The 535,558-nt window shown below is 49.6% G+C and overlaps 19 protein-coding genes, 3 long non-coding RNA genes and 1 other non-coding gene across 45 annotated transcripts; 12 read left to right on the forward strand and 11 right to left on the reverse strand.

Moving 5' to 3' along the window:
- Window positions 1–2,180: 2,180 nt before the first annotated feature.
- Window positions 2,181–34,624, forward strand: ANKRD13A (ankyrin repeat domain 13A). The gene is made up of 15 exons (XM_086681948.1): window positions 2,181–2,553; window positions 12,778–12,910; window positions 13,738–13,862; window positions 17,259–17,304; window positions 18,458–18,601; window positions 19,710–19,899; window positions 23,724–23,790; window positions 25,156–25,237; window positions 26,080–26,141; window positions 26,828–26,958; window positions 27,468–27,625; window positions 28,332–28,445; window positions 30,099–30,259; window positions 31,763–31,830; window positions 32,550–34,624. Exons 1-15 carry the CDS (start codon window positions 2,458–2,460, stop codon window positions 32,743–32,745), a joined length of 1,773 nt encoding a protein of 590 aa, XP_086538074.1. The 5' UTR covers window positions 2,181–2,457; the 3' UTR covers window positions 32,746–34,624.
- Window positions 19,078–19,714, reverse strand: LOC147575364 (uncharacterized). The gene is made up of 2 exons (XR_015242325.1): window positions 19,314–19,714; window positions 19,078–19,276 (listed from the first exon to the last, which is right to left on the reverse strand). It is a non-coding gene; the product is annotated as an uncharacterized LOC147575364 (long non-coding RNA).
- Window positions 19,106–19,167, reverse strand: LOC112870542 (U7 small nuclear RNA). The gene has a single exon (XR_003224496.2). It is a non-coding gene; the product is annotated as a U7 small nuclear RNA (small nuclear RNA).
- Window positions 34,625–37,331: 2,707 nt separating the features above from the next.
- CD3H12orf76 (chromosome D3 C12orf76 homolog) lies at window positions 37,332–43,367 on the reverse strand. The gene is made up of 2 exons (XM_086681949.1): window positions 43,100–43,367; window positions 37,332–38,585 (listed from the first exon to the last, which is right to left on the reverse strand). The coding sequence occupies exons 1-2, from the start codon at window positions 43,230–43,232 to the stop codon at window positions 38,500–38,502; spliced, it is 219 nt and encodes a 72-aa protein (XP_086538075.1). The 5' UTR covers window positions 43,233–43,367; the 3' UTR covers window positions 37,332–38,499.
- Window positions 43,368–67,850: 24,483 nt separating this feature from the next.
- LOC112870442 (glutathione S-transferase theta-2B-like) lies at window positions 67,851–75,241 on the forward strand. The gene is given in 5 exon segments (XM_086683343.1): window positions 67,851–67,865; window positions 73,007–73,110; window positions 74,248–74,398; window positions 74,488–74,661; window positions 74,965–75,241. Coding segments are annotated over 5 exon segments (654 nt in total). The 3' UTR covers window positions 75,175–75,241.
- A 10,328-nt stretch (window positions 75,242–85,569) lies between these two features.
- Window positions 85,570–88,351, forward strand: LOC112870156 (glutathione S-transferase theta-1-like). Its single transcript, XM_025933240.2, has 5 exons — window positions 85,570–86,023; window positions 86,109–86,196; window positions 87,393–87,543; window positions 87,825–88,001; window positions 88,086–88,351. Exons 1-5 carry the CDS (start codon window positions 85,912–85,914, stop codon window positions 88,284–88,286), a joined length of 729 nt encoding a protein of 242 aa, XP_025789025.1. The 5' UTR covers window positions 85,570–85,911; the 3' UTR covers window positions 88,287–88,351.
- A 135-nt stretch (window positions 88,352–88,486) lies between these two features.
- On the forward strand, window positions 88,487–96,728 carry LOC112870274 (glutathione S-transferase theta-4-like). Its single transcript, XM_025933407.2, has 5 exons — window positions 88,487–89,279; window positions 90,649–90,736; window positions 93,851–94,001; window positions 94,559–94,735; window positions 95,913–96,728. The coding sequence occupies exons 1-5, from the start codon at window positions 89,168–89,170 to the stop codon at window positions 96,108–96,110; spliced, it is 726 nt and encodes a 241-aa protein (XP_025789192.1). The 5' UTR covers window positions 88,487–89,167; the 3' UTR covers window positions 96,111–96,728.
- A 6,147-nt stretch (window positions 96,729–102,875) lies between these two features.
- Window positions 102,876–114,665, forward strand: LOC112870108 (glutathione S-transferase theta-1). The gene is made up of 5 exons (XM_025933179.2): window positions 102,876–103,069; window positions 104,923–105,010; window positions 105,600–105,750; window positions 113,830–114,006; window positions 114,192–114,665. The coding sequence occupies exons 1-5, from the start codon at window positions 102,958–102,960 to the stop codon at window positions 114,384–114,386; spliced, it is 723 nt and encodes a 240-aa protein (XP_025788964.1). The 5' UTR covers window positions 102,876–102,957; the 3' UTR covers window positions 114,387–114,665.
- Window positions 108,005–116,226, reverse strand: LOC147575366 (uncharacterized). Its single transcript, XR_015242326.1, has 2 exons — window positions 115,990–116,226; window positions 108,005–108,267 (listed from the first exon to the last, which is right to left on the reverse strand). It is a non-coding gene; the product is annotated as an uncharacterized LOC147575366 (long non-coding RNA).
- A 731-nt stretch (window positions 116,227–116,957) lies between these two features.
- LOC112870111 (glutathione S-transferase theta-3-like) lies at window positions 116,958–124,092 on the forward strand. Its single transcript, XM_025933189.2, has 5 exons — window positions 116,958–117,182; window positions 118,547–118,634; window positions 120,688–120,838; window positions 123,145–123,321; window positions 123,653–124,092. The coding sequence occupies exons 1-5, from the start codon at window positions 117,071–117,073 to the stop codon at window positions 123,845–123,847; spliced, it is 723 nt and encodes a 240-aa protein (XP_025788974.1). The 5' UTR covers window positions 116,958–117,070; the 3' UTR covers window positions 123,848–124,092.
- A 2,412-nt stretch (window positions 124,093–126,504) lies between these two features.
- On the forward strand, window positions 126,505–129,242 carry LOC112870272 (D-dopachrome decarboxylase). The gene is made up of 3 exons (XM_025933405.2): window positions 126,505–126,719; window positions 127,048–127,223; window positions 128,994–129,242. The coding sequence occupies exons 1-3, from the start codon at window positions 126,612–126,614 to the stop codon at window positions 129,064–129,066; spliced, it is 357 nt and encodes a 118-aa protein (XP_025789190.1). The 5' UTR covers window positions 126,505–126,611; the 3' UTR covers window positions 129,067–129,242.
- Window positions 129,243–131,866: 2,624 nt separating this feature from the next.
- CABIN1 (calcineurin binding protein 1) lies at window positions 131,867–287,568 on the forward strand. 8 transcript variants are annotated; one of them, XM_086681950.1, is made up of 38 exons: window positions 131,867–131,967; window positions 144,177–144,317; window positions 146,085–146,161; window positions 146,683–146,775; window positions 148,027–148,140; window positions 150,920–151,054; window positions 152,190–152,370; window positions 156,085–156,214; window positions 157,645–157,794; window positions 160,712–160,998; window positions 162,430–162,598; window positions 165,751–165,887; window positions 166,422–166,639; window positions 168,164–168,242; window positions 168,827–169,014; window positions 169,839–169,991; window positions 171,774–171,968; window positions 175,799–176,041; window positions 177,351–177,507; window positions 182,562–182,677; window positions 188,139–188,300; window positions 189,065–189,271; window positions 189,492–189,637; window positions 193,179–193,440; window positions 199,719–199,979; window positions 203,379–203,530; window positions 205,240–205,418; window positions 219,838–220,020; window positions 225,809–226,140; window positions 241,374–241,487; window positions 273,154–273,317; window positions 274,191–274,287; window positions 275,186–275,860; window positions 277,560–277,634; window positions 280,289–280,571; window positions 285,468–285,632; window positions 286,688–286,914; window positions 287,023–287,568. In XM_086681950.1, the coding sequence occupies exons 3-38, from the start codon at window positions 146,159–146,161 to the stop codon at window positions 287,164–287,166; spliced, it is 6,576 nt and encodes a 2,191-aa protein (XP_086538076.1). In that variant the 5' UTR covers window positions 131,867–131,967; window positions 144,177–144,317; window positions 146,085–146,158; the 3' UTR covers window positions 287,167–287,568. The 8 variants fall into 8 exon arrangements, with proteins under 8 accessions (XP_086538076.1, XP_086538083.1, XP_086538082.1 ...); XM_086681951.1 differs by lacking the exon at window positions 131,867–131,967 and adding an exon at window positions 132,064–132,365; XM_086681957.1 differs by lacking the exon at window positions 219,838–220,020.
- A 2,356-nt stretch (window positions 287,569–289,924) lies between these two features.
- Window positions 289,925–297,648, forward strand: SUSD2 (sushi domain containing 2). The gene is made up of 15 exons (XM_025933441.2): window positions 289,925–290,082; window positions 291,607–291,814; window positions 291,963–292,114; window positions 292,542–292,709; window positions 293,234–293,408; window positions 293,541–293,742; window positions 293,962–294,047; window positions 294,142–294,410; window positions 294,485–294,628; window positions 294,723–294,881; window positions 295,744–295,992; window positions 296,107–296,379; window positions 296,532–296,708; window positions 296,797–296,899; window positions 297,011–297,648. Exons 1-15 carry the CDS (start codon window positions 290,001–290,003, stop codon window positions 297,033–297,035), a joined length of 2,472 nt encoding a protein of 823 aa, XP_025789226.1. The 5' UTR covers window positions 289,925–290,000; the 3' UTR covers window positions 297,036–297,648.
- Window positions 297,649–299,514: 1,866 nt separating this feature from the next.
- GGT5 (gamma-glutamyltransferase 5) lies at window positions 299,515–343,222 on the reverse strand. Of its 3 annotated transcripts, none has more exons than XM_086681960.1 (12): window positions 340,158–343,222; window positions 319,206–319,336; window positions 318,218–318,313; window positions 317,507–317,702; window positions 316,754–316,911; window positions 316,069–316,215; window positions 315,041–315,177; window positions 314,470–314,660; window positions 313,959–314,065; window positions 313,647–313,765; window positions 313,428–313,538; window positions 299,515–299,589 (listed from the first exon to the last, which is right to left on the reverse strand). In XM_086681960.1, the coding sequence occupies exons 1-12, from the start codon at window positions 340,328–340,330 to the stop codon at window positions 299,530–299,532; spliced, it is 1,626 nt and encodes a 541-aa protein (XP_086538086.1). In that variant the 5' UTR covers window positions 340,331–343,222; the 3' UTR covers window positions 299,515–299,529. The 3 variants fall into 3 exon arrangements, with proteins under 3 accessions (XP_086538086.1, XP_086538085.1, XP_086538087.1); XM_086681959.1 differs by lacking the exon at window positions 299,515–299,589 and adding an exon at window positions 310,573–311,039 and having other exon boundaries at window positions 340,158–343,221; XM_086681961.1 differs by lacking the exons at window positions 299,515–299,589; window positions 318,218–318,313 and adding an exon at window positions 310,573–311,039 and having other exon boundaries at window positions 340,158–343,221.
- Window positions 334,880–340,147, reverse strand: LOC112870365 (cystatin-B). The gene is given in 1 exon segment (XM_086681970.1): window positions 334,880–340,147. A coding segment is annotated over 1 exon segment (291 nt). The 5' UTR covers window positions 335,527–340,147; the 3' UTR covers window positions 334,880–335,235.
- Window positions 343,223–343,380: 158 nt separating the features above from the next.
- GGT1 (gamma-glutamyltransferase 1) lies at window positions 343,381–366,949 on the reverse strand. 8 transcript variants are annotated; one of them, XM_086681964.1, is made up of 16 exons: window positions 360,637–360,725; window positions 357,489–357,702; window positions 355,948–356,059; window positions 355,141–355,315; window positions 354,210–354,384; window positions 353,481–353,611; window positions 353,239–353,325; window positions 349,972–350,164; window positions 349,478–349,635; window positions 348,313–348,462; window positions 347,803–347,939; window positions 344,784–344,971; window positions 344,439–344,566; window positions 344,230–344,342; window positions 344,026–344,143; window positions 343,381–343,694 (listed from the first exon to the last, which is right to left on the reverse strand). In XM_086681964.1, the coding sequence occupies exons 5-16, from the start codon at window positions 354,368–354,370 to the stop codon at window positions 343,552–343,554; spliced, it is 1,707 nt and encodes a 568-aa protein (XP_086538090.1). In that variant the 5' UTR covers window positions 354,371–354,384; window positions 355,141–355,315; window positions 355,948–356,059; window positions 357,489–357,702; window positions 360,637–360,725; the 3' UTR covers window positions 343,381–343,551. The 8 variants fall into 8 exon arrangements, with proteins under 8 accessions (XP_086538090.1, XP_086538089.1, XP_086538091.1 ...); XM_086681963.1 differs by lacking the exon at window positions 355,948–356,059; XM_086681965.1 differs by lacking the exons at window positions 355,948–356,059; window positions 357,489–357,702; window positions 360,637–360,725 and adding an exon at window positions 366,840–366,949.
- A 1,372-nt stretch (window positions 366,950–368,321) lies between these two features.
- LRRC75B (leucine rich repeat containing 75B) lies at window positions 368,322–375,126 on the forward strand. The gene is made up of 4 exons (XM_025933303.2): window positions 368,322–368,540; window positions 371,163–371,291; window positions 372,729–372,844; window positions 374,358–375,126. The coding sequence occupies exons 1-4, from the start codon at window positions 368,364–368,366 to the stop codon at window positions 374,881–374,883; spliced, it is 948 nt and encodes a 315-aa protein (XP_025789088.1). The 5' UTR covers window positions 368,322–368,363; the 3' UTR covers window positions 374,884–375,126.
- Window positions 375,127–382,589: 7,463 nt separating this feature from the next.
- Window positions 382,590–385,753, reverse strand: LOC112870339 (small integral membrane protein 15-like). Its single transcript, XM_086681971.1, has one exon. It carries the CDS (start codon window positions 383,676–383,678, stop codon window positions 383,463–383,465), a length of 216 nt encoding a protein of 71 aa, XP_086538097.1. The 5' UTR covers window positions 383,679–385,753; the 3' UTR covers window positions 382,590–383,462.
- Window positions 385,754–391,612: 5,859 nt separating this feature from the next.
- SNRPD3 (small nuclear ribonucleoprotein D3 polypeptide) lies at window positions 391,613–407,012 on the reverse strand. Its single transcript, XM_025933302.2, has 4 exons — window positions 406,858–407,012; window positions 405,311–405,454; window positions 393,696–393,888; window positions 391,613–391,831 (listed from the first exon to the last, which is right to left on the reverse strand). Exons 2-4 carry the CDS (start codon window positions 405,434–405,436, stop codon window positions 391,770–391,772), a joined length of 381 nt encoding a protein of 126 aa, XP_025789087.1. The 5' UTR covers window positions 405,437–405,454; window positions 406,858–407,012; the 3' UTR covers window positions 391,613–391,769.
- A 154-nt stretch (window positions 407,013–407,166) lies between these two features.
- GUCD1 (guanylyl cyclase domain containing 1) lies at window positions 407,167–420,831 on the forward strand. 3 transcript variants are annotated; one of them, XM_086681972.1, is made up of 6 exons: window positions 407,167–407,315; window positions 413,038–413,122; window positions 413,904–414,069; window positions 415,245–415,336; window positions 417,401–417,642; window positions 418,347–420,831. In XM_086681972.1, exons 2-6 carry the CDS (start codon window positions 413,112–413,114, stop codon window positions 418,439–418,441), a joined length of 606 nt encoding a protein of 201 aa, XP_086538098.1. In that variant the 5' UTR covers window positions 407,167–407,315; window positions 413,038–413,111; the 3' UTR covers window positions 418,442–420,831. The 3 variants fall into 3 exon arrangements, with proteins under 3 accessions (XP_086538098.1, XP_025788965.1, XP_025788966.1); XM_025933180.2 differs by lacking the exon at window positions 407,167–407,315 and adding an exon at window positions 407,828–408,051; XM_025933181.2 differs by lacking the exon at window positions 407,167–407,315 and adding an exon at window positions 407,831–408,051 and having other exon boundaries at window positions 418,350–420,831.
- A 17,231-nt stretch (window positions 420,832–438,062) lies between these two features.
- On the reverse strand, window positions 438,063–467,681 carry UPB1 (beta-ureidopropionase 1). Of its 3 annotated transcripts, none has more exons than XM_086681973.1 (10): window positions 467,524–467,681; window positions 461,372–461,543; window positions 458,753–458,840; window positions 451,534–451,628; window positions 448,979–449,140; window positions 446,967–447,136; window positions 443,063–443,144; window positions 442,034–442,076; window positions 440,608–440,762; window positions 438,063–439,037 (listed from the first exon to the last, which is right to left on the reverse strand). In XM_086681973.1, the coding sequence occupies exons 1-10, from the start codon at window positions 467,625–467,627 to the stop codon at window positions 438,954–438,956; spliced, it is 1,155 nt and encodes a 384-aa protein (XP_086538099.1). In that variant the 5' UTR covers window positions 467,628–467,681; the 3' UTR covers window positions 438,063–438,953. The 3 variants fall into 3 exon arrangements, with proteins under 3 accessions (XP_086538099.1, XP_086538101.1, XP_086538100.1); XM_086681975.1 differs by having other exon boundaries at window positions 467,556–467,678; XM_086681974.1 differs by lacking the exon at window positions 461,372–461,543 and having other exon boundaries at window positions 467,524–467,677.
- A 236-nt stretch (window positions 467,682–467,917) lies between these two features.
- On the forward strand, window positions 467,918–523,920 carry LOC147575367 (uncharacterized). The gene is made up of 5 exons (XR_015242327.1): window positions 467,918–468,244; window positions 486,006–486,132; window positions 516,896–516,972; window positions 519,549–519,611; window positions 519,702–523,920. It is a non-coding gene; the product is annotated as an uncharacterized LOC147575367 (long non-coding RNA).
- ADORA2A (adenosine A2a receptor) lies at window positions 513,470–532,703 on the reverse strand. Of its 3 annotated transcripts, XM_025933657.2 has the most exons (3): window positions 521,921–522,252; window positions 514,494–515,256; window positions 513,470–514,320 (listed from the first exon to the last, which is right to left on the reverse strand). In XM_025933657.2, exons 1-3 carry the CDS (start codon window positions 522,250–522,252, stop codon window positions 514,267–514,269), a joined length of 1,149 nt encoding a protein of 382 aa, XP_025789442.1. In that variant the 3' UTR covers window positions 513,470–514,266. The 3 variants fall into 3 exon arrangements, with proteins under 3 accessions (XP_025789442.1, XP_086538105.1, XP_025789439.1); XM_086681979.1 differs by lacking the exon at window positions 521,921–522,252 and adding an exon at window positions 531,723–532,703 and having other exon boundaries at window positions 513,470–515,256; XM_025933654.2 differs by having other exon boundaries at window positions 513,470–515,256.
- Window positions 532,704–535,558: the final 2,855 nt, after the last annotated feature.

The raw sequence follows: 535,558 nt of genomic DNA on the forward strand, positions 1-535,558 counted from the left end.
AGCTTATATTATGTTGTGGTAGATCTACAATAAAATATGTAAAATAAGGAACGTTAGATGTTTCTTTGAATGCAATTTTAGTCTCATCTGCAAAATGGAGCTGATGGGACCGGTTGTTTTGTTTTGTTTTGTTTTTTTGCATGTTATGCCACATAAGAATGATTCTTACATTTTTAAAGCATTGTAAAGAAAAAAAAGGAGAAGATGAAGTGGATGAAGAATATTCCATGAAACTCATATATGGCCTGCAGAGCTAAATATTTATTGTGCGACTAAAGACAAATGGAATCACTTAACAGAAAAATGTGGTGTGTGCCTGCCTCATAGTAAGCACTCAATAATAGTAGCTCCCACAATTATTGATATTTGGTATTACTATTCTTTTCTAATCTCAATTTTTTTGTTTTTGAGAAGAATAATAACCTACAATGATTTATGGGATGGTGTGAAATGAACACAGTGAGGGGAGATTAATCGGCATGAGAGAAAAGATGTGACCCTATGCTAATGAATATTTATTGTATGTCTTGTATGTAAATGCAACCGTGATCTCCATTCCGCGAATCCTGGATGCCTTTTAAGGGCCAGGCACTGTTTTGACTTTAGATATTCTGTGGAGTTTCAACTTATGAATAGGAGAGATGTTTAATAAACATGGAACGATGAACAGAAAGATTAAAGATTAAATTGCACAAAGCATCTGAAAAGATAGGAAGTCTTGGAAGAGATCAAAGAAGCCCTGGTTTTGGTCCATGTCTTCGTTTTTGTTTTTGTTTTTGTTTTTGTTTTTCAATGTTTATTTATTTATTTTGAGAGAAAGAGAGTGTGAGGAAGAGGGAAGAGAGAGAATCCCGAGCAGCCTGTTGGTGGGGCTTGATCTCATGACTGTGAGATCACGACTTGAGCCTACATCGAGTCAAACCCTTAACCAACTGAGCCACACTGGCGCCCCCAGCCACCTCTCTATTTTGATAAATGTGTGGTGTAGGAATAGCTGCATAATTCCCACACATTCCAGAGTGAGAGCCTCTGGGTGCCATCCTGATGCTCCTGCATCCTGTTTTGGTTCACAGACTCACAAATCTTCTGGACTCAACACGTGTGGACAATGGATTAGGCCAGGCTTCTTGAACAGCTGCTGTTGCAGGCATCTGAAAAGCTGGATGTGCACAAGCAGGGGAGGTGGAGGGTATGCTTTCAGGATGCATTAAATAACTTTGCCCAGCTGTGTGGTCTTGTTGTAGACAACTGTGCAAATAGCTTACGCTGGTGAGTAGCTGTCAAGTTGACTTGGCTCTTCATTGAATCAAAGAGCTGTAGTGCCTTAGGTTGAAATCCAAAGAATGAACTTAATATTTGCAAGCTGTGGTCACGTTTGGGTAGTATCTACCCAAGTATGGCCTTTTCTGCCATAATCCAAAATTCAACTGGCTAGCTTCAAAAACAGATGAGCCTCATATGTGGAATAAACCACTGCCATAGGTAACTTTGAATCTTCACCCAGTTCGGAGTTCAGATGAGAACAGTGGTTCTCAACTGGGAATGATGGTTCTCTTCCAGGGGTCATTTGGCAGTGTCTGGAGACATTTGGGGCGGGGAGTGCTAGTGGCATCTCGTGGATAGAAAGGCATCCTACAAAGCACGGGACAACCCCCACAGAAAGAAAATTGCTCACTTTAAAACGTGCAGATGTTGAGAAACCCTGAGAAAGAACTGTCTCCTTGTTATGCAAATCTTTAACGCCACTTCTCCAGAGTTTAGAATTCTTCCTTTAAATTTGGTGTTGCCCACTTCCAAAATGGCTTCTGGCCAATCATGCATGCACTGCCCAGTTCCAAAAAGGCTGCAAGGGAGTCAGTTACTGGAATGGTTTGGTCCAGGCCTCCGCTGTCACCCCCTGAATTCAGAGCCGATGGAAGAGGCCCAGTTGTGGGCCGAACCATGTGAGCTTGCTGGAGCAGGGGGAAAGGGGCTGGTGACGGGTAGGCCGAGTTTTCCACGTCGAGATCATGGGCTAAGGAAGAGAGCTTCCTCTCTGTTTTGGGATTGCACTGTGTTTCCCGGTGCGCAGCTGGGGGTAGGGGGGATCGGGCCGACCAAGGGCCGGGTGGCTGGCCTCGCCTCCCCCCGCCTCGGTGTGCGGTGGTTCGCCCCGCGCACTTCCCAGTTTGGGGCAGTTCGGCCCGCAGAAGTCGGTTCGGGAGCTGTCAGCTCGGGCGGGAGCGCGGCGGGGCGCGGGGTGGGCGCGGCCGACCCCCGTCCCCGACCCGGCCCGCGACCCCCGACCTCCCGCGCGCCCCGCACCCGGCCCGTGGGCCGCCCCGCCGCGTACCGTGCCGCTCGCTTGCTGCGTTTTCTCTCTCTCTCTCTCGCCGGCCGCCGGGCGGGCACCGGAGACCCCGCCGAGGCTGAGGCTTGTCAAGCGGGCGGTGAGGGCCCGGCTGCGGCCTTCTCGCCATGTCCTCGACCCGCGACAACAGCGGCCACTTCCCCTTGCACCTCCTGGTCTGGAACAACGACTACCGGCAGCTGGAGAAGGAGCTGCGGGGCCAGGTGAGGGGCGGGGCGGGGGTCCGCCCACGGTGAGGGGTGGGGGGAGTCAGGGGTCGCTTCGAGCCCCTGAGCCCATCTCTAGCCCTCTGCCTTCGGGGCCCCGCAGACCCCTTCTTCACCTCTGCAGCCGTGGGACAGTAATAGTAGGACGTGTATCGGACTGCTTACTGTGTGCCAGGCCCTGTGCCAAGGGCTTTATAAACCATCTATACTGCCTTTCCAACAGTCCTAGGAGGTAGGTACCTTTATTACATTTGCCATAGAAGGAAACTGAGGCTCTCAGAGCTTCTGTGCCTTGCGTAAGGTCGCCCACCTAATAAATACCAAGTCGAGATTTTAACTCCGGCCCACTGGCTCCAGAGTGCACGGTCTTAACAAATTAGGCTCCACTGCCTCTCCCAAAGAGGTGAGAGCAGCACGCACCGCTCTCCCCCACCCCCCTCCTCCCAACCCTTTTTGTATGAAAGGGCTTGGTTGGGGTTTGGAGTCCCAGGTTCTAACTCGCCCTGTGACCTTGGGCAAGGCACGTTCCCTCGCTGGCCCAGGGAGGCTGATGATACACACCAAAGTTTGAGAATCTCTGGTGCACGGGGTTCTTAAAATCCCTTCTGGTCCTAAAGTGCTTTGATTCCTCGTCTTTTATTTATTGCCTTCTCTTTAAAGCAGTGGTTCTCAATTGGAGGTGATTTGAACACGCACCTCCTGACTCCCAATGGTAATGCATGGAGACATTTTTGTGTTACAAGTAGGGAATGGGAGCTACTGGGATCTTAGAGGTAGGGATCAAGGGCGCTGCCCACCGTACTACGCTGCACAGGACAGCTCCCCGCAACAGAATTATCTGGCCCAAAATGTCAGTAGTGTTTTGCTTGAGGAACCCGGATGTTAAAGGCACCTCAACAATTCTGGGAGTTATTGGTGCAGTCAAGTTACAAGCTCACGTACTTAGCAGTTAGGGTAAGGATTTGTACTTTGGTGTAACTCTTGTTGACTTCATTTTATCCAGTGTGTTGCTTAAAAAAATCTGTTGAGCACCCACTGGAAGTCAAAAGTTGCTCTTTTTTCATTTAAACCCTCTGTCCAGACAGAATAAACTTTTATTGGAAGAGTCATTGGTCTTAATTAGATCATGCCCCCAGAGTAAATGACTCACCATTAGGTGTCCTGGTATACCTGGTGATTTAATTCCCTTTCTGTTACTGGACGTGGCCCAGAGGGAATCCTCCATCACTTTGCTCTCAGCTGAAAGTGTCTCACCTTGGACAGTTGAAGAATGACCCAGGCAATCCTGCTGTGTTTTGCATCTGCACTTCCTCAGTATTGGGGCTACCCCCGGTTTCTTGTGAAATAGTGAGATAAAGTACAAAGAAAGTCCTAGAACTAAGCTCCCTTTTGCTAGACAATTTCATCATCATCATTAAACCACATACTTTTTCAACACTGATTCCTGAAAACAGCAGGCTTTCTATTCATTGGAGATGAAGAAAAGAGTTTGAGTGCAGTGCAGTTTTTCTCTATAGAAAAACTTGTTTGATAAGAACACAGTCTCGGTTATAGTCTAAAACGTGGCAGGGGCGCCCGAGTGGCTCAGTTGGTTGAGCGTCTGACTTCGGCTCAGGTTCATGAGCTCGAGCCCTGCATTGGGCTCTGTGCTGGCCGCTCAGAGCTTGGAGCCTGCTTTGGATTCTGCGTCTCCCTCTCTCTGTGCCGTTCCCCCGCTCATGCTCTGTGTGTGTCTCTCTCTCAAAAATAAACAAACAGTTAAAAAAATGTGGCATAGTTATCTCCTCATTCTGTAAGCTGTGTAAAAAAAAAAAAACGTCCATTGAAAGTTCTCTGTGCTTCTTCCCTTGAGAAATGTTAAACACATTCGTGATGAGAGAATTATAATTTTGCAGCAGATTTTCCTGGAGTGAACTTGTACTGTCAAGGGAGTCAAAGGAACAATACTCATTCTTGCTAATTATTTGGTTTTGCCTCTGTTACCGGTTATCACTGTAGACCATTTCCCAGTATACCAGTTTCCTCTGGATAAGAGGTAGTTAAGTGTATTCATAAAGAACATCTTCCCCCTGAAAGCTTGACTGTCACGACCACATCATCTAATCTCAGTCCTGAAACTTGGCCACTGAAGGGGTCGAGATGGGGCTGGCTGGCTTCAAGGGTGTGTGTGCTACCTGTGGTCAGCAAGGGCCTGTGCTTGGTTTAATGCTCTGCTGTCACTGTCATGAAATTCCTCATTATTTTTTTTTTTTTTTGGAAAAGGAGCCTTGCGTGTTCATTTTCTGCTAGGCCCTGCAAATTATGTAACCGGTTCAGGGTTAAGAAGTTGAACGTGGCCATCATTAAAATATGTGACAGGAGATGCTTCGTTGCTTTCTTACTTGTCAAGATCTCTTGATGATGCAACAGCTTCCTACTTCTGTGACTTAAAGGCAGTTCTGTTAAATTTTAAATTTTTTTTTTTTCAACGTTTATTTATTTTTGGGACAGAGAGAGACAGAGCATGAACGGGGGAGGGGCAGAGAGAGAGGGAGACACAGAATCGGAAACAGGCTCCAGGCTCCGAGCCATCAGCCCAGAGCCCGACACGGGGCTCGAACTCACGGACCGCGAGATCGTGACCTGGCTGAAGTCGGTCGCTTAACCGACTGCGCCACCCAGGCGCCCCAAGGCAGTTCTGTTAAATGCTGATTACGTTGTGAGCCTGGGCTAGTTATTCACCCTTGCTGGATTGTTTCATCTGTAAAAACAGGGAAAGTAGCACTGCAAGCCTACTCTTTTGCCAGGCACTGTGGCAAAGTGCTTTATATGCACTTTTAGATTTGATTCTCACACCGAATCCCCTGGAGTGAATGCTATCACGATCCCCGTTTTACAGATAAGGAGACCAGATGAGGTGGAGAGGCTCAGTTGCATGCTTAGCCAGTGGCTGCACCAGGGTGTGGACTCCATTCTACTTCTTTCCATAAAAGTACCTCCATTTCACGGTTGTGGACAATAAGGCAGAGAACAGATCGGAGAGTGCGGCCACATAGTAAATGGGAGTAACCTCCTGTGTCATCATTGCTGCTGTGATTCTGTTTCTTTTCTGTACGCTCCAGTTTTTCTGCAAGGAACCTATACTGGGTGCATAATTAAAAACAAAAAGTTCCTGTCGCCCAGCAGTACAAGCAGCTGTTTCACTTGGCGTTTCGTTTGCCAGAAAGCCTCTGCTGGCCGGTCCTTCATTCCTTCCATCCCACGAGTGAGACTTGAAGCAGGCACACGGGTGGCTGTAAGAATTGTGTTTTGTTCTAAGAGCAGCAGCACAGAAAGAATCAAGTTCATCCAGAGGAAGAGGACAGGCACGTTTGTGAGTGTGTGTGAGTCAGCCCCCACCCCGAGGTCTTGCTGCAAGCTGGAGTGTGGAGTTTGCCAACTCTGCAGTAGTTTTAGGCTTTCCATGTTGGCTCAGCAGAAGCACTTTATTAAGTGCCTCTTAACGCATCAGCTCTCTGGTCTTTAATATTCAGTGGGGCCTTGAAGTTGTGCAGTGGAGATGATTTGTGTCATGGTTATGATGTTTGTCATTTAGGTAGAGAGGTCTGTGAAACATCTCCGGCCTTCTTACAGATGCTGGGAGAATGAGCGAACACTTAACAGGGACATATGTAAAGGTCAGCAATGTACCTTATATGTGTGGTGGGGCGGGGGGGGGGGTACCCAGGACCCAGTAGGGTGGAGGGTGGCAGATGAGGCCCAACTCGAGGGCCAGCCCCCAGTTAGGAAGCCAGCAGGTGAAAGCCCACCACCATCAGGGCAAGAGGAAGAGGATGTTCTAGGCAGCAGCAGTACTCAGAGCTGAACGGGAGCCACCCTGGGGTTCTCGCCCCAGTCTATGGCAGGCCAAGTCGGGCACTGGGTGCACATTCAGGTTGGCGCCTGTTGGCTGGCATCCTGCCAGGAGCCAGGCATCCAAGATGAAGAGCTAGCGTGCTCTCGGGTGCTCTCCCGTGGCCCTGGGGGCTCAGGCTCACCGGAGGGAATTACACCCATGGATACCATTTCCTGCCTGATTTGGGGTGGGGGAGTCAGTGTGGGCCACAGCCGCAGAGGACCAGGGCAGTCTGAGATGCACAGGAATGAGGGTGGTTGACTCTTGAGAGAATGGAAGGCCAGTTAGCAGCCTCTTCCCGGAGGCCCTGCAAGAGGTCACAGTGAAAGTTTATGAAGCACTTGCTTCATGCGAGGTGCTAGGTGCGGTGGGGAGGCCCAGAAGGTTTGAGAAATTCACCTGAGGCCGGTCAGGGCCTGGAAGCGGGCCTGTCATCTGGCTCTGCAGCCTACACTCAAAGCTTGGCCTCTTCCTGCCTCCGGAGGGCGGCAGGATGTAAACAAGGCTTGGAGCAAGCAAAGTTAGTGGGCTTAAATTAGCACATAGGAAGGAGATGTGCAGAACTCTCATTCCTGTTCCTCTTTGGGGGAACTGTTATAATTTAAAGAGGTGAGCATTTTTAATTTGGTACAGTTCATGATTGAAGAAAGCTAAAGGAAAAACCAAAGTGATCAGCTTCCAATGTGAATTCCAGTTTAATTCCAAAAGCTCTCGCCCACCGAGCTAATGTCGTTGGTTGGAGACCCTTATATTAACTGTAATGAAATTTGAACAGATCCCTGTTAGGGAGAAAGTTTCAGCTTATATGAAACTCCATATGTGGGTGTATGATAATAAGAGCTAATTCTTAGTGCTTCTACGGGGTTAAGTATTGTGCCCTAACTCTTGTAAGAACTCTGTAAGGTAGGTGTTTTTTATTGTTCCCAGTTTACAAGGGAGCAAACTGAAGTCCAACCGAAATTAAGCAATTCGTTAAACAGTATATAGATAATAGGTTAGTTGTACGTATTACATAAAGCACATACATACGTAGGATTTTTTTTTTACGTAGGTTTTTGTTTAAACATCTTTGTTGAGATATAATTCACCCATTAAAGTGTATCATTCAGTGGTTTTTAGTATATTAACTGAGTTGTGTCACCATCACCACTATCAAATTCCAGAACATCTTCATTACCCCAAAAAGAAACCCCATCCCCCTGAATCACTCCCGATTTCCCCTCAACTTCTTCAGCCCCAGGCGACCTCGAATCTACTTGCTGCCTCTATAGATTGCCTATTCTGGATGCTTCCTACAAATGGAATCATACAGTATGTGGCCTTTTGTGTCTGGCTTCTTTCATGTAGCACGTTTTGGAGGTTCATCCACGTGTGGTATTTATCAATACTTCATTCTTTTCTATGGCCGAATAATATTCCATTGTCTGGGTATACCACATTTTGTTTATCCATTTACGAGCTGATGGATATTTTTGTTCCCCCCTGCCACTATTTGGCTATATGAATAATGCTGCTATGCACATTTGTGTATAAGTTTTCATATGAGTGTGTTTTTCTTTTTCTTGGGTAAATACGAGAGGAATTGTGGGGTCATATGGTCACTCTATGTTTGACTTTTTTTTTCTTTTAACCCACACTTGAGTTATTTTTTTTTTTTTTTAGTAAAATTTTTTTTAACGTTTGTTTATTTTTGAGAGAGAAAGAGAGATCAGGAGAGGGGCAGAGAGAGATGGAGAGGACACAGAGTCTGACGCAGGCTCCAGGGTCTGGAGCTGTCAGCGCAGAGCCCAACGCGGGGCTCAAATTCACGAGCTGCGAGATCATGACCTGAGCTGAAATGGGGTGATTAACCAACTGAGCCACCCAGCCGCCCCTATATTTGACATTTTGAGGAACTGCCAATTGTTTTTTCCAAATTGGCTGCACCCATTGTACATTCCCACCAGCAGTGGATGAGGGTTCCAGTTGCTCCACGTTCATGTCAACACTTGCTAGTCTTTATGACTGCAGTCATCCTAGTGGGTGTGCAGTGCTACCTAACTGCAGTTTGGATGGACATTCCCCTAGTGGTTAGTGAAATTGAATCTCTTTTCACGTACTGGCATATCTTCTTTGAAGAAATGTCTATTCCAATTCTATTTTCATTTAAACATTGGGTTATTTGTCTTTTTTATTCTCGAGAAGTTAAGGTTCTTCATATATTCTGGATACTAGCCCCTTATCAGATAAATGACTTGAAACTATTTTTTTCCCATTCTGTGGAATGTTTTATTTGTTTGTTTGTTTTTTGTTTTTACCTTTTTTATGATATCATGTGAGGTACAAAAGTGTTCAATTCTGGTGAAGTGCAGCTTGTCTGTATTTTCTTTGGTCTCTTATGCTTTTGGTTTTGTGTCTGATTAGATTTTACCTAACCCAAGGTCACAAAGACGTACTCCTATTTTTCTTCTAAGACTTCTGTTGTTTTAGCTCTTACATTTGGGTTTATGATCAACTTATTTTTTTTAATTTAACTTTTTTAATCTTTATTTATTTTTGAGAAAGAGAGAGAGACAGAGCATGAGCTGGGGAGACGCAGAGAGTGAGGGAAACACAGAATGTGAAGCAGGGTCCAGGCTCTGAGCTGTCAGCACAAAGCCCCATGTAGGGCTTGAACTCATGAACTGCCAGATCAAGACCTGAGCTGAAGTTTGACACTTAACCAACTGAGCCACTCAGGCGCCCTTCAATTTATTTTTTTTTTTAAGTTTATTTATTTATTTTGAGAGAGAGTGAGAGAGAGAGAGAGCGAGCAAGCAAGCACCAGCCGGGGAGAGGCAGAGAGAGAGGGAGAGAAAGAGAATCCCAAGCAGGCTGTGTGCTCACGAACCGTGAGATCATGACCTGAGCTGAAGAGTCAGATGCTTAACTGCCTGAGCCAGCCAGGTGCCCTGGGCTTATGATCAGTTTAGAGCTTAGTCTTGTTTGGGCTGCTGTAACAAAATACCATAGACGGCATAGTTTATAAACAATGGAAATTAATTTCTTACAGTTCAGGAGGCTCTAAGTCCAAGAAAATGGTGCAGCAGATTAGGTGTGGTGGCTGGAGAGGGCTCTCTTCCTGGTTCCTAGCAGTAGCTTTCTCACTGTGTCCTCACATGGTGGGAGGGGGGCTGGCAAGGTCTCTGGGGTCTCTTTTGCTAAGACACTAATTCCACTCATGAGGGCCCCACCCTCATGACCTAAGCACCTCCCAGAGGCCCCACTTCTAATACCATCATCTTTGAAGGTTAGTATTTCAGAGCACATTCACATGCATCTACTGAGATGATAATGCGTTTTTTATTTTATCTTATTCTATTGATATGATATATTACACTAATCATCAGATGTTAATCCACCTTTGCATTCAGGATAAATCTCACTTGGTCCTGGTGTTTGAACAGCTCTTTTTATGTGTTGCTAAATTTGTTTTGCTAATATATTGTTGAGGATTTTGCATCTATGTCAGAGGTAGTGGGCTGTGGTTTTCTTTTTTTGTGATGCGTTTGTTGTCAGGATAATACTGGGCTCGTACAGTGAGGTGGGAAGTTTTCCTTTATCTTCCATTTTTTTGGAAGAGTTTGTGAAGAATTGATATTAATTCTTTGAATGTTTGGTAGAATCCACCAGTGAAGTGATCTGGGCCTGAGACTTTTTTTCCTGGGAAGTTTAAAAATTACTGATTCAGTCACTTGTTAGAAATTGTTAAGATTTTCTGTTTTTTCTTCAGTCAGTTTTGCTAGTTTGTATCTGTCTAGGAATATGTGCCTTTCATTTAAGTTCTGTTACTCAGTTGGCATACAGTTGTTCATAGTATTCCTTTTAAATATTTTGTGTTTCTGTAGAGTTGGTAGTGATATCCCCTCTTTCATTCCTCCTTTCAGTAACTGGAGTCTTTTCTCTTTCATTTCTTGGTCAAACTAGCTGAAAGTTTGTCAATTTTGTTGATATTTACCAAGAACCAATTTTTGGTTTTGTTGATTTTTCTGTATTGATTTGCTATCCTGTTTTGCTAATTTCTACTTTAATCATCCACTGTTTAAAAAAAAAAAACTTCAAAGTTTATTTATTTTGAAGGAGAAAGAGAGCATGAGTCAGGGAGGGGCAGAGAAAGAGAGAGAGAGAGAGAGAGAGATTGAGAGAGAGAGAATCTCAAGCAGGCTCCACACTGTCATTGCAGAGCCAGGCACGAGGCTCGAACCCACGAACCGTGGGTTCATGACCTGAGCTGAAATCAAGAGTTGGATGCTTCATCGACTGAGCCCACCCAGGTGCCCCTGGCACAGTGATCCACTGTTTTTAATAACAGTCACCATGATACAGTATTCTTCTTTCCTTACATGAGGCCCTTCAGAGCTACAATTAGCAAAATACACAATGTGCTGCTGTCCATCTCATACATGTGGTTTTACCTGTGGTTCGAAATAGGAAAGAGCCAACAACTTAATGTATTTGGCTTTGATTTTACACATCATATCTAGTGGTTGCCCAGGAGCTTGGGTGTCAATCCTTAGTCTGAGATGTTAGTTTTGTTCTGGGGTGTGACCTGCATTAGGTAGAATTTCCCCATTTCTGTGATAAATATTGTTAAGCATTTCCTGTCTGTCAGGCCGTATCCTAAACCCAACACCTTTCCTGTAGACTGAACTTGTTCGGTGAGAAAACAGTCTATATAACAGACGTGTAAGGAAATAATGAATTTGCTAATTATTTCTTTCCTGCTAAACTTCAACTCAGTTAAAAGTCTTAGCTGTATTACTTTTTTAAAAACAATGATTTACTGCAGAGTAGAGACTAGGGTGGTGGAGGAAGCTAAGAAATATAAGACTTGGATCTGGCCCTTTGGAATTCTCAGTCTTTGGTGAGATAGACAAGCCATACCCTTGGGAAAAGCCAGGGAATCCTAGGAGGTGCCCTGGGCCCCATGCCAGGAGATGTGTTGGTATTCCAGTGCCTGAGAGAACACCGAGGCCTGGGATTGGTCCAGGAGGACGTGTGTTTGCTCGGCAGAATGCCTTCCGCCACTGCTGTTATTCCTCGATAACAGTTCCTGTCTTCACTGCAGAGTGGCCATGATGCAATTAGCAAAGCAGGGAAGTTCAGTAGCTGGTGGACAGCAGTTGCCTCGTTCTGTTTGCCTTCCTCCCCTATGGCCAGTACGTGGCATGTTCTGGGTATCTGTGGAGGCTGCGTAGCAACCGGCATCTCAAATCAAGAGAAAGCACATCTTCTAAGAAGTAGATGGCACTTTTATATCCCAAAAGTCCCATGGCAGTTTACTGTGTCCTTGGAAGAACGTTCAGTGTCATCTTTGGAAGGCAGCATTCAGCGTTCAGACTGAGCTCCCGCCAGAGAAACTGCCACTTGGCTCTGGCCACCCAACGCAGGTGGCAGAGGGCGGGCCGGAATAGGCATAAAGAGCGAAAGCCAAACCGCTGTGTCTGGCACGGGGAAGAAAACCTTCAAGGGGAAATGGACCAAAACGGCATGTGCTTGTTCTCACATTTACCTATAAATATGTCCACATACACGCCTGGCAGGTCATGTGTGTCACAGGACCCGTGGATGCTGCTACGTTAGGGCGCTTGGAAATCCATTCAGAGTAATGAGAGTGGCGTTTTGGTGGGAACCCAGCTAGAGAATGTAATTTTATTCTGACCCAAATTATCTTCTGAACTTTCAGTTTTGCTTGAAGTCCTACACTTCCTGTTCTAGACCTGAGTGCTGACATATGCTTGAGAAATCCCCCATGTTCTGTGTCAGAGGGTGGCTGCGTTTCATGAAAGCTCCTAGCCTTTACTTAGTCTTACTTTGAGTGCCGTTGAGAGCAAAAGATGTGTTTCATTATCTGAGGCTTATAGCCAACGTTTATTTATTAGGCATTTAACTTTATAGAAAAAGGAACTCAGTAGTTATCATCTTAATTTATAGCCAAATTAATATTTCAACCACGCCCATGTGCAAGCATTCATTTTCCTACATATTTCTGTAGTTAATGTGTAAATACTATTTTCTATTTTTATACTAAATTAAAAATTTTTAAGCTTATTTATTTATTTTGAGAGAGAGCGTGAGCAGGAGGGGCAGAGAGAGGGGGAGAGAGAATCCCAAGCAGGCTCTGCACTGCCAGCTCAGAGTCTGACCCGGGACTTGAACTCACGAACCGTGAGATCATGACCTGAGCTGAAATCAAGAGTCGGACACTTACTGACCGAGCCACCCAGGCGCCCCGATTTTTATACTAAATTTTATCTCTTAAACACATTTCCATGTTTTGATATAATATACAGTATACGATCCTGTAAACACTAGTGTTTACTTCACAGAATGTGGAGGCTCTGGATCCACGAGGTCGAACCTTACTGCACCTTGCTGTTTCTCTGGGACATTTGGAATCTGCTAGAGTCTTGCTCCGACATAAAGCAGATGTTACAAAAGAAAATCGTGAGGGATGGACAGGCAAGTATACTTTTAAAATCAAATTGAAAACCTTTTGTTTTGCCTTCATCTGAAACCAAACTGAATAAAGGCCAGTCCCAATTATAATTGTCCTCAGGTTATCTTTACCTTAAGACTCTTTCTCTCTTGGGACCAGGGACCGGGGTGAGTTGATGAGGGCCTTGGAGGCTTGCTGGCTGGCCTGCAGCACGATGGTCAGAATTGTGTCCTGGGCCAGAAGCCCTCAGTAGAGGGTGACTCCTATCCAGAAAGCAGCTCTGAGTACAAACCCTTGTACCATACACGAGTATGGAGGCCGGACTCCCTCTGAGGAATGTGATGTTAACTCCAGTGAATCTGTCAGCATAGGCAAAATCAAAAAGAAAGTATGGCTAAAAGTAGCTTTTTCCAATGAAACCCTGGCATTTCACTTGACTGCAAGCTATCTATGATACTGTCGGTCAGAGTGATTTTATGTTGGCTGAACAAGGAGATGCATAAGCCCTACCTGCCCGATCCCCACGTGACCACAGTTGTGCGATCACACAGATAAAGCCAGCTCAGCTCTCTGAAGACACGCGGGATTTCAGAACCAGTGGGAAGAAAGGGGGTGTGGGGGGAGGATCGAAGTTGGTTTGATCAAGAGGCTACGAGTGCTGTATTTTCTTTTCACTGTTAAGAGCTGGCTATAAGCAGCCATGGTCATAAAAGTGAGGTGGGACTGTAGCCTCTGTGTCTCTGAAGAAAATGTTAGTCTTTGATCTGTAGATTCTTTTCAGACTGGCTGAGGAATTTGTCAGAGAGCATGAGACTACTGGGCGATGACGTTTCACCATTTTGGTTTCCAGTTTTACACGAGGCTGTGAGCACTGGTGACCCCGAGATGGTGTGCGCCGTTCTGCAGCACCGGGACTACCACAACACGTCCATGGCCCTGGAAGGGGTGCCTGAGCTGCTTCAGAAGATTCTCGAGGTATCCGTAAAAATCTGACGATGCCATGATGTGGGTCAATTGCTGACAGCGTAGCCGGAGACACAATTGGACATCCACGTGTACCTTCATGAGAGTTTTTCAGTCATAAACATGCTCTGTTTAATACCAAATAGTACTGTTGCTTTTCTACTAAATGTACGAGGTCTTTCACAAATTACGTTTCTGGGTCACTAGACCTACCCTTTTAAGTGCTACTTAAACATGATAGCTTAAGACAAATATACATCAACTAATTTGTCCGGGTGCTCGTCTTCTTAACAGTGGCCTTCTGAGCACAGGTCATCTTGAGGAAATTGTGATAAGCATTGGTTACTGTACCGGGGTTTCCAGGGCCCGTGAGCTCCGATGTCTGTGTGCACCTTCTCCTTGCCACACCTGTTGACTCCAGCCATTAGCATTTTTTGACTTCAAATCTGTTGGCTTCGTTTGTTGACAGCCCAGTGGCTTTTGGCCAGTAATGACCGTTATCTGTGAATTAAGGTTTATGGGCTCTGTGATACTCGAGGATCATTTTTATAGCAGTTTGCCTCCAGGCTCATCGACCATTTTGCATGACGGCTGCCATTTTTCAGACAGTCTTTGTTACCTGCAGCAACGTTCTTAGGAGTCAGTTGTGCAATATTCTCAGGGCAACAGGAGACAAGAAAGGACCTGTGCCTCAATCTTCCTGTCATTTATTCTCCATTTAAGCACATGAGTGAGCTTCCCAAAATATCTCCAAAGGTATTTGCCAGATAAGTCTGCTGCACAGCTTTAGTCAACGTATTTCTTGAGAAAAATTAACAGCTCTGTTGAGGAAAGGAACAGTTTTGCAATGAGTAAGCCAATCACTGCCCCTTATCTGAGCACTCTTTTTTTTTTTTTAATTTAAATTTAAATTTTTTTAAATTTACATCCAAATTAGTTAGCATATACTGCAACAATGATTTCCGGAGTAAATTCCTTAATGCCCCTTACCCGTTTAGCCCATCCCCCTTCCCACAACCCCTCCAGGAACCCTCAGTTTGTTCTCCATATTTATGAGTCTCTTCTGTTGTGTCCCCCTTCCTGTTTTTATATTATTTTTGTTTCCTTTTCCTTATGTTCCCCTGTTTTGTCTCTTAAAGGCCTCCTATGAGTGAAGTCATATGATTTTTGTCTTTCTCTGACTGACTGATTTCACTTAGCATAATACCCTCCAGTTCCATCCATGTAGTTGCAAATGGCAAGATTTCATTCTTTTTGATTGCTGAGTAATACTCCATTGTATATATATACCACATCTTCTTTATCCATTCATCCATCGATGGACATTTGGGCTCTTTACATACTTTGGCTATTGTTGATAGTGCTGCTATAAACATGGGGGTGCACGTGCCCCTTTGAAACAGCATACCTGTATCCCTTGGATAAATACCTAGTAGTGCAATTGCTGGGTTGTAGGGTAGTTCTATTTTTAGTTTTTTGAGGAACCTCCACACTGTTTTTCCACAGTGGCTGCACCAGTTTGCATTCCCACCAGTTCGCAGTGCAAAAGAGATCCTCTTTCTCTGCATCCCCACCAACATCTGTTGTTGCCTGAGTTGTTAACGTTAGCCATTCTGACAGGTGTGAGGTTGTATCTCATGGTTTTGTTTTGTATTTCCCTGATGATGAGTGACATTGAGCATTTTTTCATGTGTCAGTTGGGCCATCTGGATGTCTTCTTTGGAGAAGTGTCTATTCATGTCTTTTGCCCATTTCTTCACTGGATTATTTGTTTTTTGGGTGTTGAGTTTGATAAGTTCTCTATAGATTTTGGATACTAACCCTTTGTCTGATATGTTGTTTGCAAATATCTTCTCCCATTCTGTTGGTTGCCTTTTAGTTTTACTGATTGTTTCCTTTGCTGTGAGCACTCTTTTTTAAAGACATATTTGTATGACACTCAAGCAAAAGCATTCCTAGAGATACTCCTTTTTCATGGGCTGCATGAATCCTTCCATGAAATACGAAATGGTTGTATGCATTGTTTTTAAACAGTTGTGTCTGGTGTGCAAAGACCAAGTGGGTTTATTGTTTTCTTATCTAACGTACCGGAGGAGGAACTAAAAACACATCTGCCCACTCAGCAAAACAGCAAATGACTTAATGTGGACTCACCCTCTTTTAAAAAATTCAGTGTAAAGGACTTTCTTTTCTTACCTGTATTGATCCATAGCAGTAAACTGCATTGTACTGTGCTCTCTGCTTGAAGGTGTAGACAGCCTGTGAATGACCTGTGTGCTCAGTGGCACCAGATGCTGTGGTTGACATTTTGTCTTTCAACAGTCTCCTTAAAACAAGCCCACCTTTTCTTGTGTGCTGCCCCTCAGAGGGCCTTTGCCCATCACTGGAATTCTGGTTTTACTCTAGGCTAGATCCTTGCCCTTCCTGTCCTGTCCTGTAAAAACTGTGACAAACCACGGGGGTGGGAAGGAACAGAACAACATCTGGGATTTCTAGCATTTCTCTTCTTGGATGGTAACTGCTGGACTTCTTAAGAGCTCTCCAAGAACCTTCTATAAAAATTCCTGGCAGGTCAGGGGCGCCTGGGTGGCTCAGTTGGTTGAGCATCCGACTTTGGCTCAGGTCATGATCTCATTGGTGGGTTCGAGCCCCACATCGGGCTCTGTGCTGACCAAACCTGCTTTGGATTCTCTGTCTTCCTTTCTCTCTCCTCCTCCTCACCCCAACCCCCTAACCCCCTATGTGTGCACACTCTTTCTATGTCAAAAATAAATAAACATTAAAAGAAAATTACAGAATTCATGGTAGGTCAGAAAGTCATCCTAAACAGGGCTGCTCTGGTGGTGTAAAATTTTATAAAGCCAAGTACTAAAAGTTTAAGAGGAAAATGAGGGCAGAAGTCTCTTAACTGGAGGGAAAATCAATTTCCTGGGGAAGTGATGTCTGGCAGCCTCTTCTGGTTTCGAGGTCCAGTGAATATGAAGCACTTGCCAGCACACAAACTTTTACAGTCAAGTTCCCTGTAGAATAGACGGACTTGACATTCCTTTCTCACTGCCCAGGACAGTCTGTTACCCACACTGCCTGGCAGTGCGTAAGCCCATCTTCCAGGCTCATCTTTCTGCTACTGTTAGGAACCAGACTGTCCTAAATCAGATTTGATTTTATCCCCCTCTAACCTTGTTGCCTTCAGTTAACTTTATTGACTGTCTAGACATATTTTATATCGAGGTAAAATATCAGCCTGTGTATAAAATAAGCACTTATTTTTGATGGGTTTGCATTTTATGTTTCTTCTTATTTTCTCTGTTCTCTCCTCCTCTCCCTCTAAAACCTCATTAACCCTTACCATGTTTGCATTTAGTTTATGGCGCCAAGGGTCATTTACTTTAAACCTTTGTCCTTCAGGCTCCGGATTTCTATGTGCAGATGAAATGGGAATTCACCAGCTGGGGTGAGTGGCTCTGGGCTTAAAATTTATTTGTTTCCAGATGTATTGACCCTGAATAGAAGTTTATTTTTCCTTTCTAAGATTTTAATGTGTATATATTTTTAAGTCTAAGAAATGCATAGTAAGAAAATAAAGAAAAACCGTCACCTATAGTCTCACTGAAGCACAACTTAAGCTGTTAATGCTTTGGATGTTTTCCTTCTCGTTTTTGCCCCTACGCACAGAGATTTTTCTCCCAAGTATCTGTAAATATAATATAGAGACAGTTTTTTCTCCACTTTTTGTCACTTAATAGGAGACACTTGTCCATATTATTAGTTTTTTAAGATGTCACTTTAAATGGCTACAATTTTAGCAAGAAGATTTACTGTAATTTATTACTCATTTCCTTATGTGGTTCAACTTGCTTCTTTTAAACTTGTTATTAGAAAGAAGAGGAGGAGATGGATGTTGGAATAGCTTGATTTTTCACAAAGTGGATGTATTGCTCCAAAATCTTATGTAAGGCAAAGTGACTGACAGTAATTTTCATAGATGTTCCACTTTTATTCTTTGTAGATCAGTTAATAACAGCTCCTAACTCCCAGGCTGCCAGCCATTTCACTCTGACTTCCCTTCCAGGCAAGAAGTCACATTCGTAATGAAACATTTAAATGAAGTAAAAAAGTATGGGAAAGAAGAGAACTTCAGGTTCTTCTGGAAAACTTACAAGTTCTTCTCTCATGCAAATATCTGCATTTTTCAGATATTTTAGGTTTGATATTTTGAGGGGCGGATATGCCAGTGTGTTAGGGCACAGCGACGTGGTAGGAGCAGCATATGTGAGCAAGAAGGCCAGATGGACACATTCGGTAGCCCTGATGATGGTCAAAAAGACAGGTCCGTGTTGGGATCGGGGATGTCCTTGGGAAATTCACGTGTCTGGACAAAGACACATCTGCACCTCCATAAAGAGCTACAGAACAAAAGGTCCATTTTTAGTTTTGAAAAGTGGCTTCCCTATTGTAAGTGGGGGAGCCACACCCAGTTCTGAGGGTCACCGTCATGTGTGCCGCTCCTGTCTTTTTATTATTAAAGCTGGAATCCTGATTCCTTGGGCCTTTGTGCTCTGCTTGGCCCTCGAGTTTTTCCTCAGTAGTACACTTCTCTTCTCCAGTGCCCTTGGTTTCCAGAATATGCCCGAATGATGTCTGTCGCATTTGGAAAAGTGGTGCCAAACTGCGTGTGGATATCACGTTGCTGGGATTTGAGAACATGAGCTGGATAAGAGGGAGGCGCAGTTTTATATTTAAGGGAGAAGGTGAGTGATTCTATTCAGTTTTCATAATCACTGTTCACACTAAGTGACAGAGTGATTTTTAATTTTTTTTTGTTTATTTACTTTTTGAGAGAGAGAGAAACAGAGCTTGAGCAGGAGAGGGGCAGAGAAAGGGAGAGAGGGAGACACAGAATCTGAAGCAGGCTCCAGGCTCCTAGCTGTCAGCACAGAGCCAGACACGGGGCTCGAACCCACAAACTGTGGGATCATGACCTGAGCTGAAGTCAGACGCTTAACTGACTGAGCTACCCAGGCACCCTGACAAGAGTGATTTTTAACCATCAAAATGTGTTTGCATTCCTATACCTTATCTGATACTGTCTGGGGCATGTGTTTTGTGTTTTTTGTTTTTGTTGGTTATTCTTGTTAATTATTCAACTCTCAATTCCTCTATTTCTTTTTTGGATAGTTCTCTCTCTCTCTCTCTCTGTTTCTCTGGGGTTTTGTTTGTTTGTTTGTTTGTTTGTTTGTTTGTTTGTTTTTTTAAGGGGTCTTCTGGTAAGGACTGGAAAGCCTGCTAGACAAATTCTAAAGGAGCTGTAACACTTTGGATAGTTCTGTTCATTCTCTAGCCCCTATCATTTACCACCAAACACTGTCACCATTTGGAATGTCCCACATTCCTGAGCCCAGAATTTGAGACTCTGTCTCGTATCTCTTTATATCCCCTCTCTAGTACTCGCTTCGGCAGCACATATATATCGCCTCTGTAAGCAGGCATGATCCTCCTATCAGAGGGTGAGAAAAGTGGCATTGCCAGCCCAATGTTGTGCATAAATGATTTATGTTAATTGTGTAAATGATATATTTTAAAAAGTACACAGATGTATTGCTAACAAATAATGCATATTGTTGTAAATGTCTGCAACTTTGGGGAAGACGGCCCCGAGCCTCCTGTGGGTTGTGGCAAACTGGCCGGATAATCCCCATGTAAGTAGGTGGTCAGTAATCATAGTATTCAGGTCTTATCTGGTAGGTGGCCCTTGGTGGGGGGCAAATGTGAAAGATAATGCATTTTAACTTTTGAGGCTTCCTTGTTTTTGCATCTTGCTGGCATGGCCCTTAGTTATGCTCTTGTTTCCATTAACAGACAACCGGGCGGAGCTGATGGAAGTCAACCATGATGACAGGGTGGTCACCACCGAGCACTTTGACCTGTCCCAAGAAATGGAGCGCCTCACCCTGGACTTGATGAAGCCAAAAAGTAGGGAAGTTGAGAGACGGCTCACGAGCCCAGTCATTAACACCAGCCTCGATACTAAAAATATTGCTTTTGAAAGGTACGCATTTAGGTTCTGCATTTTAATGTCCGATCCCTTTACTGCCATCTTTGGTGGCGTGTAGATATGAATGGGAAATTATGGGTGGATTGGGATTTCTCTAATATGGCATAATAAGCACTAGTGGATTTTCAAGTTGCTCTCTGTTCTAACCAGAAAGAAGCCATAGCCGACATCCTCTTTCATAGATCATTTTATAGACATTAACGTTGGTTAAGTCTTGGAGAAACATCTTCATACTCTTTTATGGGCCCTTTCTAATGGATTTTACTTGAATTTTATTTTTGTTTTGGTGTTTGGGGACCCACAAGACCCCCTAGTCCCAGACCATGGAGCTTTGCGAGTCTCTGGAAGCTAGAATTGACCCAGTATTGATTGTGGTTGTACTGATACTAGTCAGATCCACACTTACCATATAGTTAAATGTGGTTCTCTTCCCCTCCAAGAGTCTGGAGGGATTGCAGTTCTATTCCAGACTCCACCAGAAGAAGCGTCTGGAGAGGTTTGTGCCTTGGTTCACCTGGATGAGAACACTGTCTCTGGTCATCTGCCTCTGAGCCCTGCAGAGGCATGAAGAGGTTCGGAATGTAAGGGAAGCGGAAGCTGTCAGAGCTATTAGCCTGAGTGATTTCCCCACAGAACGCACTGAGCTGAGGGAATCTGTAAGAGCCCTGAGTGTTTGCCTAGGATGTCACATCCAGCTCTCTGTAAACCAAAGCAGCATAACCTGAGCTAACGTGGACACATATTATCCTGGATCTAGGCTTTCTTTACTCTTAATGAATATACTAACTCTCCTCTTTTTTTTCTTTTTCTTTTTCTTTTCTTCTTTGTTTCCATAAAATATGTTAGTGAGACAAACTTTTCTGCTGAGTCAAACATAAGACTCAAATGCCCTTTTTCTTCTGATTTAGATGGAGCTGTGGAATTAGGGCATCTGTTAGCAGTAGAAGAGAAAGCCAAATGCCAGCCCACGTGGTGTCCCAGTACTGCTGCTGTGTTGGCAGCGGTAGCCCTGGGAGGCAGGCTCAGTCCCCCATCACCAGTCTCCTGGCACCCCAGCCTTGCCAGGTGACGGCTGTCTGTCAGGAATGGGCCGTGGCTTTACCTGGTAGCATCTCGGGAAGACTCCTACAGGCTTCGGCACACACCTCTGTAGACAGGGAGGGCCCCTGCAGCAAAGGGCTCTGTTCGTAAAGCTGGGAAATAGCGGGGCCCGTCCTCAGTGCCACGGCCCGGCTGCGGAGGTGGAAGTTGGAAGGACTGAATGCCATTGGCAGGGCTGCTAAGTAACCATGTAGCTTTGGGGAGGTGGCTCTGTCTCTCCACGTTTCTGCTTCCTTACCTGAAAGAAAGAAAGGAGTGAATCTCGAGATGATGTTGCTAAAGCCCCCACGACTCTACGATGCCGTGAGGAGAGCCGCTGTTCCCTCTGGGTCATCGGCAGAGTTGCTAGAGTCACTGTTCTGACATGTAACTTACAAAGCGTGTGCCGATTACTGGCGGCTACCCCACGAAGGGCAAATGGGAAACGGTGGCACTTCCCATTTTTACTGAGGGCTGAGGCACCTCTGGGATTTGTATGGTCACTAGTTCTTCAGACGGTTCGGGTTAACCTCCTTTGGCAACTGACAGTCGGTCTCTGAGAGAGGATTTCTGGAAAACAGCTGCTTTTTTTCTGTGGTGCTCAGAACTCAGTATATGCAGTCAGTGAGCTGCTTATGCATCGAGCAAGGGTTTGAGCCACTTGAGTGTGAGATTTGCTGGTAGAGAAAGTGCACACCTCCTTCTTACTGGAGGTGGGAGCATGCGCTTGACTGACTTCGGAAGGTGTGCTCTCTTAGGAGAGTCGTTTTCATCCATTTCTTTCTTCTGGTCTGTTGCTGAGAGCTTGATGCTTGCTTCCTGCATGAGTTTTTGGCCTGCCAGTATGTCCCCTCTGGCTGCAGTCTGGGTTTTTCTCTTCTCTGAAAGAGTATGCTCTGGCAACCTAAAACAGAACATTCTCTGCTGCCCTCAGAGCCTCTCTCTGAATTGCATAGCAGCCTCCAAGCCACAGGGCTTGCTCAGCGGCTTTTGGTGTGGCAGCCTCAGCGGAGAAGGGCAGAGGTAAAAATGCAGAGGGGGAGCTGGGTCTTGCCCTGTCATCTTCAGATGCCTCTGTGCATAAAGTTAATCAAGGGTTGAGGAGTTATTAGAATTTTGGGCTTAAAATAGGATGCCGAATTTAATAACCAAGCTGTCAGCGTGGGGATGGAAAAGGAGGCAGAGCAGCCAGGATTGCCAGTTGAGCGGATGCAAAGGAGTGAGCAGCCTAGTGGTCTCCAGGGAGAGGGGGCGGCTCCGTCTCCCCAGCATGCTCACGGGATGAAGTGGGGCAGATGGAGTCATCCTTTGGTACCTCGGCAGACCGTGTGCCAGAAAGCAGTCCTTTCCCAGGCCAGAATATGAAGTGACTAGGTGAAAGGCAAGGAACCGAGGACTGACTTTGTTAACTATAAGAGGACGATCTTAATTTTCAATTATTGAAGCTAAGAGGGGACTCTGGTTTGTTAATCAGTGTGGACCCTGCCCCCCGCCCCCAGGATTGCGGTTTTGTTTCTGAAGTGTAAAGTGGAGATAAGCTAGCATTTGGTGTAATCCCTTTGGGGTTTCCCTCTCTCCCTCCGTGGGTCGTGCTGCACTAATTGTGGACAACTACTTGGAAAATTAAAGCCCTGGTCCTTCCTTTCTCTGATGAGCTGTAACATACACATAAAACTCTGTATGCCCTGTCTGGACTAATGAAACTGGAAACACGAGACGCAAATTACACGGATCTTTGTGAGCTGGCTAATCTGCTGGCTCCCGGAGCTTCCTGCGTGATGTCCCCAGTTTCCTCTGGGGTCCGGGTGGAAGGCAGGCAGTTGTCCTACGCAGGGCCAAGTGCAGCAGTCACAGTGGAGCTAGGATGTGATGTCCTAGACAAAAGGGCAGACCAGGCTTGTCAGGGCTTCCCTGTGAGTGGTAGTATTTCCCAGGACGCGCTGCTTTGAAAAAGAACCAGAACCTCTTGGCTGCTCTTGGTTCCTAAATGCATTTTTCCCCAGGAGTATGTTGAGTTGAATAACTGGGTTTTCAGGCACTTTAGCAGTGCTGTCGTTGCTGCTGGGATGCTAGGCTACTTTAATAGCAGTCCTACAGACCTGGAGTCATTGTCTGGGCTGGAAAACTGCTTTTAACATCCTTTCCCCTGCTGCACCAAACCTGGTAAAACGTGCGACTCCCAAGCCACTTCGCAGGCATTAATGGCTTCTCCAAGCAGCGCGCCACAGTGAGGAGTTCCTGCCCCACCCGCTCTCTCCTGAGGAGCAGGATGGTCTGTGCCTCGTTGTTCTAAGAATTCCTCAGTTGAGATGCGGCTGCTCATGGGGACAGAGCCACTGATGTCCATACCCACAGTTAAGGTGATCCGGATAAATGCTCTGACCCAGATACCACCTCGTGGCAAGCCCTTGGACGCTGGTCATCTTCACTCATTTCTTTAGGACAGCTGTCCAGTCAATGTCACCACCTTTGTCGCCTGTGCTGGCAGTTTTTGTAAAGACACCAAGAATAGAGGCTTTCTATGCCAGGGGTGAGGCGAGCTGATTAGTAACAGTGGGAGGGGGTGGGGCTACTTAAGCCATCTGTCACTGAGAGCATCCTTTTGTGGACAATAGGACCGTAATCTCCAAGTGTCCTTCACCAACTTAAGCTGGGGGAAATAAACTGTAAAGGCTGCAGGGATAAATCTGAATGGCATATTGTACATGTAGAAATTTGTGGTGTTCACTTTTTATCAGAACTAAATCCGGATTCTGGGGCTGGAGGACAGATAAAGCAGAAGTTGTTAATGGTTACGAAGCAAAGGTAAAAGGAAACTCTTAAAATAAGATTTAATATAGCTATTTAGCTTCTATGCAAATGAGGAGTCTGTTCAGATTTTTTTCATGCATCTGTGCCGTGGAGATGCTCTGGGGGAAAAAATGCTGCTTAGTGTCTCTCACTTGGATTTGTATCTGATCTGATGTGCAGAAAATGGGCTCGCATGTCCTGAGGAGGTCCCTAGGTATGCCAAAAGAGAAACTATGTCGTAGAGAAATGAACACGGGTGCCAGTTGTCCCCAGAGGAGTGACTGTTCCTTTAATTCTTTAAGCAGAAAAAGAAAGGATTAGACTGAAACCTGCATGTTGATCTTTTTTTTTTTTAATAACCTGAGTGGGTTAAAAAAAAAAAAAAAAAAGTAAAGTAGCTTTAATGAGCCTCCATTTTCCTAGTCAGCCTAATTGGAACCAGTGGCCTGACACCAACTTACATGACATCAGTGCGTTAAGAACGTAGTTGTCATAGTGCAGACAACTGTCAGTCGAGTCATCTGGCATCTTGTTAGCTGGGACGCCTCCGTCTCCTGGCCTTTCGTTAGCCCTGCAGTACAGCAGGGACTGATGGCTCCCGTGCCGGAGTGCGGTGCCGCAGGATCCTCTGGTGACCTCGGAGGGGGCAAAGAGGCTTACGTCATGCTCAGCGAGACACATTTAGACACAGTCGTTCCGCTGCTTCCTCAGTCTTTGAACGTTGGGAATCCACGTATGGCATACAGCTAATTCTCTGTTTACCGTGAGATTTGATCTTCCAGACCCCCAAATTTCTCAGTCAACCTTGACAACAGAACATTCACTCTGGCGGTGAAAATAATTTTTTGTCCATCGATGGAATCCCTTTTAAGTAGTGACTCGCTGGTTTCCTCTGAAGCCTCACAGGTAGAGAGAACCTTGTGTTCATTCCGTTTTCCTTCTACCCAGCAGATGGCTGTCTAAGTCCGTCCTATTATAAGATCGCCACAAATCAGCAGAGAAGTACGTGGGGCCAGTTTGGGTGCCTTAGCGCTAGAAATCCAGCCGGGAGGCCTCAACATCAGGACATTTGTTTGAGAACGATTAGCAACACAAAGGGCAGGCAGGGAGATGCAGCCCGTCCCTGCCCCGATTACTCCTCGGTCTTTAAAACTGTCAGAGATGCCAAGTAGTTGCTGATGCATTTCTAAGTTGATTAGCTTGTATATTTTCTCGGAGGGATCCTAATGATTGTCAACCATTTCTCATTTTTATTTTGCTGGAATTTTTTTTTTCTTTTCTTTATTTATTTTTTGGCTTCAGCATTCTTGCTCTTGCTATGCTTATTTTTTGAGTTTTGATTCCCTGTGTCACTGTTTTCTTTTGCACACGTCTCCCAAGGTTTACACAGTAAACAATGTGAGTGTGATAACCAAAATCCGGACAGAACACCTGACCGAGGAAGAAAAAAAGAGATACAAAGGTAATTCTCCCCGCTTTTCCTTAGGCTAGAGAGAGCCTTTGTTGGTTTCGTTCAGTTTGGGGGTTAACATGATCAGGTCAGGCTAATCCTAGCCCTAACTTCCTTTTTACAAAAATCTCCTTTAGACTGACCTGTTCTTGAAGGTATTACCTGTAGTTAGCTTCAAGGGGAGTTAAAGCCATTCAGGCGAATCGTTTCCGAAGAAACAAGAAGGCAGGGAAGGTAGTTAAGGATATCGGAGACTAGTTCTCACCAGAATGAGTGATTTAGTCCAAACTCTCACCGTGAAAGATTTGGACAGAACCGGGGCTGTGAGCCAAAGCATTGCCAACACGTGGTTGTTCTCGCACAGCCCCTCTGGTGGCCAGTCTTGTGGCCTTGTGAAGTTACCTGCACCCTCTGTGGCTCAGGTCCCTCAGCAGTGAAACGGCGGTGCTTGGGAGGATGAGATGAGCTCCCTCACGCAAACCTTTGAGACGGTCCCTCAGTGAGGCCAGCGCTCAGTTACTGTTCGCCGCCCCCACTGCCACCAGGACTCTGGTTTGACAGATGAGGACCCTGCGGCCCAGTCAGCCTCACTCCTGAATCCAAACTCTTGCTGCTTTTCTGCTTTACTTCTTGTAGCTGTTGTTCATCTAGGTTAGAGACCCTGATAAAAAGTATGTCCTATAAGGGATAAATTAGCCGATGGTTGACTGTGGATGATTTTGCCACCCTATCCATAAATGGACTTCCTGATGTAGGTAGCTGGGATCCAAAACTTTAAGATAGCATGAGAATCTCTTTCTGTAGTCAGAAGTAAGGTATAATATTAGACATTAAACCTTTCCCCCCTTCTGTAGCGGACAGGAACCCCCTGGAGTCTTTGTTGGGAACCGTGGAACACCAGTTTGGTGCTCAAGGGGTAAGTGGAAGCAGCGAGTTCTCAGGTTCAACAAAGGACATGACTTTTCTGTGCCGCGATGGCATTTACTGAATCCTGAAGAGGCCACTCTGGCTGCAATGCTGAAGAGCGCTCCCAAGCCAGAACTCAAGATACTCTTTTAGAAGAGAATTAGATGAATCTTGCAAGTAAAAATTTTAGAGGAGGGTCGTGACTGTAGAAGGTGCCTTCTCATCTGTAAACTTAAACAGGATTCAGGACTTTTTATTTCAACCTAGTGCCTTCACAGACATTTTCTGACTTGATCCTTTCTAACTACATGAAGTTGGTACAGTCGATCGCAGAGGGTCAGAGAAATGAGATTCCCTTTCCAGTGTCCTGAGCGAGAGCATGACAGATTTGGAACTTAAACTCCCATGCCTTCCAGATCTTCCATGCTGTCAGATATTTCTCTGTTTCTATAATCAGGAGATAAAAATGCAAAGGAGAGTGGAGAAATGTTTTGACACGGGGAAACCCATGAGGCTTGCTACATAATGCCTTTATAGATTTTCAGCGCAGTAACTGAAAGAAAAGGGGAGAGGAAATGACTAGAACTTCCTGATCCGTAGTTGGTTAACGTGTCCGCCTGAGAGGCTGAGTGCTGTAGGCCTCCACTTGTGAGCACCATTTGGCATTTCTAATTCCCCCGAGTTCTGGCTCGGCAGGACCTCACCACAGAGTGTGCCACCGCCAACAACCCCACGGCCATCACGCCAGATGAATACTTTAATGAAGAGTTTGATCTGAAAGACCGGGACATCGGAAGGCCGAAGGAGCTCACGATTAGAACGCAAAAGTAAGACTCAGCAGCCATTTTCAGCTTACAGATTCTTGTCTCAGAAGTTCTGCTGTTTCCTGGTGTCCTGTTGTCATTTTTGTGTCCCCTTCCTTTAAACATAATTTGAAGCTACTTCACCTGATAAAAGCTAACAGTAGATTGCCCATCTTCTTATTAAGCCCTTCTCCAAATAGAATAGAGATGGGATGTAAGAATTCCTTGTGTTTTTTGCTGCCAACAAGCTTCAGCTGATCAAATGAAATGATCGCACCAGCTATCAGCGTCTTCAGTCAATTCAGACTGCTGCAGGGGGAGGTCACAGGGCAGGCCGTTTCTCCTGATTGCCAGATTGCACGGTGATCTGCATTCTTCACGGGTCTCGCCCCTTCCCTGCTCCGCATTAAGAGAAGTACGGTGACTGGGCAGACGGGGCAGTGAGGAAGCTGGTGTTGTCTAGCTGGCTGCATAGAAGCGGTCCCATTTCTCTGGGGACGACGGCCTCAGCTTTGTGTCGGTTGGTCCCGCAGGTTTAAAGCGATGCTGTGGATGTGCGAGGACTTTCCGTTGTCCCTCGTGGAGCAGGTCGTCCCCATCATTGACCTCATGGCCCGAACCAGTGCTCACTTTGCGCGGCTCAGAGATTTCATCAAGCTGGAGTTCCCACCTGGATTTCCTGTCAAGATAGGTACCGTCTACCATCTGGAAACCCCGGAGCATCTGTAGGCTTTTGTGGGTGACAGGATGTGCTTCCGGGCTTCGGAGCATTTGAGGCAAAGGTGGCAGGCGGCAGCTGATCAAATGATCAGGCAAAGGTAGCAGACCTGATGGAGCAGGACACAGTTACCCTCTCGCTTACCACAGCTGGAGAAGTGTCATGGTTCTTGGTTCTTTTGCATGTCAAAATTAGATCCCCCAGCCACCAGTTCTATTTACCGATGATGCTAACAGATGTAAAAAGGCACAAAAATGTGACACCTTCATTGTTTTCATGTCAAACCTTACTTAAGCATCAGATCAGATAGTTTCTTGAGGAAGACCGTGGACACCATCAGTATGTTTTAGGGCCCACACTGGAATGCCTAACACCATATATAACACATACAACTTGTAAGGAACTTAAATTTTGGACAGTTGCATGTTTGTGACACATTGTTCAATGCCGGCTCAACCGCTTATTCACTGTGATCTAGGAAAAGTTGCTTAACCTCTCTGAATCTCAGTTTCCCCATCTGTATATCGGGGAGGGTTGTTATGTTAGGGAAGTCCTACTTATAAAAAGTATTTGACATTGACTTATAAAAAGTATTTACTAGCACTGTAAGCACTCAGGAAGTGATGGCTACTGTTACTATTCGCGTAAAGTTTATTTATAAAAGCTTTTATTTTGTTAGAAATTCCTTTGTTTCATGTCTTAAATGCACGGATTACATTTGGAAACGTTAATGGCTGTAGCACTGCTGAAGAAACTGGATCTCAGAATGTGGAGGGGACCCACGTGGATTCAGGTAAAGTTGGGGCTTTGTGATTTAAAACACACACACACGCACACACGCACACACACACATTCAGTTATTATAAACTAATTATTCACTTTGACATTGGAGTATCTAATGAAGTAGATCTCTGCTCTGAATGAGAGAAAAGTTTAGATTTCATTTAGAGTCCGTGAAAAAACAACTTGTAGAATATGACCCCACTTGTATTAAAAAGACAGCATAGTCCTAAGACCCAACTTTATTGAGGTGTATGAATGCTCCCACTTTAAGTGTGACAGTTCAGTGCATTTTTTAAAAATGTATATTTTATTTTATTTTTGAGAGAGAGAGAGCATAAGCGGGAGAGGGGTGGAGAGAGAGGGGCAGATCCAAAGTTGGCTCTGTGCTGACAGCAGAAAGCCCGATGTGGGGCTCAAACTCAAGAACTTCAAGATCATGACCTGAGCCAAAGTCAACGCTTAACTGACTGAGCCACCCAGCTGCCCTTAGTTTATGTATTTTACAGTTTATTTACTTATTTTGAGGGAAAGTGAGTTGGGGAGGGGTAGAGAGAATCCCAGTCAGGTTCTGTGCTGTCAGTGCAGAGCCTGATGAGGGGCACAACCTCAACAACCCTGGGATCATGACCTGAGCCAAAATCAAGAGTTGGAAGCTCAACTAGCCACCCAGGTGCCCCTAGTTCAGTGCCCCCAGTTCATTTTGACAAACGTGTGTAGCCATGTAATCACCACCACAATCAAGATGTAGAATAATTCTGTTACCCCCCAAAATTTCCTTAGGCTCCCGCACCTTCCATCCAAATTCTTTTGGATGCTACTGTAAATGGATTATTTACTCAATTTTATTTTCTAGTTACTCATTGATAGTTTATAGAAACATAACAATTCGTTTTCGTTTTTGTTTTTTTTCACTGTGTAAAAAATAGTGTTCTGTGTCTTGGGCTAGTTGAGGGATACATAGACATGTTATTATCTTTTTATTTTAGTTTACAGACCTATACTTTTTTCATGTGTTTACCATATTTCATAAAAATGAAAAAATACAAAGAGATCTTGACGTGACTGAGTATACACATATACGCACTGCATTCCTCAAAAGACATACAAGTAAACACTGGTTACCTCTGGACTTTGGAGATAAGAGAAAGAGGGTGGAGAGAGAGAGAGAAATCTTTATTTTTCTTGACTATGAGTTAATTTTATTACTAAAATAAAAAAAACAAAAAGGCGGTATTTTGGTACTTTTCTCTGTCAAGGTTTTTCTTCCTCAAAATCTCTCACATAGTAGCAAGCCTTGATTTTAATCATTTTAATTCTCTCATTTTTTTAACTGAAAATGTTTTTATAAATTTTAAATTATAAACGGGGGTGCCTAGGTGGCTCAGTCGGTTGAGTCCGACTTCAGCTCAGGTCACGATCTCACAGTCTGTGGGTTTAAGCCCCGTGTCGGGCTCTGTGCTGACAGCTCAGAGCCTGGAGCCTGCTTCAGATTCGGTGTCTCCCTCTCTCTCTCTGCCCTTCCCCCACTCACGCTCTGTTTCTGTCTGTCTCTCAAGGGTGAATAAACATTAAAAACAAATTTTTTTTTATTTTAAATTATAAACGTAAAATGGAACTGCATTTTACTGATTCAGGCACCGGACTGTCACCCCTTGTGTTTCAGCTTCCCAGGTCACAAACTTTGAGGTTGATCAGTCTGTTTTTGAAATCCCGGAATCTTATCACGTTCAAGACAATGGCAGAAATGTGCATTTACAAGACGAAGATTACGAGATAATGCAGTTTGCCATCCAGCAGAGTTTACTGGAGTCCAGCAGGAGCCAGGTGCCTTTATCAGAACAAATGGCAGGGAAGGGGAGGTTTCCAGTTTTAGCTAACTCGGAAGACTCACCCTACATAACGAGTTTGGTATAGTCACGGTATTTACAGAGATATTTTCTGCACCTGGTCTTCCACAAAAGCATCTTACATGACACCATCTGTACAGCCCCCGTTAGGAGCATTCACAGGATGTCTCCTGATAGACTTTCCTTCCAGGTTCACCCATGCAGCCAATAACCATGTATTTGTCAGATGGAGTGTGCTAATTTTCTAGTACTGAAACCGTAAGTCCATGCCAGTTCACATCATTGTACTTTTTCTGGAATATCGTCCATGTGTTGGTAGGTCTCATAAGACTGCATGTGGATTTAAATCCCAGCTTTCTCCCCATGGCAGACCAGTCACACTGTTGTGGCCGCTCAGTAAGTGTGTGATGAAAACAGTGGCTGATTCTTTGTTAAATTTTGTTTTTTGCTCAAATGTTTTATTGCATTGTAAGGGGCATAATCCCAAACTCTGGCAGAGTGCCTAGCTAAGGGTGGAGCTAAGGATAGGGCAGACCAGCATAAGAACCCTTGCCCTCTGTCTTTCCAGGTGAGTCTTTCCCCAGGTCTCCTCGCCCAACATCAGTCCTTCCATCCCTGCCCCCCCGTGGCTCTCCTTGACACTGCTGGGGTCCGGACTGCTTCTGTTTCCACCACCTTTTGGTGTGTCCTGGGCTCCTGGAGCCTGTCTGTTGGTTGGTTTCTTGTTTCCTTCCATCATTCGTCCAGTATGTTTGCAGAGTGGAAATTCCGTGGTGAAGCGGCCCCAGCCCCCGCACTCACAGGTCGGCTAAGCTTTGAGAGGGGCACCCTCTCAACGCTCCAGTGTCCAAGCTCAGATTTTTGGCATTCTGGTTTTATTCTGGAGACTCAGAGACTGGGCAGTGTGAGCCCTACCCACGTCCATTTCCCATGGCTCCATTCTTAGAACCATTCAGTTGCTGCTGGGCCAAGGATCACACCCCCGGCCAGCATATTCCCTTTGTGAGGCCTCCTGGGAGAAGACTCAGTGCCTGGACATCACGGTCAGTCCAGTACGTTCTCCTTCCCCTCAAATAGTGAGCTTATTTTTCCCCCTAATACCTGCATAAACCTTTGTTGAGCATAAATTTTGCAAAGGGGAGTAGTTAGAGTCAAAGATGACAAATATTGAATTAGGTAGTGTCACCTTGCTTAGGAGTTGTCTGCTTTGTTCATTTAAACTTTGCCCAAAGCTGTTCTGATAGACTGTTCTGTGTCAAGTATGAGAGGCTGTGGGTGTTAATCACAGCAGCATACCATATGCCACCTGACAGGTGTCGTTTTTGAGATGACCCAAGTCCCTGTTCGTTTTTCGCACAGTGCCACCAATAATGGGCACGTCAACATTTCCAGTTTTGTTCTTGCCACTTCCATTTCCTAATCGGTACGACACCTGTTCCTTCTAGGAGGTATTCATGTCCATCACGTTTGTTTTTTGTAGGAACTTTCAGGACCAGCTTCGAATGGAGGGATCAACCAGACACATGCCTATGACGCCCAGTATGAGAGGTGACTGGCGTGACTCTTAGTGATTACACCCAGGTGGACATAGGCACTTGGTGCCAGCCTCCTGCCTGGCAGGAGAGACTTGAGAGTTGGCTCTTCTGCTGCTTCTTGTGGCAGTTACTCGCTAAAGTCGTTCTAAACGCTTGGTAGCCTTGTTTCCAGGAACCGTTGATAGAGTTGTTTGTGGACTAGTCCCAGGCCAGTGCCATTGGCAGAAAGGTGCCTAGTTAATGGCTTTTTGATCGGTCTGATCTTCTACAAAGAATGTATGATTATACAGGGTCTGAGAAACCCTCAGTGGGAAGTTTATACGATTTTAAAAATGATGAGGCTTTGGGGAACAGCTACAGACACAAGTAGATTATCTTTTTAAAGGAGGGGGTGGTAGACACTGGAAACCTTTATTCTGTAAGTATTTTCACATACTCCAGGCAGAAACGAAAGCCTGTTGAAGAACTTGGGTTTTGCTTTAAAAGAGATCAAGTGCCATTCCTCACCCCATCACTTAGTAGCTGGGTGATCTCGGGCAGGTTTCTTTACCTCTCTGCGCCTCGGGCTTCTCCCCTGTACACGGCACCCACGCCTCCAGGGTTCTGTGGGATTGAATGGCACGGAGCATGTGCAATGCCGATCAGGTGCCTGGCGTGGGGTGCTCTCGGTGAACGGTCAACTGTAGATGCTGCTGCTGATCGGTCTTCCTCCCCCTTTTCCTTCTACCGCAGGGCCATCCAGGAGAGCCTCCTCACCAGCACGGAAGGCCTGTGCCCTGGTGCTATGAGCGAGACAAGCCGTTTTGACAGCGACTTGCAGCTGGCCATGGAGCTCTCTGCCAAAGAGCTCGAGGAGCGGGAGCTCCGGCTGCGGGAGGAGGAGGCAGAGCTCCAGCAGGTCTTACAGCTGTCTCTGACTGACAAATAGACCTTTGTGCCCATGGCCGCGCCCAGCGGAGGTTCTGGGCTGCACGCGAGCTGCGCGCCAGTGCTGCGTCACCAGTGCCCCGGGGCCGAGGGCCTGCGCCTCGCAGCCTCGCACGTATGTGGCAGACAGCAGCTGCCCTTTCTTTACTCAGAGGTGCAAGACCAGGGGCTCCCGGGCCCACCCACGACCCTCCCCCTGGAAAGGGGCTGGGGACCGGCAGGCCCCATCTCCAGGCTAAGGGGAGGAGAGCATCGTCACTTTCCATTAGCTGTATTGGCTTGCAGGTCACGTTTTTACTACCAGCTTTAGACAAAAACCCCAATCCCCGCGAGTTTGTAGATTACTTTTTACCAAGGAGTGATAACAAAACAAGTTATTGCAGAGTCAGGGTGCTTTTATATATGAGAGCAGCAGCCTTTTTAGAGCAGCGTGGTTTATGAGAATTTATGAGACGCTTCTTTACAGTTCACCAAAGAAATGAATAATCTGTGCCGATCTACTCTTTTGTTTTTACCTTTATACAGGGTTTCTAGGACACTATCACTGTTCCTCCTCCTTCTCCACCTTCGTCCATTCCTTCCACCCCCAGCTAAAGTTAAAGAGGAGACATGTACAGGACAGGTTTTAGATTAGGGCTATTTGCATCACATTAGAATATACAAATGACCACGGATGTTGCCTTAGCCTTAAAAATTACCAATAGTTTCAAACCACCTCACTCCACTTACTGAGGGGTCTGAGTTGAATTTATAAAGGCGGTTCCTTTGAGAGCAGGATCTTCCAGGCTAAATCCAAGGCAGCTAATCCTGGCCCTGAAGGAGCAGCTAGGAGAGCCTGAGGCTTGTTGAATGGGGCAGGCTGGCCAACACAGCGGGACAGCCCAGAACCAAAACGAGGTGTGTTCCACGCCCTCCCTCGTGAAAGAGTTCCACGTCGAGGCCTAGGACGGCCCCCCTGCGGGCCTGGGCTCACTACAGAGGAAGGGGTAGACTTGCAGTTAGAAGAGTAGCTCTGTGTTCCAAAGGGAAAATGATGACTCCGCATCGCTTTTTAGAGTTCAAGTCAGCATCTTTCTGGATAAATATATTTTTTAACAGAATCTTTTTATTATTTTTAAAAGATGTAAAAACAACTCCTCCCATCAGTAGCAATACAAGGTTATACATTTTAACCAGATTTTTCTCAGGCCTTTTTTGGATACCTTTAGTAGTTAACGATTTTATCTGACCCTTCTGTAAATAACCATCGCACAACACAACGGAAGAAGCCAGGGGAACAGAGATGAGGGCACCGTCCCTCTGGCCCGCCTCTTCGTCCCCACAGGCTGCACTGAAATGCCCTGGTAAACAACAGCCCCCTTCGTTCTGCATCTATTTCCTATCTGTTGCGCTCCTTTAGGGATCGGAAGGGAGACATAGACTACTGTTAGAGTGAACATCTGTATCCTACAGTGAGCGTTGCCAGTAAAACGTTCTTAGCCACGAAGAACCGTGCTTTTGATTCCACATAACCATCTGCCTTGTCTGTCACGGTCCGGCCAAGATTCTTTGTCTGCACACAAGGCCAGTGTACTGCAGTGTCACATTCGTTTCAAAGACCCAGCTTGGCACTCCCGTTCACCTAGCGTTTTCCCTGCGTGAAGACGCTTCTTGGGAATAGCTGCAGTTAGGCCACGTCGTTTACTCACTGCGGTGAATCATCAGTAATTTCTGTGTTTGCATTCCATTGTTGTGCTTCCTGAGGTCTTGGGCTCCCCAGGAAGTCAGTTAAAAAGGGACTGAGCGTGTGTCCACCGTTGCAGCGTGTTTCATTTACGTGTCCACTCTCGTAAAATGCAAATAAAGATTGCTTCCCAAGAGGGTGCTCGTACGATATCCTAGACCGCCTTGGAGTCTTTTTTTTCCCTTTTCATACGGTTTCTCTGGTCGCTCCCACTTCCTGTTACGTACGTGACTGTGACTGGAGCACGAGGATGCCTTGCGATACTCAAGAGTATGTGACAAAGGTGACCTGCCCCTCCCAGCCTTCCCACCCGGGTCGTACGGTCCACACACCAAATGCTACTCGTTTCAGAAGGAAACTAAAAAGCCAGCTGGTGCCGGGGCTGCTGCCAGACCCCAGTCCGCCTGCCAGAGATGGGTGGCCCTCGAGGAGCGCGGGGAGCCAGGCTGACATCAGATCGCTCACGTGACCGAATGAATCTGCTCTCCCCTCTGAAGCTGAAATGCTTCATGAGGCTGTCCTCACAAGTTGAGGTGAGGGTGGGGGCTTCCGGGTTTATCCTACACCTAGTTATGTTGTGATTAAAACAAAAAAAGGGCAGTGACCGGCAAAAAACGTTTAGGTTCCAGAAACGAGGCCTTGGTGTTTCCCAGAAGATGTGAAGGAGCTGCTCTGCTTTTGGGGGTAAAATAACACTGAGCCGGGGGGGGAGGGGTTGTGGGGGGAGGGACACCATGAAGAAAACTTAGTCGTCAGTCATGAGAGGCAGTAGCTGGATTAATTAAAAGACTAATGGTTTACCTTTAGGTTCATTAAAGCTTAGGGGGCCCGGCCAAGCAACTTCTGCACGTAAGACAGTGCTAGGAGCTAAGTACAACAAAGTGCTCGACACTCTGTTCCCGGAGCACACGTAACGTGAGGGATCTGTCAAGGAAGCTAAGTGTGTACGTGACACCAGGGGACAGAGACTTGCCAAACCACCACTTTCCTGCTGAACGTGGAAGACCTCCAAGACAAAGTGCATGACAGCAGCCCCACGGTACTATGTGCAGTGCCGTGAAGGGCTTCAGAATCCACACGAGGCCTCTGCCTGGAAATGTGTGGATTTAAGATTGAGGTCCAGCTGGAAAAAATGTAATATACTCCTAAGTCTTCCAGAGTCCCTAAGTCCCGAGCAGCGCTTGCAGATTTAGTAATCTCCATTTTATTTTTTTTTAATTTTTTTTTTCAACGTTTACTTATTTTTGGGACAGAGAGAGACAGAGCATGAACGGGGGAGGGGCAGAGAGAGAGGGGGACACAGAATTGGAAACAGGCTCCAGGCTCCGAGCCATCAGCCCAGAGCCTGACGTGGGGCTCGAACTCACGGACCGCGAGATCGTGACCTGGCTGAAGTCAGACGCTTAACCGACTGCGCCACCCAGGCGCCCCAGTAATCTCCATTTTAAAGGAAGTTGAGATGAGGGGCGCCTGGTTGGCTCAGTTAAGCGTCTGACTTCGGCTTGGTTCGTGGGTTTGAGCTCTGCATCGGGCTCTGTGCTGACAGCTCAGAGCTGGAGCCTGCTTTGGATTGTGTCTCCTCTCTCTCTCTCAAAAATAAACAAACGTTAAATTTTTTTAAAAAATAAAATTACTGTTTACTAAGAGAAATCATTTTTATGATTGGTATAAAGGAAGTGAACGTTGCTCATCTGGGTATACAGTAGGTATTCAGGGCACTGTTCAGTTTGGGAGGTCTGGGCTACCTCCCCACCCTGTATAACCAGAGATGAAGGTAAAATAATTCTACGTAAAGGACTAGTGGTCAGTCTCGTGCATGAATGTTTTGGGTAAAATTCGCTCTCCCCCAGAATTGAGATTTGTATCCTTACTCTGTAATAAGCCTCTTTCGATAAAGATTACCCTCTAACTTTAGCTTGCAGTCTCATACTGAACAGATGGTAATGTTGGAATAAAGGTGTAGGCTAGGTTTGGGTTTGTATGTGGAAGAACTATTGCAAGACTGTTTCAGAAAACCGGAACATGATCCTACTGTAACCTGCCTAGTGATCACTGAGCAAACAAACAGCAGGCTACAAGGTTTATGAGCCTACCAAGTTCTTTTTTTGTTTGTTTAATTTTATTTATTTAGAGACAGAATGTGCAAGCAGGGAAGGGGTAGAAAGAGGGAGAGACAGAATCCCAAGCAGGCTCTGCGTCACAGTGCAGTGCCCAATGTGGGGCTCAAACCCACAAACAGTGAGTCATCTTGACTCATGACTGGAGCCAAGATCAAGAGTCAGATGCTTAACCAACTGAGCCACCCAGGCAGCCTGGGCCTACCAAGTTTTTACTGTTTCCTTTAAAATCCAAAAAATTGTTACACATTTTTAGGCAGCATATCAAAACGGCGCTCCAGATGAGGTGGGGGTGTGCACTTCTGGGACTTAACTGTCAATGCCAGTCTCAGAATCCCACCTACTCCTCCCCACTGCAGTCAGTCAATAACCACGGTCTTTTATAGGACAGGCCAAAGGTGGTGACCCCTCCTTATTTATATTGGTTTCACAGCATTTGATCTTCACCACAATTAAGAAAGATAAAGTGTGTACACATCACTTTACAGATGAAAAAACCAAGGCTCTAGAGAAGTTAAGCCTGTCTGTAATTAGAGCTGGGACCAGAATCCAGGTCTTCTGACCCCTAACCCAGCCTGAGAGATTACTTACGGCCCAGTCTTCTGAAATAATACCTTGGCTTGGGGCAGCTGTCTTATTTTACACATAAACTTAAAATTCAACTTCACGGTGCTTCCCTGAGTAGATCAGATTCAAATGCACACCAGCAATTTAGACGCTTGGGAAATAATTACTAGGAGTAAAACAGCATGTTAAGGTTTACTTTAATTGACACTTTGCTCAACAGCGAACATTCAATGGCTCAATGTCAGGGTTACAAACAAAATACTTAAGTCAAACAGTTACAGTATCCCACATTAGTTATTTCACATTTAGTGCAGATTAAAAAAAAATCAGTGCTGTGACTGAAGTACAAGGTAAGCATTTCAATTTAATAAAAAAATTAAACTTAGCACCCTTAAAATAAATACTGATAACCACTTTGTATCATTTCAATAGGAAAAAAAATCCAGTCTAACAGTGCAAAATAGCAGCGTTTTCGAGGTTGAAATTAAATCTGTGCAAACACACACCCACCTGCCACTTTGCCTCCTACAATGAACACATGCTGTTGGTTGAGAACCTCCTCACCCTGGGCTAAAAAGAGTTCCTGCTGAGTTTCTTTTAGGTTCCAAATCTGCAAAGCTGCCACAAGTTTTAGGCCACCACCTAGAAAGACTTAAGCGCAGCCCAAGGGAGATCAATGTGTTTCGGTGGGATGGAGCTCTTTTTCAGATAGACCAACCAGTAACGTTTCCAGTCTAACTCAGAACCTTCCAGCCGAAGGTGCGTGCGGTCACAGGCCTACGTGATGTGACCCTGACCTGAACGGGGGCATTTGAGTGCAGAGTCGATGCAGCATGAGGAGTGACGGCCTAAGTTCCCCACAGCTGACACTGCTCTGCAACCGGAGCATTCTAGGCCAACTCAGTGTGATTAAAAACATATGCGATTCTTAACCCCACTGTGACCAAATGGTTCTTCTAAGAAGGGAATGTCTACGTGTTAAGTCTACTTCTAATGAGTATTTTCAAACATTCAGACCTTCCCAGTGTGGTTTTTTAACACTGCTCACATAGTTATTGTCTTCTCATCTCTACACGAAACCTGGAGCTTCAGGTCTTCCTTGTAACAAGTGTAAGTGCAGCCAGGTACAAAAAGAAACACTGAGAAGCAGACCCAATTATTTTCATTACAGTGTTAGGAAAAAATAACTGCCAGTTGTTTTTTCTAAATCATTTCACATTTGACAACAGTCCAGACTGAAGGTCATCTCCAAGCAGGAAGGTGCTGATTCCAACTTCTCCAATGACCCACGTGCAACACAATTTATTCTTTTCTCAAATACTCGTGGAAGAACTGGTTTGCTCGGCTGTCACCGACGCCGAATGGGTTTATAGACACAAAATGCCAGCAGGATCACGGTCACCAGCAGGATGCTGAAAATGGTTCCCATCAACACTGCAAAAGGAAGACAGGTTACCTCCTAGCGGCACCTCCAGTTTCTGTAGCTCATCCGTTCACGGACGATGATTTATCAAATGCCACTCGGTGCCAGGCACTGCGCCGGGTGTGTGGGAGACGGACACAAACAGATTCTCTCTTGGGATGTTTCCACGTATGTGGGAGAGAAAACGTAAATAAGAGCATCTCACGAGGCTCGAAGGAATGCGACAGTGACGGGTAGAGGCTGGGTAACAGCAGGGAGGGAGGTGGAGAGAGGACCTGAGAAGGTGACACACAAATGGCAGACCACAATGAAGGAAGGAGCTGGCCGCCCAAAGACATGCAGGGAGAGCACTGCGGCCCCGAGGGCCAGCAAGGGAAGGCCCTGAGGGCCACACAAGCCCAGAAAGCCAATGAATGGAACGAGGCAAGCATGGCTGAAGGGGAAGGAAGAAAGGCAGGAAATGAAGTGAGAGGAAGGCTGGAGCCAGTTCACGCAGGGCTTTGTAGACCATGAAGGCAACATGGGATTTAAGATGACTTTGAGGACCTCACGTAAAGAATGACATGATCTGGTTCAGTAGGGAAAACAGATCCCTCTGGCTGCTATATGGAGAACCATCTGATTATAGGGCACAAGAACAGAAGCAGAGAGCCCAACCACATTTTTAAGTTTAAAAAAATTTTTTAATGTTTATTTATTTTTAACAGAGACAGAGCACAAGCAGCAGACGGGCAGACAGAGAGGGAGACACAGAATCCGAAGCAGGCTTCAGGCTCTGAGCTGCCAGCACAGAGCCCAACATGGGGCTCAAACTCACGAACCATGAGATCATGACCTGAAGTCAGATACTTAACTGACTAAGCCACCCAGGTGCCCCTCATTTTTTTTTTTAACGTTTATTTAGTTTTGAGAGAGATAGCATGAGTGGGGAAGGCGCAAAGAGAGAGGGGGACAGAAGTTCTGAAGGAGGCTCAGTGCTGACAGCAGAGAGCCCAATGTGGGGCTCGAAATCACAAACCGTGAGATAATGACCTGAGCTGAAGTTGACACTTAACCGACTAAGCCACCCAGGCGCCCAACTACGTTAAAGTCATTCATAAAAACTGAGATGAAAAAAAAGAGTGAAGCATTTCAATCTCTAGATGAGTCTTGACAAAGGCCTTCTGAGCCAAGAAGCAATGAACTAAGTTCACAAACCTATTACATTTTGGAGAGCAAATTTCACATCTAAAATCTCCGGGAGCTCCAGTGAGAAATAGGGCCTCCAACTCATCACCTGGGTTGAGCCCCGGTACAGTACTAGACATAAGAACCAGGGCTTTAAACTAACATAACCCAGGGCACCTGGGTGGCTCAGTCGGTTAAGCGTCTGACTCTTGATTTCAGCTCAGGTCACGATCTCACAGTTTGTCCTGTGTCGAGCTCCGTGCTGACGATGCAGAGTCTGCTTGGGATTCTCTCTCTCCCCCTCTCTCTGCCTCTCCATCATGCTCTTGCTCTCTCTCAAAATAAATAAAGAAAAATTTTAAAAGTAATTAACGTAACCAGCAACCCAGCGAAAGAAAGGGCAATCCCATTTGTGTGACTACCTCAGAGCTCTTTGGAGAGTTCAAAATGTTACCTTCACCAAGCAAATGTACATTTGTTTTTAAATATGTGGGCCCATGCCAGGTTCCAGTTGGAGCCTAATCATGGTTGCTCTCCACTGTGGCTACTGAAAAAATAAGATTTGACCACAGTTTTATTTAAGTCAGTAATGTGGGGGTATTTGTGATCCCTACAAAAATGCCCCCACACTGAACCCAGTTATTATTTAAAAGCCGACTCTCTCTCTCTCTCTCTCTCTCTCTCTCTCTCTATATATATATATATATATATATATATATTTATACAAGGGGGGGAAGGGGAAGAAAAGACAGGTGACAAAGACAACCTACAACTTATACAAGCTAAAAGTCGTATCTCAAAAACAGGCCTCATTACCTAAATACCTGCCCTTATTTTCAAAGTCTCGAATTCCATGAATTTGACTGAAACTGAACCTAGGTTGCCTTATTCTATTTAAACCATTTTTTCTTGCATTTTACATTTTGGAAGCGCTCTGGAAAAAAAAAACAAACTCCAAAAGCAGGAACGCAGGTGACTGGAAGTGGAGAATGGAATCTCAAACTGTTTTAAAATAATGAATTGTTAGCTACACAATATCCGTTTGGACAGTGATCCATTTCGGGCCTGACAAATTCTATTCTTCATCTTTTTACCTCTCTCACACTTTGCACATGGTATTAGCTGCCTGAACGGCAGGTGCAGGCAGAACCTAAGACTATTTAGGTCCTTCCTTACGGTTACTTCCCATCGGTCAGCTTCATTTCCTACATCTATCAAATGTGGCAAATAAAACCCACCCCACCAGGGTTCTTGAAACTTACCTATGGTAACCTATGAAAAGCACTCAGCAACAGTGTGGACATATAACATGCATATTATAATTGAAAGCCATTATTATGCCCTGAATAGGCAACATAGCACAGTGGTCAAGAATTCAGGGTTTGGAGTCAGACTGGGTTCCCAGACTGGGAATCCCAATGTAGATCATAGACAGGCTGTGTGATCTTAACGTAAGTTATACAATCTCTCTGTGTTTGTTCCCTCCTCTGAAAAGATGGGAGACAAAAATACCCACTGCACAGGACTGTTAGGGAAGTGTTTCTCAAACCATCTGTGGTAAAGGACTAGATTTTATAACTTTTACCCTGTCCCAGGTCATTACTATGTGCATGACTATTTAGCAGCTCCCTCTGCCTGCAAAGCATTACAGTCCAGGGACACCTGGGACTGGTCTCTACTTGCTTGCAACAATGTTGCAACAATGTCAAATTTTTAAATTTCTAAACGCTTAGTTTCTGTAGTCCTCTCTTTGCAGATAAGTGGTTTGGGGACCCACTGGTCTGCAGACCACTCTATGAACAGTATTTTTCTACAGCATTGCTTCTCAACCAGGGGGGTCTGGCCTCCAGTAGACATCTGGTAATGTCCAGAGATATTCTGATTATCCTCATTAGGAGCCAGGTGTGCAACTGGCATCTAGTGGGTAAAGGCTGGGGATGCCACTCAACGTCTTCTTTTTTTTAATGTTGTTTAATTTTTAATATTTTTAAGTTTATTTATTTTGAGACAGAGAGAGTGAACAAGATAGCAAGTGTGCAAGTGGGGGAGGGGCCGAGAGAGGGTGGTGGAAACAGAGGATCCCAGGCAGGTTCTGCACTGTCAGCACAGAGCCCTATGTGGGGCTCGAACTCATGAACCATGAGATCATGACCTGAGCCAAAGTCAGATGCTTAACTGACTGAGCCACCCAGGCGCCCCTAATGGTGCTCAGGACAGTGGGCCTCGCCTCCCCCAGACCCCACCAAAAACCATCTGGTCCAAAATGTCAGTAGTACCCAGGTGGAGAAACTCTGTTCTAAAGGATTAAGCCACAGAGCAGGTGGAACCCACTCAGGAGAATGCTGAGTGACAGAATGCTGAATGTAACAATACAGTAAGTGGTCGATACATATATTCAATACGAATTCATGAGGAGTCAAGATAACCCAAAATGATTCTCTGTGGCATAGAGATACAGATGTATCCATGAGGTACAGTGGGAAAGGAAGGACTTTGACTTTGGCAGAAGTCGGCCAAGCTTTAAGCTTCAGGACCCCTTTCAAAGCCAGCCACATGTATGTATGTATGTTTGTGTGTGTGTATGTATGTGTCTTGTAGAGCTCCTCCCAAAAGGTAGGTTTCAAGCTCCACAAAACCGAGGTTCTAGTACAAGTTTCTCCTGCTCTCTGAAGGTAGTGTGCCTATGAAATCTTTAGTAAGCAGAAATAGTGGGAAGGGAAAAAGCAATTACCATTAATTTACATGGAATCACGTCTGAGCTTCCCAGACCCCCAAACAACCTGTCTTAGGCTTTTCCGATTCCTTAAGACACATTTCAAAGCTATAACGGCTTGATGCCAAGATGCCGAGTGTAGCTCCAGGGAAGGAGTTTGGTGGTGCCACTCCCACTGCTCGGAGTTGTGCACTGCAGAAAACCCGCCCAACGCTATTTCCACTTTTTGCCTTTAATCCTCTCCGGGTTTCTTTAGGTTAGCGAAAACAGGTACTAATTTGGCTCTTTTCTTCAGAGTGAAGGGGCATAACGAAAACGCTCGAAAAGCAGGGCGGGGGGGGGGGGGATACACTGTCTTCCAATACCACTATTCTAGCTGTGTAAACGTAGGCAATTAACTTCATCTCTTTGAATTTCACTTTGATCCGTAAAACAGGGCTGCACTCCTTACCTTTCTCATTAAGTCACCCTTGTTGTCTAGCCTGGGCCCGCGCAGCCAAAGAAGTGGGGGCTCGACTCCCAGGTCATTCATGCAACCAGCACACAGGGAGAGCCCACTGGGCACCAGCCCCGGGGCGGAGCCTTCGGAAAAGAGCTGCACCTTCACACCCCGCCCCCGCCGCCCGCCAGCCCGCGGTCTCTCACCCAGGTTCTGCCCACGCAGCACGGCATACGGCCTGCTCCGCCCCGGCGGCTCCACGGGGCTCGGGGCCTCCGCCTGCCCCGCCAGGAGGCTGCCCAGGCCGAAGCACAGCCACCGCCACACACGACGCAGCATCTTCCCAGGCTCGAAGCGGCGGAGAGCTCACTTCCGCCGAAAGCCTCGCCTCCGTCCCCGCCCGCGCGCCTCCTTCCGCCGCTGCTTCCGCCCAGCCGGCGCACGCCGTTACCAGGGTAACCATAAATCCGTGGCCCAGTGTAGCCCTGTCGCAAGTGGTTCCTACGGGGTTAGCATTCCCGTTTGGCGAGCGTTTCCGCCCGGGGCCAATTTTCAGCGGGATCACCGGTCCGTCTGGGGCAACGTCCACCTCGATCACCATTCCGCTGTGACCAACGTTCCCCTTTTTGTGAGCTCCACGCGGGTCTCTTTACGTAGGAGTCTGCTGCGTCCATTTTGGGTCTATCGAAGGTTTTTTTGGTTTGTTTTGTTTTTTGTTCGTTCGTTTGTTTGTTTTAACGAATTTGTGCATTTTCTTTTTCGATCTTCGCCACAGGCCCAAGAAATAGACACTGTATTGCCGTCTGACAAATGCCACCTTCTCAAGAAGCCCTTACCTGGACATCCTTTTCTAAAATTGCAACTCTCTTGGGGCGCCTGGGTGGCGCAGTCGGTTAAGCGTCCGACTTCAGCCAGGTCACGATCTCGCGGTCCGGGAGTTCGAGCCCCGCGTCAGGCTCTGGGCTGATGGCTCGGAGCCTGGAGCCTGTTTCCGATTCTGTGTCTCCCTCTCTCTCTGCCCCTCCCCCGTTCATGCTCTGTCTCTCTCTGTCCCAAAAATAAATAAAAACGTTGAGAAAAAAAATGATAAAATAAAATTGCAACTCTCCCACTCTCTCAACATACATACACTCTCCCTCCCCTTGTTCCCTCTCTCTCCCACATTCCTCTTAACTCATCCCCATTTACATTAATGCGTTCAATGTACATTTTATTATTTTCTGAGTACCTGCTATTCCTCCTAGAATGTCAGGTCCCTGAAGGCAGAGATTTCATTCTTGCTCGCTGCTCTGTCCCAGAGCCTAGACTAGTAACATAGTACGTTCTCTGAATGCTTGCTGAATAAATGAGGAAACAGAGCTTAGTTAAGTGTTTGGCTTTGTAAGTGGCAGAGCTAGACTTTGACCCGTATATAGTTCTGAATCTGGAGGCTTTACCACTGCAGGCACTGCCTGGCCTCATTTTTAAGGCTTGATTTGCAGTTTACCATTGTTTACCTCACAATGCAAAGAGATGGAAAAGCATTCTGTCCACTCTCTGTAGTCCTATCCTGTGAAAATTAATAAAGAGAAACCTTGTTAAAACGGACTTAGCATGCTAGAAGGGGAAGCTTCTAGCTTCTAGAAAGGGAGAGGCACACCACTTAATGTCACTTATAGGAAGAACTGTCAATTACAGACCCCACAGAAGAATCCTCCAGAGAAAAGAATCATCAATTCCAGGCCCCAGTAGGAAAAGATGTACATTGCATCTCCTACAACAAATTGACTACCCCCATGCAACCCAGACAATGAGAAACTGTCATTGCCCTGAATTCTTGCTTTTCTCCAATGGACTTTCCTTCAAAATAACCCCTCCCAACTTTGTTCCTCTTGGCCATAAGTTTCTCTCCTTTGTTTGTTGGACTTGTCTATGGTTTTGCCATAGCTTGCATATCCTGAATTTCAATTCTCTTTTAATCCGAAATAAACTCATTTTTACTGGTAAAATATCTGATTATTTTTTTCTTAAGCTTAACAATCCAAACTCAGGAGATCCCAAAGGGGAGTGTCTTCATTAATTAAAAAAACAAAACAAAACAAACAATAGTAGGTGCCTCTCACTCACCTGACCTCATAGCTTTCACGTTAGTTAAAAAGACAGATATTCACCAATCACACGGAGGTTTATATAATTCAAAATTGTGACAGATACCATAAGAAGAAAAAAGAAATAATGACAATAATAATAACAACAATTTTGAGTTTAGGCATCAGCTAAGTGTATTACCAGTAGGCTGGTAGATTTCCTTTGTAGATATCTGCCCTGGGAACTGCTGGAATGTAGGGCATGCAACATATCTCTGCCTGAAAGAAGGAAGGAAAAAGCTGCTCTTTAGCCAAGATCAGGGACCTAACTCATTTTTCATGGAAAGTCAATCAGCCCATCCTAATATCCATGGGTTCCTGATGTCTTTAAAAGTAGAAAGAGGTAGTACGGCATAGTGACAAGACTTCCAACTTCTGTCTTGCTGACCACTAGATTACCTCTGTGGATCTCAGTGTCTGAGATAATAGGGATGATATATAAGAGAGTTTGCTTCTGAGTTGCTAGAGGACTGAATGAGATAATACATGCAACTGACATCATACATTATAAGTGATTGAGATGTTGACTGTTACTATTCTCAAAAATGCGTCTTGGAAAAGTGGGTTTAAAATGGACCCTGGGGCGCCTGGGTGGCTCAGTTGGTTAAGCATCTGACTCTTGGTTTCAGCTCAGGTCATGATCTCACGGTTATATAGACACAGAGGTTGACAGCACGGAGCCTGCTTGGGATTCTCTCTCTCTCCCTCTCTCTGTCCCTTTCCCACTCATACTTTCTCTCTCTCTCAAAATAAATAAATACACTTAAAAATTATTTAAAAAATTAAATGAACCCTGAAAGTCATTGTAGTCTAACAGTTTGTGGGTTATTGGATGCCTAGCTTCATCTTTCTTGGCTGCCTATCATTTAACCATTTCAATTTGAACTTACACTCCCTTCAAAAAAAGAATGAGAAAAACAAGAGAATAAGCAATTGTTTAATGAGAATATATTGTGTGTAATTACGCCCCAGGCACTTTGACCTTCTTTTTGTTCCTGCATCAGGATTTTTACTGTTCCCTTTGCCTGTACTGCTCTTCCCTGAGATATGTGCATGGCAGGCAACTGTCCACCATTGAGTCTTCCGCCCAGATATGCATTCCTCAGAGTGCCCTTTCTGGAGCCCCCGACACAGCCTCCACACTCACTCTTCTTCAAGCCCATCTTCATCTTCTCTTCTGTATAGTTGTCATCACTATCTTTTTTTTTATGTTTATTTATTTATTTTTGAAAGAGAGAGAGAGTGCACTATCAGGGGAGGGGCAGTGAGAGAGGGAGACAGAATCTGAAACAGGCTCCAGGCTCTGAGCTGTTAGCACAGAGCCTGACACAGGGCTTGAACTCGTGAACCACGAGATCAGGACCTGAGCTGAAGTCCATCACTTAACCAATTGAGCTACCCAAATGCCCCAGTTGAATGTTGAGTAAGCAAAAAGGCGAGGGGAGGAAGAAAAACAATAAAAACATTGAAAATAGACTGTTTTCTCCACTTAGTAACATTACATATATTTGTACAGTACTAAAACAGCAGACCATTTACAATTAAATGTAGTAATTTCTACCTCCAAATTCTCACACCCTTGACTTTCTGATGCTCGGCTCATTGTACTTTATACTCTGGTGATTTGTGAACATCTTATTTCTCTAACGGGTCTGTAAACTTCTTCCATCAGGGTTGTAGGACATTCAGTTAAATTTTAATTTGCGTAAACAGTGAGTAACATTTAGTAAAAGTGCAACCCTAATATTGCATGGGATATCATATTAGTTGTTTACCTGCAACTCAAACGTAAGTGGGCCTCCTGTATTTTTATTTGCTAAATCTGACAACTCTACCTTCAGAGCACAATCTGAAACTCATTCATTTTTATACCTTTCCTTCCCAACTTCCTAACATGGTGTGCTTTGCACACAGTAGGTGCTCAGTAAATGCATGTGTAATGAATACTTGCGTGATCATAGACTGTAGTATTAATCTGTGATGTCCAAGTCCCTACGGTTTAGGTAATACATTTCCATTTATAGTTTTTTTCCCCCATAGAAACATAAACAAAAGCAAAAATGGCAAAATTTGGGGACTTGCCAATAATCAATCAATCAGCTAATTAATTAGTATTGTGGTTAAAGATACATAATATTTATCATTTTTACCACTCATAAATGTACAATTCAGTGGCATTACATTAAATACATTAATAATGTTGTATAACCATCACCACTATTTATATCCAAAACTTGTTCATCATCCTCCACTAAAGCTCTCTACCCATTAAACAATAACTCTCCCTTCTCCCCTCTGCAGTCACTGATAACCTCTATTCTGTTACCAGTAACAGAATAACCTGTACTGTTTTTAAATTCCAGGTAACCTCTACTTTCTCTTCCTATGAATTTAACTATACTGGGTACCTCATGTAAGTGGGATCATCTAATATTTGTCCTTCTGTGTCTGGCTTATTTCACTAAGCATAATGTTTTCAAGGTCCATTCATATGATCACATATTTCAAAATTTCATTCCTTTTTGTGGCTGAATAATATTGTTATATATATTTCTTTTTTTTTTAAGTTTTCTTTATTTAAGTAATCTCTACACCCAATATGGGACTCAGATTCATGACCCCAAGATCAAGAGTCATGTGCTGTTCTGACTGAGCCAGCCAGGTACCCCTCCATTATATATGTTTCCATCTATCTATCTATCTATCTATCTATCTATCGATATCTTGTGTATCCATTCATTCATTGTTGGACACTTGGGTTGTTTCCACCTTTTGGCTATTGTGAATAATTTTGTTATGAACATTATTATACAAATACATGTTTAAGTTCCTGCTTTCTATTCTTTTCGATATATATACCTAGGAATGCGATTGCTGGATCATATGATTAGTTCTACATTTAGCCTTTTGAGAAACTGCCAAACCGTTTTGCATAAGAGCTGCATCACTTTATATTCCCCTCACAAATGCAGGAGGGTTCCAATTTCTCCACATCATTGCCAACACTTGCTATTTTCTGGGGTTTTTTTAATTACATAAAAAATTATATCTACCCTAGTAGGTATAAAGTGGTATATCATTGTGGTTTTGATTTGCATTGAGAGGCACCAGTTTGTTAAAAATTTACATTTATTTTGAAATTTATTTATTTAGTTTGAAATTCCAGTGTAATTAACATACAGTGTTGTATTAGTTTCAGTGTAGAATATAACAATTCAACAATTCTATACATTACTCAGTGCTCATCACGGTAAGAGTACTCTTAATCCCCTTCACCTATTCACTCATCACCCCACCCACCTCTCCTCTGGTGCCCACCAGTTTGTTCCCTATATTTAAGAGTCTGGTGTTTTGCTTGTCTCTTTTTTTCTTTGTTTGTTTGTTTTGATTCATAAGTTCCACATATGAGTGAAACCATATGGTATTTGTCTTTGTCTGACTGGCTTATTTCATTTAGCATTATAATCTTTAGATCCCTCCATGGTGTTGCAAATGGCAAGATTTCATTCTTTTTTATGGCTGAATAATTTTCCATCATATGTATATATATAAATATATATATATATATATATATTTATCTCCATCATATATATGTGTATATATATAATTTTACATCATATATATGTGAATATGTACCACATCTTCTTTATCCACTCATCAATCAATGGACATTTGGGCTGCTTCTATAGCTTAGCTACTGTAAATAACACTGCAATAAACATAGGGGTGCATGTATCTAATTCAAAAAGATATATGCGCCCCTATGTTCATTGCAGCATTATTTACAACAGCCAAGATATGGAAGGTGCCAGTTTTAACTTAGGAAAGGAGTGTTTTGTGACCGTGGTTTAGGAAGATACTTTGGTGGCCTTTTTGGTTATGAAAGGCAAAGCCCAGATGATGGCCTGGAATGGAGAACTGAAGACAAAAGAAGCTAAATTGCTTAAATAGTAAAATCATCTTAATTTCTCATTTTCACCTGACACCTGAAATATACATGGTGGAGGCCCTGAGATGAAAGCATGATACAGACGGGAGAATGGCTGGGTTGGGACGAAGCCAACCCCAGCCTTCTGGCATCAGAAGGCTCACAAGATGGACGGTTGGTGCTATCTGGTATTTGGGTGTCTCTGGTTTCCTGTGATGGGCTCCAAAACCACCCTCTGCCCAAAACTTTAGTCCACCTGGGCTGCTATGACAAAATACTATACACTATGGAGTTTATAAACAACAAAAATTATTGCTCACGGTTCCGGAGGCTGGAAAAGTACAAGATCAAGGCAGTGTTGTTACTGAACCAAAATTTGGCTGTCCATCACTGGAAAGATCATCATTCATTGTTGCTCAAGAGATGAGTTTTGACTGGAAAGGAATTTGAGGTTTATTCAGGAAGCCAGAAACCAGGTGAGAGGGTGGACTCCTGTCCAAAAGCCAACTTCTGCCTGGCCCAGGCATTTTTATTTTTTTAAGTAGGCTCCACACCCAGCATGGAGCTCAACACAGGACTTGAACTCACAACCCTGAGATCAAGACCTGGGTTGAGATCAACTGAGCTACCCAAGCACCCCATGGCCCATGCATTTTTAAAGGGGTTTAACCAGGACACCTGGGTGGCTCAGTCAATTGAGCATCTGACTCCTGATCTCTGCTCAGGTCATGATCTGGTGGTTTGTGGGTTCAAGCCCCGTATTGGGCTCTGTGCTGACAGCGCAGAGCCAGCTTGAGATTCTCTCTCTCCCTCTCTCTCTGCTACCCTTCCCCCCAACTTGCTCTTTCTCTTTCTCTCTCAAAATAAATAATCTTAAAAAAGATTAAAAAGGGGGCTAGGGTAGTTAATAACCAAAGAGAGTGCAGGAGCCTGCAACATTTCTTCATCACATACAGACTTCATCACATACAGATCTGTTACAGATCAAGGGCCTTAGGTTAGCAAGTAAGGAGTGTGCTCACTTGCAAGTTAACCCTTAAGACCCGCTGGAGTGCTGCTATAGCATCATGGTCATTATCACATGAGACACCTTTTCCTGTTCACACCTGGTGCCTTCTTACTTTGTCGTGGTGGAAGGGGCAAGGTAGCTCTATGGGATGTCTTCTATAATCCCATTTGTGAGGGCTCCACCTTCATGACCTAATCACCTCCCAAGGCCCCACCTCCTGATGCCATCACATTGGGGGCTAGGATTTCAACATGTGAATTTAGGGGTACACAAGCATTCAGGTCATAGCGGGGGGTCATGCACAATAATGCATAATGGGGCATTTGGGGAATAAAGGAGGGGGGTTGAGTCCATGTTTGGGGTGACTCAGGCTAAAGATATGACTGCAGCCTTAGGAGTGTTGAGGAAATCACGCGGGGTAACAAGAAAGCATACGGGAGAAGTTCTGAGCAAGAAGTGAACAGCAGGAGACTCACTGGAGATGTTGAAGAAGGCTCAGGACATCCCATGGTGTTGATAAAATGAATTCTGGTTTTGCCTGCATCTATTTTGCATCTATTCCCCTTCTTCCAGTTATAGCAGGTGCCCTGTGGGGAATCACCCATCCTACCAGGCTTATGGGGTAATACATCTCCTACACAGCCCCACCGGTGAACACGTGACCCAGATGTGACCAATCAGCATCATCCGTCCCTCTGGCTACACTGATTGGTTCCCAATCCTGAGCATGTGACTCTGAGCTAGCCAATTACAGCCAAGCCGGTTTTTGTGTTGTGTTTTGTTTTGTTTTGTTTCGCCTGAGTTACTAACCGCCACTTTGGGCATCTGTTGTTGGGATGATGAAGCCAACACGCAAGAAAAGAGAGATCTGAGATGATCGCGTGACATGGTGGAAGTACGATGAGAACTGTGCCTCCAGCTGGGACTCCTGGGCTAGAGTTTGCAGTCACTGCAAAATTCATGTAGAGTCCTGCAGTCACTTAAGCCAATCAATTTCATTTTTTTTTGCTTTAGCTTATTTGTTGAGTTGGGTGGCTGTGACTGTCACCCAAAAGGATCCTGACATGGTGGACCCTGGAGAAGCCCGAGTTGAAGAAGTACTCCAGTTATCTTAGCAAAGGGAATGGCTGGCTGGATTGTTGACCTGTCGCATCGGCTGAAGCTGGACACAACCGTCTGTGCTCCCATCTCCTCCCTCTGACATCGGCAGTTCATCTCAGTGCACGTTGTCCTGAAACAGGAATCCCGATATGGCCTTCGTGTCCTTTTTGACTATTTTTCTTCCTGGGGCATTGAAGATTACAGTTTGAAAAATGTTAAAACTCTAGCTGAAGTGGAGTGTCAGATGATGACAGGGGACTGGCGTCCAAAAAAGTTATGTATTTAAAATACAGCTGCAAAATGTACATTTGCAGCTACATTTGGAGCAGAAAAAAGCAAGGGCCTTCTTCGGTACAGCTTGTCCCTTTTGTTGTTAACGAAGGTTGCCTTTTTAAAAGTTTCCTTAAACAGGATCATGTGTATGCTCTTGTGTCCTGAGACAGGGTGAAATTTACTTCTGCGAACAATCTCATTTTATGTATCTTTATTTTTTTAATGTTTATTTTATTTATATTTTGAGAGAGAGAGAGAGAGAGAGCGTGCGTGAGCAAGCAGGGGAGGGGCAGAGAGAGAGGGAGGAAGCAAATCCCAACCGGGCTCTGCACTGTCAGCCCGAATGTCAGGCTCAAACTCACAAACCGTGAGATAATGACCTGAGCTGAAATCAAGAGTTGGACGCTTAACCGAGCCACCCAGGTGCCCTGCCAACAGTCTCATTTTAAAACCATCAACTCCAGCAGCTTTTGTCCTTTGTCAGTTTGAGTACAACCTACTTTGAGCACTTCTGAAGTTACATATTTTGTTTGTTTGATGACACCAAGTCATAATTGTATTTCAGAGACTTCTGCTCCTGGCCAGGGAGTTTTCTGTGCAAACGAACCTTCTTTTTTTCCCGTAATTATTCTGCTTCAAAGTTGGTGTTAAGAGTCAGGAATTAACTCCAACAAGTAAACCATTTGAAATCTGTCACCAGACACTTATTTTCAACCAGCAGGAAGCAAATGTGAGTTCATTTGCCTCATTCTCTATGTTTGGCAGTTTGTGTGGAAAGGCTCTTGTCTAGGCAGAGGGCAGGGAGTGGGGGAAGGGTGTTTGAAGAAATTACCCTGATATTTACATTTGCTGGATGCTCAATATTTCTTCAGGGGCTGTGGCAAGTGCTTGTCTTTTCCTCAAGACCATAATGTATCGACTTTCCCACTGAACTGGGGACTGAAGGATACACCTAACTCTAGATTAGAAGGAGTTAAAGGAGACATTTGCAATGCAACAGAATTGACAAGCCATTGCATCACGCTTAGATTATGTGACTTGAAGCCACAGTTTTTTCTCTGTGCATTCTAGGGTCTGGAAAACCACCACAACTCCATCATTTTCCTTACCATGTGCTTCTGACTTTCCTTTTGGAAAGTCTGTTTATTTTCCTCTCTCTGTACCCTGAACTGCCCCAAGCCAAAAGTAGAATGGGGTGGTTACAAGCATAGAGTCTTGAGCCAAAACGCTTGGGGTCAAGTTTTCACTTCTTTCTAGCTATGTAACTTAACCTCTGTAGGCCTCGGGTTCCTCTTCTGTAAAATGGGTGTGATAGCAGATATTCTGCCTTGTAGGGTGGTTGTAAGGGCTAAATGAGGTGACACTCCTGCATGGCAAGTGTTGATCAGAACTGAAACTCACCGCTGGGTTAGCTGTAGGCTTATCCTCCACCCAGACTGTTAGGTCTGTTACAGTAAGGATGTGAATTTGCATGTATGTATGTTAGTCTGTATAAATGGTGACAAAGACTAAAAATGCCATGTGTCTCATGTCTGCAGAGTTAAGCTTGGTGCAAGTCATGAAGGAGTCCGGTAATTTGGTAGAGTCAGTCCAAAGACAAAGAGGCTCTGCAGGGGTGCCTGGGTGGCTCAGTAGGTTAAGCCTCTGAGTCTTGATTTCGTCTCAGGTCATGATCTCATGGTTAGTGGGATCGAGCCCTGCATCAGACCCATCCTGACAGTGCGGAAGCTGCTTGAGATTGTTTGTCTGTCTCTCTCTCCCTCTGCCCCTCCCTACTTGTACTGTCTCTCAAAAATAAATAAATAAATAAATAAATAAATAAATAAATAAATAAATAAACATTAAAAAAAAAAGGCTCTGTCTGTTTGAAAGGCCTGGATATCTAGAGGGAGGGAGGGTCAGGATTAGAAGTGCAGTCATGGAGACCAGCCTGTTCTTTCTCCCTTACTCAGTCCTTCAGCTCAGGCCCCAAAGTATCTTTCTCCACTAGGGGGCGTCGAAATCTGATTCAGGCTTTGAGCCTCAGTTTGGCTTCTCTGGCCTCAGACACGCATCCAGATGCTGGGGGTTAAGGACATGGAAGATGGGCTAGTGAGGAGCTTTCTGTTGGAATTTACTAGTGAGAGAGACTGCCAGGTCACGCCTTTCTATTTTGTATTCTTTCTATCCCAGTATCAAGACAATGATTAACTTGAAATCTTTCTTTTAGCAGATGTTTTTGAGCACTAGTATAAATCTGGAACTAGGTTGCCCATAATTCATTATGTTCTTTTTTCTGTTTTATTATAATGTATAATCGATATATATCCAGTGCAAATAATTGGTCTAAATACAATGTTATATTAGTTTCAGGTGCACAACATATTGATTGGATCATTCTATACATTACTCTGTTGACCATGACGAGTGTAGTCACCGTACAATGTTATTAAAATATTATTAGCCGGAGGTGCCTGAGTGGCTCAGTCGGTTAAGCGTCCGACTCTTGATTTCAGCTCAGATCATGATCTCACGATTTGGGAGTTTGAGCCCCACACATGCTTGTGTCATTACAGATTGGATTGTTCACAGATATGATTCGAGCAGCGAGGATGAAGAACCCGCAGGGAGGGAAGAGCCCTCAGGTGCATCAGGAAACGGTTCCTGGGAGCAGTCAGGTTATACCTGCAGCTTTGGAGACTGAGGAAGCGGGGTGTGAAATCAGAGAAAAAAGGAAATGTGTGTTCTTCTCGTATTTTAGTGATGTAGGAATAAGAGCTGTCATGTCTGTTGGCTTAGGGTATACTGTTTTGAATCATCTTTTCTTGCTTTGTTATTTAAAGTTTCTCTTTCCCCCAAGACCGGCTCTTTTCTGCTCTGCCTCTGCCAAGCATCAAAGCCTCGGCGATGTTAGGCTCGCACGTCTTGGGAATCGAGCAGGGGCAGTTACTGGGTCGGGTTTGGTGCGACCTGTGACAGAGGCGGTCCGATGAGGCACTCTGTCACTCACACTTGAACTGGAGACAAAGTGCTTCCGTGTGAGCCGGGCGCTGGGGACCCGGGGACCCTCTCCCTCTGCACCTTCAGGTCACGGAGCAGCACCTCCATGGGCCACCCTCAGCTTTGCCCGTGGGTGAAAGGGCGCTCCCGGGGTGAGCATCACAGAGAATGTTCCCTCTCCGCCTCCTTCCTGCGCGTGCTCCCGGGACCTTCTGCAGAAGTGAGGTGAGAGGTGCTCCCTGGAGCACAGTTCTCTCCTCCTCTCCTCACCCAAATCCCGGGTCCCTGGACCAGAATAAATCCCGTACTTGCCTCCCTGTGAGAGAGACCTCTGTGCGGCTGTCCCGAGGCCCTCCCTCGTTGGCAGGAATTCTAGAGGCCTGTGTGAAGGCTTCTGGGCCGGCCGCACACACTGGCTCTCACAGCCCCGCTGAGCTGTCTCCTAGGACTGAACAGGCCCAGGACAGAGGCTCTTGGCAGTGGGGCTGGGGTTCCTGCCCCTGTCACATCCCACTGCTCCAACCACACAGCAATGGGCCTGCTCCCCACACCACGCTTATAGCCCACGCTGTGATCTTTCTTGTGCCTGCCCGGGCCCTCCCCTACTCCCCCCAGTGCTCAGGGCAAAGGCTGGCAGGCACAGGTGTTTCTGTGGCTGCACCGGTGGGTGTTTTCCCTTTGCTTTGCCTATAGACTGGGCCACTTTGGATAAATTGCATTACCTCTAATGTCATGGTCACCCTCCCTAAGGGGCTCGGGGACCCATGCGGAGCACAAGGTTGTGTGAACGTCCAGTGTCTCCCAAGTACCTAAGGTCGGAGCAGGCACAGGTCACCTGATATGGGGAATTGGTGGTCACTCTCCACGGGCCCAGCACAACCATGAAGGTGCCCCTGGATTTGGCTGGATCGTTTAGTTGATGGATTGACTGGTTAGGGAAGGTCGCAGTATACCCATGGTTGTGGTTCCGCTGTCCCCATATTGGAGAAAACTACTAAGGTGGAGGCTGACCAAGAGACAGGAAATGGACAGGAATCAGGAGGCAGGAAGGAGGCCAAGTGGTCACCGGGGGAGGGAAATTGGGAGGCGGGCAGTGTCTTGCACACAAAGTCCTGGGGACAGTGACTGCCACTCAGAGGGACGGGGTGGCTCAGGTGCTGCTTCCTGGTCCCAGGTATGGAATCTGAGGGCTGGGAAGGACCTAGAGACCCTGGACCTGCTCCTCATCACATTGGAGAAAGGATCAGATCAGGGCTCCAGGGGGACTGCAGCCCTGAGGACAGAATTGTTATCTGGGGTTGGGGCAAATCCCGGGGGCAGCGGCCTGAGTTCTCACCTCACCCTCCCTTCCCCAAGGCCACCCCATCACTGTCGCTGCCCTTGTGTGCGCAGAAGTCTGCTTTACAGATCCCGAGGATTAGGATGCAGACCCCAGCCATCTGCATATAATTTACTTCCCACTTCTGGCTCTTTTCTATTTATTTCCTGCCCATAAATCTCCTGTGTGACTCTTCCCTGCTCTCTCTTTGGACGATTCTCATCCTGAAGGACCCGGTCCCGTCCAGGCACAGGAGGTCCTCGCATCTCCAGTGTCTATACAATCTCCCCGCCACCCCCTCACCCACTTTCTCAGCAGCACCCTGGCTCCAGACCTGAGCTCTGCATGACTGAATCCTGCTGCGCAGCCTTGAGTGGTGGGCCAAGAGCAGGGCTGGAATGAGGAGGGCTGGGCCCACACTGCTGGAGGGCCCCCCTGGAAGCCTGGGTTTGCCCTGGCCGACCCCCTCTTGGTGCTCTCCTGCCCCAGAGAGGGGGTGGGGACCTCTGGAATCACATGACTGTCTTCTGCCTTACAGCTACCAAGGTCACACAATTTTAAAAAAAGAATTATTCCATCAGGAATCTGGTTCCAGAAATCCTCCTGTCCTGGACTCAAGAGAATGAATCAAGAAAGAAGGGGCATGGAGTGGAACAGGAGGAGGAAATGGAGTGCAGAGAGGCAGGAGGAGGGGCAGAAGGCAAGCAAGTGCCCTTCAGGGAACCTCAACCTCCAGGAGCACACTGGGGTGGCTGTAAATGCGCATGACCTCTCGGGAGGACATGAAGGTCATGGCCACTGCCACAAGTGAAGGGTGTACTGACAACATTTCCCAGGGAGTGGACACCCTACATTTGCTGGGCCAAGGCCTCCACTGGCTGCTGAATTTGGGAGACAGGGCTGGAGGCACCTGCTGGGCCACCGTGTGCCGGACTGCAGGAGGAGCAGGTCACATCGTGTTCTTTGTGAAAAGTGTCCCTGGAGGGTTCAAGAACCCAGTTCTGCAGGACCCTATCCCGCCCAACCCTCTCAAGGTAAACAGGGAGCACTTCAGCCAATCAATATGGTGAGACAGTGCGGAGGTGGGCTTGACTTCTCCTAGTTCAGGCTCCAGGGGGAAGGGGGTAGAGGACAGAGGCCCAGAGCCTCCCTGTCAATCAAGTAGGGCAACTCCCCTGGCCCAGCTCCGCATCCTCAAGGGCACATAGCAGCCTGCCATCAAGTAGGGGCCATAGCAGCCTCCAATCCAGGCTGGGAGGTGCCCAAGATCAGGAGTCCCCTCAACCCCTGCAGAGTCCTGTGGACGACCTGGGTCACCTCATGGCACCATTTCTCAGGCTGGGATTCTATAGATTTTTCATACATACATATAAAAACCAAACAGAGCAGAAAAATTTGAAGGAAATTCAATGCAGTGCTAACTTGGAATATGTTAAGGAGTTAGGATTACAAGTTACTGACATTCCTCTTTCCAATTTTGTAAATAAATAAAACAAACATAACTTGTATTGTATTTTAAAAAGCAGTGTCTTCTGTGACCTTACCCTGCTGGAATATGCTAACGACATATAATTCATGATATTAATATGAAGTATACTGGCTGTGTTTTAATTGAAAGCCGCAGGCAAAGTTTGACAGGGTGTTGTTAGTAAGAAAGATTATGAGCGAGGAAAAGGGGGGAGAGTTTGACAGTCCACTGTGACTGTGCAGGTGTCATGATGGGCTGTAGTGCACTCCATGTGGGGTTGGGGGGCAGGGTCACCACTCTCACCCTGTGCCGTTAGACCTCTTGCTCCTCACGGGACCCAGAGGGGGGAACTTGTCCTTTTCCTCTTGTAATTCCTTACATTGTGTTCCCCAACTGGAGCTTTGCATAGAAAGGAGCTTGCCTGCCTCCCCCTGGGATAGGGGTGAAGTGTTCCTTGCCCACAGGAAAGGGTCTGGTCTATAAGGGTCACCTATATTTGACTGGACTTTGTGTTTCAACATCTCACTTAGCCGAGGCCAATTCCTATGTCATGTCCCGGAGGTGAGTCACAGGACCTGGGACAGGACAGATGCCTCACCTTGGTCCTTCAGCATCCTTCTGTGAAGCTTAGAGAAGTTCTCAAAGGGCACTCCAGGTCCTCGATCTTGGACACCAGCTTCCCCAGCTGGCCATCTGTCTTGATCTTATCCTTCCCAGTGACTGCAGACAGAATGGGCCACAATGATCCTTCTTCACAGGGCTCCTTCCGCCATGAATTGATGCACTGGAGGCAGCAGACACAACATAGGTTTTTCAAGGTAACTGAGGCAGATGAGACATCTACATCCTTCTTTAAAATATTCAGCCATATCCACTCTCTGTGGAAAAATGAGCATGATATTAGAGTTTCCTAATGACTTAAATGAATAGGAGTGCATGGGGTTTTATCCTCTTTCCTTGCATAGACATGTCATGTACCTACTATGTGTCATCCCTATACTAGGAAATGACATACACTACAAATAAGTGACTCTTAGTGCCGATCTTTTGATATTTGAGATGCTAATTAGAATAAAAGACTTGATTGGTCATTCAGCTTTGACCTGAGCTGGTAAAATGGACCAGACATGAGGTGTCCAATAGTACAGCCACCAACCACACGTGGCAATCAAGCCCCTGGAATTCAGCTCCTCTGAATTGAGCCGTGTTCTGAGTGTAAAATGCACACTGATTCGGAAGACAGAATAAGGAAAAAAAGAGACTCTCCTGTTGAGATTTTTAAAACAATGTATTTTTTTTTAACGTTTATTTATTTTTGAGACAGGGAGAGACAGAGCATGAACGAGGGAGGGTCAGAGAGAGAGGGAGACTCAGAATCTGAAACAGGCTCCAGGTTCTGAGCTGTCAGCACAGAGCCCGACGTGGGGCTCGAACTCACGGACCGCGAGATCATGATCTGAGCCGAAGTCGGATGCTTAACCGACTGAGCCACCGCGCCCCTAAAACAATGTATTTTTGAAATCAATACATGTTGATGGACTTCAAGCTGATTACAAAGCTGTAATCATCAAGACAGTATGGTGCTGGCACAAAAACAGACACCCTGATCAATGGAACAGAATAGAGAACCCAGAAATGGACCCACAAACATATGGCCAACTAATCTTTGTCAAAGCAGGAAAGAATATCCAATGGAATAAAGACAGTCTCTTCAGCAAGTGGTGCTGGGAAAACGGGACAGCAACATGCAGAAGAATGAACCTGGACCACTTTCTTACACCATACACAAAAATAAACTCAAAATGGATGAGAGATCTAAATGTAATTCACGAAGCTATCAAAATCCTTGAGGAGAAAGCAGGCAAAAACCTCTTTGGCCCTGGCCACAGCAACTTCTTAGTCAACAGATCTCCAGAGGCAAGGGAAAAAAAGCAAAAATGAACTATTGGGACCTCATCAAAATAAAAAGCTTCTGCACAGCAAAGGAAACAATCAGCAAAACTAAAAGGCAACTGACAGAATGGGAGAAGATATTTGCAAACGACATATCAGATAAAGGGTCAGTATCCAAAATCTATCCAGAACTTATCAAACTCAACACCCAAAAAAACAAATAATCCAGTGGAGAAATGGGCAAAAGACATGAATAGACACTTCTCCAAAGAAGACATCCAGATGGCCCAACTGACACATGATAAAATGCTCAACATCACTCATCATCAGGGAAATACAAATCAAAACCACAATGAGATACCACCTCACACCTGTCAGAATGGCTAACATTAACAACTCAGGCAACAACAGATGTTGGCGAGGATGTGGAGAAAGAGGATCTCTTTTTGCATTGTTGGTGGGAATGCAAGTTGGTGCAGCCACTCTGGAAAACAGTATGGAGGTTCCTCAAAAAACTAAAAATAGAACTACCCTACGACCCAGCAATTGCATTACTGGGTATGTATCCAAGGGATACAGGGGTGCTGTTTCAAAGGGGCATGTGCACCCCCTGTTTATAGCAGCACTATCAACAATAGCCAAAGTATGGAAAGAGCCCAAATGTCCATCGATGGATGAATGGATAAAGAAGATGTGGTATATATATATATATATATATATATATATATATACACACATATACAATGGAGTATTACTCGGCAATCAAAAAGAATGAAATCTTGCCATTTGCACCTATGTGGATGGAACGGGAGGGTATTATGCTAAGTGAAATTAGTCAGTCAGAGAAAGACAAAAATCATATGACTTCACTCATAGGAGGACTTTAAGAGACAAAACAGGGGAACATAAGGGAAGGGAAACAAAAATAATATAAAAACAGGGAGGGGCACAAAACAGAAGAGACTCATAAATATGGACAATAAACTGAGGTTACTGGAGGGGTTGTGGGGGGGGTGGGCTAAATGGGTAAGGGCACTAAGGAATCTACTCCTGAAATCATTGTTGCACTATATTCTAACCCACTTGGATGTAAAATAAAAAAATAAAAAAACTTTGCTTAATCATTTTTATTTTGCGCAATCTCTACGTCCAATGTGGGGCTCAAACTCATGAGCTTTGAGATCAATAGTCACATATTCCGCTCGCTGAGCCAGCTAGGCACCCCTTCACTTCCAATCTCTTATTTTATTTCTTTTCCCAATCTTTTATTTATTTTTTTTTTAATTTTTTTTCAACGTTTATTTATTTTTTTGGGGACAGAGAGAGACAGAGCATGAATGGGGGAGGGGCAGAGAGAGAGGGAGACACAGAATCGGAAACAGGCTCCAGGCTCTGAGCCATCAGCCCAGAGCCCGACGCGGGGCTCGAACTCCCGGACCGCGAGATCGTGACCTGGCTGAAGTCGGACGCTTAACCGACTGCGCCACCCAGGCGCCCCTTTTCCCAATCTTTTAAATAAACCATGTCTCTGGGGCTTACATGGGTGGACTTTCAGTTATAGTTAAATCAGGTTTGGGGAGCATGTGATCAGCATATTTGTTAAGTAACTTATGAATTAAACCAGCCTCGAGTGAATAATTTAATAAAGTATTATAATCATCTAACATCAGGTCCACTGTAAGATGTAGTTTGCCGTATAACAACTCAAAAGGGCTGAGTCCTATAGATTGTTGTGGAGTAGTCCTCATTCTGAGAAGTTCTATTGAAAAAGTAACCTAATTTTCTTGTCTCTGGACTAAGTTTAGTAAGGTGTCCTTTTAAAGTATGATTAATATGGGGCTCCTGGGTGGCCTAGTTGGTTGAGCATCCGACTCTTGGTTTCAGCTCAGGCCATGAACCCAGGGTCATGGGATAGAGCCCTGTGTTGGGCTCTGCACTGAGCATGGAGTCTGCCTAAGATTCTCTCTCTCCCTCTGCCCCTCTCCTCCACTGGCTCTTTTTCTCTTAAGAAAAAAAAAAAAAAGTATGATCAGCTTTATCTACCTTCCCAGAGGATTATGTGGATGCCAGGCTGAGTGTAGAAAATATTTAACTTTTTTTTTAGTGTTTATTCATTTTGAGAGAGAGAGAGAGAGAGAGAGAGAGAGAGAGAGCGCCAACGTGTGAGCAAGGGAGGGGCAGAAAGAGAGGGAGAGAGAAAAATCCCAAGCAGAGCCCAATGCAGGGCTTGATCTCGCTAACCATGAGATCATGACCTGGAGCTGAGATCAAGAGTTGTACTCTCATACAACTGAGCCACCTAGGTGCGCCAAGAAGAGGTCTTTTAAATCAAAGAACTGTAAACCAGTTAGCATCACCAGAGATATGGGTGAGAACAGTATATGGATTTGGCACTATGGGATGGATGGGTACAATTGCCTCGTTTATAAAGGCTCTTAAGTCTTGCACAGTTTGATAGTCCCCATTTGTCTTTTTTTACTGGTAAAATTGGAATATTATAAGGACATTGACAAGGCCTTAAAATACCATGTTTGAGAAACTTATCAATAAACAGTTGTAAGCCAGCTTTATTTTACCCAGGCGCCCCCTTTAAGGTCACTTTAACTGGTTGGGCTTTAAGAGCCTGTCCTGGGACACTGCAAACCCAGACCTGTGGATTTACTTCCTTCCACATATTAGAAGGGATATCAGGGTAAGGTTTGAATTCTCCAGATGTTAATAAGCCATCTTCCTAAGAACAAACCTGCTCCCTAGCATATACATTAAGTCTCATCCAAGTAATGGAGTGGGACAAGACAGAAGGAAGAAAAAAACATGACTAACAACTGACTTTTGTATTTACAGGTTAAAGGCATTGTCTGACAGTATGTTTTTGTTTCCCTCTCTATGCCAACAATTTTATGGTTAGAAAGACAAGGCCGAGTGCTGAATAAGAACAGAGTAAGCGGCTCGTGTATCAATAAGGAAATTGATAAACTTACCTTCCACACCCTGGGCAACCCAGGGCTCAGTCATCTGAGCAGCCTTGGGGCCCTGTCAGGCCAGATCCTCTGGTTCCTGCTCTCTGATGGGAAGTGAGTTGCTGCCTCTCTCTCTCTGGAAATGAGAACAGTCTCTCTTCCCATGTCCTTCTTTCTCACAGACAGGACATGGCCCCAGTGGAGAATGTTTGTTTGGACATTCCTTGCTGCAATGTCCCATCTGGCCACACCTATATATAGCATGAGGTCTTACCTGGTCCTTTCTCTGATACCGGCTTTTTCTTTGGCTCCTGGTTAGTCTGGCACTGGGGTGAATCCACAGCAGTGGTAGCCACTATTTAGGCCTGTATTTTACCCTGCAGTTTAGTTTTCTGGTCCTTTTCCTGTCTTAAAACCTTATCTCTAACAGGTGCCTGAGTGGCTCGGATTTCAGCTCAGATCGTGATCTCATAGTCATGAGATCAAGCCCTGTGTTGGGCTCATGCTGAGAGGGGTGCTTCCTTCAGATTCTCTATTTCCCTCTCTTCCTCTCTCTCAAAATAAAGAAATAAACATTAAAAAACACATGACCTTATCTCTATTTTGAAAAATTCAGTGGGGTGACGCGGCGCCTAGGTGGCTCAGTTAGTTAAGAGTCAGACTTCAGCTCAGGTAATGATCTCACAGTTTGTGACTTTGAGCCCCACATCGGGCTCTGCGCTGACAGTTTGGAGCCTGCTTGGGATTCTATCCCCCCCCCCCCCCGCCGCCCCTTCTCTCTCAAAATAAATAAACTTAAAGAATTCCAGGGGTGCGTGACTTGCTCAGTTGGTGACTCTTAATCTTAGGGTCGTGAGTTCAAAGCCCCACACAAGAAACGGAGCCTAGTTAAAATTAAAAAAAAAAAAAGTAAAAATAAATGAATAGAAACTCCAGTAGCTACCTCTGGTAGGCGCTGGATGGGGGGGTGAAGGGTCTAAACCATTTTAGTCTATTTTCGGTGGATGTCAGGCGATGACTGATATATATAAAATACATGTTTAATATAGTTTTTCCCTCAAGCTATGTTGGTTCTAGATTTGTATATTTTACTGATGGCTGCTACCAAACGACCCTGAAATAGACCTGGATATGAGAGACTAAGAGAAAAATTACCAGGTGTACTCACAACTGCAAAGAAAAGACCCCCCCCCCCCCCTTCCCGGAGCCAGCCAGGGCGTGCCCGGTTGTGGTCTGACCTAAAGGGGGGAACCAATCAAGTTCTGCTGAGTGTTCAAATTTAAATATCAACCAATAACAGCTCTGTAACCACAAAAAAAAAAATCCCTAACTTGTTTGTGCCTGTCTATAAAAGAAGCTGTAAGATCCTTGCTGGGGGCCTCTTAGCTTCACCGGCAACGAGTGCGTGGAGGACCGGGTTTGAACCTGCAATAAACGACCCTTGCCACTTGGCTTTGACTCTGGACTCTGGTGGTTTGTTTTCGGGGGGTCTCTCGAATCGGGGCATATCATTTGGGGGCTCATCCGGGATCCCCCCAAACCCACCAGACCCCAAGTCAACGGGTCGTCCCTGAGACCGATCGGTAAGTGAGCCGGCTCTGTCTGTTTCTGTTGGTCTGTTCGTTTCTGGCTCCCCCGCGCGGGATCTGTATCTGTGACTGACACAGCCCTGGCGGACGCGCTATAGGGCATTCAGTTGGGTCCAGTAGGAGACGTCCACTGGCACCCGTCTGGGGCACCTTTTTGGGCCCATCGGAATTTTTCTGTTCGGGTGGCAGACACCCGAAATGCGCTAGCAATCTAAGTGTTGTGTTCTCTATTCTATAACCTTTAAGTGTTAAACTCCTTCTCTTTCACAGGTGACCTGGCCTGGCCCAGCCAGAAATCCTCATAACTTTACTGTTTCTCCTTTTAATCCTTTCCTCCACCGCCAGGATACAGATGGGCCAATCTCAAAGCACTCCTCTTTCTCTCCTCGTTGCCAACTTCAGGGATGTTAGAACCAGAGGACAGGATTTGAGTTTAGACATCCGGCGGGGAAAATTAATAACCCTCTGCTGCTCCGAATGGCCAACCTTGGGCGTTGGATGGCCAACGGAAGGAACTTTCTGCCTCCCTATAATTGCTAAGGTGAAGTCAAAGATTTTTCTACCGGGTCGCGAGGGACACCCGGATCAGATTCCCTTACATTCTAGTATGGCAAGATTTGGTGGAAAATCCACCCCCTTGGTTGGCCCCCTTCCTGTCCTCAGGAACGTGTAAGGTCCTTGCCATGCGGACTGCAGATCCCCCAAAACCAAAGACGCCATCCGCGCCCTTGTATCCCATATTTCCCGATAGTCAGGACCTACTATCCCTAGACCCTCCACCCTATCATCCCCCTCCCCTCGTGCCCCAGGCCCTGCCCGCAGCAGCCGCCCCACCAGTCGCCCCGCTAGTTGCCCCCCTAGGGGAACCAGGAGGACGGGAGGCAGCAGCCGTGCCGGGCCCCATTGAAAACGAAACCAACCGCGAGGGGCCAGCCGGCGGAACCCGTGGGCACACCCAGCGTGAGCCAAACCCTCGCCTCCCCGACTCCACTGTGGCCCTACCCCGGTGGGAAATAGGACCCCCCGATGAAACAGGCAACCCCCGACTCCAGTATTGGCCCTTTTCCACCAGTGACCTTTACAACTGGAAAATACAGAACGCTCGATTCTCTGATAACCCTAAAGACCTAATAGTTCTTTTAGACAGTGTCACGTTCACCCACCAGCCCACCTGGGACGACTGTCAGCAGCTCCTCCGCATCCTGTTCACTAGAGAAGCGAGAGAGGATCCAATTAGAATCAAGAAAGCTGGTTCCCGGAGACGACGGTCAGCCGACATCTAACCCTGACCTCATTAATGCGGCTTTCCCCCTAACCAGGCCTCCACAGGACGAATGGGACTACAACACGGCAGAAGGTAGGGGAAGGCTACTCATTTATCGCCAGACTCTGATGGCGGGTGTCCCGGCTGCAGCTCGCAAGCCCACCAATTTGGCTAAGGTATATTCGGTCATACAGGGAAAGGCAGAGAGTCCAGCTGCTTACTTAGAGAGGTTAATGGAAGCCTTTAGGCAGTTTACCCCCATGGATCCAGAAGTCCCTGAGAACCAGGCTGCTGTCGTTATGTCCTTTGTAAATCTAGCAGCTCCTGACATTAAGAAAAAACTCCAAAGGCTAGAGGATTTAGAAGGTAAACAGATCCAGGATCTGCTCCGTATAGCACAACGGGTCTACAACAACAGGGACGCCCCAGAAGAGAGACAGATCAAGGCCACAGAGAAAATGACTAAAGTCCTGGCCTCTATAGTCCAGAAAGAACAGCCACCCCCAGAAGGCACTCAAACAACACGCCCTCCCAGGCGGCACTTAGATAAAGATCAATGCGCCTATTGTAAAGAAAAAGGCCATTGGATACGAGAATGCCCCAAGAAGAAACAACCCCGCCCCAGCCAAGGACAATGGCAGCCTAAAATAGCCCCCATACTGTTTACCCAAAATACGGAATAGGGAGGACGAGGTTCAGATCCCCTCCCCGAACCTAGGGTAACATTGCAAGTGGAGGGGACCCCGGTCCAGTTCCTAGTTGATACCGGGGCACAGCACTCAGTTCTGGTCAAGCCCCATGGAAAAGTATCTGAAAAATCATCCTGGGTACAAGGGGCCACCGGAATAAAGAAGTACCCCTGGACAACTCAGAGGACTGTGGACTTAGGAACTGGGAAGGTAACCCACTCCTTCCTGGTCATTCCCGACAGCCCCTGCCCCCTGTTGGGGAGGAATTTGCTTACCAAAATGGTGGCCCAAATTCATTTCCAACCGGGGGGGGGGGGGCCACGGTGACTGAGAAATGAGGTGGTTTGGGCAGAAGCCCTACCCCCCGGAACCTCGGCCCAGAAGGCTGAACTAATAGCCTTAACCCAGGCCCTAAAATTAGGAAGAGACCGCAAGCTAACCGTGTATGCTGATAGCCGATATGCCTTCGCCACCGCTCATGTGCATGGGGCGATATACAGAGAACGGGGGCTCCTCACAGCTGAAGGGAAAGACATCAAAAATAAAGAAGAGATTCTAGCCCTGCTAGCAGCCTTATGGGAACCCAAAAAGCTAGCGATTGTGCATTGCCCAGGACACCAGAAGACAACCGACCCAGTTTCCCGGGGCAACAATTTGGCCGATCAGACTGCAAAAAAAAAAAAAAAAAAACAAAAAACCCTACAACTGCCAGACCCCAGACCCCGGGAATTGCCCCCCAGCCCTGAGTATTCAGAAAGCGACATTCAATGGATGAGTAAACTTCCTATGACCCGAATCAAAGATGGCTGGTGGAGAGACTCCAAAAGCAGCATTACACTCCCAGATAAACTAGGATGGCAAGTTCTAGAGCGGATCCATCGCAGCACCCACTTAGGTTCCCAGCGAATGTTGGACTTACTGAGACAGACTGGACTAAAAATCAGAAATGTCTCTGATGAGGTCGATCCAGTAGTCACTAAATGTACAGTGTGCCAACTCAACAATGCGAGTAGCAATCCTCAGACAACAGGGGTAAGACAAAGAGGGAGCAGACCGGGGACCTATTGGGAAGTAGATTTCACTGAGGTAAAACCAGGAAAATATGGATATAAGTATTTGCCAGTTTTTGTAGATACCTTTTCAGGATGGACTGAAGCCTTTCCAACCAAGAATGAAACGGCGCAGATTGTAGCCAAAAAGATCCTGGAAGAAATCCTGCCCAGGTATGGTTTCCAAGTAATGATAGGGTCAGACAATGGACCTGCATTCGTCTCTAAGGTAAGTCAGGGACTGGCTTCCATACTTGGGGCTGATTGGAAGTTACATTGTGCATACCGACCCCAAAGCTCAGGACAGGTAGAGAGAATGAACAGAACATTAAAGGAGACCCTAACCTAATTGACCATGGAGTCTGGCGCTAATTGGGTGGTCCTTCTCCCCTATGCTCTGTTCAGGATGTGTAATTCCCCATACAAACTGGGACTCACACCCTATGAAATAATACATGGTAGACCACCCCCCATCATCCCTAACCTAAAAGATAACCTTGTCAAAGCTGAGAACGATAATAGTCTTGAATTCTTGTTCTCCCTACAAGCCTTGCAGAGGGTCCATGAAGATGTATGGCCCAAATTAAAGGAACTCTATGAGACTGGACCCCCTGCCTATTCCACATCAATTCCAGCCAGGGGATTGGGTCCTCATCAAACGTCATCGGCAGGGAACTCTGGAGCCCAGGTGGAAAGGACCCTTCCAGGTCATCCTGACAACGCCTACTGCCATCAAAGTAGACGGAATCGCCACCTGGATCCATTTCGCCCACGCCAAACCAGTGGACCCGTTCTCAGACCTCATCGGACCTTCAAAGACAACCTGGACTGTTGATCGGACTAAGGACAATCCTTTAAAACTGACCCTACGCCGCCAACGGACTGAGCCGTAACTATGGTACTTGCCCTCCTCTTGATTGTTCTGCAAAGTCTTCTGTCTGTAAATCCAAACCCCCACACCCCCTATAATTTGACATGGGAAATTACTAATTTAGAGACTCATGAAATCTACAACAAAACCCTAGGAACTACCCCATTAAATACCTGGTGGCCAGATTTATATTTTAATTTAGAAAAAGTTAGTCCATTAGAAGAAATGGAAGGAGGTAAATGGAGGCAACTGCAAAGGAGGGTATCAACAAGTAGAAATGGATTTTATGCATGTCCGGGATTTAGGACGGGGGCGATGAGGCGCACATGTGGAGGGTTTGAAACCCTCTATCGCGCAGCCTGGAGTTGCGTCACCTCCAATGATGGGGAATGGAAGTGGGAAGTAAAACACCAATTTATTGAAATGTCCCATGTCCGACCATGTACCCGCACCAGGTATGATGAAAACTGTAACCTTATTCGTGTAAGATTTACAGAGGAAGGGGGGCGCCTGGGTGGCTCAGTCGGTTAAGCGGCCGACTTCAGCTTAGGTCATGATCTCGCGGTCTGTGAGTTCGAGCCCCGCGTCGGGCTCTGTGCTGACAGCTCAGAGCCTGGAGCCTGTTTCAGATTCTGTGCCTCCTTCTCTCTCTGACCCTCCCCTGTTCATGCTCTGTCTGTTTCTGTCTCAAAAATAAATAAACATTAAAAAAAAATTAAAAAAAAAAAGATTTACAGAGGAAGGGAAAAAAGACAGGCGATGGGTCTTAGGACTCACTTGGGGACTCTACTTATATCAACGTCCCCTCTTTGGGACTGCCATTCAAATAAAATTAAAAGTCTCCCCTCTTGTACAACCGGTGGGGCCAAATCAGGTATTAGGAAAAAAAAAAAGAGAGACGAGCCTATCCCCAGGCAGATCCCCACTACTCCCTCCAGCAGGACCCCCGTCCTTACCCCAGGAGTAAAATCACAAGCTGTCCAAGAAAATCAGAACCCAGAAGGCATAGACTCCCTATGGAAATTGCTAACAGCAGCGTATGAGGCCTTAAACTGATCGGACCCTGAGGCAACAAGGGCCTGCTGGCTATGTTATGATATAAAACCCCCCTTCAAGAAGCCATAGGTCTAGCTGCCCCTTTTTCACAGTCAGGAGAAGAGTCGCCAGCAGCTTGCAAGTGGAATCGAAAGGGCCCCGGCCTCACACTGCAAGCGGTCACTGGCAATGGGACTTGTATAGGAAAGGTCCCCTCTAGCCATATCCAGCTCTGTGCCCCGACTAATTACTCTATAGATGAATCTAAATAGATAATTCCAGCTCCTGACAGTTGGTGGATTTGTTCTAAGACAGGGCTCACCCCATGTGTTAGCAGAGATGTTTTTAATTCGTCACCCGAATATTGTATCATGGTATTAGTATTTCCAAAGGTTATGTACCACCGAGAAAATGTATATTATCTGTGGACAGAAGGGACGGAAGCAAGAGAGTCAATAAGAACAAAACAGGAACCCTTTACGGCCATAACCTTGGCCACCTTATTTGGCCTCGGTACCATAGGGGCAGGAACAGGGATCTCATCACTAGTCATCCAGCACCGGGGGTTCAATAGCCTAAGGGCAGCCATTGATGAGGATATAGCCAGACTTGAGGACTCAATCTCGCACCTCGAAAAATCTCTGACCTCCCTTTCTGAAGTAGTCCTACAGAACCGAAGGGGGCTAGATCTAGTCTTCCTCCAACAGGGAGGTTTATGTGCAGCCTTAAGAGAAGAATGTTGTTTTTATGCTGACCACACCGGAGTAGGCCGAGAGTCCATGGCTAAAGTTAGAGAAGGCCTGGCCAAACGGAGGCGTGAACGAGAACAATAACAAGGCTGGTTTGAGTCTTGGTTCAATCAGTCCCCATGGCTAGCCACCCTGCTTTCTGCTCTAGCTGGGCCCCTTATACTCCTCCTTCTCCTCACCTTCGGGCCTTATATTATTATTTTTTTTTTTTTTTTTTAAATTTTTTTTAACATTTATTTATTTTTGAGACAGAGAGAGACAGAGCATGAACAGGGGAGGGTCAGAGAGAGGGAGACACAGAATCTGAAACAGGCTCCAGGCTCTGAGCTGTCAGCACAGAGCCCGACGCGGGGCTTGAACTCACAGCCCTCACGGACCGCGAGATCATGACCTGAGCTGAAGTCGGCCGCCTAACCGACTGAGCCACCTAGGCGCCCCTTACCTTCGGGCCTTATATTATTAATAAATTAGTTGCCTTTATCAAAGACCAAGTTAACACGATCCAACTGATGGTCCTTAGGACCCAATACCAACCCGTCATTACCGAAACATTTGAGTCAGACACATAAGATCCAAGATTGGCTCTTAAGGCACCAAAGAGAGCGGGGAATGAGAGCCAGAGAAAAATTACCAGGTGTACTCACAACTGCAAAGAAAAGACCCGCCCCCCCCCCCCCCCCCCCCCCCCCCCGCTGTTCCCGCCGTTCCCAGCCAGGGCGTGCTCGGTTGTGGTCTGACCTAAAGGCGGGAACCAATCAAGTTCTGCTGAGTGTTCAAATTTAAATGTCAACCAATAACAGCTCTGTAACCACAAAAAAAATCTCTAACTTGTTTGTGCCTGTCTATAAAAGAAGCTGTAAGATCCTCGCTGGGGGCCTCTTAGCGGCACCGGCAACGAGTGAGCGGAGGCCCGGGTTTGAACCTGCAATAAATGACCCTTGCCGCTTGGCTTTGACTCTGGACTCTGGTGGTTTGTTTTTGGGGGGGGGTCTCTCGAATCGGGGCATATCAGATTTTCATCAGCTCCTTGAGGAACTTTCTGAATTTTAACAAAGCTTCCAGGTTTAGAATCTTTTTTCATTCCTTCTATTAAACAAGGCGATCTTACGGTTTCCTCTTTCCCTTTGCCTGCCTGCATAATTCCAATGTGGTTCAGTATTTGGGACAGCAGCGCCCCCTACCGTGTAACAATCTCTATCTCTGGCTGCTAGTTCATCAGCAAATTCTTGAGTCCCTGCCCAGATAGGGTTCTTTTCCTCATGGGTACAAGAACGAGTTAATATAACATGGATATCTTGACAGGTCAAATCAAACATAATAGATAACTGTTGAAAACCCTCAATAAATTGACAATGGTTTTCAGAATATCATCCTAATTGTTTTATCTGAGCCAGGTCTGCCATGGAGAATGGGACAGGGACTCTAATTGTGCCCACTTCTTCATTAGCAACCTCCCGAGGGGGATATAGTCCAGATTTTGGAGGAGCTCCTGGAAGATGGGGGTTCCACTCCTGGCATGCCCAGCTGGGTTGGGAGCAGAAGAGTCTTGGGGCTTATAGGAGGGATAGTAACAGAGTCAATGTCCCCTTTGAACTGGATGATGATTCCTCGGGTAGCCCAGGTTTGTTAGAAGGAGGGGACCTATTTAGACAATCATCATCCAATATGTCCAGAGGGGGTTTATTAACCTGCTTGGTGGCTAAACACATTCTGTAAGAAGCCCTTATGTCACGATCTTGATTTAAGGTCATGAAGGCCCGGACATAGGGCACTTTGGTCCATTTGCCTTGTTTCCTGCAGAAGATATCTAGTTGGCGTATAGTATTTAAGTTTATTGTTGCATTAATGGACCATTTTTCCTCGTCTCTTAGGGAGTAATGAGCCCATGCATTATTACAGAAGATGAGTCTTCTTTAAATCTTGCAATCCAAATTGGTTCCAATGGGTTAAGAGATGCCCCAACAGGGAGTCCTTAGGGACTGAAGAGGAAGATCCCATGGTCCTATAAAAGTGGAAAAGTCCATTACCATACCCCCCTGACTCCTGGGTGGCATCCCACTCAGGATCATATCAAGGGTTTCTAGTGTTCAAAGTGACAAGAGGCATCCCTCAAAGAGCCATGTTGAGTACTGACTTTTTTCCTGAAGGGATGTCGACATCCCTTTGCTTCCTTATTGTTTTTCCCAGACACAATAGGTGCCCGTAGATGGAGCAAGAGACCCTGCTGTTTTAACCCATGGAAATGCTAAGAATTTGCACGAGGGGAAATACCTAACGTTACAATTTAAGTAGTCAGTAGAGGACATTGATGAACAATAGTAAAGATGGAAATCCATCGTGGTCTAAGGGACATTTCAACACATGTAGTCTTTATAGCCAATTTCCCTAGGAAACGGTCCCAGTTGGGTTTTAATTCAATCAGGTTTTGGTTTTAGCTGGCTCTGAGTGGAGGTCTCTCAGGTAGAAGAGCTAGACCAGAGATGTGGAGGGGATCACAATTGGACCAATGAAGAGGAAACCTCACATGGGAGTCTTACAATTGGCAGCTGTCCCAGTGACTTAGGTGGCTGTCCCGTGCCCAAGAAAGGCAACTCTGTGTAAGAATAAGAATACAGAGAGAGCACCAAGTTTCTGCGTCTTATTACCATTCTCATCAAAGTACTAACTTCCAGCCAAAAGGCAGGTTTTTGTTCCTCTCTGTAACATAGCCACGGGCTAGAAAATTGTAGCCTGAGAAATCGACATGAAAGTGTTCCAATAAGACCACATTCTTGAAAAGCCTCTGAAATAAAAGAAGAGGGAATAACTCACCAAGTTTGCACCAAGGCTCAGAGTCCAGACAAGAGGAATAGCCCCACGTTAGGCGCCAAAAATAATTTTAGGCCAGTGAGGGAACAGTCAAGAAAGAATTCTTGAGACGTTTTGGGTGCAAAAAGATCCTTTTATTATAGCATGGAGACAGGAGACAAGACTGGAGGGAGAAAGAGTTGCCCTGGGATCATGAGGTGCAACTGATTAGGTATTTAGGAATTGGGTGGGGGAGAGGCAGGTAGAGACAAAGGAAGTCTTTAAAGGGATTTCTGTGTGTTACAGAAGAATTACAGGATCCTGGAGGTCTGGCTATTATCAAGCTAATGTTGCTTTTTGCCTCTGGCAAAACATTAACATTAAGGCAGTTGTGAATTCTTTGAGGAAAGTCACACTGTCTCCGTCTCTGGTATTTATCAAAGGGCTGCAAGTTGGAAGTAAATTTCATTTTATCTACATTTCTTTTGCCTTTGTTCTCATCTGTGTCTCCCACCAGAGACTGCCCTCTGCTGTGTGGCCTTGGACAGGTCACAGGCCCTCTGAACCTTGGCTTTCCCCTCTGAAAAGGAGGATAATGTTATTTCCACATTGTGTGACGGGAAGAAACTACTGAACTGGATTTTCAGAGTTCCTGCCTTGAAAGCCTATGTTTAAAGTCATAAAACCCTAAAGACCCTGGGGACATGGCCACAATGTGAGAATTTAGAGGTAAGAGTTGCTGAGCCTCCCTCTTTGCCTCCCTTCCCCCTCCCCACCCTAGTTCTGGCCAAATTCATCCATCTGGAGCACCTGACTGCACCCGCTGAAACCCCTCAGCCACCCTGGGAGGTGGCAGGGCAAGGAGGCCATCCTCATTCCTGGTCCCAAGGCCCAGTCACGGCCCTGCCATGGCCCCACACAGCCCTCCCCACAGACCCAGCTGTTTCTTAGCCCAGCCTGGCCCCTGGGGTTCTGGCTGGGGACGGGAGAGGGAGGGCACAGCTGGTGTGGTTCTTGCTCCGAAGGGCTTTTCCTCTACTGGGCACCTCGTGAGCGGGGAGTTCTCCCAGTTTAACATCCTGCAGAAGGTATCCACCCTCAAGGATGGTGACTTCGTCTTGACTGAAAGGTGCTCATCTTCCCTCCTTCCTCCTAAGCCCCCAGCCCACCTGGCCTCTGGCTCTCCCACTGTGTGCCCTCTCAGACCACAGGGGGCAGGTGGGGGTGAAGGTGAGGGGTGTGGTGAGAGCTGACAGCTGGGGAGGGAGGTGATCAGGATGACTGGGGGGGGGGGCTGATACAACATGCCTCTGTACCTCTTTTGCCTTCCTTCTCCCTTCTGGACCGCAGAGTCTCTCCTCCCCCAGACTGAGGGTTACTAGAAGAGAACATGTGGGGGCACCCAGGTGGCTCAGTTGGTTAAGCGTCTGACTTTGGCTCAGGTCATGATCTCACGGTTCGTGAGTTCAAGCCACGCGTCTGGCTCTGGTGTTGTCAGCACGCAGCCCGCTCCAGATCCTGTCTCCCTCTCTTTCTGCCCCTCCCCTGCTCATGCTCACTCTCTCTCTCTCCCTCTCTCAAAAATGAATAAACATTAAAAAAATTTAAAAGAGAACATGGGAACTTTTATCCAGTGTTGCACAGAGAGCAGGTTCGACAAATGGAAGCCAAAAGGGCCTCTTCTGACTCCTCAGGCTACCCTCCAGGGTCTGCCAGGACTTGAGGGCACGACCCATGGTGAGGGCCAGCCACCAGGCAGATAGAGGACAAGAAGTCAGGTGGCTGCAAGAGTGATGGCCACAGGACCCTGTCAGAAGGGACCCATGGCAGATCTAAGGACATGTTTCCCCTCTTGGCCTCTGACCCATGCACTTAGACTTGATACAAGATTCCAGAGGCCCAGAGAGTCTTTTCTGGGCTGTGAGGCCTTGCACAAGTCACTATTCTGAACCTTTGTTTCCTCATGCACAAATGGGATGACAGGTCTCTAGCTCAGAGAGCCGCTGCTGTGATATCACAGAGAGAAGGCTCTTGATGCTCAAAGCAGCAGGTTTGGCCAAGATTCCTTGCTTGAGATAGCAAAGGAACGAGGGAAATCTGGAGGGTAGAGTCAGGGGAGAGAGAGGAGGCAATGCCCAGGGAGCTGCAGGTAGGCCAGGCCAGCAAGTACAGAGAAGCCCCAGAACCCCACTGAGGGATGGGAGCAGCTGAGGTAAAGGCCACGAACCGGGGTCATCACAGTTGCTGCTCTTGCCCTTATCTCCAGCACCGCCATCTTGATTTACTTAAGCTTTAAGTACCAGACAGCAGACCACTGGTACCCATCTGAACTTTGGGCCCGTTTTCATGCCCACAAGTACCTGGGCTGGCATGCTGACTGCATCCGTGATACCTTTGGCGTGCCCTTGTGGACCCAGGTGAGGAGAGCCATCTGGGGATTGTTGACTGTCAGGGACCCGGGAGGAGGCAGGGACCACAGCCTGAGCCCACCCTTTGCCCCCATTAGGTGTTGGCACCACTCATTGGGGTCCATGTGACTGAGGAGAAGGTGGAGCGCAACAGGGCCTCCACGGACAGGGCACTGCAGTGGCTGGAGAACAAGTTCCTGGGGAGCTGGGCCTTCCTCAACAGCCAGCAGGTGACGCTGGCTGACCTCATGGTGCTGGAGGAGCTGGTGCAGGTACCATCTTGGCCAGAGGAGGATTATCTGTGGGCAGCATTCCTCCTATCACCATGCCCATTACACAGACAGAAACACTGAGGCCTACAGAAAGCTAGGAATTTGCCCAGAATCACAGAGCAAGTTTCTCTTTGAACTAGTGATGGAGCCCTGACCTCCTGCTCCCCTCCTGTGTGTATTTCATGCTGGTGCTCTTGGGCCCTAATGTTGGCCCACTGCCCTGGGCCTTACGTGGGGTTTGGGGAAGGGGCCTGACATTGAGGCCTCAGTATCACTTTAACTTTCCCATCCTTGTCCCCACAGCCTGTGGCTCTTGGCTGTGACCTATTTGAGGGACAGCTGAAACTGGCAGCATGGCGTGACTGAGTAGAGGCTTTCCTGGGTACTGATCTGTGCCAGGAGACCCATGGCCCCATCTTGAACATCCTAGAGCAGACGGCTAACAAAACAGTCCCGCAGCCTCCACCAGAACTCTCCCCCTATATGCTATTTTATATTTCTAGGATCCCCTGAGGAATCTGGAATAGGGACTGATGGTTGGAGGCCAGGAGATTAGCAATAAAGATTCATTCTTAGTTTCTTACTTGTCCTTTTTCATCTTTTCCATCTTGCCTCAGTGTCTTGTTTCTGACCCCAGGAGGAGCTCTGCACAGGCAGGATACCTTATGTCCTTGGTAGTGCTTCTTCTCAGGGCAGCAGATACAATAATCAATAGAAGACTAAAATCTACCATATGTGAAAAGCTCTGAAAATTCAATAACATGAAGAAAAACAAATCAACTAAAAATCAGCAAATGTCATTGGTCTTTTAAAAATAATGAAGACTCCTGGGGGCACCTGGGTGGCTCAGTCGATTGAGCGTCCGACTTCGGCTCAGGTCATGATCTCATGGTTCGGAGGTTTGGGCCCTGTGTCGGGCTCTTTGCTGACAGCTCAGAGCCTGGAGCCTGCTTCGGATTCTGTGTCTCTCTCTCTCTCTCTCTTCCTCCCCTACTCACACTCTGTCTCTCTCTCAAAAATAAAGATTAAAAAAAAATTTTTTTTTAAATAATGAAGATTCCAACTTGAATAAAGAACCAAGAACTATTTTTTATTTTTTATTTTTTATTTTTTAAGTAGGCTCTATGCCCAGTGTGGAGCCCAACTTGGGACTTGAACTCATGACCTTGAGATCAAGATCTGAGCTGAGACCAAGAGTTGGATGCTTAACCAACTGAGCCACCCAGGTCCTAGACTTATTGGTTTTATTACACTGTTGTATTATATGTATGGAATAAAAGTATGTTCCAATAACCCTCATCACAGTTAACCAAAGTAACCTCACAGATAACAAGTCAATATAGCATTGGTACCAGGACAACAAAATATTAAGAAATCAATGCGAATTGAAAACTACTAAGGGATATAGATGGTGTTTCATGGGATATGGTAATGATTTTTGAAGTCTGGGAAACTTAAAAGACAACTAGCACTCCTGTCTTCCAGCAGTTTGAGCATAACAGCAAACTATGGGGTTATAGATTGTTGCATAAGCTACCGTGTATATCAACTGGGTTTATTTGTATGACCAAGCCCACATCAGTAATTTTAGCAGAGAGAATGTAATAGAAAGAATTGGTCACCAGGCATGATAGAACTCCACTGGCAAAGAAAACCCAGATTATCCCAGAGACAGCCAATAACCCTAGGGCTGGGGGACCAAGGGAGGAAATTGGAAGTATTAAAATCCAGGTGCTGAAGGAGAAGTAGAACTTAGGTCTGTGAGGAGAGTGTTGCTGCCTCCAGAACCCCAAAGATGGCCCCATAGGACTGAGATCAGACCTTGGAAAAGGGACTGATGGAAGAGGGTTCTGGTATCTCTCAGGGTGAACGAAAACAATGGTCCTAAGAGTGTTGTGTTGGAAAACTGCAAACTGAGTTCAACTGCAGTTATGGGAGAATCACTGCCCCCAGAGCAAAGACCTGTTGGTGTGAGGATGTTGACGGTGTCCGGAACCTTTGACCTCCTCTAGCCTCCTACTCAGTTCATGGTATCAGTGTTTTAAGGGCAGGGCTTAATCCTGTGTCTAATACCCCGTGGTGTAGGGCATGATCTAAAAACCTCTGTTCTTGGAGAAGTTGGTGGTCAATTGCATCCCTGTGGCCATTTCTGCCTGGGCATCAAAATGTCTTCATTTATTTGAATAGGAGTGCTAGAAGAGAAAAACGATTCTGAGGAAAATGGGTTTCTCCACATAAGATTTTATACCCAACCAAAATAGCACTCTTGTGGGAAGATAGAAAATGCCAGCTGTGCACCTCTCCTGAGCTACCTAACAAAAGCAAGGTGTGCTTTTCGGGAGGGAGTTCAACCAAACAGAAGATATGAAGACATTGACCCAGGACCATACTAACATCTAGAATACTGGGTAAGAAGCAATGGGCTCAACCCCAGGTGTCACCACCCCCAACTAACTGTGATGAGATCCCTGACAGTGATGGAAGGGTGGCTTGAAACAAAGCCCCGGGCCAGGTGGGAGACTTCTGTCTTCAAATCCACCATGTGTCCAACCATCAGTCCCTCTTCCAGACTCCTCAGGAGATCCTGGAAATACAAAATAGCATATATGAGTAGAGTTCTGGTGGGGGTTGCAGGACTGTTTTGTTGGCTGCCTGCTCCAGGATGTTCAAAATTCGGCCATGAGTCTCCTGGCCCAGATCAGTACCCAAGAAAGCTGATGGTTTGGCACTTCTTCTTTATTCTCTGGAACTGTCTCCTAATCCTGGGGCTTGTGGCTATTTTTCAGTTTTGATTTGTTGGTTTCCTACACCCTGATTTTGGTGTGTTCTGCCAGGTGGTGAAAGAGTCAGCCTCCAGCTGCCCTCCTGGTGAATCCCCAGTGGGAATGAGGTGGCCTCTCATTGGCCCCAGTCATGCTTGCCCTCAGACCTCCATGCTAGTCACAGTGTCCTGCCCCACCATGAACCTGGCACGCTACCTGCATCTGGTGTCCCAGGCCAGCTGCCCCATCACATCTTCACCAGGTGGAATGGCATCTCCTCCAAGCCAGACTCAGCAGTACTTCTCCAAGGCCCTGATCCTCCCAAGGTCCCCCTCCTCCTCCTCCTAAAGTCCCCCTCCTCACCCCCACCTTCTTGGAGTCCAGAACTTTGGGGATCTTTTCCATCTGTGCCTGGCAGCCTTCCTTACCCAGAGGGAAGTCAGTCATGTCAGAACATAACCACCACTTCATGCCTCCTCCCTGTGAACCTTGGGCAGTGTGACTTAAGTGACAAACATTTATTTCTCAACACTTCTGGAGTTTGGGAAGCACAATATCAAGATGCCCGTAGATACAGTATTTGATGAGAGCCTGCTTCCTGGTTCATAAATGGCTGTCTTCTTTCCATGTCCTCATGTGGTAGAAGGGGCTAAAGAGTTCCCTGGAATCTCTCTTATAAGGTCAGTAATCTCATTCACAAGGGACTCATACCATCACCTTGGGGGGTAGGATTGCATCATATAAATTTGGAGAAGGGAATTCAAATATCTAGCCCATAGTAGAGAGATCCCAAGCCTTGCCAGTATGGTATTTTAAATAGATAGATGATAGATAGATAGATAGATAGATAGATAAAATATTTAATGTTTATTTATTCATTTTTAAAAGAGAGGGAGCGGGGGGAGGGACAGAGAGAGAGGAAGAGAGAATCCCAAGCAGGCTCCGCACAGTCAGCACAGAGCCCGATGTAGGTCTCAAACCCACCCACTATGAGATCATGACCTGAGCCAAAATTAAGATTCGGACACTTAACAGACGGAGCCATCCAGGCATCCCTATTCATTTATTTTTATATTAGTACAGACAGAGATACTTTCTAGAAAATGATCGATCGTATAGACTTGCTCAAAGAAAAACGTACCCCATTATATGGTTTCAGTGAGGTTGCATGAGAAAAAATTCACATCTGTACTGATTCTTAAAACGTACTTTTCACCACCCTGTATCTTTGGGTTCAAAGTATAGATTATTGGGGTGCCTGGACGGCACCCCAATTCTTGATCTCAGGGTTGTACGTCTGAGCTCCACATTGAGTGTAGAGATTACTTAGAAATAAAATCTTTTTTGAGGTGCTTGGGAGGCTCAGTCTGTTTAGAAAAAGTGAAGACCCATATGATCATAACCTGCAATAAGTTGTCCAGCACCATAAGGTCTCAGGCTACGTTGTTTTGGTATCTGGGCCTTGCTTCCAGTTACAGATATAAGACAAGACACAGGGAGAGGTCAGTCAAATACACATCTGGAATCCAGACACTCCAGCTGCGTAAAATCACACAATTGTCGAGCATCAGCATTAAGTCCCCAAATTGAGATACCAATGAGGTTGTTAGCATGGAGAATTTTTTTCCTGATGAGCTGCGAGCTCTGCCTGGGCTTGCTTCAATGCGTCTAACACCAAATAGGTTTCAGACCATCTGTGACTGAACTTTGACAGTTTCATTGTATATTCCATTCGATGAATCCTGCCCTAAGGGCTTCAAACAGTGAAATCACTGTCATACAGGTTTCTAAACAAGTCTGCAGACCTGACCGTGGATCAAAGGCATCTGCTGCCATTATTTTGTGGCATCCTGCATCTTTGGAGAGATTTGTAGTTGTATTTGAATAAGAAAATAGCAGTGAAGTGGTAACTGGTGAAAAGGTTGGTGTGATGGACCAGGAGGCACTGGTGTCAGGGAGACACTAGTTATTGAGAAGTATTTTGATACATGGTCATTTCATTAGAGAACTTTTTTTTTTTTTTTAAGAACTGGGGCAGCTGAGTTATATAGTATGCTTCTTTTCTCTTAAGTTTTTTTTTAATGCTTATTTTTGAGAGAGGGAGATAGAGATCAAATGCAAGTGTGGAAAGGGCAGAGAAAGAGAGGGACAGAGAATCCGAAGCTGGCTCTGCGCTGACAGCGGAGAGCCTGATGCGGGGCTTGAACTCATCATGGACCATGAGATCATGACCTGAGCCAAAGTCGGACGCTTAACCAACTGAACCACCCCGGTGCCCCTGTATAATATGCTTCTGATGAGCCACGCCCAGCTCTGAGCACAATGCATGTATGAGCTCACGGAGTCACTGAGTAAAGTGCGCTTTACTACGGTGCACGGTGGCCACTGCACCTGTGGACGGGAACAGGGCCACCCAGTTCCTGCTAATGGACCAGTAATCTGTGACTATTACTGCCACTGCCCTCGTGGGTCACTGCTGAATACAACTGTGGGACACTCCCACAAATGGCATTGCTGGGTAAGGGTATCGTGCGTCTTTTTTTTTTTTTTTTTCCGGAAATGGAATGATTTTTAAAAATCATTTATTTATTAAAAAATACTTTTTAGTGGACACACAGTTACGCCATTTCCAGGTGTGCAGCATAGTGATTTGACAACTCTGTACTTTATGCTGTGCTCACAAATGTAGCTGCCATCCTTCACTATACGATGCTCTTACAATATCATTGACTGTATGTGCTGTACCTTTCATCCCCTTGACTTATTCATTCCATAACTGGAAGCCTGTACCTCCACTCCCCTTCAGCTATTTTCCCAATGCCCTCACCCCGTCTTCCTTCTGGCACCCAATAGTTCGTCCTCTGTAGTTATAGATTCGATTCTGCTATCACAGGCCATTTTCAAACAAAAAAAGTTTTTCACAGTTTATTTATTTATTTTGAGAGGGTTGCAGAGAGAGAGAGAGGGAGAGAGAATCTCAAGCAGGCTCTGCACTGTCAGCACAGATCCCAATACTGGGCTCAATCTCACAAACCATGAGATCATGACCAGAGCCCAATTCAAGAGTCAGATGCTTAACCGACTGAGGAAACCAGATGCCCCAGGGATTTTTTTAAAAAGGTGTATTTATTTATTTATTGAGAGAGAGAGAGAGAGAGAGAGAGAGAAATGTGAGTGGGGGAGGGGCAGAGAGAGAGGGAGAGAGAGTATCTCAAGCAGGCTCCACGCTGTCAGCGCAGAGCAGAACCCAACTTTGGGCTCCATCTCAGGAATGGTGAGATCTCAGGAAAAGTGAGATCATGACCTGAGCCAAAACCAAGAGTGGGATGCTTAACTGACTGAGCCACCCAAGTGATCCTGAGTCAGGGATTTTTAAAGGCCATCAGAAGAAGGTCTGGGGAAAGGGGAGAGGAGTCACGTGACTCCTCAGCCAAAGAAAGTCGGTAAATATGGGAGGGTCAATCTCATTTTGTTGTGCTCAAAGAGTCAGTGGTTCTGGGTTCTGGCTGGCTTTTTTTTTGTTGTTTGTTTATTTATTTATTTATTTATTTATTTATTTAAAAAATTTTTTTCAACGTTTTTTATTTATTTTTGGGACAGAGAGAGACAGAGCATGAACGGGGGAGGGGCAGAGAGAGAGGGAGACACAGAATTGGAAACAGGCTCCAGGCTCCGAGCCATCAGCCCAGAGCCTGATGCGGGGCTCGAACTCACGGACCGCGAGATCGTGACCTGGCTGAAGTCGGATGCTTAACCGACTGCGCCACCCAGGCGCCCCGAATGTTTATTTATTTTTGAGAGAGTGCAAGTGGGGCAGGGGCAGAGAGAGAGGGAGACAATCCGAAGCAGGCTCCAGGCTCTGAGCTGTCAGCACAGAGCCTGATGAGGTGCTGGAACTCATGAACCACAATATCATGACCTGAGCCAAAGTCGGACACTTAACCCACTGAGCCACCCACCCTGGCTGGTTTCTTTATGAAAACTTGATCTCCTGCCAAACAACAGAATTCACAGTTGGCTATCATGGCATCGAGCATGAATATTATCTTACCGAAACAAGGTGGCAGAGAAGCAGATTTGGGGGAAAGATTTGAGCTGCACTACCTGCCTTGTTAACTCTTGGTTAACCCTTGGTGAATGGTTTCACTAGCATCTTAGCGGTGTCTCAAGAAGGAAAGAACACAGCGTCTTTAATCACTGAAAGCAGGGGTGCCTGGGTGGCTCAGTCGGTTAAGCATCCGACTTCGGCTCAGGTCATGATCTCACAGTTTATGGGTTCGAGCCCCGGGTCAGGCTCTGTGCTGACAGCCCAGAGCCTGGAGCCTGCTTCAGATTCTGTGTCTCCCTCTCTCTCTGACCCTCCCCCGTTCATGCTCCGTCTCTCTCTGTCTCAAAAATAAACATTAAACAAAAAATTAAAAAAAAAAATCACTGAAAGCCAACACCCTGTTTTGTAATCAAGGACTTCTCACCACCAACCATGTGCCTGAACACAAAACTTCTGGGAAATTGCACTTATGTCACAGAAACAGACCTTGTCAAAGTACACAACACTTTCAAGTTTCTTACAGTTCCATTTGACAATATTTGTTTTCCAGTGAGTGAATAGTTTTCTTATGAGAGAGCCAGGATCCAGTCTCCCAGGCACCCCCTTTCCCCCTGCTACAGCGGGAGGCCACGTGGCTCATGTGGCTGCAGTTCTTAGATGTGACAGTAGATGTCAGTGCCAACCAATAAATGGGGTCCTTAACCTAGGGCTCTGAGCCCCTTTCTCTGGGCCTTGGTGCCCCTGCTTGGTCCAGCCTGTGTCATTTCCAGCCTGAGTCCAGGCTCCCATGTTACATCTGTCCTGCCCTGGGGGCCCCGGGATTGTCTTCCCCCTCAGATCCTGTTCTGATGGCCTCCCTTTCAGAGATCCTTCATACTTGTTTGCTTTCCTGGGCCTTTTCCATCTTTCCCCAGGGGGTTGGGGGTGGAGGCAGCCTGTGCCTTCTAGATCCAAACCAGCTACTTTGTTGTTCAAACAATTGGATGGTTTCTCTTTCAACAGACACTGCAATAAAGTATAAGAAGTAAACGAACAATAAAGTTAATGAAGTTAAACAGTCACTGTGAGTTCAGTGTAGGTGACAGCTATGTCCGGGAGAGAGGCCACAACCGAACTAGCCATGCTGGGCGCCATCGTAGGACGGAGGGGCAGCAGAATCCCCAGGTTGCCTGCCAGGAGGAGAGACAGAAGAGACTCCTGGAAGTGACCTTAAATCCCAAATTGGTCTCGGCAGAGGGAAGGGCCTGAGCTAATGCTGGAAGCAGGAAGGTTGAGTGTGTTTGACTCTCCAGCAGCCGGGTGTGGCCAAGGGCATATGCTGGGAGACCAAGGTCAACGTGGCAAGATGAGCACAGGCTCTTGAGCCACGCTGAGGACTGGGCGTTAGTTCCCAGGAACTGTAATTGCCCAGGTACATAACCAGCAGGGGGGAGGGTGGGGGCATGGCCTGACCGCTGGATGGTGGAGTGGGGTAGAGAGAGCTGGGTGGAGGACAGGATGAAGGGGGTATCTATCAATGGCAGAGACTTCTGCCAAAGGCCTGCAAGTTTTTGAGGGAGGTGGGAATGGCTAGGTACCAGGGTCCTCAAGGCCACTGCCCCCACCCTGCCTGCAAATACCAGACAGCAGCCCCCTGATGCCATCTCACTTGTAGGCCCATGCCCGCATGAATGAGTGCCCGAGCTGGCATGACAACTGTGTCCAGGACACCCCCTGGGCATGCCTGTGTGGACCCAGGTGAGAGGGGTGATGAGGGAGTGTGACAGGCGTGGGCGAGGCCAAGGTGCTGGAGGGTGGGGCTGCCACCCTCCACTCACCTGACTCGTGCTGGTTCTGCTCGTTTGTAGGCAAGTGCCCAGGGAGAAGCTGGGTAGGAACAGGGACAGACAAATTCCTGAGAGGCAGGGCTTTCGTCTCAAGTTCCCAGGTGACGCTGGTTGACTTTATGGTGCTGAAGGAGCTGCTGGTGCAGGCATGAGCTCAGACCAGCCAGGCAGCCTCCCTCCACTGACCCTGCCTAGAGGGCCAGGGGGGCCAAAATCTCTGTTTGACAGATGGTGGGATCCTTCCCTGGCTTTCCTCAGGTCCTGTGGCTGCCCTTGGGGTCAGTGGCATGGCTATCCCTGTCTCCTGTTTTGGAGTCTAGACTCAAAGCCTCAGCACTGACCTGTCCGTGAGCCCTATGACCCATGTGGGGCTTGGCTGTGTTGTGCTGGGAAGAGTGGTCATGGCTGGTGGCATAGCAGGAGTTAATGGAGGCTTTCCTGGGTACAGGGTTGTGCCAGGGCCACAGCCCCATCCTGAAGATCCAGGGGGCAGGTGGTCAATCCCTCCCGGGGGCCCCACCAGAGTTACATCATAGGTCCGCTTAGAAGGCTGGGAGATATAAGAAAGACTCCTCTCTGGTCACCTATCCTTGGCCTTTTGGTTTGTCTGAGTCTCTTTGTTGGATGAGCGAATGAATGAGCAAATGAGTAATGAATGAGTGAATGAGAGTCCCTTGCTGCCCTCCTCCCTATCTCTGTCTCCCCACCTTGCTTCCAGGTTACTCTCTGTCTATTCCTCCCTTCTCTTGCTCCTCCCCTTCACCGTAGGACTGTGACCCCTATCCGATATGGTAAACCCAGTTGGGGTTTTCTGTGCAGGGTTGGGTTACAGGTCCCAGGGTGTTGGACCCAGGGCTCCCTGATGGCTCTGGACATGCCAAGTCTGAGCCCAGCCTCCCATCTATAGACTTGCTAGATGGCTGCTGGCTTTGCTGGGCCTGCCTGGCTTCAATCCCTTCTGCCTGGGCTCCAGGATGGCTGGCTCTGGACAGCCTGGCTCCTGGAGGCTGCCCAGCCCTTGTCCTCCTCCACCGGGGAAGAATCTGAGCCAGCTGTGTTCCTTCTGCAGACAGTCGCTTTCCCGGCCTCTCCTTGGGAATGACAATGCACTTCAGCAGGGGTCAGCCTTGGGCCTGTTCCCAGTCCTTCCTTCCCAGGAACTCCTGCCACAGCCCTAGGACCCTGCCTGATCCAATCAGAGTGGTCAAGGGATACAGGGTCTTCACTGGCTGGGCTGGGCCATGAACTATCCTTAAAACTAAGGGTGGGGTCAGCTCTGCCCGAGCCACATGTCCTGTGAGTATGTGTGTTTGTAAGGGGTGCAATGTGTCCCTAAAAGTCCTGCCTGGCAGACTTCAGTTCCTATGAAAACAGTGGGGAAGGCATTAGAGTTCCCTTGCATGGTCAGTGGCTCTGACCTCCTCAGGTCCCAGAATGGGGCTGGGGGCAGCTTCCTGGGAGACCATGGCTCAGTTCCCAGGGGGCTACTCTGGCTTGCTACCTGCTCCCCGAGTCACCCCACCGGCCAGGGCCAGTGTGGATGCCAGGCCTCAGCTCCCAACCCACCCATGGCTGTTGTCTGGGTTCATGGAGGCCCTGCCCCACAACCTCACCCTCAGTGTCTCAAGACTTGGGTTCTGACAGAAGAGAAGTGCACGGGACAGTCCAAGAGGAAGGCTGAGAGGCAAATGGACAAGGTTGGGGAGTGTGGGGAGAGGGAGCACTGCAGGGCTGAGGGCGCTTGGGAGCATGGGGTCAGATTTGGACTTGAGAAATCCCCTCGGGTGCTGTGTGGACCAGGACAGCGGGCCCTGGGATGGAAGTAGAAGGGCTGGTGAGGGAGCTGGTGAGGCCGGAGGGAACAGGTGTGGGTAAAGCAAGGGAAGACTCCAGGGGGCTGGTCTGAGCCCCAGGGGGTGGGGGGCACCGGAGGAGGACAGTCAAGAGAGAGATGCCTTTACAACGTCAGGATTTCAGGACAGTTACTCAGACTGGAGAGAGGAGAGGCCTGGGCTGGGGGCATGTGAGTATGAGCATGAGCGTGTGTGTGTGTGTGTGTGTGTGTGTGTGTGTGTGTGTGTGACAGAGAGAGAGAGAGAGAGAAGAGAGAGAGAGAGACTCTGTGTGTGGGACTCTGTGTGTGAGTTTGTGTGAGTCTGTGTGTGAGGCACAGGTGCAGTGGGAGGAAAAACATAAAAGGCCTTAAAGACCAATAGTGCGCCTCTGCCAGGGAGACTCCTACTTCGACAGAAAGGTTGTGAAAGCCTCCCCGGCTGCCAGGAAGCAAAGATCAGGGAGTGGCCCAGCCAGAGGGAAGAGGCAGGACCTGGGGGTGTCCAGGGGCTTGTAACACCCAGTGAAGCAGGAGGAGGGCCGGGCTGGGGACCCTGCTTTGAAAAACCAGCGACAAATATTCAACAGCCCACCCTGCCTCCACTCAACCGACAGCCCAGGAGGTGGGGAGGCTTGCCAGGGCGCCGAGCTAGTAGCTCAGAGGAAGTAGGCTTGGGGGAGGGGAACAGACGACTTTGGGTCCCATTTTGGAGGGGCCAAGCAAACCTCCCGGGAAGCAGGCTAGAGTGTTGAGCAGGGGAGGACACTGGGCGGGGCAGGCATGCCGCTGGAGCTGTTTCTGGACCTGTACTCTCCCCCCTGCCGTGCCATTTACATTTTCGCCAAGAAGAATGGCATTCCCTTTGAGTTTCGGCCTGTGGAGCTGGGACGAGGTGAGTCTTGGCTAGGCTGGGCCACATGGGGGGTGGCATCCAGGAGCCAGATCTTGCTGAGCCACCCATCCTCTGCATCCCCCAGGGGAGCACCTGAAGCCTGAATTCTTGAAGGTGAACCCCCTGGGGAAGGTGCCTGCCCTGAGGGATGGAGACTTCCTGTTGGCGGAGAGGTAATGGGGTCCTGGCGCCTGTGGAGGCTTCGAGGTTGGGGGAGGTGGAGAGAGGACGGCAGAAAGCTGATGGTCCCACACTTGGAGATCTTTCCAGACTGCTGTGGTCCCCTCTTCCTCCTTTTAGCTCACCCAGCTTGGGGGCAAGGAGCTGCTTTGGGGCTAAAGCTGGTTGGTAGCTTCAGCATGGAGGGCTGGGCAAAGGTCACTCTGTTAGGCCTGGACAACCTGGACTCTGCTGGGGAAGATCCAAGCTTGAGGTTAGCCCTCCCCGGGAGTCCCGAACCTGGCTTTCAAGTCACAGGAGCCAGGAGCTAGGCAGCCCCAGATTTGCATTGGGCTCTGAATCCCAGTTCCCCATATCCTCGATCTCGGCCGCGGAGGGGCCACAGAACTTCGTGTCCCATGTTTCTCCCCTGTAAAATGGAGTAGTAATATAACCCCTCCCAGGACCTGCCTGAGAATGGAAACTGGGCACCACCTTTTTCTATAAAATGTTTTCTAGTTACCATTACATTTTTATTATTTGATTTGGAAATTGTGTGCCAGGAGCCCAGGGAGGATCAAGAAAGGGGCTCTCCTCGGGGCGCCTGGGTGGCGCAGTGGGTTGAGCGTCCGACTTCAGCCAGGTCACGATCTCGCGGTCCGGGAGTTCGAGCCCCGTGTCGGGCTCTGGGCTGATGGCTCGGAGCCTGGAGCCTGTTTCCGATTCTGTGTCTCCCTCTCTCTCTGCCCCTCCCCCGTTCATGCTCTGTCTCTCTCTGTCCCAAAAATAAAAATAAAAAAACGTTGAAAAAAAGAAAGGGGCTCTCCTCGATCCCCTCCCCCGGACCCTGGCTGCTAGGGAGCACTGGCCTGGGAGGGAACTTGGAGATCCCTTGGGCAGGATGTCCATGGCAGGTCTGCCTCCTTCCTGCTCAGTAGGACCCAGATGCCAGAGAGGTGGGTCTGGAGGCAGAGGGCTGGCTGGGTTAGTAGTCGGGGGAGGGGAGGTGGAAATATGGGTCCACGGGGAGCGCGTGAGGAATGGAGCAGTTTGGTGGAGAAAAGATGGCCCGTGGTGGGGATGTGGGAGTGGGGTTGGCCTCCCCCGGAGGTGGCGTTGGACAGAAATCCAGTCAAATCACCCTGTCTGTGAGAGATGAAGCTGCCTAGCCCTGAGGGGTGGGGGACTCTCTGACACCCCCTGTTTGCAGTGTGGCCATCCTTTTATACTTGAGCCGCAAGTACCAGACGGCGCCATACTGGTATCCACCTGACCTGCAGGCCCGCGCCCGAGTCGACGAGTACCTGGCGTGGCAGCACACGGCCATCCAGCTGCCTGCCACCAACGTCTACCTGTGTAAGGTGAGCCTCCTGCCCTATTATGCAGGCTTGGGCAGCAGTCAGAACCCCCAGTGCTGGAAAGGACCCACGGGCACATATACAGCCCTCTATCCACTGTCCCAGGTAGACATCTGTAATTGATCATGGCATTCTTTCCCGAGTCTAAATGAATCCTCAGAATCCTTCTGAATACAGTGCCCCAGGGGGTATCACTAATGGATGGTGGCCAGGGAGGGGTGGAGAGGTGGTTGAGGATGTTTGGAGGAACCCAGGATAAGCTGCCTCCATTCCCCCTGGCCCAGTCCCTCCTGCCCCACTTCTCGGGGAAGCCTGTGGACACCGTGCGCCTAGACCGGCTGTTGGGGAAGCTGAAACCAGCCCTGCAGCACCTGGATCAGGAGGTCCTGGCGGCCAAACCCTTCCTGGCTACCGAGCAGGTCTCCCTAGCAGATCTGATGGCATTCACGGAGCTGATGCAGGTAAGCTTCTCCTGCCTGTTTGCCCTCTGGGGGCACTCTGGGCACTGGTCTGAGTCCCCTGCTCTGGCTACCCTGTCTCCCCAGCCCACTGCTGTTGGCTGCGACCTCTTCCGAGACTGGCCCCGGCTGGCAGCCTGGCGAGCCCGAGTAGAGGCTGCCCTGGGCCCTGAGCTTGTCCAAGATGCGCACAAGCTTGTGCTACAGCCGCGGGACCCCAGAGACGCCCAGCAGGACCCCCGGCTGGCACAGGAGCTGGTGCATCGGCTGCAGGAGCGGCTCAGTTGAGAGGGATGTGGCCCAGCCCATTCCCCTGCACTCTCCCACCCACAATAAACATGCTGTGTGACGTCTACTTGTCTCCAGCTTCCTCTGCCTTACCAAGTGGGGTCTCCCCGCTTCTGAGCAGAATCTGGAGGGACAAGAGATCTCCCGAGATGATGCAGCCTAGAGGCAGCAGCACTCAGGCCTCTCGTGGGCTTCTAGTTACCTTCCTGAGTTGCCAGCTGCTGAACTCCACTGGCCACTGCCAGTCCCAAGCCAGACCGGAAGTTTCTGGGATTCTCTCCGTGGCACAGCTTCACTGGCTGACCCTAGATACTCCTGTGGCATTGTCCCCGGTGTCCTGACTGCTCCCTAGGATCCTGTTTGTCTTTCTCTCAACACTTTTCTAACCATAGTTCAGGCTAGACTGACCTATGCATACCCCCAATCCTTGCTTCTGAAACCCTCCATGGTTACTTCCTATTGCCCCATCCTCGTTATGGACCCAGCAGAGGCCCTTGGGTCACATTCTACAATAAAGTTCTGGCCCTCACAATTCCCGCATGTAAGTCCTTCTCCGACATGGGCCACGGGCACACACATGTGCCAAGAGGGAGGGGGAAGGGCAGAGTTGCAGGTGGCCCCACCACCTGCCCCTGAGCCAGGGTCCTCTTCCTTGTCTACTCCTGAGTCTCCCGAGAATTCTTGCTGCTATGAGAATTCCGGGCTTCCTGGCCTCATGACAACACCAAGTGAAACAAGAAGTTCCAGAATGCGGGGTCCTAGGCCTGGGTTGGAGAGGGCCGACGGGCACAGAGCCAGGCCCAGGGGCTCAGGCCGCATATAAGCTCAGGTTCAGAGCCTGCTGGCTGTGGCTGGTGGGGGTGCCCGACACGTGTCTCAGCATGGGTCTGGAGCTCTATCTGGACCTGCTGTCAGCATCCTGCCGCGCTGTCTACATCTTTGCTAGGAAGAACAACATCCCCTTTGACTTCCAGTTTGTGGATCTGCTAAAAGGTAGGCACCCCACGCTGCCCGGCATAGGTCTGGCCTTGGCAGGGAGGCAGGACGCAAGGTCAGAGCGTCTCTGAGAAGCGGAGACACAGAGGCGACTCCCCACCTTAAAGTCCAGACTTTCCAAGGGAATCGTAGGCTGTCCGGCCCTGTGACTAATTCTGCCCTGCTATGATGAACAGGCTCTTTTTTTTTTTTTTTTTTTAAGTTTATTTATTTTGAGAGAGACAGAGACAGTGTGAGTGGGGGAGGGGCAGAGAGAGAGTGAGAGAAAGAATCCCAAGCAGGCTCTACACTGCCAGCATGGAGCCCAATGTGGGGCTTGGACCCACAAAACTGTGAGATCATGACCTAAGCTGAAACCCAAGAGCTGGACGCTTAACTGACCGAGCCACCCAGGAGCCCTATGAACAGGCTTTTATAAGATAAAGTGGAAGGAAGAGTGCCAGGCATCCCCTGGTCTCCCATCTAGAGCCCTTGGCTTTTCCTTGCAGTATCTTGTTAGCTGCAGCACATCAGATGAGCTGGCAAAGGTCGCAGAAGTGTGTGGTCATCCAAATCTGAGTCAACACTACCTCTTCAGGCCACACTAATTCTCCCTCCACGTTCACACCTGCTCAGGGTGATACAGGCCTGGGGTGAGGTGCAGAGCACTGGTCTCCAACATTACCCCAAGCATGGAGGAGGTTCTTAAAAGCTCACGTTGCAGAGGCAGAAGCCTCTAGAACATAGAGGAGGAGGCCAGGTGCTCCGAAATGAGGTGTGAATCCAGCCCCAGAAATGTTTTCTGACCAAGGCAACTGGTTGAGGAAGAGTTAAAACTCCCAATAGATCAGGGTGCCTGGCTGGCTCAGTTGCTAGAATTTGTGGACTCTTGATCTCTGGGGCTGGTCATGAGTTCAAGCCCTTGTGCAGCGGAGAGCTTATTTAACAACAAAACAAAACAAAACCCACCACAACAAAACAAGTCTTCTGATAGATTGGTTGTATATGAGAGGCTCCCTTTTGGATTCCAGCTGTGTGCTGGGGCTGGGGCTGAAGGAGTGGGGGTGGGATCCAGGCTTCTAGGGCTGCTGCTGATTCACAGGCTATGGCTTCAGGCCGAGTTGGGAGTGGGAGCTGGAGGCCTCCAACTTCTGTAAGCCAACGGGTTGTCCTGGTCACTGAGCCTGGGATGGGGGCAGGAGTCTTGATCCTAATCCCGATTCTGCCACTGACTTGCCCTTTGACCTGAAGTGAGCCATGGATGGTGTTCCTCTGGGCTTGTTTCTCCTTCTAGAGAAAAAGGGGGAGAAAGGCATGTGCCTCTGGGAGACCTGGGCCTCTCTTTCCTAGAGTCCCAGCACCCTCAGACCTTTCCTACCCCTCCCAGGTCACCACCACAGCAAGGAATACATAAAGATCAACCCCCTGAAGAAGGTACCCAGCCTCAAAGATGGAAAATTTGTCTTATCTGAAAGGTAAGTCTTCCTTGCCCACCCCTGCTCCCATCTGTCTCTGCTCCTCCTGGGACATTCATGTGGAGCCGACCTACTAGTACTTATTTTTTATTTACTGTGAAAAATTTTATATATACACCAAAGTAGAATGAATACTAACTAATGAGGGATATGAAGACCTCCACAGGATACCCATCACACAATTCCAACAGTGGTCCATGTGGGGAGCCCATTTTGCATCACCTGTAACCAACCCACTCTATTCCCCTCTATTCCCCTACCTGCCAGATAAAAGATGAAGGCTCATTTAAAAAAAAAAAAAAAAAAAGCATCACCACAATACTTCGGTGACACCTTATAAAAAATTAACAATAATCCCTGGGGACGCCTGGGTGGCTCAGTCATTGAGCATCTGACTCTTGATTTCTGCTCAGATCCCTGGGTTTTGGGATCGAGCCCTGTGTCCGGCTCTGTGCTGAGTCTGGATCCTGCTTGGGATTCTCTCTCTCTCTCTCTCTCTGCCCGTCCCCTGCTCACGCTCGCTCTCTCTTTAAAAAAAAATAATTAATTAATTTAAAACAACAACAACAATAATCCCTGGATTTCAACCAATACCCTGTTCTATTCAAAAGTCACTGATTATCCCCAAAATATTTTCTTTGTGGCTTGTGCATTTGAATCCAGCTCCAAATAAACTACAAGTATGGCAGCTTGTGGTCTGCCTATATATAGTTCCCTCCATGCCCCACCTTTTGCCTTTGCATTTTTAATATACTTTTTAAAAAATGTTTATTTATTTTTGAGAGAGAGAGAGAGAGCACAAGTAGGGGAGGGGTAGAGAGAGAGCGCAACAGAGGACCCCAAGCAGGCTCCATGCTGACAGCTGATAACTGAGAGCCCAGGGTGGGGCTCAAACCCACAAACCGTGAGAGCATGACCTGAGCCAAAGGCAGATGCTTAACCGACGGAGCCACACAGGTGCCCCTGCCTTTACATTTTTGTTATGGTTGAAGAAACAGAATCCTTTGTCCTGAGGAGTTTCCCATAGTCTAAGTTTTGCTGATCGTGTTCTCATGGTGTCATGTTAACATGGTTTTTCTGTCCCTTCATTTCCTGTAAATTGGTCATTGAAAGTAGAGGTTTGGTGAGATTCAGGGGTTTATTGTTTCTCAGCTTCAGAGGCGGTCTCATGATTGTCAAGTGTATCTTCCAGGTGGACCATAGACCTTGGGTGGCCCCAGTCCTGGATGATTTTCCTAGGGCTGTTGTAAAAAATTACCACTGACTAAATGACTTAGAACAACAGAAATGTATTGCATTCCTAGAGGCTAGACGTCAAAACCCCTGTGAAGGAGCTGGAAAAGCTTCTCTCCCGGGTTCTGGTAGCCTCAGGCTATGTGTCTTTGGGCAGTTCCTTGTTATCTTTGAGCCTCAGTTTCCTCAAATGTAAGCATACTGGGACCCACCTTACAGGGTTATTGTGAGATCAACTGAGATGATTCAGGATTTAGGATTTCCTTTCTTGATGTTTCCCGCCTTCTTAGACACTTGTACCTCTGGGGCCTCCCTCTCAGGCTGCTCCTTCCCTTCTCCCCCCTCCCACCTCTGCTCCCTTTTTACCTGCTGACTCTGTGGTGGGCTGCGGGGGCAAAGGGGGGCAGGCTCCTGCTTCTTGGACTTTGATGTCATATCAGACTCTGACTCAGGACTCTCTGGGACGCCAGATGTTCTAGACACCTCAAACACATGTGTCCATTCTGAGTTCCTCCCTCCCTGCCCTCCACCAGCCAAGAGCAAGACCATTCCCTCCAAATTGTGCCTCCAGTCTGTACCCTCCCTGTATCCCTGTGGCCCCTGTCGTCCTCAGAACCCCTCCACCCAAGTACCAGATCTTGTTCTTTTTTTTTTTTAAGTTTGTTTTGAGAGAGAGAGAGAGAGAGGAGAGAGAACACAGGAGGGGCAGAGAGAGAGGGAGAGGGAATCCCAAGCAGGATCTGCACTGTCAGCACAGAGCCCGACCCAAGGCTTGAACCCACAAACTGTGAGATCATGACCTGAGCCAAAATCAAGAGTCAGATGCTCAACTGACTGAGCCACCCAGGCACCCCTCTTTTTTTTTTTTTAAATTGAGATACAATTGCCATACAACATTATATTAGTTTCAGGTGTACAACATAATGATTCAGTTTATGTATATATTGTGAACTGATGATCACCATGGTAAGTTCTAGTTGACCTCTGTCATCACATATAGTTGTAGATTTTTTTCCCTTATGATAAGAACTTTTAACACCTACTCTCTTAGCAACTATATTTTTTTATTTTTTATTTTCTTTTAATTTTTAAAAATTTTATTGATTTTTGAGAGAGAGAGAGAGAGAGAGCGGAGGAGGTGCAGAGAGAGAGGGAGACACAGAATCTGAAACAGGCTCCAGGCTCTGAGCTGTCAGCACAGAGCCTGACATGGGGCTTGAACTCACGAACCGTGAGATTATGACCTGAGCTGAAGTCTGACACTTAACTGACTGAGCCATCCAGACGCCCCCCCCTTTTTTAAATATATATATTTTAATGTTTGTTTATTTTTGAGAGATAGCACAAGCAAGAGAGGGACAGGGATGGGGGTGTATAGAGGCTCTGAAGTGGACTTTGCACTGTCAGCTGGGATCCTGGGGGCTTGAACTCACGAACTGTGCGATCATGACCTGGGCTGAAGTCAGATACTCAACCAACTGAGGCACCCATGCACCCCTCTTTTATTTATTTATTTATTTATTTATTTATTTATTTATTTATATTTAAATGTTTATTTTTTGAGAGGCAAAGAGAGACAGAGTGTGGCTACCTCTTACCCCTGAATTCCCATACATGTTGTTTTTGGTCTAGACTGCCCTTCCTCATGCCATCCATCAGATCCCATTCACCCTGCTGGTCTCCCTTCGGGCATTCACTGACTGGCGGACTGACTGCCTTTCCTGGCACCCTTTGGGCTCATCCTCCCCACAGAAGAATGTCAGTGCCTAGCACCTGCCTGTGGCTGGAAGCCCCACACTGAGCCCCGGCCACGCTGGGGTGGTGGGTGTAACAATGTTGAGGAAGGCAAGAGCAGTGCCCCCCGACTTTTCCTTTCTGCAGCGTGGCCATCCTTTTCTACCTGTGCCGCAAGTACAGCACACCCTCACACTGGTACCCACCAGACCTGCACACACGTGCCCGCGTGGATGAGTTCATGGCCTGGCAGCACACTGCCATTCAGATGCCCATGAGCAGGATCCTCTGGATCAAGGTGAGTGGGGTCAAGGCCGGGCTGACCACCAGTGAGTTCAAGCAAGTCTCCCTCCCTTCCTGAGCATCATTTCCTCAGCTCCCTCTCCTGCCTGCCTTACAGAGCTGATGGGAGTGTGAAATGAACCATTGGGTATGAAAAAGCCTTATAAAAACAAGGGGAAGGGTACCCAGGAGGGGCTGATATTACTCAAGACTGGATAAGATTCGAGAAATTTCATTCTGAACTAGAAAACATCATAGTCAAAGGGCCCAGAGAGACCACCAGATTTGAAGATGACGACTAGCCAATGTATGTATATGTACCCTTACTTATCTCATGCCTGTGACAGACATCACTAATCAATCACAGGATTCCATCCTGCTAGGATCTCAAAATCCTTCTGGACAATGGCCCCAGGTAACTTCTACCAACCAGAACTGCTAAAAGAGGTGAACTTGCTTTACATCCTTGGTTCTGTCCAACACCTCTCTAGCAGACAAGGATGCTAAAGATTGGAGGGTCAGATGGGACTAGGGTGCAACCTCCTCTTCCCTCCTCTCCCCCACCCCGGCCAGATGCTGATCCCAATGATCACTGGTGAGGAGGTTCCAGATGAGAAGGTGGAGCAGATGCTGGCAGAGGTGAAGAACAGCATGCAGCTCTTTGAGGAGAAGTTTCTGCAGGACAAGATGTTCATTGCCGGGGACCACATCTCACTGGCTGACGTGGTGGCCCTGGTGGAGATGATGCAGGTGTGCAGTGGGGTAGGGACACAGCCTGGGCAGAGGTAGGACTCCTCTGTGACCACTCGGGCCATAGTGTGAATATAGGCTGCTGGAGGGAGAGGGATTCTGGGAGCCAGGTGCCTAGACCTGACCCAGGGGTAACCGGAAGCACAGGAGATTTTGAACCAAGGAGGGTCACGATTATCCATGCTTCACAATGCTTTTTCAGCGTGGGCAGGAGCTGGAAGGCAGGCCTGGGACAGGGAGAAGAACACAACATTTCTCAGTTAGTCAGCCAGGATCCTGGATGCCTCCGCCTCCTGCCGGACCCTCCAGGAAGTGTCCAGAGGCCTCCAAAGTGTCCTTCTGGATGAATGCCTCTTTTCTAGAGCACCAGACATCTAGCTATACAAGGAAGCTCCCTGGTTCTGGGTCGGAGGGGCATCCACACTGCTTTTGGGGGTCCACCTGGGTGTGGGACAGTTATGTGGTTTCTACATGCAGGGGAGGGTGGCTAGTTCTGCCCTAGCTGGTATGCAGGGTGGCCAGTTGAGACCCCGGCCAATGTCTTGAGAGGCCAACGCAATTTCTGGCCGGTATGCAAAATGTCCGCTTTAGTCCATGGTCAGTGTGCAGGGCAGATCAGCACCAGAGAAAAACATTTCAGTTCTTCTGTCTCAGGTGGTGTAGTCCCCTACATTTCAAGCCCTACCCCTTACATTTCACCCACCCCACCCCATTTTGGAGCCCCCAAGCTTTTTGCGTGCATGTTTCTTAGACTACCTGCTGGGTCTCCCATTCCAGGCCCTGCGCCTGATCACAGAGGAAGGTTCAATGTGGAGGAAATTCAATGTGTGAATTCTTCTCACTCTCATCTGAGAATAAGGGATTTCCCTGGTAGAAGGCAGGGCCCATGGGAGGTTTCACACTAAAAAGTAGGAGTCATCTGGGCCAGGAGTCACCTCAGAGAGGGGTTCAGGAACCTTGGAGCAAGACCAGTGGAGAACCTGGAGATTCTGACCTTCCAGCCCCCACCCCATATCTATCACATAGCGTATGACCCCTTGCTCAGGCCTGGGAGTGGGATGGGTCACAGACTCACTCTTTGCAGCGGCAGATAGGGAGACACCCTGAGGCTGTAGGAGGGGAGGTAGGTAGGGCTGGTCCCCTGGCTGACCATCTCTTCCTCTTTGTGTATCTACAGCCCATGGGAGGCAACTATGATGTCTTCCTCAATAGCTCCAAGATTGCTGAGTGGCGCATGAGGGTGGAGCTGGCCATTGGCCCTAGCCTCTTTGGGGAGGCCCATGACCGGCTGATGAGGTTGGCCGAGTGGGACAGTTCAACATTGGATCCAATGGTCAAGGAGAGGATCTGTGAGTTGCTGCAGAAGTTCAAGTAGAAGCAGCCCATCCTGCAGGGCCTGGCTGGCCCAGGCCTTTGAGCTTCTTTCCTTAGGGGAGATGTTGAAAACAATTCCACTTCTTTACCTAATAAAGTACTGTCACAACCACCATGGTTGCTGGGACAGTTGGTGTGAGCATAAGTTCTCGTGTGGGAGAAGGTGGCGGTGATGGGTCCTCCCAGGTTCCAAAAAGAGTTTAAAAGCTAAAGGTTAAATATGATTAAGGGTGCCCTGATGGCTCAGTTGGTAGAGCATGTGACTCTTGATCTTGTAAGGGTTAAATTGTAGTGTAGGGCTCACCTGTAGCCTTAAGAAATAACAGCTTTAACACCATAGACTAAGAGATAACAGCCTTGGCCTATCAATCAAGGGAACAAAAGTTCAAGGAAAATCAACTGGATTAGTGTTTGATTGGAGTGGGGCAGGGCATGTCTGAACTGTTTCCACCCCCATCTGGGAACTATTTCTTTGTTCTGTTCCCAGATGATGATAAGACCATGTGGTCTTTATAAAAACTCTGTACCCCGGCTGTTTGAGACCGCACTTGGGTCAAGAGTGTCGGTCTTGATCGGTTGGCCTTGCCTCTCATTGCAATAAACTTTGTTATGACTGTCATTGGTGCCCATAGTATTCTGTTTCAGGAGTCGTGTGGATGCAACAATCTTAGGGTTGTGAATTCGAGCCCCAAGTTGGGCATAGAGCTTACCTAAAAACAAACAAACAAACAAAAAACTGGATTTAATATAACTTAAAAAATAAACATGATTCAATTGTCAATAATAGTTGATGACTTCAATACCCCACTTTCAATAATGGATAAAACAGTAGGACAGAAAATCATCAAGGAAATAGAGGACTTGAACGATGCTATAAACCAATGGACCTACCAGATATATATACAGAACACTCCACCAACGACCACAGAATACACACTCTTTTTGTTTTTTTTAAGTTTATTTTTTTAGTAATCTCTACGCCCATTGTGGGGCTGGAACTCATGACCTCGAGATCAAGAGTTGCATGCTCTTCCACCTGAGCCAGCCACGTGCCCCAGAACACACATTCTTCTCAAGCACACATGGAATATTCTCCAGGATAGACCATATGTCAGGTCACAAAATAAATCTCCATGAATTTAAACAGATTGAAGTCATATCATGTATATTCTTGGGAACACAATGGAGTGAAATTAGAAAATAATAGGAGAGGCACCTGGATGGCTCAGTCAGTTAAGCATTCAATTCTTGATTTCGGCTCAGGTCATGATCTCATGGCTCGTGAAGTTGAGCCCCACATTGGTTCCTCACCAAGGAGCCTGCTTGGGATTCTCTCTCTCCCTCTCTCTGCTCCTCCCTCCCTCTCTCTTTCCCTCAAAAATAAAGAAAAAATGAACTAAAAATGAACTAAAAAAAGAAAATAACAGAAGGAAAACTAGAAAGTTCACAAATATCTGGAAATTAAACAATACATTCTCTCTTTTGTTTTTTAAAGTAGGCTCCACACCCAGCACAGAAGCCAATGTGGGGCTTGAACTCATGACTCTGAGATCAAGGCCTGAGCTGAGATCAAGAGTTGGACACTTAACTGACTGAGCCACCCAGGCGCCCCAGAGTGTCGGACTCTTGATTTCAGCTCAGGCCATGCTCCCAGGGTCGTGGGATCAAGCCCCAAGTTGGGCTCTTTGCTGAGGCTGGGGATTCTCTCTCTCTCCCTCTGTTTCTCTCCCCTGCCGGTGCTATCTCTCACTCTCAAATAAAAAAAAAATGAAATAAAGTAAACAAAACCCTTTAAAAAGAGAAAAACAAGACAGAAAATCAATGAAACAAAAAAATTGGATTTTTAAAAAAATGTTTATTTTGAGAGAGAGAGAGTGCATGTGCAATTGTGCATGTGTACCCATGTGGGAGAGGGACAGAGAGAGAATCCCAATCTCAGCACAGAGCCCGCCTGGGGCTGGGAACTACCAACCTGAGCCCAAATCAAGATGCTTAACTGACTGAGCCATCCAGGTGTCCCCCAAAATTGGATTAAAAATTTTTTTTAATTTATTTTTGAAAGAGAGAGAGATGGGGCGCCTGGGTGGCGCAGTCGGTTAAGCGTCCGACTTCAGCCAGGTCACGATCTCGCGGTCCGGGAGTTCGAGCCCCGCGTCAGGCTCTGGGCTGATGGCTCGGAGCCTGGAGCCTGTTTCCGATTCTGTGTCTCCCTCTCTCTCTGCCCCTCCCCCGTTCATGCTCTGTCTCTCTCTGTCCCAAAAAATAAATAAACGTTGAAAAAAAAATTAAAAAAAAAAAAAGAAAGAGAGAGAGAGACAGAGCGTGAGCAAGGAAGGGGCAGAGGGAGATGGAAACACAGAATCTGAAGCAGACCTCAAGCTCTGAGCTGTCGCTCAGCCCAATGTGGGGCTCGAACTCACGAACCGTGAGATCATGACATAAGTCGAAGTCGTCTGCTTAACTGACTGAGCCACCCAGGCACCCCCAAAACTGGATTTTTGAAAAGATCAACAAACTTGACAAATCTTCAGCAGCTATGATGAATAAGAAAAATATAAGACTTGAACTACTCAGATGAGGAAAAAAAGTGGGTACATCACTACTCATCTTACACAAGTATAAAGGATTGTAAAGAAAATGCTAGGAACGATTGTATGAGAATAAGTTAGACAACCTGGATGAGATGGGAAAATTCCTAGAACACATTATCCACCAAAATGGACTCAAGAATAGAAAGTCTGAACAAACTTATGGCAAGTAAAGAGATTGAAATAGTAAAAATAATAATAAAAAAAAACCTTCCTACAAAGAAAAGCCTAGGATCAGAAAGTTTCACGGGTGAATTCTATCAAATGCTTAAGGAATTAACACCAAATGGGGCACTTGGCTGGCTCAATCAGTGGAGCATACAACTCTTGAACTTGAAGTTGTGAGATCTGGCCCCATGTTGGGTGTAGAGACTGTTTAAAAATAAAATCTTGGGGCGCCTGGGTGGCGCAGTCGGTTAAGCGTCCGACTTCAGCCAGGTCACGATCTCGCGGTCCGTGAGTTCGAGCCCCGCGTCAGGCTCTGGGCTGATGGCTCAGAGCCTGGAGCCTGTTTCTGATTCTGTGTCTCCCTCTCTCTCTGCCCCTCCCCCGTTCATGCTCTGTCTCTCTCTGTCCCAAAAATAAATAAATGTTGAAAAAAAATTTAAAAAAAAAAAAAAAAATCTTAGGGGCGCCTGGGTGACTCAGTCGGTTAAGCTTCGAACTTGAGATTTCAGCTCAGGTCATGATCTCACGGTTTGTGAGTTCAAGACCCCCACTGGGCTCTGCACTGGCAGTGTGGAGCCTATGTGGGATTTAATCTCTCTCCATCTCTCTGCCCCTCTCCAGTTTGTTCTCTCTCTCTCTCTCTCTCTCAGTGTAAATAAAGAAACTTAAAAAAATAAAATAAAATAAAATCTTAATGGCATAAAAAGAATTAACACTAAGCCTTTACAAACTCTTTCAGAAAATAGAAGAGGAGGAAACATTTCCCACTTGATTCCATTGTTATCAGAGAACCAGTTCCAAATTCATAGTTTGTTGCTTGAGGCTTGAAAATCAATACTTGAGAGACAAATGATGGGGGGGAAAGGAAAGTTTGCTTTATTCAGGAAGCTGGAAACCTGAGAAGATGGTGGATAAATGTTGCTAAGATCATCTTCCTCGTCCAGGTGAAGCCAGAGGGTTTTAATTGGGAAGGCACAGGAAAAGGGAGTGGGGTTACTGGGGGAGATGTAGGTGCCCAGGCGGCTAGTGCTATGTGGACGTGACCCTGAACAGACTTGCTGGCATCACTGGCAGCTATTTTGGGATGTAGTCAATCCTTATCTTTTGGGTAAGTTTGGTCCTTCACTCCTCAAGGCCAGTGGCGTTCAAATCTCAAGGAAATAAGTTCTGCTACAGATCAAGGGATTTAAGTCAGCAGACAAGGAGTGCGTAAGCTTGAAGCAAGTGAACCCTTAAGACTGGGTGGAGTGCTACTACACTATGAAGCCAGGATGACCCCGAGATCCAAACAGGAAAAAGAACATGAGAAAATAAAAAACTATGTCGCAATATTCCTTATAAATGTAGGCATTAAAATTCTCAACAAAATACCAGCAAATCATATCCACAGCATATTAAAAGGATTGTATATCATGAGCAGGAATGCAAAGATGATTCAATATATGAGAATCAATCAGGGCACCTGGGTGACTTGGTTAAGCATCTGACTCTTGATCTCAGCTCAGGTCTTAATCTCAGGGTCTCGAGTTCAAGCCCTGCATTGGGCTTCGTGCTGGGCATGAAGCCTACTTAAAAATAAAACAAAACAAAAAAAATGTGAAAATCAGTCATTATGACACATCATACTAACAAAATAAAGAAAAAAATCACATGATTACCACATGATTATCTTGATAGATGCAGAAAAAAGCATTTGATGAAATCCAACACCCTTTCAGGATCAAATAACCCAACAAATAACGGAAGGGAATTCCCTCAGCCTGATAAAGGGCGTCTATGAAAAACTCATAGCTAACATCATACTTAATGGTGGAGTTCATGAGTTCGAGCCCCGCATCAGGCTCTGTGCTGACAGCTGGGAGCCCGGAGCCTGCTTCAGATTCTGTGTCTCTCTCTGCCCCTCCCTGGCTCGTTCTCTCTCTCTCTCTCTCTCTCTCAAAAATAAATAAAACACAAATAAATAAATAGCCTTTGTCTCTTTTTCTATAGAATCATAAATCCATCAGTCTCTTGTGAGATAGGTTACGTGAGTCAGACCCAAAGAAAAGGATTAATCCTGAATATGGACCAAAGTAGGTTTTGAACCTTCAAGATTGAGGCTGAGCCCTAGACAGGATCCTGCCCAGCTCCTCTGGGGGTGCTGACTGGGGTCAGTGGAAAGTGGGCATTGGGTAACTAACTGTTGCCTCATCTGAGTGTCTAGCTACTTTTTCAAACTTCACCACTGAAATCTGAAGTTCTCATCCTTCCTTAATTTTTTTTTTTTTTTTTTTTTTTTTCCAGTGAGGGGCGCCTGGGTGGCTCAGTCAGTTGAGCGTCTAACTCTTGATTTCGGCTCAGGTCATGATCCCAGGGTCATGGATTGAGCCCCATGTCGCTCCGCGCGGAGTGTGGAGCCTGCTTAAGATTCTCTCTCTCTCTCTCTCTCTCTCTCTCTCTCCCTCTGCTGCTCTCCCCCCACTTGAATGTGCTCTCTCTAAAAAAAATAAAATGAAATAAAATAAAAAAATTAAAAAAACTTTTTTCTCTGTTAAAGATCATTATTACCAACATTTCCTTTCTTTGCAGAAATCTTCCTTACTATGTAGAAAACCTCGTGTTCCTGCAGGTGCATTTTTCAGTTGGACTTGTTTTAAAAGATGACACAGACACCATCTGACCAGCCAGGTGGCAGGCTCTAGGGGGATTCCTGGGTAGCAAGGAATAGGCCTATGATCAAGACTCAGAGGTGTGTCTAGGGGTGGCAACTTGCAAGGGCCCTGGAGGGCTCTAGCCTCCCCACCATTTTCTCTACCTACCTACCTACCTACCTATCTCTTACTGAGATATAATTGACCTATAGCACTGTGGAAGTTTAAGGTGTGCAACATGGTGATTTGATACATTTATATACTGCATATATATATGCATATATATATTACATATTATATATGAACTAACACCTCTATTATGTCACCTAATTATTTCTTTTTTGTGGGGAGAACAATTAAGATCTAGTTTCTCAGCAACTTTGAAATTGTAATACAGTTGTTGACTATATTGTTGACAACTAATGTTGTTGACTAATAGTAATTATGTTGTGATAGATCTCCACAACTTATTTCTCTCCTAGTTGCAAGTATGTACCCTTACATATCTTTCCAGTTTTCCCACCCACAGGCCCTGGTAACCACTATTCTACTTAGTGTCCGTGAGTTTGGCTTCTTTTAGATTTTTCACAGAAGTGTGGTGATACCATATTTGTCTTTCTTTCTCTGTCTGACTTACCTCGCTCAGCACAATGCCCTCAAGGTTCATTCAGATTGTCACAAATGGCAGGATTTCCTTCTTCCTCGCGGCTGAATAGTATTTCATTGTGTCTGTACTCATGCTCTGTATCCATTCATCCCTCGAATAGTTGTTTCCACATCTTGGCTGTTGTGAATAATGCTGCCATCAACGTGGGCGCGCAAATATTTCTTTCATATCCTGTTTCCATTTCATTTGAATATATGCCCAGAAATAGGATTGCTGGATCTCTCCCCATGATTTGAATGAGGGAAGAAACAAATTCAGGGAATGTGAGGCACTGTGCCGGCAGGAGCAGGAAGACCCAAGTACAGAGAGTACCATCTGAGCAGAGTGAGTTACCACAAAATGCTGGACATAAGCCCTGAGGCTGTGCCATTGGCTAGTATCAGGATCTCTGGGGTGTGGGGCTAAGATCTCTGGAGCCGGACCTTCTGGGTCCTTAATCACTCTCTGCCTCCATTTCGACATCTCTAAAATGGGAACGATAGGAAATTCTGACACAAATAGCACGGAAGAACCTTGAAGACACAATGGTAAGTGAAATAAGATAGTCACAAAGGACCCTCCGAGGGATGACCATCGCGCCACCACCTGGCCTGCTGGGCGGTGCGCTGCTCTAACCAACCTATCAGACAGGCCCATGGCCGCTCAGCCATTGGACCAAAGCGCCGGGGTGCCCGGAGCTGCCCAATGGGGAGTGGTGGCCGGTGGGGCGTGGCCGCGAGGACTGTGTGTGAGTTCCCCGGCAGCTTGGGGTTTGCAGAGTCCCTCGGGTCACGAGTCGGGTCTTTCCGCCCCGCCATGGGCCTGGAGCTTTACTTGGACCTGCTGTCCCAGCCCTGCCGCGCCATCTACATCTTTGCCAAGAAGAACCGCATTCCTTTCGAGATGCGCACAGTGGAGCTGCTCAAAGGTGGGCCGAGGCTCGGGTTTGGGAATCGAGAGATCGGGGAGGAACGGGGAGGCCAAATATTGCTTAAAAGGACCTCCGGCGCCAACTCCTTCTCGGGGCCATCGCCGGAAAAGGTGAGCCGCCAGGGAGATCCGAGATTCATCCCCTAAACAGTGCTCCGTCCCACCGAGTAGGCGACCCTCTACTCGGGGTAGAGGGGTGGAGTAGAGGGGTGGAGTAGAGGGGTGGAGAACTTGAAAAAGAGAGACCTCGTGAGCAAAAAGAAAGGGTACACCTGGACATAGGGATAGAGGACCTCCAGAACAGAGATGGGGGCAGGAGGAGGGCTGAGCACAGAGACCGGGGCGGAGCCGAGTCCCTCCTTGGTGGCCCCCAACTGCTGAAATTCTGCAACAACGGTCACTGTCCCAGGGTCTCACTTTCCAGCCCTGCTCTATGCATTGGTCCAGGCTGCACTGGGGGTCCCCCTCTGTCCCTTCCTCCTTCTTCTGCTTTGCCTTCTCCTGCTTTACCTTGTCCTCTGCCTCTCTTGTTCCTGCTGGGTGGGGGTCCCCCTGGGGATGTGCTGGGAGCCTGAGGGGAGACTGCCGGGAAGGCTGCTGGGCTTGGTGATCCCTGCATTCTCAACAAGAGGATTTGTTTCTCTGGCAGTCTCCCGAGGCTCCAAGGACACAGTTGGAACTTGGGGGGTAAGAGGGAGGCAGGACCCAGGTATTCCTGGGTGGGCAAGTAGGGTAACTCTCCTTGGCTGAGTCTTTCCCTTCATCGCTTCCCCACGAGTGTGGGGCCCTTGCCTGCTTTTGTGCCTTTGCACTGGCCTGTCCCTCTGCCTGAATCATCCTCTTCTCCCCCCTCCAGGGCATTTTCCACTTGTCCTGCCCAGGGGTTACCTCTGCAGAGTATAGGGGAGAAGGCATAGGGACAAGAGAACATCCCAGCCAGGCTGTTAAATAAAGGGTGCAGAGAGCAGTGTGTTTCACTAGGAGAGGAGGGCAGGTGTGTCTGGTGAAGAAGGAGCAGTCTCAGGGAGGGAAGTGGGAGGATGGTGGGTGTGTTTGAGGCTAGAGGGTGAAGGCAATCATATCCGGCTTTGAGGAACTTCCACCTGATCCTGGGGTAATAGGGAGCCACTGAAGACTGTTGAGCAGGATGGCAATGAGCTTAAGTGCTGTTCAGAAGCTTCTCTCTGGCTGCATCTGAAGGAGTAGGAACCACCCAGATGCGCTCAAGCAGAGGCCTGTGTCCCCGGGGACACTAGGCTGCACCTTTTGGGGACAAAAATGTGACTGTCCCAGCTCCAGCAGAGCCTAAAGGTAGGGCCAGCCCCTGCGTCCCTAATGGCCAGGACAGGGTGAATAAGGGGACACAGAAGAGCTGGTAGAAGTTCTTTGCAGGTAAACAGATACCAGGAAGAGGCCACTTCTCTGTATTTGGTGACCTTACCTTAGAGTCCACAGGGAAAGGGGCACTGTACGAAGTCAGAGCTCCATTAGGGTGACCAGCCACCCTGCTCTGAAAGCTTGGGGCACCCTGAATATGAACTTATGAGGCTGGGGTTGGTGCAAAGGTGATGGGTGGGGTGCGTACGAAGGCCCAACTGAAGCATCATATCCTGCACCTTGGGCTGTGCACAAAGGGACTTGGCATGGGCTGACTAGGTTCATTTTGCAACATTTGGCAGAGTAGTCTCTTGTTTCTTCCAAAGTGGCCCTCACCAGCCTAGGCCATGCAGGAGAACAGCTGGGGGCTGGAGAAAAGTCATGAATTTGGGGCCTGGGCATAGGAGGGAGTGGGCACAGGCCATGCAGGCCTCAGTGGTAACTCCCTCCCCCAACACGATGGGCTCTCTGCAGGCCAACACCTCAGCGATGCCTTTGCCCAGGTGAACCCCCTGAAGAAGGTGCCTGCCTTGAAAGATGGGGACTTCACCTTGGCTGAGAGGTAACTGCTACCAGACCTCACTGGAACCATCTTGGCCTACCCCTTTATTTTAGAGACAATTCATGCATACTCAGGGGCCCTCTAGGTCCACCCCTGTCACAACACCTTCATAACCCAGGGCAGGAGGAAGCTCCAGAGGCCTGTCTGTTCTGTTCCATGATCCTGCGGCACCCCCAGTGTTTCCTACAGGATGCTTTAGGGAGAACAGAGACAATAAGAAAGCCTTTTTAAGCAATCAGGCTGTCTGAGGCTAGGCTGGATGCCAGATGATGAGAATGGATGCAGGCTAAGAAGAACTAAGCTTCTTTAAGGCTCAGCTTTGATGGTATCTCCTCCGGGAAGCTCTCTGGTCAGAAACTGTCTCCGAACACTTGGCAGGATATTCTGCTGTGGGCTTTTGCCCGGTGGTAGGATGAGCCTCAGATAGACTCTCAGCTCTTCTGAAACTGTGCCTGGGCAAGTCCCTTCACTATTCTAAGCATGGCTTCCTTGTCTGAAGAATAAGGCAAATGCCTTGGCACATTGTCAGGAAGATTAAAGAAGGGACTCTGTATAAAGCCCCTCGCACAGTGTCCTTCCTCCCCTGCAGTGTGGCCATCCTGCTCTACCTGACCCGCAAGTATAAAGTCGCTGACCATTGGTACCCCCAGGATCTACAGGCCTGTGCCCGTGTGGATGAGTACCTGGCATGGCAGCATACGACCCTGCGGAGAAGCTGTCTCCGGGCCCTGTGGCATAAGGTGAGGCCCTGGGGTGGGGAGGTCAGTCAGGGTATCACCCCAAAGGGGCTAAAGCACCATCGCATTCTTCTTTTCCATTTGGAGAGTCTCTACTGCTCTGACTTTGACTCCACTAATTCTTCTGTTGCCCCCACGATGCTATGAAACCCATGTAATACAGTCTTTATTTGAGATACTTTTTTTTTCAGTTCTAGAAATTCCACTAGGTTCTTTTTTAAGTTTCCATTTCTGTGCTGAAATTCACCATCTGTATACCTGCTTAGTCCATATTTTCTTCTAAATTCTTCAGCATATTTATAATCATTACTTAAAAGTCTTGGTCAGCTACTTTTATTTTTATTTTTTTAAAACATTTTTTCTTTTGAATGTTTATTTGTTTTTGAGAGAGAGAGGAGATAGAGCATGAGCAGAGGAGGGACAGAGAGAGAGGGAGACACAGAATCTGAAGCAGGTTCCAGGCTCCGAGCTGTCAGCACAGAGCCCGGCACGGGGCTCGAACCCATGAACAGTGAGATCATGACTTGAGCCGAAGTCGGACGCTCAACCGACTGAGCCACCCAGGTGCCCCAATTTGTCAGTTAATTTTAATACTTTGGTCCCCTGTGGACCTATTTCTATTGGCCGTTTTTTATCCTCCTGATTATGGGTCACATTTTCTTCTTTTTTTGCATGTCTCATAATTTAATATTGTGTGCTACGTATTATGTTTGAAAGAAGGTAGAGGGATGCCTGGGTGGCTCAATTGGTTGAGCATCTGACTCTTGATTTCAGCTCACGTCACGATCCCAGGGTTGTGGGATTGAGCCCCACATTTGGCTCCATGCTGAGCATGAAGCCTGCTTAAGATTCTCTCTCTCTGCCTCTCTCCTCTGTGCTCTCTCTCTCTCTCTCAAAGATAAATAAATAAATAAATAAATAAATAAATAAATAAATAAATTAAATACAAACTTTACAAAAATAAATAAAAGAAGTCAGAGATAGAAGTACATACTAAATGCCTCTAGAAAGAGTTTGTATTTTCCTCCGTCAGGCAGCCATGGTATGAGGTTAATTTCTTCCAGCTAATCAGGAGGTGGGCTAGGTTGTAGCTTTAGTTAGTTTCAGTTCATCTCTGGTTTCAGATGTCTTTTTTTTTTTTTTTTAAGTTTACTTATTTATTTTGAGGTGAGGAGAGGCAGAGAAAGGGAAAGATAGAATATCCCAAGTAGGCTCTGCACTGTCAGCACGGAGCCCAATGTGGGGCTCGAACTCATGAATTGTGCAATCATGAGCTGAGCTGAAATCAACTGTTGGACACTTAACCGACTGAGCTACACAGGTGCCCTGTTGTTGTTCACAACACCATTATTCACAGTAGCTAGATGGTGGGAGAAACGCCAGTGTCCATGGATGGATGAATGGATAAACAAAGTGCTATGTACATGCCAAGGAATATTATTCGGCTATAAAAAGGAAGGAAATAATGCAATATGTTATCATATGGATAAACCTTAAAAACATTATGCTAAGTGAAATAAGCCAGACAGAAAAAGACAAATACTCTATGATTCCACTTTTATATATTTATTTTTTAAGGTTAAAAACTTTTTGTTAAGTTTATGTATTTATTTTGAGAGAGACAGAGATAGCATGAGTGGGGGGGGGGAGAGGGGGTGGGGATAGAGAAAGAGAGGGAGAGAGAGAGAGAGAGAGAGAGAGAGAATCCTAAGCAGGCTCTGCGCTGTCAGCACAGAGCCGGAAGTGGGGCTCGAACCCATGGAATCATGAGATCATGACCTGAGCCGAAACAGAGAGTCGGACGCTTAACCGACTGAGCCACCCAGGCGCCCCTATTTTTTAAGATTTTAAATTTATTTTTAAGTAATGTCTATACCCACTATGGGGCTTGAACTCACAACCCTGAGATCAAGAGTTTCATGCCCCATGGACTAAGCCAGCCAGGTGCCCCTTGTTTTATCTTTTTAAAGATTTTTTATCACTTTTTTTTGAGGTTTATTTTTCTTAGTAATCTCTATATCCAACGTGAGGCTGGAACTTATGTGGGATCTCTAGACTATTTCAGTTCATAAAGATGAGAAAGTAGAAAGATGGCTACCAGGGGACGGGGTTTGAGGCAGGGGGAGGAGGGAAAGGGAAGTTGTTTAATGGGCACAGAGTTTCAGTTTGGGATGATGAATGAGTTTGGAGATGGATGCTACTGGACCCCTGAGTCCAGTTCTTGAATCTCAATGTCACAAAAATAAACACTGAGAAAGAAAGCAGGCGGAGTTTATTAGAGATAGCTTGTACACAGGGGAGCCAACAAGAAAGAGGAATGTTTCCACGACCCCCCCTGCCCCCCGCCCAACATGTACAGCTTATAAAGGCACTTTTCCAAAGGGTGAGGGGCTGGGAGCAGGGAAACATCTTTCAGTCCCACGGTCATTATCTTGTGATGGTCACTTTTTAGTGGACAATCACAGGATGACTCTCTTCATGGTCAACATTCTTTAGGGCTCTTGGTAAATAGAAATACTCCTGCAAGCAACATTTAAATTGTTACTTCTAATTTTGCCCGGGTAACCATTACTCCCTGATAGTTGTTATCTCTCATTCGTTCTCTTTCCCAGAAGGAGATATTTGTCTCTAAGCATATGGAAACTTTTTTTTAAGGTTTATTTATTTGTTTTTTGAGAGAGAGAGATGGACAGTGAGTTTAAGGAGGGGAGGGGCAGAGAGAGGGAGACAGAGAATCCCAGGCAGGCTCTGTGCTGTCAGCGCAGAGCCCAACTTGCTTGAACCTTTTGAGATTGAGAGAGGGCGGGGGGTGGGGGGAGAGAATCTTAAGCAGGCTCCATGCTCAGTGAGGAGCCCGACATGGAGCTCAATCCCATGACCCTGGGATCGTGACCTGAGTCGAAATCAAGATTCAGATGCTCAAGCTGACTGAGTCGTCCAGGCACCCTTGGCTTTTTTTCTTTTATTTTTTGTTCTTTCTTTTATTTTCCATTTTAAACAGTTCTATAATTCTTTGATGGCTTTAAAGAAAAATAAGATTATTTTCTTTCCACCATTATTATGATGGGAGCTATGGTTTTTGTGACTTTGGTATCCAATAAGAAATGGGATTCCTCATTTTTTTTTTTTTTTTTTTAATTTTTTTTTTCAACATTTATTTATTTTTGGGACAGAGAGAGACAGAGCATGAACGGGGGAGGGGCAGAGAGAGAGGGAGACACAGAATCGGAAACAGGCTCCAGGCTCTGAGCCATCAGCCCAGAGCCTGACGCGGGGCTCGAACTCACAGACCGCGAGATCGTGACCTGGCTGAAGTCGGACGCTCAACCGACTGCGCCACCCAGGCGCCCCAAGGGATTCCTCATTTTTAAAGTGTATGGGTCATTGGGGAGCCAGGATGGCTCAGTTGGTTGAGCATCCAACTTCGGCTGAGGTCACGATCTCACGGTTCATGAGTTCCAGCCCTGTATCAGGCTCTCTGCTGTCAGCATGGAGCCCACTTTGGATCCTCTGTCCCCCTCTGTGCTCCTCCTCCACACACACACACACACACACACACACACACACACACACACACACTCTGTCTGTCTCTCTCTCTGAAATAAACATTAAAAAAAAACATTTAAAGTGTATGGGTCATTGGCTTTATTGTTCTATCTCCTGTCATTTCATATGTAACACAGAAACAGAAAACAAAAGCCAAAAAACTTCTTGGTTGCCCTCATGCCTTCCTGAGAAGCCACCCTGCTCTGGGATCTGGTGGGAGTCCTTCCAGTTCACGATTTTATACATTATTACATTTATGTGTACTCATAAACAAAATAAAGTTTTGCTTTGAGTGTTTAAAGTTTTATGTAAGTGCTCCCCATATCATTCTGCAATGTGCATTTTTCTATATTGCCATGGGTGGATCTAATTTATCCATTTTTAACCTACTCTGTAGTAATTCATTATATAAATACATCAGAATGTATTTATTACCCGATTATGGTCTTTTATATTTAATGAGGAACAGGGGCACCTGACTGGCTCAGTGAGTAGAGCATGTGACTCTTGATCTCGCCCCGTGTTGGGTGAAGAGATTACTTTAAAAAAATAATAAAATCTTTTTAAAAATTAATTATTTATTTATTTTAATTTTATTTTTTATTTTTTAAAATTTACATCCAAATTAGTTAGCATATAGTGCAACAATGATTTCAGGAGTGGATTCCTTAGTGCCCCTTACCCATTTAGCCCGTCCCCCCTCCCACAACCCCTCCAATAACCTCAGTTTATTCTCCATATTTACGTCTCTTCTGTTTTGTCCCCCTCCCTGTTTTTATATTATTTTTGTTGGCCTTCCCTTATGTTCATCTGTTTTGTCTCTTAAAGTCCTCTTGTGAGTGAAATCATATGATTTTTGTCTTTCTGTGACTGACTAATTTCACTTAGCATAATACCCTCCAGTTCCATCCACGTAGTTGCAAATGGCAAGATTTCATTCTTTTTGATTGCCGAGTAATACTCCATTGCACATATATACATTCTTTATCCATTCATCCATTGTTGAACATTTGGGCGCTTTCCATACTTTGGCTATTGTTGATAGTGCTGCTATAAACACGGGGGTGCACATGTCCCTTTGAAACAGCACACCTGTATCCCTTCGATCAATGCCTAGTAGTGCAATTGCTGGGTCATAGGGTAGTTCTATTTTTAGTTTTTTGAGGAACCTCCATACTGTTTTCCAGAGTGGCTGCACCAACTTGCATTCCCACCAACAATGCAAAAGAGATCCTCTTTCTCCGCATCCTCGCCAACATCTGTTGTTGCCTGAGTTGTTAATGTTAGCCATTCTGACAGGTGTGAGGTGGTATCTCATTGTGGTTTTGATTTGTATTTCCCTGACGATGAGTGATGTTGAGCATTTTTTCATGTGTCGGTTGGCCATCTGGATGTCTTCTTTGGAGAAGTGTCTATTCATGTCTTTTGCCCATTTCTCCACTGGATTATTTGTTTTTTTGGGTGTTGAGTTTGATAAGTTCTGGATAGATTTTGGATACTGACCCTTTATCTGATATGTCGTTTGCAAATATCTTCTCCCATTCTGTTGGTTGCCTTTTAGTTTTGCTGATTGTTTCCTTTGCTGTGCAGAAGCTTTTTATTTTGATGAGGTCCCAATAGTTCATTTTTGCTTTTTTTCCCTTGCCTCTGGAGATGTGTTGAGTAAGAAGTTGCTGCGGCCAAGATCAAAGAGGTTTTTGCCTGCTTTCTCCTCAAGGATATTGATGGCTTCCTGTCTTACGTTGAGGTCCTTGATCCATTTTGAGTTTACTTTTGTGTATGGTGTAAGAAAGTGGTCCAGGTTCATTCTTCTTCATGTTGCCGTCCCGTTTTCCCAGCGTCACTTGCTGAAGAGACTGTCTTTATTCCATTGGATATTCTTTCCTGCTTTGTCGAAGATTAGTTGGCCATACATTTGTGGATCCATTTCTGGGTTCTCTATTCTATTCCATTGATCAGAGTGTCTGTTCTTGTGCTGGTATCATACTGTCTTGATGATTACAGCTTTGTAGTATAGCTTGAAGTCTGGGATTGTGATGCCTCCTGCTTTGGTTTTCTTTTTCAAGATTGCATTGGCTATTCAGAGTCTTTTCTGGTTCCATACAAATTTTAGGATTATTTGTTCTAGCTCTATGAAGAATGTTGGTGTTATTTTGATAGGGATTGCATTGAATATGTAGATTGCTTTGGGTAGTATCGACATTTTAGCAATCTTTGTTCTTCCTATCCAGGAGCATGGAATCTTTTTCCATTTTTTGTGTGTCTTCTTCAATTTCTTTCAAAGCTTTCTATAGTTCTCAGCGTATAGATTTTTCATCTCTTTGGTTAGATTTATTCCTAGGTATTTTATGGTTTTTGTGCAACTATAAATGGGATTGATTCCTTGATTTCTCTTTCTGTCGCTTCATTGTTGGTGTATAGGAATGCAACCGATTTCTGTGCATTGATTTTATATCCTGCAACTTTGCTGAATTCATGAATCAATTCTAGCAGTTTTTGGTTGGAATCTTTTGGGTTTTCCATATAGAGTATCATGTCATCTGTGAAGAGTGAAAGTTTGACCTCCTCCTGGCCGATTTGGATGCCTTTTATTTCTTTTGTTGTCTGATTGCAGAGGCTAAGACTTCCAATACTATGTTGAATAACAGTGGTGAGAGTGGACATCTCTGTCTTGTTCCTGACCTAAGGGGGAAAGCTCTCAGTTTTTCCCCATTGAGGATGATATTAGCATTGGGTTGTTCATGTATGGCTTTTATGATCTCGAGGTATGCTCCTTCTACCCCTACTTTCTTGAGGGTTTTTACCAAGAAAGGATGCTGTATTTTGTCCAATGCTTCCTCTGCATCTATTGAGAGGATCATATGGTTCTTGTCCTTTCTTTTATTGATGTGATGAATCACATTAATTGTTTTGCGGATATTGAACTAGCCCTGCATCCCAGGTATAAATCCTACTTGGTCGTGGTGAATAATTTTTTTAATGTTTTATTGTTGGAGCTGGTTGGCTAATATCTTGTTGAGTATTCTTGCATCCATGTTCATCAGGGAAATTGGTCTATAGTTCTCAAAAAAATAATAAAATCTTAAAAAAAATAATAAAGGGGAACAAAACCACTTTTTAAAACCCTAAGAATTTTGAATCTACCAAATTGGAACAGAAGGGAAATGTAGAGTCCACAACCTCTTGCAAGGGTGAGGCGGATAATAAATAGAAGGAAGAGGCCTAGGTGGGGTTCTGCAGACTGAGAGCCCATGAACATCAGCCTTAGATACTGAGCAGGGATACCCTATGGCCAGCACCCTTTACATTCAAAAGAAGCTGGAGGGGCACCTCGGTGGCTCAGTCAGTTAAGTTTAAGCGCCTGACTTCGGCTCGGGTCATGATCTCATAGCTCGTGGGTTCGAGCCCCACATCGGGCTCTGTGCTGACAGAGCCTGGAGCCTGCTGCAGATTTTGTGTCCCTCTTTTGCTCTGCCCCTCCCCTGCTCATTATCTGTCTCTCTCTCTCAAGAATGAATAAACATTAAAAAATATTTAATTAAAAAGAAACTGGAAGTCTGGACTCTCATATGAAATGTCCCCATGTTAAATGTCAGCAACTGATCCATATTTTTAAAAACTCTGTAGCCAGACCAATGTTATCAGCTCAGAACTGGCCTCCAGGGCACCAGTGGGCGATCGTTGATTCTGTCTACCTTGTATGGGAGAGGAAACTGAAGCCCAAAGCCAGGGCTCGTGTACAATCCTAGTCCTGTGTATCTGTTTACCTGTATTTCAGGCTCTCCCAAACGACCTTACCAAACAAAGCATGAAGCCTCCCTCTCATGATCCCCATCTGTGTATCTCCCAGACAGCTCTGCCAACCTTGAGGCTGTTGATGGCTTCCCCCTAAAACACCTTCCTCCTGGAATCCTGGACACCACTCTTTCTTGGCCCTCCTCCTTAGTCCCTCAGAAAATGTTGGTTCTACTCTTGACTTAGTCTTTTCTTGGCTGTGCCTTTCAGGCAAGTGACGGTGCCTCTCTGGGCCCCACTTTTCCATTTACAAGAGGAGTCATGGCACTATTATTATTCCTATATTATAGACGGGGAAATTGAAGTTCAGAGTGTTTGAGGATTTTGTTTTGGGTCCACACACTCTATAAGTGGCAGAGTGGAAATCTTATTAGCTTATCTTCCTAATTACTTATACAGTAAGAGGTACTGGCTTTATATTCAGGGGGAAAGATGTTATAAAATAGATTGTTCCCAAGCCTAATATCTACTTCCAAAGTATAAAACTCATTGTTCAGGTCCCCTTTGAGTCCTTCTGTCGGATGCTCCTGAGGTTCAGCCATCAGAGATCACAGAAGAAGGAATATTTCTGGGAAAGATGGTCCTCTGGGAGTTTCCCTGCAGGCCTACCCAGGCTATAGAAGAGAGGTGCATGCAGCCAGAAAGCAGCTCAAACTGGGGTGGGGAGGCACACATGCCTTCCTGCCCCTGAGGCTGTCTGGGCTGGCCCCTAACCCTTTGCTTTGCTTCCCCACCTACCAGGTGATGTTCCCTGTTTTCCTGGGTGAGCCAGTATCTCCTGAGATGCTGGCGACCACCCTTGCTGAGTTGGATGTGACCCTGCAGTTGCTTGAGGACAAGTTCCTCCAGAACAAGGCCTTTCTCATTGGGCCCCATGTCTCCCTGGCTGACCTGGTAGCCATCACAGAGCTGATGCATGTGAGTTGTATGGATAGGGTGGGCCTGCTAGGCGGGGAGGGCCCTGGGGAGTTGCTGAAGTCTTGCCACCAGCTGTGCTTATCTATGGAAACCTCTTCTGGAGCTATGTGGCCCCCAAACTGGGCAGATGCTGCCATTCTTGACCTTGCCAACCCACCCCCATCCCGTTCTCTTTCTCCCTACAGCCTGTGGGTGCTGGCTGCCAAGTCTTTGAAGGTAGACCCAAGCTGGCTGCATGGTACCGGCGTGTGGAGGCAGCAGTGGGAGAGGATCTCTTCCGGGAGGCCCATGAGGTCATCCTGAAGGCCAAGGACTCTCCACCTGCAGACCCCACCATAAAGCAGAAGCTGATGCCTGCGGTGCTGGCCATGATCCGGTGAGCCAGGAAGCCTTGTACCTGCTCTGCCCAGGATAGTTCGCAAAGCATCTTCATTTCCAATCTCCCATGGGAGGTTGGCTCAGAGGGCAGGAGTGACTTGCCTGAGTCCCACTGCCCCTCTGCTCCCCAGGTTAGATCCCTACACCCACACCATCTTCCACAGCGGCCTGAAAGCCACAATGAGAATGGAACACCCACATCTTATCTCCTTTAATCACTGCATTTCATTTTCAGTTTAGGAAATAAACCTGGGCTCAGCCTGAGCCTGTGCTTCTAATAATGTGTGATTTATTTGAGCTTCTGTCCTGGCCCTCGTCTTCTTCTCTATCCCAAAGACAACCCCCTTTCCTAAGCCCTATGGGTCAGCTTCTCCATGATGGTTTCTAGGGGTGAAATGAACAAATGCCCTCTAATCTTCTAGTTCTTGGAGAAAGTGATTTGTCAGACAGCACAGAGGGCAGCAGGCATCCCATATGTGGTGGCTGTAGGCATGGTGATCAATCAGTTGGCTGGGCCAACCTCCCAGGATATGGCCCTTTGGCACCAAGTGCTGTAGCTCATGTGTCCTGACTGTGTTCTGCAGGATTGGTCAGGAGGGGAAAATCCAAATAGCAGCTCTCCTGGTCAGGAAATCAATTATGCAGGCCTTAAAGGCCATGCCTATGATTTGTAAACCATAAACAGGCATAGTGTGCTGAGAATGCATCTTATTTATTTATTCATTTACTTAGTTACTTATATTTTATTTTAAGTAGGCTCCACACCCAGTGTGGGGCCTCAACTCACAACCCTGAGATTAAGGGTCACATGCTTTGCCGACTGAGCCAGGCAGTCACCCCACTAGATTGCATTTTAAAATAATATTCTGGCTGGATGCGGGGGGTTGGACTGGAGGATGGCCAGAGAGGAAGCAGGAAGATTGGATATTATAGTAATCCTGCCAAAGGCGATTTGTGCAAGAGGGCAGGGCAATGAAGGGACTGGAGAGCATGGCCGCTTCCAGTTTGGAGAGGGCTCCAGCACTAGGCTGTGAAGGCACTCTCCTGGGGAAATAGGTTTTACATAAACGGGGAATTTAGGGGATCAGGGAGGCCAAACTATTCTTAAATAACATCCTCTTGTCAAGGAGCTTTTTCTGAATCTTGGCTTTGGGGGCAGGATTTTCTTACTCCAAGAGCCTCTCTTAGGGAATTGGGGTCCATAGCCACAGACCTCAGGAGCCCCCACGGTATCAGTTGGAGGGACTTGGCCCTGCAAAGGAGCTGGGGAAGTTTCAGTCCCCCTGTAAGTCACTAGGTGGGCCCCATGGATTCCTGCCATTTGCTAGAGGGATTAGCTGGAGTGTAAGGAATATGACCCCAGGGATTAGGGAGGGGTGGCTCATTCTTTCCAGTAGTGTGGGCCTGGCCTCCACAGTGAGTTGGGGTCCAGAAACCTCCCCAGCCTCCATCCTGAGCACTGGCCATAGGGGAGGCTACTGCACCTCCTTTCTCTGCCTCCCTTTGTGTTCCCCAGGAATCAGAAGCCCCTCCTCTCTCAGTCTGAGGAAGTGGCTTGGGCCAATGGAAGGCAGCCAAGCCCTTTCCGCTGCTAAATTCACTGACCTTCCGTGCTGGAAGCGTCCTTGACGTCCTGTTCCCATTATCATCCCTCACTGTCCCAGTGTGGGTTCGGCTTTTGGCTTCGTCCAGCAAAGCTGAGGACGGCAAAAAGGATTACTCCAGACTCCGTGCAAGTCAGGAGAGGTGAGAGGGAGGCTAAGGGAAGTCTCCCAGAGTTGCTCTCAAGCTCCCGTATTATTGAGCATACATTTAGGGAAACATTGTGCAATACGTCCGTGGGCTATGTGCCAGGAAGAACGTATAGAAAACGCGCAGAAGGGGCGCCTGGGTGGCGCAGTCGGTTAAGCGTCCGACTTCAGCCAGGTCACGAGGTCACGATCTCGCAGTCCGTGAGTTTGAGCCCCGCGTCAGGCTCTGGGCTGATGGCTCAGAGCCTGGAGCCTGTTTCCGATTCTGTGTCTCCCTCTCTCTCTGCCCCTCCCCCGTTCATGCTCTGTCTCTCTCTGTCCCAAAAATAAATAAACGTTGAAAAAAAAATTGAAAATGCGCAGAAAAACAAGGCAGGATAAAATATTCCATGGGATAACATGACCCAAGGAATTTATGGGTACCGGCAGGACCTAACCCCTAGGTACACATTAACTAGATAAGGGAAGTGAGTGCCCGCTAGATACACATTAACTAGATAAGCGAAGCGCAGTCTGCTGTTTTCAGCAACACCAGAAAGCAGTGTTCTCCTTTGCAATGCGTTCCCTGTAACCCCTAAACCAGGACATAGTTATTTGATTTCCCCAACCCCAGGTAGATATTGAGGTCAGGGGAAGAGGTGTGACCTGGCAGCGAAAGCTCGGGTCAGAGGCCAAGTCTCCCAGTGCTACCAAGAGAACCGCTACAGGGATTCCCGGTGAGGGAACGAGGGAGAGCTGGGGTGTCTCTGATTGGTCCAAAGTTCTCCGGAGCCATCCAATGGGCGGGGAGGATGTGGCGGGGCTCAGACCCGCCCCCCCCAACTCCTCACCCGGATTGCGGATTGCGCTGGGCTCTCGGCCGTTCCCGCCAGCCGTTGCTGTTCCCGGTCTTGTACCCTAGGCGCGACCCCGGGGTTGGGTCCTCCGCTCTCGCCATGGGCCTAGAGCTCTACCTGGACTTAATATCCCAGCCCTGCCGCGCCGTCTACATCTTCGCCAAGAAGAACGGCATCCCCTTCGAGTTGCGCACGGTGGAGCTGCTCAAAGGTGGGCCGGGCCGGCAGACAGGCCCTGGGTGCAGGGCCGCCTGTGCGCTGAGGGAGCCCCGCCGGGCCGCGCGCCGCAGAGCGACTGGAAGGGTCACTTTCCAGTACGGAAGCCGTGACATCACTTATCGGTGGTGTATTTTTCAACAGCCCCGATCTTTGCTTAGTGACTACGAAACATTTTTCAAAATACAGGTTAAGAGGGAGCAGAGCAGACAGAGAGCAGTGGGGGGCGCGGGGGACGGGAAAGGGGGTGCGTGGGGAACCAGAGTGAGTGCGCCAACACCCCCACACCGGGGCTTGTAGGAAACCATGAAACTGTCTTCTCATTTCTTTATTGGGGTAGCCCGCATCTCTGGAATTTCTGCATCTGTCAGCAAGAGAAGGCTGTTCCACTTGGAGCCCGTCCCCTCTTTACTTCTACCTTCGCCTGCCTACCTCCCCTCCACATTTACAGGATCCAGTGGAGGAGGCAGGGCTGTAATCGGACAGTAGGCCTATCCTTGGGCAGGCCAGGAGGGAGACCCCTTCTTGGCTGAGCCTGCCCACCTTCTGTCTTTGGTGTCCCCAACCTGGGACACCAACTGCTATGCTGCCACCTTGCTCCACCTTTTTAGCCCTCTTTGGGATGGAGGCTGGGCACGGAGGCATTTTCTGGAGGGAGAATGGGTGGCGGTGATTGTCTTCACCCAGTAGAAGGGCGAAGAGGGCTCTATGGCCAGGCGGGAGCCTGGTTCCGTGGAATCGCTCTGACTCCACACACAGGGATTGTCGTACCTCCCAGCACTGGCCCAGCTCAAGGAATGCAGAAGTGAGTCAGACCTGGGAACACCCACTGGGGAAGGAGCCGTGAGGGTTTGGCACCAGAAAGAAAGAAGAGCTAAGCTGGTGGAGTCTGGGTGACTGAATGGGACAGAGGCTCCTGGAGAGAACGAGGCTGGACTGAGGGCTGGGAGCAGGTGTGCGTGGAGCTTTGTGGTGTGGACAGGTCACCCACCCGGCATAGGAAGATGGCTGAAGGGGGCAAGCCTAGAGCCCAGGGAGGAGGCTGGAGTGTCCGACAAATGGATGGACTTGGTTGGGGGTGGGGCTGGATTACAGCTGCTGGCAATCGCCCTCTCTCCTTGCCCAAGCTGAGATGCTGCTTGGCCCGGATTTCCAAGGGGGTGGACACAGGAAGGGTGGGCCTCTGCTGGGGAGGTCAGGGCCTGTGATCTGGTGACCAGCAGAGTGTTCTCCTTCCCGCTACCCCGCCCGGATAGGGGCCTTGGAAAGAGCTGGTGCCTGGATGTTGAGGTGGGGGTTGGGCAGAGACCTCAGAGGGCTTAGGGTTCTCCTCACCTGCCTCACTGGTCTCTCCCACAGGTCAGCACCACAGCGACGCTTTTGCCCAGGTGAACCCCCTGAAGAAGGTGCCAGCCTTGAAGGATGGGGACTTCACCTTGGCTGAGAGGTATCAGGTCCCCAGGCTGCTACAGGCCTTGTGAGGCCAGTCAGCCATTTGGGTGTCTACCGTTGATGGCTTGGATCACAGCTTGTGTGCGCTGAGCGTCTGTGCCAGCCCCAGCAGGCAGAGGAGCCTGGGGCTGGGAGGGGCTGCTGAAGTCATGGCATCTCCACTCCCCCCCTGGCATGGTACAAATGAGGAAACCGAGGCCGGGTGAGGGGAGGGACTTGCACAAAATATTGAGGAGTAGCTGCAGAGCTACTCTTCTACAAATCTTGGGAGCAAGTCCTATTGCCCTGGATGTCAAGAGAACACCCAGAGAGCTTCAGTGGCTATTTGCTGGGCACCCACCAGGGCCAGGAAGCATCCAGGCCCTAGGGCCAAAGCAGTGAACAAATTCTAAACCCTTGCCCTCATGAAGCTCATATTCTAGAAGGGGGGAGTGATAATCTCTGTAAAGGTGTAACACATCCCGTGGTGATGAGTGCCATGGAGGAAATAACTAGGGTAAGAGTGAGGGTGGGTGCGATTTTGAGTAGGATGTTGAGTGAAGGGCCCCTTGAAGAGGAGGCATCTGGGCAGAGACCTGCAGGAACAGAGATGCAAGGTATGTAGGGAAGAGTGTTCTGGCTGGAGGGAACAGCAAAGCCAAATGCTATGGGGTGAGACAGTGCTTGGGGTACAGGTAGAAGAGGCAAGGCATTCAGTGTGGCTAGGGTAAGCAAGGGGAGAAAGCAAGGGCTGAGGTCTCAGGGTAGCATGTGGGGCCAGGAAGACTGGCTTTTACCGTAGGTAAGATGGGACCGTTGGAGGAATTTAAGCAGAGGAAAGCTGAGATCTGACTTAGGTTTCTTGTTTTTTTTTTTTTGTTGTTGTTGTTTTAAAGCGGGGGTTGGCGAGTGAGTGAGGGTGGAGAGAGAGGGAGAGAGAGAATCCCATGAGGGGCAGAGACAGAGAGAGAGAGAGAGAGAGAGAGGAGGGAGAGAGAGAAGTGGGGTTGGAGCTCGCCCAGGGCGAGGCTTGTGCTCACTCGAAGCAGGGGTCGAGTTCACCTGAAGTGGGACAGAAGCTCACCCCAAGTGGGACTCAAACTCACAAACTGAGATCATGACCCGAGCCAAAGTCACATGCTTAACCGATGGAACCACCTAGGTGCCCCCGACTTAGGTTTTAAAGGATCCCTCTGGCTGGGTTGAGAAGGTACTGTGCTAATCCAGGAGAGAGGTCCTGGGGCCCCAGACCAAGGTGGTGGGGTAGGGGGAAGTAGTGGTCAGTTCTGGATGCCCTTGAAGGTCAAACCTAAGTTTGCTGAAGAGCTGGAGGTGGGTGGAAGAGATGAGAGCCCAGGCCAGCCTCAAGGTTGGCAGCTGAATGGTGGTATCCTTTACCGAAGCCACATAGTACCTCCATGGTAGAGCCGGATTCACATTCCACTTGGCTCCAGAACATCTGGCCGCTGGATAATCCAACATCCATGGAGGCATGGTGCTCTGGCCAGATATGATGCACAGGCCAGACATGGTGGAGGGAGAGGAGGGAGGGGGGAGGTCAGGGAGGGCTTCCTGGGGGAGGGTGCTGGAGGCTTTGGGCAGGTAGAGAGGAGATGGGATACGGTGGAAAGCAGTGACCCGTTCACCCGGGAGGCCTTGTCTGAACCCCAGGGAGTGTCAGAGGACTTGGCCTTGCTCCTGGCGTGGCCGTGCATTGGATATGGTGGGGAGTGGTATCTGAGTTGCTCTTGTCCTTCAAGAACCATGTTGGGTGCCCCTTCCTCATGGAAGCTTTCTCTGAGTTCCCCACCCCCCTCCTTCTGAAATCCTAAGACATGTTGTTTTTCACTTGGTGCCCTTAGTTCAGATGGTAGGATGGCCTAATGTAGAACTGTGTGATTCAAGGCAGTCACCTAACCTCTCTGAGCCTCACATTACTCCTCTGTACCATGGAGATAGTGAAATGCTCCACCTGGAGGAGTTGGGGAGATGTGAGCAGTGTGGGCTGGCCCCTATGGAGTGGCTGAAGAGTGACTAGTACATGTTCCCGCCCCCTCCGTGTCCCCCAGTGTGGCCATCCTGTTGTATCTGTGTCGCAAGTATGAGGTCCCTGACCACTGGTACCCTCAGGACCTGCAGGCCCGTGCCCGTGTGGATGAGTACCTAGCATGGCAGCACACGGCCCTACGGAATAGTTGCACACGAGCCATGTGGCAGAAGGTGAGCTATGGCAGGACGGGGACTCTTCTAGGATGCTCAAGGGACAGTGCTTTCTGTTTAAAACATTTTGTTCAGGGGCGCCTGGGTGGCGCAGTCGGTTAAGCGTCCGACTTCAGCCAGGTCACAATCTCGCGGTCCGTGAGTTCGAGCCCCGCGTCAGGCTCTGGGCTGATGGCTCGGAGCCTGGAGCCTGTTTCCGATTCTGTGTCTCCCTCTCTCTCTGCCCCTCCCCCGTTCATGCTCTGTCTCTCTCTGTCCCAAAAATAAATAAACGTTGAAAAAAAAAAAAATTAAAAAAAAAAAATAAATAAAACATTTTGTTCAGAACCGAGGCCTTAGAACACCAAATTCTAGAATCCCAGAGACTCCCTAGTCCAACCAACTTGTTTCCCAGAGGGGAAACCGAGGCAGAACTAGGGAGTTGACTTTGCCCAATGTGCTCTGATTCTTGAGCTGGTGAGAATCAATTTTATGCCCTTTGGTATCCTCCAGACTGCCTGGAGACATTGCCTTTTGGGAGAGAAAAAAAGTCAAACCCTCTAACCACACACATACTTTTCAAGTAGGGAAGTGTTAAATGAAAAATCTTAAACTAAGCAGAGATGAGGAGACATCTCAATAAAGTTGATTCGATTTCTGGGTATTCAAGGATTTCTAAGCCTAAGAACACTGAAAAACTCAAAGAAGAGCCTAACAGATTGTACACATACAATGATTTTGTGTAAGAGGAAAGAATTAGACTTAAAATAAGCAAAAAACTGGCAAGGATTTGTTATAAAGAAGTAACATTCTTCTTTTTTTTTTTTTTTTTTTTTTTTCAAAAAAAATGTTTTAAGTTTATTTCTTTTGAGAGAGTGAAGAGAAGGACCAGGGGAGGGGCAGAGAGAGAGGGAGAGAGAGGATCCTAAGCAGGCTCCATGTTGTCAGTGCAGAGCCTGATGCAGGGCTTAATCTCACCAACCATGAGATCATGACCTGAGCTGAAATCAAGAGTTGGACGCTTAACCAACTGAGCCACCCAGGTACCCTGAAAGAAGTAACATTCTTTAAAAAAATTTTTTTTAACGTGTATTTATTTTTGAGAGACAGAGAGAGACAGAGCATGAGCCGGGGAGGGGCAGAGAGAGAGGGAGACAGAATAGGGAGCAGGCTCCAGGCTCCGAGCTGTCAGCACAGAGCCTGACCTGGGGCTCAAACCCACAAACCGTGAGATCATGACCTGAGCTGAAGTTGGATGCTTAACAGAAGAAACACCCCAGAAGTAACATTCTTACTATTTAAGATGCTCTCAGAATGCCATCAAACAAAGGCACAGGAGAAAAATGGGCACAAGAAACCAGCAGGGATTTAATTGAAGGACAGAGAGAGATGGTCATTAAATGGATGAAAATACATTTAACCTAAGAATCAAGTAAATGCACATTTAAGCAGGACACAGATAACCATTTTTACCCATCAGATGTACAGATGTTTTTGAAATGTGTGCCCTGAGTTATTATTTTTAGGGTACTTACAAAGGGCCCAGCACACAGTGGGTGCCCTGTGCATGTGAGGGAGCATGCGATGGCATGCTCATACTCTGCTGTAGGTAGAGAATCATTGTTCTGAAGGGTCGTTGGGCAAAACGCAGGTTTCTGTAACCTTAGAAATGCCTTCCTTGAAGCCTCGTGGGGCTGAGAGAGGAGCCCCCTCAAGCTGGTAGGGGCAGGAGCCTGGTGCGTTTGAAGGCAGAATGGAGAGTAGTCAAGTAGAGTGAATATAGACCTTCACTACTCAAAGTGTGGTCCAGGGACCAGGAGCATCAGCACCACCTGGGAGCTTGGAAATGCACAGTCTCAAGCACCACACAGGCATACAGATTAGGAACGTGCACTTTAATCAGATCCCAGAAGGATTGGCATGCGTTGTCCCATTTGAGAAGCCTGGGGTGGAGAAGGAGGTGGGGAGTGGGGAGAGGGTGACTGTGGTGCTGAGGAGGCGCCTGGTGGAGGCTTTCATGGTGACGGTAGTGGGGAGCCATGGAAGGCTTTATGCAGGGGGTGATATGGGCAAACTGGGATTGCAGAAGATCCCCGTTCTGCGCCCCCCCCCCACCCCCAGCTGCCCTGCAGGAGGACCTAGGGAGTGGTGGAGGCTGTCCATGTTGGAGTAGGAGATGAGGCCTGGGCTGGTGGTGGCCATGGGTGGATGGAGTGGGTGAGTGTGAGGAGAAATTTGAAGGCCTGGTGATAGATTGGATGAGAGCAGGAACCGGCCCTGCACTTTGGGCAGACCCTGAGCCCTTTCTCTGCCTGCCCACCCACCAGATGATGTTCCCAGTGTTCCTGGGCGAACAGGTGCCCCCTGAGACTTTGGCATCTACTCTGGCTGAGCTGGAAAGGTGCCTGCAGCTGCTTGAGGACAAATTCCTAAAGGACCAAGACTTTCTTGCTGGACCCCACATCTCAGTGGCTGACTTGGTGGCCATCACGGAGCTGATGCATGTGAGTGCCATGGGGGAGGGTGGTCCACTGGGCAGTGGGGTGTCCTGGGAGGGTGCCAACATACCAGCTCACATTGCCCTTTCTGACTGTGCGGCCCTGGGCAAGTCACTTCCCTCTCTGAGCCTCAGTGTTCTCATCTGTAAAATGGGGTTCAAGACCCTATCCTGCAGTGATATTGAGAAGCTTCCTAGTGTCTCCTGGGAGAGAACCTCCAGCCTATTCCATATGTGGCAGAGGAGGGAAAATCCACCCAGGGGAATCCCTCAACCAGGTCATGCTGCCTCGTGCTTGTCCATGTGTAGCCACTCCACCTGGCTCCCTCTTCCCATAGCCTGTCAGTGCTGGCTGCCAAGTCTTCAAAAGCCGACCCAAGCTGGCTGCATGGCGCCAACGCGTGGAGACCGCCGTGGGAAAGGACCTCTTTCAGGAGGCACATGCAGTTGTCATGAAGGCCAAGGACTTGCCTCCAGCAGACAGTGCCATAAAGGAGAAGCTGAAGCCCTTGGTGCAGGTTTTGTTGCAGTGAGTGGAGGACCAGGCCTGCAGAGATGATGGAGACTCTGTTGTTGGAAGAAGACATGGAATCGCCCCTCCTAGGCTATGAGCAAGGCCTGCTGTCCAGCCTCTGGCCCTTAGTTCCCTCCATGCATGAGATCTTCATTCCTCCTTTTGTCTGTCTCCTCACTCCACTCCTGCCCCTTCCACCCTGGCTTCATGTGACCCCTGGAAAGAGCTTTAGTAAACACATATTTGTCCCCCTTGTGTTTGAAACTTCTGGTGGTGCCTTACTGCTCTGAGGCTAAAGTATGAATCATTGAACTTTGCATTGCCCACCCCTCCAGGGCACCCCCTTCTGGTTGCACACAGTAGCCCATCATTTTAGACCCCTTCTCCCAGCTGCCACCCCCACCTCCAGTTCCTGGCCTTAGCTCAGGCTGTTTCCGTTGCTTATAGGACCCCTCCTCACCTTGCCTGGTGCCCCTCCTGGTCTTTAGGCATTTGTCACCATGTTGTTTCTCCAGTGAGACTTCCCTGACTTCCCTAGCCCCAGGCCAAGTCCAGTGACCCCCTGGGCTCCTCAGCCCCAGACCTTCCCTCTTTCAGTCCTAGAACAGAGTTGGTTCCACACCCCCTGGGCTGACCACCTATCTCAGCTGGGGGTTGACCTGGGGAAGGGATGTCTGAATCGGACATGGACTTCATCTCTTAGGTCTCTGTCATCCCTCTGGGGTGATGCTGTCTCCCAGAGGTGGGGTGGAAGGTTGGTTTATGAAGTGCCTTGCAAGGAGGGAAGTCCCGGATTAGTTCCTGGCCCTCTGGGTGCTGCTGAGAGGCCTTATTCTCCCAAGCCTACTCGTAACCCCAACCAATGTCTTATCTATGCCCCACCCTGGGTCCCAGACTTGCCACCTGTCTCTCTCCTTTCTCCTCAAGATTATCACAATCCATCTGTCTTGTGTTCTAGACTCTCTGATAGCCTAGTCATCCAACAAACTGTTAATGGGACTGGGTCCTGAACAGAGCCTCTCAGCCTGCCTGCCTTCTCATGGAGGCTCGCTCCACCTTTTATTTTTTAATGTTTATTTTTGAGAGAGAGAGAGCAGGCAAGGGTCAGAGAGAGAGGGAGACACAAAATCTGAAGCAGGCTCCAGGCTCTGAGCTGTCAGCACAGAGCCTGATGTGGGGCTTGAACTCACAACCTAAGCTGAAGTCAGACGCTCAACCGACTGGGCTACCCAGGCACCCCATCTTTTTTTTTTTTAAGATTTTATTTTTAAGTAATCTCTATGCACAACATGGGGTTCGAACCTACAACCCTGAGATCAAGAGTCGCATGCTTCACTGACTGAGCCAGCCAGGCGCCCCAAGGCTCCTTTAATATGCACACCCACATAGAATTTTAGAAGTGTAATTGAGATTATTTATACACACCCACACAATTTCAACTGTATTTTCATTTACAATTCAGACAACTTTGCAACACTGATGAGAGTACCATGTTTAGCCATATCAACAGGTTTCCATGTGCTAAGTAACACATTTTGTTTTGACTATAAAAATATAGGGTACTGTAAACATGGCTGGCAGTTTGGCTAGGACCTGGCTTTCACCCCCTTGGTGGATACTACTTCAGCATGAAACAAGGTTACCACAGGTGCAAGAGGGCACAAAGGCAGATAGATGTCTGTGGTGAGCCAGAGTTCTCTACCCAGCCTCACCTGAATTCACAAGTGTCACTTGGCTCCTGGTCAAGAGAAGTGCAGATTTTCACACATAATGTGAAGTTGCCTAACTTGGAAATGGTGGTAACGTGGCAAAAAAAAACAAAAAAAACAAATTAGGATGGAGACTGGGAAAGGTCTCACAGGTGTGTGTGTTCTGCGTGTGTGTTCAGACCCACATTCTGTGAAACTCAATAAAGGAACCTTCATTTAAAATAAAGTTGGGAGGCCAGAAGGGGGAGCTCTCACACCTATTCCTCCTCGCAACCCTTTACCACTCCAAAAGGAAGAGACTTACCTTGCATTCCCAAGGTGAGAAGAGTATATACTACCCGCAGGGGAAAGAAAGATCCCCGCCCGGAAACAGTCCAGCCAATGAGATTGACTGTCACAGTTCTGCTACTGAAAAGCCATTGCACTTTTAACTCCCAGTTTATTCCCACGTACTTTTTTGTTTTTAACAGTCCTTCCCAATTCTTCCCTTTTCTCTGTAAAAAACAAAAACCAAACCAAACCAAAACAAAACAAAACAAAAAGTTTCTCTTCTTTGTTGGCTGGATTTTCCTATGGTTTTGCCTCAGGCTGCATGTCCCAAATTGCAATTTTCTGCTATCCTCGAACAAATAAAAAATTTCCCCCCGTTTTTACAGGTAAAATAACGGGCTATTTTATTTTCAAGGTTAACAAACTAAAAATGGATTAAGAAGCAGAGGACTGCAGCACCTAAAAGCCCAGTGAGCCAGAAAACCCCTGGCCAATGTGGCTGGAGCCAGCAGAGCCTGGGACACGGTTGGGTGGGGCCATGGCTTACCCAGTGTCTTTGGGGGAGGGTCACGAGCTCCACTCGTCCCCGCCTGCCTAGGACTTCCGGAAATCTGCGCCAGCAGAGGCGGGGTGTGGACTATGCAGCCAATCCCGGGGCCCTGCGTGTCTGCCCAGCCAATAAGGAGCCTGGTTTCCGTGGCGCCCCGCCACTGCTGTCTATTCCGCGACCCACGGGAACATCGATCTGTACCCTGTGTGTTCTTTCTCTGCTCGTGTGGCCTGTGCAGTTCTTTCCCACCAGACATGCCGTTTGTTGAGTTGGATACCAACTTGCCCGCCGGCCGTGTGCCCGCCGGACTGGAGAAGCGGCTCTGCGCGGCCACTGCAGCCATCCTGAGCAAACCTGAGGACGTGAGCGTGGACCGGGGAGCACGGGGCGGGATGAGGCTGGTGGACCAGGGGTCGGGCTCTGTCCACGTCCCGGCTTCCCTCACCGCAACCCGGGCTCCTCGTCACAGGGATCCCCGGCCTCCCTCTCTCTGTGACCCCGCGGCACCACCCCTCATGTCTGCTCCTTGCTGCCTTCCCTGGCCCTGAAACCAACATGACCTCCAAGGACCCCGCCCCGAGCCTCTAGCCCTGACCCCAGGGATCCATGCTTGTAGGGTCTTGCCCTCCCAGGTCCTCAGAGCAACTCGGCCTGTACAAGCTTCAGGCGAAACTTTCCTGTTCTCCGCAGCGCGTGAACGTGACCTTGCGACCAGGTCTGGCCATGGCGGTGAACGGCTCTACCGATCCCTGCGCGCAGCTGATCATCTCCTCCATCGGTGTGGTGGGCACGGCCGAGGAGAACCGTGGACACAGCGCCCGATTCTTCGAGTTCCTCACCAAGGAGATGGGCCTGGGCCAGGATCGGTGCGTGGGGGCAGGGAGAAGATGGGGGCAGTGATCCCATTCCAAGGCCCCTTGCAAGGCTGGGGGTAAAAAATGCACTCTTCTCCCTGCTCAAGAAGGGCCTAGGGCCCTAGGTCCTCGGATGGTATGTCTACCCTCAGAATGGTAGTGGAATTGAATGAATTCCTGGCTATGCCATGGTTCCCTTGACATGTGGGCAAGGCGTGGCTTCTCCAACCCCAATGTTTCCATCTGTGAAGTGGGAAGGCTCTCCTTTACTTCCTGGGGGAGTTGCCAGAGTCGTGTGAGATGGCAGTGCCCTGTATCTCCCTTGGCACCCTGCAGGGTAGAATGTTATTGACCTGACAAAGCTATAACCATTTATCATCTGCCTTTAGTCTTCTCCACAACTTAGAAAACCAAGAGTAATTTAATAGGAGAGCTTCTCCAGGCTGGTCAGGAGGGATTCTGGGAATGTCCTGAGGCTGTGTGACCTTTGGCCGTGTAGCCCAGCTAGGTCCCAAGTGAGGCTCCCAGGAGGGTCAGGGAGTAGTGGAAAGGACATTGGCTTGGATGTCTGGAGACCTGGGTTCTAGGTCCAGTGCAGCTGGGGGATGCCTGACAAACCTGAAAGTGAACCATCTCTGGTTTGTAGCCTTTTTTCTGTGAATAGAGGGGCATGTATTTTTTTTTTAAATTTTTTTTTAACGTTTATTTATTTTTTTGGGACAGAGAGAGACAGAGCATGAACGGGGGAGGGGCAGAGAGAGAGGGAGACACAGAATCGGAAACAGGCTCCAGGCTCTGAGCCATCAGCCCAGAGCCCAACGCGGGGCTCGAACTCACGGACCGCGAGATCGTGACCTGGCTGAAGTCGGACACTTAACCGACTGCGCCACCCAGGTGCCCCTAGAGGGGCATGTATTAAATGATCATCCAAGAAGACCATACAGCCCCCAAACATGGGATTCTGTGGCAGGGCTAAAGTTTCTTCCTGGGTGAAAAATATTCCTGCGCCAAGCCCATGCCTATGAGGAACTAAGAGCATGAGAAGCTTGAAAGAACCTTCCAGAATGGATCCTTTGTTAGCCCAGGAAGGCTGGTGAGGAATAGTCACTCCTGGGAGTGCTCAGACCTGGTCCTCAAGCTGGGGTGAGATAATAATTGTAACAACAATACGTAACATATGAATGCCTACCATGTGCCAGCTTATCTATAGCTACCTTGTATGCATGATCCCGTTGGATCCACGCAAGCCCTACCCCTCTGTTCACATCGCCTTGTGCGGACATGCCATCCCCATGAGGTTTGCAGATGGGAAAACTAAAGCTGTCACACACAGTCCTTCCCCTACTACCCCTTAGACTATCCCAAGTATCCTGCTCTTCATCAGGAACTTCCCATCACTTCTATGAGAGGGGCATGTTTATTCACTCCATAGACATGGGGGGGGGGTCACCCTATGACTGGTTTTGAGCTAGCCTTTGAGAAAACAAAGGTGTCTGGGGCACTGCACATGCCCCCAGGGGGCCTGGAGTTTGAAAGCAGGAGGGCTGCCCCTCTGAGTTTACAGAACATGCAGTGACCATAAAGGCTGCTGCGTCGAGTGTCTGTCCAGGGACAGCCACCATCCTGCTTCTGACAGGCCTGCAGGCTTCCAAAATGCCCTCTAGGCTAAGGCAGGCTGGTCAGGGAACCCATGGTGGGAGTGCCTGGCTAGGGGTCTTGGAATATGAAGCATTAGCCAAGGAGCTAATGACATCTTTTTTTTTCTTTTTCTGTCTCTTGAAGGATAATTATCCGATTTTTCCCCCTGGAGCCCTGGCAGATTGGCAAGAAAGGGACAGTCATGACTTTTCTATGATTGACACAGAGGGCATCTAGGACATCTGTGAGCTTTCTGCCCCTTCCAGAGAGGCCTCCTGGCAGAGGAAGGGCCTAGTGGATACCAGCTTCTGGCACCCCTTCATGCAGATATGCCTGTGGCCTCACAAGTCTTCTTCCTCCCCATCCTTGTGTCAAATAAATGAAGAGATCTTCTTTCTTTTCTTCTTCGTTTTTTAAATGTTTATTAATTTATTTTGAGAGAGAGAGAATGTGAGTGAGGGAGGGGCAGAGAGAGAGAGGGAGAGAGAGAGAATCCCAAGCAGGCTCTCCACTCAACAGAAGCCTGACTTGGGCCTTGAACTTGAGACCATGACCTGAGCCAATATGAAGAGTCGGATGCTTAACCAAGTGAGTCACCCAGGTGCCCTGCGACCTTCTTTCAAACATGACTTCTTTATCTCCTTTCACCCCTCCCTGGCATTCTCTGTCACCCTGGGCAGTGGTGTTGGTTTATGAGGTGGGAACTTTAGGGAACCTGAGAGATGGGATCTTTTCTGTCTTCGGGGCCACTGTCTCATGTATTGTATGTAGGCTGTTCAAATCCAAGTGTGGAAGGTGAAGCCTAGGGCCCTGCTCTCCATGCCCTGTGCAGGTTGGTTGGGCGGGCACTGATCCAGCTTGGGTCTTCCTACAGATTTTGCTAACCAGATGTTCTTGCCGTCAGCTTGGGTTGGCCCATGCAGTTTACTGCCCATGGAATGCTGTGCTCAGCAGGAGAGCAGGATGGCTGGGCTTCTGGGACCTTTCCTGGGCATTTCGAAACTCCCATCTTCTCCTATGAGTCTTGCTAAAAATTCTCGGTGGCTGTGTACCTTGTAAAACCCATGTCCTGGAATGGTAAACCTGGAAATACAATGTCTGCCATTAGAAACGGAATGAATGCAATCCCCGCCCCAACTCTAAATACTCTATCATACTTTCCATTTTCAGGGATATATGGGCAGGGTGCAAAGGGTGTCCTTTTTGGTTTCTTTCCAGATGTTTGATGCAGAGTTTACATATCATGACCCTTAGACACTGTGATGGGCACTGTATTTCCCTACAGAGTTGAAGGCCTGATCATTCTTGTCTTTAGTGTACCAGTGAAATACCAAATTGAGATTTTAAGTCTGTCCTGTTAATATAGTTAGTAAAGTTAGTTTCCAGTGGAGTGTTCTTGTGCCTGTGGTGTTTCTCCCTGACCACTGCTGTGGAATGCCATTAACAGAGCTTGGAGTTCCTTCCTTTGGCCCCCTGTCCCAACTGTTCCTGCACTCATTCCTTCTGCCAACATGGGTGTCCTGCTTCCCAAAGGGGCTCAGGGAATGTTTGTATCATTGAATGAATGGTTGAAGTGCCCAAGAAGGGATTCAGGCCTAACCCTAGCCAGGACTATAAGGCAGCAGCCTTCTACCTGGTCCCACCTTAAATGTCTTATCCCCACTGTAGTGAGTGTGATGTCATCTATTTGCTGTGGGGACGACTGTCCCTCCCCCCTCTCCACATTAGCCCCATTGTGGCCTTGAGCTTTGCCCCCTGGTAATACTGTGCTTCCTGAGGATCCAGCATGGCTTGCAACCTCCAAAAGCTTGCCACATAGCTCTCTATGGGACCACTCTCCCATCTTTTTTCAACTGTTTCAAGAGCTATTTCAAGATACAACTCAGGAATGAGAGCTGCATCCAAGGATGGGTGTTATCCATGAAACTTTGAAACCGTCTGTTTATGCCTCTGTCCACTGCCCCTCCCTCCAAGGCAAAGTGAAGGTTTGTGACTCAATTCTTTTTGAAACTCCCGGGTAGGGGCGCCTGGGTGGCGCAGTCGGTTAAGCGTCCGACTTCAGCCAGGTCACGATCTCGCGGTCCATGAGTTCGAGCCCCGCATCGGGCTCTGGGCTGATGGCTCGGAGCCTGGAGCCTGTTTCCGATTCTGTGTCTCCCTCTCTCTCTGCCCCTCCCCCGTTCATGCTCTGTCTCTCTCTGTCCCAAAAATAAATAAACGTTGAAAAAATTAAAAAAAAAAAAAAAAAAAAAAAAAAAAAAAAAAAAAAAAGAAACTCCCGGGTATCACTAAGGCTTTATTGTTCTGAACTGGCGCTTTGAATTCTTCACCATGATGTTACCATCTTTATGTAAGGTCAAAGAGAAAGCCATAACCTTCATTCCTGTTTAAATCATGGTTGCTGGAATCAAGAAAGGCTGGAAAGGCTGTGAAGTCTTTCTCAAAAAAGCTTCGCTCCCAAGAATTTAACCTCTCTCAGCCCAAGGCCGTTTTCAGGAAACTTTCAATGCGAATCCTCCTTTAGACTTTGGAATTCTGTCACTCCCTGGATAGACCGTTCGTCTACCCGGCCTTGATTTTTTGTGATTTTTGTTTTGGTTTTTCCTTTGTTTCATAGTTGATTGTATCTGTGCCTTCTGGGCTTCAAATTCTTTTCTGAAAAAGATGAGGCACGGGGTAGTAGAAAGGAGAACCCTCCTCCCCTGGTTCCAAGTGTTCCCCAAGTTTACATTGCCTTCAGAGTACCTGTGTCAGGTTGTAACAAACGATAACACGGCCCGTCGTCATTTAGCTACTGCTCAGGGCCGGGCACCGAACTCGGCGCTTCCCAAATATTACAAGCGATGGGGCGTGGAGTCCGACTGCAAGCTGGCGCTCCGAGTCCACAATAGTTCGAGTACCAAAAAGCAAGGACCTGGAAGGTTTACACTCCCGCGCTAGGCTGTTTGCAGCTCGCAGGGTCCACGAGAGCCTGCGCGGCGAGCGAGCAGCGCGTGCGCCCTCACTGATTGGCTAACGGAGCCGGCAACGGAGCCAATGGGAACGCGCCTTATTGTCAGGCGGGCGGCCAGCCGGCTTGGGGGTCGCGGCAGGCAGGCCGTTGCCGTGGAGACGCCTGGTGAGTTCCAGGACTGCAGGTTTGGGGGCATCCCTCTGGTGGGGGTGCGGCTCTGCCGAACCAGCGGCAGCAGCGGGGGCCCGAGCTTGAGGGGCGGCGGGCGGACGGGCCGAGGCTGGTGTCGACGCAGGGGGCGCCTCTGGTAGTCTGAGTGGCACAGTCAGGGAAACCGAGGCCAGAGAGCGGGAGCGGTGAGGCCCGGCCTCCAGGCTGTCTCGTGGGCCTCTTCAGGGCCATGGTCGCCATCCTTGGGTGCCTAGGACGGGGCTCCAGCATCGGGAGTGGTTTTCAGTGACAGCAGCAGGAGCCACCATTGATTTTACGTCCGCCGGGTGCTGAGCCCGGTGCTAACCCTCTACTGACGTCCTTTCCCTTCACCTTCACAGCAGCCCTGCGAGGTGAGTGCTGTTATTAGCGCCATTTACACGGGTGGAAACTGAGACCGGGGCGAGGGGAAGGGACTTGTTCAGAATCAGCTAGCTAACTAGTGGGTCAGACGAAGTCTAGACAAAAACATTTTTTTTTTTTTTAAGATTTTATTTTTTAGTAATCTCGACACCCAATATGGGGCTGGAACTTTCAACCCCGAGATCAAGAGCTGCATGCTCTACCGACTGAGCCAGCCAGACTGAATATCTTGACTGCACTACCTCCCAGGAGGAGGAGGAGGACCTTGGCTAGATAGAGTCTATTGACACTCTCAGGTGTCTTGCACAAGTGACTTTGGAGCCACTTAACTCTTTGGGGCCTGTGTTACTATGGACCTCTGGGTCAAAGACTTCCTTCAGAGGTTGGCAAATTCCAGTTGTAAGTGTAATAATATTTATAATATTAACATGTAATTATATCATAGTATGTTGTGAATGTAATAAACATAATTATAATAGTATTTTAGGCTTAGCATAGGAGGCCTGCTCTGTCTACTTAGTTCTGGCATTGTTTTTGTTTTTTAATTTTTTTTTTTAATGTTTATTTATTTTTGAGGGAGAGCGAGAGAGCGGGTGCGCTGGCTGGGGGCCTGGGGGTGGCGTGCAGAGGGAGAGGGAGACACAGAATCTGAAGGAGGCTCCAGGCTCTGAGCTGTCAGCACAGAGCCCAATGTGGGGCTCGAACTCACGAACTGTGAGATCATGACCAGACATGACCTGAGCTGAAGTCGATGCTTAATGCTCAATGGACTGAGCCACCCACGCACCCCAGCTCAGTTCTGGCATTGTGTAGTGGATACATGCAGAGACAATAGGTACACCAGTGGCAGTATTCCAATAAAACCTTATTTATGGACACTGAAATTTGAATTTTATGTAATTTTTATATAATTTTCATGTGTCACAAATTTTTTCATCCATTTAAAAATGTCAAAACCATTCTTTGCTCCTGGGCTGTATGAACACAGTAGGCGAAAGCCTCCTAGGGTAGAGGAAAGTGGGACCCAGCGAGGGGCCTCTTATGCCACAGCCAGGTAGTGCCACAATGTGGCCCAAGACCTAGGCCTCCTGACTCCCAGACCAGAGCATGTCAGGAAACACCACTGCTTATCACTGACTGGGTCAGGGTGCCGAGGTACTCAAAGTGTGCTGTTCTTTATGTGTTCTTAAGGTTGTGGAAACCATAGCCTAAAGAGTTTGGAAATTTGTGAGGTTAAACTCCTGAATGTGCTATTCTGGGATAATATGATTGCTGGGCTGGGAGGCTGAGAAATGAATAGATATTTTCTTTCTTTATTCAATAGCTGCTTTTTTTTTTTCCTCCTGCTAGTGGGTTTCTGGGGTTTGTGGTGAACAATACAGACATGGTCCCCATCCTCACAGTCCTTACAGATGATGAATACATAATCTCAAATGGCTATTTCTTTTTATATTGTTTATTTTAAACTAATTTTAGGTTTAGAGAAGAGTTGCAACAATAATACAGAGTTTCCTTCTGTCCATCACCCTCCTTTCCCTAATATTCACATCTTACATAATCATGATGGAACTATCAAGAACAGGAAACTAATATTGGTGCAGTTTTATTAACTCAGCCATTAACCTAGTATGAATATCACCAGTTTTGCACAATGTTCTATTTTTCATTCTGTGATCCTATCTAACTTCTCATTGCATTTAGTAATTGCTCCTTCATCCTTAATTACTTAGTCTTGTCTTTCTTGGTCTTGACATTTTTCAAGAGTACTGATCAGTTATTTTGCCTAATATCCTTCAACTTGGATTTGTCTCATATTTTCTCGTGATTGGAGTGAGGCCATGCATTTTTGGCCAGAATGATACAAACATTGTGTTGTCCTCAGTGTGTCATATCAAGGAGTTCAAGATGCTGATAGGTCTTATTACTGGTGATGTTTGTCTTGATTGCTTGGTTTAGTTGGTATCTGCTAGGTTTCTATACTATAAACTTACTATCTTTCTCTTTCTAGTTAGTAAGCATCTGTGTCAATGGATCCTCACCATTTTTTTGGAGGATTTACTTATTTTCTGGCACCACAAGATGTTCCAGGCTTATCTTTTTTTTTAAATTTCTTTTTCATGTTTGTTTATTTATTTTGAGGCAGAGAGAGAGACAGAGCATGAGCACAGGGGAGGGGTAGAGAGAGGGAGAGGGAGAATCCCAAGCAGACTGCACTTTCAGCGCAGAGCCTTACACAGGGCTTGGATCATGAACTGCGAGATCATGACCTGAGTCTAAATCAAGAGTTGGTTGCTTAACCCACTTAACCAGCTGAGCTACCCAAGCGCCCCTGTTCCAGGCTTATCTTGTGTACTCTCTACCCCTATTCTGGAATCGTAATTCTTTGTTATGTCCTTCAGTGTGGTTATGTAATTTGTAATGCAGTAGGTTCATTGTTAATGTTTATATTACATTTTGGGTTCCCCCTGGAACTTAGTTGGTTTTAATTATTTTTCGAGTGGGAAACATGACTGTGCTTCTAAGAGTAAGAAAGAACTGTAACAAAGGTATACTCTGGAAAGTGTCACTCACTCTCCTGCTCCTGCCACCTTGTCCCTGTTCTCCTCCACCTTTCACCCCTTTCCCACTTATCCCCTGCAGCTAACTGATCTCTTTGGTGTCTGGATTATCCTTTCTTTTGCACAAATGAATAGATGGTCATGTAATTTCTTAGCTCCTCTTCTTTTATATATGAAAGGTGGCATGCTAAAGATAATTGTGTTTCCTTTTGTCACTTAACAATGTCTTGAAAATCCTCCTGTATGTGTTCATAGAGATCTTATTCATTTTTTAAAAGTTTTATTGAGATAAAATTTGCCTATTTATTGAGATAAACTTTACATACAATTCAGTGGTTTTTAATATTCATAGAGTTGTGTGAGCATCACCACAATCAATTTTAGAGCATTTTGTCACCCCAAAAAGAAACCCTGTACCTGTTAGAAAACTTCTCACTGTCTCCCCCCTATGTCGAGGTGGTCACAAATACTTTCTGTCTATATAGATTTGCCTTTCCTGGATATTTCTTATTAATGGGATCATGCAAGATGTGGTCTGTGACTGGCTTCTTTCACTTAGCATAATGTTTTCATGGTTCATCCTGTTGTCAGTGTTCATTACTTTTTATTTATCCATTTGTCAGTTGATGGACATTTGGGTTATTTCTATTTTTGGTTATTATGAATAATGCTCTATAAACGTTTCCTCATTAATTTTTACAGCTACATATTACTTCATTGTGTGGATGTACCATAGTTTATTCATCCACTACACTATCTGTAGTCATTTAGGTTGTTTCCAGTCTCTTGAAATTACAAACAATGCTGGAATGAATAACCCCGTGTGTATGTATTTCATATTATTGGAGGTACATCTTCAAGATTGATTCCTAGAAGTGGAGTTGTTGGATTGAAACGTCAGGGCATTTGTAGTTTTGTTAGCTCTTGTCAAATTCCCCTCGAGAGTGGTTGTGCTAGTTGGCAATCCCATCAACAGTGTATGAAAATAATGCCTGTTTCCTGACAACCTCTCCAACAATTAAAATTTGTTAACTTTAATTTAATGACTTTAAATTTTAGTTAGTTAACATACAGTGCAATATTGGTTTCAGGAGTAGAATTAAATGATTCATCACTTACATACAACATCCAGTGCTTATCACAACAGGTGCCCTTTTTGTTTTTAAAATTTTTTAATGTTTATTTACTTTAGAGAGAGAGAGAGAGAAAGACAGAGCACAAACTGGGAAGGGACAGAGAGAGAAGGAGGCACAATCTGAAGCAGGCTTCAGGCACTAAGGTGTCAGCACAGAGCCCGACGCAGGCCTCAAACTCACCAACCCTGAGATCATGACCTGAGCTGGAGTCGGACGCTTAACTGACTGAGCCATGCAGGCACTCCAAGTGCCCTTTTTAATACCACCGCCGCCCCCCCCTCGCCCCCCGCTATCAACCCTCAGTTCTCTATCATTAAGAGTCTCTTGTGGTTTGTTTCCCTTCCTGCTTTTTTTCCCATTAATTTTAATTTTTGCCAGTGATAGTGACAGTATGATAGACATAGTGTCTCAGTGTTGTTTTAATTTGCATTTCTCTAATTATAAGCGGGTGTGAGCATTTTTTCATATGTTTGATAGCCAGTTGAATGTCTGTTTTTGTTGATTGTTTACTTATTTTCCCTATTTTTCTAGTTTTTTTTCTTTGCTTATTGTATAACGTACTTAATGTGAAATTTAATTTTTGAAGTATTTTTAAGTGTACAGTTTGATGACATTAAGACATCAACACTGTTATGCAACCATTACCACCATCCACCTCCAGAACTTTTTTCCATCTTCTGAAATTAAAACCCTGTACCTGTTAAACACTCCCTGTTCCTCCCCTCCCCCAGCTCCTGGCAACCACCATATTACTTTCTGTCTCTATGAATTTGACTGCTTTAGGTACCTCACGAAAGTGGAATCATACACTGTCATTTTGTGCTCGCTTATTTCACTAAGCATAATGTCTTCACGGTTCATCCGTGTGGTAGCATGTGTCAGAATGTCCTTCCTTTTTAAGGCTGAATAATACTGCATTGTATTTATATACCACATTTTGTTTCTCCATTCATCTATGAGTGGGCACTTACTTGGTTGCTTGTACCTTTTGACTATTGTGAATAATGCTGTGTCTATTAAGTTTTTAAGAGCTCTTTATGTATTTGTCTACAGTATATGTTGCAAATATTTCCAGTTTATCAGTTGACTTATGACTTCTTTTTTCTGATTAAAAATTTTTTTTCTAATTAAAAAATTATTTAATTTTATTGAAGTATAATTGACATATAGCACTATTCAGGTTTAAGGTATATAGCATAATGACTTGACCTATATGTATTGTGAAATGATTACCATAATAAGTTTTAACATCCATCATCTCATCTCATATAGATACAAAAAAAAAAAAAAAAGAAAAAATGTTTTTCCCTTGTGATAAGAACTCTTAGAATTTACTCTCTTAACTTTCAAAATATACCATACAGCAGTGTTAACTATAGTTATCCCTAGTACTTACTTATAACTGGAAGTTTGTACCTTTTAGCCGCATTCATCCAATTCTCTCCACTTCCCTCCCCTACCTCTGATAACCACAAATCTTTTTTTTTTTTAATTTTTTTAAATGTTTATTTATTTTTGAGAGAGAGAGAGATAGACCGAGTGCGAGTGGGGGAGGGGCAGAGAGGGGGGACAGAGGATCTGAAGTGGGCTTTGTGCTGACAGCAGAGAGCCCTATGTGGGGCTAGAACTCATGAACCAGGAGATCATGACTTGAACCGAAGTCTGACGCTTAATCGACTGACCACCCAGGCACCCCAAAATTTGAAACCATTTTTATGTAGTTAAATATATTAATCTTTTTTCCACTGCCTTTGGATTTTAAATCATGGTGAGAAAGCCTTTCCATATACAAAGTTAAAGAGGGACTCATCCATATTTTCTTCTAGTATTTGTATGGTTCCTTTGGTTTTCATTTAGATCCCTAATCCACTTGGAGTTTATTTATGTATATGGGGTGAGGTAAGGATCTAATTTTATCCTTTTCCAAATGGTTACCAATTTTTCCGAGCAAGTCTTACTACAGAGTTCATTTTGACCCCAGTGATTTGAGATACTACCTTTGCTATATTTTATTTTATTATTAAAAATTTTTTAATGTGTATTTTTATTTTTGAGAGAGAGACAGAGACAGAGTGTGAGTGGCAGAGGGGCAGAGAGAGGGAAACACAGAATCTGAAGCAGGCTCCAGGCTCTGAGCTGTCAGCACAGAGTTGGATGTGGAAGGGTCTCAAACTCACAACTGGTGAGATCATGACCTGAGCTGAAGTTGGACACTTAACTGACTGAGCCACCCAGGCACCCTTTATCATTATTTTTAAATGTTTATTGTGAGAGAGAGAGAGCAGGTGGAGGAGAGAGGGAGAGAGAAACCCAAATAGGCTCTGCACTGGCAGTGCAGAGCCTGACCCTGGAGCCCATTCTCACCAACTGTGAGATCATGACCTGAGCCAAAATCAAAAGAGTCAGATGCTTGACTGATTTAGCCAACTAGGTGCCCCTCTCATATTTTATTTTTATTTTATTTTTTTAATGTTTATTTATTTATTTTGTGAGAGAGAGAGAGAGTGTGTGTGTGTGTGTGTGTGTGTGTGTGTGTGTGTGTGTGCGCGCGCGCGCACGTGGGCCCGCATGTGGGGGGGAGGGTCAGAGAGAGAAGAAGAGAGAGAATCTCAAGCAGGCTCTGCGCTGTTAGTGCAGAGTCTGATCTGATGCTGGGCTCGATCTCAAGAACCCTGAGACCATGACCTCAGCCAAAATCAAGAGTTGGACACTCAGCCAACTGAGCTGCCCAGGTGCCCCCACCTTTGCCATATTTAAAATTTTCATATGTACTTGAGTTTGGGCATGATCTCTGTATCATGCATGTATCAGTACTACTCTTTTAAAAAAAATTTTTTTTTCAACGTTTATTTATTTCTGGGACAGAGAGAGACAGAGCATGAACGGGGGAGGGGCAGAGAGAGAGGGAGACACAGAATCGGAAACAGGCTCCAGGCTCCGAGCCATCAGCCCAGAGCCTGACGCGGGGCTCGAACTCAGGGACCGCGAGATCGTGACCTGGCTGAAGTCGGACGCTTAACCGACTGCACCACCCAGGCGCCCCTCAGTACTACTCTTTTAAGTACTAAGGCTTTATACAGTGTTCTTTAATGGTAGGGCTTATCCCCCTCTTGTAGCTCTTCTTCTTCACTGTTTTCCTAGCTGTCTTACATGCTTGTTTTTCTATATGAAAACTTGTCTATATGTCAACTTGTCTAGTATCTTGTTGATACTTTTATTTGTATTGCATTGATTTTATAAACTTAGGGAGAACTGACATCTTTATAATATTGAGTTCTGTCTAAGAATGTCTTAGGTTGTCATTCCATTTGTTCAACTTTAGTGTCTTTTGGTAGTGTTTTAAGATTTTCCTTGCATAGGTTGCACATTTCTTGTTAACTTAATTTCTAAATATTTAATCATCTTGTTACTATAAACAGGATTTTTCTCTATCATAATGTCTTCTGTTTATTTTTTATGTGAACACTATTGATTTTTGTATGTTAATTTTCTATCATGCTACTTCATTGAGTTCTTTTATTATTAAGTTTTATCGTTGGTGTTGGGGTTTTCCAGGTATTTTATTATATTGTCTGAAATTAAAGATTGTTTTACTTCTTCTTTACCCATTCTTATACCTCTAAATGGTTTCCCTTTTCTTATGGCAATGCTAATAAACTATGTACAGTGGTGGATAGTAGCAGACATAATGGGCATCCTTACTTTGTTCCTGATATTAATGGAAATGCCTTTAGTGTTTCTCCATTAAATAAGATTTTGGTTTTAGGACTAATGTATATAACAAAGTATCCTTCAATTTTTATTTTCTTGAGTGCTTTTTATCATCAGGGGTGTTGAATTTTGTTAAAGGCTTTCTCTTCTTTGGAGATAATAATACGATTCCCCCCCGTCCTTAGATGATTTTATTGTGTTTTCACATATATGAGTATTTGTGTTTTTATTGTTAGTATTTCATTAAAATTTCTCCAATTTTAATTGCATTTCCTTTCATCCAAAAGTTGTGGAGGTTCTTAAATTTTTAGATAGAAGGATCTGTCTTTGGTTGTTGTTCATGGTGGTGGTTGTAGTATTATTAAATTCCAGTTTTAACTTATTGTGATCAGAGATATTTTAAGATTTAATTGTACTTTATAAAGATGTTTTCTCTGTGACTTCAGAGAAGTCTGTGAACATGCTGTGAGCACTGGAGAATGTGTAGTCTATGTTTGCTGGGTATAGAGTGATACACATCTGTAAGTTCTGTAATTGTTTTGTCGTTTAGATCTTCTATCTCCTTAACTTATTTTTTTTTTCTCCATTTGGCCTGTCTCATACTGAGAGTGGTGAGCCAAATTTCTTATTATTAGTGCATTTTTATTTATGTGTCCTAGCATCTCCTGTGGTTTTTGTTGCAGAGAGTTGGTTGCTATGTTATTTGGTGTATATTTTTTTAATTCCATAGCATATTTTATTTTATTTTAGAGAGAATGTGCATGTGTGTGCATGTGAGCGAGCAGGGGAGGGGGAGAAAGAGAGGGAGATCCATGAGATCATGACCTGAGCTAAAATCCAGAGTCAGATGCTTAACCTACTGAGCCAGCCAGGAGCCCCATATATATTTTTTTAGATTTGTACCTATTTATTTTTTTGCAACTGTTGTGACATATTTTTTTTTTCTATTTTGATCTCCATTTGTTTGTTGCTAACGTATAGAAATACAGTCACTTTGTGGGTGTTGACCTTTACCCTGTGGCTTTGCTAAACCCACTTGATACTTATTAAACTTAGGGTTTTTGGGGCACCTGGGTGGCTCAGTTGGTTAAGCGTCCGACTTCAACTCAGGTCACGATCTTGCGGTCCGTGAGTTCGAGCCCCACGTTGGACTTTGGGCTGATGGCTCAGAGCCTGGAGCCTGCTTCGGATTCTGTGTCTCCCTCTCTCTCTGCCCCTCCCCCATTCATGCTCTGTCTCTCTCTGTCTCCAAAATAAATAAACGTTAAAAAAAAAAAACTTAGTGTTTTATTTTATAGATATTTTTGGATATTCTATGTAGACAATTACATCATTTGTGAATATGGACAGTTTCATTTCTTCCTTTTTAATTATCTCTTTTTGTTTTTATTTCTTTTTCTTGCCTTATTATAGTGGCTAGCATTTCTAGTATACTGTTGAATAGGAGTGATAAGAGTGGATGTCCTTGCCTTGTTCCTTATCTTAGGGGGCAAAGCATTCAGTCTTATGGTTAAGTATAATGTTAGCTGTAGCTTTTTTGGTAAATGCTTTTTGTCAGATTGAGGAAGTTTCCTTTCATTCCTCGTTTTCTAAAAGTTTTTTTTTTTTAATCATAAATGGAGAACACAGTGTGTGATGATCATGTGCAGTAGGGGCCACATCAGAGGGGAAGCTCCTTGATGAAGTCCCATTTGGGTTGAGATGGGAATGCTTCTCTTTACTCAGGAATGTTACAGTTCACAGTGTTACCGAAGCCATCAGTGAGCTGTTCCTTTATGTGGCTTCTCAACTTGGCTTGCCCTACAAGGGGGCATCCTGTGAGTGACAGATGCTGGTCTTTGAGAAAGATTTGACTGAGAAATTAAATGTCTTCTACTAAAACAGACAAGCTGCCTAGATACCACTCATTTGCTTGCTCATTCCTTAATGGAGTACTCTGTTGGTACAAAAGATAAAGACAGGACTATTCAGGTGCTTATAGGCTGGTAGGTGGGAGAGACCCAGAGACTGGGTAATTCCAGTGCAGAGGTGAGACTGTGTAGAGGAAATTTAGAACGTACTTTTGCTGTATTAAATCAGTATAAGATTTTCAGTTTTGAAAAGCTTTATTTTTATGTTTTAGGTAAAAAATTCTTATATGTACTGATATTTAAAAACCCAAGGCCAGTTTTAAGGTAATAATTACTATGTACTATTTTGGCAGAAGTAAAGTAAAACAGTCTGTGTTACAGAGTCTCCACAGTTCTCTCAATGTGTATTAGAGTACAGTATTCTGACTCATTCTTTATTTTGCTACTGGGAATTGAGGGGGCTGAGGAAGAGTGGTAATGATCGGATGGAATTGAGGGGCTATGGCAGAGGGATGCTGGTCTCCTGGGACTAATGTGCATGAGTCTTTGTGAGGATCACTTTTTTAGGTTCCTCTTGAAATGTTGTATGAACACTTACAAGTATGCCTCAATTCCAATATGTATCTGTGTCCAGCCCTCCCGACTGCCAGCCTTATGAGATATGCATTATCATACCCATTTTGCAGAATAGGAAACTGAGGCATAAGGGACTGGCTGATCTGCCTGAAGTCACAGTGCTAGAAGAAAAATAGGACCCTAAGCCCAGTAATCTTTCCAGAGGCTCTTTTAAGTTTAAGTGAGATAATGCAAATGTGCCTTATAAGTGTCTGGGATAGACTATAGAGGTAGAGGAGTGGAAGGTACTGTATTTTTAGATTATGTTAAAGTTAGCCCAGGAACCCTTTCCAGCGGGGACAATTGGCTTGAGTTTTAGCATGGATTTTTAGCAATTCAAAACAATTAGGAAGCTTGAAGTTTCTATTTTCTCTTTGGCACCATGGGCTCCTCGAGGGTTTCCTGGCCCTGACTGTAGTACCCAGGGAGCACTAGGGGAGTCTAGGGGCTTTCTTTATGGAGGCAGGTGGGCAGAGGGGTGGGCAGGGACTTACGCAGCAGGTGGGACCAGAAACCTCTCTCTTGACTTGGAGCACATGGTTTTCCCTCCAGCTTGGCTGGTTATCTTTCATTCATTCTGTCCTGAGGAGGTGTCTCCTGTCAGCTCTGAAATGGAACCTGAGTTCGTCCTGGTCCTGGGGGACACAGAAGCCCCAGGGGAAGGTACCGGCCCATCTGGCACAATCCCGGTAGTTGTTAGGTACCTTCCTGCTAGGTGCTGCTGAGCAAGAACAGGCAAGCTCTCCTCTTTCAGGAGTAGGTCGGCCCTGGGCTGATGTTCTCCCACCTATGGACGTGGGTCCCACTGCTGCTACACAGAGACCTGATCCCTCAGTCATCTCGGGGTCCTCCTCTCGTTTTTTTCTGCATGGGGATTCAGGTGGCGTCTGGGAAGACTTACTGTGACCTGGAGCTAGCACCTGCCCTGTGGGGAGCTGGTTGGGGGCCTATGGTTAGGTGTCATCACCACCCTCCCTGCACTCTTTACCCCAATTTATAATTGTTTACCCTTGCTTTCAGTTCTTTTGGGTATAGACCCAGACGTGGAAATGCTGAGGCATAAGGTCACCTTAGGTTTAAATTTTTGAGGAACTGCCATACTGTTTTCCACAGCAGTGCACGAGGGTTCTAATTTCTCTACGTTCTTGCCAAAGCGTGTTGTTTTCTATGTGTGTATGTTTTGTTGTTGTTGATTTTATTTATTTTGAGAGAGAGAGAGAGAGAAAGAGAGAGAGAGAGCGCACAAGCAGTGGAGGAGCAGAGAGGGGGAGAGAGAATCTTACAGGGTTCCATTTCACAAACTGTGAGATCATGACTTGAGTTGAAATCAAGAGTCAGTCACTTAACCGACTAAGCCACCAGGTGTCCCTTAAATAATAGTTTAGATGCAGAGTTTTAATCATATAATTTCTACTTTACTGTCTCTCTCTCTCTCTTTTTTTTTTCCGTATTGTGTGGTGGTCACAGTGTCTAACATGGCATAGCTTATGGTGAAGCAGCAATTTCCAGACTTAGTAGAAACATTCTTTTTTCCTAAATATAGAACCCAGGAGATAAAATAGCTGTTAGCCTAGGGGATGTTTGAATCTTCCTTGTAGGTGAAAAGACTGTACTTCCTTTCTTGTAAGAATCCTTGGAGAACTCAGAACCCAGTGTGGAAGCCCTACTACAAATCATTGCTGTGGTGCCGTTGGCAACAGTAGCAGTCCTTTTAAGTTGTAGGTTGTAGGGGTGGAACGTGCATTCAGTCTGTATGCCTGGGCTCGCTCCCACTGCTGGATCCTTCCAGGGCCTTCTTTCTGCCAGCATCTCAGATGGGACTTTTTCTGATTCCTCTTTTGGCCCTATCTGGCTTGTTTGGGGATGCCCTCTGTCCCAGCCCCTCAGGCCAGAACCCTTGGTGTTATCCAGAAACCTTCTGTTACCTCCAGGCTCCCTGGTGCTGAGTCCTGTGAGCCTGCCTCCTGGAGTGCGTCCCTTCTGTCCACTACCACTGCCCCATCCAAGTTCCTGTCATCTCTTTGTTTAATGACAGCATGTAATTCACATACCGTGTAGTTCACCTATGTGAGGTATGTAAGTCAGTAGTTTTCAGTGTGTTCACAGAGTTGTGTAACTGTCACCATAACCAATTTTAGAACATTTTCATCCCCCTAGAAAGAAATCCTGTACCTATTAGTAGTTACTCCCCATTTGCCCCTCTCCTGCTGCCCATTATCCACTTTCTGTTTCTGTAGATTTGCCTGTTCTAGACATTGCATGTAAATGGAATCAGACAACATGTGGCCTTTTTTTTTTTTAATTTTTTTTTTTTCAACGTTTATTTATTTTTGGGACAGAGAGAGACAGAGCATGAACGGGGGAGGGGCAGAGAGAGAGGGAGACACAGAATCGGAAACAGGCTCCAGGCTCTGAGCCATCAGCCCAGAGCCTGACGCGGGGCTCGAACTCACGGACCGCAAGATCGTGACCTGGCTGAAGTCGGACGCTTAACCGACTGCGCCACCCAGGCGCCCCAACATGTGGCCTTTTGTGACTGGCTTCTTTCATTTAGCATCAAGGTTGATTCATGTTGTAGCAGCTCTCAGTACTTTAGTCTATTTTATGATTGAAGAATAATCAACATAACACATTTTATATATCCATCCATTTTATTTATCCACTCATCAGTTGACAGACATTTGGGCGGTTGCCACCTTGAAGCTGTTATGAATAATGCTGCTATGAACATTTGTGAGCAAGTTTTGGTGTGGACATGTGTTTCATTTCTCTCGGGTAGATACTTAGGAATGAAATTTCTGGGTCATATGGTAACTCCATGTTTAACATTTTGAGTAACTACCAGACCGGTTTCCACAGTGGCTGCCCACTTTACCTTCCTATCAGTAATGTATGAGCTTCTAATTTCTCACATCCTCACTAATCCTGTCATTTTTTGCAGACTTCAAACTGGTCTACTAAAACTGGTCTTCAGGGGCGCCTGGGTGGCGCAGTTGGTTAAGCGTCCGACTTCAGCCAGGTCACGATCTCGCGGTCCGTGAATTCGAGCCCCGCGTCGGGCTCTGGGCTGATGGCTCAGAGCCTGGAGCCTGTTTCCGATTCTGTGTCTCCCTCTCTCTCTCTGCCCCTCCCCTGTTCATGCTCTGTCTCTCTCTGTCCCAAAAATAAATAAACGTTGAAAAAAAAAAAATTTAAAACTGGTCTTCAGACTGGCTCTGATATTTTTTCGTTTATATTTTTAAAATTTAGTTTTCCCAGAAACTCTCAGTGGCTCCCGTTGCCAACAGGATAAAGCTCCTAGTTCCCCCCGCATGGTATCCTTTCATCATCCACACCATCTCTGCTCTAAGATTGCACTCTGGGCTGTACTGGCACCCGCACGTGTCCCCATTCCACCCCCCCCCCCCCGCCCCCGCCTCTTTGTTTAGCCACCCTTCACTGCAGTGCTGTCCATTCCTGATCACTATCCTTGATCACTTCAAGTGAATTGTTTTCCACTGTTAGACGTTGCCTGGGTTTCTCTTCGTTTCATTCAACTGTTGAAAAAAATAACCGTTTATAGGTCTGTTGTCTCTGCTGAGCAGTGAGCCCTGGGGGGGCAGGAGTTGGTCTCACTCTTCTGTGTCCCCTGTGCCTGGTGTCTTATCTGGCTAGAGAGAAGCTCTGGCCTGGGGACCTGGGTGACATCACAGCTGTCCCAAGGCAGTCGCTCACCAGCCTGTGTGCTTAGAGCTGGTCAGACCCCTGGACTTGGGAACTGCTTCGTGGTGGGCCCCCGGAACTATGATGTTGCTGGTGCTTCCTGGGCCCTCTCTCAGTCTCTCTTGTTTCCTGTCTAGGAGATTGTGGACTGGCACAGCCCCTGCCAGTGATGGGAAGTGGTGCTCGGTGGCAGCAGTGAAGCTCTCTGAGTATGGTAAGGATTGGTGCTTGCCTATTTTCCTGGCATCAGTGTTATTTTGTCACTTTGCTCCTGGGAATGTGGGACATTTTCCTAGGTGACACTCAATATGGGGCAGCCTTCCTCCTGGGAGAGCTTTTGGCTCATTTGAGGGTAAGGATATTTGACCTTCTGTTGGAGTGGCTTGCAGGGCCTCATCACAGTTGCAAGAAAGGTACAAAGTTAGCATGCTTTGTTGGAGTCTTCCACTGTGTCTGGCCATTGCTAGGGTGTCCCCAGTCTGTTCCTTACGCAGTGAACAGTACCCAGGACATGCTCCCCAGATAGATTGTTACGGCCCCCCAGACATGTTCTGGTCCTTATTTTTTTTTCTCAGTGATCATTTGTTGTTCATTACTCAGATTCTGAGATGGCCATAGCTGTTCGAGGTAGAAAAGATTATGTGCCAGAGCAGAGTTGTATTCATTGTAGGTTGTTAAAGAGACAAGTGACATCTCAAAAGCAACTTTTTTCCTCCCTCAAATCCCTGTTTTTAGATTCGAATTGCAGCCTTAAATGCCAGCTCTACAGTTGAGGATGATCATGAAGGAAGCTTTAAAAGCCACAAAACACAGACCAAGGAGGCCCAGGTATGTAATCCATGGTCTTCCTCTGCAGGTAGACCTTGCTTTCCATTTCTGTAGGTGGTACCTCATTTTAAACGCATTCAAGTGACTTAATGGGATTTCACAGGAAAATCCCATTTTGAAAGATAGCTAGTTAGTTCTCCATCTCATGTTAAACCTGCTTCACTTAGAGATGGTCACACTGAAGAGAAATTCTGTATTCTATGAGCAGTGTTTGGACCAGTCCAGCTCCTGGGCCCGCTTCCCCAGCTGGGGCTAGCTTTCCATGCAACCCATTCTTTGTGCACGCTTCAGGGATTGCACCCAAGGGATGGTAGCATATTAATGGTAGATGGTGCTTTGAGGTTTCCTGGTATACTGTCCTCACTTTCCAATGTGAGGAGGCCCTTGATGGGAGCTGCCTTGATTGGGGTTGGTCGGGGGCCAGGTTCAACTTCAGCTCTCTGGATTCTTGGTCTTTCCTCTCTACTATGAAGCCTGGCATTCCTTCCATTTCAGCCTGCCTCTTTCCTTCCTTCCTTCCTTCCTCCCTTCCTCCCATCCTCCCATCCTCCCATCCTCCCATCCTCCCATCCATCCATCCATCCATCCATCCATCTATCCATCCATCCATCTCTCCACCGGTGTCCTGCCTTAGTATAGCAGTGGTTCGCTTCTTCTTCCTGCCTTGGGTTTCCCTGGAATAAACATGTGCCTCCTCTTTCACAGGAGAAACCAAGGCAGTCTGGAGCCCTTTCAAAACTCTGCTAGTCCTCTATCCCTGGTCCTCAAGGGATGTCAGTGGGGCCCAGCCTGCCCAGTGCCCCCTCTGTCCTGGAGGAGGTTGTCGCCCTCCCTGGGCAATGATGAGGCTAGGGCAGAGTGGCAGGGAGAAAACAATGGAAACCATCTATTCTCTAGGAATCACTGGGTTATTATGGCTGGTGAGGCCACTCTCCCAGCTTCACCCAGAAAGGTCCAGCTGAGTTTATAACCTTGCTGTTGCTGTGACCCTGTGTCCCTGGGCCAGTGTTTTTTGCTATTGCTTAGACTCAGTTGAGCCTGTGTTGCTCCTGTCTCCTTGGGGGACTCCTGAGGGGTTCTTCTCATAGTAATGAGCTCCTGGGAGGTTGGAGTATTAGAATTGTTTCCACTACAGAGGTTATAGCTGTCAGTTAACATGGCCTTGACTGCAGTCTCCCTTACACACACTTTTGGCTTAAAAAATGACAAACCTTTATACTGTGTGAGAATATCTCTTATCTTGGTTCCCAGGAAGCAGAGGCTTTTGCCTTGTATCACAAGGCCCTGGACCTCCAGAAACATGACCGGTTTGAGGAGTCAGCCAAGGCCTACCATGAACTCCTGGAGGCGCGCCTGCTGCGAGAGGTGAGGCACCATAGACCAGGTGGCGGGCTTGCCCTCTGCCCTCCCACTTCTTGGCTGGGCAACCTTGGACATGTTACCTCCCCTCTTTGCCCCTCAGCTTTCCCACCTGTAGAGTGTCAGCCTCGTTGGATTGCTGTGAATTCCCTGAAGGTTGAGTGAATTCAGTGAAGCATCTAGAGTGGTTTTTGGTGCATAGTAAGAACTCTTTGTCGGCTATTTTATTACATTTTCTTTACAACTTCTCTGCCAAGTTGGTGGGGGCTGTTGTCCCCGTTTTACAGTTGTGGAAATGGAGGCTTAGTGAAGTGTTGATAGCTCAAAGCCATCCAACTAGTGAAGCATTAGAGCCAGGATTGGAACCTATGGTTTCCTGATACTTAATGATCCTGTTGGCAACACATTTTGGCAAATGCCGTTTGGGTGATAGCCCATGAGCTCAGAAAGCCTGTGTAGATGCTCTGTGGGCATTTGAAAAACAGTTGGAGAAAGGGCTGGAAAAACAACACAGAGGCACGCTGAGGACACAGGGTATGGGCAGAGAGGGATAGGCAGGGCAGGACCTGGATCCAGCCTTGGGGCCATGCTAGTGATGAGTGAGTTCAACCTGAGTTGACTGGGTCATGGAGATGTTGCCTGGAGGTTTGAAAATGAGTCTCAACTTAAAATTGATTTAAGAAGAATTATATTTCATTAGGAGGAAAGGTTTTGTTTTCAAGTAGCCAAACACCAAACACAGAGACATGCAATAAGGAAGCAGACAGACGCTATCCATGGACATTTTCTAGAACACAGTCCTTCAGTTGAGCAGTCTCCTATACCTCTAGGAAGACAAACACTTGTGTCTCAAGTCCCTACCCCTGGATAGTTTCTACCACTAATGAGGCAAAATGCTAACTGAGTTCTAATTGTCAGTATGAGGAGTCTATCCCTTCTCTTACTCAAGGTATCTGTTCATGTTCCTAATTGGATAGCTTGTCAGGATTCTTTAGTGCTGGTTATAGCGTCTTAGAATTAGGGCCATGGGAATTGCGATCCATACCTCCCCCTTTAGTAGAAAGTGAGTGAGGGCCCAGAGATGAAAATGACTTTATTCTACTTTACTGAACTTCAGCCATGGGCCAGGGACTGGATATGTTTCAGGAGTGGATCTTCCCTCAGACCACAGAAGAGTGGGCCTCAGAGGTGTGAGCAGGTGAGCACAGCACCGAGTCAGAAGGGTGCTGGCCGGATGTCGGCCTTGTAGCCATAGCTGTGTCCATCTCTCTGTATATCAATTTCAGTCTTAAATGACTGCTGTAGCACTCTCCTCCCTGGCTTATAAAAGTAAAAGGTGGTCACCATAAACAATCAAAAAGTACAGAAAATATACAGAAAAGTTTGTTTTCACATTCATCAGGCATTGGTGTACCTAAAAACTAAATTATGTAGTTATAGTAGCACAAACACTTGGCATAAACAGGTCATGGAACACAGCTGAATCCTAAGAAGCAGACAGCTTAGTTGGTATACATGCTGGTGGTGGCTTGTTGGGGCGAGCTCTTTGTCTCCTGTGGCATCAGCCTGCATGTCACGGAGGATGGAGAATGGTGCTGAGTCCAGCTGGTTAAGTAGGAGGTTAGTGACAAGAGCTTCTGTTGTGTCTGGATGTACCACTTACTATCTAGTCTCCAGGGTGGACTCACACAGCTTCTGTAAAAGGGCTTTTGAACAGTTCTGTACCTGGAGGGCAAAGGTACCTGGTGTCCAGCCTTGGTCACCCTGTCGTTGGGAATCTTTCTGCAGCATAAGCCAGACGACAGGAAAAGATCGTGAATGAAGCCTGATTTGAGCCTTTCAGTCTTCTTGTTGCAATTCCTTAAGACACTAGGGTAGATTTCTTGGGATTAGTCAAGGGGTGTGTCCTAAAGTGTGCATGTCCTCAGATCTTATCTGTCCTGACCATGAAGAATGATGTGTGGGGGTGACCTGTCCCAGGACAAGGCTGGGATTTGGACCTGCCCCTGGAAAGAATTTCTTTGCGCCACCGAGTTTTTCTGTTAGTAAATGTTTTACTCCTTGTCCCATGGTTAGAGCAGTAGTTTGTCTCATCAGGGATGTCTTAGAAGTTGTAGCATTTTCAAAGAGTTTTCATAAAAGCTGTAGTGAAGTAACTTTCTATATAAAGCACGTTTACAATCTTTACGTTCTCCTGTCTCGTTTGCACTTTTGATACTTAGGGTAGGATTTACTGTTATAAATCAGAGGCCCTTGGGGCACTAACTTTTTAGTTAAGGTAACTTATCCACAGTCATGTGATGATTACAGAGGTGGGAGCTTAGCTTCCTGACTCCTAATCCAATAGTCTTCCTGCTGCGGAATGTGTAGAGATGTGTTAGTTGGCTGCCTAGGCACCTCCAGATCCTGCTGCTGCCCCTAGGTGGCTTCCTCATGCCCTGTTCCCCCTCTGTAGGCTTGGTGATGTGGGGGAGCTGTGGGCTCCAGGCTTGACCTTTCGGGCATGGCTGTAGTGATAGGGAGGGTTCCCCCTGTCTCTTTTCGTTCCCAGACTATCTGCAAACTGCCTTGTGGTGGTCTGACTTTTCTTCTCTGTCTGCTTGGAGCTGGAGGGGTCCCCCAAGAACATCTAGCGTAGTGCTTTCATTTTCCAATGGACGGTGCCACCGGACTGGGCCAAGGGCCTGCGGCAGAGACCAGCCCGGAAGTCAGGTATCCTGCTGACTGCCTGCCGAGGCTTCAAGGCCTAGGTGTCCCTTCTAGGTGTCTCTGTTTTTGTTTATAGGCAGTTTCGTCTGGTGATGAGAAAGAAGGGTTGAAGCACCCTGGGCTGATGCTGAAATATTCCACATATAAGAACCTGGCCCAGCTGGCAGCCCAGCGAGAAGACCTGGAGACAGCCATGGAATTCTACTTGGAGGTGTGGTTTTGGCAGCGCTCAGCTCCCTCAGGGTTTTTGAAAGCTCTCGGTGGAGGGGGTGAGGTTGTGGTCTTATTGGCTAAAGAGAAGAACTTGTAGTGGCGCATTGCTGAGCTGTGGTGCCTGAGACCTTCATCAGCGGGTGGTAACAGGGAGTTCAGAGAGAGCAGGGGCCCGCATGTGCGTTCGTCCTCTGCCACTCAGGTGTGTGTGCGTACCCTCTCTGGGCCTCCAGGTCCATACCAGGATGGTGGGCATAGTAAGAAGGAGGGTGTTTATGAAAATTAAATGAATTGGTACATACACAAGTTATGAGAGCACAGCCTGCCCCCTGGTACCCTGCTCCTGCTCATTGCCGTATCGCCATGATTTCTGTGTTACCGTCACCGTCTCGGTGGGTACCCCTGATGTGCTCTACACCATGCGAACTGCTCTCCATGCATGTGCTAACTCTGCACCATCTTGCAGGAAGGTGTCTTCATCTTCATTTTAGTGATGAGGGGACTGAGGCTCGGGATCACTCTGCTAGTCAGTGTAGAAACAGGGATGTGAACTGAGGTCTGTCTCTAGCCTATAATCTTTCTAGGATCCCACAATTTAAAATTAAATTAAAAATTTTATGGGGCGCCTGGGTGGCTCAGTCGGTTAAGCGTCCAACTTCAGCTCAGGTCACGATCTCGCTGTCCGTGAGTTCGAGCCCCGTGTCGGGCTCTGGGCTGATGGCTCAGAGCCTGGAGCCTGCTTCCGATTCTGTGTCTCCCTCTCTCTCTGCCCCTCCCCCGTCCATGCTCTGTCTCTCTCTGTCTCAAAAATAAATAAACGTTAAAAAAAATTTTTTTTTAAATTAAATTAAAATTTTAAATCTAATAGAAATACCCCACAGATCACCTATTTTAATGGTAATTTCGCTTCTTTTATCTATCAGTTATGTAAGGAATACAGATGTTCAGAGAGACAAAGTATGTCAAGAAAATGTTCTGAATTTGATCATTTGATTCATGTACCTTGTATTTGCCATTTTTTCTGGGTAGATTGAGTGGCTGGGCCAGTGCTATGTCCCTCCCATCACCACTGGGTGCCTGTTCAGCAAGAGAGCTGACTGACTGTGAATACACTCTGTTTGTGCTCCTTCTAGGCAGTCATGCTGGACTCCACGGATGTCAACCTCTGGTATAAAATTGGACACGTGGCCCTGAGGCTCATCCGGGTCCCCCTGGCTCGCCACGCTTTTGAGGAAGGGCTCCGGTGCAATCCTGACCACTGGCCCTGCTTGGACAACCTCATCACTGTCCTGTACACCCTCAGTGATTACACAAGTGAGTCAGGCTTTGATGGCTTTCTCCCATGTGCTTGTGGTTTTGGGACAGAGAAGGGAGGACAGCTTGGGTAAGTTGGAGGCCAGGTTAACACTGAAGGGCTTTCTGCCTAACTATCAGGAAAGGGAGATGACTTTGCATTCCTGCTTTATTGCGTGTGTCTGTCTTACTCAAATGAGATTTATCAAGAGCATTGTAGTAATAGGTGGCATGTTCTCTGAGTGGTTTTTCCTTTGGTTATCTCATTTCATCCTTGCATTGTCCCATCCTGTGCCAGAAACTCTTTCTATAACTTGCTGACAGAGAGCCTAGCAGCTGCCGCTTGACTCCTTCTGGTGCTGGGACCTCACTGTCCTTGGAGGCAGTCTCTTCCTTTGCAGAGCAGCAGGGCTACTGGGAAGGTCTCTGCCAGATGGAGCCCCAGTCTGCCCTCTAATTGCTTAAGCTCCTTTGCTCCAGCCTTGACATCTGCTCTGCAGAGAACACCTCTGTCCCTTGCATGGGCTGGTCCTGAGGTAGGCACTGATTAGATGTTCTGGGAGTTAGCATCCTCTGGGTGTCCTCTGAGGCCAGAGCGGAAAGAGGCTCTCCAGGAGTGCTCAGAGCAGGGCTGAGTGCAGTGGGAGCCCAGGGCTCTGTGAGCTGACTGTGTTTGCTGCAGGCTGGTCTGGTGTGTGAAGGTGCTCTGTATGTGGCTGAGCTGCTATTCTTTTTAGGAGAAACATGCTGATGAGCACTTGCCATCATTCTAAGCCTGGAAGACTGACTGGCAGAGGCTCCTCCCCTGCCCCCCTTTTTTTTTTTTTTTTTTTTTTTTAATTTTTTTTTTCAACGTTTATTTATTTTTGCGACAGAGAGAGACAGAGCATGAACGGGGGAGGGGCAGAGAGAGAGGGAGACACAGAATCGGAAACAGGCTCCAGGCTCTGAGCCATCAGCCCAGAGCCTGACGCGGGGCTCGAACTCGCGGACGGCAAGATCGTGACCTGGCTGAAGTCGGACGCTTAACCGACTGCGCCACCCAGGCGCCCCCCCTGCCCCCTTTTTTAAGTGTTTATTTATTTTTGAGAGAGACAAACAGAGTGCAAGCCAGGAAGGGGCAGAGTGAGAGGGAGACACAGAATCTGAAGCAGGCTCCAGGCTCTGGGCTGTCAGCACAGAGCCCAATGCGGGGCTTGAACCCACCAACTGTGAGATCATGATCTGAGCCGAAGTCAGATGCTTAACTGACTGAGCCACCCAGGCGCCCCTTTCCCTTCCCTTTTTTAAAGACAAATAGCATGGATTATTTTGAGAAGCACTAGGCCCTGCTCACGATTGTCCACCTCTGGTTCTTCACAACCACTTTTTAAAGCTCTTTAATTGAAGTAGAACACACACACAGTGCACAGTGTGTATACATAAAACAAATCAAGATGCAGATTGTTTCTAGAGCCCCAGAAGGCATGCTGCTTTGGGTCCCATTCCAGTCATTATCACCCCAGAGGTGATCTTGATTTCTCCCTTTTGTCACTCACCAGAGATGAGCTCTGCTTGTTGTCAAGCCTCCTCTATGTAGCATCAGATGGCGGTATGTACCCTTCACAGCCTGGCTCCTGTGACTGTGGTCTTCCTGTCCATGAGTGCACCCAGGCAGTCGCTAGGGCCTTTTTATTGCCCTGTCATCTGTTACGTGTGTACACAATTTGACCATTCTGTGCTTGTACACTGGGTCGTTTCCAGAGTTGAGGTTTTGCATTCACTGCTGTGAATGTTCTTGTGTGCATCCGCTGGTGGACAGAGCACTTGTTTTGTCGGTTGCCGCAGTTTTCACCCCCCACTAGCAGAATGTGAGTCCTTGTGGGGCACCTTTGGACCCTCACAGCTTCTTCTTCCAAGGGTGTTTAAGCTCCTCTTGGAAGCTTTTCCAGCAGCTTGGGTGCCACCTTGAGGTGGACAGGCTTGTGTTCTGCCTTCCTTTTCCCCAGCCACCTGGTTTAGTTCTTTGCACTCCTCTCTCACGGTGAGAGAAGTTGTCCTTGGGGGAAAACAGGCCTGGGGGACTGAATGGCTGTGCTGTCTGGGAGAGCCCTGCCCTGATTGACCTGATGCTCATTGAAACCCCAAAGTAAAAGCAGCATGTGGTATCAACTCCCAGCGGCACTTAATCCACTTGAGATGAGGAGGCAGGGTGCTTGGGGTTGATGCCTGCTGACCACCTCTTGTTCCCTTGGGACTTCCTAGGCCTTCCCTCTGTGGGAACAGTGGTGTAGTGCAGCTAGAGCGGTGAGCTTTACTGCAGCCAGAATGCCTGCTGAGAGCCAGCATCGTCAAATGCTCAGGGCCTCCTTGGTTTTCTCTCTGGGTGTCTGTGGTGTCTGTGGTCCCAGAGAGACCATGTTCTTGTTTGTGTGGGGCAGGAGCCTGCGGGCTATCTAGCAGCTCTTCAGTCAGCTGCTTTCTGTGCTATGCTGGGACTACCCGGGCCCTTCCTGCTCACAGATTGCACAGCCTTTGTGTGCCTTGCAGGGGGGCAGTGTGGTACCTGTGGAACTTTGTGACTAGGCTCTGTTTTCTCCTCCTATGGAACTCTAGGAGGACACCACTTCCTTCTGTCTCTCAAAGCTCCCATGCCCACATCTCTACTTCTGCTCTTTCTTTCCTCCTTAGTCCTGGCTCCTTCTTTGTCTGGTTATTCTTGATAGGAGTGTCTTGCAATCCATCCACACTCAGATCCCGAAGCTGAGCAGAGCACGGTAGTGGTCCAAGTGCCCAGCAAAAGCAGAGCTGGCACTTGGCTGCACTGTACCATTTCCCTGTGTGTTCACAGGTGAGGCCTGCAGGCACCGAGTCTGCTGGGGACTCATGGCAGTCCTGTCTGTTGGGCTAATCCCACTTACAAATGCTAAAGGTTTTCCTAGTTCACATCGTAGCTCTGCTTTGTGATTTCTCGCCCTCCCATTTTTTTCTCTATGTTGCTTTGCCTGTTATTGTCTCTAGTCCTGGAGGAGCTGGAGAAGGCACAGACTTTCCAGATCATTGATTTGAGGAGGCTCATTGACATGAATGGTGTACATGTATTTAATTACAAGCAGTAGCTGTTTTTGGTAAGGAGAGTTTAAAGAAAAGAAAAAGAGGAGGAGGAAAATTGGAAAATACAGATAAGCAGAAGGAACAGAAGCTGGTATTATGTATACAAATGGAGTCACACCGTGTGGCCTGTTTGGTTTCCTGCCTTCTCCCCATGCTGTCCTGTGGCCTTTCCTCTGGTCAGTGAGCACACTCTCGACCATCTGTGTGGCGGCCGCTCAGCAACCCAGTGTGTGGATTGGGGAAGCCTTCCTTAACTAGGCTCCCCTGGTGAGGCAGGGTGGTTTCCTGGTTTTTTTGAAGGCTGTCTTCCGGTTAGCCAATAGCCAATCACTGTGGGCCTTTAGGTGTTTGCAGTAGTTCCCCGAGGTGGATTGTTGGGCCGAGGGTTTGTGTGTAACGCCTCCGGTTCTCCAGAAAGATCATACAGTCCGTCCTCACATAGCGGCATTTGGGTTTGCCTCATCTACTGTGGGTGATAGTATTTTCAGTATCTTTCCTGATTGAATTAGGTAAAGTGGTATCTCCTTATTGTTTACCATCATTACTTCCATTCCAGAGTAGGGACATTTTCTTGGTGTTAACTGGGAAGGCCAGAGGTTTGGGGTGCAAGCTCAGAGGTCGTATTGTTTCTTTCCCTGCCAGCATGTCTCTACTTCATCTGCAAAGCTTTGGAGAAGGACTGCCGGTACAGCAAAGGACTGGTTCTCAAGGAAAAGATCTTTGAAGAACAGCCTTGTCTCCGGAAGGACTCCCTCCGAATGTTCCTTAAATGGTGGGTCCTGCCTCTTCCTACGCTGGTTCTGCACCCCTCCTCCCCCAGCAATGTGTGGTTGGTGGATATCAGGAGGCGTGTGCACCGCCTTCTCTCAGGTCCTGACCTTCTGGCAGATGAGCCCCTGCACTTCATTCCCCGCACTACCCCCTCACCTGGCTTTGATCCTGCCCTTGCTTATTACTTGCCTGTATGCTTAATCATGGTGGTGCCTCCTTGGCTCTCTGCTGCCCTCCTTTCCTACTGCCCTGCTGGCTCTTGGCATTCACCAGCTGTCCTCTGGATGTTTGCAGTAACCTGCTGTCCACCTTGCCTTCTTACCATTTCCCTTTGTAGGGCTTTGCTCCCAGTGATTCCCATGTTCAGTGTCCCAGAAATGACCTTGACCCTGTGCCACCCCTGCCTTGCCTCTAGGACAAAGCACATGCTCAGTACATCACCTAGGAGGTCCTTTAGAGTCTGACCCCCTTGGTTCTTCTCCTTGCTTCCCCCTTCTCCCTCCCGGGGGAGAAGAGTGCCCTGGGGTCCCCAACAGATTCCAGGCCTGGCCCCGTTGTGCACTGACCTGTCCCTGTGCCCTGGCTCCCTCATGCCCTCACCTGGAAGGCATCTTTCCTCCTCTCCACCTGTTGTGCCATTGCTCCATCTTTGTGTTCCAGCTCACAGGTCACCTTTGGTTAGCTTTCCAAACTCTGGCTGTCTTCTTCCCCCAACCCTCCAGATGAACCAACTCCTCTGTCCTCTGGTCCTTGGCCCTTGGAACTCAGCTGGTGATGGATATTTATCTCTGTCTGTCCCTTGTGAGATTATACTTCTTGTTCATATCTATCCTGATGGTGTTAACCGTCTTTGGAGAGAGATAAAATGGAAAAATAAATCCATAAGCAAGTGACTTTGTGGTAGAGCCCTGCTGAGAGGCATCAGGACACCCTGGGCAGGAGGGCAGGTATTGCTGGGCCACCTCAGGTGGAGGTGTGTCTGTGTGAGGGCACCTGAGGCCTCAAAGCCCCCACCCACCCTTTCTCTAGTTTGGATATACCAGGGACTTTGGTGAGTTTGGGGGGTCTGATGACTTTTTTGGATAGGACAGGATAGGAAAGTTCTTTTAAAATTCTCTGTACATAATTGAGAGCAAGGTTATATTTTTCTGTGGCTTTTCTGACATTACTGTCGTATTGTTAATACATATGAAAACCCTTTGCTCAATTTTGAATTGTAGAAGGAACAAAGGGTATTAGTCACTTCTAGTGTATGTGGGTATTAAGAATGCTAATTACTGCCCTTAGAGGCCAGACTGAAGGGGTTATTTTATTTGTAAGAAGAATGAATACAGATTAAAGGATATTAACTTAACTGCATCCCTGTCTGTAAAATTTCAGCCTTGGCTCTAGTTTGTGACATTATAATTTCTGTGTCTTACATGGTTTTAGTGACATGTCAATCCATGATGTGTCAGTGAGCGCAGCTGAGACGAAGGCCATTGTAGAGGAGGCCCTGGGGCTGCGGAAGAAGAGGCAAGCGTTGACCGTGCGGGAGAAGGAGCCAGACTTGAAGTTGGTGCAGCCCATCCCCTTCTTCACGTAGGTCGTCATCTGGGTCTCTGGGGTTGCTGGGTTGGCGGGTGGACCCTGCACAGGAGGGAGAGGCCCCGAGGCCTGAGCCCGGGCTGATGGTGTGAGTGGGAGCTGGGTCCACGTTGGACAGATGCCTAGAGGCGTGCACTTAACTTGCTGGTTGCCAAGAAGCAGGCCAAGTCTCTCACAAGTGTGCCTCATCTAAGTCTCTCTTTGCTCTTGCCGTTCTTGATGCCAGCCACCTGCCACCTCCCTGTAAACCCCTTCTCAGTCTGCCCTTCCCGGAGGGGAAAATGAAACTAACATTTGCCAAGCACTGGACAGGAGGAAACTGGGTTCAGAGCAGTGAAATGGTGAATGGAGAGTCTGGAGTTGATCCCAGGTGTGGGTTCTGTGGCTCTTGAACCCGTGGTCTCCCTCAAGGGCTATGTGGGATGCACTGAAGGATGGGCTTCAGGATAGCCTTTGTGAATCCCACAGTGTGTGAGCAGTCCCCAGGGAAGAGAAAACTGGTATTGGCAGCCTCCCAGAGTTGGGGTCATTCTGCCCCCTCGTGAGATCTGGCATGCAGTTTTTGTTTTTAAAATTCTGACATTGAATCCTGAATCTTTAAATTTAGTATGCTTTGACAGCAGTGTTCCCCTACTCAGGTGTTGTCACGTAGTGGTCTGCAGCTTCTGCCCTGGATCAGGCAGACCCGGGGCTGGTGTTGGCACCCATAAGTGGGTGACCCTGGGATACTACATGCCACTCCCTAAAAACAGGGAGAGCAACTGTCTCTTGTAGGGTTGTCATGATATTGAAATAGAGCAGCTTTGGCCAGCACAGAGCCAGCACCTGGCACACGCTCAGGAGGAGCTAGCTTTCGATCCATGGTATGACTTGCTGGTATGTTTCCACATGTTAAGTCTGCCAGGAATGTCTTCCCGCCCGGACCCTGAGACGGTTGGAAAGTTGGGGCTGCTCTGCCATCTAGTCAGATGGCCTTCCCATTATTTTGTCGGCTGGGTCAGGAGCCCCATTCTGTTTGAGTGTGTGGGCTCCCTAGCTAAGAGGTTTGGGACTTTGGGAAGGACCCTGGATGTCTCCCTGTTACAGTGAAGGAGAGAAAGGCCTGAGAACGCTGGAGAGCATCCTGGTGATGTGACTAGAGAAGAGAAGCTGTGAAACCAGTGTCCAGCCTGCCCTCATGCAGGCGGAAGGCCAAATGGAAGCATGAGGGGAGTGGGCTTGGCTGGAGGAAGCACTAGTTGGTAGTGAAGTCCAGGATTGGGTTATTAGAGGAAGAGTGCAGAGATTCTCTCTCTCTGGGAGGGTGGGTGGGGCTTTTAAAATAACCATTGTCTATTATAGGCCTCAGCACACTCCTCCCACAGAGGACTAGATGGTAGATGCTTTAGGCTTTGTGGGCCAGGTCTCATCTCTGTTGTATAGTCTTCTCGGGTATGTGTGTGTAACAACCCTTTATAAATGCAAATATTGTTCTTAGCTTGTGGGCTGTACAAAACAGGCTGTGGGCCACAGTTTGCCACCCCTTGGTCTATTCATTGCCTAGGTATATGAAATTGTGTATTTAAGGCATTAGATATAACACAGATGGTGAGCAAATTTTTCCCCATCTGCACGTAACCCTTACTGAAGACTGGAAAAGAACAGGTAAGAAATCCCTTCTAGTCCTAGGAGCCTCCATTTGGTTAGGTTCTGGATTTTAAAGCATCTTCCATTTGTATTCTTTCCATAGCATTTCCTGGGTGCCAGCTTCGTGCCAGGCACTGTGCTCTGTGCTGGGGACTCAGTATGGTGGGACCTGGTCCCTCTCTGGGGGCATTTGAGGGGTAGTCGGTCACCTGGAAGAAAAAGCACATGCCTCATGCTGAGGAGCCTTCGAGGAGAGTAGCACAGCACCTTGTGCAGAGCTCATAATGGAGTGTGCACTGCTTTGGGGTTCAGGGAAAGGCTTAGGTGCTAGAGCTGGAGTCTGACAGGAGTGGCAGAGGGGCTGGGATGTGAGTGAGAGCCTCATCGGGGGTAGAAAGAAGCCTGTGCAAAGTTCCTGTGGTATGTAGGGGTATGATTTTGTTTGTAGAATCGAAAGAAAGCTAGTATGGTGGGAGGGTGGGGGTGGAGTGTGAGGTGAGGCTGGGTCAGTTGGCTGGACGAGGCCATGTGGCGCCCTGAGGCTGAGGGTGTGATTTTTAGCCTGAGCATGGGAAGCCAATCAGAGATGGGTGGGTGGATATATCGTGCCACACCATATCGGACCACAACACAATATATAACAACATAAAGCATGAAGCGAGAGACAGCGTACAGTATATCATACCACACCACAGTAAGACAGACACCTGTCATAGCACATAGCACACAGCATACGACATACGACATAGCACACACCACAGCACACAGTGGTCTTGGTTTGCCATGCTGCAGGCCTCGGCCCAGGTGGGGACCCACTGAGATGCTGCTCCCAAGGGGCCCTGCCCGAGGGCCCATTCAGCCGCTTTCGACCACATCCCTGTTAGCAGCCCCTCTTCACCTTCCTCTCCCCCAACCAAAAATAGGATTAGTGGCATCAGAGAAATGCCACAGATGAATTAAAAATTCGACCTTGTAGGGAAGGAGCTTTTGAAGTGAGTCAGTGGTTTTCATGCCTGCTTGGTGGAGTCTGAAGGTACCTGAGCTGCTTCACGGCTTGTGCCAGGGTGAGGGCAGGAGGCTGCTGGGCCCTGCTCCTCCTGCTCCGTCTGCTCCACCTCAGTGGTGTTAGACTCGGGATTTTGTCCGTACCGATGACGACAAAACCGTGAGCACTCGGCCTGCCCTCATGGAGATGGCAGTCATGGGGCCAGTTCTGCCGCCTCTCCACAGGCTTGGAGCACCTGATTATGGGTGCTGACCAGGTGTGGTGACCCTCTTCTTGCAGCTGGAAGTGTCTCGGGGAGAGTTTACTGGCCATGTACAACCACCTCACCACCTGTGAGCCCTTGCGGCCCAGCCTCGGCAAGAGGATCGACCTGTCTGACTATCAGGACCCCAGCCAGCCTCTGGTGTCTTCTGTGGTGGTGGCACCTGTCAGCGTGATCCAACCAAGCCCCATCCCTGCCAATCCAGCTGTGACTGTGGCAGAACCCGTGGTCTCCTATGCCCCTGTGGCTGCAGCCAGCTTCCCACTGCATAGTCCCAGCCTGCTGGAGACTGGTGTTCCTGCAGGTGAGGAAACCTCCTGGGGTCACTTCTGGGGAGGCCCCATTTGCTGGGCAAGAATGAGTGTTGTGATGCCCTGGCCTCTCCAGAGAGATGGGTCTTGCTCATGCTCCTGGCTCAAGGTTTAGGTGGGAGCCCCTAGCTCTGCAGGGGAGGCTTGGCCACAGGGCTGCTGCTGGTCAGGGGTCACTTCAGCACTGAAGCCCCCGAGGGGAGGGGGTCAGAGCTCAGGGATGCAGCTGCTTAGGACTGCTAAACGCCTGGCTAGTAGGTCCTGGCATAAAGGTCGCTCTTCCCACTTGTCATATGTGAGCTGGCAGGTCCCTTTGCTGGTTCTGCCCTGTTGCTGGCCATGTGCCATAGCACTGGGCACTGCTGTGCGCTGACATTGAGGGTGACATTGACCTTAAAAAAGTCTGTAACGTGGATGGAACTGGAGAGTGTGATGCTGAGTGAAATAAGCCATACAGAGAAAGACAGATACCATATGGTTTCACTCTTATGTGGATCTTGAGAAACTTAACAGAAACCCATGGGGGAGGGGAAGGAAAAAAAAAAAAAAGAGGTTAGAGTGGGAGAGAGCCAAAGCATAAGAGACTGTTAAAAACTGAGAACAAACTGAGGGTTGATGGGGGGTGGGAGGGAGGGGAGGGTGGGTGATGGGTATTGAGGAGGGCACCTTTTGGGATGAGCACTGGGTGTTGTATGGAAACCAATTTGACAATAAATTTCATATATTGAAAAAAACAGTCTGCAAAGTTACCACTATATGGTAATATATTTTTTAATGGTTTTATTGATTTTTTTATAATCAATGTCAATGAAGTTATAAAAAAATTTCAGACAAAAGTTCCAAGCCTTTTCTTGATTTCTGTGTCCCTGATAAAAAGAATATCTAGCAGTTAAAGAAGTTTCTGAATGAACATGTATGTTGGTTCTAACTTTTTTGCTTAATCATACATGACAATCACACATAACACTCCTCTGCTCTCTGTGTAATGCATACGATTCTCTTGCTTGTGTCCTATCATTGGGTGCTTAGAAGGTCCTGGGCAGTGGGCAGAATCAATGTTGCTGCTGTTTGCTCTGTGATGTCCCAGGTACATCCACTGAGGCGCCAGAGGCACTTGCAGCCAGTGGGGGTGTGGTGGGGGTGGACAGGGAGTCTTTGAGACCCTGGTGTTCTGTAGCTGTGGGAATAATCTTGAGATTTGGCTTTTGGGTTCTGTGAATTCAAGCAAGGTATGAGTTAAGTATTTTGAGTTTGAAATTAACTTTATTCAGGACTCTTGTTAAAAGACGAACAGTTACTTGAATGTCAGAAATAAAGATGAAATACACTGGTGGAATTAGAAAATTAGGGGCACTAATGTGCCTCTTTGGTGCGTTTTCTTACCTCTGCCCCTTATAAGATTTCAGTTTGCACTCTTTGTGAAGGTGATGTTTCTGGGGGAGATAAATCCAAGAAAGGAGTAAAACGGAAGAAGATTGCAGAAGAGAGTGGAGAGACCGCGAAGCGGCGTTCTGCCCGTGTACGAAACACTAAGTGCAAGAAAGAAGAGAAAGTAGACTTCCAGGAGCTTCTGATGAAATTCTTGCCATCTAGGTACTATGCAGATGTTTTCTCATTTGCAAAAATAAGCAAACATATAAGCCTCCAGCCTGTGCCACCAATAAAGTTTTTCCTTCCATTGCCACCCCCTCCCTGGCATCTCCTTTGTGTCCCCATGACATCTGTGCCAATAGCCAAAGCACAGATGTCACTGGTTTGGGGTCTTGGGTTCTTCTCACTTCTCTTCCCTCTGAACTTCCTGAGTCAGGAGCCATGACTTGCACATCTTTTGGAGGACCGCATGCTCCTTGGGCCCTCAGGAGATGGATGGATCACCGAGCTAGAGGCTACTCGCCCATGTCCTCATGCATGCACAGACACCCACTTGCTGGGAGGCCTAGGGCTATTGCTGCTGGCGTGCAGACTCTGGGAAACCCCACAGAAGGGAGCACCCATTCTGCTTTGGGGAAGAGTATGCGTGCTTGGTTTCTCCAGGCTCAGTAGGATTCCCTCAAATTCTGAGGAGGAAGAGGATAGGTTTGTAAATCCTCTTGCTTTCGCCAGTTCCTAGTGTTTTCAGAGAAGCCTCAAGGGAGGAGCAGTGCTCAGGCTGCCCCAAGTTGGGAGGGGCCTGGGATCCAATGTTCCTTAAGCCTGTTTTCACTAGGCCTCTTGCTTTTTGTCCTTGTCTCCCTACCTCCTCCAAAGGTTCCCGGGTTCTTGATTCCTGAGTCATCCTGGGCACCTTTGTTTATGGTACCAGTAGGTGGGCTTCCTGATGCCTCCTCCCCTGCTCTTAGCTGAGTGGAGAGAGTTGTGCTGTTCCATCATCTTGCTGCCATCTGACATTTGGTGGGCATGTTTCTTGTCTGCTAGGGCTTCCTCTCCTATCCCCTGTGTCTTTGTGAGTTCATACCTTTTTATCCCTTCACAGTTACTGGAATAGTTTGGGAGGTAACTGTGTATATTCAGCAGGCTGGCTGGCTGGGTGGCTTGCTTATTTATTTATTTATTTATTTATTTATTTATTTATAAAGAGAGCTTGAGCAGGGGAGAGGGGCGGAGGGAGGGAGGGAGAGAGAGAGAGAGAGAGAGAGAGAGAGAGAGAGAGAGATTGAATGTTAAGCAGGCTCCATGCTCAGCATGGAGCCCGATGTGAGGCTTTATCCCATGACCCTGGGATCATGACCTGAGCTGAAATCGAGACTCAGACTCAGACGCTCAACTGACTGAGCCACCCAGGCACCCCCCCCCCCCCCCCCCCCCCGCCTTTTGCATGTTTAACCAGGAGTCCTCAGCTGGTGATTTGGCCTATGCCAGTTTATTTTCACGGGTGACAATAGCCAAGTGCAGAAGGAGGAGCCAAAAGCTTTAGATGGATTGTGAATCCATTTTATAGCAAGATTCCCATTTTCTTCATTTGTTGTCTTTCTTTTGGAGGTGGAAGTAAAGTGCTTGGAAATCAGGGTTGTTCTCTCTAAGTAGAGGATGTGATCAGTGCTCTCTGATAAATTCCTCTTCAGGGTTAGGGCCAGGAGCAGGTCTCCCTTCAGGACAGCTGCAGGTTGGGGCTATGGCTGATGATATCAAGAGGTCTGAGTGACCCATTTCCCCATCTTCCCCTCAGCCCTGCTGAAGGGGTCTTGCCTTTTTTTTTTTTTTTTTTACATTAAAAAAATTTTTTTATGGGTATCAGAGTGGCTCAGTTATTTAAGCATCCAACTTCGGCTCAGGTTGTGATCTCACGGTTCGTGGGGTTGAGCCTTGTGTCGGACTGTAGGCTGACAGAGCCTGGAGCCTGCTTTGGATTCTGTGTCTCCTCCGTATCTCTGTCTCTGCCCATCTCCCGCTTGTGCTTGCCCTCTCTCTCAAAAATAAATAAACATTAAAGTTTTTTAAAAGTAATCCCTACACCCAACGTGGGGCTCAAACTTACAACCCTGAGATCAAGTATCGCATGCTCTACCCACTGAGCCAGCCATGTGCCATTCTTGCCCTCCATTCTTGCGCCATTCCTATGTGGAATGGTTTGTGGCTTCTTTATCTTTATTTATTTATTAAAAAAAAATTTTTTTTTTTTAACGTTTATTTATTTTTGGGACAGAGAGAGACAGAGCATGAACGGGGTAGGGTCAGAGAGAGGGAGACACAGAATCTGAAACAGGCTCCAGGCTCTGAGCTGTCAGCACAGAGCCCGACGCGGGGCTCGAACTCACGGACCGTGAGATCATGACCTGAGGTGAAGTCGGCCGCTTAACCGATTGAGCCACCCAGGCACCCCTCTTTATCTTTATTTTGATTGTAGGTTTCCATGTCTGCTTCTTCAAATGGTCAGGCAAGAACAACATGACAATTCACCTGCAGTAGCCACTATGGGGGTGTGTGTGCAATGAATGAATGAAGTGATTGAAAAGTGCCCTATTTTATGTGTTTATGCTTCAGGGTTGTTTGGTTGAGGGGAAGCTATAAGGAAGGCCAAAACGTGGTCGTTGGGAGGTGCTGAAAGAATGGTCCTCCCCAGGCCCACGGCTTTGTGAGGAGCCATTGAGGGACCAAGCTCAGAAGGATCTTCTGTGCCCTCATATGCCACTCACCCACTTTATCCTTGCTAGCTGGGCTCCAGCTTAGACCAGGTGTACAGGTCTTAGAATGTACACCTGGTGTTATTCTGGCCTGTGCCTCTGTATCTGTCCTGCTGCTTTGCACAGCTAGTCCCTTCTCTTCCATTGTCCACATAGACATTACCCCCTCTGAGAGATCATCCTGACTCAGCTCTCTAAAGGAGGTCCCCTGTGACTCTGTCTTAAGCACTCTCTGGTGGTTGGTCCTCATGTGGGCTCTTTGTCTTTGTGTTTCTGTATATTTTCTGTCTCTCCCATCAGAAGGCAAGTTTACTGTGGGCAGGTTTTGCCACACTAACAGCTGAATTTCAGTGTCTGGCACATGCCTGGTCACCAGTTGATCAGGGATCAACACATCCTATTGGTGGGATGAATGAATGAGTGAGGGTATAGACTAGATACCAGCTCACAAAGGCCTAGAAAGAGGCAGAGCCTCCCGGAGGCCTGGATTTTGGATCCCGCCACTCGCTCATTAGCATCTTCCCTCTTGCTCAGTTTTAGTTTCTCTCTTTGGAAGAATTCGCGTGCTTGTTTCAGAATGTGTGGTGTGGTATCATTTTTGTGATTTTGGTGTGTTCCATGCAGGCTAAGAAAGCTGGACCCGGAGGAAGAAGATGATCCCTTTAATACCTATGAAGTGCAGTCAGAAGCCAAACTGCAAAGCTTCCCGAACATTGGACCTCATAGACTGTCGTTTGACTCAGCTACGTTTATGGAGTCTGGTAAGAATTGAGTAACTTGTGGGAATTCTTCCTCCCATTATTCTGTATAGCCTGCTTAGGTTTTGTACTGGGAAAATGGTTCTGGGATAAAGTATGGTCAAGGGTTTGCCTTGACTTGTCTTGCGCCTGAGCTCCGTGGTCAGCTGGGAGGTCTGCTGAAATGTCTGGGCTCGTACTTGACTGTGTTCCCTGAAGGACACGTGCTTCAGGCTGAAGCCAGGGGTATGGCCTTGCAAGTCAAATGCACATGACACAACTGTTGAGTGCATGTTGTAAGGTAGCGCATGGAGGTTGGCCCTTCAATACCTATCTGAGGCCTGGAGGTTCAGAGAAGCTTGCTCATACCTGGTGAGGGCTGGAGCCAGGATTGGGGCCCAGCAGCCTGGCCTCAGCACCACTGTGTAGGAGGACATAGGTGCTCTCTGCCTCTGCCCCTACCCTGCCCCGCCCCTGCCTCTCATCTCCCAAAGAAAATGGGAGACCCTGGCATAGAAGGTCCTTCATTCAAGTCAGTTGTTTCTCCCTCCCTGGCAGAGAAGCAGGATGTGCATGCATTCCTACTGGAAAACCTGACCAATGGGGGCATTCTGGAGCTGATGATGCGCTACCTGAAGGGCATGGGCCATAAGTTCCTGCTGAGGTGGCCGCCGGGCCTGGCGGAGGTTGTGCTCAGCATCTATCACAGCTGGAGGAGGCACAGCACCAGCCTGCCCAACCCACTGCTGAGGGACTGCAGCAACAAGCACATCAAGGTCAGGTGGGCCAGGGGCCTTTTGAGGGCTATTGTCAGACTGGGACCAGGGGATGGGCACAGGGACCTTCCGTGGGTATGGAGTTACTGTCATGTTGAGCTACCTCCATTTGTGGGCCTGGGACTGGGACCTGGGCCCCTGGAGAGTCATGGGACCTGGTTTGTGTCTAGAGAGATCCCTGGAGGCTGAGTGGAGGCTGTACGTGGGGCTGAGAGTGGGCACAGGGCCATTAGAAGGCTGTTGCCAGGTGAGTGACTGTGGTGGCACTGGGGTGGAGGGTTCTGTAGGTAGAGCTGACAGGATGAGCTGCAGGTGGAGGTGAGGGAATGAGATGGTCAGGGAGAGGGTGCTTCTAGGTCTGGCTCAGGTACCAGGGCTGGTGGTGGAGTGGTGGAGATGGAGGGGAGCCAGTGGAGAGAGTGGGCAGAAGTGGAACGTTTGGCTGTGTTCCAGGTGCCAGGGACTGTTAGCGTTTTGTTTAGCAGGTGAGAAAATAGAAATGCAGAGGCTAAATAGGTTGCTTAGGGAAGTGGTGGGGGCCATTGGTGGTAGGGGGCTAACCCGTGCCCAGCCTACCAGCTGACTGCACTCTGCACTCCAGGCTCCTCCACTCGGTGCTTCCTGAGGCTCAAGGGAATACTGGATGCTCTGGTGCCCTTCTCCTGTTATAGGAGGAAGGCTGGGTGCCGGGAGGGGTGTACTGGGAGCTTTAGGGCCCATCTGGGTGGTCTTTCTGGCTGGGGGCACAGAAAGTGGAGGAGCTCGGGGTTGACAGGTCCTTAGGGCAGTGTGGAGGTACTGGGACAGCTCAGGGACTGTGTCCTGGCAGCTGCTGCTCATTAAGTCTGTTCCCCCAGGGGCAGTTTGGAGTGGCTGGAGGAGGTGAGGCTTTGGTTTCCTGACAAACCAGGTTGATTATTTCTCTGCTGTGCCTGCTTGGCAGGTGCCTCCTTATCTCCGGACCTCAGCTTCCTTATGTACTCTGGCCTGACCCAGTCACTTTAAAAAAATTTTTTTTTTTAATATTTATTTTTTATTTTTGAGAGAGAAAGAGAGCACGACTAGGGGAGGGATCAGAGAGAGAGGGAGACACAAAATCTGAAGGAGGCTCCAGGCTCTGAGCTGTCAGCACAGAGCCCAACGTAGGGCTCAAACCCACGAACCATGAGGTCATGACCTGAGCCTAAGTCAGATGCTTAACCGACTGAGCCATCCACGTGCCCCTTGACCCAGCCACTTTTAAGGCTTAAGTGCTGTAGTATGGATGCAACATCTGGCCTGGTAGGTGACAGAGATGCCTCTTCCATTGGGCAGTCCCTTAGGACTGAAGGCAGATCTCTAGCTCCTTCCAAGGAGGATCCATATGCCTCTTTTTATGTCCTGGCAAGTAGCCACTGATTATAAAAGGAAAGTAGGTTTACTTTATCAATTTATCAAAGTAAATTTTAGTTTCATTTCATCCCATCCATCACTGTTTAATAACTCTGTAACTCCATTCCTGACCTTCCGGTACCTCTCCTGCAGGATATGATGCTGATGTCTCTGTCCTGCATGGAGCTCCAGCTGGACCAGTGGCTGCTGACCAAGGGCAGAAGCTCTGCAGGTAGGAGGCATTCTGTGTTCTGTGGTAGGAGTAATTTTCTGAACCCTCAGCAACCAGGAGGTAATGGGAGTGGGGAAGCTGAGTCATGGAATTCAGACTTAGTTTTCAGTGGGCACATTTCCTGGGTTGGCTTGTTGGGCCAGGGAAAATCCAGAGTCCCAGAGAAACCCCTATGGACACTCAAGAAATAGTTAGCAGTAGCTGAGCTCCCAGAGGAAGTCACCTGCCTGCTTTTTTTCTATTCAGGATTAAAGAAAATAGGATCAGATTTATCAGGTTATCACTTGATAATTTATGTGTCCCAATAATTTTCCTGGATGATGTGGGTCATTCTGACTTTTAAACCACTACCCAGTGAACAAAGTTCAATATGTAAAATGAGGGCCCTTGGAGTCTCTGCATCTCTCTGATTCTCTGACTTCTCTGATCCTTGCCACTTGAGAGGCTGTAAGGCTCCAAGGGGCTCAGGGCACTCCAAGACACTAAAGCAAGTATGGTGAGAGCTGAGGGCAACCTCTAGGGAGGAGAAGGGTGTTTGGACCGTACACATGAAGCTGACTTGTTCCGGCCTGAATGGTTTTCAGTGTCTCCTCGGAGCTGCCCCGCTGGTGTGGTGAATGGCAGGTTTGGGCCTGATTTCCCAGGAACCCACTTCCTGGGTGACCTCCTGCAGCTATCATTTGCCTCATCCCAGCGGGACCTGTTTGAGGATGGCTGGCTGGAGTTTGTGGTCCGTGTTTATTGGTTGAAGGCTCGGTTCCTGGCATTGCAGGTTGGTTCTGCAGTTGGCATTCCCTGGCACCCAACAGGGAGGGAGGAGAGCTAGACATGGTGTTGAGGATTCATGTGTATGTGCACATGCAGCACCTGCCTGACACTGGGCTCAGAGTGAGGAAGTGGGACGTGGGGAATTTTCAGATCGCAGATACCCCAGCATGGCCCCCAGTCTGTACAGCATATGAGCACGACCACAGAGCTCTGGAAGGAATCTCCTGTGCCCCCTGTAAACCCCCTCACTCAGGATTGCCTTGCGGTCTTGAACCCTTTGCCTGTGTTTTCCTGAGAGAGCCTGAATGAATGCACAAATGGATGCAGAGCTTTCTAGAAGGGGAAACCACCTGTCTTGTGTGAATTCTCAGAAGGCTTCTCCTCAGAGCCTGGTCTGGATGGCCAGGATATACCTGGTGGTACCCAGTACACTGTGGTAGAATGAATAAGATTGTCATAGTTGGTTCTGGAATTAGATAAACTTAGGTTCTAATCCTGGCTCTGCCATTTATCTGTTCATGATCTTGAACAAGACACTCAGCCTTCTTCATGTGTCCTCAGTGTTCTCATCTGCACCATGGGAGTTAATGATACCTTTCCTTAGAATTGTGGTATGAATTATTCATTCATTTGTTCATTCATCCAACAAATATTTGTTGAGCCCCGGCTGTGTGCCAGGCCCCTTTTAAGACGGTATAGCAGTAATTGGACAAAGCTGCCCTCGTGGTGCCTACAGTCTAGTGGGATCAGGAAGGTAAGGTACCTGGCACGGCACAGTGAGTTTCCCTCTTTCTGCCCCTGTCCCTTGACTGCGTTTCCTTTGACCAGGGAGACATGGAGCAGGCCCTGGAGAACTATGACATCTGCACAGAAATGCTCCAGAGCTCCACTGCCATCCAGGCTGAGGCAGGGGTTGAGCAAAGAGACCTTGTCATCCGCCTGCCCAACCTCTACAATGACTCTGTCGTTTCCCTGGAGGAGGTGAGTGGGAGTTGTTTAATGGTGTTTTCTTGGCCAGAGATTTATTCTTGTCAATGATTTATTTATTCCATGTCCCTGTGGAGCAGGAGAGCAGCCCACGTGCTGAACAGGGCTCCTTCCTCCCAGGAGAGGGTGAAGGGGCCTGGGAGAGGCAGTCTAGTGTACTGGGAAAGGGAGAGAAAGGTTTTCCAGGTGGCAGGGGGCAAGGAGGCATTCACCGGCAAGACCTGGAGTGATCATTGCTCAGCTCCCTGGGCTGTGTGTTGCAGCAACCCCAGAGGAATTAGAGGGAAACTGCAGACTGGTGCTGGTCTGGCTGTGGGGCTGGGTCAGCAGAGCCATGTATGCTAGACTGTGCTGGGTTCTGATCCTGTTATCACTGTGCAGCCTCAATCCTCAGCACAGTTCCATGGCTGCGACATGTCCACATCAGCTCAAAGTGGCCTTCAGAGTCTTGCAGAGTTTTTTTTAAGTGTATTTATTTAAGTAATCTCTATACCCAACATGGGGCTTGAACTCATGACCCTGAGATCAAGAGTCACATGCTCCTCTGACTGCACCAGCCAGGCACCCCATGTTTTGCAATTTTTTTAAGTTTACTTATTTATTTTTGAGAGAGAGAGCAAGCAAGGGAGGAGCAGAGAGAGAGGGAGAGAGAGAATCTGAAGCAGGGTCCACACTGTCAGCGCAAAGCTTGACGCGGGGCTTGTAGTCATGAACTGTGAAATCATGACCTGATTGAGCCCAAACCAAGAGTCAGATGCTTAACCAACTGAGCCACCCAGGAGCCTCTGCTATGTTTCTTTTTTATTTATTTATTTTTCTTTAAAAATTTTTTTAAATGTTTATTTTTTGAGAGAGAGAGAGAGAGAGAAAGAGAGAGAGACAGAGTGTGAGCAGGGAAGGGGCAGAGAGAGAGAGAGAGAGAGAGAGAGAGAGAAAGAGAGGGAGACACAGAATCCAAAGCAGGCTCCAGGCTCCAGGCTCCGAGCTGTCAGCACAGAGCCCAATGCGAGGCTTGAACTCACAAGCTGTGAGATCATGACCTGAGCCGAAGTCAGACGCTCAACTGACTGAGCCCACCCAGGCGCCCCCCTAGGTTTCTTTTTTAAAGAATTGAATGCTTTGACCTTAATAGAAGTACTTTAAAAATTTTTTTTGTTTTAATGTTTATTTTTGAGAGCAACAGAGAGACAGAGCGCGAGTAGGGGAGGGTCAGAGAGAGAGGGAGACACAGAATCCAAAGCAGGCTCTAGGGGCCAAGCTGTCAGCACAGAGTGTGACGCAGGGCTTGAACTCACGAACCGTGAGATCATGACCCAAGCTGAAGTCGGACACTTAACCGACTGAGCCACCCAGGCGCCCCTGTAGAAGTACTTTTTTAAAATTTTTTTTTTATTTAATTTTTTTTTTTTTTAACGTTTATTTATTTTTTTGGGACAGAGAGAGACAGAGCATGAACGGGGGAGGGGCAGAGAGAGAGGGAGACACAGAATCAGAAACAGGCTCCAGGCTCTGAGCCATCAGCCCAGAGCCCGACGCGGGGCTCGAACTCACGGACCACGAGATCGTGACCTGGCTGAAGTCGGACGCTTAACCGACTGCACCACCCAGGCGCCCCTAGAAGTACTTTTTGTAAAGCATTTGTTTTATATAAATGCTGATGTACTGACGGGGAGTCTACTTTTGTACTCCTCATCTGGGTCTGGTAAATGCAGACATTGGCCAGATTCAGAGAGTGTGAGAGGTTTGTCATCGGGCAGCATTCTGGGCCTTTTCCAGATTGATAAGAACCTGAAGTCGCTGGAGCGGTGCCAGTCCCTGGAGGAGATTCAGCGGCTGTACGAGGCTGGTGACTACAAAGCCGTTGTGCATCTGCTCCACCCAACCTTGTGTACCAGTGGATTTGACCGAGCCAAACACCTGGAGTTTATGACTTCCATTCCAGAGAGACCAGCCCAGCTGCTGCTGCTGCAGGTGTGTGTGCCCACAGTTCCCCTCACTCTGACCTCATACCTTCTTTGCTTGGTTGTGAGTTTATTCTTTGAAGGCTTTGAGGTGGCTTTCAAGAACACGCATCTAGAAGAAAATAGTAGGAGTAAAAACTGCTAACTGGCATCTAGGAAGATGCTAGTTAGAAGATAACGGTCAAGACTGGCAGAAAGCTGGAACCTAGGAGTGCAGGTTCCAGGGTTCTGTGTGGCTCAAAATGAGCCCACACTTGAATCAGAACGTCTGCCTGGCAGAGGAGGAAGGCAGAAAAGTCAGGATGTCACCCATCCATTCACCCATTTGTTCATCTGCCTGTCTTTCTATATTACCTTTGAAATTGAGCTTTGAGTAGTTGTTAAAATGGACAAACTCTACGATGTAATCAAGATCAAATAAATACCCATGTACAATCATGTGCTTGAGGAAAAAGAACACCACAGTGGTGTTTTGAAGCCATGCACCCTCTCGGCTCCCTCCATGCCTTTCTTCTTTAGGAGATAAACTCTTACTGAGAGCTCGCTGGGCATCAGGATCTGCTGGGCACCGGGCAGTTTCTCAGTCTCTCTGTGCCTTGGTTCTTCATCTCTAGAATGGAGATGATCATCGTTCATCCCTCAGAGACCTGCTGTAGGGTTTATACAAGTTAGTGTATGTTGGCACCATGCCTGGCATGTAGCAAGCACCGTATGGGTGCCGACTGTCATCAGTGCTGCCATCTTTGGGAAGCATGGGGTTGGATGATAAACTTGGAAGGTGATAAACATGATGTGCTTAAATGGTGTTGGGTGGCCTGGCATCCCATTTCTATGGGTCACACACTAATCATGTTATATTTATTATCTTATTGGGTCCTTCCCCTCCAATTTGGAAAGAGAGCCCAATCTTCTCCCAGGCATTTTGTTCATATTGAGACATTTCAACTAACTTTCTTGAACTGGGAAATAGTTAAGAGGTATGACTATAGGAGCAAATGGAGGCATCTCCATCGTGGTGAAAGGAGAGGAAACAGTTGATTCTGAGAAGGAAAGAAGGAAGGGAGGGAGGAGGGGGAGAGGGAGGGACATTGGGAGGGAGGAAAGGGAGGTTCTAGCTCCTGGCAGAGTAGGCTCAGGCTGGTTCATGCTGAGATCAGGGAATGAGATTTGTCTGACTTCAGTTACCATGGCAGGCTTGGGGGGTGGAGTGGAGGAGTGTCCAGCATGACCGCATGTGGGAGGGATGTCTGGGTGTACCAGGGAGGCCATTAGGTGGGGAGAAGGAGGGGGGAGAGGCTAGCCCTCGGTGTGCCTGATAAGAAGGCCCCAGTGATTCAGATGTCAGCTTGCTCCTGTCGTCCAGAACTCTTGGGTGTGGCGGGATGCTCCATTGTTGGGTTGGATGGGCACTGAGCAGTACTGAGAGGGCTGTGGTAAGGCCTGGGCCAAGTGCTGTCGATGTACCTGGTTTTTGAGAATTAAGTGACTCTTGTTTTTTCCTCAATTTCTTACAGAGGGGGTGTGTTTTCTTATTGATTTGGAGTGCTTTTTATATTTTAAAGATACTAATCTTTTTTTCATCAAATGTTGGAAATATTTTTTTCCCAGTCTCCTTTTATTTATTTATTATTTATTTTTTTATTTTAAAGTGAGGGAGTGAGCACAAGAGGGGAGAGGGGCAGAGCGGGGGGGTGGGGGGTGGGCGGGGGAGAGAATCTTAAGCAGGCTCCATACTCAGCATGGAGTGCGATGCGGGTCTTGATCCCACAACCCTGGGATCATGACCTGAGCTGAAATTATGAGTTGGACGCTCAACCAACTGAGCCACCCAGGCGCCCCATGCCAGTTTGCTTTTATATTGTGGCCTTTTTAAAAGTTGTGAATTTTGTGTTGTCAAATCTTTTGATATTTGCAAACATTTATGATTTTGTTTATTATGCTTAGATAGCCTTTTCAAGACTGGAAGAATATTTATCCACTCATTCTACACACATGGATTGAGTTCCTACAGCGTGTCTGGCACTGGACAGGGGAGAAGGCCCGCTTGACAGAACCTATATTTTAGAAGGGAGACAGACAAGAAGCATGTCAACAAATAGATTAAAAGTCTGTTTGCCTTTGTTTTCTTCTAGTGGTGTTAATGTTTCATGTTTATTGTGCTTCATCTAGCTTTTATACGGTGTATGTAGGGGAGGGAGGGCCTGAATCCTCCCCTCTAGCAGTATGATGGGTCTCCCTCTCTATTTGGGCAAGCTGCCTTTTGTGGTCTTTGCTATAATCATGTAGTTTCTCCAGGTTGAATTGATTCTAAGTTCTTGATATTTTTGGTTGCGATTTTGAGCAGGGTCTTTTTTTGGTCATTATGTTTTCCAACTGTGCATTTCTGGTTTATAGGAACCCAACTGGTTTTTTGCATGTTTATTTTAAATCTAGCCACTGTGCTTCATTCCCATTATTTCTGATAGTTTCTGTTTTTTTCGGGTGGACGATCATATTGCCCACAGTCAACGGTAATTTGGTCTCCTCACTTGTTGGCAGTTATTCTTGTGCTCTTTAGCTCTTTCTAAGTTTGAGCCCTGGGCATTATGTCACATTAGAGCATTGCTGATGGGTCCTTGTCTTGTCCCTGACTTTCATGGCAATGCTGGCTGCACTTTCAGGTCCACAGTCTTTATCCTGCTACAAAATAAGCCCCTGTCCCTCACGTGTTTGGTGTTTGATCAGAAAGGGTCAGCCTTTGGGTTCCATGTCTGCACCCCATAGGCTCCTTCATACCTCTGGCCTCCTGCTGAAGAGTGCTGGCTTTCTCTAAAGAAACACAGGACCCATTTTCCTGGCAATTAGGGCTTTTAAATTGGGGGTGGTTTTGATCTATGTTCAGATACTGCAGCACATCCCAAAGGCGGTTTTGGGCATTTCTGCCCCACCCCTGTCTGTGTTACCTCAAAGAGCTGTGTCGCGTGGAGCTGTTGCCAGCCCTCAGCTGCAGCGAGGTCAGAGCCTGAGGGGGCACCGGTTGGCAGGTGCTTCCTGCTGGTCTAACAGGCCGCCTGCCAGATCTGCAAATTCACAGCCAGACCGAGTTTCCTCACACAGCAGCATGATGATGAAAGCGGCTCAGACTGAGGTGCTTAAATGGGTTATGTTCTAGAGCAAAAGGAAAGGGAGCTTCACAAAAGATGATGGCTCCCAAAGAGGGGATTTTAAAATAGTGTGGTGTTCTGAGAGTTCCATGTGCCAGGACACGGTGCTGAGTGTGCTAGGTACAACAGCTCATTTCATGCTCCCAGTCACCTTCTTCCACGAGGGTACCTGTTGTGGGGGGCGGAGATGGGGACTCTTAGAACGATGACCTCAGTGCTGCCTGGCTAGTTGCCTCTACTGTGACCTTGGCTCAGGTCCTCTTCTGCAGAGAGAGTCCCTCCCCGACAGTCTGCTGAGACCCCTCCCCTGCTGAGACCCCTGAGCGCTGTGGCACTGGATGAGCACATGACTGGGTGGCCTGGGGCACAGTGGCTTGGGGTGAGAGCTGACAGAGGTGGTGGAGTCACTCAGTCTCACCTTGGCAGTTTGCCCACTCTGGCCTCTGTGTCCCAGCTTCATAAATGAGGCAACTGAGGTGCAGAGGTCAAGCACCTTTCTGAAAGCCCGCTGGCTGGCACACGCCATGCCGTGATTGCACGTAGATCGCCACGTGACCTCACAGATGCCTCAAGGCCCGTGGAAGGCCTCCGCTTCCCCTTTTTTTGGACTGCCCCTCAGTCCTGAGGACCAGGCGTGGAGAGCGCCATCACAGTCCTCTCACGGCACGCCCTCCTCCTCGCCCCTCCCTGTGCTCAGGACTCCTTGCTCCGGTTGAAGGACCACCGGCAGTGTTTTGAGTGCTCCGATGTGGCTCTGCACGAGGCCGTCCAGCAGATGGTGAATGCGAGTGAGTCCGCAGCCAAGGAAGAGTGGGTGGCCACGGTGACCCAGCTACTGCTGGGCATCGAGCAGGCACTCTCGGCTGACAGCAGTGGCAGCATCCTGAAGGAATCATCGTCCTCCACTGGCCTCACCCGGCTCACCAACAACCTCATCCAGGTAATCTCCCAGTCCTTCGTGCGCTGCCCTGCACCAGCAGGTGTGGTTCTCGGAATTCCCCCTCCGTAGCTCACTGGCTTTCACTGCAAGCTAGGGACCCCAAAGGGGCGCCTTGGCTACTCTGGCTGCAGGAAGCGGGCACCTCAGGTAGTGGGTGGCTGCGCACTGGCCGCACACCTTCCTGGGACTGGTCGGGTCTGGGGGTTGCAGCTTACTGAGCACTTGGCATCACAGGGTTCTTCCAGACCACCCATCCCTGAGTGACAGAAGCGGGCTCAGAGCAGGAGGCCCTGACCTGTGTGTGGTCAGCAGGAGGTAGAGCTGGGGCTGAAACCCAGGCCCTCTGTCTCCCTGCCGGGGCTCTCCACCACCCCACGTTGTCCTGGCTCTCCTAGCCAAGGGGTGGTCCCAGTACTCCGCATCGTCCAGGTGGGCTTCATAGCAGGAAACTTTCCTGAAGCCACCCTTGGCTCTTTCCGGACAACAGCTCTTCAGGCCATCAGCGCAGGTCTTGCCAAATCCATGTCCATAACATCCGCATCCTTTGTTTCTCCTCTGCATCTGTAGCACTCTGCCTTAACCCAGGCAGAGTCTCTTACTTGAACTATGGGAGCGTGCTCCCCGCCCCTCTACACTCCTGGTGCAGCCACCACCCTGCCACAGAGGCACCTTTCTGACATGGAAATACCAGTGTGCTCCTCCCTCCCTTCAACCCTTCATGTTCCCCCTGGTTGCCCATCACCCAAGGTGTCTGAACCTGCCCGGCCTCCTCTCCACTCATCCACTTCCATCTACTTCCTTGTCTGCCTCTGCCTGCATGCCTGTCCTGTACCCCTAGTTCCTGCCCTCTTCAGTATTGGTTCCACCACAACCACTCACCTGGAAACATCAAGGTTCTCCTCTGTCTGTCCCTACCCTTCCTCTGCGACCCCACTGTGGCCCTCATTTGCTTTAATTACAGCGACTATACTGATTCTTAACTCTTGAGTGGCTTGTCTGTGGTTCTCTTCCCCCCAGGCTGTCACCTCCCCCGTGCCCTGCTCACCTCTGTAACCCTCACGTCTGGCATGGGTCCTGGCACACAATAGGTGCAGAGGGCCTCAGGAACTGCATGTGGCATAGGGAGGACTGCCGGAGCGGGCTCTTCTGATGCCTGGGCTTACCACTGTTGTTGGGTACCCTGGGACTCTGATGACTGGAGTGCTGGAGTGCTTTCTAGTCATGTCCCCGCCTCTGCCCTGAGGGGTCACCCCAGAGGGTTGGAGGGAGAGCTGGCCCTACTGTGACACCCTTGTTCTCCCTCTCCCAGGTCATTGACTGCAGCATGGCCGTCCAAGAGGAGCCCAAGGAGCCCCATGTCTCCTCAGTGCTGCCCTGGATCATCCTGCATCGAATCATCTGGCAGGAAGAGGACACCTTCCACTCCCTGTGTCACCAGCAACAGCTTCAGAACCCAACGGATGAAGGTGGCAGGAAATGGTTCTGGGTGGAGGTGGGCCCTGACAGTCCTATCCAGATGCTGTGAGTGGGCTCGGGGCTCAGTCAGTAGGATTTTGTGTGGGGCCTGGACAGAAGCAGAGGCTTCTTCGGGGAGCTCATTGCACAGTGGGGTCGAGAGGCAGTGGGTGTGTGGTATTTCATGTCTGGTGCAGGTGGTAATAGAGTGACAGCGTGGGGAGTGCTTACAAGGAGCACGGACACTGCTCCAGGCAGTCTCAAACTTGCTAACTCCTTTAATCCCCAAAATAGCCCTATGAGATGGGCAGCCATGCACTAGCCTTCGCACTTAACCACCACGCCCCCTGGCCCCTGCTGGCGTGAGCCAGTCAGGGCAGCAATGTGCACAGCTGGAGGGTAGTATGGAGTGAGCACAGGTCCAAATCCCAACTATCACATCTTAGCTGCGTGACCTTGGTCAAGTCATACAACCTCTCAGCCTCTATTCCCCACGTATATGCTGGGAATAATGGTACCTATCTCAGAGGGTTGTTCTGAGGACAAAATGAAATAATAAAGCTATCATTTGCCAAATCAGTGTCTGGCACATGAGGGTGACAAATGGGTAATTGTGAATGAGAAGCTGGAGAGAGAGCCCAGGACTCTTTATGGAGATGGCACTTGAGCCAGGTCAATGCAGTGGTAGGAAATGTGGTGAATTGAAGAAATAACCATAACAGCTAAATGACCTTTTAAACAAAGATACCCCATCATTCTTTAAAAAAAATTTTTTTTAATGTTTATTATTTATTTTTGAGAGCAAGAGAGAGAGAGAGAGAGAGAGAGAGAGAGACAGACAGTGCAAGCAGGGGCAGGGCAGAGAGAGAGGGAGACACAGAATCAGAATCCGAAGTAGGCTCCAGGTTCTGAGCTGTCAGCACAGAGCCTGACACGGGGCTTGAACTCATGGACTGTGAGATCATGACCTGAGCTGAAGACGGACACTTAACCGACTGAGCCACCCAGGAGCCCTGTTCTCCCATTTTGCTCAATCACTGTACATGGACTCCTGCAGGAAGCCTGTGACCTTGGGTGGGGTGCATCTCTGCAGCTGTAGCAGACCCTGAAGGAACTGGTGGTTGGGGGTTGTCTGCTGACTGCACTCCTCTTGCTGGGCAGCCAGGCGTACCTTAAAGGGGATCTCTGAGAGAGAACAAAGTCCAGGCTCTCTGGCAAGGATTGTGTGCAGCACTAGCCCTATGATCTCCCTTCTTCTGTCTCTGCAGACATAGGTTACAGACAAGTGAATTGAGAGCAACACCTGCTTTAAAATTATGGTTTTAAGGAAAGGGCAAATTGAGCTTATATTTGGGAGAGTGCCCCAGAAAATTCATTGGTGATATATTAGAGCTACTTATGTAGTGTGGAGGAAGTGCCCTAACTATGAGCAGGGTAGAAAGAAATGACATGGCCACTGTGCTGACATAGCGTAGCCTGTCCCCCACACAGGGTGGGGGACAAAAAAAGAAACACACGAACTCAGTCAGGAAGAAAACTTACACTGAGGAACAAAGGCAGGGACCCTGTAACAATTTGCACAAGAAATAATTTATTAAAAAATCTGAGCTCATAAGCAGAATGAAACAAAAAGGAAAATTGCAAAACTAAGGGAAAACATTATAAACCAAGTCTCACTGTTACAACTAACAAACCAGACAGCAAGGAGCAGAATGAGCATGGCTAGAACTGAAACCAATGGATGCAGGTCAGAGCTAACAGCATTAGCGAGAAGAGGATGGATATGGGAAACAGGTTGTCCAGTGTGAGGATAGGTAGTGCTCCTAAAGGAAAGACCCCAGCAGTGAAATAGGATAAGCAGTCAACCCACTGTCAAATATGGGAACATTTCTCTGTAAAAAAAAAATTGAGCTTGCAGATTCATTGTTCAGCATGTACCATGAAAAATTGGTAACGCCACAAGATATATCCTACTTGAAGAATAAAGATTTTTTAGGGGTGCCTAGGTGGCTCCGTCGGTTGAGTGTCCAACTCTTGATTTCTGCTGAGGTCATGATCCCAGGGTCATGGGATTGAGCCCCACACTGGGCTCCATGCTGGGCATGGAGCCTGCTTAACATTCTCTTTCTCCCTCTGCCCCTCCCCTGCTCCTGTGCAAGCACATGCTCGCTCACTTGCTCTTTCTCTCAAAAATAAATAAATAAATAAATAAATAAATAAATAAATAAATAAATAAATAAGTATTTTTTAGATTTCTAAATTGAAAAAATGATTTATCTTCACAGGTAAAACATGAGACTCATTTCAGATTTCTCCCTAGCTGCATTCAGAGCAGTTGAGGTGATGTCTAAAAGTCTACATGGTTCTCAAGGAACGATGGTACGATCTAGGACATCTAGCCAAGTTGTTTGTAATTAATAGTGGGAACAGACATTTATAAATCAGGATTCCAGCTCCTGTGGGTGCTTTTAAAGATGTCACTGGAGGATGAAGTCAGTAAACCAACATGAGTCAGAATGAAATTCGTCAGGAGTGGAAAAGCCACAGGCAAGGATTTGAGATGAGCACCAAATCCATTTAAACTTGGAATTGGGAGAAAGCAGTTATGCTAATTATGGTTGCAGAACAGAGTGTCAATGTTGCAAACCTGAAGCGCTACAAATAATATGCACAACAAAATTGGGAGATGAGGAGAAAGGAGGAAGTGTTACAAGGCTATCTCCCATCTTGTATAATAGAATCACTTGATGCTGTTGAAAATGGAAACTAAAAGATCCATAAAAAATTAGCATAGTTTCCTCATGATTTTCTGAGTTATGTTTTTTATTAAAAAATTTTTTTAAGTCTATTTATTTATTTTGAGAGAGAAAGAGAAAGTGGGGGAGGGGCAGAGACTGGGAGATAGAATCCCAAGCAGCCTCCGCATGGAGCCTGATATGGGACTTGAACTCACCAACCAGCATGAGATCATGACTTGAGCAGAAACCAAGAGTTGAATGTTTAACTGACTGAGCCACCCAGGCGCCTCTATTTTTAAAAATTATTGGGGCGCCTGGGTGGCGCAGTCGGTTAAGCGTCCGACTTCAGCCAGGTCACGATCTCGCGGTCCGTGAGTTCGAGCCCCGCGTCAGGCTCTGGGCTGATGGCTCGGAGCCTGGAGCCTGTTTCAGATTCTGTGTCTCCCTCTCTCTCTGCCCCTCCCCCGTTCATGCTCTGTCTCTCTCTGTCCCAAAAATAAATAAAAAACGTTGAAAAAAAAAATTTTAAAAAGAAAAAAAATTATTTATTTATATATTTATTTTAGAGAGCACACAAGCTGGGGAGAGGAGCAGGGGGCAAAGGGGTGGTGCGGAGAGCAGGGTGGGGCTGGGTGGGAGAGAATATCTTAAGCAGGCTCCACGCTGAGCCTGACACAGGGCTCCATCTCATGACCATGGGATCATGACCCCAGCTGAAATCAAGAGTTGGACACTCAACTGACTGAGCCACTCAGGTGCCCCTTTTTATTTTTAAATCCATGCCTTTCATACCTTTTTGACAGGGACTGGCCAATAGTAAAAAGTATGACATACATTTCATGAAAGAATTCTTATTCTACTGGGTGTGAGATGCACTGGTATTTTCTGTTTTGTGTTCTATCCTTAATCCTCTTTAAAAATGCTAGTTACAGGGGCGCCTGGGTGGCGCAGTCGGTTAAGCGTCCGACTTCAACCAGGTCACGATCTCACGGTCCGTGAGTTCGAGCCCCGCGTCGGGCTCTGGGCTGATGGCTCAGAGCCTGGAGCCTGTTTCCGATTCTGTGTCTCCCTCTCTCTCTGCCCCTCGCCCGTTCATGCTCTGTCTCTCTCTGTCCCAAAAATAAATAAACTTTGAAAAAAAAAAATTTAAAAAAAAAAAAAATAAAATAAAAATGCTAGTTACAAGCCCACTAGTGGGTTATAGTCCAGAGTTGCAGAAGCACTGAAGGATCTTTAAGGAGCTAGTAATCATTCTAGTGGTGAACCTACACTTAACTGAAAGGTAGTCATTCTTTTTTTTCATCTGTAATATTCCAAAAGACCTTAGAATAAGAATCTTGAAGTTAAGAAATGGTATATATAGTATGGGTTTCATTATTTTTATTTTTTTAAATTTTTTTTACTGTTTACTTTTTATTTTTGAGACAGAGACAGAACATGAACAGGGAGGGGCAGAGAGAGAGAGGAGACACAGAATCTGAAACGGGCTCCAGGCTCTGAGCTGTCAGAACAGAGCCCGATGTGAGGCACAAACCCACGAACTGTGAGATCATGACCTGAGCCGAAGTTGGACGCTTAACTGACTGAGCCACCCAGGCGCCCCGGGTTTCATTATTAAAAGTTATTTCTCTCTTTCAAAATGTTTCCTATATGCCCAGAACGCTGCTTCCAGGGATGTTCACTGAACATCAGCGTGTTTACTTGGAGGTGGATAAGGCATTCCTTATGTCTTCTTGTATGATTTGGATTTCTTTTTAAGTGTATTTATTTATTCTGAGAGAGAGAGTATGTGAGCAGGTCAGGGGCAGAGAGAGAGAGGGAGATAGAGAATCCCAAGGTGGAACCCCACACGAGGCTCTATCTCACGAACCGAGATCATGATCTCAGCTGAAGTCAAGAGTCGGATGCTTGACTGACTGAGCCACTCAGGTGCTCCTGAATGGGTGGCGCAGTTGGTTAAGCGTCCGACTTCAGCCAGGTCACGATCTCGCGGTCCGGGAGTTCGAGCCCCGCATTGGGCTCTGGGCTGATGGCTCGGAGCCTGGAGCCTGTTTCCGATTTTGTGTCTCCCTCTCTCTCTGCCCCTCCCCCGTTCATGCTCTGTCTCTCTCTGTCCCCAAAATAAATAAACGTTGAAAAGTATGTATTGCTTTTGTAAAGCCAATCAAGTCATTAACTTACTTAAGAAGACAAAAAGATAAAAAATGAAAGAAAGAAAAATCTGTGGCCACTTTGGTAAAGACAGAAAAGCCCACAAAGGAGAGACTGAGCTTTGCAAGTCCCACAAGTGTCCCCACGCTAATTCTGTCGGTCTGGTCTTTCCCTAGTGATGGCTGAGACGCCCATGCTCCCATCCTCCCTCATGCTGCTCAACACTGCCCACGAGTATTTGGGGAGAAGGTCCTGGTGCTGCAATTCCGATGGGGCTCTACTGCGATTCTATGTAAGCGTTGCCCTCTTGGCCAGGGCTGGTGGGGCGGGAGGGATGGTTTGGCGTCCTGAGGCTTGCTTGGCCTCCCCCTGTACTGGGGCCCACTGCTCTTCTTTGATTCATATGTGACTACTCAGAGTTGCCAGAAAGTCTGAACTTGGTTCCCTTATGCACCTGAGGTTCACGGCTTCTGGACCTGGCCTTGACCTACAAGTGGATTTAGAACCACTAATCGTGACTGCATCTGTTTTGTGTGTGTCAGGCATAGGGCCAGGCCCTTCATAGTAATTTAGAGGCAATAACTGCATTCACCACCACCTTCCAATGAATCCTGTTTGCCCAGCACCACTCATGAAATGTAGTAGTTGCTGAATCAATAGCTATTTAGTAAATAAGTATTTAGTGACTGCAGATAGCTGTCTCTTACTAGCAGCTGTGATTGACTGGGCTTACTGGGGATAAGCAGCATGATTCCTGTCCCCAAACCTCACTGCTGAGTGTGAGGCGAAGTGGTGCAGACAGGTTACAGAGCATGAGAGGGGCACCTAACCCAGCCTGCAGTGTCTGTTTAAAAAAATTTTTTTTCTTGAATGTCTTTATTTTTGAGAGAGAGAGAGCACAAGCTGGGGAGGGGCAGAGAGAGAGAGAGTGAGGCACGGAATCTGAAGCAGGCTCCAGGCTCTGAGCTGTCAGTGCAGAGTCCGACACGAGGCTCTAACTCACGAACCGCGAAATCATGACCTGAGCCGAAGTCAGACGCTTAACCAACTGAGTCAGCCAGGCTCCCAGCAGTGTCTATTAATAAATGTTTTAGTGGGACATAGCCACAACCATTCATTTACATGTTAACTATGGCTGCTTTGGCAATACAGGGGCAGGGATGAGGAGCTCTGATAGAGTCCGTGTGGTATGTGAAACCTAAAATATTTACTACATAGCCCTTCAGGAGAAGGTTTGCTGACCTCTGCCGTATACCTTTTCAGTGAGCATATCCTCTCTACAAGTGCAGCTCCTGCCTCCCCAGTCCTTGTCTTCCTCCTCTGTCCTGTGCTTTCCCCATGGCTCATACCATCTTCTAGCATGCCATATAATTTATTTATCTGTTATGTTTATTGTGCTTCTCTTCTCCATTAAAATGTAACTTCCCTGAAGGTAGGGATTTTTGTTACTTTTGTTCACTGCTGGATCCCAGTACCTTAGCACAGCATATCTAGCTCATAGTAGGTGTTTAATAAGTAATGGATTGAATGAATGAACGAGACTGAGAATACGTATAGAGCTCATGTGTGTGTAGGGCTTGACAGTTTGCAGAGCACTTGTGCTGAGGAGGTGGAGACTTGGCAGAAGCCCCAGCTGTAGATGCCTGAGTGTCTGCTCTACCCTGTGAGTTCTGAGGGCCTCCCGGGTGCTCACCCTGGGTCAGCGCCACACTTCAGGACCATTTTTGGAAGAATTGTGCCAAGCTTAGACTGTATTGCTGCTCAGGAATTGGCAACTTCCTTTTTCTGCCCTCCCTCTCCCAATGAGAGAGTGTGGGGTCACTGTTCTACTTCCACAGGGTCACCTCTACAAAGCAGTTTCCCTTACGCTGCTTGGGGGAGAGTCAAGAATGAGTCAGCCCCTTTGCAAGCTGGTACCCGACAGAAGTGGTGCTGAGGTGCCTTCTGGGTAGGCAGCAGGGGCGATGATGGGATGACCATACTCTGGATTTTCCTTAGTCTACATCTTTTTTGGCAGAGTATGAATTCTAGCTGCCAGGATCTGCTAAGTGAATCTGAGGGAGTGGACGTGATAGGAGTACCGCCATGTTTCATTTCATAGCTCCTGGTTTTCCTACCTGAGGCCTAGCCTTTACTTTCTTCCAGCTCCTGCAGCAACTTCACTTTTGTGGACTCGGCCTCTGCTTATTGAGTGCTCTCTCTCTCTGCTCAGGTCCTGACCACCTCATGCCCTCTGTTTGTCATACTCTGTCCCGGGGTCTACATGTCTGGCTTGCCCTTTCCTTCCTGCCATGTTGGTCTCAGCTCAGAGGACACCTTCTAAAAGAGGTCTTCCCTGGTCCTGCCACTCTGTCCTCATGACTGCTGAGCAGCCCTGCTATTTGTTTCTGTGTCACGTGCCTCTCTGCTAGCTGGTGTGTTCCTGAGATCAGAGACCTTTTTAGTCTTGCTGCCTGAAGCATCTCTAGGGCCCTGAGCAGTGGCTGACATAGATTACTGTCCAGTTGATGTTTCTTGAATAAATAAATGAACAAACATAAACTTATTCATTCATTGATCTACAAATTGTTGCTGAGCATTCACCATTCTGGGTGCTGTGGGCGTTACAAAGGTGAATACTTTATTGCTGGCTCTTCTCATTGCCCCAGGTTAGTGGTCTTCAGATAAAGGATTGTGTCTTGGGAGTGCTTTGTGACTGACATGGGGAGATCTTTTGTGTGGATTTTTTTTTCTTGGATGGAGTGGAAGTATTCTCTGAGGGAGAAATCCTCTTGGATCTCATCTTTTCTTGAGTTAGTATTTCTTTTCATATGTTATATTCAGGTTGCTGAATTCTTATCCATTCATTCACACTCAACTCAAATGGCCCCTTTTCTATAGAGCCTTTACTAACTTCCAGACTGTCCCTGTTACACTATGTCCTGGTACTACCACCCAGATTGTGTACACATTAACTATCTGCTGTATTTGCTTCAATCCTGTCTTCTAATAGAAATAAAAAGTTACAGGAAGGATAGTATACTCTTCCTCACCGTCCTTCCCTCACCCCCATAAACCATAAAGGAAAGGACTAATAAATCTGACATTAAAATTTTAAAATTCTGTAAAACAAACACTATACACAAAGTTCCACATAAAATAGCATAGTGATAGAACTACACACACACACACAGACACACGTGTGTGTGAAACTGGTGAAACATACATATCAGACAAAAGACTGCAATTCAGGGTATTTAAAAAACTCCACAAATCCATAGAAAAAGAAAAACGTCCAAGAGAAAAATGAGGAAATTATATGAACAGATCACTAGAGAGGAAACCTTAAAGGCCAATAAACATGAAAAGACACTCAACCTCACTAACAACCATAAATTCTTTATTAAAAAGGAATTAAAAGCAATGGAATACCATTTTGTCCTTTCAGACAGGCATCAGCATTTGTCTGTGGTACCTAGGGCTGATGGGGCTGTGTAGGAATTTCCATCCTGCCATCAGAAGTATAAAATTAGTGGGGCGCTTGGGTGTTTCAGTTGGTTCAGTGTCAGACTTCGGCTCAGGTCATGGTCTTGCAGTTCATGAGTTCGGGCCCCACATCAGGCTCTGTGCTGACGTCTCAGAGCCTGGAGCCTTCTTCAGATGGTGTGTCTCCCTCTCTCTCTGCCCCTCCCCTGCTCATGCTTTGTCTCTGTCAAAAAAATAAACATTAAAAAAAATTTTTTTTAAGTATACAATTAATTAGTTCAACTGTTTTGGCAAACAGTTTGAAAATACAGTTTTGAAAGTTGCAAATGTGCAAACACTGTGACCTGGTAATTCCTTTTATAGGAATCCACACTAAAGAAAAAGAAACTTTCACATGCATATAAAGAATAGCATGTTGGTGGATGTTAACCATAATTCTGTTTATAACACATATACAAAAAAGGATAAACACCCTTAATGCTATCATTAGAAAAGGTAAAAAAAAAAAAAAAATATGGTAACAAATATTTACAGACAAAGTGATGTAATGTCTAAGATTTGTTTCCAAATGATGTGGGGTGGATTGGGGACAGTTGGGTGAGGGACTGGCTATGCACAGACTTAGTAATCAGTGCTTATTAGTAATCAGTGCTTAGTAATCAGACTTATTAATCAGTGCTCCATATGTGGGCTCACTATACTATCATTTCTAGTTTAATATATGTTTGGAATTTTCCATACTAAAAAGTTTGAAATTTTGATATCCCCGTACAATAAGATTCATTTCAGTTCACTGAGCTATATTCACATTGATACAAATAAGTCTGGTCCATTCATTCATTTTAATTAGTTTAACTGCTTAGAGCAGTGCAAATGAATGAACCAGATTTATTTGTATCAATGTGAATATAGCTCAGTGAAATGAATAAGAGCAACGTGCTAAGGGTTATGTATTACATGATATTTTATATGTAAAGTTTAAAAACCCATGCAACTATATAGTGTGTAGCGCAATATAAAAATACAGAAATAAACATACACACATCTGTATCATTTCTTTGGATTTACTTTGTGCTTTTTCTAACTTATTGCGGTGAAAGCTTATTTCAGTGTTCACTCTTTTTTTTTTTTCACATCTTGCTATCATTAAGGTATTAATGTTTCTAAATTAAGTGCAGAAGCATTGGGAAAAGCCATGGGGTTAACATCAGGTTTAAGGTCATTCAGTGACATCTTCCTAGCATTAAGATGTGTTTACAAACTTACATATAAAAGCTTATGTGAAAAGACATTTGGTGAATTGTTTGAATGACCCGGTGTATAAAGTGCCCTTCAAGTAACTTCTTCCTTTTATATAAGATATAAGATATAAGATATAAGTTTATGTGTGAAGCCTATGGGAAAAGCCATGTGCTTATCAACCTGAAACTACACTGTGTTTAGATGGCCACTCAGTGGCAGTGTTCACTCTTTTTTGTACAAGTGCTGAAGGTTATAAGTTTTCCCCAAGTACATTTTTAGCTGCATGCCATGTTTTGACCTGTGGTATTTGCTACCTTTACGTACTGATTTCTCATTTTACTGACTTATGTTCTGAGGATGTGGTGTGTATTATATTTTGTCTTTAGTATTTGTTGAGATGTGCTTTTTGTCTAGTTTTGGAAAAAAGCTCATGGATGCTTGAAAAGAATGTGTATCTGGTAACAGTTGGGCATAACAATAGCCATTGAATCTAATCTTCATAGATGCATCACTTATTGACTGTGTTGTTTACATCCTCTGGAATCCTTATTGATGTTTTGTCTGAGAGAGACTCCCTCAGTCCTAATGGGATTTACCATTTGCATTATAACCACCTGTTTAATTTACTGCCCCTCCATCTGAGCTTCTTAAAAGCAGAGACTGTGTCACATTGTGCCTAACATAACGAGGTGCTTGGTAAATATTCGGGGAGCAAATGAATGGCCAAATAAGTGGGTAGAGAACTTACCGGAGGGCATATAATATCTCCTAGCAGCTGGTAGATACTGACTGGATGCGCTAGAAGGAAGGCAGTTTGGCAAGCACGCCCTTCTGGTCACTTGTCAGATCTGGGCCTAGAATGGCTCCTGTGGGGGTAACAGGCCTTTTTAGGAAACAGGCCCAAGAGACACGGCCTCCTCAGGTTAACAGACTTGATAGCGTGGTGGTCTCCCTGGGGTCCCACTGTGCCAGGGAAGCTGGCACTGTGCCAGGGAAGCTGGAGAACTGGCGCCTTCTCCTCAGGCGTCTCTTCCTGCCTACCACAGGTACGCGTTCTCCAGAAGGAACTTGCTGCATCCACCTCTGAAGACACGCACCCCTACAAGGAGGAGTTGGAGACCGCCTTGGAACAGTGCTTCTACTGCCTGTACAGCTTCCCTAGCAAGAAGAGCAAGGCCAGGTACCTGGAGGAGCACTCAGCCCAGCAGGTGAGGGTGTCCCCGCCCCTGCCCAGGGGAGTGGGGCTCAGAGAAGCAGGGGCATGAGCACTCCTGGAGGACATCAGACACACACCTCTTGTGGTTAGTTGCACCAGGAGAATGAGAGCATGGTCAGATGTAGTCTGATCATAGGAAAAGGGTTTTCCTTGCAAAAACGAGCTTCGTAAATGTTGACCAATCATTCAAAAGTGCAGCATGGCAATTTTCAAAGGATTTCCTTTTCCAGTCGGATAATATGAATAATTCCTTAGAGGTTTTCATTTGTTTTTGTTGTTTGGGTTTCAAGCAGTCATGGCTTGTCAGTACTGTCATTTATTCTTACCAATTCCATTCCCTGAATATAAGCTCCTTGGGCAGGGCCCCCACTGTGGTCCCATGTAGAATGCAGACCCACCCTGGTCCAGAGCAAGCAGTGGGGCAGCTGAGGCTTAAGGAGAGGGTCAGTGGCCTGGCCACAGTGCCCACTCGTGATTGAACCTACCCTCTGGCTCAGCCATGTGGACTCAACAGAGTGTGGCCCTCAGTTTCCAACATTTGTCTTTGTAAAGGCCGGGCTTATGCCAGTTCATTTTTCTGCTCTTCAGACATTTGGGTTTGGGAATTAGAGTGAGTATGCAGATTTTTAAAAGTATATGGGACTTTTTCTACACTCTAACATATTGTAACCTTGTCTGCATTATTTCCATGGAAGAACCTTTCCCTTTCTGCTTTACCCTGACTGTACTATGATCTGCTTTCTGTCTTTTCTCAAGGTGGACCTTATATGGGAGGACGCTCTGTTTATGTTTGAGTATTTTAAGCCCAAGACCCTTCCTGAATTTGACAGCTACAAGACCAGCACTGTGTCTGCTGACTTGGCCAACCTTCTGAAGAGGATCGCCACCATTGTGCCCCGCACAGAAAGGCCGGCCCTGAACCTGGACAAAGTCTCTGCCTACATTGAGGGCACCTCGGCCGAGGTAGGAACTGAGCATGGTGGAGCTGTGTCCCATCATTTTTCCCTCCGGCACTGCTGCTTCTGCACCTTGTCTGCTTTCCTTGCTCTATACCAGAAGTCAGGTCCATGAGAAGCCTAGTGTCTGTCCTGTGCTAATGTGAATGGTCCTGGGTTTGCAGCGTTACTGGTCACATCTGAGACCCTGACTCCATCTCCCCTTATCCTGCTCCCTCACCTGCCAGGTGCCCTGCCTTCCAGAAGGGGCCGACCCCTCCCCTCCGGTGGTGAATGAGCTCTACTACCTCCTGGCTGATTACCATTTCAAAAACAAGGAGCAGTCTAAGGCTATCAAGTTCTACATGCATGACATCTGCATCTGCCCCAACAGGTCAGTGACCTGGGCATACGGCCAAGCAGGGAGGGTTGGGGTGACCCCAGCTCAGCAAACCCTTTCCTGGGCCAGGTTGGGGTTTCCCTGCCATAGCAAAGAGATTAGGGGAAAAGGAATGAGAAAGTATGGTTAGCACTCTGCAGTTATTAGGAAAGGCAAGACACAGGTTCTTCATAAAAAGAGGAGCAGTGGAGAAGGCTTCCTTCCAGAAGATACCTGGGATGAGCACTGGCCTCAGAGAAGGTATGAGGTTTCCATCTGGATCCAGGCCAGCAGGGCAACGGGGTGCCATCTGGTTCCATCCTCCTGGTTGAGTGCTGCCTCCTTTCCTGGCTCCTGGCCCTGGGAAGTGGGCTGATGTGTACTATGTGTCTTTAGCTAATGGTTGTTACCTTATTTTGGGGAAAGGGGAAGGTAATAGAAATACTTAAGCTAGGAGTTCTCTTTCCTTGCTCTGATGCAAGTGTTGGCAGTAGCAATTGTCATGACAGTAAAAGTAGGAGAGCCTATTGTATGTGAGGCTCATGCTTTCTTCCTGCTGAGCCCGGGTGGCTTTTTCTTAAATTGTAATGGTTGGCCTGTTCATCCTGAAAGGGCTCTGCTAAGCTCATCAAGTCTGATTCATTTGATTGAGAGGGAACATTTTCTCATGGCCTCCACACCTAGGAGGTAAGCCTTGGGTCGAGATAAGCTTTGTATCTGAAGGTCCAGAGTAGTGTCTGTAGGTAAAGTACTCAGGGGCCAGGCCGCAGAGGCTGCCCATCCTCAGGGGAAAATGCAGAGCTCCATCTTGTCAGGACCCACCTGGCCCGGGGGAGAGGGGCTGGGATCTGAGTAGAGAAACCATTTTACACAACTTCTGTAGCTTGTGGGAAAGGTTCTCCCAGCCCCCTTGTTGCTCAGCGTATGATTTCCTTCAGGCAGGGAGCCATGTATTGGTGGCCCTGGATGTCCTCTCTGGGGTCACTGTGGACCAGTTTGGTAGGGGAGATCCATGCTCAGGCTGGCTGAGTGCTCCTGCTCTAGGCAGTGAGGAGTCACCTCCTTTGCACTGCTGCCTCCATGTCTGAAAAGTGAGGGTGATAAGACCAGCCTGCCTGTGGAGAGGTGAGAGCCTGGCGTGACACCTCTCACCCAGCAGCCCTTTGGGTTACAAGACAAGGTTCGTGACAGCTCATTTGGGTCTCCTTCCAACTTGTACATGCACCGGTTCAGAGGGTGTCAATCTGTCAGGCTTGGCCTGCTGGCAGCCGTGCCGTAGAGGTGGGGTGCCCTGTGAGGACTGGCCCCAGGGCCAGGAGGAACTTGGTGGCCTAGTCCTGACCCTCCTTCATTCTGGCCCTCACGAGCAGGTGTCAGGGAAGACTTGGGCTCAGTGTCATCTTCTGTGCTGGCTAAGATGGAAGTTTGGATGCTGGCCTTTTCTTTACATTTTCAGAGCCTGCTAGACACAGGTGAAGCCCATGGCAGACAGCTGGGTGTGTGGTGGTGTGTCCCGGCCACAGTGTTTGTTGGTGGTCCCTGCAGGAAGAGCAAGTCTGCGAGAATGCTGGCGACAGCTTTTCTTGACCCATCCACCGTTCCATCTGCTCTTGCTCAGCTGGGATTGGGCCACCTTGGCCAGGGGTTTCATAGAGTGGCATTCTCTGGGGCAAGATGGGAATAGGTCCCAATACAGCTCATCCCTCTGCCAAACAACTCTGAGCCCAGTGCTGGGAGCAGGCCTGCCCTACGTGAGTATCAGCCCAGCGCACAGGCTCTGGATGCTTCTTCCTCCTGAGTTCGTGGCATCGCTGGCCCTTGGGCTCCCTGCTGTCCTTGTGGGTCAGCACTCCCCGAGTGTGGGTTGTGTGCTGCTCTGCTAGAATCAAGAACCCGTGTCAGGACTTGGTTTTTGGTGACACACAGAGAAGCATTTTTTATTTTTGTGATGAGGTGTCTGTGTTCTTGGTCACTTCTATTTGTGGTTAGTGGTTTCCATTTTGGTACTCATGCAGGTATATGGGCACACACCGTGATTTGGTCCCTTCCCTCAAGGCAAGGGCAAAGGGGGTTGCCGAAGGCATTCTGGGAGGAATTAAGAGGGGAAACCCTCAGTGTGGAAGGATCTGGCCCTGGTGGTAAGTCCCTGACAGGGTTCCCCACCATCTGGAGGGGAGCTTGACACCTACCCCTATGCTTCCGCCCCCAGGGTGACTTGAGCAGAGCCCCGGATCCCAGGCCCTGAGGAGGAAAGGGTACACCCAGGGCCTCCACACAGGGGCTGGAGGCTTCATTTTTGCTATCCCCCATCATCACTTAAGGCTTCAGGCCTCTTTACTGCTCCTTTGCTCATACTTTTTCATCTTTGGGTGCCTGGAGTACGGCAGAAGCACGTATGAGCTTCGCAGGTCTGCTCTGCCCTTACCACACCTGGAGGACTGTCAAAAATAGTCCAGAAAGCTAATTGGCCAGTTTTTTTTTTTTTTTTAATTTTTCAACGTTTATTTATTTTTGGGACAGAGAGAGACAGAGCATGAACAGGGGAGGGGCAGAGAGAGAGAGGGAGACACAGAATCGGAAACAGGCTCCAGGCTCTGAGCCATCAGCCCAGAGCCCGACGCGGGGCTCGAACTCACGGACCGTGAGATCGTGACCTGGCTGAAGTCGGACGCTTAACCGACTGCGCCACCCAGGCGCCCCATCCAGTTTTAAAGTTAGTACAGCAGTAGGTCAAGAATTGTCAGCCTGTGGAAGGTAGCATCTGTTATGTGATTGCTGTCTATTCTGTTGTCTGTACTTGCACTCAGGAAATTCCACTCTCCCAAGTGCCCAGAAGTTGTCTTGGCCTTCGTCGTCATCACAGCCTTTTACATTTTCCCCACCACTTTCTTTCAGGTGATCTCAGAACTGTAGGCTCTCAGCCATCCTGTGGTCCCCTTGCTCTCCATATTGCTTCTGGGAACTGAGGTGGACAGGGCAGGATGTGGTCAAGGTCCCAGAGGAAGGACCATGTAGCAACTACATGGCAGTGTTTTCAGGGTCTTGGCTGCTCCTTGCTTTTGGTCAGTGAGTGTGTTGATGGCAGGTGCTACCAGTGCGGGGTTAGGTGAGGTGGCAGCTGGATGAGAGCCTCCCTGTCACCTTGGATGGGCCATGCCTTGTAAAGCACCCCTTTTCCTTTCCATCAGAGACATTCTTTGGGTAACCCCTCTAAGCAGGGAAGCAAAGGGGAGCAGAGTCCAAGAGCTCACCATGTTAGCATAATTTGGGCTCGAGTCCATGGGGATTCTCTTAGAGCACTTACTGAGTACCTGCGGGATGCTGAATGACCTAAAATACATGTCTTGTGGTGTCCCAGCAGCTCAGCTTTCTTGATATGGGTTTTCTTAGCCATATTTCATAGCTTAGAAACATGGAGTCCATGAGTGGTGGAGCTGGGCTCTGGGTCATGGCCTGGGACCACTCCCCTGGGGCCTGGGTGCCTTGCCCAGGCTACCATGTCTGCAGTGCTGTAAGGGCAGCTGTGTGTTTACTGGTGCTTTTGTCATGACTGCAGGTTTGATTCCTGGGCAGGCATGGCCCTGGCCCGGGCCAGTCGCATTCAGGACAAACTGAACTCCAATGAGCTGAAGAGTGATGGTCCCATCTGGAAGCACGCCACACCTGTCCTGAACTGTTTCCGGCGGGCCCTGGAGATCGACAGCTCCAACCTGTCCCTGTGGATCGAGTATGGCACCATGTCCTATGCCTTGCACTCCTTTGCCTCGCGCCAGCTGAAGCAGTGGAGAGCTGAGCTGCCCCCTGAGCTCGTACAGCAGGTGAGGAGGGGCTCTGCAGAAGGGCTGCCATCCCACCCAAGTGCCCTCAGGTGGCCAAGTTCTGTCCTGTCTGTTTTTTGCACTTGTCCTCACAACCATGCTGGGAGCTCATGGATGATCCTTCTCGTGAAACTGAAGCCATACTGTGGTCAGTGACAGCTTAGTCCCTGGTCTTTAGACACCCAGTCTGGCATTGGTGAATTCAAGGCCAAGTTCTTATGATCTGGCTGGTCAGCCATCAGTTTTCCAGCAGTTGAGAGGCAGGGAAGGGGTGTTGGCCACCAGAAGTAGCTGTCTATTTCCGGTTCCCTTCATGTTTTATTTTACTTCATTTTATTTATTCTTTAAGTAGGCTTCATGCCCAGTGTGGAGCCCCGTGTGGGGTCCTGAGATCAAGACCTGAGCTGAGTTCGAGTCAGACCTTAACTGACTGAGCTACCAACGCGCCCCTTCCTTGTTCCCTTCAAAGGAACTTCTTGGGAATTTTGAAGTCCATCTTGGTAGGGGACTCCCCTAGTGCAGGTTGCTGGGTGTCTGGCCTGTGGGCCTTGGCTCCTTGAATTGGAAATGAAGGAGCCACATGACATTTTTGAGGCTGGTGTGGCAGTAAGATGACAATCCAGAAGGGTTTCCTAGGAGAGCAGAGTGCGGAAGGGGCCTGTTTCTTCTAGTGATCAAATGTGGTCAAAACCCAAATGAGATGATGACCTTCTTCATGCTGCCATTGGGTTGTTGAGGGAACCCAGTGAGAGAAGGTTTTCAACTGAGGCTTTCAGCTACAGCTGTGCCACTGCTGTCCTCTGATAGCCTCTGTGTCCTCGAGAGTGGACCTCTGATGTCATACCCAGCCCCCCATTCCGACACCTGCCACTCTTCAGTGGCAGGCTCCCAGAATGCTTGGCCTCACAGTGACCCTGGCCTCCTAGCATTGTGCTAAGTAGGGGAAGTCCTAGCCTTGTACTGCAAAGAGGTAACAGCTCTTTGTTGCTTTTACTGATTTTATATGAAAGTGAGGTGTCCTTGGTGTTAAAAATTCAATTGGTATGGAAAAGCATAAATGAAGGGTGCCTGGGTGGCTCAATTGGTTGAGCATCCGACTTCAGCTCAGGTCATGATCTCATAGTTTGTGAGTTCAAGCCCTGCATTGGGCTGTCTGCTGTCAGCTCAGAGCCTGCTTCGGATCCTCTGTCCCCCTCTCTCTCTGTCCCTCCCCTGGTTATTCTCTCTCTCCCTCTCTCTCTCAAAATAAATAAGTAAACTTAAAAAGCATAAATGAGAATGTAATAATGACATAAATGTCACCCCTTTTGTATGTGGGTGACATCCCTACCCAACAGCACAGAGAAGAAGGGGAGGGGCTGCTGTCAGCACTAGCAAAGGGTCACAATGTGAATCCACTTACGGTGGGGCTCAGTTACCCTGGTAAAGGTGTGATTGGGACTTTATCTTAGTAATTAAATAATAATGAAAATAACTCCTAAGTCTTATGTTACTAGGGCTTTGGTGATCACAAGGATGTATTAATTCTTCAAACGAACCAAGAATGATTGAGTTTGGTTGGTTTGAGGGGAGCTTAATTTTCTAATAGTTTATGATAGCACGCTATGACGCTCCTTCACCTTGGCAGCCTAAATTTCGACAGCTACTTTTGCAGAAATACTTGAGAGCTATTTCCCTCTCCCAGGATTCTCTGACATCTTTGTGCCTTAGAAGTGTGTGTTGCGGTCTCTTCCTTGACCAGCAGTCCTCCCTTTGGGCAGTTGTCATCCATGTTAATTGTGCCTGGTGCTCATGTGCAAAGGCTTTGCCCACATTACTTTCATCAGCTTCATGAAATCCCGCATCTTTTGCAAAGTCCCACCTCTTTTGCAGAATTTGCAGTTTAACTTTGCAATAGGTGTGCATTATACCATCAGACTTGATGTGAAAATCAGCAAGAGACAGACTACAAAACTAATGAAGTGAGCTGGCAGGGATGGACCTTAGTGAAAATGCTGGGTGGATGTGCTATAAGAGCACAGGCTCATCTGAATGTTCCCCTGCTGTGATGACTGTTGTCACCCTGTGTCGACAGCCATGGGGGCCTCGGATTTCTCACACAAAGTCCTGCTGGACATCGGTGTGCTGTGCGATACACTTTGGGAAAGCCTTAAAAAGGCTACCCTTCTGTTTCCACACATTTCCCAGTCTCTGCACAGCACCCACACTTGACGAGGGTAAGCTGGAAGCACCATCTGGGGCTACTGTTTAGGAATGCCAGTGACCTCACCTTCTTCCCATGAGCTCTGGGTGTCACTGCCCCCTGAGCCCAGGACAGTTGTCTCAGGGTTCCAGACTCTGGGCACCTTGGCCCTAAGGTTTTTCCCTCTCTTTCTCTGCTCAAGTAGGTCAGCAAGGACAGTAGCTTCCACACCTGACTGGGCATCAGAACCTCTTTCAGGAGGGTTGGAGGGGGTGGGGAGCTGTTAAAAGGCTGCATCAGGGACTCATAGTCAAAAGCTGCACTTTAACAGGGTCCCTGGGTGGTTTACATGCAGCATCCAGGGGATAGGCCTGGCACCAGTGGCAGAGGACACAGGTGGAGGGAAGGGCAGCGTGGCCATGAGGGACCCTGCTAACCAGCTGACCAGAGACAGGTGTCGGGTTCTGTGACTGGGCCAAACCCTGGAAGAAAACGGGGGAGAGAAGAGCAGCATGACCCTTGTTTAACACTTATAGAAACCCCTCTTCAATTATACGAAGAAACACCTTCTTTAAAACAATTGGGAACAGTAAAGACAAAGCTAAAACCTTTTTGTCCCACCCCCTCATTTCACTCCTGCTTCAGAGCAACCTACAGTTTATCTTTCCAGACTTAAAAAAAAAAAAAAATACGGTTATTTATGTATACATGTACTCCTAGAAAGAATGCCATGATTTATCTGTTCTTTCCTCTAGCCTAAATGCTGTCATGCTGTGTATGGCATCGAGCTTCCTTTTCACTCAGCACCATGTGAGCTCTTCCCATGCCATGCAGCCCTATTTCTTGGTGACTGCCCTGCGCAAGGGCCCCTCCCTCCCTTCTGTTATTACTGCAGTGGCCGCAGGGCTGAGCAGGCTGGGAAATGGATCCTGGCAGTACAAGGAGCACCGACTATTATCCTCTACTGGGACTCACTGGGGTGGGTGGAGCACGGACCTTGAGATTCTGTCTCTAATCCTCCATCAGTGATGCCCAGTGGGATTTAGCAGAATAGAGGTTTTCCAGGAAGTAAATATGAGGAGAAGTCAGAATTCCTTTTCTGCCATTGGCACTTGAGGGTTTCATTTGTAGAACTCCCCTAGAGGAGGGAACTTGTGGCTCCCCTAGGAAGGGGAAGGGCAGAGAGTGGGCGACAGACAGGAGACACAGGTTGACTCCCTGCACACCTCTTTCCTTTGCTTGTTCTTTCTCCTGCATAGCTCACAAACTCTGTGGTTGAACTCCATTCGGATCCAGTCGAAGCCATTGGCCCAGGTATCGCAGGGCCTGAAACTGGGCTGCCAGGCCATCTTCCCAGAATGTAAGGTGGTGGCAGGAGAGATGGAAATCCACTAGGCATGCAGGTGTCTCAGCAGACAGGGAAGGAAGGAGGTTTTGCATTGTTGTCCAGGGTGAACACTGCCTCGCAGCGCTGCCCTATGCCTCCTGTTTTTTTTCCATCGCTGGCAAGGCAGTTTCCTACTATGAAGTATGTCATGGGGACACAGTCCCTTCCTTGGTTGCTAGAGCTATGTTTGGGTTTCTTGTGTCTGATCAGATGAGCTGTAGGGCATGTGTTAATAGCTATATAAGCTGCTGTGTTCTTCAGCTTCTGCCTGCAAACTTGCCAAAGGTGTCTGTTTTAGGAAAACCAATGCTTTCCCTTATTGTCCATTCTCAGGCAAGGGCAGTGGCTTTGGAGCCAGAACCTTCTGTGTGTCCTGAGGGAGGAACTTGATGTTTCTGCTGTGGTTTTGGTTGTAATTGGGCTGACCATTCCTCGTGTATGGCAGTATCGTATGAACTGATATCTCCTTAGTCCCTCTTATGGGCTGGCCCTGGGCCAGAGACCCTGGCCATGGGGTGAATGAGGTGCCACAGCAGAGGGTGCACGTCTCGCTCTTGGATGGAGAGGAGGTGTGAGGATGTCTGGCAGAGCTCTGGAACATGCTGGATCCTCAGTGGCCATCCCTCCTGTTCTGTCTGAAATGTTCTGACTGGCACAGCTACAAAAGACAGGAACTCTGGTAGCATGTGCTTTATGTGGGGTAGGGAGGGTGTTGGCCTCTTGGTGGGGATCTATGTGGTGCTAGGTGTCAATTTAGATGGGGCTCTTCACAGTTGCCCTTCCTGTCTCAGTAGGTGGCTGTATGACCTTCAGTGGCAGAGCTGGGTGGGCAGAAGGCTAGTGACTTGGTTAAGGCCACGTAGTTACAGGGCAGTCATAACAAGACTCCACTGAAGTGTTTGCCTTATACTTAGATCTGCTACAGAATCTAATTTTGGAGGGGTATGATGGAGCCACTTGGCTTGTGCTGTGTTCTGGTCCTACACTGTGGTTCTTTCTATCATATCTCACTCATTGATGGTCTCTTTTCTTTTTCATTTTATTTATTTATTTTTAGAGAGAAAGGGTGCTAGCATGGGAGAGAGGCAGAGGGAGAGAGAGAGAGAGAGAGAGAATGAATCTTAAGCAGACTCCATGCTCAGTGTGGAGCCCTATGCGGGGCTTGATCTCATGACCTGGGATCATGGCCTGAGCCGAAATCAAGAGTCAGATGCTCAACTGACTGAGCCACCCAGGTGCCCCCCCGTTGATGGTCTCATGATTCTTTTCTTTTTTCTTTCTTTTCTTTTTTTTTTTTTTAAGCTTATTTATTTATTTTGAGAGAGACAGAGCAAGCTGGGGAAGGGCAGAGAGAGAGAGGAGGAGAAAAGAGTCCCAAGCAGGCTCCACGCTGTCAACACAAAGCCTTATATGGGGCTCAAACTCATGAACTGTGAGATCGTGACCTGAGCCAAAACCAAGAGTTGAACACTTAACCAACTGAGGCACCCAGGCATCCCTAGGTGGTAATTTTCTTTCCCAGGAAGTGTTTTGCAGACCACTGGGGTAGCACCAGGCTGCTTTGTGTTGGCCCCAGGGCTATTGCTGCAGTGGGACATGGGTACTGCTCTCACAGGCTGCAGGCAGAGCCTGGTGCCTGCAGCCTCTCCCTGGTCCGGGGCCTCTCTGGTCCCCGAGATGAGACTAGAAGAGGTCGCAGCCTCCCTGCCTCTGAGCGAGAGCCATGGAGATGAGGGCCTAGAGAGCTGCGGTGCTGGGAACAGCTGCCCCTGTGGCCCCACACAGTCAGGGTTTCTTCCAGCTCCTAGCCCAGGAGTTCTGGGATGAAGGGATGCACATACTTGATGGCTGACATCTCACGTCAGTGACACCTAGGTGCTGGCCCATAGCCCTAATACAGGGACTAGAAAAAATTGGAAAGCATCTTAGAGGTTGATCTTCTGTCCTAGCTGTTTCCACCTTTTGGTGTGTGAGAGGGTGGCTGGAGGCACAGCTCCAAGGCAGTGGGTCTTGGGTGGGGCTTAGGAATCTACCCTTTTGTAAGGTCCTTCCGGAAGGGTGCAGAGGACAGGGTGGGAAGTCCCATGGTACCCCAGGGGTGCACATCCTCTTCAGTGCTGTGTTGCTAGGTGTTGGGGGTGTACATCGTGTCTAGCTCTACTTGCCCACCCTAGTGAGCAGGTGAGAAAAGTGCTCACCGCGTGTAGGTGAGGGGGCTCATCTCAGAACACTGGCACTGGCTCTCGGTGTTCTCGGCCGCTGTTGGCCTGGCTTTCCTGGCAGCCCCAGCCTGATGCTGTCTCCCCTTCCCAGGCACAGGCCCTCACTGCAACCACAGTGAGGGTTGTAGTTGGGACCTTGAGAAGGGGGTCAGTAGGTACTTCATAATCTCCTAAACTGTGTCCTTCAGGGTGGGCTGGGGGGAAATAAAAGAAAGGACACTGGAGTTGACATGAGGTGACCTGGTTTCAGTCCAGCTCTGTGCCTTACTTGATGTGTACTTTGGTGTGGGGGGCAGGGGGCGTCCCTAGGCCTCTCCGCACTGTCCTCAGCTATGAAATGGTGATAACACTTCTGTGTCTCAGGGTCGTTGACAGGATGATAAATTTCGCAAGGAAGGCAGCAGGGCTTCCCTATGGGATAAGGCATGATCTTGTGCAGGTTCAGACCGTGGGCTAAGCCCAGCCTCATCTCGTGGTCTCATTCCAGATGGAGGGCCGGCGCGACAGCATGCTGGAGACAGCCAGGCACTGTTTCACGTCGGCGGCCCGCTGTGAGGGCGACGGTGATGAGGAAGAGTGGCTCATCCACTACATGCTGGGCAAGGTCGCCGAGAAGCAGCAGCAGCCTCCCGCTGTTTACCTGCTGCACTACAGACAGGCTGGCCACTACTTGCACGAAGAGGCTGCCCGCTACCCCAAGAAGATCCACTACCACAACCCACCTGAGTTGGCCATGGAGGCCCTGGAGGTGACACTGTGCTGGCCGAGGGCAGGGAAGCAGGGCAGGGGTGGGCCAGTCTCTCTGTCTCCCTGGGGATGGGGCATGAGGTCCCAGTGACTCCCATGCAACCCGCTGGAAACTTCTCTGCGTTCAGCAGCTTTGTGTGCAATTAAATTAAAGCGGCCTTTCCTCTCTCTTTTAAGGAGTGCTTACTATCCTTTCTGGGAGAGGAGTGTCTTATTTGTATCTCCCAGAAGAAAATCATCTTTCTTCCTTAGCACATGTAGGTTCCAAGAACCTGACTCAGTGATGACATCAGTGCAGCACAGCATCTCCCAGTGCCCAGGGCATCCACACTGCAGGGTGGCAGGAGAAGGCTAGGTGCCCTTGTCCCTGGCGAGGCCATAGGGTATGCCCAGAGCACCCAGCTTGGCAGGACAGGGCCAAGGGAGTAGCCTGTTTTCTTGACCCCAGACTTGGGTCTTGCGCTGCTCCTCAAGAGAAGAGCAGTTGTTTACAGCTCAGATTTGCTTTTACGATATCTGAAACACACAACTCCACACTCTCCCCGATGCTCAGGGCAGTCCTGTGAGGCAGGCTGGGAGGCTGCAGCCAGCACATTTTGTAGGGAGGAAACTAAGCACACGGGTGAGGATCCAGATATACTTGGTCTGGCCCAGGACTTGCTGCTTCCAGAGCACTTTAGCTTTGCCCTTTCTGAGGCTGCGTGCCCAGTGCCTGCCAGTCCCATGTGCCCAGGAAGCTTCTTGGAGTTTGGGGTAGAATCTGCTTGTTTATTATGCCTTGTCTGCCTTTATGTACTTTTTTTCTGATTATAAAATTAACACACATTCATGGTTAAAATATATATAAGAATCAAACGTTCGGAAGTGTTTAAATTAAAAAAAAATTTTTTTAATATTTATTTTTTTAGAGAGAGAGAGAGAGAGAGAGCTGGGGAGGGGCAGAGAAAGAGAGAGAGAGAGAGAGAGAGAGAGACAGAAAATCCAAAGCAGGTTCCACGCCATCAACACAAAGCCCAACATAGGGCTCAAGCTCATGAACCATGATCATGAGATTATGACCTTAGCTGAAGTTGGACACTCAACCAACGGAGCCACCCAGGTGCCTGTCAAACATTCAGGAGTGTTTAAAATAAAAAGCTAAAGTCCCCAGTGATCCTATCCTCTTAACCCAATAATCCCTATTAACAGTCTGGGCATGTATTTATCTTTCTAGATTTTTCCCCTATTGACATGTAGATACGTAGTAACATTTTCATACCGTTTTGCAACTGGCATTTTTTTTTAAGTTTATTTATTTATTTTGAGAGAGAGAGAGAGAGCAGGAGAGTGAGAGTGCATAGGGGAAGGGCAGAGCGAGAGAGGGGGAGAGAGAGAATCCCAAGCAGGCCCCGCACTGTCAGTGTGGAGCCCAATGCAGGGTGCACTTCTCTTCCACTTCTTCCTCAACAGGGTACAGGCAGGGCCTGCTCTTGCATGCATATCAGGGAGCACTTACGGGGGATTTTCAAGGGTCATTTAGTGTTGCATCCACAGTGTCCTGTGGCCCTGAAAGGTTATACTGATCAATTAGCATGTCTGTTTTCCCTCAACCATGTTAGTATTCTCTTTCCAATATTTGCTTGTGTGAACAAGCAGAAAAGTCTCATTTTTAAAAATTTGCCTTTGAAAAATGATGCCTGCTGAGTGGTTGACAGCAGCTTTTCAGGGACCATCTTCATAGGGTTCATGATAAAGTGTAGTTCACTTTCGTACTGAGCACGTCTTCAGCAGCTTCCTGGTTGCCGTCATTCCCAGCCCCAAGCCCCACGTCCTTCCCACTACAGCTCTTTCATGCTTTCCACTCGGGCTGAGAAGGCTGAGACCTAGAGGACTAGTGTGACTTGCCCTAAGTTATTCAGCAGCAGAAGAGAAGGGCGGTTGGGGCCAGATCCCCTGCACCCAGGGCCCTCGTGCAGCACCCAACCCGTGTGCAGGAGGTATCCCAGCCCTCAGGAAAACGACAACTGTGTTTTTCTTCCACGGTGTTTCTTTGACTTTTGGCTTCTGCTGCTGCCTGATAGAACCAATGAGCAGGCAGGATGGTGTGCCCGTGGGGTCCAGGGACTTAACAGGTAAGGAACTGAGGCCCAGAACACCATGCCGGCTCTCAGGAGAACAGGCATTCAGCTGCAACCTGTGGATATCTTACTTTAAAAGTGACATTTCTCTTAAGACTTTAACCCTGCCTTGGTGAAAACTCACCTCTGCTGTTGAACCCGGATTCAAAATACTGAACCTGCCACTTGGTTAAACTTTGCCAATTGAATACTTTGTGCTCTTCCGGCAGGGCCACCTGGGCATGTGTGTGTGCCCAGAGGTTTTCTGTGCCTAAAAATGGAGTTGCTCGGGTTAATTACTTGGGGCCACAGGCGGGCTAGCGGTGGAGGGGCTCTGGGTGTGGGCCCCTCTGTCCAGGATGCCCTCTTGAGAATGCTGCCTGGGCCATACCCCCTGGCAATCTCACCTGCATGGTCCTTGGCAGCCTCTCTTGAGAACCACCTCTGCGTGAGAGAGGCTGGTTAATCAGGGCCTGCAGCCACAGGGTTTCCCAGCCTTCGTAACACTCCTTGTGCCACCTGTGGGAGTCTGTGCCACAGGCGGGAGCGCACACTGCACCCACAGGTGGATGCGAAAGTCAGGCCAAGTGACCTGTAGAGGTGTCTGTGTCTGATGTGGCATTTACTTGGGAGCAGTAGAGGGCAGGGCGGACCAGAGTTTAATGTGGCCCTGGCCTTTCCTGGTTGTGGGGATTTGGGCATCTTACCTCAGACATTTGTAAGTGGAGGATTGTGGTGAGAACTTAAGGAAGTGAAGAAAAGCACAGGGCCCTGAATGATGCGGCGTTCCTTCTTCCCCTCACCCTGTACCTCCTGGGCAAGCTTCTCTAGGCCTACAGCACCCAGCTTGCCCAGGTGCAGGCACACAGACAGAAATCAACTGTTCTGCGCCTCAGAAATCAACTGTTCTCACTCAGGAGTCTGGAGTGTGGTGGGAGACAGGCGTGGAGGCTCACTTTGTATGGGCGCCAGGAGAGGGGCACACAGTGGGTGGCAGGGGCTGTGGTGGGAGGAGATGCCCACTGAGCAGAGGTGAGGGTTGTTATTCTCATTATCTTACCATCACTTGCCTGCATCACTGGCTAAACATTTAAGTTAGAATACTGAGAGTTTGTGTCCATTTTAACTGTCAGAGCTTGCTTTGAATGAGTTATGGGTTGGCTGGTTTAAAAGCGAATGAAAAAAGGCAGTGTGTGGTGGCCTGTCTCCTTGGTCAGTGGCCCTTTTCCAGTGTGGCTGATTGGCCTGTGGAACGGACCTAAGCAACTGGGAAGGCTGCTCACACCCAAGTATGATTCTCCTAGGTGTACTTCCGGCTCCACGCTTCCATCTTGAAGCTCCTGGGGAAGCCCGACTCTGGGGTCAGTGCAGAGGTCCTGGTCAACTTCATGAAGGAGGCTGCAGAAGGACCCTTTGCCAGGGGCGAGGAGAAGAACACGCCCAAAGCTTCAGAGAAGTGAGTAGCACCTCTTCACCTAGCAGCTTATCCCATGTGTACCCTGATGGCTCATTTACAGCAAGGTGGCATTAGGGGGGTTACTGCTGAGTAAACCAGAGCTCACTGAGTCTCTGGAACTCATCTGGAGACTCCTGGTTGCTGGACTAAGGTATTTCTGTTGAATCTGAGAAAGAGAGGCTGAGTGTGCAATCCCATGTCACCTCACGCTGGGGCCATGCCCGGGGCCACCCCATCCTCATGGGCAGGCCCTAAGGAGAAGCCAGCTCCTCCCCATCACCACTGGGGCACAGCTCTGTCCTATGCAGAACACTGTAGGAAAGCAGTTTTCATGTTGCAGACTCTTACTCCTGGGTCCTTTTCCAGGGCCTATACCAAGAGTGGGGGCCTTGTGAGGACCTGTCTGCTGCCTGTTCTCCCAAGAAACAGGAAAGGGCATCAGAGGCATGGACTCTTCCTGTAGTTCCAGAGAGCATGAGGATGCTAGGGCCCTGGTATGGTCCCCTCACTGGGTGGAGAGGACCCTTGGGCCTTCCCTTGATTGTGGCCCAGACTTCTTTTACCCTGGTGTCTACATCTCCGAGCTTCAGCTCAGCTTGCCTCATCTCTGTGCCCCTCCCTGCCTGGCTGGGCACTGTGCAGGGCTCAGCCAAGTGCCAGAGAGACCTGTGCCCAGGCTCTGACCTTGAGGCCCATTGTCTTATAGGAGAGATGGGCATGCATGTGACGGGTCACCCAGGTGGATACAGTGTGCCCTAGAAATTATAGATGTGCATTTTTTAGTCGCAAAGGGCCCCCAAGGTACAATGATGTTCTCTTTTATTGATCATAACTCTTTTCAAAAATTTTTTTAATTATACAAATAATACATGGATATATTCTAGTTATGGAAAATTTTGGCAATATATGAACATATAGGCTAAAATTTGACAAATCTCCTTTCCTCCCCAGAATTAACCATTATTCATGTATTTTCTCAAACAATTAGCTGTGCATTTATATACACTTACATTTACATGTACAATTGTAGGGTTTCTTTTATTTTATAAAAACAAACTACTGAAGGTGTTATTCTCGAGTTTACGTTCCCCTGAGAAAGGGACTGGGACCAAAACCATAGAGATGGTACCCCATTCACTCCATTCTTTCTAGTGGCTACCCATAGTCTCTGCTACATGTTATTCCATAGCATGGGTGTATCATGTTTTCTATAGCTATTTCGATGGAACATTTCAGGTGTTTCTGACTTTTTTGTTCAACAGTAGATATCCTCGTACACATGAGAGCTTGCAGTAAATCCAGGTGTTTTCTCTGTCTGCATCTTACCGAGAATTAAATCTACCAAGCCTCAGGCATCACATGGAAGGGTGCTGACTTGGTGTGGAAGGGTGTGGGGTGGGTGCTTCCGAGGAAGGGCTTGTCAGCTCCCCTGTAGTCTCCCTGGGGCCTGAGATGGCTGGGCGGTGGCCTTTCGGGGCTGGAGCCCAAGGGGATGCCATGGGGGCAGTTTCTTCAGGAGCTGAAGAGACACCAGCCAGAGGAGCAGGTCACCTGAAGTGTGTGGGAGCAGTGGGCCCTAGGAAGGGCAGAGGAGGCCCGTGAAGATGGTGTGGGGTTCAGCAGTCAGGAAGGATTGTCTCAGACCAGCACACGTCCCATTCCAGTGGGATGTGGAGATTCTGACCTGCACCCCAACCATCTTCCCACAGAGAGAAGGCCTGCCTGGTGGATGAGGACTCCCACTCTTCAGCTGGGACACTGCCGGGCCCCGGAGCCTCCCTCCCCTCCTCCTCTGGCCCAGGTCTGACATCCCCACCTTACACAGCTACTCCGATTGACCACGATTACGTCAAATGTAAAAAACCCCACCAGCAGGCGACGCCGGACGGTACAGTCCCTGTTCTCCCTACTGCCAGCCCAGGGCGGCACGCCAATCAAGGGGGAGGGTGCTTCGGGTGATGATTCGCTTTGTTTTGGTGAGGGGGGGTGCTGGGTCTGGGGTGACACGGGCAATGTTGCGGCTGTTCATTAACCTCATGGCCTCACGGTGATTCTGTGCTTCCAAAACATGCTCAGGGTCGCCACCTGCCAGCTGGCCCACCTGGGGGCTGGTAAGGGGCAGGGAAGGCTAAGGTATCTCACAGCTATGAGCCTGCATCTTCCCACCTCAGGAATGGGGATGTGGCAGGAAAGACCGTGGACTAGCTGTTGGGGTCTGCAGGCTGCTTGGAGTGGCCTCCGTGCAATCAGTCCAGTGGCACTGGCATTGTGCCTGCCTTATTACAGCACATCCTCTGATAGCCGTGGGAGGACTGTGACTGGTGCTGAGTCTGTCACCCCTGGGAGTGCAGACGGGGTGGTGGAGTCCGCTGGGACCGCGTACGAGGCCATCCCACACGGGATATGGCAGGTGGCGACCCTTGAACCACATTTCTTACTAACATTAGGAGGCTCGCATGCTGACCTCGTAGCTTGATTTTTTCATGTTCTCCTCACCTTTACAGTGATAAGCTGTTATAAAGTATTTGCTGGAATGAACCAAATTGGTGGATTGAGAGGGCGTTAAGGTGGAGCCCTGGGGAAGCAATGACAATGCCAACAGACAAGCAGGCCCTCGCTCACACGCCGCTGATCGCGTCAGGCTGTGGGGAAGCGGGCCTTGCCCTACCTTCCCCCGGGCATGGGACACCCCTTGCCCATCGCATGGGTTCCTGGAGTGTAAGATGTTGTGGGTGAGAAGAGCGTGAGAGCAGGTTTAGAGAAGTGCTGAAGGAAGATGGGCAGCGCCCCACCGCCCCCTCTGGGCCAGGATTTGGAGATAGGAGAGGAGAGGAGACTGGCAGTGCCCCCTCCTAGATTCTGCTTGGCCTGTGAGAAGGGTACGGGGAGGGTGTGGAGAGAGAGGTTGCTGATCTGAGCGCATCTGAATGCCTGCTGCTGCGTGGCTCCATCACCTCCCTGTGCTCCAGAGGGCGGATTCAGTCCTGCACATGTCCTGAAGCCAGGTCCCTCCCCATCTTACTTAACTCGGGTTCAACAGGAAAACTACCCTGTTCCCAACCTTTTACTCTTGAAAATATTGAGAAAACACACTGGATATCAATCCTTGCTCTGCAAATTAGTTTCTGCCAGGTACTCCTGTGAAGATTTAGCATCATGCCAGCTTTTGTGAGAGAGGAACGCCTCTCATTGCTGTCCACAGGCCTGTGGCCGGCACCTCTCCCAGCATTGCAGGTTCGAGCTGAGCTTGGCTAGCAGGAACTGTGCTTGGCCCTATGAGTGCACAGAGCTGCAGGTAGCTCCCCTGGTGTGGGCACACCCCAGAAGCAAAGGGGAAAGGAGGCAGAAAGGGACCATGATGCTGCCTGGCACCGCTGCCCAGCTGTCCCATGTTGGTGCGCACATGTGCACATGGAGCTGCAGGGAAGCAGAGTGCTGGGGACAGGCACTGGGGTGACATGGCTTGAATGCCAACATAATGGTTATTTGCTCTGGGAGTTTGCAGAGGGAGCCATTCAGATAGGCTCAAATATAGTTTCAGTGGTTGTGCATTTTTTTAATGATTGAAAAAAGAATACTTTTTTAAAAGTGATTTCTGTCAACAATGTGGAACCATGGCCCACCTTTGCCCAGTCCCAGCCCAATGTGCTAGGAAGCCCTGCACTGGCCATACTGTGCTCTGCACGGGCCCGGCTGCATGGTGCTTTCAGAACTCTTGCCCTCCTCACTTCAGAAAGAAAGCAGTGTCTGCAACAGGAAAATATTTGGGCCCTATCTTAGAATGTTAAAGTGGCCCATTCAGCTGTTACACTAGCTCGTAGGGAAAGGCCCTGGCTCTGGCAGAAGCAGCAGATTGCTGGTGTCAGGCTGGTGGCCTCAAGGCCTGCACTGCCCACCTCTGCTGCCTCCTGTGACCCAGCCAGGCTGGCCTGCTAGCCCTGGGAGGAGAACGTGTGGCCCCACACTTCCCACACAACTCTTCAGCCTGAGACCAGCCATGGCTCTCCTGTTGTGGGAGGACAGGGCATTAGTGCTCACTCCAGGCCATAACCGAGCCCTTCTACAGGAATGCTGATGGGTGCTTCTAGCCCTGGTGCAGACCAAGAGAAGCAGTTCAGGGACCCGCTCGAGGTAAGACAGGGAAGTTGGAGTCAGGGAGATCTGCATTTCAGTCCCAGCCCCACTGCTACCTTGCGTGGCCACCTTGGGTAAGGGACTTGACTCTGAGCCGGTTTCTTCACCTGGTGAACAGGAGTAACGTTTTTCTCATGAGTATTAAAGGAAGGTGCTTGCACAGTGTAACCACATCCTAGACGCAGGCATCCCCAGGTCATCAGAGCTGGCACAAGGGCCATGTAGCACTGCATAGCAGGAGGAGCCCGCGTCTGGGACCTGTCATCCTCAGTTTGCACCCTGTCACTCTCAGGCCAGTTGTGTGGCTTTGGAAGAGGGACAGGCAGTGTCCTTGGAAGCAGCAGCCTCTGAGCAGGGCTGGGCCTTTGGGTTTCTGGGCCCAAGTCTCCTGTATCCTGGAGCCTGTCAGAGGCTAACTTGTTATCAGCTAGACAGGGAACCAGGCATCAGGACTTCCCTAAGGTATGGTTAGGATACCCTACCTTTGAGCTGCCCTTCTACTTTTGTATACCTGAGCTTCAAAATCAAAAATCAGCTAGAGTCAATTCTTATTTGCTGTAAATTTTTAGAAGAGATTTAGAAAAATAGCTCCAGATTTTATGTAGGTAACTCAACATTTGATAATGGCTTCTTAGAAGAAACCTTCTTTGCTCTCTTGACTGGTCCCATCTGCACCCTTGTGCCATCCTGCACTAGGGTTAGAAGCTTCCAGCAGCCTATCCACAGCTCTGGCTAAAAGTACTCTGGGATTGGCCATTGAGTTGCTCTGAGACTCCATCATTGTCAGATATGAAAGCTAGCCCTTCTTGGGGTGGCTGAGAGTGTGCCCATAGCTGACCTGAAGAGGGGCCCTCTGGCCAAGGTGAGAGAGAGAGAGAGAGAATGAAGCAGTCCTGCCTGACCACTCTTCCCAGCCTGCCTTATTTCTCCTGTCCATTTTGGGATTTGTCTCAGTGCTGAAATCCTTAGTGTTGATGCTTCCTGACAAGGTAAAGGAGTCGCAGGGAGTACATTGTGACCCTCAAGGGGCTCACAATGATTGCTGTTTACTCATGTTCAAACGTAGCATAATGAGATTTCTGAACAAATTTTATACCCTTCCCCAGCATGGAGTGTGTGAACACGTGTGTGAGTAACTGTGCCCCGTGTCATATCAGTGTGTGCTTGCTCTGGGCTGGGCCCTGGGAGAGGTGCCTGTGGTCCCGCCCTTATAGCTGCCTTGCTTGGCGATTGGTCCTGTTTCCCTGGGAGGAAGCCAAGCTGAGGGCAATTGGACACTCTTCTAGGGCTGCCTGGTAGCTGGGGTGAAGCTGAGGGAGAATTGGGGGGTCTAAGGTTCCTTCCACCCCAGGCCAGAGGAGGCTAACACTGGGAAGGTCCTGTGCTCGCTGACCTGATGGATACTGGATCTGTGTGCATTTCCCTGCTTTGTTTGTTGGAAGTTTGTCGGTAGCAGGGCCTATGGAGCAGGGCTGTTACAGGACACCTTGGTCCATAACTTGGCCCAGCTCAGCCAGCCTTTGGGATGTGTACATAGTGGCTCTCTTGGACTGCCAAGACCCTTGCTGTCTGCCTGCCCTGCTCCATGTTACCCGAGAATCTCGGAGCCAAGAATCTCGGAGCCAGAAAGGGCCTCAGAGAGCAGAGGTCTTGCCCTGTGGTCAGTCTGAGGCTGAGCCTTCTGTGGGGTTCTTCAGCCAGCCCATGGCCATGCCTATCTAGTGTCCATTAGCATTGTGCTGGGTGCATGGGACAATTCTGGTGCCTGTTGCAGGTTCTGGGGAAGGCAAGTGTGAAGCTGGGAATCAACTGAGTGTCAGGGTGCAACTGAAACCACCCCAAAGAGACCTGGCCTGGCTTTGGTGGATAGGAGGCCTTCCTGAGGAGGCAAAGCTTAGCCAAGGCCCAAGGGGTGTGTCAGTGTTTACTACGAAGGGTGGAAAGAGCACAAGCTGGGGGTCAGAAGAGCGGGAGCTGTGGAGGCCGGTGTTCATGGTTGCAGGATGCCCATCTGGCCCCACTTACAGCACGAACAGAGCCTGCCCTGAGCCCCAGGTTGTAGGGTATGGGCCACGTGGGAGCCCAGGGTGCCCTGTGCAAGTTCCCATGTGACCATCCGTCCTCACCCACCATACTGTCACTGTTTGTGTCGTGTGCCATCTGTGCTCATCCTCGCCTGCTCACCCACACTGCCTCCACCAATATTGCCCGTGCTGCCCCTAACCCTGACCACACTCTGTTCTCCAGGCTTTGTCTTTCTGCTTGCACTGTCACGGCTCGCTTCAAGGGACAGCGCAGACCGCATGCTTAGTCCTCAGTCCGGCTCCCTGCTTCCCCTGTGACCAGGAGCTCCTCCACATCGCTGGTCCTGTGATTTGGATAGTGTGTGTTTGATGTGCTTGGCTTCTGCCCACAGCCCATGTTCTCAGTTCTAGCCAGATGCAGCAGTGGCCTCCTCCCACTGCCCGTTGGCCTGGCAGGTGGCTCAGTCCTGTATTTCCATTGTTCTGTTCTTTCTGGCTTTAAAAAAGTAACAAAGGCAACAGACTCTAAGATACCAAGTTATCTTTAGAAGGACAAATGTGTAAAAATGTACATTGTGTACAGTAGCCAAGATGCTCTGAGGTGGGCCCTGTGTGTGCAGTCCACGGTGTCCAGGCTTGGGGCAGGGGGCTGCATGTGGCATCAGTCCTCACCAGCCTCCCTTCCCAGGGTCAAGGAGAGGTCAGCTCATGGTAGGCAAGCTATATGCTGTGAACAGATGTTTTCAATGTGGGAGAGGCTCCTAGTGGCACTTAGGTTGTCCTGCGTGTGCCCTGCAAGGTGGGGACTGATGTTGGGGCAGGGAGGGAGGCTGTCAGAGGGCAGAGCCAGTCACCTTTGTTCTCCTCTCCATTCTTAACTTTTAAGAAACCTCTCCAGGCCGTAGCTGGTCATGGTATATGTTGAGTGCCTGCTATGTGCTGGGCAGGAAGAAGGCCCACGAGGAAAGCCAACACGGGCACCCTGATTCCCGCTGCCTGGTTGGATCTGTGTGTCCCTAGGTGGTGTCTTGGGGCACCAGTTGGTGCCATGAGAAGGTGCCATGAGCTAACTGTGGGGCCTGGTGGGTTGGGAGGACTTCCTGGAGGAGGTAGTCCTCCAGAGAGGCCTGCAGGGCCATTTCAGGTGAGGGACATTGGGAGCAAAGACATGGAGGTTGGAGGGCCCTATAGCGTTTGGACTGAGGTCACTGAGGTGGACAGAAGAGAGACCTTACAGGGAGAGAGCTTGGGAAACCAGCTGGGTCCGAGATAGGGGCACAGGGGCTCTTTGTGACAGAGTGATGCATGGTGAGGGTTACACAGTGAGAGCTGCACGTGAAGACAAGTCTTCTCCCAGCTCTGAGCATGAGCCTCAGAGGCCCAGAGTGGTGACGCCGCTGTCTGAGCACGGCCATGGTGATACTCTTGTGCCTGCCTGTTGCCTCAGTATGTCTGCCTCCTTTTCAAGGGCCCTCGTGTTTCTGGTGTCTCTTCTCTTGGGCGTCTGTCCAGGCTCCTTGGCCTGCCAGAGGGTGTCCCTCCCTTACAGCTAGCCTGGCTTCCGGTGGATGTGTTCTTTCCTGGTGGTCATCAGGGACCCACTGGGGCAGGGTTTGTCCAGCTGAGAGATTGCTCAAAATATTGATTCCCCCCAAGTTTACTGTTCTTAGAAACCTGTTGTTTCTAGTTGGCAGAACATTTGTGATCTTTTCAGGGTTCGCTAGTCAGAGTTGCTGCAGATTTTGATGATACAACCACATCTTTCCCCTCAAACTTTCTTTTTTTTTTTTAATATATTTTTTTTTTCAATGTTTATTTTTATTTTTGGGACAGAGAGAGACAGAGCATGAACGGGGGAGGGGCAGAGAGAGAGGGAGACACAGAATCGGAAACAGGCTCCAGGCTCTGAGCCATCAGCCCAGAGCCCGACGCGGGGCTCGAACTCACAGACCACGAGATCGTGACCTGGCTGAAGTCGGACGCTTAACCGACTGCGCCACCCAGGCGCCCCCCCCCTCAAACTTTCATTGAACTGAACTGGTGGAATAAGTGGTTGTGAGCTATTTCTAGTTCTAACTGCTGGAGCAGGTAGAGAAAATGTACCAGGAAGCTTGTGTCTTGTAAGCAAAGAGCTCTTTTGGGTTGGCCTGGAAATCCTACGAATGTTCAAGGGATTTGAACTGAGTCAAACCTGAACAAAAAACTCCAAATTCTTGCAATACAGTCTGCTCTCACACTCCTTGGAACGGACAGCCTTTCTGTCACCAAGCCAGGTCCCTTTCCTTCTGCATCCGCAGCTGTCGTTCCTTTGCAGTTGGCTCTGCAGGTCACACCTCAGAAGTGGAGGGTGTCATCAGCAGTGGCTGGCAGATGAACATCCCTCTAAAGACTCGGGGGAAGGGGCTGGGGTGGCCCAGAGGCATAGATGTGAAACATTCCAGTGATTAACAGTAGGAGAGTGAAATATTTATAATTTTGCCACAAATATTAATTAGTGTGAGCAGGTTTTGTGTGGGCAGACTTTCAAAAGAACATTCTGAAGCAGAGCAGAGGTAGCCTGTAGAGCCTGTCCACTATCGTGTCTTCTTTCCTATTGATGTCTAGGCAGCTCCTGAAGGAAATCAGGAACCTGGCCTGTGGGCAGTCCCTGGAGTCCCATTTAGGTACATGCTTCCCTGGAAGGCCATCCTGCCCAGCCCTGTGGGAAGTCTGGCTCTTCACCTGAGTCTGGGTCTCTTGTGCAGAAGAGCTTCCCTTCTCTCTCCTGTCCCGCCTCAGGACCAGGAGCCCAGGAAAACCCCCAGCCCAGGCCAGTCTGCAGAACTTACAGGAGGTGGCCAAAGCAGGGAGCCAGCTAGTTCTGCCTGGCCCTGCCCTCTCCCTCTGGCTCTGCTCCAGCAGGCAGGTGAGAGAAGGGAGGGCCGTCGTTGCCTTCAGGCTTGGCAGCCTTTGCCTGCAGAGCACCGGCAGACCCACCTGGTTCTCTGAGCATCAGGACAGGCCAGCACCCTGGGGGTGTCCTACAGTGCCCAGCCTATACGTGGGCCTCTAGGATGTGGAGGAAGCACCCCTGGCCATCAGTGCACAGTTACACAAAGCCGTACGTCAGCTCATTTGGACCCTTGGCCCACAGTGTCCCAGATAAGGAATGTGCTATCCATAGACAGCTTCGTGGAGAAGGTGGGACTATGGCCAGGCCTGGAAGGAAGCTCTGTTCACTGCCAATGGAAGCCGAGTGCTCTCCAAGCCAGAACTGCCCCACCTCTTCCACACATACGGGCTCCCCACGTCCCTTTATCAGGGCACACTGCTAGTCTCTGGGCTGTGCACAGCGGTGCTTGAGCCTGTGCTGAATTCGGCTGGCCAGGAGGCAGTCAGGATGTGCTTAGGTGGACTGGGCTTTGCCCAGAGGCATTGTCTGCCCAGGAGATAGAGTCATTCTTTAAGAGATTTTCATTGTTTTCTTTCACCCTGTTGGTGTAAAAGAAATGAATTTAGTTTTCTTTTAATCTGACTTGCTTCTTGGTGCAAAGTTCTCGGTTGCTTCCTAGTATTCAAACTCAGGATGATTTTATTTTATTTTTTTTAATTTTTTTTTTAATTTTTATTTTTGTTTAATGTTTGTTTATTTTTGAGACAGAGAGAGACAGAGCATGAATGGGGGAGGGTCAGAGAGAGAGGGAGACACAGAATCCGAAGCAGGCTCCAGGCTCTGAGCTGTCAGCACAGAGCCCGACGCGGGGCTCGAACTCAAGGACCGTGAGATCATGACCTGAGCCGAAGTCGGACGCTTAACCGACTGAGCCACCCAGGCGCCCCTCAGGATGATTTTAAATAGCTTTGTGCCTACCCTCTTTGAAAGGATTAGAGAGAAACTTGGCCCTGGACTCTCATTTACAGTGATGTGCCCATCCTCTGTTTCCTAGACTTGCATCTCTCTCAGGGTTGGGCAGGAACATTACCCATGCCCTTGCTTCACAGGCCTGGTGAGTAGGGGGGTCACAGCTCCAGCCAGGGCACCTCAGTGTGCAGAGCCCCTGCCTCTCCAGCTCTGAGTTGCAGGGAGGCACTGCAGAACCGTGGTGGCTCATGGCGGTTTCTAGACTTATTTCACTACCCCCCGACCATCAGCCTTCCTCGGGGCTCCTTAGGTGTTCATTCATGATCACCCCTGGGGTAAGGGCTTGTCCAGAATCGCCACGGTGCCGCCGCCCCCCCCCCCAACCCCCCAGGGCTGATATTGGCTTTTTCTCTCCATCCTTTCAGAGGACAGGCTGTTCTGGGTTCTTGTGTGTATATCTGAGAGGCTTGGGGCGGGAGGCCTGGTCACAGTCCCTGTGCTTACATGCGTCCTGCTCCTTGGCTGTGGCTGTTGTTGCTGTGGATGTTATTTTGTTTTTCTTTTCATTTTTTTATTTAAAAATAATTTCTTTTTAACATTTATTTATTTTTGAGAGACAGAGCATCAGTGGGGGAGGGGCAGAGAAGAAGAAGGGAGACACAATCCGAAGCAGGCTGCAGACTGAGCAAGCTGTCAGCACAGAGCCTGACGCGGGGCTCGAACCCACAAACTGTGAGATCATGACCTGAGCCGAAGTGAGATGCTCAACTGACTGAGCCACCCAGGCACCCCATGTTTTATTTATTTATTTATAAGTTTTTTTAATGTTTATTTATTTTTGAGAGACAGAGAGTGAGTGGGGGAGGGCAGAGAGAGAGAGAGAGAGAGAGAGAGAGAGAGAGAATCCAAAGCAGGCTCCAGGCTCTGAGCTGTCAGCACAGAGCCCGACGCAAGGTCCGAACTTGTGAGATCATGCCCTGAGCCAAAGTCAGATGCTCAACCAGCTGAGCCACCCAGGCGCCCCTATTTTATATATTTTTTAATGTTTATTTACTTATTTTGGGAGAGAGAGTGGGGAGTGGGGGAGGGGCAGAAGGAGCGAGAATCCCAAGCAGGCTCTACATTGTCAGCCCAGAGCCCGACATGGGACTCAATCCCATGAACCTTGAGATCATGACTTGAGCCGAGATCAAGAGTTGGATGCTTAACTGACTGAGCCACCCAGGCAACCCCGCTGTGGATGTTATTTTAAAGAGTCTCTTGGGGCGCCTGGGTGGCGCAGTCGGTTAAGCGTCCGACTTCAGCCAGGTCACGATCTCACGGTCCGTGAGTTTGAGCCCCGTGTCAGGCTCTGGGCTGATGGCTCAGAGCCTGGAGCCTGTTTCCGATTCTGTGTCTCCCTCTCTCTCTGCCCCTCCCCCATTCATGCTCTGTCTCTCTCTGTCCCAAAAAATAAATAAACGTTGAAAAAAAAAAGAGTCTCAGTAGAGGCTCTACCTGCTAATATTTGCTCCCAGAGGAGCAAACACCCCTGAAGCCCAGTGCGGTCCTTTTTTGCCCACACCATTCTTAGGGCAGTCTGCTGCCTTCCCTGCTCACTCTGGTGCATGAGAGGTTCCCTCACTAGGCAGCATCAGGAGGGTATTAGCACGTTGGGAGTAAATATCCGTTTGCTTAAGCCAATCCTCGGTTTTTGTAATAATCACAACTGAGATTCCAGCAAATTAGCGATTCTTTAGGCCCAAAGCCCAACAGCTTATGAGTGCATGAGCTCATCAGGCAGCAAGCCAGTTCTCGTGAGATCTTCCTGGCTCGGCCCGCTTCCCGGACGCTTGCCACATGGTGCGCTGCTCAGCCATGCAGTGACTACAGCTGCTCTGGATGCTGGTGGAAAGCACCTCTCCTGGCCTATCAGAAGGACTTCATCACTGCAGGAGCATGGCCCACCAACTTGTCCGAGCCATTGGTGTTCTCTTTGTCAGGGCCAGAGTAAATGCTGCACTGCAGGATGGGTCACTGGGCTGTCACACCTGTGTGCCAGGCACTGGGATGTGGAGGCCTCCATGGGGATCCTATTTGTTTGTTGGGAACAGAGCAGAGAGAACGTGCCAAACATATTGCGAGGCCTGGAGCAGCCCAAGTATGCAGATCTGGGGTTGGAATGTGAGTCTGAGACTCCCGATTTCTGAGCTCCTGCAGTGACCCCGTATGACCTCTGGAGCCAAGGGTCCGCTTTCCACATAGACAGCAAATGGGCTTCCCCTGCCATTTCTCTGAGAGAAGTGATCTCTTCACACTGGGGAATTGGGTTTGGGACCTCTCATGAGGGCAGCAGACCTGCCGGTAATCCCCATTCAGTGCTCACAGAGCCTTGGGGTCTGGCCTTGCAAGTCAGGAAAGCCCCTCACTAAGTGTGAGGCAGAGGGGTCCAGTCAGGTCCCTGCTCCCCCAGCAGTGAGACGCAGAGCTTCTGTGTTGGTCGCTGAAGGGTCTCACGTACACTTCATGTCCCAGTTTCTACTGCTCCGCCAGCCCAGCTGTGACTGATACCTACCGTTACTGGGCAGCGGACATTGCAAAGGCAGCTAAGGAGGAAGGGCTGTGGCAGGCTCTGTGCGGCTGCCTGAGACGTCCCTGTCTCCAAACCCTGCTCTATGATCAGACGTGGGTGAGGAGGCTGGAACAGCACAGCTGCCTTTGGAAGCACAGGCCTAATTCCATGTTCCTCTGTGCAGGCAGGACTGCTGTGGACGACCCTGTCATGTCAGTGTATAAGAAGCGATTACCACCCCATCGACATGGTGCTACTCAGGTGTGATCTTCAGCCTGGCATAAGCAGAACCCTTTGCCATGCAGAGCAAAATCTCTGTAATGTCAAGTTTGAGACGTTACTAAAACAATTGGTCCAGGTTCTCTGAAATAACACTATTGGTCATTGAGCTGATATTTTGGAACACTTATTGGGTATCAGGCCCTATTTCAAGCACTTTACATGTACTAATGTATTTAATCCTCATAATTCTGTGAAGTGGGCTTTTGTAATATCACAGTTTTACACAGGAGGAAATTGAAATGTAAAGAAATTGTGGCAATTGCATAGTCTCTCCAGCCTAGTAAGTGACTGAGTAGGATTTAAACTTAGGCAGCCTGGATCTCCCAGAGTCCAGGCCTTTGATTTTGTTGAAACAACTTCAAGTATTGTTACAAGTTTGTTTGCCCACCAGGCTGCTCATGTCTGCCCTCCCAATGGGCTGCCGGTATTTGAGGTAGTTGAGCAAAGAGTTAGAGGGTTTTGGAGGCCATGTCTGCCTCTCTCCCTGTGTCCCCAGAAGCTCCTATGCCATGGACCTCTCTGAAAGGATGTGTGGTTGCAGTTCATAGGTGGGCAAGGGACTTAACCTGTTCAAGGTCACATAACTAGTGAGTGGCACTAAGAGGAACTTGAACTTGGCTCTCTTGATTCCTATTTCATTGAGCTTCATCCTTCAGATACACAAAGTTAAAGACAAAGTTTTATTTTTTAAGGTTGCATTTTGTCTCTATTAATGGCTTATTATTTATACCTTCTTAAAAAAATGTAGTGACTGCCTTAGGCTTAACAAAATACATGTTTAAGTCATCACAGCCCACCTTCAAATGATACTATACTACTTCATGGGCAGTGAAAGAACCAAGAACCTCCCATTTTTTATACCCTTGTTTTCATTCATTTTACTTTTACATACACTGTAAACTCACAATAGGCTGCTACCCGTTTTTGCTTTAGACAGTACTACTTTAGAGGAATTAAACGTGAAGAAAAAGAATGTCTTTTTTGTTACTGCTTTAGCCATTTCTGAGGAACTTCATTTCTTTATGTGGATCCAAGTTTCTGTCTGGTTTCAATTCATCCTACCGGAAGAACTTTCTTTAATGTTTCTTATAACTCAGATTTCATAGTAAGGAATCCTCTTAGCTTTTGTTTTTCTGACGAAGTCTATTTCTCCTGCATTTTTGAGAGATATTTTCACTGGATATGAATTAGGGATGGACTTTTTTTTTCTTTCAGCATTAAAGATGTCTGACTTGCATGGTTTCTGATGAGAAGTGTGCTGTAATTCCTAACTTTGTTCTTCCATATATGATGTGTCTTTCTCTGCTTTTGAGATTTCCCCTCTATCTTTGGTTTGTAGCAGTTTGAGTATGAGATATCTAGGTATGGTTTTTTGTTGTTGTTTTTGTTTTGTTTGTTTTTTTAAATGTGTGGAGGAGTCTTTGCCCTGCTTGGTGTTCTCAGAAACTCTTGATGATTTGATGTCTTTCATTATTTTTGGAAAATTCTCTGTCATTATCTCTTTAAATACTTCTTCTGACATGTGTCTGTGTCATTTCCTTCTGGGATTCTAATTAGTACGTTAGATCATTTGGATGCTTTTGTGTGCTCTGTTCTGATTTCCCCTCCACTCTCTTTCTCTCACTTTGGATGATTTCTACTGACCTATCTTCAAGTTTTGGTTATTTTTCCCTGAGCTGTGTCAGGTGTGCTGAGAAGCTTGACAAAGGCATTCTTTGTGTCTCTAATTGTGTCTTTTATTTCCAGCATCTCTATTTGAGTCTTGCTCATAGTTTCCATCTTACTCCCCAAATTCCCCGTCTGTTCGCGAATGTGTCCCCCTTTTCTAATAGAGCCTTTAGCATACTAATTACATTTATAGATCATATTATTCTTAGTTATTTTTTAACTGTATTTTATTTATTTGTTTGTTTGTCTGTTTGTTTACTTACTAACTAATCTCTATACCCACCCAGTGTGGGGCTCGAACTCATGACCCTGAGATCAAGAGTCATATGATCCAGTGACTGAGCCAGCCAGGTGCCCCTAATCTTAGTTATTTTAAATTTCCCATCAGGTAGTTCCAACATCTGGGTCATCTCTGAGCCTTGTTCTGTTGATTATTTTCTCTCTTGACAGTGTTTCTTTTCTTTTGTGTGTGTGCCTCATTTTTATACTGAATATCAGATATTATGTGTAGGATGGAAGAAACTGAAATAAGTAATATTTATGCTGGGAATGGCCTTCTCTCTCCTTTTCTAGTCTGTTAGGAGGGGGAGTTAGGCTAGTCAGAAGTTGAGCTGGGGTTGGTTTTTGTTGTTGCTGTGGTTACCATTAGTGTACCACTGACTTCAAATTCCTATGACCTTACCTTATGCTTACAGGGGGGCTGATTTGCCAGAAGGTTTCTTAGTGTTCCATTCCCACCTTCAGCCTTAGGCCTTTTGTACACACCTCAAAGACGGTCTCTCTCCATGTTCTTGCCCCTCTTCCTATGTAGACTGTTTTGTGTTACTTGTGCTTGTTAGCCTGGGGTAGGGATAGGGCTGGTTCTCTCTTGTCTCTATCCAGCCGCAGACTGAGGCAGACTGTGTCCCTGCATCTCAGGAGTGGGGCTTTGCTTTTCTAGTTGTGGGCGACTTCAAATGTTTGGGCCCTGAATGGCTTCCTGCCCCTCCCTCGGGAGGTTTTTCTTTTCCCTTCCCACAGCTGCAGTGGGTCTTCACCTTACCCTGGAGGCAGCAAGATTTGCTGTACTTCCCCAGCTGGCTTAAAGCTTTTGTTCCTTAGGGAAAAAAGTTTCCACCAGGGCTTCATGCCTTTCCTATAGCGGCGAACACACTTCCTTTCCAGGCCTGCACCACAGGAAGGTTTCCTTCAATACCTCTTCCTGCGCTGCCTCTGATCTTTCTCATGAGCGCATGGGGAGCTCCAAGGAGAGGAGCTAACGTGTAGGTAGCAATCTCCCTTGTGTCTGCGACCCCGGGAATCCCCATTCTCACTCTAGACCACTCTTGGCCTATTGCAACCAGATAAAAATTTCTGCAGGACTCTTACTTGCCTTAGTTGTTCATGCCTATTGTCTCTGTGTGGTAGAAACACAATAGAATGGTGTACTACCGTGCATCTCTTTCCAACTCCACATAAGGTTGGCTGGTAGCCTGAATTGGCCATGGTGGGAGTATTTATGCCACAGAAATCAGTAAATGCTACAAATGTGGGCTTCCCCCCTACCCCAAGAGCCAATTGTTAACCATTTACCAGAACACCACCATTTGGGGAAACCCCACAAGGTTGACCGTGGAGATTGGTGCCTTTGGTGAGTGGCTCAGCAGCCTTCTGGGACGGGTAGGACTCAGCAAGGTCACAGTGGCTGTGCTCATGTCGTCTCCTCTGCAGGGCAGTCACCAGGACACTCACCCTGGGGAGGCCCCGCCATGTTGGTGCTGGTGTGGATTCATGTTGCTGCCCTCTCTCCCTCCTTTGTTCCCCTCAGAGCGCAGCCAGGATAGCACGGCAGTGGCGCTCTCGGACTCCAGCTCGACACAGGACTTCTTTAATGAGCCTGCCAGCTCACTGGAGGGCTCTCGGAAACTCTATGTGGAGAAGAAGCTGCCTGTTCCCAGTTCCCAAGTGGGCCCGACTGGTAAAGACCTTCAGGGGCCCACAGAGGAAAGAGGTATGAAGACCTAGCTTGGTGTGTTTAGAACTGCTTCGGTGAAATGGCCTGTGACAGTCTGGGAAGTCTGAAGAAGGTGGGCTCCCGAGTGGCCCAGGTCCTGTCTGGCTCCTGTCCTCACACCTCCACCTGCTGCTCTGGGGCCTCAGTTGGGCAAGTCGCTCGCCTCCCTGGGCCTCTGCACTCCCTGTAGGGTGGGAGGGAGCCCAAGGCCTGCGCCCGGAGTTGTGAGGATTAAGGGAGGTGGCTCAGGAAGGCATTCACACCGTGTCTGGCACACAGTGTGTTCTCAGTGACACCTGTCGTTGTTGTTATGACCCCACCGTGGCCATATGGGAAAACCACATCCATGACGTGAGCGCCCTGGATTTTTTTCTTAAATACCTATAGTTATTAAAAAAAATCTTTGGATCCTAAATGTCACCAATGTGTTTTCTTTTTAGTGTGAATCATACCAGGTCTCTAGGAAAAAGTGTCTCCCTTTTCAGTCAGGAGGCCCTGATCTAACCCCATGCCTGGCTCTCGTGGGGTCCCCGGGCTCCCTTTGTGGAAACCAGTGGGCAGAGCCCCACACCCAGCTCGCAGGAGAGTGCTGGCAGGCTGGGTATCTGCGGCACCCCTCTGGGGCTGCGGCTGGGCAGCTGGCCCTGGGTTTTGAGAGCTCTCCCACCCGGACCAGGACTTGCTAAACAATAACAACCACAACAACCCAGACCCATGCTCAGCGGCCCTGTGCCAGGTGCTATTTTTTGTCCTCCCAACCACCCTAGGAAACAGCCCCGCAGCTCTTCCCATGTTACAGGTGAGACCTGAGATTCAGAGAGGGTTGGGAATTTATCCAGGGTTAGTTCGCACCCTTAACCTCTGCCCCATGCTCCCTCTCTGGGTGGGCTGGGAGGGGCAGGTAGGATTGGCGATGACCTCCCCTAGGACGTGTTTTTACAGGCCCTGGATGGGAGAGTCTAGGTTCAAGAGTTCACGTGTAGACGTGGCCCCTTCGTGCTGGGGATGGCCTGTCCTAGTTCTGTGTTCCTCACCAGCCTCCCCTAGCTGGCCTTAGCAGGTGGTGAGGCTGCATGCCCTGCAGGTTGGCAAAAGTGCCCCCATTAGGGTCAGGTAAGAGGACACAGAAAGTGAGACCAGTGCCCCACTCTCTCACTAGGCACTTACGCTATCTCAAACCGATGTTGACATTCTGCAACTAACATAAACATACCACAGGGAGCTTGAAAGGGGAAGGAACAAGTAACCTATAGTCCCAGCACTCTAATACAGCAACTCTTGTTCATGTCCAGTCTTAAAAATAAGATTACTTTAACTATTGGACAGGTGAGGCCTGTTGTCTGTGCTCCGTGGCCCATTAAGCAGCGAACTGCTGTGGGTGCTGTTGTGTCACCCCGGCCTCTCTCCACCATGTTTGGGGAAGTGGGGGATGCAGGTTGGGGTGCTGAGCTCAGAGAGAGTCAGCCGTGGTCTGACCTAGGCTGTGCAGGGCTTTCCAGACACACAAGGGGCATCCCACCCCTTCCCTCCTTCCATTCAGAGCCAGTGGTTTAAGCAGACAGTGTAGGGGCTCACCACTGGTAAAGAAAGTTTGAGGGGCTCCTGGGTGGCTCAGTCAATTAAGTGTTGACTCTTGATTTCAGTTCAGATCATGATCTCACAGTTTGTGCGATCGAGCCCTGCGTCAGGCTCTGTGCTGTCAGCACAGAACCTGCTTGGGATACTCTCTTTCCCCCTCTCTTTCTCAAAATAAATAAATGCTTTCTCTCTCAAAATAAATAAATAAAACATTTTACCAAAAAGTAAAAAGGAAGTTCAAGTAGAACCATAGTCATGGCAGTAGCTCGTAGGCTTGAAGGGAAGCATCTTCTGTGGATACATCTCTCCACTCTAAGCCCAGCTTTTCCTGGTAACTACAGTGAAGTTGGTGAACTTCCTGTTGGAAATTGGTGAACTTCCTGTTGGAGAGTTGGTACAGCAGAGAATGTGTTCTGAGCCCGTGTGAGGCAGACAGCATAGGGAGCAGTGCGCTTCTCCAGGCCTGGCCCTGGTTAGTGGTGGTCTCTGACACACTCTCCTCTGGGCTCCCAGTGGGCAGGAGCTCTGGCCACCAGGGCTCCCATGGTTTTTGGCGCCCTGCAGAGAGCCAGGATATGGTTCTGGGCCAGGGCTGGGTGTGTGTCCCATACCCCAGCTCTTCAGGTGCACCCTCACGGACAGCCTTGCCCCCAGCCTGCTGCTTCTCTCACGGTCAGTGTCCCAGAGCTCACTCGCAAATTTCGTGGGAGTTGTTTGACAGCAGGGCACAATGGAGCCCAAGTCTGTGCCAGGCCCTGGGTGCTGAGTCGAAGCAAGAATGGTTCTGACATTCATACCCCTCCTGATGCCCAGGTGCCCTCCCTCCCGTGGCATCCAGCAGATGCCTCTTGACTTCTCCATTCTGCTTTGTGTCAGGGTGCCTCCAGGAAGGAGCTTTCCCCACAAATGACTCTCCAGCTAGTTGAAGCTCACCTTCTTAGGAGTCAGAGCTTCAAAAAATGTCTAAAGTGAATGGAGCAACAGTAAAGGTTTATTTTGTTTTGTCTTGTTTTTATTTTATTTTGTTTTATGTTATGTTATGTTATGTTATGTTATGTTATGTGTTATGTTATGTTATGTTATGTTATGTTATGTTATGTTATGTTATGTTATTTTATTTTATTTTAGAGAGAGAGAGCACGTGAGTCAGGGAGAGGGGCAGAGGGAGAGAGAGCCTGACCTGGGGCTTGATCCCATGACTCTGGGATCATGGCCTAAGCTGAAATCAAGAGTCAGACGCTCAACCGACTAAGCCACCCAGACCCAGACTAAGTCTGAAGGTTTATTTTTTTTTTTTTTTTTTTTTTTTTTTTTTTTTTTTTAAATTTTTTTTTTTTCAACGTTTATTTATTTTTGGGACAGAGAGAGACAGAGCATGAACGGGGGAGGGGCAGAGAGAGAGGGAGACACAGAATCGAAACAGGCTCCAGGCTCCAGGCTCTGAGCCATCAGCCCAGAGCCTGATGCGGGGCTCGAACTCACGGACCGTGAGATCGTGACCTGGTTGAAGTCGGACGCTTAACCGACTGCGCCACCCAGGCGCCCCAAGGTTTATTTTTTTAATAGAGGGAAAAGCTGCCCAAATTTCATTCTCTAAACAGAAGTGAACTCTGTTAATTACTCTGAGGGCAGAATAGTTTGTCAACAGCCTATGTGGTCCTGACAGTGGACACGGGTGCCCAGCCCGGGCCCTCCCTGCTACCTGGACCCGGGGCAGGATATGGGCCAAGGGTGCTGGTACAGCTACCAGCCACTTTGTTCAGGGACCACCATCCCATGGCTGCACCTGCCTCTTCTAGGTCAAGTAGAGGCCTGGTGATGATGCCTGAGTGCCTTGCACAAGGCAGGGGTGGCAGTGGCAGAGTGGGAGGTGGCCTGATGTGTGCACTCTGGGCATGCTAAGCCAGTCCTCATTGCCAGCAGCAGCACCAGAGTGGCCAGAGCATTGCCTTGCTTGCTTTTTATCTTTAGGACGAAGTCTCCTCACTTTTATGCTGCCAGGGTTAGGACTAGGCATCCTAGCTGGGAAGCACTGTGTGGGCTTATTGACGTTTCTGACTTCCCCCCTTTCTTCCACTAATGTGACCTGTGAGGCTCTTTCAGCTGTGGAGTGGACACTGTGTGTGAGGCACATCACCCATGTCTCCTGCACCTCTTCAGGCCACCCAGATCCCTGAGTAGCTAGGTTTTTCATTCACTCTGGCATCACTACTTTTTTTCCCTTTTTTATTTTATTTTATTTTTTTTTTTAATTTTTTTTTTTTTCAACGTTTATTTATTTTTGGGACAGAGAGAGACAGAGCTTGAACGGGGGAGGGGCAGAGAGAGGGAGACACAGAATCGGAAACGGGCTCCAGGCTCCGAGCCATCAGCCCAGAGCCTGACGCGGGGCTCGAACTCCCGGACCGCGAGATCGTGACCTGGCTGAAGTCGGACGCTTAACCGACTGCACCACCCAGGCGCCCCATTTCCCTTTTTTAATGTGTTTTCAGACATGCCTTCTGACCTCTCTTTGGATAAATTCTTGACCCTGTGCTCACTGTCCATAGGAGATGTGTTCCTGTGTGTCTTTGTGTGTGAGCACACACTTAGCACCTTATCTGAGCCCTTGGGAGGTCTTTATCTTCATCCTATTTCCCCATCTCCCTTATGCCTAGCATAGGGCTGGGCCCAGAGTCATTGAGAACGTGTTTGTTGAGCCACATTTGAAATGTGTCCCTTGAATTGAACACTAGAAATCAGGCACATTTGTAAGGCAGTGGTGTCCCCGTAAGATGCCAGCCCTGAGCAGACTCCTAGTTGCTGTCATTGTGCTCTGAGTGGGGTGCCTGTGGGACCTAAGTGGTTTCCTGAGCTCCCCTGAGAAGAGAGCACAGTGTCAAGATCAGATGTGACCTGCTTTTCAGTCATTCATTCGGCTTCAAACTAGACCCTGTGCTAGGCTCTGGGCAGTGGGGGAGGGGGAGACACCCGTGCATAAATGCAGTGGGATCGGTGACATCAGAGAGGTGGGCACACAAGGCACTCTGCAAACCCCACCTTGGGGCCCAGGAGGCCTGCAGGAGAAGGTGACAGTGAGTGGAGTCCTGAAGGATGAGAGCGAGTGGGTGAGGCAGGGGAGGGTGTGCAGACGGTGAGTCCAAAAGGAACAACAGTGTTCCCAGTGGGAACAACCATGTTCCCAATGGTTGGTTTCAAGGTGTGAGGCCCAGAGGGTAGGTAGGAGGGATGACAGGACTGACAGGAGGTAGCCTTGCGTGCTGTGATGAGCAGCTTGGCTCTGTCTTGCTCAGATTCTTTCCTTAGCAAAAAGAACTCGATGTGCACCTGATGTCTTTTTGCTTAAACCTGATGATGGTTTTGCTTAGGGGAACTTGGGACCTTAGTCCTTGACCACTCTTCCCTACCGCAGCAGGCCCCAGCCTCCTTTTGGCTGCCACTACAGTTGGAAAAGGTTGACAGGCTGAGGACAGGAAGGAGCTCAGCCCACAGTGGCTGACAGGCTTCAGCATTAGTGCTGGGCTACTTCTCTGGCCTCCTCCAGGCAGGCCTTCCCAAACTCCTGGGTGCCTGACAGGCCACCTTCCCCTCACTGCTTGCCCCCATCCTCTTCCTTCAATCCTTCCCTCCTGGGCCAGTCTCCTTCTCCTGCAGCCCCTGCCACCCAGCTTGGGCTCTCCTGTGTGTGAGCTCTTGGTTCACGCACAGTTGCAGCAGCAGCTCTGGAGAAGGATGTCGGGTAGGCTGTGGGCAGAGGTGCTAAGCGGCAGAGCAGGTGCAGTTCTTTGTGCGCCTTTCCTGGCTGTTTTATTCCATGGTTGTGGCAGCCACACCTTCCTTCTGTGGACTGCTTCCCCATGCACCTGCATAGGCCTAGGAGGCGGGACAGCCTTGTGCTGCCATTCAGAGGGGGGACTCAGAGCCCCGCTTGCCACCCCCACCGTCTGCAGCTTCGGGGCCCCTCTGCTGCATGCCAGCTGGGACATCCTGTTTCACAGGGGAGGAGAGTGGGAGGCTATGGAGGCCTCAGCCAGCAGGGGCAGAGCCAGCACCAGGCCCCATGCCTCCTACTGGGTCTGTTGGGTCCAGCAGCTGCGTAGCAAGGGCACAGACTTAGCTGTGCCTTTCACCTCAGTAAGATTACTCCTTACTCCTGCGGGGGCAGGGATTAAAACTGAGGTGACTTTCTTTTTCTTCTCACCCACAGGGAAAACTGAGGAGTCCTTGGAGAGCACGGAAGGCTTCCGGGCCACAGAGCAAGGCAGCCAGAAGCCTGCTGCAGACCCCCCGGCCTCTGCCTGCATTGCTGCCAAACCCCCAGCATCTGCACCTGCCCTGTGGGATGGGAGGAAGAGAGCGGACACCCTGGGGGAGCCCGCAGCCTTTCCCCAGGGGCTGCCGGCTGGGGCAGAAGAGCAGCGCCAGTTCCTCACCGAGCAGTGCATTGCCTCCTTCCGCCTGTGCCTCAGCCGCTTCCCCCAGCACTATAAGAGCCTCTACCGACTGGCCTTCCTCTACACCTACAGCAAGACCCACCGGGTGAGCGAGCTGCCAGCCCATGGGGGGCGGGAGAGGGGTTTGATCTTCCCACGGCCCAGGAGCATCTCTTGAGTGTCGGTGGGCAGAACAAACCCAGGTGGGAGCTGCCAAAGGTCTTGGGTAGCGGTGCATGGGAGGGGTGGGACAGGAGAGATGCAGGAGGTGAGTCCACACAAGAGTGGTCCAGCTTTCCAGGTGAGAGTTGGTGAGGACCACGGGTCACAGGAGGGATCAAGGGAGGAGCGGGTATAGGGGCTGCTCCCAAAGCAAGATCACAGGCTCAGGTACTGCTGCGGGCTGAAGGGTGAGGGCCTACAGGCTCATCAGCTCTTGCCTGTGAGGGCCAGTGTGGCGACTCTTACTCCACTGTCCGGCTTCCTCTCCACTTCTGTTCACCTGTCCTCCTCAGCATGGCCCCACAGGCATATCCCCAGATGCCCTATAGAGATCCCCCTCCTCTCTGGCCCAGGGCTTTGCTGCAGGCTCTGTCCCCTCTGGCCGCATCTTGCGGAGAGGCCTCCTCACCATCATCCTGCCCCTGGGCTCGCCTCTCCAGTACAGCTGCCAGAACCATCTTCACAGCCTCTGCTGCATGGGGGTTGGGTGCCGACAGCCTCCTCCAGCTCTTTTTGGAAAGCAGATGATGTAGCGATTCTTAACAGCTGTGCCCCAGGCTTAAGCTCTCTCAGGGACTTCCCAGCCAGACGGCTTCTGCTGGCAGGTAGCATCTGTGCAGGGAGTGTGGCATGTGTGTTCTTTCACTCTTCACTTACCCGGGAGGCACTGGAGACAGTGTCCTGGTCGTGGTGCCTGCCCCCATGGAGGTACATTCTAAGGGACAGGCAGATTGTAAAACACGGAAACAAGCAAATAAAGCTAGTCCCATTGTGACACATGCTAAAGAGAAGATAATGGGATACACACAGGAGTGGGGGTGCTGCTCTGGCACCATGAAGGCACCCATTAATCTGAAACCTGTAGGGTGGCCGTGGCAGAGTGGGGGACAGTGGCAGTTTGGAGGACAGGGAGAGAGCCCAGATCAGGCAGATTGCCTGAGCATTTGGCAGTGTTGGGTGAGCCAAACTGGTGTGGGCAAAGGCCAGAGAGGGCCAGGGTGGTGGGGTTAAGCAGGGGCAGCCTTTGGAGTCTGTCTGTGGTCTCTATTTTCATCTGGCTCCCTTACTCAGTCAGGTCCTGGCTCAGAAACATCTTCCTCCCAGAGGCCCTCTGCCGGCCCCTTCTCACCAGCCTCTGTGGGACCTTTGAAGAACCAGGAAGGACAATTGGCCAGAGAGATGGATCTTGGCTTGGCAATGGTTACATGACAGGAAGTTGTTACTTGATAGAATTCTGTTTGGGGGCTAGGCACAGGTAGGTGCCCTGTCACAGTTGTATCTGCCCAAAATGCTCACAGGGTTTGGTTGGTTTTTGTCAGAGCAGAACAGGGGGAGCTGGTGTTGGCAGGCTTGGTGAAGGAAGGGGTCTCACTCTGAGCATTGTCTCTCCAGAGCATCTGACTTTTCTGGCTGCAACTGCCATGCCTCAGCCTGGGTCCCTCCATGCACAGCCTGTATTTTGCAGTGGACCTTACCTCTAGTGCCCTAGGCCTTCTGAACCCAGGCAGGCAGACCTGGGTTTTAATAAAACCTCCTCTGCAGCAATCTTCAGGGGTGGCTGACACTGCCCCTGCCCCCTACCATGTTCCGGTGCTGCTTTGGGAACTTTCCTTCTTTTCCTCTTTTGGGAGCAGCAGAGCCCAGCGCAGGAACTCTCATGAGTCTCAGTTGGAAGGGACACTGGCACCCATCATCTGGATCTCCCCAACCTTGGGCATCCCCCTCTTCAGATGCTCCCCCAAGCAGTTGTGCAGCCCTTGCCAGCTGGGGTCAGCTCTTAGCAGGACTTGGAGTTTCCCAGGGTGAGCCAAATCTTCCCCACACAGTAGCAGGTGGCCTTCTCCAGAAGCCGATGCCATGAAAGAATTTGGAGTGCAAGATGCCTATTAGGGACCAGCCACTGTGGAAAGGAGGGGAAGATGTGGGGTTGGATGGAGAGAGATTTGAGGGAGAGCCCCATTAAATGGCTTTAGTCTGAGCGCAAAGGACCAGTGCATGTAAAGGGCCCCACCCGGTACCAAGCATAGTGCTGTTTTCACAACCTGTCCCCTTGCTGGGTGAGTTTTTTAAAAGTAGAAAGCAGCATCTATGTCAAAAACATTAGAGAGGGGATAGCCACAGCTCTGCTAGCCTAAAACAAAAGCCATTTTGTGTGTTATTTCCCAGCTCTCGGGCACACACACCATTGACTATCACTTCTGAGGCTCTAAGTACTCAGGCCGAGGAGGTGGGGATCTTGTTCTGTCCACTTTCCATCTAGATACCTGGCTCAGGGTCACACAGGGGTGAGTGATAGCCTGGGACTGGCTTGGGTAGTCTCGCCCCAGCCTAGCTGCTCCACTACTTACCCCACCATTAGAGCATCCGTGCTCAGTTTGCCATTTTGCTATTTCGTCGAATGTCCCCCAGGTCATTTTGGTCATCCTGATGGTCTACAGGGAGGGTGGATCCCGGTCAATCCAGCCGTCCCTGTTGGTGGGAATGGAGGCTGCCTTGGCTTCCTTCCCAGAAAACCCTGCACAGCCATCAAGCTCTGTTTCTGTCACGGCTCTTCTGTTAGCTGCATTTCCAGGTTGGGTTCCTTGGCTTTCTGAAATGGAATGCTGGTCTTGATTCCGGAAGAGATCCCCTTCCTTACATAGCAATTGTGTGTGGGTGCCAGGTATGCTTCGGGAGCTCTCCAGGCTGCCACACCCTAGGCCCCGGTGCATCCGGGCAGCGCCACTGGCTTCTTTGCTTATTTCACTCAGAGACCTTTGCTGAGCAGCAGGTGTCACCCCAACTTGAATGGTAGGTTGTTAATACCTCACTGCACTGAGAGCCTGAGTTGGGGCTGACCCTGTCTGGGACATGCCATTGTCCTGGGGCCTGGGTATCAGCTTGTCCACAGATCTGGGGGACACAACTGGTGCTCTCACTGACTAATGCAGAACCATTAGCTGACAAGCAGCGACTGCTTTCCAAACACAGCTGTTTGGTAACAAATGCTTCCTGCTGTATATATTTAACAGCAACACATTTCTTCATAAAATCCGCCTGTGGGCTTGGCAGTGGCATTTTCCTATTGCCATCTTCTGGCTCAGTGGCCAACTGGCAGGAACATCCATCATCCCTGCCTTCAGAGAGACCCCGGGGGCTGTGCATATTGACTCTGGATCCCTCAGGTCTTTCAAGTGCCCCCAGCTAAAGCTCTGTTCAGTTCAGAGCCTCCCCCCCCCCCCCCCCCACTTCCCATTCCAGGCCTTTATGGAGAGACTGCCCTCAGGACACAGGGAGCCACTTGCTTAGCTGCTGGCAGCAGAATTTCTGGGGGAGGGGGAGCGAATGTGGGCTCGCCTGGGTTCAGATCCTGGCTCTGCAGGGGTGGGGGGCTCCTCTCTTGTGATACTTGCACAGAATTATTGTGACAGTGAGGTGGGGGTTTGGGGCCCCATACGCTGGCCCTCAGCCAAGATTCCTCCTCTCCCCTGCCATTGGGCCTCTCCCCAGGACTCCAGAGCCCATTTCCTTAATGTCAGCATCTCCCATGGCTCCTGGTCTCTCCACTAGACCTTCTGAGGGCTGAATCCACCCCTCAGGGACCCTTGATGCCTGTTTAAGGCCGCCCTCCTGCCCAAGGCTGGCTTTGTTGGGCACAGGCTAGCCCCTGCACTTCCCAAGGTGGGCCTCCCACTATCCTCCACCGAGGGCCAGGGGCACCTGAGGAAGCAGGACTCCCTAGAGCTCTCCACACCTTAGGGAAGATCACACATGCTGATGGCCATAAGGGCCCTAAGTCTAGCTATTGCATCACTTACAATCACCAAGATTACACTCTTCTCCAGGATTTTGAGTCCTGTGCTGTCAGTCCATGCTTAGAAAAACCTGTGTCCTTGAGTCCACCTGAGCAGCCCAGGAGGGAAACCACATGGCATTGGGACCTTTCATCCTGAGAGTTCTGAAAGTCACTAATGGGATCCAGAAAGAAGACTGAGGCATGGGTGCCCCTGTCCCAGTTCCCCCTACCTGCTGTCTGTGGCTCAGCTGGGGAACTGAGCCCTTCAGCACCTCCTGCCACAAGTGGTCTAGGAGAGTGAATTATAAGATGGTCCCTAGAGCCATAGTCTTGAAAAAGAACAAACTTGGAGGACTCACACTTCCTGGTTTCAAAACTTACTGCAAATCTATAGTAATCAAAAACTGTGGAATATTATTCAGCCTTAAAAGAAGGAAATTCTGATACATGCTACAATGTGGGTGAACCTTGAGGACACTATGCTCAGTGAAATAAGCCCAGCACAAAAAATCAAACACTAGATGATTCCATATAGTGAGGGATCTAAAGTAGTCAAAATCAGAGAGACAGAAAGTGCAGTGGTAGTTGCCAGGGGTTAGGGGAGAGAATGGGAATTGTTTAATCAGTATAGAGTTTCAGTTTGATAAAATGAAAAAGTTCTAGAGATTTGTTGCACAGCAAAGTGAATATATTTAACACTACTTAACTGTACACTTTAAAATGGCTAAGATGAGGGACACCTGGGTGGCTCAGTCAGTTGAGCCTCCGACTCCGGCTCAGGTCGTGATCTTGCGGTTCATGGGTTTGAGCCCCGCGTCGGGCTCTGTGCTGACACCTCAGAGCCTAGAGCCTGCTTTGGATTCTGTGTCTCCCTCTCTTTCTCTGCCCCTCCCCTGCTCACGCTCTGTCTGTCTGTCTGTCTGTCTGTCAGAAATGAATAAACTTAATAATAAATGAATAAATAAATAAAATGGGTAAGAGGATAAATTTTAGGTGTTTTGTGCCACAATTGAAAATAAACAGTGTGGGGGTGCCTGAGTGGCACAGTCGGTTTAGCATCTGACTCTTGGTTTCCGCTGAGGTCATGATCTTGTGGTTTCGTGGGTTTGAGCCCTGCATCAGGCTCTGTGCTGGCAGTGCAGAACCTGCTTGGAATTCTCTCTCTCCCTCTCTCTCTAGCCCTCCTCCACTTGTGCTGTCTCTGTCTCTCTCAAAATAAATAGAAAAATTAAAAAAAATAAACAGCGTGGTACTAGTTTAAGCATAGATGTGTAGATCAACGGAATAGAACTGGGAGCCCAGAAACAAAGGCATACATCTATGGTCAATTGATTTTTGACAGGGGTGCCAAGATACTTCAGTGGAGGAAAGGACAGTCTTCTTAACAAATGGTGCTGGGATAATTGGATATCCACATGCAAAAGAATGAAGTTGGACTCCTGCTTCGCACCATGTTCAAAAATGAACTCAAAATGTATCAGAGAGCTAAGCTTCAGAGCTAAAAGCTATAAGACTCTTAGAAGAAAACATAGATGTCAATCTTCATGACCTTGGACTAGGCACAGGTGACAAATAACAAATAAATAATACAGTAGTAACAATAATAAACAGGACACCATCAAAATTAAAAGCTCGTGCTTCAAAGGACATTGCTGAAACGAAGATGGTCCACAGAAAGGGAGAAATATTTATAGGACACACGCAGGCACACCTCGTTTTACTGTGCTTCACTTGACTGCACTTTGCAGATACTGTGTTTTTTACACATTGAAGGTTTGTGACAACCTTGTGTTGGGCAAGTCTTTTGGCACTGTTCTGGCAGCATTTGGTCACTTTGTGTCTCTGTGTCACATTTTGGTGATTCTCGCAAAAATTCATACTTTTTTCTTTATTATTATAGTGATCTGTGATCAGTTATTATGACTTGCCGAAAGCTCAGATGGTGGTTAGCAATTTTTAGCAATAAAGTATTTTTAAATTAAGATATATGCGTTGGGTTTTTTTAGACATAATGTTGTTGACACGTAATAGACTATAGTATAGCATAAACATAAATCTTATATGCACTGGGAAACCAAAAAGTTCATTTGACTCACTTTATTTTGATATTCACTTTATTGTGACTCGAACTGAATCCACAATATCTCTGAGTATGCTTATATGTGGTAAGGGACTTGTACCTAGAATATATTAAAAACAAAAAACCCAAAACCTTACAACTAAATAATTAAAAGCCAACCCAACGTAAAAGGAGGCAAAGGATCTGAATAGACATTTCTGCAAAGAAGATATACAAATAAATGTCAAATAAGCACAGGAAAGATGCTCAGTACCATTAGCCATTAGGGAAATGTCAATCCAAACCACGTTGAGATACCACTTCACACCTGCTAGGCTGGCAGCCTCTCCTGCTGGGGGTCTGGGGGTGCAGGAGCAGCCACTGCCCTGCTGGCAGTTCTGTGGGGGGACAAGGGAGTTGGGCACCAGGACTGTGTCTCCTGTATAGAGACCAGAGTTTGTGAACACTGGTGGTGCTTTCCAGGGCTGGTTTCCTCTGTGGAGGGGCCTCTTGTTTGGGTTACTGCCTCGCCTAAACTTCTTCGTTTTGTGCTTGTCGTTTGGTCTTAACTTGGGGAATGTTCTTCCTTCTTTGCTCCTGTGGTCCTCCCAGGTCACTTGATGTCTTAAGAGAAAGGCTGAGAAGCATACACCAGCGTGGAGTTGAGACAGGCCGGCCCGGGCAGCTCCTCGGTATTGTTTCTCACAGCACCCTGCCCAGCAGGGCGAGCAGGAAACTGAGGCTCAGAGGGGATAGCAGCTTGTCTCAGACCCCTTGGTGAGGATGTTGCAGGGCCTGTACTCTGCCCCGAGGAGTTGGCCAGCTGATGAGGGCCTCTAGGACTCAGATCTTTATTCTGCTTCTACTTTCCTTTTGGGAGAGACTGAGGCCTAGCCTAGGTCCTTCACCTGGCCAGGTGTGTGGATGCCCAGCTTCTTGCTAAAGCCCCACGGCAGCTGCCTGGCAGCATCAGGCTGAACCAGGAAATGTTTACTAAGAGCCCTTGTGTGACAGGCTGGTGGTTTAGCAGAAGCAAGGCTGTCCTACCAGCCCCCTGTGAGAGCGGTGGCCACACAGTAATTGGGCTGCTGCTGGTCAGTGTGGCCGGAGTCAGGTAGTGAGCTGGAGCTGGAAGTGAGGAAGGAGAGGAGAAGGGCCTGTTCTATGGGAGAGGCCACCTTCCTGGAGCTCGGCAGACAGCCAGTTTCTGGGCCCCGGGCTGGGACTCTGCTCATCTGGCCCCAGCACTGCCCGAGTCAAGGCTTGGCCTTCATTCGACCTGTGCGTGGCCAAAAGGTTTTCCTCCCACTCTCCTGGACGGGCGTGAGCCTTGCTGGCTCTGCTGTGGGATGAAACCCACCTTTTGCTGTGTGGCTTCACACACAGCAGCCGGAGCAGCTCTCAGATACAGTTAGCACCCTGTTGTCACCAAGAGGTGACACCCAGGTGAGGATTGCTCAGGAACCTGAGGTGTGAGATGGGGAAGGGGCTACTCAGCCTGCTTTGATCATAGGCATGACTCCCAGACCCTATGATTAGAGTGCCTCCCCGTCCCACCACTTGTCCCCTTGCCAGCATGCATCCTGGAACCTGAGCCACCCCTCCCGAGGGCCAGCTCCCAGAACCTCACTTGTACTCAGCCAGCTAGCCAACTGGCTTCCAGTTTCAGTCCTGTGGACAGGTTTCTTAAGCTGTCAAGTGGAGATAACAGCACCTTGGTTATAGGTTTTCTTGTGAGGAAAAGTGAGTTAATGCTTTTTTGCCAGCTGGGAAGCATATATACCAATGACAAGAGCAGCCTATCTTGCAAGCCCCACATGCACTCCGCTTTGATGGGAGCAGAGGCCACTCACTCTGAGCAGTGCTCTGTCCCTGTCCCAGTGTACTCCCGCAGGCAGCTACACAGCATCGTGGCCAAGCCCTGTTACAGTGCATCCTCCTGATGGCATATGGCGGGATGGTGGCCTGGCCGCTCTGGCCTAGTCATACCTACTTCTCTGGCCCAGAGCCTTTGTGGGGTGAGCCCAGGCCCCAGTGTCTGTTTAGGACTTGTTTGGTTTGAAGCTACCTCCTACCAGAAGAGTCCCAGCAGTACTGCTTCTGCCTGTAATCTCCAGAAAAGTCACTGACATTTGACTTGGGAGTCAGTTTATGCTCTGGTGTGAGCTAGGGCAAGAGTCTGGCCAGCTGGGCTGTGAACCTCTGCCCTCAGCCATCTGTCGTGGGTAGTTTCCCACCCGCCTGTGCCACTGGCACGTGTGGAACCTGCAGAGCTGGCTTAAACAAGAGGGTCCGTGAGGAAGGCTGTGTACTATCTGACTGGGTGGGTGTGAAGGGAGTCCTCCAGGCTGTGACACAGCCGCCCCCGGCAGAGCCTGCGAGATCCTGCTGCATACATGCAACTCAGTGTCCCAGGAACAGGTGGCATTCCCGGCCAGACAGCAGGACCAGGCATGAGGAGGGCATGCTGACCATCCCTTCAGTCCCTGTTCCCTTTCTGTATATGCAAAACGATGCTGTGCCCCAGGCTTCCCACACAGAAGCCCTGGGCTGCCGCACATCCTGGCCAGCCAGGCTCTTGTTAAGCTTTCTGTGATTTACAAAATGAAACTGAAGATTTTTCTCAACTTTGGGATCTCAATAATGCATTCCAAAGTCTCTGCAACATGGTTTGAAGATTTTGCTGTACCTTTGGGTGTCAGAAGAGAGAGCACCGATGGTCTGCATTAGGCCCACTGCTTTCCTTGTCCTCTCTCAGGAAAGAGGAGGGATCTGGATCCCAACAGTTCGAATGGGTTGAGTACTCCACTAGCAGCATCCGGTACAGATAATACTCAGTTTGGAAAGAAAACAAACTACCACCACCTCATCATCCCGCAGACCACTACGTGGCAGAACTCCTTGTATTTTAGTGTCGTCCCCTCGTTGCCCCCTCGGCATGGTTCCTATGCATCTCTGCGGGTTCATTCATTCAGCAGCTGTCCCCTGTGTTGTCACGTGCCAGGCCCTGTGTGAGGTGCTGGGATACAGTGGTGTACACAGCAAAACCCCTCCCCTCGAGTGCACACAGAGGGAATGGAGAGTAGAAACATGCCTGATGGCGGTTAATGATGTGTCTGGAAGAAAGAGAAAGCTGCTAAGGGGGTGCAGTGGGGGAGTGCGGCTATTTAGGCAGGGAGGTCTGGGAAGGCCTCTCTAAGCACAGACCTGAAGCTGGTGAGGGAACTAGCCAAAGGAGAGGCTTCTGGGTGGACAGCACAGCCAACACATGTGCCTTGAGACAGGAGCGGCCCTGGTGGGCCAGAAGCCCGTGTGACCGGCTGGGCAGCGAGGAGAGGGGAAGAAGATGCAGTCAGAGCTCCTGAGGGCCTGATCGGGCAGGGGGGAGTTGTGGGGCAGCATTTGAAGTGAGGTGAGAGCTACCACAAGGTTGTGTGTGAAAGACTGGCTGCTGTGTAGAGAGTAAAGGGATTTGCCAGTCACAGGCCTTCGATGGCTCCATCCTGCTGCTAATCCGAAGAGCCTTAATGAAGGAGGCATTTACAGTGGCCTGGGTGGAGACCAGGAACCCACAGGGCAGGGCTAGTGCAGGGCCCTGGGCCAGCCCTGGGGCGCCTCAGCTGCAGGCTGCCTGTCAGAGCTTTTGGTCCTTGGTGGCCGACCCTCAGCACAGGAGGAGGGAGGGAGCTCAGGATAAATGCTCTGCTCTCATCCCTGCCCTACTCTCTGCTCTCCCACTGGTGCCGCTGGCTGGTCAGACCCACCCAGCAGCAGGGGGTGCACCTCTGTCCTGGCTCTTCAGGTCGGTGTGGGGAGGGCAGAGGATGAGCACTGGCACACTTTGCCAAGTTCAAGGGCAAGTCCAGGTTCTTGGAGAAGATGTGGGAAGGCCCGGCTTGGCAGGGGGAGGGGGCTGCATGGGCAGGGGTGCTCTCCCCAGGACACAGGTGGGGAACTTAGTGCGTTTGTAGACAGCTGCTTTCCTCTGCTATCGTTGGTGTTCTCCAACTGACCCTAAGAGTGGCCTCATGGTCACCGCCACCCGCATTCTTCAAGTGGGCAACCAGGGCTCCAGGAGGCTATAGGACTCTCCCAAGACTGCCAGGCACTCGTTCATTTTTCCTTCAACAAACTTCATTGTGTACCACTCACTGCATGCCCTTGTGGACAACTGCCAGGCAAACCTAGGGCTTCTGAATTACTGTTTTGAAGGAAGAACAGAGAAGGGTGTCTTGAAAGACAGACTTCATGCTCCAGTCTGCCCAGCACATGAGTTCCCAAGCAGTCCCTTTTCCTATAGATTCCTTGAATAAAGGAGCCCAGGGTGATGGTTCTGTCCCAGCACTCCTGCCTCCAGTCCTGGGCGCACCCCCCATCCCCCCACATACTGCCGTACCTTCCTTTCTCAGCACTTCAGACCTTCTCGCTCCTTTCACTCTTTTTACAATATCTGTCGTATTCCTTCTGTGGACCCCTGCTGACCTAGCCCCTGAGGAGCCATCAGTCAAGAAGTCACATGGTGCTCCTGCCCTCACAGGGCTGACAGATGAGAGGGGGCAGACAGCAAAAGCATCAGAGAGTCAGCAGAAGAGGCTGTTTAAGGTGACCATGGGACTGTGGGGACGGTATTAGGGGGGCTGGTGGGGGTGGGGTGAGATGGTGCCTGGCTGAGAGACCTGCAGGGACCAAAGTAGGGGCAGAGGTAAGTGTGGCTGGAGAGCCACACATGATGGGGGAGGGGAAGGAGAGAGATGAGCCTGAGTGTGTGCAGGTAAACTGAGGTATGGAGCTGGCTCTCACTCTGAGGGAGCTGAGGCCTTCAAGCAGAGGAGTCAGGAGGGTCCCTCTGTCTTATGCCAGGCAACAGGCGGTGGAGGACACTGAGGTACCATATGCTTCTGGGGATTCTTCTCCCTGCCTCTCAGCAGGGCTCTGCCCTCCATCTGCCCCTTGTTAGGGCATAGTGCATTCTGCCATCTGTCAGAGGAGGGTGTGTGCACTAAGCCTCAGGGGGCCAATGAATCCCAGGAAGATTGGTGCTGTTATCTGGCAAGTGGCCCCATGGTGTTTCTCCCATTCCCAGAGGTGACAGTAAGCCGAGGCTCCGGGCCAGTGGCGTGTTGACAGCTTGCTCAGGGCCTGAGACCAGGCTGCCTTGGAGCTGTCCCTGGTGGCCAGCTAGGCTTCAAGCACATAGCATGACCCCAGGCAGATTTGTAAAGTGACTTGCCCACCCTGGGGTGAGGGTGCACGATAAAAAGTCCAGGCCTTGGAGTCCTCCGTTCCTGGACCAGAGTGCAAGCCTGGCTCTGCCACTGACTTCCTGACTTGGGGGCCTCGGACCAACTCTTGGACCTCTCTGAGCCTAAGTTTCCTCTTTGGTAAACTGGCACTTACATAGGATGAGGAGTTCTGTGCTGTTCTTAGCCAGGTGGCCTGGTGCCTCTCGCCTCCCCATAGCATGAAGCTGCAGGGCAAACTGCAGTACAGGTGTGTCATGGTGGGTCAGCTCTCCCTGCCCCTCCACTCCCCTCCCAGCCTGGCACTTGTCAGTTACTGGGTAGGTTTCTTTATCGCTATCAGCTCCCACCCGGGGCCTCATACATGCATTAGCTAAGGTCTCTTCTGAGCCGTCTGGACACTGTGTGCCTTTGCCATCGATCAGCTCTCTCTGGCAGTCCAGGGAGATGGCTGGGGAGCCTTGCTCTCTGCCGGTCTGTGGGGGCCAAGTCTGCAGGAGGCTAATTGACAATCCTGATCGGGTTTGGCAGGCCCATGCTTTCTGCACTCTTCTCAAGTGGCTGATTTTCAGGTCTCTAAGAGTGCTGGGACCTCTCCTGCAGCCACCTCCCTTCCTGGTCCTCTACCTTCCACCTGACTGTTCCAGTGGGAAGGGCCATCTTGGTGCAGATGTCATGGGAGAAGCTGCAGAGTGGTAGCAGAAACAGAAGCCATAGAGGGATGTGTGTCCCTGTCCCATAGCCTTAGTGCCTGGAATGACACCTGGCTCAGGGAAGCAGGGTCCCCTCACTCTCTCCACCCTGGCCCTGGTGCTGTTCTCTTGCACGTGTCCCCAGCCACATGGAAGTCTCTGTTGGGTTTTATTTTCTTGATGTTCTTTTTTTTTTTTTTTTTAATGTTTATTTACTTTTTAAAGAGAGAGAGAGACAGAGAGTGAGCGGGGGAGGTGCAGAGAGAGAGGGAGACACAGAATCTGAAGCAGGCTCCAGGCTCTGAGCTGTCAGCACAGAGCTCGACACGGGGCTCGAACCCACAAATCGTGAGATCATGACCTGAGCCGAGGTCTGACGCTTAACTGACTGAGCCACCCAGGCGCCCTTATTTTCTTGATGTTCTTAAGGAACAGCCACCATGGAGATGCTTCTTCGAGCCTTACTTCCCCACCCCCCTCAGACTGCTGCTACTTTTTAAAGGGGTCAACTGGGTACTTCCCATAAGTCCCAAAGGAGCCCCAGAAGAGGCTTTTATGGCATGGCTCTGGGTGTACTGCAGCTCCATCTGGTGTCGTCTCCTGTAGGGGCTTCGCTGACCTACTTAGGCTGGACCAGAGGTGGGTCTCCTTTGTGCCCTATCTCCATGGTCACGGTCAGGTGGGCTCACCTGTCATGTTCAAAGTGCAGGTATTGGTCTTCTGTCTCACGTCCCTTTCTGTGAGGGTCTCCTTTGTGGCTGATTAGACTGGCAGCCTCTCACATCTCACCCAGGAGAGACTTTGAACCAAGTGGCACTGAGACCAAGGGATCATGGCTGAGTACTGATACAGGTTGTGAGCCTCACTCCTGGGCTTCCTGAGTTGTTGCTCTTCCTGCTGGAGGTCTGAAGCTTTATCTTCTCTTTGAATCCTGTGTCCTGGAGCCCAGAGGAGCCCTGATCAGCTTGAACTAATCTGAGTTGGATTTTATTCTTGTAATGAAGCACGCCCGACCCATGCTGTTTCCCTGCTTCGTGCTCAGTTCGTCCATGGCTAGCCCTCCCTCCCCTGGCAGAAGCATCAGGCGAAGCTTGTAACCAACCTCAGGAGGCTTCTGAATGGACTGGTCTGGGAGGCGGGGTCTCTGAGCCAGACTTCTGGGCACAGCTCTGGACATTGGAATGTGAACTGCAGGTTCATGCCCCCTGGGGCATTGAAGCTCAAAAGTTGAAGGCTGGGACTGAGTGACTGAGTATTCACTCTTCCTGTGTGGGGCAGAGTGGCCCCTGTGCTCCTGGTCAAGGGTCAGGGACTGATGCTTCCCAGGTAGCCCCTCCTTAGCCTGTTTCTGCCTCCCCCACAAGGGGGCAGAGAGGAGGTACCTCAGCCTTCAGGAAGCCTAATCATTCACCATGAATGGCTGTAGCATCAGTCTTCGAGGCCCTAGAAAGACCTGAGAGTGCTGGAGAAGTGATGTCTCAGGAGACCATCGCTATGGCTGCTGCTCCCTGACAGCTGCTGAGCCTCAGCGAGAGCAGCCCCCGCACGGCCCTTGGTGTGATTCCTACTCTGGGCTTGCCTTGGTGTTTTGATTGGAGTCTGTAAGAGAGGCAGAGTCTCAGCCTGCTCCTGATCTCAACATGTCAGATGTGTCTGAGCAGGTGTTTGGGCTCAAGGAGGGCTCTGAGCAAAACAGCAAGCCTCCCGAGTTCAGGCTAGAGGGGTTGGCTGTGCAGAGGGCTGTGGACAGTGTGTGCCCTCTCGTCCACCTGGGATTGGCCCTGCTCTCATATGTGTCGGGCTGCCCGTGACCCTCTAGCCCCCAGCCCCACATTGAACCTGCTTAGACCTGCTGGGCAAAGGCAGCCTCGACTTTACGGGTCCTCAGCCTTCAGCCACTCCCAGAGCCAGGCCACGTCCCTGTAGAAAATGGCCTGAGAGTCACTGCCAGGCTTAATCATCCAGGTTTCCCCCAGGAGATGATGCTCTCCCTCGGGCTTCCACAGAAGAGCTAGCTGTGAGGGTGTCGTCCAGGAGATGTGTGCTTGAAACTTTACTTGTCTCCCTCTCAGAGGGACCCTCGTTTCTATATGTCCCCCGTTTCTATATGACTCCCATGGAGTCCTGTCTAGTGCTGGGTGTGGAGGAGCCCTCACCTCCGATGGGTCTCCTGTGGCATATCCCTCTGTGCAGGGGTAGGAGCAGAGGCTCAAGGGCAGGCCAGCGGGGGCTCCAAGCCAGCAAGCCAGGGAGCTGGTGTTTGCACTTTTGCCAGAAGTTGTGATGAGGGGAGCTTTCTTAAGTTTAGCCTGACCAGTAGTGAGCAGAGTGGGAGCAGGTAGGACAGACTTGCAGGCCAAGAAGTAGAAGGCATTAAGCAGTTGGGATGTGAGGTGATAAAGGCCTGGCATGAGGGGTGAGAGAGGCAAGGAAGGGACCTGGATGGGGGTAGGGCAGGAGTACTGATTAGCTGGGGAGGGTGGGCACTGCTCCAAAGAGGAGAGTCTGGTGTGGGGAAGTCCAGGTTTTGGTCCCAGCTCTGCCCCCTGCTGGCTTCTCCCTTGTAAGACCACACTGTCCGGGTGCTGGGGTGAGATGGTGCGTGCAGGGTGCTTAGCTGTGGTCCTGGCCATGGGAGTCTCCACGGGAAAGACCTGAGAGAGGAAGGTGGCAGGCCAGGTTGGCAGTGGGGAAGGGCTGCTCTCTAAGTCAGTGACAAGGCCCCAGAGAAGGCCAAGGCAGCCAGGCGTACACCCAGCCTCTCACACTTGGGCTGGTAGGCTCCTGTTCCCACCCTACCAGGCCCCCTGGGCCTGGGTTCCAAGAGGTGCCATTGCCCAGAGAGCACTGGCCTGAGCACTGTGGATGGAGCCCCCCTCCCCTCCCAGGTACTCAGGCCCCTGGTGTCCTACAGAGATCAGCTCTTCTAAGCCCAAGGTGGCTGTGTCACCAGGTACAATAAGTACTGCTGACACCCTGACAAGTCAGGGCTGACCCTTTAGGACAGCGGGGGTTCCCCTGACAGAAGGTGGGGCACTGGGTCCATGTAGCAGTTTTTCAAGGCTGATCCGGGTGCAGGGTCCCTATCTGTGCCCTTCTTGGGCAATCCGAGGCCACACTCTCCTAAGTCAGCTGTGCTAGGCAGGAAATCAGTTCCGGAAATGTACCCCACAGCCAGATGATCAAAGCCCACAGCCAGAGCTGCCTGGAGCTGTGGGATCGGTGTCTGCAGGAGCCGCTGCTCATCGCTGCTCTGCCAACGCAGCCAGGAAGGAGGGGACTGCCTCCCTTCCCCGTGGGCGCCTCGAGCTGCCCACACACTCACTTCCAACCTACTTCTTGTTTCCCCAGAACCTCCAGTGGGCCCGCGACGTGTTGCTAGGCAGCGGTATCCCGTGGCAACAACTGCAGCACATGCCGGCACAGGGGCTCTTCTGCGAGAGGAACAAGACCAATTTCTTCAACGTGAGTACTTTGCCTTGTTGATTTCCGAGGCTGCTTGCTGCACTGCTTTGCGCTGGAGGTGTGCGAATGGCCTCCCTGGGCGGGTGTTCCCAGGACCACGGCTTTGCGGCATCCTCAGAGGGCGGGCAGGGTGGCGCAGTCGAGAGTGCGCCAGACTCGGGAGTGGGGCCGTGCTTGCCGAGTGACTTCTGGCAAGTCGCTGCACTCTCTGGGCACTGGTTTGCCTGTCTGTGGGGTAGAGGCATGGATAAGCTCTGTGCGTTCTCTAGAGCTCCAGGCATTCTGGGGCAACAGCAGGCAGTGGTGAAGGGGCTCTAGGCTCATGGTCTGCTCCTCTGGAGCAGCTCCATCGGCCCCCATGTGGTCTTGGGCACCTAGGAGATTCTGACTGAAGCCGTGTCTACTGCCTGAAAAACAAGTTTGGACAGTGCTGGGCTTTCGGTGCCCTTCCAGCATTGACGTTCTATGTGGCATAGAGACCCACCCCTTGGCCAGGACATGGCCTGTCACCAAGGCTTGTCTGCTTTCCATCCCTGAGGCCCCCTTAAGCCCACATCTACCCTGCCTGGCCACCCCACCTGTGCCCAGCCTTCCCTCATTTGCTGTGTCCTGCACAGAGATAGCTGACCCCTCACTCTTCCACCTGGAAGTCTCCATCCACCCCTCCCAGGACAGCCAGCTCCCAGCTGGGTGGCTTTGGCAAGTTACCCAGACCCTCTGAGCTATGGTTGCTTCTCTGTTTTCCCGGATTCCCTGTTATGTATAAAAACTGAAGGGTGGGGTTGGCCTGGACAGGAGCTGAGGAGAGTAGGTCTTGGGGCTGGAGGGGTGTGTCAAAGGCTGGTTCTTGAGGCACGTGGCAGTAGGGGCCTCCCCACTGAGAGCCAGCCAGGTGGTAACATGTTTGGGTCCGTGGCTCTTCCCCTCTCCAGGCTATGACCTTCTAGTGGCCAGGCAGGGGCCATGGAGCCTGGGAGCCCTGCCTTTACCATCTCTCTCTGTGGGTATTTTATAGACAAGCAGTAGATGCTGTCAGCCTACACAGGACCAAGGATTGGCAGAGAAAGAGAAACTCTTTCCTGCCTAGATGCCCAGGCCACAGCCATCACCCACAGCAGCCACTGTTCCTCATCCTGCGTGTGTCCTTGCAGAGGGTGTCTGCTTATGTATAAGCCAGTGAGCAGAAATGTACCCAAAGGACTAAGTATTTGTGCTTCTGACCTTTGTTTTTTGGGTTTTTTTTGTTTTTTGTTTTTTGAGTTAAGAACATATCTTGGAGAGTGTTTTAGAACTTGTTCGTTCATTTTAGTAGCTGCATAGTATTCCCGACATGTGGATGTGCCACAACTTACCTGCCCATCCCCCATTGATGGGCATTTAGGTGGTTTCCAGTCTTTTGTTGTTACTGTGTTTCATATATACATCTTTGCCAATGTGGGGATCCATTCAGAGGGTAAATTCCTAGAAACAATTTCCTGGTCAAAGAGTTTGTGGTGCCTTTAAAGTTCTAGAAGAAAGATAGTACCATCCAAAGATCCAGCCCACGTTCCTAAACTTAGATTCATTTTTTTCAGACCTCTTCCACACTGTTACTTTTTTTCATATTTATTTGCTGTTTGGTAGGTGAAAAGTGTTATCATGTTTCATTTATTATTAGTGGGATTGCCCATGATATCACATTAGCAGTTTCACAGTTTTAGTTTTTTTCGGTGCCATTTCTACTCCTGTTAATTTTCTTATTAGGTTGTTAGTCCTTTCCTTTTTGATTTGTAAGAACTCTTTGTCAGTGTTCTGCAAACCTTTTTTCTGTGGCTGCCAAATTGAAGTTAGAGCTAGGCAGCTAGCTAGTTTCCCTGAGTTCCTCTATTAAAAAAAAAAAATTTTTTTTTAATGTTTATTTATTTTTGAGAGAGAGAGGGCAAGCAGTGGAGGAGCAGAGAGAGAGGAAGACACAGAATTTGAAGCAGGCTCCAGGTTCTGAGCTGTCAGCACAGAGCCCAATATGGGGCTTGAGCTCACGGACCATGAAATCGTGACCTGAGCTGAAGTCTGATGCTTAACCGACTGAGCCACCCAGGCTCCCCTTCCCTGGGTTCCTTTATAAAATGAGCTACCATTACTACCTGCCTTGAAGAGTATTGTAGGGATCAAGTTATATAATGGGATATAGCGACCCTACTTCAGGATCTGGCATATGGTAAGTGCTCAAGAAAACAGCCTCCTGGGGCACCTAGTTGGCTCAGTTGGTTAAGTGTCCAACTCCTGATTTTGGCTCAGGTCATGATCTCATGGTCATGGGATTGAGCCCACATTGGGCTCTGTGCTCCCTCCCCTGTTTCTGCGTGTACTCTCTCTCTCCCTCTCTCAAGAAAGAAAAGAACTTCCCTTCTTCTCCCCTCTTACATTGCTGGTATTTGCCCTCAAAGACTACACAGTAATGTTGTAAAGAGAGACCCAACCTCCCTTTCTTCCTCATGGGTGGGCTGCTTACCCTTCCAAACGATAGAGTTTAAGAGGCCGGCACCTCAGAGCTGGAGCACATCTGAACTGGCAGCTGGGTGCTCCAGGCCCCTTCCCCATTGGGCTCACTCCCCGTAGCAGCTCCTGTGGTTTCTGGGGCCATCTAGAAAATGAGTTCTGTAGAAGGGCAGTCAGGCTGCCTGTGGGAGAGGAGGCTGGCAGAGCCCTGGGTGAGCCTGGCACATAGGCAGTGCCTCCCTGTAGCCGGAAGCCCCTGCAGATACAGGCTACACCCAGCACGGACTGGATGTTTTGGGTGTTTTTACCTCCTCTGTGTCAGCTGTTTGTTTCTCTGTGCTTCCCCAATGACCTGCTGCTTTTACCACCCTCGGGTGCTCTCCAGCCCAAGTCCTGGCCACCTCTGCTCTCTCAGCTCTTCTCTGTGGAGGTGGGTTGGGGCTCCTCGTGTTTCTCCAGCCCGAGGCCAAACAGACACTTACACCCCCGTTGCATCCCTGTACTCAAGGGACAGGTGCTCCCAGCTTCTTGGTGACAGGATGGCCTTTGCTGAGCCCACCCTGCCCTGTCCTTGCCACTGTTGTGGGAGGACCCTCAGGGTGGGGATGCACCCTGCCTCATACCCAGAGAGTGCTGACCCTGTGCGCTCTCAGCACGCAAATATGTCTAGCAGATGTGACCAAGTGTGAGGAATGGTTGCCTGCCATATTTACAGAGGAGCATTTAGGGCCCCCTCAGCTGACTCTGCTGGGATGGGGCCATGTCACTGACAGCTGGGGCTGTAGGTCGGGAGGAGCAGGCTGGCTCTTCTCCCTGCCAGTGTGCATTGGGGTTTGATGCCTTAGCCTGGGTGCTAAAGGCACCGGGCTACTAGCACTTGTGAGGAGGTATAGGGAGGGTGAAGGCAGGGGCATCTGGCACCCTGGCCTGCCATCCCTCAAAGACCCCACTGTCTTGGGCCACCAATCCTTGGTGTCACTCACCCAAGGGGCTTTCTGGGCAGCCCCCCTCATCATCCTCAAGGGCCTGGACTAGGGGACCCTCCCATTATTATTTTTTTTAATCTTTATTTATTTGTAAATGTATGTTTGTTTATTTTTGAGAGGGAGAGAGAGCGCAGGTGGGGAGGGGCAGAGAGAGAGAGAGAGAGGGAGACACAGAATCCGAAGCAGGCTCTAGGCTCTGAGCTGTGAGCACAGAGCCTGATGTGGGGCTTGAACGAACCTTGAGATCATGAACTGAGCCGAAGTCGGACGCTCAACTGACTAAGCCACCCAGGTGCCCCAATCTTTATTTATTTTTGAGAGAGAGAGAGAGAGAGAGAGAGAGTGAGTGCACAAGCCAGGGAGGGTCAGAGAGGGACAGAGGATCTGCAGCAGGCCCTGAGCTCACAGCAGAGAGCCTGATGCGGGGCTTGAACTCACAGACCCGAAGATCGTGACCCCAGCCGAAGATGGATGCTCAACCAACTGAGCCACTCAGATGTCCCATTTTGTTGTTTTTTTTTTAAACCTCCCGTTATTTTTTAATGACAATTTCTGAAAATTGTGTGAGTCACATGGGACCACATTGTCACTGCAAACAGTCCAGACACACAATGGAACAGGTGGCCTTCTCAGAGGTGCTTCTGTTGCATGGTTGGGTTGTTCTCTTTTTTCAGGGGTGTGTGTGCAAAATCAGACAAGTTTGTCATGCAGCTTGAGAAAATTGTGTGTGCGTGTGTACGTGCACACATGCTTTTCAGCAACTTTGGGTTTTTTGCTGATGCTAAGTCTTACAGAAGTTTCCCTGTGAGGAGCATAGGCCATCTCACATTTGGAGCTGCCACCCAGTATTGTGTCATGTGAGGGCCACAGTCTCCTTGAGTGGGCACATACGTGGGGCCGGTCTCTGGGCTCCCAGGCAGGCTGTGGTAGGCTTTCCTGTCCATGTCTTTGTGCCGTGTTCCTCTTTGAGTCCCTAGCTGTCTTTGCCTGGCCCAGAGGAGGTGCTTGCTGTTTGTAGACTGATTTCCATTCGTGCCTTTTCGTGTAACAGATGGTCTTTGGGCATGTCCTCCTGGTCCAGCCAGTGCTGGCTGCCGTGATGCCCCTGCCACAGGATACTTGGAGGCTTACAGTAGAGCCCCACATGCCTGTCCCTCTGTGCAGGGTCTCTGTAGGACACCGTCAGGCACATGGGAGAGGCAGGGAACCCTTGAGGAACTTGGATGTGCTGGAGGCAGAGTAGATGCTGTTCTGCCAGAAACAAGACAGGGAGGCCCTCCGGGGTTCGGGGTTAGAGGCACCTCTGGGGGGATCTCCTCAAGGCTGGGCCATGCCTGAGGCAACACTGTGTGTGAAGGGCTAGACAACGCGATGGGTGCTGAAGGGCGGATGAGTGTGACTTTCCTCGTGGGGTCTCCTTGCACATGGGGCTTATCGGGCCCTCTGCACTGCTGGCGGGGGCCCTGTAGCAGTGTAGACGTGGCGTGTAGCAGGGCGCAGCAGTGTGGTTGGATGAGCATGTGAGAGAGAGGAATGAGCTTGGCGCATCTCCAGCCCCACTGCTCCACAACTTGACTGAGAGGGAACGGTTCCCAGCCCACCCCCTTCCTCTGCCGTGGAAAAGCCCTGCTTGCGGGCTGTCTGCCGAGCAGGTTGGAGCTCCTGGGCCACGGCTCCAGCTCTGGAGCGGGCTGGAGCCCCAGCTGAGGGCCTCATTACCTCAGCCCTCTCCCACCAGGCGGAACCGTCTGGTCTTGCCAAAACAGAGCCAGAGTTGTTGAACGTTGTTGGTTGAGGTCTTGCAGCCCTCCCTGCACCGGCGGGGCCTGGCCTGGGCCCTGGCGCCTGTTCTTTGACAGCCTCGGGCGGCACCAGCAGGAGGCATGTGGCTGTGTGATTCAGAGGTGGCCCCTCAGGCCAGCTGTGCAGAACAGGGGCTGGGAAGACAGGGAAGCCCGGGACAGGAGGCATCGAGGTGGGGGTTGCGCCTGGGGGACATATGAGCCCTCCTGAGCCAGTGCTAGCCTTAAGAGGGCTGCAGGGCGGGGAGGGGGGCGTGGCAGGGGACTGTACCTCTCTGGGCAGAGGGGGCCAGGAAAGCAGGCTCAAAGCACACTGTAGAAGCTGAGGGCTCATCTCTGAGTGCCCAGAAGCTTCTACAGCTTCCTATGCAGGTGTGTGCACCTCTGGACAGGTGGGCCTACATAGGCTAGAGCTGGGCTTTTCTGTCCAGAGTGAACTTCTCTCCCTCTTGTAGTTGATTCAGAAACGTTCCCATAGTAACCAAGCCAGAGATGGCTCTCTCTCCTTTCCCAAAATGTTTGCTTATTTTAGTAGGCAGGGTTTTTTCTTGTTTCAACCCAGTTTCCAACCACTGTGAAAGAAGCAAAGGAAACCAAGGGCCCAACTAGCATTGCTTCCTGCGTCTGAGACTGTGCAGGGTGGGCAGCGGCTGTGGCCGGAGTTTGAGGGAGTAGAGGTGAGATGCTGGCTTGCTGGGGCTTGGCTGCCCTGCCACAGTGCCCCCATAGCCACTCTCGCCCTATGTGGGGGTCTGCCTGCAGCTCAGGCAAGCAGTCCGTGGCCAGCAGCACCCAGGGCAGGTCCCCAGGCCCTGGGGCCACTGAGAAGAGCACAGACTTTAGACTCTTGGGTGGGCTCGGCCCCTGGCCACTCCACAGGCTGCCTGTTGGCAGGGGGGGTCACAATAAGTGGATGGAAGCCCCCACCAAGCACACCCTTGGCACATCACACAACTCACCCTTAGGATCAGGAATCAGCCTGCATGGGGCTTTAGGGCTTATCGTGGATCCCAGTGGTGCTAGTGGAGGGCAGTGCCGGCACCAGAAGGGGTGTGGCGACAGTATGTGGTGGGAGCCCCATCTGTCACCTGGCCAGGGCCCTCTGGAGGCTCCAGGCCCTGCTCTGGCTCGAGTGGGGCAGCCTGAAATGCGGACATGGCCATCCCTGCCCACCACATGGGCCCCTTTCTGTGCGGCCTGTCTTGGCCTTTGGTGCCTGTGGACGCAGGTCTTGCTCACTCTCCCTTGGTCAGTGCTTGGTAGTACTCCCCTGTCTGTCCTCCTGCCCACCTACCTGCCCTCTTCCCAGTGGAGCGGTAGCTTCCAGTTCTCCACTGGTACAAAAACATGGCCTTCCCTGGTCTCCTTCCTCACCTGTGCAAGTCTCCAGGGCAAGTGCCTGAGAGTGGAGGCCCAGTCACAGGCCCTCGGCAACCAGTGCCTCTACACGTCAGGAGCCAGATGGTTCTGCAGCAACTGCCCAGGTTCCCTCCTACCAGCCCCCTCCCTGCCGCCTCCTTGCACTCAAAACCATTGGTTTCATTTTGGCCTATCTGTGGGGTGACTGGGAAAGCCGAGCCCCTTCCTGTACCCATGGTTAGTCCCTCTGTTGGCCCTGGCTCTGGCGTGCACTCCTACCCAGCAGCCACCACATGGGCCTTGTGGTTCTGTTTGTCCTGACTCCATGTTGCTTCAAGTGTTGGGAGATATAGTCATCACGAGCTGTCTTTGTTTTTTAAGCACTTGTGCTGTGTGGTTGCCAGCCCTGGAGCCTGAGTACTCACTGAGGGCCCCGATGTGAGAGGAAAGGCCCCCATAAGCTAGGCAGCCCACTGGTGGGAGAGCTGCCCACCAGACCTGGGGGGAAGGAGAGAAGGTCTCTAAAATCTCCAGCACTCCATCTATCCAGGCAAGAATCAGTCACACCCATTCTACTCTAACCCCACCAGTTGGCTGTATGAACTTGGGGGAGTCCCCCTCTACCTACCCAGTGAGTGGATACCTAGTATTAGGGAGGGGCAGGCACAGCAGGCCCACCTCCCAGGCAGGCAGCCCAGCCTCTGAGCCTAATGCACGGCCGGGCCTGAGACAGTGCCTGTTGTACAGGCCACACCTCCACCAGTGCCCTGGCCCTCGGGAGAGAGCCAGGGGTCCAGATAGAGGCCAGTGGTGCTGAGGAGGGCACAGCCTCTGGAATCCGGCACATTGGGCACTCCCAGGCAGGGACTTCATCTAGAAAAGCATCCCAGCACATCCCTCTGGCACAGTGCCCAACAGGCGAGGCGTGCTTAGAGACTCTGAATTCTTCCCACCCTCGAAGGTTCCCTGGGACAGGATTAACTGGGAACTGAGCAGCCCCAGAGTGGGGGAGATAGGCACCATCCTGACTTGGGTGAGCTCTGGCCACGCCCTGGGGTCTGTGCCCAAGACGTCTGCTTCCTGTTGCAGGGCCACAGTTGGCCCTTCTTTCCCACCACCCTCCTAATTCCCAAGAGGCACCATGCCTGGTGGGCTCGTGGGCAGCTCTTGCCTCACTTGCACCTACCCCTGGAGCTGAGTCACTGACACCCACCCCCAGATGCCAGTCCCAAGTTCAGGGACTTTTGCAACAGGCAGTCATCAGGGAAGACCAAGGCACGACCCAGAGACGAGGTGTTGGTCTCCACCCAGTTAATTATACCCTACACCAACCCTGACAGCGGCACATTTGTCCTGCCTCCCAGCAGTAAACAAGCCCCAGGAGCGCTAGCGTAGGGTGTTCCAGCCTGTGGGGCGCTCCAGTGCAGAGTCCCGCCCACCCTCTCGGGTCAGGGCCAGGGAACGTTGGGATAGGAAGCCCCTGGTTGGTAACAGACCCACACCTTTCCTGAAGTCAGTCCGCGCATGTCACTTTCTCTGCTCTCAGCACTGGTTGTGACAAGTTCTGGTTCCACCTCTGCTTGTCCCCGTGCCCACACCTCTAGGAATGTGTTGCCCCTTTGTTAAACCTGCTGTGTGCCAGGCCCTGGGCCAGTTACATTGTCAGTGAGGTCCAGTGTCTGCAGGCCCATTTCATGGAGGTGCCAGGAGGTAAGGTACCTTGGCTGAGGTCCCATGACCAGTTAGTGTTGGAGGAGGAATGTTGGCCTCACTGTATGTAGTGCTGAAGCCCATGGGTGGTAGCCGGTAGTCACACATAAGGGAAGAAGAACGGAAAGCCAGGGAAGGTTGGCCCCTACACTGGGATTGGCCTAAGCAGCAGTGTTGCCCAAATGGTTCATTGGCTAGGTAGAGAGGATGGTGTAGCAATGGGCACGGGAACATGGGCATCTAGCCCTGCCCCAGCAGGTGGGGCTGGGACTACAGGTGGATGAGGGCTGGGCCATGGTATAGACCAGGGCCACCCAGAGGGCTGGGACTGCACTGTTGCCTGGTGTGGATACCAGTGTGGGCATGTGTGGGCATGATTGGGTTGGGCCACCTGTCTGTGGTAGACAGTCCCTGCCTAGCTCCACCCAGGGGCTGCAGCTCCTGAGGAGAGCACAGTAATAGTGGAGGCTTTCACTGTTGCCACAGTGCCAGAGCATCTGTGCCCGGCCAGGCCCTGGCAATGGCAGGACTGGCCCCGTTTATGGGCACTCGCTGGGGGCTTTATTTGGGGTGCCGCCTTTGATTCTCCACAGCATGTCTGTGTGGTTAAGATACTATTATTATCCCCATTGTACAGAAAGGGAAGTTGACACCAACAGGTGTTATGAGCTGTCAAAATCAAAAGGCCTTTCCTACCCTGTGTCCACCAGTCTGACCTGGCTTCCCCTGTTGGACAGCAGAGCTTATGACCCTGTTTTCAGGCCCTATTCATAGGCCACTCCCCGACTGATGTGCTTGCTCTGGGGACTGGGAGAGGATGCCACCAAAGAGAGTGGGATGCCTCTGCAGCAGCACTTGCCAGCAGTCATGCTATGGTGGCTGAGGCTTGGCTCCCCAGCAAGTCTGCACTTGAGCTGGGACCCAGGCATTTTGAACCTAGCTGGGGCAGTGGGCATGGCAGCCAATGGATGGACCCTAGAGATAGGCAGAGGAGGGACACAGGGCCCCCACAGACCAGTGGGATGCGGGACAGGAAGGATGGGGGTGCACGCAGGCAGGGGTGGGCCTGGCCTGGAGCTCAGCTCTGCTCTGCTGCACCAGGTCCACTGTCCCACACATTCCTGTCCAGTGCGTGGGCCCCAGGTCTGCATGTGTGACCGTGGGACGCCAGGATGCCGCTGAAGGGCCACTGCTCATCATCTCACTACTGCCTATGCACCCATATCATCTGATTCTCAGAGGAAATTATCTGAAGTTTGTTGTGGCTTTCCTCTCCCCCCATGGTACCAAGTCCCCAGTGGCTGCGGGTATCCCACCAGGCCAGCAAGGAGCGGGCTCAGGCTCTGCTCCTGGCCCTGCCCTCGGTGGAGGGGACTGTGGTAGGTGTCCTGGCCTCCCCCTCATCCTCACGAAGATCCCCAGAGCCGAGCAGCAGTGCCATCAACGGGGTGGAAGGAAACCTAGTCACATCATGGTGAGAGTTAGAGAACAGAAAAGAAGGGAAAAGTTTAAATTGAGGAAATCTGAGCTCTTTGGCTGTAGTAGAAATGGCTGCAGTGGTGCTATTTTTAGCATTGTTGAGATGATCTATGGGCCAGTTGCAAAAGTAAACAAAAGATTCACTTCAAGTTCTCCAGGGAAAAAAGGTCCGGTTTTTAAGAGTCTTAAAAAGGTTAGCAAACTTGTGTGGCTTCTTAGCTTATCCCTGGGTTCTCCTTCCTTCCCATGTCCTGCAAAGCTCTGCAAGCCTTGTTGAACTTCACAGCTTCCGGCTTGCTGGGCTCAGGTTCAGCCTGGAGCAGGTGCTGGAGGCCTTCCCGTCCACATCCCTGCCTCCCTGTCTGTGGGGACAGCCTGAGCCCAAGAAGTGGCAGGTGGGGAGGGGCTAGTTCCCACCTGAGAAGCTGCAAGTATCCCGGCCCAAGGGGCTGGCATGCAGTGGGGCAGTAGGGACAAGGCCACAGGACAACCAAGCCTCTACCCTGACAGGACCACAGCACAATCATCAATCCCTGCCCCAGCCCAGCTGCCTTCATTCACAGCTAGAATTTTTTAAAAACCACCAATAATCCAGTGTAAGCAGCCTTTAGATGATCATCCCCCAGAGTACAGTCTTTTCTGACCATTGGAGACAATTTCCATCTTCAGATATGGATACATAGCTGTGGCAGTGCCGGGACGCTTGGGCAGAGGGAGATGATGTGTTTAAGCCCTTGGCATTCGCAATCTCACACACCATGATAGTCCCGCAACTGCCCACCGTGCCGGTCCCATGCAGGGGTGCAGAGACCCCTGCGGGTGGCACAGCTGTGACTTGCCGTGGGCCACACAGCCAGCAAATGGCAGATCCCAGACTGGAGTCCAGGCCCGGGACCCACATCCTGCGGTCCAGCTTCCACTCCAGAGTTTCCGGCCAGCCCAGGGGGCCGGCAGTGATTGTGTACATGTCCAGAACTGACCTCAGCCCACAGCCCCCTCCACCCAGCCACTGGGGGTGCTCACTCAGGAGCTTGCTGTTTAACATTCCTGAAGAGAAGAACATTTTCCAGTGTGGACTTCTTTTCCCACTGCAAGTTATTTTTTAGAGGCTTGCTCTTGAATAAGTGTCCCTGCCGCATCTTTCTGAGGCACTGCACGTAACTGTCTCAGTTTGGGCAACGAGCTTTTAGCTTTATCCCTTTAGGACACTGCCCCAGGCCCAGGAGTGCCATCTGGAGGGGCAGCACCCTTGTGCTGAGGGCAGCAGGAAGAGGTGCACTTCTAGGAGGAGGCCTTGGCAAGGCTTTGGAGAGCAGAGCAGGGCAGGTGGCCCACTCAGACCAAGGACCTGAGGCTGGCTGGGAGCGAGGGGAGAGCCTGAGGGAGGGCTATGACTGTTGAGGCTGTAGGCACCCCATCTCAGGGCCAGGAAGATGAGGAGGCTCCCTGGCAGGCCCTCCCTAGGCCCCATCCTCAGGATGTGGGGGCGAGTTGGTGGGTATGACCTGGCTCCTAAGCTGAGATGGGAAAAAATGTCAGTGAGTGGGCCCCCGCCAGGGAGGGGAGGGAGGCCACAGGGCTTGCTTCCATGGGTGCAGAGAATCTCGGGGGTGGAAGGCACCTCCTTCATTACTCTTCACTGCAACCCCATGATCCCCATCTCATGAGCAAGCTGAGGCTGAGAACAGTGACAGCCCAGGCCCAGCATCCCTCAGCCTGGGATTCCCATCCCATGGAGCCTAGCTTCAGAGAGCTCAGACCTCTCCCTGCCCCTACCCACACCCACCCACACCCAGCCTGCACCTGGCCTGGCAAGGTTTGAGGTCAGAGCCCAAACAGAGCCTGTGCTGTTGGTCGTGGGGCCCAGGGCAGACAGGAGGGGGCCTGCAGACATGACTGCCCACCTCCGCCCTGGATTTCATCCTGCTCGCTAGGCTCCAAGCAGCTGGCCCCATCCAGACCTTGCAGGAAGGAGGGGTGCTGCTTTACCCTGTTTGCAGATGAGGAATCAGAGCTGGCAAGCCCCAGGCCACTGAGCCGGGGAGTGGTGGCGTAGGGAATGAGTCCAGGGCTTAGCTCCCTGCCACGGTGCCGTCCCCCTGGACCCAGCCTACCCGCTGACAGAGCCAGGGCATGGAAGTACCAGGGTGGGACATGACCGCTCAGACTCCCATCTCCTCGTCTGTGAGATGGGAGGTGGGAGTGTCCAGCACTTAACCCTCAAGAGTGTTGTGGTGCCACCCCTGTGTTGAGGTGGTCACAGGCCACATATCTGAGCCCCAAGGAGTAGCCCTGTGCAGCCTGGATGTGGCCTTTTCTGGGCCTAACCTCTACCAGAGCGTGTGGCTGCTCTGCCTGGCCCTCGCCGCAACTGGTGACTGCTGGGCTGTTGTCACCATTGAACATTCCTGTTCTGTTTCCAAAAAAAACCCACCTAGATGATAAAAACAGGAAGTAGTAGCATCATCCAACCAGGGAGGATTCCAGATGTGGGAGGTGGCAGGGGCGGAGAGCAGTTGAGGGTCTCAAAGGGGTCTTGCAACAGGGGTGGGGACAGAAGAAAGGGCAGGATGTATGTGCTTGCCTTTGCCTGCCCTCCCCAGAGCTGTGCCCATTTAGCAGCCCTTTAGCATCTACTCCCTGCCCGTTTGCCTCCCCTTCCTCTCTAGGGCTTCCTGGGTGTCCCTTCAGGCAGGTCATCGGTTCCCTTGAGGGAACTTGGGGGTCCGGGGGTGAGCTGCCCACAGCCTTTGGCCATCTGAGGCAGCCCAAGCTCGAGTGGAAGCCAGGGGGATGGATTTCCTGAGGCAATGGGCATTGGCCATAGGCCATAGGAACCCCTGTGAGGGGCTCAAACAGTACCTCCCATGGCCCAGAGATGTTTCCACACAAGAGCATATCTGATGATAAGGCTGCCAGGTTTTGCTCATGATGGATTCTTGTGAGCACGGGGCTGCTTGAAGCTCTCTGGGGGCCCGGGCTGCTCTTGAGCCCCAGAGTTGAAGGTCACATTCCTAGCCATCTTCTGTGCATGATGGCGAGGTTGCCTTGTATGGGGGTGCCTCAAGCCAGGAGCCGCTACAGGTGTGGCTGGGGCTTGTAGATGGCAGGGGGCGCTCAAGCATGGCTGGGATGGGGGGTACCACATGCTTGGTCCAAGTTGGGCCTGATCCACACATCTGCCCTGTGTACCCTATTCTGGACCAGATGGATGGTGCCCTGACCTCAGAGTATAGTTTTGCTGTTGACTTCCTGGTCCTGGCCCCTGCTGACCTCAGTTTCACCATCTCCAAAGGTGGGCCAGTGGATGAGGTCAGTGGTTTTCCAGCCTGTTTTCCAAAAGAACCCTCTCACACATGCCCCGCTGGGAAACATGAAAGGACAGCCTCTCTAGCGGACAGGAAGGGCTGGGTGCCACCTGCTTTGGCCGCCTCCCTCCCCCCCCCCCCCCCCCGCCCTATCCAGGCTCCCAAGAAGGAGGGGCAGGAGCCCAGGAGAGGAGAGGCTGCGGGGTCTCTGCCCTGCCACCATTCTGCCAACCCAGACAAGGTGTCCCGAACTCAGTGGCCAGGCCTACTTTCTGGGGTGGCTTCAGTTTGGAGATTTGCCACCGCCTCCTCCTCCTCCTTCACCTCCTCCTCCTCCTCCTCCTCCTCCTCCTCCCCCCCACCTTCTTTTCCACTGTTCCTCTTTGGAAAGTTTGACCAAGTTGCTTCTGAGAGAGCGGAATTGGGTTTAAAATCCAAACCAGAGCTCCAGCTCCAGGAGTCCCTGCCTGGTTTCCATGGTGACAGGCTGTGGCCACCAGTACCCCTGGGGGCGGAGCAAGGACTCCCTCACAAGGGCAGGCCCTGGCCCTGCTCCCAACCTGGCTCTACCCATACAGCTGGGTGGCCCTGGGCAAGCCAGTCAGATTTGGTAAGGCTCAGTTTCTTCATCTGCACAGTGGGGCTGACCAGACTTGCCTCATGAGGTTATAATGGTACTGCCTGCCATGTACCCTTGGGCAGTTGTTGTACCCAGAGAGGGTCCAGAAGGGTCCCTGCAGGAGAAGGAGGGAGCTGGGGGAAGGGACCCTGATGACATAAGGCACATGGGTGACGGGGTTCACTAGGGTCAGTGGAGGAGAAGGTGAGATGGATCAGAACCAATTGGGAAGGCCTCTTGAAGGAACTATAGGAATTTGGTTGATTAAAGACAGATTTTAAAATGCTGGTCTCTGAGTATGTACAAGAAGTCTAAAATTAGGGTATTTCAGAGCAGGTGGAACTTCCCCATGAACTCCAGCCCATCACTGTGTGCCCAGCGACAGCACAGACTCACAGATTCTGTCCAGCCACAGCCTGCTCCTCCAGCTCCCCACATAGGACAAGTACAAGTAAGGGCCAGTTCTGGGCTGCAGGGGAGGCCCACTCAGCACTGGCCACGGGAACCCCAGGCAGCAGAAGCATCTGTCGGGACCTGGCCACATCCGCCCCATGAGGCCAGTGCCGGGCTTTATTCCCTACCCACCTGGATCTACTTAGAGGAAGGGGGCTAGCCTTGGGCTCCACGCCTTGCTTTGGCTGAGGCTCAGGCCCAGGCTCCTCACAGGTGGGGAATGAACCTGGCCCTGCTGCAGGGGTGTGGGAAACCCAATGAGGTGGTGCTGTGGAGGCCTTTGAAATGGAAGGCTGGCCCCAAGGGTGGGAGGTGAGGCCCCCTCTCCTGAGAGACAGGAGATAGACGAGCGGGGCACAGGAGCCCACTGCCTTCAGCTTCATCCCCAGCGCTTAGCCTAGGCACCCAGAGTATACTATTTTGTGAGTCTCAGCCGTGGGTGCCGGAGAGGGGTATCTACCAGCCTCTCAGCGAGTGGAAGGGGGACAGGGAATCAGGAATGCTCCTGGAGGCCTGGACTGACCTGGAAGTTGCTCAGATTGTCAGACCAGGGAGAAGGCATTTCAGGAGAGAGAACTAAGGGAGGCGTGTGAGGTGTGAGGGTCCTGACGGGGCTCAAGGCAGACAGGGGTAGAGAGGGTGACTGGGCCTGTCCTCAAGGCCATGTGTATCTATGGTCAGCAGGCTGGCTCTGTCCTGTGGTAGTGGGGTGCCCACCACGGGTGTACTGGTAGCAGTGCTGTGGTCAAGCGGGCAGCTCTCAGAGCAGTGGGCTATGCAGTGTAGAGGAAAGGCCTGGAGAAGGGTCTGGGGGCTAGAGAGGTTAGGGAGAATGTTGGAGTAGGGCTAGAAAGAGCCCTGTGGAGTGTCAGAGGGGAGTCTGGAGGAGGGTAGGTCCTGGCCACAGAGGAATTAGACACATGTCCCCTGCAGCCTGGTGTGGCTCGGCTCATAGAAGAGTGCTGTGTTTGAGCATAGACCCTCTGCCATGGGCCAGCAGGAGCATCCTGCGATAACAGTTTGCACATCACTCTAAAGAGGGGACGGGAGGGGTGCTGCGCTTGGGTCCCATCTTCTGGTCACATCTCAAATGTGTTCTGCTTTGGGAGTACCTCTGTAGGCTGAAGACTCAGCTCTGCTCTGCAGGGTGAGTCTGGACGAGTTGGTTCCCCTTCTGAGTTATTATACACAAGATGTGAAGGGCTTCTGCTTGTGGCCATCGTTGACCAGGAGAAAGTGGTGGGTTTGCTTGGGAACACAAATGTGCACAGAGGTGTGCCAACTGTGCCTAGGACCTCACCTCTGTCTTGTGGTTGGTGCCCATTCAGCTGGGCCTCTCCCTGCACGAGGATCCTGTGTCGGGCTACCCAGGGAAGACACCTGACAGGCGCCAGGCCACTACAGCCACTCATGGCTTGAACCTCACTCTGCTGAGGTTCCTAATACTGCCCCCTCACTTAGCAGACCAGCCAGAAGAGCCAGAGCTGCCTCCCTTCCCCACTGCCAAGCCCACAAAGGCCATTTATTAGGAACCTGGGGTCAGACGACAGATAAGACTGTCCTAGTTTTCTCAGTGTGCATGTCAGACATGGCTTTTCTAGGATGCAGGCTTCCCTCCTGAGATGAAGCGGAAGCAGCTCAGCAGTCCTCCAAAGAGTGGGCGATTCTAGAAACCTGGACACAGCTCTCATTCCCAGCCCTGACGTGGGGGTGGACTCAGAGGAGCCCAATGTAAGCGCCATCTCGCTCCAAGGAGGCTCTCATGGTCCCCATCAATCACACCCAAGACCCAGCTTACCCCGAGAGGCCTCATAGCCTGCTGGCCTCCTTCTCTGCCCTGCCTCTCTCCCCCTTCTCTCTCCATAGAGGCCCCTCCATGTGGTCCCATTGGCTGTCCCTGATGTCCCAGCCCGCCCCCCCCCCCCCCAACCTGTCTCTCCATCTCTCCTATGTTCCCATCCGGGGAGATCCCTAACAGCACCTGGCCCAGATGCTGGCGTGTCTTCCCCAGGAAGCTGCCCTGTCCCTTGGCCTCGTCCTCGGTTCTCTCCCTCTGTGGCCAGCTCTGCTCCTGATCCCCAGGCTGGAAGTGCCAGGTAAGCTGAGCTGATGTAGACTGCGGCTGCAGCAGTGCCTGCCCGTGAGAGCCCTGGCGTCCATGGCGGCCTCGCGATGACTGGGATGTGGACATGGCCCTCCCAAGGCGGCCGTTTCCCTCTTAGTAAGGCACTGGCAGGAATGTATACATGCCAGAGGCCCACGTGCTGGTGCTCGTGGCACGGGCACGGCTGTCTGTCGAGGCAGACAGCCCGAGGGACAGGGATGCTTGCGTCGAGTGCTGCCCAGAGCAGCCGGGCTGTGTTTCCCTGGGCGTGTCCCTTCCCTGTTCCCCACCACTGTGTCTTCACTCGTGGTCAAACAGGCAAAACAGCTGGGTTCAATGATGTCAAAGATACCTTGTAGCCATAAAGCACAGTCTAAAGAATTTCTGGGTACCAGAAGCTCTAGCATATGAGAGAGAATGAAGTGGGGTTGTAGCTGGAGGTCTGTATACCTGGGGAGGAGAAGCATGTTTCGCTGTCTTAGCTGTCTAGGAGGGGAGAAGCAGCTGGCCAGCATGAGACCGGAAGGTCCAGTGTCTTGGGCTGGCATGCTCTTGGCAGAGCGGCCGCCCAGGCACACGTCACACAGAGCCAGTGTCCCACAGCAGGGAGGCAGCTGAGCAGTAGTAAGACTTGTACCTCCAAACCAGTTAGCAGCTCAAAACTCCAAGGCTGAGGACTGGGACTGTTAACTCTGAGAATTCTTGCCACCTAAAGGCGGCATTAGACTCAGCCAAGGAGGAAGATGGGGTTAGGTCAAGTGGGGACTGAGGTAACAGCCAGCAGAAAGGAACCAGGAGTGACCTACGGGTCCATGTTGGCTCCAGTCTTGAGAAGGGATGGCTGCAGGGGCCACTAGGGCCACCTGGTCCCTCTGGGCAGCTCAACCGGCAGCACTTTGGGCAGCAGCCCAGCTCTGGGATCTAGGCCGTGGCTTCACTGGGCCCGGAACCCATCTCTGCTAGTAGTGGGATGTGCAGGAGTGCTCACACCCACCAGCCTTGTGACCCAAAGGCCAAGCACCTATTTCCAAGGAAGGCTGTGGTTACTGCTTAAGGGGGCGGCACTGCTGCGGTGACCAGAAAGTGTCCAGGAGAGGGTGAACAGTGTCCTGTCTGCCTTTGCTGCTGGTCTGCCCCAGGGCGAGGACATGCTGACACAGAGGCTTATGGACATACACACATTCACCCATTGGCCTGGGTTCCACACCCAGGTACCCGGCACGTCTTCCTTCCTACTTGGTAACGCAGGATGACAATGTCTGCCCTGTGGGCCAGTGTTCATCCTCTGTTGTTCCTCACACAATGCTGGCACCTTGAGACAGTTCGGACTTTGCCCTCTGACCCTCCTCACCCTCCTCCTCCTCACTTCACGTGCTCCTGACAGGGGCTACGCACACAGACAAGGCCACAGTTATTCAGTTTCACTTTCTCTAGTTCCTTCTGGCTTTGGTCACCATCCCTGGGCTTCGGGGGAGGCCAGGCCTTTAACCTAAGGGCAGCAGGCAGTTTGCATTTTAGAAATGGCTGTGGTGTAGAGAATAAATGTGGCCAGCCAGCAAAGGGTGGGGAGGTAGGGCCGGATTGGGGTTGCAAAGAGAATCACTGGCCCCCACCCCCCACCTCCCCCTGCCCAACTTCTCAACATGAAAAAGGGTGGAGCCCTGGCCCACCTGCTTCACCATTAGCTGCCAGGGGCTGCTGAGTGGGCAGCAGCCAAGGACATGAAGGGTCCACACTTCCCAGAATTGGCCCTTAAAACCGGGGGCCTTGGGCTGGTGGTGGGGAGGTAGCTCTCAGGGCCACCTACCTGTTGGCCCTCGCCACCATCATCCTCTGCACGGTGGCCCACCGATCCTGGAGCTGGAGTGGGGAAAGCCAGGGTCTGCCTGGGAAAGCCCCTGTGGTGACCAGGCAACATCCCCAGGACTTTTAGTTTCTTATAATCAATTGTCAAAATTTGCTCTGGAGATTTAAGGTCAGACATCCCTTGGAAAGGCAACGAGGCACCCTGATGGTATGGGGCTCCTCCTGCCCTGAGGCTGAGGACGCTTGGGCCCATGTGCAGCCCGGGGCCAGCGTGTCCACTTCTAACATCAGTCCTTCTCCAGGGACAGGCTGGGGCATGCCCTTCAACACCCAGGCAGGTGACAGGGGCACTCCAATCCCCAGGATTGACCAGAGCAGCCAGCCCACAGGTTAGACCAGCCTCTCCCTGCTCCCTGGGGCTCCTGCCATACTGTGGGTGAGCATGGCCTCCTGGGCCCCCAAGGCTGACAGAGTGCTCACCACTTGGTTCTCGGGTGAGCTTTCAGGGGTGGCCCTGAGGTGGATGAGCTGCCATCTCGCCCGGACAGCAGTCAGAGGCCTGTGTGCTGCACGTCCAGGTGCCTTGTGAACAATTAGGACTCATGGCGCTCTCCTGCATAGGGTACTGATAAGTCCCAGAAGGGGCACAAGGCTCTTTTGGGTGCAAAGAATTCTTGAGGATCTGGTGTAGGCTCGCTAGGGTCCCTTTAACAGTATTCTCACATGGAACCCCACAGAGCTTCTGATGTACCCAGGAGTGCTTCCTCCTGGGGGGTCAGGGAGGGCGACCCCCACTTTCCTGTTCTAGGCCTCAGTGCCATGGCCTGTCAGCTACAGATGGCAATGCCCATCTCATGGGGCTCTGGAGAGGGCTTGCACAATCCAGGGCTTGGGATGCTGGGTACTGTGGGGTGCCCAGGGCAGGGCCGAGGAAGCTGGAGATCACAGGGAGCACACATTGCCCCAAGGCTCTCCCCTCTGAGCCCATTCCTCATCTGTAGAATGAGCACAGTCCCCCTTCCAGGCTGCCCTAGTCTCTCTCCAGAGACTTGGCAGGGGCCTGGTATACAACCCCTCACCCACCCCGGGCCTCAGTGTGCTCCTGAGAGCACCACAAGGGCCGGTTTCCAGAGAACTACGTACTCAACACAGTTTCTTCCTGGCCTAGGTGTGATGAACCCGTGTTCTCAGCCTCCTTTGGTCTGACTCGATCTTACAGGAAGTGGATAAAGTATGAAGTGAGGTCATGAGCTGTGCAAGGCACAAGTGTCACTTGTCTGCTCCAGGCTTCTGTACAGCCAGGAGGAGTCAACCAGCTCCAGAGCCAGCCAGGCCAAGGGACCAGGTCCTGGCCATACTGACCTTACTGCTTTGTGACTCTGAACCAGTGCCCAACCTCTCTGAACCTGTCCCCACATGTGAGTGTCAAATGATGATATGCATGTAGATGGCGAAGGGCTATTGTGATTCCAGTGGCATGTGGGGTTAGAACTCCTTGTCTGAGGCTCGACCTGTGGTGAGCACTCGGTCAGGAGACCCCCGTCCTCACATAGCCTTGGGGTGGCTTGTGCTGCTTGTCTCCTTGCAGGCGAGTGACCCCGAGAACAGAAACCTGGTTCTCCCCGGGCCTGGCAGGGAGTAGTAGTCCCCCAGGGGGTGCCAGACACTGCCTCTGTGTCCCCCATCCCCAGGAGGGAGGGACGGAGGGCAGAGTGCAACATCCCCTTGGCTGAAGGGGTAATGTTGGCTCCGAGCCTGTAGGGACTACAGATACCTGGCAGGGTCACGTAGCAGGACAGAGAACACTAGTGCGCAGGAGCTAGCCTGAATGTAGGATGGGTGGAAACAAGCCGGCTCAGGGAGATGGCACCGGGACAAGTGTCACCAGGATGGGGGCCAGGTGGATCTGAAGCTTCTGGGTGTGGGGGGAGGGAGGAGGAAGTGAGGAGCTCGTGGGGCTGAGGTGGTGCGAGAGGAGCTGGGGTGGGGGGTGGGGGTTGCTGGTGGCAGGCCAGGGCTTGATGCAGCATCTCGTCATCCACTATCCCCTCCTTTGCTTGACCTCTCCTCACCTGGGACGGGAGGAGCAGCTGGTAGCTGGTGGACAGCCCTGGAGCAGCATGCCCCACAGTGCTGTGTGCACACTGGAGCTCTGGGTCCTGGGGGCATGTGGTATGTTCTTGGGTGAGGCTCTTCCCTCTGCTCCCATTCCTCATCTGTAGGATGAGCACAGTCCCCCTTCCAGGTTGCCCTGTGCTGAGAGGGAGGCATGCTACTGCCCTTCTTGGAATTCAGAGTCTGAGAAGGGATCCTGAACCTACCCTGCTTCTGTCTAGCCTCGACACTCCCACCGCCTTGACCCAGGGCCTTCTCCTGGCTCAGCCTTACAACCCAACTGGAAGATGAGGCCCCTGCCAGCTGTAAAGGCCGCTGGGGGACTGCCATGGCATCTCTGTTCTGCCCTTCCCCCTGAGGATGTTACTGGGAAAGTCTTTACTCCACCTCTCACTGCCCCATTGGATCGGCAAGGACAGCTCAGTGTAGCTGCGTGTCCCCACACACCCACTCCTCTGCCCTCCACAGGGCCTTCGCCTGGCACAACTCCAGGGGGCGCCATTCACATAGCGACCGCGTGCGGGGTGAGGGCTGCCACGGCCCTCCGCACTCCCTGCCGCCTGGTCCGGGGCCTTTGAGACCCACAGCCCCCCTCCCCCCGCGGTGAGGGCTGCACCCCACGCCGGGTGGGCAGTCCACCACCGCCGGCGCGCACCGGGCCAGGGAACCTGCGAGGATTGGCCGGCAAAAGTCAGTTGTGCTGCTGGGCCCGCTTCCAGGCCAAGCGAGGGAGCGAGTGCCCGCGCCCCGTCCGGCTCTGCCCGCCCCGCCCCGGCCCGCCACGAGCGAACGAGCCTCCGCGGCCATGGCCCGGCGCCCGCCCTAGCTCCGCTGCACAGATGCCACGGCGGAGCCGGCGGGTAGGAACTTGACCGGGGCCGGGGGGCGGGGGCCTGGGCCGCAACCGCCTCTCCTCTGCCCGCTGGCTCCCCGCTTTCCGAAGCTTTTGCTCAGCCCTTCCCAGGTCGGCTCGGGCGGCCACCCCCCGCCCCGGCCCCCAGCCCGCTAGGCGCAGCAGGAAGCCCGCGGGCCGTGGTTTCCCGGGCGCCGCTGCGGAGGAAGTCGGCCGGCGGCGGGGCCGCGGCGCTCCCATGCCCCCGGGCCGGCGCCCTGCACAGCGTCAGGTGGGCGGCCGGGCGGGCTGGGACGGCGGCGCACGGAGGCGGGCGGCGGGCACCGGCGGAGCCCGCACCCGTACCCGCGCCGCCTGGGGAGAAGCCCGCGCAGCGAGCCCCGGGCGAGCCCAGCCCGACCCAGCCCGGGGCCTCCAGCTGGCGCGCCGGGGTGTGCGCTGCTCTGCGCTGCACCGCGCGAAAGCGAAAGCCAAAGCCACTCTCCCGCCGCCGGCCCGAGCAACTTCGCGGCGGGCGGCGCCCAGGAGGAGCAGCGCAGGGCCGCTCCCGGGGATGGTGAGCGGGCCGGCCGGGTGGGCAGCGGCGCCCGGGCGCGGTGCTTCCCCAGCTATAAATAGCTGTTGTGCGGGGGCGGGAGGATGGTGCCGGCGGTTTGAGAGCGCCTAGCCTGTTCGGAGCCCTGAGCCGGGCCAGGACCTTGCCCCGCGGCAGAATGAGAGGGAGGGTGTCGAGGGGCGCGGGGCGGGGGTGCGGCACACGCAGGCGGGGCCGCGGTGGAGTTGTCAGGCTGGGCTCCCCCACGCACTTAGTTGTTTGTTGTTTCTGCTTTTCTCCGGGAGGGGGAGGGGAGGGACAGCCTGGCAGTTCTGGGGACCCAGTGTGCGACGTCTCATTTGGTAGAAGAGGCTGGAAGCAGGCGGGCACCAGCTGCAAAGCAAATTGCAGGCTTCCCCAGCCCCTGCCTGTGCTGGGGACTCATTACCTGTGGATGGCGCGGGGAATCCCTTGCCCTCGGGAGCCCAGCCAGGACCGCTGGTTGGGTGGAGGGCAACGGCGCCCCTGGCGGTTTTGTACAACCCTGCGGCCAGAGAGCCGGCCCTGATGGGTCTGCAGTGGAAGCCGCGGGGAGGGACGGGGGAGGGACGGGGGGAGGCGGGTGCTGTTCAACCTCACCTACCTCCACCTACCTCTGGCTGCGCTGCCAACCTTAGGCCTGGAGCAGGACAGTGGTTACAAGTGCTGTGGGAGGGACAGGGCCCTTAGGTCTTCAAGGCATCAAGAAGATGGGGAGTCCTGGCCCCAAAGGCCTCAGAACTCCTCAGGAGGGTGGCTCCTGAAGGAGATGGAGCTATCTGGAGTAGCTATGGGAGAGGTGCTGCCCTGCCAGCCTGGCTCTGTCTGTGATGCTCGCCTTACTTGGGGACACGGGGTGGAGTGAGAAGAGTAGAGTTGTCTGAGTTTTGCTGTAGTTTCAGCTCCCTGTTGGCTGTGTGCCCTGGGACGAGTCTCTCCCTGTGAGCTCTAAGTGAAACCCCATGTTGTAGAAGGTGGACAGGCACCCTCTGGGTGCCATTGGCCCCCCAGGGCTCCCAGGCACCCAGCGCAGCTCTACATGCTCTCTCCAAGTAGTCTTGCTGTTTGGGAGGCTCGTATGGGTATGCTGGTGACAGAGGTCTCCCTAAGACTTTGGAGAATGCTGGTATTCTTCCCAAGGCTGCTCCCGACCTGAGGGCCTACAGTCCAGATTCCATCCTGGCTTAGCCTGGGGGTCGGGCTGCCTCGCTGAGGCTGGATGCTGGAATATTTTCCTGTTTCTCTGGGGGGAGAGGCTCTAATCTACCCCAGCACCCCTCCCTACTGAGGGGTTCCAATCACCCGCATGGAAGCTGGTCCTCGGCTGGAAGCAGGCTGCTCCCACAGCCCCAAGCCCGCTGCTCCTGGGAATAGGATGCCAGCAGGCTGCCCGCCCTCGCCTGTTTGGAGCGATGAGTCACCACTGCACCCATGCTGTGGGGGGGCGGGGGGTGCTGCTGCAGGAATCCCTCTGCCCAGGGAACGGGTTCTCCCTTGGGTGCTGGGTGCTCATAGCACTATGTTTTCTGTGAATAGAAATGTTGGGGCTGAGCAGCCCTGGGAGGCCTGTTCACCTGTCATACTGTGGCACATGGGGCTAGCTTGGGACTGGGAAGGCCCAGGATGATGGACTGCTTGCTCCCCCTGCACCCGCCTCCTGTCATAGGTCAGACACCCAGGCCCTGCTGCTGCCCCTCTTTTGTTCTCCTGCACGGAACACTCCAGGTGATAAGGTCGACCCTCAGGGGCTGCCCATTTCAACTCCACTTGGCAGAGGCTCCTCCTCCTCTGGCTCCTGCACCTTCTTGGCTCTTCTCTGGCTTTCCCTGAACACCCCATCCCTGAAGTCCTTACTTTCTCAGCCCATTACTCCTTGTACCAGCCTTTCTTCTCTCCCTTCACCCTAGATGCACATGTGTCTATTTGTCCCATTAGCAGGGGACCCCTCTGGTGGGTGTGCCTGACCCATCCATGTGATTCTTGGTTCCTGGGATGTACTTGGCTTACTGCGCAGGTGCCGGGCTCATCTGCCCTGGCAGACCCAGGGGCCACTCTGGAGCAACTTCTGAGGAAGTTGCACCCAGCACCCAGAGGGGATTCATCTGGGGCATAGACTCTCCAGAGTCTGTTCAGGCCTTGGCTCATGCTGGGGACTCACTCAGAGCCACCCTAGGGCTACACTGCGGTTGAGGACACTTGGAGGCCAGGGTTTATGGCTTTGACCTGGAATACTCCTTTTCTGGAGGCTCCTCGGGCAGGCCCCATGGGCCCACGTCCCTGTCTGCCTAGTTTGACTCTCCTGTGGAAGGGCTTTCCTTCCACCCAGGAGGCCAGGTTCTGTTCAAGGTGCCTGACGTGCCAGTGAGCCAGAGCCACCCGTGGGCAGCTCAGCATCTGGGAGGCCATGATGGGGCAGGCTAGGATTCAGGTCCTTGGGACTGGCTGTTGACTTCAAGAGCTAGGTCAGCCCTTCTAACCACTCTGTTAGCAACTCCTGGTCAGGTAGGGGAGGCCTGAGAAGGCCCCAGGCAGACGTGGGCCCCTCTGGGTGAAGCAGCGTTGGGTGAGCTGGAGAGGGCCCACTGTGTGTCGCAGACACCGCCTGCCCAGCTGCCCGCCTGCTCAGCGGACTGAGCACCCCTAGGTCTCTCACAGTGCTCTTGGCATCTGACTGCTTTTCCCCCTTTAGTTCCTCCCCAACGCACCCAAGCCCGGCTCCTTTGTGGCCTTTCTGGGTGCTCCCAGGGGTGGCTACTTTCTCCTCTGTCCTCCTGCTTGAGCCTCACTGGGTGCCCTGGCTGGGCATGACCCCAGTAATAGCAGAGCGGGGAAGGGACATCTGAGTCCTATGGGTAGGGCAGCAGGGGACAACGAGAGGAGCCCGGCCAAGTTGTGGAAGACCGAGGCTGGAGGCCATGCCCCAAACAGGGGCTCAAGGGACTAGATTATGAAGTCTCTGAGACATTCAGAGGTACTGGTGCAGGACACTCACTCGCCATCCCTCTGCCAGTGGGCACTCCAGTCCCAATCTGCCCTCTCGGGGGGGGGGGGGGGGGGGGGCGGCGTTCTCAGGTCTTCAAAGGCCCTGGCTCAAAACTGAAGTGATTTGGTGTCACTGCTTAGTTCTGTGTTTCTGTTTCTAGTCTGTAAATCACAGATCACGTTGATGATCTTTTGTACCTTTGTAAGCATTCAGAGAGGACCTGAAGGAGAGTCTGGTTCCTGAGTCTGGTCCCATACCAGGTCACTGGGTAGCCTTGGGCAGGCTGTCCAAACAGTTCTTCCCTCTAGAAAATGAGGGGTGCGTCGATTACATACTCGAACAGTCCCTGCCAGTGTGGGTTTGGGATGAATCAGAGTCTCCATCCGGTCCCTATGGCCTGAGCTTCATCCACACAGTGACAAGCCTTTGCCCTGGGTCTGAGTGCGGCTCAGATGGAGCAGTGCCTAGTCAGGCACATCTCCCACCTGCCTCCTTCTCTGCCTTGGCATCTCCAGGCCACTTGTTTTCCTGGGGGGCCTTTGCCTGTGCCCTTAGAGTGCAGGAAGCCCCCAGGGAGAGCCATTACTGAAAGGTGGGGTCCGTGAAGGTGGCAGGTGCATCTGGGATCCCCAGAACGACCTCGGGGCATACCATTGAGAACGGCCTGAACGGTGGCCTTGCACAGGGTAGTTGGGGCTACTGTGAGAATCAAAACCTGCCGTTTGGGGCCGCCAAGCTCAGCATTGGCCCTGAGCCAGGTGAAGAGGCTGTGCTGGTAGCCCTGCAGGTGTGCAGGGAGCCAGGGAGCCAGGGGTCCAGGAGCCTGGATGGGCAAGACCTTCTGGCCCACACTGAGGCAGTTAGGGAGGTGTGGGCTGGCCAGCTGATGGGGAATCTGGGGAGAGAGGAGTCTCTGCCCCTCTAGGAAGAAGCTTCCCCCAGACTCCAGTGTGCTGGAGACATCATGAGCCTTAGGACTGAGCACGACCTTAGCCTGGCAGCCAGGAGTGTGCTCCATGCCAGCAGGGGCATCTGCTATCCATCCCTGAGGTGCCACCTGCCAAGATTTTGGTGACCAGAAGCCAAGGCCTCGTGGCCTTCCTGCTCAGACACCAGCCTCGCCCTGCTTTCCAACCCCCTTTGTGAGTGGACAGTGTGTTCATGGGCAAGGGCACCGGTTGGCCCGGCAGCACCCCACCCCTTCCACCAACCCAGCTCTCAGCTCCCGTGGGAAAGCTTCCCTGGTCTCCAAGGGCCTCCAACCATGCCAGCCAGCCCCACCCTCCATGAACCTCCAGGTTTGCTCCAGTGTGGGGCTCAGTTTCCGAAGCTCTCTTTCCTTAAGAGCAGTAGGAAGATGCCCAAGTCTCAAGGCTACAGGGAGGGTTTGGTAACTTGTCTCAAGCACTCAGCACAGAGTCTGGGGCTCCATGAATTATTCAGGTAGTTATAGTCTGTCTCAGTGACCTCATCTGCCAGCCAGGAGCCTGGAACCACTTGGATGGGTTGGGGGTCGGCTGAGATGCTCCCGAGGAGATGCACATAGGTGGAGCTTTGAGCACAGTCCCAATGTTTCTGAGTGCTCTGAGGCTGCTGCTGTATGCCCCCAACTGCCCACAGCTCTCCAAGCACGCACCATCCCAGCCAGGAATTGGGTGTGCCTGCACTCTGGCGGAGGGGAGTCTTGGGGTACAGCCAGAACTGCAGGACAGGAGGGCAGCTGGGGAGGGCACTGGGGAGAAGCAGGAGGGGCCCTGAGTCATGCCCCCCCAGGTCCCGCCTGGCACCAGTGTTGCCTTCCTGCCTCACAGGTGAGCCCCGTTCCAGATCCTCCTCATGGGGCCCCTGCTGCCCCTGGCTCCCACTCCTGCCACTCGCTCATCTGCGATCCTGTTTTGGCCTGTCCTTCAGCCCCCAAGTGTCGGCCTCCCCTCTTCTCGGGCACTGCTGCCCACTCCCTTCTTATCAGATCCCCTCTTCCTCCCTCTCAGATGCCTCCTGGCACATCCCCTGTACCCTTCCTGAAGCCTGTGCTTGTGGCCTCTGCTGCTGCAGGTGGAGCCTGACTGTGCCCCTTCCACCAGTGTGCAGACATCCCTTTCCCAGTGCATTCCCCTCCCTGGGATCTCCCCGGTTTTCTTAGGGGCTTCATAGCCCTCCCTAGGCACAGCCTGGCAAGGCTGTCGTTCCCTGAGGGGCAGTACATGGGGGTGTGCTTTGTCTTCTTCCCCTCTGTAGCAGGGCGGGAAGTGTTCCACTTGTCTTGGGGCTGCTGGTATCGTGGGGGCTCTGGCTGCAAACACAGAAGCCCAGCGCTGCCTGCTCAGGCAGAAGGCAGAGCCTTGGCTTGCTTGCCACCCTGCCAGCTTAAGACTCTGCCTGGTGGTTCCACGCCCTCGGGCCAGCTGTCCCTGGAGGCTAGCTGCATGTCTGCAGGAACCTCCCCAGGGCTTATGGTGCCTGTAGTTCCCTCCTGATTTTCCGTGGACTCTGCCTGATGTGTTTGGTCTTCCTTTCCGAAATAGCTGGTGGTATGTTACGGCTGCGTGCGCATATCTGGAAAGGAATGGGTTAACAGAGAACCCTCATGTAAAAGGATCCAAACCATGCTCTGAAACGTGTGGTACAAAGTAGACCTATCCTCAGGGGGTGCGTCCAGAGCCCTGTCCCTCTGTCCGTCCTCAGGGATTGGCTGAAAGCTGTTTGGGAGTCTGGCTCCTGAGCATAGGAACCCTCGTCTCCTCCCAGAGTGATCCCCACAGATGTGCCTAGCTGGTGCAGAGTGGCTCCGGTGGAAAGTGGCCCACTGGCCCCAGACGTGAGGAGGGAATCCACGTGCACTCCGGGCTTGGCTACCATCCAGCAGCGTGGCTGGGCGCTCGCTGCCCCTCAGTGGGCCTCCGGTTCCCACCTCCACAATAAGCAGTTTCAGCCAGCTGAGTGTGCTTTAAAATGTCCATGATTGTATAACTCAGATGCCACTGGACTCGTCAGTGCCGGCTGGAAGCAGCATCCCGGGAATCAGGAACCGGGTGCAGGAGGAACGGCAGGGGTGGGGAGGGCGGTCCCAGAGGGTGAGACAGGCAGGCCAGTGGCGCCATGGCGTGACAGGGAGCGGGTGGTAGGCAGACCCCCCCCATCGCTGTGCATCCAGAAGGCGTCTCATCTGAGGCATTGCCTTGCTTCAGCCCCCGCCTTCATCTGCTTGCTGGTGGCTACCACCGGTGCCAGGCTACCTACCCCTCACAGTCCCAGGCTGGCCCACTTCAGGGGGTGGCTTGGTGGGCCCTCCAGAGTGGTTTCCTCAGCATGCTCACTGGCCCGTTTTGGCACATCCCATCCCTTCTCCAAAAGAGACACCAAACAGGTAAATGCCCTGTGTCTTTGATTCCAGAACTTGGGAGCAAGAGCGGGAATTTGGGATCCCCTCTCTGCAGGGGCCCTATCCACACCCCCCCACCTTCTGCCAAGTCTGCTGTGGCCACCTGGTCCACCCTGCAGAGGGCCAAATGTGTTTTACCTCTGGCATCGCTTTCTCAGCCTCTTCTTTTTCAGGGGAGAGAGGAGAGCTAGCTCTTGCCCCACCAGGAGCTTGGCGGGATATGCCCCTGAGCAGCCCAAAGTCCTGCCAGCCCTCAGGGAGCGTGTTGCTGACTCGCCATCGTTGCCTTTTGCAAGGAGGTGTGCCGCCACCCCCCACCCCCACCCCCACCCCCCAGTGCAGGGCTCATGTGCACACCCAGAGCTCTGAAGGGCATTCATTTCCCTGGGAGCAGAATTGTTTCCCACTTAGCCTGGAAAATCTCCAGGGTGAGGGCCTGGTGGGGAGGTGGGTGAGCTGGGCTTCTCTGTGAGCAGGAAGCCCTTCTCAAGCTGGGTCCCTTGCCTCTGCCAGCTTTGTGTCGGGCCCCTGGGGACCTGGAGCTGAAGCACACCTGCCCCCACTTAGGACACATTCCTAGCCACCGGCCCACCACCCCCTGACCATCTGAGGGGCTGCCCCCAAGTGGTCCTGGCAGAGGCTTAGGAGGGCAGCAAGCCAGGAGGGCTTCAGAGAGGAGATGACCTCACAGCCAGGCTTGGGAGGACACAGGAAAACTGGCTGGGCAGAGGAAGTGAGAGGGCGCCTGAAAAAGTGAGAAGGGTAAAATTCACGGCTCTATGAGGGGGCATGGTGCGTGTCCCGAGTCCAGGGATGGGGCAAAGGCCAGTGAGGCTTAGGTTTCCGCTGAGGTAGATAAAGGAGCTGCCTTGTCAAGGATATAAGCAGTGAGGGATGCGGCCACACCATCCTTTTCTTAACTTGTCCTGGCCCAGGCCGGGTGGACGAATGGGGAGCAAGAGTCGAAGGAAGAGGCAAGATGAGGCTCGAGCCGGAGTAGGAATGTTAGGGGCATAAGGTGCAGGCTTGGGTGCCAGGGAGGGGCAGGGGTGCGGGGACAGCCTGGGGATCCAGCACAGTGTGAAGAAACCTTTTCTAACAATCTACCAAGGATGAAACGGGCCACCTCCAGAGGTGGTAAGCTCCTGAGATGTACAGGCTGAAGCTGGTGCCCACCAGGTGTGTTGTGGGGCCAGGCATTGGGGCCCAAGCACCCCAAGTGCCTGGAGCCTCCTGAGGCTTTGGCGCCATGTCTGAGGCCCCCGTGACACTTGCTTCTGCCCACCTCACAGCCAGGCTCACCCCGAGTCCCTGGCAGAGGTGACATGGGAGGAACAGGGCCACTTTCCCAGGGGAGGGGCCAGAAAAGTCAGCACCTCTGTCCTCACACAGCCACCCCCAAACACGATTTGAAGGAAGAAGTGTGAGTCTTCCATTCATCCTCCCCAGTGGCTCCCCCAAGGAGAGCAGGGGACCTTCCACCCTTAGCTGCTCATCAGGCAGCTGGGAGAAACCTTCTGAGCCCGGATCAAGGTGCACTGGGAGGAGTGACCGCTGATTGTTCTTTGAGTCTTCAAAGGTTTTGCCAGGGAAGAGGGAGGCATTCAGTGAAATCCAGGGTCATCCTGGACCCTTGTGGGTTGAGGGTGCAGAGCAGAGCATGCCCCTCTTGTGACCTAAGGAAGAGTGAGATCCGAGAGCAGTGGGGTCACACCCAGATCTCTGGCTTGACCCTGGGCCGGCTCTGGTGCACACCTGCAATGTCATGGCATGTGGTGGGACTGTGCTTCCAACTCTCCCCCTCTCCTGTTAGGTGCAGGAAGGAGCTGGGGGCCAGGGGTGGAGGGCCAGAGCAGGTGATGGAGGCTTCCTTCTGAGCTGGTTGGCTGGTCCAGCCTGTGCTCAGAGCTGTGGTGGTGGTGAGGGGCCAACTGTGGGACTGCCTCTCATGCTGTGTGACCCTGAGGGAGTTGCTCCTCATCTCTGTGACATAGAGATGTCACGATGTCATGATGACATAGCTGTGTCAGCCTATGATGCAGAGCATGGTGACGTCTGCAGTGCCTCGGGAGAAAGAACCAAGCTCTTCTTCAGCCTGGTGGGTCTGGTGGACAACAGAGAGGGTACCTCCCAGCCCCTGCCACACATCTGGGGTACAGTGTCAGGGACACACTGGCCAGACAGCTGTCCAAAGCTGCCCCTCGTCCTCTCAAGTGGCAGCTTTTCCTGAGCTGCTGCAGAAGCCACCTGTGCCCAGTGGGAAGATACAGCGTTGGTATCAGTGCCCTAGATGTGGGTTTTGTCTCACAGCCTCCTGGTTTTGTCTAGGCCGGGAGGCAGCTGGTGCCTTATTTGGTACTGCCTGGGATAAAGAGTAGTTGCCAGCCTTCACACAGTGCCCCGGCCTGCTCAGGGGGTGGGGGGAGCAGTTCTCTGCGCCCGGTGTGAGCCCAGTGACCCAGTGTGGAGGCGCTGGGGGCTTGGAGTTGCAGGTTTTAGGCTCCTCTCTTGCTTAAGTGGCTCAGGGCTGGAGGTGCCCTGGTTTTCTTCCCGGGACTGCTGGAGCCGGGAGTTAGTCACTGAGCACCCACGGGAATAGAGCCCTGGGAAGGGCACTCCCTGGGTACCCTTCTGTGGGCCCCGGGTGCAGGAGGCAGCATTGCCCACAGCCCTGGTCTGGGCAGGAATTTCTGGGCAGGAATTTCTCTAGGGTGTTGGCTTCAGGAAGCCACATGTGAGCCTGCCTGCTCCTTCCAGGTCCCCAAAGTCCTGCCCCAGAGACATAAATCCTAATGTCCAGGTCCTGCAGCCTCAGGCCTGCTCAGAAGGTATGAGCTTCTGTTCACTTATAATTCACTCCCTTGGTCATCCTTTCCTTCACTACACCTGGACTGGACCCGAGTGTGTCTCAGATACCATGCTGGGTGTGGGGATGCCACAGGGAACCAGACATGGAGCTGCCGATGAGCAGGGTGCCAGGTGCAGGGGTGGGCTAAGCACGGGCTGAGGGAGACCGTGGCGGGTATCCTTAGAGCTGGCCCTGCTCCAGCGCAGCCTTCAGACAGTGAGGTTGGATGGCTGAGAAGTGGAGGAGGGGGTCCTGGCCACAGCATACACTGCACAAAGGCGGGTTCAAGGAAACCTGGGCATCCAGCAAGCTGCAGGTCATTTTCAGCCCAGCCCTCCATTCTCTGGGTGCCGCTGGAGGGAATGCACACGGGTGGGGCCCAGGCTTGAGCGTGCCTGGCCAGCAGCAGCTGCCAGAAGTTCACGTTGGCCACCTTTTGACCCATCAGTTCAGCTCTAGGAATTGGTCTCATGGCTGAGTCAGCACCTGTGCAGAGGCGCAGAGGCACTAGACTTCTCCCACTGGTTGCATTTAACTGAGGGGACACAGCCTGTGTGCTTCCCGTAGGGAACAGAACAAGTAAACACATACCTTGCAGCCATTCAGAAGAGGAGAGTGCAGAATAATGCGTGTATTCTTTGCCACCATCCGTGGAGGGAAGTAGATGGGGGTGACCACGCTCCCACTTCCCTTGGGATAGCAAGAGGGGTCCGAGGCACCCTGGATTGGGCAGAGTCCCCTGTGGTATCATGGCAGGCTCCAGGTGCAGCAGCCCACCTCACACGCCCGCCTCTGTCCATTTCACAGGGCATCTGGCGGATCCCCGTGGACGAGATCGACCGGCCGGGCAGCTTTGCCTGGCACATGAACCGCTCCATTGTGCTGCTGCTCAAGGTGCTGGCCCAGCTCCGGGACCACAGCACCCTGCTGAAGGTGTCCTCCATGCTGCAGCGGACCCCAGACCAGGGCAAGTGAGTGCAGCCACCCAGCCTGGTGTGTGGTCAGCCCCATGGGGGCAGCTGGTGCTGCCGTGGGTCAGAGCATGGGTGCACACACAGGCTGGAGCCCCTCATCCGCCCAGGGCATTTCTCCACTGGTTGTGGAGCCTAGACCCACCCTTTTTTTCAGGAGCCTCTCTGTCCTGGTATCTAGACAGCACCCTGCCCTGTGTACCCTGGGGTGAACACAGTCTGTGGACAAGCTACCCTTTCCTTCCTCCTGCTTCCCTTCAGCTTGGGGCTTTCAGGGTGCTGTCAGGTTGTGGGGAAGACAGGTGTCCAAATGATAGCCAGGGTCCCCCAGGTGAAGGCCAGTAATAACAGGCCAGGCAACAGGGGGACCTGGGCCGCAGAGGTAACCGGGGATCCCTTTGCCAGAAAGGGTGGGACAGATAGGACCGAGGGACATCTGCTTCAGCTGCAGTTGCAGGGGTTGTGGGGGATCCCTGAAGATGTGGTCTGGCCCAACTGGGCCAGCAGCTGCCCATGCCTGCGCCACCTCACCTTCTCTCGTCTCATTCACCCCAGAAGCTGGGGTGGGGCCCTCAGCTGGAGCCTGGAGCACACTGGACACAGTCTTTGCGGAGAGAAACCAGAGGCCCCCAGCCCTAACTTGGCCTGGCCCTGCCCCCCCCCCCCCCCCCCCCGCCGTGAGGGCCCAGGACAGTCTGTGTCTGTTGTACAGGGAGGAGGCTCAGGGCAGGCTTCCGGGGAGTGGACCTAGGCAGGAGGGAGGCTGAGGGACCAGCAGGTGTTCTTGGGGCAGGAAAGGGCATGGGCCGCCATCTAGTGCCATGTGGCTCTGAGGCTCTGCCATCTTCTCTGGCCACCCCCACGTGCCTGCAGGAAGTATCTGCGAGATGCTGACCGCCAGGTCCTGGCGCAGCGGGCCTTCATCCTCACTGTGAAGGTGCTGGAGGACACCCTGAGCGAACTTGCAGAGGTATGCCCATGGCCCCTGTCCCTCCACTTACCCGCCATTAGGAAGGTCCCTGTGTCCCCACCTGTGAAGTAGAGACCCTGCCTCTCTGGGTGGGAAAGGTCAGCACAGTGGGGGATTGGCAGACATTTAGCGAGGCTCTGACCCGCTTGGCAAATGTGGACTTGTGGTTACGGAAGACAATAGCAACACTCCCTGAGGCTGCAACCTGAGCAGTGTACCCCACCCGGCAGATTGAACTTGGGGTCACAGCAGCTGTGATATTGAAGCAGGTGGTGGGCTCGTGGTGGGCTGGGCACACCTGGTCCCTTTTCACCCTCCAAGGCAAGCACAGCTCTCACCCCCTCTCTAGCTGAGCACCCTGAGGCCTAGGAGGTTAGGTCACCAGCCTAGCAGCCTAGGGCCACTGGGACCTGAGCCAAGGCAGTGCTGCTGCAGTGTCCCCTGCCCAGCAGGACTGGCTGGGCCATCGTGCGGGAGCTCGGGGCGGCACCCACCCCTGAGACTCCACCCTGACTACTGTGCATTAGGGGCGAGTGGGAGGGAGCCCAGATCAGGAGTATTTAGCTCTGCAGCAAGCACATTTGGTGGCCCCTGGTGGATCACCTCCCCATAAGACACCCAGGACTTCCCTGAGGCCCACCTTCAAGGAAGGCCAGCCCAGCCCAGGCCAGGCCTATTCTTCTGGAGTGGTACCACTGACAGTGCCCCATTAGTCCCTCTCAAGGCTGGAGGAGCAGAGCGGGGAAGAACTTCCTCTGGCAGGTCTTTAGGCCCAGCCTGGGCCAGCTAACAGACGGGGAGAGCCAGGGTGGCCTGGGGTGGGCACACCTGACACCCAGGGGTGTCTTGTTCTGGTAGAAGCCCCAAAGACAGTCTTTCACCTTTGGTTTTCTCGTAGGGGTCAGAACGCCCAGGGCCCAAGGCCTGTGGCCTCCCTGGAGGCAGGATGACCACCGACGTCCCCCACAAGGCCAGTCCCGAGGACAGTCAAGAGGCCCTCCCCCACTCAAAGAAGCCCCCTCTGGCTGATGGCTCAGGGCCAGCAGGCGAGCCAGGGGGCAAAGTGGGCCCCCTCAACCACCGGCCCGTGACCATGGAGGCAGGAGACAGTGCAGACCAGTCTGGGGAGCGAAAAGACAGGGAGAGCCCCCGGGCAGGGCCTACCGAGCCTATGGACACGGGTGAGGCCACCACTCGCTGCTCAGACTCCGAACGGGCGCCGCCCCCGCAGCCAGGCCGACCCCCCAGGGACCGGGGCCCCGAGAGCCGGCCCACTGAGCTGTCTCTGGAGGAGCTGAGCATCAGTGCCCGCCAGCAGCCCAGCCCGCTCACACCAGCCCAGCCAGCCCCAGCCACTACCCCTGCTGCCACCACCGGGGCCAGAGTGGGCAGTCACCCCGAGGAGCCACCCACACGGCCCAGCAGAAAGAGGAAGCTCCTAGAGGACACAGAGTCGGGCAAGACGCTCCTGCTGGACGCCTACCGAGTGTGGCAGCAGGGCCAGAAGGGCATGGCCTACGACCTGGGCCGCATCGAGAGGATCATGTCTGAGACCTACATGCTCATCAAGCAGGTGGGTGGCCACGGGCCAGGCCTGGTGGTTCTCACGGAAGGTCCTTCCCGGCTGGTCCAGGAGTGTGAGGGCCCTTCGGGGTGTTTGTTAGGTGTCATTCCCACCCCACCTGTGCTGTTCATTTCCCTACATTTGAGGTTTTCTACCATGAGCAGGCCATAGATTTAGAGTCCGAAAAACAAGAAGCAGGTCCGGCCATCATGTTGCACGCTTTAAGTACGGGGTGATTTTATCAACTGTATTTCAAAAAAGCTGGGGAAAATATACAAAAAGAAAAGAAAAGGAAAAACGGCGAGCTTGGAAAAACTCTATTTTCAACTGTAAAGGAAACAAAACCTTATCAAATCCAACACAGGGAAAAGAGACCCCTGACAGCCACCAACCCCCCCAACCCCAAACACACACAGTGCCAGTCTCTGGGGCACTTCCTCAGAGACCTTCGTGGCTGTCCTCTGAAGGTGACGTGGTGCCCTGAGTATGTAAGGAGGCTTGGCCACCCTTCTTACTTTGCTTTCCTTTTTTTTTTTTTTTTTTTTAATGCATTAGACATATAGCTATTTCTTTATTTAAAATGATTTCCAAAGGGCGCCTGAGTGGCTCAGTCAGTTGAGCGTCCGACTTCGGCTCAGGTCATAATCTCGCAGTTTGTGAGTTCGAGCCCTGCATCAGGCTCTGGGCTGACAGCTCAGAGCCTGGAGCCCGCTTCAGATTCTGTGTCTCCCTCTGTCTGCCCCTCTGCTGCTTGCACTCTGTCTCTCACACTGTGTCAAAAATAAATACACGTTAAAAAAAAAATTTTTTTTAAATGCCTTCCAGGGGCACCTCAGTGGCTCAGTGGGTTAAGCAGGTCTGACTTCAGCTCAGGTCATGATCTCAAGGTTTGTGAGTTCGAGCCCTGCATCAGGCTTTCTGCTGTCAGCCAGAGCCCACTTTGGATCCTCTGTCTCCCTCTCTCTCTCTGCCCCTTCCCTGCTCACTCGCTGTCTCTCTCAAAAAATGGATTTCCACAGGAAGAGACCCGGAACTGCAATGGCTGCTTCAGTCTGGTTGCCTGTCCTGATAAGCGATTTCTTCCCAGATTGTGTCTGTTTACAGTGACGCTTTTGAGAGCGCCTGTTTTATCACCCCCTCACTGGCATCCAGGATTAACCTTTCTTTGTTTCTGTTGCTGACACATTAGGAAGAACCCAGCTCAGCACTCCCTGCTTGTCAGGGCGGGCCATTCCCCACCCTACCTGCCCCAGCCTGGGTGCTCCTGACACTCCAGCCCTTCTCCCTCCTTCCCTGCCCATTGGTCGACCACGGCGGCCCCCTGTGCCTCCCTAGCCTCCTTCTCATCCCCCTGCACCTTGGGCTGTTGGTCTCTGGGTCATTTAGACCTTGCCCCCCACCCAGACCTCAGACTCTGAAAGGCCCTGCATCGTGCTCGCTTGTGGACAGGCTCTGGCTCAGATTCTGCCAGCCTCAGCCCCTGAGGACTCAATAACCTGGTTCCAGACATGAACTTGACAGGACCAGCCCGGCCCACAGCAGTGGCCCTGGAGGATGGACCCGGGAGATAGATGTGTGCTCCTGCCATGCTCCAGCAGGACTGGAGTGTCAGGGGATCTTCAGAGGAGCTGGTCCTCATACTCCAGGGGCTGGGAGAAGGCCAGCCACCATGGCCTGGCCCTTTGACTTGGAGCATCTCCTTGCTTAGGTGGACGAGGAGGCTGCACTGGAGCAGGCTGTGAAGTTCTGTCAGGTCCACCTTGGGGCTGCCGCCCAGAGACAGGTAAGCAGACCCAGCCTGTGCTGGCCTCCCTACACGAGGCAGGCCCCATGCCAAGGCCCCTGGCTGTGGGCCGAGAAGCAGTACACCTCAGGAGGGACTGTTTCTGGGCTGAACATGGGCCGAGGGGAGATGGACAGGAGGCCCGTGAGCCTCTGGCTCACGGGAAGCCCCTGACCACCAGCCCAGGTGGGGCAGCATTGTGTGGCAGGTGGGGCCTTGGCAGGCCCAGACCCCAGCTCCGAGTATGTGACCTCAGCAGTCCCCTCACCTCAGCTGCCTTTTCTGTAAATGGGGAAGATGGTCCTTACCTAGCTGACCCCTGGAAAGGTGACTTCATTTGGGATGAGGGTGGAGGAAGTGATGTGGGGCTGGGATAGGAATGGGTTAGGAGCAGAGCAGATGGGGGTCCTGGGGTTTATTCAGCAAGGGAGGGGGCAGGTTGGTGCCAGGTGTGGGAAAGACTCCCTGCTGTTGAGTGGGGAGGCTGAGTTGGTGCAGAGGCCCGGTGAGCAACAGGTGGGTCCAAGATGGCAGAAGATGGGCCAGCGTGACCTGGTGACAGGAAGGAGGGGTGAGGGAGCATATCTTCCCCTCGGAGAGGGGTCCAAGCAGGAGCCCTGGGTGTAGGTGCCCCCAAAGCCTTTGGTCTGGGGCTCAGAGGCCACAGATTTTGAGGAGCAGGGGGTACTGAGGAGGGGGTGAGGGAGAAGGATCTCCTTGGGAGAGACCTAGCTCAAGAGAAAGCCCACAGGGGGAGTCTGGCTGGCAGAGAAAGAGGGGGGATAAGGCTGGGGGGCACTGCAGTGCTCCTGCTCAACAGTACCAGAGGGGCATCTTCCTGCACCACATGTGGGCATTTCTGCAGGAGTGACCCCTGGGCCTGGGTCATTGGGTCAAAGGGCAGGAACTTGTCATTTGAATAGGTGTGGCCTCTTGTCCCCCCAGGGGTGGCCCAACTGCCCCTTCCCCAGCAGCACAAGTGAGCAGACCTTGCCCTCCCATCCTTGCCCACACGCAGCCTTCTCTTGCCATTTCCCCCAGGGAAGTACATCACAGGGAGTCCCAAGGCAGGAGTTCAGGGCAGTGGGCATCCATCTATAGGTCACCTAGCAGCAGGCTTGTAGATGCTGTCAGTGTCCAGAGCTTCCTCTCAGTGAAATGGGGCAGCATGCTACCCTTCCTGCCTGGACTCTTGGTCTGAGGAAGTCCAGAAGTTCAGTCTTGACCAGGCAGTCTGTGGGCCACACACGTGGGCCTGTTCCCCCGGCTGAGGGCCAGAATCCCGGGGGAGACATGCCCCAGGTTCTACCACCCCATTATTGCCAAAGTAGCCAGGATTCACATCATAGCCGCTGTGGTTTCTGTGGCTTGCGTGGCCCTAACCGCAACCTCTGCTACATGGGACAGGAGTAACTGCTCAGGGCCCCAGTGCAGGGCCTGAGCCCAGGGGTCCCCTCCTGCCTCCTCTGCTGACCCAGATGAGGTCAGGTATGCAGTGACCACTCCAAACAGAGTGGCTGTTTCTGATGCAGTCTTTAAGGCCCTCAAAATGATAGAACCCCCCAGAAAACCTCCAAACGCCTGCCTTCCCTGTCTTGTGGCAAAAGGAGATTCTGAGCTAGCAGGAGCCACGGGCAGGGAAGGGTCCTTTAGATGAGAAGATTGAGGACCAGCACCCAAGTGGGGCCTGGGCGCCTCTGGCCATTGCTGGAGGGGGCAGCCCGAGCCCTGAGCCTGCTGCCTCCGCCCCTTGCCCCAGGATCCATTTGGCTAGAGGCCAGTCCCAGTTGCCATGGCAGCCTAGCGCACACCTGGAGAGTGCTCTGGACATAATTAGAGGCTCAGTGCTGTCACTGTGGCTGAGGCTGGCTCCTGCAAGGACAGACACAGCACATCTTCCTGTCCTCTCCCCACCTTCCACCCGCCCCCCGACTGGAGGCTCAGGTTCAACCCAATACATATCACACAGCAGAATCACAGGGGCTGTCCTGTGCTCCTTGAAACTAGGGACAGGACGTTTCAAGCAGAACAAATGTCAAAAGAAGCAGAGTTATGGCAGGGAGCCAGCTGACCCCCAGCACCATGGTGCCCCCAGCAGGTGTGAGACCACATTTGCAGCCCTGGTGTGGCCTGAGGCTAGGGGTCTAGGGTTGGGAGGATGGCTCACACCCTGCAGCACACCCTCAGTGAGCTTCAGCCTTCACACTGTTCTGGGAGCGGAGGCTTTGGGTGCAAAGTAGAAGGGCCCTGGTGGCAGAGAGAACTGTGTGGAAGAAGATGGAGAGGCCCCAGCGGGCCCTGCTCCCCTGAGAACAGAAGGCCTAGGTGAGAGCTTCTGGGGTGGCCAAAGCTGGACTATCCGGCACTGCCTCTTTGGGGCTGCGGTCTTGAACTCAGGGAGCTGACTCTTGGTGTCACCCTAGCTCCCTAGGGATGGCCCCACAAGAGGCTCAATGACCCCTGCCTGGGGTCATGTCTTCCCAGGATGGCACCCAGGAATTGGAGGGTGAGGTCTGGTGGAGGCCCTGGCCAGCCCCAGGGTCTCCGTTGAGTCCCTACCAGCAGGGCTGGACGTCTTCCCAGGGAGGTGCTGTGGGTCCCCAGGGTTAGGAGGTGGGGTGCCCACCATCCTCACCTCCTCTTTGTCGTCACAGGCCGCAGGGGACACACCCACCACCCCAAAGCACCCCAAGGACAGCCGAGAAAACTTCTTCCCTGGGGCTGGGGCTCCCACGGTTCCTGACCCTGTGCCCGCTGACACTCTCCAGCGGCCCAGTGACACTCACAACAAGCCTCGCCCGGTGCCAGCTGCCACCACGGCTATCATCCCCTGCCCTCCCTCAGCGTCGGCCTCCAGTCCAGACCCTTCCAAGGACCCTGGGCACCCCCGGCCACACAGGGCAGAGGCCACCCCCAGCATGACTTCCCTGGGCTCAGGTAAGTCCCAGCCCATCTCCTAGACAGCAAGGCCAGAGCTGGGCCCAGGCCCCTGCTACCAGCCAGCAACAAGTCCTACTCCTTGTGTGGAGAGTGTGGGTGGGGGAGGGAAGGTGGCCAGGGTGACCTCCAGCCTGGTGATCCTTGAGAAACACATCTTGGGGGCCCTGGAGGGCAGGGGGCATGACCTGATGGAGTGCCCACCACTTTCTTGACCTTTCTCCCATCCAAAAAGGGACATGATAATGGCAGTCCCCTCATAGGGGTGTGTGGCTAGGAGAGAGGGAGCCAGCACTAATAGTGATATGTTTACATGTAAACTTGATGAATAGATAGATAGGGATTCAGGAGAGGGGAGGGGTCTTGACCTTGGCTTATCAGAGATCTCACAGGCCTATGAGCTGTCCCCAAGCACATCTGTGGTGGGGAGCATTCCTGCGTAGGCCCCCTAGGGTAAGACAGATGGAAGCAGCCAGCAAGGAGCGGGATAAAGCTCATGGGTGGGCGTGTGAATTACAAAGGACAGAGGGCTCTGTCAGCCAGAGTCCTGGTTCCTTCTAAAACCCAGGATGCCCTTAGGAATGACAGCCTACTGGCAGGGGCAGCTGACAGACCAGCTTTCCAGGGAGGGGGCACTGAGGTGGCATCTCAAGGGTCAGCAGGCAAGGTGTCAGGCCTTCCCCTCACCCCGGCTCCTGGGACCAGCCTGCACCCTTGCTGAGGCCCTGCAGGGGCCTTTACTCTTGCAGGCTTATCAGTCTTCCCGGTCACAGTTCCATGCAGCCCTTCGGCCATTCAGCCTTGGCTGTGTCACTTCCTAGCCATTTTAATATCAGACCTGAGAGCTCCTGCCATGGCTGGTCTGCCTGGGTGGGGACTGAGGGTGGCAGCCCTCCCTCCTTTCACTCTTTCCTACAGTTCTGGCATTAGGCGCTGATGTTTTCACCTGATGCTCATCCCCAGTTTGCTTTGAGAATCATGGAAGTGTAGGGACCATTTGCCCAGTCGGTGACAATTACCCTGGTTGTGGCCTCGTGAGACGAGGAATCACTTCCCTTAAGTCAGCTCCTGCAACCATTTGTTGTGAGGGGAGCGTCCGAAGGCTGCAGGACCAGAGCAGTTGAAGGATTGTAAGTGGTGGTTCTACCACCAGGTGACCTTGGCTGTCCCTGCTCCCCTCTGTGTACCTTGTGTCTCAGTTTCCAGCACACAGTGTGTCAGATGGAGGTGATACAGGTTTAGCACAGTGCTTGGCGGACAGCAAGCACAGCCCCGGGGTGGATTGTGGTGATTTCAAAGGGCAGCGACAGTGAGAGTCCACAGCCCAAGGAAATCACTCCCTCCCATGAAGTCGTGGCTCCCGCAAGGTGTCCCCCTGACCTTAGGCTGTCTTACCCTCCACCTGACTCTTGCCTCCATGGTGTTGTAGCTTCTGAGGATCAGAGCTGTCAGCTGGTCATCTGAATTCTCTCACGTTGCTGGCACATCTCAGGTTCTCACCAGCTGTTGGCTGGAGGCCTCAGTTCCTCCACTGTGGGCCTCTCCGTAGGCTGCTGAGTGTCCCCACGTCATGGCTGCTGGCTTCCCCCCAGAGTCTAGGTCTAAAAGAGCGAGACCACTCAAAGGAAGCCTCAGTGTGCTGCATAACCTAATCTGGAAGTGAGTGACCATCACTGGTGTTGGCCACACATAACTGGGTGCTAGGTGGGAAGGTTCCTTAGGGTCTAACAGGAGGCAGGGTCATCAGGGCCCTGGGAGCCTGGCTGCCTTCCTTCCGTCTCCTGCTCACCGCACCCCAGTCCCAAGCAGGCTCCAAACTATGATTTGCACTTTTTTCCCCTGTGTCGGATCAATGGAAGAGTGTATGTTTCCCGATGTGTTTTCTTTGTCCCGAAGAATTGATCCTTTTTTATTTTCTTCCCCAAAACTAAATAGCCTTTTGCTAGAATGGAACTCTTACATGACATCGGGGGTGGGGACGGCCCTGGGCTGAGAATATGTGCTGCATGGACCTGGCAGTGGAGTAGCCTCCTGACAGGCCAGGTGCTCAGCACATTCCCAAACCAGGCCTCTGCACTTGCACACCTGCCATGTGGAGTGACCTGCCGGCCTCTTGGAGCTGCCTCAGGATGTGCGAGCAGGTGGTGTTTGGCCGGTTGTGTTGGGGGGGGGGGTGCCCCTGATGATCCCCAGAATCCCCTGGAGTGGTGTCAGGGCCGTGCTGGGATGGGCACATCGCCCCAGAGCCCATCTCCCACAACCCCCAGAACAGGGAAAGCACCAGGAAGGAGCCATCCAGCAGGGTGACTGAGTGACCTGGCAGTGTGACCAGCATCTGCCTCTCCTGGTGACCAGCAGGCAGCCTGGAACCAGGCATAGGTTTGGATGGACAGGAAGGGTAGGCCTGCCCTGCAAAGGCACCCAGGAACTAGAGGGTGTACAAGGGTGGTACCGAAGCCAGAGACGGCTACACGGGAGGTTGCAAGCCACCTAGGAGAGCAGGCTTGAGGACGGATCCTCTCAGGACATGTCCCCAAGGTGCGAGAGCACGGGGAAGGCAGCCTCCCCAAGGTGGACAGCCCTGCCCTGAACCCCCCACTCCCATGGTGCCCCTCACACAGGCCTCTGGCTCCAGCCAGGCAGTGGCTGGGAGTGTCCAGTCCTGACTTGTCCCACCTGCTGTGGCCTGCAGATGGGCAGGAGTGGTCTCAAGCTTCTGCTTGAGGGTTGTTCATGGACATCCAAGAAGCTCCTAGTTGTGTGTCTCCCACAGAGGGGGCCTGGCCCTGCCTCTTGCTGCCCGCCCCCCACCTCCTTGCTGAGCACGTGCTATCTCTTTGTTCGTTGGATATTTGCCCACTACAGGCCAGGACCTGGTTTGGTGCTAGAATAGTGCCTGGTCTACAGGTAAGTGAGGGTCCTTCTTGCTGAGGGGCCAGGCCTTCAGGAGCAGGGAAGTACATCAGGGAGGAGGAGTGGAGAGGGCACTGCAGGCCATGGGACCAGCCTGGTACAGAAAGCACCTGCCTGAGCAGGGTGCCCCCAGCCAATGGGCTTAGCTGTAATGCCAGCCTCATGCCATCCCGAGAAGCCAGGAAAAGTCTGAGCCAGGGCTGGTGCTTCCAGGACACTGGTCCTTAGGGACCCAGTGCCCAGACCATGAGTCTGCCCCAGAGAGCAGGGAGAGTAGCCCGATAGCAAAGGACTCCAGCCTGGCCATATGTTTCCCACAGGCAGGGATCCTGAGACCAAGGAGGCCAGGGGGACCCAGATGGTCCTTCTCTTAAGGCTGGGCCCCCAGGCCAATCCCCTCCTCCTCAGGCTCACCTGCAGCCCTCCTCACAGGGCCTCCAGGGTGGTGGTGGGGAGGGGAGGGGGCTGCCTGGCCTACAGAGCACTACCCTACGTGCTTAACACTCTCTGCTAGATGCCCCTGCCCGAGTGTCCCTTCACCTCATGGTGGCCCACCCAGAGGAAAGGCCTGGAAGGGGTGGACAGTCCCCTGGGATAGGAGAGAGCCAGCCTGACACCTGACCCCTCTGAGGGCAGCCCCAGGCCCTCCCTGCATCCTGCTCCCCCTGTCCTGCTCCTGTCCTGTAGATACCAATCAGCAAGGAAGCCAGCAGCCCTCCCAGCCCACCTAAGCAGCCGCTTTAGGCTCCTCGGCCAGGCCCTCAGGGAACAGCCCCATGAGAAGAGGTCGGACACAGGCAGGCAGGCAGAGCACTAGACCAGACACCCACCAAGTCTGCTTCATGAGTGCGTGCCCAGCCACAGCGAACCAAGTCCTGCACCAGCGGTGTGGGATTCCGGCTGCTGTCCCTGCTCCCCAGGTCCAGGGGGAAGTAGGAGGAGCCTTTTGAGGTGCTCACCCCTGCCTGCCATAGTGTAGGGGGCTGGACGCTGGGACAAAGAAGCTGTGACCATGCCAGCCAGGCTGTGAGACCTGAGGAAGGGCGAGAGTGGCTCATGGCTTAGGTAGCCAGGGAATGCTCTGTCCTCTGGGAGCTGGAAGCCAACAGTGGGGAGGCCAGGGCTGCTCAGTGGCCTAATCTTTGTCCCTGTCCCAGGAGCTGTCACTCCTGCCTTGTCAAGGCTGGGGTGCGGGCGGGGGTGGGGCTTTACCTGCTGGCGAAGGGGAAGGAAGGGCTCAGTGGGAAAGTGGGAGAGTAGAAGGGTCGCGGGGTGATGGCCATCTAGGCCCAAATAAAAAGGAAGAGGGGAGTGAGGGGAGGAAGGGAGCATGAGGAGGCAGGATGCGGGGGGAGGAGCTGCAGGGCACTGGAGGCAGGGCCTGGGGGGCTGAGAGCTGGTGGCCCGATGCTGACTAACGGCCTGGCTGGCGGCCATAGGCTCAGCCTATACCCCTCAGGCCCATCAGGCCTTGGCTCAAGGGAGGCCAGTTCCCAGCCCCTGCCTCATGCCAGGGAAGGTGTGGCCTGGCGGAAGGGCATGGTGCCAGCACACCGCTTTGTCCGCTTTGGTCTTAGCTGGTTGGTTTGGTTTTGGGTCCTGACCATGTTTCTGAGCACCACTCCAATAAGCTAGTGGGAAGAGCCCATGAGCCCACCTCTTAAAGTCCTGTGATAGTGTTTGATTGAGGGGGCTGGGGCCTCACGGTCCCCCGTGTTGCCCCTACCGTGTCAGGCACACAGTGGTCCCGGGTGGTCGGCCAGCCACACCAGCGTCCACGGGGGGCTGAGCGGTTTCCTGCCAGTACCAGCCTGGCCCTACCCATGCAGTTGTTCTAGAGAAGCCCCTGCTGGTCCCCTGGTGGGGGTGGCGAGCTGCCTCGGCACGGGTCCCCTGCCAGGTGTCCCAGGGTGCAGGAGGGAGGGGCCCTGTCTTGCAGGCTGGGTGAGGGTTGTAACCTGCAGCCCTCCTGTGTCCCCACAGACGGAGAAGAGCTGGCCGGAGGGGCAGAGGGCACGGGCTTCACGCCCCAGGAGCCACTGCACGGTGAGCAGGTGAAGACTGTTCCTGACAGCCCCTCAGCAGAGCCGCACTGCTGGCCCCCAGAGGCTGCGCCCCGGACAGGCCCTGAGCCCACCTGCAGCCAGGGTAAGACGAGCTGGGAGCAGCCAGGGTGGGCCTCAGCTGGAAGGGTGGAGGGCGTCACAGGGTGACCAGCTGGCAGAGCAGGGCCCGGGGAGGACCCAGTCATGCTAAAGCACAGCGGAGAGGCAGCTGGGCAGGGAGGCCCAGAGTGGAGACCCCCTCGTTCTACCTCTGGCTCCACGGAGACTAGCGAGGGCGGGTGGCCAGCCCAAGCTGAGGCCGCTGAGTCCCAGAGAGGAGGCCCCAGACAGGGCCAAGAGGGGGGTTGGCATGTGGGGGGAGGAGTCTGGGGCAGAGGGGTGGCCAGCCTGGCCAGACAGTTGTCCATGTCCTAGTCATCCCTGTGGATAGAGCCCTTTCCCAACCAGCCAGCCCCCTGGGGACTCCTCAGGGTCCGGGATCTCACTGACCCTGCTCAGGACTGTAGGGCCTGGTACCAGCCAGAGGAAGCCAAGCATGGGCTTTTAAAGCCATGGGACCTTGGAGGAATGTGGAGACCAGCCAGGCCGACCCGGCGGCCCCTAGCTCTTGCAGCTTCACGAAGGCTGCCAGCCCCGGAAGTGCTGCCTCCAGCCTACTGGGAGATGCAGCCCTGGAGTGGGAGTGGAAGTGAAGAAGTGAACGCCCTGGCGCTAGCTGAGTGACTGGCGACGGGCCCCGGTATCCTCCCTGTGGTGTGGACACCAGTAGGACAAGCATCCTAGGATTGTTGTAGGGATGCGGCCGTTAATGTGCACGGCGTCTGGAGGGCCTGCTCTAGGGGCTTGCCTATATCCCAGGCCCTAGACTCCCAGAGTGCACTGTGCTCCTTGGGCGGGGGCGGGGGGAGTCCCAGTCCCCAGACCTAGGCAGTCGCGGAGGCAGACACAGGAGGCCTGGAGCCTGCCAGCCAGCACAGACCAGAAGGCCTAGAGAAAGCACCCTCGGCCTGACGCAGCGGGAGGAGGCGTTCTGGGTGCCTCTGTTTTCCAGAGGGGAAACTGAGGCCCAAGCCAAGGAGGGGCAGGCAGGCCCAAGAGACTGTGAACAAGGCTCAGCTCCCACTGTCCACCCCACAGTCACCAGCTCCAAGGTGCCCAGTGGTGCAAGTGCCCAGTCACCCGAGGGCCCCCCCAACAAGGCAGAGCCCGGCCGGGCCAAGTCGCGCCTCCTCCCCAGCATGCCAAAGCTGGTCATCCCCTCGGCTGCCACCAAGTTCCCCCCTGAGATCACCGTCACGCCGCCCACCCCGACCCTGCTCTCGCCCAAAGGCAGTATCTCGGAGGAGACCAAGCAGAAGCTGAAGGTGACCACGGGTGCCGAGCGGGGGGCATGGGCGGGACGTGGGCTATAGGGGGACCTGGGGCCAGGCCTGGGCCACCCCTGACCAGTGCCCTGCCCGCTCTGTGTGCAGTCGGCCATCCTATCTGCCCAGTCGGCCGCCAACGTGAGGAAGGAGAGCCTGTGCCAGCCGGCCCTGGAGGTCCTGGAGACGTCAAGCCAGGAGTCCTCGCTGGAGAGTGAGACGGACGAGGATGATGACTACATGGACATCTAAAGTGTGGGGCCGTCCCTCCGCCCCCTGGCCCGAGCCCCTCAGCCATTCGGGGCCCAGGCAGAGCACCATTCCCCACACAGACCCCAGTCCGCCCAGCCTCCCTCCCTTGCGGTATCCTCCCCTCCCGCCTGGGCCGTGGTCTGTCCCCACCACATGGGCTCCCGGAAGAGGCCGAGCTTGGCCACGTGAAGACAGCCGCAGTTCGCACAGCGGGGCTCGCAACCTTTTCTATGAGACGTTGACTTTGTATAACCGTGTCCACGCCCAGCCTAGGTGGCCGTGTCCACACCTTGATGCCCGGATGAGCCGGGCTTTGCCTGTGTCATAGTGGAGGGGTCATTTAGGGTTGGGCTCGCCCCACTCCATTTTTCTGGTTTCTTTTCTAATAAAGATGGAACAGTTGTCTTTGCCTCTTTGTTCAACCCCGGGGGCTTGCTGTCCAGGGTTTCTGGGCCCTTCTCCCCATAGATCAGGGCCCAGCCCTTGGGCATCCCAGGAGCAGGCAGGGGCTGGGCAGGCGGTGAGTCAGTGTGGAGAAGTGAGCACAGGCCATGTAGGGCAGACCCTCTATGTGGGACTGGAGTCGGGCGTGGAAGGGGCCTCAAGAGCATCCCCGAAGGGCTCAGTGTCGGGGGGTGCCCCTCTGGAATATGGGCAGGGGTGGGTGGAGGAGGCTGCAGGGAGCAGGTCGTGCCAGGCCTCACCGAGAAACTGTCTTGTGATGGGCGCCCAACGCAGAGGCCCCTGAGAGGCAAGGTCAGTGTCAGGAAGCGGGAGGTGGGGCTGGCAGGGAAGGTACTTACACCCCAGCACACTTGCCTTCCAATGAACTGGCCATGCAGTTGTGGGGCTCAGTGCAACATGTAACTGGGGCTCCTGTTCAAAAATTAATTTTCTAAAGGTGACAGCAGAGCATTATGCAAGCCCGCGATGCTGGCTCTGCTCTTTCAGTGCTCTGAGTACGTCTGTTTTGGGGAGGCACAAGTTGCAGGGGCTGCAACCTGCCCTTTACACTGTCAAACCCCTCAGTGCCTTGGGGACCCAGCTGTCACCCCCCACAGCTCTGGGCTGGCCCTGCCCCCAGGGGTCTCCCTGAAAAGCTGTCCAGGATGGAGATGGGGATGCTCCTTGCTGCCCTGTGCCCCTCATGGGCTGGGCACTCCAGGGTCCCCAGCCCAAGGCTGGCAGAGCCATCATGGGGACACAGCAGCACAGCAGCCTTGGGGAGGTCCTCACCAAAACGTCCCTAAATCCAGGTTCTTTGCCGGGCGAGGGCAGGGCAGGGGTAGCGGTTACTCAGTTGATGCCCCTCTCCCCAAATTCCTACCTTCTCTTCTTCTCAGACCGGAGTGCCCAGAAAGAGTTCTGGGAATAACGCAGCAGTCTCCCAGGGCTTCCTGGCTCTCAGACCCCCAAGGACACCTGGGACCCATCCTGGAATCATTCCTATCCTCTTCCTTTCCCTGACGTGCCACAAGGAGCACCCTCGCCCCAGGGCCTGGGATGAGCCCCAGCACTAGCCATCAGCACCCACCTAGAGAGGTGCCGTGAGCTCCCAGCAACCAAGTTGGGAGATGTAGCTCCTGACCACCCCAACTGGCTTCCCTGATGCCTATAGGAGCCTCCTTTCCAGAGAAACTGCAGGCCAGATGAGAAGGGGGGGTGCCCAGGGAAGGGAGGCTGGCCAGACCGCAGGAGCTGAGGAGGGTCGCTGGATGGCCCTAAGCTCATAGCCCCCACCAGCTTCAGTTCCCTTCTTCTGGGGATGTATCCCCTTTGGACGGACACCTTTAGAAGCTGCCTCTGGGGAGACAACCATCTGTCGGTCTGGACACCCAGCCCAGGTGGCAGGGTCCAAGTGAGTCCCAGGCCTGGGACGGGAGGGGGTCTCCAGGAAGCTGCCTGGGACCTAGCCCAGCACTGCAGCCTCTCCCAGTGATCCCATCTATCCACACCAGGACCTCAGTTTCCTTCCTTGCACAGTGAGAAGGGAGAACAATGAAAAGATAATGCAAATTCTCTGAGTGACTGCCAGGGGTGGGCGGGGTTGGGTGGCTCTTCTCCCAGTCTCCCTGCCCTGTTTGGAGCCCTGTTTCATAGGCCAGTCCCACTCCGGGGATTCCAGACCAGGGGGTTCTGGTCTCAGCCTCTAACCCCACTGTTAACCTGCCCTGGCCAGGCTCCCTCCCACAGCCTTCACCCCCTCCCTCAGAAAGGGATCCCCTCCTCCCCTCCCTCCTTCAGTACCCACACAAGCCAGTGATCAGCAGGAAGTTACTTGCTCCCTCTGCCTGCCAGGCTTGGGGGAGGAATTGGGACTACCTGCTCCAGGCGGGGAAGCTGAGGCCGGGAGTTGGGAGATCTGGGGCTGAGGGCCCCCGGGGCGCTGGAATCCAGAGATTCTAAGGACCACCTGGCCTAACCCACCGGGCCAAGTCCCATCCCCAGCGGAGCCCCACCCTGGCCTCCCGCCCGGGGCTTGACCTGGGGTGGGATCCGGTGGTCTAGGTTGGGTTGTGGCCTCTGGACATCCAGATCCCCGAGTGCCAGAGAGGTCCAATAGCTGGAGGCTCGGACCCCCTCCCCCGCGTCCTGGGCTGGCGGGCCAGGAATGTGCTAACAGCGCAGGTTGGGCCCTACCGGCCCCACGAGGGCACCTGTGGACTTTGAGAGGGGAACCGGGTGGGGTGGGGTGGGGCGGGGCAGGACGAGACGGGACGGGGCGGGGCGGCTGCGCTGTGTGCAGGGCGGGCGGGGCCAGGCCAGTGGGGAGTGAGCCGGCCTGCAGGCTCCCAGCCACTGCTGCGCTGCAGGCTGCAGACTCAGGCCGCACCATGAAGCTGCCCCTCCTGCTCTGGGCCCTGCTGCTGCTGCTGCTGGCGACAGTCCCAGGCCCAGGCCCCGGGCCTGCAGCAGGTACGCCCCGACCCTGCCCTTCTTGCCTCTGTCCGTCTGTCTGTCTGCCTGCTGCAGCCAGGCCCAGGGCGGACACCCCTCTGCTCAGCCTCCTCCATCTGTCAGGCCATCTGGGACTGTACTGGGGGTTGTGAGAAGAAATTCTGGGGATCCTAGGGTCCAGGGGCTGCTGGCAGGATGGAGAGTCAGCTGTGCCCACCTTAAACCCGCTAGGAGCTGGGAGGTGCTGGCTGTCTGGGAGGGAAGTGGTCTAGAGGAGAGTGGTGGGCTCAGGAGAGCCCTTGGCCTGCATGAGGATGTGCTCACACGTGGAGGACCCCCAGTCCCACTAAGCCCCCGTCAGGCAAGAGGAAGGATTGTGGGTCCTTATTAGGGTGGGGCTGAACCTGAGAAATCTGGGGGAAAGCTCCTACTCCAGAGCCTCAGGCTGGACTGGGCTGGAAGTGACAGGCTCCCCAGCCCCCCACCCCACCCCTATCTCCCATCTTGGGTAAAAGCCACCACCCGTCTGCCACTTATCTCACTTACTGGCATCACTCAGCCTCCTCCCCCACTCCCTTGAGCCATCACATCCTCCCTCCGTCAATAAATGTTTATTGACGCTCTTGAGTGCCAAGCCCTGCACTGGGTGAAATGGGGTCACTGGGGTGGCTCAGGTCCAGTCCCAGCCCTTGACTGGCCCCCTTTGATAGGGTCACAGGGAAAGGCCAGGTGGGACGGGTGATCCTGCCTTGGCATCTGTACCCCAGCTCAGTCTCCACCCTCCAATCTGCCCAGCCACGTCCCGCCGCAGAGGGATGGATTCCCTGAAAATATGGCCCTGTCATAGGTCCCCATGGTGGTAAGAGCCTAGGCCTGATGTCCACAGCCCCACACCAAACCAGCCTCTCCTTCACACTCCTGGCCCTGCTGGGCCCTCTGCTGGAGATGTCCTTCCACTCCCCTCAGAGGAAGGGAGCACCCCTTGCCCTCTCCCCTAAGGGTGGGGCTCCTTCGGGGGCCACGGTCGGTGAGCTGGTGCTGCCTGGCGAAGTGAGATGGAGCACGCCAAGCCCGGACATCAGCCCTTGCCAGGCCTCCAATGGGCCTCTTAGTAGCTACGTCCCCAGACCCCAGACTGTCCTCCAGGCTGGGTCTATTGACCCTTCAGTGAATAGAGAAGGGTCCCCCAGCCCGTCAAGGGCTCAGCCACTGCTGGCCATCTGAGGCTGTGGTCTTCCGGGACTTGGTGGCAGAAGGTCATTCCTGCCCAGGGGGCTCCTCTTGATACTGCAAACGTTTGTCTAGAGACATTTCCCTTTATCTCTTCTTGTTCTAGCTAATCATTCAGGCAACTGCTAGATCATTTCTACCAAGAATCCCTCCCCCACAGGCCCTGTGGGTTTCCACTGTGTTCCCTTGGTGGGTAGTGCGATCCCGGCTGGCATTCTCCTGGGGATGCTTCTCTCTAATGGGCTCCAGGAAAATAAATTCGAGGTCTGCCCGTGGGGCAGCCAGGCACTCAGGGCCCTCCCTCTCCTCCAGGTGCCAAGGGGACCTGCTCCCACCGCTGTGGAGACCGGGATGGGCTCTGCTCCTGCCACCCGACCTGCTCCGGCCTGAACACCTGCTGCTCGGACTTTCGGGACTTCTGCCTGGAAATCTCGCCCTACTCAGGCTCTATGATGGGTGGCAAGGACTTTGTAGTGCAGCACCTCAACTGGTTTAACCCCACTGATGGTGTGATCTGCAGGTGGGAGGCCCGAGGGGCTCCCTGCATGCTGGGGACCCAGGGACAGCTGGCTGGTTGGGTCCCCCAGGGAGGAGGTCAGGAGCCCAGGCCTCAGAGAGGGTCAGCCCACCCTGGCCCAGGCTTTCCTGCCACCTCCGGCCCCCCACAGGTTTAAAGAGAGCATCCAGACCCTCGGGCACGTGGACTCCTCTGGACATGTGCACTGTGTGTCACCCTTGCTGTATGAGACGGGCCGTATCCCCTTCACACTCTCGATGGACAATGGTCGCTCCTTCCCGCGTTCGGGCACCTGGCTGGCCGGTGAGCCCCAGCTTCCTGGGCCTCGGTTCCCCAACAGGGACTTTCCCTAGCGCTAATCTATGCACACCTTGCCTGCCAACCATGCCCTGCTTCTCTGGCTTAACCAGTCCCTTTGGAGGCGCGCCTGAACCACAGGGGCGTGGGTTCTCCAGCTCCTCTCCCCACCCCCTGACGTCCACACAGGGGACCCATCCCAGAGGGAGTGGGGGCTTCAGGAGTCCCCAGCCAGGCCAGGGGACGGGGGAAGCCAGGTGGAGACCTGGGCAACAGAGGGCAGCCTCTCCCATGGCCTCTGTCCTTTCCTCACTTGAGGGTCTGGGGGAGTCATTGCTCTAATGGGACTGCCACACTTTATCCTTGGGAGGCACCCCCAGCTCTTAGAGCCCCTGGGCCTCGGGCCTCCGCTCACCCCTCCCCTCCCACCCAGTGCACCCCAGCAAAGTGTCGGAGACAGAGAAGAGCCAGCTGGTGAATGAGACGCAATGGCAATACTATGGCACTGCCGACACCACAGGGAACCTCACCCTGACCTGGCAAGCCTCGGCTCTGCCCACGGAGACTGTCACCATCGAGCTGTGGGGTTATGAGGAGACAGGTGAGGCCGGCCAAAGGCTGGACTGACGGAGGAGCTCTGTAGACCAGTAGGGTTGGGAGTTTGGGGCTTGCAGAGGTGGGAGAAAGAGAATTCCAGGTAGGGCCAAATCCCAGGTGGGGATTTCGAGCAAGAAAAGTACAGGCAAGAAAGGGGACTGGGTGGGAGTGGGGTGGGGGAGGGGAGGCTGGGGATCCCTAGCTGTTTGCGGTCCAGCTCCGGGAAGCAGGTATGGACATCCCCAGCTCTTGGAAACAGAAAAGCTTGCTCCGCCCATCCTCTCCAAGCCCCTGGACTGCTAGCCTGGCCTCGAGCATGGGCCGTGACCCTAGCGTGGGGGAGGAGGAGATGGTGGTCACTCGAGCCAGGGTCCTTGCTGGAGCAGCAGGGCAGGCCTTCCTATGGGAATCATCTGTTTATCTGTCCATCTGTCAGGCTGCTCTGTGCATGCTAGGGAACTGGTCTCTCCTCTGCCTCCGGGCTCTTTGGAGGAGCCCCAGCACTGAAAAAGGCCTTTTCTCCCTCAGGGAAGCCATATTCAGGGGAGTGGACAGCAAAGTGGTCATACCTGTACCCTTTGGTCACAAACATCCCCAACTCCGGCTTCTTCACCTTCACCCCAAAACCCGCACCTCAAAAATACCAGAGATGGGAAGTGGGTGCACTTCGGATCATCAACAGCAAATACTACGCGGGGGAGAAGTAAGGGCCAGTGGCCATGAAGAGGACGGGCTGGTGGGTCTGTCCGCGGCTCCTCCCCGTGCTGCGCAGGGAAGCCAGAGCTGGGGGTGGGGAGGGTGGGTGCATCCCTCAGTGAGTGCGTGGCCCCCGCAGGGATGTGCACGCGCTCTGGAGCAACGAGCACGCGCTGGCCTGGCACCTGGGTGACGACTTCCAGGAGGACCCTGTGGCCTGGGCCCGCGCCCAGTGCCTGGCCTGGGAGGAGTTGGAGGACCAACTGCCCAACTTCCTGGAGGAGCTGCCTGACTGCCCCTGCACCCTGGCTCAGGCCCAGGCTGACTCTGGCCGCTTCCAAGTAAGCCCCTACCCGGTCAGGGCACGGGAGATGTTGGGGGCAGGTGGGGCCAGCTGTCCCCACTAAATGCACGGTGGCACCCGCCCGGGAGGTGGGGTGGGGAAGTAGAGGCCCTTGGGAGGTGAGGCTGGGGTCCGAGGGCCCTCAGGGGTTGACTCCCAGCGAGGGGCTGACGGAGCCTGAGGCCAGCCCCGGTGACAGCAACATCCTGCTCTGTAGACAGACTACGGCTGTGACATTGAGCGTGGCAGCGTGTGTACCTACCATCCGGGTGCCGTGCACTGCGTGCGCTCCGTGCAAGCCAGGTGAGCCCCGCAGTGGGAGGCTGGGGCAGGGGGCAGGGCTGTGGGGCACGGTCCCCACAGCAGCCCTGACCCGTCCCCCCACCCCCTCCCCCAGCCCCCGGTATGCCTCTGGCCAGCAGTGCTGCTACACGGCGGCAGGCACACAGCTCCTGACGGCTGACTCAACTGGTGGCAGCACCCCGGACCGTGGCCATGACTGGGGTGCGCCCCCATTCCGCACACCACCCCGTGTGCCTGGTCTCTCCCATTGGCTCTACGATGTCATCAGCTTCTACCACTGCTGTCTGTGGGCACCCGACTGCTCCCGATACATGCGGCGACGGCCCTCCAGTGACTGTCGAAGCTACCGGCCACCGCGCCTAGGTGGGTGCCAGCCGCGGCTGGGCCCCGAGCAGGGCCAGGCCAGGCAGGCCCACCTGACCCTCTGCTCTCCCCAGCCTCTGCCTTCGGGGACCCACACTTCATCACTTTCGATGGTGCCAACTTCACGTTCAATGGGCGTGGCGAGTACGTGCTGCTGGAGGCGACGCTGACCAATCTAAGGGTGCAGGGGCGGGCTGAGCCCGGGACAACGCCTGAGGGTGAGGCCGGGGCCCGTGGGCCCTGGGTGGCTCAGGGTCATCCCGGGAGGGAGGCTGGAGCTGAGCAGACAGTGTTCTGCACCTGCCACCCCAGGCACGCGGGACCGAGGCACAGGGCTGACGGCCGTGGCTGTCCAGGAGGGCAACTCGGACGTGGTAGAGGTCCGGCTGGCTGGCGGGGCAGGGGTCCTACAAGTGCTGCTGAACCAGGAGGTGCTCAGCTTCACCGAGCAGAGCTGGATGGACCTGAATGGTGAGTGAGACGGCCCGGGAGCTTCAGCGGGCCACTTGCATGCCGTTTCCCTCTCGCCGGAGCCGCCATCCCTCTCGCTGGCCCTGGGGTTCAGAGCACGGGTGCAGAGATGGAGGCCTCTCGCTATGATCTACATGCTGTCCCCACTGTGCCCAGCCTTGTGGTGCACCAGTCAGCCCCACCCCTGCACCCCACGCTGAGGGGCCCGGCACAGTGGACACATGCTCCCAGCCCACAGCTGTCTGTGGGCAGATGAGGCTCTAGGCCTCTGATAGTGAGGTGTAGCCAGGGGACCTGGTCTGATCTCATGCTTTCATATGGAGCCCCAGACACCTGTGGTCAGAACCCTGAGCCGCCAGGACAGTAGGACTTGGAGCTGGAAGCTACAGTGATAGGAATCACCTGCGTCAAGGACACTGGCTGGCCCTGAGGGCTAAGGAGCAGCCACCTGCCCGACCACCTTCCCTGGTGGTGCTCCCTCAAGGAACTGAGCTAATGAAATGATTTGCGGCTGGGGGGGGAGGGTACCTGGGATGGGCCCTGCTGCTGCTGAGGGTGCAGGGACCCCCAGGAAGGGTGGGGGTGGGCATGGCTGCTCCCTCCTCAAGGAGTGAGGACTGACAGGTGACCCCACATGCAGGGCCTCGGCATGAGGGGTCCCTTCAGAGCCTGGGCCCTTCATATTGGTGTGGGGGTCCCAGTAAAGGTGTCGGCACGGGGTGAGAGGGTGTCCCAGCAGGCCCTGGGGACGCCCTCCCCTTCCCTGAAAGCCCATGAATGCTGACCCACTCATTCTGGGGCTGTGGAGTCCCAGCACGGTACCCTCAGTGGGCAACGCTGACCCCAACTCCACTGTGCCCAGGTATGTTCCTGTCGGCAGCTGCCGGGGACAGCGTATCCATCATGCTGTCATCGGGGGCTGGCCTGGAGGTCAGTGTCCAGGGTCCATTCCTGAGTGTGGCTGTCCTCCTGCCCGAGAAGTTCCTCACCCACACACGAGGCCTCCTCGGCACACTCAATGATGACCCCACGGATGACTTCACCCTGCGCAATGGGAAGGTCTTGCCCCTCAGCTCCAGTTCCCGAGAGCTGTTCCGCTTTGGGGCCGACTGTGAGTGACCACGAGGCACACACTAGAGATGGGGGTGGGGGGACAGTCAGTGGAAGTGAAGGGGGAGACTCCGGACTCTTGACCACCAGCAAGACCTGCTGCGTGTCTCCCCAGGGGCCGTGGAGAACGCCTCCTCCCTGCTCACCTATGACTCCTGGTTCCTGGTTAACAACTTCCTGTACCAGCCCAAGCATGACCACACCTTTCAGCCCCTGTTCCCCGAGGAGACCACCCCCAACCCCAGCCAGGAGACTGAGGCTGCTGAATTGTGTGGGGACAACCATTTCTGCAGATTTGATGTAATGGCCACTGGGAGCCTGAGTGTGGGCAATGCCACACGGATGGCCCATCAGTGGCACCAGCATCGTGTGCAAAGCCTGAAGCCTGGTGAGGGCGTCTGGGGGCACAGGCAAGGGGGTGGGCACCTTACGCTGGGACAAGGCCTCCTAGGCTGGCAGCTGCCAGGGGGCAGGCAGCTGCCAGGGGGCAGGGTAGCCAGTGGCTTAAACCTGTGGTATATTTCTGGTCCCCTACCCCAGTGAGATCCTGTGGCTGGCTAGCTCCGCCCCCCAACGGGCTCAAGGAAGGTATCAGCTACCTGATGGGCTCCACTGTCCACTTCCACTGCAATAGCGGCTACAGCCTGGTTGGGGCAGAGGCCAGCACCTGCCAAGCTGATGGCACCTGGTCCAGGCCCACCCCAGTGTGCCAGCCAGGTGAGGATGCCCTGCCCACCTGGCCCCCCTACCCCCGCCCCCTGCCCCCCGCCCTCGGGCAGCCCTCACTGCTCTGCCCTGTCGCCAGGACGGAGCTACGCGGTGCTGCTGAGCATCATCTTTGGAGGCCTGGCAGTGGTGGCTCTGGTTGCACTCATCTACGTGCTGCTGCGCCGCAGGAAGAGCAACATGTAAGACCCCACCCACCCAGACCTGGGTTTCCACCAGCAGGACCCTGGTCCGTGCCCCTCCTTGGCTCTCCTAAGACTCTATGCCTGCTCTAGACAATGTCTCTGTTGCAGGGCCAGCTGGGGTTCACAGCCCTGAGGGGAGCACATCTGACCGGCAGCAGGAGCCACATGGGGCCACCCTGGAGCCAAGACCAACCTCCCAGGAGAAAGCCCCAAACCTCTGAGAACATGCACCTCACTACTTTGCTCCTCAAATCCCTAGCACCATTCACCTGGGACCCCGGACAACCGATGTCTGAGCCTTTAATGCCCATGGACCTGAGGACTAGTGACCTGCTCTGTCACCTCAGACCTGGACACCTGGCTCTAACCGTGCAGTTCCCGAGACCAGCACCTGGTGCTCTAGCCCCTAGACTCCATACCCTTGAATTCTAATACCTGTCGCTAGAGACCCAGTACTCCGGCACCTGTAACTCAAATGCTAGTACCTCAGATCCCGTGTCTGATGACCCTGACCCCTGATATACTGAGACCTGGTGCCTCAACACGGGAGCCCTAACGCCCAGCTGCCTTGATTGCTGAACTTGCCCCAGCCTGAGTGGGAGAGGCTCAGTGTGTGGAGAGGCCTCAGCACACCCTAGTGGAGAGTCACTCTGAACTCCAGGCTTGTAATTCCAACCGTTCTGGAATGTCACTTGAAATACCACCCCTACCTGTACCAGGAGAAAACAAACCTGTGGTGCCCCCTCCCTTGTGTCCTGGTGCTCATGCTGTGCTTCAGTTCCAGTTCCAGAGAGTTCCATGGTTGCCTTGTGGGGTCAAAAGCACCCAGAGCAACCCAGATCTGAGTCCTTCATCCACTGGCAGGCCACCTGGGGCATGTCCCTCTCCAGCCTGTCTCCATCTGAAAAGCAGGATTGCGAACAGTGTCTGTTTTGTGGGTTGAGGACAAAGGGCAGTGTCTGCAAAGGGTTCATCATGGATGCCATGCCAGGTACTCAGGAGTTGGGATGGGCCAGCACAGTCACCTGCCCCAGCACCGCCCTGAAGGCAGTGACTGGTAGTTCCCGACCAGAGCCCATGTTCTGGGTCCCTGGGCACTTTACCCAGGAGTGCCCAGGAACTGGGTATGGAGCACAGGCCTCCTGCTACTGCTGCCCTCTTTGTGGTGAGGGTGCTGAGTGGGGGCCATGGGAGGGCCTAGGCCAGATAGGGTCAAGCTTGTATCATGGGTCTCAGAGAAAGCACAGTGGAGGGTGGGGTTGGAGATTGGTGCTCCCTGGTCCAGTCTCGTGGCTCAGGCTGAGAGGTGGGGGTTGGGGGAATTTGCCCAAGGAATGTGGAACCCTGGGCGAGAGGTGATTGGAAGTGGGGGCCCCCTTCACTGCGACATGCAGTGCTGAGAGTGGCCACACGGGGGCAGCAGAGGGTAGGAACAGAGGTGGGAGGTGGAGGCTACCCAAGGTCCTAGGGGAGGGCGGTCTGTGTCTGCTCTTCAGCTGGGCCAGCTGTTGAAACCTTGGCTAAGGCTCATGCAAGCCCACCTCTGCATCTCTCTCTGCTGGGAGGGCCTCTCAAGTCACCCCCCAGTCTCAGGAGCACAGGTTTTCCAGTTGACACTGACCACCGGGGCCAGAACCCAGGCCTCCCCAATCTCTTAGACCTGCTCCTGGCCAACAGTCCTGGGCAAAGGTGGGAAACCTGAGTGGTAGGGGCAGGTGCCGTCTGGGGGAGGCAAGTGTGCACAATGGGGTACATTCAAAGGAACAGAGATGAGAGTGAGGGGTTGGGGATATCCTTGGCCCTACTCCCTACTACCCCACGTCTCCCGGCTTCCAGCTCAGGGAAGGAGGGGGCTGAGGGCTGGCCCCTTGGCCACCGGGCAGGTACTTTCCTCTGCAGATGAGGCAAAGCAAGGCTGGCCTCCCCCAGACCTGGGTCCTCAGGGTGTCCCTGTGCCAAGCCAGGCTGGCTCGGCCAGGCACAAGTCAGCGGATGACAGGTCAGTTTCCTGGTCAAAGCAGCCTGGACCTGTGAGAGCAGGCACACAAGGGTGGGCAGGGGCAGCTTCACAGCTCCCAGACCATGCCTGAAAGCATAGGTCAATTGTCAGAGATGTGATTGGTGAAAGAGGGCGTTCCAGGCAGAGGAACAGCCTGGGCAGAGGCTCAGAGGAAGAGAAGTGGAGTCTGGTCTGAAGAATAGTGACGCTTCTCCCACCAGGCAATGGTGGTTGGGCTTTATCCTAAGAGTAAAACATGACCTCCCTTGGGCTTCCCAACGTTTCTACATTCCTACATTCCTGTACCCTTCATTCATCCCTCCAGGTTGGGCCCTAGAGCCGCTTCCACCCTTCCCCAGCAGGAGAAGGGGTGCCCTGTCTGTGGCCCTGGCCCCAGACATCAGGAATTCCCAGTGCCAGGGACAGGCCAGGCTGGGAAGCCCCAACACCTGATGGGTTTTCCCGGGGGCCTGTAGGGAGTCGGGTACTATTGGGCCTGTGTGAGGGGGAAGATTCCATAGCCCCCACAGACTTCCTTTAGAGACATTAAAGTCAGGGAACCATTGCCTCAGAGAAGTGGTCTCCCCAAACCACAGTCCCAGGGCATCAGAACCCAATGGCCAGTCCCCTACCTTTTGTACTGGTCGGGCTCTGGAGCAGAGGGGGGCAGGGGCAGTAATCCAGGGACCTAGAAACAAGTGAGGGGAGAGTCAGGAAGTCAAGTAGCTGGTGAGGCAGTAACACCCCTGGGCTGAGGGACAGAGCAAAGGGTGCCAGAGCCAGGCCTAGGTGTTCACAAGAGTGGGAACCACATAAGCCCACGGGCCCTAGCAGGGGCCACAGGACTAAGATGGGGGAAGTGTCTGCTTCCCCTCCTGCCCTTCCATTAACTCAGGGCCAAGGAACAGATAGAGCACAGTGGGGAGCAGGACCCCTTCCTTGGCCAGGCTGGTTCCTCCCACAAGCCCCGGGGTGACTGAGTGCCTACTCTGCACCACTTCTGTCCTCAGATCTCACAGTTCAGTGGCTGCTCAGAGGGGAAGGGGTGCTCAGTGCAGCACATCTCCGGAGTGGGAGATCAAGAGGTGCTTCCTGGAGGAGTCCCATTTCAGCCAAACTTAAAAGGACAAAAGCCATTAGGGGAGTGAAGTTGAGTAGGTGCCTACTAGCAGCAGAGGAGTCCACAACCCCCCAGGTGCCTCGTCAGGGCCGCATGCTGCACTACATTTCCCAGCCTCCTTTGCAATTGGGGGTGGTCACGTGACTGAGTTCTAGCTTGTGCAAAGCCAGCAGAAAAGGGCAGGGCACTTCCAGGCCTGAACCATAACACTCCCCACTGGTACCCTTCCAGGATCTCTCTGCTGCTCCCTCTGATGCAAAGGTGGCCCTGGCCCTGGGACAAAGTGGGTCCCCAGCATGTGGCAGGGAACCCTCTCCCTCTGTCACTGACCTGCTCACCGGAACTGCTACCATCCAGTACTGCTACCGGAACAAGGAATAAACTTGTGATTAAACCTTAATACATTTTTGGGGTCCATTTGTTCCAGCCGTTGGTTTCTCTATACACCAGAGGCAGAGGTGCGAAAAGATGGCCTTACACTTTTCATTACTGTTGAAAATAAATACTATAGACACGAAGGGGCACCTGGGTGGCTCAGTCAGTTAGGCATTTGACTGTTGGTTTTGGCTCCGGTCACAATCTCACAGATCATGAATTCGAGCCCCACATCAGGCTCTGCGCTGACGATGTGGAGCCTGCTTGGGCTTCTCTCTCTCTCCATCTCTGCCCCTCCCCTGCTTGTGCACTCTCTCTCTCCCAAAATAAATAAATAAACTTAACAAAAAATAAAAATAAATTAAGAAAAAAACCCACCTCAGATACACCAATATTCATAGCAGCGTTATTCACGATAGCCAAAAAGTGGAAGCAACCACGTGTCCATTGATGGGTGAATGGGTAGAGAAAATATGGTCCATCCATATAGTGGCATGTTATTCACATGCTGTAACATGGATGAGCTTTAAGACCTAATACTTGGTGAAATAAGCCAGGCACAAAGGGACAATACTGTACAATTCCACTCATATGAAGTTCCTAGAGTCATCAAATTCACAGAGACAGACAGTAGAACAGAAGTTACTAGGGACTAGGGACTGGGAAGGGGGAGCGGGGAGTTAGTGTTTAACGGGGACAGAGTTTCAGTTTGGGAAGACGACAAAGTTCTAGAGATGGGAGAGGGGGATGGCTGTATAGCAGTGTGAACGTGCTTAATGCCACTGGACTGGCCACTTGTAAATGGTCAAGGTGATTAACGTTGTGTATTTCTGTATTTTACAATTAAAAATAAAAAATTCAAACAGAACAGTTTACTTAACGAGTCCCCAGTTTGTGGGCATTAAGCTGTGCTCAGTCTTTTGCTTCCACAAACACTGTTGCGCCTTGTAAATAAGTTCAGGTTGACTCAGAGGAGAGATTCACACCAGAGGATGAATTGACTGGCCCAGCAGTGCGTGCATTTTCCTCCTTGAGTTGTGCCTCGAGTTGTGCTCGTTGACACCACCAACCTACTGATGGAGCCTAGTCCTCTACACCCTCATCAGCATAAGGAGCCTTTGCATTTTTCGCTCTTGGCCAGATGGACGAAATGTGTTGCGAGGACCACTGAGCTTTCTTTCCCTGAACGACATTCCCAGAATTCCCTTCCATGTGTGTTTCCAGGCAGGGTGGACCACAAGAGAGATTTCCATGAAAGATTTACAGTGGGGAAATGAATCAGCAACGTTGTTCACAGCTCAGACTCATCAGGGCTTATCTGCTGACTCAGCTTGTCGGCTCCAGCAGAGGTCATGGGTGCAGCTGTTCCACTTGTCCTCAGGCCACCTTGAGCTTCCCCGACTCCTGGGCCAGATGTCTGACAAAGGGGTCCAGCTTCTGCAGGAAATCTTCATCGCCCTTGGCAACAAGAAGGGTGTTGGGTTTCAGCCAGTCCGTGTGGGTTCCAGTCAACTCCTGGGTTACCAGCTAGTTCTGGATCCTCTCCTCCACTTAACGCCACCTTTTCTTCAAGACGCTCGGCCACATGGACCTCCAGCTCCAACATCAGGTGGAAAACAACAGCCTTACAGAGACTCCTTGGCCAGCTCCCATAGTTGCAGGTTCTCTGATGGAACCCTGATAAATAAAGTTTAAGTTGTAGGCAAGAAAGCTCAGGGTACAGCCCAATGAATTAATCCAAAGTGAACATGCCCAGTTAACTACCACTCAGGTCAAGAAATTGCACAGTACCAACCCTTGGCCCGCCACCATTCTCTGTCAGTCACTGCCCTCCCCCTCCTTCCCAGGTTAGCCACGGATTTCTCACACCATAAAATAGTTTTGAACGTTTTTGTAATTTACATAGATGGAATCATAGAGCAGATCCTCTCTTATGTCTGGCTTTTTTGCATGTTTAAAAGATTCAATCATGTTGAGGTATGAGGCTGCACTTGACTTTTTTTTCCTGAGTACTAGTCCATCAAATGAATTTGTTTATCCATTTTCCTGCTGAGGCACACTGGGTTGGTTTCCAATTTGGAGCTATAAGGGCTAGTGCTGTGAACATTCTTGTATGTGTCTTTTGATGCGTACGTATATAAATTTATGTTGGGTATGTTCCCAGGAGCAGCATTGCTGGGCATGAGCTACGTGTGTGGTAGCTTCAGCAGATAATACCCACTTTCCAAAGTGATTTTACCAATTGACATTCTCACTGGCAGCGTATGATAGTTCCATCTTGCCATATCTGTGCCAACACTCGGTATTTTCAGTCTTTTTCATTTTGGTGACTCTGAGAGGTATGTTCTGGCAGCACACTGTGAACTTATTTTGCGTTTTTCTGACACTAGTGAAGCAATACACATTTCATATGTTCATTGGCCATCTGGAGCACCTCTTCTGTGAGGTGCCTATTCGAGTCCTTTGCCTGTTTTCTGTTGGGCTACCTGAATTTCTCAAATTGATTCACAGAAATTCTTTTTTCTGGATAAGAGTTTGCTGTCAGATGTAAACACTGTAAATATTCTCCCACTATGTGAGTTGCTGTTTTAATGCCTTTATCTGTTTTGAGGATGTCTGTTGTTGAACAGAAATTCTTCACTTTAATATAGTCCAGTTTATCAAGGTTTTTCTTTTATAGTCAGTTCTATGTCCTATTTAAGAACACTTGACTACTCCAAAGTCACAAAGCTGTCCTATGTTTTCCTATGAAAGCATTATTGCTTCATACTTCATAATTAGATCCGCAAGCCATCTGGAATAGATTGTGCACGGTGTGAGGTAGGAAGGGTCAAGATACACATTCTTCACGTGGATATCCAGTTGACTCAGTACCATGTGTTGAAAGAGCATCCTTTCCCCTCTGCACTGCTGTGAACCTTCTATCAGAGATACGGTAACACTCTGTTCTGTCCTATTGCCCAGTTTATCTTCTCACCAATACCAAATTGCCTTACTTACCAGTTATATAATTACTTAATTGCGTAGCTCATTCTTGATACCTGGTAATGTGAGTTCTCCATTTAGGTTATTCTTCAAAATTGCCTGGGCTAGTCTTGGTTCTTGGTGTTTCCGTATGAATTTTAGAATCAGCTTACCAATTTCCACAAAAAAGTCTTCTAGGATTTTTATTAGGGTTGCACCGACTCTATAGATGAATATGGGGAGAATGGGCATCTTCACAACATTAAGCCTTCTAGTCCATGAACATAGTATAATTCTCCATTTATTTAGGTCTTTTTAAATGCTTTATTTATTTTTTGAGAGAGAGAGTGAGATGGGCGGGGGGGGGGGGGTGCGGGAGGTGCCAAGGATCTGAAGCAGGCTCTGTGCTGACAGGCTGACGCAAGTGCAATGTGGGCTCAAACTCATGATCTGAGCCGAAGTCGAACTCTCAACAAACTGAGTCACCCAGGTGCCCCTATTTAGGTTTTTTTATATTCTCTCGATTCTATTTTATAATGTTCATTGTAGAAGCCTTGCATACTGATGTTAGTTTCATTTTTAGGCTTTGATTTTGTTTATGCTTTTATGATTTCTGTTCCAAAAGATGTTTTTGGGGCACCTGGGTGGCTCAGTCAGTTAAGTAGTCAAACGTCTGACTTTGGCTCAGGTCGTGATCTCATGGTTCATGAGTTGGAGCCCCGTGATGGGCTCTGTGCTCACAGCTCAGAGCCTGGAGCCTTGCTTCGGTTTCTATGTCGCACTCTCTGTGCCTCTCTGCCGCTTGCACTCTGTCTTTCTCTCTCTCAAAAATAAGTAAACATTTAAAAAAATTATTTAAAAGAATAATTTGTGGCTGGTATGTAGAAATACCATTGGTTTTTTGTGTATTTTCCTTGATTCCAGCAATTGTGTTAAATTCGCCTATTTCTTTTTTTTTTTTTTTTAATTTTTTTTTTTCAACGTTTATTTATTTTTGGGACAGAGAGAGACAGAGCATGAACGGGGCAGGGGCAGAGAGAGAGGGAGACACAGAATCAGAAACAGGCTCCAGGCTCTGAGCCATCAGCCCAGAGCCTGATGCGAGCCTGACGCGGGGCTCGAACTCACGGACCGCGAGATCGTGACCTGGCTGAAGTCGGACGCTTAACCGACTGCGCCACCCAGGCGCGCCTAAATTTGCCTATTTCTAATGGTTTATCTGTAGAGCAGCTATATAGCGTTATGCTCTCCTTTCCAATTTTTATGCCTTATTTTTTCTTCCCTCACCTTATTATACTGGTGAAAACTTACACAGATGAAAGGAAATGATGAAAGCTGGCCATGCTTATCTTGGTCTCAAAGGGATTGAGCCTTCCATCTCAAAAAAAAGGCTTTTTGTGTTTTACCATGAAGTATGATGTTTACTGTAAGGTTCTGCAGCTGTGACTTATCAGGTTAAGGAGGGTTTTTTTTTTTTTCAATTTACAGTTACTAAGGGTTCTTATTGTGAGTGCAAGTTGGGAAATTTTATCAAACTCTCTTCTGCATGTATTGAGATGGTCAATCCTTTTTTTTTTTTTTTTTTCTTTATTCTGTTAGGCTATTAGCGCAATGAATTGCATTGCTTGATTTTCTCATATTCAACCAATCTTGCACTCCCAGAATAAACCCAAATTGGGAGTGATTTGGTTTGCTTGTCTTTCATTTAGGAACTTTTGCATTTCTGTTCATGAATGAAATCACCCTCTACTTTTCACTGCTCGAAATGTCTTTGTCAGATTTTGTTCTCAAGATGATGCTGGCCTCATTTAAAGCCTTGGGCAATGTTTCCTCTTTTCTGTTCTCTGGAAGTTTGTGTAAGACTGATGTGTTTCCCTCCATCAGTGGTGGGAAGAATTCACAGAGGAAGCCTTCTGAGCCGAGTTATTTACTCTGTCCCTGTGGGGGTCTCACTGTTTTTATTGGCCACGCTTACTCATGAGTGAGGTTAAGCAACTTTTTCTATGTTGAAGCGGCCATTTGTAGCTCTCTTTCTGTGGTCTAATGTGCATCTCTCTACTGGATACTTGCTCTTTGATATTAAGTATTTAAGTATTTAAATATTAAAGAAACCAGCCCCTTATATTTTTTGTACTGAAACGATTTTTCCCAAGTTTTTCCCTGGTCTTTTCTAATTTATTTTTATTTTTTATTTTTAAGATTTTTCTTTAATTCCAAGGTATTTAACATAGAGTGTTATATTAGTTTCAGGTGTACAATATAGTGATGCAACAATTCTATACATCACCCTGTGCTCATCACGATAAGCACGTTCCTTCCTGCCATCACCTAGTTCCTCCACCCCTTCACCTACCTCCCCTCTGCTAACCACTCTTTTGTTTTCTAGAGTTAAGAGTCTGTTTTTTGGTTTGTCTCTTTTTTTTTTCCGTTGTTCATTTGTTTTGCTTCTTAAATTCCTCACATGGGAGAAATCATATGGCATTTGTCTTTCTCTGACTTATTTTGTTTGGCACTATACTCTTTAGATCCATTCGTGTGTTGCAACTGTCCGTTGGTCTTTTAAGATGTTTTCCACATCAAAATTTTTACTTTTTCTGTGTTCAAATGTATCTTTTTTTTTGTTTTTTTTTTCTTTCACAACTTCTTGATTTTATGCCATGCCTGAAAAGGCTTTCCCCACTCTAAGAGTATAAATAAATTTCCCTGTATTCTTTGTGTTAAAAAAAAAATTTTTTTTAATGTTTATTTATTCTTGAGAGATAGAGAGAGACAGAGAATACCAGGGGAGGGGCAGAGAGAGAGAGAGAGGGAAACACAGAATCGGAAGCAGGTTCCAGGCTCTGAGCTGTCAGCACAGAGCCCAACGTGGGCCTCGAACCCACGAACTGCGAGATCATGACCCGGGCCAAAGTCAGACACCTAGCCGACTGAGTCACTCGGGCGCCCCTGTGGTTTTCTTTGTTTTTGTTTTTGTATTTTGTTTTATATTTATATGGTTTTACTCTTAAATCTTGATCTGACTGGAATTTATTTTGATGTAAATAAAAAGGCAGGGGTCCCCCTTCATTATTTGCCTAGATGGCTACCCATTTGGTCAGATAGGTATGGCTAATAATCTTTTTCTTACTGCTTTGAAATGCTCCTTGTCTGCTAGAGACAAGATTTCCGTATTTATTTACATCTCTCTGTGGAGTTTGTATTGTGGTTGATTTCTTAGCTTTATTCACATGCTGCTTTAACAGCATATGCTTAACAGCTGCATGTTTAACAGCTGTATGCTTATAATTTGTTTTAAAATTTGGTGGATTTGTTTACTTAATTTTTAAAATTGATTTCTAATGTTTATTTTTGAGAGAGAGAGAGACAGAGCACAAGCAGGGGAGGGGCCGAGAGGGAGACACAGAAACCAAAGCAGGCTCTGAGCTGTCAGCATAGAGCCCAACATGGGGTTTGAACTCACAAACCACAAGATCATGACCTGACTGAACTTGGACACTTAACCACTGAGCCACCCAGGAGCGCTTTGTCTTTTTTTAATCAAGAATGGGTGTTGAATTTTGTCCAATGCTCCTTCAGTCTCTATGGAGATAAATAAGCCTGTGACTTTTCTCCCTGGGTGAAAGATAAGAGGTAAGAGTAACACACCAAGAGAAGACCTTCCTGGCTGTGCTGGTGTCGACACCACTGAGATAGGCAGGACACGTTATTGCTTTAATGTGTTGCTAGATTCTCCTTGCTAATACTTTCTTTAGGAACTTGGGATTGAGTTTCATAAACACAATTGGCCTGTGGCTTGCTTTGGCAGGTTTGGGGTCAGTGCTTTGCTGGCATCATAAAGTGAATGTGGACATTTTCCTTCTTGCTCCTCATTGTGGAAGCTTAACTGGCAGGACAGGTCTCTGGCCTTAGTGGCAGGACACACTTCACCTGAGGAAGTTTCTAGAAGGGTGTTTGAGGTAGGCTAGTGTTCCTGCAATGTTCTTACTTTTTTCAATGATCATTGACACATCTAGATCTTTGCCCCTTCTTGGATCTGTTTGTCATTTATGTTTAAGGTTGCCAGATTTAGATAAAAGTATAGGAGGTTCAATTAAATCTGAATTTCAGATAAGCAACAATATTTTCAGTATGAGTATGTCCCACATATGGCAACCCTACTTACGTTGTCCTAGAAAGTAAAGACATTATTTTATCAAAGTTGCCAGCTTTATTTGGACGAAGGTGAGTGATCTTTTATACTTTTTAAAAAAAATGTCTTAATGTTTATTTATTTTTTAGAGAGAGACAGAGCACGAGCTGAGGAGGGGCAGAGAGAGGGAGACAAGAATCTGAAACAGGCTCCAGGCTCTGAGCTGTCAGCATACAGCCTGACTCAGGGCTTGAACTCACAAACCACAAGATCATGATCTGAGCCAAAGGCAGATGCTTAACTGACTGGCCCACCCAGGCGCCCCAGGTTTTTTATACTTTTAACTGTCTCTATATCTTAGCTAATTTCCCCATTGTCATTTCTTCTTTTGTGTATTCACACTTCTTTCATTTATACTGTAGGCAGTTGAATAATATTTTCTGACCTGTTTTTCTGATTTCAAATTTATCAGTCTCTCCTTCAGTTGTTACTGAACCTCTCCTCTTGCTTTCCTGATTGTTCTGATTGTTCCTGCACTAAATTTCACTTAGATGCTTTATTCATTTTGATTCTTATTATTAATGCAACTGTTTAAGGCAATGAATTTTCCTTTGATCCTGCATTAGCTATAGGCTCTAGGGGCTCATCTGTACTCTGCCAATGTTATTTTGAAGATACTGCAGCCCTGGTTTTTTTTTGTTTTTTTTTTTAATGTTTATTTATTTATTTTGAGAGAGACAGAGCAAGCGTGAGCAGGGGAGGGGCAGAGAGAGAGGGAGAATCCCAAGCAGACTCTGTGCTGGCAGAGCAGAGCCCCCGTAGGGTTGAACTCACGAAACTGTGAGATCACGACCTGAGCCGAAATCAAGAGACGGACGCTTAGCCGACTGAGCCACCCAGGGACCCCAACCCTGGTTTTGATTTCCCCTGTGTAACAAGATGTGTAAAGAGCCAGCAGTAAGAGTCCCTTGATGGGCCGGGAAGGGGGTGGCTACCCGGCATTACTGGTGGGTGGGATGTGACCAGGGGCTGGGCAAGTCCCTGAGGGTGGGAGGAGCAAGGAGGGAGAAGAGCAGGCTTCCTCCAGGAGCAGCAGGAACAAGGAGGAATCCATGCTGCCTCGTGGCAAGATCAGGTATGCATCTTCCAAAGCCCATCATTGTCTGAGTGGGGAGCAGATCGAGGCAGTGGCAGCAACAAGGAGGTGGAGAAGGATAAGGAAATGGAGGCAGGGCTGAGCCACGCAGTCGGAGAGAGGAAACCGGGTGACTGGAGGGGGAGAGGTAGACAACAGAGAGCTTCCGGTTGCCTCAGAGCTGGCTTCCAGTTTGGTGTGTTGAGTCCGAGGTGCCTGTGGCCCTGGCTGGTGTGTGGGTATGGGGTCTGATGACCCAGAAACCTGAGACAGAGCTGGGATGGGGACCCATCACTCATGTGTGGTAACTGAGCCTCAGGGAGAGACCCATTGGGCCCATGAGAGCCGGGCCTGGGACTTTTGTTAAGCCTCAAAAGCAGTATAGAGAAGAGAAGTTCTGTCATCCTTTCTGGCTGTGAAGTTCAGTGAATGATGTGCTAGAGCCACCAGGATGGTGGCCAAGGCCAGCCTCTGGATCCCACTAGGTCAGAAACGGCCTCACTCCTGCTTGTCTGAGCCCACTTTTTCTGCACCCCTGACTCCTGAGCCATAGCTGCCCTTCCCTAAAGCCTTCTTCCCACTCCCTCCCAAAGTCAGACTCTAGGAGGAGTTGCGGCCCCCAGGCTGCCTAGGTGCAGCAGTGAACGGCCCCGAGGTCCTTTCTCTTAGAGTCTGCCAGAATACCCCCCTCTGTCCTCCCAGTCAGGCTCAGATCAGAGACTTGCCCCATCCAGCCCTCTCTCCCCGTTTGTGGTCAACCAACAGTCCCCATCCCGATCCCTAGCACGTTATATGGCAAAAGTGCCTTTGTGACTGAGTTAAGGATCTTGAGACAAGAGAGCATCCTGGAGTATCTGGATGGGCCCTATATGCCCACAAGTGTCTTTACACACTTCCCGAGGGTGCCTTCTCCACCCAGCCCTGCCCAAAGCAGAGGGAGACTTCCACACATAAAGAGTAGAAGGCCACATGACCTCCCCACAGACGGAGCACCTAGAGTGATGTGGCCACCAAGGGACACCAGCAGCTACCAGAAGTGGGCAGAGGTGGGAAGGGTTCTCCTGAGAGTCCCCTGAGGGAACTCGTCCCTGGCTTCCCCTTGCTTTCGGCCCCATCATCTGATTTCAGACTCCTAGCCTATGGGAGCATAGATTTCTGTAGTTGGAAGGCACTTCGTGGTATTTTATCTCAGCAGCCATGGAAACTGTACCTACTCCTGCCCTGCTTGGCCAAACTCCAGAGCAGGGTGGGAGGCCGTGGCTCAGCGGTAGAGCTGATCCCCAGAACCTGCCAGGTGGAGGTATGCCCCTGAGGGACATTTGGGCGACACTCAAGGGCTCCCAGGAACCGGTGTGGGGTAAGACCCCCCAGGTCAGTCCAGCGAGGCCCCTCCAGGACAGGCAGCCCACCCAGCAGCTGGCAAAGCCCTTCTCAGCAGTGGGGGGCTAATGGGTCCAGAACAGCAGTTCTTAACTGGGGATGATTTGGCCAGTGGTGGTGGTAGCGGGTGCTGCTGAGTTTAGCGAGCAAAAGCCAGGGATGCTGCTCAATATCCCACAATGTGGGGACAGCCCCCCCGACAAAGACTATTTCACCAAAAATGTCAACAGTGCCGAGGGTGAGAATGGGGCCAATGGGTGGGGCTGGGGGCTGAGGTGGGGTCCCAAGTTCTACTTCATCCAGCCTTTTCCTGGCACACGGGACAAGATCCAGAGATGGTCCTAAGGCCTGGCAAGCCTGGGGGGCAGACGCCCCCAGGCCACAGCCCTGCCTTCCCACTGATAGGCCCCAGGCAGGCACACTGCAGAGGCCCAGCAGTGGTGTACTGGGCAGGGCCAGCCAGTCTCTAGGCCTCGGTTTCCACACCTTCACGGTGGTGTGTGGTGAAGGACTGTAAGAGCTGTGTGTGTGCTAAGGGTCCCTTCCCATACCTACACCCCAAATCATGCCGAGGTCCACCCTCCTCTTTAATCTTGGACTAGAGGGTATACAGATGGGGAGTGGGGCAGGTGGGGAGGGAGAGTGGGCCACGGTCCTGAGTAAGAGGTCTAGGGGAAGCTTGGGGGGCCAGGGCAGGGCCACATGAGACTCTGGGGAGGGCTCAGTCCCCACAGTCGTCCATCTTCCAGCCTGTCCCCACCTCTTGCAGCCCAGGCTGACCCTCCGCCGAAGGGTCCAGATCTTGCTTGGGTGCTGGGTCCCACAGCCAAGGCCAGCCTGAGCACACACTGACGGTGGGCCGGATTGCAGCTGCCAGAAGCAGTCTCCTCAGTAGCCCGAGGCCTCCCCACCTTTCCTTGGGTCTGCTGCGGCATACACACAGGCCCCGTCCTGGGACACGGCCTGGACCACGTTCAGGAAAAAGGGCCTCATGGTCTGGTTGTGGCCCCTGTCCTGGAGCCCCTTCTGCACCTCCTGGAGAGGAGAGAAGGCCAGTGCACAGGTGAAGGCAGCTTCGCAACACCTGCAGAGGGGGCAGGGCCCCGGGTAGAGGTCTGACAGCCCCAACGGGGAAGGCAGGACTGGGCACCAGTGGCGGTGAGGATGGGAGGGTGCTAATGCAGCCTCATCTGTAGGGCGAGGAGCCTGTGACCTCCCACCAAAGGTCCCAGTGGAGAAGCCAGGCTCCAGGGAGCATGGTGGGGAGGATGTCACCCAGGCCAGAAGGAGCTAGAGATGCAAGATCACTTCTGTCCTGGATCTGAGGATACCAGGGGCCTAGCTGCAACATCTGAGGAATCCAGCGGCTTTGGCAGAGAAATGGCTTATGGGGACTTACACTGCGAGACCTCTAATTTTGAGGACTTTGAGAGCAAAGCCTTCTTAAGGCAGAGCTTGGGACCTTTCTCAGAGTCCCAGCTCCTCCATACATAGGAACTGCCCAACTGAGGGGTGGGGAGTGCCCAGGGGCCCTGGGGCATGGAAGAGGAAAGATCTTGGCACCAGCAGTCAGGCTACATAGGACCTTCCATCTCAACACTGACATGAGAAGACCAGAGATCCTGGTTGCCAAGAACATGGTAAACTTCTTAGGACCTCGGGCCCTGAAAGCTTAGGGCCCCAATGGTTGAGGAATCAGCTGGAGGAAGGACTCAAATTTTCAGATACCGTTTTCTCTGAAGATCCATGAGACCAAGGACACTGACCCCCAGGCTAAAGGCACCAGTGGTCCTGAGGGTAAGGTGCTCAGAGCATGTGGCTCAGGTCTGAGACAGTGAGACTATGGAATTTGAGGGTGTCAGAAATCCAGGCAGGTGTAGGTTTCTAAGAACTGAGTACCTTGCCTTAGGGTTATGGCGCTTACACATTTACCAGTCTGTAACTTTTACACAGATCCTGGAGTGTAGAGGCCTGTGCTACTCAGGCCCCACATTTCCACTTAACATTTTGGATCAACAGACTAAGGACCTTAGCCCACTGACCCTAGGTGCCAGTCACTTCTATTTACAAAGACCTTGATGTTCTACAGTCCCCAAGACTGGGGCCTCCAACCTGATGTCACAGTGGTAGGGCGAGGTCTCCAGAGCACCATGTCCTTGGGTTATGTTTCTCTGCCTGATGCACCAATTGCCCAAGGTCCTTAGATTTGAAGGCTGAGGTCCTCATAGCTGAGGCCACAACAGGACCTGTGGTCATCAGGGACTCTGTTCCTTAGCATCTAGTGGCCAAACTCCAAGGCCCTCAGGAAGGAGGACCCTTCTGGCCTTTAGTCCCTGGCCTTGGCTATGATAACCCTTGGAGACTCAAGGTTTCCACCCAGGGTCTAGGATTTTCTCCATAGAAGGCCCTGGATGTATAGCCAACACTCAACCTCTCCAAGAGAGCTGAGGATCTTGGCCTATGGGTTGCTGGATTCTCTGAGATCTCAGAGCACAAGGTCCTCAGGGAGTTGATGTTCACAGAGTGAAAACCTCAGTTAAGGGTCAAAGAGGAGGGCCCAAGAAGATGAGCCCTGAGGGCATACTCACTGTCCTTCTGCCATGGGGAGGACCCTATACAGGGAGGGAGCTCCTCGGACTCTGAGAGTCCTTAGTCTCCAGCCCCCAAGACCAAGGTCCTCAGGGACTATATATTCCCTTGGAGTAAATGTTCCTCTGTCTATGGTCCTCAGTGTTCTAAGGGCCATGGGAGGCAGCTCACAGCAGAAATGGCAGCTTTGAGGACCTTTAACCCCAGCTGGCTGAACTGACCCCAGGCATGAAACTTGGAGGCTTGAAAAGCTGCCAGACTTTTAAATGAGATCTTAGTGAAGGGAAGGCTTCTGCCAGCCCAGCAAAACTCTGAGGAAGGTTGGGGCAGAGGAGTGGGGGCAGGGAGTTGGACAACAGAATTTAGCTCTGAGCACCTGCTTGTGTGGGGGAAACCAAGAAACATCCATAAGAACCAGCACCAGCGCGACCCCCATGCCCCAGAAAGAAATCCCTATGCAGACTGTCACAGGAATGATACCCTTACAAATAAACTCACACATGAAAGCTATAAATCACACAAGGAAACAGATCACCATGAGGGAGTCTGAGAGACCACAGCCAGGAAAACTAGCTTCTGGAGAGAACAGAATAGAGCAGGAACCAAGGTGCAGAGGTACTTGGCCTGGGAGAAGTATGGACAAAACCCTATTTTCTGACTTGGGGGCCACAAGACTGGCCTGGTGCCTCCCCCACTGAGCTTCTGAACCCGCGATGGCCCCGGAAGTGGAAGTGTACCCATCCTAAGACACTCAGCGACTGAGATCCTACCAGGGGCTTTGAGCAGCATGCACTGAGGCATCTGTCCTAGCAGTGTCAGGGACAGTGGCCTTACCCGGCTGAAGTTGGGCTCATATTCCACACGGCCCTCGCTGTTGACATGCAGGATAGGGGCTTCAATGGCAGTCCTCAGGTCAAAGCCAAGCCATAGCTTGTTTATGATGGCCTGGGGGAGGGAAGAAGAACACAGGAAGGGAGGACACCAGCCACCCTACACCAACCCCTCCCTGTCCCTGGGAGGGGGGATGTTCCAGCCAGGAGTTCCCCGACTCACCTGAGCCACAGCAGGGATGATGAGCTCCCCACCAGCCCCACCGATCACCAGCTTTGACCTCTGAGCTGCATTGATCAAGATGGAGGGGACCATGGATGATGGAGGTCGCTCGCCTGGAACTAGAGGCCAGATGGGTGTCACCCGCAGCCGCACTTCCAGCCAGCACCCTCCAGACCACCCCTCCATTTCTGTCTCCATTCACCGCTGTGCAAACAGGGGCTGGGCGAGGCAGCGGGGCTGGCCCAGGGGCCAAACTGCATCGCCCAGCCTGCCTGCCTTCCCTTTTCTTGCCAGTGGGGTCCTCAGTCTCACCAGGTAGTGGGGTGACTCTGGAGTCCGGGGAGCGCCTCCAGCATAGGTCCAGAAGCTCATTGTTGAGGAGGATGCCCGTGCGTGGCGAGTACAGCATTGCTCCAAAGCTGCAGACAGAGGCAGAGCCTGGGCTCGGGCTGTGGGCGCCAGTCTCCCACACCAGCAAAGCTGTCGAGCACCGCTTTCCAGGAGTCCCTCATTTTAGTGGCAGCCTTCTAGCATGCTGGAGCTGCCATTCTCTCCCTGGCACTGCCCCCCAAGGATCCACCTGTGCCCCCCAGTTAGGGCATCCTTCTGGGTAAAGCTCATTCCCAAGCGGGTCGTGGTTCAGGGCCACCCATCTGCAGCCTTTCAGCCAGAAATGACAGAGGTGTGTGGCCCCTCTGACAGAGAAGAAGCAAAGGGAAAAGCAAGGTACTGCCCCATGGACGCAAGCAAGGGGAGACTAGGGGGCCCGTAAAACAAGCTGAGGGAGCAAAGGAGCAGGGCCTGGGAACAGGCAGGAACATACGGCGTGTTGATGGTGCTCGTGGCTGCCACAGCACTGCCATCCTCCCCCAGCACAGAAACGTGCGCTGTGCCCATCCCGTGGCCCCAGGCCCCGGCCAGGCTGTAGTGGCTGAGATGGTGGTCACCCCGCGCGTCGATCTGCTGCTGGATGTGCTGGGCCAAAGCCTCTCCCAGCAGGTCCTGGGAGGCGTTCTGGGGTGGCCGGGCAGATGGTAGGAACAGTAAGGTGCCAGGTAGGCACACAGAGAAGAGGGTCTCCTTTGGAGGCCCTCTCCCGTGCACCCCCCTTGAGCCCAGGCTACCACCAGATGCTGCTCATCCTCCGGGCCCTCTGAGATATGGAGCCATCACTGCGTCTCTCACACCTGCCACTCTGGGCCCCTTCTAGTCCGCAGACCTCCTCACCCTCCCTGCCCTGGGCCACTGCCAGGCTGTCCTGTCCTAAAACCTCATACATCTCCCTCCAATCTCACCCAGCCAGACTCTTGGGGTCCAGGAACAGCCTGGCCTTCCCTTCACGCTGAGCCCTGGGGCTGGGACGGGGGCTCTCCACCAGCCACAGGCCATCTCACCTGGATATCCGGGTGGCTACGAGGGTCCCACAGTCGCCACCTCTGTCCCCCGGCAAATTTGAGCGTTTCCACAAGGTGATGGTACAGGTTCACGCTCCCCTCGGGCCTGGCCACCGATTCAGAGGAGAAGTTGAACCCTGGGAAGGGGAGGGGTGCAGATATGGATGACCCCGTGTAGCGGGTGGAATGTTGGCCCCCCTCAAAAAAGATTTGTCCATGTCCTGATCCCCAGAACCTGTGAATAGTACCTTATATGGCAAAAGAGTGAATTTTACCTTATATGGCAAAATGTGTGATTAAGTTAAGGATCTTGAAAAGAGCAAATTATCCTGGATTATCCGGGTGAGCTCTAAATGTAATCACACAATTAAATGTAATCTTATAAAACAGACACAGAGAAGAGGAGGAGGCCCTGTGAGCGGGAGGCAGAGGCTGGGAAGATGTCGCCGCAGCCTGGGAGTGCTGACAGCCACCAAAAGCTGGAGGAGACAAAGAACAGATTGTCTCTCAGAGTCCCCAGAGGAGCCATGGCTCAGCTGACACCTTGATTTTGGACATCTGGCCTCCAGAACTATGAGAGAGTGGATTTCTGTTGCTTTAAGCCACAAGTTTGCGGTAATCTGTTATGGCAGCCAAGGGAACTGAGATAGTCAGCCTCGGGCAGCTCCAACCCTGGACACTGCAAGGACCCCCTTTCACCATCTCACAGTCCAGGCCTCAGCCCTGGATGCACACACGGGCCAGGCAGCTCACCACCTGCACCGCCCACCTGCTCCTGTGCCCCGGGACCGGATCGCCTGCAGGGGAGGACTCACTGGGTGGATGGTGTCAGACCCTTCAGCAAAGCCCTGAGTGTGGACTGCTCCAGAGGCTCTAGAGCACAGCATCTTGCCTGTTTCCACAGCCCCATCTTTGGTGTCTGAGGAGGAGGCTGAGCTGGAAAAGGAAGGCTGCCCCGAGCTACCGCTGGGCTTGGAGTTCCCAATGCGGGCAGGACTCTGGGTGGGAGGGCTGAGAGTCTTTCTTACCTTTGAGCACGTTGAGGATGAAGCTGAGAATCGCACCCCCTGCGGGTGGTGGCGGTGAGTATAGGGTGTAGTCCTCCAGGGGCACTGCCAGGGCATCCACTACCTCTGGCTGGAACTCTGCCAGGTCCTGCAGGGTCAGCTGGCTACCTGAGATGAGACAGAAAAGACTCCATGTGCAGATGGGAAAACTGAGGCAGAGTGACAGCCACGGATCCTAGGTCACATGGTGGGGCTTCCCCCATCCCCTAGGCTTCTAGAGCCCTAGGGGTGATGGAAGGTCTGTGGGCAGCGGCGTCAGGGCTGGGCCCTAGAGCCAGGCAAGGGATGGGTGGACAGAGGCCGAAGGCAGGCAGGTTGGTGGGAAGAAGAAGGGAAGGTGAGAGAGGCAGGGTGGCCTCTGACAGACTGTGAAGGTGGTGGACAGCTCCAGGCCCAGGAGCCCACTGTGGCCACCACTAACTCCCCTCTGTTGGCCCTAATTTCTGGGAGCTCTGCTCCTCAAGGACTCTGACCACGGGGTCCTGGAGGCCAGCAGCGGGCAGGCCTGGATACATGGCCTCTGCAAGTCCTGGGAGCGGTCCACACTCCGGCAAGGATTAGGGAAGGGCCTGCCTTCACTCCTAGCATCCAGAGCCAGCTCCTTCTCAGGCAGAGCTGTGGGCTCTGGGAACTCAGCACAGCTGACCTTGATTGGCAATGTCCTCCAGCAGCGTCCGGCCCAGCGTCCCTGTGTAGAAGACCTCTGCACCTTCTGTGGCCACGGTTTCCAGGGTGGCAGCCAACGCGGGCCATGGGAATGGGTCCTGAGCCTTCAGAGGTTCTGTCCCATTGAAAAAGAGCTGCCTGGGGAATTGGGGGCAGACTCAGGGTGGGGCCGGGTCCTGGAAGGCAGCCACACTCCTGTGGGGGCTCTTGTGGGTTCTTTGAGACCCTACAGGGAGGCAGTCCTGGTCTAGGGTCCGAGGGCCTGGTGTAGACATCAGGGGAGATGGTTTCTTAAGACTGGGTGGGGCTGAGGCCTCTCACCTCACCCGTCACCCTGGCCTAAGGAGTGTATGCGCCCTAGCAGGGCCTGGGACACCCCTGGGAAGACATGGTCAGCGGACTGGCAGGGTGGGCAAGGGGGGTGGCCAAAGCCCTCCTGCCAGCCCAGAGGGGCCAGAGGACGGTGGCAGAGCCCAAATCCACACCCTGGAGTCCCATCACGTGGATATGGCCTGAGCCACTCGGATTAGGTTCTGCCACATGGAGCCTGAAAGTCTGAAACCGCAAAGTACTGGCCTTCCTGGCCTTCAGGCCCCCAATACCACCATAGGGTCAACCCTCCAGTTTGAGGAGGCTCTGAGGTAGAACCGGGGTAGGAGCCAGGCAAAGACAGGCCAGAGCCTGAACCCAGGAGATGAGCAGGAGCCCTGGGGCTCCCTGGGGAAGTGCTCACCTCAGAGAAGTCATGTACAGGGAAGGCCGTAGGAAGTCACTCTGCAGGAACTGACTGAGGGTAAAGGGCATGCGGTAGTCCCCTCGGAGCAGGGAGATGGTGGGCCAAAACAGCTGTGCCCATGGCAGGTGGCCGTGGCGACGGTGGGCCTCAGCATAGCCACGGAGTTCCCCGGGCACTCCAATCCACTGGGCCCCTAGGAGGCAAGTGGCAGCGTGTCCCTGCCCCCAGGCTGCCCCCACCTTGGCCTCAGCCCTGTAGCCTGCCCCAGGGGTTCTCCACCACCCCCACCCTTGCCCCTCCAGCTTGGCCCTCTTGGCGTGGCAGCCAGAATGAGCTTTCTGGAGCCCACACCTGACCGTGACCCTCTCTGCTCAAACCCCCATGGCTCCCCACTGCCTTCCCTCAGGGCCCAGCACAAACTGGCTCCCGGAACCCCCACCCCACCCACCACCCCATCTCCACTGAACCCTCCAAGCCTTTGCTAGGCTGGTTCCTATGCTTAGATCACCACCCCCTACTCAGAGAGCCCCTCCCCCAACTCCAGCAGGTCAGGACCTCCATGGGGGCAGGTCAGGACCTCCATAGCTAGCTGCTATCTCCTGGTACCAGGGTGTCAGAGCCTGTCCAAGACGCCCCTTCAGGGGAGTGTTTTGGTCAGCCCCAGTGGCCTGATGGGGTGGGAGCCTGTGGTCCCTCCAAGGGCTTCACCTGTGCCCAGTGGCTGGGCCTGCTCACACTGGTCCAGCAGACCGGGGACATAGCTGGCAGGCACCGTCTCCCTGGCATTGATGACTTCCACCTTCCCTAGAGTTGGGGCAGAGCATGTGAGTGCTCAGGGGCACTCAGTGAGCTGCCAGGCCTCATCCCACACAAACCACCCCCCCAGCCCCCCGCCCTGCCACAGCCCTGGCCCTACTCTAGGCCTCACTTTCTCTCTTTGTACCATGAACTAGCCTCTGTGCTGTAGGGGCCAAGAGCAGGCTTCCCAAAGATGGGCCACTTTGGCATGAAGATTATTTGTGAGTTAAAAGCAAATTAAAACCCAGCAGAATCAGGAAAAGCTTTTTACCTCCCCCACCCACTCCACTACTGCCTGAAAGAATTTACACAGAGGGCCGGCTCCAGGAGGACAGCTATCACCACAGACAACTATATTAGGATATGAATGAGGTAGGGTAGGTAGACTGGACCTTGCAAGGCCTGTTTGGTCAAAGTCTTCTGTGTCTCATTGTTTCCCAGGACCTCCCCCCTCCCCACACACATTTGTTTAGCAAATATTTACGCTTCTTTATCTTCCTATGAATTGCACTCCTTCCTTTTGAAGTCCCAGAGCCTTACCCCTTCTCCTTAGCTCTTTTTGCCTGCCTTTGGAATTTCCATGTCTGTGTGAATTCCCCAGAAATTAAATTTGATTTTGTCCTATTAATTTCTCTCAGGTCAATTTAATTCTTAATCCGGCCAGCAGGACCTTGAAGGGCAAAGGAAATTCCTCCTCCTTGACAGTGCTAAGATTTGAGATGGCCGTGAAGTTTTCACAAAGACAAGCTGGGGGGAAGGGCAGGGGCACCAAGAGGACCCAAGAAGGGGCATGGGTGGGCAGGACAGCTCAGCAAACGCTGGGGATGTTTATAAGCACCTCACTGTTAGCACTTGTGGACAAGCCCATCCTCCCCACGGGGTTCCCATGTGGACTCACCTGTGGTGGCGTTATAGATGGTGAAGATGACCCCTCCGCCCAACCCCATGCTCTGAGGGTTGACGACTCCGGTGCAGACCAGAGCCGCAATGGCGGCATCCACAGGTGAGCCATGTTGCTGGAGGATGGCTCTGGGGGACACGGCATACAGTAAGAGGCCTGGCTCCCCTGCCCCAGCCTCCCAACATGGGCTTACTCGGTTGGCATTTACTAGGGAATGGTGACGGGTAGGTGACCTTCTGCTGCCACCAAACCCTGGGTTAGGTCAGCTGCCCCCTCAAGTCCAGCTGCTCACAGGTCCACAGCCCTCTACAGATGGCAAATTGTCATACCATTTACAATGCCCCTTGACATATATAAGGAACTTCTCGGTTTGTAAGAAGATTTTGCTGTCATGATTCCCTAGGCCCTTCCAGCAGCCCTGGCTCATTTGCCTGAGCCAGACCTCCAGTCCCTCCCAGCAGTCCAGGAGCCCAGCCTGGGCAGCCCCCCCTCCCCATCTCGCTGGGGTCACATAGGCCCCAACCCCTTTAAGACTGAACTTTTTCAGGTGACCCCAGGTTCTTGCCCTGCCACCAGGGACTTGGGTTCCCCAGCCCCCTCCTAGGGCCCCAGTGTCTATGGGAATGCTCTCTGGCCTTAGTCTCCACATCTGTCCATGGCCACCCAGGGGTGGGCCCTTAAGCTCCAAGGTGCTGGTCAGACTGGCCTGTGTCAAGGAAATGACCTTGTCCTTAGGGTACAGCCCTGTATAGTTCACTGGGGGCTGCCTCTTCCTGAACACCCAGGAATCCTCTCCAGTACTTCAAGGAAGCAAGCATTTAAACCAGTTACAGATGGGGAAACCAAGGCCCAAAGAGGGAGTTGACCTGGTTCCCCTCCTCCACCACATTGGACCTCTGACCCCAGCACCCTCCCTCAGCTCAGGCATCTCAGCCTGACCACTCCACTCTGGGCTCACACCCTTCTCTGAGTCCTTTCTCTGGGCTCACACATGGGCACACATGGCTACCACATGGACATCTGCAATCTTGGAATGGGAAAGGGACACATAAAATACAGTCACATCCAGACACAGAGAAACACAAACGCTTAGTAAGAAGAAAACACCATAAGCAAAAACAAAAGACAAACTGTAAAATCTTTTTTTTTTTTTTTTTTTAAATTCCCATTATAAAAGCCTCATCTCACCTGACTCATTGCTTCCTGACTCTGGACGTGCTTTCTATACCCACCTTCCAGAAGACACCTTCCCACCACCACCACCATCACCACCATGCTCTGGTTTTCCCCCCACCTCCCTGACCTCACATTGCTGAAGGCATCAGGCTCAGTCCTCCATCCTTGTGCACTATATCTCCTCCCAGACGAGCTGATCTAGGCTCAGAGCTTAAATCGCAACCTCCACCCTGATGATGCTTAAATTTTATCTCCAGCTCAGTCCTCTCCCCTAAACTCCAGTCACATCCACAGTCATCCACAAGATACCTCCTCTGGGTGTCTAAGAGGCATTTCACACTTTTTTGTTTGTTTTGTTTGTTTCTTAAGTTTTTATTTGAGGCATTTCACTCTTAACATGACCTAAACTGTATTTTCCCACCACCTCTTGTCCCGCCAAATGGCTCCCTTCCTACCTTCACTATCTTCGAAAGGACACAACCATTCACACCTTTGTGCTGGCCATGAATGCTAGAGTCCTTCATGATTGTTCACTTTCTTTCATCCCCAGATCCAAGCTACCAGCATCTCTCACCTGGGCTATTGCGACATCTCTTACTTGGTCCCCTGCCTCTGCCTCCCCCCCCACCCTTACATATTTAACAAAATTACCTGTCAAAATGTAACTCAGACATCCCCACAACAGGAAACTAAATAATTCAGACCAAACTTCCTACAGACCACTAGAAAATCCAGACAAATAGAAAACATCTGCTTAAAGACATCACAAGCTGGGAAGAAATACAGGCCTAGAGAAAGAGGAGCCTAGAGAGAGAAAGATGTTTGCTGGTCCTGGAAGAAGTGGCCAAGAAGCCACACAATGCTTTTGACACCCTAGTGTGACTGGGGGTTGGGTATGCTGGTGAATCACACTTGGAGATGGGTCCTTGCTCTGGAAGTAAAACGAGAAATGGGTCAGCCTTGATGAGCCCAGTGGCCCAAGCTTCAAGTCCTTACTGTTAATCAAACTGGATTAAGATGATATCCTGGGCCTCAGATTATTTCTAAAAATTATTTTTAATAATTTTTAACACATTCCCCAAATGCTAAATTTAAAATAGCCAAGCAAACAAGGCAGTAAGACAGCATAAACAAAGCCCAAGATAAAGCACAATGAAGAAAGACCCATGGGATCTCCAGATTTTGAAACTGTCAGATCACAGTACATTGAAGGGTATAAAAAACAAGATTAAGAATTTCACCAGAGAACTGGCAACTATAATACATGGAATTGGGAGCTCAATGCTAATAGTAAATTAGCAACAGGTTGGACACAAATTTTTAAAAAAGATTAATTCAATACAAAATATCCAAATCTGGGGCGCCTGGGTGGCTCAGTCGGTTAAGCGGCCAACTTTGGCTCAGGTCATGATCTCACGGTCCGTGAGTTCGAGCCCCACGTCGGGCTCTGTGCTGACAGCTCAGAGCCTGGAGCCTGTTTCAGATTCTTTGTCTCCCTCTCTCTGACCCTCCCCCGTTCATGCTCTGTCTCTCTCTGTCTCAAAAATAAATAAACGTTAAAAAAAATATTAAAAAAACCCCAAAATATCCAAATCTAAGTACAGAGGGGGAAAACTATAGAACATATAGAAAATAGATTAAAAGACATTGGGATAAAACAATAAAAAAAATCATGCAAATGCTAACTAACATTTATAACTATATTCATTTCAGACAAAGTAGATTTTAAGAAGACAGATATTATTTGAGATAATAGGGATACATTATTATTATAAATCTCAATTCAACATGAAGACATAAGAATCTGAATGCATGTACACTTAGTTTAAAAATGCAAAGCAAAAATTGGCAGAACAAAAACAAAGAGACAAATATACATGGTAGAAACTTTTAGGCTGGGAGGCAGGTCAGAAACTTATAGAATAAGTAGGATAAAAATCTGTAAGGCTGTAGATGATTTGAATGACACCACTGTAATAAAATGACTGAACTGACACATACAAAGTGATGTACTCAGAAATCATGCAGTCGAATACACGTTCAAGAACACATAGAATATTTATATAAACAGATCATATTCTGGACCTTAAAGCAAGCCTCACAAGTTTCAAAGAACTGAAATCATACAAATGACTTAGAAAATCCCCACATATTTGGAAACCAAGAAAAACACTATTAAACAGCTCACAGAACAAAGAAGACATTACAACAGAGATTAGAAAGTGTTTCAAACCAAGTGCAGTGAAAATACTACACATCAGAACTTGGGTTATCAGCCGTCATATAGGAGGAAGGAAAGGGGAGGCAATGGGTCTGAAGAACTTCCACATCCCCCACAGGTCTCAGAGGGAAGAGATCAATGTGAAAACCTTCACTCAGATGAGTGTTACAGATTGTGTTAGGCAGTCTCCAGCTTATGGGTGAGTGAAAGGTAACCAAGAGAAGACATGGTGCTAAAGAGTTCTGGGTCCTAGAACTCTCAAAATGAATAAACCAACACCCTCCTCCAGGGCAGAGAGCCCTGCCCTGATGAGAGGCTACTGTAGTAGAAGCAAATTGAACAGGACAGGAACCACAGAGGCAAAAGAAAGAGAAAACAATTGTCAATAAGTAGGAGACCACATATATTTTTCCAATCATTTTGTGAAAACAGCAGAAGGAATTCAAGAGCTATGAAGTAATAAAAGCTATTTTGACCTGCCTTCCAGCCTAAAAGTACAGGAAAATTCATCTTGCTTTACCATGGATAATAAAACATGTTGAAGTCATATCCCATACAGAATTGTTATAAGAAAAAAAGATAATAAGGAGCAGCATAATGATCCATGGAGGCATGCTAAAAAGATGAGCCTACAAAGCAGATGTAAATGGCAACTTAATATATCAAAATGTGCCAAAATAAATTAAAAGAGTTATAGAAGCAACGAAGGGACAGCATACATCAGAATTAGAAAAACTGCAAATGAAGAGACTAGAAAAGATGACTTAAAAAACAAAATTATAGAACTCAAGAAAGAATAAAACATAAAAGAAAAAATTCCCTGAAATGAAGGCTAAGCACAAACACAGGGCAAATGCCTACAGAGGTTCCTTAAAAGAAAGAGAAGATGAGGGTCACCTGGGTGGCTCATTTGGTTAAGCATCTGACTCAATTTCAGCTCAGATCATGATCTCACGGTTTGTGGGATGGAGCCTCGCATCAGGCTCTGCACTGACAGTGTGGAACCTGCTTGATATTTTTCTCTCCCCTCTCTGCCTCTCCCCACTTGCTCATTCTCTCTCTCTCTCTCTCTCTCTCTCTCTCTCTCTCTTTCTCTCCCTCTCTCTCTCTCTCAAAGTAAATAAACATTAAAAGTTTTTTTTAAAAGATGGGGCACCTGGGTGGCTCAGTTGGTTGAGTGTCTGACACTTGATTTCAGCTCAGGTCATGATCTCACAGTTCATGGGTTCAAGCCCCATGTCAGGCTCTGCTCTGGCAGCATGGAGCCTGCTTGAGATTCTCTCTCTCCCTCTCTCTCTGCCCCTCCCCTTCTTGTGTTCTCTCTCTTTCAAAAATAAACATTTTTTAAAAAGAAAGAGAAGATAAAAAGGGGAGAAATTTTTAAATCAAAAAGAAATGAAAAAGAGATTTTAAAATACAAAAGACAGGCAAAGAAGATCAAACACAAACATAATAGGAGTCCCAAAGCAGAAAGCCAAATCTATGGGACAGAATAAGTAATAAATACTTTAATTCAAGATAACTTTCATAATTTAAAAGGAAAAAAAACCCACAAAATTTACTCTGTATTGAAAAAGGCACTCCACTATGTGGGAAAATCAATTCAGAATAGCCAACACTGAGATATATTCTAATAAACCTTTTGGACTTCAATAACAATTAATAATTATTTGGGAATATAGATAAAAAGACTCTTCTAGAAGAGAAAGAAAATAAGATTGTCATCAGACTTTTCAACACCAATGCTTTGTTCCAGGGATGGTGAAGTGTTATAATCAACACATTCAAGGAAAGAAAACGTGAACCAAAGATTTTATATCCATCTAAACTGACCATCGCCTACAAAGGCCACAAACTGTTATAAACATGCAAGAGGGAGAGAGTTAAGATGGCAGAGTAGTAAGGGGACCCCAGGCTTGCCTCATCCCTCAAACACAGCTAGATTCACATCAAATCATTTTGAACACCTATGAAATCAATCTGAGGATTAAGAGAACAACCTGCCCAATTAGAGGGAGAGAACGTGACAGGTACAAGATGCTGAGATGTGAACTGGGGGAGAGAAAAGCCATGGCGCCGAGGTGAGAAGGGAGCCCCTTTCGTGGAGAGGAGAGAAGGGAAGAGAGAACTGCACATCAGGCCCACACAAGAAAAATACTTCTTCCCTGAAACCATTGACTGGAGAATCAAGAGGAACTGATTATCGGAAGTTTTTGCAAACAGTGGAGCTCAAAATCTGAGCATTTAGAAGTCTGCGCCATTCAATGGAGTAGATCTGGGCAGGCAGTGGTGCTCCTGTGGAGAAGGAAGGCAGAAGCCCAGGAATGGACAGCATGGTGTAGGGATCCCCTGGGTTTCACTGGGAGATCTGAAGGAAGCCTGGAACACAGGAGGGGAGATTGTTCACTTGTCTGTGAGGGCTACCTGAACAGCGTGGACACCAGCTTCTCTACCCTGCGATAAGAGAGCAGAGTGATGCCATCTTCCCTCACCCACCAGCACTGTTGGACTTCAGCAAGCAACAGAACACTCCCAGTGGAGGCTGGAGCTGCTTACACCAAAACCCACCCTGCTGTGCCCTGCAGGTGCACCTTCACTAGGGCAGGTCTGACTGAGTCAGCACAGTGGGCCTCTCCTCAAGAGGACCAACACAAGTCCCACACATGCACCAAGTCTACTGATCATAGAGTGCTCCAAAGCATCAGCTTCAGTTCTGATGGAAATAGGATCAGGCTTTTTCCTTCCTTCCTTCCTTTCTTCCTTCCTTCCTTCCTTCCTTCCTTTCTTTCTTTTTTTTTTTTTTTCCTTCGGAATCAGGCATACAGTTTTTGGTCTGTTTGTTTGCTTGTTTGGGTTTTTTGTTCCTTTTTCTTTCTCTTTTTTTGGAACAGTCTTTTAAAAAAAAAAAGATTATTTTAACAAATCAAAGCACACCTAGTCAAAGGTCCAAACACTCCCCACTGCAACCAAGGAAGAGCTCTGCAGAGGGCTGATGTGGAGAAAAGAGCATACAAATCACAACAGCAGAGTGCACACAGCATACACCAGAAACACTTCCTGACATGGCAGTTCCTGGACAGTGTATGACCTCTTCTTATAGAGCATTACTCTCAGGAACAGGAAAAATAACAAGTTTTCATAACACACAAAAGGTAAAGAGCTAGACAAAATGACAAGAAGGAGAAATTCTCCCCAAAAGAAAGAAAAAAGAAACCACAGCCAGGGACGTACTCAAAACAGACATAAGCAATATGAACAAGAATTTAGAGCTACAATCATAAGAATACTATCTGGGCTTGAAAGCATAGAAGACACCAGAGAAACTCTTGCTGCAGAGACAAAAGACCTAAAAACTAGTCAGGCCCAATTAAAAAATGCTGTAACTGAGATGCAAAATTGACTGGATCCTCACAATGAGGATGGAAGAAGCAGAGGAATGGATAGGTGATATAAAAGATTAAATTATGGGAAATAATGAATCTGAAAAGAAGAGGGAAAAAAACTATTAGATCACAAATATAGACTTAGGGAATTCAGTGATTCTATAAAGCACAATAATATCCCTATCATAAGAGTCCCAGAAGAGCAGGAAAAAGTGACAGAAGGTTTATTTGAACAAATTATAGCTGAGAACTTCCCTAGTCTGGGGAAAGAAACAGGCATTCAAGTCCAAGAGGCACAGAAAACTCCCCTCAAAATCAACAAAAGCATGCCAACACCAAGACATGTCACAGTGAAACTTGACAAAGAGAATTCTGAAAGCTAAGGACAAAAGGTCCTTAACCTAAAAGGGCAGATACATAAGGTTTGCAGCAGAGCTGTCCACAGACTTGACAGGCCAGAAGGGAGTAGCGTTACATATTAAATGTGCTAAGTGGGAAAAATAGGCAGCCAAGAATACTTTATCCAGCAAGGTTGTTACTCAGAATAGAAGGAGAGTAAGGAGTTTCCAAGACAAGCAAAACCTAAAGGAGTTCATGACCGCTAAACCAGCCCTGCAAGAAATATTAAAGGGGACTCTTTCAGTGGGAAAGAGAGACCAAATCAACAAAGACTAGAAGGGAACAGAGACAACCTACAGGAACTATTACTTTATAGGTAATACAATGGCACTAAATTAATATATATCAACAATTACTCTAAATGTAAATAGACTAAATGCTCCAATCAAGACATAGGGTATCAGAATGTATTAAAAAAACAAGCCCCATTGATATGTTGCTTACAAAAGACTCATTTTAGACCCAAAGTCACCTCCATATAGAAAGGGAGGGGATGGAGAACCATTTATTATGCTAGTGGACATCAAAAGAAAGCTAGAGTTGCCTACTTATATCAGACAAACTAGATTTTATTTTATTTTATTTTTTTTTTTTTAATTTTTTTTTCAACATTTATTTATTTATTGGGACAGAGAGAGACAGAGCATGAACGGGTGAGGAGCAGAGAGAGGGAGACACAGAATCAGAAACAGGCTCCAGGCTCTGAGCCATCAGCCCAGAGCCCGACGCGGGGCTCGAACTCACGAACCGCGAGATCGTGACCTGGCTGAAGTCGGACACTTAACCGACTGCGCCACCCAGGCGCCCCCAGACAAACTAGATTTTAAAACAAAGACTGCAAAAACAGATTATATCACAGTAAAGGGGTCTATCCAGTAAGAAGAGCTAACAATCATAGATATTTATGCCCCCAATTTGGAAGAAGCCAAGTATATAAATCAATTAATAAGAAACTTAAAGAAACTCATTGATAATAATGCAATAATAGTAGGGGACTTTAAAACCCCACTTATAGCAATAGATGTATCTAAGCAGAAGTTCAACAAGGAAACAATGGCTTTGAATGACACACTGGACCAGATGGACTTAGCAGATATATTTAGAGAATTTCATCCTAAAGCAGCAGAATACACATTCTTTTTGAGTGCACACAGAACATTCTCCAAAATAGATCACATACTGGGTTACAAATCAAGTCTCAACCAGTGCATACCATGCATATTTTCAGACCGCAATGCTATGAAACTTGAAGTCAACCACAAGAAAAAATTTGGAAAGACCAAAAATACATGGAGGTTAAAGAACATCCTACTAAAGAATGAATGGGTTAACCAGGAAATTAAAGAAGAAATTTGAAAATACATAGAAGAAAATGAAAATACAACATTCTAAAACCTTGGGACACAGCAAAGGTGGTCATAAGAGGGAAGTGTGCAGCAATACAGGTCTTCGTCAAGAAGCAAGAAATGTCTAAAATACACAACCTAGTCTTACATCTAAGGAACTGGAAAAAGAACAGCAAATCAAGCCTAAAACCAGCAGAAGAAGGAAATAATAAAGATTAGAGCAGAAATAAATGATATAGAAATAAAAAGAAACAGAACAGATTGAAACTAGGAGCTGATTCTTTGAATTAGTGGGGTGCCTGGGTGGCTCAGTCAGTTGAGTGTCCAGCTTCAGCTCAGGTCATGATCTCACGGTTTATGTGTTTGAGCCCTGTGTCGGGCTCTGTGCTGGCAGCTCAGAGCCTGGAGCCTGCTTCCAATTCTGTGTCTCCCTCTCTCTCTGCCCCTCCACCACTAGTGCTCTGTCTCTCTCAAAAACTAAATAAACATAAAAAAATAAAAAGAAAGAAAGAAAGAAAGAATTAGCAAAATTGGTAAACTCCTAGCCAGACTTAAGATGAAGAGAAATGACCCAAATAAATAAAATCACAAAATTTAAGAAGAGAGATCACAATCAACACCACAGAAATACAATTAGAATATTATGAGCAATTATATATAAACAAATTGGGCAATCTGAGAAGAAGTGGATACATTCCTAGAAACATATAAACAACCAAAACCAAAACAGGAAGAAAGAGAAATTTGAACCGACCCATAATCAGCAAAGAAACTGAATCAGTAATCAAAAATCTCCCAACAAACAAGTGTCCAGGGCCAGATGACTTCCCAGGGGAATTCTATCAGACATTTAAAGAAGAATTAATACCTATTCTTCTGAAACTGTTCTAAAAAATATAAATGGAAGGAAAACTTCATTAGCTTGATTCCAAAACCAGACAAGGACCAATTATAATGACAAGGACCAGACAAGGAGAATTATAGACCAATATCCCCGATGAACACGAATGCAAAAATTCTCAGCAAGATACTAGCAAATTAACTCCAACAGTACATTAAAAGAATTATTCACCATGATCAAGTGGGGTTTATTCCTGGGCTGTAGCGGTAGTTCAATATTCACAGATCAACCAATGTGACACACCACATTAGTACAAGAAAGGATAAGAACCACATTATCCCCTCAATAGATGAAGAAAAAGCTTTTGACAAAATACAGCATCTAATCTTGATAAAAACCCTCAAAAAAGTAGGAATAGATGGAACATACCTCAACATCATAAAGGCCATATATGAAAGACCCACAGCTAATATCGTCCTCAAGGGGGAAAAACTGAGAGCTTTTCCCCCAAGGTCAGGACTACAACACGGATGTCCACTGTCACCACTGTTGTTCAAGATAGTACTGGAAGTCCTAGCCTCAGCAATCAGACAACAAAAATGTTTATAGCAGCACTAGCAACAATAGCCAAATTATGGAAAGAGCCCAATGAATGAATAAAGCCCTGATGAATGGATAAAGAAGATGTGGTGTATATATATACACAATGGAAATATTACTTGGTGATCAAAAAGAATGAAATCTTGTCATTTGCAATGACATAGGTGGAACTAGAGTGTATTATGCTAAGCGAAATAAATCAGTCAGAAAAAGACAAAAACCGGGTGCCTGGGTGGCTTAGTCAGTTAAGCGTCCACTTCGGCTCAGGTCATGATCTCGTGGTTCGTGAGTTCGAGTCCTGCGTCGGGCTCTGTGCTGACAGCTCAGAGCCTGGAACCTGCTTCAGATTCTGTGTCTCCCTATTTCTCTGCCCCTCCCCTGCTCATGTTGTCTCTCTCTGTCTCTCAAAAATAAATAAACATTAAAAAAATTTTTTTAAAAAAAGAAAAAGACAAAGATCATATGATTTCACTCATATGTGGAATTTAAGAAGCAAAACAGATGAACATAGGAGAAGGGAAGGAAAAATAAAATAAGATAAAAACAGAGAGGGAGGCAGACCATGAGACTCAATTATAGAGAACAAACTGAGCATTGCTGGAGGAAAGGTGGGGGGGGGGGAATAAATGAGTGATAGACGTTAAGGAGGGCACTTGTAGTGAGCACTAGGCGGTATATGTAAGTTATGAATCCTTAAATTCTACTGAGACCAGCATTATACCATATGTTAACTGACTTGAATCTAAATAAAGACTTGGAAGAAAAAAAAAAATAAACATGCAAGAACTCAGTGAATATTTTCCCCATGAACCCTTCCTGAAGAATCTAATAAAAAGCAAACTTCAGAACCAAAATAACTGGAAAGACTTGGACATGAGTGGGAGTAAGAATTGAATATATATTTACATGTAGACCTAAAACTAAAAGTGATGGTTGTAATGGAATTAGTACAGAAACTTAATGGCTCTTGTTCTGAAGATGTAGGTACAGCACAACCATAAAAAATGGTTTGGAGGGGCGCCTGGGTGGCGCAGTCGGTTAGGCGGCCGACTTCAGCCAGGTCACGATCTCGCGGTCCGTGAGTTCGAGCCCCGCGTCAGGCTCTGGGCGGATGGCTCAGAGCCTGGAGCCTGTTTCGGATTCTGTGTCTCCCTCTCTCTCTGCCCCTCCCCCGTTCATGCTCTGTCTCTCTCTGTCCCAAAAAAAATAAATAAACGTTAAAAAAAAAAATTTAAAAAAAATGGTTTGGAGATATGGTTTTGAGGACATGACTGTTGTCTTTTACTTATGTGCCAGTCAAATGACAATTTAAAAGAAAAAATTCTTTGGAGGCATCTGGATGGCTCAGTTGGTTAAGCGCCTCACTTTATAGCTCAGGCCATGATCTCATAGTTGGTGAGTTCGAGCCCCACATCAGGCTCTTGGCTGTCAGCACAAAGCCCACTTGGAATCTTCTGTCCCCCTCTCTCTCTGCCCCTCTCCTCCTCCTCTCTCTCTCTCTCTCTCTCTCTCTCCCTTTCTCTCTCTCTCAAAAATAAATAAACATAAAAAAAATACTCTTTGGTTTACAGACCCCCCGGTATTGATAAAAGTAAATGTGCCTGTGTTCTTACACATGAAATTGGATGCATAGATGGGTTAAATGAACCAATGAAAAATTTCCTTTTAATGATTCTGTGGACAGAAAACTCATTTGGTGGGAAGAGAGAAAATTAACTAAAAAAGTGGTAGAAACAGCTAAAGCTGTTATGGTTGGTGAGGCCTATTGTGTGTATACAAAAAGGAAGATGGGAGTGAGAAGAAAGAGGCTGTATAAGAAATAGAATAAGGTTTGATAGAATGATAGGTATTAACTAAGAGTAAGAAGATATCCCATATCCCTTCAGATCCTATCTTGGGAGAGAGAAAAAACAGGGGGAAGAAGAGGTTTCCAGGTAATTTCAGTATTACCCATGGTAGGGAATTCTATCAGTCCAATAGGATAGACATAAAGATTTTTATTTTGAGGAATCGGTTCATGTTATTGCAGAGGCTGGCAAGTTCAAAATCTGTAGGGCAGGTCAGAAGGATGGAAACTCAGGATTTTTATGTTACAGATTCTTTTCCCAGAAACCTGTTTTTGTAGTTCCGGTCTTCAACTGATTGGCCATGGCCCACCCAGGTTTCAGGATGATCTGTTTTAAAGTCAACTGAATGAAATGTTAATCGCATCTATAAAATACCTTGAGAGCAACATCTAGACTAGTATTTGACCAAATTACTGGGCACCATAGCCTAGTTTAACCATCAGAGGAGCAAATAGAGAATATTTGCTACTACTTTGAAATATTGTTCCTACATTGAATATGAACTGAAAAAAAATTAAGCTAACATATATTGAACTGATAACCACATAGGAAAAAAATTTAATTGTACCATACATCTTTTGTGGGATATATGCTAAAGACAAACACAACAACAACAAAACCATGCAAAGAGATCTCAAACTTTACTTAGATTCATTGAGTGATACTATTGAATTAACTTGGAGACTATTTTGTGAGTACTTGGGGATAGAATGAGTAAGTAAATATATTTGATGGGAACTTCTCTTACCATGGTAGAGGAGACACACAGATGAGAGGAAAATGAGAGGAAAATGAGAAGAAGCCTATCATGGTGGATCTGAACTGGAGGTCTCAGTACAGACTCATGACATTTGTATGTTTCTTCTGGTTCTATGCATTGACACATCATAGAAGCAATGGCTTCCCCATATCAGTGAACACTCCTAGCACTTAAATCTTGGTTTCTGAAATACCATAATCTACTAATTCCTGATTTCAGATCTGGCTGAGGGGACATACAAGCAGATCCTGGAACATTTTGGGCTAGAAGTCAAGAAAATTTTCTAAGACTAATGGATTTGTGTAAAAGAACATAGTTACTGGCTTAGAGGGGCTCTCTTTGGTCAAATCTGTAACAGTTTGGGCATCAAAAACAATAACAATGTTGGATTATAACATATTGAATTAAGACAATCCTTGAGGGGTGCCTGGGTGGCTCAGTCAGGTAGGCGTCCGACTTTGGCTCAGGTCATGATCTCATGGCTCCTGGCTCGAGCCCTACGTCGGGCTCTGTGCTGACAGCTCAGAGCCATTAGCCTGCTTTGGATTCTGTGTCTCCTTCTCTCTGCCCCTCCCCCACTTGCTCTCTCTTTCTCTCTTTCAAAAATAAATAAACATTGGAAAAAAAGTTTTTAATTAAAAAATACATTAAAAAGATAATCCTTGAGTCAATAGTGATACTCAAGAACATCTAGGTTGGGTAAGAGGGGATCTCCTTTATAAAAGAATGCCAGCTAATGAATGTTGAAGAAATGACAGGTTTAGAAATCACCTTTTTGCAAACACAAATTTATTTATTCAGACAAGGACCAAAATAGATGCTAAAACATGGGGTCAAGTGTTGTTTAATAAAAAGATACTCGCCTGGTCTCAAAGTATCAAACCATATGTTACTTATTTAATAGGGCACTACCCCTTACAGTGGAGAGATCTGGAAGATACCACTTTTATGATGTGACCCAACTTAGCATCACCAATGATAGGAGATCCTTTGTGTTTAACCTGGATCTGATCATGAAGAAATAATTAGAGGAGCGCCTGGGTGGCTCAATCGGTTAAGCGTCCGACTTCAGCTCAGATCATGATCTCATGACTCATGAGCTCGAGGCCTGCATCGGGGGTCTCTGCTGTCAGCACAGAACCCACTTCGGATCTTCTGTATCCTCTTCTCTCTTTCTGCCCCTCCCCCCCTCAAAAATAAATATCAAAAAATTTTTAAAGATTAAAAGAAAGAAATAATAGACAATAGACAATACTAGACAAACCAAGATTGTGAAACAAGACTGTGATACAACTGGACTGGCTTCCTTAAAAACGTTAATATCATAGAATATCGATTGTTTGTTCATTTCTTTTAAAGAGGCAGAGAAGGGGCACCTGGGTGGCTCATTTGGTTGAGTGACCAACTCTTGATTTTGGCTCAGATCATGATTCCAGGGTTGTGAGATAAAGCCCCGCATCAGACTCCATAAGTGTGGAACCTACTTAAGATTCTTCTCCCCCCTCCTGTCTCTCTCTCTCTCTCTCCCCCCACCCCAACCCCTCTCCCCCACTCACACACTCTCTCCTCTAAAATAAATAAATAAATAAAATAAAAATAAAGAAGCAGGGGGAAGTTCTAGATTAAAGAAGACTAAAGAAACATGATAATCACTGATTGGATACTGGATGTAAAGAGATAAGTAGAAGATAGATGATAGATGGTAGACAGGAGGGAAGGAAGAAAATAGATGATAGAATTATTGGATCAATTGGGAAATTTTGAACTGGATGAGGTATCAAATTTTCTTGAGCGTGATAATGGTATCAGTGTTATATAGGAGAATATCTTATTCTTAGTAGATATATACTTAAGTAGTTAGGGATAAAGTGCCATGATTAAAGCAACTTACTTTTAAAAACATATAGATAGATTGGGGCACCTGGATGGTTCAGTCATTTAGGCATCCTACTTCGGCGCAGGTCACGATCTTGCGGTTCGTGAGTTCAAGCCCCACCATCGGGCTCTGTGCTGACAGCTCAGTGTCTGGAGCCTGCTTCAGATTCTGTGTCTCCCTCTCTCTCTGCCCCTCCCCTGCTCGCACTCTGTTTCTCTCTCTCTCTCAAAAATTAATAAAGATTTTAAAAATTAATAAAAATAGATAAATAGATAATATATGGAGTGAGAAAAAGAAAACAAGGTGAAATATTAACAATTGGTGAACCTAAGTGAAGGGTAAATGGGCATTCTTTCCATTTTTCTGTGGATTTAAAATTTTTTCAAAATAAAAATATAAACATTTAGGGGGAAAATAGCCACAACAACAGCAAAAAACTTGTGAAATGCATCTAAGACAAACTTTGAGGGAAAATGATAGCTTTCATGTATCAGAAAAGAGTTTAAAAATCAATAACCTACGTACCCATCTTATAATTTGTGTATCTCAAGATGAGTTTTTTTGAAAAGCAACTCAAACTCAACAGAAGTAGAAGAATCAAGATAAAAATAGAAACTAGTGTAAAAGGTTATAAATGTATAATAAAGAAAATCAACAACACTAAAGTTGATTCTTCAAAAAGACACTAAAATTGATAAAACCCCTATCAAGATTGGTCAAGAACAAAGAGAGAAAACACTAATCACCAATACCAGGAATGAAAGAGGACTCACTACAGACCCAACAGACATTAAAAAGGTAATAAGAAAATGATATTGACCACTGTCTGTCAATAAAGGTGACAATTTGCATAAACTGAACAAATCCCTTGCAAAGAATTAACTAAAATGGATACAAGAAGAAATAAAAATGTGATAGTCTTATATTTATTAAAGAAATAGAATCCATTATTGGGGTGCCTGGGTAGCTCAGTCCACAGAGCATGGAACTCTTTTTTTTTAATTTTTTTTTTTTCAACGTTTATTTATTTTTGGGACAGAGAGAGACAGAGCATGAACGGGGGAGGGGCAGAGAGAGAGGGAGACACAGAATCGGAAACAGGCTCCAGGCTCCGAGCCATCAGCCCAGAGCCTGACGCGGGGCTCGAACTCACGGACTGCGAGATCGTGACCTGGCTGAAGTCGGACGCTTAACCGACTGCGCCACCCAGGCACCCCAAGGAACTCTTGATCTCAGGGTCATGAGTTTGAACCCCAAGTTGGATGTACAGATTACTTAAAAATAAAATCTCTAAAAGAAAGTAATAGAATCCATTATTTATTTATTTGTTTATGTATTTATTTATTTTTAAGTTTGTAAAGATTTAAAAATATATATTTAAAGAGAATACAAGTCCTCTTTGAAAGTAGTTAAGATCATTGATTGTGTTGACTTTGTCTCTCCTAATGAAACTTAGGAGAGGTGCATGACATCTCCCTCTACCCTCAAGTGGCCCAGTGTAGAAATCACATTGTTCATGATACCAGACACATTCACAGAGGACAGAACCACACAGACAGGCCCTATTCAAAATGGGAACTAGAAATACGCCAGCGCGTCATGTCTGGCTTTGTGGGTCTGGTAGTTGGACCAGGCCAAGGGCTTGTTTTCCTGTGGGAGACTTTCAAATACTCAAATGTGCACAAACTCATCATCATCAACTTGAACCTTGATGAAATATTTCCTCCCCATGACCACCTGGCTCCTGAACTCCACAGCCTTAAAAGTAGCAAACTTGTTCTTTTCCTGCTCTTCCAGTAGTGGTTTCACATGGTTGGTGATGGTCTGGGTCTCAGCCGTGGCAGACTGCATGGCTGAAGGTGCCCCCATACATCTTGCTGGCAGCTATCAGGAGATGGGCCGAGCGGAACCCAGACCTGAGGTCCCTGCTCTGCTTAAGGCAGGTGGCCTTAGAATCCATTGTTTAACACCTTTACACACATACACAAATAACTCCAGCTCAAAAGTCTTAACCAGTACATTTTTCCAAGCATTTAAAGAGAAAATAACTTGGGCGCCTGGGTGTCTCAGTCAGCTGAGTGTCCGACTTTGGCTCAGGTCATGATCTCGGGTTTCGTGAGTTCTAGCTCCGCATTGGGCTCTCTGCTGTCAGCACAGAGACCACTTCAGATCCTCTGTTTCCCTCTCTCTTCCCCTCCCCCATTGGTTCTCATTCTCTCTCCTCTCTCTCGCTCTCAAAATAAAGAAACATTAAAAAAGACAGAGAAAATAACATCAATCTTAAAAAACAACAGGTGCGCCTGGGTGGCTCAGTTGGTTAAGCGTCTGACTTTGGCTCAGGTCATGATCTCGCAGACTGTGAGTTCAAAAGCCCCACATCGGGCTCTGTGCTGACACTTTGGAACCTGGAGCCTGCTTCAGATTCTGTGTCTCCCTCTCTCTTTGCCCCTCCCCTGCTTGTGTTCTGTCTCCCTCTCTCAAAAATAAACATTAAAAAAAATAACAAAAAAAGCAAAAAAACAACAAAACCTTGTCTCCTAGAGCATAGAAAAAAGAGAACACTTCCCAGCTCTTTTTATGAGGCCACTATAACTTTGATACCAAAACCTGACAAGGACATTATAAGAAAGGAAAAATACAGACCAGCATCTCTCATAAACATAAAGACAAATATCCTAAACAAAATGGTAACAAATCAGAGGTGACTGGCTGACTCAGTTGGTCGAGTATGCCACTCCTAATCTCTGGGTCGTCAGTTTAAGCCCCATGTTGTGTGGGGCTTTTAACTTTTAAAAACAGTCAGCAAATCAAATAAAAATGATATTAAAATCATGAACAAATGGGGTTCTTCCAGGGATGCAAGGGTGGCTTAACAGTCATTGCATATCTTAAAAGACAGAAAAATTATTTGTCTTGATAACACAGAAAATACATTTGAAGAACAACCTGATAGGAAAATGGGCAGAAGATTTTAACAGAAACTTCATAAAAGAGGATGTTCAGATGACCAAGAGTTACTTCCAACCCTCAGCATTAGGCATGGGTTTGTTCATTGTCTGTCTCACCCACCACAAAGGCAAGGACTTTGAACATCTGGGTTACCACTGTGACCCCAGCACAATGGCTGGCAGATAGTAGGTGCTGCTCATCCTATTTGATGAAGCACCTTTTGGGAAGAGAAGCATTCTTGCACCCGCAAGGCCCACTGAGTTGTACTCTGTACACATCCATGTCCACAGGCATAATGGCCGGGGCTCAGGCCACCTGGGCTGGAGTTCCCACTTAGCAGTTACATGATACTGGACACATAACTCAACCTCCCTGAGCCTGGCTCTTTTTTTTTTTTTTTTTTTTTTTTTTTAAGTATATTCTACACCCAACGTGGGTCTCCAACTCACAACTCTGAGAGCAAGATTCCCATGCTCTACCAATTGAGCCAGCCCGGCTCCCGGAGCCTGTGAGTGGGAGCAGTTCTCACCAGTAGAGAGCTAGAGTGCAGAACGATCATGCATTTTGAACATGTTTGGCTTCGAGGAACTGAGAGGCTGCTGTCACCATCACTGCTATCACAAACCCCCAGATGTGCACATTCACACATGCAGGTGCACACTGCCCAGGCAAACAAGTTCTTTCCACAGCCACAGCCCTGAGGGAAGGAAATGCAGTAATTTCCCAGTGAGCTGGCCAGGAGTCCAGAGAACCACTAGGGCCACAGGGGCTGGGAGGGGAAGGAGCTATGAGCCTACTCCACAGTGGGGTCCCCTGCTCGGACCCTGGGTCCTACTCCTAACCCTGAGATGTCAACCCACATCCAATCCAATCTACTGTAACAGTGGTCAGACTGCTGCCATCAAGGGAGCATCTCCTATGGGCCAGGCAATCTTCATGCCTGCCTTTAAGGGTGCAAGTGCCAGCATGAGTCTCATTTCACAGAGGCTCAAAGGCCGCAACAGCCTGCCAGAGTTTCTGCTCTCCCCTGTGCTGAGAGTGAAACCCACAGATCCCTGGATGGGTCGGAGCAGCTGGTAAGACCCAGCTCTCAGAGGCCCATCCCTGTCCCCACCTCCACAGCCCAGTGCTAGCCCAGACTCCAGTGCCCTAAAAGGTGAGTGCTCTGGACCCCACCATCCTCTTCTACGACTACTCCCTTTATCAGTAAAGCTCTGACCTTTACAGGCTGGCTAGGAGCTAGGCAGACATTGGAATCCAGGGCAGGGGGTGGAGGATTCTGAGAAGACCCCACCCTTCCAGCAGCCCAGGACAGTTTCCATCCCTGCAGAGGCCTCCTCCCTCTGTGACACCAGGCAGCTCCCTCCTGTGCAGGCCTAGTTTCTTTATAAATCAAGTGCAGCAATGAATCCCACTGGATTCTGGGAAAAGCAATGAATCTTCCCACCGAGGATCCTGTGGGAGGGCAGGTATTTCTGAGTGGCAGGTATATGTCACAAAGCCAAAAAGCCAACACTACCCTGAAGTTCATGCAGTCTCTCTAGAAGACAAGCACTTGCTCAGAGCCTCAGAACACCCAGTTTGCATGCAAGCCTAACACATTGGGCCATAAGGCTGGAAGATGACAGACTAGAGAGAAAGGAACCTCACTGTCACCGTGTGTCTATTTACCCATTACTCATGGTGCTGGGTCTCTACTCATGCCAACTTTAAGACTCCTCCCCCAGGGGCCCTGGCTGCAGAAATCATGGCCCCAAAGGAACAGACCTGGCACGGTAGGCTAGGAGGAGTTCGGGTCTGGGAGGCCTGCTGCTAAAAGGAGATGGCGGGAGGGAAGCTGGAGACAGCAGGGAGGAAGGAGAGTGGGCTTCAGGCAGGCAGCTCCCTTCAGAGCCTGCAGCAACATGGCCAGGAGCCCTCAAAGGGGAATCTTGGCCAGGAGGACCCCAGCCCAGCCAGGGTCTCTTGACCCCCTGTTCCACAGCAGCTGGGGCCAGCTCCAGGCTCCCTCCCACTCCTGGCTTCTTAAAACAAGAACAGGAAGTTGAGAGTGCTGTTTGACAAGTACACAAAACACCGGGGAGAAACCACATCCGCCCTCCTCACCAAGGAGACTTGCAGGGAAGATCTTGGGCTCAAGAGCAGAGACCCCAACCACAGACCCTCACACATGCACAGCAGGGCATTCCACAGAGAACCACAAGACAAGAACCTCTCCAAGGGGAGACACAGTGGGCCCAAACCCCCTCAAAGAAATGTGGCAGCGGCTCTCACTCCTGGGGACCATGTCCCCAGCACTGGTCTCTGGGGCCTGAAGCCCCTGCCTGGTTTGCAACTACAGCTATGGTTCAGGTGGGCACAACACCTCTGTATGTTCTCCAGAGCATGGGGGAGGGGAGGTTCACTCCCCTCCCATCACCTGGAAGGCCCCTGGGGAGACCAAACAGCCTGTCCCCCACTTGTCACTGAGCTGCCACCTTCAGCCACTGTCATCATAGAAGGAGCCCTGAAGGAGGAGACAGAAAGCCCTGAGAAGAGCCCAGAGGACCAGGTCAGAGGACCAGAGACAGATGAACAGATGCACAGACAGACAGACAAAAGAAGGAAGGAAGGAAGGAAAAGGCAAATTAATGCAACAGAAGGATAAAGCATACAGGAAAGGTGAAGCCAGAACAAAGACAGCCCAGAACACCACCTGCCCAGCAGTGGCTGGGCCAGGACTCGGCCGTGCTCCCCCTTGTGCTGGGACTGTCCCCTCGGTTTATAATGCATTTCTGATCCTGACAGTGATCCATGAGGCAGATATTCCGGGAAGCAGACCCGGCCAGCAGGGAGGGAATGATTTCTCAGGCTTCTTTCTTACAGGCCCGGGCTGGGGGCCAAGGGCCAGGAGGGGCGTCCTGCTATGTTCCGCTCCAGTGGGCAGTGGAAGCCTCTCATGGGCTAGGCTTCCTGGAAAAGAATAGGAAATGCAGGCCCCCTCTCCACCACCCACCTTGCCCCGGCCCCAGACATCAAACAGTCACTGGCTGGGCCCAGGCCCTGACATCAGAAGGGGAGGCTGTGGGGGACATGGTGCTAGCAAGGGCAGATTTCCTAGATCCTGGGTCAGGGTGAGAGACTGGCCTTGGGCAGCACTGAGTGCACCCTGGCAAGCCAGGACTCACCCATACTTCTGGAAGAAAACCCCAGCCTTAGACAATTGTGTGGCTTCTCTGAAGGGCCAGTGCCAGTCATCAGGGTCAGCCCGGGCCAGACCAGGGACACTGTGGCAGTCCCCTCTCGGGGCTTCCCGAGGCCTGGAGCTAGAAGGGACTCACACACCACCTCTGTCAATATCCCCAAGCCCCCTTCTGTCCTCTGCGCACACTTTTCTCCTGCTCTATGCAAGGGTCCTGGGGCTGCCTCCTTGCTGGACTCCAAACTCACGTGACCCCCACCACCAGTGCACACACACATGCACCTTCTCCACACTCTCACCACGGGTCACAAAGTGTCCAGGAGGAGCCAGCCACTGAGAGCCACCCAGCTCCCACCCACCTCTTACTCACCGTCCAATCTCTGAGCAGACCTTGGAGTCAGCGGCGACCGCAGCGTGGGCAAAGGCCTGGGAGCCGCAGTGGGCATGGTGGCGAGAGAGGACCACGGCGGGCACGATGATGGCTAGGGCCAGCCCCAATCCCAGAAGGACCATGCTGACCGTGGCCCTGCGTCCCTGGGCCATGGCTCTGAGGTCCAGGGTGGAGAGACAAGGCAGGTAGACAGACAGATGGGTGGATGAATGAACAAGATGGGCAGATAGACTCACAAGTGATTGGACAGATGAACAAATAGATGGAGGCCAGAGACAGACAAACAAATGGATTGACAGTCCAGATAGCTGGACAAAAGATAGTAAGAGAAGGTTGGACAGAGACGGGATTACAGACGGTGGACAGACAGGTTTACCAACAAACAGAGGCACCCAGAGGACAGGTGGGTGTATGGACGGACAGCTGGCGATGGCAGGGCTGCTGCCCGACTCTAATGCTTGCTATGAGAGGCAGAGCTGGCCACACGCCTGAACTTCCAGTTTTCAGTCCCTGTTCTTGGCCCTGGCGGGAGGCCAGGGACCAGGGCGTTTGTGGGGAGTTTTCCTTCCAGAAAGGAGAAAGCACCGTTAACTCCCTCATTCCCGCAGCCTGCCCCCTGCAAGCCTTGATGATACAAACACCCCTCCTCCCCAGGGCTATCCCAACCCACGTGCTTGAGGACTTGGCACCTACTGCCCACAAGACAGCTGGGGTGCAGGATGCCCAGAGCCCCCACGGCCATTCTCCAGTTCCCAGCAAAGCCAGGACAGCAGGGTTCAGGCCTGCCTGCCCAGTCCCCTCCCCTGGATCAGGCTCAGAGAGACAAGGGGGCCAGAGTGGCACCCCGACTCCTGCCTTCTTGGTGTGACCCTGCCCAGCAACAGCTTGCCCTAGTATCCTCAGAGTCAGAGGACAGTGGAGATGTTTGGGACACAGAGGTAGGGCTAAAGGGGGCCAGAGACGGAGGGAGGGAGGACCTAAGGCGATGTCACTCAGGACCCAGGTTCAAGTCCCAGCTCAGCCACAGCCTAGCCAGGGAACAAGGGTGCTAGGAAGGGGTTCAGCTTCCCAATCTGCATCAAACATCCAGGACTACAAGACATCTATGTGAGGAATGCAGACAGGGCCTGCATCCAGCCCTTGGCACCCACTACCCCTGGGGCCCACTGTCCTAGAAATGCCACCATGGGCCTCCAGAGAGTAAGGCTGCCCTCCCATCTGCCTCTCTGCCCTTCCCTGGCAATGTGTCTGCTTCCCTGTGTCTGTGGTGACAGTGCCTCCTCTCCTGGGGACACTGGCCTAGGCCCTCCCTTGCCCAGACCTCAGGGTGTCCAACAGGGAGGCTGCTGGGGGAGAGGGGACCCTTTGAGTCCCCTCTTGACCAGGCTCACAGGGGCACAGGGTGCAGGGGCCACAGGCTGGACTCCCACTCACAAAGCCCCCATGCCCCCCCACCCCGTATGTCCTCTGTCTTCCTTCCCAGCTGAGTACTGCCCTCCCCAGGCCTCTCTAAACCTCCTGGTATAGCAGAGAAACCATGCCCATTCAGCGACACAGACTGCTGGGCTCTGTCCCAAGCTTCTGGTCAGCCTGGACAGTCTCTCTAGTAGGCCCGTTCCCACAGCTGCCTTGTGGGATGGGGAGGGCTGTGAGCGCCTTTTCCTGCCCCCACTATCCCCCACAGCACAGTGACATTGCTCAACCAGGAAACAAAGTGCATTCCTGGGCTAGTGCCAGCCCACCCGCTAGGAGGCAGGGGCGGCAGAGACAGCAGGTCTGAGGCTTCAGGAGTGGGACATCCCCCCTCCTCTCCCCAGCCATCCTGGTCAGGCTGAGGCCAGGGTGCGAGGGCTGGAGGAACAAAGGCCCAGGAAAGGAAGGAGCATCAAGGTAGGTCTGGCTAGAGATGCGGCTGGGGAGGCTTAGCTGAGAAGGATCCTGAGTATCCATGTCCGGAGGGGAGGGGTAGGAGATGATGGGAAGGAAAGAGAGAGGAAAGCAAGTCCCTCAGCACCTGAGGGAGGCTTCAGCTGAGCCCGTGGGGTCTGGGGAACTGGATGCACTCTGCCCACATGTGGGAGCCCAAGGAGCTTCACCTCCAGCAGGAACAAGACCAGCCCCTCAGGCCTCAGTCTTCTCTTCTGCAAACAGGGCTATGGCCTTTCCTCTGGCACCAAAATGAAGGCTGAGGAGGTTTGCACACCCCAGCAGCCCAGCCTCCATCCTGTCTCCGGGGGACCCCAGCAGTACTACCCTCTGGGGCTCAGGGCCCAGGCTGCAGATATAAACCCCATTTCCTTGTGAGCACTTTGGAAACACTGGGTTTTCCTGCCTTGTGAAGGAGAGCCCAGACCTGGTCTCCCCTGGCCTCTGTGCCCCTGGTCTCAGGGGTTCCCACTCATGTTCACTGGTCAGGGGGACATCTGGCCATCCAGTTGTGACACCCCCTCCCCTGCTCACCCCCTCTAGACTTTCACAGCTCCTCACATCAGGCATCACAACCGAGTGTAGGAGACAAGTTAGCAGACCCCAAGGGAGGGCAGGAGGGGCTGGCCTGTGGTGGAGGGGGCAGGGTGCTGTGCTCCACTGCCCCTCCAGGCCCCGCTCCTGGGCTGCATTCTCTGGCTGCCCGCCAGTCCAGCTCTGACCCTCAGGATCTGGGGACCTTTTCCAGCTCACTGTTCCCTGAGAACTGGGCCTCTTTCTGGAGTTGATCACAGCTTGAATTTCATTCTATTCTAGGTTTGTGCTTGGAAAATCCCCCGGAACCTGACTCTGACTAAGAAGTTTTGCTCCAGCCTCTTGCCCAATCCCACTCTTCAGACCTCAGGTTCACTTCCATGTGTCCTCCACAGTGTGAGCGGGGGCACCCACCAGGCTGAAGAGGTAGCAGAGTTGACAAGCTTTTTCTGCTGGGTGCACTCTGGCCGAGTAAACTCCGGTGCTGTGACACCCCCTGGTGGTTAATGCTGGGAAGTGCCACTGTCCGGGCCAGAAAAGCGGCGACCTGGCCCCTGAGGCTCAAGGTACCAAGGATAATGTTTGGTATGGGTCTGCCCCGCCCCTCACCCACCCTCCCACTGGGCTCTCATGAAAATTCTGAGGCTAGCTCTAGCACCTGAGGGGTAAAGACCTCTGAATCCCACCTCTTCACCCTTCCCCACCTGACAGCTCCATTTCATACACACAGGATGCTGAGGTCCAGGGATATGGGAGCCTGGCTGGCAAGGCTGCCCAGAGCCTGATGGTGTGGCCCCCATTTATTGCACTGCTTTGTCACTCACAGGGGAAGCAAATCCCCTCAAAGTCCCACTTTGGTCCCAGCGGACATCTCATCCTTAGGTCACCAGTCAGCCTTGCCCGCCCTGAGTACTCAGTAGCCAGCAGGCTCCCCGCCTTTCCTGGAATCTGAGGCAGCTGCCCAGCCACCAGCCGTGTGGACAATGGCCTGTACCACAGCGATGAAGTTGGAAGTGACCTCAGCGTGGTGGTGCCGGGTCTTCAGGGCTGCAACCACTGCCTGGAGGTGGGAGGGGATAGAGAGGCCTCAGCAGGGCCCAAGATGCCATGTGAACCACACAGACCCACACTGAAACACACAGGTAGTGCCATTTCTGCCCCAGTGGCCAGGAAGAGCAAGTTGGGGGCAGACGGTCCTATTGGGTCTCACCGGAGCAGGTAGAGTGACTCACATCCCACAGGGGTTCAAGATGGCCCAGGCAGTAGGTGTGAAGGTATCTGCCTCAGGCAGAGGGGCAGTCTACTCCATGATGACTCAGGAGATCCAGGCCTCCCTCCCAGGACACCTTGTGACCCCCACCTTGTGACTATTTCTTTGACTCTTTACCCACCTGGTCAGTGTCTTTCTCCAGGGTCGTGGTGTTAGGCAGAAGCTGGTTGTGCAGTCGGGGCTCCTCTACTGCCCGCTTCACATCGTAGCCAAACCACAGGCTATGGATGATGGCCTAGGGGTGGCGGGGGGGGGGGGGGCGGTGAGGGGGTCAGTGTGGTCCAGGGACAGGGGCTGGGGGGATAAATGGGTGATACCTACCAGCGCAGTGGCTGTGGTGATTTTCGTGCCCCCGGAGGCACCCACCACCATGCGGACCTGGCCATCCCGGCCCACGATGATCGCTGGACACATGGATGAGAGTGGCTGCTTCCCTGTGATCACCAGATGGATGGGTGGGGACAGAGATGCTGGTCAGCTGCCTGCCCAGGACACCAGCCCTCTCCCCACCTGAGCCCCCTGCCCCACACCTGGTTTGATGAAGTTGGCTGGTGAGGGGGGCACCCCGAACTGGTTGGTGATGTTGGGGGAGCTGAAGTCATCCATTTCATCATTGAAGAGGATCCCACTGACCCGTGATCGTACCTTAGAACCGAAGCTGAAGACCAGCTGAGTCAGCCAGCTATGGAGAACCCAGCCCCACCCTGCCCAGCCCCTACCCACCCCCCAAAGCTCCAGCTCTCTCCCGGTGAGGCTGAGGGTACATGTTCTACCAAGGTGGGGCCTCAGTTCCCACCATGAAAGAGGTCGATGGAGCCCCCTTCTAGGACATGCAAGCAGCCCCCAGACCACCCAGGTCACCCGGCAGCCCCTACTAGAGGTTGATGGTGCTGGTGGCCGACACAGCGCTGCCGTCCTCTGCGACCACGGACAGGTGGGCAGTGCCACCATCATCAGGCGTGTAGAACTCAGGCTCATAGTAGGGGAACGGGTGAGTGGTATCATCAGAGATCCGGGCCCGGAGCTGGGCGGCAAAGAACTCGGAGCTCATGTTGCGGACCACCTGCCGAGACCCCAGAGCTGGCCTGAGGAGGTGGGGGGGGGGGGTGGGGAGGGGGCACAGGCTTGTGCGAGCAGCTCTTGGGAAGCCCCCAACATGGCCCTGACCACAACCCTCCTGCACCCTCAACATCACATGGCCCTCTGATCCCCTCTTTCCAGCCTTTGTACTGCAGTCCAGAAATTCAGTATTTATCTGTCCACCCACAACACCCCACTCTTGCAGCATTCAATCATTCATTCATTCATGGAGCTTGTGCTGTGTGCTTGGATCAACAGGGAACAGACGTACAGATCCCAGCCCTCCTGGCAGGGAAGACCAAGTCAGGCAGGGACATGTTGGAAAGAACAAGCCAGGTAAAGGGGATAGGGAGGGATGAGGTGGGGACCAAGTGGTCAGGGAGGGCTTCTCAGAAGAGGTGGTATCTGAAAAGAGCTGTGAATATGGCCTGAGTGATAAAATGCAAAGGCCCTGAGGCAGGCCTGGAGTGATAGAGGGTGAATAGGGTCAAGGTGGTAGAAAATGTCAACAGGGGCTGATCCTATAAGTCTTCATAAGCCCTATAAGGACTTTGGCTTTTGCTCTGAGCCACCTGGTCCTGGGACAGAAGAGTGACCACACTGGTGAGTCACAGGACCCCTCTGGCAGCTATGTGAAGGTATAAGGGTAGAACCCAACTGGGAGGCTATGACATCAAACATCAACCATGTGAGAGATGGTAGCTGGCCCAGCTGGGAGAGAATCAATGGCCCCAGTGTCTTCAATCCAGAGTGCCCATTAGCTGAGGAGATGAACACTGCAGATGGCCAGTGTAGGAGACAGTCAAGAGCTTGATTTTGAACAGGTGCCCTTGGGACCCTGAAGAGCCTGTCTCAGGTGGGTGGTAGACCTACATGTGGGCAAGATCAGGCTGAGGGATAAACATGGAGCCATTAGCTTCTGGTGGCTGCTTAAAGCCATGAGTCTGGGGGCACCTGGGTGGCTCAGTTGGTTGAGCATCTGACTCTTCATTTGTGGCTCAGGTCATGATTCCAGGGTCATGGGATTGAGCCCTGCATCGGGTTCTGTGCTGAGCATGGAGTTTGCTTAAGATTCTCCCTCTCTCTCTCTCTCTCTCTCTCTCTGTCCCTCTCCCCAGCTTGTGTGCTCTAAAAAAAAACACAAGCAAAAAAACAAAAACAAAAACAAAACAAACAAACAAACAAAAACTTAAAAAAAAAAGCCATGACCCTGAATAGGGTCCCCACAGTGATGAGGACAGAGAAAGAGGAGAGTAGATGAGACAGGAGCCAACAAGGAAGGCCCATGGGGACTAAGCAAAGGAAATGCCTCCAGAATTTTCCAGCAACATCCCACAGGGAAAATGTTCAGCCTGAATCTACTCCTAAGAAAACACAAAGTCAAATCCAGGATGTGGAGTGATTCTGCAAGATGACTGCCTTGGGCTTTAAAAATCAGCAAAAGAGCCAAGAGGCCTAGTGTAGGTTCAGAAACCAGAGGGACATAAACAGCAACTGTAAGGTATGAGTTGGACGGGCTCTGGACCTAACAATCCTGGAACTGTTGGGAATACAGGTATCTAACAGGTCAAGTCCTCTCAATGTCAGGGAATAGGAGTCCTCAGTTTTAGGAGCGACAACCCAAAGTGTGATATCAGTGACTGACCATCTGATACCCCAAAAAACACATGCATATTGATAAAGGGGTAGATGGAGGCAGAGAGAGAGGAAGGAAATGTGGCAAAAGCCTACAACTTTGCAAAATGAAAAGCTGAGCAAAGGAGGTGGTAAACTGTGTGAGATGCTGCAGTAGGGTGCCCAAAGGGGAAACTGAGGCTGGACTCAGGGGGCAGGGTGAGGGGTCATGGTGGGGGGGGGTGGTGGAGCAAGAAGGGCACAGCCTGATGGGAGAGGACTTGAGAAAGGGACAGAGTGGCCAAGTTTGCTCTGAGCAGAAGCCAAGGAATGGGGTCAGCAGCTGAAGGTTCTGAAGCAACAAGAGTATGATTCTCGCTCCAGAATGATCTGTCTGAAAGGACAGACTGGGAACGCCAGAGGCAGAGCAGTGTTGCAGGAGAGACTTGCCAAGTCAGCAAGTGCATGAGCAGAGGAGCTGGCCTTAGCCAGGCCAAATGGCAGATAGGGGTGCGATGCAGCAGCCGCAGGGATATGAGACACCGGGTCACCGGCTGCAGTCGGGAGTAGTACAAAATGCTCATTGGGGAAAAAAAAGAGATCCGGGAAAGCAGAGAGGCTGCTGGGCAGCTGAGAGGCACAGGCCAGTGTGAGGGAATCTGCAGGTCTACCGCGGAATGGGTGATCCGAGTAGGTAAGGAGGGCGGTGATGGGAGTCTTGATGGAGGCCCAGCCTGGGTCTGGCAGTGAGTGGGTTGGGCTGTGCAGGATCCGGGTAGGGCCTAGGACACATTAGCTCCTGGGTGTGACCACAGAACCAGTGGCCGAGGCCCAGAGCATTGCTCCTCTCCCCCTCAGCCATCCTCCTCATTACCCTTGAGGGTTGCAACGTCCCCATGCATTCCCCACCTCAGCACCGAACACTCCAAACCCTTCCAGGACAAGGGTACAGCCCCCAAGGTGGGAGCACAGACACAGGTAGGGGACACTAATTACTCATTGTCAAGTCTGTCATACTGTGAGCTCCGTGTGGCAGAGGGCCAAACTCGGGCGTCACCAGGCCATCCCAGCACATGGTAGGTCCACCACCAAAGTTGGTGGTGAAAGCATGCGTGAGGCTGGGGTGGTCCCAGGAAGCCCTGCTCGCACATCCATGGCAGGCCCTCCCGCACCCATCACGGGCCACCCCCTGCCTCTTACCTCCATCATATTGACAAACTTGGGGTCCCCAAGCAGGGTCCTCTTGGCATAGGCAAACCGGAAGGCCTCCACGATGCGGTGGTAGGTGAGACCCTTCTGTTCGGGTGTCTCCACACTCGCTGGGGAGAAGTTGTACCCTGGTTGAGCAGAGATGGGGGCATGTTAGCAGTCCCGGGGCCCTCTGCCGAGACAGCTGGGTGCCCCAGGGTAGGCTCACACCTCCCTGAATCACTTGGCCCAACTTGAGAAGGGGAATGCGTAATAAAAACCAGTGGACACTTTGGAGGAATGTAAGAATGGAATGAGTAAGGGACCCCTGGGCCTGGGATGACCACTTAGATTTACCAGATGCGTCCTCTGGACCAGCATGGCTATTCCCACCCCAGGACACTGCTCTGTACCTTTTTAGCTCCCAACCATTCCTCCTCCTCCTCCAGCCCCTGATCATCGCCTCTCACAGCCCTGGTCACTCTGCACCGCCTCTTGCGGAGCCACGGTGGGAGGGCTCACCCTTGAGGATGTTGAGGATGAGAGCCAGCACCGGCCCACTGAGTGGGGCACTGGGCACGTAGAGCTGGGCGTCCCCGAGGCTGATGTTCAGTGGCTGCTCTATCAGCTCAGCACGGTAGTTGTTCAGGTCCTCGGTGGTCATAATGCCCCCTGCAATGAGACAGCAGCTCAATGGGTGGACACAGGGATGGGGCCCCCAATCTGAGGGGAGCACAGGACCATCACGCTGAAAGCCCTGCCCACTCTTGAGGGCCCTCCTCCTCCCCCTCCCCACTGCCCCATCCGCCAGTCCCTCTGTGCTCCCTGATGATACCACCTCTCCACTGCCAGGCTCAGGCCATCTGCCCTCTATCTGTTTGCCCCACTGGCCTCCAGGTCTGCCTTCTCTCCTCTTGGCGGCCAGAGAGTCTTCTCTAAGTGGAAAGTATCTGCTCCCATCTCTCCCCTGCTCAGTCCCATCCTCCAGTGACTACTAATAGGTGGGTGAAAGGAGGCTCTTTAATTCTACAGGGAACTGGCTCCAGAAAGACCAAGTATTTATAGGCTAATTTCCTGCCTCAGTGGTAAAGGTCAACATGCTAATCACTCTCTTCTGTGTCTCTGACAAAAATAACAGCAGGAAGAAATCCACAGCTGGGGAGGGAGAGGCAGCACCAGGCTTCTTGGCTGAGTCATGAGAACTTGTCTCTGCTTGCAGCCCCTCCAGTGCCTCTCTCACCAAGCCCACCCTCATCCACTGTGACCCTCAGGGATAACTAAAGCTCATCCTCTCTGGGCCTTAGCCTATTCCCTCTGCCAGGAAGGCTCTTCCTCTCTCCAAGCCCATCTGTAGCTCAGGTACCACCTCCTGCTTGGGGAAGTCCCCTCAGATCTGCATTTCAATGCTTCCTCAGCTCCAGTTCCAGCCTAGGCCTTCATTTAACTTACAGAGGACTTTCCCTCCTGAACTGCACTGGTCTCTCAGTTTTGACCTAACCAAGATCTATGGATCTATGTGGCCTGTCACTGACTGCAGACATGTCTGTGACCCCCCCCAGCTCCAGGCACTGCCTGAGGGCCCAATGCCCAGGTCGGGCAGGAGCAGAGGACCTAAGTCCTCTGAGCTCTGGCTCAGAGCTCCTGCTGCTGAGTTCCTTGCCTAGGGTCCCTGAGGTTGCCCACTTACCAGCCTCCTGGATGTCCTTGACAATCTGGGCTGTGAGGCTCCCGTTGTAGAAGGCCTGGGCTCCCTCCAAGGCCAGCGTCTCGTACGTGTTGGCCAGCTGCGGCATGGTCAGTCTGTCCCCCTCCCGCAGCACCTTCCCATCCCGGCAGAACACCTCACTGGGGCAGAGGGGCTCCCGTGAGGCAGGCAGGCAGGGTGGATTCGGCCAGCCATTCCCACCCAACCACACAGGAGATCAAAGGAAGGGCAGTGAGCACCTGTCCACAGGTGAGTCATCCTCTGGTGTCCAGCCAATGCTTCCTAGAGTCCCTTGCCACTCAGGACTCACAAGCCGGGACCCCAGGCACCAGGCTCAGAATGTGATCCCACACACATTGGGAAAGGCTTTTATATCCTAGACCTCATCCCTCTGCCAGTCATTCATGGCATGCAGGGACCTTGGGCCACATCTGCCCAGCCTGTGCCCCAGGGCAGGCCAGCACCCACAGACATACCACAGTGCAGGCTGTTCCTCGATGACAGCCCTGTCTTTCTCCAGGGCTGCCGCCAAGCCCTTCCCCACAGGGAAGCCCTGGCGGGCCAGCTGGATGCTGGGCTGAAAGAGGTGAGCCCAGGGCAGCCGCCCATGCCGCTGGTGGGCCAACTCATAGCCTCGGATCTCACCGGGAACTGCCACCGACAGCCCCCCTGCAGAGGGACAGGAAGACAGTTAGTGGCTCCAGTCAGGGGACATCAGGAGGGGTGTTCTCCCTCAGCAGCAACCTAGGCACAGTCTCCAGATGGGATCAGTGAGGTTTAGGAAGGAAATGGAATTGTCATATGTGGACTCCGCTGGCAAGAGTGTAGATTGGCCAGGGATATGTGACAAGGCCACAGTCCTGCTGTCCCAGGACTAGATGTCTGCCTCTGCAGGTGCTACCAGGTTTGAAATCCTGTGCCAGGCCCACAGTTGCACAACAAGACTGTGGGGAAGCCAGACCCCTACCATCTCTTAGTCTGAGCCTCCTAGCCCACAAGGCCTCTCATCCCATAAGACTCAAGGGGTCCACCGGAACCCACCAAAGTCCCCAGGGCAAGCCCAGGCCACCCTCGACACTGAGCCAGTGCCAAGGCAAGGCCTCTACCTTCCTCCCTTCTACTGTCCCAGACCCAGGACCTGAGCCCGACTCCCTGCCCTATATGTACCCTCACTGGGTTTCAGTTTCCCCATCTGACCATAAAGAGTTTTGTCTCTTGCAGCTGACTTTAGAGGAGCCCACAATTCCACTGGAAACAGACTCCTGGACCCTGCTCCCCACCCACCCCCACGGCCCACTATGCCCTAAGCTGGGCACTGATACAGAAAGGCCCTTGCTCCCAGACACCTTCTTGCTTTCACCCCTGGATGACCAGGGCCATTTCAGCTACACTCAGGCTAGGTGACTGCAGCTCTGGAACTACCTCTCCCATCCTGAGGTTGGGCACAAGGTTCTGAGAGCCAGGTTGTTATGGTCTGTATGTCTGCACATTTCAGAAGGTCTGACACCCGGCCCATGATTCCTGCCACCTTAAAAAAAAATGCTGCCCTGATCTTGGGCTAATAGGTCTCAGACCACCCTGCTAACCAAGGTGCAGTGACCCCCACACTGCCAGACCAGGGTCCTCTCTCAACTTTACCTTACTTAGCCCGTCACTCCTCCAGTGTCACCTCTGCATCCCACATGCGAGGCTCTGTTATGGTCTCCTCTGTCTACACTCACCATATTGGTGACCTCCCCCAGATCAGGGCTTCAAATTTCATGTATGTGCTGCCAGTTCTAAATTTACTCTCTGGCCTGGCCTGCTCCCCCGATGGCCTGATCTGAGGATGCACCTGCCCATGAGAAAGGCATCTCAAACTTAACACACTCAAAACCCAACTCCGGACTGTCACCCAAACCCACTGCCCCACAGCCTTGCTGGCCTCTGTTAGGGGCACCCCATGCTTCCAGGTGCAGATCAAAGACCAGGGGTTATCCAGGACTCTTGGTATAGGAGTTGGTGTCACACCCGACCTCTCAGCAAATGCACAGGCTCCACCTTCTAGGTATGTTGAATACCAACCACCTCCCAACACCCTCATCTCTCCGTGGTCATCGTGGTGACCTCCTGACGGGTCACCTGATGGGCAGGCAGCTTGCTCCCTGCCCCTTCTGCAGCTGCCCAAGGGGTTCAGCCAGACATAGGCCAGATCTACCCCCACAAACACCCCAGGGGCCACTGCTACCTCTCTTGGACAAGAGACAGGGTCTTCACAATGACCCATAAGGTCTGACACCACCTGAGCCATTCTGACCCTGGGGTCACCCATTGCAGCCTTGCTAGTTCCCACAGTTCTCTGTCCCATCTTCCCATGTGGGTCACTTGCTCTTCCCCCAGACACCTGCACAGCTATCCTCACCCACTCCAGACCCTGGGTCTTTGCCCAGACACCTCCCCCGTGACCAGGCTACACTTGGTGAACTGCACGCCTTCCAGCCCTTCCCACCTCTGCTGTTCTGGTACCACCTGGCTTGGCTGGGCCACGGATTTTATCTGTTGCCTTTGTTTTGTCCCCAGGCTTGGGGAACAACCCCTGACATTTTAAGAGATTCCCAGTAAGTCCTCGTTAAATAAGTGAATTCCGAGCATCCACAAGGTGCTAAGTCTGTAAGATTCCAGCAATCACACTGAATGATTTCATTTCTACACATTCTGAGTCTCCCAGGGGATATAAAAATTCAAAGAGGGGGCGCCTGGGTGGCGCAGTCAGTTAAGCGTCCGACTTCAGCCAGGTCACGATCTCACGGTCCGTGAGTTCGAGCCCCGCGTCAGGCTCTGGGCTGATGGCTCAGAGCCTAGAGCCTGTTTCCAATTCTGTGTCTCCCTCTCTCTCTGCCCCTCCCCTGTTCATGCTCTGTCTCTCTCTATCCCAAAAATACATAAACGTTGAAAAAAAAATTTTTTTTTTAATTCAAAGAGGCTGTATGTTGGAGGAGACTCCAATGGGGCTGCTCACAGGGCCTCACCCAGGGCCCCGGCCCGAGGGGCAGAGCCTGCAACTGGGGATCAGACCTGCTATGGCCAACAGCCCCCTCCTCCTGCCTCTAATCTCCTATCCTGTTTTCCTCCTATCCTCCTTTTGGGTCCTTGGAGCAGCAACCCCTGCTGGCCACTGGCTTCCCCTCAACTGCATGGGGAGGTTGGGGGCCTCTTCTCTGCATGAAGGCCTTGTTAAAAAGATAGACTCGACTGCGTTTTTGGAGCTATCTCCACAAAATGAACGAATAAATGAAAGTCTTGGATGCCTTTGGAAAATTCAGGACTTTGACAGCCCAGGTTCAATTTGGGCCTCAGCACCATCCAGCTGTGTGACCTCAGTTGGTTTGCATGACCTCTCTGGACCTATAAAATAAGAATCAACACAGCACTTCCCCTGACTCCCAAGCATACAGGGAGGATTCAAGGGGCCCACTGGTGAAAACAGCTAAGCAGCATGCTGGCCCCAGTGCCCCCTGATATGTGCAAACTGTTGAAATAATAATTATTCTCTCCATGCCCTAGCACCCTGGAGAGGCCTGAGTGGAAATAACAGAAGCTCCATGTCTTCACCCTCGGGAGGGTGTTGTCGGGCCAGGAAGGGTTGGATGGGAAGGGTGCACATCAGCACTGCCAGAACTGTCCCCAGCATCAGACAGGGGCATGCCCATGCCTTCCCGGCATCTCACCCCAGCTCTGCACCCACACCTGAACTTGCACCTCACCTTTCTGTGACTGCTCCGGGCTGTTGAACATGCCTTCGGAGGCCAGCCCAGGGGCCACCTCACGGGCGTTGATGATCTCAACTTTTCCTAGAAGGAGAAGAAGGTGGGCAGTCTGGACCAACACCAACCCCTCACCCCGTGTGAGCCCAGGGGCCACCCGGCTCTGCTTGCCCCCAGCCCACGTCCAGCCTGAGATGGACAGCCCCTGCCAATTACTTCCCCTACTCCCCGTGGGCACTCACGCGTGGTGCTGTTGTAGATGGTGAGGAACAGGCCGCCCCCGATGCCCATGCTGTGGGCGTTCATGAGCCCCACACACAGCAGGGCCGCAATGGCAGCATCCACCGCCGAGCCACCGTCCCTCAGCATGTCCCTACCGGCAGCAGGTGGTGGGGAGTGAGCACCTGCGGGCTCCCCAACCCCCCCAACACATGCACACTGCCACCCAACTCCACCCTTTCTGGCCACACTGCCCAAAGGAGGATGGAAGAGGAAACTGTAGTTTTGGTTTTTACATGTCACTCTAAGACCAATGGGCTTATATGTTCTTCCTTTCAAGCAAACAGATGTGCATGACGTTTATAATAGAAAGAAAGCGGAAAAACGTTACTTTTTATTAGCAACCTTTTTTGTCTGTTTACGTCTTTTGGGAACTGATCTTTGTACATAATGTGAGATAGGGGTCTAAAATAGCATAAAACAGCAGTTTATCCAAAGGCACAGAGATCTGAGGAAAGGGACCCAGGGCACCAGGAAATCCACATCCTGCTCTTGGAGTCAGTGTCCCCTTCTGCCCTGACCAGAGGCTGCTGTGGAGGTCCAAGGAAAGGACAGGCAGCTCCATGTGCATCAGACACCCCTTGTCCGGGTAGCTCATGTACAGACAGGGAAACTGAGTCTCAGAGGGATGAGGATCTTGCCCAGATCCACTTCCAGTGGTCCTCCTGTATTCCCACGCCCTGCCTGCTCACCTCCCGATCTCTGAGCAATACTTGGCATCTGTGGCCACAGCTGCCCTGGGGTAGACGTGGCTCTGTGGCTTGGAGGTCAAGAGCAGGCAAAGGCACAGGATGATGATGAAGATCACTAGGACCACGGCCAGCAGGGCCAGCACCACATACCGCTTCTTCATGGCTCTGCAAGTACCTGTTGTTTGGGGTCAGGGGGGAGGGCTGGTGGTTAACAGGATCAGGGGACTGCCACTGGCCTGGCCTTGGGCACATCCTGACCCTCACCACACAGGGCACAGCCAATAGTCAAGCCTCAGAAACATGTCCCTGGGGGCACCTGGGTGGCTCAGTCAGGTTAGGCTTCCAACTTCAGCTCGGGTCATGATCTCACCATTCATGAGTTCTAGCCCCGCATGGGGCTCTGTGCTGACAGCTCAGAGCCTGGAGCCTGCTTCAGATTCTGTGTCTCCCTCTCTCTCTGCCCCTCCCCCGCTCATACTCTGTGTGTGTGTTTCTCTTTCTCAAAAATAAATAAACATTAAAAAAAAATTTTAAAAGAAAAAAATATGTCCCTTTGTTTCCTTCCAGCCCCTGGCCACTTACTCTGCCAGAAACTCCCAGCCCCATCTCTCCCTTCCTAAATTGCCCTGCTTATCCTCAAGGCCCCATCCCAGTAAAGACCCCATGTCCAAAAGAAATCTCTCCTGGGAGCCCCCAGATTCCATGTGTCCCACATTCAGAGCCACTGCCAAGCAGGGAACTCCACCGGGAACAAGCTTGGCCTGATCCCTTCTGTGACCCCCCACCTCAGCCCAGAGCCAGACACCATCCATGGGCCCCCAGAGTGGCCTGCCACAGACCGTGGGGTTCGGCTTCCATTGTACCCTCAAAAAGGACACCCACAATCTCCTTGTAAAATTGTCAGACAAGCTGCCATGGGGCAGGGGCCTACCTTTCTCAGCGGATGGAAGCCCCACACCTTGCCTGGGGAGGTGGCCACAAAAGCCAGGAGGGCTTGGCTGAAACAGCTAAGGAAATAACTGGGGTCTCCCTCACAGACAGTAGGAGATGGTGTCCGCAGAATCTGCTCCAGACAGACACCTCGATCAGGCAGCCTCTTTGCTCTCCTGAAAATCAAGATAGTGTACCTGAAACAGGCCTCCCCAGGGAGGTCCTCCCCAGGGAGCTCTGTGAGGTTCCTCTGACCCAGATGAACTCTGGAGTCGAAGAGGAGGCTGTCCGACACATTTGTGTGAAATCTCCAGGCACAGCCGAGAGGGGGTTTGCCCAGAGCAAGGCCCGAGTTCGGTGGTGTGAGTATCATATGACAAAGTGGTGAAGCCCACGTGGGCCAGGCCAAGGAGACGGGGTATGCAGGCTCTCAAGCCAGCTCATCCCATCTGAGTCTTGTCCCTCGTCTGATGTGGGGCCTTGGGCAAGTCACTGACTACCTGTCCAGTGGGAATGACAGAGGCATCCTGCTTGGGGATGTTGTAGAAATGAAGTGGATTGGAAAGCGTGAAGTGCTAGGTGAGTGTTGGCTATAAATGCCATCAGCTAGTAGGGTGACGCCCTGGAGGCCGGCGGTGCAGAAGGAAGCTGGTCAGCCACCTGCTCACTGTTTCCCTGTTGACTCCTTTCCAGGCCATGCAGGGAGGGACAGCAGTGAGCCTTTGGGCTCCTGTGGCGGTGACAGCGGACAAGGGGTGTGACCCCCACAAGGAAGGAGAGGTGTGAGGACAGTGGCAATCTCCGTTACCTCCGAAAGGTGAGTGTCGGCCAATAAGCCCCAGGCTGGGATGCCTCTGGTTCACCTCGTCTCTGTTCAGGGGTCTGAGCTCCAGGGCCAGACACAGTGTCCCAGAGATGGTCTAGGAGTGTAGTCTCACTTGCACGGAGCCTGGGAGGGGATAGCCTTCCCACATGGGGGGCCTCCAGAAGCCAGCATGGAAGGGCTTTCCCCTCCCAGGCTCAGTGGGCAGCCACATAGCAGACCACCACCCTACGTCCCCAGTGGGATTCAAGCCAGCCTTTCTTCTCCATGTTGACTGAATCCAGGCACCACCCTTTGAAAGCTGGACTATAGAGCCTCCTCCCTGCACTCCTTCCTGTCAGTATCACCTGCTCCTCAGTCCTCCAAAAAGCAGCAGAAGGCTCTCTCCAAAGTGCCAACCAGGACTTTCCCCCTACCACTGCTCCAGGGGATAGTCTATGCCCCCGGAGCACACCCTAGAGGCTGGGTCAGGGTTAAGGATTCCCAACAGAGATAGCTATGCTGGGAGGTGTGAGGGGCCTTGGGAGCTGGGCCAGGAACATGTGGGATCTGTTTCCAGACACAGAACTTTCCCACCACATGTGGTGGGGGTGGGTGGGGCAGGACAGAAACCAGTGACTCTCTTCCCAGCATGGGCACAGGCACACTTGCCAAGGAGGCCCCCCAGTCCTTGCCCATGGGACACCTTGGGGACATTGTCTCATTTTTCCTGGGCTTGTGGCTGTGAGGTGAGACCACCCCCCTCACGGCCCTCCTTTCTCCCCTCAGGCCCCTGTGGTGATCCAGACATGACTTCCTAAAGTCTGTACTCCAGCCTCCCCTGTCCATCCATCTGTTCGTCCATCCATCCATCTACCCAAGGACCCAAGTGGGCTTCCAGAGGGACAGGGGGCACCCAGCAAGGTTCAGACTGCCAGGGAGTATGGGGAGGGGTGGGCAGTACTGACCCCCATCCCTCCTCCCTGGCCAGGGCAGCAAAGACACCAGCCCAGACCCTGCAAGCAGACATCACCAGCCCTGCGGAAGACACCCTGCTGGGGACTGGGCTTCCGTTTCCCAACCCACCCCCCCGCCGCACACACACCCCACATTTTTCCCAAAGACTCACTAAAAGAATGTCCAAGCCCAGAGGTCTGGCTCTCACCCAAATCAGTGTCAGGAAGGGAAACTGAGGCCAGAGAGTAGGTGGGGCACAGCACTTGGCCTCAAACTCCCACACCACTCCTCATGACCCTTGTGGGCTTACCTGAGGCCCGGAGCTGGCAGGGGCCCAGGAAAGCTCCTGGTCCTCGGAAGAAGCTCTAGGCTGGGACACGGCCAGATTTGTCTGCCTGGGAAAATCTGGGCCACAGCTTCAGCCGAACCCCCCCCCCCCCCATTCCTAGGAGTGGCCCAGAGCCACGCCTGCAGCCCCTGCAGAGCTCCTCAGGGTGCCTCTGAACTGGGATTGGGATCTGGGGGAGGGCACCTCCAAGGAGGAGCAGAGACAAGAAAGGGGCAGGAGAAGGCAGAACTCTCATGCTCACCTAGTCCCAGAGCAGGCAAGAAGCTGGCTGGGAGTCACTCAGCAACCCCATGGGACCGTTGAAAGTGTCTAAGCAGGGTGGAGAGCAGGCTGTCCTCTAAAAGGTCCAGTCTGACAGGGAGGACAGCCCCAGGGGCTGACGTTGAGGAAGCAAGGAGACACAGTGACTTGGCCTGTCAGCAGATGACTAAAGTTCACACAACTCTGGGAGGGCCCTGGGTAGGAGATGGGAGGTGTTATGACAGCATGACTTCTGGGGTCCCCAAGGCAGTGGCAGCAGGTGAGGGGTGTGACCCCAACAGGGAAAGAGAGGTGTGGTGCCAGGGGCAAGGAGTCCCCCTCTCTTGGACACAGTTCTCTCCAAAGGGCAGGGTCTCCTGGCGAACACCCCTCCAGCAAGCCCCAGGCTGGGTACACCCCACCCCTGTCAAAGTGTCTGAACTCCAGGGCCAAACACAATGTCCCAGAGATGGTTCCTGAGGCAACGCAGCAGAGGTGCCGCCAGCACCAGACCAGAACCAGGACCTGAGAGCCCTCACCACAGCCCTCAAGCAGATGCCAAGGGTGCCTTCCTGGAACACAGCCTGGGGCCTCGCGTCCAGACTGGTTCCACCGCCTATCCAGGAATGTCAGCACCTCGGGCCCAAGAACCCCCCTGAGCAGCCTGGAAAGGCAGGGCCCGGACCGCGCCAGAGCTGGTTCAAGCCACGCAGCCCAACAGTGCACACCTGGCCACTTGATACCCGCACCCAAGTTCCTGCATGTCCCTGACCGGGCCAACAAGGAGATCTCAAGCCAGGAGTAGGTGCATGCCCAGCCCAGGGACCTTGGACGCTGCTTTCCATCCCCCTTTGGCCTCCATGTGCCAAGAATAAGGATCAGCCACTCCCTGAGTCATTGCTCCATCCCTGGCTTCCTTGCTAGTTGTATCTAGGCTGCCCAGGAGCCCCCACAGTCCCTATCTGTAACACCTCAGCTATGACCACCCTGCAAGGCTGTGGCAGCTGACAGACAGGAAGAGCTATAGAGGTCTCATTGCCCCTACGGAGTATTGCTGCACACTCTGGGTCGCACAGTCAAAACAGGCCTTGTCTTGTTACCCACTGCCCTTGAACAGGCTTGGGATGGAATCCACCGGACAAATGCACTCCCATGAAATCTTCCACGGCCCCGGGACGGGGCGCCATGACTCAGCTCTTTTCCCCTGGACATCACCTGCAGACCAGGGTGACTGAGAAGATGGACAGGGCAGGCTCCAGGGACCAAGGCCCATAACCTGTCTCTGAGGGCTAGCCACCAGCCAGGATGTCAGGGGATTTGTGTTGCAGGCCAGTCAGCTGGCAGGGGTCTAGAGTGGAGAGACACAGGGCTCTGTCCCTAGCCTAAGCCTGCTTAGCCACTTCCTCCTCGCCTGGGAAGGCATAAGACATGGCAGTGTCAGCAGCAGCTCGAGGGTAGGAAGAATGTCTGAGCGGGCAGAGGATGGCCCCACCCAACAGGTGATCCCAGTAGGGTCCCAACAGGAAAACCGCATCCTGGGGCAAGGTGAGGGACCAAACACTGTCTGTGACGGAGCACAGATGAAGCCTAGCAGCAGCTGCAGGCCCCAGAGAGGAGAGTCCGGAGGAAAGGTATCTCATTAAAGGCTGTGTCAACAAACGCCTGAGGTACAGAACCAAGAACCTTCCTTACGTGGTGAGCGTGTCACGTTTTATTCTGGTCAGCCCCCCAACCCCTACATGCTGAAAAGCGACCTGAGGGGAGTCAGTCTGGGGAAACCATGCCACCCTAGAAAAGGCTGCAGGGGCTGGGCTGAAGAGTCTCCTCCAGACCCCATGGCTCCTGTCCTAGGCACAGAAGATGGTAAGCTCCCCGTCCCCAGGAATGTGCAAGCCTCACCCACCAGAGATACTGACTTTGCCATCAGCACCAGCCCCTCCCAATACACACACACACACACACACAAAGCTGAACCTAGGCTGAGTGGAACAGGTTCCCAGGATGCATCAGAGAGCGGAGCATGAGGAAGCCTAAGGATTCTCTGTTAATCCTCCAACCCATTTGTCACCTGGCTGTGTCACCACCACCTCAGAGCCACAGTCCTGGTGCACGGTCCTAGACCCATTCACAGACAGGAAACCAAGGCTTAGGTTGAAGCAACTTGCACAAGTTCAGCTGGCCCCCGAGGGAGACATGTGGACCAGCAGGTGGGCCCAGAACCCATGCCCTTGGCCCTAACACCACCAGCATCAAGGAATCGTCCCCATCGCTGACCCCAGGCATGAGAACATAGCTCTCAGCAGCTTCCTGAGCCCTGCCCGCCACTGGACTGGAAGCTTACCATTACCCAGGCCTGGATTTGGGATCTGTCTCCCTTGCTGCCCACCCTGGTGGCATAAGGTTGAGAATTAGAAAAAAGTCACCTTCCCCAGTACTTGATAACCGCCATGCCAGATACCTGTTGAAATAGCTAGGCATGCCTGCAATGACCACAAGGTGGTGGGCACCCCCTAGAGTTGTGCAATGACCCTTGCACAACTGAGCCAGTTTCAGGCCCCACCATAGCCACAAACCAGATCCCGGAGAGGGGAAGCATGGCCAGAGGACCCAGCGCCTCAGCCCCCATCATGGGTCCCCTACCCCCATGCTGCCAGATCCTCCTGGGCCTCAGTTTCCCCATGCTGCACCCCTCCCACTTAATTCCAAAATGTCCCCTTCTTTAGAGCAGTCCAGCAGTTCCACCCGGCCCTCCTCCACCCACCCCACACCTGTGACACAGTGAGCCAGACAGCTTGGACAGGTAGTTTCAACCCCCCTAACCAGACAATAAAAAATCCGAGGCCTCTCCAGCCTGGACCCAGTCTGTGCAGCCCCTCTTCAGGGTCCATTCACACAAGCCCTGTCCCCTTCACCCTGAAGGTCCGCTCACTCCCATTATGCAGGTATATAAACTAAGGCTCCAGCCTCTCCAGAGGAAGAGGCCAGCACATGGCAGAGCTGGGACTGGAACCCAGGCTTCCAGACAGATGCTTCTGGAAGGACCTAGCCTGAGCTACCCCAACCTACAATGTGCAGCAGCTCAGAAAGAATGAGCTGTACTTTGGGGTCACACAGCACTGAGGCACAGCCTGATGCCCCTCCTGGCTCACCTGGCTCTACGCTGGTCCTCCTGCTGCTCTCCAGCACAGAGCTGAGTCCCCAGTGCCCAGCTCTGACCCAGCTCCTCCCCTCCCTCCCCCTGCAGCCTGAGTGGAGGGAGGCTTTAAAGGCACAGGAACCTTTCCAGGTGAGAAGAGGGCTGGCTCCTAGCCCTGTCTCTGGGGCTGTGTGACCTGGGACAGCTGCTGGCCTCTTTGAGTCCCGTAAGATCCCCAATCCTGAATGAGAGACCTGAGCTTTGAAGCTTCCGTGGTGCTGAATGAGGCTAGGTTTCAGGCAGAGGTAGGTCAGGCCAGGGGCCCCTGGGAGGAGGTGGGACCCCTCAACTTACAATGTCTAGAGCAGGTTCACGTGGTGCTGGGGTGCAGCCAGATGCCCACCCACTGGGGTTGGGAGTGTAAGCCTCTGAATCCCCATCAGGCCTGAGGAATCCTACCTAGTCCAGAACTCTAGAGTAAGAGATGCTCCTCCAAACATGTCCTCTCCCTGACCCTTGGGGCTACAGGGGGATTATGTAGGGACTGTCACTCCAAAGGCCCTGGCCACCTGGACTGAAGGGAGTTACGCGACCCAGGGGAGCCTCTCTTCATCCCCGACATTTCTGGGGTCATGAGCGAGAGGGTTGATGGAGGACACACAGCAGTGAGGGCAGGAGATAGAGTTGTTTGCTCATGCCCCTGCCTACTCTGGCCCATCAAATGAGACAGGGTGGGTGCCTCACAGGGCTGGCAGCCCCAAGACTCCCTGTGTCTGAGATCCACTTGTGGCCTGCTGTCTGCCAGAACTGCCACCATTAGCAGGGCCCTGGCTTCAACACATTTATTCATTCATTCATTCATTCATTCATTCATTCATTCATTCCTGCCTCTAAGCCTGGCCTGTCCAGATTCTCTTCTCAAGGAGCCCCCGGCAGGATTCTAGATGGGCTTAGTATGGCCAGCCAAGGAAGAGGAGGAGCCCAGGGCCCTGGAGGAGAGGCAGACACAGTGACAGGGGCCTTAAGAATCAGGGCAGAGCTGGGATTGGATTGGGTAGGACATGCCAGGTAGAGGGAACCACTTGAGCCTGGAAGCTGGCACTGGAGGCATGTCTGGGAGTAGTAAGGGCCTAAGGGAGCCTCTTGACCTCCCTGGGCCCTTCCTGAGCCCTGAGGTGTCAAGGCTAAGAAGGGAAGTGGCTGAGCTCAGATCAGACCCTGAAGGCCAAGCCAGTGCATCTGGACTTTGAGAGCCCCAGGAGGCTGGTGAATGTGTCACCTGGCTGGGTAACCCATTAACTGCAGCTCACTCATTAAGACCCTGGTGGGTGACCAGAGGGTAAGGGCCGTGGGAAGAAAGGAGTGTTAATGGCTGGGGACTGGCCGAGATGGGTTCTCTGTGTCCTTGTTCCTTGAGGAGTTTCCTGGGCGAGGCTGGCCTCCAGCCAGGGATTGCTGCCAAGGCATCATGGGGTGGGGGTGGGGGGGGGGCGAGCGGTGCCACCCCACCATCCTGATGCCTTTTATCTCCTAACCACACATACTATGTAGGCACCAGCAACCTAGGGTACCCCAGGGGTCTTGGTCAGACAGGAGGGAATAGGGGGGCTGGGCACCTGGCCCATCTCCTCCTCTGAAAAATGAGGAACCACAGTGGCCTCCAAGGTCCTTCCTGTTCTGACAGACTCTGGTTTGCCCCAGCTCTCTGTCTGGGAAAACAAGGCATTGGTGGAGGAAGAAGGGTAGTCAAAGGAAACCACGATGTGAGAGAGGAAGGGACTTGCCCAAAGCCATTAGGCAGGACAGTGACCCATGACATGGGGAAGGCCTTGCAAACCACTTCCTGCAAGTAGTACCTCATTGCAGCCTCCATCATGCCCCACCCTGCTGTCACATCCTGGAAGAGGCTCTGCCTGAGCCTCAGGAAGTGCCAGGTGAACCTCCTGCCCCGGGTGGGCCACAGCTGGTAGAGACACAACATCCCAAAATGCAGTCAGGAGCCTCACACTGAGTGAGCCAGGAAGGCAGGTCCAGATGCAGCAGTGCCTGACCTGTCCTCCAGAACTGCTGGGACAGGATCTCAGGGCCCACTGGGAGCCAGGAAACCTGATATTACAACAGGCATTTTGTGTCCCCTGGTATCTGCACCAAGGACACATTTGGTAAACTGGCTAAATACAAGTGACTTTGATGCCAAACATCATAGCATCTTAATCAACTTTAGGATCACAGAATCTCAAATGTTTGGTCTCTGATCTCCTGTCTCCAACACCCCAAAAAGGTTGGCTTGCATACTTGCCTTGACAGGGACCTCACTACCTTTAAAGACAGCAAGACTGTGGTTGGTTGGCAAGTTCTTCCCAATGTCAAGCCCAATTTGCCTTCTTGGAATGCCTTCTGCAGTTGTGAGAGTTGACATGCTTTAAGGTGGGCTTGCCTCACTTCCTGCCCACCGTCTGAGGCCACAAGCAGAGGAGCAAGGGCCACCTCAGACCCTGTGGCTACCTGGCCACAGCCTCCCTGAGCCACACAGACCACACTGCCGGGATGGAAGGAAGACTCTAGCTCGGTGAAGAGACTTGTGCTGTCCAGGGGTAGCAGAGAGGCAGAGCCCCTGTGCCCCCAGAGCCTGGCTGCCAGCCCCCAGCACCATCTGAGGCATTTGCCATTGCAGCACCTACCTTTGATGTGTAGAAGAAGGCTGGAGCACTGCCAGCGTGTGGGCCTTCAGAGATGTCAGCTCCTTAACGCCTGAGAATGTCTGGCTGCAGGGCTAGTCTGGCACCTGGTGGACCAAGTCCAACTCCCAAACCCAGAAGCAGGGTAGCAGCACAGCCAAAAGCATGGGCTCAAGAGTTCCTAGGTTCAAATTTGACCCCTGCCACTCATGGCCCAGGGTCTCCTCTTCCTGCCCTCAGCTTTCTATCTGGAAAGCAGGAATCATTAAAATAATTGTTGGGTGGATTCACTGAAATGGCTGTGCACAGGCTATTGTCAGCACCCGCTATCTCCATGGTTCCCACGCCCAGGCCGGCAGCAGCCTCTGTCCTTGCCTGATGAGCAGCTCAGGGCTAAGAGGTCATAAATGCCCCCCTCCTGCTTGCCCTGCCCTCTCTGCCCACGGCACCCTGAGCAGGTAGCATTTACCATATCACCTCGTAATTATCTGCAGTGTCTGGGAGCTCCAAGGGGTGGAGGAGAAAGGCTGAGCCGTCCACGCCCCAGCCCCCACCCCAGGGTATGGCCTGGTCTTGTCTCCCTCTGAGGGGAGTCACCGGCTGGAACCTGCCTGTCCACACGCCTCTCCACCCCCACCCCCTACTCCCAACCCTCCATGGGTGGTGAGTGGACCTGTGGTTCCCCTAATGCCGAAAAACACCCAGTGCTTCCCGCCCCCCCCCCCCCGCCCCCCACAGCCCCGCATGCTCTGCTAGCCCTCCATCCTGGCTTCTCAGAGCCCCCATCCCCTGCCATCTCATTTCTGGGCCTCCTGCACCACTTCAAGCTGAACTCCTTTGCTCTCAGAGTCCTGCTTGCAACATTTTATGGGCTGATGTTTTAGATGCCTCAGGTCAACATGCCTGCCTAAACCTGAACTAAGTAACAACCGTCCCCATACCTCCACCAACCACATTAGCTTAGCCTGCCTAGCCCCAGAGCCTCCTTCCCAAACTCACTGGTTCCCCAGTGTAGCGGCCTCACCTCCACATCCTCTCCTGGCTGCTCCTGACCCCAGCTCCCCTCACCTGGCAACTCCTCCTCAGGGTCCGCAGCCCCTCCACTGTTTCCCTAAGGTAGCCCCAGTGCTGAGCATACAAATCTGAGCACATCCTCTCTCACTAGAAACCCTTTAAAGGCCCCCTTTGCCCTCCAGATAAATTCCAGTCTTGCTAGGGCCCCACCCCTTCCTCTGTAAAGTTCACCCTATGCTCTCTGCTGAGACTTCAAGCTAGCACTCTTCCTTCAGACCCCAACCTCAAAGCAACCTCTTCCGGAAGCCCTGCCCCTCCTCCTGGTCAGCTCCTGTAGTGCCCTGCAGCCCCCATCAAGGTTCCCCACATCTGTGGAGTAGCTGTTAGATTGACTTCCTGTGTCTTAGTCTCTGCAGTATCCACAGGGCCCAAAAGTCAGCACTGAATTGACCAATGAAGGCTGTGGGTGGCTGAGTGGATTCCGTATAAAGCCACAGAAAATCAATTTGTAAAAACACTGCTGTATGCTGGACTTTTGCTTTGTTGTGTCTAATCCTACAATAAGATGCCGGACGGGCACCCTATTTTCCCCGTGTTACAGATGAGGAAATACGGTTGTAGAACCTACTGTAGTGAGTTGAATAGCACCCCCCCCCCCAATTCATATCCACTGGGACCTCTGAATGTGACCTTATCTGGGAATAGAGTCTTTGTAGATGTCATTAGCGTGGGCCTCAAATCCAAAAACCAGTGTTCTTATAAGAAGGCCATGTGAAGAGAGACACACAGACACAGGTAAGAAGGCCAGGTGACAATGGAGACCCAGGTTGGAGGGCTATAGCTAGAAGGCAAGGAATGCCTTGGATGCCAGCAACCGCCATCGTTAGAGCCTTCAGAGAGCCCTGCCAATGCCTTGATTTCCAGCTTTCAGTCTCCAGAACTGTGAGAGAATAAATTTGTTTTAAGTCACCAAGTTTGCAATAATTTGTTATAACAGCCACAGAAAATGAATACAGCTACCTACTTTACCTAGTTTGTACACCCAAAAAGGGACAGGTCCAGGGGATTCTAATCAGTTCTGAGATGAGGGGCACCTGGTGGCTCAGCCAGTTGAGGGTCCAATGCTTGATTTCAGCTCAGGTCATGATCTCTCGGTTCGTGAGTTCCAGCCCCACACTAGGCTCTGTGCTGACAGTGCAGAGCCTGCTTGGGATTCTCTCTCTCCCTCCCTCCCTCCCTCCCTCTCTCTCTCTCTCTCTGCCCCTCCCCCACTCTCTCTACGTATCAATCAATCAATCAATCTTTCATTGGTCCTGAGCCTATACCCATGCCCCCCCCATAGGGATCCCTGGCCCTGACACAAGCTTACAACACAGCCCTGTAGAGCCAGCTCCAGAAGACATTGTTTCCATTGAGTGTCTGCTTCTTTCCTCCTAATGAGTTCCAAAACCATCCTGCATCCTTCTTTGGAGCGGCTGCCAAGAGGCTCACTGTCACCTGGCTACCTGCTGAGGTACCATGAACCTTGCCAGTATCTGGTCTTGGACTACCCCACTGGGTGGATAGAGAAGAGCCCTAAAGGTGGGGCAGGTTCATTTCCAGCCACAGCCCTTCTCCCCTCCCACTGGGTCACTGGACCTTGGTTCCTTGTCACTCCAGCTGGGCCACCACATGGGGTGGCCAAGAGCTTGGGAAGCCAAAGGTGTGACTGTCACCGCTACTTGTCTCTTGGCAAGCCCCACTTAGGGCCCAGGATGCCGCCAGCAGGGCCTGGGGTTCAGTTGTGTCCCTCCCACCTGACTCTCTGGCTCCCCAACTTCCCACCTCACTGGCTGTCCAGGGAGCCCATACAAGTCACTGAAGCTCCATATCAGCCCTAGGTGCTGAGAGGGCAACATCATAGCACCCCCCTACCCACCCACTCAATGGGGTCTCCACAAATACAGGCCTACTGCCTAAGGCAACTCCACGGAGAGAGGCCAGCAGCCTTTACTTAAATATACATGGAGGCCAGTAAGGGGGAATGATGCCCCCCTCTCCCGAGGGCAGAACTCTGTCTCTGGGGCCTCCTGCCCGAATCGGGTTAGGCCAGAAACACTCCCTAAGAGCCAACTCAACCTAACCACCCCCACAGGAGGCAGAGGGAGGCCCATCTAGGGATCCAGGCCCAGTCACCACCTCCCTCTTTTTCTGGGAAAATGTCCTCCAGGAATCTCTCAGCCAAGAACACAGAGGGTGGGGTGGGACATGAGGGGTGGGGCTGAGGGGTAGTTCTCTGCTTTCCACAGGACTCTAACTCTGGGCACCCTCCTGTGCCACTGCCTGGGTTGCCCCCTCTGTGACAACCAAACTCAGCCCTCTCTCTCCCCTGCCCCATACCCCTCCCTGGCTCGGCCTTCTCATGTTTGAGGGGACAATGTCCAGGCCTGGCTCAGCCTCTGGAAGGATAAGGTCAGGATTTGGGAGACATCCCAGCTCTGGCTCCAGCCCCAAGCATATAAGAGGAGAGGGAGGGGGTTCTTACCAGGCTGCCAGTCTGGACAAGGGGTCTGAGAGGTCCCTGTAGCAATGAGGCTGCTGCTTAAATCTCTTGCCCCAACACCACCACGTCAGGTCAGCGAAAGCGCCTGGGCTCTGGAGGGAGGCAGGCCAAATGGTCATGCAGGTTTGCCAGGGAGGAAACCTGTGGTGCCAAGGTGGCCCCAGGACAATACTGGCTACAGAGGGGGAGTAGTGGAGGCTGCTGGGTCCAGCTGGCAGATGGCAGAGGAGAAGGGAGCCCAGGATAGAAAAGCCCCAGGACCAGTCCCAATGGGGGAGCCCAAGCAGGCAGCAACAGGGGTTGGGGTTCAGTGAATGATCAAGTGACAAGGATACTAAGTTGTCCTCTGTCCTGTATCAGGGGTTCAGCTTCAGGGGACCACAGATCCCAGCACCCTGTCCCCAAACACACTCCTGGGGGGCAATAGTTAACCCAAAAGAGAACTCTGACTCTACCCTCACTTACCATGTGCCCTCAGATGGCCACCCCTCACCCCACACACACCCTGTCTGTGCTCACCCCTCCTGAACCTGTGCCCAGGCCCACTGTCCTCATAGGCTGGACACACACTCTGCTGTGGGAATTGGGTGTCTAGAGCCCCCCTGCTCCAAATGTCCCCTACCCAGGGAGTGTGAGGGCCCAGAGCTGGGAGGGGAGCCTCCAGGAGGCAGCAGGCCCCCAAGTAGGCCCCTAGAGCTGGGTGGGTCCCTAGCCCAAACCTGATCCATGCAGGAGCCAGGGCTTCCCCTCCTCACACTGCCTCCCCGCCCCTGTCAAGCTGGAAGACTGAAGCCTGGGGCAGATACAGCTGGCCTGCTTCCAGCCTGCCCAGAGCTAGGTTTAGGGGTTTAACCAGGACTCTTCATCCTGTTTGTCTCCCAGGCCTGGGCCAGAGAGAGCCCAGCCTGCACCACCCAGCCTGCCCAGGCCTCCCCCAGTTAGGCAGGGAGGGGCAGTAAATATTTGTCAATGCAGGAATGTCTACACAGGTGGACAGGTCAGATACTACGATTGTCCAATGGCTGGGTAATTCCAGGAGGCAGGTGATGGCACTGCCTAAGGCTGGCAAGGGAATTCCCCACCCCACCCCCTCCCCGCCCCACACACACCCCTCCTCGACTCGGAGTCCAGTGCTCTGCACCACCAAAGCAACTGCTCCACAGTCAGCATGGAGGCCACTAGCCAAGCGCCACCTCGCCCGGCCCCTGCTCAGTGCCTCCCCAAACGACTCCAGGCCCAGACGACAGAGCTCCAGAGCCCGGTCTAGCGCGGGCCCGGGACTCCACTGGCCAGACCTCCCAAACCGAGGGTTTGGGAGGTCTGGGGGCCCCAGCAGCAACCTCGCCCTCCTCCTCCGCTGCGGCCCCGCCCGGGCGCGCAACCTCGGACCCTGCGCTCCCCACCCAATGCAGCCCGGGCCGGGCGGGGCGGGGCGGGGGGTTGGGGCCGGGGGCGGGGCGCCGACGACCGGACTGCCTCCCGCTCCGCGCCGGCAGCGCAGCGGCCATGGGGGCGCGGCTGGGCCGGCGGACCGGACCCGAGGCGGCCTCGGAAGCCGGGGCGGCGGCGGGGTGCGGGCCCGCGCCCTATGAGCGCCGGGTGCGCTGGCTCCGCGAGATCCAGTCCATGCTCCGCGAGCGGCGGCCCGAGCGCGCGCGGCAGCTGCTGCGCCTCCTGCGCCAGGCGAGAGAAGGAGCGGGTCGGCCCGGGGCTGGAGGCCGGGGAGGGGCCAGAGCTGCAGGCTGCGGGCCTGGAAGGGGCCGGGAGGTGCTGCGGAGTTGGCCCCGGGCACGTGAGGCAGGGCTGGCCCCGGACGGGCGCACGGGCCGGGAGGGTTCCGAGGGGAGCATACGACTGGCTGAGGAGGCTGGGAGTCCTGTCTGGGCGAGAGGGCGAGGGAGGGAAAGCAATCGGCTAGAGTGAGGACGAGTGAGGCTCCGGGGGTGGGGTGGGGTGGGGTGGGGTGGGGTGGTGTGAGCGTGGAAGAGAGGGCCGCGACGGTGTCCACCTTTCTGGGGTTTGAGAGTTCAGTTGTGTGTGTGTTGAGGGTGCCCCCAAGCCCGGAGCTAAGAACACAGATTCATGCCTTGGCAGGAAAGGAGTGGCAAGGGGATGGTGGGAGGGGGACGACATCTTGTACTGAGGGGCAATGAATGGGAAGAGGGCAGCTCCCGGCTCCTCCATGGTGGGGGCGGGGGCGGAGGGAAGGCACTGCATAGGACCCTGGAGAGAGGACCTGGGAACTGATAGCCCAGCTGGTCAGCCGTGCAACCTCACCATGACACTATGGCAGCCCAGACAGAGCTACAACTCACATCACCCATCCTAACAGGCAGCTCACACTCATTGAGTACATACACCTGGCATCTGTGCATCACAACACCACATCTGGACAGGGTGAGAGCTGGGCGTGGGCACCCCTGGTCCCACACACACCGGGTACCTGAGCCAGCCTGGGGTGCCCTAGGAGAAGTGGGTTCTGGTCCCAGCATCACCACTGGGCAAACCACTTCCCTCTCTGGCCACATCCCCATTTCCCGCAGCAACTGCCACCGCAGCTGCCCTGTACTGCAATCTGAAATTAGCCATGCAGGTGTTTGGCCTGCAGGTGGATGATTAGAGATGGGAAACTGAGGCTTGGAGAACGGTGGTGAGCCTAGAGCCACAGAGCAAATTAGGGGACAGTCAAGACAGAAGCTTCTAGTCTCCCAGCCTCACTCCTGCTGCACTGGGTTTCCTTTCTCTGGGCCCAGTGGGCTGGAAAGGTGGGGCTGGCCCTTTAAGAGGAGCTGTCCAGACCAGCAGAAGGCGGGCTGTGGCTGTAGTCTGGGGCCCTGTCTGGGTCAGCCCAGGCTTACCAGCTAGCCCTCTCTTCTAGATCCTCCCTAGCTGGCATTTGTGACTTGAATGGTGTTTAAAATGCAAACAGCAAAGCAGCACCAAATCAGCTAGACCATCCAGAGGCACAGATCTTTGGGATGGCATCTGGACCCTAAAGCACCAGCAGGACACTTTTTTTTTTTTTTTTTTTTTTTTTTTTTTTTTAACTTGGGAAACCAGCTAAATTGCCCCCTTGTGTCTCAGGTCAGGATTCCTGGCCCAGGGGTCTGCCCCATAATCCACAGGGACTCTGCAGTCATGGCATTCCCACGTGGCCTAGAATCCTGTGCACAGGGGGCTTGTGCACAGAAACTGTCCCTCTGGCTTGAGGAGGGCCCAGGGGTCTGAAGGCCCCTCCTGGCTATGCCTGCCCCATCGGCTTGTCAGTATGGATGCTCTGAAAAGATGTTCAGGGACTCACCAGGCTTATGGGAATAACAAGAAGAGAAGCCCAAGGACTAAAGGCAGGAATGCATGGGTAGACCAGGGGCCCAATGGTGAGGTCTCTATGAGAGATGGGAGACGTGGAACCTGGACAATGAGGCTGGTGGGTTGGGGAGGGTGGGAATGCCAGGCTGTGCATGAGTCTCTAATGTCATACAACGTCAAGAGAATTTGGTCTCCACCAAAGGGGTTAAGGGTCAAGCTTAGGTGTGTGTTCATGGATCTGGCTCTGGCAGCTCAAGGGTGGGACTAGACAGGTGTTGGGAGGCCAAGGGGCCCAGGAGGAGGCTGTTAGGGAGAGAGGCCTACACCTCTTTGAGCAGTGGGGAGGGAGAGCTAGGCAGAGAGGGGTGAGGGAAGAGGGTGGGGTGGTTCTGGGCTCCTGCCCAAGCGCTGGGGAGATGGGGATGGTGACGCCCTTTACTGAGCTGGGTCATATGAGGCAAGGCCAGTTTCAGGGCAGGAGATGAACACACCCGATCTAAGCTGCCTTTGGGACATCTGAGCTGAAAGAGAGGTCCATCCCCACAAAAGGGATCTGGACCTGTCAGCAAACATTTGTTGTGGCCACAACTCAGGAGAGCTTGGAAATAGGTAGAAGAGGCAAAGGGCCCAAAGAGAATGCTGGAGGACAGCAGCATTTGGGGGTCATCAGAGGATCCCCCAAAGAACCCTCCAGACAAGCCCAACCCCAGAAGAGGTAGGTGTCACAGTACCATGTTTCGCCTCCAGGGAACCAGTCTAAGGGTTTTGGAACCTACTTATCACCTCCCTGAAGCCCTGGATGTACTGGCACTCTCCCCATCCAAAGGGTCCACGTATTCCTGGACAGTTGGGTCATCACTACCTGGGAAGAGACTCCAGCAAGCCTCAGGGAAGGAGACAGACAGAGGGGAATGGATGTGAGAGGCTAGCTTGGATGGGGGCCTGGAAAAGGAGAGCCCAACTTCTGGCTCACTCAATTCTCCTCACCACTCACAGGACCTGGGCCTCGAGGGGACCCTCCTCACCGACATCCTCTATAGGAATGTGGCCTTCCTCAATCTGGTGGACCCTATCTCCCATGACCTGCTCGTGAACCTGGCCCGTGACCTGCAGTGCCCCAAGACGGTGAGGCCAGTAGGCATGGACCTCAGGCTGGTCCGTGTGGCTGACAGGGGCCAGGAATGCCCAGGGCTGGGGGCTAGGAGCCTCGGTCCTCAACTGGCTTGCTTTGAGGCCTTAACCAGGTCAATGTCCCTCTCTGGGACCTGATGGCAGTTTCAGTGTATTAGGCTGGCAAGCACCTGGAACATAGGTGAGCTATGCTTTCCTACACCTGAAAAGCTGTGTGTTGCATAGGCCTGCTTCCTGAGTGGCAGCACTGTGTGCCAGGACCAGGGACCCAGGCAGGAAGTCTTACGGGGATGCTGTGGGACATAGAATGTTCTGACAAATCCACTGATGGAATCAAACTCCAAGCCTCTGCATTCCTGGGGCCAGAAGAGAGCCACCATAGGCTGGAACCCCTGTCCACATGTCCCCATCCTGTATGGATACACTTGGGGATGAATGCTCACTGCTTCCCATAGCAGTGTGAACCATAAGCAAATCCTTCCTCATGTTGAATTGGCGTCTGCCACTCCATCACCCCTCCTCCCATGCCACCACATCTGCTCCCAACCCCACTCTACATCCTGCCACAAGCACTGAAGGTCCTGTGCTCCTGACACAGCCACCAGCCCCCATCCCTTAGGCCCAGTGAATCCCTGTGCAAAACAAGAGTGCCCACTATGGGCCCTGCCAGCTCTGAACTCCTACATCTATATGCAGGCATCACCAAGGATTCTGAGGCTAGCCTAGGGCTATCATAGTGACTGCCAGGGCTTGCTGCCACTGTGTGTACGCTCTGTTAACAGAGGGACAGGATAAAGAATGTGCTGGGTAGTGGAGCGTGCTCAGTGCCAGCTTTGTGGAAAGCAGAGCATCCCTGTTTTTCCGCCCCAAGCTAGGTCTCTACGAGGGCCCACTCAGGACCAGAAGAGAGCCGGGTGGTGGTGATGTAACACATTGACCCTCCCAGCCCTGGCAGCCAGACCCAGGCCCCACGGGCACGGTCTAGTTTTGGAGAGTGAGAGGAAGAAGAGCATGCTGACCTGGCTTGTTCCTATTCCCTGGGGGTGGCGTCAGTGGAGCAGGGCTCCCTGGAGGGGTCTGGTCCTGCCTCCCCCTGTGGCGAGTCCCCCCGGAGTGCTGAGGGTGGGCAGGGAGCCGGCTGATAGCCCGAGACACTGGCCTTGGGCCTGAGGACAGGGAACAAGGCCCCATTGTCTAGGCATCCTCCCGCCGGGCACTGCGGGCCTCAGACCAGCCTGTCCAGCTCCCAATGGGCAGCCTCCCCTGGCTCTGTGCCAGGCCACAGCCAGGGTGGGGGGTGGGAGGGGGAGGCTAGTGGGCAGCTCAGTGATCCATGATGAATCATGTGCCGGAGCACACACTTGGATCCCAAAGGCCCAGAGGGGCATGGGAGGGGCTCGGCCTCATCCTGACAACACTGCCTCCTTACAGGACTATGAGCTCTGGAAGTCCTCGGACAAGATCTGCCGACAGCTCATCTACCACCTCACCCCTCACTCCAAGCGGCAGCGAGGATCCAGCCTGCTCCAGAGGAAGACCCAGAGCTGGTAAGGGGAACCCAGCCACAGCCCTGCCTCGTGGCCCCTTAGGGTCCCTTCCTAGGCTGACATGGAGAAGCAGCTCAGCAAGAGGCTGGTGCCTGAAACCCCACCATGTGACCCCCTCACCCTTGTCTGCATCACAGCTGTGGAATGCCCCCAAGCCAAACTGCACCCTCTGTGTGACCTGCCTCCTGCTTTTCACTCACCTCTCAATCCCTGGCCTATCACAGGGCCTGGACCATACCCGGACCAAGATAACCCCAGCAGGCGTAGCAGGCGTCAGCTGAATCCTCACACAGGCTGTGAGGGAGGCAGATTCTGGGTCATGATTCCCATTTTATAGGGAAGGAAACTGAGGTTGGGAGAGGCGAAATGGCTTGCCTGAGGCCACACTCTGCCCTCATGTTCCTACAGCTCTTTGAAAAGCCTTTGCCAGGCAGCCTGAAGCCGAGGCCTCCGCAGTGAGCCTAGTAGCCTGCTCTGCCATGGGGTCCCCTTCCCAGTCACTCCATCACCATTTTGTGGCCAGACTCGGCCTAGTTACCTGCTGCGGACATCCAGGTTGAGGGACCTAGAACCACAGCGCTGGTGCTCTCCCCTGCTTGCTCCCTGCCGCACCTCTGCCACCCTTCCCCTCCTTGAGCCTGGTGGTCCATGATGAGCCCGGAGCCCATGAGGTTGTTTCCTGCCGTGGTGGTTAAGGGCCCTGAAGGTGGTCCCACTACCCATCTGCCTAGTGGTCCATGTTCAAATGACAGGAGAGACCTAGAGGGAGGTTCGAGGGGCAGTGGAGGACCCTCCTCAGTCTCTAAATTTCTTTTCTAGCTTAGAACACAGGGAACCCTTCACCGCCCTTCACCTTCCACCTGCCCACCCCCACACCTCCCAATACCTCCCCTCTTTCTACCCTGGGCCTGTCCCCTCTCTAGCCCTCAAGACTGGGGGGACAGCCGGATACCCTATCACCCTCATAGGAATGTCTATCTTTACCCCTCTAAGGAGTGACCTTAGAGGAGGCATGGGAAAAAAGGTGAGGGCAGGAGTCAGAGCACCTTAATTTGAAGACCCAGTACCCTCTTAGTGGTGTGCGAGCATAAAAGAGTCCTATCACCTCTATGAGCATCATTTGCTCCTCTGCAGAATGGGATAATCATTCTTACTCAATTAGGTTGGCATAAAAATAAGTGAGACAATAGGTACAACAGGTGTGGTGATGCAGGCACACAGGAGGTTTTTATAATAATAATAGCTCATGGAACCTTAACATGTATATTTATTCCTCACAACAGCCAGGCCCTCTTGTCACCAAAGGAGAAACTGAGGCTCAGAGAGGTTCCAAGAATTGCCCATGGCCACCCACGTAGAAAGTAGCAGTTTGATCCCAGCTTGGCCTGATTGTAGGGCCCAGGCCCTGCCACCACTGAGGGCTGCCCCAATGGGTCATTGTCTACAGCCAGTAGGGACCTGCCTTGGCCATGGACCCTTGCTCAGTCCATCTTTGCCTGCAACCTTTCCACAGCCTCAAGAGCAGCCTCCAGGTGACTCAGCTGGCTGGGGAGACCGTGAACCTGTCGGGGATTCCACTGTCAGCGCGGGATGTGCAGCACATTGTGCGCTACCTGGGAAACCAGGGAGCCGGGCTCACGGTGCTGGACCTGAGCTTCACGGGGCTCAGCGATGAGCTTCTGCGCCTGCTGCTACCCAGCCTCTGGACGCTGCCCCGCCTCACCCAGCTCCTGCTCAACGGCAACAGGCTGACGAGGGCCACTGCCCGTGAGCTCACTGAGGCTGTCAAGGACTCCACCAAGTTCCCCGCGCTGGCCTGGGTAGACCTGGGCAACAATGTGGACGTGGCCTCCTTGCCCCAGCCCCTGCTGGTCGGCCTACGCCGGCGGCTGAGCCAGCGCACCTCACTCCCCACCATCTATGAGGGCCTGGACCTCGAGCCTGAGGGTAGTGAGGCCAGGGCCACCTCTGCTGCCTCCACCTGGGGCTCTGCAGCTGCCGAGCCAGGGTCGGAGCCCCAGGCCTGCTGCACGAGGTGACCTGCCACCACCCTGGCTGCTGCTACCTGACTGCCAGTGGCACATGGGATGGGGGATGATGGAGGCCTTCTAGGTCCCCAGAAATCCAGTGTAAATACTCAGCCTGGGATTAAGGGGATGGAAAGAGAATGGGTTCACCAGAGGCTAGATGGTCAGCCCAGGATGGAGTCTCAGACTTCCCTCAGCAGGAGGGCCCAGAACCTGCTGTGCCGATCCCACAGTAAACAGAGATGCCCCCCTCTGCCTCAGCCTTTCTGCACCATGGACCTCAGGGCCACTGAGCGCCAGCTTGCTTCTGGGGTGGGGAAAGGGGTGGCCAAAGACTCAGGGACACTGCATACCTGAAAGGGAGGGACCAAGCTCTCACTGACTTACCCCAGGTATTACTCCCTGAGAAGACACCAAGGTGTAGGGGTCAGGTCCATCTGTGGGCTGGGGAGTTAGGGGAGGCCTCCAGGGACCTCGCCTTCACATCTGGGTGGGGCTTGGAGAGGAGCAGTTGGGAGGGCACAGAGGGGCAAAGCTCAGAATGGAGCCCCACAGCAATCTTGGGCCTGAGCCCAGGATGCTGACCTCCCCACCAGGGAGGGCCCCTTGGGCTGAGGACAAGACTGTGCTGACAGGAGGCAAGGTTCATCTCCCACAGATGGACAAGTGCTGCCCACCACTCCTAGGACCCACCCCCCCCCCCCCCCCCAGGCTCCCTGTACTGAGTCAGTGGGGAACTCCATGGGGTTAGGAGATAAATCTTAGACCAGAGACAAAGGGCTTGTGTGTTCCCTCCAGGCCCTGGAGGCCCGTGTGCACAGTCCTCCCCTCTGGGGGACTCCAAGAAAGCATGCAGGACGTGGGGGTGGGTACATCCAGCAGCAGGGGACTTGGGGTGGAGCATTCCGAGGGCTTCCCAGGGGTAGTCTGCTCCCAGAAAGGGGCTATCTTCCCTTCCCACAAGGACCATCAGGGCAGGCTCTGGATCAGAAGCCTAAAGCCATGGTCAGCCTCACAGCCTTGTGCGGAGAGCTGGAGTACAGCCCAACTAGAAGTTGGACAGGGCAAAGACAAGGAAGGAATTTGAACATGTCTGGGGGGGAAACTGAGGCCCAGAGTGGGGAAGACAGCAGCCTAAGTCTCCCATGCAGAGCCAGGTCAGGTCTGGGGCAGTGGGGATCCTCACAGATGAGGAGAGACCTGGAGGCAGAGAAAAGCCCTCTGGGCCAAAGAGAAGGTAGGACTCTCCCGGGCCCACCAGCTAACCCTCCTCCGCAGTGGGGCCCACGGGGGACCATGAGTCAGCACGGATTCCAGGCTGGCTAGATACGCAACAGCCCCTTGAGTGAGAAAGGAGATGACCAAGAAGGGCGAGGACAGGGAGGTGCTGAGTTCCAGGACCAGGGAGGAGGTGGGGAGGAAAAGGAGCTCCCTTTCTACTGCTGCCTGCCCACCCCAAGGGCAGGCCCCTGCCAGTCTGGCTGCTTTTGGAGAAACCTTTATCCGGAGGTGGTGAGAAGGGTGTGGAGAACACCAAGTTCAGCCCAGCTCTGCTCCTGACTTACTTTTGGGACCTGGCCAGGGCCTCCTCTCTCCCTGCCTTGGGTAAATAGGACTGCCTGTCCATAGTACCTTCCAGCTCTCAACCCTCCAGCCTGGGGTCCTGGCCCTGTCAGTCCTCCTTGTTTTAAAGACACGGGCTTGCCCATTGTGCTCTTACTCTGGAACAGGGGGCTCAGGCTCCCCAGAGCAAGGCAAAGTGGGGTGGGAGATGAAAGGGGCCAGCTTGGAGAAGGATAGGGAAGCCAGCCTTGCACTGGGCAGGCTTGTAAGTCCGTCACAGGCAGGCAGCAGTGTTCTCCTGTGACTCCTTGCTGGAGAAATGCCAAGCTCTCTGGCCCTCCTGCCCCCCTCACTCCCTGCCCACCACTGGCCCAAATCCAGCCCACAAACCTTGAACGTTGCCGCTGGGAGAGACTCCTACCGGGATGGTGTGAGGACCTGAGCCGGGTGTCACTAGGCGAGCTCTGGGAGAATTCAGGCAGCAGCAGCTGGTCTCAATCTCCCCGCCTCTCAGACGGAGGCACGCAATGCAATAGCTGAGCTAGAGCACAAAACAGCTCAAGAGAAGAGGGTTGGCTTTGTTGCCAGGCAGGTGTCCACAACCCCTTCACGTGCCCTCATGTCAGGGCCTCACGGCCACCAGTGAGGCTACTCTACAGGCAGGTACACTCCAAGAGGAGGGGGCTTGTGTCTCTCAAAGCTTGGTGGGCAGAGAGGACATGCCAGGCGGGCTCCAGCCTGAGTTCCAGACCCAAGAGGAAGCAGGTAGGCCTTGCCCAGCCCCAGTCTTGGAGGCAGACAGACTCAGCCTAGTTCTGGCTCTGTCACCCACTGGTGGTATCCTCTCAGGGTTCGTTCCTTCATCTTGGGAACCAGGTATATCAAGTCTCCCCTTGCCCTGTTGGAGAGAGCATGATATAAGGTTTGGAAAGTGCCTGCTACGTGGGGGGCACAGGGCAGGCACTCTTCAGCGTCAGTGGGGCCTCCACCCAGGGCTCTCAGAATGGAAATGGCAGGAGCCCAAAGCTTTGGGACTAAAGCCGAAGCCATGCATTTATTTGGAGGGCACTTCTGTAGCCTTTCTGTTGGCAAAGTATTGTTCTGATGGCTTTACGTTTCGTTAATGCTCTTCATACTTATGAGTGAGTAAACTGATACAGGGACAGGTTAAGTGATCTGTCCAAAGTCAAAGAGCTAGAAACCGGAGGAGCCGGGATGTGAAGGGGAGGCCCACATTGTCTGTGATGCTACCCCCTGCCTGATGCTGCCTATCCCACAGCCAGCCTGGGGGCTGAGGATTCACTGGAACTCTTGAGCAAGCCTCTGCCAAAGACACCATTCGATACAGGAGACCATCACAGCGCTCTGATGGCAGACGTCCTGCTGCGGGAGGGACCCTCAGCCACATTGCCCCTAAAGCAGGACCAATCAGGACCTCTCTGGGCCTGTTGCCTCGTATACAAAATTGAGGAGGGGGGAGGGGAACAGTGAGGATCTAGGCTTTGCCCTCTTCCACGACTGAAAGGGACAAATGGGGAGTGGGTTCAGAAGTACTCATCAGACCAAGTGAAGCCCAGCCTCATACTCAGGGGTGCGGGATCCATGCCCACATCAGACAGTCTGGGACAACTCCAGCTGCCTTCACCTCTCTGGGCATCAGCCTCCTCAAACCTAAACCTGCCTTGCCAGGATGTTAAGAGAATCAAAAGGAAACATGTAGAAAAGATACCTGTGCAGGGCTTGAACTCAAAAACTATGAGATCATGACCTGAGCTGAAATCAAGAGTTGGACGCCTGACTGAGCCACCAGGCACACCTTCAATTTTTTTAAATGTTTATTTTTGAAAGAGACAGAGTGCAAGTGGGGAAGGGCAGAGAGAGAGGGAAACACAGAACCTGAAGCAGGCTCCAAGCTCTGAGCTGTCAGCACAGAGCCCGACATAGGGCTCGAACTCACGGACCACGAGATCAGGACCTGAGCTGAACAACCGACTGAGCCACCCAGGCGCCCCTTAATTTTTAAAAATTGTATCATTTTTGGAGCACCTGGGTGGCTCAGTCGGTTAAGTGTCCGGCTCTTGATGTCAGCTCGGGTCATGATCTCATCGTTTGTGAGTTCAAGCCCTGCATCAGGCAAGGCACTAACAGTGAGGAGCTTGCTTGGGATTCTCTCTTTCCCTCTCTCTCTTCCCCTTCCCCACTCTCCCTCTCTCAAAATGAATAAACTTTAAAAAAAAATTAAAAAATAAAAAATAAATTGTATCATTTTTAAAAATAATTCTTCATTGTAGTACCATTGAAATATAATAGACATAACAAATGTTACAATTTATAGTGTACACTATAGTATATTTTGACTTCATGAAACCACCACCACAATCAAGACAGTAAAGATATCTGTCATTTCCAAAATTTCCTTGCCCCTTGGTAATGTATCCCTCCTGCCCCTCCTTGTCCACCCCCTTCCCTAAGCAGGGGGGGCCTTGACCTGCTTGCTGTCCTTTCACATTAGTTTGCATTTTCTAGAGTTTTTTTTTTTTTAAGTTTATGTATTCTTTTAGTAATCTCTACACCCAACATGGGGCTCGAACTCATGACCGTGAGATCAAAAGTCGACTGCTCTTCCAACTGAGCCAGGTACCCCTACAGTTTTAGATATATGGAAGAATATGGGGTGTATTTTTTTTATATGACTTCTTTCACTCAGCATAATTATTTTGAGACTTCCATGATGTTGCCTACATCAGTAGTTCCTCTTAATTGTTGAGTAGTATTTTACTGGATGCACGTACCACCATTCATTCCCCTGTCGATGGATATTTGGGCTTCCAGTTTTTAGCTCTAACAAATGAAGCTGCTATGAATATTCATGTACAAGGTTTTGCATGAACATATATTTCCTTTTCTCTTGTGTAGTGGTATCTCAGTGTGGTTTTCTTTTCTTGTAATATGATTGCCTGCCTGGTTTTCCTTATTAGGGTAATGTTGGTACCCTGCTCATAGAATGAATTGAGAAGCTATTCCCTTCTCTACTTTTTTAGGAAGAGTTTGTGGAGAATTGATATTATTTCTTTCTTACATATTTGGTAGAATTCCTCAGTGAAGGGACATGGGCCTGAGGTTTTTTTGTAGAAGGTTTCCAGTTACAATACCAGTTTCCTTAACCGAAATAGGACTATTCAAATTAGTTACATCTTGAGTAAGCATTAGTATGTTGGGTCTTTTAAGGAATTTGTCCATTTCATCCAAGTTGTTAAATTTGTTGGCATAAAACTTTTCATAATATTTCCTTTCAATATCTGTGGAATCTGCATTAGTCACCTCTCTCATTCCTGAGATTGGTAAATGTTTATTTTTGAGAGACAGAGAGAGACAGAGCACAAGCAGGGGAGGGGGGCAGAGAGAGAGGCACAGAATCTGAAGCAGGCTCCAGGCTCTGAGCTGTCAGCACAGAGCCCGATTCAGGACTCGAACTCACGAACCACGAGATCATGACCTGAGCTGAAGTCAGACACTTAACCGACTGAGCCACCCAGGCGCCCCCATGTCTTTTTGTTGTTATTGTTTTTCTTTCCTAATCAGTCTGGCTACAGGTTTATCAATTTTATTGATCTTGTTAAAGAATCATCTTTTGGTTACATTGGTTTTTCTCTATGTTTTTTTTTTTTCTGTTTTCTATTTCACTGACATCCATTTTGATCTTTATTTCTTTTCTTATGCTTCCTTTAGATTTTATTGGCTCTTCTTTTTCTAGATTCTTAAATGAATCTTCTTGTCTGGTATTAATATAGCTAAGATAATTGATCTGAGACCTTTTTTTAAAAATGTTTTATTTATTTATTTTTCCGATAGAGAGACAGAGAGAGAGCAAGTGGAGAGGGGCATAGAGAGGGGACAGAAGATCCAAAGCAGACTCTGCATGACAGCAGCAAGCCCGATGTGGGCTTGAACCCTTGAACCATGAGATCGTGCCCCAAACCGAAATCGGACATTCAACCGAGCCACCCAGATGCCCTCTTTTTTTTCTAATACAGATGTTTAATGCTGTAAATCACACTCCTCCCCCTGCCACCAAGTTCTGTTTTTGTGGCATCCCACAATTTCTGATATGTTCAGCGTTTCCATTTAAAAGTCAGTTCAAGATACTAATTTCTCTTTTGGTTTCTTCTTTGATCCATGGTTGTGTGTTATTTTGTTTTCAAATATTTAGAGATTTTTCCAAGGATATTTCTGTTAATGATTTCTAATTTAATTTCGTTGTGGTCAGACAATGTAGTTAGCATGGTTTTGAAGCCTTTTGAATTCTGGTAAATGTTCTGTGTGCACTTGAGAAGAATGCGCACTTGAGAATTCTGCTTTTGTTGGGTGGTTCTATTAAGTGTTAATCAGTGGGTGATTAACCCAACAGTGGTGTTGGGTGGCTCAGTGGGTTAAGCATCCGACTCTTGATATTGGCTGGGGTCATGGTCTTGCAGTCGTGGGATTGAGCCCCAAATCAGGCTCTGAGCTGAGTGTGGGATTCTCTCTCCCTCTCTCTCGCCCCTCCCTCATTCATACTCTCTCCTCAAAATAAATAAAAGAAACATTTAAAAAATTAAAAAATAAACATTAATCAAAATCAAGTTGACTACTATATCTTTGCTCGTTTTCTGTCTACTTCAGCTATCAACTATTGAGAGGGGAATTGAAACCCCTGACTGTAATTGTGTCTATTTCTTGTTGAATTTTTTGCATCATGTATTTTGAAGCTTTATTAGGTGCATAAATGTTTAAGATTATTATGGTTCCTTGACTAATTGACCTTATTATCATTGTGAAATAACCATTATCTCCCATATTTCTTGCTTTGAAACCGATTTGTCTAATATTAATATAGATATAGCTACTCCAGCTTTCCTTTGATTAGTTATTAGAAAGGGTATTATCTTTTCCCATCCTTTTACTTTTAACCATTTGTGTCTTTATATTTAAAGTGTGTTTAAAAAAAAAAAATAAAGTGTGTTTCTTACAGGTACATGCAGTTGGGTCTTGCTTTTTAAAATTTTTGTTTATTTTTTTATATACATATATTTTTATTTTATTTTTATTTTTTAGAGAGAGAGAGCATGAGCTGGGGAGAGAGAGAAAGAGAGAGAGGTAAAGAGAGAGAATCTTTTTTTTTTTTTTTTTTTTTTTAAATTTTTTTTTCAACGTTTATTTATTTTTGGGACAGAGAGACACAGAGCATGAACGGGGGAGGGGCAGAGAGAGAGGGAGGCACAGAATCGGAAACAGGCTCCAGGCTCTGAGCCATCAGCCCAGAGCCTGACGCGGGGCTCGAACTCACAGACCGCGAGATCGTGACCTGGCTGAAGTCGGATGCTTAACCAACTGCGCCACCCAGGCGCCCCAAGAGAGAGAATCTTAAGCAGGCTGCATGCTCAGTGCAGAGTCTGACCCAGGGCTTGACCCCATGACCCTGGGAATCATGACCTGAGCTGAAATCAAGAGTCAGACGCTCAACCAACTGAGCCACACAGGCATCCTGGGTACTGCTATTTTAAATCAAATCTGACAATCTCTGCTTTTAAATGGGAATGTTTATACCATTTACATTTAATGTGATTACTAAATGTGATTACTAATTACATTTAATGTGATTATTGATATGGTTAGTGTGGTTATTGATAGGCCATTATTTTTTTCTCTTTATGAAAAAGTATCAAATTTATTTCAATATCTAGTTTTATTTTTAAATTAAAGCTGTTGGACAATTTTTTTGTAACTTATAATTCATTATCAGAGGTGAGGAACATGTGAATAAGCTATTATATACTGACAGCAAATAAAATTCTTAGACTATGCACTTATAAAAGCCACATGTAATAGTAAAAGTTCCAGTTATACTAGTTACCTGAAGGAAATATTCTTTAGCTCTTTATTGCTAATTTTAACCCATTCTCATTTTGACGTACTTTACCTTTTTCACCCAATTACTAGTATGATGAGCAAAGTTTTTCCAAATGTTAAGCCTTTCTTTACCACTTATGAAATATGACTTATTACTTTTTAAGACTTCCATACAAGAAATTTGAAATTTTAATTTTTACCATGAATCTATTGGATCAAAAAGTATAGAACATCACTACTAAATAAGGTAAGACAAAGAATAGAATAAAAAACACAAACGTGGCATTTATTTAATCAGCAAATTATCTGATAAGACATTTTAACTACTTCACATTTCTACTTAGCACAAGAATAAACTGGTTCCAAGGTACCACAAGGTTTGGCATTTTTACTGCAAGCGTTTAAGTCATAGTGTTATTCTACTCAACAAGACATCTCTAAGAAAATGGCAGTGTTCATAAGTACAAACATGGTTATATCTGGTAGGTGGTATTCTTCATAGTCAATATGAGAATTCTTTATAAAATTAGATTTTAAGAAGTGCAGAATATCTGATAATTATCTCAAAGGCTAAAATGAGAAAAATGCAGAACACAGAAATAGTCATTGGTTAATACTTGGCTTTGAAAAAGCCAGAAATGATTCTATTCCAGGAAATAAGCGATAATGATAAAAGATATAATAATTAATATACTATATGTCTTAAAAGGCTTAAAAGCCAAATAACACTTTCTACATCAGGATAATTCTGATTTTTAAGTTCTTAATTTCCTTCGTCCACAACACGACCCTGTTCTAAGCCATTATTTGAATAGACTTCATAATGTAGGGTCATTTTCCACAGGATGCTTTCATTACAGTACAGAAACTGCAAAATGGCAAATGACTAAGTCAGTTATAAAGAATTTATAGCATAACCAATTTACAATAACCACCAACAGACTTCTACACCAAAGCCTAAAAGTTGCTGCAGTAGAAGTCATAACTAACAGGATTCTTCCATGTGCTCAGACTTTACTACAAATTACTGTCATGAAAAACAGAAAAGAAACCTTAGTGGGTCCTTCCAAAACTGCATAATTTTCCAAACGATTTACCTCTGGTTGTACAGCCTGTTCATTCCTTAAGTGCTTATTCAGTTATTTAGCTTTTGCAATATTTTCTTGACATTTTTGTTTCTTCTTTTGGTCCTTTTCCCTGGCCTCAATCATCTTGACCAATTTCTGGGACACTATGGCATTTACTAGAAACAATGGTGTAACGGCCAAAATAACTGTTGTAAGGAAGCCATATGGGTCCTTGGCAGCCCAATCCACAACATACTCAGCCCAGGCCTTTATATCAACCATCTTCATAGTTTTTGTTTGTTTGTTTTAAGTTTATTTCTTTATGTTGAGAGAGAGAGAATGCGCACAAGCAGGGGAGGAGCAGGGAGAGAGGGAGAGAGAATCTCAAGCAGCTTCCATGCTTAGATTTCCAACCCATGAACCTTGAGATCATGACCTGAGCTGAAATCAAAAGTCAGATGTTTAACCTACTGAGACACCCAGGTGCCCCAACCATCTTTGTAAAGGTCTTGTGCTTGAGTAGTGATCTCCAACTTTGAGATTATTAGTGAGCTGATTTCAATTTCAGATGACCCTTGCTTGTTTGTCTTCTTTAGCTCTACCATACACTTGTGAGACAAGGTTTAAGTTCTGTGTCTTCTTCCTTCTGTAAAGGGTCCACCAGCCTTAATCTCCAAATGCACGCAGCTCCAAATGGTATTTCACCACCATCAGCATGTCTCCTCCATCCTTGTTTTTCCCCTTGCTCATTCATCCTTCCCTACCGGCCCCACCAGCCTCGGGGGCCAAGTTCACCTGCCCCCCCAGCCTCCACCACACCTTGGTCCACCCACACCATGGCTGCCTCTTCAGGGGACAGGGCAAAACCACCGTGGTGGCTGCCACCAGCCTCTCCTACATCACAGCCGGGACCATGGGCTCGGAACCCTCAGTAGGCCATTACTGATGGCCTATCATCTTGCTATTTATTTTCTATTTGTCCCATCTGTTCTTTTTTCCTCACTTCCTCTTTTTCTGGCTTTTTTAAAAGAATACTTATGAATCCATCATAAATCTCTACTGGCTTAACTCTTTTATTTTTTAAGTTTATTTATTTTGAGATCGAGCGCACATGCACGTGAATGGGGGAGGGGTAGAGAGAGAGGGAGAGAGAATCCCCAGCAGGCTCTGGGCTGAGAGTGGGGCTTGAGCTCACAAACCATGAGATCATGACATGAGCCCAAATCAAGAGTCAGAATGCTTAACGGACTGAGCCACCCAGGCGCCCCCTGGTTTTTTTTTTTTTTTTTATTGAGGTAACATTCACATAAGATAAAATTAACCATTTTAACCATTGACCTGAGCCCAAATCAAGAGTCAGAATGCTTAACGGACTGAGCCACCCAGGCATCCCTCTTTTTTTTTTTTTTTTTTTTTTTTTATTGAGGTAACATTCACATAAAATAAAATTAACCATTTTGACCATTTTTTTTAAATTTTATTTTTAAGTAATCTCTACACCCAACATGGGGTTCAAACTCACAACCCCAAGATAAAGAGTTGCATGCTCTACCAACTGAGCCAGTCAGGTGCCCCACCATTTTAAAATGTACAATTCAGTGGCTTTTAGTACATTCTCCATGTTGTGAAACCATCGTCACTAATTGCAGAATGTTTTCATTACCCCCCAAAAGAAACCCCATAGCCATTAAGCAGGCACTCCCTATTCTCCCTTCCCCAGTCTCTGGCACCACTGATCTGCTTTGTCTCTATGAATTTGCCTATTCCGGACTGAATTTCATATATATGAAATCATACATGGCCTTTTTTGCCTGGCTTCTTTCACTCAGCATGTTTGCAAAATGCATCCATGTTGTAGCATGTATGAGTAATTCATTTCTTTTTATGGTTAAATAATATTCCATTGTATGGATGTAACATTTTGTTTATCTGTTCATCAGCTGATGGACATTTGAGTGTTGTTTTGTTTTCAGAGTTGCTTGAAGTTTATATATCTTTAAATTATCAGTGTACCTTCAAGTAATAAACCACTTCTAATATACAAAATCTTACAATAGTATGCTTTCCTTTCTCCCCTCTTGGCCTTTTTGCCAATATTGTCATGAATTTTACTTTTACATATGTTACAAACCCCATAACACAATCTTTACTCCTTTGTGTAGATACAGATTTCCATCTGGTATAATTTTCCTAATGCCCAAAGGATGTCCTTTAACATTTTGTATAGTAGGTCTCCTCATGATGAATTTTGTTCCCAGCCTTTGTAGGTCTGAAAACATCTTTTTTTTTTTTTTTTTTTTTTTTTTAATTATTTATTTTTGAGAGAGACAGAGCAGGAGCAGGTGAGGGGCAGAGAAAGTGGGAGACACAGTATTTGAAGTAGGCTCCAGGCTCTGAGTGGTCAGTGCAGAGCCAGATGCCGGCCTCAAACTCACAAGCTGTGAGATCATGACCTGAGCCAAAACCAAGAGTTGGACGCTTAACCAACTGAGCCACCCAGGTGCCTCTAATTTTGTTTAAACATTTTTTTTAATGCTTTTAAGTTTGTTTTTATGATCCTTTGACTCTTGGGGCCTTACTAATCCTAGAGACTGCCCTCCCAGAGTCAGTTAGGTCCTAGACAGTAAACAATTTACCTGCAGAGCATACCTTTCGTATACAAATTTACTAATCAACTCCAAACACCTTTTACCTAATTATCACACACCAAACCAGTATTTCCTATCCTAAATCACACCAGGGCCAGGTTATGGACAACTAGAGACCTATAGCCAAGAACCCTCTGACTTTATTTGAATTAACAGATTCTAAGCTTACTCAAACTTGTCTACCTTGCCTTGCCCCATGGAAACCACAACAAATGGTCTGAGGCATGCTCTCCCCTCACTCCTACCGCCCCTCTGACCCACCCTGAGGTTTCTTCATGTGATCCTGAATGGCATGGCACTCTCCCTCCTCTTGGGAATTGTAATCAACTTCTTTGAAGGCAGTTATCTCCATGTCTGTCACTTTACTGTACCTGATTAAAACAAAATCCTTGGTACATTTTCAAACAATGGTCTACCCAATATTCTGTGAATTTTTTATCTGCTCGATGGGAACAGGAACAATTCTCAGCCTTGTGTAATGCCTGGCACTGTTATAATCCTTTTTGATGGTTCTTTCCCTGGCCTTGGTTACTTTCCTCCTATTCTCATGCTGATCAGTATTCTGAGTACTCTAAAGAGCCCTTCTACAGATCTCCTGGGTTCTCTGTACAGCTTTCTTCTCTCTGGTGTTCTGTCTCATGAACATGAGTTGCCTCAACCTCTCTGAACTCTTAGCTCAGATTCCTCAACCCAGGTAGCAGGGTCCACTTCAGTTCCCCTTCCCTATTCCAGTGCCCAGAAACTCCCACAAGGCTGTAAGCCCATCTTTTTTTCCTCTCTTAGGGATTGCTTTCCTTTGGTATTTGAGTTTTGTTTAATTTTCAGGCATAAGACTAAATCCAGGTACTAACCTCCATTTGGCCAGAGACAGAAAAAAAATTACTGCATGTTTATTTTTTTAAGCTTATGGAATACCCAGCAGGTGAACACAGAAGCTGAGATAGTATGCACCAACTGAATCTTAAACCCTCCCCCTCGCACAGATAACAAACCAGAGTCTTGGAGAGAAGTGGTAGTGGAGGTAGTCAGAACCAGAATCCATTCCTTAAATCTTGATCTAGTTATCTGACATCATTTTTTGTTCTGCATCTTCTTTCTCTTGCCAAGTTGCCCCTTTTAGAGTAACATATTTTCAAAAAAAAAAAAAAAATACATGTTTTTTAAGAGAGAATGTGCTTAAATATCCAGACATCACACAATCTTGAGACTGTCCCTCCCCAAGCTTGGCAAAAAGTTGGAATTTTTTTCTCTAGAGGGTGTAAATTTCTGGACTAGGAAGCCTGTCCAGAGATCTGGAAGACAATAGTCTTGACCTGGATGCCAATTCTGGGCATACTAGAATGCAGAAGCTCCCCAGCCCTCTTCCTTCACTGAGCTCCCACAAGGTCGGCAGTTCAAGGTAAAGCCTCCTGACAAGAGACTGGAAGTTTCCTCCGGGGAACCTGACCAGAGCCCAAGAGGAAAGTCCTAAAGATGGACACTGGCTGGGGATTTACCAAAAATTCCATGAGCTCACCTTACAAGCACATCTTCTTACTATCCCACCTGTAAATATAAGCAGACTACCAATGATTGCCAGGAAGCTAATGAAAGTCTGTAACACGAAAGACTAAAAGCAAAACAAAAAGGACAAAAAGTTTTAAAAAGGGGGCACCTGGGTGGTTCAGTGAGTTGAGCGTCTTGACTTCAGCTCAGGTCATGATCTTGCAGTTCGTGGATTTGAACCCCACATCTGAACCCACATCAGGCTTGCTGCTGTCATCCTATCAGCGCAGAGCCTGCTTCAGATCCTCTGTGCCCCTCTCTCTGCCACTTCCCTGCTTGCTCTATTTCTCAAAAAATAAAACATTTTAAAATAAAAGGGGGAAGAAAACATCATGCAGGGTGATGAAAGCTTCAACAAAGTATATTAAAGTCCTTAGAGATAAGATATTGCAACCATGGAATGTGGTCTTAATTAAAAAAAAAAAAAAAAGGAACAGAGAATTAACTTGGAAATCTTCCATTAGGGGAGATCAAAAGACAAGAAAATGGGGGTGGTAAGGACAGAAAAAATAAGAAAAACAGAGATAGGTCCAGATCCAATACCTGAAGAACAGGAATTCCAGAAAGAAAAACCAGAAGAATAAGGAAAGGAAATCATTAACAAATAATTCAAGAAAGTTTCCCAGTAATGCCAGGAGTGAAGGTTAAGAGTCCATTCTCAAAGGCTCAACAACAGCCTGGCAAGTGCATGAAAACAGACCTCTGCCAAGGCCTGTCACTGAAATTTCAGAACCCTGGCTACAAAAGGGAGAAGGAGTCATATACAAAGACTCTCAGAACTCAGAATGGCTTCAGATTCTTCTAACAGCAACACTAGGTGAAAAGTAATAATGCCTTCAAAATTCTAAAGGAAAATATATTCCAAACTAGAACTTCACACCTGATCAAGTATGAGAACGAGACATTTTCAGACATGCAATTCTTTCAAACTACTTCCCATGCACCCCTTTTACTGCAAGCACTCTATCAAAATGGGGTATTAAACCAAGGGGAAGAGGGTACACAGAAAACGGGATTCAGCAGGAGAGAGCTCACAATGACAGCAATATATTAGGCACAAGGGAGAACCAGTTCAGATTGGACCAGGTCAAGAAATTGATAAAATAGACGATGTGTTATGCACTTAGAGAACTCTGGGGTTGAATTAAGAGAACTCTGGGGTTGAATTAGTGACAAGTGGACAGAAAACTAAGCTAATAACTAATAAAAATCCAAGAGGATTATTAATTCTAGGGAAAAGTTCTGCAGGAAGGTAACCTAGTTCACTATGTAGCTCAGCTGTGATTTAAATACCCAGTCGTAGGGCGCCTGGGTGACTCAGTCGGTTAAGTGTCCGACTTCGACTCAGGTCACGATCTCGCGGTCCGTGAGTTCGAGCCCTGTGTTGGGCTCTGGGCTGATGGCTCGGAGCCTGGAGCCTGCTTCTGATTCTGTGTCTCCCTCTCTCTCTGCCCCTCCCCCATTCATGCTCTGTCTCTGTCTCAAAAATAAATAAAACGTTAAAAAAAAAAAATTTAAATACCCAGTCGTAATGCAAACACTTAATATGATTGAACTAGAATTCTATCAGGGAGATGGATGATGGGGAGTACATGCATGGTGGGCAAGAGGGAGAAAGAAGTCAAAAGATAATGCCTAAAATGGAAACATCAGTAAATAGCCAAGCACATGTTTATATTTGAGATATGGAGGCAAACACAAACTTATCAGCCAACAGCTGAAGGAGATACTGTGAAGCAGGGAAAATGGGGAAGAGCAGATAGGATAGGAGGGCTGCTGTTTTTCAGAATAAACCTCACAAAACTTTTGGCTCTTTCAATGCAAAACAATTGATATTCTTCCTAAAATGCAGGAATACAAAGCTGTTTTACAAACATATTTTGTTAACGTATTTTTTTCAGATTTATTGTGAAAACAAAACCACAGGGGAACCTGGGTAGCTCAGTTGGGTTGTCTGACTAGATTTTGGCTCAGATCATGATCTTGCAGTTCGTGGGTTTAAGCCCCGCATGGCGCTCCATGCTGACAGTACAGAGCCTGCTTGGGATGCTCACTCTCTCTCAAAAAAAAAAAAAAAAAAAAAAAAAAAGCCACAAATGGAACTGCCTTACTTTTTCAGGATCTAGACAGAATTTCAGCTAGTTTTTACTATGTAGAATCATGCAACACTGGTATTCCTCCATGGTTTCCAATGTAAACCACATTCACTCAGCTTTTCAGATCCAGGATGCAATTCATTAGTGTTAATTAAGTATAATGTGTTACTAAAGTCTTCCTATAAAAGTACAATTTAAGTAGTGACCGTACTGACCTATTCCAGTCGAGGATATCAAAATGTGGTCTCAGATCTACTGAAACAGATTTACCTGGCATGGGCATTGCTTAATATGCAGATTCCTGGGCCCTATTCCAGACTAATTCGCCAGCAACCTCTAAGGGTGGGGCCTTGGAATCTTCCTAACAAGATCCCTAAACTGATAATGAAATCTACAGTTCTTACTCACTATAATTCAATAGGGTCATTAATAATAAGCCAATAAATCAATGCCTGCAAACCAAGGTCACGAGCAGGGAAGAGGGAATTTATACAGGGTAGTAGATATCACAATGTCTAGAATTCCACTTACAAACACTTCAGAGAAATTCTGCTCCATCCACATGCAACTCCACATACGAGTTTCTTTCCTTACCAGAAACGACACATTAACTTTTGGTCAAATCTAAAACAAATGAACTCTAAACTCTATTCACATTAAGTTCATTTGAAATGGCCCCCAGTCTAGGAGCCCCTCTGCTGAGGCAACACAGCCTACAGGGCCACCAGCACACTTCATCCAAATGTGTCACAAGAGCTGGGGGTGCTGAAGCAAGAGGCACAGGGGCTGCTCTGGGGGATGGGTCTCTGAAACCTTATTTATGCACCTGCAGTATCTAACCGACAATCTGAATCTTGTTCCTTAGTTCTTTTATTACAGGAATAACACAAGGTCTGTTACATCATGGTAGTGCCACAATTATAAGACAAGGCTTGTTAGAAAATCCCTACTTGAGGGGTGCCTGGGTGACTCGGTTAAGCAACCGACTCTTGATTTCAACTCACATTGTGATCTCACGATTCATGGGATTGAGCCCCGCATCAGGCTCTATGCTGACAGTGTGAAGCCTGCTTGGGATTCTCCCTCTCTGCTCCTCCCTCGCTCTCTCTCTCACAAACTTTAAAAAAAAATAAGAAAAAGGAAATCCTTACTTGATGCCTGGTCAACAGATGTGCTGGATTTTCTTCTTCCTCTTTTATTACTCAAACGATGTGTCCCATGAGCAATGTGCACTGCAAGGGCAATCAGTCCCTTTTCCTCTTAGTAGCTTTTGCTGAAGCTCATCCTATACTGAATCCCTGACAAGACCTCTTTTCAGCATTTGACTTCCAATTTCTGTGTTTTTGTCAGTTATTTGCTTTGCATACCTTGTCCTTTCTACCTCTGCTACATTAAAAACTATGGCTGTGCTAATGCATGCTAAGATGCTCTGATAAATGCATAAGAATCTGTCCCCGCATATCACCACAAAACTGGTTATGAAGCCAGTGTAGTAGTCATCAATGTTGGCCATTAGAACTCCCCGAATTATCTTTTAAGTTGAGATTACATTTGCCAAATGCTGAACCACTAGGGTTTCCAGCCTACAAAGATCAGAATGGTGGACTTTTTCTTTGCCCAGGACCACCCATGCTGTGTTGTTCAAGCTGAGCTGATGACATCTCCACAAAGGTTACCTGAACAAAGCACCGTACAAGTGCCTGTGTCTAAAGACCAAGACCGTCTGTGTGTTCTTGGAGTTTTTCCATGGGTTTAACCGGCAACTGGCCTGGAACAGCAGCTTAAACTCTTATCAATAACTATGCGATTTCAAAGTACTAGCATTCTCCCAGGACACCTTCCAGGGTGTCAAAATTTAACTTGCTGCCAAAGCAAACAGAACACAAACTCCAAAATGAACACACAGTCCTTTTTTCAAAAAGAAAACAAAACAAACAATCACCACCATATTTATTTAGTTTAACATTTCCTCTGCTCTAAAGAGAAAGATGTCAAAAGAAAACCTAGAACATATACATAAGCATACACCCCCCTGAACCCAGACAACCTAAGGGAAAAAATAACGACAAAGTTCAGTTCAACAGATAAATTTATCTTCGCTTCTGGAAGATGTTTCCACGCCCCATTCCACGTCCTCTTCCTCTTGCAGCCACTGAAAGGTAGGAAAGAAAGGAAAAGGCCAGGTCAGTGAAGTCAGTGAGTGCTCATGCCACAGAACAGCCAGAGCCCTTCCTTGGACACTGGCACAGGAAAGGGCCTGGAAGGCCACCTAGTCCAACACCATGCCTACCACATGTCATTTCCCCATTGCCTGGGGACTGACACCTGGCATCAGAGCTGGAGGGGGCACCAAACTCCTGCCTTCCAATCTAGTCCTGCTCTCAACAAGAGGCCAGGAGTCAGTGTGTTGAAAGCTAAGGTGGTTTGGGAAGCAAGTGTGAGAACCAAAGAAAAGATGAATTCCCAGAGCTGGCCTATGGTGAGGTAATAACACATGACAGATGAATTTAATTCACACTTAAAATTCTGAAACAAATGCTAAACATCTGTTAAATCTGGGTGGCAGGTTTCTTTTTTTTTTGAGCTACCCTGAAATATAAAACGTTTTGTAATAGCAAAGCAAAACCACACCCCATACGAAGGACATAGACATAATAAGCTGCTGTTGTCTATGACCCCAAGAGTTCTAGGAGAGAACCAGTGGCTTTGAAGGACAAGTGAAAATAGTCTGATGGCTGCTAATCGGAGTCTCACCCCTCTTCCCACTTATAGAGCCTGGAGCCGACCTGAAGAGGGAAGGGAGTCACCCAAGAACCCAGCGACAAGCTGATGGGACTACAGCAAGGGACTGGCAGCACAGATGGCCCAGGCAGAGGCCAATGGGCCTGGGTAAACTCACTGCCACGTGTCTTCTAGTGCACAACTACTGGGCTGAACCTTTTGTTAGAGAAGGTGGTGTAGTTATACAGGGACAATGAGGGCAGCCCTCCCCGAGAAAGCAGAGAGAAAAGCAGTTCTAGTAAGAAAGCCAGTATTCCTGAAAACCATTCCTTCACCAGGACAAAGGTCCAGAGCTTCTGGTTCTACCTGCCCACAAATGCCACTTATCTAGGAAGGGCAAGGAGATTCTCTGATCAGCTTTTTTGAAGGACATTTTAAAGGATTACTCTTACATCTTTAAACTCAAAAGCTACCTCATATATAAAATATGCATAGCAACAAAAGCACTGATGGAGAATCCAGTGACTTTCCTGCACTATAAATCTTTCTACTGACATACATTTTCTAACGAATACACTTGCTTTCTAGATAATCATCATGGCAGAGCTTTTCATGGACCCAAACATAAAACCTCTGACTAGGCTGACCTAAAAGAAAGGCCAGACTAAGGAAGGTCACTGGGTCACTGGGGACATGCTGAAAGGAAGGATTTATTTTCAAATACAAGAATATTCGAAAACAGAAGTTCAGTCCCTTTAATGGGTAAAGATGGCTTAAAACTGCTTATTTCTTATATGAAAATGGATCCCTATCATCAGCATTCCCCCCCATGCATACTGGGTGTCAACAAACACCCCCAGCTTCTCTGGGAACTGTTGCCCCACTGCTTCAAGAGTCAGCTAATCCAAACTACAGTGCCCCTGCTCAGCAAACTAGGTAAGAGCAAGCTTCCCCCAAACTCTTTGGACAGAATTTCTGGAAACAAAGAGCCTCCCAGAAATTCATTATAGGAGACTTATCTACTCTCTCATTTAAGATAGGAGTCCCCTTCCTTTTTCTAAGGAGGCACTTTGGATTTTGAATAAGCCTTAAGAATGTGATCAGGTGAGGCAAGACAGAGAAGGCGAGATAAGGTCCCCAGATCTTCACAGGTGTGGGCCCCAAGCCTGCAGGGTGACAGATGTAGACATGGCCGAAGTCGAAGTCCACCCTATGCCCAGGCAATTAACAGGGCCCTTTCCTAAAAGATACATGACAAACACATATGTTAAAACCAGTGCATGAGGAGCACATACCTTGGGCCTTCAGAATAGCAGCTTTTCCCCGGCCAGCCCCTGAGCCTTGGTTTTTATTTTTCATGCTCTTTAACATGGGTGCATTTTTCAGCATGTCAGGCAAGATGAGAAAGCGGATCTTGCTGCCACGGATGTACACCTGCTCCAGCTGTGCCACTCGGCCGTCTCTGTATGTGACTGTGATGTTGGACATCTGGAAGGGAATCAGTAAGGGCCAACAGCATGAGCAGAGAACAAGGACACACAAAGAGGGGGAGCCTTGGGTGGTGGGAGGGCAAGTCCAGAAACGCACAAACTAACATCATGAAATGAAGGAGCCAGGCAAAGCCAGGGAAATAGGAGGACCTACGACGTGTGCGAGAGACTGTGCAAAGAACTTCACATATATGATCCTCATGGCACCTCCAGGATAGGTATGAGTATTCCCAATTTTACAGATAAAAAAAACAAAAAAACCAAAAACACACACAAAACTAAAGCACTTGTCTAAAGTCCAACAGCCAGAATGAAAGGATCCAGACTCAAACCCAGTTGGCCTGACTCCAGAGCCCTAACTCTGCTATACTGCCTCCCCTGCCAGCATGTGAAGGGCTCTCAATGGTAAAAAAACTATAATTTAAACAGCTCTGAACTGCCTGTCCAAACTGTGTCCTCTCTTGCATCTGTCCGGCACACAGATTGCAAAGGGACCGTGAAGGTCATGAGTGTGCACCAGAGGCAGCTCTTACCCTCCCAGACTGCATATTCAAGAAGGCAAAATAGAGCCTCTTTAGCTTCAGTGACTAGGAATGGAGAAGTATAGGTGGTGACGCCTGTATGAAGGGTCCAGAATAATGGGGAAGGTGTGAGGCAAGAGCCTGCACTGAGAGACACAACACTTGGGCACCAACCCATAGGACACGAGAACTGGAGCAGAGCAAGGGGACAGGGCACAGAGTCATCACCATGGAGACTATGGGGGTCACTCAAGTTTGTGGAAAGAGGGAGGGTGGACAGGGTTAAGGCAGCACATTGGAAAGATCAATATGCCAACATGCATAAGCTATGGGATGGAGAGACAGGGACCCTAGAGGGGAAACCACATGGCAGACTGGCTTAGCATAGAAGGGTGCCACAAACCTGCCAGTGCCAACCTTAACAGATACGATGTTTCCCACAAAAAGTAGCTTATTTTGAATCTTTTGGATCGAAGAGTATTATAATTTATTCAGTATAGGTCAAAGCCCACAGTGTAAAGAGGGATGCTGTCTCCCAGATTTCTGACTGGTTTGTTGCCACCTTTACATTCCTTTTCAAGTGCTAACTGGCCACCCAGCCTCTGCAAGAACATCCAGGGTGAAAAAAGAGTAACAACACTCTAGGGCCATCCTGCTAAATCTGTGCAGTGGAACAGTTTACAGAACTTCAACCCACTGCCCCTGTTCCATCCTCAGGGGTAACAGGTCTCAAGTTTGCCATAAATCTTCTGTTCCAGGCTCAACATCCCCAGTTTCTTAACAAATTCCCACACAGGTTCTAAATCCTTGCCATCCTGTTCTTGCCTTGAAGAATACCATAACCTCTGATGTCACAAATGAACACCAGGGATGGTTAAACTACTTGAGAAACCTGGGTCTGACCCAGGCTCACAAATACCAGATACGCCCATGACTCTGGAGCAGACAGAATAGGACTGAATTTTTTTTTTTTTCAACGTTTATTTATTTTTGGGACAGAGAGAGACAGAGCATGAACGGGGGAGGGGCAGAGAGAGAGGGAGACACAGAATCGGAAACAGGCTTCAGGCTCTGAGCCATCAGCCCAGAGCCTGACGCGGGGCTCGAACTCCCGGACCGCGAGATCGTGACCTGGCTGAAGTCGGACGCTTAACCGACTGTGCCACCCAGGCGCCCCAGGACTGAGAACCTATATTTGAGAACTGGCCCTGCCGTTTGTTAGAAATGTTACTCTGGGTAAGTCTCCAGGTTCAGTTCCCTCATCCACAAAGGGAGGGAAATACAACATAACAAAGCCAACTTTCATGGAGCACTTATTAGTATCCCAGGCAATTTTACATCGTAACTCAAATAAATCACACAATTCTACAAGATGGATACCATCATCATCTCCACTAGAGAGATGAAGCAGCACAGCCACCAGAGGCAGGTCTGTCCCCAGAGGCCACACCTTTACCCACTCTATTCTCCTGCCTAAGGTCACACTGCCCCTGTGTGGCCTGGACAGGACCTGAATTCAGGTCTATCTAACTCTAAACTCACACTCTTCAACCATACATCAGATCACCACTTACTTCCTCCAATAATTAAGGAACAAGTCAAATGAGAGAAATATGTCTAAATGATGTCCCTATTACCTAGTATATATTAGAAACTCAGTAAATAATGAATCTAAATGACAGTTAAGACATCTATTTTGGAGGCTGTGCTACTTCTCCAGCACATCCCAGTACATCTCACCCATTCCTTTGTCAAAACCTCCCCAACCCACTTTGAAAATCCCCAACAGAGGGTGTTCTGTAAGACCAACAAGACAAACTGTCCTGGCTGAAGCAGGAAAGGGTCCAGCATCAACTGACTCCTATGACAACCCTAATAATGACCAGGTCGGCTACTGCTCTCATGCACCCCCTGCAGCACCCACAAAGAAATGGCTGCACTGTTATAAAGCCCCACAGTCTCGCCCACCCACACAGCTTGTTAATAAGCCTGAGCTATGTTGGCATCAGAAGCCAAAGGCAACAACTTGAGTGAACTAGGTTTCAGTGAAAGTCAGGCAGAAACACCTACCTTACTCAACTTTCCCAAACAGCCACAATGAAACACAGGTAGCATAAACCAGGTGCCTAACTGAAATGACATCTTGGGAGAGAGATCTTAGTACAATCAAAATTGTGGGAATTTCCTCACACATCCAGGTCCAAGAGGAAAGCAATGTTGGGGTGCCTTGGGGTCATCGATCACAATATCCCTGTTGTGGGACACATAGCAAGCACTCAACAAGTGTCTGGTCCCCTCCTCCACTCTCCCCTCCCCTACCATTAATATCAGAGCCTCCCTCTTTTGTTCTGATCCCTTCTACTCAACTTCCTGCCTGAAATCTGACACTCCTAGAGGCAACAGGCTCTAGCAGGTTTACTCTACACCTCATCTTCAGAAACTGTGGTTAAGACCAGAGATCTGGGGCTCAGAGGTACAGGTTTAGATCTGCTTCTTCCATGTTTGGTCATCCTGGGCATCTGGAAGCTTGTCCTCAGAGAAGTCCTGCGAAAGATCTATTGCACATAAAAACACTACCATAGCACCTGGTATAGAATAAATGAATGGAAGCTTCTGGTACTATTAAGCACACAGCCTTCTGGAGACAGGTCCCAGCTTGACAAGTTAAACTAAGACTTTTAAAATATTTAATAGTACCCAGATCTTGGTTTTTAAATTTTACTCCCAACCAAAAAGAAACCAAAGCTACCTGAAGAACTGGCTGATTAAGAGTTGGGATAGAGAAGTAAAAGATGAGCCTGTAACATACATCTTGTTCTGGAAGGTTAAGTACATGCTCTCCCAAAATGGCCAGGACACACTAAAAGGAGCCAGCTTCTGGACCAATTTGGGCTAATTCAAGCAAAGCAATGACAGTAACAGATTATAATCCATTTAATGAAACAGAAACCCACAAACAGAAACTGATAATAAATGGACAAACGGGGGATAAGGAAAGGCTCTTCCATACAGTAGACCTAGTAAATAAAGAATGATGGAGTTAAAAACAAAAACCATTCTTTTGCAACCATCATAGTAAAAAGATTCAAGCATCTTCATTCAAGAATCCTCACTGAATGCTAAATGGGGGGTGGTGGAGGTGGCAATGAGAAACCGAATACACACGATATTTATTTAAAGAATCTCCCCCACAAAATTCTCATTAGTTGCAAAACGAAAGAAGAATATACAGTGGAGAGACCACAAGACACCTCACCCAAATGATCAAGGTTAACATCACCAATAAAGGGCAAACAGGTGTTTGGGCCTCCAAGTGACACCCTGAGAAGGAGAAATCACTTACACAGTAACAGCCAAAACAAACAAATAAAAAAAAAACCCAAATGTAATCATGAGAAAACACCAGAGAAACTCCAATTAAAAGACATTCTAAAACAAGTAACTGGCCCTATTCTTCAAAAACATCAATGCTGTGAAAAGCAAAAGCAGAGGAACTGTCCCAGACAAAAGCACAAAGCAAGCTGATAACTAAGCGCAGTATGTGATCCTGAACTTAACAGTACACAGAGGAAAATACTGTATGTACAGATTACATCTAGATAAATAGTTTTTCCTTCTAGTTAGACAACTAGGTATCTGAAGAAATTCCCAAACACACTGCATTCAGAAATTTCAAGAACTTCCTGATATTAACTCTAGGCAGTTGGCTAATGACAATCATGTGAGGGCTTCTTTCAGGTTATCATTTTTACACGAAGAACTCATGCACAGGCCATTATCCTACAGACCATTATGCCATAGCGTGGGGACGGCGGGGGGGGAGTTGAACAGTCCGGTCAGTGATGGGGTGGTCATGCCAAAGTCCCCAAAGCATTATTTTAGCTCCTGCAGTCTCTGAACTCTATCACCTTCTCTCACCAAGATTTCCAGGAATTATGTTACTTTAAGAACAGTGAAGAAGCTCCTGGGTGGCTCAGTTGGTTAAGCGACCAACTTTGGCTCAGGTCATAATCTCGCAGTCCGTGAATTCAAGCCCTGCATCGGGCTCTGTGCTGACAGCTGGAGTCTGGAGCCTGCTTCAGATTCTGTGTCTCCCTCTCTCTCTGCCCCTCCCCACTCATGCTCTGTCTCTCTCTCTCTCTGTCAAAAATAAATAAACATTAAAAAAAAAAAAAGAACAGTGAAATTTTGGGTTTGACCGTTACCCTCCTATTTTTGGTTTTGGTCCTTTTATTTTATCAAGATATAATTTATATATAACATTGCCGAAGTTTAAGATACACAGTACACTGATTTGATAACATTTATATTGCAGTATGCCTGCTATGGTAGCATTAACTAACATCTCTATCATGTCACATAATTATCATTTCTTCTACAGATGAAAACAAGTAAGATCTAGTACCTTAGCAAATTTAATGTTTATGATACAGTTTTGCTGCCTATAATCACTATACTGTATATTAGAATGCCAGGATTTATTTATCTACTAACTGCATACCCTCTTATTTTTATTTAATATTATTTTTTAATTTATTTACTGAGAAAGAGTGAGCAGGGGAGGGGTAGAGAAGACAGGAAGGGGGAGAGCACAGAGCCTGATGAGGGGTTCAAACTCATGAACCACGAGATCATGATCTGAGCCGAAATCAAGAGTCTGATGTTAAACTGACTGAGCCACCCAAGTGTCCCTACATTCTTCTTTTTAAATAATATTTACTGTGCTTCATGATCATAAACTTAACTCATACTTGTCATTTTCTTAAATGAAAAGAAATTTTCTTAAAAATTTTAATCCCATTAGGGCGGGTTCAGTTCAAAGAGCATGTGACTCTTGATCTGGGGGTCATAAGTTCAAGCCCTTTGTTGGTATAGAGATTACTAAAAAATAAATAAGAACTTTAAATAAAATTTTGTGTTTAGAGAGTGAGCAAGCACAACTAAGTGAGGCGGGGAGGGGCAGAGGGAGAGAATCTGAAGCAGCCCAGTGCAGTATGGACGCGGGCCTCAATCTCACAACCCTAAGATCATGACCTGAGCCAAAATCAAGAGGCGCTTAACTGAGCCACCCAAACACTCCAAACACCAAAAAAAATTTTTTTTAACTTTCAAAAAAATTTTTACATTAGAGAGAGAGAACGTACACATGTGCACACAAACTGGGAAGAGGGGAAGTGGGAGAAAGAATCTTAAGCAGGCTCTGCTGGAGCCCAACATGGGACAGGGCTCCATTCCACGACCCTGAGATCATGACCTGAGCCGAAATTAAGAGTCAGATGCTCAACAGACTGAGCCGCTAAAAAAAATTTTTTAATCACATTTAATTCCCACCAAAAGAGAACTACTCACTTTGGTTTTCCTCAAAAACTTAATGCATTTTTATGTATCACTTATAATCTGGCTTTTATATTCATAAAACTGGGAACACATTGTGGAGATTTGTTTTCCCTGCTTATGTCAACAGCATTTTCCCATGATGTTAAATATTCTTCTATGTTCTTTGACTGGATGCATAATATTCTTTGTAACGTCCCCTAATGTGTTTACCATAAATTATTTAACTCATTAGAAATGTCTGTTGCTGGGGAGTCTGGGTGGCTCAGGTGGTTAAGCGTTGACTTCAGCTCAGTTCATGATCTCATACTTCGTGGATTCAAGCCCCATATGGGGCTCTGTGCTGACAGCTGAAAGCCTGGAACCTGCTTCGGATTCTGTGTCTCCCTCTCTCTCTGCCCCCCTCCCCAACTCGTGCTCTGTCTCTCTCTCAAAAATAAGTAACACATTAAAAAAAAAAAAAGGAAATGTCTGTTTTCAGGTTTCCATCATCAAAAACAGCACTGCAATATAAACCCCTGTCCACAATTTTTTATTCATTTTTAGAAGCAGAATTAAAGCACCAAAGGTGCTTATTGCTTCTATACTGACGTATGTTAAACATTTAACATATCTATACTTCTACTGGCAAACTAGTAAGGAACCCTTGGTAGAATTATTCATTTTATTTTGCCATCTTTTAAGTTTAGAAATTCTTATTGTTCCCCAATTTGCGTGTCTGATAATAAGGCCATTATTTTTAGATGTCAAATGTCCACTTCACATATTTTCTTCTGTTAATTAGCCATTTTTTGACTTGGGTCATCCACTTTTAATTGGAAAATTAACATTTCTACTGTAAAAGCTATTTGTATGTTTAAATATAAACTTCCATCATAAAAAAAATGATGAGATGCACTAAATGTCTGAATACGGACTGTTGCCGAGCTGGGAGAACCTGTCTAGCATTCACTAAGACTCTACAAAAGAACCTCTAGGGACACCTCACACTGGATACCTAACAAAATCCAGCCATAAAACTTGCCCCCCAAAGGTTACATATAGTCTATAAAATCAAAATGATGTGCTTATTTCAACTCATAATTCCTCACCTTAAACTCATTTTTTGTTTTTAATATTTTACCAAGTATCTAACTAGAAAGGTTATTTCTTAAGAAACATATATTTTTTTACTTTGAAGAAAAATCCCCTTGTTCCCTCCTTAACATTTAATAAAGACAGGATGCTTCAAAACCATGGTTAAGTACACATAACCAAAACAGAAACTTTCCCATTTGGGGGCCTCTGGCATTAAATCACCAGGCTGAGCAAGAGACAGGATCAGGTCCCATCTCTGCTACAAACAAAAATCAGCTCAAGACTACATGGAGAGCCACAGAGGCCTTTCTCACCCCATACACACAGGGCCAATAGAAGATGCTCGCAGCAGCACGTGCAGGGCTCTGTCACCCATAATGATGCCACATTCTACAGCACTGGCTAGACGATCATGCCTGCCCTGCAGCTGTGGGGTACAGAAGAGAAGGACAAGGCTCCCAGCCTTTCCAGCCAAACCTCAGATGCCAAGAAGCATCTACACCCTCTGACCCTATGAGCACCATCTCAGGGAGCTCATCATAGGATTAACGCTTGCATATGTTACATTTTCAATGTCAAATAAGGGCTGTGGTAACAGGCTACATTAAAAATACCCAAGGAACCCAAAAAGAAGGTGTAATTTATTTTGTTCTTGTTTTTTTTTTTAATTTGTTTTAAATGCTTATTTATTTTTGAGAGAGAGAGAGACAGAGTGAGTGGAGGAGAGCAGAGAGAGAGGGAGACACAGAATCCAAAGCAGGCTCCAGGCTCCGAATCGTCAGTACAGAGCCCGACATGGGGCTTGAACTCACGAGCCGTGAGATCATGACCTGAGCTGAAGTCGGACACTCAACTGACTGAGCCACCAAGGCGCCCCATTTTATTTTGTTTTTTAATGTTTATTTATTTATTTTGAGAGAGAGAGAGAGAGAGAGAGAGAGAGAGAGAGAGAATCCCAAGCAGGCTCTGTGCTATCAGCACAGAGCCCAATACAGGGCTCTATCTCATGAACTGTAAGATCATGGCCTGAGCTGAAATCAAGAGTCAGATGCCTAATTGACTAAGCCACCCAGGCGCCCCAAGGTGTATTTTGTCTGGAGACGTTGTTGACAACATTATATAATGGTATAAGATCATATCTCTTTCATTAAGGCCCAGGGGGAAAATGTCTCCCACATCCAAGCACCAGGGAAAACTGCACAACTGGTATTTTATCTTAAGGACACCATGCATTTCAGAACTGCTGATTTCCCTCTGTCAGGACTCTTAAGTAGCTTAGAACAGAATGTACCTTTATTAAATGTACAGGGATTCACGTTTACATTTCTGGGTACTAACTGCCTGGCTGGCTTCATTTTACAGTCTACCCCAGGTTACCTGTACCTTGACCTATCTGTCCATTTTTACCTTACCATATAGTTTTTTTGTGAACCACCTCTAATTTTTTTTGAAAGCAGAGTAAAAAATACATACTAGAAACCCAAGACACATCCCTAGGGGGAAAAAAGTCCATGCCAATTGTGGTTGTGGGGAGATTCTCTCATTTGGTTTCCAAATCTTTGTAGTGTGTGACCCACCACACTTTTACAATAAAAAATGCTATTAAAACCCAACATCAAATGGCAAACACTAAACTCCAGTTGCCCTCTAGCAAAGGGTAGCAAGTGCTAAGAGGATGCTCTCACCCTCAAAGGGCAGACTAACTGGGGCCAGGAAGGAAGGAAAGCAGCAGGTATTGCAGGAGCCACTGGCTTACACATCCCGGGAATGTGTGAATGAACTGTGCTATGTTTACTATGGTATATTTAGCTATGCCACAGCCTACTGGTTTTACTCAGTGAGCCAGGCTTAGGTAAACTCAGTGAAGCCTCGGCATCTGGGCATGGGTGGTGTTATGGGCTGAATCCTAGCCACCCCCGATTCATATGTTGAAGTCTTAACCCCCCAGGATCTTAGAATGTGACCATATTTAGAGACTGGATCCTTACAGAGGTAACTGGGCCCTAATTCAATGTGACTTGTGTTCTCATAAGATGGAACACAGGAAACAGACACAAAAGGAAAACCACGTGAAGATACATGAAGAAGAGAAGCATCTATAAGCCAAGGAGAGAGAGGCCTGGAACAGAGCCTTCCTTCATGGCCCTCAGAAGAACCAACCATGTGACATCATGGTCTCTAACTTCTAGCTTCCAGAACCCTGGGGGAATAAATGTGCTGGTTTAAGCCACCCAGTGTGAAACTTTGTTATGACAGCCCTAGCAGATTAACATAGGTGGGAAGCAAGTGGCTGGCTCCCACCATTTGACGTACATTCACTCATTTATTCTGCACTATAATGCTGAGGCTGAGGTGCTATTTTTATCCCTGATTTCGAAAGGAGGGAACAGAGGGTGAGAGGTGCACAGCTCGCCCCAAGTCACATAAGATAGCAAGCTGCAACCTGATTTGAGATCTATCACCTGGCTCTATGTTTTATATCACACTGTCCACATGTGAGAGATCACCAAGGTGATCTGGTCAGACATCCTCATGTTACAAATGGGAAGTCTGAGGCCCTGGAAGCTCAGGAGTTGTCCAAATAAGCAGCTGGATAAAAACATTAAGATTCCCTACCCCCAGTCTTGCATTCTAACTCACCAAAATAAAGTATCTTAAAATGGATGGGGATGGCTTAAACCAGAGGACTGGATCTATGACAGGGGTATGTCACAAAGACAAGGTAGGCAAGGCCCCACAGGACCTTTAGAGAGTCGACATCATCTGCCCATATGGCATCAACACTGAAGAGAGAGGGGCGCCTGGGTGGCTCAGGTGGTTAAGTTAAGCATCCAACTCTTGATTTTGGCTCAGGTCATGATCTCATTGTTCATAAAATTGAACCCTGCATGGGCATGACAGCACGGAGCCTGCCTGGGATTCTCTCTCTGCCCCTCTCCTCCACCACTCTCTCCCTCAAAAAATAAACATTAAAACAAACAAAAACACTGAATAGAGAAACCTGCAATCACTAGGTGTCTATCTCCCTGAATACCAGGGAAATGGCCTCACTTGCTGGTCAAGGTGGCAGGAAGATGATGCTCAAAGCTACGATGAGATCACAAATAAATGAATGAACCCTGTGAAGCAATGACAGTTAGTACACCTGATCTGCAGTGTGACCTTGGGTAAGTCACTTTCTCTTTCCGACCTTCAGTTTTCTCACATCAAAAACATTCACAGGAACCATATGTGGATATGTATAACGTGCATGGCAAAGAACTAGCTGCTGCACACAACACAACTCATTTGATTTCTAGAATGGCCCCAGGGTGTGTTATCCCTGTGGCAGTCTTCAGAATGCACTGCTCAGATCTCCCCTCAAGGGTTGTCAGGCTATGAGGCATGGAGGGAGCTGAAAGCCTCCAGCTTCCACCTGTAGGATCAATCACAGCTTTTGCCCTGAAGTCAGTCTCCCCAGACTGCCAGCCAATGACTGGTCACGGTGGGCATCCTAGAGCCAGGCTGTTTCTGCCCCATGCTAGAATTCTTAGGCTTAGACTTCTTCTAATGAGCAAACTTTGTTGGCTGAGACTTCTTCAGAGATATGCTACCGTCTAAGCCTCTTCCCATTCGGTCTTATCTTTTCCCTCTCCCTTTCCCCAGCACCAGACCAGTATAGATTGAAAGCTCTCCTGCCTACTCCTACTCCCTCTCCTTTATCCTTCATTGTCATTTCCCCCAATAAATCTCTCACACAACTAATTCTGTCTTGGTATCTATGTCCCATTTCACAGATGAGGAAACTGAGGCAATTAGCATGATTAAAGTCAGATAATTAGGATCCAACCCTACACCTCTGATTCTAAAACCAAAGTTCTGAACTGATGGTTTAAAGAATGAAGGAGAAAGTGTGCTGATATACCTTGCAAAAGATATGCTATAGAAATTCATGTGATTATTAGCAAAATGCAAAGTGGTGCCACGGGAAGGGCACGGTATCAGGAAGCTGCTCCAACATTTATTAGCAGAAGGACATTCAAAAGATGAGTCTTTTAATATTATCCTATTTTATGGATGACAAAACTATCACTGAACCTGCTTACCTCACAAGATAGTTGCTATAATCAAATGAGACTCATCCTCCAAGAAAGAGTGGAAGCTTCTGCTAACTGCAAAGCATTATGCAAGCATGTAGGGGCAAAAGGAAAATGGCCCTGAATCTGATGAATTCTACCAGAGGGAGTAGTGCCACTTCTCTTAAACAAGTCCTCAAAATATGGGAAATGATTATAGGATGGAGAAAACAAAGGGCAAAGTTAAATATTCCAAATGGCTCTTATTTATGCTCACATCACCACACCTAGAACAGTGCCTGGCACACACCAGGCACTCCATAAATAACCGTTCGACAAGAAGGACTTCAAAAAGACCTCCAACCACTATCTTTCTGTGCTCCAATAGGGAGGCCCAAGCTTCCCCCATAACCTCATGTGGAAAGCAGGATACCTGGCAGTTCATGTTGTCCTCCGCCTCAATGAGCTTCCCACGATACACCTCGCCGGTGTTTGTCTCACATGTCACGATGTGACCCTCAGCCTCGTGTAGGACTTTAATCGGCACACCAATAGACATCTTGGCAGGAAAAGAGTTCTACAGTGAGAGAGACACCAGTTAGTTCATCTTTCAGAGCCTGAGAAGTCATGTGGCACATATCATGCCTCCCTTAAGGCCTGACACTCCATCAAACTTAGTAAGAATGCCAAAGCTGCCATTTTGTACAGAAAAAATGCTTAACTCCTAGCTTGAAGAACTTATGTGGGATGGGGAAGGATGGGGGGCTGGAGAGAGGGAAGGCTAATGGGATGAGAAGAAAGCACCTTCCATCTCCCTCCATGCTACCATATGCCCCTTTATCTTCATCAGATAATCAGTAACCAATACTGTGTGTGTACACAGTACATCAGGGAGCTGAGATGTAAATGCCATACAATGTTTTTGGCAACCCAGAGATGTGGATGACACCACTTTGAGAACCCATGATGTAGACCTTGCCAATACAGTAGCCACGGTCCACATGTAGCTATTTAAACTAAACTTAAAGTGAAATAAAATGAAAACGAAACATTTACTCCCTCAGTCACATTAGCCACATTTCAAGTGGTCAATGGTCACATGTGGCTAGTGCTTACAGTACTGGGCAGTGCAGTAAAGACAAAAGGACCCAGGCAAATCTAGAAGGGGCTGTGCATTTAATTCAACCCATTAAGTACTCTTTGACCCTCCACTTACGTATTCAAGGTTAAAAGCAAAAGTGTTCACAAAGAGACAACAGCCATAAGCAGGAAATGCTTGGAGGAGAAACATAATCAGGGCAATCACCTGACTTGATACAACTCAGAGACAAGCAGTAGATTTCGTATTCCCAGATGAGCAAGTACCGAAGGTTAAAATACATCATGTGTGTTCAAGAGAGGAAAGGGAACATGAGGGTAGGAAAGACAGTCACCCTTGGTGAGGAGCCTCAGGAGTCTGATTTTATGCTGAAACAGTGGGGAACTACTGCAGGATTATAGGTAAGGAATGACCCAATATAAAGGCAGAAGCACTTACAAAATGGATCAAACACAGCTTATTTTTTTCAAACACAGTTTAGGAGCAAGGAAACTTGATAAAACTTCTGTAACAATATGGAAAATATTGAGAGGATAAGTGCCTGAAAAGGGGATGGAGGCAGAGATGCAAACAACTTTGAAAAATATTACCCAGATGGGAGTTGGGCGAAGGAAGTCTGCCAGAAATGATTTCAACACTACTGCTTGTATGTTCGGGAAAAAAACATGGCCTGGAGAAGTACAGAACGCGAAGGGCATGTACTTTGGGGAAAAGTGAACGAACTTCCAGGCGCTAGCGAGGCAACGCTGATGTTTGAGTGACCCGGGCTTCCCGCTCTTCTCTCTACCCGAGCCTCCCAGAGCTCCTCGGCGGCGCGTGCTTCTCCAGCCCCAGAACCCTCACAAGTGCTTCGGTCTACCCTCGCCTGCCCCAAGCCTCACCTCACCGGCTCCGGCCTACTCTTCCTTTCCCGTGTGGCAGCAACTCAAGCAACTGCGAAGGTGTGAGCCAAGGAATGGCGGGTCCCGCGCTCCCAGAATACCACGCGTTCCCAAAATGCTGCGCGCAGAGCCCGCCCCTTTCGTTTTCGTAGTGGTGAGCGCGGTCCTGCCTCTGCTTCCTCCTCACCCTACCGACCGGGAAACGTGGACTCTGGTACGATAGTTCCGGCCCCGGAAGAGAGGGCTGGTGACGGCGCCCAGGTGTCGCCGGAAACACTGATCCTGGGGCGGCAAGGGGGGGATGGGGAACTCGCGTTTCCAAACACCTCACACCAGGGACAGGATGGACTGTGAGACGGGGATCCGGGACCTAGGCTCTCGGATCGGGGGCAACAGGTGGAGGGGCCGAGGGCCAGGACCTCCCCTCACAATTTAACCTTTGGAACCGGCACTGCCAGGTAAGGGGAGCCCTCAGGCGAGGTATCTCACCATACGAGTAGAGAAACAGGTATAGAGAGTAGAGCTGGGGCCGACCCAGAGCCGGCCCTCAGCGAGTCGCAGTAGTGTTAGGTCTTCTTGAACCCCGCGGTGTACGGGTAAGACCTGGCCTTAGGCTAGCAAAGAAACTGCAGCTGAGAAGAGACTGAGTTTGCGAAGATGAAGAGTCTCTGGGGAACCAAGGCTCGCGGAAAGGTAGGGCTTCGGGGCCGTGCTCAAGAAAAAGGGCGGAGCTTCCGGGGAACGGAGGCAGGGAAGGGCCTGCGCGCCTGTGCGTGGTGGAGGGGAAAGGGGAGGGGTCACAGGGAGCTGACATTGCCATTAGCCAGGACCCGCTTAGATCCTGAGGCCGGGGGCCTCTAGGAATAGAAGTCGGGGGAGGGGAAAAGAAGGGGAGGGGCCTCCTTGAGGCAGGGAAGGGGTGGGGTTTATGAAAGGGGCGGGGCCTGACCCGAATCCTGGAAGGGGCGGGGCGGGGCTTGGGGCGGCCCTGCCACCGCCTCCTCTTCTCCCCACCGCGGTGGCGGTGGCAGTGGCGGCGGCAGCGGCGGCGGAGGAACCTGACACGCACCGGCCCCACTCCCGCCCCAGTCGAAGCCGAAGCTGCAGCCGGCGCCGGGCGGGGGCCATGGGCACCCCGCGCGGCCCGGGTCATGAGGACGGAGGCGGAGGCAGCGGGGCCGCCGCTCGAGCCCGGTCAGTGCCTCCCCGAGGGCCCAGCCCTCACCCCGGGGAACGAGGGGGACTCCGCCCTAGCGCGGGCAGGGTCCGGCCGCGCGACCTTGGGCCGACCGCCGCCACGGGCCGGGCTATAGGGCTTTGAGCGACACCTGGCCAGGTGTATACACTCCCGCCTTGGCCGCTTATCCCCAGCCCCGGTCACTTGGGATTTCCTAATACTCTTAGGGCTGGGACCCCAGTCAGCTCTGAAAGCGGTCATGGTGGGAGGGTCCTGGTTTCGAGGCAAGGGCGGCACCTTGCCCAGAAGCGAAAAGTCCTGCTGGAGCCGCCTTAGGAGATCCCGTCCCCTCCCGGAGCTCTGGGGTAACTGAGGCCTAGAAGGGCCGGGACCTGGCCCAGAGCACAGAGCAATGGGTGTGCCCCTTACCCTGGCCTCCCAGGGTCAGCGTTTTGTCTTGCAGTAGTTCTTGACCCTCTGGTTCCTTCTGCCCTCAGGTGGCCTGAGTTTCTTTGGGGCAGAAACCAAGACTGAAATTTAGTGCCTTGGGCTTCAGTTTGCTTTCCTGAGTGGGGGAGGGGAAAGGCAAAGATTCCTGTTCTCAGGGTTGATTTGAACAAGAAAGTGCTAGTAAACTCTGAGGTGAGGTGCCAACTCAAGGGAGAGGTCAAGAGCATGTGTGACCCAACCCTAAGACATCAGGGAGCTTGGTGTCACAACCAGAGAGGGGTCTCTTTTGTGAATGCAGCAGAGCATAGGGTCTGATGCTGTCCTGATTTTTGCATCCCTACTCTTCCAGTTATCTAACTCTGTGATCTTGGATCAGACACTTGGTTTCCTGAGTCTCGGTGAAGTAATAGCTCACATTCATAGGGAGCTTTCTCTGAGCAGGCACTGTGCTAAGTTGTTTACATGCAGTGCCTTATTAATCCTCATAAGGACCCTGTAAAGTAGGTTACCATTGTTACTTGCACTTTTGCACACAAGCAGATAGAGCTGAAAGGAGCTGTAAGTATCCAGGACCAATGAGCTACCTACCTTCTTTGGCAACAGCTGCCAACTGAAGCCAGGCCAGGGCCTAACAGGCAAACCTTATTTTCAGGTGAGACAAAGCCTTGGCTCCAAGCATCAACATCTGGCAGCAGTTCTGGACTTAGAAGGCCTTGCCTCCCCTTATCTCTCCCACAGCAGTAGCTCTGGATCCCTGTGGGCTAACTTGCCCATGCCAAGACTGGAGATGGCCATGTGGAAGTGTTTAGCCTTGTGCGGCCTCAGAATCAAGGGGTTCTAGGGACCAGGGCAAGAAGAGGAAGAGCACACAAGGGCCCTAGGGAGCAACTGTCCTGTGCCACATTTATAGCTGAGAATAGGGGAAGGCACAGACAGAGTCAAAGCCTGGCCAAAGATGACCCAGCTAGCCAGTGCCAGAGCCTGGGCCACAGAGTGAGGAGGGAACCGTGAACAGAGGGCCGTAGTCTGGAAGCCAGGGTGGGGGTTAAAGAGGGGGTTGGGGCATTGCCATGACAAGTAGGCCTAGGCATCTCAAGAGATAAGGCCTTTTTGGAAAAACACCTTCCATTCATCAAGCATGTATGAGTGTCAAAGGGCTGGGAAGAGGCAAATGCAACCCTGTCCCTGCCTGCCACTGAGGTATTCGCAGTCTGTCCAGTGGGGAAGGCAGGCACGATCACATCAAATACTCCATATTGAAGGGCTCAGAGAGGGAAAGAGACCAGAGCATTTGGATGTTCAGAGATGGGAGACAACATTCCAGACAAGGGATTTGCAAGAGCAAAGGCTGGGGAGGAAACAGCCTATGTAGAGAGAAACAAAAAGGTGGGTTCTTGCCACAGTGAAGGATTCTTGAAAAGTGACACCTTCCACCACAAGAGAACAGCACCCTGCTCTCTCTCCACTCAACCCGTTGCAGGGATTTTTTTTTTTTTTTAACATTTTATTTATTTTTGAGAGAGAGACAGAGCACAAGTGGGGGAGAGACAGAGAGAGAGAGAGAGAGAGAGAGAGAGAGGGAGACACAGAATCCGAAGCAGGGGCAGAGAGAGAGAGAAAGAGAGTGGGAGACACAGAATCTGAAGCAGGCTCCAGGCTCCCGAGCTGTCAGCACAGAGCCTGACATGGGGCTCGTACCCACAAACCACGAGATCGTGACCAGAGCCAAAGTCAGACACTCAACCGACTAAGCCACCCAGGCGTCCCCCATTGCAGGGAATTTTTAAGAATATGATCTGGAGAGCAGGACTTGGGATTTAGTTAGTGTTCTCAAATCGTAGCACACATTGATTGCTTAATAAGTTCATTTCTTCCAACAAATGTTTGTTGAGTTACTGCTAAGCATCAGACACTAGGCATTGGGAATAACGGTCAACAAGATTAGCAAACTCTGTCATCAGGAAGCTTACAGTCTTGTGGGGAGATGGAGTAACTCTATTTTATTTTTCTTTTTCTTATTAATTTTGCTAAGTACTATGAAGGAAACAAACAGGATGCTGGGAAGGGGGTCCTTCTCCCCTGAAGGCATGGTCAGAAAAATCCTCTCAGAGGAGGAGCATTTGAGCTGGGACCTGAATGACAAAAAGGGGCAGCCTCGAGAACTGCAGAGGAAAGTCCCAGACAGAGACTGCTGCATTTGCAGAGGGGTGGAATGAAGCTTGATGGGTTCCCAGGGTCACTGGGTGGAACTGGGTTCATGAGGTGTCAGGGCCAAGGTGAGGCTGGTGGGGCCCAGATTGGGCTGGGCCCTGCGGGCCATGGAATGGGGTGACAACTTTATTCTAAGAGTAATGGGAGCCTGTGGATGGGATCCCTCTGGCTACTGTGTACAGATGGGGGAGGAGCTGGAGGTAGAATTTGGAACAGAGGATAGGCAGAAGTCAGGCTGCACTGAGCCCTCAGAACTAAATCTATGGCAGTGGGAAGAGGCAAATGTGGGAGGCTTTGAATGATGGCCTGGGTTCCTTTTAGAGGCATCAGGGGTCAGGGGAAGGAGGGAACAAAAACCTCAGCCCAGTTGGGCTCAGTGTACCAGGCCCACCCTGGATGGAGGGCAGCATTCACGTCAGCACCTGCAAAGAGCTTTACACATGCTCTTGCCCTGAGTGCTCATAGCACTCTGCAGACTGGTATCTGTGGCGGTCCATTTCATAGAGGAAGAAGTAGGCACAGAGAGGTCAAATGCTTCTCCTCAAGTGACTCAGCCAACAAGAGGCCTGTACTCACCCACACCATCCTGCCATCCATACACCCTGCTGCTTGCACTTGGAGGTGAGGAATGGGGGGAGAAAGGCCAAGTATAAGACAGTGAAGGAGCAGTCACAGGTCCCTGCCTCCTGGGAATGTACAACAGCTCAGCAGGGCACAAACAAGTTCAATGCAAGGGTCCTGTGAGCCAAAGCGTGAACTCTGGCCTGACAGAGTGCAGATGAGGGAAAAGGCATGGCCAGCTTAGGATCAGAGAAGGCACCTGGCATCTGTGCCAGACCTTGCAGGCTGGGGAGAGTTTAGACATAGGAGCATAGGAGCTTGGGACTCACTCCAGGCAAGACACTGCCCAGACAAGGCCAGCAGGTTGAAAAGCCAGGAGAGACATCAGGGCCCTTCTGGTTGCTACATGCGGGAGCCAGGGCTGGCATAGCAAGCCAGCTTCTGGCGCAGCTCTGCACAGACAGGTCATGGGTTCAGAAGAGACCCCAGAGACTCCCAAGATGAGGAAACAATGTGGGCTGGGTTTTCACATGCTGAGTGGGTGTCATGAATGAGCTGTGAGTGGTGATAGCTGAAGTGAAGTCCCTCCCATTTCTCTAGACTCTGAACTTTGTCCAGATTGTGGGATCCCAGAGTAGGAGGTTCCAATAGGCCACATGCCAGCTGGCCCCTGCCTTAGCACTTCAGTGCATGTTGTTCCCCCCTGTCTTCCTTTTCCTCACTGTCACTCTCTAAGACATACCCCCACCATTTCCCCAGACTAGCCCTCTGATTTTCTCTTACACTTGCTTGTTGTTGCTGACCACCAGGACAGGGATCTGTTTATGTCACTTACCACCACATCTCCAGTTCACATCCAGGTGCTAGGCTCTTGGGAAATATTTGTTGATTGAATGACAGAATCAGACCAAAGTCCCCCACTTTAGAGATAGCCAAACTCAGTCCAGCAAGAGGAAGTCAGTTGCTCAGCCCACAGCCAGCCTGTGACAGAGCTGGGGCTACAATGCTTAGGTTGGGTACTTTCTGCTGCTCCACACTGTATGGCAAGAATAGACTGAGAGGTCACCTAGGGTAGCGTTGCACATACACAGATTACATGACACTATCCCTTCCTTCTAACCATGGACTTCACACTTTGGTGGCCCTGGGGGGTTTGGAGTTAGGTAGACCACGAGGGGCCTCATGAATTCAGACTTGAATATCTGCTGAGCATCTCCCATGTGCCTGCCCTGTCCCAGCCTCCTCAGAGGTCCCACCAAAAAGAGTGCTCTAAAAGAGAGGCCTGTGGGTCTGTGAGTGCATGTAGCGGGGGGCTATGCATGATGGAGGCAACATCGTGGAGAAGTGATACCCAAAGGCAGGAGTTAGGTCAGGCACCTGGGAGGCCAGGAGAGTTCAGGCAGGGGGAAGAGGTGTGCAAAGGCCCTGGAGCATAAGGGATCACAGCAGGTGAATGTTCTGCCTAGAGGTAGGCCCAATGAGGATGAGGGAGGCAAGAAGGCAGAGGGTGCTGGGGCAGCAGCCATGAAGGCATTGTCCTAAGAGATGCAGGAACCAACCCATTGCAGGGTTTTGTGCAGGGCTGGCCTACTCTGACTGGTTGTTTTGGGGAGATTACTGCTGTTGTAAGGAGAATGGATTGGGGCACCTGAAAGGCTGTTTACCAGCTTCTGAACAGCCCCTACCGGATCTGGGCAGGAGCCAATGATGGTGGCTCCAACGGGGGTGGCAGTGACAGGCACAATGCCAAAGGTCTGTGACTTCCTTGTGTTTCCACACAGGAGACTTTGTGCAGCTGCCCGTGCCCATCATCCAGCAGCTCTACCACTGGGACTGCGGCCTGGCCTGCTCCAAAATGGTGCTGCGGTGAGTGCTCAGGCCTAGACTCTCCCCATCCACACCATCTGCTCTGGCTGGAAGGAGAAACAGGGCGAGACCTGGGTGGGATTCATCATCCATATGGCTATTCATGGTTAGGGTTTACAGGAGGCCCAGCTTCCATCCAGGCTTGGTTCCATCTGCAAAAGCAAGCAAAGGGTGGACTAGGCTCGGGGGATAGCCAAGGAAGACCCAGGTGCCCAGTCCTGGCCCACAGAGTGACCCCATGACAGGGACATGGGACCTTCCAACCTCAGGCTCCCTAGTGACTGTGTCACTGGGGAGCCGACTGTTGAACTAAGGCTATGTGAATGAATATCACAGGAACCTTAGGCATCAGAACATAGAGGGACCACAGTGATCTCCTTGTAGGAGATTTTTCAGGCAGCTGCCAGGAACCTCAGAGCAACCTCTCCCATACCTGTTTTATATCTTGGAATTCCAGGAAAGACAGTGTTCAACAAAAGTGTTCTGTGTCTGAAACTTAGAAAACCACTGATGTGGTCCAAGCATCTCATCCTAGAGATGAGGCCAGAGTGGTTGGCAACTTACCCAAAGTCACACAACCTGCAAGAGACTCAAGAAGCAGAATCCTCGACTCTGGGGCCAACACAGTGCCCCAGGCAGCCTCACGCTGTGCCCAAGAAGTAGACAAGATGTAGGATCATGACAAAGGATGGAGCCTTCTGATAGTGGCTGGTGGGCCCTTGGGAGGAGGATGACCCCAGCCAGCTTGGCAAGCCAACCTCAGCAGCCTGTCTGCCCACAGGTACCTGGGCCAGCTGGACGACAATGAGTTTGAGAGTGCCCTGCAGGAGCTGCGACTAACCAGGAGCATCTGGACCATTGACCTGGCTTACCTAATGCGCCACTTTGGCGTGAGGCACCGTTTCTGCACACAGACCCTGGGCGTTGACAAGGGCTACAAGAACCAGGTGAGCACTCAACTGCCAGGCCATCACCCAGGCCCAGTAATTGAAAAAGGGTATGGTCAAGGCCTGAACACCCGAGTGGGCACACAGGTGCACAGAGACCGGGGAACAGCAGCAAATGTCCAGTGGGCAGGACATTCGAAGCAGTCAGACCGGGTGACCTTGAGGTCCAGCCTGCCCAAAGCATCTAAGCAGTGAGAGCTGCCTACCTTCAAGAACACTTGATGATGTGCAGGGGAGCATCTCAGGCCGCCTTCTGTGTCCCTCCTTCCTGTTGTCCAGGGCCTTTGAGCATGTCACTCTGACCTCACCCTGCTGCCACTTGCCCATTTTCTTCCTTGTCACAGGGACAGCCGGCTCCAATCTGGGTAATTGCTATTCAGGAAGAAAAACTAAAATGCCACCTTTCCTATTTTTTTCTTTTTGAAATAGAATGTCAACATAGCCTCGCCATTATACCAGTGCACCCCCACCCCCCAACCCGTGTAGTTAGAGCCAGTCTTGCCTGCTGCAGAGGCACATGTCGGCCCAGGCTCCAAAACTTGGCAGAACACAGTCTCTCCTGGCCTCGCTGGCAAGAGGGTTGTCACATGGTGGCCAGTGCCAGTCAACCTAACTCTCCTTTGAACCTTCCAGGACAGGGGAAGAACGCTAATGGATCTGGCTTGATCACTGTGGCTGCAAGGCAGAGAAAAGAACCCAAGAACAGGGTCTCTCCTGCCTCCGCCCTGAGGGCTTTAGCCCCCTTAAGTCCCCTATGCCAAATAAAGTATGTCCCATGAATCTCATCTTGCTAAGCCAAGCAGTGGAGGAGCATCTGGGTGGGCTCAGCCACCCCTTTTGCTCATTTACCACAGACTCCCACTGATGTCCTTGGGGTTCACAAGCCCAGGGATGACTAGCCTTGCTGGGGGAGCTAGGCTGCCTGAGCTCAACTGCCTACCTGTCTCCTGAGCGTCCTCCTCATGCCTCTGTGTGGTCCTGTGCATTCTGGCCAGCCATCCTGCCGGCTTGAGACAGACGCAGCTTTCTGCCCGGATGTGCTGCATCTCCCCTAGCAGGCCGGGCTTGTCCCCTCTTTCACCATCTTTAACTCCATAACATGCTCTTTACTTCATCCAAATGGGGTGAGGACAGCCAGGACAGGCATCCCCTCCAGCCTGCTCTTCCCTCTTCAGTCCTTCTACAGAAAGCACTTTGACACAGAGGAGACCCGGGTGAACCAGCTGTTTGCACAAGCCAAGGCCTGCAAGGTGCTGGTGGAAAAATGGTGAGCTTCCCCTCACTCTTCCTTGTGCACCTACTCACCCACATATTTACTATGGGGGAGGCCTTGGGATGATGTACAGGAAAGGCTAGGGACTTGGCAGTCAGGCAGAACTGGGCTTTCCTACCCAGAATCTTGGCCAATTCTGAGGCTAAGGGCACACAGACTTGGGCTCCTAGGCCTTACTGTTTCCATCCATAAAATGGGGACATGTGGCTACACAAAACTCTGGCCTCAGGTGGATCACGAGCAGGGGCTGGAGGAACAAGTGAGCAAGACAGACTCCAGCCTGCCCTCAGTCTGCTCACAGATGGTAGCATGAGACAGAACGCAGGAACCCTTAATGAAGGGGTGACAGCCTAAGGAATATGCTGGCACGGTGATGGAGAGTAACGGGACAGCCCAGTGTGTAGGGTCTCTAGGGAGGCCTGGCTCTCAGATCTCCACAGACTGCTATGACCTTATGTGGGTCTCCCCCTTCTCAGCTATACGTGAGGAACACGATTCGGGCAGATCCTGGGAGTAACTTCCTCAGAATCTAATGACTTTCTTCTCCAGGCTCAGGCATGTTAGCTTTGATCCTGGTTGGGCTCCCCTAGACCACTCTTCTCAGGTCTTCCTATTCTTTACAGACCTATGTTTTCATTGTTAACATAATGTTACTGCATGATAGGTAATTGGGAAAATGGGAAAAGTCTCCACACATCCTTCAGCCACGTGAGCACACGTTGGAAGGAAAAGAACAAATGTTTATTTAGTGGCACCTGACATGTGCTATCTTGTTGAGTGGGAAGCTGGTGCTGTCCCCATTCCTCAGGTGAGGAAACTGAGGATGGGAAAAATAGTGTGAGCTGCCCATGGTCACCTTCGGCAACTCGGCCATGCTGTGATCCAAACCTGGCTCTTCCACGCCCAATTATTCCATGAAGCACGATGCATTTGTTCCAGCGCAGCCCCCGCTTTTTCTCTGTAGTTGAAATCCCATTCTTGTACGTACCATCGGGAACTCAGCCAGCTATTTCATTTCAAAGACCAAATGGAAAAATGGCATCTTTCTCCAGGCTGAGGCAACCAAACCAAAGCGCCTTGTGACTTAGCCATGGGCTGGAGTTGGGTCAGGCCACGTAGTGCTAACGTTGCCACTCCTGAGGAGACTGCTGAGGAAGGAGGCCCCCATAGCCTAGGGAACCACCACTCCACAGCCCCTCTCCCCTTCTGGATTTGCTGCCTTTTGTGGGGCATTGAATGGGGCAGTGCCTGATAGTCTGCCTCAGGGAGCAGCTGGCTCAGCTGAACTGGGGGGTCCCCTGGAAACACTGCTGACCAGCCCTTCGTGGGCAGCACCGTCTGCCACAAGGAACCTTAGAGAAAAGAAAAAACAAAAAGAAAAATAGTCCTTTCAGAGAAGCATGTGGCTTTATTTTATTTGTTTTTTTTTTTTAAGTTCTTATTTATTTATTTTGAGATAGAGAACACGAGTGGGGAAGGGGCAGAGAAAGAGGGAGAGAATCCCAAGCCGGCTCCGCAATGTCAGCACAGTGTCGTGACTCAAACCCACGAACCGTGAGATCATGACCTAAACCAAAACCAAGAGTCAGACACTTAACCTACTGAGCCACCCAGGCGCCCCGAGAAGCATGTGGTTTTAAAACTGATGAAGCCATGCTTGGCTCAGATTTTGGGAATTAAGTTGAACCGATAGCTTCCAATGTAAACTGCATGTGATTTAGGGTAAATGATCAAGGAGGGTGCTCAGCAAAAAAAACTTCACTAGCCAGGGTGGGAGGTGGGGTCCCATGTATTGATCCAGTGGCCCTTGACAGGGTCTCATCTGGAGCTGATGTGCCACCCCCTGCACTGGTCCCATGCTGAATCCTGCACTGGTCCCATGCTGAATCCTGGGCTGAGCTTGGGCCATAGTGACAAGGCAGGATGTTCCTATCTGCAAAGAGCTCAGGAGGGAGGGAAGTCAGCCATGTCCCCAAGCTTTGTGATCCAGGCAGGGGTCCACTTGAGAGATGGGGAATGGGACCCGATGGTGCCAGCTGACTCTCCTCCCGCCCACAGCACAGTGAGCGTGCAGGATATCCAGGAGCACCTGGCACAGGGCCACGTGGCCATTGTGCTGGTGAACTCTGGGGTGTTGCACTGCGACCTCTGCTCCAGTCCTGTCAAGTACTGCTGCTTCGCCCCCAGCGGCCACCGCTGCTTCTGCCGGACCCCTGACTACCAGGGCCACTTCATTGTTCTGCGTGGCTACAACCGCGCCACTGGCTGCATCTTCTACAACAACCCAGCCTATGCTGACCGTGAGTGCTGGGCGGGCTGGGGAGAGTGGGTGGGGCAGGCTGCATTCACAGTCCAGTCCCCATGATTCCTTCTCATTCAAGACCTCCCTCACTGCCTTCTCCCCAAACTTTTGCTCCTCCTGAGCTCCTGTCATCTGCGCTGCTTCTTTGGCCTACACAGAGCAGCCACAAACCCGAGGCCCTGCCAGCCTCCACACCCTGGTCATTGCTACACCAGGCCAGGCCATCTCCCTCCCACACCGCTGCCCAGAGCCCTGCCTCACCCTTACTCTGCTGTCCCCCCACCCTGGTCCCTGCCATCTCCCTCATTCCAGCCCTCCCAGGACAGCTAGCAAACATACTTGTCAGAGAGGAAGGTCTGCCCAGTTCCAGCTCTTGCTCCAGATCCAGCAAGGGCTCCCCACTGTCCTGGGGAATGGGAAGGACTGTCCTCACTCTAGCACACTTACCCCATGTGTCCTCAAACATGTTTCTTCCCCTCTCTGGGCCTCACCTTCTCCATCTTCGAAACTGGGGAAGGGTCAGAGAATGAGCTCATGTAGCCTGAAATAGGCAAGGAAGGCTTCCTGGGGACGGAAGACGAGTGGCAAAGGGTGGCCAGACGAGTGAGCCATGGTGAGATGTCCTCCAGCTCCCCTGGGCGCCAGTGAGGCAGGTACACCCCCCTCTACCTGCTGACCCCACTCTGCCCTTCCTGCCCTCAGCAGGAATGTGCAGCACCAGCATCAGTAACTTCGAGGAGGCCAGAACCAGTTATGGCACAGATGAGGACATCCTCTTTGTCTACTTGGACAGCTGACGGCGGGAGCCTGGTGTGCCCAGGCCCTCACACCCCACCCTGCCACACCCCAGTCAGGCCCACTCAGGAGGCCTTGGCACAGGCCCCGAGTTGCTAGGGCTTGGATGCAGAACTGCATCCAGCCTTGGCCCATGTGACAAAGCCCCAGGGAATTCTTGGAGCCCAAGGCGTGACTGCTTTGTCCACCAGCGTTGCGCGTGTCATCATGCCACTTAACCCTGCACACCTGCTGGTTGCTGGAGGCCTCCGCAGAGCATCTGAGTAGAGCCTCCCCTGGGACCCCAGGCCCGACTCCAACCACGCCCAGGGGACTTCCAGCCCCGTGGGTGCCTTTGTTGCCTGCAAACCAGACCCAGGTGGAGAAGGCTGAGCTCGTCTCCCCACAGACCTGGGGGCTGAGCCCTGGAGATGCCGCTTGTCAGGATGGCATCTGTGTGTTTGGAGACCATGTAGCCAACCCCAACTCCCAGGGCTGCGGACTGCTCCAGGCCTTGCTGGGAACTGCCCTCCCCCCTGTCCCCCCCAGAAGTGCTATAGACCTCCCTGTGCCCTTTGGTGAATGCCACCACTCTCTCACGCCTCCCCGTGGACCCAAGTTCCTGTGGCTGGTTGTCAGACCTCTGGGCCCTGAGGAGGGCTGGGCCTCAAGCCAAAAGGACCCTGAACCCTACCCCTCACCCTGCACCCTCCAGGTACTATAGCATTGTAGGGTGGAGGGCCCTGAGGGGAGTAGACAGGGCCCTGGCTCTTGCTGGCTGAATGTACTCTGAGAATGCCTGACCCTGAGGGCCAAGAACAGCCACTTGAGTCCCAAAGATTCCCCCCCCCCCCAACCCATGAGGCCTCCTGACACTAGCCTAAGCCCTGACAGTGGGGCCCATTCTCTGGGTATGGGGAGCCCCAAGCCTCACAGTGCTGGAGGTGCTGGGGTGCTAGGGCCTGCACTGCTGAGGCAGTGGCGGGGGATAGCCTGTGGCCTCCCACCCACCCCAGTGTTCATGCCAGGACATTTTGCACAGAAAGTTGGGTCTCTTTTTTTCTTGACAGAGAAAGGTGGTACCTGCCCAGGATCACATAGCACTGCACGTAGCATGGACTATTTGTTTTGTTTTGTTTTGTTTTGTTTGAGATTTAAGCTTTCACTTGTGGGGAGTGAGAGTCACCCTCAAGTAAGACAATAATAGTGAGATTCAGGTACTTCAGAACCACTGACACCTCTCTTCATAGGGCAGATAAGCCAGCCCAAGTTCTCTTTCAAAGAGAAAGGGACTCACAGCTGGTGGGCCGAGTGCCAGGACCCTTCACTTTATAGACGAAATCCGGCCATCAGTCTGGGGACAGTATGTCCAGGACAGTGGTGGGCCTGGGTCTTGAATGCAGATCTGCACCTAAAAACTAAGGGAAATGGATCATTCCCAAAGGGGCTGAGGACACCCACCCCTCATGAGCGGTCATTGGCAAGGGAGCAAGGCTACCCCAAGAGCCATATGGCAGCTGCCATCCCTCTGGACCGCAAACCATGCTTAGCATCTGCTCCCACCAGCCGGCTGGCATCTCCCCACCATGGCTGCTCTGAGGGGCAGAGGTGGGCTCTGTTTATGAGGGCTGTCAGACCACCCAGCCAAATCGCTCCTCGGCACCAGATGCAGCCTTTGGCCGCGACGGAGGCGCTATTAGCTGGTTAGCTAACAGGTCAGCCACCCTAATTTCAGAGACTAGCATTGCCTTCAGACTGGTCTCGTCTCTTTTGCCTTAATGCTGGGTGGCCCAAGATCCCAGGGAACTCTGGTTTCACGCCCAGGAGTACCATGTGTGGCAGCTGAGGTTTGGGCATCCTCAGGAAGGGTCTGGCTAAAATTGTGGTAAGAATAGATGCATCAAGGAAGGCAATGAGGAAGCGAAGCTGTGGATGACTGGTGGGGCTGTCATGGAGAGCGGCCTCCACGGAGAGTGGTCACAGCACCTCAGTCCATCGTGTGACATTTAGAAACACTCAGTCCCTGGGCAGGCCACAAGTTAGAGGTCACCTGGTCACCTGCCAGAGGTCATCTGGCAGATTAACAAGAAAGCTACCTGTGCCTGAGACGGTGCCATCTGCCCGGGGAGGGTCATGGGGGTAGGATGCAAACCATGCTACGTTTTGTTCTTGCACATGTCATGAAAACAAGGCTGGAGAGAGCCCAGACTTCAGGAACTTCTGCCCATAGCATGTGGCACCCATGACCCCTGTCCACTTGCTAGGGGCCCAGCGAAGCCACACTGGACGGTTGGTTTTGTTCACTCCAGCCACACAGGGACAAAAGGGATCTTTTGCATTGCAGAGATTTTCTACATATATATATTTTGTTTGTAATGAGCCATTCTCAATAAACATTATTCTCACTGCAAAATGATGGCAGCTTATGGCCCACCTTTGTGAATTCTTGTTTCCCTCCTAAATTCTCAGCATGAGCACATGTGAATCCAGGTCCTTGGCCTGCCATACCAGGTTGTAGCTCAGACTAGAATCCTATTTAACTGCTTTTCGGTTCTGCCTCCCTCCTGATCCTCATATAAGGATTAGGTAGGCAATGCTAGAAACAGAAGGGCGTCAGAGCTGAGCTTGACTGTGGTTCTTGAAGAGGGCGTGAAGGGCACACAGCTTTGGGCAGGAGGAGGGTCTGGGGGGTGGTGGAATCAAATGAGGGAGACGGTGGGGCCCATAGGAGGCAATAGATGGGGGGAGTCCTGTGGGCAGGACTCCGGCATTCCCTGTACCATCCACCCCCAGTCAGCAGCTCCCCTCACTTGGTAGCTATTGGGGTCTTCTAGTGTTACATTTGATAAGGATTCTATTTCTGAAAAAAAGGACATGTGTGTAAATCCTGCAGTATCTGGCAGCCTCGGACCTGCCCCAGGTCTCACAGAGAGCTGAAAGAGCCAGAGCAGGCCTCTTGGGTAGGGTCCCAGTCTCCAGCTGGGACCTCATCCTGACTGACTGCTGCTCTGCCCCTCCCCAAGCCCCACATTGAGGGGATGTATTAGGAGTTCTGACTGAGATCTTGGACCCTTCTCCAAACTGGAGAGCAGCCCTGTAGACATACTTTCAATCAGGGAGTTGACCAGCTGAGGACGGGGTGCCCTGCTAGAGTATGCCAGGCAGCACAGCACGTATTCTGCATGTGTAACCGACAACACTGGCCCCTTTCTGTGCTTCAGCAGGAGCCTTCTGCCCATCCTAGGGGAAGGGGCCCCATCCTGAATGCACATATCATGGTTGGGACAGGCATGAGAAAGACTGGCTTGGGGCCTCTGAGTGACCATTGAATACAATTATGGGAGAAAAATGACGATGAAGGAGGTGTTGAACCAGGACAAATGTGGATAAGGTAACAAGAACTGGGTAGAGCTGGCTGCTCAGAGCATGCAGATGAGGATAAGAGGGGGACAGGCTGAGGATTCCTGGGAGGGGCCCCACTGGAGCCAAGGGGCCCGGACAGAACAGAGAGCTGGGTGCAGCCGAACTGGTGCCTTTGGCCTGGGGCCTTTTAAGCTGTTGGCCAGGGCTGCAGTCACCTCAAGGTTTGACATCCTGGGGCATCTGCTTCCAGGCTCACGAATAGGGCTGTTGACCACAGACTGCCTGGGTGTCCTCATCATATGGCAAGTGGTAATGACATAAAGTTGGGGGAGGGGGTGGAGAGAGAGAGAGAGAATGAGCACCCAGTATGGAAGCCACAGCCTTTAAAAAAAATTTTTTTTTAACTTTTATTCATTTTTGAGAGAGAGAGAGAGAGAGAGAGAGAGAGAGAGAGAGAGAGAGAACATGAGTGGGGGAGGGGCTGAGAGAGAGGGAGACACAGAATCTGAAGCAGGCTCCAGGCTCTGAGCTGTCAGCACAGAGCCCAATACAGGGCTCAAACCCACAGACCGTGAGATTATGACCTGAGCCGAAGTTGGATGCTTAACCAACTGAGCCACCCAGGTGCCCCAAGCCACAGCCTTTTAATAACCTAATCTCAAAAGTGACATCCTAGGGGCACCTGGGTGGCTCAGTCGGTTGAGCATCCGACTTTAGCTCAGGTCATGATCTCACAGTTGTGGGTTCGAGCCCCATGTTGGGTTCTGCGCTGACAGTTCAGAGCCTGGAACCTGCTTCAGATTCTGTGTCTCCCTATCTCTCTCTGCCCCTCCCTCACCTGCTCTCTCTCTCTCCCTCTCTCAAAAATAAATAACTACATATTTTTAAAAATGGGGCACCTGGGTGGCTCAGTTGGTTAAGTGTCCGACTCTTGATTTCAGCTTTCAGCTCAGGTCATGGTCTCATGGTTAGTGGGTTCAAGCCCCACATTGGGCTTTTTGCTGACAGCATGCAGAGACTGCTTGAAATTCTCTCTTCTCTCTCTCTCTCTCTCTCTCTCTCTGCCCTTCCCCCTGCTCACACATTCTCTCTCTCTCTCTCAAAAATAAACTTAAAAAAAAAAAGAAGTTACATCCTATCATTTCTGCAGGACTCTGTTTGTTAGAAATGCACCAGTAAATCCAGTATACACTGGGGATTACACAGGGCTAGGATACAGGAGGCAAGGATCACGGGAGTTCTGGTGGTTACATTTTTTAAATCTCATAACAGAGCTAGGAATACCCCTGGAGACCTCTGGTCTAGCACATCCTGAGGCATGCCCTTCAGAATATATCAGTGGTGAGAATCTCTGTATAACAGGGTACCCTGGTCAGGTCAGCTTGGCAAACACTGCATGCTACCTACAGTCCCCTCTGGGAGATCTAGGATGTACAGAAAAGGCTCTGTATAATCCTGCAGCAAGGGGACTCCCTTTATTTAGGTTTTCCCCCAATTAGCCACAGTTGTTCTTGTGTAACACTAGTATCCCGTGAAGCATGCTGACACTTGAGTAACCGTTGGTCCAGTCCGAGGGGGAGAGTGCAGCCCAGCGAAGGGAGCAACTGGTCCAAAGTCATCACTCAACAAGCTATAGACAGAGCTAGACCCAAACCCACCACTGCTGCTTTCCCAGACCATAGTCAGAAGCAAACCCTGGTGACCCTGGGAGGGGGGAAGCCAATGCCAGAAGAGCCAGGAAGTGAATTCTGAGTTCTGGGGCTAGAGATGGGCTGCCACAGGCCCTTGGGGTTCTGCCTCCAGGTAGAAAACCTGGCATGTGGCCCCAATACTCTGAAAGAGCGCAGATTCTGCTCTCCTTGATGACTTGCCTCTAGCTCAGTATCCAGGGACACACATCACGGACTTGCGCCCATCCTCTAGCGTCAGAACAGAATTGAGAAAGCCAGGAAGATACTGAGACATCATCCTGCTGTGCTGCTGGTCCCAGGGGCCAAGTCATGGGACCAGCATGGACTTAAGTGTTCATGGGAAAACCTCAGTGCCAGGAAATGGAGGCTGAGACTCCCACGGGCCCAGCGCAGTGGCCTCTCCAGTGGTTTCTCCATCCTCTCCTCCCCTCCACCTCTGGACTTCCTCTTTGTCTCTCCCTGGCCATCTGCCTCAACATGCATCCTGAATACTGCTTCCTGAGAATCTCCCCCAGCCCTGGGAGATCTGGTAAGCTAGTCTCCCCAAGCTGTTCAGAGCCCCTTGATTTACAAGGGTTTAATGTTTACATCTCACAACAGACCCATGAGGCGGCCAAGTTGGCCTCCTCTCTGTGTCTCCCACATGCCAAACTCCTTTCTTCCCTTAAGGCTCTGCTCAGTGTCACCACTTTTAAAGGAGTACCTTTCCCTGCACCCCCCAACCACATCATCCTGTCTACCTGTCTCCTCTACTGTAGCTCCCAGCCCTTAACACCTAGTATGTCCTTGACAAAGTGTGTGAATGAATGGTCGGCAGCAGATCTTTAACAATACCTGTTTTAGTGGCTTTCCTGTATTTGTCAGAGCCAGAGGTCATCATTTAGAGGGAGGTTGCATTTGAACCTTGATGTCCTGCAGAATTCAGGAGACACTCTCTCCTACAAGGATGAGTGGGAGCATTTTTGCATGTCTCATGAGCAGAGGCCTTGGCTACCTTCATTCTAAACTACCTTTTCAGGAATGTTCATATAGCTAGTAGCCTTGGAAGACATGATAGTATCTCCCTTCAAGCCAAAGACAGGCAGATATATTGCCTATTATAAAAGATTTGGGTTCTTCAAACTCAGAGTTCCTCTCCTGTAACAGAACCCACTGAAAGTGCAAGAGTCCCTGGCCCTGGGGCTTGGAAAATCTACAAGAAAATGCTGGTAGTCTGGCCACTGCTATTGCTGTAATAAACTTTGCTCCGATCCAGGAGTGTTCTCTTCTACTAGCATCCATGAAACTGTGACAGGCCAATTTGAAAATAAGGCCCTTCATCGTTCTTAAAAGTCCTGGCAACAAGGGGATGCTCACAAAGACGTGGTTTTCTGGAAGAAAAAGAATGAGGGCCTTGCAGGCCATTAATGGGAAGTCCATGAGAATCAGTAGCAAAACTTATTGACCAACTTGTATGGTGATCAGGTGATTGATAGTCCTTCACTCTATTGCCTGTTAATGAAGAAGAATTGGAGAGGGGCCTGTAGGCTTAGTCCCTGCAAGTAAGTTCAAGACAGTTACCTGGATGGTGCACTGGTCATTGTTAACTCTCCGTGGGCAGGAGGCATCCTGCATTATCTGGTGGTTGTAACAACTAGTAGTAAGTCCTCTTGTGGGTGCACAGATGGTTGTGACCCCTTCCTTGTTTTTAAGTTTACTTATTTTGCGCGCGCGCGAGAGAGAGAGAAAGAGCAAGCGAGCACATGTGATTGGGGGAGGAACAGAAAGAGGGAGAGAGAGAACCCCAAGCAGGCTCCGTGCTGTCAGCGCACAGTCTGACGTGGGGCTCAAACTCATGAACCACAAGATCATGCATGACCTGAGCTGAAATCAAGAGTTAGACGCTCAACCAACTGAGCCACCCAGGCACCCCGGTTGTGATTCCTTTCAAACAACCGTTATAGAGATGCACATCTACACAGAGACTAGAGGATAGGGAATTCAAAACAGCTGTGGGAAGAAAGCAGGTGGATCATTGGAACCTTGGCTGGTTTGCTTGAGCAATGAGGGATTGGAGCACATAGTGCTTGCCAAGGAGGAGTGGCACAGTTGGGCCCTCTATCCGCTCAGCCCTTCCTGCATTCTCTCATGCCAGCCTTAACCACACTAGGAGACCATGGTAAAAGTTCCCAGAAATTTTCTTGCAGTAGGTTCTGCCTGCCGAAAAAAAGCTTTGGCTCTCTCAGAGAGAGTCCCATGAGACAAATTCCTACAGAAAGCCATAGAAGAAGTACTGCCAAGTATTCGGGCTCTTACTGCCTCCAGTTGGGTTTGCAATGCAGATGAAGGTAGCTGACAAGAATGATAAACCCATCCAATGCTGGAATGCCGAAAGAATCAACCCAGAAAGGTTTCTGAGTAAGGGCACCCAGGCTGCTCAGTCAGTTAAGTGCCTGACTTAATTGATTTCGAATCAGGTTATGATATCACGGTTTGTGGGATCGAGCCCCAAGTCAGGTTCTGTGCTGACAGCTTGGAGCCTACTTGGGATTCTCTCTTTCCTTCTCTCTCTGCCCCTCCCTTAAGCTCTCTCTCTCAAAATAAATAAATAAACTTTAAAAAAGGGGTTTGGGGCACCTGGGTGGCTCTGTTGGTTGAGCGTCCAACTTTGGCTCACGTCATGATCTCACAGTTTGTGAGTTCGAGCCCCACATTGGGCTAGGCACTCAAAGTGAGGGTCCTGGAACCTGTTTGGATTCTGTGTCTTCCTCTCTCTTTGCCACTCCCCCACTCTCGCTCTCACTCATGCTGTCTCTCTCGAAAATAAACATATATATGTTAATAAACATGTTAAACTATATATATATATATGTTTCTGAGTCTATCTCCCTCACTCCCTCCTGGTCCACTCTCTCTCATAAAGCAGTTTGGATTGGGGGATTAATTAAAAAAAAATTGTTTTAATGTTTATTTATTTTTGAGAGACAGAGAGCATGAGAAGGGGATGGGCAGAGAGAGGGGGAGACACAGAATCTGAAGCAGGCTCCAGGCTCTGAGCTGTCAGCACAGAGCCAGATGCGGGTCTCAAACCCACAAACCGCAAGATCATGACTCAAGCTGAAGTTGGACGCTTAACCAACTGAGCCACTGCACCCTGGATTGGGGGATTTAAACTTGATGATTCCTGGGCATGTTGCTTCTTTCTTTTTCTTAAGAACAACTCCAGGCCAGCTTGTTTGGCATGTGTTCTAAAGTGACAGCCCAGTTGAAGGGAGGCCTAGGAATTCAAACTTGATTCTGGTTTAGTCGCTTGGATTCTCCTGTTGGACTGACAGGGTCAGAGATCATAAGGACAATGACCACTTGGGTGAGTACATTGCCTGCCAAGACCCCCTATGGTGGCCCATGTGGGTTGAAGTTGGGAAAATAACAGGTCTCTGTGCGTTTTATAAAACTGTTCTTGTTCCTCTTGCACCTGACCCTTCCAAACAAAGGCTAGGGGTTTGAGAAAGGGGTCACTGGGGAAAAAAAAGGTGATGTTTTAGCTATTGGAATTTATATACTGACTTTGGAGGAGGAATGGCAACTTTGGCACCTAGATAGGAAAGAGCTTAGATTTTACAAGCTAGGGAGGGAGAAGCATTAATCATTAATGATCCTTGTCTTTCATAATTGCCTCCGGAACCTTCGTTATGAAATATGTATGCCCCGGTGTAACATTCCCAAACTTTTGCAAGCATGTTAAACATAACCGATTGCAGGGATTTGCCTTCTTCCCAACCAGATGGCTTTGACCACAGTTTGATCACCATTCCTATTAACCTTACCAGAAGGCCGTTGGAAACACAACACAGGGGATATAGCCCTGGCTCTTGCAATCTCCCAGGGGAAACAACTGCAATGCCACCAGATGTCTTCCCAACCGCTGTCTCCATAGATCTCATTCAGCCATTCTATGGAGAAGACAAGTGTCACCCAGCTGGTGGCATGGGCAAACAGGAGAGATTGGACTGACTACCCTCAGACAGTCCTTCCAAATACAAGGATTAGATTCAATTACTCAAGCTAACTGGGAAACCGAAGGCCTACCAACTGGTCAGGATGCCACAAGGAGAGGTATCAACTTGCGCCTTGACTGATGTAGGTCCCACTTGGGGGACCTCAAAACTTGTGGAGAACACTTTCTTTCTGGGGACACCACAGGAGCTCTGATGACTGTACTTGTATGGAAGCCAGGCATTAACTTGCCAACTTCCCCCAAAACGGTGTCTTGCATCTTCATGCTGGTCATGGGCCATAATCCATGAAATCACTGCCAAGTCCAGTGTCATGAAGGTTTCTTCCTGTGTTTTCTTTTAAGAATTTTATAGGGGGCGCCTGGGTGGCACAGTCGGTTAAGCGTCCGACTTCAGCCAGGTCACGATCTCGCGGTTCATGAGTTCGAGCCCCGCGTCAGGCTCTGGGCTGATGGCTGAGAGCCTGGAGCCTGTTTCTGATTCTGTGTCTCCCTCTCTCTCTGCCCCTCCCCCGTTCATGCTCTGTCTCTCTCTGTCCCAAAAATAAATAAATGTTGAAAAAAAAATTAAAAAAAAAAAAAGAATTTTATAGGGTTAGCTGTTACATTTAGATCTTTGATCCGTTCAATTGTTTAAGCAAATACCATGAATAGATTGGGTAGCCCACAGACAACTGTGAAGATCTCACTAAAATGAGGCTAGCCTCAATTACTCAGGGGAGCTTCCTGGACCAGTAACTGACTCGTTATTTATGTGCACTCTGTGGGCAGATATCCCCATGATGGTAGTCATCTGATTAGAAAAAGTGATGCAACATTTATCCTTGATTTTAGAAGAAGTGATCACTGTTACCACCTTGGCCCAGGAGGGCATTTCAGATCAGTATTAGGTCACTGGCTAGACCTAATAGATATAGATATCTATATCTATTGGTATAGATAATAATCTTGCCTACATTTCTTCCTGTGGGCCAGGGTGGAGATTGGACAGTATCTAATATATCCTGCCATACCTGGATTAATGACCTAAGCCAAGTGGAAAGGTCAATATTTGAGAAAGCCACTTGGCTTTCTAAGGTAGACCTTCATGGTTCATGCGATTTGTCCAGGCTGTTGGGTTGAGGACCCTGGGAGGTAGGACTAAGGTTAATTTGCAGGTTGGGCTCATTCTCCTTGAAGTTCTATGGATAAAATTAATGAAATCCTATGAGACAAATGGAACTGATATGGTCCAGCCTCTGTCGGCCAAATTAATCAGAGTGACTGATAGAGTAGTACACTCATGGGGAAACTGCCAGAAGTCAAGATGATGCAGAAATGAGAAATGGACATTGCTAGAAGTTATTGCTGTAGGTCTCTCACTTTTCTCAAATTTTTGCAAGACTCTCATGAGCTAAAACCATGAACGCCTTTGTCTTGGACTGTGTTTTCCTGGACTGTGTTTTCAAGGACACTTGTAGAGCCAACAGCCTTAGCAGATAGAGCTAAGTCTCCCTCTGAAGCAAAATGCAGGTGTTCTTGCAACCTTGGTAGACAGAGATAGTGTCTGCCTTTAGAACAAGGGGCAGGCATATTTTACCTTCCAGTAAAAAAGACTAGAATTTTTTAAGCTCTTCTCCCTCTTTCCCTTTCTCTTCTTAACGCAACCCACTGCATGTGCAGGGATTGCTTGGCCCTTTTTTGTCTCGTCCTGGGGGAACTGGGGCTCGGGGAACTGCCATAACACAGTGCCGGTACTCTGGCTGCTGCTACTGCTGTACTAAAAACTCCTTTGCCTCTGAGGAGTGCTGTGTCTTCCGCTAGCATCCAAGAGACTGAGGTTGGCTAAGTTGTCAGCTTCCAAACAGGGTAAGAGCGCAGATTCTTCCCAGTTCTTGACAAGATGTTCATGTTTCTTTAACCTATCCTAAAGGAAACAATAGAAATAAGACTAATTTAGCCATTAATATGCTGTTGGATTCAATTTACTAGTACAGTTGGCCCTTGAACAACACAGGTTTAAACTACACAGGCCCACTTATGTTTGGATTTTTTTTGGATATAGTACAGTATTGTGCATGTATTTTCCTGCTGATTTTCTTAATGACATCTTCTTTTCCTGGGGTGCCTGGGTGGTCAGTTGGTTAAGTATCGGACTTCAGCTCAGGTCAGGATGTCACAGTCTGTGAGTTTGAGCCCTGCATCGGGCTCTGTGCTGACAGTTCAGAGCCTGGAGCCTGCTTCAGATTCTGTGTCTCCCCTCTCTCTGCCCCTCCCTTACTCATGTTCTCTCTCTTTCTCTCTCCTCTCTCACAAAAATAAACATTAAAAATTTTTTTTAATAAAAAAATTTTTAAATATAATATTTTCTTTTCCCTAGCTCACTTTAGTGTAAGAATATGGTATATAACACATGTAACATACGATATACGTGTTAGTCCATCATTTATGTTATTGGTAAGGCTTCTGGTAACAGTAGGCTATTAATTTTGGGGAGTCAAAGGTTATACATTGGATTTTTGAGTGTGTAGGGGGTCAGCACTCTTAACCCTTGCATTATTCAAGGGTCAACTGTACTTTGTTGAGGATTTTTGCATCAGTATGCATAGAGGATATTCCTCTGTAGTTTTGTTTTCTTGTAGTGTCTTTTTTTGGCTTTGATGTCAACATAATGTTGGCGTCAATGGGTTAAGAAGTGCTTCCTTCAGTGGCGCCTGGGTGGCTCAGTCAGCTGAGCGCCTGACTCTTGGTTTCAGCTCAGGTCATGATCTCGTGGTTTGTGGGTTTGAGCCCCACGTTGGCTCTGTGCTAATGGTATGAAGACTGTTTGGGATTCTTTCTCTCCCTCTCTCTCTGCCCCTCCCCCCCCCGTCTCTCAAAAATAAAAAAATAAATACTAAAAAAAAAGAAGCAGATAAAGAAGACGTGGTATTTTATACACACACACACACACACACACACACACACACACACACACAATGGAGTATTACTCAGCAATCAAAAAGAATGAAATCTTGCCATTTGCAACTATGGATGCAACTAGAGGGTATTATGCTAAGCGGAATTAGTCAGAGAAAGACAAATATCATATGACTTCACTCATATGAGGACTTTAATACACAGAACATATGAACACAAGGGAAAGGAAGCAAAAATAATATAAAAACAGGGAGAGGGACAAAACATAAGAGACTCTTAAATATGGAGAACAAATAGAGGGTTGCTGGAGGGATCATGGGAGGGGGGATGGGCTAAATGGGTAAGGGGAATTAAGGAATCTACTCCTGAAATCATTGTCGCACTATATGCTAACTTGGATGTAAATTTAAAAAATAAAAAATAAAAAAAAAGAGGAAGCATTCCTTCCTCTTCAGTTTTTTGGAAGAACTTGAGAAGGATTGGTGTTGGTTCTTCTTTATTTTCATTTATTTAATTTTTTAAAAGTTTGTTTGTTTGTCTTAGTAATCTCTACACTCAATGTGGGGCTGGAACTCATGACCCCGAGATCAAGAGTTGCATGTTCTTCCGATGGAGCCAGCCAGGTGCCTCGATGTTAGTTCTTCTTTAAATGTTTGGTAGAATTCACCAGTGAAGCCACCAGGACCAGTGCCTTCCTTTGGTAGGAATGCTTTGATTCCTCATTAAATCTCCTTACTAGTTACAGGTCTATCTGGATTTTTTATTTCTTCATGATTTAGTCTTGGTAGTTTTGTGTTTCTAGGAATTTGTCCATTTCATCTAGGTTGTCCAATTTGTTGGCAGACAATTGTGTTGGTTTGCAAATGTGGCAACTCCCTGGGTGAAATCTGAAACTGGCCCCCATAAGTGGAAGGCAAGGAGAGAACAAAGAAAGACGCAGACCTCTCCAGATTGGTAGATAGTAGGGTTTTTTTGTTTTTGTTCTTTTTTTGAGAGAGAGAGAGAGAGAGAGAGAGAGGGCACAAGTGAGTGAGGGGCAGAGAGAGAGAGAGAATCCCATGAAGGGCAGAGAGAGAGAGAGAATCAGGGCTCACCCAAAGTGGGGCTTGTGTTTACCTGAAGCAGCGCTCGAGATCTCCTGATGCAGGACTTGAACTCACAAACCATGAGATCATAACCTGAGATGAAGTCAGATTCCTAATCGACTGAGCCATCCAGGAGCCGTGAGGTAGGTGGCAGTTTTAAAGCAAGGCCACTTACATACGAGGTTCGTGTCAAGTGGTCGTAAGACAAGTAGATCTCTGCATATGCCCACCAGAATCTTAAGAGTGGCATATAGAGACCTTACATAGAGACCTTACATAGGTTTACATAGAGACCTTAATGGGGTTTACATAGAGACCTTAATGGGGTTCAGTCACATAGGCTGCTCAGATGGCCTTAATAATACATTACTTTCTCGAGGGCCAAGATGGCTAAGCAGCATGGAAGTTCTTGGCTTCTCTCTGCCCTGAAATGCAGCTAGATCAGCACCAAACCATTTTGCACACCTAGAAAACTGACCTGAGGATTAACACAACAATCTGCATAACTTGAGCCCTAGAACTTGGCAGGTAAACAGTGTGGAGAGGTGAACTGGGGGAGAGAGAAGCCACGGAGGGTAGGAGGCTGTTTTTGCAGAGAGAGGACAGAGAAAGGGTGAAGAGTGCAGGAAAAGTAGCTGGAGAGAAAGAGAAAGAGAGGAAACACAAGGGACTGAACAAGAAAACTGTTCCCCAAAACCATTGACAGGGAGAAAGGAGAGAGTTTCAATACCATTAGGTCTCTATAAACAGGAGAGTGCAGAGTCAGAATTCCAGAACTCATACCTGGTGGTGCTCTGGTGGGGAGGAAGGGTGAATCCCCAGGAGCAGGCAGAGAGGTCTGAGGGGTCCATGGGCCACACAGGGAGAAGAAGTTCCCCTGCTTGGAGGGTGTTTGGTAGAGGATGCAAAGGTCCCACCAGACCCAGAGAACAGCCGCATTTGCTGGTGTTGGAACAAAGAGATGCCAGGGTGTGGTGAAACCTGGAGCGGGCTGTGTGTTGTGATTTGCCATAATCTCTGAACTGCTGCCACTGCATAATCACCTGAATGCTACAGGGGGCTACAGACCAGGAGAACTACAGACCAATTTCCCTAATGAACACGTATACAAAAATTCTCAGCAAGATGCTAGCCAACTGGATCCAACAATACATTAAAAGAATTATTCACTATGATCAAGTGGGATTTATACCTGGGATGCAGGGCTGGTTCAATATCCACAAATCAATCAATGTGATTCATCACATTAATAAAAGAAATTATAAGAATCACATTATCCTCTCAATAGATGCAGAGAAAGCATTTGACAAAATGCTTTCAAGAAAGTAGGGGTAGAAGGATCATATCTCAAGATCATAAAATCTGTATATGAAAGACCCACAGCTAATATCATCCTCAATGGGGAAAAACTGAGAGCTTTCCCCCTAAGGTCAGGAACACAACAAGGATGTCCACTCTCACCACTGTTATTCAACATAGTGTTGCAAGTCCTAGCCTCAGCAATCAGACAACACAAAGAAATAAAAGGCATCCAAATCAGTAAGGAAGAAGTCAAACCTTCACTTTTTGCAGATGACACAATACTGTATATGGAAAACCTAAAAGATTCCACCAAAAAACTGCTAGAACTGATCCATGAATTCAGAAAGTCACAGGATATAAAATTAATGCACAGAAATCAGTTGCATTTCTATACACCAATAATGAAGCAGAAGAAAGAGAAATTAAGGAATTGATCCCATTTACAACTGTACCAAAACCCATAAAATACCTAGGAATAAATCTAAACAAAGAGGTAAAAAATCTATACACTGAAAACTATAGAAAACTTATGAAAGAAATTGAAGAAGACACACAAAAAATGGAAAAATATTCCATGTTCATGGGTTGGAAGAACAAATATTGTTAAAATGTCGATACTACCCAAACCAATCAACACATTCGGTGCAATCCCTATCAGAACAACACCAGCATTCTTCACAGAGCTGGAACAAACAATCCTAAAATTTGTATGGAACCAGAAAAGACCCTGAATAGTCAGAGCAATCCTGAAAAAGAAAAACAAAGCTGGAGGCATCAGAATTCTGGACTTTGAGATGTATTACAAAATTGTAATCATCCAGACAGTGTGGTACTGCCACACAAACAGACACACATAGATCAATGGAACAGAATAGAGAACCCAGAAATGGGCCCACAAACGTATGACCAACTAATATTTGACAAAGTAGGAAAGAATATACAATGGAAAAAAGACAATCTCTTCAGCAAATGGTGTTGGGAAAAATGGACAGCGACATGCAGAAGAATGAACCTGGACCACTTTCTTACACCATAGTCAAAAATAAACTCAAAATGGATGAAAGACCTAAACATAAGACAAGAAGCCATCAAAATTCTAGAGGAGAAAGCAGGCAAAAACTTCTTTGACCTTGGCTGCAGCAACTTCTTACTCAACACGTCTCTGGAGGCAAGGGAAACAAAAGCAAATGTGAACTACTGGGATCTCATCAAAATAAAAAGTTTCTGCACAGTGAAGGAAACAATCAGCAAAACTAAAAGGCAACTGACAGAATGGGAGAAGATATTTGCAAATGACATATTAGGTAAAGGGTTAGGGTTCAAAAATCTATAAAGAACTTATCAAACTCCACACCCAAAACACAAATAATCCAGTGAAGAAATGGGCAAAAGACATGAATAGACACTTTTCCAAAGAAGACATCCAGATGGCTAACAGACACATGAAAAAATGCTCAACGTCACTCATCATCAGGGAAATACAAATCAAAACCACAATGAGATACCACCTCACACCTGTCAGAATGGCTAACATTAACAACTCAGGCAACAACAGACGTTGGCAAGGGTGCGGAGAAAGAGGAACACTTTTGCACTGCTGGTGGGAATGCAAACAGGTGCAGCCACTCTGGAAAACAGTATGGAGGTTCCTCAAAAAATGAAAAATAGAACTACCATATGCCCCAGCAATTGCACTACTAGGTATTTATCCAAGGGATGCAGTATGCTGTTTAGAAGGGGCACATGCACCCCAATGTTTATAGCAGCACTATTGACAATAGCCAAAGTATGGAAAGAGCCCAAATGTCCATTGACTGATGAATGGATAAAGAAGAGATGGTATATATATATATATATATATATATATATATATATATATATATATACACACACACACACACACACACACACACAATGAAATAATACTTGGCAATCAAAAAGAATGAAATCTTGCCATTGGCAACAGCGTGGATGGAACTAGAGTGTATTATGCTAAGCAAAATTAGAGAAAGACAAATATCATATGACTTCACTCATATATGGAATTTAAGATACAAAACAGATGAACATAAGGGAAGGGAAGCAAAAATAATATAAAAACAGAGAGGGGACAAAACATAAAAGACTCTTAAATACAGAGAACAAACCAAGCATTGCTGGAGGGGAGGGTGGGGGGATGGGCTAAATGGGTGATGGGCATTAAGAAGGACACTTGTTGGGATGAGCACTGGCTGTTCTATATAAGGGATGAATCACTGGATTCTACTCCTGAAACCGTTATTGCACTATATGCTAACTACCTTGGATGTAAATTTAAATAAATAAATAAATAAATAAATAAATAAATAAATAAATAAATAAATATTTTTTGAATAAACATTCAAAACCCCTCCCCCCAAATAAATAAACAAATTATGCATGACTCATTAAAAAAGAAAGAAAGCTCCACAAGAATAGGTATCTTGCCCATCTTGTTCATCTTTGTCTCTGTGGGTCATATTAGTTCGTTTTACAGTGTTAGAATCTTAATAAATATTTGCCAATTGACTAGAAAAAAAACTACTCTCTCAAGCTGTGTCATTGAAGTAGCTCCTAGTGTGGAGCTAAGAGTGGGCAGAATGTACATTCTAGTGGGCAGAGGAGGGGAAGGGGCCTCTGATTGCCTGGGTCCAGTCCATGAGTCAACCAGCAGTCATATGCTCTTGATGACCTCCTCTAACAAACTGTTCATAGTACTCTCTTATAACCCTTTTTATTTCTGTACAATCAGTAGTAATGTCCCCACTTTCATTTCTGATTTTAGTAATTTGAGTCTTCTCTTTTTTTCTTAGTCAATCAAGCTAAGGCTTTGTCAGTTTTGTTGATTCTTTTCAAGAATCAACTTTTGGCTTCATTGGTAGTCTCTATTGTTTTTTCTATTCTCTATTTTATTTCTCTCTGCTCTAATCTTAAATATTCCTTCTCTATGGTTATCTTGGGTTTAGTTTGCTCTTCTTTTTCTAGTTCCTTAAGGTATAAAATTCGGTTGTTGATTTGAAATCCTCTTCTTAATTTTTATTTTATTTATTTATTTAAAAAATTTTTAAGTTTATTTATTTTGAGAGAGAGAGAGAGAGAGCAGAGAGAGGGACAGACAGAGGGAGAGAAAGAGAATCCCAAACAGGCTCCACACCATCAGCACAGAGCTCAATGCGGGCTCAAACTCACAAACTGTGAGATCATGACGTGAGCTGTAATCAAGAGTCAGACACTTAACCAACTGAACCACCCAGGTGCCCCTATTTTATTTTTTTTAAAGTAAACTCTATGCCCAATGTGGTGCTTGAACTCACAACTCTGAGATCAAGAGTCACATGCTCTACGGACTGAGCCAGACAGGCACCCCCCTTCTCTTTTAATGTAAGTGTTTACAGCTATAAATTTCCCTGTCGCCCTGCTTTCATTGCATACTATAAGTTTTGGTGTTTTGGTTTTGTTTTCATTTGTTTCAAAACATTTTCTAATTTCCTTTGTGATTTTTTTTGATCCATTGGGTATTTAAGAACATGTGGTTTAATTTTCACATATTTCTGAATTTTCCTTTTGCTACTTATTTCTAGTTTAATTCCATTGTGATTGAAAAAGATACTTCATATGATTTCAATCTTTTAAAATTTATTATGACTTGTTTTGTGGCCTAAAATGTGGTCTATCCTGGAGAATGTCTTTGCCTTTTTTCCTGTTGGACACACTGTGGCTTGGCACCACTCTCCCCTGATACTCCAGATTCTAGCAATAAAGCCATGGGCTATCAGGAATGTTGTCTGAAGAGCTAGGGAGACCCCAGAAAGCCTTAAGCCCAGTCACCTCTCATCTTAGAGGTGAGAAAACCAAGGCTCAGAGTGTCAGAAGCCTTCACCCATCCACCACAGGCCCTGTACACAGAACCACTGCAACTTCTCTCCCGTGGTATCAGCAATGATCACATAGAAACAAAAACTTCTACCCTAGGTTTCAGCCAACAAATGTTTGCTGAGTATCTAAATGTTCCAGGCATGAGTTAAACCCTTAAATGACTCCATGTGTGCAGGACCCATCTACCCTAAGGCAGGCTTGAACATTTTGATTCTAGGCAGTGAGAGGTGTGGATAATCAAATCCTTTCTGGTGTATTAGAGCCTATTTCATAAATACACCAACTTGTCATCTCAGCTGGCTTCTGTATTTGGTTGACTACACGCTCCTTTTAGAAATCACAGGCACAGCGTTTCTGGACACTGAAGGCCAGACAGAAAAGCTCACTGCATCTGCAGGGCTGGATTCTATGGAAAAGTAAGTACAAAGGGGGCTTTTATGTGAAGGGAAAAGCCTGCAGCTCAGAGAGGTTAAGGGGGTTAACACAGAGGTATGGCTGGATGGTTGCAACTGGTTTTCTCACCCCATGTGGCTGTCGAGGAGCACTCCAGCCCTGACATAGGTTGATTCATACAATTCAGCTGCTGGGCCAGGGAAGGAATGAGGCTACCTTCTCTGACTGGGCACAGTAAGGGTAGAACCAGAGGACCCCACTCCCACTTTCAACACTGTGGCTGGCTATGGAGGTTTGAGACTTCACAGGTGGGACTCTTGCTGTGTGATGCAACAAGGTCACATAGGCTCCCTGACCCATCTAGTCTTTCTCTTACCACTGTCCTGTCGCATAAAGCAGGAGAGGGGATATGGTCCTACTTTACAGATGTGGAAACCAAGGTGCAGAGAAGTGGAAATCTGCTACGTAAGTCAGGCAGTCAGTGCTCAGAGAAGCAGAATCAGCAGGGGATACAGATATATTTATATATATAGGAGATACAAATGTACATATGTATGTGTGTACATATATATATATGTATAAGCATGTGTGTATGTGTATATATATATATATATATATATATATATATATATATATATATATATAAAGATATAGAGATTTAGAGATTTAGTGCAAGGAATTGCCTTATACTTGCAATTGATGGGGGCTGGTCAGCCAAGCCTAAAATCCACAGATGGGACAGGCCACCAGGAACGGCAGACTGGGACTCTTGCGTGCAGGCTGATGTCCTGTTCTTTCTATACATCTCTATTGCTACATCATACCATGGACTAACCATTGCCCTCTTTACTACTGGAAATAGAGTCATTAGTGTCTTTAAATCAACCAAATTAGAGAAGAATTCCAGGAAACCTAGCACCAATGCAGAAAACTCGTCCTGAAGATTCTGTTCCTCTAGAACCACTTCTAGTACCAGAATCTATATCAGTAAGGGTCCAACCAAAGAAGCAGAAACAGTCGCATATATATTGAAAGAGATTTATTGCAAGGCACTGACTTAAGTGATTGTGGGGGCTGGACAGACAAGTCTGAAATCTGTAGGGCAGGCCACCAGGAAGGACAAACTGGAACTCAAACAGGCCTGGGAAGGAAGCTGCTGTCCACAGGCAGAATTTCTTTTTCACTGGGGAAGCCTCAACTCTCCTCTGAAGGCCTTTTGACTGACTGAATCAGGCCTATCAGGATTATCTAGGATAATCTCACTTGCTTAGTTAACTGGTCACAGACTTTAATGACGTCGACAAAATACCTTCACAGCAACACCCAGATTAGCGTCTGATTGAATATCTGGAGACTGCAGCCTGGCCAAGTGGACACATCTAATGACCGTCTCCCCTGCCCACAACCACCCAGTAATTCAAGGACTCTGGATCAGCCTCGGCTTTTCCCTTGGACATACACTCCCACCCTTACCCTCAGGTTGCTGACAGTCTAAACAGAGGAGGTGAGGAACCTCAGGACTGGGGCATCCCATGTGTTTAAATGCAAGTCAACCTGCACAAGCAGTGCCTGGGATTTTTTAAAATTAGGTAAAATTCATATAACACAGAATTAGCCATTTTAAAGTATACAATTCAATGGCATTTAGTACATTCATGTACATTTAGTACATTAGAGGTGTAACCATCACCTCTGTGTAGCCCCAAAACATTTCATCACCCAGGAAGGAAACCTCATATTCATTAAGCAGTCACTCTTCAATCTACCCTCCCTGCCTGGGCATTTTAAAACCAATCTGTACAGCAATGTTATCAGGGCATCATGAGGGAGAACTTGAAAGTGTAAAAGCCTGCTGTACTTGATGAGCTGCTAGGGGCAGAGGTCCCCTCCTTGGTAGGCAGGGACTGACATCCAGCTACTCTTTCACAATATTGGGGCTGTAGTTGGGTTTGATGGCTTCGGCAAGTTCCCGAGCGTACATCTCATATCTGCCCGTCATCTGAAAGCAAAACACAGGCAGAAATTCTTGTTTCATAAACGTCCCTCATTTACTCACCACCACCTCTAGCCACTAGAGGGCAGCCACGGGACAGAAATTTGTCTGGAAGGCCAGTTGAGGGGATAGTTTCAGACTATGTAACACAGAGAAACAACCCCTGTGTGACCTCTCGGCACTGATTCCGGTGCTATAGCTAAGATGACAGATGACAGAGGACTCACACGCTCCAGCCCCTCCTGCTGGAAGACCTCTGTGATCTGTCATCCGGAAGGTGTGGCCTGCCCCAAGGCAGAAGGGAAGAGGGCTGTCCTTCCGTCTTACAGAACCCCAGAAGAACAGCCCACAGCCCAGAGAGGGGAGTGACACTGCTGTCCCCAGACAGCAGTGAAGTTTGCAGGTATTTGCACCCTGGTGCACCCTCCCGGCTCTGGTCTGGGAGAGAGTGGGGGCAGGGCTAGAGAATCTACCCAGCATCTCCTCCCTCTCTCCTCCCCAAAGTCCCAGTAGGAGCTCAAGCCCATTACCATAGTTTGGGAGGGCTTTTGCGTTCAAAAAGTTCCTAATGAGAAAACATTCTGTTTATTGTGTGGAATACAGCATTAATCTGAGCTTCCCAGGAAGAGGAGAGACCTTCCCAGGAAAGAGGAGATGTTCATATGGGCCTTGTTTGTCTTGTTTGTCTGATGGGGATCTGAGACTCAGGGAACACGCCCAAGGACCCATGCTCAGGTAAATGGAGGGGAGCTGGTTCTTCCCACAGAAGCTGGGCAAAGTCATTCAGCTGTGAGGACATTCATTTGTATGTATTCATTGGCGTGGGTTCTGAGTTGATAGAATACTGTTGGACACTAATGCAGCAAACTCCATCTGCATCCAGGATGAGACAGTGTATTCCAGGGGGGTCCGGGTCCTGGGCCATGGCTGCCATGGAATGGCTCCCCATTCCAGGAAGGCGGGCACTTATGCTCCTCCCATAACCCCTGGTGTCACGCAAGTTAGGTCTCAAAGGCCACTTGAGACCTTGCAGTAAAGCCTTCTGTTTTACAAATGGGCATACTAAGGCCCAGGAGCAGAAAGGGCTTGCTTAACGTGACTGGGAAAGGTGGGGAGGAGGGGGCACACAGCTGTGATAAGATGCCATTTCTTTGCATGACCCATTTCCCTCTACCATCAAGGCCTAGACCATGGGGCCGGGCCACAGGCAGAGCCAGACACCCACATTTATCTTGTGATAAGTACAAATGCCTGGAAAGGAAAAAAAGGATTAGAGAAGCCAATCCACTCTATTCTCCGGACAAATGAAACTGAGATTAATTTGTTTGAAGGCGCCCAGATTCTAAATCAGACAAGAGGAGAATTTATTAGGGTCTGCTGCCTGAGCCTTACTTGATGCAGTGGTTCCTCCCTCACACACCAGCTCTGGGAGGAAGAAACCTGCCCCTCCACTCAGCTTGGAGTCTCATCTGGCTGTTCTGGAGAGCAAACCCAGCGGCTGTGGTTTCTAGCCCTGAGAGCAGGATGGGGGCTCAAGAAGAGAAGCAGGGCAAGATCAGGGGACTCAGGGACCCACCTTGAAGTTCCAGATGTCATTCACCTGCCGGCAGAGGTTCAGGTCAAGCTCGGCAACCAGCAGCCCGTCCCGATTGCGGGAGAGACCAGGGGTGCGGCTGCTGTCCGGGCCTGCCACGTAGCTCGAGCCATAAAAGTAGCCGAAGTCCTGGTGAGCTTTGAAGGAGCAAAAGAAAGAACCTGTGAGCTTGTGCAGGCACATGGTGGATTCTTCAGAGAGGGAGGCACATTGAGTGACATCCTAAACAAAGGGTCAGTGCCACCCTCCCCAGCATCTGCCAAATGCTGAGGCCCAAGTCCCTGAGTCCCTCCTCAGGCCTGAGGTCAAGGAAGTTTTTCCAAAAGTCACCTTCACAGCCCTCACCTCTGCCCCTGGGAACATTCTTAAAGGTCACCCTTGTAGAAGTATTAGCCCTTACTCCCAACATTAGCCACCCACAGCCCAAAGGAGTCACATGGCTCTGTAGGGCTTCCTGTGTGACCTGCTTCCTGTGGTGGCCCAACAACATGAGCTGGAAGCTCTGCCCTCACTTGCCTTGCCAGCTCTGTCTACTGTACCCACCTCCTTCCGTACCTCGGTCCCCTCACAAGTGGGCTAATAGCCACCCCACAGGCATGTAAGGAGTAGGTGGGCACAGTGCAGGGCCCAGCAGGGGCTTGGACACAGTAGATTCCCAGCAGACTTCATTTCCCTGCCTCTTCTGTGACTCTGACTGCAGAGAGCTAACTGGGATTGGAGACTCTGGAAGTCTGGGGCCTCAAATGAGGGGATCTGGAACACTTTCAGGAAGTACTTTTCTGGGAAACAGACCTGCTCCATCCCCTCTGCCTTATCAGGGGATACCCTGAGGTAGTTCCTCCTTGGTGGGCCCTTCCCTTCCACATTTCCAGCCAGAGAGGTGGGACCAGGGGGTGGGGAATCCTAGTAGAGGTGAGGTGGTACCTGCCCTCAGATCAAAACAAGCTGTGGATTCTATGAACCCAAGACAATCCATGCCAGTGTTCTGGGACAGCTGTGCAGCTTGGGGTGGGGGATGGTAGCAGATGAACAAGGACAAAGGAAGAGAGGGAAGGAGATGCGTAGGGCGGTTAAAGCACCCCCTCTTTCAGGGAGCTCACAAAGGGCTCCCCCATATCTTTTAGGCCCATTTTATACCAATCCCGGGGGAGGGGTAGAGTCCAATCCAATGCCATTCAATTCCCATCTGGGGAATGATGTGGTCACAAGCCCAGGACTGCCTATCCAAACGTAGCCATGGTCAGGCTCCCCCCACACTGTGGGCCATAAAGATGAGAGCAGTGCACACCTGCGACAACATGCCACATGTGCAGACAAGGCCTGTGGCACAGACCCTGTGGCAGACAGAGAATGGGACAGCGAGGCCCACCCCTCAATTGCAGCCACCATGGAAATTCACAGAACATACCTTTCTTCCCATCTCCAGAGGTAAACTCATTCGGGAAGTGCTCCTGTGAAATAAAACCAAGGTAAGGTAAACCTATAGGTGGCACTACCACCGCATCCACCACAAAGTCGGGCTGAGGAGGCGTTTTGTGAAGAAACAGTTAAAGCCAGAAGGAATGGCCTGTAGTCACTGGGCAATCAACAAGTGCTTATTAAACGTCCCTGCTAAGTAGCCAGCATCGGGCCAACACAGGCGGCCAGCGGGGAATTTGACAGGCAAGGTAAAAACTCAGACTTCATCTCTGGGGAGTTTATAATCTCCTGGGAGGGGGGAAAAAAAAAGATGCTTTGCAGAGTGGTTCTCAGGACTGTGGAAGGCATCTGAGGTGTATCCACCTGAGAAATAAGCCCCAGCTTGGGGTCTACGAAGGGAGTAAGGGGGTGTCCACACGTGGTTTTCAATATCTTCCCTAAAGCCTAATGGAAACTGCATATCAAGCTGTGATGGGGTAACTGAGTTTGTTCATGTTGCCAGAAACGTAGAAACCTCGGTTATCTCAGACTGAGCAGATGCTCTGATTAGATTTTGGCATCCAATTAATAAGAATAGGAAGAAGATTATTACGTAATAAACGCATTGTGTTTTTGTAGTCAGGGTCATTCAGTGCATGGGGTCAATGGGGAAAAACACGAAACTGGATACGTGGTGGGGACAGGGTGACAGCCATTCAAAACAGTTTCAGCTAAAAACCAAAACAGACAAAAACAGAAGAAGGACATAGGAATATCTTTAAAAGTAACAGACCAAGCCAGTCTACCGCCTTTCGGGACCCTAGGATTTATGGCCTTCACACAAAGGGAGCAGGGAGAAGAGGTGTGACATGTCCCCACCAGGGCCAGCAGACAGTTGCTTCCCCTTGTGGACTCTGCTGGCCGAAGAGGCTGGGTCCCCTCTCGGCAGGTAGCCTTCCTAGCAGCTTATCACTCTGTCCCCTCCCCAGCACACCTGGTTAACCAAACCTGGGAGACCAGCCAGACCTCGGGGACTTACCTGGCCCACGCGGTTGATAGCACAGGTGAAGCAGTGATTTGCAATGGCTGCGTTTCTGGCCTCAATTGGCCACAGGGACTCACTGTGAGAGAAACAAGAGGAACCATGTGGCTGACTTTCCAGCCAGACTGGGAGGGTGCTTGGTCCTGAGTGACAGCCAGGCTGTCGGCCTTCTCAGGTCCGAGGTGGGGATGGCCAGGGAGACTGTTTGTGGCTGTGGGTGACCCCAAACCCACAAGCAGGCCAGCTTGTCCCATGTTCAAGCCCAAGCAGCCTTTTGGGGAGGGGCTGCTGCAGGACAAAGTAGCCCTGAGCCTCAGTTTCCTTTTCTGAAACTTCCTTAAAGGAATATTGTAAAGACTGACCACACAGGCAAAGCTTCTAGAGGGGGCTGCGTGGCAGAAGCCCTGTGACTAGCTCTCTCTCCTTCCCTCCTCTTGGGTCGGGTGAGGAACTCACATTCTGTGCTGGGCAGAGCCTCACCTGGCAAATGTAAGAAGGGAGCTCAAGGCTCAGACTGCTGCACTAATCCCGACCCTGCTCTGTTGCCTTGCAAAGCAGTCTCTAGAGAGGGGGTACTTCAGGCCAAGCAAACAGAGTAAACCTGCAAGGAATTGGGGTAACTGGAAGGGGTAGATTCTGTAGCAGGTGTCACCTCCCCTGAGCCTGTCCACATTTCCCAGTGCCTTCCTATTTTCCTCTTCTGAACCCTGAGACTCTAAGCAGGGGATCCCTGGTTCTCTTACTGGCCCAGGAAGGAGGCACCATACAGGTACAGCTGAGCTGTGGGCCTTCTTCAGTCCAGTATTCACAAAGGTAGGACATGGTGGAAAACCTTGTCCCAATTGAAGACCCTGTCCTTCTCCAGCCCACCAATGACAATGTGCCATGGAATCCAGTGGGCCTTCTTGTCACTCTGTTGTCTGAGGAACAACATCATTAAGATTCTGGATTGACAGGTGTAATGCCCACTTAGAAACACTGAGTGACTGAGAGCAAAATGCCCTGGAATCTTCCTTCCTGTCAGCATGCACCTGGTTTAAACCAGGAGTAGGTGGAGGGAGTGGGTGCTTGTCACAAGCCTAATTCTCGGGAGGTTTCACGAGTCTGTAAAAAAAAAAAAAATCACAGGCTTGATTGAGAGGACTCATTTTGCTGCTTCCCTGCCCCCACCCCCACCCAGGTGCTAAGCCAAGCTGACAAAACTTTTAAGAAAGGATTTTTATAGAAACACACCCGTAAATGACATTTTCAGGAATTAAATAGACAGTTGCAGGGTGAGTGCCAGAAAACATCTTTCTTGCAATTCTCCTGGGAGGGTGCACTGTGTAGGACTCAAACCCACAGCTGGCAATAAAACTTTGGCTCTCAAAGCAAGCAAGGGAAAGAAGATGGAGGCTCGTGAGAACCCAGGGTATGTGGGAATCATGGAGAGCCCGATGGGTGTATGGGGACATCTGCCTTATTCCCAGTCACAGTGTGACAAAGACATGCATTGAAGAGATGGAACAGCGACTCGCCTACTGACACACATACATGGCCACATGGGTCAGGATGACCCAGGTCATCAAAAAACACTTCAAGTCTATCATGTGCTTATAACTGTGGGACCCTAAAATGAGTGAGGACACCCCACCAATCCACAGAGCGTGTGTGTATGGGAGGGGGGACATGCCAGTGAAGGAATGGATGGTTCCAGAAGCCATTGCTTGCGTGCAGCTGGTGGGGATTTGCCCAGCCCGGTGCTGAAAAAACACTCACCATCAATTCCATAAATACTCATTTATCATTTTAAGAAAATCACCCAGAATCCCACCATCCTTACAAACCATCTGTTGTAATTTTTCCACACTCCATACCCATTCTTGGCAAAAGAGGTTTACAGAGTTCTGACCATAGCCTGAAAACATCTTTGCTCACAGGCTTTTGTCATGATGTTGCATTATCTTCATAATGACTTTTTAGTGACTGTGCAATAACAAGGAAGAGATGGGCCGAAAGGTACCTAAGTCTGACATTTCTCTCACCTCTGGCTTCAGCCTTTTCCTCCTCCTTTAGATACTCTGTCAGGTAAAGTTCTAGGCGTATTATCTGGTCAAGGGTGTGAACATTTTAGGAGCTCATGAAACATACCGCTTTCCAAAGGACGTGTTACCGTTTTAACTGTCAGCCTCACCATACCCTTGAAAGGCATGAGTTGGATGACTGTTGGTTGAGGAAGGAAAATCAATAATTTTTAATAAGTCTAATAGACTGCTGGAGACATAAATAGTTATGTGCATATTACATTGGGGTGCTTCTGTTTGCTTAATTGGGGATAATAAAAGCTCAACAGAGTAAGGTCAGGGAGCTGGCCATCCGAGTCTGAGGCCACAGCTTTGCTTGCCCTGGCCCAAGAGCCGGTATAGGCACTGATGCTCAGCGAATTGGCTTCAGGTTCCTCAAGGGACCCTTGCAGGTAGATGATGCTTGCTGAATGTCTTACACATGGCCAACAGGAGGGGGCTGCTCCAGGGGGGTGGCCCAGAGGTTCTGCCCAGGTCTGGATGCTGGATGACCAGTAGTTTACCCTATGTCACAACTGCCTTGGACTCTGTCATAGTAACTAAGCTGCCATGAGGCCCCAGGGAGATTCTTCAGGGGATGTCCAAAATTTTTCTCTTCTGACCAACAGCACCCCTCCTGGACACAGAGAGAAACTTCAGGTGCATGGATGGGGCAGTTGACTTGAGGGAGCCAGCTAGGTTTGTGCTCTGCCTCACTGAGGGGGCTGCTGTGGAAACTGGAATGCTATAAGGATGTCGCTCTTGAGAAGAGAGCACCATGCTCAAAAGAAAAGGTAAAGTAAATATCACATTCTGACCTTCAGAAGAAATTTGACTAAAATTTAGTCAAGAGAGAAGAGTGACAGGGATAGGCCATCAGGGAACTCAAAGCTGCCCACCAGAACTGCCCCAACCACTCCCCATGGGTCCCCCAGGGGCCCACTGCTAGGGCACTGGCAACCAGTACAACACAGAGTGAAGGCCAGCACCTCCTGCTCCAGAAATCCTGCTTTGGAGGAAGTGAGTTGGGAAGAAAGATAACTGCACATAAATTCCTAGAGTTCTGGTACTTGTTAATGATGCAAAACTAGAAACCACCAAAATACTCAGCCGTTGCGGAAGAGACAAGCAGAGGAAGTGCAGTCATGCCGGGTCATCTTAGCTTGCCTGCCATTATTAAGTGAGCCCCAGGGGTCTTGCACAGGAACCCAAGGGCTGCCGGGGCCCACCGCACAGCCTTGATCAGAATAGATTTATCTGTTTCAGGATTAGGCTGACACCTAAACACGTGTTAGGTGTTACAAGAAAAACCCTTTGCTGGTTAAAACCAAGTTTCAGAGTCACTTAACTGATCTCTTAAGGACCCTCACAGCTTTTAGTCTCTCATTTGCTCCTTCTCTCATCCAGATGTCTGACTTCCATGTGCTGGATGTTGCAGATAAGACTCTTAGATATCCTCAGTCCCCCTAGCAGGGGCCATGACAGGGAAGGGAGCTTATGCTGGCCAGGCACCTACTATGCTCTGGGTACTTTAGAAGAGGAGCTTTTTGGAATCCTGACAATTATAGGATGGAGGGGAATTATTACCATCTCAGTGTTCAGAATAATAGCAGAGAATAGTATTTTACAGCAAAGCAGCTCTTTAGGGGGAATTTTAATTGACGTTGAGTAATTTTTTTCCCACAGAAAAGTTGGGTAAATACACAACACACAATCCCATACTCAGATTTGTAAGACAACCTGGTGGCTGCAGCTGCGCACGACAGTTTACTAAACCCATCTCGGAACCCTGCAGCCTGGCGGTGGGTCTAAGATCACTAGGTCCCAAGAACCCTCCCAGATCCTGCAAGCTGAGAGACCTGAGTGCTCCGATGGTGGCTGAGGGGTTGAAGATGATCTCAGCCCCGTTGATGCTGTACATGAGCCAGTTGAGAGGGTGGTGCCGCCCATAGCAAATGTTCACCGCAATCCTCCCGAACTGAGTCTGGAACACGGGGTGTCCGAGGTTTCCCTCCATGTAGTAAGTTGACTGAAAAACAAGGGCCATATGTGAAAACCTCTGGGCTGTGCGATTTCTCTTTCCTTAGACTTGACGGAAAAAATAAAATATTCCAGTTCTCTAAAAGTAACAGTCTTGGCTGTGACTCATGTCTGACTTTAGCTCAGGTCATGATTTCATGGTCCGTGGGTTTGAGCCCCGTGTCAGGTTCTGTGCTGATAGCTCAGAGCCTGGAGCCTGCTTCAGATTCTGTGTCTTCCTCTTTCTCTGCCCCTCCCCTGCTCACACACACACTCTCTCTCTCAAAAATTAATAAACATTAAAAAAATGTTTTTTAATCGAAGAGGGGCTCCTGGGTGGCTCAGTTGGTTAAGCAGCTGACTCTCTCTGCCCCTCCCTTGCTCATAATCTGTCTCTCTCTCTCTGTCTCTCAAAAAATGAATAAATGTTTAAAAAAAAATTTTTTTTTTAAATTGAAGAAACCAGACACAATAACTACAAGCCAACAACTGGGAAATCACCGTGGCTTAAGCATTTACCCACAATTTCTTTTGTGGCATGTCAGAAAAATCCCCAAAGCAACTTCCCACAGTATTTTAAGGATAAACTTTAGTTAGGTTTCAATCGTGGTACAACTAAAGGCTAAAGTTTGGTCGATGTTAACATGAGTTAGTCAATGTCTTCACCAGCCACATGTTCCTATAAAGAATGTCAGAGCAGAAGGGACTGGAAGCTCATCCAGAGCAACCGTCACCTGCTAGGGGAAAACCACCATGGCCTCAGGGGGCATGTGACTTGCCCAGCTGGCCTCTCTGCCCCCTTGGGGTGCCGGCCCTGGGACATTTTCATGGATGGCACTGAGTGGGGGCTAGAGGACTAGTCAGGGTCCCAAACAGATATGATTCCAGAACATTTTGCCTCCTCCCATTAATCTCAAAATTTGTCAGGGTCAGGCAGCAACCAGGATGTGCACATGTGGTGGACACTGGAGTAGATCCTGGTGTGTTGAGACAAGCCCTTCACTATCTGCTGGGAGCTAAAGATTAATCCCAGGGTAAACAGGTGATGAGCACGTCTTCCCACCCGCACCTCCAGCTGTTACCGAGATACACTCGGTTTTTCTTTCCCCCTAGGAAATGTCATCTCCCTCTATAGATCCTTCTTTGTCCTCCTGACCAGTCTGAGTGTGGCTGGAATTCCCGTAATCAGGGAGGGCAGCAAAGGACTGGGGAGATTGCATTCTGAACAACTGTATTCATCGCAGATCAAGTTCAGGTTTCATATCTTAGGTATTAGCTGGAGTTTACTTCCCTCCTTCAAACGTCCACCCCTCTTCATCTAATCCACCCGTGAATTGGCATTAACTCATCAAAATAGCTCCCCTGATTTATACCTTGATCATGGGCACAAAGCTCTACCTAATACCCCTGTGCACAGACACGCACGTTAACCTACTGCCATCCCACACATTGACATGGCTAATACCTCATGTGACTTACAGACAAGGACCCCCTACCTCCCAAGCAAGGGCTAGCCTATGATAGGTAAGGAGCTCAGAGCCTGAAAGGGGCTGAGGAATCATTTCACATTTGTGCATGACTTATTTTTGTTTTAATCAATATATTACTTACCTCAAAGACAAATTTCAGAAAGCCACATCAGGTTATATTAGAAAAAGAAATACCCCTCTGTGCTTGGTGTTTGGGACTCACCCAGGACTCCCACCAGAATCCTATCGTCCATGTGATGCAGGACAATGGCGGCACACCCCAGAGCACTGCAGCCACACAGTGTTCCAGCACTGTGTGACATGACATGATCCAACACAGAGTTTTGCTCACAGAAAGATCCACAAAGGCTGAGCTGGCTCACCTCATTGAAGTCACCCACTCTCGGGATGTGGTTTTTCCTGGTCTTTCCCAGGACAGCTCCAGAATTGGAGATCACCACAGCTGTGTTCCACAAAATGTCCCCATGCTCTCTGTCTCGTTCCAGGATGGGGGATACCACCACCATGTCATGCTTCTTTGCCAGCTGGAAGAATGATGAATATAGCAGAGTCCTACTTTTAAATCAACTGTCATAGTTGTTTTTATTGAAGAATTAAATGATCCTACTAAATAATTAGACTTGGTTCAGAGCTATCTATCATTTTTATTTGTTCTTTGGAAGAATGTCAGTGTTGTCCTGATGCCCAAGCTTATTAGCTAAATAAGAATAATCATCGTCCTTGTGCACTGTTGGTGGAAATGTAAAATGATGCAGCAGCTGTGGAAACTAGTATGGCAATTTCTCAAAAAATTAAAAATAGAACTACTATATGATCTAGAGGTCCCACTTCTGATTACGTATCTGAAAAAATGGAAAGTAGGGTCTTGAAGAGATATTTGCGCACCAATGGTTATAGCAGTACTATTCATAAGAGCCAAAAAGTGGAAGCAACCCAAGACTCCACTGATGGATGAATGGATAAATAAAATGTGGTATATCTGGGGTGTCTGGCTGGCTCAGTAGAGCATGTGACTCTTGATCTCGGGGTTGTGAGTTCAAGCCCCACGTTGGGTAGACATTACTCAAAAATAAAATCTTTCTAAAAATGTGCTATGTCCATAGGGTGGAATATTATTCAGCCTTCAAAAGGAAGGAAATCCTATCATCACATGAATGACATTGATGTCATCCTTGACACGGATGAGCCTTCAAGACATTATGCTACGTGAAATAAGCCAGTCACAAAAAGACAAATTCTGAACGAGTCCACTTCCATGAGGTATCTAAAGTAGTCAAATTCATAGAAACGGCAAGTAGAATGTTGGTTTCCAGGAGCTGGGAGTGAATGAAGAGTTGTTTGATGGGTACAGAGTTTCAGACTTATGAGATGAAAAAGTTCTGGAAATCTGTTTCACATTACATACAATGTGAATGTATTTACCACCACTGAACTATACTTAAAAATGGCTAAGATAGTATATTTTATGTGTTGTTTACCACAATAAAAAAAAAAGAATATTCATCATACTTCTCATCTATAACCAACCAAGTCAAACCAAACCAAACTCTTTGATACTGAATTCCTTTTGTCTCAAGTAAGAACATCAGGACCTGGTGACAATTATGACGAGCAGCCCCAGGCGGTCATTTGTCCTCAACTCTAACCAGCCTGTCACTATCTCTGGCTTTAATGACAGAAAGAGGAAAGGCACAGTGGGCAGAGGTGCTGCTCTGAGCTACGGAAGGGCGTCTGTGGGTCTTGGGCCCCTCTTGCAGACAGGTGTCCCTGGCACCAGCTCTCATCCCCACTCCCCCTTTCCTCTTCCTCTGGCCCTGGTTCAAGCGTGTCATCTACAGTCACCACTTAACCAGTCCCCTCCTCTTTCATCCATAGCACAGAATCAACAACCTGGTGGATGACAGATTTTTTCCAGTAGCGTGAAAATACTGATGTTTGGAATTGCAACCCAATTTTGATAGAATCACTTATGATTACAGTGCTGCTCAAAAAATCCCCTATATGTGTGTATATATATATATATATATATATATATATATATACACACACACACACACATACATATATAAAATCTGAATGGGACATGGAGAAGTGAAAAAACTGCTTTGTTCAAGGTGAGAATAAGGATGCCATCATTCGTAACCTGTTTGGTGTTAGGGGTTGTGTGTGTGTGTGTGTGTGTGTGTGTGTGTGTGTGTGTGTGTGATAACTGTTTTATTAGGATAGTATTCACATGGTATAAAATTAGTCCTTTTAAAGTATGCTGTTGGGTGGTTTTCGGTACATCCACGGAGTTGTGCAACCATCACCACAATCTAATTTTAGAACATTTTCATCACCCCCAAATGAAAACCCCATTAGTAGTCACTACCCATCCCCTCTCCCCGCCCAGCCCCTGGCAACCACTAATGTGCTTTCTGCCCCTATTCATTTGCCTATTCTGGACATTTCATATCACTGGGGTCATACAACATTATAAGGTTTTAATAAAGACAAATGAAGACCAATCTCTGTACTGATGAGACAGGCCATACAGAGAAGCTTCCATAATGCAGGCAAATAGCATGGTCAGTAGCAGAGGTTGGGACAAGGACTTGACCTCATCTCTGGTCCCCGAGGGCCACCTCTGCCACTTGCTGTCTATAGAACCCATCGTGAGAAGTCACCCCTCCCTGGGCTGTGGCTCCTTCACCTAAAAAAAAGCCATTAAGGGCCCTTCTGGCTCTGAAATTCTATGATTTTAAGTGAAAATATACTAACAAAAGGGCAGCAAATAGTCTTATCTAATCTTATCTGGCAAAACAAGCACCAAATGGTGTGTTTTCCATGGTAAAGGGCCACACCCAGCAGCTGTGGTTGTGCTCTGTGACCTGCACGTGTTTGGCAGCTGCTGTCAGAGGAGCAGTTAATGTCCTACCTTCTGACAGAATCTGGTGGTGGGTCCATCCTCTGCTGACTCAGCAAATTCCGTCCAAGGGAGCTTCTCTCTCGTACAGAAAGCAAAGGGCATAGCTGTGAAGAGGACAAAGTCAGAATCATACCCAAAGCTCATGGCCTTTGACGGGGAGCTCCTCGAGACCAGCAGCTGAGGCTCTCCACAAGATAACAAGGCTCAGTTGTCTCAGCCTGGGTTCTGAATCCTGTCCCTGAATATGGGCTCCAGGCAGACCCTGACCCTTCTAGGTTTCATAACAACACAAAGGGCTGGGCTATATTTTCTTTATGACAGTCTTAAAAACAATAGAATTTAGGGAAGAAAACAATTCAGGGACTTGAACAGATAGATATCTGCAGACCCATTTCATAGCAGCACTATTCACAACCACTGAAAGATGCAAGTAACCCAAGTATCCAGTGATGGATGAATGGATAAACCAAACTGGTGTATATCCATATAACGGAATGTTATTCCACCTGAAAAAAACAGGAAATTCTGACACATGCTATAATATGGGTGAGCCTTGAAGACATTATGCTAAGGGAAATCAGTCATAAAAGGACAGAGGCTATATGATTCCACCTATATGGGGGGACTGGGACAGTTGGATTCATAGAGACAGAAATTAGAATGGGTGGTTGCCAGGGGCTGGGCAGGGAGGACCAACTTTCAGTTTGGGAAGATGACAAAGTTCTGGAGATGGATGGTGGGGATGGCTGTACAACAGTGTGAACGTGCTTAATGCCACTGGACTGTATAAAAATGGTTAAAGTGGTAAAGTTGATCTTGTGTATATTTTACTGAAGATTCTGAACTGCTGGCCAATCTCTGGGTTGGTAGAAACACAGCCAAGACTCCCTGGGGAAACTATCAGAGGGCTACTGAGGATGGCACTGGGACCCTGGGCACGTTACAGAAACATTCCTCCTCATGGGGATAGAGACACTTCTTCAGGACCAAGAAAAGCCACTTGCTTAATGACCCTGTAAGAAGTCTGGGAACTGCTGGATGATAGGCTAAATGTTCCCCTAGGATAAATGCATTATTCCCATGTTCTCTGGCTAGATGCCACAAGGGGGTTAATTAAATAAGAAATTTCATTAAATTCATAAACTGATTTTTGTGTGCCTTTTATTTTTCGAACAGCAGGTACCTATATAGGTAATAACAATACACAGAACACTGCACATACCATGTCCAAAATGATATTTGCCTTTGTGGGGGAGGGCAAGGGCTGCAGTGGGGACGGGCACAGGGATTTCAGGCTACGTGTGTTCCATTGCTCATAACCTCAGCCATACTCTTTAGTGTCCACCAGTCTGATGGTGTGAACTGGTATAGCACCATGATTAAAAATACGCATTTCTCTTATCACCAGCGAGGTGGAGCCCCTGGCCACATGGTCACTGGCCTTTCTGGGTTCATCCTTCAGGCAACCTTGTTCCTACCCTTTGCCCATTTCCTAGTGGGACGTTTTGTCTTTTTCTTCTTGTTTTAGAGTATTGAATTCTTTGTTTGAACCAATTCCATGTACTCTTTAGACCTTCCTTCTTCCAATAAGCCAGGTCCATTTCTTTCAGGGGGATTAGTCTAAAGGAAGTTTCCAGATGTTTGCTATTGTTCCCATTGCTCTGAACTGTGTGATGTGAATGGCCAGTGCCTTAAGTGGTCACGGCATGGGGCATGTGGTCTGTTTGGGGCTACTAATTGTAGCCAACCTTTCTTAAATGTGGACTATGAGCCCAGTAATAGGCAGCTGGTCCTCATATCCTTGCAAAGCAGGGGAGATCTCATTTCACAGAGAAGGAATAGAAAGAAGCATTAGCTTCCCAATTCCTTTAAGTCACAGGATGGCTGGTCCTAAAATGGTGCCAGTGTGAAGAGGCTGCCAGTGGCATCACCACTGTCTCAGCCACCTGGGTTCCGCCAGCAACAGCCCCAGGGGCCTTGGCACCAGACTCAAGACACTCCAGGCTTGACTTCAGGAAAGAGGGAATAAACTATTTTAAGGAAGCCAACCAAAAAGCTGTTAATGACAAAAAAGGTCCTTAATGACCATTTATTCTCAGCTTTCAGCACATTAGGAGAGATTCAAATACCCCAAGAGAATAAAACCTCCCTTTCTGATTTCATTTCAGGTTGCTAAGCTCTCCAAATTTCCCCATTTCCATTTTAATGGCCCCTTTTCCTGTTTACACAACCACTGTAAACAAACTCTCAAAGAAGCATGTGGAATGGAGGTTGGGGGAGGCTGGCTGCAAAGTTGAACTGCAGCTTTCAAATCAGAGGGGAAGAGGGTTCCCCATTTATTGAACTAACACTCCAAATTTAGACCCGGCCTTGCCCTCAGGAGCTGCCAGCCCAGATGAGGGGACTGAATTATAACTTTGTGTGGCTGCACGATAACACAGAGTGCCCAGTTCTATGTAGGGGAGCTTCCAGGGTCCCCCAAAGAAGGGGGTGTCTGTGCTATGCCTGGATGGATGAGTGGGAGCTTTCCAGATCCAAAAAAGGGAAGAAGGTGGTTAAACCATCCAATGAACATTTTTAGTGTCTATCATGTGGCAGGGATTGTTCATTAAAGATAAAACAGAGGGGGCGCCTGGGTGGCGCAGTCGGTTAAGCGTCCGACTTCAGCCAGGTCATGATCTTGCGGTCTGGGAGTTCGAGCCCCGCGTCAGGCTCTGGGCTGATGGCTCAGAGCCTGGAGCCTGTTTCCGATTCTGTGTCTCCCTCTCTCTCTGCCCCTCCCTCGTTCATGCTCTGTCTCTCTCTGTCCCAAAAATAAATAAACGTTGGGAAAAAAAAAATTTAGAAAAAAAGATAAAACAGAGGTGGGGGAATAGACAAACGAAATGTGGTCTATCCATGCAGTGGAATATTACATAGTAATAAAAAGGCAGGACATTCTGACACATGCTACAACACGGATGGACCTTGAAAATATTGTACTAGGTGAAATAAGCCAATCACAAAAGCACATACTTACATGAGGTCCCTAGAGTAATCAAATTCACAGAGACAGAAAGTTAGAACAGAGGTTATCAGTCAGAGGTACGGGATTGAGTGGCATTATTAAATGAGTACAGAGTTTTTGTTGGAGATATTGAAAAAGTTTTGGGTGTAGATAGTGGTGATGGTTATACGACTTTGTGAATGTATTTAATGTCACAGTTGTACACTTACCGATGGGTAAAGTGATCAATATTATGTTATGTATATATTTTACCACAATGAAATATTTTCAACATTAAAAAAATAGGGGTGGGGATTGGAATGGGAAAAATAAATAAGCACCACCCAGACAACGACCTCATGGAGCTTATGGTCTAATGGAAGAGTGAGACAAATCAAAAGTGCTGTACCAATGAGTGAAAGTATAAGTCATGAGGAACATGAAAAGCGAGATGAAGTTTGGGGTACAGATGGCAGACTGGATGCACACCTTCGCTCTTTCCTGCAGCCCCACCAAATGACAAGAAAGGGATATTTACGCAAATGTATAAACCCACAAGGATGAAGCACTGAGAGAAGGATTAGAGCAACAAAACACTGGAGGCTGGCGAGCTGAGGGATGAGGGTAGATACCGTGGTAGACCTAGAAAATTCAGGCTCCCAGCAGTAGAGGAGGATGGGAAACACCCTACTCTCCACCCCACACCCCTGCAAAGTTCAGGAGTCAGAGGTACCACGTGGCTCTGAAGGTGGGGAAGCAGGGAGGGGAAAAGGCAAACAAAAATTGGTCAAAAGTCTGCTTAAGAAGCAGGCAGAAGCCCAGATCCCTCCTACTGCACGAGGCCGGCAGGTGTCCCTCCCACCCCAGCAGAGGGCTAGAGGTTCACTCTCGGAGGTAAACAGAAGGCCTCTGGCCGTGGGGAAGTCAGGACAGATGCAGATGAGTAGAGTGTCAAAAACAGAGGGATTCAGTAAACATCAGCACACTGGACCCCTATCCTCTTTCTCTTCTTGGCAGGAGATAAGAAGAATATTCTCCGGGGACTCTGACCAGCCTGAAAAAGAATGACCCAAAGATACTACTATGAGGGATTACCTAACAAACGGCTAAACCAAGTCATCCTATCATGAAGCTCAGTGGGAGAGGAGCCCTTCCCACAGACTCAGAGCTTGCAATCAGCTTTTTAACCCCCAATTCTTAAAATACACACAATCAGGGGGGAAGAAAGACCAATCTGAAGTAGGAAACTGGCAAGGAGAAAAAAATGCTACCTAATATTGTCAAAGATAAGAGAAAGTATTGTAATTATAAAATAAGAACAGGATGTCATAAAACAGGAACTTTCAGACCAAAAGAACTCTTGTAAATTCAAAATATGACAGGGGAAACAAAAGACCATATAAAAGGCTGAATGACAGATAAAATCTACGAGAAAACTGAGCAAAAAGACAAAGATGAAAAACAGGAGGAAATACTTAAGAAAATTATGGATCTAGTCCAGAGTTGCAACATCCTAATAGTAGGAGTATCAGGAGAGGAAAGAAAAAAGGGAGAAAATCACTAATGAACAATAGATCTGAAGGACCCAAATTTCTAGCCTGAAATATCCCACTGAGTTCCTAAAATAATGGATTAACATAGGTACACACAGTAGCACCTGGGTGGCTCAGTTAGTTAAATATCCATCCAACTCTTGATTTTTGGCTCAGGTCACAATCTCACGGTTTGTGAGATTGAGCTCTACCTTGGGCTCTGGCTGACAGTGTGGAGACTGCTTGGGATTCTCTCTCTTCCTCTCTTTCTGCCTCTCCCCTTCTTATGTGCTCTCTCTCTCTCTCTCTCAAAATAAGTAAATAATAAAAACATTAAAAAATTAAAAAATAGATTCACACAATGGCATATCATTATGAAACTTCAAAGTACTAGAGAATATCCTACAACTTCTAGAGAAAAATAATTAATAATAATTAATGATAATTCTTAATAATTATATAAATTATATATAGTAATATATAATAATTATATATAATTATGTAACACATAATAATTAATATAATTATACTAATTAATAATTAATAATAATTAAAAATAAAAATAATTTAAAAATAAAGATTAAATGCAATGGGTCATAAGTCAAAATGGCTTTAGACTAGTCAACAACACCCGAAATCAGAAGACAATGGATCAATGTGTCCAAACTTCTGAAGGAAAAGTATTTCTAACCCAGAATTCAACACCCAACCAAACTATCAAGCAAGTTGTAGGAGGAACATATTTTCAGATATGCAAGATCTCCAAACAGTTACCTCCTTCTTGTTCTTTCTCAGAAAACTACTCAACCAAAAAGAGGGAGCAAAGCAAGAAAGAGGAAGATGTGGTATAGGAGAGCACAAGATCAAGACAAAGGAACCCCCCAGCATGATGGTGAAGGGAAATCACCAGAAGGACAGCTGTGCAGCCAGCTAAATCAGACTAGCGCAGCCAGAAGGCTCTGGGGATATGTTCCTTCAAGGTGATGGAACCAGGGTGGGGACATGGAGTGAAATAGGTGATGGGAATTAAGGAGTGCACTTGTCGTGATGAGCACCGGGTGATGTATGGAAACTGCTGAATCACTATATTTTACACCAGAAACTAACCTAACACTGTATGTTAACTAACTGGACTTAAAATAAAAACTTAAAATTTAAAAAAAAAAAAAAGGAGGAGGTGGAATCGACAGGCAGCTTCACGTGTCTAAAGCTCTTGAGCAGATTCAGGAAGCTGGAAGAAAGCCTGGGGTAGAATTTGGGGTAGGTGTGCAGAAAACAATGTAAATTCTGGGGAAAACAGAAAGTTATTCAGAGAAAGAAATCTAAGTCTAGAAAATGGCTTGCAGAGAACGGATGGAGGATAGGAAGGGGATGTGTGAACAGAGCGGGCAGAGGAGGTGAGGAACTAATGCTGTCTTCTTCCACAGTGGGAAGTTAATAGATGGTGCGAAACTGGAAAATCAAGAAGCAAAAACACAGAGGTAGATTCCTAAAGAACCAGCTAAGAGTAGAAAGTGGTTGCCTCTAGGGAGGAAGACAGCTGTTTTTTGGTAACAGACTTGTAGACCATTTGACTCCCAATTATAAGCATGTGTAACTTTGATAAGGAAAAAATAAAGGTACATGGTACCAGGAGTATATAACCTGGATGTAATATTAGATAGGGAGGTGGGCTCTGAGCTTCTATGTGAAGGTTGGATAGGGTCTAAAAGGCAAGGGGAGGGAGAGGGAGACAAAGGCCAGGCAGAGGGAGCAGCTGCTACAGTGGTCTGGGTGGAGGGAGAGGGGAATGAAGGATCAGGGAGGTGAGAGCAGAGCCCAGCAGACATGGGGTCACAGAGATGGGGGAAGGAACAGACTAAGTGGTATAGAGTTGAGTTTTGTAGAGATCTTTCCTAGAATGGGTCAAGAGCCAGTTAGAAGGGGCCCAAGTGGAGAGCACAGTGGATGAGTTAGAGGCAATTATCGAAGCCAAGGTGTGAGCTGATGACTCCTCAGACCAGGGCACTGGTGAGAAAGTGGGGAGGGGGCACCTGGGTGGCTCAGTCAGTTAAATGTCAAATTCTCGACTTCAGCTCAGGTCATAATCTCACAGTTCAAGGGATTGAGCCCTGAATCTGGGTCCACACTGACAGCACGGACCCTGCTTGGGATTCTCTCTCTCTCCCTCTCTCTCTCTGCCCTTCCCCTGCTTGTTGTTCTCTCTCTTTCTAAATAAATTAATAAACTTAAAAAAAGGGAGGGGACGCCTGGGTGATTCAGTCGGTTAAGCGTCCAACTTTGGCTCAGGTCATGATCTCATGGCTTGTGGGTTCGAGCCCCGCTCTGGGCTCTGTGCTGACAGCTCAGAGCCTGGAGCCTGCTTCAGATTCTGTGTCTCCCTCTCTCTCTGCCCCTCCCCCGCTCATGCTCTATCTCTGTCTCTTAAAAATAAATTTTAAAAAATGCTAAGAAGAAAAAAAAAAGAAGGTAGGGAGGAACAGCTTAATGGGTTCCAAACAATTTGGGAGGAAGAAGTGGCAGAACCAGACAACAGACTGGGGTGCATGAGAGGGAGGGAGGCCAGGATTTCTGCCTTTCTGGTATTGTTGATGAAATAATCTTTCCGTAGATCAGAAGAGATTTTCAAAAATCAAGAAGTCCTCTTGGTGACATGGAGATAATACACTATTGTCTGAAGGCAGCAGAGAAAGCACCCCGACAGACTTACTCCATGCTTCCTGGAAACAGATGATGTTCACTCCACACATTGCAGCCACCTCTGCGATGGCTTCTATGCGTCTGTGAAGGGCAGTGACCTGGCAATTCAAAAAGCAAGGATTAGAACCCATTTCCTTTTATTGGTTGAGATCTTTTTTTCCCCCAAGTTTATTCATTTATTTTGAGAGAGACAGTGTGCCACACAAGTAGGGGAGGGGCAGAGAGAGAGAGAGAGAGAGAGAGAGAGAGAGAGAGAGAGAGAGAGAGAATCCCAAGTAGGGTCCACGCTGTCAGCACGGAACCTGATGTGGGGCTTGAACTCACAAACATGAGATTGTGAACAGAGCCAAAGTTGGACACTTAACCCACTGAGCCAGGTGCCCCTGGTTGAGACCATTTTTAGAACTCATCCTCACACACGTGGAACAACCCCCAACCTAGGCAGCTGCAGGAGGACAAGTAGGGTGGGGAGGTTCTGACATATCCTAGTCTCATCAAGTCCAAAATCTGCAGGAAAAGGTGGAGGTACAGAGGCTCTAGGGTTCCACACACTTAATGCTGCCTTTCAGAGCCTCAGTTTCTTTACCTGGAGAATGGGGAGAATACCCGCTGCCCTAAGGAGTTGCTCAAAGGAGTGCATAAGCTTGTTTGCTACTTACTGCAAGAAGGGCCCACACCCAGTGCACACCTTGGCCCTCCCCTGGGCTAACTGCTCCTTCTGCCTTAGGACACAATCCACTTCCTACCACCCTGCACTTGAGCCTTCCGGCATGCCTTGTCCTGCCATTTTCGTTTTCCTGTGTGCATCTTGTCATCAAATGAATGGATCCCATTTCCCAGCTGTGTCCTCCATCAAGAATGCACTTCCCCACTCCACCCAATTTTACTGGGATGTGTTATTCATGTCATGTGTCACCCACAGAGAAGTGACTCTCCCAGCAGAGGGCTGAGCATCAAGAGGCGCCTCAGCACTCCCTGGTAGGTCCCTTTGGTGGCGCTGTTCCTGCTATGCTGTTGTGTTCCTCCACTATTTGTCACTCCCCTCACCCCATGGGCTCCTCAGGGGCAGGAGGAAAGTGTCTTCATCTTCTTGGTGTCCTCAGCACAATGCCTGGCCCCCAGGAGATGTCTGGAAGTGTTTGTTCAAGAAAGACCAGAAGAACCAGGTTGAAAACCAGAGAGCACCTACTCTTTATTTTTTTTTTATTTATTTTTTTTTTTTAAATTTTTTTTTCAACGTTTATTTATTTTTGGGACAGAGAGAGACAGAGCATGAATGGGGGAGGGGCAGAGAGAGAGACACAGAATCGGAAACAGGCTCCAGGCTCCGAGCCATCCGCCCAGAGCCCGACGCGGGGCTCGAACTCCCGGACCGCGAGATCGTGACCTGGCTGAAGTCGGACGCTTAACCGACTGCGCCACCCAGGCGCCCCAAGCACCTACTCTTTATGATGGTCTCTCCTGTGAGACTGCACACCAAGGCTCCGTGGATATTTGCTAGGTGCTGACAGTGTGCAAAGTGTGCTCCAAGGAGCTGTGGGGGAGAACAGTGACCCTGGCCCTGCCAATCTGGGATGGCTGAGGAAACACATTCACAGTCAGCTAACCCAGAGACAAAAAGTGAACAGGGAACCAGAAATCTTTAAATTCAATAAAAACAGAAGGACCAGAGTGAAAGATGATGCAGAACCCGACCTGGAATCCAAATGGCCTTTTCTTTTTTTTTTTTTAATTTTTTTTTTTTAACGTTTATTTATTTTTGAGACAGAGAGAGACAGAGCATGAATGGGGGAGGGGCAGAGAAAGAGGGAGACACAGACTTGGAAGCAGGCTCCAGGCTCTGAGCCATCAGCCCAGAGCCCGACGCAGGGCTCGAACTCACAGACCGTGAGATCGTGACCTGAGCTGAAGTCGGACGCTTAACCGACTGAGCCACCCAGGTGCCCCTGGCCTTTTCTTGAGAATCCCTAGGAGTTCTGAGGCATGCTGTATCCCCAGGAAACCTCTGCAGAGAAACTCTTAAAAGTTTCAACAGCTAGAGAAATGCTGTGAAGAAGTATATACAACAAATCGCCTGCGTCTGTGATAACACGTTTCTTTAGGGACATACAAGATGCCGTCACATTTATATTAACTGTAAGGTCATAAGGAATTGCGTATCATATTCCCGTCACCCTAAGGCACCATCAGCTGACAGATATCTGGGTTCAGTGAGTCCCTGCTCTCAGGATCAAGGCAGAGGAACATGCAGATGGACAGACAGGTCCTGACTGGTGTGTGCCAGCACGTACCCTTCTGGCAAGAGACCGAGAGGCAGAATTCCAGAGAAAGAGCGTGAGGCAGACAAAAGGACACCCTCTCAATTGATAAATGGAACTTCAGATCAATCACAAGAGAGGACGTGGAGGGGCAGGCAGAGAGAGGGTAGGAGCCAGAAGAGAAAGAGGAGCCAGAGATGTGGGCTCCAGGGAAGGGGGGCTGCAGGGCAGAAGCGTCTAGGTGACACTCGAGGTGCCTACAGACCTGCAGTGAGCAGTGGACCTGCAGTGACCCAGGGACTGTGGACGTGTTCAAAACACAGAGCAAGCCACAGCTCCGTTTATGTATTTATGGTCAAAAGAGGTTGCACCTGTTTTGCCACAGGGGCATCGGCAGGCAGGGGAGTTCTGTTCTGAACAAGTCCCACACGCATGGTCCGAGGTGGCCTCAGTTGCTCCTTTGCTGCCTCAAAGGCATATCCTTGCAGCTCAAAGTCCCCTTCAGAGGCGGCTTCAAAAGCCCTGCCGGGCAGATCGAGCTTCCTAAATGGACAGGAAAGTAGAAGGGAGACAATTTGCATGAGGTCTGCTGAATTTAAATTCACCTCCAACCCCCCAGTAGTCATCTATCTGGTAGAGAGGAGGCAGGGATGTTTGGCAGGAAGGCACAGAGAGAAGCCCAGGGCAAGGGCCCACTTGTGGGAAGCTGGAGTGGGGGCCAGGAGGAGGGAGGGCCCCGCCTGGTGGAGAATGGATACTATGCTGAGTATGGACTTCACCAGGGAGATGCCGTAGTCTTCTGGCCTGGGAAAGCAGGGGAACAGGGAGGGGGGCTGCAGAATGACTGGTCAAGAGGTTGATGTTTTAGAGCTGCTGACCTCAGGGTGGGGATTGATTTCAGCAGTCAGCACAGAAGAGGAGAGGTAATGGATTTCCAAAATGTGTGTAGACTAGAATCAGAGGGCTGTGCTGAGCCTGGTGCAGGCTGTGATAAGATAAAGTGGCTGTTGAGAACAGGACTTAGGAGATTGATAGCATAAGGGAGGGTCCTGTGACCATTCACCACTAAGGGTTACAAGTCTCTAGTGAGCCCCACTGCCCTGTCCTGTTGCTCCCACTGGGGGCAATTCCATGCCCAGTGCTGAGTGGGCTTGGTGAAGCCCAGGTGTCCAGACCAACGGCCCAGGCACTCACCCTGGTTTGTGGTTTATTAACAAAGGCAAGTGGATTATTTATAAAATCTCCCAGCTTAAGTGACCACTGGCCAAACGGCAAACACCTCCTGATGCTGGTTGGGTGCTGTGCACTGAGGTGAAACCCACAAGAGCAGGGGACATGGCCTCTGGCCAGGAAGGCCTTACCATCTAGGGGCGAGATGGTTATGAAATACTCAGAGAACACATCAAAAAATAACCTGACAGCCATTATCTAATAATAATATTTCTCTCCTACTTTAAATCACTTTTTTAAAGATGTTTCTTTCAAAATCACAGCCCTGTCAGCCCAAGCCCCCTGCCGCCACCCCCTGCCAGGCGGTTTCCATGTGACGGCCCTGACAGCTCCAAGTTGGGTTCCGCCCCTGACAATCAGCCTGCTTTTCAACTAGTCAGAGTTCCGTTTGCTAGCAGGTTAGAAATAGCAGCAGTGCCCACACCGTGCCTCCCCTTACTGTGACTGCCTCAGACACAGTCCCCTTGCCCTCAGGGAGAGGACTCCCCACTCCTGTAGACCTCAGCCCCAGGACAAGTCATCATGGGGGACAGGAGAAGAAGAAGGGCTCTGTGTGTCTGTTTCCTCTTAGGCCCACGGGTGGGGGGAGCAGGACCATCCTTTGGGAGACATCTTGTCAGGCCCATCCTCAGTCTGGGTCTCATGCCAGGAAGATAACAGATGGAAGAGATCTTGTCTCGCCTTTCCAAGTCCACCTGTAGCTGTCACCTGGATGACAGATATCCCTCAGCCTCTGTCCTTCCTCATCCACTGCCCACAGCTGTTGGCTCTCCCCATCTGTTCACCACCATGAGCCCTGTTATTCTGATATGCAGCCTTCCTGCCTTCTCACTATGTTGAATGCTGCCACACACACCCCTTCCAGCAACCTGTGGACAATCATTCTCTTAGGCTTGGGGTGGTGCAGACCACACCACTCTATCCTCACACGGAGTTACCTTCAGGGCTCTGCCTCCTCTCAGTACTCCCCGGTTGTCTTGTCACCTCAACCCTCTTGTTATCCAGGTGGTCCATCACCACATCCTGCTTCACTTAGTCTTGGAGAACCCAACAGACCCTCGAGCCCCATTCCATAAACAAGTACTGTGCCCACCAAAGGCTTGGCACAGGGAGGTGGTGGGACATAGACCAGCTATGGCTCATGTGGGGGCAGAGACCAGATGAACCACAACCTCACAGAGGCTCCGTGCTGCCCCAAACCCTCCCTTGATCCCTAGAGTCGACCTTCTGCCCTTCTACCCCTTATCCTGCTACTAAGGCCCCTCATGGGCTCACCTCTAATGTCAAGGAGGAAAGCCCATCACTTCCTGCTCAGCCCCAACATACCCTCCTGGGCCCCTCCCCCAGCTCCTACCTCTCCAACCCAGGGTCAGGGCAGACATGGCCTGAGGGAGCCCAGCTCCTGCCTCCTCTGCAACCTCTGGCTTTTGGAACTTCATCTTTCCCCACTAATAGCTCTTTTACCATCAGTGTTTTAAATAATTAAACTAGAGCTTTGCTACAAAAGAAACACATGCTTGTGGGAGGGAAAAAAATCAAACAGTGGGAAAGGAAGGTATCAAGTGAAAAATGAGTTCCCCTCTCCATCCCACCATTAAGCTTCTGTCCCAAACCTCAGAGGCAACCCCTCTTAACAATGTTTTAGGTATCTTTCCAATATTTTCTTAAATGTGTGTCCTAAATGACACCCACATTGGTGTCCTTCTGTGTATTCTGTTCTTCCACTTACTTGCCTTTTTTACTTAGCAATATTCATAGCTTGGACACCTCGCCCTGGCTCCTACAGACCTACCACATCCACCATTAAAGCTATTTGAGTCTCTCCCATTAAAAAATAAATAACAGAGAGAAAAAAAAAAAAAAAGTAGGGAAGCACACTCTCCATAGGTCCTTCTGGTTACCTCACTTGCTCTCCTCACCTCCCCTTCATAGGGACCTTCCTTGAAGCCCTCACCTCCCACACCTTCCTCAGCCCCCTGTCCCCTGGGGCCCACTCCCCCACTCCAAACTGCCACCAGCCTTCTGGTTGTCTTTAGCAACAGGAGACAAACACCTGTCTTCATACTTCTAGACTTCCCTGTACCATCTGACATTTTGTCCCTATCCTGCTCAATGTCCTTGATACCTGCCTCAGGGCCCCCCATCCTGCTTCCTCACCTCTGGAGTATCATGCAAAGTCGCCATTTCTTCGAATTCCTTTAACAGCAGGTTCTCCAGAAACCCACCCAGGGCCCCTCCCACTCTGCACCCAATCTTGGGCCTAGAATGAGGGCAGTCCCAAGCCCCCTGTGAGGGCCACCTCTACACAGTCCCTGTAGTGGGTTAAACTGTGACTACCCCCGCCCAAAAAAAAAAAAAAAAAAAAAAAAAAAAAAAAAAAAAGATATGTCCACATCCTAATACCCAGAACCTGTGAATAAGACCTTATTTGGAAAAAGGATATTTGCAGATATAACTAAAGATCTTGAGATCATACTGGATTATCCAGGTGAGCCCTAAATCTAGTGACAGGTATTCTTATAAGAGATGCCCAGAGGAGAGACACAGGGAGAAGAGGAGGTAGTCATGTGAAGGCAGAGGCAGAGATTGGGGTCATTCTGCCACAAGCCAAGGGATGTCAGAAGCCACTGGAGAAGGCAAGGAAGGATTCTCTCCCACAGCGTTTGGAGAAGTGTGGCACTGCAGACACCTTGATTTTGTACTTCTGGTCTTTAGGACTGTGAGAATAAATTTCTTTTGGTTTATGCCACCAGTGTGTGGTAATTTGTTACAGCAGCTCTAGAAAACTAAACAGCACCCCCAATTCAACTCAGCAGCCTTCCCCAAAGCTGCTCCTCATCAGATGAATGAATCAGCCATCTGGGGGTCCAAGCCAGAAACTGGCATGATTCTTGCCTCCAAATTCTTTGAAGACTCCCACCACCATTAGGACAGGTTCTGCTGCCTTAGCAGGGTGTACAGAGCCCCTGGGTCCACCATGGTCACTTTTGCCTTCTCCTCACAACATTCTACACCTGCAATCCCTAAATGAGCATGTTCCCTGGTGTCTGGGCCTTGACAAAGGGTACCTGAGTCCTTCCTGTCTCCAAACCAATTTCTCCATCTCCTTCAGGATACAGTGCAAGCATGGTGCCCCTGAGAAGGCTTCCTAACCCTCCTCCAACCCTATACACGTACACTCTCTTCAGCTCAGCTTGCATCTTTCTCTCACAATGTAGGGCAACCATGAAAAGACAGAAAGCCCCTCTAGGACGGGAACCATGGCTTACTTATCCTTGTACTCCTAGTGCCCAAGACAAAAAAACACACACAATAAATGTTTGTTACATGAATAAATGCTTCTTGGTTCTGGCTGTCTTGAAATTGAGAGTCCATGTTCTTTGGGGATTTCATCTGGCTAGCCCAGGCAAATGCCCATTCACTTAGCAAACATTCACTAAGCATCGTCTCTATGTTTGACACAGCAAGTAACTGGGAGAGAAGGTGAGGTGTGGAACACAGTTGGAAGTCCAGAGGAGGGGCTGAAGACTCAGGCTCCACCCAGGCCTTCACAGAGGTGACTAGAAACAAGTCAGGTTATGAGGAGTGAGCAGGGGTTTAAGTGGAAGAAGAGTTTTTAAATGACTAATAATTTTCTATCTTTAGTTCGCAATCCTGTGCATAGCCAAATCCCACCCACCTGCAAGGACTGAGCAAGTACAAAGGTTTATACCCTAGGGGCAAAGCCTGGAAGGGCTCAGTGCTGAGTGGAATAGAACACTTTGTGAACAGTTACTGCAAGCCAAGTCCCAGGATGAGGCCTAGCTGTTGTTGGGCAATAGACGTCGGCTACCATTATAATCCCTCCCCATAGAAAATGCCTCTTTCAAGGTAGTCCTTATCCCAATCTCTAGAATGTGCTCCAGCCAGTCACCTATAAGAGACACTTATTTCTCTTTTCCTAAGATTCTTGTGCTTTACCTCTCCCTGACACCACAAGCTCTCTCCATTTCTTTTCCTAGAAGAACATGCCCACCTCATCCTTAAAACAAACCTATTCCCATCCTGAGACCCTTGATTAAGATACCTCTGGGAGCCTTAACTCTAAGAGGCTTCACACTTTGACAGGTGTGACAGGAAAGTAGTAGTCCAGCACGATTTCAGATTTCAGGAGGGACCTTGAAGTTCACCCAGTCCTAGGTATCCCTCTTTGGGTAGGAAGAGTCCTTTTTGACCGAGTTCTCTACCACTCCTACCCCCAAAGGCAGTTGTTCTACCTTTACCATCCACTAGCACTCTTAGATGTGAGATCTGCCCTCCCCCATCCCCCCCCCCCCCCACCCCGCCGTAACTCCATTGGAGCCAGTGGCTGGGAACCACTGATCCAATCAACATCCCTGAGTTTCAGGTGAGTCTATCAGGTTCCTGCCTCAAGGTCACTGCCACAAGGTCAGGAAGCATATGGTCTGGCTGGGTGGGGGCAGAGAGCCCACCAATGGGCTAGAAAGTGGAAGGACATTAACTCAGGAGCTGTATGGGATCAAAGTTTAGATTTCATTCTAAGAGCCATGGGAAACCCTTACAGAGTTTTAAGCAAAGGAGCCAACAAGATATGATGCACATTTTCTGGTTGTTTTGAGTAAAGTGGACCAAAGAGAAACAACAGTGAAAGGGAAAGCATCTTCCAGCTTTGTACACACAGTGTCCAGCAGTGCACTAACCTCAGAAGGTCCTAGTGATGCACACAACTGGCTGGGAATGGGAAAACATTTGCGCTGAGTGTGGTAACTAACTCCTGTGGCTTGCCAGTGGGAACAGTTCCTTCTCCAATTAGATTCAGCTGGCCTCTACCTCCAAGGATCTGCCAAAGGCCCAGTCACTGCAGGAAGGGCTGGGACTGGACAATCAGCTGACCTACTGGGGGCTCTGGCTGGAGGCACTGACCCAGACAGACACCCAGGGTACAACCCTAGCTCTTGGGAGGAAGCTGGTCACTGGAAGTAGGGAAGGAGAGCCAGGTAACCACAGAGAAAGCCACAGAGAATAAAAATCTGACTTTTCCCTCCCAGGTTCTTTTCCCTTCTGGGTGCTGGGCAACAAGGAAAGAAATGGCTTGTAAAGGTCACTTGGGGGTTGTGCAACCCCTGAGAGGCCCAGAGATGTCACATCTAGACTTCCTAAGGTCTCTGCTCACCAACTCAGATCTTCATTGCCCCCTCAAGAGTCCTTCAGATCCTGAAGCACTCTCCCTGGTTCCCCAGACCCACACTCGCTGGCCCCAAGGTCTCCCCACCCCAGCCTCTAGGCCCCAGACCTGGTTTCCTTGCCATAGAGAATGCGTTTCACCTCCCTCAAGTCTGCGGGTGGCAGGTGCTTCTCCAAGCACTGCTCCAGCGACTCCCATTCAGGCCCCTCCATGGCCGGAGTCTGCAAGCGCCTAAGTCCAGACTAAAACCGCCTACCCTTTGCCCCCAGAAAGAAGAGGAGGGGCCTACAACCAGGTTCGCGCAAGCGCTCTCCCCTCTACACCCTCATCTTGTGCCCCTGCAGGGCTCACATGAGGACACGCCTCCTCCTCGCGCCTCCACGGCGCGCAGCCAATCAGCGTTCCAGGGCGTCGCGGGTGGGACTGCCCCTTGCCCCTCGTACCTCCTCCCGCACGCGCCAGGACACGCCCATTCCACGGGCCGACCTCCCCAAGCCCTCGCGCCTCGTCAGCGTGCAGCTAGCTGTCGCTGCTTCCTCCCCTGCAGGACCGTTGTGTTGCCCTCTCACACTCTCTCGCTGTCCGGTTCCTACCCAGAGGTGTGGGGCGGGACCGAGAACCCGAGAGGCGATGAGGGAGGCCCGGCGCGGCCTCTCGGAGGCAAAGCGCGGTCTGAGGGAAATGCCTGGCAAGTCCTGTCGGACACTCGCGGGACCGGTTCCCACCGCAGCTGGTGGGCAGGGCTTCTCCCCGCCCGGAACTCGTTCTCCGGTCCGCTGAATGCAGACAGCAAGCCGGGCCGGCCCACCGCACGGGACTGTGGAGGAAGGTACGGGACGAGTTTCAGTGTCCCAAAGGCAGTGGCTGCACTCCCGTCTTCCAGTGTCTCGTATTTGTGAGGACTTCTAGCCCCCACGAGGAGCCAGGCTGGGAGCCACGGCCGCGCGCGCCCACCCGAGCTTCGGGGTCAGAGCCCCGGCAGCGCTCATAGCTTGAGCGAAGGGTCGAGCGATCCTGTGCGCTTTCCTGGCGTGAATACTGCAAAATGCTGGGTCCCTGGGCGGCGGCTCATCCGCGGGACCCTTGGGCCCCCCTGAGCTCTGCCGTGTGCACTGGTTGCGCCCGCAGGGGCACTTTTCCTGGGAGGGGGCACTTTTGCCTGAGAGGATAGGGGTGAGGCCCGTCTCACAGTTCCCGATCCGGAGAGTGCTACCCCTCAGGAGCCAAAGAAGGTCCACTTTTCAGCCCAAGTGAGAATTAGGACAGAGCAGCTCAACTCTGGTGGTGAAGCAAGTCGGCCCACTCGTGGTTAAGCAACTTGCAAACCTTGTGAACCTTGCAAACCTGAAAGTTATTCAGACATTCTGGCCTGCTGTTGCTTTATCTGTAAAATAGGAAAACACCTACCTTGCAGGGTTGTTTAAAAGTAAGATAAGATAAGCACAAAAGGAGCTAAAAGTAGGGGCTGTAGACCAAATGCTTTAGATATTTTATAGAAGTCGCTAACACACAAGTTGTGGCCATTGTTTTGATAAATGTTAACTGACACTTCCTAGTATCTGATGGAGCTCCCTTTTCAAGAATGCAGACTTTGGTTGAAGGTTTTTTTTTTTTGTATATAAGGCTCTGAGATAAGGACAATGCACAGAGAACAAGACTAGTACTTTTTCTTCATGGTTTAAGGTAGGGACAATTTTGTGAATACTGAGATAACAGCAGATTTAAATAATTTGTTGTGAAAAAGATAGAAAGTATGCTGTGGAGTTAAGAGGAAGGGGTGATTTCTGGCCTAGAAAGGGACATTGTTTAAGGCCGAATGGAAGAGACCTCATTACCGACTCAAAATGCCTCAGAAGAAACCTCACACACACCACTTCTCAGGCCTGTTCTTATCTTTGGTATGGTATTTCTTATTTTAGTTAGTGGCCTCACTGCCCACTCATTTTGCCAAGCCTTTGGGAGTCATCCCCAACTCCTCCATGTTCTTTCTTTCTCCCGCACAACCAAACATCAAATTCTGCTAAATTTATCTCCTAAATTTTGATAAAATCCTTCCCCCTCCCACCCCATGCCTATAATCATGTCAGCTTTTGCTTGACTTGTTGCTAGTCTTCTAACTTATCCTTCTACCTCTGATGTCTATCCCTAGTTGTCTTTCTAAAACTAATATCTTATCATCCTTTTTACCTTCACATTCAGTGTCTCCCTACCTGGAATGACATTTTATCAGAAGATAGAGTTTGTGAATTCCTGCTCACCCTGTAAGATGCAGCTCAAATATTGCCTCGTCTGTAGTGTCTTCTCCAGTTGCTCTAGGAAAGGTATAGGCTTTGCTAACCTTTTATGGATATCTCTATTAGAGCATTTATCAAAAACTATTGTGTGATTATTTCTGAGCTCTAAGCAGGAACTGGGTCTGATCTACTTTTGTGTCTACAGGGCTCTGGCACTCAATAAATGACTGGTGAAGGAATTAATTCTGATGGGATTAAGGACAGATTCATTAAGGTGGTGACATTTGAGCTGGACCTTGAAGCAGAAGTAGAAACTATTATTATTAGTTAAATTGCTTAATCCATCTTTCCCTATTGTTCAGTGACAGGTCATTCACACTAGGTCATTATAAACCAGGATTTCACAAATACAAAATGCTAACTTGAGAAGGATAAAAAAATATCATATTTAAATTTTTATATTTGCCTAATTTATTTTTCACTTTAAATAGTAAGATACTTCACTAGATCCTTCTGTGGTAATCATTAAAAAAGACTTTAAGCTCTGCCCTAGTTTCTTTCTGAAATACCTAGCCAAGTCCCAAAGGTTTTAACTACATGCAAGTGTACTAGAGTGAGGGACTCCTCCCTGTTTTGAAGACCATCTCTTTTTGTGGCAACATGGTGTGGTTTATGGATATATAAGCATTTGAGTTTATACAAACTTGAACAGGAAGAATGGAATATGCCACAACCTCAATATGGTGGTTATCTCTGGAGAAGGAGGTAGGGGAATGGGATAGAGGAATGGGCATTATCTGCTGATATATAATATTTAATTTTAAATTAAATATGTTTTAAAAAATATTTGAAGCAATGGGGCGCCTGGGTGGCGCAGTCGGTTAAGCGTCCGACTTCAGCCAGGTCACGATCTCGCGCTCCGTGAGTTCCAGCCCCGCGTCAGGCTCTGGGCTGATGGCTCAGAGCCTGGAGCCTGTTTCCAATTCTGTGTCTCCCTCTCTCTCTGCCCCTCCCCCGTTCATGCTCTGTCTCTCTCTGTCCCAAAAATAAATAAATGTTGAAAAAATAAAATAAATAAATAAATAAAAAATATTTGAAGCATTAAAGCACCATTTCCTGTCCAAAAAAAAAAAAAAAAAAGATTGGTGGCATATGATATTAACATTTTAAAAATCTGGGTATTCGTTATTACGCTTCTCCTTATATTTGAAATATTTTATTAAAAATTATTTTATAGAAAAGAGAGCCTTAGACCGGAGTCAGGAAATCTACAGGTTAGTTTGGGTTCAACCTTTACCTCAGTTTCCCTGTTATAAGAAAGGTAGGGGAGGGGAAGAGGCTGGGAAGACAGTTTACAGAGATGAACTAAGCCTTTCCTAATTCTAATAAAATATGATCCTAATATTTACATGTTTATTTGTGACAGAAAAAGTTCATTATAGAGGCTGGTTTTATGGAAAGAGCACATTTGTTAAAAATGTATTAGTGTCTGTTTTTAGGTGTTAATTTTAAATTTACAATGTGCGTTAATTTTAATTCTTTTTTTTTTTTTTTTTTAATTTTAGAGAGAGGATGAGCAGGGAAGAGACAAAGGGAGAGAGAGAAAGAGACAAAGAGGAAGAAAGAGAGAGAGAGAGAGAATCTTAAGTCTCCCCACTCCCATGCCAGGCTCGATCTCCCAACCATGAGACCATGACCTGAGCCAAAATCAAGAGTTGGGTGCTCAACCACTCAACTGACTGAACCATCCAGGCACCCCCAATTAATTTTAATTCTTAAGGAAAGTGTTGAAGGTAGTGTGGCCTCTGCTCATCAACATTTGAAGGACTAAAATTTTATGATAATCATTGGTGAGCAATCCTTGCAAAGGCCATGACATGGAGATCCCACCTGTCCTCTTTTCTCCTGTGAGCCAGAGGCCTGATGATGCCATCATTTAGCACTTTACAGCACACACAAGCTTTTGCCTCTTTTTGTCCCATTTCCTCCTCTCAGTAATACTGTGAACTATGGGGCAAGTGTTCTTGGTATTTGTCAGATTTCCAAATTAAACGTGACACTTAGTAGAAATGAAAATACAGGAGATAATATTTCACTTGTAGTCATGGGGGAAAAAATATCTGAGGTGACCCGATTTCTTTTTTTTTTAATATTTTATTTATTTTTATTTTAGAGAGAGCAAGAGAGAGGGGGTAGAGGGAGAGAGAAAGAGAATCCCAGGCAGGCTCTAAGCTCAGCACAGAGCCCAACACAGGGCTCAATCCCACGACTCTGGGACTGTGACCTGAGCCTATATTAAGAGTTGGACACTCAACTGACTGAGCCACCAAGGCTCCTCGAGGTGACTTGATTTCTAAGTTACTTTCTAAAGGCCCAGTTTCTGTGTTACATTGTCTCTGCATGGTGTTCCTTCAGCTCTTAAGTCACAGTTCTTTGTTTGCTAGGGTTCATTTTATCATCATTATTATTATTATCCTTGTGTAGACTTAAGTGTCTCACGTGGAAGAGTTTTGGAATAGTATATCCAAGCTAACTGAAAATGGATTTTGTAGCAGAGCAGAGCCAGCTCAGCCAGAATGGTGATTTAGTAAGTTTCTTTGTCTGCCTTTAGTGGCCTGAACGTTTTCTCTTTTGTTTTGCTTTATCCTTTGTTTTACTTGCTTCTCCTCTCTTGACTAGCCAAGTTCTTCCCTGCAAGGCCTTCTTCACTCATATTAAATTTGCATAATCCACTTTAATGTTAGTTGACCAACACTAAAATGCTCTGATCAACTCCATTTTAGTAAGGGACTCTTCAAACTCTGTAGAAGGAAACTCTGATGGTGGAAGTATCAGGAGAGGCCTTGAAAGAAATATTTAGATCAGGAAACCACATCCTTCAGATAACGTCATTCAATGGCCTCAATTTTTTTCTGGAATCTGGCCTATCTGATGCATCTTTTCCATTCCTATTGCTACTTATACATTCCTTGTACAGGCTTTTATCATTTCCTAAATTACTTCACCCAACTCATAATCAGTCTTTCTGCCTCTCAACTTCAATTTCCCCCTTGGCCTTGATTCCCAGTGATCTGTTTTTCAAGAGCACTCCATTAGTTTAGTCTGAAGTCCAAGAGAGCATGGAATAAAGCCCGTGATTTGACCTCATTTCATGCTGTCACTCTTCCCTACCCTACATTTTGGATTCCAGCATTGTCAAACTGCTTCTAGTTGTATATTCCGTATCATTTCATGCCTCTGTCTTTGTTCAGCTCCTTCTTCACTTGTATAGCTCTTACCCAAACCTTAAGATTCAAGTATCTCTTCAATAAAGCCTTTGCTGGCTCCTTCAGGCTTACCTAAGTTCCCATTTCTGTGTTGCCATAATATTCAATCTGTTAACTTTCTTGAGGATAGAGGTATGACATTTCTTTGAATCTACAGAGCTTCACATGTAACTGGAGCTCAATAAATGATTGTTGAACCAAATCGAACACCATATCAGTATTTATAAATGTTTATATTCACTTGATGAGTCCTTTTTACATATATAAACTCAGTACCTACTTATTTAGTCTGCTTTTTGAAAAGACCACAATTGGCTGTAGCAGATTCATAATCCTCTTCTTTCATTAAGACTCTCAGCCTTTGCCCCCTGATCATCTAGGATACAAGTAGTCCAAATCCTGAGTGGCAACAACAGTAGATATTGGGGGAGGGAGCCCATCCTTGGGGGCTACTTCATATAGCAATGTTCTGTTTATGGGAAGTTGCTGGTTCAGTATGTCATAGTTCATCACTCTCTAATTAGCCTCCTGGTTCATATTTCTTTGTATTGGGAGTTTGGTGGGATCCTTGTCCATAACATTCTTGAATTATAGATAATATGTTTCAGATCCCATTTTCAGAAAGTCCTAGCTATAGGTAACAGACAGCTGCCTACTTGTATTTTGAGAAACAGTACAGTGTAACAGAAAGAACATTGAACTGGGTATATAAATAGGTTCTAATCCTGGTTTTGCTATAATTGCAGCTTTAGGTGAATTACTTGATAGCACTTCCTAATCTGTTAATTTAAAGGTAGTGGACTAATTCTCAGAAATTCTATGATTTCATTATTGCTAGAGCTTGGCATCTGTTAAGTATTGTAATAACTGCTTTCATTGAGGCTCCCCTCCCCTCTTTTTATGTGAATGGTGAGGACAAGTAGAGCACATGTTGTCTAACACCTGGAGGAGAACTCCTTGGATATTAGCACCTTAAGGCCAGGACTGGGCCACATTTATATTGGAGTGCCATGGGTACAGTGGGGGCTGCACTGGACTTGGACAACCCTTGGACAACCCAAGGACTTGGGGTTCAACCCTGGTTCTATACTTTTTTTGGCTATGTAACCATAGACAAATCATGCCCTTTCTGGGCTTTAGTTTCTTTACTTATAAATGAGAATAACAAGGGGTGCCTGGGTGGCTCAGCTGGCTTCTTGATTTTGGCTCAGGTCATGATCTCATGGTTTGTGAGATTGACCGCATCAAGCTCTGTGGGCTGACAGCGTGGAGCCTGCTTGGGATTCTTTCTCCCTTTCTGTCCATCCCCTTCTCATGCTGCGCTCTCTCTCTCTCAAAATAAGTAAACTTAAAAAAAATGAGGATAACATCCATTCCACTTCCTTTGATTTGAAACAAATAAGCTAAGTTGAAAAATCTTTAAAAATCTATACAGGAGCACCTGGGTAGCTCAACTGGTTAAGCATCCAACTCACAATCTCAGCTCAGGTTTTGATCTTAGGGTTGTGAAGTCAAGCCCTGCGTTGGCCTCCACACTAGGCATGAAGCCTACTTTAAAAAAAAAGAAAAAAAAGGAAGAAAATCTACACAGTGTTATCTCTGTAAGATAATTTTTAAGATAATTATTTTTAATAAAGGAGAAGGGGTTGAATATAATATTCCCATGGGAAATCATAAATATACTATCCTTAATGTGCTGGATACTTGTCCTTGAGGTGTTTTTCCAGTGGTGATAATGCCTTTGCACTGAATCATTTATACTCTTTCCACCAGTTCTTCTGGTGATGAATAGTAAACATTTTAATGATGAGTAATTTTTGAGGAAGGCTGCGCTTTGAGGTCATGAAATAAAGCAACGCTGACTAGCCTAAGCTGAAATCCAGTACATGAACCATCACTAGTTTGTTAATCATTTAGGTTAGCAAACTAAGCACAGACTTGTGTATCATTAGGAAGGCAAAATCCCAAGTTGACTTTTTGGGACCCAAATTTCATGAAGTATCCATGTGATAAATAAACCTTTTCTACCTCCTTCCCCCCCACCCCGAAACAATTGCATAAACATGCAGTAGGCTTAGCAGCAAAACATGTGGCATTTAGAGATACTCAGTTGTCTATAGGCTCAATGTGATCCAACAATGTGGCTGCCACAAAAGCTGTTAAAGCCTTAGGCTGCATATTGAGAGGTGTAGTATCTAGAGCACACCTGAAATTTATCTAGCTCTGGGCTAGATGCAAAGCATGTAAATCATCTTGAATACATCCGGAAAAGAAAGAGTGATGTTGGTGAGAACATTTAACAACAACAGATAGTCAAAGGCACTGGGAACATTAGCAAAAAAAAAAAAAAAAAAAAAAGCAAAGTCAGAAAGAATATTGTCACTTTATTCAGATTATCTGAAGGTGGCCACATAGATGCATATATATTTGTTCCATTTGGCCTTAAGGAGAGGAGCTGGAGTCAATGGATAGAAACTCAGGGAGGCATATTTCAGCCCAAAGCAGTTATTTCCAATAGGTGATCCAAAATGAAACAGGCTACCTCTGCAGACAATTAGTTCTCAGTGATTCTGGGTGTTCAAGTACAGTCTAGATGACCACTTGGTGGGAGTATTGTAGAAGAAAGGCAGTCATAGATGGGTAGTTGAACCACATGGCCCATGATTTGTGTATATTGCTTTAACATGAACAAAAACAAAACAACTTAGGCATATTAAATCCAAAAAAGCATACACAGACCATAGAATAATACAAGACAGCTTGGTATCTGAAGAAGAGAAAGTCAACAAGTGTGTTTTACTGAAGAATCAGGTGATGAGAAGATTTTATTATTAATAGTAGTAGTAGTAGTGTATTTGGTTTGGTTGTTTTTAAAGGAAAAGGACCATTTTTATTGCTAGTGTGAGTGGACCTAGATTCTAGGACATAATAGTGACTGGAGTTCTGGTCACAGAATCAGAGGAAACAACTGTCTTGCGGTTTTAAAGGTAATTTCTTTCTTTCTTTTTTATTTTTTTAGTTTACTTATTTTGAGAGAGAGAGAGAGAGAGATCAGGGGAGGGGCAGAGAGAGAAGGAGAGAGATAGAATTCCAAGTAGTCTCTGCACTGTCAGTGTAGAGCCTGACGTGGAGCTCGAACCCATGAACCGCAAGATCATGACTTAAGCCGAAGTTGGATGCCTAACCGACTGAGCCACCCAGCCGCCCCCATAAAGAGTAATTTCAACTTGGAAATGGTTGGGGCTCAGAGTGGAAAAACACTATCTGGGGGTTAAGAGACCAAGCAAGTACACAGCTATACACACAGCCTATGGGTGAACCAAGTATACAGAAAGAATTAGATATTTGTGAAGCCAAGCCAAATGCATTTGTGTTCTGTACTTTATTTGCCATCTTAGATACTGGTATCTCAAAATCCTAACACTGAAGCAAAGTAGATTTTGTGCTCTGAGAGGCTGTAATGTGTGCTAATGATCCATCATGGAGGGCTTGCAGGACTGTTATAAGATACCAGTCTCTTTGCCCCACCAGGAACCTTACCACTGGCAAGTCCTGCCCTTAGTCCCAGGATCTGAATCCTACTCAACCTTGCTGCTAGCCCTGTTTGAATGAATGCCCCAAATTAAATAACTAGTCTACCTGTTTGAGGCATTAAGCCCTCCTGCACTTCAGCTCAGTACTTGAAACTACATTTTTTTTTCTTTAAACTCAGGTCTTTCTCTGGCATCTCAGTCACCATCCCCTTTTAAACTTGGCACTGCCAAAGACTTGAATCTAGATTTTGAGTCTCACTCTGGTTGCTGAGCCCTACTAGTTCTTGCCAGACTCTAACATGATCTACTGCCTTGACCACCAACTGCTAAATCTCAAGTCCCCAGAGCCTTATCTTTGGGTCTCTGTGGGTGCTGTAGGTAAAGGCTTCAGTTTGCTAAGAATCAGGGCCCCCTTCATCACCATAAGCCTTTCTTACCATCCCAGGTTTCTCCCTGATTAAGGGAGTTGGTCTGACCATGCCATCTACACTTGAGGAGCCAAACCAATACTAGCCTGTGCTGGAGCAATCCATAGAAGCCCATCTTCCATACTCAGCCTCTGCAGCTACTAGCCAACAAGAGCTTCCTGAACCTGGTATCATGTGTTCTGCTGGACTTTGGGGCTGTGCTTCTGGGCTCCCCAGCCCCATCTCTGTTAACCTAATAACTGGGTACTTTTCCTGTCTGGACTTTAAAGAGTTAGTTTTAGCAGTCCATGGACAGCTGTATAGCTTGTCTCACAAGGATCTTAAAGGTGCTTAATATTTGTTCTCTTCATTGGTTAGTTTTATAAACATGTGTTGAATGTGCCAGACATTGTGCTAGGCATTGGGGTGAAACATGAATAAGTTTTGGTGCTTGTTTTCATCATCATAATAGTAGCCGTATAGAAATTTCTGGAGCACCTGCTATGTACCAGGCACTGTGGTAGGCCTCTAAGAGACAGACTTTATAGGGTATGGAAGGTGAGCTGTAACGGGGCAGGATGAAAAGCTGGGTAGTTTGTATTATATACATAAGGCTCCAGTGCTTGATAAACAATAGCTGTGTTTATAATATTATGTGATAACATTACTGAAAGTGCCACACAGGTCCAGAGGTGGGAGAACAAACATCTGAGCCGGAAGGATGTGTGGAGGACACAGGAAGGTCAATCCAAAAAAAGAAAAAGCAAGACTGCAAGCAGAAAACGGTGACCATTGCAGAGTAGCCAGTCTGTCTGGAACACCAGAGTAGATAAAGCGTTGCGCTGCATCAGTGTATGGAAAGATGTCTGGAGAATTCTAGATAGATGTGTGCTAAAGAGAGATTTTAGCCATGAAACCATTAACCATATTCACAAGAGAAAATGACTGCGTGAAATTGTAAAAACCGGAAGGATCAGACAAGCCTGAAAATTATCCAATTAAAGGAAGGAAGATTGCAGACTGCTTAGTCACCTGAAGAGAGAGAGTAGACCTTACAAAATGAGAGGAGATGATTACATCACTTAAGTGAGCATTGATCAACATGGTTGGCAGGGCAAGTAGAAATGTTTTTCTCTTAAATAATTCAAGCCTGCTGGCTTCCAATTCAGTTTAAGATAGTATAAACGTCTGCTATATATAAATGTGTATGGCATTCCAGTGGTGAATGAGTAGAATTTAAAGAGGAATAAGTAAAACTTACTGTCTGTTTTCAACTGAGTGCTCATGAATAAAACCCCTGATGGTAAATACACAATAGCTTTCAGTTGAACACATTATATAACGACAAGGAAATAGTATTTGCTTGTTGACCCGACTATAACATACTTAAGCCATATAGTAATAATATAATCAGAGGGTGTCAGGTCTGATGATTTAAAAACATTTCTATTTCTAATGTGTATTTCTATAAGGTAGACTTAATTCAAGTTCTATGACAAATTTTCATGGCTGGTTGTTTATATTTTCATGAATTGATAGGTTATAGAAAGCAGTGGGAAAACAAATGAAATTAAAGGAGTATTAAAAGTTATGGCTACGGTGCACCTGGGTGGCTCAGTCAGTTAAGTGTTGACTCTTGATTTCAGCTCAGGTCATGATCCCAGGGTTGTGGGATTGAGCCCTGTGTAGGGCTCCATGCTGAGTATGGAACCTGGTTAAGATTCTCTCTCACTCTTCCTGTGCCCCTTCCCCACTCACATGTGTGCTCACTGTCTCTCACTCTCTCTCTCAAAAAAAAAAAAAAAAGAAGAAGAAGAAAAAGTTTAGGGGTGCCTGTATGGCTCAGTCAATTAAGCATCTGACTCTTGACTTCAGCTCAGGTCATGATCTCACAGCACGTGAGTTGGAGCCCTGTGTTAGACTCTGCATTGACAGCGTGGAGCCTGCTTGAGATTCTCTCTCTCTCTCTCTCTCTCTCTCTCTCTCTCTCTGCCCCTACTCCCCACTCATGCACCTGATTTCTTGCTCTCTCATAAATAAATAAACATTAAAGTTATGGCTACATGAGATGGGATTATATTAGTGTTGCTATCCTTTAAATAACTTTGCCATTCATTGGGAAACAGTGCTCTTATTTTTTTTCTAAAAAGACTCTTTAAAAAAATTTTTTTTACTGTTTATTTATTTTTCAGAGAGAGAGAGCACGTGCAGGGGAGAGGTAGAGAGAGACAGAGACACAGGATCCAAAGCAGGCTCCAGGCTCTGAGCTGTCAAGCGGGGCTTGAACTCAAGAACTATGAGATCATGACCTGAGTCAAGGTTGGCACTCAACCGACTGAGCCACCCAGGCACCCCAACAGTGCTCTTATTTTATCGGAAGCAGAACAGTATGGTAACAAAATCATAAGTTTTTAACGTCCTGGCAGAGCTATCTATTAGTTTTATAACTAATACAAGTTACTTTTCTGTACCTTCTTTTCCTATTCTTTCACATAAGATGATAGTACTTAGGTGTATGGCTGCTTCAAAGGTTAAATGAAAAGCAGATCTGTAAAATAATTAGCAATACAATGCCCAGTTCTCAGTAAGGGCAACCCTTCCCCACAGTGATTTTGTCACTCCTCAGGATATTTGGAAAGCCTCTTCCATGCCTACAGAGTCTGTGGCACAACCTCTGGAATAATCTTAATGCTGATGCTCAAGAAATCTAGTTTGGGTTGTTTTGTTTTGTTTTGTTTAGTGTTTCAAGGAGGGGAGGTTGAAGGAAGATTTTATTTTTGAAAAACCAAAAACAAGAAAAATTAACTCAGAGCTAAGTTAATGGGTGATCAAATTTCAGATGTTAGCAAATTGTGTCAATAAAATTTGGATTGTAGACTGACCCTGAAAGCAACTCCGGAACAGAGAATTTCCAGAGAAGTGTTGAACAAAAACAGCGTTTGTGTAATCAGTTTCAGATAGATAAGTTCTTATATGTTTAAATGTCAGCTTTATTTTATTATAATCATACCTCATTTCTGTGGAAAGTGATGCAAAACAGCATTGATAATAGAGACTAGCAGAGTGTGAGGAGAAAATAAAACTGTAGCAAATACATAGAGGCCATCCTACTGGCATAGAGTTAATTACAATGTTTAAAAATTCTATCTTTATATACAACTCAAGCCTGGGTACAAACAATTTTAAAAGTCACATTTCTAAATCTAACTATAGTAAGACCTATTACATTATCTCAGAGCAGAACAGTCCTACTTTGTCTTCAACTCAGTATGCCTTCAAATGAAGATACCTTTCTTTTTTTAAAAAAAACTTTTTTAGTAATTAATTTATTTAGAGAGAGACAGAGAGTGAGTGGGGGAGGGGCAGAGAGAAGGAGAGAGAGAGAGTCCCAAGTAGGCTCCGCAAGCTCAGCACAGAGCCTGATGTGGGGCTCAAACTCGTGAACCACGAGATCATGACCTGAGCTCAAACCAAGAGTCAGATACTTAACCAACTGAGCCACAGGCACCCTGTGGTTACTAACATCCTTCTTTCAGCTTCCCAGACTTAAAAAAACTTCAGTGTAGGGGCACCTGGCTGGCTTAGTAGATGGAGTACGTTCCTCTTGATCTCAGGATTATGAGTTCAACCCCCACATTGGGTGTAGAGATTACTTATAAATAAAATATTCCAAAAAAAAAAAAAAAAAGAAAAGAAAGAAAGAAAACTTAAGTCTGATTCTTATTTCTTTTTCAAATCATTTTTAAAGTTTATTTATTTATTCTGAGGGAGCAAGAGACTGAAAGCAGGGGAGAGGCAGAGGGAGAGAGAATTCCAAGCAAGCTCCACACTCAGCACAGAGCCCAGGGTGGGTCTCGATCCCACAACCATGAGATCATGACCTGAGCTGAAATCAAGAGCCGGTTGCCCAACCGACTGAGCCACCCAGGTGCCCCCTGATTCTTTTTTCTTACATTAAACCTGTTACTATCCTTTCTGCCTTTGAAATGTCTTGCAGTCTGCCCCTTTTTCAGTCTTACTTTATCCACCACCATCACCTTCTTTGCTGGAGCTGGCCTGGATCACCGTATTCTCTAGGAAGCTCATTTCTCTGATTTCTTTTGTCTCCTAATAGAGCTGTTTTAGGTTATTTTTCCTAAAATAACACTCCCATCGTATGTATGTATTTGTTACAAGACCTAACACATTGATTTATAAGTAATTATTTATGAGGTACTAATTTGAGTACCCGAGTACCCGTCTCTGCTTGGATTTTGATATCTTTGAAAGCAGGAACTATGTTACTTATCTGTGCCAACAGTGCTTATTACACAGCGGTGTGGCCCCAATTAAGTTATTTACCTACTCTGTGCTTCATTTTCTCATCTGTAAAATGGTGATAATAGTATCTATCCCAAAGCTCTGCTGCATTAAAAGAGCATGCGTGTGTGTATCAAAAGGTAGCTTTTGTGTTATGATAGCTTTTGTGTATGGTTGCTTTTGCATTATTGGAGCACTCAAAAACAGTTACAGCTTTCTTATTCGAGGAAAACTCCTTTTTTCCTGACTCTTGAGGGTCTCTGTTTTCTGGACCACCTTATCTCTCCAGGTTGGTTTCATTGTCCCCCAACATAATCTCCCATCTCCCCATTAGGTCACACTCCTTTTTGTCCAGCCAATGCTTGGTGCTATTTACCATACCATTTCCATCCTGGAGCATCCTGCTCCTTCCACTGTCCCTTTGCAAACCCCACCCATCCTTTAAGGTCCTCAGGAACTCTCTCCTCCTGTGTGAGGTCTTCACCAGAAGTTCCACCTTACACCCACCTTTTTCTTCTGAGCTGCTCTGGCATTTGCAGTTTGTATCTCAGTTTATGTACTTAATACTGTAGTTTCTTATGTTTATTTTGTCTCTCCAAAAAGAATATAGGCTCCTAGATGATAAGGAGTATATTATATTTCTTTCATATTCTCTACTATCCATGGCATTGTTCTGGGGTTGTATTCATTCATTTAATAAGCTTTTTTAATGCATATTTAATGACTCTAGTAGGCAGTGGGATATGATATTAATAAGAGATGCCTCCATTCTAATGGGGAGCTAGAGATATAAATATTCAGGATTTTCTATGGTCAGTGCTAAGGAAGATTTTAGAGCAGATGATTAATGCTCAGATCTATTAATTAGGTAAATCACAGATCTGAGCAGAGGGTGAGCTGGGTGGGTGACTGGAAGCAAGGGCTTCCAGTTTAGAGCATTAGCTGTGGCATGACAAAGGCCTGAACTTAGCACTGTACATAGAGAGGGTGAATTTAGGAGATACTGTGGGAATAAAAGGGATTTGTGACTACTCAAATACAGAATATGGAGGATAGAAAATACATCCAAGATAACTCAGGCTTCTCACTTGAACATTAGTTTGATGGTGAAACCGTTTGGGAAACAAGAGCCATGGGGGGGGGGGGGGGGAAAGCGAATTTAGAGATTTAGATACCTATGGAACCTCCAAAGAGATACCCTGTGATCTGGAGTAAATAGTTGGGGTTGAATCCATGGGAGTGGAAGAGAGCACCTGGACACAGGATGCAGAAAGATGAGAGGTTGAAAGTGACTGAGACAGCAATGTTCACAGAAGTCAGAGGAGATGCAGAAATGAGCAGGCCACTCAAGGTCAGAGTGCCAAGCAGTTGTTAATGCTCCAGGGGTCAATTCACAAGTGTGTATTGAATTTAGAGTTTGGGAGAGCACTGAAATGGGCTAAGCTGTCCCTAGCAGTTCAATATATAGTGGCCAAAATGAATTGAATAGGGAGAAGGAAGGGCCAACTGTGAGGATAAACGTTCAATAAGCTTGGAATGACAAGAAGGAGAAAGAACAGTTCATTGAGGATGAAATCTGGCTATTTGAAAAAATGAAGCTCTTTTGAATGTTTTTTGTGAAAAAAAAGGGAAGGAGCCAGAAGGTGGAGAAGGCAGTGTCTGTTGTGTGCTGGGCTACCTACAAACCCTTTCACACATTATTTGATTCCATTCTCATCATCACCTTGAAGTGGGGTCTCCTGTCCACTTGACATATGGGGCTTGGCATGGCTAACTAACTTACCCAGAGGGGTGAGGATTTGTTGGGCTACAAAGACCAAATACTTTCCACCACATGTTACTGTTTCCAGGCCTTTCTCACTCCTTTAAAATTTGTTGGTTCAGATTTAGAAGGAGGTGGGAAGGAATGGGGCCAATGTCACTGTATAGAGGCTGCCTCAGGAGCAGTAAGAATACTATCGCCATGACAAGAGGCAGGATGTAAAGAAGAATCTGAACAGAGTAAGGCCTGGAGATGGACACAGGGAGCTGAGGGGACATACCAAGCCTAAGTTGATCATCTCCTAAGAAGGGGGAGCAGAAGAGGGTAGAGTGAGGATATAAAACACTAACTGGATGATTGACAATTAGAAATCATCACTGAATAGCAGTGTTTAAAGTACTTTGGTAAAAGAAGGGAAAGTTGGTTAAAGATTTTAAAGATTTTTTTATCCTATCTGAAAATGCTTTCACTTTCTTGGGATTTAAAAAAAGAAGGAGAAAGCAAAAAGGAGCCAAGTTAAAAAAAAAAAAAAAACAACTTTCTAAAAAGGGGTAGGAAGAATTAGAGGATCACTATATGGTAGAAAAACTATATGAAAGTATTTTTATGTTTATATAAATTTAAGTTCCATTCCCTAAAGAATAAGTGATAAAATATCAAAGAACTCCAGATTCTTAAGATGATGCAGAGAACCCAAGGCCTTCTGATATAACAGAGAGCCCTGAACCCTGGAGTGAAGAGCCTTCCTCGAATCCTGGCTTTGTCACGAGGTAATTCCCATCATCCTCTAGGTCTGTTTTCTCAGCTGCAAAATCTAGGGGTTGATCTATGATATCTGAAGTGCTTTTGAGCTCGGAATGACTGTGCTGGTGTTTGGATGCAGTATAACATAATAGTTAGGAGCACAGACTTTGGGAGTCAGGATGCTACAGTATCTCAGCACCTCACACCCAAGTTGTACAACAGTAGGCAAGTGATTAGCCTCTCTGGGCCTCAGTTTCCTTATCTGTCAACTAGGGATACTAATAGTGAGTAACCCACTAATCATTATGAGGATTCAATGAAAAAAATCTATAAAAAGTGCCTGAGAACAGTAAGTACTAGAGAAATAGAAGCTATTATAGTTATAGCCTGTTATAGATGCTGTTATTCTGATACTCTTGCCACCACTGAGATCACACAGTTGCACCTACATGTGGTTGCAAGGAACAGAAGGTAAATGGAATTAACCAATTGGAGTGTGCCAGGTTCCCCTTTTGGGAAAGGAATGAAAGGAATCTTCAAAGATCTGAGTGGTCAGGACCTCTGAGTTATGATTCAGCCACAGTCAACTGTCAAATTTTCCCACAGCTCAGTGGAAAGTCACTGAAGACTCCATGAAAACAGTGCCACCCCTCCTTCAGTGTTTCTCTGCTAGGACATGCTGCTGACTCTGGAGGTCTGACTAGATCAGTGTTCCAGCAGGGAGAGGATAGGATCTAAGCAGGCTTGGTAGATTTACCAACCCAAGTACTAAGCATCTGCAAGTGCTTCTGATGTGCCAACAGTGTTGCAAGACTCCAGCCTGTGAGACTTTGTTGTCAACCCAACTGTGGGGCACCATTGTTGTGGGTGTATGGATTGTTTTTCCAGGCAGGGACAATGATGTAGTGAGGGTCACAGTTTCTTTCAGAATTTGGAATCTCAGGTCTCCATTCCCTGTGCCTTTCTCTGTGTGTAAAGTTAAGATTATGGACACCACCTTGAGAGAGAGCACATATTAGTGATAGTCACTAAGATTTTAAAGTTTTCTCAAATTACCCCAGCAGATGGGGCGCCTGGGTGGCTCAGTCAGTTAAGCGCCTGACTTTGGCTCAGGTCATGATCTCAAGCCTTGAAGGCTGGTGAGTTCAAGCCTTGTGTTGGGCTCTGTGCTGACAGCTCAGAGGCTGGAGCCTGCTTCTGATTATGTGTCTCCCTCTCTCTCTGTCCCTTCCCTGCTCACACTCTGTCTGTCTCTCTCAAAAGTAAATAAACATTAAAAAAATTTTTTAAAATTACCCCAGCATTAATGTCCATTAATGTAACTGGACACAGTTTAAACAAAAGTGGAAACACTCACACATTTGCTTATAGTTCTAACATCTTTTGAAATCTTCTTATGTCAGTTTCTCAAATTTCAGTTCAAGATCCCTTTTGTTGAGTGTTTCTCCCCCTTCCTCTTTTTAGTCTTGCAGAGGAAACCTGCAGCTAGTCCTGCCCTGTGATGTTCAAGTAACTGTTGGTGACCTGCTAAAGCTCTTTTTACTTCTTATGTTTGCACTTTCAAGAGTGGACATGGTATGGTGCAAAGCTAGTTTGGATTTTTCCCTGCATTGAGGCCTACTCAATACAGGAATAGACTTTAAAACCTAGGTCTTTTGTCTAGGTGGGAACTTCTTATAGCTGACCCAGGACCAGATCCTAGATGCCATTCACCAGACATTGGTCATCATAACACACCTTTTAATAGCATTTTAGGGGCCCTGGCATCTTCACTCTGAAAATTTCTGCTCTTAGCCTCACCATTTCTCTGTGTACTTTTTTGTCTTTAGGTAGATCACTAGGGTCTCTGCCCTTTGCAGAATAATCTACTCCATGGTATTTGAAATGACATACAACATCTTTATAGATAAAGATACTGAGGCCCAAAAAAAGATAATATACTTGCCCAAGTTCATACACACATTAATAGAGGTCAAGCCCAGAATGCTGACTTCTCTGAATCCTGCTCTGTACTGAATCTGTTAAATTAGTGAGCATCTTCTTTTAAAGGAGGGGTTAGGATGAGTGAAGAGAATGAGACTCAATGAAGAAAGGATAGGGCTGAAGCAAAGAACCCAGGCAGAGAGAGGGCTCTGGTTAAGCAGAAGGCCCAGGCAAGCAGTGGGTAACTGGTTATGGGTGGTTAGAGGAGATGCCACAGGGTGAGAAAAAGGCACAGAGAGAGTTGAGAGACCACCACTGCTTGTCCTACTTGAAAATCTCACCCAGCCAAACAGATACAAATACCCCTCTAGAACTTACTATTTCTACAGCTGTGAAATAACTGCTGCTTATCTTTCCTCCAGGAGATTCCTTGGAATGAAACCAATGGGAGATCAGGGTTTGGGAGAGTCTCATCAGAGCAGATGGGCCAGCAGCAGCCAGAAAGCTTGTTGCCTTTGGCTGAGAGCACCATCCTGGATCTGACGTCTTGTGAGTAAACCCCAGCAGGCTCAGCCTTAGGCCAGAGTGAAGTTGGCCTGCTTCTCCTCGAAGAGGAACCTAATGTACTCCCACATCTTCCCTCCCCTCTTGTTGATGTGAAAATCACATTCCCAGAGAGCTCTTCAACTTAAAGCCATGTTGCCCATTAACAGCCCTTGGGAGGATGGCTTCTTAGTGCTTTTGGTCCCTTGGTATATTTGAAAGTATGCTGCATGAACGATCAGGAGGCCTGGGTTCTGGTTCTTACCCAACCACAGTTTTTCTTGGGGCCTTAAGCAAATTTTTCCTCCCTAGGCCACAGTTTTTCCTAGCTATAAGGTTGTTTATAATAACGATAGTTTCCATTTAGGAAATATTCATTTTTATGTGCAACATATAATTTCATAGAATTCTTTCAATAATCAGTCCTATGAGATAGGCACTGTTATTGTCCCATCTTACAGATAAGAAAACTGAGGCTTAAGAATTCTCATCCCCTAAACATCCTATTCAAATCTCTAGCCCCCACCCCTGGCCAACACTCCTTTCTCTGCTTTATTTTAGCTATAGCACTTAGTTCCACATGAAATACTATATATTTTACTTTTTTGTTTTCCCTTTCCCCCTACAAGACTGTAAGCTCCATTAAGGAATGGATTTTGTCTTTATGTTGTTGTTGCTCATTTGCTGTGTTTCCAGGGTTTAGAATAGTGCCTGGCACATGGTAGGCACTCAAATATTGGTTGAATGAATAAAATGGATGAATGATTTCTTGGTAGGAGTATAAATTGGACTCTATAGAAGTCAATTTTGCAATGTTAATTTTCTTTTTTTTAAGAAAAAGCTCCACACTGGGTATATCCAACATGGGGCTTGAACTCATGACCCTGAGATCAAGCGCTGAGATCAAGAGTCAGATGTTTAACCGACTGAGCCACCCAGGCACCCCTAGAGAATATACTCTTATGGTACACTTGTTTTTTTCTTTGTTTTTTGTTTTTTATGTGTTTTTTTAGTGGATACACATTTTATTTTTATTTTTATTTATGTATTTAATTTGGCACACTATTGTCTTTTAAGTTTTCTTTTTCAGCAATCTTACTGAGATACAAGTCACATATCATATCATTCACCCATTTAAATCGTTTGTATTCGTTTATTAAAAAAATTTTTTTAGTGTTTATTTTTGAGAGAGATAGAGGATGAGCAGGAGGTGCAGAGATACAGGGAGATACAAAATCTGAAGCAGGCTCCAGGGTCTAAGCTGTCAGCAAAGATCCCAATGCGGGGCTCAAACCCATGAACTGCAGGATCATGACCTGAGCCGAAGTCAGATACTGTTTTGTTTTGTTTTTTAATTTTTTAAATGTTTATTTATTTTTGAGAGGGAGAGAATATGAGCAGGGGAGGGGCAGAGAAAGACACAGACACAGAATCTAAAGCATGCTCCAGGCTCTGAACTGTCAGCATAGAGCCCAACACGGGGCTCAAACTCACCAGCCATGAGATCATGACCTAAGCCAAAGTTGGATGCTTAACTGACTGAGCCACCCAGGTGCCCCATCCATTTAAATTATTTAATTCAGTGGTTTTGCTGTATTACATTATTAATTTTTTTAATTGTGGTAAAATATGTATAATATAAAATTTTCCATTTAAACCATTTTAAGCATATAGTCAGCGGCATTAATTACATTCATAAAGTTGTACAACCATCACTACCTTTTCCAAAACTTTTTTACCCCCCAAACAAGAACTCTGTAACCATCATAATAGTCTTTTGTAATGTTTGATTTTTAAAAATCTGTGCATGTGTTACTTTTTTATTCTAAAAACTAATTTAAAAAAGAAAGTAAGTCAGGCTTAGAAATTTAATAACTTGTCCAAAATTCCATAGCTCAAAAACAAAAAACAAACAAACAAACAAACAAACAAAAAACAAAATTCCATAGCTCATATTCCATGGCAGCAACCACCAGTTTAAAAATGAAATAATAAAAATTCTTACAAGAATCAGATTTTAATCATCTTTCTGGTCACTGTAAGGGGTGTTAGATATAATCTAACCCCTTCATTTTACAAATGAGATAACAGACTCAGAAGTAAGATAGTCATTCCAAGTCAGGATGTGCATCAGAAGCAGGCCTCCTAATCCAAGGGATGGTGTTCAGAGTGGGTCACAGAAGAGGTCTCTTGCCCTTGACAAAAAGTGAGGCTTGAATCCCTCCTCCCCAAAAGGGATTTAAGAATCTCCCACTTTAGATCATTCTTGTATGTACCCTGTACCATACTGCCTTACTCATAGGGGATAAGGCCATTGTACCCTGATATCATTGTTTCTGTTCATCTGAAACCATGTAGCAAACCTTCAGCACATATCTCAATTTTTACTTCCAAGAAATTGTCGATTCCCCTAGCACATCCAAATCCCCACTTGATTCTTAACTCTTATGAAACATTATTATTTAAAGCACATAATTAGCAATCAGAGAATGATGTGAGACATTTTATAGCTATGTCAATTTATGAATCCATTCTGCCCACTAGTGTAAACTCCGGGAAGACAGGAATTGGGAGGTTGATTCCTTGTAGTAGGTACACAATAGATGGTTGATTGGGTTAATTGAGCTGAAAAATAGCTATGGTATGAGATATGAGTTTGGGGGGTCTTGTTTTTGGTTTTTGAGATATAACTTGTTCAAAGGGTTCCTCTGTGCTTCCCAGAAGAGATGCCTACTAGATCACAGAACGTTGAAATTGATGGAGGTTGTGACTATTCCATCCCCTGGTCACCAAGAACCAAGTATGATCCTTCCTTTGTCATACTTATCTTGGCATCAATAACACCCTCATTTATGTGATTGCTTACAGTCCCCCCTCTCCTCTACCCCTATAGACTAGAAGTTCCACAAGAACATAGACCATATCTGTCTTCGCTCACCATTGTATCCCTAGCACCAAGCCTAGCACATAGTAGGTATTCAAGAAATATTAGTTGAAGGAATGAATGAATGAATATATCACGTTGTTTTATAGATGAGAAAACAGAGGCACAGATAGGTGTGGTTCTTAATGACAAAGCTACGATAAGTCTTTTAGTTTTCCTTTGTGTTCTCTCAGTATTGGAATTGGAAAATCTTGGAGTCTAGTGTCTTTCATTTTACAAATGGGAAACTGAGGCCTAGAAAGGGGAAGTACTCACTCAAGTTCACAGAAGAAAGTACTGGCAGAACCAGGCCTAGAACTCAGGTCTCCTGACTCCCAAGCTAGTGCTTGTTCTTTGTAAAGACATAGAAAAAACAAAGCTGGATTGGGCTTATTGCCAGGCCCCTGCAGGAGGTCACATAGCCAAGCAGCTCTCAGAGTTCTTGTCTATTCTTAGCCTGAACTCTTAGTGACTCTGGTCTTCAGCAGCCTTTTTCCCCCTTTTTCCTTTGCATTTGGTTTTTTTTGTGTATATGTGGTGCATGTTTTAAATAAATGGTGCTACGTGTAGGAAATGGTCTTCAGCACAGTCCTTCTACAGAGGCCCTGGAAAGAATAAACGTGAGAGAGGGGCCCTGAGAAAACAATTGGCTTCCCTCCTCTGAAGTGACCCCAGTGCCCCAGAGCCACTCTCTGTTGCTTCTCACAACTGCCAACAGGTTAAGCTCCTCACACAATAAGAAGGAAATCACTAGAAAGAATTTACAAGGAGAATTGGCTGTTAGTATGGGCTGCTGATGCCTCACTTTGATGAAGACCAAAAATTAGTTCTTCCCAAACTGTGGTGCCTTTTCTTTCTTTCATTTTTTTTTCTTTCTTTCTTTCTTTTTCTTTTTGGCTGTGGTCCCTTTTCTAATTTCTGCCTCAACTTTCCACCTATAAGACATTTATCAGCCACCAAAAGTGAAATAGGGGCACCTGAGTGACTCTGTTGTCTGAGTGTCCTACTTCAGCTCAGGTCATGATCTCCTGGTTTGTGAATTCGAGCCCCGCATCAGACTCTGTGCTGTCAGCCTGTCAGTGCATAGCCTGCTTTGAATCTTCTGTCCCGCTCTGTATGCCCCTCCCCGCACTTGCGCTCTCCCAAAACTAAATAAACATTTAAAAAATGAAATAAAACTCCTTTCTTTAAAAAAATTTTTTTTAAAAAAAAAATTTTTTTTTTTTCAACGTTTATTTATTTTTGAGACAGAGCATGAACGGGGGAGGAGCAGAGAGAGAGGGAGACACAGAATCGGAAACAGGCTCCAGGCTCTGAGCCATCAGCCCAGAGCCCGACGCGGGGCTCGAACTCACGGACCGCGAGATCGTGACCTGGCTGAAGTCGGACGCTTAACCGACTGCGCCACCCAGGCGCCCCAAACAAATTTTTTTTAAATGTTTATTTTTGAGAGAGAGAGAGAGACAGAGTATGAGTGGGTGAGGGGCAGAGAGAGAGGGAGACACAGAATCTGAAGCAGGCTCCAGGCTGTGAGCTATCAGCACAGAACCTGACAAAGTGCTCAAACTCAGGAATGGTGAGATCATGACCTGAGCCAAAGTCAGTCACTTAACCAACTGAGCCACCCAGGTGCCTCAAAAGCTCCTTTCTGATACAAAATTCTACCCTCTTAAAACCTCCTTCTCTACCTTGCCAAGTACTTATTCTGAGCAAGTAATTTAAGCAGCTACCGACTTTGGTTATTTGGAAAGGACCAGAAACAGAAGATAGAAAGTAGCTAATATTTCAAAAGTATAAATGACCAATGAGAAGTTGGTCTACATCAAGTTCAAAGGAGGCAGAATTTACTCTGGGCTAGGCTAGGTCAAAGAAAATTCAGGGGAGCAATTTGAGCTAGGTCTTGTGTGTAGTTATCTACTGTTGTATAACAAATTACCCCATTTTGTGTATTAGTGTCTATTGCTGAGTAACAATAGTGTCTATTGCTGAGTAACTACCTCAAAACTTAGTAGCTTAAAACAATAAATATTATGTCACAGTTTTTGTGGGTTAAGAAACCAGTTGCAGCTTTGCTGGCCACTCTGGCTCAAGGTTTCTCATGAAATTGCAGTCAAGCTCCCAGCCTAAAGGCTGAACAAGGGGGTAGAGGAAAAAACAATTTCAAGTTCACTGAAGTGGTCATTGGAAGGCCTCAGTCCCTCATAACATAGGCCTCTCCACAGTGCTGGCTTCCCTTAAGAGAGACCAAGATGGAAGCCTCGGTCCTTTTGTAACCTAGTCTCACAAGTGATATCCCGTCACTGTTGCTGATTCTTTTCATTAGAAGCAAGTCACTAAGTTCAGCCCACATACAAGTGTGTGAATACCAAGAGGCAGAGATCACTGGGGGGCCATCTTAGGGGCTACTACCACACCTTGCTGGATGGATAGGATTTAAATAGGCATAGAAAGCAATCTAGGTAGGGAATAAGAATGAAAGTACAGAGCTTAGAAAGGTTTGACTGGCGTGATTTGTTTGGAGCAAGGCATATGAGGAGGAGTGTAGAAGGTAACTATAGAGGTTGACTGGGCCCAGACTGAAATGGATTCTTACTTTTTAATTTTTTTTTTAAATTTTAGAGGGAGAATGAGAGCATGGGGGAGAGGGGCAGAGGAAGAGAGAGAGAATATCCCAAGCAGGCTCCATGCTCAGCGCAGAGCCCAATGCAGGGCTCGATACCCAACCCTGAGATCATGACCTGAGCAGAAATCAAGAGTCAGATGTTCAACCATCTCGAGACACCCAGGTGCCCCTAACTGAATTTTTAAATGCCAGGCCATAGAGTTTCATTTTTATCCTCATGCTCTTATCTATATTTTCCCACTCAACTGTAAGCTCTATAGGAACAGGAGCTATGTCTATTGTATTCTTATTGTATCTATGATTTAGAATAGAAGTGGGCATGTAGTAAGTGATTAAGAAAATTTGTTGAATGAGTAAACCTATTAAGTTAATGTGTGAGGAGTAATGCAGAGTTACCAGATTTGTCTTTTTAATTCTAATGGAATTCAACCTCAAAAGAAGCCCATGGGGCACCTGGGTGGCTCAGTCAGTTAAGCATCTGACTCTTGATTTCAGCTCGCATCATGATCTCACAGTCCGTGAGATAGCCCCACGTCTGACTCTGCACTGACAGCAGGGATCCTGCTTGGGATTCTTTGTCCCCATCTCTCTCTGCCCCTCCCCCGCCTCAAAATAAATAAATAAATTAACATAAAAAATAAGAAGTCCACATAATTACTTTTGGAGTTCCCAACCAAGATTTAAACTTTATCTCCTATTTCTAAGGTATCATTATTTCAATTACCCAGCACATAACAAAGAGGAAAGTTAAGTTTTAATCATGGACCTATAGCCTTCCCTTGGACTACAAGCTCTTTAAACAGCTTATCATTCTGTTAAGCTTCAGAATCTTGGCATACAGGCAAAAGAAGGCAAACTTGGTGTCTAAGAGCAGACAAAGCCGGTTTCCATTCACTCAGCAATTCAGGAACATAATCCACAACTAGACAGGACAAGCTCCTAACAGGGTCCTGACCACCAGCCGCATTGCCTCCTCCCCTTGCTGGCTGGCCAGAGTGCCTCTAGGAACCATTTTTGTGCATTATTCTTCAGTATGAAGGGAGAATTTGTTCTGGGAAAGGGAGTAAAGGAATCAAAACTGTTTAGGTGAGCGTTCTAGTTTGCTAGAGTGGCCATAACAAAATACCACAGACTGGGGGGCTTAAACAGCAGAAATCTACTTCTCACAGTTCTGGAGGCTAGAAGTCCAAGATCAAAGTGTCAGCAGGTTTGGTTTCTCCTGCATTCTCTCTCCATGGTTTTACAGATGGCCACCTTCTTGTTGTGTCCTCCCATGGCCTTTTCTCTGTGAGTATACATCCCTAGTTGTCTGTTCTCATTTTATAAGGACACCAGTACTATTGGATTAGGGTTCCATGCTTGACCTCATTTAATCTTAACCACCTCTTTAAAGGCCCTGTCTCCAAACACAGTCCCATTAGGGGTTAGGATTTCATAAGAATCTGGGGTGGCGGGGGGTGGGGGGGCACAATTCAGTCCATAACAGTGGACAAGGTTTATTATACATGGGCCTCCTGTCACCTCATCCATACTGTTCTAAAGGAATGATAATCTCCCATTTGCAGAGATGGTGATCAATAATTCTTTTTTTTTTTTTAATTTTTTTTAATGTGTATTTATTTTTGAGACAGGGAGAGACAGCATGAATGGGGGAGGGTCAGAGAGAGAGGGAGACACAGAATCTGAAACAGGCCCCAGGCTCTGAGCTGTCAGCACAAAGCCTGACGCGGGGCTCAAACTCACGGACCGTGAGATCATGACCTGAGCCGAAGTCGGACGCTTAACCGACTGAGCCACCCAGGCACCCCGGTGATAAATAATTCTTAAAAATTCTTCACATCCACTGTCTCACGTGACATTACAATAGCCTCCAAGAAAACAGAGGTGGTGGTGTTACCTCTCCTCTACAGATGAGAAAACCACCCAGATGAGGGTTCACAGGTTCATCCAATCACAAAGTCTAGAATCCAGTTTCTGGCTCCTGAACCAGTCTTCTTAATGCTCTGCCTTGGGATTATCTGCTCTTGACCATTCAGGAGCAGCCTCTGCAACATCCCTCCCTAGATTCTAACTGCCCATGTTTTCTTCCTCCTGCCCTCCTTTATCAAAACTTACCCACCTTTCAAGGTCCTTCCATTTGATTTTCAAAGTGACAAACAGATGGCTGAAAAAAAAACTGTGAATAATCCATGTTGATTTGTTAGTGAGAGATTAATTAGGAGGGATCCTGGCCAATCAGATTAACAATCTATATTTTATAGCTTGCAAAATATTTTCTTCACATACCACATCTAACTTACTTCCATGCTAACCAAAATTCTATGAAGTAGATGCTATTATTAGCCCTGATTTTTAGAAAAAGAAACAGCCTCAGACATTAGAGAGTCAGCCTAACAGGCAAGTAGCAGAGGTAGAACTTGAACCAAATACTGTGTGCTCTTTTGACTGTGTCTTGTTCCACTGCCAAACTTTACCAGTTTGCTTAGAATAGTATTTTGTTGCACAGATGTTTTCCTCTAAATATCCCAAGATGTGGCTCCTTCCCTTCCCTGTTGAATCTGTGCTGACCTACCCTCTGTTGAGCTCCCACATTGTTGGGACTTGAGTCCAATTCCATTCCTATTTAGCTGGGGCAACCACAAAGACCTTTTTTCCTTTTTGCTAGGCTTTTGTTTTTTCTTCACCTGTAGTTAATTTCATTGGCTGGGGTCATTTTCCAGTTTGAAGAGTCTAATGAACTGTCTTTATCTTCTATTTCACTCATCTAACAAATAGGTATTGAAAACCTGCAATGTACCAGGCAGTGTGCTAGGTACTTTTTTTCCTTTTTTCCATTTCTTTTTAATACACATTTGGATCTTTGGGTGTGTCCTGCCAACAAAAAACAACAGGAAAAAAAACCCAAAGAATGAAAAATAAGAAAGAAAAAACCTCCCCTCAAAAGGTTCTTCTTGGGGCACCTGGGTGGATCAGTTGGTTAGGTGTCCAACTCTTGGTTTTGACTCAAGTCATGATGCCAGGGTTGGGTTGTGACATCGAGCCCCATGTCAGGCTCCATGCTGCGCATGGAGCCTCCTTAAGATTTTCCCTCTCTTCCCCTATTGCGCGCTCTCTCTCTCTAAAAAACAAAACAAAAAACAAAAACCTGATTCTTCTTTTCCCCCTCGCTCCCCTGCAAATTTGCATATCATGGGACTACAGCGGTTTTACAGAATGCAATATACAGTCCATGAAGAACAATATAGACACGGTCCCTGCCCTCAGGGAGTTTACTTTGTTACATGCCAGGAACAGAAGCTTGAAAGCATATAGTCAAGTCCTTTTACTGAAGAGAAAAGTGAGCCATGAGGGTAAGTTACTTATACAGGGTCACAAAGCAGTAAGTGTCAGAGAGGGGATCTTGGAAGCTGGGTCTTTTCATTCCTAGCTTAGGGTGTTTTTCTTCCACATAATACGTTGTACTGAGATCTGGCCTCATACTGTGGCTGCTGACAAGAGGACTCAGTCTCATAAACTACTCTATGGAGTCTCCATTTCAACATCCCGAAGCAGAAACTTTTCAGTTTTCACTAAAGACACAAGTGTACAAGAAACAAAGTCCAATGTTTGGTTATGAACCAACCCTAAGCAGGACCTCCTTCTTATTCTTGCTGCCAGAGCCAGAGTCTGTTTGTCACTAGCAGAGCGCATATTTTTCTGTCCCACTCACTACACTTCTATCCCTTGCTCTTCTCCAAATTAGGACTGAAGCTATAGATCTAAGCCCTGCATACTTGGTATTCTGTAGACAGTTATTCGCAAAACCTTCACAGGATTTCTCAAGGTGAGATGCTGAGACTTAGTCTAAGTAACTTATTGAGGCAGCAGTAAGCACAGGTATGGGATTAGCCCCCATGTTACTTCCCTAATGGAAGCACCTTCATACGTGTGTTTTCCATGACCAGTAGCTCAGAAAACCTAGCGCCAGCAGGTTAGCACCTACATGGGGAACGACTGTTGGCATAATAGGCCTCAAGAAGTGTTAATTTCATTATTCATTCACCACACTAATTTTTTAAAATTATTTTTATACCAGGCACATAATTTAAAAAGTCAACCAGTTCTACAAGGTTTATTAAGACAAAGAGCAGTCCTCAGCCTCCCTCCACCCGCTCCCCTCACCCCACCCCCCCACCCCTGTTTCCCCTTCCCTGGAGGGACCATTTTCAACTTTTTTTTAACTAATTCTTTTACCTATCTATAAATAACATGTTTGTATTCCTACTTCCTGATTTTTCAGTTCAAGCATTATCTGTTGACTTCCCACAATGGGAGATGAGGATTCAGCTCCCTTTTCTCCACTCACCCCTTTTATACTTAATGCACACTTCCCAGGCCCCCTTATTCTCAATAGATTTATACAGTAATTTTTGGTGGATCAATAATTAGTGCACTTGTTATTATAACAATGCAAGTGTGACTCACAGCTAAGCCACATAGTCAACCACCATTGCTTTTCCTTTACAACATATCTTTTTGTTTGATTATCTTTTTTTTTTCATACATGTATGTTTCTAAGATCTTATCACTAATTAGCCTTAAACTCTCCCAGTTACCCAGGTGTCTTCTCAGTTTGTTCTAAGGAAGGTCTCTTGGAGCTTCTCTCCTGCTCAGAGGGGGAGACTACAGCTGGCCTCCTGGATCCTCCCTTTACTATAGTCTGGGGAATTCCCTTGCCTCTTTCCTGTGTTGGATCACCTGTTTCTGGATCCCATGTCTTCTCATCTCCTGCTTTCTTCCCTCTTTTTGATGACATGTATTTTCTAGAACTTCCTGAGAGTTCATTAGAGGGAAATTTTTTTAAACCTTGTGTGTCTGCCTCAGAACGTTGATAGCCTGGCTCCATTGTCTTCTAGCTTCCAGGGCTGCTGTTGAGGCCAAAGCCTTTTTTGCATGTGACCTTGTAGGATTTCTTTGTCCCTCATGTTAAGAAATTTCACAGTGACATACCTATTGTGCTGGCCACTCAGTGGCCCTTTCAATCTGAAAACTCATGACCTTTGATTCTGGAGTGTTTTCTTGAATTAGTTTGTATCCTTTGTTGTGTTTCTAAAACTCCTGCCATTCAGCTATTCAGATGAATTTCTCATCTGTTCTTTCCTAGTTTCTTTCTTCCCTTTCTTTTATTCTTTCCTAGTTTCTATCCCTGTCTTTTTACTCTACTTTTTGGGAAGTTTCTTCAATCTATCTTCTAATCCATCCATTAAGTTTTTCATTTCTGATGTCATAGTTTTTCTTTCTAAGGAGCCCTATTGGAGACTTTGCCCTTGGGGGAAAAAATCCCTCTTAATGGAGTTTTAGATATAGTGAAATTAGATGCACATATTTAATCCACTATTTTTGCCCAATATCTCTATATATGTTGGTTATTTAATAATCCCTGCCTTGCATTTTTATCAGATCCTTTAGGCTTTAATAATGGTTTTCTATCGGTTAACATATTTGACCCTGACAGTCTGGATCATGATATCTGGATAGGATATTAGGATTGTCTAGTTCATGTCTACCAATTTACAGAGAGAATACCTGATTCTCAGAGAGCTGAGGTGTGCTCTTGGAAAACACTTGTTTCTGCCAGAATTTACCAGAGTTGTGTGAGATGGGTTATTTGGCAGGTATACTGTACTCACATAGTTTTGGGGGTTTTTTTTTTTCACTCTTTTCCAAAAAATGTTATATTGAGGTATAATTGAGATATAATAAGTAAACTGCACATACTTAATGTGTATGATTTGATAAGTTTTGGCCCATATATATATTCTCGAAACCATCATCACAATCAAGATACTGATCACCCCCCAAGTTTCCCCATGCCCCTTGTCGTTCCTCTTATCTTACCTACCCCCAACCCTTCCCAAGCAACCACTGATCTGCTTTCTGTCACTATAGATTAGTTTGCATTTGCTAGATATAAATCGAATCATAGAGTGTGATTTTTTTTAAGGGGGGGGTGGTTTCTTTTTCTTTTTTCTTTTTTTTTTTTTTACATATAGTTTTTTTGGGTACTTTGGAGACTGTAACTGACTGTCCAGGTGAAAACTCTTTACCAGCTCTACATCCTTCTGCATTCTTTCTCTTCTACACCTTCCCATCTTCCTCTTCCGGCCTTAGTGGCTGCTGCCTACAATGTTCTAGTCCTCTCCTCTCCATCCAAGCCTGTTCTCAGGAAGGACTGGTTTATTCATTCAAACTGAGGTGACTGATATAATTTTACATGTGTGACTTGTGCCAGTTGTACAGAAGACAAAACCTACATTTGGCTTGTGTCAGAGATAAAGCTCTAACAATGGATTTTCAAGCATGAGCAAATAAGTTTGGAAGAGATTTTTGGACAAGGCCTTCCCTGAACCTCTGAAAGTACACCCTGTGTGACAGAATCCTCATGTAAGACTGACTCTGCCTGCAGACAGGCAGGATGAATTGAAATCCCCTCTGGTCCCATTCAGAATTTTGGTTTCCTGAAATGTCAGCCATTTAGGAGCTAAGAAAAGAACTAATGTCTCTCTGGCTTTCCTTCCTTTTGGTCTGTTTGGTAGAGAAAACAATCCTGTGTGGATTAAAGGCCACTCAGAAGGGCAGGGCCTCCTGTATTTGGTCTTCACATCCCTGGTCCAGGTGAGAAGTGGCCCTGGGCCACTGGACCAAGGTCCAAGCTGGCAGTGGCCCAAGGATCACAGAGGAGCCTGGCAAACCAGCCTGGCTCTGAAGATGTCTTGCTTGTCTCCCTTCTCTTCTTACTTATTTTCATATTTAATCTTTAACTCTTCATTAATTAATTCACATTTAATTCTTAACAGCATTGTGAAGTAAGAGAATGGAAATATTTCTCTATTTTAAAAATGAGAAAAGGGAGATAGCATAGCCTGCTGAACTTCAAAGCCTTTCTTAGCTCTAGCCCTCCATGGGGAACCCCAGGCTACCTGCCTGCCTGTGCCGGGAACACAACCTCTGGTCTACAACAAAGGAGTCAGGGCAAGGAGCAGAGACCCCCAGTGCATATACTCCCAGTTCTTGTTCCTCCCTCCACTGCCTTATGTGACCATCACCCCAGGGGCTACCATGGCCTGTTGGACAACCTGCCTAGGAGAGGAGGGCAAGGCAGTAGTCCTCAACAGTCTGTGGGAAGGGACCCACCAAACATTTCCATTTCCAGCTTAGCACAAAGCTTCTGGTTAAGGAGGAACACATGCAGCCGTCCCTTTGGCTGAGTTAGACATTTGTTCAGTATGGACTCTGCCAAGATGAGGCCAGGCACAGTTCCCAACCTTACAGGTCTTAAATAGTGGGAAGCCTAACCATGGTTGGGAGAGGGGGAGTTGGTTGTATAGAACCCCTCCCTTAGTAACCCAGGAAAGATGTAGTGAAGGCTAGTGACACAGTGAAGGAGAAAGGCACAGGGAAGAAATGTAGAAGGCCAACTTGGCTAACTTCAGTATTTTGTCAGGGCTGGCCAGCCCTGCCTCAAGGGACCCCAGACTGGCTGCTAGTGTTCCTGTGCCAGAGAACTCAGTGGCACAGAGGCTACAAGCAGGAGGAGGCAGGGAAAGGGAGCAGAGCTGCCAGAGTCCAGCTTCTGGTATGAGTCCAGCAGCCCCCACTCCACCACCATGCTTCATTTCTCTTCAGTGACAAAACTCTCCACATCAAATTTTTTGCAAATTGGACATCCCATGATCCTTTTAGCAAGAGGGCAGGCATTTCTGCATCCCAAGAATAATATAAAGTTAATTTCTCACTTATTTGATACATTTCTATTTTCCTATCTTTTATTTCACTTGGTTCTATTAACGAGCTCATGTGATAGCCAGGCAGAGATTATTGGCATCAAACAGATGAGGAAACTGAGGTGCAGAGTTTGATTTACTAAGTCACATGGAGAGTTAGTGGTAAAATCAGATCCAAACACTTCACCAGCCAGAAGGGGTAGTAGTAGCTGAGGCCAGAGCTACCTAGGGATGTTTGAGAGAGTGAGTGCCCCATGCTGGGAGGTGGGGTAAATTCTGTATTTACCATTCTGTGAGATAATCTGTAGCCTTACGTGGTATAAGGAGCCAGAAGGCCAGGGTTTCAGTTCTAATTCTGGTGGTCTTCTGCCATGTGAATTTAGCATGACCCACCTTTTTTGAGTCTTTGGTTTCTCATCTGTAATGTCAGAATTAAAAGGACCCAGGAATGTTTTAAGAGGAAGCTGTATGTAAATTGTATAAGATTTGTTGAGCTAAAAGTGAGGAAAAGGACAGCAGCTGTGAGCACTGGCACACGGCACTGGGAGAAAATCAAAGCGTAGTCTAGAAGTAGCTAGAGAAATTTAACTTGGAGTATAAGACCTCATTTTGTCTTTCATATGGTGGTTCCCTGAAGGGGCCCAGCACAGTTTATGTATCCCCTCCACCTCTGAGAGTTGCTTCAGCTTTTTAGTATCACAGTGACACAATGAACGTCCATGTGCTTGGTTTTATATATACATACATGTTTGTGTGTCTTTATTGAAGATTGAGGCCTAGAAATGGAAAATGCCAGGTCCCAGGGTACTCACATCTGCACCTACACCGGGTATCGCATATTTCTATCTCCTCACTTCCCCACCAACACTTAAAAAAATTTTTTTTTAATTCAGTTTTATTGTGACATAGGTAATACAAATCATAACGAGCCAAAAGAAGAGATGCATAGAATGATGTCTGGGAGGGCCCCGAGATTGAAACTTCTGTGTCATCTCCCCATGGAGTTAAGATGAATCACCCTCCTACCATATCAATGTATAACAATACGCACTGAGTATTATTAACCAGGGACCCAGAATGCCTTATCAAGTGCTCACAGTCACCCAAGCTCTGCTGTCCAGAGTTTTATTTTTATTGGGCTTTTATTACATAGGCATGTGAATTCAGTCCCCATCCTTCTCCCCTCCCTGAAGGACACACTTAAAGTACCACCAACACTTTCAAATTGTTGAGTAACTATGGATGGCTGCAAAATATAGTTTAATTTGCCTTTCCCTAATTACTAGTGAGATTGACTTAAAAATTTTTTTTAACTTTTATTGAAGACATTTGACATGTAACATTGTATAAGTTTAAGGTGTACAGTTAGTTACTTAAATACATTTATATATTATAATATGATTACCCATGTGGGGATATTTATCATATCACATAATTATGATACAATATTATTATCTATATTAATTATACTATGCATTAGATCTCTATGTCTTATTTACTACTCGTTACAAGTGTAGTCATCTTTCCCCCCACCCCCACTCTTAGCCCCTGGTAACCACCATTTTACTTTCTGTTTTTACAGACTTAAGTTCTTTAGATTCCACATATAAGTGTTATCATACAGTACTTGTCTTCCTCTGCTTGGCTTGTTTCACTTAAGCATTAGGTGCTCAGAATCCATCCATGTCACAAATGGTAGGGTATCCTCCATTCTTATGGCTGAATAATATTCCATTTTGTATAGGTACTGTTGATGGATTTGGGTTGTTTCCATAGCTTGGCTATCATGAATAATGTTGCAATAAACTTTAGAGTGACGATCTCTCATCAAAATCCTGTTTTCATTTCCTTTGGGTGTATACCCAGTAGTGGAATTGTTGGATCGATTGGTAGATCTATTTTTGAATTTTTGAGGAACCTCCATATTGTTTTCCATAGTGGTTGGGCCAATTTACATCCCCACAAATAATGTATAAGGGTATTGAACTTATTTTCACATGCTTATTGATCATTTAGGTTTCTTCTTCTCAATTGCCTGATCATAACTTCACCCATTTATCTAATAGGGTTTTTTTTTAATTTTTAAAAATATTTATTTATTTTTGAGAGAGAGACAGAGTGCAAGCTGGGGAGGGGCAGAGAAAGAGGGAGACACAGAATCCGAAGCAGGCTCCAGGCACTGAGCTGTCAGCACAGAGCCTGATGTGGGGCTCAAACCCACAAACCATGAAATCATGACCTGACCCGAAGTCAGATGCTTAACCCACTGAGCCACCCAGGCACCCCTAAAATTTTCTTTAATGTTTGCTTTTTTTGAGAGAGAGAGAGAGAGAGAGAGAGAGAGAGAGAGAGAGAGAGACAGAGTGCAAGTGGGGGAGGGGCAGAGAGTGAGGGAGACACAGAATCCAAAGCAGGCTCCAGACTTCGAGCTGTCAGTGCAGAGCCTGATGTGGGGCTCAAACCCAAGAACCAAGAGATCATGACCTGAGCCGAAGTTGGACACTTAACTGACTGAGCCACCCGGTGCCCCCCTAATAGGGTTGTTTTTTTTTAATTTTTTAATTTTTTTAAGTAGGCTTCATGCCTAGCGCAGAGCCCAACGCGGGGCTTGACCTCATGATCCTGAGATCAAGACCTGAGCTGACTGAGATCAAGAGTCAGATACTTAACCAACTGAGCCACCCAGACATCCCAGGTTTTTTATTTTCATATACTGTGGACACTGATCTTTTAGTGATTATTGATTGCAGATACCTTCTCCCTGTTTGTAGCTTTTCTTGATCCTTTCTTTATGTTGTTTTCATTGGGGAAAAAAAGTTTTTAAACATTTCAATTAGTTAAGCAGCATTTTTTTTATGGCTTTTGCTTTTGTGTTTTAAGAAAGAAATCCATCTTCGCCCTGAGATCATAAAGATATTTTCTTATATTTGCTTTTAAAAGTATTAAATTTTTTTCCACTTGTATTTTGTTCTCAATTTTGCTTTTCCATATCAAAACTCCATTTTCTTAGAATCATTTAATGAACACTCCTTCTCTTTTCTTTAGTTTGTAATGTGACCTCTACCACATAACACATTTCCATACACAGACAAGTTTGCTTCTAACCTTTTTACAAAAATTTTTTAAATGTTTATTTATTTATTTTGAGAGAAAGAGAGCACGAACAGGGGAGGGGCAGGGGCGGGGGAGAGAGAATCCCAAGCAGGCTCCATGGGCTGTCCTCACAGAGCCCATTGTGGGGATGGATCTCACGAACTGTGAGATTGTGACCTGAGCCGAAATTAAGTCAGTTGCTTAACTGGCTGAGTCATCCAGGCGCCCCTGCTTCTAATCTTTATATCCCAATCGCTTTGTCTCTTTGTTCCTATACCATACTATTGTAATTACTTGGGCTTTATACTTTAGATATCTGTTAGGGAAAATTTTCACCTTCTTCAATAGGAAGAAAATTATCGTGGGTCTTCCTGACCCTTTTTCTTGTCACACAATATTTTGGATCCAAATTGTCAAATTTCATGAAAAATTCTATTGGGATTTTTAAGAGAATTGTACTTGATCTCCAAATTGATTTGGAGATACAGTAAAACCTTGGCTTGTGAGCATAATTTGTTCCGGAAATGTGCTTGTATCCAAAGCACTTGTATATCAAAGTGGATTTCCCCATAAGAAATAATGGAAACTCAGGTGATTCGTTCCACAACCCAAAAATATTCATATAAAAATTATTATAATATTGTAATATAATACAAAATAATGAAGAAAATACAAAATATAGAGAAAAATAAATTAACCTGCACTTACCTTTGAAAACCTTCGTAACTGGTGTGAGGGAGACCAGAGAAAGGAGGGTTATTGTGTAGGATGACTTCACTATCACTAACAGAATCACTGCTATTGACTGATTCAATGGAATCTTTTTCTTTTCATGTAAATTTAACAAGGAACCTATCCCAAAACACTTGCTTTTGCCTCTTTTCAAGGATTTTGTGGAAATGTGACATTGCATTGTCATTAAACAGATTCATCCCTCGCAGTGCTACAGCCTTATTCGGGTAGTGCTTTTCTACAAAATTTTGCACTGTCTCCCACATTTTACACATCTCCCCAATCTCATTTGAAGTGAGAGATTCCTCCACCTTTTTCTCCTCTTCCTCTGCAGATGAGATGCAGACGTAGACTTCTCATAAAATCTTGCAATTCCGGCCACTCGTATCCCTCATTCATACTTCTTGATGATTTCCTTCTTAACTTCCAATGTAATCATTTCCTTCTTACTGCCTTTCTTTTCACCCTTTTCCTGCATGGGGGCCATTGTATACACTTTCACGGATGTTGACTACAGTACAGTATTTTTTTTTAAATTTTTTTAACGTTTATTTATTTTTGAGACAGAGAGAGACAGAGCATGAACGGGGGAGGGGCAGAGAGAGAGGGAGACACAGAATCGGAAGCAGGCTCCAGGCTCTGAGCCATCAGCCCAGAGCCTGACGCGGGGCTCGAACCCACGGACCTCGAGATCGTGACCTGAGCTGAAGTCAGACGCTTAACCGACTGAGCCACCCAGGTGCCCCTGACTACAGTACAGTATTAATAAACTCTTGTCATATACTGTATTTAATGTAACTGGCAATAAGGCAGCAGAGGTCTGTATCTGCAGGCAGCCTGACCTAGAATGAAGCAAAGCATTCCTAAGCTTACTCTTGTATGGAAAAGCAAAGGTGCTTTGAAGTGACAAAAAATACCCTAGTGCCAATTGTGGGCACCTTCCAACATTCTGAAAAAACACTGATGTCTGCCAAACACCTTGGCCTGAGACCAAGCATCCAAACATGGGAGACAATCACCCACAATCCCAGAGAGAGAGAGAGAAGAACCATTGGCTCAGTTGTGATCCTGTGACATTCGGCATCATGTACTACTCGTATTGCAAGACATCGCTCATTTATCAAGTTAAAATTTATTAGAAATGTTTGCTCGTCTTATAGAACGCTTGCAGAACAAGTTACTCGCAATCCAGGGTTTTACTGTAATTGTGTTTTACAATATTGACTTATCCCATCCATGATCATGGCCCATCTTTTCATTGATTGGAGTCTTTTTTGTGTGTGTATATTTGTTAGATTTATTCCAAGGTACCTTCTAGCTTTTGTTGCTATTACAAATGGTATGTTTTAAAATTACTTCTTACAATAGTTTTTGCTGGCAGATAGAAACACTATTGATTTTTTATATTGATCAACAGCCTTGATGAAGTCTCATTAGTTCCATTAATACTCTAAAGAAATTATTGGGGTTTTTCTATATAGATAGTTCAACTGCAAATAATGTCAATTTATTTCTTTTTCCAGTCTTACATCTTATTGTGATCTCTAGGACCTTTAGTACAGTATTATACAGAATAGTGAGCTTGATCTTTATTGCAAAGAAAAGTCTTCTAATATTTCACCACTGAGTATGATGTTTGCTGTACAGTTTTGAAAACTATTTTTATTTTGTTCAATATTTAACTTTACTGAGTTAAGAAAATAGTCTTATATTTCTGGTTTGGTAAGAGTTTTTTCACTGTGAATGGATGTTGGGTGTTTTTTTTTTTTTTTTTTTATGGATGTTTGAAGTTGTTTTTTTTTTTAATTTTTTTTAACGTTTATTTATTTTTGAGACAGAGAGAGACAGAGCATGAATGGGAGAGGGTCAGAGAGAGGGAGACACAGAATCTGAAAAAGGCTCCAGGCTCTGAGCTGTCAGCACGGAGCCCGACGCGGGGCTCGAACTCACAGACCGTGAGATCATGACCTGAGCCGAAGTCGGCTGCTTAACCGACTGAGCCACCCAGGCGCCCCGGATGTTGGAAGTTTTAATCAAAATCATTTTCGGCATCTATTGAGATACTCCTGTAATGTTCTTTAATTTATTAATATGAATAACATTGATTTGTTATCTATTATTAAGCCATCCTTGCATTCCTGGGATGAACCCTAAATGGGTCATGATTTATATATATTTTTTATACATTGCTGGATATGTTTTGCCAGTATTGAGCATTTTATATCTATATTCATGAATAATATTGACCTTAAATTTTCCTTTTCATGCTCTTATATACAAATGTAAATATACTATTTTTTGAGGATTAGAGTCATTAGAATTAGAAGGAAATTTAAAAAGCATCCAGTCTGATCTCATCACCTTATGGTGTAAAAAACTGGAACTCAGAGAAAGGTAACAGCCTTTCTAAAATGAGTTAGAAACAGAGTTGGAACTAAAGTATATTTTATAAATTTCAAGTTATTTCACGCTCATGATCTCATTTTATCCTCACAATAGCTCTGTAGGGAGGGTATTACTTATTGCTCCCATTTATGGATGGGCTAACTGAGGTCTGGAGAGATCCTATCATGAATTATATGACCCAGCAAGGCTGAGACTAGAAGCCAGGCTTCTGACTCCTAGACCTGAACCCCCTCTCAAATTTCTTTTGTTTTATGTCCAACCCCACTGACAGATCCACTTTTCAGCCAGAAATGAAGGAAACCCTGAGACCTGTGTCCAAAATTATGATTTTCAAGAGTCCAGCAATATTTTCACAGACATTTCAAACAGATGGCCCATCTGCAGATAACCCTCAATAGGCAGGGATGAGGGCTTCATGGTCCCTAAGGATCGTCTTGGTGGAGGGACACACTTGAGACTAGAATAACTCCAAGGTCTCCAAGAATGTCCTCTAATGCAGAAATGGGTCCAAAGCACCTAGATGTAATCTTTGTTACAGGAGCAGACCACAGGGTCCCTAAGAGAGACCCACAGAATGAGGCTCTCGGTTTCCTTTCATCCCCTTCCCCCCACCCTCTAGCCACCCCCACCCCCATATGTCTCAGCAAAGTGCTTCCTGCACCAGTGCTTTTGTTTTGCTTGTGCTATTTGTGTCTGTTTGTAACAGCTGGCCCCAGCCTGGCAGCCCCTAGCTCTGAGGATTATCCAATTATCCCATTAGCCCAGCATGTCCTTCCTTCCTCCAGAGCTATTAGCTCCCCATCTCCCTCTCCCTCTCTCCCTCTAAGGGTTGGTCCACAGCCTTCCTTGTTCCTTCCCTAGCCAAGCCTAGGGCTGGGTCAGTCCCCAGTCATATAGACTCAGAGAATACCAGAGCTGGAAGGGATGTTTGCATCTATCCATCTGCTTCATCATTTTGCTGGGAAGGAAACTTGCCTGCCATACCCAAAGTCACATGACCCATCATGACTGCAAAGAACCAAAACCCAGGTCTCTCAACTTCATGGCTACAATCTTCCTCACCATATCTGGTCAGCATGTCTTATCAAGTGCTCACTGTGGTTAGCCCTGGGATGCAGGAGATACCATTCCCACTCCACTCTCTGGGAATCTGTGGTTGAGATTAGAATTTATGGTCTAGGTAGGGAGATAGAACATACACTGGTGAAAACTAGCACATTATCCGGGAGCTAAGTCATACTTTAGCAGAAGCAGAGATGTTACCAGAAGTAGGTGACAAACTTCTGGTGTATAGGACAGGCACATGGTGCTACAGAAGTCAGAAGAGGGCAAAAAGGCTATTAGCAGAAGGTTCAGAAAGACCTTGTGGAGGAGACGGTTCTTCAGGTGGTTGCTGGAACATGAGAAGTATTTAAAGTAGGGGAGGTTCAGTAGGACAACACTCCTAGAAAAGGCCTCCCTGAAAGGGGAGGGGAGGGAATGGATTAAGAGGATGATGGCTGTTCAGTTTGGCTCAGTCAGGGCAAGTGGGGAGGCAAGGCTGGAGAGTAAAACCATGGCCCTTAATGCCGTACTAGAGTGAGGCTTGATCTGATACACATTTAGGGCCCACTAAATATTCTGGAGCAAGGGAGGGACATGACAGAAAGCGTGCACTTGGAGGATTAATTGGATTTCATTGGTTTAATCAATTATGACAAAAAGAGAAATGCAGAGAAGTTGGTGTGGAGTTTATTCAAGTGGGTGAGAGATGATGAGGCCTCAGCCAACACCATGACTTGGTGGGCGGTGGTTGCTGGGGCATAGAATGGATAGAACAGATTCAGAAGATGTTTGGAAGAAAAATTAGCAGGATGTAATATTTGGGAAGATAAAGTAAGGACCCCCCATTGATAGGATTAGGGAAGTTAGGAGTGGCAATAGAAAGTGGGGGGTAGAAAAGAGGAGGTGGGTAAGGATATTCCTGTGCTTCACCCTCTGGCACTCTCTCATTGGGTGAGAGCGTTTTGTAAATTTGCTTAACTCTGTGCTGGGTGAAACCTTTTCTCCCTTATGTCTGAGGCCCTCTGGCTTCTCTACCAGGTGTCACAGGCTGATCCAATAAAACACATGCTACTCCCACCAAACAGCAGTGTGCTTCAGCTGAGGTGACACTGCTGTCACCACAGGTGGTTCTGGTGGGAGGAATTCAGGCCTTGGGTATATTCCATTGATAAAACCAGGTAATCGCCTCCCACCTATATAAACTTAATTCAGGTGATCACTTTATTTTTTTTTTTATACTTTGTCACTCCCTCCTTCCAATCACCTGTCATATCCCCCATTCCTGCTTTCAGCTTTCAGGATCCTAAAACTGACAATTCTGGCCAAGAAAGATGAGCCATCCTTACCCAGCCTTGTGCCCTCGAGGTTCAGGGGAGCCTCCTCAATGGTCCACAAGGTGTCCAGGCCCCTTCTAGGCCAGTGAGCTCTCCAAATGTGCTAAAGACCCAGTCACGGGTCTCTAACTGTTGCAGCCTGAGGGCCTCAAACACGACCTAGGTATTCCACCAGAGCTTCTGTGAGTCCCAGAACTCCAACAGGTTCTAACCAAGTCCAGCTGTGCCCTTCAGAATAGCAGGCAGCCAGCTCATTTCCTCTTCTGGTCCGCTCACCCGCTGCCACAGCACTAAGTCTTCTTCTCCTGTTTCCAGTTTCCAGTTTCCAGACCCTCCCTGCCTCAATCACCTTCCCTCGGCCACTTGTTAGTTCTGTAAGGTGGAGCTGAGAGACTACCATCTCGTGGCAGGTACGGTCACATATGGTATTTCAGTTTGTCGACAACCAGCCATGGTGTTGAGAACAGTGAGTCTTCTGCTGTGAACTGGGGGTGAGCTCCTTCAGCCTTAGGCCCCTAGGGACTGTGAAGTAATGCCCCTTGAGGCCATAGTCACCTCTCGCTCAGGCATTTCCCATGGGGCTAGGCAGGGCTGAACTTAGCAGCTGAAATGTTCATGTTGTTCTGACACAAACTGATTGATGTCTTCTCCCTGTACATTTGCTTTTTCTAACTCATTGTAGGACTTTACACTGACTTTTTTCTCAGTTTTATCAGTTCTGGCCCCCTGATGTAATTTTGAATTCTGATTCTGTCAGCGTAGACATTTACTATATCCCTTCTCTGTTCACCTCTTTGATAAGCCCCAGTTCCTCTGGATTTAAGACTTTAATAAAAATATGGGACAGGATAGGGCTCAAGACAGCAAATGATCCATAGTCAGTGCCCCCTGCCTTAGTCATTTGCCAGTTCCCACACCTACTTCCTGGGCCCCATGGACACCATAGGCTGACTTCCAGGTGCCTGGTTTAAATTCACATTTACCACATTTCTTCATCTGGTGATAGCTGGGCAAAGTCAGTTAGCAGAGTATAGAAACCAGGTAAGCAGCCCTTTTTTTTTTTCCTTCCATCTTTCTTCCCTTCTGGCCTCCTTTCTACTCTAGTATCATGAACACTGGATTCTTGAGGAATTGCTTGCCCTCTTATGTTTTCTGAACTGAGAATGCTTTTGTTACTGTACTAATAACAACCCTGGGCATTTATGTCATATCTACCTTCCAAAGCACTTTCACATTCACTATCACGTTTTATCTGAAAGTGGGCATGGCAGCTCAGAGAGTGACTTGCCCATAGAAAGGAAGTCAACAGCAAGCCCAGGGTAGAGGCTGGTGCTGAGTCCCCATTAGAGCTCAGTGGAGCAGGGTGGAAGTTGGAAGGAGCAAGCGGAGGGATTATTTGGCATTTCTGAACTAGGCAGAAAAGAGAATGAAGCTGCAATACCAAGAGATAGCCTGGGGATGACTGCAGAACTCTTGACCTGCTCTTTCTAATCTCCCTGAAGGTTCTGAAACTGACAGAACAGTTGTGACATTACATTCTGGGCCTGAATTTTCCTAAGAGAAAACTAGATCATTTTTTAAAGTCCCATCTAACTTTAACCATTCCAAAAATCTCTGAATCTAAACCAGGCTCTGTCCCCCTCACACCCCTTCCCAACCCAACTAGAAAATGTGGGTGGATTGAGAAAGAACAGAAAGGAAAGATCAAAACTGTGACAACCCTCTGACAACATTTTAACTTGAAAATTGCCTCTGTGTAGGCAGATGTAAATCAGGCGCACATTTACTCAGCTGCTTCTTGTTCTTATCTCCCACTGAACACCTTGAAATTACGAGCCCTGGAGTTGACCGCTGGCCTTTAAAAGTCTAACACGATTTCAACTGCCTGCTTCCCCAATTGGATGAAACTTGTTCCTCCCCTGAACTCCCGGAGCTTGTGTCCCACTCATGGCCCTTACCTCCTGCTGCCCTGAAAGGCTGCATCTAGCTTAGTTTCCTTAGTTGGTTGTTGGCTCCCTGTGCACCTCTGCGTCTGCCTCCCAGGCTCAGCATTCATCAGTAGGTGCTCATTAAGTGGTTGAGAAGGGAGCATAGAGTCAGGAAATGGAGTTCAAGTTCTAGCCTGCTCTGTCCTAACCGAGCTCTTGCTGAGAACTTAGCTGGTCATTAGGTGCTAGTCTGATGGCTGATTCTGCAAAATCACACACACGTGCACACACACACACACACACACACACACACACTTCCTTTGGGCAAGGCAAAGAACTGTGGATGATTCCATGCAAAGTCTTTTCCATTGGTGGGAGAAAATCCCTCCGTCAGAGGACACTGGGTCAGTCTTACCTGTCACTTGCCCAGCCTCATACTGACGACACCCTCCACCTGGACTCTCTCTGCATCCAGCCCTTCTCCAAGCCTGACTGGTGGGAGGGCAGGGGGGCTTAGGGGGAAGCCCTACTGAGGTGCTCTTTCTCCTCCTCTGGCAAAAGAAAGGTCAGAGCAGAGCATCTAGAACGGTACTTCCATACCTAAGCTCTGTGTTCTGTGTGTCCATCCCTCTCCTTTGAGGTTGTCTGAGTCATCTGACATTCTCCTGCCCCCTCCTGGCTCTGCAACCTGACAGGGGCTGTCCCAACAGTGACAGTTACTGCTAATGATGAGTGACAGCTGCAGTGAGGGGTGCCTAGGAACAGAGGAGGGGCTGGTGTGGGGAGTGGGGAGAGGTGATAATCGGACACTCTTATAGAGCACTGTCCACTTTTCAAAGTAAGTAAAGGCCTGGGAGGGAGTGGTTTGTCTTACAGCAAACCTCAGTCCCCACCTATGTAACCTCTTGCATCTCAGAGGGGTGTCACCAGGCTCAGACAGCACTTGGACCCAGCACAGGATCTCAGGGTGGTGCCCACTGGAGTGGCCATGCCTGGTGCTATATGGCATGACAGGATAGGAGCTGCATTCTAGGCACAGAGTGCCATCCTGACACCTTGTTCCTTCAGCCCCAAGCATGGGGGCAGGTATTTCCCACTCCCTGGGCAATTGGCTTCTGAGAGTCCCTGGTTCCTGTTTCCCCACCACAGTTGAAAAGAAGGCCATGGTCCCAGCTCTGGGATGCTGGATTGCAGCTCTGGGATGTCACATCCCAGCCAAGTATCCAGGGGGCATCATCATTCATTTCCTCTTACTCTTCATTTCCTCTTACAGCTCTCCAGGCTGCCCCTTATCCCTGCCCTGCTGTGATTTGTCACTGGAGCTTGCCCCTTGTCAGCACACCTAGAATTGAGGCTCTGCCTCAATTCTCAAGCAGTTCTCTGGAGTCCAGAGCATTTTGTGTGAGGTCTCCCAGAGGAAAGGACTTTAATACAAATGGAGAGAGCCACAAAGGTAGGGTTTTAAGCAGAGTGGTAAGTGGAGGAAGGAAAGAGGAACCTTCCAGAGAGCCTGTCTCTCATGAGGGCCAGTGATGATGAGCCAGAACCCTGCCTGAACCAGGCTTCTGCCCATAGCCTTCTCTGGGACCCCTAGCCCTTCCTGCCATGGAGAGGGCTGGGGCCATCACAAGAATAGGTTCTGTGATGGGATCCTTGTGCTCAGGATCCTTGTGTCTGAATGAAGCATGCCATCTACCCATAGCCCTTTGGGCAGAGCACTGATTAGGCAGAAGGGCCCTTGGACAGAGCTGTAGGGCTCAGAGAAGCCCTGGTAGTACCCCCAGCAGCCTGGCCCAGGGCAGACACACATCTGCACTCCACAAGGCTGGGCCAGGCTTCACATCTACCTTCTGCTGCTGTGGGCACCTACTTTGGTTGAAAAAGGCTTTTCCGATGTGTATGTCTGCATGTGCACACATGTATTCTCTATGGTCAGGGAGTGACACATGTATCTGTTCATGTCTCCACATGTGCTCTTATACTCTAGGCATGACTCACAGTGGGAGCCTGCATGGGGTGGTATGGAGGTGGGATACTGGGCCCTATGGGGACCCGAGGAGGTCAAATTGTCTGGGCTCTGGAGATCACTTGTACCTGGGAGCTCTTCCTGAGCCTCTGTTCCTGTCCCTCCCCAGCCCTAAAGCCTGCACCCATGTAGTTCAGCACCCAAAGCTCAGTTCCCAAGAAGCCTCAGTAAAGACAGGAGAGATAGTGTTTTTCCTTCTCTACCTTTATGGTTCTCTTTCTGGCCTCTTCCCACCAACTGGTCATGAGGACCAACAGCATCCATGCTCCTGGTCTCTTAGGCACAGCCCAGGTCACTGATCCACCCTCAGCCCATAGCATAGACCAAAGTGTGTAGGAGAGAGGAGGCATGTCCAAGCTGGCATGGACAAGGATGGGCTTGTGCATCTATTTCAGTGCTGCTTAGCCCTGGCTGTCCATAAGAATCCTTAGGGAACTAGTGCTGCCTGGATCCACTCAGTATGTCTGGGGCAAGGGGTCAGGCTTTTGTGCTTTTCAAAGTGCCTTAAGTGTCTCTTCTGGGCAGCCAGTCTAGAGGACCTCTGATTGATGTAACAGTAAATAGCTAAGCAAATCTGTGTTGGTTTAGGAATACTTACATATGCAGTGTGTACTTATAAGTATACTTATAAAAGTATAAAGATGTGCAGTGGAACAAAATGAAATCCTAGGAAAGTGATTGTTTCCAGGTATAGGCAGCAGGGTAATGAAATGGGGAGGGATCAGATGCTTCCACTGTAGTTGTAATGTTTCATTTCTTGAGCAGAGTGGTGGGAACCTGGTATCATTTCATACTTTTTGCTTTGGTTGAAATAGTTCATCATAAGAGCATGAATTTCATAGTCAAACCTGGGTTTTTAAGTTCATTTCTGCTACTTACTAGCTGTGTGACCTGGAGCAAGTACTTATCTGTTCAAAAGAAGTTGTTTAGTCATCTGTAAAATGGGGCTCCCAGGGCTGTGTGAGGATTACCTGTGAAGTTCTAACACTCCTTATAGGTTTCTTCACTGGGAATAGGAGGTGGGGTAACTCCAGGGGAAGGCAGTTGAGCCTTTCCAGATCCCTTTGTGGCCTCTCAGCTAAGGGGTAGAGCAGGGCGTGGGGGAGAGTAGGGCACTGCTCTCAGTGGACAATGTGGGAGGGAGGAGCCACACCCCACACTGAGGAAATGCCTAGGGATAGAAGGGTCCCTCTCTAGAGGGAGAGCAGCTGGGGAAAGAGTCCTTCCTCCCACAGCCCCTCTCTCACAGGAACACAGGTCTGGGGGCTGCTCGTGGGCATTTAGATTCTGGTGCATCCAGATAGCCTTTTCCCTTGGAAGATGGGAGGCTGTGGAGGCATCCCCAGGCAGGCAGACTGTCTGTCTGCACAGATGCACATACTCTCTCACACATGCAATACACACCCATATATGTGTGTGCCAGGCCTGGCTATGGAATGGGGAAAGGAACTCAGACACCATTCTCATTGGACAAGTTTAAAACACAACATGGCTCATTTTTATTTTATCTCAGAAAAAAACATTCCCTTCAGAAGGAAAGGCAGTTAGATAGGGCCTCTAACTGGGCAGCTCTGAGCTACCCAGGCACACGCCATGGTGGGCCAGTCCCCACCTCCTCCCTTAAGCCCACAGTCTGACACCATTCCATTACAACTCCCTGTCCTTGAGCCCAGCTCTGTGGCCTTAAGAAATGGCCCTGGGACTGATGGGGTAAGAAGTGCATGGCAGCTCATGGCAGCCAGTGAGAGCTGCCTGGGACTCCCTGGGCTGACCTCTGAGGCCAGGTTAGCAGCAAGACCAACAACAGACCCAGCAACCAGGGAAGGAAGATGATTTAAAAAAAAAAAAAAAAAGAAAAGGGATTTCTTCAGGTTTAACATTTTCTCCTGGAAAAAACAAAAACAAAAACACGCCATCTCTGGGCACAGCAGCTCCTGAACCCTTGGAAAGTCTCGGGAGGGTGGTGTGTATGTGATTAGGGGGGTCTGTTGTAGCCACCCCCAGCCTTAGGGCTAGCCAGCCTGCTCTGCCACAGCTGCTCTGTGAAGTTAGGGTGGTATTTCTAGATGCTTCGAGTGGGGTACTGGGCCCTGCCCAGCCAAGATGTTCTGATGCCGTGGCCCTGACCTGATGCAGGGCCTCCCAACATGAAATGTCTGCTTCCTCGGACTCCAAACCCTTCCTGCTGGGCCTCATGCTGCTCCAGCCAGGGTACTCTCCTCTCAGTCCAAAGTGGGAACTGGCCACAAGAAGGGTCTCCAGGCACATTCATTCTTCTCCCAACGTGACTGGTTCCATCCACCAAAGAGAAAGATTTCCTTCCTGGAGGAAAGGGCAAACTCAGTGGATCATCAGGACACTCCTGCTCCATCCTGGGCCAGGGGTCCCTCAAGGCCAGGGGACTCTGGGCATGCTCCCTTGAGCTCATGGCTGAGGAGCTCCACATCTGGGAGGGCCATGTCCCCATGGGACTCGTGGGCACTCCCTCCACTCACCAACCCCAGGGCATAGCCATTGGGCCGCCGCTCAGGATGGGGGGCACTGCCATTGGCCCACACCCCAGGAGGATGACCATTGAGGCGAAGGCTGATCTGCTCTCCATCACTGCCATGAGCTGCCAAGGCCCGGGCACTGGTGCCGCCTGCCTTGAAGGGCTCCCGTCGCCTCAGGATATGGCTGCGAATGATCTTGCGGAAGGTCTGGCGGAACTCACGGATGCGGTAGGCATAGATGAAGGGATTCACAACGGAATTGGTGTGGGAGAGGATGATGGTCAGGTACATGAGCCAGAGCGGGGCATGGTTACACTCTGGGCAGAAGAAGGTAAAGCAGTTGATGATGTGCAGGGGAAGCCAGCAGAGGGCAAAGAGCCCCACAATGATGGCCAGCGACTTGGCAGCATGGACCTCCTTCTGCAGCGTGGACCGAGTCCGCTCCCCCGGCAGAGGCTGGCTCTCCATCTGCTTCAGCTGTCGCCGAGCAGCCAGGAAGATCCGCAAGTAGACACCCAGCATGAGCAGCAGGGGCACCAGGACACAAGCAAAGAAGTTGTAGTACACCATGTAGTTCATGGGAACCACATCCTCGAAGAGACAGGCTACCTGGCCCTCCCCACAGCCCTGTGAGTGGTTTTTGCCCTCCTTCGGCTGGCTGCAGTTGTTCCAGCCCAACATGGGAGTCAAGCCAATGGCAAATGACAGCACCCAGCAGACTGCAATGATGCCTTTGGCCCTTGTGCCAGTCACCAAGCCATTGTACCTGGGGAAAGGAGACCAGCATCAGATGTCTGAGAAACCAAGACAAGGAGAGGCTAAGAGTCAGAAACCCAGAGAGGCACCTGGGCCTGATCTGCTGACTGTAAGGTTTTGGACCACTCACTTCCTGCCTCCTAGCCTCACTATCCTCCTCTGTTCAGTGGAGGCCCAAGCCCTTGCCTTTTCCCACAGCAGGAAACAGGAGAGCCGGCCCCCTGGAAAGGAAACCACTGCATAGACATTCAGATGGTTACCAAATAGTATTAAAAGTAGTCCTCAGACTCCGTTCTCTTTGAGGGACTTAATAAGTGAGAGAACTTATCACCTCCACGTTAGTCTTAGTTGATGCTAGAGTAAGCTTTCCTTAAAAGTGGGAATAAGCCAGGAGGGTACACTCATTGGCCGGGGGCAGAACCAGCCACATCAGACTTGTAGGCGATTCATGTCTCCTGTACTCCATGCTCTTCCTTCCCCACTTGACATAGGGTCTCCAGAAAGCCCTCAAGGAGAGGTGGCACAGAGGGGAGGAGGGGGTCGTGGAGGTCCTGGGTCAAATACCCTCTCTGCCTTCCAGATTCACCCACAGCCCTCTGGAGAGACATGAGATTGATATGTCTTAACATTTAACAGGAAAGAATTGCATGAGGTACTGAGGTCCAAGGAGGAAAAGTAATCTGACTGAAATCACTCAGGACTAAACAGCCAGATGCAGTCCCAGACTCCAAGTGTGACCTGATCTGCCAGCCAGAAAGCTGGCCCCAAGTCCATAGAAAAGGTGGCATAGATGTTTTTTTTTAGAGAGAGAGAGAATCTTAAGTCTTTTTTTTTCTTTTTTTAGAGAGAGACACACACACACACACACACACACAAGCTGGGGAGAGGGGCAGAAGGGGAGAGAGAATCTTAAGCAGGCTTCACACTCAGTGCGGGGTCATGCCCTGAGCCAAAATCAAGAGTCAGACACTCAACCAACTGAGCCAACCAGATGCTCCGGTGGCATAGATTTTACTTAAAGAATGGGCAATCAAAAAATTATCTCTGACTGAAGAAGGTGACCTCAGTGATCTCTGAGAGATAACCATTTGTTTAATGGTTTTGATTCTGGTAACACCAGACTGCCCTCCCCTCTACCTGGTAAACCCTATCCATCCTTTATGTTCAGGCTAGATACCTTCCCAAAGAAGTTTTCTACCCAAGTGCACCAAATCCCTACTCCATCTGGGCCCCTGAGGTAGAGGGCCCCTTTGGGACAGGGCTTTCCTGCATCCATCACTGTACTGCCAGCACTAAGAAAGCGACACACAGCAGGTGCCAAGGAAAAATGTGCTTTACTTAATTTCCAGAATTGGAAGCATCCACAGAAACTAGTCCATGGGTGGCAAACATGGGCCTACAGGTAACAAATGTGTGAGGCAGGCTGGCAGGGCATTTATTGTCTGTATAAGAGACAGTTGACGCTGCTCAGCCCCTGGCCGCTTATGCACAATGTGCTTCCAGTGCTGCCAGACCTCAGACGGGGCTGAGGAGCTGATTTTCTAGGTGAAATCGCCTGTGGTTTAAATTTTGTCAACAAATTCAAATAAAGGGGGATAAAGTCTTGTGGCCTCTGACCTCTTATCTAATCCAACTGCCTCATTTTATAGATGGAAAAACTGAAGCCTAAGGAGAGGAATGGACTTGCCATGGACATTTCAGGAGCCCAGAGGCAACTCGGGCCAAGGTAAGTCTGTCAGTTCTGAATCTATGTCAGTTTTGAATCCAAAGAATAACTGGACAGGGCCACTCCCAGGAACCCCTCAGCCCCATTTAGCAGGGGCTTGGGTGCTTGCAACAGGAGGAGGGTCATGGACTTGCTCACTTCCACCAAGCCACAGAGAGCCTACATGGCCCTGTTTCCTATTCTGGAGCCTCAAACACAAAGTCTTAGGTTTTTTCTTTTTCTTTCTTTTTCCATTTAATACTTACACAGCACTTGCTGTGTGCCGGGCACTGTTTTTGTACTCTGCTAATTATAATTTATATAATCTTATTAAATAGGAAGCTATTTTAATGTTGGTATTTTTCCTGAGAAAAGGGTATCCCTCCCTGAGTTCCAGTGCTAGTGCATTCCTGTTTTGCCATGTTCTGTCACTCTGCATCTCTGAGCCTCAGTTTCCTCATTTGCAAAATGGAACTAAGAATCCAGGGCCTGTGAGCACAGTCCCATGAGGGCAGAATGTATAATCCGTGGGTGGGAATTACAGGGGGGTGGACTGTGAATTGGGGTAAGTAAGAACTTCTCAGCTAAGCTGTTCACACAAGAAATGGGCTGCCTCAGGCAAAGTGAGCTTCCTATCATTTGAGGCAACCAAGCAGGAGCAGATGGTGTAGAGATGGTGTAGAGGACCCTGGAAGCCACCTGCTTTGGGGGTTTTCAAATTGTCCTCTAGCAGCTGACCTTCTTGCCCGCATTCCCAGGCAATCACAGAAGGAGGCTGCTGAGGAAGGGAGGCAGCTTAATATTCACTGAATGAATGAGTTGGTGGGGACACCCAGGCCCAGACCAAAGGCTTCCGGGGACAGTTTGAAAATCCCTGGTCTGTCCAGTTGTCTGCTTTTATGGACAAGGAAACCCATGAGCAGAAGTCTGGCACTGCATTTTAAAAAGAAAACCCCTTGTGAGGACAGAAACAAACATACATTAATAGCACTTGACTATGCCTGCAAAGAATATCTCTGGGCAGATTCTCAACACTGCCTTCCAGGAAGATAATTGAAGGTAGGGCGGTGGACAAAAGGGACAGTTTTTCACCATATACTCTGTTGTTCTTTTTTAATGTTTTAGTATGTGCAGGTAATAACTTATTAAACACACACACACACACACACACACACACACACACACAGAAACATCAAACAGATTAGTTTTATTATTCAGAAGAAAAGCCTTTAGGCTGAGCGCTCTGGACCCAGGCCCCTGGGGAACTGGAACAGCATTAGGGCCCAAATAGAACAACAGCCAAGCCATAGCCTGGCCCAGGGGCATCCCCTTGGGCTATGTCTCTGACTTATGGCAATCACATCTTGACCTCCTGGGGCCCAGACACACTGTCCAGTGGAAGGGGTGCCAGAGGTATCCAGCACAACAACACTCTGCCATTTGGGGGAGCCCAGAGGTGTCACAGGAAGCAGGTGCCAGAGTGCTGCCTGCCACATTTGGAGGTGCCTTTGTATCCCTGCATCTTTCAGCTCACAGGTGCCCCTTCCTGGGGACTTCCCATCACCCATGTTGGAGACTCATTCTATGATCCAAGAATACCACCCACAATTCTAAGTGGGGCTTCATGTGCATTTTCCTTACACTGAGAGAAGGCGGAGCTTTCCTAAGTTGTCTAAAGGAGCCAGTGATCTAAGAACTGAACACCCATTGATGCATGGGTGAAACCCAAACTCCCTTCTGAGCATAGGCAGGCCTGAGCTAGCCTCACACCCTCCCTGCCCTCCTGTTCTTCTGTCTCTGTCACTTCTCCTGTTCCAAGGCCCACATGGTCCTTCCTTCTTTGTGGCCTTTGTCTAGGCTTGGCCTACTCATATCCATCCTGCAAGACCCATCCAGAGTTACCTCCTCCTGGGAGCCCTGATCCTACCCTCTTTACAAGCCAGGGGGTTTTTGTCCCCAGGCAGTGATTCACCACATACAATTCAGGTCTTTGCATCAACTGCTGCCCCACATGTAGTCCGTTTCCCAAGGAGAGCGAGCACTCACCAGGGGTTAATAATGTGAGAGGCAGGAGACAAGGGGCGCAGAAGTCCCCTAGGATATGAAAACCTTTGTCTCTCACTCTGGGCTTTCTGTCTTCCTCCAGGGACACCAAGAGCTCCCATCTCTGCCTTTGGCCAGGCTGCTTCTCACTGGATTCCTGACTAGGCCCTGCCCTAGCCCACCAAAGGTCCCTGTACTTGGGAAGGAGCACAGATTTTTCTGAAACTGAATCCTTTTAACAAAAGAAAGAGAGATGGGGAGAAAGGAAAGGAAGAAGGAAAGAAGGAGAGAGAAATAAATTAATGGTGAGTGATGCAGGCCTAGGGCTAGGCATCCAGGGCAGCAGTCAGAGAATGGACACCTCAGAGTAGCCAAATGGACCTCCAGAGTGGAGCAGGAAACAGCATGCAGAGGCAGCGAGATTCCCAGCTGGCAGGGAATGTGGGGGAGGCAGAAAAGGCAGCCTGAGTCAGGCAGTGGCTCCAGATCTGCCAGGAGCTCTGGGTTCTCATTTGCCTTCACGTCATTCCCTCTTGTACCCATCTTGCTCTCAGGAGCCCCTACCTGGACACCTTTGTGCACCTTGCTGTCCCCAGCCCAGGGCCCTTGAGGAATAGGTAAGTGGAAAGACCCAAGGGAGTCTGGAACTTTGTGAAGGGCCCTGATGTCCCCCAAGTCACGAGAGACTTTTCTTTCTCCTGCTGTAGCCTCCCCATGAGTAACACAGGGTCATCACGTCTTCCCTGGCCACAGTGCTAGGCTGTGAAGATCAAAGGAGAAACTGTGCTAACATCCTTGGGCAACTGTGAAGCTCTCTGCCTGAGGTAGGAGATAAGTACCATCATCATCATCCCTAATGGCTCCCAGATCCAAGAGATCCAGGCTGACCCCTCCAAGGCTTTATCAAGCAATGCTCAAACAGCCAAGTCTCGGTGGAACTAGGTCCTGCTCTGAAGATCATAGGTATTGGTGATACAGATGGGGCAGGGCAGGTCCAGGATCCATTCTGAATCTCCAGCAGCTCAAGAATGGGCTGAATCCCCACTTGCTCCATCCCACCAACCTTCCCACCCAGGGGCCTCACCACACCCATCTGCTCACTGGACCCTCACAACACCTTTGTGAGCTCAGAAGGACAGAAAGGCCTATCCCCTTTTATAGATGAGGACATGGGCCCGGGGAGAGACAGCTGACTTTTTATGGTCACACAGCACGTCCCATCCTCCTACATCAGGAATCATTCTCTTGACTCTTAACAGAGAGATAAGAAAAAGAAGCCAAGACCCTTGCAACTGAGCCCTGATCTCTCCTTAGGATGCCGTTGCCCTTTGAATCAGGGAAGGAAGTGAAAGTGAGGTCTCTGCTTCCCCACTGAATGTTCCTACCAGGGCTGGCCCAGGCCCAGCCCATGCTCAGCTTGGCTCCTTAAGTAGACACCAATTCTCTGCCTTCTAGTCCACCTGGGACCCCGTGTTCTGAGCGTTCCTCAGGGAGCCTGGACTCTGAACTCTGCTCTGCACTATCAGACTAGTCCTATATTAAGACTGGCTAGAGTCTCCTCTTTGGCAAGAGTCCTAGGCTCTCCTGAGACTAGAGCGTCCTATAGGGCCACGTGGGGCCCTTCACTTGAGCAGCATGATGAGGGTGCCTTCTTCCCCCTTAGAGCCCAGGTGACAGGAGTGGCCACCTACTCCTGGGAGTAGGTCTGGGAGACCAGGGCTGCCCTGTTCCCCAAAGACTGGAGTCACAGTGGGTGACAGGTCACATTTCTTCCTAGGCCTAGTCCCAACTGTGCTACCAACTCATTGTGTGGCCCTGAGGGCTGGCTCCCTTTTCTGAGCCTCATTTTTCCATCTAGAAGATGAGAGGAAATGACCTCTAAGGGCCCCCTTGGTTTGACACTCTAAATTTCCATTTGCTCATTGAGCCTGCTCCTCTTTCCAGCTAGGGTGCACTCTGCCAGCATGGGGCTGCTGAGGGTTACTCTGGAGGCAGGCACTTCACTTGTTTGGGAGAATTCACTACAGGGCCAGGTACCCTGGTCCTCTGAGACCTCCCTCAGGGTCTGCAACCACCCAGGCTGTGGAACCCAGCTCCCAGATAGAGGGTCAAGGAGGTGGGGCAGGAGGTTCTCCTGCCCCTCACCACTCCCCCCACCTTGGGGGGAGGAGAGAGGGAGGGACCTACTTCCTAGTTTCATCTGTGGTAGGTGGAGGCCACGTTAAATAAACTCAGCCTCGGGAAAGTCTTCATTTACACAATACATGGCTGAAGTCACTTCACAAAAACCCCTTTCCACTAGCTGAGCACACAGGCTGTCTCTAAGACCATCAGTACTTGCTGACCTGAGGAGCACAGAATTTGCATATAGGTCTAAGTGACTCACTGTGGCATTCAGCCAAGTCACTTCCCCTCTCTGGGTCATTTTCCTAATGTCCACACTGTGTGGCTGGCCCAGAGGAGTTAGGGCAGGCAGGCAGGCGGGTTTCTGGTTCTGAGGGCCTGTGGTTTCCCGTGGTGCCCTGCCCCGCCCCAGCATCATGCTGTGTGAGAAAATGGCCCAGATGCACCACCCAGGCCTGGGCCACACACATCTGCCATAGTCAAAGAGCAGCAGCCTCAACCAAATAGGCTGGGGAAGACTGGGGAGGGCCAGGGTGCCTTGTGCCCACAGGGATCAGCTAGATTGGCATGATTTCTGGCCATGTGCCAAGCCCTGGGCAGCCCCAGACTGAGCCCCATGACCCTGTCCTCAGCTCAACACACAGACATCACAGACTAAATCCTAACCCCAGGTTCACCCTGGCCCTGGCTTGGCGCAGACCAGACCTTGGTACAGGCAGCCTTTTCACAGATGTGAACCTCAGCATGAGGCATGCCAGAGAAGAGAATATGGGCAGCCCACCGCCCACAGCCCCCAGCTCACCGGAGTGGGATGCGGATGGCGATGTAGCGGTCAATGGCGATGGCCAGGAGGCTGAAGATGGAGCTCTGCGTGAGGACCAGGACAAAGCAGGCGAAGAAGAGGCAATTATGGCAGGCAGCACAGAACCCTGTGCTGATGGTGATGGCGAAGGGGATAGCGAGGACTCCCACAGCAATGTCGGCTGCCGCCAGTGACACCACAAAGTAGTTGGTGACGTTCTGTAGGTTGCTGTTCAGCCACACAGCCCAGCACACCAGCACATTGCCGAGGATGGCCAGCACAGCAATTGCCAGCTCCACCATGATGTACACCCAGGAGCCCATGGTGGGCATGGCCGCAGACAGGCAGGGTCAGCAAGGACACGGGCCAGGCCAGCTCACGGTCCATAGCTGCAGTGCAGCTGGCCCTGCCCAGGCCCCTGAGCCCCTTCTTCACAGGAGCCAAGAGCGTCCCTGCAGGCAAGCGGGGGGGGGGGGGGGGGGGCTCCCCAAGGGCTGTTTCAGAGCCAACTCTGAGTCTCCAGAAACCAGACCCTCTTCAGGGGCTCCGGCAGCATCTTGGCTCAGCTCGGCTTCACAGTCCCCGAGGCACCTGCCAAGGGAGAAGCCTTGTGAGGAGCTGGACCATGGGCAGAGAGGGAAAAGCTGAAGATTCCCAGAGGTAGCCCTCAGCCCCAGCTTACCAATGCCCTCCCTGCAGGCCAGGCATTAGCCTGAGAACAGCCCACTGTGCCCTGCCCCTCCCACCCTGGACACAGAGGGCTGGGGGTCAGCCTCAGTCCTTGTTTTTTCTAGGGGAGCCAGGAATCTTTTTAAAGTTAAGTCACTTGTGTTGCCCCCACCCCCACCCCATGCTCAGCTTCTCAAGCCTTTTGTGGCAGCCCTGCCAGTCTCCTGAGTCCCTGAGCTCACTGCCACCCCCATGACCTTTCCAGAAAGGCCCCCTCACCCCCTTGGACTCTCCCAGGTCCACCTACCTTCTCTCTCAGCCAGCTTCAGTCTGCTCCATCCCCCAAGAGCTCTTCCTGGGAACTACCAGCACCTGCCTAAGCTGCTAGGTTAAGGAGCAGGCCTAGAGTTCCAATCTGGAAGGACCTGGGTGGTCCATCTTGTCCTGTCTTCCACTGCTGGCAGCTAAGCCCCCCTGCCCTTGCTGGTGATGCTGCACAGTGTGGAGGAGCAGTCACCAAGGGAGCCGCTCCTCAGCAGCCCCTGCCAGCTGACTGCACATCTGGGCAAGGGAACCGCCTCACCTCCCCCCCCCCTCCTCCCACGCCCGCTCCCCAACCTGCTCCTCTGCCTGGCTGATGCCAGGACAGACTGAATTCAGTTTGGTGCTGTGCAGAAGGCAGGGTGCTCAGCCAGGACTTCCTGGGGAACTGCAGGCAAGGATGTTTTTTTCTTTTCTAGGCCTCAGTTTCCTCATTGATACAGTGAGGAGATTGGACCCCAGATAGCCTCTGGGGGTCATTTCAGCTCTCACTCATGATTCTATGAGAAGGAAATAAACAGATCTTAAAGGGCTCCCCCAGAGTGAAAATGTCATAGAAATGTAAGGAATTGCTGACCCTCCTGAGAAGCACAAGCAGTAGAGGTCTTGGTTTCCCCCAGCCCAAACCCCTAGTGTTCACCCTTGAGCTTGTGAAATGGTCTCCATATCCCCTACCAGCCTAGGGGCCCCTCCCCACAGCCTCTGCCCCCACCTTATCATGCTTACATGTGCTGCCCAGTGGTGTCCCCTCATGCCAAGTCAACCTACTCCCCCCGTTCTGGGCCTTCACGGGGCCCTAGGTGCACATGGGCGGCAACTGCTGCCTGCATGGAGACAAGAGGCCCAAAGCTGCCCTTCAGCTTCCCACACTTGGGCTCAGGAAACTGCATCCTCCCTCACTCCTCCAGGACACAAGGGATAGAGCAGGGCTGGTGATCTTGGGAGAAGGTCACTCGTGGTCCCTGGCCATGTTCAAGGGGCCAGGCTGCAACAGATGAACACCAAGTTTCCTTCTGACTCCTGTGTGCTTCAGGCGGCTGGAACTATATCCAAGGGGTATTCCCTATGCCCACTAGGAGGCTCCAATGGAGCACGCAACACCAGGAAGCAGGACAGAGAAGAGGAGGCAAAGTGCTTGAAAAATGGGGGGGTTCTTGCAGCCAGCCCAATGGCTTCTCTCAGGCCTGGCAGGGGCCCACCACCAAGAGACCATGAATGAATCTCAGGGCCCTGCTATACACAGGGTACTTGCCAGCCAGCTGCTCATAAAGCATGTCACTGGCAGAGGAGGATCAGACCAAGTCTCCTGGTGCTATCCCTGGCCACAGAGTGTCCCTTGGTGCTCCTGGCCTATAGCCTAAGACAGCATTCACCAGGGACCCCCCCCTACCCCACCCCCAGCTGCAGAAGCCGTGTGTCTAGGGTCTTGTTTTTATTCTCCAGAAGGGAAGTGACAGGCCCTGAACTACTTCCCTCCTAGGGGCCTCCCAGGCCCAGCACTAGCAGCAGGCCACTGTCCAGGCCAAGGGAGCCTTAGGGAACCCTACCTCCTCCTACCAGTGAGCCGCCTGCTCTCCTAGCCGCCTAACCATCACCTGCCACCCTTCTTACCCAGACTTCAACCTCTCCAGGGGAATTTGCATTCAGAGGCACCACAGCCTCTGCCAATCAGACCAACCCAGGCTATAAGCATGACTTGGCCCCAGACCACTGTCCAGATTCAGAGGGCACCTGGCCTGGGGGAAGACGAGGTGGGATCACCAACAATCCACCTAACCCAAATACGTATCACATTTCTGTGGAGCCAGGCTGTCCTGCCCCAATGCCCTGAGCCCTAATGATGGGGTCACACCACCAACACCCGTCCTGGATGCCAGGCTGCCTCCATGAGCCAGGCTGCCTGGAGTGGAAGGACCTTCAAGGGGCCTAACCCAGCCCTCTGTTAGGTGAGGCTCTCTTGGCAGCCCTGGGTACCTGCCTACATATGCCCAGTCCTCAGGGTCTCCCTGCCACCACCCTCTGTGCCATGGGCCCTCATGTTGAACAGCACCTGGGACCAACACTCTTCCTGACTAAACTGAAGCTACCTTTCTACTGCCCACCATGCCTGGGGCACCTTCCCAATCTCACTGGATGCAATGGATCTTAGTGGTCACCGATCCTCCTACCCACATCAGTCTTGCAAGGGGCTAAAGGCACACCTAATGCCCTTGAGTCCTAAAAGGCTGCCTCCTTGCACATCTAGTTGCCCATCTGCCCTTCCTACAGCATTTCTGCCGGCTCTTCTAGCTGCTGCCAGCACATCCTGGGGTGAGACTGGCCTGGCCCCACAGGAAACCTGGGCATCTGTCAAACCAGAGTGCTGGCCCCAAGCAGCTTAGCTGCTGCTCTCAACTCTCACTGCCCTCATCAGTGGAGCTCAAGGCACCAGGGGGCAGACAAGGCAGGGAGAAGGCTGCACAGCCTCCTACTGGAGCTATTTTGTGGGAAGGTTGGGAGCTTCCCAGCCATAGGTGGGCAAATCAGTCTGGGAGGTGGGGGCATCCTAACTTGTGGCCTTTGCCAGACGTTCATGGTATAAATGCTCCCCATATGGCCAATTTCAAGCTACTAACGTATGTATCACTGACAGGAAATGGCAATTAACACAACTCGAGAGACCCTATGCCACTAGGTTCCAGCCGCCACTAAGCCACCACATCCTGCGCTCTCCCTGGATGCCGAGACTCTACGCAGACCTTCTTAGCTTGTGCAGCCTGCTTGGGAGCTCATGATGTGAGGGCACAGGGACATTGCGGTCATCTGTGTTCTCACTGGCCCCATGAGCCCCATTTTACAGATGAGGAAGCTAAGTCCCAAAGAGATTAACAACCTCTCCCAGTCTTACAGATACCAAGAGCTTAAAAGGGTGAAATAGAGCGGAGGGAAATGCCCATAATAAACACAGAAGCAGGAAGATTTCTTGGGGCCTGCTGGCCCCTCTCTGCTTCCCTCCCTTCTGAGGCCTCCTAGAGTGACAGGAAGGTTGGAGGCCCAAGGGGAGGGGGCCAGGGGCGGAGCCAGGATCTGACAATTTCCTATCCCTCTCTGCTGACTCTAATTCTTGAGTCATTTGTTGCTAGCCAGGAGGGGAAATTAAATGTTAATAATGTAATATTTCCCTGTGATTATCCTTCTTTGGGGACAGGGCAGAGGGCAGAAGCTGTCCCATATAAACTAGAGACACATGTTGGGGAATGTGCATGATAAGCCTTGAAAGGACAGCTCCCAGGATTCCCAGGAGTCAGACTCAAAACTGCTGCTTCTTCTGGCCTTCTTATCCCCACCAACCTGGCCATTTTAATTAAAACTCCATTTAATCAAAACCCACATATTTCCTGGCCCACTTCTGGCTCCTTGTAAGTCAGACTAGTGAGGCTTTCTGTACACATGCCTAGATGGTGGCTGTACACCCCAGAGCCTGCCTTCCAGGCAGGACCCTGCACCTCTGCTCCTGGGTGCTGCTAAGGGCAATAAACTAAGCCAAGTGTAGGGACTCAGACCTGGCATAACCATGCTTGGCCCATTCCTGGGCTCCAGAATCCTAACCTGTGTCTCTTCCACTACTTCCTCATAGCAAATGTTATACAAATGCCTACCCTGTGCCATGCAGCATCCCAACTGCTGGATCACAGGGAGCTCTGTGCCACGTGCTACTGAGCCTGGCCTTAGCAAGGTCCTGAGCCTACAGCAGGGGACCTGGAAGGAGGAACTGTCCCAGGAGAGTGTGCTGAGAGCCAGCTGCTGCCTTAGTGTGCAGGTCACTCCCTGTCTCCAGGGCCTCCATTCCCACTTAAGATGACCCTGTAAGCCACAATTTCAAAGCACAGGAGAAAAGCTCAAGCTAAGAAAGATAAAGCAGCAGCACCCTGAATATGGAGTTTCATTCATTCTGGAAGAGGTGAAGGTCATAATCTAATAATGTTTTTCAAAGACATTTAGGGTCTTCAAAGAGATGAAAAAAGGAATAGCACCCATAAACAAGAAGGAGAACTTATGGCTTGACTGGCAAAAGCGAAACAAGAACAGGTGAATGAATATGAGCAAGAAAGAATATAAGGTCCCCAAAATGAAAAGTCAAGGGAATGAGAAAGAGAACACCATCAACACGATGCACTTCAAGCATGTACACAATTGAAGAGACAACTGGGGATCTGAGGAATGATCAGCCCTGAGGTATTATCACAGGAACTTCACAAAGACACGAAGCCCAGCAGGAGATACAGTTGAGAGACACAGAAGGTAAATTGAGAAAGAAGTATGGACATCTGTCTAATGGGAGCTCAGTGAGCGTGCAGAGAGCAACAAGGAAAGAAGAAATAGCTAGACAGGCAGCTTAGCTCCTGCTGCCAACCACACGCCCTCCGCTAGCTCTGTCATGACTGGTGTTTGGAGTGGCCCAAGCCTGGGCACAAGCCTCCCAGAACCCCAGGGCCCTGGGACCTACCAAGCCCCATCAACTGGAGTGGGACCAGTGTCTTCCGGTGCTGCCTGGAGGAAAGCCGTGGAGCACCGGTGCCTCTTGCCTCCCCACTTCCCTCCCTGCAGGATAACTTCAGGAACATGGTGCAGGCTCGGCCCAAAGTATCAGGCAGGCATCCAGTGGTACCCCCTCTCCCACAGGCCCTCCATGTGGCTGCTGTTCTCAGCTCTGGGAGGGCAGGATGTGTGCAGGAACCAGCCGGGTGGAGAGCCAGTTCCCTGCACTGAGTCTAGCCCCCCTAGAGCAGCCTCCACAGCACCAGCCCCTGGGGCCACAGGGCCTTGCCACAGCTCCTTTCTCCCCACAGGGGGCCCAGAGTTCGTCTGCCATCCCCGAATGTCCAGGCCAGGTACTGGAGAGACTGCATCTTCCCAGCCTGAGGTGGCCATTCACCCTCTCTGGGCTGAGCAGCACCAGCCCCTGCCCAGCCCTCTCTGCTGCATCTGATGGCCTCCCTCCAAGAGGTCACCCCACACACAAGGTGCTGGGTGCCCACTCTGTGGTGGAAGGAGCTCAGGTGGGATCCCACTCCTGCTCCATCCCACATTCCTTGAGATCCTGAGCAGAGTCTTCCCTTCTGTACCGATGCTCCTATGAGACAGCACCCTGGGAAGTGCATAGCACCCACACCTCCCTGAAAAGAACCCTCTAATGGTAGGATGACAGGCACTATGATGCCAGAAAGAGATGTGGGGTGGGGGTGAGGGGAGGCGGGGAGGTTCCTAGATGGCCCTAGTGGGCCTGGGGTGGGGCCCTGGGAGAAGGCTGGCCTGTTGGAGGGCAGGAGCTGCCCAGAAAGTGGAGGATGGGAGGGAGGCAGACCCACTTCTGGGGTCCCTGGGATGAAGGCATGATGATGCAGCCCTGGAGGCTGAAGGGAGAGGGTAAACCAACTGCAGCATGGCCTGTGGGCTGGCCCAGATGCCACACGGCTCTGCCACTGCTCCTCGTTCCATGAGGCGCCCCCCAACCCCACAATTTGCAAAGTCCACTGAGGAGCCAGAGGTGAATGCCCCTGTGATGGATGGGCAGACAGAGACCACCAGCCCAGATACTAGGAGAGGCACCAGAGTGGTGCTGCCTGCCTCTCCCTGGTGCATTAAGGCAGCCTTTCCTCCCAAGTGATAGCTGGGCTGGTGGGTGTAGCAGCAGCAGAAGTGGGAGCAGCACCAGCCCCTGCCCAGCAACTTCTGAAACAGGACTGTCCTGCAGAAGAGGGCCCAAAGCACTGTGGATGGTTTCCCAGAGGAGGGGCCGATTGGGCTGGACTTGGAGGACAGGGAAGTGAGGGAGCAGGGAGGGAAGAGAGTCCAGGCAAAGACAACAGCCTCTGTGAGGCTCAGGGGCCTGAGGGAGTCCTGGAAAGCTGGAGCACCCAGCTCCCATCTGCCCCCGGCTGGAGTGAGAGGCAGCTGGTCTTCCCCTCCACCCAGACCTTCCCATCCCCAGAAGGATCCCATGGACTCCACAATACAGGGGTCCTTCTCATGATTCTATAGGCGGGGGCTGGGGGATCTTTGCCACTAAATGGCCCCTCCCTACCACCTAGAGCTCCCAGGCCTTGGCCAGAAGATGAGCAGTCTCTTGGGGAGTGGCGGGGGGGGGGGGGGGAGGGAGTGCTGTCTGCATCCCAGCTCCAAGCTCCTATCCATCCCCCACTTCCCTTCCCCATCTGACCCCAGCCCAGACCTCCAGGATACTGCCCTCAGGCACCACAACCCAACTACTCCCTCCAACCTCCAGACCATGAGGTAACCCCTCCCTTCTGTGACTGCCAGTGCTTCCCTGGGCCCAGGCTCCTTCCCTGGGGGTTCAGACTCATTCCTTTTGCCTGCTCAGCACCTGACAATCTCCTCAGTAGCCCCTGACACACACCCCCAAACTCCTTCTCAGCATATACTTCCTGCCCTAGCCATCCCTCTGGTCATCCTCCCCTTAGCTTCCCGTGTGCACAGCTTTCAGTGCCCAGCTTGAGTTGCAGCAGATGAGACAAACGCCACAAGAAGGTTGGGATGGCTATTCCAGCTCACTGGGGTAAGGTAGCTCAGGAATGCAGTTAGATGCTTGTTTGCAGGGTGTGATGCCCTGAAACCAAGTGCTTGCCTCCAAGCCAACTCCAATCCACATGTCCCTCTGTCAACAGTGATCCCCTGTGGTGCCCCCCACCCCACCTCAAGGCCAATAGCCTCCCTCTGTTCCCTAACTAAAGCATAGACCCCAACCTGTCCTCTGGTCTGCCTTGCCTCTCTCTCATGCTCATCTCTCATTTACTCTCCACAACCCTGTACACCAAGCATTGTTCATTCCATCATGCTTGTTTTACGAATAAGACAGATTCTAAGGGGGCAGTGACTTGCCCAAGGCTGCCCAGCAAGTGCACCAAAGAGGCAAGAGCAGAACCCAGGTTTGGGCATCGAAATCTGTGGTCCATTGGGTACCCTTGAAGCCAGCCTCTCTTGGGCCGTGGGCTCCTGGGGGGCAAGACCACAGTGTGGTTGGGGGCCTACACTTCACAGACCAACATGAGGGAGGGCAACATGTAAGCCCCCAAAGGTTGGCCAGAACTGGCCTGGACCAAAGCCTCTCTCCTCCCAGCCATATCTGGGCCATCCTCAGCTTCTCTGAGGTTATGAACAGGGAAGCTGGCTTAGCCCAGAACCTGATCTGCACTGAGGGGATTGGGATGGAGGGGCAGTGGCCAGAGGGACACTGGAAACTGGGAGAACCATGAGGACTCTAAAGGACAAGGACAGAGCAAGGAGGTGTTGACACCACTACCTGTGGACAAGCCACAGTGAGGAGCTCCTGTCATAGACCTGCTGAGACCCGAAATGGGGAGCTGGCCCACAGGGCAGAGCCTTCCCAGCCCACCCAAGGCCTCCAGGATTAGCTACAGCAGGACTAAGGAGGGAGCCCCTGACCCCACAACATCCTCCCTGGCCCACTGCGCTCCAGAGAGCTCCCCAGCTCCCCATCATGGTCCCTCCCCCTCCTCCCCCCCACCGGCGGGACAACCAGGAGCAACCATGTTGGGGAATGGAGGCAACATGGAGTCTTCTGGAGGGTGCAGAAGCTGGCAGTCCAGGCAGCTGGACAGCAGAGACCAAAGAGGGCAGCCTGAGCTCTAGGCCGGAGGCAAGCACAGTCCCTTTGGGTGGAAACGGGCCTGGGTGCTCCCTACGATGGTGAGGGACAGCTGGCCAAAGGGACAGCCTACTCCTTTCCCAGGGGCCAGCCACAACTCCAGTCCTAGGGAATGGGGGATGGGGAGACCTGCCCCCCAGCTTCTCTTTCTCAAACCCCAACAGATCCCTAGGGCTCCACCTTCTTCCCATTTTACAGTATGAAAAATTAAAATCTAAAGCGGCCTGGCAGTGCCAGAACGCAGAGATCTCTGTGCCGCGGGGCCTCGGCCCCCTCGTTTATCCTTTGGACCGTCCTGCGCCAAGTCCCTCGAGGGCCGCCACCATTCCCGCCATTCCTACCTCCGCTCAAAGCAGCCCGGCGGACGGCCTGGACCAGTCCGAGCCGTGTACCCACCCTGCCCGTCCTCCGGCCTCCCCTGGGTCCCCTAAGTCCGGGTCCCGCCACCACTGTCCCCGGAACGCGCCTGCCTCGCCCCGGCGTTCCAGACTCCTCGCCGCGCCCCAGGCGTTAGGGATGCGGAGCGTCGGCCCTCGCCGTTCCTTCCCCGGAATGCCGTCCCCGCCCCGGGCTTCTCCACCTGCGGAAGCCCTCTCTCACCCCCGGGGGTCCAACCCGCCCTCCTTCAGGCCGCACCTCGGCGCCCCCAGCCCACCCCAGCCGGCCGCATCGGAAAGGTTCGCCGAGTGCCCTGGGGCCGGCCAACGGCGCCTGGACGGACCGACGGACGTTCTCCGCACGTCACCTGCGGGTCCAGACGCCTGCCCCACACGCCCCGCCGCCGGGGCCGCCTCACTCTCGGGCCCCCTCCCCTCCCCGCCCACCCGTGCGCACCTTCCGGTCCAGTTTGGGGCGGCCCGTTGGGTCGCACACCGCTCTTCGACCGAGTTTCGGACGTGCGTCCGCGCCTGAGCCGCCCTTGCACCCATTTCAGCCTCCGCCTCGGGGCAGGGATCGGACCCCAGCCCTGTGAACTCGCTCTCGGGGCGGCGGGAAGAGAGGGTAGGAGCGGCGGGGTGCCCTGAGGGGAGGGTTCCCGAGCCACCCGTCCCTCCCAACCCCACAGCCTCCGACGGTCCCCTGCCGCCCGGCCGCCCGCCCGCCCGCCCGGGACCTCGGGACCCCAGACCGGAGACCCCTCCTGACCTGCAGCTCGCGCGCCGGCTCCCGCTGTCTCCGCGGCGTCTCGGGCTCGGGCTCGGGCTCCGGTCGCGCCGCTCACGGGCGCCCCCTGCAGGCGGCTTCGAGACCCGCGCTGTCCCCGCCCCGCCCAGCCGCGCGGGGAAACCGAGGCCCGGAGTGGGCCCGGGGATCGGGGATCGGAGGAGCCAGCCTGAGAGCCCGGCCGATGCCCGCGGTAGGACGAGGCCGCAACCGGCTGGACCGTACCGCATCCTCGTCCACGGCCCTCAGCGCGCTCTTCCCGGCTCGAGTCCGTCGGGCCTCCTCCAGAGCCACACCCCCTCCTTTCCTTCCACCACGAGCGTCTGGCCCCAGTCCTTCTTCCCGCCCCGTGAAGCCCGCCGGGCCCCTGGCCTGTATTCCCTTTCCTCCAAGAAGATTTCAGGGCTGCCCCTGCCGTTCTAGTCTTCCCAGAGCTGTACTGTCCCTTATCATTGAAGCTGAGCTGGTCAGTGCCTGCCTGTGTCATCCCTCCCCAGTGTCTAACTGTGACCCAGGAAGTGCCCATGCCAGATCCTCCTCAAGTCTTTCCACGGCTGCACTGTTCCTGATAAAGCCCAGTCTCCTTCCCTTGGCATTCAAGGCTTTCAGCGATGAGGTTCTGCCTGGTCTCCAGCTTTGCCCTCCCTTCCTGAGTCCTGCCCCAAGCTGGGGGGTGGGGGACGCGGTACCTCAGCTCAAAGGATGCCTCTAGAAAGCTGGCCCCAATATCCAGTGACCCATCTGACTGTCCCAGCACAGACTCTGGGGCCAGGGCCCCTCCTGTTCTTATAGCCTCTGGGGCCCAGTTGGGACCTGTCCCCCCACTTCCACTTCTCTGAGCAAAGTGATGGGGAGTCACTTTCTGTGCCATACACTAGCCTGGAATCTCAACCCCTTGGGCTGGAGTCCATCCTCCCCTCATCCCCAACCCCATGTTTTAGATACTTCAAATTGGGAATGACCTCACAACGGCCCTAACCCAGCCATACGAGGAGACCCGCCTTCTACCCTTGTATCAGGACAGAGTAATCCCAATTCTGTGCACCGCAGGATGAACTGCATCAGATGGCCACAGAGACCAGGACATTGGTGGCCAAGGGCTTGTGGGATTGCATTCTTGAACCTCCTGGGGCCAGCACAGTCACAGGGAAAAGCCCAGGAGAGGGGCTTGCACAGGGCCAGACTGGACCCTCGAGCTGAGGCCCTGGCAGGAGCATGAGGTCTCCCACAGGAGAGGACAGTTAGGAGGTCGGAGCCCAGGTACAGCTGAGGAACTAGAACCTGAGGCCCATCACTTGCCTGGATTCAGCCTCCAATGCCTGACAGCCTCTTCCAGCTCTTTCCCAAGTCTGGGCTCTTGTCTCCATTCAGCCAGCTCGGCCCCTCAGGTTCCTGTTTCCCCTAATACCAGTATTAGGATAGGCCGTGGGGGGGTGGTGGTGGGGCAGAGGAGGGCGGACTGGGAGCGGTCAAGACCCCAACACAACTCCAGGAAACCCAGGACCTCATGGTGAGATGCAGAAGACTTTTCAAATTGGGAATAGTTCCTGGATGCCTTTCCAACCTCCAGCCTTGCCCTGTCTCCTACTTGCCCCCCGCTCCCCAGTTTAGGAGTTTGTGGCCCCAGCCCTCTTCCCACTCACCTCCTGTGAGGGGTAATGGGGGATGGAAGGGAGGTGCTCCCCACCAGGCAGGGACCCTACCGCTGGGGCAACACTGGTGCTGTGGCTCTCCCTCAAGTCTTGAGTTTCTTCCCATAGCCTCACCTATAAAATGGGAGTTTTGTTTCTGCCCTGCCACCTCTTGAGCCAGAGTCAGACTATGATGTACCAGCTGGGGGTGCTGCCTGGCCAGGGGATCCTCCCCCATGCCCCTGACTTCCCACCCTTGCTTCTGTGCCATCTCATGGGATAAATTACTCCTATGGTGCAGACAAAACCCTCCTGCCCACACTTGTTGGACCCATATTCATTCAAGTCCTCACACAACATACCCTGCAAGGAACAGCTTGCAGGGAGACACCTTTGGGTCTAGAAGGGACTATGGGGGTTCATGAGGCAGAGACCAACACTCAGCCAACCCCAGGGGTCACTATCGCCCCTCTAGCCCCCAGTATGGGCCCACATGAATCTCTCCCCTCAGGGCCATTTCTATTCTGGGGCCCAGCACTCTTTCCACCCTGACCTCCCCATGTGTGACCTGGCGGTGCACACACCTGTCTCCACACCAGATGGGCCCCATGCCCAGGACTGAAGGCTTCATTTCTGCAGCTGGTCCTTAGGGCCAGAATGCCAAAGCCCTCGGAGTTCACCCCCAGGGCCCAGTGGGCAGCCCCCAACTCCTCAGCATGGGTGCCCCATGCCTGGGGTAGCTGTGCCTCTAAGCCAGAGGTGATTAGGAAGGGCTTGGTTCCGCCACAGAGCCAGCTCCCTGCGGCCCCTGGGACCTGCCCATCACGGGAGCATCACCAGGTCCCCAGCCTTGCCCTCCAGCAGTCCTTCCCCACCCAGCCCGTTAGAGGCAGAGGGAGCCGCTCCTATGGTTCTGTGTCATCTGTCATGTGCCTCTGTCCAGGTCTCCAGTGAAGCTATCACCTAGACAGAATACACCCAGGAGCCTCCAGTTCAGTAATGACAGGAAGCAGGCATGTGGGAGGGCTGTTCACAAACCTCATCTCCCCACTGAGCGGACATGCTCATGGTTGACCCACATCTCCTCCAGGACTTCCAACACCAGGGGCTTGGGCTCCTGGCACCACCACAGTGTTGGCCTTGTGCTCTGGCCAGTGCTGTGCCCTCCTCAGCCTGGAAGTCACACTCAGGTGTCATGGCCATAGGGGAGGCCCCTGTGCATGCCCAAGGGAGTTCTGAGGGTAGGGCACAGGCCTGCTGCTCCTCAGACATGGGGATGCCCTTGGCAGGCCCCGTCTTCTATCTCTGGGCCTTGGTGCCCTGCCCAGGTCCAGGCCAGGCTTTGAAGGCTATGGGCGCCCACCCTTCCTTCCGTCCAAGTCCAGGATCCTCAGGCCAGGCAGTGGGGCCAGCTGGGCTCTCTCCTGCTCCAGATTTCTGGTCTCAGATGGCCCACTCCCACCCCACCCCCGCCAGCTTTGTTCCTATCCAGGATGCACCTGGGCGGCCTCTGGCCCCTGATTGTTTGCTCTGAGGCCAGCTGGGCCACATCAGGGGGAAAGAAATGCCAGACCCAGGACAAAGCACCCAGTGGGTGCTGGGGCCAGTGTCCCTGCGAACCAGCCAGGCCACCCTGAGATACTCACCAACTTCTCTTTCAAATGGGCGGGGCACTGCACACTTCCTGGGGCTCTGGAAATGAGGAAGTGGGGGACCTCACAGGGTTCCACTCTATGCTTAGATTAAAGCAGGCCCCAAGAAGACAGAATCATACCAGAGGAAGCTCCCTGAGCCACCTGTAGGCACGGCAGCGCTCCGATTCTCCAGCCCAGTCCCCAGCAAGATGTTCCAGCCCACATTGGCTTCTGGGTATGTCAGCAATCCCACTAGGAACTCTGTGCCTCTGAGCTGATCTGGGCAGATCCGTGTCGATGTGGGAACTGAGGTCCAGACAGGAGTGCGACCTCGTCCTGGGCTCCATGATGGACAGGGACCACATGCATGCAAGAGCGTGCCCCTCACCACCCTAAGAATGGCCCTAAGCCAGGAGCCCAGGCACTGGCACGCAGAAGCTGCCAGACCACCAAACCAGTTGCCCTCTCCCCACACTCTCTGCACCCTTATCTCCATGCCCTGCCAGGCACTTCCCTACCCCAATTCACAAAGAGCAGGGTGAGTGACAGGAGG

Source organism: Puma concolor, chromosome D3, assembly GCF_028749965.1.
Source record: "Puma concolor isolate L17-30 chromosome D3, mPumCon1.1.hap2, whole genome shotgun sequence".
Classification (NCBI taxonomy): Eukaryota; Metazoa; Chordata; class Mammalia; order Carnivora; family Felidae; genus Puma; species Puma concolor.

Bases quoted from the DNA above. Each gene is read 5' to 3' on its own strand.
- ANKRD13A (XM_086681948.1), top strand. From the start codon at position 2,458: ATGTCCTCGACCCGCGACAACAGCGGCCACTTCCCCTTGCACCTCCTG. The intron at 19,900-23,723 runs GTACGCATTTAG...ACTTTTTATCAG, and splicing joins AAAAATATTGCTTTTGAAAG to AACTAAATCCGGATTCTGGG. The intron at 25,238-26,079 runs GTAATTCTCCCC...CCCCTTCTGTAG, and splicing joins AGAAAAAAAGAGATACAAAG to CGGACAGGAACCCCCTGGAG.
- CD3H12orf76 (XM_086681949.1), bottom strand. From the start codon at position 43,232: ATGCTGCGTCGTGTGTGGCGGTGGCTGTGCTTCGGCCTGGGCAGCCTC. The intron at 38,586-43,099 runs GTGAGAGACCGC...TTCCTTTTGCAG, and splicing joins GCTGCGTGGGCAGAACCTGG to TGTTGATGGGAACCATTTTC.
- LOC112870156 (XM_025933240.2), top strand. From the start codon at position 85,912: ATGCCGCTGGAGCTGTTTCTGGACCTGTACTCTCCCCCCTGCCGTGCC. The intron at 86,024-86,108 runs GTGAGTCTTGGC...TGCATCCCCCAG, and splicing joins GCCTGTGGAGCTGGGACGAG to GGGAGCACCTGAAGCCTGAA. The intron at 87,544-87,824 runs GTGAGCCTCCTG...CCCCTGGCCCAG, and splicing joins CCAACGTCTACCTGTGTAAG to TCCCTCCTGCCCCACTTCTC.
- LOC112870274 (XM_025933407.2), top strand. From the start codon at position 89,168: ATGGGTCTGGAGCTCTATCTGGACCTGCTGTCAGCATCCTGCCGCGCT. The intron at 89,280-90,648 runs GTAGGCACCCCA...TACCCCTCCCAG, and splicing joins GTTTGTGGATCTGCTAAAAG to GTCACCACCACAGCAAGGAA. The intron at 94,002-94,558 runs GTGAGTGGGGTC...CACCCCGGCCAG, and splicing joins GCAGGATCCTCTGGATCAAG to ATGCTGATCCCAATGATCAC.
- LOC112870108 (XM_025933179.2), top strand. From the start codon at position 102,958: ATGGGCCTGGAGCTTTACTTGGACCTGCTGTCCCAGCCCTGCCGCGCC. The intron at 105,751-113,829 runs GTGAGGCCCTGG...CCCACCTACCAG, and splicing joins TCCGGGCCCTGTGGCATAAG to GTGATGTTCCCTGTTTTCCT. The intron at 114,007-114,191 runs GTGAGTTGTATG...TTCTCCCTACAG, and splicing joins CCATCACAGAGCTGATGCAT to CCTGTGGGTGCTGGCTGCCA.
- LOC112870111 (XM_025933189.2), top strand. From the start codon at position 117,071: ATGGGCCTAGAGCTCTACCTGGACTTAATATCCCAGCCCTGCCGCGCC. The intron at 117,183-118,546 runs GTGGGCCGGGCC...TCTCTCCCACAG, and splicing joins CACGGTGGAGCTGCTCAAAG to GTCAGCACCACAGCGACGCT. The intron at 120,839-123,144 runs GTGAGCTATGGC...CCCACCCACCAG, and splicing joins CACGAGCCATGTGGCAGAAG to ATGATGTTCCCAGTGTTCCT.
- LOC112870272 (XM_025933405.2), top strand. From the start codon at position 126,612: ATGCCGTTTGTTGAGTTGGATACCAACTTGCCCGCCGGCCGTGTGCCC. The intron at 126,720-127,047 runs GTGAGCGTGGAC...TGTTCTCCGCAG, and splicing joins TCCTGAGCAAACCTGAGGAC to CGCGTGAACGTGACCTTGCG. The intron at 127,224-128,993 runs GTGCGTGGGGGC...TGTCTCTTGAAG, and splicing joins ATGGGCCTGGGCCAGGATCG to GATAATTATCCGATTTTTCC.
- CABIN1 (XM_086681950.1), top strand. The intron at 165,888-166,421 runs GTAAGAATTGAG...CCTCCCTGGCAG, and splicing joins AGCTACGTTTATGGAGTCTG to AGAAGCAGGATGTGCATGCA. The intron at 286,915-287,022 runs GTGACCACGGGT...CTCTGTGTGCAG, and splicing joins AGACCAAGCAGAAGCTGAAG to TCGGCCATCCTATCTGCCCA.
- SUSD2 (XM_025933441.2), top strand. From the start codon at position 290,001: ATGAAGCTGCCCCTCCTGCTCTGGGCCCTGCTGCTGCTGCTGCTGGCG. The intron at 293,409-293,540 runs GTAAGGGCCAGT...TGGCCCCCGCAG, and splicing joins AAATACTACGCGGGGGAGAA to GGATGTGCACGCGCTCTGGA. The intron at 296,900-297,010 runs GTAAGACCCCAC...TCTCTGTTGCAG, and splicing joins CGCCGCAGGAAGAGCAACAT to GGCCAGCTGGGGTTCACAGC.
- GGT5 (XM_086681959.1), bottom strand. From the start codon at position 340,330: ATGGCCCAGGGACGCAGGGCCACGGTCAGCATGGTCCTTCTGGGATTG. The intron at 317,703-318,217 runs GTGAAGCCCTTG...CTTGCCTCCTAG, and splicing joins GGCCCAGCCACTGGGCACAG to GGGCCCAGTGGATTGGAGTG. The intron at 314,661-315,040 runs GTGAGATGGCCT...CGGCCACCCCAG, and splicing joins GTAGCCACCCGGATATCCAG to AACGCCTCCCAGGACCTGCT.
- GGT1 (XM_086681965.1), bottom strand. From the start codon at position 354,370: ATGAAGAAGCGGTATGTGGTGCTGGCCCTGCTGGCCGTGGTCCTAGTG. The intron at 344,567-344,783 runs GTAGGGGCTGCC...GCTGGTCTTCAG, and splicing joins ACCAGCACCATCAACCTCTA to CTTCGGTTCTAAGGTACGAT. The intron at 343,695-344,025 runs GTAAAGAGTCAA...ACCTCCAGGCAG, and splicing joins GAAAGACACTGACCAGGTGG to TGGTTGCAGCCCTGAAGACC.
- LRRC75B (XM_025933303.2), top strand. From the start codon at position 368,364: ATGGGGGCGCGGCTGGGCCGGCGGACCGGACCCGAGGCGGCCTCGGAA. The intron at 371,292-372,728 runs GTGAGGCCAGTA...GCCTCCTTACAG, and splicing joins ACCTGCAGTGCCCCAAGACG to GACTATGAGCTCTGGAAGTC. The intron at 372,845-374,357 runs GTAAGGGGAACC...ACCTTTCCACAG, and splicing joins CAGAGGAAGACCCAGAGCTG to CCTCAAGAGCAGCCTCCAGG.
- LOC112870339 (XM_086681971.1), bottom strand. From the start codon at position 383,678: ATGAAGATGGTTGATATAAAGGCCTGGGCTGAGTATGTTGTGGATTGG.
- SNRPD3 (XM_025933302.2), bottom strand. From the start codon at position 405,436: ATGTCTATTGGTGTGCCGATTAAAGTCCTACACGAGGCTGAGGGTCAC. The intron at 393,889-405,310 runs GTATCCTGCTTT...ATTCCCTTCCAG, and splicing joins AGGACAACATGAACTGCCAG to ATGTCCAACATCACAGTCAC. The intron at 391,832-393,695 runs GTATGTGCTCCT...CCTACCTTTCAG, and splicing joins TGCTATTCTGAAGGCCCAAG to TGGCTGCAAGAGGAAGAGGA.
- GUCD1 (XM_025933180.2), top strand. From the start codon at position 408,009: ATGAGGACGGAGGCGGAGGCAGCGGGGCCGCCGCTCGAGCCCG. The intron at 414,070-415,244 runs GTGAGCACTCAA...TTCCCTCTTCAG, and splicing joins ACAAGGGCTACAAGAACCAG to TCCTTCTACAGAAAGCACTT. The intron at 415,337-417,400 runs GTGAGCTTCCCC...TCCCGCCCACAG, and splicing joins AAGGTGCTGGTGGAAAAATG to CACAGTGAGCGTGCAGGATA.
- UPB1 (XM_086681973.1), bottom strand. From the start codon at position 467,627: ATGGAGGGGCCTGAATGGGAGTCGCTGGAGCAGTGCTTGGAGAAGCAC. The intron at 451,629-458,752 runs GTAAGTCTGTCG...TCCTCTTCACAG, and splicing joins CTGTTTCCAGGAAGCATGGA to CTATGCCCTTTGCTTTCTGT. The intron at 442,077-443,062 runs GTAAGTCCCCGA...TTTATTTCACAG, and splicing joins CTATCAACCGCGTGGGCCAG to GAGCACTTCCCGAATGAGTT.
- ADORA2A (XM_025933654.2), bottom strand. From the start codon at position 522,252: ATGCCCACCATGGGCTCCTGGGTGTACATCATGGTGGAGCTGGCAATT. The intron at 515,257-521,920 runs GTGAGCTGGGGG...TCCTTTCCCCAG, and splicing joins GCCATCCGCATCCCACTCCG to GTACAATGGCTTGGTGACTG.